The sequence below is a fragment of the Eleginops maclovinus genome, chromosome 22, assembly GCF_036324505.1.
Source record: "Eleginops maclovinus isolate JMC-PN-2008 ecotype Puerto Natales chromosome 22, JC_Emac_rtc_rv5, whole genome shotgun sequence".
Taxonomy (NCBI): Eukaryota; Metazoa; Chordata; class Actinopteri; order Perciformes; family Eleginopidae; genus Eleginops; species Eleginops maclovinus.
Window position 1 is genome coordinate 15,400,414 of NC_086370.1, and position 572,371 is coordinate 15,972,784.

Consider the following 572,371-nt stretch of genomic DNA (forward strand, 5'->3'; position numbering starts at 1 on the left):
TAAGCATGCTAAGATATACAAATGTTATCAGTCATTCTCAATAGAGTTCATTCTTATTGGAGAATTATGTAGCATAAGTACAATATTATAGTTTTTTAGACATATTCAATTTAACAAAACTGACAAATAATGATTATGGTTTACCTGGTATCGTGACACTATCATGACACCATCATGACACCACCAAGTACACAATGTAGTTCAAAACTGACTAACATTAGTCAAACTCCTAAACAACACCTGGACCTTGTATGAGTATGTTTGCAATATTACGTTGTTTTACTTCCCGACCCTGCCACGTGATGTCGCTGTTTGTCACCTCCGCTCGGGTCTTTACAGTCGAACCACGTGACGTCACATGTAAACACCAGCAGCACCTATGGCCTGCAGGTTCTGCTCACCCTGTCAGCTGAGCAACGATGTTAAAAATAAAGAACCGCATGAGATACAGCACGCCGTGCGTCGCCGCTGTGAAGCTATTCTCCTCCCGCCCTGCTAAAAACCCCTTCGTGTTTCTGGACATCGAGGCCGACAGTGAGCCTCTTGGAAGAATAACCATTGAGGTAGCTAGCTAGCATTAGCCTCTCTTGTATAACTGCGTACTAGCATGTCCCACTGCACTCAAACACACACAGATAAGATCAGTGTAAATATTAGTCTCTGTATTTGAATGGGATTTGTTTTATCTTGCAGTTGAATGCAGCTGTAGTGCCAAAGACTGCAGGTACGTGTTGCATTTAATTTATTTATTTGACCCTTTATCTGAGGTTTGAACTTTTATCTCCTTTAGCATTTATTCATTGAATAAAACTGATAATTCCACAGCAAACTTCAGATCATTGTGCACTGGGGAACCTGGCTTTGGATTCAAGGGATCTGTGTTTCACAGGATCATACCTGGGTTCATGTGTCAGGTAAGATCAACAGTGAAGATGGTGCACAATAACAGTTGTTTGACTTGTTGTCTGAATCTGTTTTCTGTTACAGGGGGGAGATTTCACCGACTACAATGGCACAGGAGGGAAATCTATATATGGCAAGACTTTTAATGACGAAAACTTCAAATTAAAACACACAAGCCCAGGTAAAACTATATCTTTATTTAGATAACCCTTCAACCATTCATATAAAGTTGAGTTCAGACCTATCAATGAGTTTTAGGTGGCAGACGGGAAGACCAAAGCACTGCTAATTTGTTCATTTTCTGGATGGGAAATCTGTGTTTGGTAGGCTCTTGTACAATGAAAGAAACCAGTCAATTTATTGAATTGCAGGTCGACAGAAAGTGAATACATGTTTTTATAACGAGCCATTCTTTAAAAAAAAAAAATGGAGTAAATTCACAACCTACCCTGCAGTATAAAAAGTCATTCAAACTAGCTGCACCTTTACCAGCTTTGATAACACATTAATAAGGCCTCAATAATTATAATTAAAACATACTACGTAGCATTCTGAAATGGACCAAACTGTATAATGAGTAGTTTTACTTTTGTTCTTTTACTTGAGTAACATTATGAATGTGGGACTTTTTAGTTTTTACTTTGTGCTCAGTACAAGATCTGACTACTTCTCTGGCCTCTGCTTATATATCTATGCACATAATGACATACATGTCCCTTCTCTGGCTTCTTAACAGTATCACTTCACAGCTCTATATCTATGAACATATCTTCTTCTCCACTAGATGGCAGTGCCTAACTTTATGCAACAGTAAAAACACTGGCTAAATGGATTTTTCAATCCAGAGGTAAATTACCTACTTTTCGAGTCCACATGCACTTAATTAAATAACTTCTTTTTAAAAAATAAATAAAATCCACATGCGGATGATTAAGGGCTTAAGTTGCGTTGTCACAGTTTGTATTTCAGAAAAGAGAAACAGGCCTAACTCTGTAAGACACACACGTCGTGCTTCTGTTTATTCCAGTTGGTACTAAATGTTATTGACTCAGTGGTAAAATGAGGTCAAGATCTTCTTGACTGCATCACATTCAATTGATTTACTTTTTGCCTTCTTGATCTCTCTAGGAACTCTTTCAATGGCGAATTCAGGGCCAAACACCAACGGCTCCCAGTTCTTCATCTGTACGGCTAAAACTGAATGGTAAATATTATGCTTCACTTTTTAAACAGACATCTCAAGCTTTGCCACTTGTACTGTCCCCTCATCCAAATCAAAACCCTTACCGGTTGCTGAAGTTTCTTTGTCTCTTCTTTTGACAGGCTCGATGGTAAACACGTTGTCTTCGGGCAGGTGAGGGAAGGTATGGACGTGGTCACCAAGATGGAATCCTTTGGTTTACACGACGGTGGGGTGCTTAAGAAAATTGTAATCACTGACTGTGGGGAGATTAAATAACACTCATAATCACAAGTGGACTTCTGTTTGATGACTCGCCATGCAGCAATTTAGTATTTACTTTAACTTTCATCTGGAAGAAACTGTCACCAGTGATGTTGCTCTGCTTTAAAGGCCCTGACACAGAGCCAATGAAGGTCCAATGTCGGGAATTTTCGCCAAACGCTGCTTTGTTTCATGTTTGTATCATAACAACGGCTTGTCCTCGATTTCCCTGTTTCACCTTTTCATTTGGCAAATACAGACTACCGCCGTCAGCAGGTATTGGACATTTTTCCTATATGCAGGCACAGAACCTCCGTCTAGTTAGCCTTTAGCTGTTTCCTTTGCATTGTGTTCTTTTTGGCACATGTGCAAATCTTAAAAGCTGATATTTCTGTTGATGTTCAAAAAAATATTGCTTTTATATTGGGAGTTGACCCATTTTGTTTGTGTACAAGCACTAAGTCACCCACCATGTAAAATGTTCCTATTATGCAATTACTCACAATTTACTGCCAAATAAAATAACTGTTTCCAGATTTTATTAGATCTAGTATTAGTACAGGACATTTGCTCTAGTGTGCCATCGAGCCTGCTGGTTTTAGGGCTTCCTGGAAATGATCCAGCTGCTTTTTTTAGACACCGGCACTCCAGCGCGACCGACTTCCTGTCCATCAGAGCAGGATGTGACATCATGTGACATCCACTTACAGTGGATCTGAAATATCTCATGAATGCAGTTGACAGATGATAGAGCTGCAGGCTGTGGCCTCATTGGACACGAAGAAAGCAAATGACTTAATCTGCTGGAACTATTGAGGAACCTGAAAATGTATTTAGCTTGTATGTGGGCTGTTCTTCCTTCCCTGCTGCTTTACTTGAAACAGAGCGTCTGGAATAGACAAAGAGTGAAGGAGGCCAGGACATGTCTGAAAGCCAGAGACTGGGTGGTGCTGCTTATCGAGCTAATACTTTATGAAAGTAAATAATGAAGCGACGTGAAAAAGCAGCCCTTGCCCCTAAATGAAACCATATGCGCACTGACCTTCCACCGTTTGTTTGAATTCTCAGATTACATTGTTGCTATAGAGACCTCTTAGCTCGCACTCTGTTTGAGCAAGAGATGTTGTAACAAACTTGATATAATTTGGGTCCCCACCCTCTGGTTTAGTTTAGTTATTTGGAATGCATGTCCAATATTGTTCATGGAAACTTGGCTGCAGAGACGGCGGTGCTGTGGCCAACGTTTAGAACACATGCAACACAATGACATCTTTACAACTGCTGCAAGTCGGGTCTTCTGCTGTAAAAGTCTCCACTTATCACACGGCACCCATGTTAGCTGGTGTCCTTCTTTGTGTTTTGGTTTTCCTGTTCACAATTGAACCCAAAGTGTTGAAATCAAGACTTGTCAGCTCGATGCGTCTGTTATCTTTCAGCACTTTCACAGAAAGTGAAAAACAAGCTTAACAAGGCTCCCCCTTTTCTGCGTTACACAACCGCCGTGAGTAATCCGTCGAAAACCTCTTTATCATAATCCATACACCCAGTCTTGCATAAGTCTTGGAGCTTGCACTCAAAGACGCAATAGACTGTGAAGATTAGAAAGTTTACTTTAAATTAGCATTATACAGACAGCAGATAACAATTGCATTTGGCTGAGATGAGTAACTGGTAAAAACAATTCAGCACAGGACCCAAAAAAATGAAACCACATAATCCAACTCCTAATTCAATATGACTTTTATTCAACAAACTCTCAACAGCACTAAAATGTTTTCCCAACTAACAAATAAGGCACATTTTGGAATGCCATTTCATGGACATGAAAAACAGTCCTGTGGTCTACTCTCGAAACCATGACCATGTCTTTGTTTCCCAAAATATCATTTTCCTCACTACCTCATGCCTGTGTTCTGCCCAATTCAAATATTACATTATTGCAACATTGCAACACACACATCTCAAGTGATACAGACAGTAAAGAATACAAACAATACTTTCCTAATTGACCACATAAGTGTTAACACATTACATTCAGTAAATATGTATTATTCGTAGAGGCTACACTAGCGGTAAATACTTCAAGACTTACAACAATCAGAAGTTGCTGATAATGTTAAAAACAATATGTACTGTAGCAAACTACTGTAAAGTATTTAAATAAGTATACATTGCACAAATGATATTTCATTCAAAACCAAACACATGCACATGCAAACTCTAAAATAGTTCTTTGTCACACATGCCTTTTTAACAAAAGTATACACTCCCTAAGACTACTAATAACACCATAACATTTTATAATAGTTTCTTGTCATTGCTGCTTTAAGCTTGAACTACATCTCACAGTTTAACGTGCTTATACAGTGGTGAGTATCCGTCACTAATTAAGGAAAGAAAAGTTCTGCATGTTAACACAATATATATCTTCATAATATTGTTTACACAATGAATACATGCGACTGTATGGATGTAAATAGCTCATAATTAGTTACACATAACCAAATAACTGGGTTATTCACCACTGATAACATCATAAAACAAAACAAAAATACAATGGCTTATAATTGAGAAAGGGTATTAATTATGTACCAGCTTTAGTTTAATAATACTCTATGTAGACATCAATATTTCCTTCTTTAGTGTAACTTTGTTGCATATTCTATACAAAAAGTGTTGTAAAAAATCTTTCCATAAATATTTCTGCAGGATAACCCCTCAGATTATTGTAAAACATAAAGAAAAAACTCCCAGCTTAGTTTATTTCTTAGGCCCTTCTTCACACAAAAAAAGCTTCAATATTGCATAACATTTTAAAAGAGCTACTATTTTCAATAATGATGGCCATCAAATATATACATAAAACAGTCTATCTTTGTCAGGGAAACAACTTTTCAGTCTTTGCAGATTGCTTTAAAAATGTCAACATCTGTTAAGTGTTCCAAAATACACATCTCATTCATAGACAATAACAAATTTGAAGTGAAAATGTACTATAAAAGTCAAGTATATGTAATTCAAGAAATTATGTCTGAAAGCAGAGAATTTTTTCTTCTTTTTTCATGTGTATTGTATGAACTGCTTCCATTGGCTCGTGATTTGCCATTTAAAATGGCCTTAATAACGCTTCTCTGGGCGGAGTAGAACTCTAACTCTAGGATTGTTGAATCACATATATTGTTATTAGTTTATGAGGTTAGTTCATAAGGCATCATTGGTATCTATCCCTCTCACTACAGCCACATGGTATGATGTGGATAATAAGGTTCAGTAAAGACCTGTAAGGCTAGTGTCATCGCACAGAGCAAAAGAAAGACGATGTTAGTTAGAAAAATAGAATTGTTCATTTATATGAGGTCTATATGAGGACAAATAGCCTGTTACGAACTTGGGAGTTTGAAAAGATGTGGGCATTTACAAGGGCAGATACTTAAAGATGCTGTTGAGCTGCATTATGGGAAAGGTAGGATACAGCGTTTTGGAGCCTGAGCCACACTAGGGATTAGATATGCATATCTCTGCATCTGCTGGATTGATTTCAACCATTCTTAAGGGTTGTGCAAGCCAATTTACCTAAACTACAGAATCAGTGGAATGCCCCTTTAACTAAAACAATGGGATTTAGCTAATTTCCCCAAAACTGAAGGGTACCATCATCAGCCCGTGCAAACTCTCCCACTAAGTGACCATGTATATCTCTTGACAAAACCGACAGTTCCTTAGATAAACATTACCACAATAGATTAAAACAACAAGGAGTGAGGTCCACAGTTTCATGCGCGACTCCATTCTGTTGTGAGTATCGACTATGAAATAACATCTTTGTGGATATTCCATGACAACAGACCACAGTAGGATTTGTTATTGCCAGCTGGAAATGCTGTTTCAGCCCATGCCTGCAACTCAGCAAACTTTGTTGAAGCGAACACCCACCATGCAAGATCAAACTAATAGAGGAACTGCACAATTTTCTTGTCCTTTTTTAACTCCTTTAACCTGCATTAAACTTACTATGCATCCCACTTACCACACGCACGTTTACTGTCCCATCTCTGAGTCTATCCCAATTTGTCTTTCCTAATTTCAAATGGCATCCTATAGTCGTGATCTTTTTTTAAGGCACATATAATATTACAGTATAAAATATAGTCAACCAGTTTTTATAAGGCAAGGAATACAGTACATATAGAAAAGTTCACAATTTCCTATAAAAAAATGTCTTTTAAAGACACTGGTTTCAAATAGTAGGCACTATTGTGAAAAATGTTAACCTAATTCATCATCACTTTTAATATATCTTTGAATCTTCAGCATCCCCTCATCACAAATCAGCCCTCCTATTTTACCTCCTATTGTTTCTCTCAACCGATCTGAAAATCAATTCAGTTCTCCAAAACTTCACTTCCTTCTACACAGTCTCCATACAGCAATCAGATGTTGGACATGCAATATCTTCCATTTTGCTTAATTGACTCCACCAAGGTTCGCAGGCATTGACTGTGAACTCTAAAATCTCTCTTAAACCTTTTTCAAACCATTATCTATTTTTCTAATTTGTGGTTTAAGTCTAATCTGGCTTTATATGTGAATAACCTTGAAATTACATGCTTTGCTGTTAATAAAACTATCCTTCTTGTGCTTTCAATTGAACACAATAACCTCTACATCTAACATCTATACATATCTAAAACTATAGATAGCTGAGAATTTGTGTGGCTACAAATATATTCTGGGGAGGGTGAATGAAACCGTATCTGTTAGCAATGCACTAAATCTAGATGAAGAGCAACTGAGCCTACAGGAGTGCCTAAAGACGCGTGGAAGCAGTTACACAATAAAGTGATATACAAACAAACAGTTAAAATTCTAATTGCACACCAGACAACAAGGAAATAAATAGGCCAAATGTAAGCTAGGGATGTATGGCACATTGTCCCTCAGTTAATTCACAGTTAATAAGATGTGCTGTTGACCTTAATACGGCAATACATCAAAGGCCTCATATACTTTATACCATTGTGAGGCCTGTGATAAATGTTACGTCACATAACCACACCTTTCACTTGGCAGGGAAATGGAAGGCAGATCTCTGTAAACACAAAACCTACAAACCCCAAGGAGAGGTAATCTATTGAGACCAATACTGTCAGTGACACCATTGTAAAACATGCTAATTCATCAATACACCACGTGCTGTTGTTAATCATTGAGTTGGATCAATGGAGTTGTGTTGTTTCTGTTGCATGAGGCACAAAAAAAAGATCATTTTGATGAGGAGCACTTGGAGAGATTGATCCTAGGTTACCGTGTTCTTTTCATTCCTGGATGTGGTCTTCAATACTGTCATTGAAAAAAGAAAAATCTGCGATCCACCGGTGGTTGAGAAGAGGGACAGAAAAATGAAAGCCACTGCCTATATTTGAGACATCTGAGAGGATGGGAAGACGTGAGGAGGAAAGGTCGCCATGTTGTGTGCAGGGCAGGGATGTAGGAAACCTGGATGTGAAGGGAGGAAGTTAACAGCCTTGATGGAGGATGAGCAATAGGACTTGTTGCTCTCTGACTCTGAATAAAGATGATTATTGCACACGACGGCAGTAGTAGCCCAGGACTTTACATTTTTCACACAGGTGTTGCGGGTGCTCCTTACTCTGGTCAGAAACATCCAGGCCATCCGGCTTCTCTAAAGGGCGCTGAGGATATAAACAGAGAAACAATAATGAGTCATAAAAAGAAAGAAAAACAAGCAGTACACTCATAAAACTCTGAGTTATGCAAGCAGTTTCTTTGGCACCAGATTCATGTCAGCTATACGCCTAATGTTTGGCCTCCAATATTACGCCCAAATTCCTTACAGAACAGACGTGTACCAAACACAATTAGTTGCAGAAATATGGCAACACACCATCAGCTCTGGAAACTTGCAGCACACTTTCCCAACCTTGTATAACAGAAAAAGATCCAGTATGTATTTGATCATGACCTTTATGGAAATATAAGCAAACTGCTACGGCAATGTTAATTATCAAGGACGAAAGGAATGTGTATGAGCTGCACGATTGGAGGTTATTTTAACAATCTGTCTGGAAAAACGTATTCCTCCTCTTTTGTTCTGTTCTTGTTATTTATTCCAAGCGGTCTAACTAAAGGAAACCAGGTTACCATGGGTCACAGGGAGATATTTCAGTTACCGGCTAATGAGTCTGTCTGGAAATGTTGAGACTTTACTACTGGTGCGTCAAAGAGATAAGGTCCTTGAGAAAAGTTGAAAAATCAGATGAATGTTTTATAGGGTCTCCTCCGAGAGCAAAGGAACTGAGTTCAAGCCCCTTTGCTGCAGGCATCTTCCCTCTTGAAATGCCCTTGAGCAAGAAACTCAAGCTCAATCGAATCAGCTCTGTAGCTAAAGCCAGAGTCTGAGCTCTTTCCATTTGGACAAAGTGAAATCAGAGCCTATCCCTGCATTGGTCACTAACAAGCTAACGGCTAGCATGCTAGCAATCCAGGAACATCCTGTAGCACAGTCAAAATAGCTCACTGAGCTCATTTCTGTTTTCACTGTTCTGTGATATCTATTCCCCATGGCATTTTGTGTTCAAGAATATACATAACCGTATGCAAGAAAGAGTAATAAAAAAGGTAAAACAAAATCCACCTAGCTAGCAGGCTACCTTATTGTCATTTAAATAACTTTAACTGTCAGATAGCACGTTTGTTAGCTTAATTGATAATTGTGCAATTGATTAAAAATGTTTCTTGAAGTTTACACTCTGATAGAAGACTGTTATAAAAACGTCAATGAAGCAACACAGTTTATATAAATTCAATTACGTTTTCTCTCATACTGAAAGTCAGCACAGTCACAACCTCTTAAATCAACAGCAACATCTCATGTGTCAAAGTTCAGCAAAGTTAAACTCAGCAGACTATGCGTGCAGATTTATTAAACTCACTACAAAGAAATCCATTTACATTTTACAGTTTACAAGCTGGTGTGACCAGATGTGGTAAATGAGTGAGTTTCCCCATCGTACCCAATGGAAATATGGCCCTTTGGTTGAAACCAAATTCACTGGGCGTCTGAGAAATATATTTCCCACCTAAGAGGGACAAATATTCAAATTTGTGCAGATGGAATTGGAAAATACATATTCAGGTTATTTATGGGAATCCGCAGGGAGGGCGGGAGGGAGCCGTGTTGAGAGGCTGAACTCTTTGATACTCGAGGACACAGAGGTTAGTGGTCCATTTCAAACGCTGACAGAGGGGAAATATGTTAAGTGGGTGACATTGCAAATGCAGGGAATTTGCTTGCCTGTGTGTAGCTTTGCCACAAGACACAGAGGCAGAGAAGAGTGAGTTCTTCTCACCAGTGAACTCTATGAGGGGGAGAACAAGTTTTTAATGCAGTCTTCCACATGCTTTTGAAAAGTATTATTCTGATTAAGATGCAAATAAATAAACGTTTTTGGAATGGATTTTGCATTACTGTCCATTGGGTATGAGGGACTCCTTTCAGACATTAAGGGTAGACTTGTTTTAACATGCTCAGCCGTGGTATTCCGAGGACGAGCACGGACTTAAACAGTAATCCTAACTTTATTTCGGGAAGTGGAATTGAAAGAATGTAGAAAAGCATAAATATTAAAAGATGTAATGTTGAGGATAAATATATCTCCAGCTCAAGCTAATAGCAGAGTGGGTTCCTTTTCAGGCGATTCATCTCTTTATTCAACAGGCTGTGAGAAAAATGTGAGGTTAAGCCGAACAGACAGCTTACCAGTTCCCCCAGTGCGGTTGCTGTTCGTAAAAACACTCCCCAGCATCTTGGTTGATGTGATTTCACTTTTTTGTGAGATTAAATATGAGAGGAATTTCTGCTGCTGTAAGGCTCAATTAACTCAGAGTTAGTTTGTGTCTGAGAGACATTAATAAAGAAATATTAGTTTTAAGATTGGATGTCATTCAGTAAATAATCCAACACTTTTATCAGCTTGAAAATCCAATAGTTTATTCAGTGCTGGTTTATTACCAAAGAGGCCAAAGCAACGGTTAGTGGTATGGTTTTTATTTTATTTTAATAAGGCCATCTGGAATATCCTCAAGACAAGAGGAAGCCACGCAAACCAGAGTCTGGACTCTGTTAACTTTGGTTGAAAAAATTAAATCTACCACTTGAACAAAATGTATGAGTAATGTTTTTTTTTTTAACTTTTAAGGCAATCATAATATAGAGTGAAGGTTTTACTGTACGGTGAGGTACCTGTTTGTGTGGATAGACGTTGATGTGGCATTTGATACATTCTTGGCCCATGTTGGCCCAGGAGTTGCCACTCATCCACTTCCTCTTACACTTAGGGCACTTGTATTCTCCAAAGCATCTCTTCTTTCCTTGGTAGGGTGTCAGTCCTTCTCCTTTGGGTCTGGCCTGTAAAGAACAAAGCCAGGCGAATTAAATGTATGCACATGTGGAACTCATTATTTTTAACATCTTGACCAGATAAATTCAACTTTAGGATGCAGAAAGGGTTTTCTTCTTCTGTCCAGAATGACATTTTTAAGAGAACCTCTTGGACAATAATGGAGGTTGAGCTTTGACAGCAGGGTGTGTCCATCCTTGTCATGCTAATATAATCAACTTCATCGTAGAGCACACTCCTACACACCATTTTGGCACAATATGTGGTTGTGTAATTTACATTTATTCCCATTACAGCTGTGTTAAATTACTCTTCTGATTCTCATGAGGTAGATGATTACCAACAGTCAGTCAGCCATTAAAAAGCACATGCCTGAGGGTAATATTATTGGGAGGAGTCGCTCCGATGACTTCATGTTGGCAACTTTATTTAGGGCAGTATATAGCATTTGGGGAAAAGACGCGTTTTTCCCCTTTAAAGCATGCCACAAACAAACGTACTGCTGATGTCATCGTAAGGATAAATCACAAACTGTCCTCGATCCTGCCAAAATAAACCCTCATGTACACTGATTATTATGTTTGTCAGGGCTTGTCATTATCAATTTAAAGCTCCATCATCAGAAGAAGAAGAGAAAAATCATCCTACAATCTGCGTTCTGACAGTCATTATCCATCTTGGAGTGGTTATTTTGATTACCAAATCATTTAACTTTGGAGATAAACATTTGAAATGGAGTAGTGAGGAATTGTGTTATTTTATCCTAAAATTCTTTCATGCACAGATGGAAATCCGATATGACAGGAAAAAGGTATCTTAATACACAGCATGAAACTGTTGGCAGGTTTCGAGAAAGTTAGGGAATTATCTGCTTTCAAAGAAAACCGACCTGTCCACTCAGCTCCAGATTTTACTGCAGGCCTCCAGATTTTTTCCATAATCACGTTATGCTTTAGGGGTGGATGTAGGGGGAGGTGACAGTGAGAGGAGGGGTCCAATCTGTATTCCTGGTCTTCCCTTATTTTGTCCCAGCCCATGTGTGAGTAATAGGAACTTTAATCAGAAGCATCTGGCACTGTCCTTATAGACGTCAGCAGTTTGCATCAGCAACAGCACCAGCAAGCCAACGCTAAGTATGAGCGGCTTTGCTTCGATCTGGCCCTTTAACAGCATGACCTCAACCCCACTGTCAGTTTCGCATCTCCCACTGTGACAGCACGCTGGCTGGAAAATCTGACTTCTGCTGGCCTGCAGCACACCAGCCTATACACACTGACAAGGTTGACTCGATGCAATCAACCAGCAATCTCAAAGAGAGTACCTTGGAAACATTTTGTTTTTAATACTCTCTACCAAAATATCTACTCCAACTATATAAATCCTGCCACTCTTAAAACCCCAAGCCAAAATACAGCACTTTCTGGGTTTCTGCAGCAGTAACACTGACCACTATAATATCCAATAAAATACATCAGACCACTTATCGGTTAAAATAAACTATGATTAGAATACCTTCTGAACGACAGAGAAGGTCTAACCTTAACCCTCGTTTTATCATTTTGGAAATGTGGACTGTTACAGCTGTTAGTTCGAAAGCAAAAAAATATTTCCCTGATACTGCAGCCAGGACTCAGCAGGACAGAAAAAGCACTCATCCTCCTCATGACCATTCCTCTAAGGCTCCATGCTGCTTTTTCACGGTCTGGCCTCGGCCTTTGGCTGGGCATCATACTCCGTCTGCATCTGACTGCTTTCAGATTAGAAACTACCCTGATGGCAATCAATCTGAAGATGCTGCCGATGTGCAGCCAGCAAATGGATCATCCATGGAGTCCATAGAGAAGAGCAATGTTAACAATTGGTCTGGTCAGTTGTCCCCAAAAGAGATAATAATAGAGTTTTAAAAAAATAAAAAAATAAAATTATGGAAATATAGCCCAATGGATTGTGGACAAGTCAATCGTCAAATCTGGTTTGGCCAACTTTAAATGAATTGTTGGGTCCTTTGGAGTTCGAAGTATCCTATTGACATTGTGGTCAGTTGTTTTCAAACAATTGCAACACATTGCCTCACATGGAGGTCTGAGATGACAAGCAAGTTTCTGTTCTGAAGTCATAAACTTTACGCAGTTGGCTTTCCACATTCCAATGGACACCCAAACACGTGGGAATGTCACAATAACATCTGGACTGTTGTGGCACCACTGCCAGCTGAGGCATGGTGAGAAACTCAACGCTGAATTTAGGGCAGCAGCTAAGGATGGAAGATTAGGTTTTTTTTTTAATCACATACATAGAAACATTATCGGTCTTTCCGTTTACACTGGTGCTGGAGATAACAAACTAAAACCCTCGGCAGTATGCACTAGAATGACTGAGCAAATGTTTTAGTTAGGCTTGATTTCCAGGAAAATAACCACGCTTTGCTACCTTGTAATGCAACATGTACAAACCATTCACAATACACACAGTACAATGACTAAGTTAATGGAACTGCGTCATCACGACACCAAACACTCTGGAGATCAGCCTGCATGGGAGGATGTGTTTTTATTTCCCTTTGGGCTCAACAAATAAAGCCATTCAAGCTGGTGCCAGGGTAAGCGCTTAATGGACATAACGTAGCCATTTAGAGCATTTTTGGTGTTTGTTAAGTGGAAGCAAAGCATAGAAACAGCAAATAGGTCAATGGCGTCCGTGCCAGGAGATGGTGAGCAATGTTTGACATATCACTTTGACAGTGCCGGCTTCCATTGAGTCAATGTTTGTTTATGTCCCCTAGGCTAGAGCCCAGCATGTTGAGATAAGTGTCAATGTGTGTGTGCAGGACAAGTGTCCACAGAGAAGACAGTGCAGCTCCATAACCGCAACTAGTTGACCACATCCTCTTTTGGTCAAGATCACAGCAGGGACTCATCATGTCACGCACACAGGCACAAAAACTACAGGTCAGTGAACTGTTAAATGAAGCATATACACACATGTGACACAGACATTCACTGATGCAATCTCTACGCAAACCATGGCCACACACAATGCTTCTTTCTCCCCTTTTCCCCTCTAACACCCATACTCAAATCCACACACACACACACGCACTCTCAAAAAATTCTACATCCACGAGATTTCTTACACTCTTGGGACACAACTGGAAAGTCTCGCCGCACTGTTTCCTGCACTACTCCCACTCAGTTTAGCCTTGCTGCACGGACACGGATCATTCTTTGGCTTATATCACAAGAATGAAGAGCTCACAGAATGCAATAAATAGAATAACAAGAGACAATAAAACAAAAAGGGAGGCAAATATGAAACACCAGAGAACAAGATGAACCGAAAAACGAGAAAACTCATAAAGATTTAGAAAATATGTACATCTGAGTTGGATGGGAAACAGCCTCCCTGTCCTCCAGGATTGTGTTGTGAAGGGGGTCTTAAAACCAGCTTCTCTAAAATCAGACTGCAACACACACTCAAACAAAAGGGGAAAAGGAAAAAAATGGACAAATACCACAAGCCCCACAGTATCTCGAGCCAACTGTGAGAGACCCTCCAATCAGCCCCTCTCAAGAGGGTGGAGAACGGGGAAGGAGAAACTGAGAGAAATAGAGACATGGAGGAGGAAATCTAAATCCAAAGCAGATGGCCTCCATAGGGGCAGCACACAAAAAAACACTGAGGGCCGTCGTGAAATCGCTGCTCTGCTTTCAATTAAGCCATACATTTCAGAGACAGCGAGAGAAAGAGAGGTGGGGGGGATTAAAAAAAAGTGTCAACTAACCACTGTAGCCCTGGCCACAACTACAGTGGATTTGACTCATTATCATGTGGAGGAATGTGCAGACGAATATCTTGTGATGAGATTTGTGAAGACACTTATGTTATGTAAACAGAAAGATATTGGGAATTTGAAGTATGCACACTATTACATTTAGATTACTGAATTGGAAGAGGTGCCTTAAGTAGAGATCTCGATCTAGACAACACCCACATGTGAGTGCTTCAAATGTCAGGGTAATTCACGTAATATAGGGAAATTGATAACAAAGTATGCAGCTGAGGCATCTGACTCGCACTTTTTGAAATAACAGCTTGCCACAAAACTATTTTGAGATTCTGCTCCAGTGTAAATCATAAAAAGATTTAGTTTTTTTATTGCTGACCACTGGAAAGATGTGTAGTCCAGACCACTGTCTGAGGCCTAAAGGTGATCTTGCATTTGTGTTGATCTTACATTCCTGGCTAAGAGTAATGAGCAGTGGACGGACACCAGACACAAACCTGAACCCTTAATCCTCTGTCTCCAGCAACAGGGCGAATTAGCCTTGGTTTAATATTAGACATCCCTTCAAGCCAAACCTAAGAGGAATTGTTCTAAAAGACCACTACTTTCAAGGTTGTTGATATAGGATTTCATACTTGCTTGACATATTAGAGCAGGCATGTACATACAGTTGATTTGGGCTCCAGATACTCCACAGTCAGTCTATAGACAACGAATACGAGGAGACAGCGCTAACACTACAATTTGGGTTTTTTATGCAAATCCTGCATGCCATTCAGCGGTTTGTCTGCCTCTATGAGAAAACAAGGGATTTTGTCGGTCAAACAACTTTGAGGTTTTGGTTAAGAGTTGGTAGTAATTGTATGCGACCACTTTTGTGGTCTGGATTTGGAGAGCAGGTCAAATGCAGCTCAGCTTTATATGAATAGCACAGATACTTGGATTTTTCAAATAAACCTAAACATGTGAAAGAGAAATTAAAGGTTGGTTGGATTCTAAAAGTAGGGAAAAACAAAAGCAATCAGTGCAACAAAGGAAGAAATGCATCCTTTATTAGCTCATTTACATGAACATAAACCTCAAACAAAGGAACGCCTCTGTCCAAGGCAGAGAAGGCTCTTCCCTCCAGTGCATAGACTTGATGTTATTTATGACAAAGCTAGATTTTTCTGCATGATTTGATGTTCCCATCACAGCACTGTAGACTTGCATGATCACTTAAAGCCAGACAGGTCAATGAGTCACAGCATAAGCCTCCCATTCATCAGAGAGAAACACACTGTAAAAAAGGAATAGCCTTAAGGCTGTTGGTCAGACCACACCACAAGGAGCACCGAATGTTGGGTCATTGGAGGCAAATAACACTATTATGATTCTCAATGCAGAGTTCAGTTTGGGTTGACAGCATCTTGGAAATCAGACGTGGAACATTATAAATAAGTAGAAAAGTAGTTTCACACATTACATGATCTGAGGTGGTATTCCTATCCACATGTCCCATATCGAAATAGAAAACAAAAACTCTTTGTGACATTATTTTTTCAATCTTAAAGGTTTCCCAGTAAGACATCAGATCCTTTACCGTCCCTACCCGTATTATCTGACATCACAGCAACTAAAGATCTGAGGATGCAGTCATCAGCCTGTCAGTCAGGACTGAGGGCCAAGTGAGGGCGTGCAGATGGCCACTGCTTCTCTCACAAGAATGAGACTGTCCCCACCTCAGCTGTGTCTCGCTGCAAACAGAACAAGCATTATTTTATCGGCTGTTTCCGCTGCTGGACTAAACAGCCCCAACCCAATGCCAGAACCTCAGCCAGGTGCATTATGGGGACTATTTATCAATCCAACCATGCACTACAAGCTCTAAATACAGCCACTGTTTTCTTTGTGACTCTCTTTTTTGCTACCATCTTTCTCACCTCTCTCTCCCCTCCAGCTCCTTTGCTGGTGCAGCTGTCTCTTTCTATTGCCTTTAAAGAAAAGGGGCTGAGGCTGAAAGTGACGAGAAGAACAGGTGTGCCGTTTAAGTGATAGATTTGCCCTCACTTGAGCACAATGCACCTCAGTCTGTAAGAGAAATTCCCCTAAACAGGACTGCTGTCCTTGTGCATTGCATGTTTCGGCCTAATAAATGAGGACAATGTTTGTGAGACTTTGTATTTAAGTTCACCACTATAATCACTCTCTCAGCCTTTGGAAACAATTGCAGAGTTATTATAAAGCATAGCCATGTTTCTCAAGTATCCCAGATAGGGCTGCCTTAATCCTGGCTTGTTGGCACTAGCCCCAAATTGCTGGGCTGCTCCCCAGCGTTCCGTAGCGCTCCGATCACTAGCTAGCATCTGGAAACCATCAGTGTAAACAAAAGAGCAGCGGAGGAGCTCAGGCCCCGCTCTGCCTCTCTGCATCCCCCAGGACATCGCTCAGAGAGCAACACAAGAACACCAAACCAGCACCAAACCTGGGTGTACAGCGTTTGTATTGCAGAGCGTGTCCGTGCACATGTCTGTGTCTGCGCTTTGGTCTTCATCTCAGGATCTGTATTTGTTTTAGCCACAGTTCAGAAACAGATAGATTTACAGATAAAGCGGAAGGGGTTCAGTCCACAATGTTAGCTTTGAGGCTTTTTGGAGTTTTTGTTTGGTTTGCTCATTAACCATAGAATTTCTGATAAGACTTCCAATTGCTTTAATGTGGTTTCGGTTAGTGTGCTAGCATTAGCGGTCTGCCTGATGATTGCTACAAGGGAAACAGGCAGGAACCTGGCTGTGGTTAAAACCAGAGAACTGGTTCTCCTCTGTGAAACATCAAAAAAGATCAAAGCATCAATCAGGCCTGATCTTTCTCTGAGACACGACAAGGAAATATTTCCAAACTTTGGAAAGTGTTTCAGTACCCATACATATGTATTAGTAATGTGGTTTTATCTTTTCAGTCCAGCTGAAACCTCCTAAAATAAGGTTCATGGAGCTTTTAAACCCCAAACCTTACACTTAAGTGAACTATAATACTTGTAAACACACATCACAAGCGTTGTGTCTGCCACCTGTTAAAGCAGTTATTGGCCTTTATGATCAGGGAGGTTTTCTTTTCGTTTTCCTGAGTAGATAATCTGGTGACGAATATCCTACCTTTATTTAACATGATGTGCAAGTGTGGTTATGGGACTACATAGTTAATGAAATACTTCAATGACTTAAGTTATGGTGCAGATCACTCGAAACCGACTTGTATTGCTTCAATTCTCATGTTGTATAGTTGTCTTTAAATATAAACCTCAGCATTACACAATCAATGATGCACTATGCTAACAAGTTCACCACAAAACACACATTCTTGCATTTATCTACTCAAAACTTAATACTACACACAAAAAAAAGCAAAAAATCTAACTACAATCAGATTTCACAGAACAAACAAATCGTCAAACAACACATATAAATAATAATTAAAACCATACTGTTTATAGGAAAAAATAATGGTACTGCTTTTTTTTAACTGTAAAATATAATGTGCCTATAATTATCTGTCATCAACGTCCATTGATTTCTATATTACTGGGCTAAATTACTGCAAGGAAAAAAGATCCTACTTCAATTACTGAATTAGTTAAAGTTGTTTGAATTTACTGCTTACTCAGTCACTTCCTTCATTGCAAGTGTAGTGACAAGCATAGAGCTGGCATAACAGTGCTACTTTCAAGAAGCTATTTGTACCACTTTCCTCTGGCTGGGTGCTAAATATGTACATGCACATATAAATCTAACACTTCAAAAATATTGGCATGTAAACTGTCAATATATATACATGTCCAAATGTTTTATGCATTATCAAAATACACTCACTCATACATAATGTATTTCTAATATTAGACAGCAAATGGTACGTGAGCTCATTAGATATGACTTTCCATCACTAGTCAACTAGCACTCATTTGAATCTGCCTGCACTGCACCCATGTGGGTCAGGGTGCTATTCTTGAAAAAGGTTTCATATTCTAGAAGCTTTTTATTTTAGGTATTCATACGCACTTGACATTTAATTACACTATAAAAAGCAGTTTCCTCACAATAGCACATCCAAGTTTCTTCCAAGTCTAAATGCCGTATTTTGGGTGCATTTCTTCTCTCTCAGGTGTGAAATGTAAGGGAAGCAGCAGAAAATAGTAGTGGACTGAGAAAAGTTAAGTGTTGTTTGGTAGGGAACCATAACAATCTTAGTATAATCAATCCACTGCTCTGTGAAAACTTCACAGGCTTCCTTGAAAGGATTAAAAACCCACATGGACCTGAAACATCTCACCAGTGCATTTAAAATGACTTGAAGCTAAATAGTGTTAGTTAATTAGAACGTTGAGGTTCAAAGTTTTTCCCTTGTGTGTTTTACCATCGAGAACACAAGCACAGAGGCTTTGTTATCTGACTGTGATACATAGAGGATGTCAAGAGGACAAACACTCCAACAGTTTTAAAGAATAACCACAAGTCCATTTCCAGCTCCAAGGAGACGCCAAAATAGTTCATTCTAGGAAATGGCCTCTGCTTGGCGGAGTAAGTGCACTGTACTGTAATCTGTGTTTACTGAAAGAGACCGTGCCACAGTGCACACACAACATGTTTCTGAAATAATCTTAAAACGGAACAAGTGTCTAGGTTGAACATAATTCTATCCTATTGAAGTCCCGTAACCGTACTATCACTTATGTTTAGTCTGTTCTTTGGCATGCTGAGATATCACACTGGGAAAAGGTAAGTCAAGACAGCTGTACCAAAGATAAAACATCCCACAGCTGTCAGTCATGTAGATAAGTGAAGAGGTTGTGCCAGAAAATATCAAAAAAGCTATTTGGTGCTTTTAAATGTCATCAATTACCCACTGAGAAATTGTTGAAACATTTTTACAAGAACAAGAAGTATTCTGGATAATACAAGTGTTATGGTTTCCATTACGTGAGTATGTGTCCCATTTATAATAGAGGATTAAAGAAATTCAGACAGGATTGCAGCACTTCTAGAGTAATCAAAGAATATCAGATTTCGTATCTTTGCTCTTACATCCATGTTTTATTTTACTTTAGACAATTGATTTTCTCTACATGTTTAGTGGAAAGATCATAAAACATTATCTACCTCTGTCAAACAATGCAAGTTTTAATTATTATATTGTGATTTCTCTTTGGCAATGTTGACACAATATGGAGATCTGTTGATTTAGATTAAAACAAATCCCGGCTAAGTCATCTTTAATGAGGTTATTGCTTACAAATTTAATTTGGTGACCTGCAATTTCTGGTTGTTTTGATAAACTGCGGGTGGAGGTCTTGTATTATGTGTTGTTATAATGATGACTCAATGTTCTGACAATTAATACTCTCTCGCTCCAGACCAGCGTACAGTTCAGTTAAGTTCAGACTAAAAGTTTATTAGTGTGATTTTTTATTTATATAAATTCTCATCTTACTCCCCAATAATTTGGTAGTGGAATCTAAACAAATCATGCAGGCAATATAGACCTGCCATGTGTGCGCATATGTGTGTGCTTGTGTGTGTATGATAAAGTTTTTCTCCTCAGTAACAGACCCACGTCATTCGTGTCCAAGACAGCTGCAGAGGCGTATCACCATGCCAGCATGTTCTTTGCCAAAACCCTATTCCCAGATTCCTAGATTTCCACAACCCAGCTTTCCTAATCGGCCACGGGTCTCAGTGTCATGTTCTTGGATGACTGATGGATACCCCTGAGAGTCAATTATGTGGGGGTTTTACTTCATACCAACAAAAACAATCTTTTGTTTTAAAGTTGATGTTTTAGACCAAGTCCTTTCTCTCTCTCTCTCTGCTTCATTCATAGAAAACACACGTGCAGGCCAACTGGGGCGTGGAATCTGCCCCTGTTGAACCCAGAACCTCAGTTCAATTTACCACCAGCTTGGAAGTTGCCTCTTTTACAGAAAAGTTAACCATCCGCCTTCACTTACAAAATTTACAGGGTGCTAAGGGCTAATGCTAAGTGGGGGCGTGGGTGTGAATTTCCTCCCTGCCCTCTCCTAGCCTTGGACCCACTAAGCTGGACGAGCTGTGCAGCTGCACAGCAGCGTTGGGTTACCAGGCCATTGAATGACAAGAGCAGGTTGGGTGTCGGTCTGGGGCATACAGAGGTGCACACAACAGGAAGTTCATACTGCAATCCATGTTGCCTGTAATGCCTGTAGTTGTGTGGATGTGTTTGGGAGTGTGTATATTTCTGTAAGTCCCTCTGCCAGATATACTAAACACGTGTGTTGCTAATCTCAGTGTACTTGGTGTCAATGCTATATTGGACCTATGGCCCTATATGGTTTCTCAGTGCTCTCGCTATAAAGGCTCTTTCTTTGTATAAATCCTCAAAAATAAATTGCGTTGACAGGTTTTGGCGGCATCTTTTTTCAGAGCGAGGATGGCTCTCTGTCTGCTGTGACACTATGAAAGAGGAAAGTAGTCCGATACAAGATGTCTCCAGCATCCCTGATAAGCCTTATCTGTTTACAGCGCAGTCTCTGTTCCTCTCGTTGGTGACCTGACTGAGTGAGTGTTGGAGCAGATACAGGCGCAGGGCCTTCAGAGTCTTTGCTGCAACTGGAAGGAAGATCAGGGGTCACTCTGTAAAAACATTCCCATGGTGCACCTCCCCCCTACCCTCGTCCCTGCCAGAGACTTCCCGACACACTACAGGGCAGTGAATACAGACAGAGGAAACGTATGCGAGTGTAATGCAGGTCAGTGCTTCTTACAGTAAGTAGAGGGGCGGTCACCAAAATCTAATTTCACTTGAAAGTTAAAGAAGCACAGCATGAGACCTACAATTAAACTGTAGGTACAAAAATGCAGTAAAAAAAAAGTAAATCCACTCAACCTGGTTTTCTAAACATGACTTTCACTTACAACGCAACTGCAATAGAAATTCATTTTCTTGCAGATGACTTTTGTTTTTGGTGCATCACAAATGTATTTTCAACCTAAGTTTACATTAGTCATAATGGGGTAAGTTTGGGGTAGATGGATGGGTAAAAGGACTTACACCCAGGAGACAGCTGTTACGTCCTGTGTGAGACGAAAATGTACTTATTATAACCTTCTTCACTTAACTTGTGTGATATAAGTACCTACACTTCCATGAGTAACTAAATAAGAACAATTTCTTTTTTTGCTTTTTTTTTATTTAACCAAATCATGGTATCTTTGAAACTTAATTGCAAATGTCGTTTTGCTGTATTGGAACTTTATTTTTTAGAGGACGATCTAATAGCATAAATAGTCAAGACACAATGATCTTTATGCCTCCTGAAATGGTACTCCAGAAATGGCCTCACTAAGGCTACAATCTACTGTTGACTTGGGATCACTTCTGCTAGGTACACACACCCCAGTGACTTCACATATCGACCACAACTGTGTTTTAATCTATAGTTAACACATTCCTGATTCCTGTGAGGGCTGGAGCTCCAGCGTAGCCTGCCAGAGAGAGCCTTCAAGATAAGTTAGCGTAAAGAGAGGGAGAGAAAGTTACAAAATCAACCACAGGAGAGGCCCCTATAGTCTGTATGTTGACATACATACAAGCAGACTCTATAGGACCGCCTGCATAGTTTGTTTTTGCAATTCGTTTTTTTCTCTGTAAGATCCAAGGCTCTAACCAAACAAACTTGAGTCTTACGCACCACTGTAATGCAGTGAATGCCCTGCTGGGGGAACAATACAGGCCTGCCTTTCTGACCTCTCTGTCTAGCAGATCCTACAGACATACAATGACTGCCTTAATTACCAGCCTCCATTCCCACCACTTGGGCTTTCCCCAATGGTGCCCATTTAGAACCACAGTCTCTCCCTAAGGTGCCCATTCAAGCCCGACACAAAGCCAGTAGTGTCGGCCCCTGATCTCTTGACACCAAATCCAGTCCTGTGTGCCAGCACTCGCAGCTTCACAGTGTCTCTGTCTGTCCGTCCGGTTGTCCATCCTCTCTGTCAGTCTCATATCACTTAAGAATTTCTTCTCGTTCACATGTGACAGGGATCGGCGTTGCTACAAGGATTAAGTTTGACCGCATACCAATCAGCCGCTTGATATAAGACCAATGTTAATTTTCCCGTCTGATGCTGGTGTTTTGGCGTGTGGAACTGCAGCTCAATCTCAAGTCCTTTACGCTCTACACCTTTCCCCGCTCGCTAATTAAAGTGAAAGTAGAGAGAGAACTTATGAGAACCGTTGGGAGTAGAGAATAATGTAAACACTTCATGTTAAGTGTCTGTAAGTCTATAGAGTATCTTAATTAGGTAGTTTGAATTCCTTTTGAGCTGTGTTTGTCAGCTGTAAATAAGGCTTGGCTATCAATCCTTTAGTGTGTTTGTTTCAGAAGAGAATGAGAACAAAGATACAACCAGACTTATCTTGTTAAAAAAAGAACCACTGTCAACATTATCAATTAATATGCAAATCCTTTTCTCAATTATTCCAATATATGTTTGGTGCATAAAATATTGGAAAATCACAATCTAATTACAAAATTACATCTAAAAATGTCTTATTTTGCTCAAACTCCAAATAAACATAAGGCACCATTCGTAAGTCCAGGGTTAGGGCACATTTTTAAAAGGCAAATAGATTTTCTGGCGATCAATTATTTAATAAATAATTGCATTTCAGTAAAGCAAACTATTTTGTAAACAGCAACATTTCTAAACCAACATGCTCAAAAATATAGTGATAAACTATATACTGTGCACTATAAATAATGGACACATATAGGGTGTAGACAATACATGAGAGATCAAGATAGCATGTAGTGTGAGCTAACAAACCCTCTGGCCCTGGTGTGCTTACAGGACATCATGCTGTAGTAAAAATCTGACCTCTGATCCCTCCCTCCTCCCGCTGTGAAAAGTGAACTATCCTGTTGTAGTTCATGAGGCTCCAGTGTACGGCTGCTGACCCCAACAACACTGTAGTTGTGTCCTTAAAGACATTAAAAGAAGGAGCACATAAGAGGCTACATTCTGAAGGGAGAGGTGACCTGGTTTCTCTCATGCTGCAGAGACAAGCTGCCCCAAACTAATTATTGTTTATTTCCTTTTATTCACTCCAGCTTGCATTTTTAACTCAGCGGTGTGAGGAAAAAGAGTCATACAACAAAGTCATATAATTAAGAAAATTATTTCATATTTGGACAACAAACTCTGAGTCTGAGAGGGAATTAATGATAGGATGATAGGAGGAGTAGAATACATTTTAGACAAGACAGCTAATGAACTTAGTGTCAGCTGAGCCTTACCTTCAAAGAAGTTACATTTTTATTTCTTGAGGATAAGCTGACTCTAAGTCGGTATATTGTTTCTTGATAAAGCCCTCTCTCGATGAGTTTGGATCTCCATTTTGCGGTGTAAACATTTATCCCATTTCAGCTTGTTAGTTTACTTGAATTAGGAAAAAGTAACACCTCTGAGCGATGGGTTATTAGGTGTCATGGTAACCAAAACAGGAAGTGGTGTAATTGTTGTCTCAGCAAAAAAACTGAGAGGAAGAACAGGATTTCTGTATAGAACACAAACCAGCTGGCAGGAAACGGCACTTTTCTCATTCTCCTAACTTTGATTTCCTTTCAGGGGAAGTGCCCTCTCCCCTTTCTCTGGCTCGCTGGCTCTCAGCTCTGATGCCCTTCCTCGGCTTTCGAACTATACCCTCTCTGTGTCTCTGTGACAGCGTTCCATGCCATGACAGTGACACATCCAAAAGCTCTGCATGCCAAAGCAAAAAACTGCAGCCATGTCCGAGATGGGCCCCAGGGTGCAGAGATCATTGGGGTAAAATGTGAAACACTCTCTCCTGACAAATGTTGAAGTGTGACTGTGGTGTTGAAAGACTGTTTATTGACAGGGTTAACACACTGCAGGATGCATAAAGAGTGAGACAAAGAGAAAGAGAGAGAATGAAACAAAGATAGGGAGACAGAAAGCAGCTGGTGGAGGCAGATGAAAATGTAAATAAATGAATCCCCTTAAGGTATAGTTCAGCAAAGGCAGGAGGTTGCCTTAATAGAGATTAGAAAAACAAAAGGACAGATGTAGAATCTATGTTCTTTCCCCTCCCAGTAACATTAGCCTCAAGGGGACAGCTCACGTCTACAGCTCCGTTAAACCCACATTTTCTGTTGAACTATTCAAAAACCAGCACCATACTAAAAGCACTAGCAATCTATTGTAGGCAATCAAATGGCATGTTTCCAATATAAGGCGTGACAAATGTTTTGCGAGAGGCTTGAGGCAGATCTGGTCTCAATGGCACAGATATAATAAATTAGACTTTGGATTATGCTGGAATTTTTTCTGTTGACAGGAACAGTTCTAATCTATAGGAAGCTACAGGTTGTGAACCAAATTGTCTGCAGAGAGAGACAGGCGTTTTGGCTTAAATACCAGGGCCAGCTGGGAAAAAATGGACATGGGTGAAGTGAAAGAGACTACAAAGTTACCCACAAGCAAAGCACTTAAACTGTTTCTGATTAACTGTGACGACAACAACACTGTAACACCATGGGAGCAATCTTCCTTCCAGATGTGAATGTGGTAGCCCAGCATCCTTTTGCAAATTATTCATTGGGAATTTTATATGAACAACAAATGCCCAATGCCCAAAAAACTTTAAATGGAAGTAAAACAAATAATGGAGTCAGTGGTATCCTTTACCAGAATCTGTTTTGAAGATTACTTTTTCAATTGTTTTGGTTTCATTGAAGTCAAGACTCAAGACAAGTGCAGTTTGTTCCATTTTACAGCCCCTACAGTCTTTCTTGGAATATATTTGATTTAAAAAAGGAGGAGAGCATGCTGAAAAAGTGGAAACTCATTTTAAACCTAACTAAAAGAAAAGTATAATATTAAAGTTAAAAACAGCAAGAAATTGGGTACGCCAATGTAGAGCTAAACTACCGGTACTTATTTTTTATGCATACAGCACTCTGCAGAACTTGCTATGTATTTGAGACATCTATTTTAACCCAAACAGCTAGTACAAAAACAAACTGAAAAATGAACACAAAGTGGTTTCACAATTATCTCAGCATGACAATCTGTGGAAGATTTACAATAAAAAGCAAGAAAACACAACTACTGGAGTTCGTAATAGACAAAGTAGTAATAACCAGTCATTAAGTGTATAACCACGACCAAAGGAAAAACACATTTAGTCGAGTAACACATTACTCAAAGCATGATTTGCCTCTGGTGTGAAGAGGCCCTAACTTCACAGCCTGCATCAGGTCTCTGTGTTGACACTGTTATGGGAGATTATGGTGACCATTTGTCAGAAAGGACAGACTGCTGCTGAAACTACTACATGAGGTGTGAGGTCTATCACAGTTATTAGCATATGGTCTAGATACAGATCAGATGCAAGAGGCATGACTGACAGGGATGAGAGGAAATGTCAGCAAACGGAATGCTTATCAAAGTGATCCCATCCTTATGCAATCAGCAGAGTACATGTGAAGGATTCAATCACATCAGCATATGTATCACATGGGACACATTTTGGTCAATATCAACGCACTGTAAACAACAAATAGTTAGATATAACTACAGAGATATGTGAAGGAGAGGTCAGAAGAAGAAAAAAAAGTCTAAAATCTTTGTGCACGCACATTCAACAAACACCAGATGAACAATAATTACATTATCCTGGTGCGATAAACCTCTGTATCAGCTGTAATGCTCTTGGCCCAGGTCATTGGCTTGATGTATGATAAATGTTTTTTATATCTCAGCTGGCTAAAAAAGAACACATCTGTATATCATCACCAGATATTTTATCTGTATGTATGTAAACTAAGCAATGAAAAATGTGCAGACACGGCCTCATATAGGTTCATTTGCCTTTCAAGTTTAATAATTTGGAAAATATGCTTTGTAGCTTTCTTGCTGAGAGTTAAATGACATTGAGTGCTAAATGGTATTGTCCTCATGAAACAGATTAACCAAGCCTCTTAACCATTACTACAATTATTCTTTACAAATTGAAATATTATAGTATAGATAAATACTTCTAAGAGAGATAAACAAAAGTGTAAAAGCAGAAGTAGTTATGGATGTCATGAATTTTACCAGTTTCAACATATGTAAAAAAAAACATGTCCAGGAAACTATAATTCTGAACTGGGGGAACGTATTGCAACCATGAAAGGGGCACAGTAACTCTCATAGACACACACCAGCATACACACACACCGCAGCAGCAGCAGCAGCAGCAGCAGCAGCAGCGGCGGCGGGCACCCACACATACCCACAAACCTGCATTCCGGCAAAGACATTTTCCATGAGTTAATCTTTCTACAGGGAGACATAGCAAGAAGATGTCCTTCAATGCATCAATTTAATCACTCAAATAAGAGGTGGGGCCAACTGTCGAGAGGCTTAGCCTGCTGAACAGAACCAAATCATGAGTGCAAGTGGAAGACATCTTGGAAGCGGGCCAAAGCGTGGCGGCGAGGGGCATTCTGCTCATAACTAGGGGAGCGACCTCATTTTCCGAATAAAAGCCAGTTTACATAACACCTCTCTCCCCATGACAGGGAGCACTAGGCAGCTGCTGCCAGGCCTGTGGCTTTCACTCAACTACCCAGAGTTCACTGAAAAAGTATTCTCTCAGCAGAGCCACAAGCCTCTACTGCAAGTTTCCAATATTAACATGTTATAACTTAAAAACTGTCTTAAATTCAAAGTAATGCATAAACACTTTGGTAACCTCAACTATTTAATTGCATAACTCTTATTCTCTCAGATCCAAACATTGGAAGGAAAAAGGAAACCATCAACCACAGTGAGTAAGGTAATGGATCCACCACTGTCTATATCCTTGACTCTCCTTCAGCTAAAAAAAAAAAGTTTGGCAGGGATAAATTGGTTTTTGGCTCAAAATCTTTTATAAGAACTAATATTTTACCAGTTTCAACATATCTAACATTTCTCAGAAAAGAAAAACAAACATTTCCAGAAAACTATTATTCTGAAGTGGGGAAATGAGGCAGTACCAGGAACACATCTTCTGTTAATTCAATCTTAATTCAGATTATAAAATAAACTGATTTACGAAACAGGGATTTCACAAATTTGAACATCATGAAATACTACTATGGTATTTTCCCCCTCAGCCCAAACACTTAGCTTTAAATGAAAAGCAGTGGCTTATGATGGATGGAGGTTGAACAAGAGCAGGAAAAATGGCAAAACAGGTGTAGAGTACTGTCTGTAGAGAAAAGATAATCAAGTGCAACAGCGTGGCTTTTCACTGAAAAGGTTTTTGGACAAAAATAGAGGTCCATCATACAGAAGAATAAACTATATATTACTTAACTGAAAAGAGGCTACTTGTTTTTTGTTTTTTTTCATTAATAGAAAAAAGCTAAATACATTCCACTTGTGTTACCTTCTAAATTAGAATAAAAGCAAATAAATGTGACATTAGCCCATTCATAAACTCAACCCTTACTCTTTCATAAACTCAACAATAAAAGTCAGCACAAAAACAACACAATAAATCATTTTCAGGTGAATTAAAGGAGGAACACATACATATGTATATGTCATCAGAATGAGATTGTCCATGCTAGACCAGGATGACATACTGTGTGGCCTTCTGTGAAGCAGGAGCCTCTGTTTTCATTGGCAAAGAAACGTTGGACTATACAAAGTATTAGTAAGGACACACTCATCCTCAATGCATTCCAGTACAGGCATGCACCAAAAGCTCCATGCGCACACAATCATTTAACACTGCACCTTATGAAACACGGTTATGATAATTTAGGAAATAAAAGTTAGGTTAAACACTTTTGCGATTTAAAAAAAGTTTGAATTTCAAGACCTGTGTCACGTCTGTTACTAGGGTCTTCAGGTGGTTTAGTAAGAATAGGCACAGAATGACAGGGCATTGGCAATAGTGATGTAGCACAAATGATAGGTAGATTTACAGGGAGTATGAAGCCCAGGAGAGAGCTAAATATCTGAGTTGGTGTTGAACTGTGTAGGTGTGAAGGCCTGTTTGGAGACTTTGCTGCTATTTGAGTTACTGTTGGCAGTTTAACGAACAGCTGAAATATAAACCAGAAGACAGTGCCGAGTGATTTTTAGGTCCAGCCCTGGACTTTTACATCTATAGCATAATTGATTTCACAGACTCTATACTGTAAAGCGGTATTTTGTTAATACCATTTCATTGTTTCCTTTTAGAATAGCACTGTGAGGAAATTCAGTTTAAATGTACACAGCATGTGGTTTAATAAAAGGTAATACACACTTTAGACACTGTATTACATGCACATCTGCTCCAATGTTTAACGTCAGTATCATTTGATCAATGCTGCTGACGACCAAAGAATAACATGAAGGCAAAACAAATGTATGTGTTGCATGATACACTACGACCCAATATTCCTGTTGGATTAGTCAACAGATGATCTAATCTCCTCACACCGCAGCTCGGAACTGTCCATGAGATATTTCATCAGGCCACAGGTCATTTACACACCTCCCAAGACCAGTCATCATATGTCACAAAGCGAGTCAAAGCATTTTAATCTCACATCTGCTCTTCATTACCATTCCATGCAAAATCAACTCAGGGCTGCGGCTAGGCTGTTGCACCTCACCCGAGGAAAGGGAGAGAAGAAATCGACAGGAGGCAAAAAGAAACAGCAAGAGAGAAAAAAGATTATTAGGCATCATGAGTCCAACAAAAAATTCCTACGGAAACCGACATTGTGTTCCTACTATGAAATCAGATCCCTTCCAGGCCTTAGTCCCATCCATGGAGTCTTCCTTTTACGAGGCACTACATAACATCACAGTGACAGAGACACCACAGCAATTTCATAGTCCATCCCTTTCCCCAACATCTGCACACTCCACAACAAAGTATCACTGTACTGATGCTGAAGTTACTGTGGACAAAGATTTCTCTCCTTAGCATGTAGATGTTTATGCACCTTACTCAACCTGTAGCATTTAGTAAGGCTCTAAACCAGGACCTTCGTCTCATAAGGTATTTCTGTGTGGACCTTTAATTGACTGGGATTGTTCAAAATCCTAAAATATCCTTATGCTTTGCAAGATTAGTTCATATTTCCAAAGATGATAGAAGCTATTTTATGTCGGTGTGCAACTTCAATGCTAAACCTTGAGATCAATTTACCACAGAGCTTCACAAGAAACCCTGCATCCAAACAGACTGAATCAGTAGGAAACTCGGTAAAAGAAGGCAGCTGTATATTTGTAGATTAATCTATCTTCAGCACCATGTCACAAAAGACACTCTGTATTTGTTTGTGTATTTATACTTCTTAAAAACGTGTTTACTCGGCTCACATGATGCACCAACGTCAAGACAGACCGTTTGACCTTTGACCCTTGACTAACCAGACAAGTTTTTTTCATCACGGTAATAACTTGAAGTGTAATTGTGTGGCAGTTAAGATTCACATAAGCACACGTACACTCACACACACACTCACACACATGACTGCAGAAGACAGAGGCCAGCCTGTTTAACAAGTAGGTCAGATCAGAGCCAAAGAGGGAGAGAGAGAGGGAGAGAGGGAGGCATTGGCTGCAGCAAGCTCCGCATTTAGTGCCATCATTGGCTTTTCAAAACCAACTGAAAAGACAGTGAAGAAGTCTAAAGTCACACAGTTAAACAATGTAAGCTATTTGTGTCAAGTTAAGAATAGATTGTGCAAAATGTGTGTGTTTTGAGTCTAACCTGAGGGCAGTCTTTGATGTAATGGCCTTTGTTGAAGCAGAGGTGGCATAAGTAGTTTGGTGGGGGTCTTTTGTTTGGTTTCCTTGGCTCTGAAGAAAGGGAAAGGTCTGAAAAATGGTCCGTCAGGGTGTTGAGTCCATCCACGATGTTGTTCAGGGAGCCATAGGGTGACACATTCTTATATACGTTGTTGTTTAAGGCCTAAAAAATAAGAAAAATAGCAAAAAAGGTTCAGTTTTAATGTTATTCTCAAGATTATTTGGTCTATAATTTGCAATGTATAACATATACTTATTGACATGCACAATACATGGAGAACATTACACATAAAACATAAAGTCAGCATCAAATATTGCATTTCTGGTTTTGTGTTGGAGTGTCAATCTCCAATTTCCGTTGAGTGTTCTGTTATTTTCTGGTGCACCAAAAAATGAAGGAAAAAAAAAGGTCCCTCCAAGATCATTTCTCTCATTAAATTCAGAACATCTGGCGAGAGGCCCAGCTGTGCTCATGAGGTGGAAAAGTACTGAGCATGTCCACAGAGAAAGACAGGACTTTACAGAGGATGACTCATTGTAAACAAGATGGGAGGCATGTTTCCTCACCAGCCTGTGGAACATCAGCAATGTCACCATGCTCTGTTGGCGGTAAACTAGCCATGGTCAGTGTTTGTAGTCTGCTCGGAGCTACAGGGAGCAGTGTGGCATGCCACAAGGCACAGTGAATTCAAAGAAGATGCCCTCTGAATATTAATAACAAGGAAAGCATTTCCAGCAGTTCCTTATTTCCCTTCTCATTCCTATCCTCCTTTGTTGAAATTTTATCAGGAACAACAGACAGGAATTGACTTCAGTGTGAAGTGACGTTGATTTTTCATTTTCATCTTTAGAAGGTCAGGAAGCTTTAAATTGTCATCTGCTTTGCCATTTAATAGTGTAACTGCAGTAATGACAAATATCTGAAACACCCTCCACAAGTACATAGGCATGATGAAATGAACTCATGTCTTTTTTTGGGTCACTGTTTTCTGTCTGGGAAATAATGTTACTGTGGATGTTCAATGTTGCACAGCGCAGAAACCTTAGACTTGGCAACTTGGCCAAGGCTGAACGCCAAATCTTTATCTGCGGGCTGTGAGATTGTGTTGTTAACCAGCTCCAGCTTTAAAACTCATGTTCATTTATTTCATGTAGTTGTCGTAAATCATGCATAACGGCTCTTAGTTTCTCAAGTTTTCCATCTGCCATGTGTTTTCAGCTCTGTGTATTACTGTGTTATCTCTCCTTGTGGAAATGTGCATGTTTGTGTTCTTGTTAAACGTAAGTCTTAGTGCAGGTCGTAAAGTAATTTTAACAAATATAAAACAGGACTCTTTGGTAACTTTGTCTTCCTCACATTTCTTCAGTTTGGCCTCCTACTGTCAGCCCAGAGGAAACTGATTTCACACTGCTAATGTGGGTTTGTTTATTTTATTTTTTGTATCTATATCAGTGTGTATTTGTGTGATTGAGGTAGTGAGTGAGTGAATGAGTAAGTGACTTAGTGAGTGAGTGAGAGACTCAGCAGGAGGTAGCGGGTGTATATGTGTTTATGTGTGTGGCGATGGATGTGAATGTATGCAGTGGCCTGGACGATGACGACTAAACTGGTATCATTATCATTCACTGGGGCTGTGTATCAGTGTATTTACCTACCTATCATTTGTGCTACATCACTTAACTTTTTAGTCAAACGATATCTGTATTCGATCACTTTTTTATCCAGATCTAACAAAAAAAACACTTTATACAGATTTGATCATAGCCAAGAAGTTGTTCGGGCAACTGATGTTTCCATTCACATGATTGGTATCAAAATATAGAAGATATCAAATGAATTACTCTATTGGTAACATTGGTATCACTTTAAGACCATTGGTACTGGTACTGTCACACTGCAGGGGTCACACATACACTGGAAAGTGGTGTCATGATGATTTGAGGTACAATATCCAGAATAAATACAAGTTAATAAGTCACATTTAAGAATGTGTCTTCATAGCCTTGAATTAGGTTACAAAGAAATGTCTACTTTGAGACTGTGGTACACATACTTGATTCGTGTGAGTTTCAGATCAACAACCAATTATTCTATTATACTTTAAGTGGACTGTTGTGTGATCCTTTACTGCAAAAACAACCATTCTGAATTAGTCATCTCATCATTAAATCTCTGCAGAGGTTTATTTTACTTGGCTTGGCATGTAAAATAAGTTGCAAAATACCCCCCACCCCTTAAACCGTTTCCAGACTGTATGTCTTGCCTCAGTTTGAAACTCTTATACTTATGCGGATTGAATGGCATTACACAATTGCTTGTAATGTATAATGTGCACACCCAATTTTCAGAGGACTGTTTCATGTTAAATACCTTCAAAGGGCCTCTATGGTTACCACCATAATAATGGACACTAGAAGGTGAATACACCATCCATCCACTTCTTCTGTTTCCTGCAGTTTCCAACACATAGCATCATAGTAACACAGATCTAAGAAACTCAACTAACGTCTATCCAACACACTGGGAGGCTTGCTTTAAAGTCTTTACCCTGCCATTTGGCCCACAGTATGTGCTTATGTTCCTGTGTGTGCTGATGTTGGTGTGGGTGTGGCGGTGGGGCTCCTGCCTGCACAGTATGGTCTCCGGTATCAGGTTAGCCCGATGCATACATTATGTGCATGTTTGTCCCTAAAATTACACGCTACAAAAATAGTCAATATGAAAACAAGGATGGATTTTGTTCGCATAACCTGGTCTATTTGAGGGAGAGAGGCAGCAGACCTCGGCAGGAGGCTGCAGTGGCCTGCTCTCTCCAGGCAGAGGCGTGCAGGGGAATCTATTTCCATCTGTCCCTCTTTACCTCTGTGATCACAGACATGTCTGATTAAAACGTAGTTTTGCTCAACAGCTTTACCTTAAGGATCAACCATAATTCATCTGAATTATTTAATGACATCATAGGGATATTGAATTGAATTGTGTAAACTCAGAAACATTGGTGTTATATTTAGTTATTTAACTTTGTATTTATAAATCAAGCTTTAATAAGTTTCAATTGTTTCCAAACAATCATATTATATTCCTGCAATTATGGTATAACTAATGAATAAGTCAGTTTATAGAGGCACTGTCTGTGTACTGATAAGGTCAACCTCTTATGGAATCATGCTATTCCTATTTCCTTCATTTATAATAATATTACAGTGGGCTGTTGAGCAAAGTTACTTCTTGTGAAATAATAATACTTATTAAGAATCTAATACATTGTGTTATTTAAACAGTAAACAAAGATGCCCTGGAATGTTAATTACATAATATTCATTTAAATGCTGTCTATATTAGTAATATCATGGCGGTTTAGTGTATCCTACCAGAATAGCCCATACTGTACATGTTAAAACATTTGCTGCACAGTCATCATCCATCTCGGTAGCTTGCGATTATTCAATTCAACCAACATTTTCTCAAACTTTAATAATTTAAGATATGCATGCATGCATGTTTCACCTCATTGCGCTGCAGCTGAAAGAAGTTGTTGAGATAGTTGGAGTTCAGGGACGAGCTCAGCTCCGCCGCTGCGGGAGTCTTGCTGAAACTGAGATCCGGGTGGGAAGAGTTGGGTTCGGGTCTGAATGCGTCAAAAGCGCTGGTCTGGTGGGGGTCTTGTAAGGAAAGATAGACCCAGTTGAGAAGTTGCGCAGGCTGGTACACGGAGGCACTCGTGTCTATGGCAGACAACAAGCTCATCTTTCAATTCAAATGGCTAAACTGGATTTTCCACCGCTGATTCTTGGACTGCTCTCAACTATTTTGCCGTCTTGCTTTTCGTTTCCCGGCAGATGGCAAGTGCTCCTTTTTTTCCCCGTAAAGGGCCCTGTCCTCCTCACGCCGGGAGCCTCGTCCCAGTTAGATGTTACTCAAAAGTCATTGCGCTAACATGTCAGTACAAAAAGTTTTCCCCTGCTCCCCATGGTCCGCTATCTGCCTTTATTGCAGCGGGGCAGAGACAGGCTGTTTGAATATGCAATGAGGACGGATCTACGTCACCGAGCACGCAGGCCAATCAGCGTCTGGTTTGGGTGAATATTCATGACCAGCCCACTGGATGAGACAAATTGTTGATCTGGCTCTTTTAGGCCTTAAATCCATCAGCTAAAATGTACACCATGGTTAATATGTACTCTGCCAATGAAACTAAACAATTTAAGACAATGTTTCAGCCATATGATGCCATTTATTTGTAACCTATTTGTATAACAATAACATTTGTTTGTCTAGGTGTTAGGTGAGGGGATGATAGGTGTTGTGTTTATTTAGCGAGTAGACACCTTACTGACTACTATTTAGAGTGTCCCTGTGACCTATGGTAATTTAGTAAAGGCTTAATATTACAACAGTGTTCCTCTCATAGCTCATTAAATTGCAAATTCAGTCAGAAAAGTTGATCAGCCGTCTTAAAACTATTTATTCATGTGTGAAACAAAAGAAAAACATGATCATTAGTGAATCAGTAAAGACTGCTAATCATTTAATTGATCAATAAAAGTGGCATCTCCACACCAGCCCCCGGCCTCTGTATTGAGCCTCCAAACCATCCTGTAGGTGGCAGTTTATATACAGGCTATTTGTTGGTAAGGCCTAGGTAGTCTAGAGAAAACCTTTAAACTGGCTCCCTCTTGTGTCAAATATCTTTTACACACACAAACACTACAGTTGTGCAATTCCTTACAGAATTGTGTACAACTTCCTTGAATTTTACTTACAGTTTCTCAGTTTACTTCATATGATCAGTGACAGAGAAAGATATCACTTCCTCATCATGATCACATCACAGCCACGTCACAATAACCAGTCACACAGTACACTGCATTTAATAAAATCACTAAAACATGTTTTGTATCTGCGTTCACCTTTTTTACAGCGTGTTGTATCATTGTGAATAAAAGGGCTGATAAAAAATGTAGTTTATTAGAATGTGTGTTATTTTTGGTTTAATTTAAAGAAGTCCCTCTCCCATTGAAATTGTATTTGTAAATTGTTGATTGTTTAAAAAAATATACAGTAAACTCATATTTACATCATCTGATTGTTAAGAATAGGTAAATGTGGATCAGTAAAGACAAAAATGTGAGTGGTTTGTTTTACATGTATTTGACAACATGCCAGTGAAATAAAAGACCTATTGTGACAAAATGGGTGAGGTCGTTCTGTCACATTTTCCATCATGTCATTTATGGCCAGGTATGTATATGGTTAACAAATATTTGTTATTGTCACATGGTGAAAGGCAGCTGTAGGCCTATGTGTCACTGCTTTAGTGTGACGGGCAGACATATGGGTGGATTCTTTAAATGGAAACTCTGAGTCCCACCCACAGCAGTCAAGTACAGACAGAACTGAGGCTGCTTTTTTTTTTAGAGAAACGTCTTCAAGGAAGAGACTGCAAGCAGACTAAAGTAAGTACTACAATCAAATAACTATTCAAACAGGGCCGAGCTAGAATGACACATGATTCATTAGCTTACATTACAAGTTATGTGTGGATAAGAGGGAACTATTTTTGTAGGCGTTTTGTAGTCGTTGCTTTGCTGTTCTCGGCGCTGTCGTTAGCCTACCAACCTTATTGCATAATGTCTTTAACCATTTAAGGTTTTAAACTCCTCGTCTTGCTCTTGCTTAATTTTGCTGCTTTAATGTCGATAGCTTATTTATGCTTAGCCCGCTTGCTAGGTTAGCTTAGTTACAGCATACAATACAGCGGATACAGCCACATTATGTAAAGTGATTGGGAGGTAACGTTGTTTTCTACTGAAGATTAGTACAGGCCTGAAGCGGCGTTGTAAAAGCCAGCGTTCGATTAAAAACGAAAGTTGTGTATGTGTTATGCACAAGCGAGTTTAATGACTGTTTTCCCTTGACTATTCTGTGTAGCATATTGTTAGATTATCTGTGCAGTGTACTCTACCTAAAAATGAAGTAATTACTAATGTTTCGCCGAACTAGCCATATTTTTAAAAACTTGACACACCCTACAATAAAACATAATGGAAAAAGACGTTAAGGTTAGCTGATGATAACCGACACTGTCTTAAACCACACATTTAGCAGTTATTATCACCTCAATTTGTGGACTTTGGTTATTTGTATGACATGTTAACCCTAAAACTTTACATTTCTTAACTCCCTAAGCAAATGGTTGTAGCCTACATTGGTGTTGAGATTTGCACCTTTGCATTGTGTTTCTGAAAAGCCGCGGCTTCTCACAGTTTGAAGTGTGAAAGAAGTTAGATGCGATATATTTGCACCTTAACAGGAATGAAATGTGTTGTGTTAAACCTGAACCATTTGACTCCGAAGTAGACAAACCATGTGTTGTGACCAAATGTGTTTTTGACACTAGACTTAAGGCATGAGGATGAACAGGCTAAAAACAACAGTACTGCTGTCTCTATATCCTGGACACATTTTCCTACTAAAATCCCACGTAGAATAAGTGATGTATTTGCTGAACTTAAAAGCTTTTGTCTTCCTTTATTGGAATTGGACATCTGTGTAAGGTAGCTTCCCTACCTATTCAAACACAGCCATGTCTGTTTCTGTGTCCATAAAATGCAAAGCAGAGAAACGTTCCATTTAGTCCTCCAAAGTCAGTCTTACCATGGAACAAGTAGGCATACTGGAACAAGGGCATTTTATGTTTCGCTAAAACTAAAAGAAAGTTTCCTCACCACCCCACCACTAAACTAATAATGTCGCTGATCCAATGGCCCTGCAACAAATAGTTTTCAATTCTTTGTATTGCAGTGGCACTTCAGTACTTTGGTACACACAAAAAAAAAGACTGGTGAGTGCAGACATGTTTTTAAAAAAACAACAGAATCAAGAAACTGTTCAGGTAGATCAGACTGGTATTGTCCATTAATATATGATAAGCCAGATCTATATTTTTAAAATCCTATTATAGAATTGCCCCAGTTCTGAAACATTTAGATTGTCCCTGCCTTGTTGAAGGAGAAATTAAGGAGGGTTAGGTTTAGAGGTGGGTGTGTTTAAAAACTCTATTTTTCGCTATGTCATTGTACTAAGGATGTCATTTTTGGGAAACACACATGACAGTGTACTGAGAAAGGGCCAAGGTGAAGGATTGAATGAATCTCCCTTGTCATGAGGTCAGCATTCTTTGACTTATGGCATCTCAGTCAAGACACTTTGAAAGTCCTAAAGAGAGCCACTGTCTCAGAGATTCTGTGTTTCTAAAGAGAAACTACGAACTAATGAGAAATCTTCCCACACAATAACAGCATACTTTTCTTTTGTTTTTGTTCTACCGACAGATAAGAACACATATGTTTTTGTCAAGGTTGCAGCATAAGGCTATTCCACATCTTTATTAAATTATTTGGTCATGTTTGGCAGCCCTTTTGATTGACAGGTCTCTTTTTATTCTCACAGCCATGAGCTACCCTGGATACCCCCCTCAGGCCGGCGGTTACCCACCACAGCCTGGGGCTTACCCTTCACAACCTGGTGCCTACCCGCCTCAGCCTGGAGGTTACCCACCCCAAGCTGGAGGCTACCCACCGCAGGCTGGTGGCTACCCTCCTCAACAGCCTGGTGGCTACCCTCCTCAACAGCCTGGTGGCTACCCTCCTCAACAGCCGGGTGGCTATCCTCCTCAGCAGCCTGGTGGCTACCCTCCGCAGGCAGGAGGCTACCCCCCACAAGCTGGGGGCTACCCACAGGCACCACCTCAAGGTAAGCTATTGTGCTGTTATGATAAAGTATGATTTTGCCATTTGGGCAAGATTTTAGCCAAAGCTGCCTACTTTCTCATCCAGCAGATAAAAAGAATCACACTCATCACAATAGAAGATTTATATATACTTGTAGAAGAGCAAAAATGAGAAAATAAGAGTGTAAAGGTATTTTGTTGCCTATTATAAAAAGGGGTTGTCAGTAATGTTGTGTATTTAGGCAACAGGGATCATGAGACCTAGTCTTCTGTTGCTTGGATGAGCAATTCCCACAGTCCGTGCCTCACATAGTACTCCCATTCTCTGTCTAGTTCCCTTTCACTTACCTGTTAACTAATTGTGAAGTGAGAAAAAGGAAGATCCAGTAAGATCGATCCTTCCTGACTAACTTTCAGAATTATTTCAGTCATTTAGTCGCACAATGCGTCCTAAACTCTCCTGAACAGCTTTGTCTTTGTTGTGTGCTGCAGGCAGCTGGGGTGGGGGTCCTGCTGGTGGATACCCCTCCATTGGTCTTGGCAACTTATCCAACCCTGGATACAACCCTGGCATGGTAAGTTTGGCCTTAAAAATGACCTTAACCTTCCTCTAAAAAAAAATGTTTTGAAAATATGTGTATAATGCAACATCATCAGATTATTGTGTTGAATATTCCAGTTAGAATTAGTTACACAGCCATTCATGGAATATCACATCCTTTCACTTTGTGGTAAGACTTTTCCAAAACGTCTTCTTAAAATCCTCAGCATCGCCATTTTCTCTGTCAGCTTCTCTTTCTGCATAAGAAAAACTGTCGCATAACTAATTCATTTTCATGATTTTTAAACCTATCAATCTAAATCAATGTTTATTCCTTTTTCTTTTCTGAGTCATTGTCTTATTTATCATTATATGTTAACATATATCTGAATTTCCATCCTATTATGGCATGGCCTCACTTTTTTCGGATACTTTTATAATTTGAAGAAAACATGAGGACATTGTCCACAGTTTTTCCTCTGAAGTAAGATCCAGTGTGAGGGGTTATTATTTGTCAAAGAGAGATCAATTGCAGAAATATAATAAATGCATGTAAATCTAATCCAAAAAAGGTGTGACCGGCTGCCTCTGCTTTGCATTAAATACTCTTCAAACATCTTTCCACATTTTATGGGATACCAATCTTTTTTAAATCACAGGCCAACCAGACCCCTATGGGCATGGGGGGTTTTACTCCAAACCCATCCATGTACGCCCAAGCCCCTGGGGGGTACCCACCTGCTGCTATGCCTAGCGGGTACGGTGCCCCCGTCCCTAACCAACAGTCATATGGCCTGTACCCACAGCCAGGAGGAGGCATGCAACACCCCCAAAGCCAAGGGATGGGCTACCCTGGTCAGCCTGGCCAGCCAATGCCCGGATACCCCGGTGCACCATCACCCAACCAACCCATGCCAGGTTATGGAGGAGCACCAGCACCTACACCAGGTTACCCAAAGGCCCCTTCACCCAATCCATCCATGCCAGCTTACGGGGGAGGAGGAGGAGGAGTCATGCCAATAGCTCCACCTATCAATGTAAGAAACACTGAACACCCAAAAGTAAACTCTGTCTTTGTATAGCTCTCTGTGGTTTCGTTTTAAATACACACAGACCCAATGTTATGTCCAAATATGTTTGACTTTTTTGTTGAAGTAACATGTCATTGTGTTGTTACCTCAGAGAGGATTCAGGGGAACAATCAAGGATTTTCCTGGAGCTGACCCGCTCCGAGATTCAGAGGTGCTGAGGAAGGCCATGAAGGGCTTTGGTGAGTGTTATGGGCAGAGAGCTTAATAATATCCTTCAGGTTCTAACTATGTATCACTTTGTGCTGCCCTTTTAAAATTATTTAGTTGATCTTGGTTCTAAGGATCATAGTAAACTAAGATTTGTTTAGTAAATTACCTGTAGTTGTCTTTTATGGGTTTTTTTTCAGGATAATGGGTAGAAACTGACCAGTGGACACTTTCAATCACAATTATTATTAGTCCCACATAAACACAATTAAACACTTAAAATGAACAGCTCATTCTGCATGAATTCACATTTATTTTTTTGTTTATGAAGAGACAAACAAACTATAGAAACCGTGGGACCGATTTTAAAATGAAATTGGATAATAAAATAGCAAAAGCGTTTTGTTATCCGTTAGCTTACAAAGACTTTCATTTAATTATATACCAATTGCTTTGGGTATTTATAAAATTGGACATTTAGAGGTGTTTCACTGTCTACTGTATGATCTGTTTCTGATTTGAAACTGCGCCCCCATCTTTGCAGGTACTGATGAGCAAGCCATCATCGAATTGCTGGGGAGTCGCTCCAACAGGCAGCGTGTGCCTTTGCTCCGATCCTACAAAACTGCCTATGGCAAGGTATCAGTCCTGTTTATGCCTAATGATCAGTTTATGTGTTAGTGATGCTATTTTCCTTCAAGGGTCTAATGACTTTAAAAAGAAAAAACAGTTGTTGTCGAAACAGACACATTTCCTCAGTAAATAATTGTGTGTGGCTCAGTGTGGATTAGCAGAGTGTAATGGTGACCAGTAGACAACAGGTGCTGGGGCTGCCAGTAAAGTGGAAAGAGGATTGGATGTCCTCAGAGCTCATTATAGCCTCATCGCTTCTTGCAGTTTGTCCCAACAGCAGTGAATGATGGTTTTGAGTTATGCTAACCATGTGTCCATTTTCAGGATCTGATTAAGGACCTGAATTCAGAGCTGTCCGGAGACTTTAGGAAGCTGGTCATGGTCACGCTGAAGACCCCTGCTGAGTTGGATGCTTCTGAGCTCCACAGTGCCATAAAGGTACATTTTTACTGAAAAAAACTGTAGTAGTTTTATAGGGCCAAGGTGAGGTTTTCAGTTTGTCATTGTTCTGATTTCCTCACAGGGAGCCGGAACCGATGAAGCCTGTCTGATAGAGATCTTGTCTTCTCGTTCCAACGCTGAAATTAAGGAGATAAACCGCATTTACAAACAAGGTGAGATGCCTCGGGACTGTTGTGATCTCCTTTATCTCACAGTGACACAACACTGTTTTTGGAAATGTTATTCCATTAGTAGATCATCTCTGTCTATCTTTACAAACATAGCATGTGTAAACTGTACATGTTTAGCAAATATAGGTTTCAAGGTTTTATTGGTCATATGCACAGCATATACAGCGTATATGTTGGCAATGAAAATCTTATATCCCATGCTCCTCCAACAACTCAACATACATGGTGCGAATAAGATAAATAAAATGGTGCAAAAAGAGAGAAGAATATTTACAATATCAACAATAAAGATTTGAGGATGTGAAATGTATACATATGTGGAATACATTGAAAGTATTTAAATACTTTACACTGTTGACTGAGGAGGTATGGACAGATGCATATTACGTATAAACAGATGTATATGGCAGATATGTATAATATATAGATATGTGCACTAGAAACAGATGTGTATGGCATATGTGTATAATATATATATGTGTACTATAAACAGATGTGAGTAGACATTCACAGAGCTCAGGAGTTCAGCAGTCTTATAGCCTGTGGTATAAAACTGTCCGTGAGTCTGGTGGTCTTGGTCCGGATGCTGTGGTACCGTCTGCCAGACGGCAGCAGACAGAACAGATTGTTGCTGGGCTGATGGGGGTCCTTTATTATCCTATCGGCCTTCTTCCTACACCGCTGGGTGTAGAGTCACTAAGGACTAGCTTCTAAAGTCTATAAGAATATATAACTGAAATATATTTTTAGGAATTCTTGGGATTTATGATTTATTTGTTTATTTACAATTTGCATTGTTCTGTGTTGTTTTATTTGTTATGCTAATGTTATGGTCATCCTATCTTCAGTATAGTGCTAGTAGTTTGAGTCTTGTTTTGAATCTTAATTCCTTATAAATGCAGTGTTGTAATGCTAGTTTCCTCTTTGAAGCCGTAAAAAATAAATATTTCAGAAAGTCCGGTCAATAAATATCACATTAAGTATCAGCCTTCAAAGTTCACTAACTTGAGCCAACAGTATCTATATGATGGAACAATGTACAGCTTGTTAAGTTGTGTCATTTCCTTTTGTTACCGTTTCAGAATACAAGAAGTCACTGGAGGATGCCATCAGTGGGGATACTTCAGGACACTTCCGCAGGCTCCTGATCTCCCTTGCTCAGGTATGGATTTTATATTTATTATTATTATATAGATCAATAGTATACATATCTCTCAGAAACTACTTTCCCATTTACTTATTAATATGCTTTCCTGATTTCTGCAGGGTAATCGTGACGAACGAGAGCATGTCGACATCTCTCTGGCTCAACAAGATGCTCAGGTAGGTTTGGTGATTTATCTGCGCCTTGGTAGTTCTTGTATTGCTTTTACCTTGGCATATTGATCTGTACACACTGTTTCTCCCTATAGGCCCTGTATGCTGCTGGAGAAAACAAACTGGGAACAGATGAGTCCAAGTTTAATGCTATTTTGTGTGCAAGGAGCAAACCTCATCTCAGAGCAGGTATTCTCTATATATGTTAATAAGCATAATCTAATAAGTTATTCCACATTTAAAACACATTGAAATATAACTGTAGTGCCTTGTTCATAGTTGTACTGATGGTGTTTGTGTGTGTAGTGTTTATGGAGTATCAGAAGATGTGTGGCAGAGATATAGAGAAGAGCATCGGCAGGGAGATGTCCGGAGACCTTGAAAGTGGCATGTTGGCAGTGGGTAAGGACACACACACACAACCCTTAGCAAGGACAGCCTTAAATGGGTTACACCCAGTTATCATGAGTCACAATCTGTGCTGCATAATTATTTAATGACGAGTGTCTGCTGGACATGTTTGACGTACAATTCAACCATTAAACCTTTTCCATTGTCATTGTGTTACCTGTTGTTGTTCAGTTATGTTAATTCATCTTTGAATAAGGTGTTCTGGCAAATGGATAATCTCTTTTTTCCCGCTTATTTTGCCAACAATTGTCAGAATTATGGTACAGTAACCTGTTTATAGATGTGTTTTGATGTGAACCTTTTCAATCGTGTGCAATTCCATCAGTCCATATGTTTTCATTGTGAAGTGACTTGAAGTGCAGTGTGGAATGTTTCAGTTTTGATGCTGTGTTTTGTTTTGTTTTCATATATAATTTGATATTGTTCCAAATGAAACTTGGCTTAAAGCTGCATTACTCATTTGGCTAATTGAAGGCCAAAATCAATCCCACCCACAAACAAGCTGACTAAAGAAACCCTGACCTAACATCAACACGTTTTTATAGCTATGTTTGCCATATTTCCTGCCACCTGATGACTCATTTATTCACTCTCCTTTTTAGCTCTATTTTAGTCCCTACCAAAAGAGAAATACCTTGATATTTAGCTGCTAGATATGTGACCTTCTCCCTCGAGTTACTTACATTTCCTGGTTGACATTTAGTGTTGGACAGGCAGTGTACATCTACCTTTTTTTTTTAGCTTTAAACAGCTGCCACTAGCAATGGCAGTGGTGTGTTCATGAAAATGCGTAGAGTCAACCAGTATGTTCATGTGCTGGCCTCAAACAGGCTTAAAAGCTCCATAGATAATCTTCTATAGGTCCGTCCTTGGGAGTGGCACACCCTTAAGAGAGTTACTAGATATGAATATTGATGAATGCTGCTTTACATTTGCTCGTTGCCATCCTGTTATATTTTCATGGTGTAAGCATACGTTTCATTTCTCACTTTTCTGACGGCATATGCCTACCTTGCAGTGAACACAAGAAGTTCCTCTTTCATAATAGTAATAATAATAATAATAGTGATCTTGTTTGTTTAAAAAAGGACACAGAGAATGAATTAATGAGAACACTGCGCTTGTGTTAATAATACATATCTATTTGTGTTCCAGTGAAGTGTATTAAGCACACACCTGCCTACTTTGCTGAGAGACTTTACAAGGCCATGAAGGTGAATATCCCTTTTTTGTTAGATAGTATTCTTTAAATTGAATAAGTGTAGCGTTATATTTCATTTGTCTCACTCTCATTGCATGTATTTGCGTGTGTGCATGTTTTCAGGGAGCTGGGACCAAAGACACAACCCTGATCCGGATCATGGTCACCCGTTCCGAGGTGGACATGCTGGATATCCGTCAGGAGTATGTGAAAAACTACGGCAAGTCCCTGTACACGCACATCTCTGTAAGTATCTTCATCTATATTTATTCTGTGTAATGTAAATAGTCCTATTGCCACATGGATGATTGAGAAGCAACAACTGTTTTTGGGACAAAATGATTTGCTGACAAATGCATTTTGTTTGACAGGGAGACACATCCGGAGACTATAAGAAACTCCTACTGAAGTTCTGCGGGGGCAGTGACTGAAAAGGAAACACTGACTACTACATTATAGATCTGCTCTATAAATATCAGTTTCCTGCCTTATCTATATACACATGCCGCACACCTGCATGCCATGCCAGTGCTCTCAATGCAATGTTTACCTATTTTCAAGAGCAACATCTATATATTGCTACATATTGGTTTTTTTCTATATACAGTAAAAAAGGTCTTTATATTTTTTCACTTGTTATATCTTTGCTGGATATTTGTGTTGAATATGCATGGCCATACCATAGATTTGAAAGAGATTAAATTTGATTGTTTTAGAGCTATATATTTTTATGATATTTTATATCAATTTTGCCAATATGATCAGATAATTAATCTGACACATTTATCAGCTAATTATAAAGTTCAGTAATGCTGAATTACGTACCAGACGTAGAATATATTGCAGCTAAGTGCCAAAGTGGTCTGTCAGTGTTTGCAATTGCATTGTCCCTTCTATATTTGTTATTTTCTTTCTTAATCCTAATTGGCTTTATATGCAAAATAAACTGCCATTTGTGTATGGTTTACCTTTTTATTGAAGCATGTAAATCTTAAGCTTTGCATATCATCAGTTGTTGGTGATTTTATTTTCATGAGTCTCAGAAAATAAATGTTGAGAACTTGCGCTGAAAGTATGACGTTTATCTGTTTTCATTTAAAAATGCAACAAACGACAGTCCTCATCCAGATACAGATGTCTTGGTAAAATAAGAAGCTGTGTTTTCTATTTTTATCAGATGACCTATTAACCAATAGTAATATACTCCAAAACTGACAACCCGTTCATGATTGCATTGATAGTCCTAACACTTGGTAATAGACTCGGTTTACCACTAGAGGGCAGTGGAGTCCTAATCCAACACCAACAGCGACACCACAAGTGGGAATTTCAAGAAGAGCTCTTAAATATGCTCAGTGTTGAAGCATATTGATCATAATATGATGGCATCAGTTCAAAAGACATGATCACAATTTAGTTTAAATTAGTACCGGCAACATGATACACAATGTTTTCATTCCCCAACACTTAAAAACAGAGCATTTAGTCGATCAATACACATCCATCATTTCTCTTTCCTCAAGGGCTGTGATGTCAGCATGTAGGGCTGCACATGGAGCTCTCGCTAGCTTATTACATGCTGTTGGCTTCACTTAAAATGCTGCCGAACACTTGACTGTAGAGATGTGGCTCTGCGCTCGGCTGGCTACAGTAGTGTGTGTATGTCAACTGCACTACGATCAATAACTCTGTGGAGTGAGGCGGTGGAGGCCTGTCCTATTGATGGCATTCATAAAGCTGCCTTGGCAATATTAAACAAGTCTAGCTTGTCTGTAGGGCTGGATGGGGGACCCTTGGGCAACAGCCATCCTGGAAGACTCATCTTTGATTACATCATATTAAAATTGACCAGAAATGGCTGAAAAGGCTTAAGGGCTTTAGATGGATGTTTAGATTACAATAACTGGAATTTTAATGGAGATTAGATGCAATTAAATCGGTTTTGTGAAGATAATCTAGCCATAATTATAAGTCTTCTAAGGCAATTTTAAAGTGCCTTTGCATGGCATGTCTCTGCCCACACTGTAGTTTAGATATCATTATGATCAGAATCCTCCCATCTGATCCAGCCATGCAGCTGAAGGCTGTGTAATTCACTGTTAATTAGAAACCATGAATTGCTTAATTTAACATCTGTTATTACTGATATAGTCATCAGGGAATCCTCACAGGGCCTCAAGGTGTGAGGTATCAAGGGGAAATGTCTTTCCATTTTAAAATGTCTTAAAAATGATATATATATATATATCCTTTTAAAATTTTTAAGATGCTGCATCCTTTTTGAGGTTCTATTCAACACTCTCATTCACGTCGGATAACTCTATTCAGATATTAATAAATATCAGTATTATGTTCAGTTTGAGACAATTTTACCAGGATAAATGATTGCTGACAGTCTCTTGAATAAAAGATAAAGCTATTATCTGCTCTGATAATGGGCTGTCTGATAAACAAATCTGTTTTATAATATTTCACTAAATAATCAGACAGCTAGAAACACCAGCCCTGTTGTGTAAATAATATTCTCATTTATATCCCCAAGATAAAAAGCATCAAGCTGTTTTCTTTTTCAAATGTGTGTCCTCAGTAGTGGGATTCTGACACAAACGTCAGCAGAGGCGACCTGATTTCCTTTGATATGAATATTTTGTAATTAATTTTTCATCTAAAGGGATAGCACATGGTTGCACAAGCTATGGAGCCAGCATGGCAGAGGCGGAGAGAGAGAGGGGGAGAGTCATAGATGTCACAATGAGATTCAGTGCATGCATGAATAAGGTCATGGTTTGAGAGGTATGCCTGCAGACGCCTGCCTCTGTGCCAACAATCTTTATTCAGCTGCAGACTGGAAGCAGAGTGCATCCATCACCATCATATTGTCCTTTACAAATCCTGCTCAAATACAAAGCACATGATGCTTATATGAACACATATGGCTCACTGTCCTCTTTTATTTTATCCAACACACAAATCCAGTAAGCATTGAAATTGGTTGTAATGCAGCTTTGGATATAGAAACAGGAGGTGATAGCCTGTGGCTACATCGATAATATTATGCAAGGAATAAATAATATCCCTATTTCTTAAAGGCTGCTTAAGCATTTTCCAAATAAAAGAAATCTCAAAGAAGTCAATAAGGGTTTTACTGATTCAAGGTGTTTGAAATATAAAAAAAGATAACCAGTGGTGGAATAAGCATTTAGATTATTACACTAAAGAAGGTACTGCTGAAAACACATGAATGCCCCATTATAAATACAGTTCCCTAATGAACATCTAAAATGTATCTATTAGTAGCCTGCTTATAAAGCAGAAATGACTAGGAGTTATATAAAATAATATATTATTGGATACATTTACTGTTGCACTTATCTGTAAATAGAAGTGTACTGTTGTAATATTCATACACTGTTTATTGTGTCTAACCTTTTTTGAATTCAGCTGAACAAACGTTTTGTATGAAAATTGTAAACACTGTAGGCCTATGTGTAGCATAAAGTTGAAATTATATTTAATGGAAAATGTGGCACTACTTTGCAGGAAATATAAACTACTGACAACTTTGTCTGTGTTGGAATTCATCAGACACTTGAATGGCTGCCATAAATGTAGAGATTGAGATTCAACAAAAACCTGGAGCGGTCTCTTAATTTTTTCTGGAGCTGTATATCTCAAAAGTGGATTTAGTACTTAAGTAAATGTTACATTCCACCCCTGCTGACAACAGAAACATGTTTGCATTTTGTAACAATAAAAGGTGGCTTTACACTAAGGATGACTTTGTTGTTTACCCACCTGCACTACTGAGGTGACATTTAAAATATAGCTCCAGATTTTCATGCAAATTCTCTCCATTCTCATTTTTCCGCCTGGGATTTACAACGTACTACGGTTTGATGTGTACGCCCATTGAAGAAATAGGTGCGTTTTTTGCGAAAGTCCCGCCCCGTTTCTCCTTATATGGTCACTGAATGGCACGTTGATTGACAGCGGGCAGCAGCTGCTGAGTTGCTCAGACATGGCGGAGGATACAGTGTAACTGAGGCTCATCGGCGGAGTTACGTGAGTTTTCCCAGCAGTCGAGTCGTCAAATGACGCCCTAAATGATACATAAGAAGAGGAAGATGTGTTCGGCCAAAGCGTGCTTTGCGAGGAAGCAAAAAAGGACCTGAACAGCCACACACGAGTAAGATGGAAAAATGTATCGCTGTTTAGTGCAGTCAACAGCCTTGGGCAACAAATATGGCTTCTTGTGCCTTTTTCAATATGCTATAAAAATTGATCTCCCGTGCAAGCTAATGCCGTGGTGGCTCCGGCTAACTTCTGCAAGCCACGATAAGTTAAGTTCATTAGTCGCTCGGTACTTTTGATCGGTAAGGACATAACATCCACTTGGCTGTCTGGGTTAGCTGGGAAGCTACGGAACTACAGCGGATAGCCATGGAGCCAAAGCACAAAGAGTTGCTAGACCAGTGCCACCAGAACTTATTGGAGTCCATAACAGATGCGGACCGAGTGATCGAGCTGCTGATAGATTCTGGTACCTTGAGCCAGCTCGATAGGTTCGAACTGGACCAGAATTGTTCCTCCAGCGCCGAGAAAGTAGACCACCTTTTGAAGATGCTGATGAACAAGGAGAGCGACCATTTCCTCGACCTGTGTGTGGCCCTGGAGAAGGCATACCCTGACCTGTATACTGCCCTGTTCAGCAACAACGGAGGGGGAGGACCTGTGGACCACTCCACGGGTAAGAGCTGAAACCCGAACTACACACGCACACAGGCTTTTACTACCCTAAAACCATCATACACAGCCCCTTCCCGTGAGTAGCCTACAATCTGGGTGGTCTGGCGCAAGTAGACCGTGTGTGGATAACTGCACAACAGCAAGGCTTAGATCTTGATTTATTATTAACCACCGTTTGTATAAAATGCTAATAAAGGTTCGTTTGCAGTTTGCAAGTGAAAGCAACAGTGTTCCCCAACCACACGGTCCCTGAATGCAACACTATTCTCTGTTAAATGCACGCAACATAATGCACTAGCCTGTGTCTTTAAATATTCAGCAGGACCTGCAGATCTAACGCACAGCTTGTGGTTAATAGAGCCAAGGTCTAGCCTGTCATTATTCTCAGCCATGCTCTCTCCCTTCACTGCAATACACATATTACACATTCATGGTATAGGGTTGGTTCAACCAGGTATAGTAAATGTAGTCGGTGATATTTGTGCACCCTAACACGATCAATTCACCAATATCCAACTCTAACTCCAGTTTGTTATCAGTGGCATGATATGGTTATGGTATATTTAGGAAGCCTTACTTGTTTCCATGACAACGGTTGTACTACTGACATGTAGGCCCATATCGACCTGTATGGGGATGTGCTTGCAGCCTGCACATGCATACAGACCTAAAGCATGTTTTTTTTTTTTTGTCAGTCCATCTTCCATTTGGAGGGAACCTTGTTAGTATGCTAACAATGACCATTTGTAACCAGATTTTGCCCATTATAGTGCATTTATGCTTCATTTATTATTACAGTTTATTCATTATATTCATTTGATTTGCATTGTGTCCTCACAGCAACTGCCTTCACATGGTGGTTTTGTAGTGTTGTTGTTGCACAGAGACGAAAGGCAACGAAGTGTAAAAGCCTTGTCTAGTTTTGCCTTTTTTGCTTCTGTGGGAATGACTGAAGCCAGTGGCTTACTCACAACCAGCGTCATGCCCACAGGGTCTGAATGCAGGATGAGCTCTGAGATCCAATAGTTGGGAGGAGATGCAGAACAATGCTTCTATTTGACATAATCCACACATAAAACAACTACGTGGGCTATCTTTCAGATCATTTTGACATAGCTGGAGCTTTATTTCAAACCGACGCGTCTGTGTTTTTAAAAAAACAATGTGATCTATAGTTTCCAGCTGCCAGGTTGTGGTGTGTCTCGTGTCTAAGGCTATGAAGCAGATCATAGCAGGTAATGCTGAGTTGGTGTCTTGTTGCTCTGCTGACTGGATCGTTAATGCTTCTTTAAGCTTTATAACTTCCTTGTATTGCGTGTTGCTCCTGCAGAATAACACCTAAACTGAAGAACTCTTGACATATGCTGACATTTGTTTACAGCAAAACTGCTCCCTCTGTAAGCCCCTTGACTTTGACTGGACCTGACAATGTGGATTTGGGCTTTTTGCTTGCACACCTTTTTATAGACTGTAGCACCGGGCCTCAGAGGTGACCTGCCCTGTACTATGAAAGAGTGATTTCCTCTAGTGAGTCGGGCTAGTCAGCCTGTAGTTATTCAACAGAGGATTAGGCCCTGCTGTCCTCTCTCTGGTGTAAACTCTCCGTGAGAAACGCTTTATCGTGCCTGCACAGTCCCCGGTTCGCTGCCACGCTATTGGCTACTTCTGTTTTGACTTCAAGTGCTGTTGTGTTTTTTTTAAGGTGCTTTTTATTATCTTTAGTGTAGTATTTCAGCTGATGCGATTACATCATGTTAGCCACACTTATGAGGGACCGAAGGCGAGCCACTCACAGAGTGCCTCCAGGCAAAGAAGCTGCTGGTAGATGCAGCTCAGGGTGTGTGTGTGTGTGTGTGTGTGTGTGTGTGTGTGTGTGTGTGTGTGTGTGTGTGTGTGTGTGTGTGTGTGTGTGTGTGTGTGTGTGTGTGTGTGTGTGTGTGTGTGTGTGTGTGTGTGTGTGTGTGTGTGTGTGTGTGTGTGTGTGTGTGTGTGTGTGTGTGTGTGTGTGTGTGTGTGTGTGTGTGTGTGTGTGTGTGTGTGTGTGTGTGTGTGTGTGTGTGTGTGTGTGTGTGATGAGTCTTGCTGATAGCAAACTGCTCTCAACTCATCCTTTTCCATGCTGCCTGCCTGCTCTTGTTCTCAGATGTTACTCCTTTGCCAGCTGGCCATCTGTACGCACATATTAAGAAATCATTGAAACTCCAAAGAAACATCTTCACCCCAAAGGAACAGCATACTGCTCAATTGTTGAAAGTGCAGGCTCTGTAAATTATAAGGTTGTGTTTGGCAAACTCCAAAGCTCTTTCTGTAGAGGACAAACAAACCGTTAATTATTTAGCTTGTTTTGTGCATCAGTATGAGATTGTTTCATTTTTAACAAACTCTCCAACCCTGATTAAACTGTAAAGCATTCTATTAAAATATTAAGTATGACTGAATGTCATGTCATCATGCTGCAGCGCACATTTCTGCGTTCTTGAACCGAATTGAATACATTTCATACATCCAAGCTGCTGCCATCAAGCCAATTTCATGCCTCGGATTGTGTGCTTTCCCCCTGTGCTATACATGTAACAGTATTCACTACCTGAAGAAATATAGTACTAGAAGTGATGTATCTTCACATCCCCCCACTCTCTTCATTTTAAAGAGCCTGTTACAGTGATTTAAAGTAACACAATTCTCCCTGACAGGATGCACCGTCAACACAATCTTCTTCTTCTACTGTCTGTTTGGCTTTATTTTCTCATGGTCTTGTTTTCTCGCTCCCGTGCTTTGTCTTTTTCTCTCAGACCCACCGTCCATCCCTATTTAATTTCTCTCTTTCTTTTTCTCTGACTCATTATATTTATTTTCCTCCCCATAGAGTGGTTTCGTGTCTCCATGCACTTAAACAGGGGGGACACAGCAGATAGACAGAGGAGGGTGATAGAAAAAGGGAGCAAGAGAGAGGGGGACAACAGGCCTTTTGTTGAGAAGTTGAGCAGGCCCAAAAGTGCCCTGTCAGCAGCTTGCTCTGTGTACAGCAGCTTAGGACATGAGCCAGTGTGTGTGTGTTGGGAGGGGGGGTGGGTTCTCTCCTCTCTGTCAACCAGTTTCTGTCCCACTCCATAAACCACAGTGGACAGACAGCATGAGTTATGACCCTGACGCTCTTGTCAGGACTGCTGCTCTTAAATATCTCCCATGGGCTGGACCTGGCCTCACTTCCTTTCTCTCTCTCTCCCTCTGTCACCCAGTGACGCACACTGTCACTCACCTCATCACCCCACTCTCTTTCCCCTCAGCACTCTCTGTACTCCTAGCCCAACTTGTTTCTATTCTCGCTGAAGAAGCCATCAGTTCATCTATTGTTAGGGTTTCTGCTCAGGCGCGATTGACAATTGTCGTCCGTGAGAGTTATATTAGAGAGCAGTTTTATAACATCTTTGAAACTGTGAAAACAATTGTGTTTAGGACTGTTGGTCGGACAAAAAAGCAATATGAAACAATTGAGAAAAAGATCACAAAGTAAATCACGTTAGTTTAGTTGTTATTAGCAGACTTAGAGGTATAGGGTTTCTTGTCATTACAGTTACAAAATAAATCCATTTAATCAAGGCATGAAATGCAGGCTAATGAGAGGTGGACTTCTCACTGGATCATTTCCAACGTTATTCTCTTGTTCTCTTACATCTTTTTAGTTTAAAATGCCTTTGTATATTCTCACTTTAATAATTAATGTCTGATGGCAGCTTTATCTAACCTCTGAATATGTGAGCCACAGCCAGGAGGCTTTCACTGTGAAACAGGACTTCATTACCATTTTACACATGTTCCTCCACTTTCTAATTACCCCACTAGGTAGAGGAGTTGCCAGCATCTAAATGTTTACCAGTGCTATGAAGTCATGGAAATAAACAGCTTTTCCCTTTGTCTTACCAACCCCACCTACCAGGCCTTTTTCTTGTTGCTGTCTTATGCTGTTCTCCGCCTCCTCTTCTCTCCTCCCATCATGGTGTCCTAGCTTGCTCTCCCCCTCTCCTCTGGCCTTGTCTCTCCATCTGCTTTATTCTCTACATCTTTATCAGTCCTGTCCACACCTGCTGTCATTTGTCCTCCAAAAATCTAGCACCTGGTCACAATCGGAGTATACATTTCTGATAATTGGCACGAGTGTAGCCAATTGCCGAAATTAGACGGAAGAGCGCTTTTTTCCCCCCTGGCTGAGCATATGGGTGATTCACTTGTCAGAAATATGAAGAGAGAGGGCCAAGCTGTCAGATATCCATCCAGTTAAACATACAATTATTTACATGATGTGCTTAACACTGTAGGACCACGTTACAACAAATGTTTTGTTACCTGTAGTATACAGAGAAAAGGCCCATCTGTCACATCTGCAGTGTTTGCTCTTGACTACTGATGTGCACCTTCCTTCTACACTGGTTTCCCTTCTCTGGGTGACCTTTTACAAAATGATGGTGCAATTTAATCACTGAATTATCTCAACACTCTATGAAAATGCTGTCTGAATTAGCATGGCCTCCTCTGTGATTAAACATGAAAGGAATGTCACAAAGATTGCCCAAATTCCAGCTGCAGTGGGTTTTTCCGCAGAGGCGGAGGTTTTTTTTATGGCCGTGTTTTGGCTTATTTTTGTACCAGCTACAGTAATCAGCGGAGCCTTTGAAGGACATGTTGCAGCCATCTTTCACCTTTTTGTTTTGGACCTGACCCTTGGCATACGCAAGCTGTTTTTAAACAAAATTATTTCTCGTTTTTTGCTGAGGTAGGGCTCTTTGCAGAGAGATAACCCATTATGGTGTGCTGATAATAGGCTGGGCTAAAATTGCACCCATGGGGGCTTTTTTTTCCTTCTTTGGTGCTGCTCAGCACTTCTGAAAATCTGTTGGGCTGAAGGCTAAGGACCTTTTTTAAAGTTCTATAAAAAAACACACGTCCTTGTTTTTCACTTCATGTCCCAGAGTGTCTATGATGGTCCAACACAGATCCTACGTGACTACGAGGCGGCATTTGCATCTTGCATTTCAATCAATAGTATAACATCTTATTTTGAGACATGCCACGGGCAGGAAAAGGTGGGTGGGTTTGACCATAGGCCTGGTTGAACGTGGAGCTGTGAGTCAGGCCATGTGCGTGCAGCGCAGTAATCCTGCCTCATGGAGTCATCATGCTAGATGTCTTCATGTTTATACAAACTTGAGACTCCTTAAATCAGATGATCAAACCTTTACCCCAGCAGCAAGGCTGCACTGGCACACTGCCCAGAATCTTGGCCTGTGGTGTCATTGCTTCCCCAGAATTTAGACCCACTTCATGACTGAAAGTCCCATATTACATGGACAGAATTGGTCAAGGACATTTGTGTTGTGTGTCTTTGCTGATTTGCAGATCCTTTCACTTTGTGTTTACAAGTATAGCACATTTCAGATGTTCGTTTTACATACAAAGCATGATGGATTTATGATGTAGTTTTACAATTTAAACATCCTGACTGCAAACACAGCCGTTAAAATGAACTCCACCTTGACCAACTATGACATCAGAGTACTGCTTTCATGTTAATGCCTCAATAGCAGTAGTATAAAAATGTGCTTTTAGTATGTTAACAGTAAAATAAAAGTGAAATGTGAAACTTTTCCCTGTAATCATTCCCTACAGTTATATAGTGGTGTTTTTTTCAGTATACATTCACTTCACTCTCCCTGGTTGGATGACATTATTTTTCTCTTCCCACACTCCCCGTCACCTCTCCACTCTCACCTCTCCGTATGTGAACATCCTGAGTTAAGGTATAGAGACAGAGTAGGTGGGATGTGTGAATCGCTAACTCAAACTTCAGCCTCGTACTGTAAGCAGAACCGCAGCCAGGATTTAGTGGTCTGAGATGCCAGGGTAAAAGAGATGCTTTCTACTCTCTGGCTTAATGCTGACACATCCCCCAGCCTCACTTAAGCACTCTGTAATATGAGTGGGTAGTTTTTAACCGTATTATTAGTGTTGCTATTACTCGCGCTTCTGTAGTTTAATGGCTGTGGGGCTGAGGACACAAAAGGAAGAAGACCACAAATGCTATTTAGGCTTTGCTCGCCTCTTACTCTCCGCCTTATTTATTTCTTTAATCACTGCGGCTCACTGACAGTTATAGGATCTGACAGCGACTAATAAAGTATAGCACACAGTATTATTTCTGGATTTCTATTGCTGCTCTTTTACCAAGAGGCCCTGGAAAATGTCTTTCTGTTCTTATTTTTGAGAACGCAAGAGACGCCTTGGCTGCTTGGATAGTTTCAAGGCTGGTCAACATGTTGCGTTAAAAGGAGTTTGAAGCAGCAGCAGATGGTAATCATACGTGTTTCATGTTTTGGGGGAAACTCCTTGTCAGATAAGAGAATTCTCTGGAACTGATGAATAATTTAGTCTCACCCGACGGTGGAAGCCAGACTTTCTTTGATAAGACTTTCCTCTACCACTCTTCCCAACTCTCATGCTCTTCTTCTTTTCTACCACGCTGCAGAATTACTATTCCTCTCATCCAGTTTCACCATGGCAACGTGTGTCATCTTGGTTTATGTGCTGGAGAACATAATCTGGTTGTCTGAAGCAACTGTTGGTTGCTGAGCACATTGCATGATTGGGTGGGAAAGCAGAGAGTGGGGGAAGTGGAACCCCTTAGGTAGGGCGAGTACTCCCCTGACCTATTTAGATCACAGCGTCAGCCCTTTGTTTCTCTGGCCTCAGGTCCTCCTCTGGAATATTTCTCACCTTTTTTTTATTTAAAGGAATATCTCTTGATGGAAGTCATAATCAGATGCTTGTTCCAAAATGATACAGAAATATATAATTCCTTCTTATAAAAATGCCATAATGTATCTCTCTGTTGGACATGATCTAGAATGTTGGAAGTGGCTTTTTATTGTCATGGCAATGTCAACTTGTGCATTAAACTCATCGTGAAAAAATGCCATAATGATCTTTTTTTTGTTGGTTATGAGAGAGTAGCTCTGTATCATAACTTACACTCAATTGTAACTTAAATGTGTACCTTTTGTGTTCCATTTCATGAGTAAATAATTTCCCTTTATGAATAGTTTGTATTTCAAAAGCTATTTTTGGTATTTCACCAGTATACCATCAGCAGCCGGAAGGAAGAACTTGGTACACTTTAAACCAAGTCAGTTTGTTTGATCACAACCAATATTGTCACGCCATATTCAGCAATGCTAACATGTTTTCCTCATACCAGACAACCCTAATGTCCGGGTAAGATTCCTCAGGTCTAATCTGTCCTATCTGACCTTTTTTTTGGCGAAGACGAGGATTTTCCCACTGTAGATCACCAGATCTATGCCACCCTAATGGATGCCTGCTTTATTGATGCAGTGAACCTGTTTACAAATGATCGGCCTCACTGACTGTGGCTGGTGCTAATTGCTATCGATGATTAAAAGCCTGTTTGGAAAAAAGCTAATGACGCTGACCCATTGACCGCCAAGAGCTGGCTTGTATCTGACATGCAGATCCATACTGCATTCAGTGGTTTGTTTACAGGGTTGACTAATCAGCCCTCGGTGACACTGATCTATATATGGGAATTGTTGTGCATGTATTTGTCACTGGGCAGCCAAATCAAATTGTGAGATATTGAATTCTTTCACAATTGCCTCGCGTGTGTGTGAGAGAGTGTTTTGGTTTCCAAATTGCAAAATACAACGTTCAAGAATCTACATTTTGCAGCTTATTCTGGCACAGAGCTTTACTGACATTGTGTAGAATAAAAAAAAAAAAAGACTTAATCCTTCAGCTAAGATGTCACAATACCTCCCACTGGCTCACGTATTTTCACTCTGAGTCCTCGTCAGTCAGATGCTGGGGTTCAAGGAGTCAGTTGTTGCTTTTCTAATGCAGCCATGCAAATGAGCATGATGAGCCTTTGGCATAGCTGTGTTGATTGTAGAGGACTAATGCTGTGCAGCCTCAGAGTGGTTCTCATCGTGTCTGATGGAACAATATGAAATCAAAGCTGTGTGCTCCGAGCCCCTCGCAGACTTAAAGTGTCGAGCATCAGGGAATGTCAGAACAGATTAAAAGCCTTTCCACCCTGCCCCTCTATCTCTTTATTTCACAGTCTCTGCCTCTTTGTCTCTCAAACACCCTTCCTCCTTATCTCTTTTGCGACTTAGTTAGGCTATCTCCTTTCATCTGTCCTCCTCTGCTCCATGCCTTCCCCTCCTGCCCCCCTCTCTGCTCCTCTGTCTGCGGGGCCTAAGATGGAGTGGCTCAGTCGCACAGAGCTCATAGTTAATTAGGCTTGGCCTTGTCACACATTGAGGGCCGGAGCCAGAGTTGTAGCTAAACCCAGTGGGGAGGCAAGGGCGGAGATGGAGATCTGGAACAGTTGGTTTCAATGTATTGCCTACTGCTGACAAAGCCTGCTACCATTCCCCTGCTGTCTTAAAACATGTACACAATGGACTTGTCCATGTGTTTGGTGTGCATTCAACCCATTAGATAGGTTTACCCGAATCCCCCTTTGCTGATTTTTCTGCAGGTTAGGCCTATATTTTATTAATTTTTTTATACAGGACTTCTTGGAATGTATATGCAGTTGAAATGATTGGTTGATTGCCAGTGCCACATTGACATTTTTGAGACCAAATGCTTATTAGTTTTAGTCTCATCCAAAAAGTACTTGCAAAACATGCAAATGAATAATACAAATAATTGTTTTGAATGTATGTTTATGTGAATAACACTTCCTTTAAATCAGATTGTGGCTTGTCATTTGCAGCGCTAGTACTATGTAGCCTAGTCCGAGTTTTTAAATTGGACTCTTGCAATTATCAGCAGCTTATTTGTGTCCGTCCCATTTTCTTTACAATTTTTATTACGGAAGACATTTCAGAACTGTGCTGGCTTCAAGAGTGACTTATGAACACTACACCATTGTGAACAGCTTCTTATTTTAGCAGCTATCACACCATGTTTAGAAGTGTGAGATATAACATCCTCAGTGAAACCCATTTACTCCTTAAGCTTTGCGTGTACTAAAGAGGATGCTCTCTGCAATAAGCATATTCAAATATGTCCCTTTTTTAGAAAAACAATTTCCATGTTGTCAATTATGTTTATGTTGCACTTTGGAGCAGGGACTATAATGGGGATCTGCATAGCTTCTCCTATGGATTGTGGTTGCCGGTGTGAAATATCCCCGAGCTTAACAGCGTGTACAGCTATTCAGATAGCGACCCGTTTTCTCTCTGCCTCTCTCTCCCGCTCTCTCCCGCTCTCTCTCTCTCTCTCTCTATGTGCTTGACATAAAAAGAGAAAATCCCATTTCAGCCGTGACATTCTGCCTGTGTAGCAGAAACATACAGGGGCTATACATCAAAGCAAGGCAGAGTGCACAGTGAGGGAAAGGAGGTTTAATGACGATGGCGGTCTGGAGTGATAATATAGAGCCGCTAAGAAGGAGTGTCGAAGTTATTATTCCAAGTTTAAAGCCTGCACCAAATCTATCTTACAGATGTGCAGGGAATATGAAGCTGACTGTGTAATATTCATTTTTATCCTCATAGTGCAGGCACTTAATTCAGGCGGCAGTGTAATTGGCTAATCAATCTATCAGTGCTTTATGTCTGAATGTATCTCTTGGCCTTTTGTCTCTTGGCAGGTTCCACATACAGCGTTCTCTCCACTATGCCCTCGGACTCAGAAAGCAGCAGCTCCCTCAGTAGTGTTGGTATGTATAACAACCAAAGATGCCTAGTATCTTGTGTGTGTCATGCCAGATAGGAGAAGTTCCATACTATCGCCATAATAATGCAAATTAAAGGCAGCATGGCGGCGTTATGACTTGTAAAATGCTGTTTATGACGATATTGGCGTACTTCCCGATTGTCTCCTGGGTTTTAACGTTTATTTTTCCTCATCGGGCCAATGTGTTCCTCTTTCCTTAAGGAGACCATGCTTGCCTTCCCCTAGTTTTGACAAAGGTCCAAATGACTCAGCTGTGGTACATAAACCTCCAAAAAGCCCAAAGATTGACATAAGCCTCAGATTTCCTGCCATGTGTGCTCTTTTCAATCAAGAAAACAAACCCTGAAAATATCTCCTTAATAGGGTATAATGTTTTTAAAAAGTGCTTTTACAGGTGCTCAAAGTCGCTTTACAGAGGTACATAAAAAAAAGACAACAAATAAAGTAAAAGTCACATTAAAATATAACAACAATCACACATTAGAGGCCACTATGAAGAGGTGAGTTTTTATGATTTTGTCTGAATCTGTTTATTTTACACAGTCAGGACACAATAAGTCCTTTCCAATGACTTCAGATGCCCTGACATTACAAAAATAAGGGCTGAAGTTTAACTAATTCATTTGTTCAAGCCATACAGAAAGTACCAGGGATGCGGTACATCACCAAATCAAAATCCAATCTGCTCTTCCTGCCTTTCCTTTTCACGTCAGAGATTACAGATGCGGTAGCCTTGTAAATCCAAGAACATGCTCTGCAGATGTACAGCAGATTGTCCTGCTAAACCCCGAGCAGATTATATAACAGGCAGTCGCCGCCTTGAGCAAAGGGAAGAACTCTATTGTTTCCTGATGTCGGAGTCAGTTGCAGGTGTACTCTTTGTCCTCTAGGTAAATGATCGTATAAGGGGTGTGATCTTTGGGTATCTCATATAAATTGAACAGAATTCCTCGGGTATCTTTTTAAAATAAGCTTAACTTTATGTTAACTCCAGTCAACTGTGCGCTTCTCAAATCGATGGGGAAAGTTTTTTTTTATTTTAAGTTATATCAAGTGTTTGCAATATTGTCAGACAAAATGGATCATTTATTCATGCCAAACTTGGACACATGAATACCTTTGACTAAAAGCATTTCTCGATTCTCAATGACTAACAAGAATAACAAGTTCAACTAAAACAAAACCAAAAAATGCAAACTGTTAACTAAATAAAACGAGTATGCTTAAGCTAGCTGCATTTGTATTTACATAAAACAAATTGTACACAAATACCACCGTAAAACTGGTATTTTGAACAGATCATACAACTCCGGCCTGTTATGTAGGATAACTGTCCCTAGAAACATTTATTCATATTTTTGAGGAATTAAAATGTTTTTAGAAATACATTTCAAGAAAACCAACAATGCACTGGCAGGAAAACTTTTCCGGATGTGTGTGGATCAGTAGTCCAAGCCTCTCGTAATGTGCTCACTGTTGCAGGTTCGCCCGTTAACGGTGAAGCTTCCTCCCCACCCCCGGCTATCAACGACAACCGGCCTTCTGGCGACAACCTGGACACCATCTTGTTCCAGCTCCGTCAGGTGACCAGGGAGAGGGATGAGCTCCGTAAGCGTCTGGCGTTGGCATCGCCGGGGACCACCTTCGACGACTGCAGGTGCAAATTCCGACGTGCCTGCCAAGTTGTTGTTGTTACTGTTTTTTTACCCTTCTGGTAACACTTTTATTTGGCTGATGTCTTTTAATATGTGGACAGTGATTATAGATGCTTTTTTTGGTCTAAATGAAATGCATCAGATCCAGTTATTGACTGACCTGAGGTTCATTGCTGTCAGAGCAGCAACGTTTATGAGTGGAAATGAAATCTATAGATTGTTAAATTCTCTGTGATAACAGTGTCCTTGCTTATGGCTGCCATTTTCTTATCTTATTATTCTCTGCTGTCTGGAACTATGTTATTTTAACTTGCAGGGAGAGGATACTCACGCTGGCTGCTTAATGACGTCATAAAGCTCTATGTACTTACTGGACGTTTGTTGTCCATCAGATGATATGACAGCTGCTTTGCTAAGTGCATATCCTTTAATATTTTTGACATTTTTTGCCTATCTTATAAATTCCCATAAAAGGGGAATGTCAAATCTGAGCTCATTGTGGTAAAAGGCTGTCTGATCCAGAAGGTTGACTCCCTGCTGCTTTGTCTCCTTAAGGCCAAATTCCAAAGCCAGCCACGACTATGAGCGTATGAAAAGTCAGTGCATGAGGGCTATGGCAGATCTGCAGTCTCTCCAGAACCAGCACACCAAAACACTCAAGAGATGCGAGGATTCTGTAAAGGAGGCTGACTTCTACCAGTAAGTGTTTCTAATGATACTCAATTTCTCGTTTCTAATGAAGGACTCTGTTAAATATCTACTTGTATTATACAGTATAAATCTAATGCAACTAGTCGCTTTTGATTTCCACATAAAAGCTGTGGTGAACGTGTCAGCAGTCATATTCAGTGCATATGTCGTAAGCGTTGGACGAACACTCTGTCACCTGCCACCTGCGGCTTTACAGCATAGGAATAATTACATTTATTGCATTGTTTTACTGGAATCGTGGAAAATACTGGCGTGGTGTTGCAATTAACCAAATTGAAAGAACATCCCTCGGAGCTACAGCTGCCTCTTACATTGAAAGGGAATTGGCATTGCAAAAAAAAGCCTGGAAATGGAAGCATTTATGTGATTGAATTATTAAGCCTAACAGCTCATAAGCTGAGGAGAAATTTCTGGAGCATAGAGACTGAACATACAGGGTATTAGCTGTCAAAGCGTTTAGTTAATTATTAAAAAAAATGAAACAATCAAGAGATAAGTAAAAAAAATTAATATCGAATCAGAACGTACATGGGTAACAGGGATACTTTGTACACTTGGTTGAAATCCAGTCATACCAATAAAACGATTACAAATATTCCCACATAAGCTTTTTAACTCTCCTCTAAATGCATGAAATTGTATTTTGGCATCCCCCCCTCCCCTCTTGGATAATGTCCATAAATGCTTTTGCCACAGAACGACTTTGCTTTTATTGCATATTAACTGATGAATTGTCCTGCTTGATGTTAAGGCCCCTTTTTTACTAAATAACTTAATAAGACATTTTGTGTTTTTTAAATGTGCATGTAAACTGTAGAAACACATGTTTACTCCTCCTGCTTGTGCGTGTCTGTTTCTTCCTTCCAGCATGCTGCACAGCCGCGTCCTGGCCGAACAGACGCAGCTGAAGGAGGAGATGGAGACACTCAGGAGGGACAACGCCCAACTTGTACGAGAGCACAATCACCTAAAACAGAACTGCGAGGAGCTCCAACGACTGCACAGCCAAGACCAGAAAGAGTTAGCAGACCTGCGGCTGCAGCAACAGCAGGTACTGTCCCCTCACACACACACAGACACGTGTGAGTGTGTGCTCTGGCTAGCCAGATGTTAAAAGGGCAGGGATTGCCTTCGGGGATGAGCCAATATAGCAAAACAAAATGTTGTTTTACAAAAATAGTTGTTCTCTTCCACAGAGTCACATATGTTTTATAGTGCTGAAGTTGTCACCTTTTTTTAACATGTTGAAGCTTCAACAGCTTCAAACAATACTTCCTTACTTATTCTAAACAGCACAAGGATGCTGTGACCTGTATTGGACTTCTACGCAGTCTCCCACAGCACTCATGGGAACACTGCAGTAGTTAAGAGCACAGAGCAGCCAAGCAGAGGGAAATGCATACAGAGCACTTCTGGAAAGGGCAAGCATAGTAGAAAAGGGCTTTGGCTTGGGCAAAGGGCACGCTGACCCAAAGTATGTAGCTACAAGATGAGTGTATACACAGTGTATGCTGGGTGGACAAGGTCAATAAAGCCCTTGGGTCACAGCAGTCAGGAATCAGCAGGACCTGCAGCGATGACACATGCAGCCTTGCAGAGAATGCATAATGCACTATGAAGGACACACTCTACGCATAAAACTGTTAATTTTACCAGTCAGCCAATTGGTTTAATGCAGTTCTTGCAATTAACTTTAGATAAAAAAATAATACTTTAAGCTGGCACAGGATTTGCACTGCATGAATAAAAACTCCTGTCACATTGATGCCCTCTGCTGCTCAGGTGGGGCACAGCAAATACACGCAGAGTTAGATTTTATCTGATGACATTGACATTTTGAGCACTATAAGTAGTTTTAGTATTGCATATCATATGACTTTTGTTGTCCTTACCAGGTCATGAGAGAGAAAGGCTCATCGGAGGTGTTGAACAAACTGTACGACACAGCTATGGACAAGCTGGAGGGCGTAAAGAAAGAGTATGATGCCCTGAGCAAGCGCTACAGTGAGAAGGTGGCCAACCACAACACAGACCTGAGCCGCCTGGAGCAGGCCGAGGAGGAGAACCGGAGGCTGCAGAAGCAGATGGACGCGTTGCTCAAACAGCGAGACTCGGCCATGCACTACCAGCAGCAGTACTCCACCTCGATGAGGAGGTAAAAGCATTTATCAGCTTAAGGGCTGGGCAATATATCAATATTATACCGATATCTAGGACACATTTTGTACATCGGAAATACTGCAATAAGTATTTTTTTAAAATATTTAGCAAAATAACTTATAGTCAACATGGCTATATTGTCGCAATATCTAGGAACTTATTAGACACATCCTAATATTTATTTCCTTTATATCAACCATCCCTTATCAGCTGCAGACATGCAGAGAACCGAGCACATGAGAAGAAACAGAGCAATGTTATATTCCAGGGAAAATAACGTAGTAAATATTTTGAGGCTTGAATCAATGTAGCAGAGGATATGATGAGCCAGCCCCTGTACACACACACACACACAGACACACACACACACACACACCAGATAGAGCGCTGATATGAGCTACATTCAAGCCGCAGCCAGTACATCATTTTATATTGGCATCTCATAAACTTGTTCACTGTAACGCTCACCGTCTTCCTCCGCTCTCGCAGGTTTGATTCAGTGCAGCAGGAGCTGAACAAGTCCTCAGCGCAGAACAAGGAGCTGCAGAGAGAGATGGAGCGGCTGCAGTCGGAGGTGACGCGCTACAAGAACCTGCAGTTGAAGTCGGCCAAAGACTGCGAGAAGTACAAGGAGGAGAGGGACTCCGTGTTCAACGAGTATCGTCTCATCATGAGCGAGAGGGACCAGGTGATCAAAGAGCTGGACAAGCTGCAGACAGAGCTGGAGGCAGCCGAGGCCCGGCTGAAAAACACCTCCTCAGAGAGAGTGGTGGCCAGTGAGGAGTTGGAGGCACTCAGACAGGTATCACGCTCAAGAATCCATCAAATGTACTCAAATGTCATTTATGGCTGATGCACTCTTATTATCCACAGGTGAATGTCCAACAAACATGGTGAATATTAAGGAGTACTACCCCAAAAAACATCATGACTTTCTCTCAAACGTTATAAAAAGTGTATTAATGGATCCTATTAACCAGAGTTTTATCCATGTGCTGTATAATAATAACATAAGACATAACACAGGAAATGCAAAAAACCAGTAGTAACCAGTAATAACATCACAATGCTAACCCATACACATAAATAAGTAAAGGTTGAAAATATAAAACACAAGAGTAAAAAGTGGAACATAAGACCCTTTTAGTATATTTTGTTTTACAGAAAACTGACCAAATTTGATATGTTGAGTAAAACAAACATGGTATAAAAGCTTATTTGAAGTTGACTTAGCTTAGCTTAGCAAACAAACTGGTAGCTAGGTAATACTAAATGAACGGAACACATTAATTTCTCTTTGAAGTGATGATTTATTTCAAATATTTGATATAAAGCCGCCTGGAATAAACGTGTTCTTGTCATTACTCATCAATCACAGCTTCCCTAAGAGACCTGCTGTCATACAGTACTGACAGTTACTGAGTGAACTATTGCCACTGTGATGTATGGATGGAATTTAACATCAAGCTGTCAGCTTTTTTTAGTCTGTTCGTGACTCGGACCACTTATCTTTCTTTTAGTCAGCGGCTCAAAGGCCATTTTCTCTAATGACACTGCACAAAAAATAGATCAGCCTCCTCTTGTTGAAGAATATTTCTGAGCATTGGTTGACAGACAAAACAGAATCAAGTGTTGGATTCCTCCCTCCGGATTTGCCCTGAAATATTTTTGCCCCCAGGAGTTGAACTCGTCACTGGTTGACCGCGACAGGGCCATCTGCGAGAGGAACGAGCTGCTGGAGAAGTACTGCCACGAGGTCAAGGACAAGGCCGAGGCTCAGAAGGAGCTGAGTCAGGCCTGCAAGGACATCGAGATGGTCCGGGAGGAGAGGGACGTGGCTCGCAAAGAGAGGACGGAGGCCATCATCCAAAGGGATCAGTTGCTGCGAGAGTACTATCAGGCCAGACAGGTAACAAACTGAACCTTTTTATAGATTTGACTGTAAAGAAGTCAAAGGTTAGACACATGATAAAGAGATTAGTGCATCCAGGGAGCTGTCAGATTGTGGATTACAGCATGTCACTCAGCTGACCCTTAAGAGGGTTTATGTCACACCTCTGTATGCCCCCTTGCTGGCCCTCTTAACAGTCATTATGCAGATCACATGTACTTGAACTTTTAAGACCTTGACGATGAGCTGTGGTTTGTTTGAAGGTCACCTAATTTAATCGGCTACTTCTTATTCAAACCAGACACGGCAAACTCTGGGATGTTGTTGCAAATTGAAAGTAGCACATTTGTTTAAAGGTTAATCTTATTCATGTACACTCGATGTTTGTAGAAACAAGACTCGGCCACCCTGGACATGGAACGAGCCAATAAGGAGATCGAGATGCTGAGGAAACAGTATGAAGCCATGTCCCAGGAACTGAAGGAGGCCACACAGGAGGCGGAGGTGGCCAAATGTCGACGTGACTGGGCCTTTCAAGAGAGGGACAAAATTGTGGCTGAGAGGGAAAGCATAAGGTCAGTGTGTATGTTTTTGTTTTTAAAGACTCCTGAAAGTGTTTGGAGGGCATTTGTTGTGAACAAGTTCTAATTCCTGCTTCTCCCAACACACTGCACAATCATTCTCACACCTTGTCAACACCTCTCTGCTCTCCCTGAAGGACTCTGTGTGATAACCTGCGGCGGGAGAGGGACCGGGCTGTCAGCGATCTGGCCGATGCGCTGCGTAATCTGGACGATATGAGGAAACAGAAGAACGATGCATTACGAGAGCTCAAAGAGCTTAAGTGAGTCTTTATTATATGTTTCAGAACCCTGGTGAACATAGGAAAAACACATGAAAGCAATGCTCCTGCTATGCCTGCCTCTACTCAGCCAACTTGGTGTGCCGTTCCGTCTTTGTCTCTATAAGCTGTTGTACTCGCTGTGTGGCGGGGCGTAAACTGTGATATTCTGCCTTCGGAGACAGCATGGGGCTCAGTTGTTTGCCTGGCACAATTTCCACACACCCGGATTAAAAGTGTAATCCTGAAAGCGTCAGTGTTTTGGACACACATACACATTCGGTTTCTCAGTGGCCCCATTGCCCTGCATATGAATGTGTTCATATTGTATGTTAAAGCTCCCTCTGCTGGCTAAAGTGAATATGACAGCCAAAGCATTGATGGAGCAGAGTCCAGTGCGGTTTATTCGTTTATCCTCCTTGTAAGTTTGGGGTTTTAATGTCACAGCTACCCGTAAGGCATGCCTCAGTAGGACACCATATATCTTACTGACAGCTGGCCATTGTTTGCCTTCTACTTTTAGTTTTCTCACCAGTAAAAATAGATTTGATCCCTAAATCACAAAACGGAAGGTGTTTGCTTGCCCCAAAAGAAGAAGAAATTTGAGGCCAATTCCACCAAAAATAAGGTTTACTTTTTAATATTCTATTCTCCCTTAAGATGATACATCCTTAATTCAGGTTTGATTCTACCTCCAGAGAGGCAGACTGTCATTGTATTCCAAGCAGAAGAACTGTATGCTTTCTCTTTTGGTCCAGTATACAGACTGGTTGTGTGTGATTCATTGTCTCTGTTGTCACTGCCCATCTATCCTCATGTGACTGACCTCTGACTCTGTGTGCTGTGTCTTGATCTGTTAAGGGAGAAGATGGAAAGCCAGCTGGAGAAGGAGGCCCGGTTCTGTCAGCTAATGGCCCACAGCTCACATGACTCAGCCATCGACACGGACTCCCTGGAGTGGGAGACGGAGGTGGTGGAGTTTGAAAAGGACAGGGTGAGAGCAGTCTTGTTACTGAGGGTGACAGAGGGTTAGAGCCAGTGGAACTCTAAAGACTAAAACCATTTGATGACATTTAAATAAGTTTGTCAAAATGGAATATACTGACATTTATATTATTACCTCTTACAGGACGACATGGATTTGAAGGCACTTGGATTTGAAATCGCTGAAGGGGTAAATGATCCGTATTTACCAGGAGATTGTGGAATATTTGTAACAAGGGTGGACAAAGGAAGTATCGCAGACGGAAGGTTAAGGTATGAGCCGTTTCAGGAAACAACTCTTGCATTTTTCCGGACGAATAGCTTTTCAAACCCCTTACCGTTCATCCTCTTGTGTTTCCAGAGTGAATGACTGGTTGTTGAAGATCAATGACATGGACCTGATCAATAAGGACAGGAAGCAGGTGGTGAAGGCCGTGCTTAATGGCGGCGGGTTGATCAACATGGTGGTACGAAGAAGAAAGTCTCTGGGAGGAAGGTTCATCACTCCTGTCCACATCAACCTTGTGGGACACAAAGGTATATTAGAGTATTATATTTCCGAGCTAGCTTTGTCTTTTTTTATTACTCTGCTTTGTGAGTGTTAATGCTTCAGTGTCATTTCATATTATCGCCCCTTTTTCTCAATTTCAGACAGTGGTATCGGTCTGGAGAGCGGTGTGTTCATCACAGCACTCGTTCAGGGCAGTCCAGCAGCCAGGGAAGGTTCTCTCACAGTTGGAGACAGACTGATCGCTGTGAGTCTTTAATAAAATCCTCCTTTTTATTATTTTTTTATACCCCTTCCTTCCACACACACCGCAACACAGCTCACATAGGTACCTTTGGCTTCCTAATTCTGTCTTATTCTACAAGCCACACTCCAAACTAGATAAAGTGGGATTTGGTCGAGTATTTGAAGTAGAAGGAGGAAAGTCTCCCGCTTTGATTGAATCCTCAAAAACCTGCCGCTCTACAGGGCTAGATGGAGCAATATTCTCTCTCTTACACACAGCTGCGACATACTCACACTTTAGGTAATGGAAGCAAAAAGAGAAGTGACAGAAATTAAAATATGCATCTCTGTGTCTTGTCTTTTAAGAAAGTGACCATGTCTTTTGAGATTAGCATAACTCCCCTTCTGGTTTTAATGTCAGCATGAAACCTTTGCATAACCTTTAAATCCCGGAGCACCTGGATATCTCTGCTCAACATTTAGCAGCGTGGCCTCTTCCCCGTAAGCCAGGGAAGTGATATGCCAGATGATAGCTCAGCAGCCATTAGCAATGGTAAGTACATATACATGCCTTAAGAGATCTTTATCGTGGGAGAGTATCGTATTTTATCATGCCCTTGTTAATGTTAATCACATCAGTGTATCGGGTTGTAAACAACATATTAAATGCTTAATTGTGTTTGCAAAATGGAGAGTGCTGAATCTGCAATGAAATATGCATGGGATGCAATTAACTGTCAGCAGCCTAACTCAGAGGTGAGCTTAGATGCTCGATGAAATGAATCCGTAAAGGTTAGTGCATGAAGTTTCTAGCTGATCTTATTTTAGTCATGATATGTAGCACTTTCTTCTTTATGATCTCTGACCGCTTAAGAAAAATCCTCAAGTTGAGCTTTTTGTGATGCAAATGTGCAGTGTGAGGGTTCTTCAGACTGAAATACCAGCCTAGATTTGTTGTGGTTACCTCATTCACAGCAGTGAGACGCATCCCGGGCCCCAAGCAATCTCATGTTCACCAGATATGTCACCTGTATGTGTTTGTCCATCTAAATTTAGAGTACTGCTAATAAAGCCTACACACACCTAAGAGGAATCTCAACAAAAGCTAACATGGATTTCTTTAGCGCTCAAGGACCTGTCCTTACTTCCAATGTCTTTCTCTTCTCCCCAGATAAATGGCATTGCTCTGGATAACAAATCTGTGACAGAGTGTGAGGCTCTGCTGAGGAGCTGCAGGGACTCCCTTAGCCTCTCTCTCATGAAGGTGGGCCACATTGTCTTTCTGATCTACTTTTCTACTTGACCGTGGCCAATAATCAATACCTTTTCTCATGCCCTACATGGAAGTTTTACAACAGTTTTATCACAACATTCCTTCATCTGTCCTCCCCACAGTTCTTCCCTCACAGCACATCGGGCCTGAACATCTTTGAGAGTCTGCGTGAGTCATCGGAGAAATCGAACGGACGCATTCACCTGTCCGAGATCCATTCTCGGAACAGCCGCAACCTTAAACACAACAGCTCGACACAGACGGACATCTTCTGCCCTGATGTCGGGAGCAGCAGCACAAGTAGCATCTCTGGGGAGCAGAGGAAGGTCAGAGGGGAATCTGATGAAGTGTACAGCGATGAGCGCAAGCCGTTCTCCTCAGGTTCCCTCCATGCCACTAGCCTTCGGCCGGCCTCTGACTTGGGCACCGGCCGTTATGGGCCCAGTGCTTTCCAAGAGTGCTGTCCCTACACAAAGGCGCCTTCCTCCTTGCCTTTTGACCCTGTCTCTGCCTCAGATTGCATCACAATGGAGACAACCCTGGAGAAGAAGCACAGCGGGGGCACGTGGCCCAAAATGATGGTGGGAGGAATGTCGGTAGCACCAGATAACAGCAGTCCAGTCACAGGAGCAGCCCAGCTCTCCATCTACAAATCCCCCAAACAGAGGAAGTCCATATTCGACCCGGACACTTTCAAACGCCCGAAACACCTTCCTCTAAAATGGAGTATATGGCAGCCAATCAGATTGCAGCAGTAGCCGCCGCTGCCGCATCTTCTCACTCCCCGCAGCCTTCAAAGTCAGAGTCCCTCTCCTCCTCATCGACCCCAACCCCCCCAACCCCACCCACTCGCAGTGACTCCTTTAAATTCAAACATAAACATCAGAGCAGCTCTGCCTCTGACTGCACCATCACCTCTGAAGGTAAGGGAGAGGCGGCCATTGCCATGGCAGCAGGAGAGAGCAGAGAGAGGAGCGAGCGAGAAAGAGACAGGAATGGAAACCACTACTTCCTGGACGGCAAGGTCCTGACCTCGAGGAAGTCGTGTGACGAGGACATCGGCCGCACCCGAGGGGAAGAGCCAGAAGTGAAAAGGCCACGCCCTAAATCTGCCCCCGCCCTCAGACGTAGGATGACCCCCCAGACCATCACTCTTCCCTCCTTCCAAGTAAGTCCATTTAAGGCCCTATATATGGATAGACAATCTTTTCTGTGGTGCAATTGCTTCACAATTTCAGGGCAGTTTGTCTCTAATAAAGAGATGAGAACATTTGATAGGTGTTTGAAATTTAAAATGAGTCCATTTTAAATCATCCAAGTGGGCCAAAGCAACTACTTTTTTTAATAGAATTTACAGCCCAGTCAGAGTTATGCCTCTGGGACTTGCCTCTTAGCCAGCGTGTCACTGTGATTGATGCTCCTGCACTGGTACTGGACCCGACCCAGGCGCTGAGTCAGCCTGGGGTGCCGGCAACCATGCCTGGATACCCCTTCAGGCACAAAAGAGAAGGCAGCGGGGAAAAATGTTAATTTCACCGCTGTGGGATGTTCATGCTGTCATTTCTCTCATATGGTAGTTGTCTTCAGCAAAGGGTAGAGGAGTTCTTCGAAGACATAATGGTGTTTTGTTACCCTGCAGGGAAAAAGAGGTAACCGTTTGCTTCTGTCATTCATCACAGAGCTACTCCAACGATGAGCATTCACCGGAGCCCAGAGACATGCTGCGTTCCTCCCCCAGCCGCTCACACAGGCACAGCGTCGGCTTCGTCCCCACAGTCTACGGCAACGGCAGCCTACCTCCCAGTGAGTTTCTCATGTTTACATAAACACATGATTGCATGACCTATACGGGATCCCAGCCTCGCTCTTTAACATGGTGGTTTCTCTGTGCCTTGTCAGATTCAGCCCACCGGGGTCTGTCTCCTTGCCCCGCTGTGACGGCCGTGATGAGGAACCCTGTGTACACGGTGCGCAGTCACCGCGTTCATACCAGCAACTGTCCATCTATCTCCTCCCAGATATGTCACCAGCACACCCACACCAGGTTACCTCCCTTTTTACATTCAGCAGAACCTTGACCACTGTTTTATTTATATTGTAAGCCGAATGCTTCTGAAGGGGCTTGTTATGATGACTAATATATCTTGATTGGCTTGTTTCCTTAAGGCAAAATAACTTAATTTGGGTGAGGGTGAAGAATAATTTCTTACTGTAGCTTGCATTAATGTGCAGTTATGGTTTTGATCTGCCCATCAATTTAATTGCATCTGAACTGTGAAATACTTTGTGTGTTCAAATAATTATGAGTGTTTCCTAAGGCTTTTTTTTCTTCTGTAGCCCACAACACCAGGGTCGTCTGAGCCTGGACCTGAGCCAGCAGAAGCGCACGAGTGACTACTCTGAAACGTCATCGTCACGAAGCAGCCGAGCTTCACACGGTACAAACTCACTGCCCTCCAGCGCTCGACTCGGTCAGTCTGACACTCATGCACGCACACAAACACTCATAAAGGTCACAGCCTCGGTGCCCTTCCTCTTTTTGAAATTGTGTCACAGCATTTATATTGGTATCATCTCATCCCTGTTCTAGGTTCTTCCAATAATGTCCAGTACCGCACAGAGAGGATCAAAATACCTTCCACTCCACGCTACCCCCGCTCAATGCTGGGCTCAGACAGAGGTACTGCGCTTACCAGTGAATAAAACACTTCACTCTCTACACATTATTTATATACATTTACTCCAGATCCTTTAATCATAAACTGCACCGCGGCAGCTCTAATCCTATTTTCTTAATTTTAGTTCAGACCTGGTTTAACTCGCTAAACTGTAAGATCAATATCTTATTTTTTTTTTTTATGTATTGAGTTTTTACAGCATCAACAGAAGAAAAAGGTTAAATGTCATCCTCAGATAAATACTGTAGAAACCATCAGGACAGGCAGTTCAGGTAGCATTGATTCTGTCAGTGTCAGGTTTTTAATTTATGTGGACTGTATAAAACACACAGTGTACACATGTTTACCGTTGAATCACACAATGGTTTCAAGTTGCATTTGTATTCACATATTTATTCCAGATGTGTATCTTTCTGAGATGTCCTCTCTGACTTGTTCTGTCCCTGTTTGCTCCTCTTCCCCTAAATCCAGGCTCTCTGTCGCACTCCGAGTGCAGCAGTCCCAGTCTTATCACACCTCCACAATCACCACTCAATCTGGAGACTTCCTCATTTGCCAGCAGCCAATCTCAAGGCTCCATTTCCACTTTGCCTCGCATCTCAGTCAGCCCTTTGCCGATAGGGGAGCGCAGGAAAGACAGGTATGATTTTTAAAGCTGTACACTAAGAAAATGATTTGGCCAGTTTGGATTACATCTCTGCAGTAATGTTATGCTGCTGAACATTGGAAGATTGGAAAATTGAAGGTTGAATATACCAGATGACTAGAATACTAATCAGATGGTTGTTTTTGGTGCAATCGTTGTGATAGGACAGGTTTTGTGGGAAAAAATGGTTCTGCAAATGGTGTAGCTAGTGGGTGAATGACGCAGAGTATGGTTATAAGGATGACTTCAGAAGCCGTTACAATATGGCCTGCGTTTGCCCTTAGGGATCCTCTTAGGCTAATTTGAAAGGCGTTGCCAGGCAACAGGTCAGAGCTGTGCAATCACTCATTGAAATTCAGAATGAAATCCTATTAAAACTTCTAATAATTGTATAAAGCCCCCTGGCTGTTTCAGGAAACGAAGCATCTGCTGCTATTTTAGGATTTTGTTTTTATTCCTTCCTCCGAAATATCTGTCCCATTTTGTCTCCTCTACACCTCCCTTATACTGTTACTGTCTCTGTATGATATCTGTCCTCCATTCTGCTCTTTATCTTCCTCCCGCCTCTCTGCGACCTTCCACTTCCAGATCTCTTTACCGTAACCGATCTTTTCTAAGGATTCCTCTGGCTGCAAGGCCGAGGTTCTCCTCTCTCAGGAGCCTCAGGTTTGTGCTTCATCACAGTGCTACAAACGAGGGAATGCCCACCTTTTCCCCAAATTCAAGTCGTTGACATGTTTTCACTTCAGTTGGCTGGATAATATGGAGGAGCAGACTAGTTTTATGCACTCTACATGCACTATACGTTATGCAAAAGCAAAAATGTGATGTTTTTCACCCTTCACACGAGTGCGGCTTAATTTTTTAGATAGCTAGTTCTTTGCATGACACAATTTCAGCGCCTTAGGAAACCAAAATAAATTATTCTTGATTATCCACACTCGCAGAACTTCAAAGGTTCAGTGTTATGTTCATACGGCTGCACTTGTCTCCCTCCATGTCGGAAATCCCACTTTTATCCCAGATTTTGCATGCAGTGTCCATGCCCCATGATGACGACATGGTCAACATGCATGATTGTTTATTGGCCTCAAGCCAACTCACCTTTCAGTCTGCAGTATGTATGTTATGCTATGGTAATATTATTCAGCCTCAAGCTTCTGGGTCATGGCCATTGTTTGTACACCACCACTCTGTTTTACCCCCGTGTCTGGCTGCCGATCCATCCCTCTTCTCTGCCCTCATGGAAGTGTATGCCCTGTCCAGAGCCAACTTGTAACTGAGACACACGAAGTTCATGCAAATCTTCTTCATGTGAAGGGATTTCACTTGACATAGTGTCTCTGTACTGTAAACCTGTCCTGGTTCTTCTGCTAGCCAGGCGTAAAGTGGACTTCTGTGGAGATCAATTTACAGGCCTGGAGGGGACGCTTTGCAAACATACTTTTATCACTAATCAGACTTTCCTTTGATAGTGTTTGTATTAATATATATATATATATATATATATATATATTATATTTGTACAACATGTGGTTTTGATAAGTAGCTCTGAAGCCAATGTAGTAAGCGTCTCTCCAGAGCTGTAAAAAAATTGGTCAGTTCAAATGTGACGTCCCCTCACTCTATCCATGTGCTCCTTGAGGGCACCCTGTAACTGCTTTTCTTGGCTGCTATTCATTATTATGCTTACCTCCTTCCCACCAGGCCATACTTGGAAGAACCCCGCAATGTCGTTGTGCAGAAAGGCGCAGAGCCTCTGGGCATTTCCATAGTCAGCGGGGAGAACGGAGGCATCTTTGTCTCTAAAGTAACTGGAGGAAGCATCGCCCACCAGGCAGGATTGGAGTATGGAGACCAATTACTGGAGGTATGAACAACATACTGTCGGTCAAAAGGTTCCCTGCTTCAAACTGCATGAATAAGAATGCATTGACATAGAGCAGAACCATACAGCAACACGTATGATAATGCTCATACTACTAATAAAAGTTCCCTGCTCTTTAATTGTGCTGTCTTCCATATATTTATTCCATATGACTTAATGTCCTTAATTCAAGACTGTATTCATTAGCGTTGTCACGGTTCCCAGTATTTTAATTCTTGCTGACATGCATTTGCCGATATGTATTTTCAATGTTCACTTTACTTTATGTAAAATGGCTGACTGAGCTGGAATTCTGTTCAGGACATGCACTGTTCCTCTAAACTCTACACAATTTGAGTTGTAAAAGGAAGAATGAGTAGGAGTATCTTAAAAAATATGTTTTTTAAGTTAGATATTTTATTAATTGTTGGATAAATAGATTACGTTTGAGCAGTTTAGATTAATGTAGCCTTTCGCTTACCTCTTAAATAAACTGGGAATTATCTAGAAGCATACCTCAAAACAGTTAGCACTCGTATCATATAATAAAAGGTCAGTTCAAATGTTGAGTTTGAATTCATTGCAAATCATTTTCTTTAAACACATCTGTTTTTAAGTAAGACATCAATGGAAATTTTAAAGAGTTAATATTTTCCCCGTCAGTAACAGTTAAATATTTTAAAGTGAATAATTAAAGACAGATGTTTATTTCAGTGGTGGCTACCAGATTAAAACCCCGTAATCTGTATAATATAATAATGTTGTGTGCATACAACTAAAGCACTGTTGTTCAGCACTTTAGAATAGCAAGTAGGACTACAGATGTTGCATGGTAATAATGTCTGCCTGTTTAACATGGAACAGGCACTCCTTTTAAGACTTTAAGACAAAGGCAGTAAAAGTAATCCCCTTTAAATTCTCTTGAGTATCTTCCCCACTGAGTACTACTAATTACTAAAACCCTTTTATAGACTTGGAACATACTGTGTATTATTACCCCCACCTCACCTAAACTTTTCTCCCTAACCACACTTTCCTGTCTTTGTCAGTATAATGGTATCAACCTGCGTAACGCTACGGAGCAGCAAGCCCGCCTCATCATCGGCCAGCAGTGTGACACCATCACCATCATGGCCCAGTACAACCCACACATGTACCAGCTGGGAAACCACTCGCGCTCCAGGTAACAGGATGTTTCTTGTAGAGTTGTCTGTTCGTATTCCCTGTAGGGTTAGACCCATGTGTGCTGCTCAGCTGAATCATCCAGTTAGTGTTTCAGTTTAAGAATGGCATCAGCAGTTATATTGTGTTTGGTGCTCTTTAAATACATTTGTAGTTTTTTGGAGCACTGAAGCAAGATGATACATTTTTTTTAGCTGAATGAACATAAAGGAATTCTCTGAACAAGCAGTTGTTCACCCAGATGAAGAGAATAAAGATGTAATTAACTACGTAGCTGTTCATCTAAATATTCACAATATGCACAAATGAGTCCATTTCATAGCTGTACATGGAGTCTGATACTGATATATGAAAGTTTAATACACATTAATATATCACTTAGTAAAACCGTTCTAAAAACAAATGACAAACTACAATTTGATATAGACACTTTAATTATTTGGTGAAAATATGTTATAAATTTGACTGCATAAAAAGAATGAACCAATCATTGATCTCTAGTGGACAAGGTATGTAACGGAGACATTACCTTTACTGGTTTTGCACAAGGTTTTTGCAATGTCATTTTAATTGATTGAGGCAAAATGTTTCTCCTTTTTTACTTGCATTCCAGCTCCCGTCTGGAGCCAGCCAGCACTCAGTCGACCCCCCAGGGGAGCGGAGCCGCCACTCCCGACAATCACTCCACCATCGACACACTCAGCGAACAGGACGAGGGCACGCTCACTCCTTCCTCCAAGCAGACCACACCCAATACCAGTCCCCACAATTTCATCAGGTAAAGCTCTGAACAAACATCAATAAGAGCGGGAAAACAAACGCACCATATTGCAGAGCTGAATGTGAGAGAGCTCCATGCCACACACCTGTACTCCAATAACTCTCTAACTGACCGCTTGTTGTCCCGCAGAATGCCGTCTGAGGGCAGCAGGAAGGCGGTGGAGCCACGGATGGTGACGGTGCGCCGGCCCGGGGTGGAGGTGGGGGTCATACTCTGCGGAGGCAACCTACGTGGCGTTTACATAGAGAGCCTGGATGAGGACAGTCCTGCCAGAGGCCCCGACGGGCTGCTTCCTGGGGACCTCATTCTGGAGGTGTGGACCTTTCTGACTTTTATTCAAACCCACATGCATAGACACACAACCTTTTGCACAGACTTCATAATGTACGTAAGGAGGCTTAATGCACCACACCCTCAGAAACTGACCAATATACTTTGCAAAACATGTATATATATGTTCCATATTTACAATTATTCAAGTACTTAAAGTTTTTGTATTCAGTCACTGTCTTTTTTAAGCGGTAGTTTTGTTTAATTACACAAATGGAAGAGCTGTGGAGCTTTGTAAGACCGTGAATAGTTGTAGCTGGTATTAGTTTTTTGAAGTGATCCCAGGGCTAAACTTTTATAATGAGATGTTGCAGAGCTTTGTTTGCTTTTGTTACTTTAGACACTGCTAGAAGGCGGGCAGGCATTTCTTTTTTCCCTTCCCTCATTGTTCCTCATTGATCCTCTCCTTGTCTGCCTTCTCTCTCACTCCACGTTCATGATCCATTTAGAGCATAGCAAACTCATAACAGACTATTCTTGACATGCTCCCACTTACTCAGCTCTCTGCGTTCTGAATTGCCATGCAGCTTTGTCATCAGGCCGCACAGCATCACTCCGTCCTTCAATCTCCCTTCTTGTTTGTTATTTCTTCCCCCATACATGGCACCAGTCAATACTGCGGCACTGTAATACAGCTGAAAGCTTGGAGGAAATGTAGCTATTTACCCTTCACAGGCACTGCAAATGAATACACAGATGAGTGTAGACACTCAGTACATTTCTCTGCTACTTCTTTTATTTTATTCTCATCCACTCTTGTCTTTCAGTACAACTCGGTGAATATGAAGAACAAGACGGCCGAAGAGGTGTACGTGGAGATGCTGAAGCCTGCAGAGACGGTCACATTGAAGGTGCAGCATCGGCCAGAGGACTTCAGCGCACTCAAAGGCGTTCCAGGAGATGGCTTTTATATTCGGTACATGCACGTGTATACACAGCGCACATGCACACAGGTCAATGTCGGGCGTTTATGTGTAACAGCTCTGTGAGAGGACCACATTCATTCTCCCTAAGCAGCCTCCTCTCTGTGCATGCTGCTATATATACTCACCACTGCAGCCCCTTTGGACAAGATGGAATCTATCTCATCTAACCAATTATGTCCCAGATCCAGCGTGTGACTGCAATGCTGCTAATCGCACCACGCATTTAGGTTATCTATTTAGGTGTTTTAGCGCTCAGGGTTTTCCAGGCCATTAGAAATGCACCCTATATGAATGGAACATGGAGCTCTGAAATAGTTTATTGTTGGGAGTCTGTCAGGGCCTGTTGCCTCAGCTGCCGCAGTCACTTGTCATATAGGCAAGTGGGCTTGTGTCGTCATCTGCAGTAAATACACTCAGCCTTACAGCCTGTCACTGATAGGCTGTTGGGCAATGACTTACGAGGCTCCAACAAGATGCGAGCAAGGCTTCTGCTGTCAATAGATTAACTTTCTCCACACTTCCTTTCTCATCTTCTCTAATTCAGGATCTTGTTCTCTTCACACCTGCTCTCTCTCACTTCATCCACTTTATTCTCCTCCACTCGCTCCTTCTAGGCTGCTCTTCATAACGGCCCATATATCTTTGTCCCTCCCTCTCAACAGAGCACTTTACGACCGTACGGGGGAGGCGGAGGGGGACCTCAGTTTTAAGAAGGATGACATCCTGTACGTGGATGAGTCTTTACCAAAGGGCAGCTTTGGGACGTGGATGGCCTGGCAGCTAGATGAGAACGCACAGCAGATCCAGAGGGGGCAGATACCCAGCAAGTACATGTGGGTGGAGAATGCAATGCACGCTTACACACGCATACATTTTTGAGCTGGAGGACAGTTTGAAACAGCTGTGACAACAATCTGTGCCATACTGCTGCGATGTAGGAGTCGTGTGTAATGTCCCTTCTCTTCCATATGTTTTGTGCTGTCCTTTTTGCACTCACGGCAAAGTCATGTTATCCATTTATTGTATGTCTCTACAGACATGCATTTAAGTTATTTTACTAAAGATATATATATTTTTTATAATGTTGTACTTCGAGGCCTGAAGAGATGGTTTCAAGTAAGAAGCAATTCTCAACAAATGCTAAAATTAACAGAGATTTATAATTTTGTCCAACCAGGATTAACCCTCACATCTATGCCTAAACTAAACCTTTCTCATCTTGGTGCAAAAATGGTTAAACAATTGAAACTTTTAGAAACCCTTCAGGGGCTTTAATGTGTCTAAAAATAGAAAACTTGAGACATACTTTAACACCAATGCACACAAAGCCTTTTTCTAAGAGGTGTGTGTGTGTGTGTGTGTGTGTGTGTGTGTGTGTGTGTGTTAGGATGGACCAAGAGTTTTACCGCAGACACAGTGTGACAGAAATGAAGGAAGACTCCGGTAAGACGCTCTCTGCAGCGGCCCGCAGATCCTTCTTCAGGAGGAAACAGAAACACAAACGAAGCAGCTCCAAAGACAGCAAAGAGATGGTGGCTATGGACACAGTCAGCACGGACTCCATCCCCTTCCTTGATGGTAAGACAGAAACAGCAGGAAGCACAACAATGTCACTCTTTTTCGGGATCCTTTTTTGATTGATACGTATGTTTTTTTGTGTCAGATTGTGTGAGCCTGGCATACCAGCGGGTCCAGAAGGTGGAGTGCGCTTCTCCAAGACCCGTACTCATTCTGGGGCCGCTCACTGACGCTGTCAAGGAGATGCTGGTCAAAGAATCTCCTGGGAAGTTCTGCAGATGTGTACTGGGTGAGTTCACCTTATTCAGATGTTTGTCAGTCCCAAAAATAAGGGAAATACATTTAGCGTTTCCATTTTAATATTTCTGCATCTTTATAAAGACTTTAGGGTTGAAAAACTGGGAGGTTTGGTTTGTATAGTAGTATGAATAGTTTTCCTTCTTTAGCTAAGTTTTCTTTATTCTTTCTGTGATGTCTGCAGAGGTGATGAAGGCATCCCAGCAAGCCATCGAGCGGGGCGTCAAAGACTGCCTCTTCATCGACTACAAGCGCAGAAGTGGCCATTTTGACGTGACCACTGTTGCTTCAATAAAGGAGATAACGGAGAAGGTATTAGCCTGTCCTTTCTTTTATCATTTGATTTTATCAGAAAAGATAGAGGCTCCAATGTGTCTTTAATCTCTGCTCAAGATAAGCTATCACTACGGCTGCACTTTAATCTTCAATATCCATGAATGCAGGTGTCATTGCCTTTTGAAACTGTGTTAAAAAAAGTGTGTTCTTTCTCTTCTATTCTTTTCTTGGACACAGGGATGTCACTGTTTGCTCGACATCGCCTCGCACGCCATTGAGAGGCTCCACAGCGTTCACATTTATCCAATTGTTGTATTCGTCCGCTACAAAAACGCAAAGCAGATCAAGTAAGTGGCATTTCTTTGAGCCACACATACTGTCATGGTACAGTGTGTTTCTGTGCTAGTGTGTGGATGATGGACCCAGCAGGATAAGCCTTCACACTCTCCATCCCACCATGAACCATTTTGTCTGTGACAGCCCACCACCCCACTGCAAACTCTTGCATAATCCCAAATGACTGATGAAACGTCCTGTTGTTCTTTTTGGTCATTTATTTTTAAGATAAAGTCTCTCAGTCTGTGGTGTACCCTACTTTACTTCACATTTGTTGTATGTTTAAAATGTTTTTGCCAGGATTCATCAGGTCAACAGCGCACACTTTTAATATCTATACTGCAAAACCTGATAAACTATAGACAAAGTAATGGATTACCTAATTTTTGACTGATTTTCAGAAAAGATTTCTCTCCCAAGACCCTCACTGGCAAAATAATTAACAGGTGAAGTCTACATTTCAGCATAAACTGTTATCAGTTTATGCTTACTGTATCAGTTGTAAGTATTAGACACTCTGAGTGATCGAAAGCTTCATTTGACACAATGAAAATAACAGGAGGAAAAATGGTAAAGGTTTAATACCTCCCATGCGCCGATCTAAAAGTCTTTCCCGCTTTCCCCCCACAGGGAGCAGAAAGATCCGGTTTATCTGCGGGACAAAGTATCTCAAAAACATTCCAAGGAGCAATTTGAAAGTGCGCAGAAGATAGAGCAAGAGTACAGCAAATTCTTCACAGGTTTGTTTCTAATCAAAACATTTCATACAGATACTATCCCCATATGCACAGTTTCTATGCACTGTATATAACATTACCTTTTGTTTTCAGGTATCGTCCAAGGCGGCACCCTCCCCTACATTTGCACTCAGATCATGACTATAGTTGATCAAGAACAAAGTAAAGTCCTGTGGACTCCACTCGGCTGCCCCTAGAGGAGACTGGCTGCCACTACAGTGAGCTGCGGCCCTCATCTCCATTCCCCAAACACTAATTAACTCTTTCACACTATACCAATAGGTACACTACAGTAAGCAAGTTATGTAAATTATTGATATTTTTTTATCTGTCTTTGTCTTGATTTATAATCAGAGCCTCCATTTATTTCTGACGTGCTGCGGAGCAGGTTGGTAGCACTGGAACCTCGACGTTAAAAGTTCAGTCAGTCTTCCCTAAGGGTTTCTGCTGGTGTATTTGTAATGCTGCATTGTAAGCGTCCGTTTACAGTCAAAAGATGAGTCTGACTATAGGTGTTCAATATTTTCTTGAATGGGTGTCCCTCCCCCTGTACACAAACCTCAACACTAATGAAGTTCAGCCCCACCCCTCCCCCTTGTACCAAATTAACATTTGTGGTTTCCCTAAAATTATGCACCAGTTTAACGACGACTGACAACTAATTGTGTTTGTGATTTGTGAGTGAGTGTGTGTGTGTGTGTCTGTGTGAGAGAGAGAAAGAGAGAGAGAAAATAATGAGACCGTTGTACACAATTGTATTGACAATGTCAGTTTAATCAAGGTCGTGTATTAGCATAAATACGATGCTGTAGAAATGGAATGCCAGGATCAGATATGACATTCCTCGTGATGTTTATCAGAACATGCAAAAATCATCACACCTCTTTTAATTATGTAGCTGTGGTTTTACTGGCGCTGACTGCCAGCAGGGACGGCCATGTTAACTCCAAACACATCGATGTTTGCTCTATGCATTGTGTTTCTATAGTAGCTGGGTGTGTGAACAGTTTAGGGTTTGGAAGTGCCTTCGGAGAAGAAGCCTGATCTGAAACCAGCCCCTTGGTCACAGAGCAAGAACTTGAAAAAAAGTTTCCATTGCATCACTTCACACACCATGGACAAGACGATTTAGAGGCTGATTTGAGACCAGTAAATTGTAGCGCGCATGACAATGGTGAGGTTTTGAGGTTTGGCTGAAGCAGCAGCCAACAGGTTAACTCCTCAGAGTGCACTCCAGGGCTAGACAGACCACTGTGTAACTATCATTCTTTCTCTTTAACAAATATTTAACAACAATATAGAGTATAACATATACAGTATGCAGATACAACTGAAAAAAAGAAACATATATATATATATATATATATATATATATATATTACATGTATTTTCACTAGGTCATACGCCTAGGAACGTCTGGCTGTTGAGTCATGTCTTAGCAGGTATTAGCATGTTTTTAAAAAAGAATTTATTTTTGTTTCTCTGTGGTTGGTTGTCAGTCACTTATCGATGTACTCGTTAAAAGAGACACTATGAAGCAAAGTGTGCAGGGTAATATCAAAAGGGTTTTACTCTGCTCTGTTTAAATGTTAGTGACTTTTCATTGTTATTTAATTGTATTTTTTATTAAGAAAGGCAAAAGATATTGACTAAAATATTGTGCCCTTCCTCGAAACCATATCCTGTATCTTATTGTGCCAAAATCCACTAAGGCAACTTTATCCTTTTATTTCTGTTTTGCACTTGTTTATCTGTTAACCTTAAACATGTAACTGTTCCTAGGTTTCCAATAGACTACCAATAGGTACTATAATTTCTACTGTAACTAATACACGTTTTTATCTTATCACATCAGTTCCTTACATTTCATTGATGGCCTTTTATTCTTAATTAGAAAAAAAGGATTCTTATTTGAATTATTAAAAAGGGATCTATTCTTGCACAATTTTTCAAAGGAAAATTGGTCCACAAGTTTGACTATTGGGCTAAAAATACTAAGCAGAAGCAAACTGTATTGTTACTATTTTTCTGAGTAGATAGCATATGTTAGAGAGGTACACCGTGAAATGGTTGTATGCTTAGGAAGAGTCTAGATGCCAGGTACTGATTGAACTTTTCTTTTATTAAAGAGAATGTGATTTGTATGTTGAGACATTAACATGAGAATAAAACTCATTTTCTGTATCACGCTAAGGACTAAGTCTGAATTTTTGTCTACAGTATAATATTGTCAAAAAAAATGTCATTCTATAATAGTGTTGTGTTTTTAATGGTACCTAAACAACAAGGTGACAATTGGAAAATGTAGAGGAAAGAATAATCATGTTTACTGCATTAAAGTACAGAAGTATTTCAGTGAGAACTGTGTACTAAGGATATTTGAGATGAAAAGGGTAAAGTTATCAATATGCTGCTCCTTTTTCTTCTTTTTCCAAGAAGAGGATGAAAGCAGAGCACAGAGCAAATGTGTTTCTGTAAATGTCTAGCTGAAATGTGACAGTGTCCTTCAGTGATGTAAAAATATCAAAAGTGTCTTTTTTTCTGAAAGAAGCAGCAAATGAAACTGGCAGATAAAATACCCATCCATTTCTGAGTTGAGATAAGGTTGTGTGACAATATCTGCCCGGATCTCAGAGAGCGGGAGCGATAAAGATGTGGCCTTGCTGCATTAAAGAAGCGCCGCACTCGGGTTTCTATACACTTTATAACACACCGGGGCTCTATTTGTTCTTCAGCGGCATTGCAGTCATACGTCATGTGCTGCTGCTTGATGGTGACGGGTTAACGTGTCTACAGACTAGAACATTGAATCAAATATGCACAAATAGGAATTTCATCTTGAAAAGATTGCTGGCGTACTGTATGTATGACTCATTTAAGGAACTTTTAAATCAGGTTTTATTCATCTTAGGCTGTACACGTGTTTGCAACACATCTAAAGTACATAAACTGATAAGCATCCACCACTCAGAGTGATTATGCAAAATAGAATTGGTGATGAATAATGTTGTCTTATTCAATAGGTGTAATTCAGCAGAGCAGTTTTAATCCCTCTTTGGTCAAACCACACCAATAAAGGTGACATTTATTTAGTTTTCAGTCTCTGTTCATGCATTTTAAAATGTCTGCACTTTCAATGTCTATCAACAAACCTTGATGCACGTCATCTAACATGCTTCAGATTTATATATTGTAAATACATTTGATTTCTGCGCATTTCAAATGTCTTGAAATATAGTTGATGTAAGGAATTCACACAATTACAAATAACTTTTTTTGACATACTTGATTTGAATGGGTGTATCCTTATCTGGCTGGTTATTCCTGCTCTGAACATGCATGCTAATATGATAACTTGACATTTACATCAGAAACATAATGTGTCTAAATAAAAGTATTTTTTCTACTAAAGAAATCACTTTTTTACTCCTAAACTGACCCGGGCACTGGCAACAAGTCCAATGAATGTGTGCCCAGGCGTAGGAACATGATGTACATATATTCTGTCCCTATCCAAGAAAAACTATTTCTGTGAGAGTAACGTCCCATGCAGTTGGACAGCCTGTAGCTACACTACATCTTGCTGGTTGATTGGGTGCCTTTAGCTAGAGGTTGTTTCCTCTGAGCACCACATCACTGGTCACAAGGACCTAAAGCAAATTATGTCACAGTGGATGACTACCCTCCAGCTGCCTGTCGGGCTCATTGGGGCACGAGAGTACCCAGTGTCTTCAAATCATCCATTAGTGGCTCAAACTGCCTGCACCTCAGGCCTGATAACTGTTCGTTGGTGAAAAGGTCAGTGATATTCACTTGAGGTTTTGGTCACTAATTACGTCACACTACATCTGATATTGTGTAGGTGCTGGTCTGCTGTGTTGTGTCTCAATTCTTAATGTCCTTCAAGTATCCTTTTGCCTGTTTTAGAAAGGGGTAGGGTCTCCAGCTCTCCTGCTGAGGTGTCTGTTTCAGGACAGCTGCTGATAGCTCAACTGAACTTGAGAGCTCTCGCAGTGAGGGATCTTTGTAGTCCACTCTGGCAAGCCACATGGCCTTTGCCATCTCTGTGCAAGGAGGGATGAATTTGTCCGGTTTGGCCTTCTGCTTGTTCTCCAGCACGTTAACTCCAGCATCTCCAAATGTCCTGCGGGATTACCACCTGACTGCTCTCGAGTTATTCTCTTCATCTGTCAGCACTGACACCCTCTGGTTAAAGTTCTGCTGTCCTATAGGAACCACTCGACCAACAGCTGGCCTTTCGTGGGGGGGGGGGGGGGGGGTGATCAATTCAAGTCCCTTTTTCTGCGGCTGGCTATAAATGCCAGCAAGATTTATTAGGACACACAACTTATGTAGCATGTGCTGCGGACGGTTTTACTTTCTGTAACCGTTTCTATTGGTGTATTGTTGCTCCGGACTGTTGGCTTGTACACAGAGTATGGTGTAAAATTCCCTTTTGTTTTCCCTTCTTGTACATTTATCAGATAATGTGCCACATAACTTATTTGCAGTTATATTTATAAATCTGTGTGAATCACCATAAATGTTACAGTTCTCAAGATAATATATTTTTTAATCCGCCCTTTATGTGATTATGTGAGTATTAATACAAAATTCATAGTCATGAGGCATGGGAAATTTCAGCTTAAAATGTAAATGCCTAAGTTCAAGGAAAAATGGTATTTCTTTTTTTAAATGTTGCAGTGTTTGAGGAAAAATGGTGATGCAATTCATTTTGCTGCTTTGGCAACAACATTTTTACTAAAATAAGACAGTTCACCATGCTGCCAGCAGGAGGACAACCTTAGAGCTGCTCTTCAAGGCCATCCTTATACTTGGCTGCCTGAGAACTAGCTGTTCAGATGCTATTCACTGGTGCGTTTTACCCATAAATCAACATTTCAATAAATGTCGTAATATAGCTAGATGTTATACTTGAAAAGGTAGTTTTGACTGTCTGATTTGATCTTGAAGATATACTGCAGCTTCATTCTTAAAAACATTGACGATGTGAAGGAAATAAAGGGGACAAATAAATTACCATCAGAGTACTGACATCACATGTCTTCACACTTCAGGCATGTTTACTTTTCAAATGACCTGCGCTTGAGAGTTGTCATCATTTCCAACGTCATATAAAATATATAATAAATATATTATTGTTGATATTTGTTATCATGTTGCATCAACATCGAGACATACTGCAGAAGGGCTAAGAACCTTTAATCTCACTGTCACTCAATTGAAGAACTCAAGGACTTGGGAGGCAGATTAGTGGGGGGGGGGGTTTTCAACCACCAAGAGGTCTGGAGCTTAGAGACACAGGTGGCTGTGTGCACCTGGCAGCTCTGGTGCACAGGGGTCACTGGCTATTCAGGCCCCCCCTGTCAGCTGTTTACTCCCTTTCCATTGGTCTGGCTGGGCATCTGTGTGTAGCCATTAACTACTTGCAGTCATGCCTCTCCGTCATCACCAATCCACACCTGTTTTTGACCTAATATGTGCGCTAAAAGTGTAAGCATATTACCGTAATTGACCGGGAAGGACATTCATAACGCAATGAAAACAGTGAAGCCCATTTTGCATGGATGACAAGCCACAGACTCAGTAATTGAAAAGTGGGAGCACTATCCTTAATAAAAAGTCAGCCCAGTAACATTCATAGAGCCAGTGTTGTAGTCAAAGATAAGTAACCTCACTTCACCGTCCTTTTATATTCGCTGTCTCACCACGACAATTCCTATGGGGACTCGTCATTTCCTGTAATGTTTATATCATCTATAACTCTTGAATTTATCACTGATCGATAAAGCTTGCTTTTTAAAGCCTCCTCGTGTTTTTGCGACGTGCGTCATTGACGCGCATCAGAGACGCAGAGGCGCAATTGTAGGCTACCTCTTTCATACACCCAAGCAGCGCAGACCCGGGTCGGCACTGGGAATAAACATCGTCGCTGTATTACTGCCCTCTGTCCATCTTTATTATTAGCGCTTCGCTCCGCCCTCCTACCTGTAAATCTCCCCGCTCTCTCCTCTGGAGCGGATCTGACAGGCGCTCTCAGCTGGCCGCTCGGTGCCAGGGCTGCAGGGGATCCAATGGAGACAGTGACATCCACCCGAGCGCTTGTCCTCTTTACGCAGAATTGACAACGAAAACACCCGCAAGATTATGTAGTCTTCAACGCTGCAGATCCCACTCACCAACCGTAGATTCATATAATTTTTCGCTGTATTATTTTTTTTTAACACGCTCCAGTCGATTGAAGCTTAAAGAAAGTGAAATTGATCGATCGAATCCTCCGCCTGCTAATCGACAGGATCCCTGATGGAAGACGGCTAGAGAGGTCGCCTCGCGGAGAACAGGCTGCTAACATTTTCGCTGTTGTGTTTACCATTACCCGACAAAGCATTGGCAGCCTCGACGGCTGCACACGACGCCGTCTTCGCCATGGCTTTTGGCTCGAAAGACCCAGAAAACCCCTCAGACTAAGAAAAGGTACACATTCGTCAATATTGCGGATTTAAATGCCTCTGTCCAAGGGCCACCGACCCGCTTTTTTGGACAGTTTCGCGTGTGCGGTGTCTCACGCTGTCACGAATAAACGATTCATAGGCTGCTAAAATACTGAAAGAGACTCCATCGGGTGGGTGAACATAATACAGCGAAGAGGGGGATTTTTTTTTTTTCAAGCAATATGGCTGGTGAGTGGGGCTGGGGACGCTGGCACAGGCTCTCCAAGGCTCCTAAATGCTAGCTGAGGCAGGTGGCACCGTTCCCCATGGAAGCGACAGCTCTATGAGGACAAGCAATATCAATAATAATATAAATCAGGACTCTTCAATCTTAATATCCAAGATGGTAGACGTTGTCATCCCGTTCTCGTCTGAGGTGCCCTGCGACAATAATGGGCAGCGTATGTGGTGGGCATTCCTCGCCTCCTCCATGGTGACGTTTTTTGGGGGTCTCTTCATCATCCTGCTGTGGAGGACACTGAAATATATGTGGACGGTTTGTTGCCACTGCAACGTCAAACAGAAGGTATGTTTGTCCAAAATCAATTTGTAGATGTAAGATCTATTTATACGCCCCATATTGATGCACATATTGTATGTTTGTGTTACACTGGCATGACTTCTGTAATGGCCTTTATCGTGCAAGTGACATGCCACCGAGCTAGTTTGATGGCTTCCTCCTCCTCCTCCTCCTCCTCCTCCTCCTCCTCCTCCTCCTCCTCCTCCTCCTACTTACTTGCACCCACCAAACAGATATCAGGTGCCAGTTGCAGTGCTTTTATAATGAATGCATCTCTTGAAGATTGGTATTATCCTTTGGCTGTGTTTACTAACTCCCACTTTTGAATGATGGGGGTGGTGTTGCATGACAGATATGGGTAGGATGAGAGGAGAGCAGTTCCTTCATTTGATTTTTCTTGAACTTACATAAAATTATCCGTATAATATTAATACATCAGCTCTTGACTTGTACTGTGCAAGTAAACGTTTCAGGGGACCATCCACAAGTTTCATGTAACTCAACATATGATCCTGTACATTCTTCCAGTGAGACCTAATGAAGCCCAATGGGACTTCTCATACAGACGCCAAAACATATAGGTCCCTTTATAGTATAACTCTGCAATAATTAGTCTTAAAGAATCCCTATTTGTTGCTTTCTGTAATTTCATTCTTAATTTTCTACACTCAGTGTCGGCTGGAATGTGTTTTTGCTGCAAATGAAATGTATTTTGGAATAATGGAAGTAACCTGTCTGCAGTACAGATATAGAAGTAGGATTTTAAAATTGGTGACTGTCAATTATTTTGCTTGGGGTGGCCTGCTTTTACGATGAATCATGGCTGATTCACGTGTTTATCAAAGCCTGCTTCATATATGACTCACACTTGTGTATGGTGCAAGTCGTTCCCGGTCTGAACAGAGGGGCATTGGAAAGGTAATGTTTCTCAGAGTCTACAAAACGTGGCATAAAACATATTTGTATTCCTAGGCATTAAACAATATTTTGATCTTTATTATGGGAAAACAAATACCGGTAGCTATTTGCTGTGTCTCAAGCATCGAGTATAAACAGGTGGAAAAGAGGATGTAGTGACTGATGGACGGAAGAGAGCTCGATCCGTGTCCTTGATACAGTATGTTTGGGTTGTGTTCAATTCAAATGGATGAGCTGTGTCTCTCCTGCTGCTCTTTTTCCATGTCCTTTTGGTGGCCTTGGCCCTTTTTCTGTTTGGTATTATGACAGGTGGGAGACAGGGCACAGAGTCATCATCCTCAACTGGCCCAACAGCAGAAAATAGCCCCTATTGCTCTGCAACGCTCAATGCTGTAAGATTCAATTCTTTTTTTTTGTGCATCTTTAAATTTGACAGAGTTATTAGTGACCATTTCATTTTAAGTTTGTGAAGAATTGAACGTCAATTTGATTTCCAATGCAATGATTTTTGAGTTTGCCATATAAATTGAAATGTTCAGTAATGTCAATATAGTCAATGATATACAAAACATGATGTGTTCTTCTTTACACAGAACATAACATGTTGCCCATCATAAAACTTTCTTCATTGCCTTTAAGTTATCCAGGCTATTGACTGCATATTGAAAAACAAGTCGACATTTACATGATATCAGAGTTTAAATACTGGGCCTCTGCTGATTCAGTTTATTTTCAAGTCTGCTTACAAGAAATGTTCCCTTCTAAACAGCTCTTATTGACAGTGAAGGATAATTGTGCACTGTGTGCTATTCAGTCTATTACTTGGCTGTCTGCCTCCTGTCATTTTGTTATGCTCATGGATCCCAGAATCGGAAATGGCAGCAAACCAAATGTCATCCTTCATACTTGCTACTGTCTTGCTAGGAAAGCCATGAAAGTAAACCGTGCAAATATAATGAGGTATCCATCTTGTGACTGCTGGTGGGTATCTAGTTGCATCTCATCTCTTGTAAACAAAAATAAAATATATAGAAACGGTAAAAAGGAAAGCATGTTTCTGCGTGCTCCCTCTCTTTGTTGCTGTGTGAGGGAGGCAGAGCCATCCCGTTAGGTGACTTTGGTAGGCTTGACACTTGGCTACAGACGGAGAAGGCTTGTTAGGAGTATTAAGAAGGGGAAACTGGATCTGTGTTCAGCTGACTGGTGCGGCCGGCTAAGTTGGCATGTGTCAGAAACAGGATGCATAGTTGGCTGTGGGGGGGTTGTCGGCTTTCTCTTCAATACCGAGAACCTGGAATCAGAGGCAAGGAAATAGAGTTGGAAACTCTGGGAGAGATACAAGAGGAAGTGGAAACAGGGGGTGTCAGGGTGATGAAGGTTTTGAGGGGGTGTTGCATTGCAAAGTGTCCTTCTGTGCTCTGCCATTGACACACAGCTGTGTCCTTATTCTTCTGAATGGTCCTCTTCTCTCTCAGGATTGAAAGTGAGAGTTCATGGGTCGTAAGGGAATGAGATAGTTAAATGCAGCAAAATGAAACTGAACTTTTTCATTCTTTGGTATCTGGACAGTTCACACACAGTGCTGCGCTGAAAAACTGAAACGTTGACTTTGATTAAATGTATTATTATCAACAAATTACACATAGTTGTCTGAGGTTAGTTGAAAGCAATAATATTAAGTTGAACCACATAGTTTTTATTCATACTTAACATTTTTGCTTTCAACTAACTTATAATTAATTTGTTGACTTAATACATTCAATTAAAGTCAACGTTTCATTTTTTTCAGTGTGGTAATCTGCATGGTTTTCACTGTAAAGCCGGAAAGTCCAAGGATCACCTTTTTTAATTCTATCTTCCTAAAACAGGACAGGGCAATTGTATTGCAGACAACAAAACAAGGTTTTAGAGGTATGGTGCCGTCTGCCTGGACTAAAAAGGCAACATAAAACACTAAATAAAACAAACTCGTATTGATTTTTCTAACCCTGTGCCAGTAATGGCAACATTTATGCCATCATTTATATGCTGGGTGTTCAGATGGCATTTTAAAACCACATATCAACCACATTTGTGATTTGATTTTCCCGATGGTACATCCCTCTGCAAACACCAGCTCTCCGGGTGTCTGCATGAGATTCATTATATCACTCTCTTTTCACAGTGCAGCTAGAAGACTTCACACATAAGGGGTTTCCTACTGAGGGAAAGACTCACTCTAGACAATGCTAATGCATGACTGAAAGAAATGGAAGCACAACCATTCAGTGCTGAAGTGGAGAGAACCACTGCCATGTCTTGTTAGCATATACACCTGCTCTATAATCTCTTCCCTATAGTCTTATATTTTTGAATGCGTAGAGTTTTTATGCTGTTCTCTGTGCTATGCCGTTCCTCTGCTGTATGGTTATCTAATGGTCTAGTTATCTGCTCTGCGTCATGCCACCTCCAGGATTTCTTATATGATGCCTCTGTTATTTGGGATGCGTGGAGAGGAAGAGTAAAGAGGCTGTGCGTTTGTGGCACCAATCACTATTCAAATATGATTGTCAACATCATGCTGTGGAGAAAATGGCTTTGGCTTTATTAAAACATTGGAAATATAAATGATCTAAAATGATCTGTTACAGGGCTATGAAAACACCAAATTATTCAAACTGCTGAAAGCACGAGCCTCTCGTTGAACTAAACTAACTCATTTTGCAGGGTAGAATCAAAGCTTGTATAGCTACACAAGCTAAGATCAGCCAAGAGCCCATCATCCTTAACTCAGAATTCTGGAATGATTATTGCTTAGGAAAATAACATGCTAAATCTGATCATTTCATATAAATATTTGTTCATTTTGGCCACTTGTGTTTTTCAGGATTACGTTTTAGTTATTTTTGAAAGTCATTTTGTTAAGGATAAAACTGTTTGATTGTTAAAACATTAAAAATCTAAACTGAAAATGCATAGGTAACTATTTTATTGAACTTTCCACCTGTTGTGAGCTGGTATGGTGGGAGATGGTTTATCTCTGGAACAGCACTAGAGTGGTTATAGTTAACATCAGCTGCAAACTGCTCTGACAATACAAAGACAGTTTACAGGGTGAAGTCGATTGGACTGTCATGTATTTCAGTCCAAACACCAAACTACACCTTGTATCACTGTGTTGTAGTGAGATATAAATGAGGCCTACCAAAAGCACCTCCCACTTCACCTCGGAACAACAGCCTCCCCCTCACCCCCCTAAGGTGCCACATGGAGTGTTTTATGTGCACTTTGGTGCCAACAGCCGTCCGGATTGTCCAATTGTTTCTGTCCAAATGGCTCAACAAGAGGGCTGATGGAGCTCCAGAAGCTGCTCTGCCTGTACAATCTCTCAGTGCTTCCTCCTCTGCAACAGTCTTACTGTTCAAACTATCATTTTTTGACATGTTGGCCTAAACAAGTCTATTTAACAAATATAAATATTGCAACTGCTATTTTTCCCTTTTATCCACGATCATTTAAATTTAGCTTGTGTTGAATCTCATGTTTGCTTGCTGCTGAACCAGCCCAGGGTCCCCATGGCAATCATGGGATCATTAAAGTTTCATCCTATCTAATGAGAATTTGATGTGCTGTGCCTTGGTTCCCCCTCACTGAGGACTAGCCTCTGCTCCTGTGATGTGACTAATGCGGAGGTGGTATGAGGATACATTAGGCTCCATTTTCTCTGACCCTTACCAATCTGCAGTTAGAGGGTTCACGGTAAAGCACACTTATTATTACTTAACACTTCATAGCTTTAAGTTTAAAGGTGAACAAGTTTAAACCATAAAGGGAAATCCATCTTATGATCACCAATCTAATGAGATGTGGCAGCCTTGGTGAATTTAAAATCATCACAAAGCTTTTCCATAATTGAAGATTGATTTTTATGCACGACAGCTTGGCTTTTACTGCAGAGCAATTAATCAAACATGAGTTTTAAAGCCCACCTGAGTGCTTCCATGAGACTCAGTCTGAGTTTGTGTCCGTCTATGTGACAAGGAAAAGCCAAATGCAGGGCAGAGTGAATGAGGAATGCTGGGACCTGCGATTACCTTTAAGTGGAGAGGATTGCGGAGGTGCCTACAGAGAGGAACTGTTGTGAGCCCGTGTATTCCTTTTTGCTTGGCAACAGACCAGCTGCATTTCGCCAGAACAGCATACAGCACACACCCCAACATCAGCTGTCGCCCTCACTACCCTCAGCCTTACTTGGCCCAACTCGACCCACACTAGCTTATTAAAACCCATAGCTAATTGAAGAAAAGAAAACACAGAACACCTGACAAATTGAGTATTTGATTGGATAACACAAACCACTTGATAAAGACTTCTTTCAAGCGGCTGTATTTATGTACACTCCCTTATTTGTTTCCTGTCATCCCAGGAATATGTACACAGGGGGACCACTATGTTCTTGTGGCCAGTGGTTGAGTTACATGTGTCTTGTCATGTGTTGTTGACACTTGCTAGGAGTGAGCATGCCTCACAGCTGTCCCAGGGCAAAGCGTGACCAGTTTCCACCACATCAAGTATGCCTGTCCCCCGCCCCTCCTATCGCACTACAACTTAAGATATTTTCTCTATCATAAATTGCAGATTATGTATTTAGTAGAAAGTGGTTACAATTGGCAAGCATCTTGAAATGATTGTTGCCAAACGAGGGTCCAACATCCTAACATTCCTAATAAGCAGCAACACGCATTTGATTCAATGTGAGCTTGAACAAGCTTTCTTTATCTAGCATCGCTGATTAACTTTCTTTTCTCATACTCGTCTAATAAGGAATGTGTGACTCATGAGTTATTCCCTAGTGAAGATCCTCACTTTCCACAGCTCTAATCCCTAATTCTCTGGGCCTGATTTGATGGCCATCTAGGGACAACTGTAGTGTGCCATGCTGATGTATGGTAATCCATAGACAAGAAGAGGCTATATATCAAGCCAGACTATGTATATCATGAGGCAGACACAGAGGTCAACCCCCCTGTACCCAAACCGTGCTGTCCTGCTGTCATGCTGTTATGTCTTCTTTGGCCAGTCACCAGACTATTAAAAGGACTTCCACGCCCCAGGAAGTATTCAGAGGTTAAAGGTTAAAGGGGAAGGATATACCTGGCTCCACATGGGGGAAAAGTGCTAGACTGGCATTCCCATGATGTGAAATGTATGCAAGGATCTAAGCTACCTTATCCTTGCCTAGTCAAACTGGCAGTGGAAAACCATTTGCATATAGATCTGCTGGTTGAGAGCGGCTAGGCTAAGCTGGCATGGGAGGCCTGCAGGAGGGAGATAGTTAGGGCCTGGCTAGCCAGCGGCGTCATGGCTTGCGGTCTCTATTCTACCAGCTCTCTTCCTCAGCTGTCGTTGTCCTTAAACTGCTTAACATCAGAGGATGTGTGTGATGAGTGTGATGTGAAGCTTGGGTGCTCTCTCTACCGACACATTCATTGTATTTCAGTAATGTCAACTTAGAGAGAAAAGTTAAGATGGTATTTTAAAGGTGTTGCTAATCACATCTTGGTTTGTGTGTTTGACTCAAGTCTTATTTTAAGAAGGATAGCACATCAATGTTATCACTGCATACCAGTCTGTAGTGCACATAGTGTCTATTGCTCCTTAAATGTCATGCCAGCTTATGCTTCCTTAATTCGGTTGTTTTATGTTGTGTGGCAAACTGACTTTAAAAAAAAAATGAATACAGTTAACAGTATAGCCTGGAATCTCTTACCATGTTATAGAAATGCTTCAACTAACGCTTATGGATGGGTAGATAGATAGATAGATACTTTATTGAACCCAAATTGGGTAAATCTTGTGTTACAGGAGCATCAGTACAATTATTTAGGATTGATTTAATAATTTCGATAAGGTAAATTGTGAGAAATTTCCATCCTAGTTTCTCAAAGCTTGCGCTGATGTCTTTAAATATCCAGTTTTGTCCAAATCCCAAAGATGTTCAGTTTAATATGATAAAGAGAAAAGCAAGACAGCTGAAGGCTGAAAACTGATGTTTGACAAATTACTTTGTGGACTAATTATTGCTGCTCGTTTTCTACAAATTAGTATAATTATTCCAAAAATAAATAGATTTTCGTTAGGTTTTCCATACCAATGTGTTAAAGCACTAGATGATTCCCAACCTTCCATTCCACTGCGAGGGAAACACAGCAATCAGACAGGCCAGTACGTGCACAGCCCTGGGACTAGTTCTTTCTGGTGCGGATTATCAGGCAGAGCCAGCCATCTCCTATTCTCTCCGTCATCTTTGCTTCCCCCCCCCCCCCAGCCCACTACCCACCATCAGAAATCAGGGAAGGCTCTGATTTGTGCACATCAAAACATGGTTAACATTATAATTGTTGCTTTGAGCTGTGTGACACAGAGCGAGATGGAGACGCAGACTGAGGGAGTGTGTAGAGGGCATGGCAGTGACCTTCAAAGATCTCAGCTGGCGGTGTCTCTGCTACCTATTTAGAGTTTTAGCTCTCTCTCGCTCTCTTAGCAACATAAATGTCTCTGTTAGGCCAGCCTTGTGGGTAAACTGTGAACTCTCAGAGACAGATAGGAAAGTGTTAGTATTACATGGCAACCCCACATCCGCTGCCCTTAGCAACCTGTCTCAATTAACCTCAAAGGGGGCTAGACTAATATGCTAATTGTTATTCTCCTAGCAGGCTAACAGAGGGCTCAGGTTTCTCTCTGCATGCCAGCAATGTGCCTTCATTGCCAGCATGTTACAATGCTAAGTTTGCACCCCATTTGGCAGGATTTCAGTCAGTTTCTTATTTGAGCACCAGACACTGATACAATGTTTTTTCATGGGAAAATACCAGTTCAGCTGACAATGAGGGACAGCCTACAAGTTGAACCCTGTTTAGCTACAGTGAGCAGGCATGCTACTCAATGGATTTACCTCTTGACTTGTCTGACATTTTCCAGAGTGGCTGAGCAGAATGAATAGCCCAGCTGTCAATTAGAGCCTTATATGATGCTTGCAAACGTGAAATCCCAGAAGGTGCTTTCTCACTCAGGTTCTTTGAGCCCGGGATTGCTCTGAAAGCTACAAAATGTATCCAGAGTTGAACCAAGTGAGGCAATTTCAGTGAGTGACATGAGCTTTGTAAGATGATGCGCCTTGTGTTGAGCCCTGAATGACAGCATGTGTAGACATCATGTACAGATGATGCACAGAATGCCTCATTAAAGATGGATGATGATGAAGAGCTGCTGGCTGACAGACTATACCGTTGAGAGTAAGCAATGCTATGATTGGTCAGTAGTTGGAAGACTATAAAATTGCCTTGCTGCCCTTCAGGGTATTTTCTCAATACTGAATTTTCCTGAACATAGCTTGTGCGCATCAACATGATGGAACCCCGTCCCGCTAGCTGTTACCTACATTAGCTGTTAGCTACGTTATACAGGACTGTCTTGCTGGCAGTTGACTTGCCTCCTGCCAAATGTGACAGTGAATTGTTGCATTATCAGAAAAAATATTGATCTTAAGACATTACTCTTTAGCGCCAAACGTGCCCCCGGGTACCGTGTTACATGCCCTACTGTTATTGAAAGAGGTACCATTATGTTTTCAGAATTTTGGCCACAACTCAGTATTGAAATATCTAGTATGCTGTCATTCCTACTCATGGGTGACATTTGGGCTGTAGATATTTAATCTGGCACACACACATAGTAAATATATGCATAATTTTATTAACTAATTAGTGCGGCTGTTATTTCTATGATTGGCTTCTGTTGAGAAACAAACACTTGTTAGGGCTTCAGAGCCAGATTTGATTTCCCGTTTTTCTTCCTGCCTGTAAGAGGGACATGCATAATGCCTTGAATGCTGCCATTTATTACATTCCTCCTTTCCTCCTAACTTTAATTGCAGTGGCATTTTCCTGCTCGACAATGGAAATTGTGGGGTAATATCATTGTGTGGTGGTCAAGTTATAAAAATGTGGCTCCCTAGTAGTTATTTAAATAGAAGAATTGAAGCTCGATTGCAGCATTGTTGGCATTCAGCTTTTAAATGTGTAAAATGTTAACACAATGGATTCTGAATGGCAGGCTGATAAATACTTTTTTTTAGAAGTGAAATTTATAATATCTTTTCAACACAGATGGTCATAACCAATCACTTTAACATTTAAAGGATTTTTTTCTTTACCATTGTCAGTCAAGATTCACTCTCTGGGTGCTTCTGGGTAGTTTATGGTCTCTATTGAAATGTGTGGATCAATAATGATGTTGACCAGGGGAGCAGCGTAGATTATTTCATATAGTCAGACAGCGTAGTGCTCTCTAAGTTGCTCATCTGAGGCGTGGGATTCTTCTTATTGTTTTGGCAGGATATTTCAAACATAATGGACATACAGTAGGCCTCGGATATTCTGCATAAGTGAAGCTTTTCAGCACCACGGAGAGCGCAAGAAGGGAGCCTGAGCAATGCTTTGCATACACATGTGCAATGTCTGGGGCTTTATACGGTTTTTGCTGGTTCGTAAACACTTGAACCTGTATAGTTTCTACTATAAAAAACATAGATGGCACTACAAGGCACTAAAAGAAGCATTACATCCAGTTACATGTATCATTAAATGCATTCCTTTACTTTAATGCAAATGTGACTATACCCAACGCTGACCAATGTCATTTAAGAGAGCCTCTCTTAGCTCTTTAACTAATGCACAGGGATACACAACGAGTTGGAGTCATGACATCTCAAAAGCAGGGTTTAATTGATGGCATTAAAACTGAGCAGGGTTGTGAACAGGTTGCTAATAAAGCAGCAGAGGTGGGTGCATGGTCAGCTTACTATCTAAATAAATGTTGCACGGACAGTGGTAAAGCATGGTGAAAAACTGGGAGAAAATCCAAGTAAGGTTTTTTCTTTTTGCTTTGCAGACCAAGTAAAAGTGTTGGTCAAATACTGACCGTAGTGCTCTTCAGGCTTACCAGCAGTGTGGCTAAAATGTAAAGTTTGTCACAAGAATGGGGCTCAAGGAAAGGGTTTATCCCCTTAGGAGCATTTGCTCAGCACATTTCATTGCAAACTGCTTATTAGATTATGCATATTAGATTACATTTTGTGCTAAGATGACATTTTACCCTTAGGGGCTTCAATGGGAGGAAGCTGATGAGTGTTCAAAATCGACAAGATTAATTCTTTGGGGATAATAAATGCACGCTGCAAATGTCATGGATATACTATTTATTGTTTGACTGGAACGTTTGGCTTGCAGTAAACCATGTGACCAAAACACATGATGTACCGGAAACTGCTTAGGCTTTTAGGCCTTTTGAATGGAGATAAAATCTTTCCCTCTTTTTCAACTATCAGTCTGAAAAAGAGATTGAAGCCAGATATTACCATGCTAGCCCAAACTACATAAACATAATTACAGTGGCTCCAAGAAAGAGGACTATATGATTACATACAAACATGTATGTTTGTATGCAACAAGGCAAAACAAACCTGTCTCTGTTCGTTGATGGACAAACCTAGTAAATCAAATCTGTTTGATTATAGATGCCATAAGAAATATCTCTGATAAATGTATGTCAGCTTATTAAAGCGAATCACTGTATTATCAGTCTACCTGCCGCAGTAAGGCATGGGGCCAGTCCTGGGCCGCCAGCTGAAAGCGTTGGCAGAGGGCCTTCTTCATAGCAGACATTTTGGTATGTCATATCAGGAAAAGCTCAGGTGTAATTAATAACATTAGTAATGGTTGCATACCAATAAATGTACCAGTCCCAGATCGCTGTACATGCTGGCTCACTGTTGGTTTACTGGGACAGAACTGTAATTAATGTTATTTGTTCCACCTGTGCTCCTCCTGCCATGTCAAGTCCAATGTTCTGCCCGGAAAAAGCCCAGCCACAAACAGCTGGTGGTACTGTAGATATTGAAATGGAAAAATGATTATTTTAATACATTTGTTTTTACTATTTTGTACTTCTTTAATGAAAATTTTAATGAGGTTTTTTAGTTGAGGTCATCTTATGATTGGTTAATACAGTGTTATTTTAATTGCTAATTAAGATCTACATTTTTTAAGGACAAGGTTATATTAATAAATGTGATTTGTAAATAATAACAAAATTACTGCTGATGCCTGACAGCTAAATGTGAATAACTATAACAGTGATAAGAACCAATTTGTAATAATGTTTTTAATTTCCGGGTGGGACAGGCCTGAGATTTAATATGAAAACGTTTTTGCCGGCAGGAGTGGTCAGATCTCAGGAGCAGGCAGCAAGATTGGGTTATCACATCTGCAGGAACGGCCAGTAATGGTGTGAAATCTTGAGGGAGTGGGCGATTTGAAAGGACTATCCCACGCAGACATTTCATTTAGCCTGTAAAGGGGCATTGAGACTCACAAACTCACCCCGAGTACTGTCCTTTATCGTGTCTTGACCAAAGTAAGAATTCACTGTAGGAACTTATAAATCCTTTAATGTCCTCTAACATGTTTAATGTTAAACACCATTCACAGATTTGTCGATATGATTAGATTTCTGGATAAGCCTAAAAGCCAGACATTCAGCTCATCAAAAACCAAGTTTAATCTATAAACAATCCTAAGAATCCTAAAAAACGGCTGTGTTTGTTTGCATTATGGTGTTGGACCTTACATTACATACACAAGTATATTGGCAATTGTTGACGGACAGAGGCTGCGTATTGTTCTGATTGCTGCTCTAAACTCTGAAAGGGGTTGGAATATGAGACCGCTGAGCTTAGCAGCTGCTCTAGTGAACACATTGTCTCAAGTGAACATGAGCAACAAAAGTATGCTGGAAAGTTGTCAGAAAGCCACAGGCTCTCAGCATGTACATCCTCATCAGTCTATTCCCTTTAATTCCCCCCCCTTTGTTGATTTCATATGATTTCTTCATTTGTATTAGTCTCCATATGTTGGTGTCTTCTCTTTTCTCCTCTCATCGTCCGCCCACCCATCCTTTACTTTATCTTTCTCTCTCCCTTTCCCCTGACCAAAAGCTTCCTCATCTGTCATTGTCCTGCCTTTGTATTCCCCCAAAGGAGCCTCGGTGTAACAATTTAGTAGCCACGCAAAACTAGTCTCTGCTGGGAAGCCTTTGTTGTTCATTTCGCCCTCCACCAGGGATGTAAACAAGGTTACAGATTATGTGTGATATCACAGATGCCATGAGGAAACATAGCATTGTTATCACACTTTAAAAAAGTGCCTTCCCCAGTCGCTCAGACTAAAAGAGCAAGGTTGAAGAGGAAAAAGATGCACAGCAGGAAGATAATAAAAAGATACAATCTTCTGCTCTGAGAACATAAACTGCCCTTTGGCTCTTTATTCCATTGGTGATTTACCCTTTCCCGGTTAGGGAGTCTAACCCTGCTTAGGGGATCTGAAATTGAAAACTGCGACCTTAGCAGGACCTCGGAAGAAGCCTTTCACCTGTCTTGTAAGAGGTCAGGGTCTTCGTTGAAAAGGGTCGCAGGAGAAATGAGCCATCTGCATGTTCTCACATCCACAGTCCAGTGAAAAGAACAAAGGCAGGTTTTCTTTTGAGGTGAAACCCTACCTAGGCACTGCACTGCTGCCGTTTCCTTTTCCTGTGGGACTAGCCCTGGCCTGCTAACATGGCTGCTCTGTAATTACTCTGACACACAGCCTCTGACCATCGCTGCCACGCTCCCTGTCGATCAAAGCAACCCATTCTTGGCGAGGCATGCATGTGGGTGTGAGAAATACAGGGTTTATGCGATTTAAAAATGCATGCTATGCGATAAGAACAAACACACACACGTCAGGAAATACATCTCCTTGGTATAAATAGATAAAGAGGATCTTTCGTACGTAGCCTTGTTCAGCCTCCCAGAGTCTAGTCGTTACGTCCATTTCCACCCTCAGGTCCGATAACACAGAGAAAGAGAGCGTCTTTGTTACACGCAGCTACTTTTGTGAGCACATTATGCTCACAAAAACATTCAATTATGCAAACATGATGAATTAATCAATAATTTCCTGGGGTGCCTCAAGTTTCCCTCAGACTTTTTGAAGCAATGAAATATGGCAAATTGACTTGGAACAGCAGTGGGAAGCCAGTGGCCGTGATGTACAGAGATTGCAATCCATAATGTGATTTACTGCAGTCTCAGAGCCAGCCTTGGCCTGTTGTTTTTATTTACACATACTGCACACACCCACCCCTCCACCCCCCACACACACACCATTAAAAGCATTAGGAGTCTGACATTTAGGCTGGCACCCCGGTGGTGGTGGTTTGCATTTCCGTGCAACCTCTGTGTCGCAGTATGCAGGGAGGCAAGACGGTTTGAAGGAACTGGTGCCAGTAGCAAGTAAGCTAAAGGCTCCAAGAAGTATTCAGAAGGGCAGTTATAAGGATAAGTTTGACTGATCATTTATGGCGACACAGTTGAAGCACTTGCCCTGCTATGTTTGAGGTCTTACCTAAGAGGACTGTGATTTGTAGATCAAGCAATCAAATTATTTTCTGTTCAAAGTGCTGTTATAACGTGCTGAAATGAGATGGAATTCTATTTTCACATTAAGTTGTACATGCACATACAGTGTAGCCCCTAAATGCAGCTATCCATCAGGGAATCGAAGGAAAAGCGAGGCAATTACATTTTTGTATTGGAGCTCAGAAGTCTTCCCTGTCTGTGTCAACAGTGTTCAGACACAAATTGCGTTTTTTTGTTTTACAATTCCAATTACTGCCAGGGAAAGATACTCACCTCTCTCTTCTGGGAAAACAAAACAACTCAGAACAGCTGGGAGCTCCGTCTGCTTGCTAAAGGTGACTCTACCTTTGTTTGTACCAGATATTGTTTAAACCGGGACTAGGCTGAAAATTACATTACTATTACAGGCTTTTTATAAAGCCATTATGCTGCATCAGTGGTAATCATTTAGTCTTTAAACAGATATTTGCCATTACTTACAGAGTTAGCTCAATTGCTAGAACATCTGTAGAATCTGTGGAAGAATGTAATGGCTTGCTCTCAGAGCCGTTGTAAAGCTTCCTATGGGACATATATAATACAGCTGAGGCGCTACAGGTGGAATCCCTCATGAATAATGAAGACGCCAGTGAGTTGTTTATTTGTTGTGTGGACACGGATACTGTAACTGAATAATTGATGGGACCAAGTCTGAGCTGGGAGGTGGCATTTCTTTACCCTGATATTCATAAATCAATAACAAACAATCCCTCAAGCTGTTATTCACAATCTACTGCACATTATACATTAACAGTGCTCTTGATCCTTGTGCCGCAGTATTTACTCTTTCCGAACATGCTGATTTGTGTATCTCCGAGGGGAATTAGGCGGAATATTGTCTAAAGGGAAATACTCCGACCTGTAATGACTGCAATTAGTCATACTTGTCACAGCCTTTCTTATCTTCTGGTTAGAAAGCAGAGGAGGAAAGGGCCTCTGTCCCCAATAGGTTGACACAGGAAATGATCTGAAAGACTCAGGCATTTGTGGAACGACTATGCGATCAGTGCTGTCTCCTGGAACTACCCCGCAAAACGTGGCTCTAATCCTGCTTTAATAGTAAACAACAGCTGTAGGGCTCCAGTGCGCATTGATTAAGAAGGAAAAGAAATCAGTAACCAACACAGAATCCACAGTGGTACTCTTTACAGTCTGAATCAAATATGCCTCCTACCTTTTTCATACATGTTCAAGAGTAGGAAGATGAAGATATATCGTGAGCTTATTTCGTTGTAGGGGTGATTAGAGTGTGTAAAAATGACTATTTCCTTTTTTCTATGATGTCCACTGCATGCGGAGGAATGAACCATTTCTAGTGATCATATAAACAATCTCTGTGTAGCATCACATTCTGGTTTGCCCTACATCTCTTTCTGATGGACTACACTCTGATCACAGCTATATGTAATCGGACGAACACAAAATCAGTCTCACTGAGGCTACACAGAGGTATGTACCCTGCACATACATGCACACACAGATATGCATTTGCACATGCTAGACAGAGAGAGCCCTGGGTGTTCGGTTTCTTTCCTTTTGCGTAATGTTTTTTCAGGCATACTGGAGTCTTTGCGGTTTGTCATTGTTGAACTGGGTTTTAAAATAGACGTAGGTATTTGGAGGCAGCTTAGTTGCAACTGCAACACACGTGATTGAATTAGAGTGCTGTCAGTTGGGTCCATTATAGAGATCCCTTGGATATTTTCCATCAGCGACTTGGTCGAGAGAGTGTCTCCTATTACGCTGTTTTTCTTGGAGTGTTTAGCCGCGCTATGCCGATCGATTGGCACATGCTACATCACAATCTACTTAAGTATGCTATTTGAAAGTCACAAATAATAGGTTTGATGAAATGTAACTGGAGACCACAGTTATTGTATATCCTGTGTAAAGTGCTCACAGTACAGTTCCCTCATGCCCTGCGGGAGAATTTAGAAGCAGGGCATGCTGTGGGAAAAGCTTGGGACAAAATTTTGACTGACAGCACATTAAAGAGACTGACAACAGAGAGAGCCTAAGAATGAATGACACAGCATGTGAAGCATGCGGTGGGCCTACAGTGGCTCAAGTGCTAGGACACTCACCGTGGCGCGCTCAACTATGATCACGTTAAAGCTCTATATGAATCGTGACATTCTTAAGTTACCCTAGCACAGCGCTGTCCTTGACATTGAGATTTCCTTGAGACTTGGCTGCTGTTTGTGACATTAGGCCGATGAAGGAGAATATATGTCTTGTAAAGTCCAGGCCGCGAGGATTGAGTGTGTACCAAGGTTGCACTTGGACTATTTTTCACCCTCCACGGAGCTAAAAATAACGTGACGGTATTTTGGTATTTTGCCACCTGCATTATTAGAACGCCCTTCCTAAGCACACCGCAGCACCTTTTAATATTGGAATAAAAGATTAGATATCTTTTAACCTTGGCATTTTCAATTGTGATGCAAATATGTAAACTATTATTTCTGTTAGAAATAGGTATCTATTCTTAGATTTGTTATTGTTTTTCTGTATTTGAAAGTATGTAATTAGCCTGTAGCTGTCCTCTTTGAGCTCCAGAGTTAAATTCTCTTCAATCAGTTTCCAGCTATTTGTCTCGCTATGTGGCAGAGATTTTGCACAAAACAAATTTCTGCAGTCATTTTCACCCGCTAGTTTCTTGAGCAGCAAATTGCTTGTAATTATATTTGTTGATGAGCTTATATGAATATTTGAGAAACACTGGCTGTGGTTCCAATTAACACAAATTTAAGCATGCAGTCAAATTCAGATGTTCTACACAGACACATTTAAGGAAATGAATAGAGACTATATTTGATGTGGTACATTTCTTACACTGAAACAGCAGCAGAAATGTTAATATACTTGGTCATAATGGAAACAAAAAGGATCAGGTGTAACGGTAGCTGGGCTCAAGCAGAGGTGTATGTTTAAATAGCGCATTGTCAAGTGGCCTTTTAAAAATGTCTGCTTTACAGTTTCATCTGCTTTTTTCTAGGGATTTTGATCTGGAGATTGTATTAGGTGGCAGGTGGACACTGTGGACAGGCTTATCATACAACACATGTGGACACACTAAATTGATAATACAAGGATTACAGTATCTTACTCCTGTCAGTGCTTTGATTCTGTGCATGCACAAGGAAAACCACCGCAAGAACTGACTATAAAACTACCTGTGGTGAAACTATTTATATTTGAGGCAACAACAAAACAGCTTCCATGTTGCAACACTTTTGATAAGATGGTCTGCAAATGCATTAACAAAAAATGTAAATCAACTCAAATGTTTTCTTGATTTTAGGGATTTCCCCTATTGTTTACACACTTAGGTATTTCATTACTTTGAGACCTACATCAATGTACATCCTCTACTTTCAAACTTCAGAATAATCAGTTTCACCACACTATATTGACTCTGGCCAAAGGTGCTTAAATCTCATCCCTGAGTCCTGTGTTGTTTATTCTCCCTGTTGCTCTGCTTCTGTCCCTATCTCTCCTCCCCTCCTCCAAACCTCCCCTTCCCACACACTCTCTCACACACCTACTGTCTGCCCGCCAGGTCTCTGTTGCTTAGCGACAAGCTATGAGCGATGGACTGCTCTTCTGAGAGCTCCGTTTGTCCGTCATGATCTCATCCATGCCGTGCCCTATGCCCATACACGGGATTTCTCTTAATGGAGTTGTAGCAGATTTCTCAGGAAATAGATTAGTGCTGTTTGTGCATTTAATTGACACACACATCTATATTTGAGGCTTGCATTGAACCCATTAAAAAACAACTTTAATTTCCAATTTGTATTGATTTGAATTTGCTCAGCCCTCATTTTAAAATGGGTGCATTGGCTGGCAACTGTAATAACTATTGAACCAAACATAAAATCATGTTGCAGTTAAAGCCTGTGTGTGACGATTGTGTTGTGCTTGACAAATTCATTCATTTTATTTATTCAGCAATCTCTTCTACAAAGTTAGTGGTTATGTATAAATAGCCATGGATTTAAAGTGCAGTATTTGTTGGTGCTACCCTTCTTTTATTATATGGTCATAATATTTCAAGTTTAATAACGAAATGTCCTGAACACATTGTACGCTTATTCTCATAAGGCATGAGTGAGTTTATTCAAATGGATTACTTATTAAAAATGAATTGCAGAAACCTTACTTTGTTGCAAAATAGAAGATGTTGTGGTCTGACGGTGTTTGATCATCGTGCAAAGTAACTGTAATAACATTAACATGTCCACAGTATGCTGTAATCTGAAGCTCCTGCTGAACATGCTTGAACCTCTTCTGCAGCCCTCCCCACGCCTTCACTGACTCCTTCTTATATTACCAAGCTGCACATTTCCCTGTTGCCTTATCCCTTTTGATTAGTCCCTCGGGCTCTTACAGCTTTTATTTTGACAAATGAGCTTGGTGCTGTGCGCTAAAAAGCACTTACAACAGTATTGACTAACAGTGGCTATTAGCAATGAAGACCAAAGGAAGACGTTCTTACAGTAAACCTTTGCTGGCCATCCGGAGCCTGTTAAACATATGCACTAAGGCAATGGATTAGTGATGTGGATTTCCTCACCCCTGTATGACGAGAAGCTCATGAGCTGGAGGTTACTTAACAGCAACAGGCATAATGCATCCAGATGAGTGGATTACAGAGGCTCTCTCTTAGCTGTAGTCCAGATGAAGCGGAAGCTGTCTTCATTATGATGTAACACGCATTCTGTAACTCGCATAAAACCCTTACATAAATGTTCTCTTTACAGGAAAGAATAAACACTTTATGTATTTGCCACCACTTTGTATGTTTTCAGCTTTTTTAAGCTCGTAATGAACGCCCTTCCTTTTCCACACACATCAAAACAGAGCCGAGAACTACATCATTGTAGTTGTCATCTGCGAGGACAGCCAGTGATCATCATAAAATAAATTATCACTCTCACACACACGCACATACACTCCTCCATGGTTGCCTGCTTTTTGGCTCCAGTATAATTTCTGAAAGTAAATCTCCAACTCGTGCAAATGTGCCACATTGTGTGTGTCACCCCCAGTGACTTGTCCTTGGGTTGGTACAGTGTTGCACACAGTGTGGACAGTAGAGGAGAGCTGATTCAGTGTTCACATCATCCCATGTAAGAGCTGTTGCCAGCTCTCTCCCTAACGCACCCTGACAACACTTTTTATTTTTGTGCTGAATTTTCAGTGTTGTTTATTTGAGCTCAACAGTTCAGCCTGTAGCAAACCTGCGAGGGTCAAAATGCTGACTCTTTGGAGGAGGTGTACACCACCCATACGAGCATAAACAACCCCAATAACATACCGCCATGGCAGGATATACCTCCCTCAGCCTCGTACAAAATGCAATCACACAAAACCTTCAGTCAGCTCCTTAAATCCCAAACTGTTTCCAAACACAACAACAACCCCACTGAATGGAACTGACAAAGTACAACTCTTGTCTCGCACCGAAGACAAACAACCATGGTCTGTATTTGATACAGAGTGCTTCCTCTGAGCTTTGTGTGCCTTGTCTGTGGATGTTTTATTCCACAGTTAAAATCCTTTGATGTGGTAAAGTTGAGCAGATAGGATGCCTCAGTCCTCCCCAGCAGTCCACTTTACACTTCACATCACATAGGGGCTTAATGCTCTGCAATACAGTCCAGTGTTCCTCCGAAGGCAATGACCTTTCCTATAAACACAGATTGGTTTTCTGCGCTGCCATCTTGCATAATTGCACAGTTACTCTGTAGCCTTCACAACGTGTATACGCACTTGCTGCAATGTTTTGTCCTGACTCCAGTCCCTCCTAATGGATCTTGTTAGCTGAGGTCATAGCCCTCTCTGTCTAGGGGTCACAGTAAAGAAACACAACTTTCCTTGTGGAAACCATTGATGGGTGATCACAAGCCAGCAGAACAACCCCTGCGTGTACTCTCTGCGTTTCTACTTCCTTACTCGAGGGTTAAAGCATGCAAATTCTGTATGAAGCAGCTGATTTATTTTCCCCAGTGGGAGGCGTGAGATCTAAATTTAAAATGATTAAATGAGCCTAGAGTTAGAAAATCATTTGCACTTTCATTGTTAGCCTCAGAGCTGTTCTCAAATCAAGGGCAAGTCTCTGAATCATTAGGCTCAGATGACTGCGTTTATTTTTACTGCCTTTAACAAGAACACTTTCCAAAATAACATAGTTGACCCTTGTATTATGTTATGCAATTAAAGACCTTAGGGACACATTCATTTAAAGACTGATATCCGGCTTCCTTCAATCCTCCTCATCAGCCCATTTTTATGCTGCTATTTTTTTCTAATGACCAAACAATTAACCAGGGGAGCTGTTGATTAAAATTGAAGCCTGTGCCTCTTCTGCGAGTGTTCAACATCAAATATGTGACTTAAGCTTGCCATAATAATTCCATGCATAGTCCTGTGCACCGGCTGGCTTCATCGAGATTTTTGAGAGTATTATTGCATCAGGAGGAGATAAAGGTAATGAGACCTGTCTCTCAGGCAGAGAGACTAATCTCCTTGCTCTCTTCAGACTTCTGTTAAGCCGCTGGAGTGGCGTGAAGTGGGAAGAAAGAAAGAGAGGAACGGTAGAGAAACTAAAGGGAGAATGAGGAAAACGGATGTAGAAGAGAATAAATGGGTGATTGAGAAGATAGCTGGATTTGAGGTTATAACAGTTTATCGGAGGCTCTATCTCAGGGTTGATTTATAGTCAGTCAACTGTGACAGGGTTTAATAGTGGATGGATTGGATGATGGGTAAGGGGGAGAGGACAAAATAGAAAAAAAAGTCATGAAGAGAAGTTAGCCACTGTCAGATCTCTGAAGGTAGCAGTGGAAGACGAAGGCTCCTTCCCTGTTAGTTTTCGTCACACAGGAAGATAGAGTTATGCAGAGTACGGTTTTAACATTTGAAATTGATTTTGTTTTTGCGAGTCAAAGTTTATCAAAAAAATCGACGACTTGCTCCTACATTTGTTAGCTCGGTGCTTTGAAAGACTGTGCTCATACTTAGTCATTCATAACTTATGCATGGACTGCAATGCTCAGAAACTCCCATCATGCATCTCTCACCCATCTGTTGTTCTGTGGTTACACATTTTCTGGAGGCACTGATTCATTAAATAACAGGGTTGTTTTTCAGGTCTAATCCAAATGCACAAACAAATAAATAGCCAAAACAATATTTCTGTAGCGCTCCAAAGCACCAAGCGGAAAAATCATGAACTCTCTCTCCCATGAGACAAATTAATTCAACCAATTAAGAAATTAAGAATCCACTCTGATAAATAAACCACATATACTTCTTTTTTGTTCTGCACATGTTGGTTCATTGCATATTTAAGTGTATAGTCTGTACTGATTGTATTTCTGATATACTGTAAGGGGTGGATACTTCTTTAAACATTAACAAATATATAATTACCTAGTTACATCACAAACTATGACTATCAGTGAATCAAAACTCAATCACACCTTCTCATCAAAAAGGTATTATCAGTTAAGACTGGTTAATGCATATTTAAATACATATTGAATAGGATTGCATTACAGTGCACCAGTTTGCAATATTTGCACAGGGTATCATATATGACACTACATATAGTTATATATTAATATATAGTACAATCCATATTGTATATTTGTCATGAAAATAGTTGTATGTGTTGTGGTTCTGATTTGTTTGTTGTTTTTTTAACATAGTATTTGCAGATGCGGGTATTACAAATCCCACCAACAGGTTTGATGTTATAAATGTCAGTCATGCCTCGATGTTGCTCTTTATGCAGCAGGGTCATTGATCATACCCAGGGAGACAGTAGGGAGCCAATTAGGGCAATAGCTTCCATCTAGTTTGTTTTCTACTCCTTGAAAACCCCTAAATGGCTCGTTCTGCAGAAGGTAATGGGCCCCTATTTCATCTGTCTATTGGTTGCTGTGGTGCTTATTGACAGAGAGCTCTCTGTCTGTCTGTGTTTGGGAGGAAAGCTCATCAAAGTGTTCAGAGGGAAATGGGCTATCAGGGCTAAGACAGATGACTGCTGATAAGACTGTTGTTACTGTTGTTTTGTTTTCTTAAAATACACGGAGGGCGTGGAAGAAAAAACAACTGCAGAGAAAAAAAACCATATGCTTTCAGTTCATTAACAGGGTGTACTGAACCTTCATTATAGATCATAATGAAATAAACCTTTGTCTGGTAATACTAATACTACTGTTTGGTTATATAACTGACCAATACCAAATAATAACATGTAGTTTTCACAGATGTGTATTACTTAAATTGAAAATCTATCCATCTTCAATTCATTTCAGATCAATCATCGAACTAAGACCATGAGTATGTAAACATAATGCATTTCTTCTTGTCTTAAACAGTGATATTTATAACAATGCAATTTTAGAAATATTTTATGGAATAGGATTACAATTGCCTATGGAAGTGTTTTATGAGGAGGGAAACCTTTGATAGTACACAATGACATTACATCTATATAGGTTATGTAATGGTTTAACATACAAAACTCCAGGATGAGATTAATATTAAGCTTTTTTCTAATTGGTGTCTGCAAGCCAACAACATGAATAATAATATTGAGGCAAGCAAAAGTCACAGAATGCTTTATGTTTGATAAAGCTTTCACTCTCATTAGAAAGTGGTAACATAACTGATATTAAATCTGCCTACTGAGAGCGTCCCGCTGCTGATAGAGCTCTGTTAGTGCAGATATGAGTTTACCCCCAGGCTCCATGGTTAGAAGGTCCAGACGGGCTGTGAGTCGGAGCCACACTATTACCTCCTGATTCATAGGCGTGGTAAGCAATGCCGACACACATCGAGCCGCAGTTGGAATAGAAATCAATCTTTGCCCTTACCAGACACAGACTGTATACACACAGGCATGCACACACAATTGTCCAGCCCTCTTGAATGAATGAAGGTCCAGTTTCTTAAAGCAATAATGGGATATAGAGTCGACCTTCAGGGTATAGCTGAAGGGATTGGTGTTGGTGGTTTTAAGCGGGAAGGACAAGAAAGTCATTTTGAGGGACGTCACCGTAGCATTTAGTGCTAACATGACAGACAATTACTCCAAATAATTGGCAAACAATGGTAGAAGGCTTATTTTGCATATATATGGAGAATATTTGGTGTAGATATGTTGTGATCTCTTAATGCTTCAGGTTTATTTGTTTAGACATTTGGGGCATGTCTTGAATACTCTACATGCATATTAGTCCGCTGAAACCCATTGACATATATATTGGACTATAGGTTCAAAATGGTGGAAATTAGCCTCAGGTGATTGTGCCACAAAAGGCTACACAGGCTGTTGCCATTCAAGCATGTGGCTTTTTTTTCATTCCACCTACTTTCTGATTGGATAACATTGTATGCTATATGTATCCCCCCCGGGACAACAGTGTAGGCTATAGTTTGGGTCAGAATACATTATATGTAGAATGAACTCATTATACAAAGAATCAAAGACTATGATTTCTGTCCTTGGCCCGATAACGTCTGCTTCTTGATTCTTCCTGTGTCATCAATTACATTGAAGGGCATTTGTCTGGTTTATTAAATGGACCAATTTGAAGCGTTTCCTCATCTGTATAGAAAACAAGACTGTGTGACTGACAGCCTGCGTCATCCCCATAGTAACAAGCCCCCTCTGGTTTGGTTAAAAAAAGAAGGAGAAAAACACAATATGAATTATAACTGTCAAAAATTAAAAGACTATTTATTGCATGTGCACATATGAAGGAGATGTAAGGACTTGAATGCTACCTCCCCCCCTACACAGTCATTTGTTAAATTAGCCCTTCTAGATAGATAGATAGAATCGGAGGATGAAACCCTCTTTATTTGTCACATACATGCACACAGCAGAGCACACACAGTGAAATTAGTCCTCTGCATTTAACCCATCCTAGTACTAGGAGCAGTGGGCAGCTATCGTGCAGCGCCCGGGGAGCAATGGGTAGGGGGGATTGGAGGTGTCTTGCTCAAGGGCACCTCAGCAGGGCCTAGGAGGTGAACTGGGACCTCTCCAAGTAGCAGTCCACTTTCCATATTTCAAGTCTGTTTGGGGACTTGAACCGGCAACCCTACGTTTCCCAGTCCAAGCCCCTACTGACTGAGCCTCAGTCACTGCTTCTACATTTGAAGTAATTATTCGGTATTTATTATCGTTGTCTTTGTGTTCGAGGCCATAAATCTTTTTAATGTCTGGTTTCCGTGGTGATTACAGGGGCAATTATCCGTACTTGCAATCAGATACAGGAGAAGCAAAGATCAGCAGTAGAAGCGTGGCGCTTCCTGTCTGATTGACAGCTGCTTACTTTGTTTAGGAAGAGTTATTAGGCTTCGCCGACTGGTGCAGAGGTGATTGCTTGGTACAAATTCCAATTATGTGGTATCAACCATCCTCTGGGTTTCCAAGAGTATTTGAAGTGCAAAAAAATATGATATTGATTTATTTTTTTGGGTCTAAAAACCACTGTGGTGTCGTTTATTGCTCAGCCACGTGGTAAACTAAGTGTAAACTGTGGTAAGTGTTATTTAGTTTGTTCTCCCCACTGTTAAAGCTCTTACAGCTTTCTGCTGCCAAACAACAACATCTAGGGGGAATATGTGGCAGCCGTACATTAGCTCATTCTTCTGCGCTCTTTAGTTATTCTTATAACAAGAGAAATGTTCTGATAAAATAAGTCTTTAATTCAGGTTCTTTTATTATACAACCTACATTTTATGCCCTCATTTAAGTCCCTGAGTTTAATCATCTTAATGTCAGCAGATAAAAGATGTTACGGATGACGAGCTCAGACCTTTCAATGTTCCACGATTCACTACCTCGACTCTTATTATGCCGGACCACTGGGGCTTGAAATGTTGTATCAATGGAAGAGAAACTGCAGGACGGCATTATGAATTCAACACAGCAGAGTCACACTAATACAAAGGTGTCTTCATTCTGTCCTATATTGTCAGAGCAGAAAGCGAGAAAGAATGTATGGACATCCAGACAAACTTACATTGTTCTCAGTCATATCGCTGTCTTATTGTTTCTCTTTGCTAGCTGAGTAGACGTCACAATTGGGACAGAAACCTCACTTGGAATGCAGCCATTTTCAGTAATGTGTTGTGCAGACGGGTGTGCAGTCTGCTGGTGATGCAGAGAAATGTAAACTGTTTAGCTTGTCTTCCTGTTTGCCGACATTGTTGATTTCATCTATTTAGTACAGTGTTCACAGATCGTCTAATCCCACTCTGGCCTGCAGTGCTCAATAGGCTTTGCACAGAGGGGTAGCACAGAGCTGATGTGATTCTTGACATGGACATACTTTTCACTGACACTTGATTATAATCGCTTTGGTATCCTGGGTTAGACTGATGATGTCTCTGTAATGTCCCTTCAACCCCCTGATCTTAATCGGCATTGCTATTATGTTCAAAACCACATGTGCAGATTTGCTCGGCAGCTTTCCAGCCTCTGTAAATCACATTAGAGTGGTTATAGTAAAAATTGTGTTGATAGTGGTGACATGTATGCATGCCGGCAGGAGCAGATAGCATTCTATGCTGTACCTGGGTAATCCCTAAATCAAAACACATGGCAGCCTAGGTAAGCCCTTGACCACTGGATCAACAGGCTTGGCCTGTAAACTCCCATTTTATAAATCAGAATATACTGGTATGTGAATATTCTTTTATGACCAATACAAAAAAATACTGTGGAAATAGTTGTTGACTCCATCCTAACAAGTTGGCAGAAGCAACAGATTATAAATAATATATACTGTATGTTAATCACAAAAAGAAGTGGCAACCTGCATCCCCTTCTTGATGGTTGACAGATCTCTTTCGATTGCAAATTAATCTGATTGTTTTGCGGGAATGTATTATAAATGAACACAAGTCATTATTGCAGAGCTCCGCCAATCAGGTAACATTCATTTCAGTCATTTCAAGTAATTTCATACGACCTGATTGTAATTAACCTGAACAATTTGCCAGAGCTCCATACCGTATGGTTCAGCACTCCACATGACCTAGACACAGAAATAACAGCTTTTTATTCACATGGAGTTGTCATATGCCTTGCACCTGTGCGTGTGCATTAGTATGTGAAGAGGCTTCTGATTCTTCCTCCCTCTTCCCCTTTTTTTGCTGTGACCCAGTGTAGGTCTGTAACTTAGGGACACGAGGTAACTGTACCGGCATTAAAATAGCAAACGGGGTGAACAAAGCATGTTATGAGATTCACTAGTTCCATGTCTCCCTGGGTGCGGCTATAAATAGCCTCTCACACTGGAATAGAGTTTTCCCCAGCGATGCGAACGAAAGCCAGAGGAACAGCTGCGCTTAAGCCAAGTCCTGTTAGATCAGCAGAGTCACATGGGCATACTCCTGTCTCTCTCTCTTGTCTTTTCTTTCTGTCTCACTCTGTCCTATCTCACTAACCATTTTTCTTGCTCCCAATCTGTCCTGCTGTCCGTCTTTTACCCGTTTGTTTACCACCCTGTCTTGCAGTATCTTGTCTCTCTGTCACTGTCTCCCGTCTGTCTGTCTGTCTGTATGTCTGTCCTATTTGCTCAATTTTCCATCTCTCTTGATGTCCTGTAATTTGTGTCTATGTCATTATCTCTGCCCCCTTGCTTTATCGCACTGTCAGTCTATCTTCTTTGCTCCCGCTGACTCTTTGTTTGAGTGGGTGTCCTTCTTTGTCTCCCATAGCCTCTGTCTGTTTGTCCCTGTCCTGTAGATTTCTCACTGTCACTCTCTCTCTTTGTCATGTTTTTATCTGTCTTTCTCATTATCACCAGGCCTCCCCTGTGTGCTCTGTTAATTGGTACAATCCTAATATTAACATAATTAATCTGTGTTGTTATTAATTGGTTTCTTGAAGTAGGAGTTTGAGCTACATACATTTTTTAAATAGACATTTTATCTGATTTTTTTATTGTCCACATTAATAACTTCTATGAAGTGTTTATAGTTCACTAAATGCAGCATAACATGAAAAAGACATTAGTTGTATTTTTACTGATTTTCTTTTTTATTTCTTGTTTTTTATATAGCTGTGGAAGACTGAACTGGATGATATAAATGAGACCAAATTGAAAAGGGTACATATACAGTACATACATGCATCGGTTCCTCACAATTCATCGTGTCAAGATAGGCATTTTGAATCCAGAGATTAACAACCAAAACCAGTGTTCAGGGAGGTAATTACCCAATGAATAAACATTATTAGCAAATGTTTAAAACAATGCCATTAATAGTTCAAACAAATATGTTTTCTTCATTCTCGTATGTACCTGTCTGATGTGCATCAACACACCATTCACTTTGATACATGTTGGTAAAAATCTCAGTTTCTTGCATCACATCCCTTTTACGCCCCTTTTTAAATTCTTAACATATCTACCGACCCCTGCTGCTCCCTCTTTCCCCCTCTTTCCCCCTCTTTCCCCCTCTCTCTCTGCCTGTCTCTCTCTCAGTTTGACATCACAGGTGTGTATATATAGCCAACAGATGGATTCTCCCATAGCAGGCTGCTTCAGTGCGTCTCTCTCCCTCCGCTCAGGCCTACCGCCGACCACTCAAATGAACTAGAAGCAATTCCTTGTTTACATTGTCTCTTCCGATCTGCCCAACCATCAGTTTGTGACTGCATCCATTATTCATGTGTTCCCCTCCACCACATGCACACACAGTAAAACATTACTGCAGCTCGATGTGTTCCTATAGCCTCTATGTTTAGGGGTATACAAGAGAAAACTCCCATTTTAGCCTGACATTCGTGGACGTCTAGACACAGGGTACACATTTTAAATGAAAACGTGAAATCCGAGCAGAATCCATGTCTACGTAGCTTCACTTTAGCTTGTCTAGATAAATCTTATTCATGGTAGCACAAGCGAACCTGTCACTCAGTTAGCAGCATTAAGCACAAAATCGTTGTGACTGGGCAAATGTCTGAAGGCGTAATTTCGAGGAAACGGTAGCAGGGAGAGCTAGGGACAGGTAGTGTCACTATGAGACGTGACATACGGTAGTTCCAGTGTTATGTGGTGTGTTCCTAGTGAGGTATACGTGTGTGGAGTGTGAAGTTGTTGGGGCCCCTCTGGCTAAGAAGTAACTGCTGAACACAGACAAGCACACACTACGCCACCACGACATGCCTGGAGTGCCATCGAGCAGACATGCAGCCAATCACAGTGACATCCCTGTGCACTGTGACCCTTGTGCATACTCACTTTGCTGAGTATTTGCAGCTTGTGACAGGGTAGACGCATGCTGGCTACGTAGTCAGGGGAGTACTGGAGAAGTTTGGACCAAGGGTGGTTTGGCTTTCAGGCAACATTGATCTTTTTGATCCTTAGGGGTTTGAGCTTGAACGTTAAAATGTAAATGTTTTTCATACAGTACTGGTAAGCTTCCTGGACATACATTGGGTGAAGTTATTATTGACATAGTAGTTTAGTTGATTATAAACTAAGTTAAAGTATCTACAAAACAAACGTTGGATTGAAAACTGTAATCAGAACATGTCTTGTTTTCAGGTAGAACCCAGAGTGGAAGGTAATTGACACAACTCACTATATTTAATAAAGTTATCTCTTTTTTTTTTTAATGGGGGCTAATGGGTTTGTGTCTCATACACACACTAATTCATAATTTACCTTAATTTCAGAAGAAAAATCTGCATAACGTTAAATGGAACTTCTTATTTATAATCAGGAACTGATCTTGTGTGACTTTCAAAGACCAAACTAAATGTTTAGAATAACGCCCGTCATAGGTACTAAAAGTTTGTGGGTCTCGTAACACTAAACCTTTTAATGAGTATATAAAGCATAAGTAACTGAATTATCCACCGCAGTGCTGAGAGGCCTGACAGCAGGAGCGAATATTGATCTTATGACTAAGTCAGGCTTTTTTAGGGGCAGTTTATTGCCATTGTTATTGGGTTGGAATCAAATTAGGAAAATGGCAGCTGTGTCCATGCCATATCATTATGAAATATAATCCAATTTGACCACCCAATCCTCTTGAAATGGACACAGCCATTTCTTGGCCTCATCTGTTATAGCCCTGCTCTTTAGCCCTTCAGAAATATTACAGTTGCAGTCTGTTTTGTTTTCGTGTTACATGTGGACACATACTCCACAGTATTGGTCACCCCAGTGGCTGCTTGGCCTTTGGTTGCATACTTTTCCTGGAACATAATGCGTCTTGTGTAACAACACAAAAAAATGTGCTGGAAACACATTTTTTCTTTTACTTGCATAATCCTTCTCAAATGTGATGGGGTCATCTAGACAAACGGTGGCAATGTGACATGTTCAGTGCTGGGAAACAAATTTCACTTTGTTGACATGGCACATAATCTGCTTTGATGGCTACTTGTCGGATGTCAGTGTGAGGAGGAATATTGTAAAATGTGTTCCAAGTGCTGACTGTGTACCCTGCTGTAATACGAGCCTGCCTTCTTGGAAAGGAGCAATGGGGCCGCCATCAATAGGGTCGAAAGTTATTGCAATTCCAGGGATTCTCTGTGGACGCCAGTTGCTGGGATTGATGTGTGGTTTTATGAGGCTGAGGGTGACACACAAACCTTTACTCTGAGTTTAATTGTAGCATTGTGATGCCTTGAAAGCTGTAAAACACAGGGAAAGCTACTCATTCCATTTTTATGCCAGAAGGAGAGTGAAGCTGAGTGCCTACTTGTGTCAAATCAGGAGTGAGTGAATGGCTGGAGAGGAACAGCTGCATGCAGTGACTGTGCCAAGCAAAGCATGTCAATGAACTGCCATGCAACTCTGCTCATTCAGTCGGACACAGGAAGGAACGTTGAAAGGTCTGCATGTGAACAACAGCTTTACTCTGTCAGCCCTGCGGAACAATTAACTTTAAAGAGGTGTGTGTGTGTGTGTGTGTGTGTGTGTGTGTGTGTGTGTGTGTGTGTGTGTGTGTGTGTGTGTGTGTGTGTGTGTGTGTGTGTGTGTGTGTGTGTGTGTGTGTGTGTGTGTGTGTGTGTGTGTGTGTGTGTGTGTGTGTGTGTGTGTGTGTGTGTGTGTGTGTGTGTGTAGTGACTGGACATACATTATGTTGTTATCTAACACACACACACGCATGCAAGGGCTTCAATAGGGATTATATCAGTAATTAACTTGTTGGTTGATTATATTCAGGGGGTTCCTAGTGCTGTTGATGCCTGCACATGAATTCATTTTGAGATAACTCACTTAGAGATATGTTTTTTAGAATTCCATACAATTCTTAAATCACTAAAGGAGCATAGGATATAAATGTTAAGATATGTAAATAATATGCAAATGAGTCATTATCTAATGTTTCCCCTAGGGGAATGGAGAAAGCTACACATAGCAGTATACAAATTGTAGTTGAATACTTATCTAAATTAGTTTAGTTGGGATATTTTCTTTCCATTAGTTTGAAAGAACACACTAGCGCAAACTCTCAAATTGACCTGTACATGAAAAAACAATGTTTTTGCCTGTAGTGTATCGCCTTAAATGCCACTTGAAATGTGTGCCCTTTACTTTTATCCTGTAGATTTGACTTGTTCCATGTGCTTGACTTATCTTGAATGTGCTCCATTTCCTCACACATATTATTATTTTTCTTTCAGGAGGCTCAGAAGGTGATAAATCCCGCCAATCAGGCAACAGACAAACCAAAGGGTGAAGGAGAAAAAGAGGAGGTCCCTATCAGCGAAGTAGGATGGATGACCTCAGTAAAAGACTGGGCCGGTGTCATGATCTCCGCTCAGACCCTCACTGGCAGAGTTCTGGTAAGTTCTCCCTCTTTTAGTGGATATAAATGTCTCAAACACCAGTAGCAGTTCATTAATCATTTGCCCAACCAATTAGACAAGTGCCTCTGTCCAACAGACTGCAACTGGTTTTCACACCCAAATTGGCTTTCAGATTAATCCGCTGTAAAATCCACTGTCATGTACTCGATCACTCACCTGTTTTATGCAGGTCCCACTGGAGACATTCTGTAGGGCAATTAATTTGATCCCTACAGAATTCTGGGGATGCTTAGTCCTCGCTGAACCCCAGTCGGCTATTTGGCTGGCCTGTATTCTTTCTGCTCAATGGCCTATGTGCGGCACGCTGTAACTCACTCAGCTGTGCATCTGCCAGCTAGAAGGATGAGTGTGTGTGTGGGTGTGCATGTGCAACTCTGTGTGTATGTGAGGTGAGATTTATTTGTACAAGAGATAGCGTGGTGTTTGTGCAAGAGGTAAGAGGCTGTCACTATGGCTTTTCTCTTCGTATGAATTACAGTCCCTTTCCCCTGCTGACCGCCCTTTCTTTGGCTTCATCCCTCAACCTTGCCCCAGAATCTCTCCTGCACTCTACGACTCTTTGCCAAATCCTGATGTATCTGAAGCGGTCTAACTCGTATATATGACGCTCTGCTTCTATTCAGCCTGTTCCCATTTTGCTTGAGTGTTCGTATTTCAGCAATAATGACAGGTAACTCTGTCCCTTGATGGTCACAAATAAATTGTCGCAGCAATAGAATTAGCTGAGGTGTGAAATACCAAGTGATTTTGATGTCTTTAGGGATACGTACCTGAAATTCACTGCCTGTCATGAGGACACGGTATAAAGGTATACAAACACATAGTGAACAGCTCTCACAAAATACATGATATTATAATTAAACATCGCCACCTACACTAGCAGTGTTTTTCAAATGCTCCTCTTCTCAGTTTAGCAAGATGTCTACTTCTTAACTCAACTGAGCGACAGACTTTTAACTTGATTATGAAATTCAAAGTGTTTGATTAAAATTGAAAAGCAGATTTTTACTTTAAAAAGCTTTGTCTTATCTGACTTTATTTCCCATCTTAACTTGCATTAGAGCGTTAACGGAAGTTTTCTGCTCTACTGTGGACTGACTGAAGCAGGAGTGGGAGTCAGGAGAGAGATGGATCTCAACTAAAATGTTAACTCTGTCATTGTAAATGTTTGCTGGAATGTGACAGTTTCTTCACGCCTGGTGAGAATAGCTGGGTTTTTAAAAGGATTCAGGCCTTTCATGGTGAAGAAGATGAGGAATCCTGAAGGGAGCTGTCAATTTACTAAATGAGCTTCTCTTTCATCACTTCCCCACTCACACGGCTCCTCTGGCATGGACACAGCTTCCTCTCGCTTTCATCTTCTGCTCTGACTGAGCACTCCATCTCTGCCCTGTATGTTTGTTTGTTTGTCTGTGTGTGTGTGTGTGTGCGTGCGTGTGCATCTGTGTGTGTGATCATAAAAACATCACACCAACAGAGAGACCGACAGGCAGATAGAAAAGGAAACACAGAGCGGGTGTGTCGGGGACAAATATGGCACTGTTTGCTTTAAAGGGGTTTCTATGCCTGGAGATATCCCAGTGTATCACCTACTGTGATTTGTTCTACTTCTGTTGGGGATGATCATTTTACCCAGCAGGCTGTGTTTGCTTAGGTGCTCGGGCTAATGATATGCAGCACAATATGTACAAAACTGATGAGCGCTCTGTGTAGGTGAATGAGTATCTCTTCATGTGGGTGGAATGTGTAGATTTGTGGATGCGTGTATGCTAGTATTTCACCACATAAAAAAGTACATGCATGACAGCTTGTGTATCTGCCAAAGTGTGTGTGTGTGTGTGTGTGTGTGTGTGTGTGTGTGTGTGTGTGTGTGTGTGTGTGTGTGTGTGTGTGTGTGTGTGTGTGTGTGTGTGTGTGTGTGTGTGTGTGTGTGTGTGTGTGTGTGTGTGTGTGTGTGTGTGTGTGTGTGTGTGTGTGTGTGTGTGTGTGTGTGTGTAGGTGGGTGATTCTGTAGGACTCTTGCTCAACCAAAAGTGCTTCACTGCAGATCAAAATTGCGATCCGTGTACACAGAACCTGGCTGGTAACCATGGCAACTGCTGTGTAGTGGCGCTCAGTCATCTGACATTTGGGGGGTGTCTGCCTGGGAACAGCAGAGCACACACACATGCACACACACACACACACACACACACACACACACACACACACACACACACACACACACACACACACACACACACACACACACACACACACACACAGGTAGGATTAAATCTAGATACAGGCTCTATTCTTTCCAGGTGGAAGAGCCAACGCAGATTGAGACAGATCACCTCTGGTAGGCAGAAACACAGAGCCCTTCAACTCTATTCATTTATTTGCCTTGATGACTTCACTGCCAGGGAAAGATCAAGAACCCCTTCAGGCTTATTGAATCACCACACACATCTAAATCCACCAGTGGCAGCCAGCTTGGCCCAGGTGTCCTCCATGTTGTTTCCCCATGTTACGATGAATCGCTGGAGTGCAACGAACAAGGCCGGCTTGTATTGATGGCTCATGTGACCTTGCTAAACTGCTTTGCTCTGATGAGAAAGGAATTAAATGAACACACATCCACCCACGCTGCATAACCATTAAGAGCAGACATGTGCTGCATGGGAATCACTCAGGTCATTAAAGCCCTGTTCTAAAGGAGTCCCATTGCTGAGCCATAGGCTGCTAGAGGAGAAAGCTATAATGGCCCACCGAATTGCTTAGAGCATGTAATAACCGTAAACAAAGAGCAGCAGGTGCACACAGGCGTGTGTGTGTGTATATCTTTCTGCCTTATGTGCTTTCAAGAGACAAAGGTGCTGATAATATGTTGTTTCCTCAGAGTGGTCGTATGTCAAAGTCCCCTGTCGTTGTGTGATCATAGCCTCTGTAACTTACATGCATGAGCCTCTCCAACCACCATCACACACACACACACACACAGAGCCATATATCCAACTCGATTAGGCTCCGTGTCACCTTGTGTGCCGTATAAAATACCGGGGGGGAAGTGATTGATGCTAGCATGTGCCTGTGTTGCTCCTGTGTGTGGGGCTTTAGCTTTTTGTATCACGCATCACTTTTACAATATCAACGTATCAAATATTTATCACCTCACTTTCAGATGACCTGCCTCCATTGTGAATGTCAGCTGACACTAAGCTCGGTCAAAACATGGAGGATAATGAATGAAACATTACAGAACACGTTCCTCTGTTGGTTATAAACAAAAGAGAGAAGAATAAAAACACATTTTTTCGATATATTCACTTCCAAATATTTTAAAGTGGTTTGGAAGATCTGCTGGAAATTGATTGATAGGTGAGAAAGTTTATCCGTGGGGACTTATTCAAAGCAGGAAGCAACTAAGCAACTAAGTGCCAGCTGCAGCTTAAGGAGGAAGTGTCATTCCGAGCCCTGCGAGACAGCTGTCCACACAAATGCACTGCATGCAGAGCATAGGTGAAAGGCAGAGCACCTCTGGTCTGATAGTGGATGGCTCATCGGTCTCTTGACAACCGTATCACCCCAGTTGCTCTGTAGAAAGACCTCATTAAGCACTCAAGGGCACGATGTCCGAGGAAATGACTAGTGGGACAGCTGGAAAATATGAGTGGGCGGAATTCGTGTGCTGCATTGCTACAGCATCTGATATCATTGATTCCTGCATTAACGCGACAGCAACAACACATGTAATCTCATAATGTACAAAAAAAACCCAGCGTGGATTATAACCTTTGAATGTAGATATCCACCCTATCTCTCTGTGCAGTAGATTTGCACGGCATGGTGGGTCCGGAAATAGGTCAGGCCTTCCATCTTTCTTAATGGGATCTTGGTTGGCAACCAGGGACCATCTGTTCACATGGTCCACTCCCTAAACCCCGTGGTCATCCCTCTGCCTAGCCATCCACCCACATACTGCATGGCACTCTGCATATTGACCCCTGTCATCTGCCAATACAACACAGCTGTCTATCTCTGCAGTAGAGTGACAGCACGTGCATTCTAACTGCAATTGTAACGGATCCAGCACAGTCCAGATGTTGGGAACACTGATTCTGCGGTAGAGCCTCTGACAGGGAAAATGATTTTCTTTCTCACCATTTCTATTACTACTACTGCACTCATTTTCCCTCCCTTACCCCTCTCTTATCTCATTCTTTCAAGTTCTAAGGTTCTGTGCTGACAGAACAGTGTGTGTGTGTGTGTGTGTGTGTGTGTGTGTGTGTGTGTGTGTTTGTTTGTCTTGGCCGAATACAAGGTTAGATTGTGCAAATGGAACCGTGGGTGCATTCAATTATTTTTTCAATGCGTCCTCAAACATCCTGTTGTTGAGAAAATAAGTGTGAATGCAATCTCTCGCACCCTCTGTGACTGCCTGCATGGAGAACAGCTGTCATTCACACTGCTCTTCATCTCAGACTGGCATTGTTTATGTTTGTGCAGTGTCAATTTACCCCCTATGTATACAGTGCATTTATGTAATGACAGTCCTTTGGGCTTGCATAAGCATACTTTTTTCTTCTCACAGCAGCCGTTGGGTACCATCAGTCTGTTTGGAGAGTTTACCCATGAACGTATGTGTGTGTGCGTTGAATGCATGTTTGAATATATACAGTATGTTTCTCCATGCTGTGGATTCTTGAATGTGTAAATGTGTCTGTGTGCCTCTGTTTTGGGCTGGCTGATTACGCTTTCCCGTGAAGTGCGTGAAACTAATTTATTGCTGTCTGTAAACTTCTCAGCGTGGCTACAGCTGTCAACACAGCACCATCCCCTGCATCACACTCCTCCGTGACAAAAGCGTCAACCCTTTGCATAAAAGTAACAGGCAGCGTGGTTCTTCATAAGCATTAAGTAGGATAAGAAAATCCTACATTGCATGATTGCAAGACTGAGGATTTTACTATGCAATGTTTTATATAATTTGTCCATTCATGGAGAGTAGTGTGTGTTACTGATGAATGAAGAATCTGTACAACAAACACATCCACCCACACACATTCTGACAGATATGCAAGTTCCCCCTGTACTCGGACTTGGCCTAAATCATTATCACAAAATTAATAATTGCATTTTTGCACTTTACAGTCTACCATAATTAGAAAAAGTCATGTAACGCATGTGAACAAACTATTTATGTATACAGCAGAAGTGTAAAAAGCAATAACATCATATGATAAAATCTTCATGATGTGATTCTACTGAATAAATATCAAATGATCACTCAGCTCTACCCCGAACATATGGACAGATATTCTTACATGGATGAACAAAATCGCATTAAATTCCCATAGTGTGTGTCAAAAGCATCTGTCTTAAAAAGCGCCTGTCAAGTTGACGTGAGAAGTCATAATCAATACCCACAGAGACCTTCTCCCAGGGAATCCTTTGACTTGCTTCACAACCCAATTTCTTCGTCAATTAAAAGCAGTGGACACAACAGATCTATCCTTTTTTTCACCTCTGTTCAGCATTCAGGGACACAACTCTTTGCTCCTGCAGTGTGTACTTCCATAATGAAACTCAATCTCAGAGGCAGTTCGCTGCTATTCCCTCACCTCAAACTCAGTGCCCTCTAAAATCCTCAGGCTGTGTCCTGGCCTCCCTCCCACTTCTCCCAGTGGTTCAGTTTTGCTAGTTTCACAGCTTATTCATTTTGTCATTCGCTGTAATTTATCAGTTCAGTCGATGGAAATTCAATTGGCATTGACTTGAATCCTCTGAACAGTGATGAATAGCTGTTATGCTGGAGGGACCACGGGGGGAAAGCACTGCAGCATTAAAAATAAGATGGAGGGAGAAGGAGGAGAGAAGGGTGTGGTGCCAGGCGAAGTCTCCTACACAGGCATGTCAGAGCAGAATAATTCCACGACAACTACGCACTTTGAGGATGAGGCGTTAGCAAAAATGTTTTGCAGATATAAATATATTATATTTATTTTCCTTTGATTAAATAAAAGTAGTGGATAAGAATGACAAAAAAGGTGAGTGAGTGAAGTTCACCATCAAATAATTCCTTATCAATGATTTGGTCAGTGTTTGGTTTTGCCAAAATTAAGGATAGCAATTTAAATATTTTGTGGTCAATCACTTTGATCCAGACTGAAATATCTCAGGTAGTCATGATACACATACTTCTTTCAGGGAAAATTGTAATAACCTTGATTGTATGATTGTATGAATCGGCTAATTTCCTGGTTCCTCTTCTAGCACTAACGTTTGTTTTGCAAATATTTATTACCAAATACCTGCGAAACTAACGACATGCCATTAGCCTTGGCTGTTCTTAATATTAGGTGCAAATAAACGCATGTCACCTTGCCGACATACTCAACTAAAATGTTGAACATGGTAAACCTAATACCTGCTACCTGTTAGGACTATCACTGCGAGCGTGCTAGCATGACTGAGTTGGCATTCAACCAGGAGCAAAGCTGTGAACCAAATACACCCTTGTAGCACGGCTGTTGACACCTAGTCCTGTTATAAAGGTATTCTATTTCAAGATCAGTTTTGCTATGTTTTTGAACTAAACTCTGAAGCTTCAGGCTTTGTCATGAAGTGTGGCATAACTGAACGTTTGAAATTCCTTGAGTAGTGTAGTTTTTAAACGTATTTTTCTACATATTATAGTCAACTAATCATGTTAAGTATCAGAATCAGTTTTATTACCAAGTAGTTAACACATACAGAGAATTTGCTTTGGTATAATTGGTGCATGGATGAGTACATATGAGTACATTCATTTATTGATTGATTGTAATGATAAATGTCTTGTTTTTTATTGGTTTCGGTATTTGATTTAGTGCCACATGTAACTAGACTAAGTTGTGCTTCAGAATGTGTTCTCATACCCTGTCCACACGTCAGCTGTGTGAAGGCAACCCTGCTGGCTTGGATTTTTTCTGGGCTGCCGCCACATAAGAAACATAAGTCGTGCACTGAGCGTTGGAGGAGTGAAGAGGGAGGAGGAGGAGGAGGGGATGAGAGGGAAAGCAGGGTGTCATAGGAGGAAAGAAGAGCAACACGGAGTCTTGCCATCAAGCTGCATTGTTTGGGCTGGTAGAAATGTACACACTGCTTTCTCACTTTGCAAACAGACATAGTGCGGCACATCTGAGCATGCATATATAAATACAAACACATCGCACAGTATTATGATATCCAGAAAACATTCCATTTCAAATTCTGTCACGTAACAGTAGAAGAAGAGTGTGTACAGCTGCAATTCTTCAACTATATAAACCAGAGAAGAAATATTCAATAATTAGTATTTATAAAAGTAGTTTATATTGCATAATGGACAACACAAGTCCCATCATAGAGTAGCTATAGTTGGATCTCTCCCTTTTTGTTCCATTTTATTAATCGGCATCCCACCGCTTTTAAATTTGCAGCACACAAGGGAGGCTTTTTACAACTCTGAAATCATTGGTCTCAATTTGTCCTCATGAATGATTTTCCCTGCAGCCCCGCTTTAGGCCCATCATAACTCTGAGCCGTTCTGCGGGATGACTCATCATTGCTTGTTCTTTTTATTCCCCCCCATCTATTAAACCATCCATTTGCCACCTGGGCCTCTATCGCTAAAGAACCAATGATCCACACCCATTTTCTCTCCCTGCAGCCTCAGTGCCCCTTGTCTGTCCCACCCTGCCTCAAAGTGTTCTGCAGAGGAAAAGGTCAAGGGAGGAGACACAAGAGTGATGTTTCACTTAGCTGGCTACCCAGACTTAGCCTTATTAGATCAAAGTCACCTGTGATTTACAAGGCAATGTGACCGAGACACTGTGGCGCCAGTACATGTTCATGTTTCCTTTAAGTCTGGGCATTGATAAACGACTCGGCACACTCGTTCTAAAAATACTCGCATCTCAAATCAAGCCAGTTTTTAAAAGAATGAAGTTCAAGTGTTGTATATCAAAATAAGTTTAAATATATTTTATGTTATATCACCAATGGATAAGGAAAGCCAACATCACCTGGCTAATTACTATACTTTATTAAATGTCTTACTAAATGGTCCTTGCTTCTCTTCCATGAATTCCAGCAAGTGGCTGCAAAAAAATGTTTTCTGTTTACTTACAGTATGGTTATTTATGCTCTGCTAAAACCTCAGAGCTAGGAGTGACATGGTAGTCAAAAATGAGATTACATTTAGATTCACAAGCCCATTACACTGCAGGCTAGAGAAAGACAGACAAGCAGACACAGAGTTTGCGGCACACAGTCTCGACAGGCTTAAAAATTGCGAGCAGACAGAGAGAGACCTAAAGTAGGCAGTCTTGGAGGATGGAGACATTCTTGTGTTTGTCATCTGGAGCTCCCTGTCACCTTCAAGACAACGCTCTCCCTGTCTCATTTCTGTCATGGCTGCCTGGTATGTTCCTGGGGAGGATTGTTGAGTGACTCAGTGCCTCTGGGATGACGCACACCTAATGGATCAGAACTTGAAGCATCACATTGATCCAACCACATCTTACACCGCAGCCACCGTCAGACACATTTGTTAAAGCTTTCCAAAAATAGGATCAGGGACAGATGACATTACGAAAATAAGCAAATGTTCCTTTGGTGGCATTGTAACTGATCAAGCAGGAGTTGTCTTTTCTTTTCCTCCTGATGCAAAATTGCATTATTTTAGAGCACACAAAGAGCAACCTCCCGTTTTATGGAATTTGTGAAAATCATTTGCATATTTCATACTGCATTTGCATGAAGCCCCATTCTGTCAAAAGCTGACAACTACATTCAGTTTTTTATTTTGCACAAAACTAATCCAGTTACACCTGGTTTTTCTCCAGTAGGATTTTTGTTTTGTAAACAAAAACCTGGCTACCTGGAAACCGGTGAAGGTAATATAGGAGCAGGTGTATAGGAGAACAGATAATTACACTGGGTGATACGTACTCCAGAGGTCGTAATAAGTCGGTTTCAACTAATTTTTTATCCCTGTCCACAGACATGTCTTTTCATCAGTATATTCATGCTAAATAAGCTAACAGCCGCCCTTCAGAAGTGCACTGCTAGATAGCCAATTAATCTCTTTAAATGATACATTATTTTAGAATTACTGCTTATCAAATCAAATGTCTTTGCCTTATAAACACACTTTATATTGTGCCTCAACACCCTTGCTGCTCAGCTGTCAATCAAGTTTGTGCACCAGCTCACAAACTCAGAGCCTTGAAGATAAAGACGCATTTCTCACATATCCGCAAAGATCCTTTTCTCTCTCCTCAACATGATTTCTGACTATAAAAATAGAATACTGAATGTGATTTCAGGTAGAAATTCTTTAGTACAAGCACAAGATAAATCAGCATCTGCTTCTGAATGATGTTAAAATGACCTGGAGGTTCCTGGAGGAAGAATCAGAGCAGCTCCCAGCTCCATACTGTAGGTGCTGCTCTCTAACCCACTCTGAGCTCCCCGGAGGGGCCTGAGCATTATAATAATTCCCCAGCAGGGACTGATGAAGTACCAAATTATTAACATTTTCTTGGTGCAGGATCTATGAAACAAGAACTGCCTCCTCTTCTCAGTCTGTCTCACCATCTATACATCAGCAGGTCTGAGTCACGCAGTGTGGGAGTGAAAGGATCATTGGAGATGTGGCTGGCTGTATCCCTACCTCTGCTTTATAGGGTGGACAGGTTATTATTGCAGTAACATCGGTGGTGGAAGATAGACGATATGGTTCTACTCCTCCTGAAACTGACCTAAGAGGCAACAAAAAGCAACTGTCACATAATGTTTTATATTGATGGCAAACACCTCGCTATACTGAGCTGTGCAGAGCCTCACAAAGGGAATGATCGAGTGCCAGCTTTCCATGTGTGGGCATTGCTGTATTATATGCTGCACAATTCAATCTTTTTTGACCGTCCTATGACTCCTGTGACAGTATCAGACCCGGGTCGCAGATATGCTCTCAGGTTCGTTCTGAATATGCTGTTGTCACTCGTGTCATGTTTGCGCTTCTAATTGCTTATCAGAGGATTCAGCACAGTGGAGACCATCTGTTTAGCCAGGTTTCATATCCGTTTACCCCCACTGGGATTCTGTTTCCTGGGATGGGACAGCCACGCAATGTCCCCAAAACACTTCACCTCCACCAACCTGGCGCTCACTGCTCAGAGTTTCCATGAGATCATTTGGGGACGACGCTGGTGATGTAAGAGGCACAGCATGGGAGGGAGAAAGATTATTCTATGAGAGGGCAAGTGGAAGTGTGACATGGAGGGAAAGGAATTGAGAGCAAATGCAACAATTAATAGTACTGTAGTATCAATCTGGATATAGATTTCAGGTATGAACATTTGCAGTGTTTTTCAATTTTGTGTACTCTAGGCAGTTCAATCATCTTGAGTTTAACCATCTATTAAGTCTAGCTTTCCTGTGTGTAAATTGGAGATGTGAAGACATGTTACATCAAGTGAGTAAGTAAGAGCCATGGCAAGGTGATAATTAAATGGTTTGTAGGTCTGGCTCTGCCTCAGGCCATAAATTGCATCAGTATTGACTTCAAAGTCTCAATGCATTAAAGACAGACCAGCATAAGTACAACTTTTCTCCTCTCCTCTCCTCTCCTCTCCTCTCCTCACCTTTCCTTTCCTTTCCTTTCCTCTCCTCTCCTCTTTGTCCAGCAGTGGCTCAGTCAGTAGGGGCTTGGACTGGGAATCGTAGGGTCGCCGGTTCAAGTCCCCGAACAGACTTGAAATATGGAAAGTGGACTGCTACTTGGAGAGGTCCCAGTTCACCTCCTAGGCCCTGCTGTGGTGCCCTTGAGCAAGGCACCGGACACCTCCAATCCCCCCTCCCCATTGCTCCCCGGGCGCTGCACGATAGCTGCCCACTGCTCCTAGTGCTAGGATGGGTTAAATGCAGAGGACCAATTTCACTGTGTGTGCTCTGCTGTGTGCATGTATGTGACAAATAAAGAGGGTTTCATCCTCCGATTCTATCTTCTATCTATCTCTCCTCTCCTCTCCTCACCTTTCCTTTCCTCTCCTCTCCTTTGCATGCTAGGATGCAGCTGTATTTGACCGCATGCACAAAAGCTAAGAGTAATTTGTACCATATGTAGGATATATAAAGCTTGTGTGCACATTCTGATTATTATGGGATATGCACATGGCTGTGCTTAATAGCACAGTCAGGCACAGTCAATGTAAATGTATAGACCAATGACCTTTCAGGTTAAATCAATACTAATGAAACAAAAAATACATTGACTGGTCAACGGCTGCAACCAAGCTGAAAATGAAACAATCTGTTTACTTTGTCATTTGAAACAATCCCATAGATAGATTTGAGTACAAACCAGAAGCAGGGGAGACATCCATCATGAGGCCTGCTTAGCTGAAGTAATGAAAGCATAACACTTCCTCTGACAGCAGGGCTAAAAGGGCCAGACGATCCTAGCCTCTGAAGACTGAATGATGTCTTGTTTCCTGAGCCCTTTTTATTACTTTGCTGCCGCTGTAAGTGTCTCTGGCCCATTATATACTCAGTTATTCCCACAAGTGGCACATCACCGTGGCAACATCACATCTCCCTTTCTCAGGTATTAGCTTTGTGCCCTCTGTCTTTGTGTCAGTTTATTTCTTTCACTCTTCTCCATCCCTGGGTGCTTCTGTATTTCTTACCCACCATTTTAATGGGCTTGAAATACTAACTTTATTATGAATTGTAAGTTTTATATTGGGGAGGCAGCAGATATCTGACAAACAGATATTCTCAAGTTAAAAGACATATGATTTTGGTAATATAAAACTTCCTTCACAAGCAAAAAAGAGTGTCTGTCTTTTTAGTAAATTCTGAACTTTCAGAATATTTTTCACAATAATGGTGTCCTGTTGATAATGCCGTCAGATCAGATGGTTCAAAACTAATATTTGTTGTTTTGGATGGAAGGCATCAACAGTTTGTTTGTTCTATTTATTTGGTGGGTGATGGGGAATCCTAGGATTGGTTCTTCAAGACTCAGAATCAGTCTAAATCATATACAAATTTGATAAAACAGAACAGATAGTGTAATGTTCTCCCAACTCTGCTGTATATGTACTCCTGTTATAAAATAAGACTCTGTTGTTGCAGTGACATTTAATTCCATAAATGATCTACAGAGAAAGAATTGTAAGCCCCTTCCTGATCCGCTGGCAGACTTTCTGCTTAAGGCCAGCAAAATGTAAAGCAGGAGACTGGGTTTTGCAGTTATAGCTCCTATTCAAATTGATGGACACTTACAACAGCTCGGCCCCAAGCCCCATTTCAACTTAAGAATGTATGTATGCAGGTGCTTGAGATATGAGTGTATTCTGCAGCTTTATGAGGCACTTTCAGTCATACATCAGAGTGGAGAAGTGGATTGTAAAAGGCTTGTGACTGATATTTGAACCTATAAAATCCTCAGTCTCAGGGGGAACCGACTGCCCTCCAGGCATCAGCCGGCTGAACTTTTCTCTGACAAGTGTTGGGTATTGAATATTGATACGTATGTCAACAATCAATCACCCCAGCAGACTATAATCACAGGAAAGGTGAAAGGTGGAACTGATGGACACTGAAGTGAAGTTTGGCTTCTCAATAAAAGTTGGGTCTCTGAGAGAAGCCTAACACTTATTGATTGATGTTCATTGAACATATCAAATTGTATTTAGCTCATTTAAGAAAGCGTTGCCGTATTTCTACCATTAAAACCGGTGGCGCTGTTGCGTCATTCTACCATTGAAGCCGGGTAAGCGGGTACGTCATTTTCTGGTACAAGAGCTCTGTGGTATTTTTTTGCATTATTATCGGCCTCTTAGCCAATGAAATGCATCAGGATGTACACGTGGCATTGTTTGGATTTTTTTCGAGCAATCATGGCAACTGCGGAGGGAATTCTGAAATTAGTGAAGGTAGTGATATTGACGATCTGCACAGCGCTGATGACATTATTGCTGACGACTTTGAACCCGTCGAACCAATCGACCGGGATTTATGGTTAAGACATATGTTTGAAGACGGCGACGATGATAACCATGAGTTTGAAGGTTTTGAAACCGAGTGGAGGATGGAGAGTTCCACAGAGTTGTTTTAACCGCACCCCAGTGGTGAAAGTCGATTTACCTGCAGAGGCCACTCATGAAAGCCACACCTGTAAGCTCTCAAATACTTTTTGGATTGTGTTTTTATCTGCTACAGAGGCTGAGAAATCAATTATTTATTAGGCGTTGACACAATTGCTGAATTTTTAGAAAAACTTCAGGTTTTAGGGGGTTCTTCTAAAATCGTAGATCGTAAAATCATAGGTTTTACAGGCATTTTTTGGGAAAAATTGACCTTCTGTAATGGAGGGAGTAAAATCCATAACTTTTAGTTTCTGTTGGATTTGTATTATGTTTTCCAGGGAGATCATTAATTATCCACCAAATGAATAACTGCATGGCTTAAGTGGAATTAATAATGTATAGCCCAAAAGGTAAAGGAAACCATTAGCAAATTACCCTTGTGTTGCTCTTCTCTGCCATATCTCACATTTATAGAAGCATACTTAGGGCTCAGAATAAGACTGAAGTTAAATATAAAATAATCTGGCTTGTTTTCAATATTATAAGAGAGACTCACTCTGGGATAAAAGGCTTATTGTGACACCTTCACCCTTGCTGATAGGCGGAGGTATTGTGTTAAGGTCATTCATGGCTGTTTTCAGGCATCCGCCCACTTTATTGACTGAGCAGGACAGCTTTGTGTAGGGTTCTGATGTAGCAGAGAGCAAACAGGGGAGGGATACACTGAGATGCTGCTGCTCTCCACTTAACACATAGCCTGCAACAAAAACACGTTACTTTTACAGCCTCTCCTTCTCTGCAGATCCTCGTCTCATCTGTCACCTTGCTGTGAGCGAGCTTTTTACCTTATCAGGACCCATTACATTGTTAGCAAGCGAAAGTGGGCTTCGGTGCGGATGATAAACTTCTCATTAACCTTCCGGAAATTAAACGAAACCTTGATTTAATTAGATAAAGCTCATGTCCCCGCTGCGTCTCCTCTGAGATGAAACCTATGTGCTGTCAGGGGAGGATGTCGTGGTGATATAAGAGGGTGGTTTAAAGAAAGCAAACAGAAAACACGATGCGGTGCAGCTATATTGTTTCATCATTTAAATGCTCATCGATCCATTTGCTTTATTGGGAAGGGAAATGAAGTTTTTAATTCCACATTTGGCAGCGGCTAGGTCTTCCTCTGGCTACCAAATGCTGAATGACATTATTTGGAGAAGGATGAAAGGGTTTGCTGAATTTGGCAATATGCATCAGACAAAGTAATTGCTCTGCATGCATTGTAATAGACATAGCATTAGAGTGATAACGTTTTGATGATATTAACTATGGCAGGGATGATTTATACTATGATTAAAGGCACATAATGGAATTATGTGGCAGTAACAAGGTCTGGAAAACAGTGTAGTGACCTGAATACATTATGAACAGCAATGCAGATGGAGAATACGCTACTTCCTCACAATATCTTAGTACTCTCATAAAAAAATCTCCCTTTCTGCTCCGTTTTTTTTTTACTGCAGATAGAGGTCATTTGTCATTGTTCAGATGGGAAATTATACCAGTTATGTAAATGTCAAGCTGGATATTGGTTGATACATGGCACAATTTCATTCCTAACAATGGAGAGATTGAGAAAAATCTAAAAGAATTGAGTGACAAAATACATTTAGCAAAGTTGGTTACAGACCCAAGCAAATTGAAAGATTGAGTAAACGTGTCTGTGTATTAATCATCATATACACTGTGATTATTAATCTGACGCACAATGCATTTACAGTATTAAAGTACATTAATGCTGTCCGAGTTTGAATAAAACATCCTTTAAGGCATGAATCAAAAGTGGCATGTGCAGTGGTACCAAGTCACAGTATTCCTCACATAAAACCAGGAAAATCCCTTCCTATATTTGTTCAGTTTTGGCTTAGTTTGTGAACACCTGGGAGTAACAGCCCCACTCAGTGTCACATTGTCCGGCTAAAAAAGATTCCCTGCAGAAATCTGAGAAGAGGTCTTGTGGGAGACCAGTATTTATTTTTTATTGAAGCTTAATGGGAGTCCAGGAGGAAGGGAGTATAGGTCATGTTAGTATTCAACTGAGGCCAGCAGGGATGAATGATTCACCAGAAGTGGGCTCTTTATTCAGCTGTAATGCATATATTACAATAAGTGTATTGATAAAATAGTAGCTATTAATGTTGTTTGTTTCACGTGGTTTCATTTAAAACTCACTAGAGTTAAAGTTCTCCTTCATCATTGACTCAGAAATACTTGACATTTGGTTTGATTTTCCCAAAAATACTCCTAATCACAACACTCACAACATCATATCACACAAACAGCTGTTACCTCGCCCTTACTGGATTTAAGAATTGCAGCAAAAAGAATATGTACAGTGGGGCAAAAAAGTATTTAGTCAGCCACCAATTGTGCAAGTTCTCCCATTTAAAAAGATGAGAGAGGCCTGTAATTTTCATCATAGGTATACCTCAACTATGAGAGACAAAATGAGAAAAAGAAATCCAGGAAATCACATTGTAGGATTTTTAATGAATTAATTGGTAAATTCCTCGGTAAAATAAGTATTTGGTCACCTACAAACAAGCAAGATTTATGGCTCTCACAGACCTGTAACTTCTTCTTTAAGAGGCTCCTCTGTCCTCCACTCGTTACCTGTATTAAGGGCACCTTTTTGAACTCGTTATCAGTATAAAAGACACCTGTCCACAACCTCAAACAGTCATACTCCAAACTCCACTATGGCCAAGACCAAACAGCTGTCAAAGGAGACCAGAGACAAAATTGTAGACCTGCACCAGGCTGGGAAAACTGAATCTGCAATAGGTAAGCAGCTTGGTGTGAAGAAATCAACTGTGGGAGCAATTATTAGAAAATGGAAGACATACAAGACCACTGCTAATCTCCCTCGATCTGGGGCTCCACGCAAGATCTCACCCCGTGGGGTCAAAATGATCACAAGAACGGTGAGCAAAAATCCCAGAACCACACGGGGGGACCTAGTGAATGACCTGCAGAGAGCTGGGACCAAAGTAACAGAGGCTACCATCAGTAACACACTACGCCGCCAGGGACTTAAATCCTGCAGTTCCAGACGTGTCCCCCTGCTTAAGCCAGTACATGTCCAGGCCCGTCTGAAGTTTGCTTAGAGGGCATTTGGATGATCCAGAAGAGGATTGGGAGAATGTCATATGGTCAGATGAAACCAAAATAGAACTTTTTGGTAAAAACTCAACTCGTCGTGTTTGGAGGAGAAAGAATGCAGAGTTGCATCCAAAGAACACCATACCTACTGTGAAGCATGGGGGTGGAAACATCATGCTTTGGGGCTGTTTTTCTGCAAAGGGACCAGGACGACTGATCCGTGTAAAGGAAAGAATGAATGGGGCCATGTATCGTGAGATTTTGAGTGAAAACCTCCTTCCATCAGCAAGGGCACTGAAGATGAAGCGTGGCTGGGTCTTTCAGCATGACAATGATCCCAAACACACCGCCAGGGCAACGAAGGAGTGGCTTCGTAAGAAGCATTTCAAGGTCCTGGAGTGGCCTAGCCAATCTCCAGATCTCAACCCCATAGAAAATCTTTGGAGGGAGTTGAAAGTCCGTGTTGCCCAGCGACAGCCCCAAAACATCACTGCTTTAGAGGAGATCTGCATGGAGGAATGGGCCAAAATACCAGCAACAGTGTGTGAAAACCTTGTGAAGACTTACAGAAAACGTTTGACCTCTGTCATTACCAACAAAGGGTATATAACAAAGTATTGAGATGAACTTTTGTTATTGACCAAATACTTATTTTCCACAATAATTTGAAAATAAATTCATTAAAAATCAGACAATGTGATTTTCTGGATTTTTTTTTTCTCATTCTGTCTCTCATAGTTGAAGTATACCTATGATAAAAATTACAGGCCTCTCTCATCTTTTTAAATGGGAGAACTTGCACAATTGGTGGCTGACTAAATACTTTTTTGCCCCACTGTATGTTACCTAATTTATCTACTTTCCTAAACATATAGCAACATGATTATCAAATAAGAATGTAAGGGAGTTAATGGTGGGTAATTAAAATTGATAAATGAAGTAAAATGTGCGTAATTCACTTTAACTCAGCTAGAAAATTGAGTAATGGTGTTCTCTTTATGATGATTCTGCCAAATCAAGCTGGCTCATTCTTAAAGTCTCTGAGAGTAATTGCAAAAGGACATTTAATCCCTTAATGAACAGCTCAGTGCACCTTTGTTTTGAAATAGTACCTTACACCCCGTCATCAGGTTGATTAGTGTAATGGAAAGTTGGCCTAATGGCTGCTCAACAGCCTTGCAATTTTTGAATATTACAATACTTACACATGAGGGCTCAAATAAAATAAATGCACCAAGGACAAACCTGTATTTAGCATAGTATCATATTTGTAAATGTTTTCTTCCCTGTCCCAAACATTTCATGTATTTCATTCACTTTCACTTTTTTTTTTTTTTGCAATTTTACTGACGTGCAGTAAAACCAAGGATTTGGCCTGGATGCTGGTTGCTGTCCTTGTCATGTTTGCCCTCCACTCACAGTGGCAAAATCACTGACAATTTAGACACCTTGAGGCAAGGGAACAATTGTTGTGGACCCATGATATTCAGCAGTGCAAAGCTACACTTTCCCCAGAGGTCATCAGTCTGTGGTGTTATGTCACATAGAGCCTCAACTGAATTGTTAAAACCTTTATTTTTGTCTATCTTAATGAGCACTGCTGTAAAAGCACACTGCGCCTAAAATAATGTGACCTTCTAGCCACCATATATATCCATAATGAGCATTCATGTCACTCAGTAGCAGCAGCTTTCTATATCCCAATTTGATATTCTGCATATATATTGCAGCTTTTAAAATAAGCCATTTATAAGCTCATGTGTTGGATGGTTGGTTGGTGAATGGATATGAGTTGAATAATTCCCCCCTCTTTGCAGGCTGGTCACATGCATCCTCTCATCTTCTCTGCACTGGCATACTCGTTGTAGGGGGTCCTCCTTTCTGTCTTATGGAAAATTTCACTCACACAATGGTTAAAGGCATACACACGTGATACACGCACAATCGCACACATAGAGGTGGAGTCACGAGCACGGACGCGTACACGCTGTGGCATTTAAGCTCTAGCTGTGCCTTAGAGGACATGCTCTAATATTTTCCATCCCTCCACTCCTCCTTCTCTTCAGCTTCTCCCTCCCTCTCTCGCTCTCAATCTGTCTCAGCCACAAGCCATTTTCTGCCACCTCTTAACGCTCTTCATGTCCCGCAGGGGGGCAGGGGGGGTTCTCTAATAGTCTCTCATCCCTCCATCTCCTGCCATCATCACCGCCATTTTTTATCTCCTCTACCTCCTTCTCTCCGCTTTTGTCCCTTTTCTGAATCCTCTGCGAATATTCAAGGTCATGGTCATATCAACGTTCTCTTGGGAAGGGCTGTCACGAGACACAGGATGGAAGTGTGACCTACCTTTCTAGTATCCAGAGCGCAATGTACATCTCACAAGGTTCACCTCTGCTAGGATGGTTTAACTCGGCAGGGACACATCTCTCCTAGTGCGCGAGTTGCAAAAAACATCCAGTTTTTGTGAAATAATGATGCAATAGAAAAAACTTTTAGAGGGGATTTTACAGGCATGTTGTCCTGTTCGTCTATAACAGATGCCTACGGGCACGTTGTTCATCTCCCATGGACAGATGCTCATTTTATGAGCTGTCATCCTGTCAGACCTGAGAGGCTTTCCTTCATACCGACCCCCACACCACCCTCTGCCCCGTCAATCACTGCTGCTGTTGCCTAGGTACCACAACACGCGGCTGTCTTATAAAGGGCACTAGGGTTAAGTGGAGCCAATTCCAGGGGTGCAGTATCATCGGTTGTATTGATGATTTATTTTTCAGAGATTTAGAAAACACTGTAGGGCTTTCCCAGTTTATTTAAAATAAAGTGGTTTTATGTAAGAAGAAGTGATCCACTGTATGCTATCTGAACAGTAACACTGGGTATCTTTTTAGCTATTAAATTGAGATCAATTTGGCAACGATTGGTAGCTCTGCAAACAGACTTATAATTTGTTTAAATACTGAGCTGCAACTTATTACAATTATATTAATTATTTATCAATCTGATTATCATTTTCGCGACCAATGACTTGTGTATAAAATGTCAAACAATAGAAAAAGGCGAGGTCTTTAAATATATTCTAGCAATATTTAGTGTATGATTCAAACAAAGTACACAAGACAATAATCAAGTCTAAGAATCTGGAATTTAAGGATTTTGGCATAAGAAAACGGACTCCAAACAATTAATTGACTATATGGTTTTGTGCACATTAACCATGATTGTCTGCTTGTTCTGGCTTGATGGTTTGCACCTGTCCTGCTGATGATGCAAAAGTTAATTTTAAGTGGAGTCAGTGCTCTGAAAGTGTTACATTTCACACCATGTTTGTATTTTAACACTTCAAAATCAGGCAAAGTCCCAGTAGTATCGCCTTTCAGATTCTGCAGTATCTGATTTTAAAGAAATGACAAGCTTTCACAACGTCTTTGCTATGGAGTCAAATGTTTTCACTTTTCAGATTTGCTCATAGAATTATGATTAGCTCAATGCTATCTCTGAAGCATTATCCTCACCTAAACCGTGAAAAATAACAAATACATTTGTTTTAGAGGACGAGGTTATGTCCTTCTACTGATCCTCTGTTTACTCGCTCTGTACCCAAGAGACACTCATTGCATGACCTTGGACAGGAACACAAAAGGAACAGATTGAGGGAGGCTTAGGCAGTAGAAGAAGAAGAAAAGCAGAAAGATTGTGTTGCACACTGGAGCTTATTTTTCCATCATCATTTCCCACCCGTTAAATCTGAAATTGAAATGTTAACATGTTTTTTCTCAAACACAGGTCTGCATGCTTAGCAGCTGCTGGAAAAAAAATAAAGACAGATTAGACGTATCTCAGGACTTTTCTAATCGTCAAGCTTTACAGAAATACTACTATACCAGTGACACATTTCATTATAGAAGAATAACTCATGTAATAATTATGTCCAACATCCTATTTCCCCTTTATTTTTCACTCCATCATGTCCCCATTAGATTTGGCTAACAGTGAGGGAGTAATGAAAACAGCTCCGACACACACCAGTGCCTAGCATAATCAGGCTTCAGCGTGTATCCTGCCTGTTTATGTCCTCTCATTATTTATGGATTGTATATTTGAAGTCTGGCTATAATTGACCCTGCTCTGTTGATAGTCAAACATGCTAAATGATTGTGGGTGTCTATTTTTATTTACAGAAAAGGGACTATTTTGATTAGGAGAGTGCAACTAACCTTTATATCATCGCAAAGTCTGAGCCTCCTATCAGCAGACGGAGACTCGGATAGTCTAAGGAGGAATTTCCAGTACTGTTTTCAGTAGGCTCGGACTGGATTGGCTCGGAAAATGTGTCTCTAATCATACATGTATTTTTGTCTCGGTTCATTTATATTAATAAAGGCACAGATTGTGTTAATATGTAGAGAAAAAACACATGTACAGAGTTTTCCCCTTTGGTGAACGCGAAATCACCTGGTGAGATGGTTCTTAAATGAATTTGTATGCCTGTGGTACATCTCTTCAGTCACACAATGGGAATCAGTAGTCTGTGTGGAGTTATGCAGTGTGTGACTGGAATACAGAGCGTGTTTTTCTGACAGAATGTCAGATCATACCTACACTTGCGGAGCCTGACTCAAGCCCCCTGCCATTTGAAGCGGAGTGAAAGAGGAGATCACGATGTGTGCGGATGTGTGCGGATGTATGGAGGTGAACCATCAAAGTTTAATGAAAGTTTCATTTGTTGACATTCCCCCAGTGAGGGCTTAGTCTCTCACCTCCTGCACTGACACGTGTTTCTGTTTCCTATTGCTGCATCGCAAGGGAAACCGAATCGGCATTCTCTCTACACATGAAAATGTAGGAATATCTTACAGTATATGAAAATAAATTCTTGGAATGGATGCAAATGTTCGCTCTGCAGTGCAAACATTGTCAAAATTGACATGGAGTTAAATTTGTTTTCTGATCATATGAATTAATGCACACTGACTGCAGCACTTCTCATTTGGTTGAAACCTGCAAATATATGTTTAGGGTTTAAAGCCAAAGGAAGGCAGAAACAGTACTGTGTTTTGGCCGGATCTTTACTTGGCTGTGGACCTGAAATCCTTTCTGGCTGAGGCATCAAACGGACATTTTGGAATCTCCTCTTGCTGGCTAACACAGCAAGCCAGGCCAGATTAATGAACAAGCTTATCCTGATGCCACACAGTACCGACGGGCATTCTTGATTCCCCACTGAGGATTCCCTGTCTTGTAATCTTGGGGAACCCGTTAGGATTCTTAGAAAGTATTTATTTTAGTTTTGACAGAAATATTGTAGTTACGGTTTCCTATCATTTCTCACGAAACTACAACCGCAAGGATATTTGTTTTCGGCCTTTGATGTTGACCTCTAGATGCTCTGTAATAATAGCATGCAAATCAGCTCATGATTGTGCTACTTTATAAGCCCCAGGCTTTGGATTTTATTAATATTCTGAACAAGTAGGTTTTTCGTTTTGTATATTAGCTTAAAAGTGGCAGATTAAAATTCCAACATTATTACACATCCTACGGGCAAGGCTTTAAAGGAAACGGTAAACAGTAAACCTGTGAGGCTTTTCTAGATAATTGATAATAGTAAAAATGGACCATGATTTTGCAGGTAATTTGTTTCACTGGAATAAGCCAAAAAATCTTCCTATGCGTTTACAATTTATAAACAGTTTTCCTAAATTAATTTACATAAATGATAATATACCAATATTGAGATTTTAAGTCACAAATACCATTATGGAAGATAAGGTCTGTATTGCCCTTTGTTTTCGAATACTATCCTCTGGATCCAGGTGTGTCTACTAAACAAAGACACCGGTCTGACAGAAATGCAAAGGCAGGAAGATTTGAGTCACTGCTCTCTTGACCTGGGTAGTTGGCCTTAATGTGAAGCGATTATGCCGTACGTTGTCAGCCCCCATCACCTGTCTGTAAGACTCTGCTCTGTCCCTGTCACAGTGCCACTTACGAGTCAGAGGAAGTCATTAGACAGAATCCCTTTTGCAGGAATAAATCTTGTGTGAAATTGTGCCTCAGTCTTAGGGCACTTCCTATTTCTTCCACGGACAAGCCGTGATGAGTGTTTGAACATTTTTTGGACTGCCAGATAAACTGAGAGCGTAAGACTCGCATGTGTGTTTATACATTTTAGTTACTGTTATTATGTGTTAATGGTGTCATGTGAGCGCTGCTACATTTAGCCTACTTGCAATACTAGAACTTGAAACCCGCACACATTCAAGTGCAACAAACGCACGCATATGCACCCACACACACACACACACACACACACACACACACACACACGGGAGATAGTCTTACAGTATAGCCAGTGAAGTGCACCTCGGAAAACATCTGACAGATTGAGCTTTGCACTTTAAATACAGAAAGGGATACACCAATGAAAACATACACGACTATTAACGACAAAACAAAGACATCACGTCCGATTGCTTCTCCACTGACTTGATGCCGGCCACTTCATGTCATCTAATCACATGTGAAATCATTAAATCTGTATCTGAATTTAGTCAGATTAAGTCGTTAACAACTACTACAGATGCAATGTCAGCTATACTAAGCAATCCTTTTCTAAATGTGTCACTGCAGGCAGAGGGAATGCCCTTTCCATTCCCATTCTTTTAGGTTCCCCCTGAGTGTTATTACATTGGTCCTGATTTGCACTGGCGGTGGCTCGGTTGGTTGTCTTTGGTAGACTGTGTCTTTGAGGTCGACAGCCAGCCCTCGTAGACATTGTGTTTGTGTGAAAAAGGGTTGGGGGATGGACATTCTTTTACAGCTGAATAACTGGGTCAGTTTAAGATGATGACGCTTCTTATCTCCTCAGCTCATCGCTGGGTGTTCACTGTTCAGCTTTCCAGCAACCAACCACTGCTAAACCATACATCTCCGCCCCTCTTTACCATCCTCTCCCTTTTTAATCCATTTGACGATGCAACTTCTATAAACAGTAGAAACTAGCAAGGAAATGTCAGTGTATGCATCTATATATACTGTACATGCATTCAAGTGCAATGCTAAAGAATCAGAGGATGAAACCCTCTTTATTAGTCACATACATGCACACAGCAGAGCACACACAGTGAAATTGGTCCTCTGCATTTAACCCATCCTAGTACTAGGAGCAGTGGGCAGCTATTGTGCAGCGTCCGGGGAGCAATGGGGAGGGGGGATTGGAGGTGTCCGGTGCCTTGCTCAAGGGCACCACAGCAGGGCCTAGGAGGTGAACTGGGACCTCTCAAAGTAGCAGTCCACTTTCCATATTTCAAGTCTGTTCGGGGACTTGAACCGGCGACCCTACGATTCCCAGTCCAAGCCCCTACTGACTGAGCCACTGCTGGACAAAAAATGGTGCTTCTCAGTGTTGGGGGGGGGTCTACTCTTTCTGCAGCACTCAGTAGACAATGCCATCTTTTTTGCATTCCACTCTTAACATTGTCGACTTACAGTAAACATGTTCATATGGTTGCAGCACAACCAAAGATATCGTCTTTTGAATTCCATGAATTATTGTTGAAAAAAATCCTAATTTTATTACCTGGGGCATTACGCGCAAGGCAAAATCAACCCCTATCAGTTTGTTTGAAGATTTGAGTGTGCTATGCTAGTTGTTTCTAATGTAACCCCCACACCCTAGTCTCACGCAGAGGTTAATCGTGGGCTACAAAGGTTAAGCAGCTTCACCCACACTCCTGGATTTTTTATTGTTTTAATACTCGAAGACTTTAGCAAGTTTGGCATTCACATTGCACCTGATAAATACTAACTAATCACACCATGCCATTTTCTGTGAAAAAGCATATTTCCACATTCATTTTGATAAGATAATGCCTTGTATCAGTTGAAAAAAACCTGATGTTATCATAGAGTTTTAGCTAAAGTGATCCCCCCTTCTCCTCTGTGGCCAGGATCCCCATCATTTTCCATTCAAGCAGCAAACCATTAAAAATGCATGGTGATTGGGGCTGTTTGCTTAATACCTCAGCCACAATACATAGGATCAATCCAAAGGACCCTCAATGAAAGTAATCAAGCTTCCATCATCAATAATGAATGGCACAATCAGCAGGGACATTTGGCTCCTATTGGGAGATGGCTGAATGGGGGAATAGATCGCAGGGGAGAAACCATTTTGCATGGCGACGTTGGTCAGCTGCTACTAAGATGATAATTATGATAACAGTAGTGATGGTGAATAGAGCAGCTAAAGATTATTTCCACTATCGACTAACCTGCAGATTATTTTCTAGATCATTAATTTAAGCTCTATAAAATGTCCATCCAATTTTTATGGTCCAAGGTGATGCTTCTACATGTTTTATTTTTCAGTCCGAGACCCAATGTTTTTCAGTTTCATGTGATATAAAATGGAAAAGGCAAGAAATCTCCACATTTGATAGCTGAATGTTACATTTTGCCATTTTTGCATTATAATTTTGATGAATCGAAATGAAATAATTGGCAATTCTGTATCTATTGATGGACCAATCCATTTACTCTACTAAGCAGCTCTAATTGTGAAAAAGTGCAATTTAATGGAGGGATTATTTTGCGGCCATTTTTTGCCAGAGGAAGCAGAAACTGCCTGGTCTGATTTACATGCATATAAATTAATTCACAAACCTCTGAAATAATAGCAGACATGTAGATGTTTTCTAAATCATTGAAACACTATAGGGTGTCTCTCTACAGGATTGAATAACTTTTAGATGACAGGCTCAGGTGTTGCTTACAGGAACACAAGGTGCGTTATCTTACTGGTCATATATAGTCCATGAAACCTTATACAGACCATAGTTCAGCAGGTCCACCATCCCCCACACTGACTCACTGTAGTGGTTGAGGAGTGCATGTCAACACTTGATAACTGTGGTCCTGTCTAAGCACTTCCTCTCAACACCCCGATACATTGTTACTACTCTTCTGTGCACTAGAGCTTACATATGTGTATCCTTTCTTTACTTCCTGTGATTGTATCGGCTTGACTCTGCCTTTATTTAATGGGCTGTATTTGCTCACACGAGGTAGAGCATTCATTATTCAGCGCATGTTTGTTTTTAAATGTGTTGCAACCCACAGGAGGCAAGTCACTGTATAATTACAGATACCCAACCTAGTGTTGCATATTGTGTTCGCCCCAGCTGAATACTTTGTTTACTATACATAAAGGAGCAGAGTTATAGGACCTTTTCCACTCAATGCATAACATTAATTTCCCTTTGGTCTGTGCCTTTCTCTCCTCAGGTGGTGTTGGTCTTTGCGCTCAGCATCGGAGCCCTGGGAATATACTTCATAGACTCGTCAGAGTAAGTATCAGTTTCATAATGCATTTTCCTGACAAAAGTTGAAATTTCACACATGCTCCAGCAGCTATTCTGATGATGATAAAAACAAACGTATTTGTTGCAAGCATTAATTTTACCCCACAGTGTCTGAATGATAGGAGTGCTTACTCGTTTCCAAACACTGCAATCTCTTAAATGCAAATTGACATAGTCACACAAACCGTGATGCACACACAGATTACACACACACATCTGCATCTGAGGGGAAGCCTGTCAGTTTCCATGGTAACAGAGACAGGCAGAGTGTGTGTGTGTGTGTGTGTGTGTGTGTGTGTGTGTGTGTGCGTGTGCGTGTGCGCAGTGTCAGTTTATGCGTATTCCTGGTTGGCAGCCACCCAAAGACAGATTGCAGGCCTGGCATCTTTCCGATAACCACTGCAGCTACTTTCACATTCTCCAGACCAAAATTGTACCTTTTTGAAAATGAGTCCGAAATATATGAATATTTTATAGTCTGGTCCGTTTCTGTCTTGTAGAGGTATTGACTAATTTGCCCTGGCACTGAGTACCATTTCAGACTATACTGGCGAAGGGAAAGCAAAACAGCAGCTACAGTAACAGGTGCAGCTAAAAACCTAATTCACTTTGATTGGTGGTGAAATACGGTAAGGAGTTCATGTGAACAGTAATAATATTTAACTACAGAATGTAAAACAAAGACATGTACTCTGAAATACACAAATTCCATATATTGTTTGGTTTATTTTCTCAAGAAACAGCAGAACAAAACAAACACATGTTATCTCTCCCAGTCATAAACAACGTAAATGATCAACCGCTGCCTCCCTCTACATTTGCCCACCAATTAGGTTGTGTCCAATTCTCAAGGGGCTAATTATTTAAGGGGCTAACGTTTAATAACATTCGCTGACAGAAACTTCCTGCCTTCAGTTTGCAGAAGTGTCAGTAGTCGACAGTTCTCTTAATTTTTAGGAGCACAATATTTCAGAGTTCAACGATTTTAAATCAAAGCCAAAGCGGCACTTTACTGTTTCCGATTATGCAGAATTGTTGAATGTGCCTCTGGTAAAGAAATAACTGATGATTTTTTCACTATGCCCTAAAGAAACTTAAACTTAGACTTCATGCTAAGCTTACCAAAGTAAAACCTAATTCTTTTTGTTGTGCCTGAGGTGGTTGACTAAAAAGGGACTGACATATTGACCATGTTACTTTATCATGCTTTGTCTGAAAGTTTGTCTCTGTGAGTCGTGCAGGATGTTATCTTTGAGTAAAAGCGATCTGTGAACCTTGAAATTGAAATCCAGAGTCAACAGAGATTTTAAGAGAGGGAGGTAAAATTCTCAAAATAGGTAAATCTAAAATGCAATCCATTTCATACAGTCTTATCTTGGCACCAGTAGGAAATTATTCCAGGCATGAATCCAGTTTCCCATTTATACCACAGGAGAAAAATATTGACATACCTCTACATATTTATTTCTATTTTCATATCGTCTTTCTTTCCCCCCTTTTCCCCCCTCTCTAACTCTTGAGTATTTTTGGCAGAAAAAGTAGATCAGAAGACATACAGTATTTTCTACTTATAATAGTTTATAAGCTCCTATAATAACCAGATAATGACTAAGCATGCACATTAAGCTATAAATGTTCAGTGAATCCTAAACATCATACACAAAAAGCAGCCACAGAGAATTGATGGGGTTCAGGCAACATGCATTTATTCAGTTTGGGTGAAATGAAACATCCAATATGTCATCAAAATAAATGAATGCTAGCAGCAAGCTTTCACATTTATAAAGTTCTGGTTGATGATGCATAAAAACAATAACTCAAGTTACCTGACTGAATAATTATAATAATCCATTTTATTTATAGAGCGCTTTTCTAAAAACTCAAAGACACTTTACAGAGGTGCAATTCATAGAAACATAGGACACTGAAACATTGGACCTCGATTGGATATACATATTTTACATGTTCCACTGCATTGATCTCTTCCCCCTATGGAAAGGTTATAATGCATCCATAAGAGATCCCTTGAGATGAAGTCTAGTATTACTTTGGCATTATCGACCAGGCTAACCTGCCTCTTGAGCATGCTTTCATTGACGGACATGAAAACATCGATAAGCTATCAACTAGAAAGACCCAACATGGTAAGGAAGGTAGCAAGCACAAAGTTTCAAACATGTATCATGCCATAACATCAAACCTGCAGGGCAAAAAAGGAGAATAGTTAAAGCACTGACTGCAGAGCTTTGGTTTCACCCTATTTGAATCCTCATTTTATCTTTTGTGTTCTTGTTTTCACGTGTATTTCTATGAAAGTCGTCTTCCCTAAGGCATTGCCTTGATCTCTTCGTGCTCCCATTAAGCCGAGGCCTTCTCTACTCATCATCGTGATTAGCTCAAGCTTGTCACTTGAGTGTGCTATCCTCTCAGGGGGGCTGCTGATCAACCCAGAGAAGGTTGAGACAAATTAGGGGGCTTCAGCATCCTTAACAGGGCCAGGCTTCTGTTATACATTTACTACAGCTGTAGCCTCTTATGTGCTGTACACCCATTGTTACATGTCATAGAGCTAACATGACACTAACTCTGTCTCCTGACAAAGACCTGTATTTATCTCTGCCACAATGTATTTGACGTACTGTAAAAGTTAATGCCAAAAATGTCTGATGTTGAACAAAATTGGTCATCAAGGACAAATGGTTTTCAATTATTGTGTCTCGTCGACACCAGTTTAGTATAACAAAAAGTTCCAATAAAGCACAGGGTTAGATCTTTAAAATATGTCAAAATCAAAAGCTTTACCCAGTTTTTGCATTTTTGGATCCATTTTATTGAACAAAAAAAAACCATTTTGCAAAAGGACATAGATCTTGAGAAACGCTCTTTCTCTGACTGTCTCTCTGTGTTTAAAAGGTGCTGCATGAATCTGATTTATATTCATACCCCCATTCACAGGTACTAAACATGATCTACAGTTGTACAGATCTAAATGTTAATGACAGTAAAAATCGATGAGCGCAGATTTATAGCATTTTAATGGTAATAACTTCACTACCAAATATTTACAGTCCTGTGGTACAGACTCATTAACTGTTCAGGCTCAATAGTTTATGGTCAAATTGACATTTCTGGCCATTGGATGAAGAGAACATCTTTCAGAAAATGTCTGTCGAAAATGAAACATTAATGAGAAGGATTCTGGTGGAGACCCTGTCGTGACAGATAAAAGAGTCGTGTGGTGGACTAAGTGCATGTGGGTTGGACCTGGGGAGGTTGCAGCTGCATGATGTGCTTTTATGTCTTCTTCAGTAAAGCAGGGTAGGCCCCTGGGGCAAGGCCACAAAAACATGCACACACAAAATCCTGAAAAACAGCGTACCTACAGTATCTGGTCGCCAAGCGCCAGTCTCCCAGGAGCTGTATTCCTACAGCTTTCGTTATGTAGGGCTTTCCTGTAGCAGGCACTCTGTTGGCCAATATCCTGCAGCAAAGATCCTCAGAAAGACACTGCAAAGTCTTTTGTGGAAGCAGGTAGAAAAAGTTTCAAAGGAGAGAACTGATAATTGGCTTCCCTCCTAGTTGAGCACACGGATATGCAGTCATTGACTTGGCAACGATGATGTTAAGAGGCCTGTTTTTTGAATGAATTGAAATTAGTATGCTGAGCACGACCGTCCATCTGTTTGTTTTGACAAAGTAGTTGTTTACCACAGTCCTGCGCATAAAATAATAATGTTTGAAAAGCCTCTGCCTTTTCTGTTCCTCTGCAGTAGACTTCACTTGCCAAACGGATGCTATTTTCGTGAAATTTTCAATGGGAGGATACTGCGTCCTCTCCCGCCCACATCTGAATCTGCTTTAATACCTTGGCTCATCCTTCATCCCTTCTTTTTCCTCCTCTGTGCTCCTATGAAAAACATTTAGAGGAATGTAGGACAAAGTCTCTGCAGGCTGTTCTTTAGGGGATGCCCTTGTTCCTGCTCCAATTCTGTTTCTATTTCTCTCCTCTCTCGACCCCTCCCTGTCACACATACAATTTATTACAGGCACACACTTGCATAGTCACGTTAACTTGCAGATATGCACACACATATAGACACACACTAACTCTGTCTCTTGTCTATGAGGCCTCTTAAGCATCGGCCCCTGCCTGTAACTCTATCATTAGTGAGCGATCAATGACAGCTCTGAAAAAAGAAACAGTGCCTAATGACTAATTAATTGGGTAAGGTGAGAAATATGGCTTAGCAGGGAGACAAGCTTGGCAGACTTTGTGGCGATGAAGGGTAACCTATATAAGGACCTCTCCTTGATCCGAAGGGAGGGACTCTCCACATGGGTCAGAGAAGACCATGTAACCATGAAAAGTCTCAAGTTGTTCCAAAGTGGCTTCAGATTTGCACTCACCATCGTACAAAATAAAATGTTTAACATTTTCAAACACTTTTAGGGACATTTTTGTAAGGAGTCATCAACAACGTCCACCACAGTCATAGATAATGAGCTTTTGAGAGCGTTATGAATGAAAAGATTTTTTTTTAATTGCTTTTGATATCTGAGCATAAGCCAAGAGATTGGAGTCCTGCAGATCACATCTGAGGATCAGAATGTGGAGTAGATACTAGTTCAGTGTGTGAAACCCTGATTGAGGTCTATTTTAAAACACACGACCCAATTAGCCAAGTTGCTCTGCAATCTGATATTTTTTACTGGTGTTGGTTAACGCTGATTGGTGCAATCTCTTTGTTTATTAAATAACCATGGCAATATTAGGGGCCATTTGAAGTTGGCTGGTATTCCTCAATGCAGAGCGGAAGGGATACATTCAGGCCACAGCAGGAACACAGCATGAGTAACTCAAAGTATCCAATAAGATTAATTATAGAAATTGAAATGATTTAATTGCTATTTTGTTCAAATGTCTAGTTACACGGTCAATTCATGTTCATTCTTTCTACTTCAATAAATTGAATAAGTTCAGTTCTTTCTTGCAAAGAATGAAATGCTGTCTCGTTTCAAATGTTATGCATAGTGTTGCTATTTTTTCCCCCACAAAGTACTCCTTTAGACTCTAAAATAAATAACCTCTTTGCAGAGGAAATGCTTGAAGCAGAATGAAAGTCATTTATATTCAGATGAAAATTGAGTGAGTTATTTATAGCCTCCCTGGGGAGGTTTTATTTACCCATTACCCTTGTAGGTGTTGAAGTATTTCTTATTTTTGTAATGGTGCCTTGGCCTAAATCAGTCATTTAAGTTCCAACCTGCCCTTCTTCCAGCTTCAAAGACCCCTCCTTACATGTACATGCACCACCCTCAGGAGAAATAATGCAAGGGACACATTCTGATTTTGTGCTCAAATCACTCTCTAAATGCATTCCTTTTTTTCTGTTTGGGTTGCGTTTGTATTGTGTGGGGTGAACACTGACATATAAGATTATGAATCTAACTACGTTCAATGCTTATGAGCCTACTAGAACAGAATGCCTTTATGAGATGTGAAGAATGACTCAGATTTGGTGCTCTGAACTCTAGTTGTGAGAGTAAGTCAAGCCAGAGGAGCACAGTGTGTAGTTATTGTTTTCTCAGGGGGCAGCCTTGTTGTTGCTCCTGCAGCGAGCCAAGGTCATATGTGGGCTAACAAAGGGCTGAAGGACTGAAGGTGTTTAAGTCCATTTTTAGAAAATCATCAGCAACGTCTTGCTTGCGAACAAATTTCTCTGGTTTGGGTTTTTCCGAAGCAGAGTTACCGTTACCCGGAAATATTTCATGACATAACATACTATACACTAGAATAATACTTTATTGTGAGATAAAGTCAGAAAATGTTCGTGCATCAAATACTAGGCCATATATTCCTGTGTGTCTGCTACTTCTTGCTTTTTCTAATAAGTAGAATGAGGTTAGAGGAGGACTTGTTTGGTGCAGGTGTTCGCAAAGTCAAACATAAAGAGACAAGAGTTTATTATGGAGCTCGGGAATCTCCAGGCAATTTCAATGTGGCCTAAAACAAGCATTATGAGCTATATATGTGAGAAAAATGGTCTCCTCTGGGAGCTCAATCCACCACCCTTTGTTACTTTCACATTCTCTGCTCTTCCTTGCCCTCTCCGTCACTGCCTCTCTTCAGTCAGTGTCCCTTTTATCTCTCTGTGTCTTGCTGCTGTCTTCCTTTCTCTCTCATCCATCTCTCTCTTTCTCTTTCCTCTCTCGTCTTCCTGTCAAGTGGGATGTTGCTACCCACCTCTGTGATAGGACTTAAGAAGTAATAAGAACATTGGTGGGCCGATCTATTTTCTGCAGGACATTGGCAGCATGAGGTCAGGAATCCCTTGTGAATGTGGAGTGTCCCTCCTGCACTGACACCGAGTGTTGTCCCCGGACACGTGCTGTAGTCCCATCCAAGATTAACCCAATTCCCAGGGACGCTGGACTGGATTTCTCGGCCATAGTTGACTTTTATGTATTGCATTATATATATACAGTATATGCACCAAAATCCTAATTTTGTCCCGACTAATAACATTTGAAGGCAGTTAAGGCTGCAGATCCAGCTGTAAAAGAAACATAAACATACAGTATTATCAACTTTAAAGTTTTCTAGGCAAACCGTTGCTTATTTATAATTGTAATATACGTTTTTTTATTTTGCCCTGATTTGGTTTCCACCACCTCTTTTTGGAAATGTGAGGGTATTGAGCTGCTAAATGCTCAACCACATATAACAGTGAGTTAATGACACTGAGCTGAAACGGTTAAGTTGCGGGCTGTAAACATCAAAACAAAGATGTGAAAGATGTCAAAATGCCTGTTAGAGATGAGCATGGGAGTAATCAGTCCCAAGAAACACTTTGTTACACAACTATTTATCCATTCAAATGAGAAAAGACTAAAGAAATTATTTGGAAATATTGCTTTAATGTTAGCAGAGAAAGGATGCCTCACTTTCAAGCTGTGTGTGTTTAGTTGATGAGTCACAGCTCTGCTCAAACAGCACATCTAATTCTATCTATTTGCTTTGCTCTTGCTCCATCTATTTACTACTCCGTATGCAGATTTGTGTTTAAGAAGTATTCAAGATGACAGATGATGCAGTTAAACATTATGACTTGCCATATATTGTATATTGTAACTACTGAATTAATTTGTTGTGCTTTGCAGTCTGCATTGCCTTTAGTTTATTATTGTGCCATTTTTGAAACACATTCAGCTGCTCCACAATTACAGAACCTCTCCCAGCCTGCACTGATGAACTCTTAATTTCCTATTGTGCCTCCGAGGCTGAGAGAAAAACCATAGGTCTGCCTGATGCATCTTCCCACTACTTCAGTTAATGATAGTTTTACTTTCAAATAATGATTGTAAAAATGACTTAATTAAACCTCTTAGAGTGTAGCCTTTGTTCTGCCGTACAATGCTCAAATCAAGACGAATTCAATGTACCACTCAGCCGCTCTGTGTGCCGCCATGCTCTCTCTGTGTTACGGAGAATGCTTTGGGTCATGTGACTGTAGATGAGCCGTTATACAGAATTAGGCCAGAGCTGGGCCTGAGGGGAAACGCCAGTGACCACTCCAAATGGTGTCTTCAGCGTGCACCATCTGTGAGTGTGTATGTGCACAACAGCGCTTGTAAGTGTATTTTTAGCATGTATGTGAGGGCACTCTCTTGCACAAAGGTCTCTAAGGTTATCTTAGGTGGTGTTTTCTGATCCGTTTTCGGGAGGGAGGTTACATGAGCTTCAGTGGGTAGCGTGTAGATGGACGTGAGGAGAATTGTGTCTGTTAAGGCTGTATGCGTGATTCATGACACAATGGTTTTAGCTATCATGATCGTTGCCCAAAAAAGAAAGACGTACAGATGCCGGTGGGGTTTTGTTGATCAATCAAATCAAAAGGCCAGATCAATGTTCACTCCTTCAGGCGGCCAACAACGAATAAACCTCCGTCCATAATGTGATAGCATTGTATGAGGAAATGCCTTTTAACCAAAAAAAGTCACTTTAGTTTTAAACAATTGCTGCATAAATCAGACTCTTTCTAATCATCTTGGACATGAGCCAAAGATTTACATCATCGTAAAGATCACATCAGTCCCTAGGATATGTTCCAGACAGACCACACACTCATGAATTAGTTGTGGATCATCCTCTTGGAGCAATACGTCCTCTCTGGCATGTCTGTACTCAGTCATCCATTATAATGCATCATGGTGAGATTAAATGTTTAATGTTAACTGGAAGATGATTAAGCTTCACTCTTCTCTGGAGGTTCGCATTTTTCAGTAAGCTCTGCTCTAGATCTCATATTGTGCCCCTGTGGGCTCCATGTATACAAACGTATACTTTAATGTTTGAATGTGAACATATGGGACTTATAACTGTATACTCTCGTAAAGGCCATGTGTGTGTTCCCTTGCCAGTCTATACATTCCCAAAGGTCTTCTATAGCCAGCCGTATCATAATGCATATTCATGTTTTCCGCTGTGGGATTTCCTCATTACGCAGGAGCAAAATGCTATAGCCATGAACAAGTGAAAAATAGGCTGAGCACACAGCCTATTATTGCTTTTGTAGAGAGCACCCACTATCTAATGGTTAATCACCACAAGAAGCATGAACATAAACATGAAGATGGATTACGTGACAGGCCAGACAGATTAAGACTCATATATCATCTTCTGCCTTTTTAAGCAACACCTGGCATGCTATTGCACACCGTTAAATAGAGAGAGCTATATGTTTCTATCATGAAGAGAATATCTGTGGGAAATTTTCTTTAGTTTTTTACAGATGCTGATTTATTTATGCATATAATGCAATTTTATCTATATGTGGTTGAATCTACATACTGTATAAAGTAACCCCTAGGGCTCAGAGGAGGGAAATGCAGGTGGTATTAACACTGGAAACTCATTGGCATTTTTGAGTGTTTTATATCACATATTTTGATCAATCTTTTCTACATTAACAGCCCAAGGTTTTTCAATTTAATGTGAAAATATAAATACTACGGGAAAAGGAGTCAGTTTCAATGGCAAACATTGGTCAGCACCGTTTGACCTTGACAGCTTCAAGCTGGCTTTTGTTACCAGAGAACGCTTCCTTATCAGTCCTGTGAGCTGAACTGAGAAAAAGGTGAGCAAAGACAGATCAGGGCATAAATGCACCTCTTAAAAGTAAAGGACAAAATAAATCTATGATAATCCTGATATGTAGGAGCAATAATCGCCTCTTGGTGGGATTGTGATCATTCTTATCATAGCTTCTTATTGTTGCAACAAATTACATTGCCTAATTTAATAATTCTAAAGTAACTGATTAAACAAATAACAAAATGTAGAATACTGTATGATTTCTGCATATAATATATTTATATAGTACAATATGATTTGAATGGTGGGATATTGATTTGAACCTAGTGATACTGCTGTGCTCATTGTAAAAAATCTGAAAACAAGAGGGAAGTCTACCATGGTAATATGGAGTTGCCCCTGTTGTGTTCATTGCAGAAAAGATGAGAAAGATCTTCCTTTACCGTGTCAGTTCATGATAACATAACCTTGTAATAATGTGTGTTTTTCCTCCTTTCATTCTCTGTCTGTTTCTCTTTGTTTTCTAGTCCGATTGAATCCTGCCAGAATTTCTACAAAGATTTCACATTACAGATCGATATGGCCTTCAATGTCTTCTTCCTACTTTACTTTGGACTGCGCGTAAGTTGCTTATACATCCATACACAGTACACATTCACATACTGTTGAACACGCTGGCACACACAATAAGCGCAGCCATGCAGGCAGGCATTGTTTTACATGCATTAGAATAAACAGCGTTTTACAAAAATATCTTTAATGCTTCTTATTTTCAACTCCAATCTCAGTATATTTAATTTATTTTTGTAAAAGAAAATGATTATAAAGACAACATTTTTATAGAAATAACCAACACTGCTTACAAACAAGCAGACCCAACCTAGCAATACACACACAGGATGCCTTTATTTTAAAATGACTCTGTTGTCATAATGTTGATATAGCATGTCTGTCATGCCAGAGCAGCATTGCAGTTGTGCAAACCAAGCCTGCCATTCTGAATGAATGAACTTATAAGCAGCTTACACGACCAACCATTCGCATGACTCAGCAAGTGGGGTGAAGCTTTTGTCATTCTATACATTATGTCAGGGTGCAGTTTTAGGTGGGCTGTTTTCTATAACGTTAGAATTTGTTTGTCATTTTCTATGCCGTCGCTCTTTCTTTTCACAGTTTATAGCGGCCAATGATAAACTATGGTTCTGGCTGGAGGTCAACTCAGTGGTGGACTTCTTTACTGTTCCTCCCGTGTTTGTTTCTGTCTATTTGAACAGAAGCTGGCTCGGTAAGTCTGTATATATACTTCAGCTGTTTCTGCGTTTTATAAATCCATTCTTTCTTGTATGTAATGTATAGCCTTGTGTTTCTTGATTTCTATCACCCTTTTCACATTTCTTTCTCGACGCCTCCAAACTAAAACTCCCCATTTATTATTTTGCCCTCTATCTTCACATGTCACCCCTCCTTTTATCACTCTGTATCTCTCCCTCTGCCTCCTAGTCCTCCTTCTGTCTCCCCATTACTCGGAGTGTGTATCTGAGGCCCTCTTGCTCAGGGCTGCAGTCAACTTTCCCTGATCATTGAAAGTGACAGGGCTGGGTTCCTCTGATGTTTCAGGAAACTCAGGCACAGCAGAGTGGATTGGCTAATGGGAGTGAGAGTGACTCACGAACGCACTGTGGTTTTGTGTGTGTGTGTCTGTGTGTGTGCCCTTTAGATCATTGGTAATTGCCGTGTTGAGGCGGTGCACCTGAAATTCCACACAGCAGTCCATAACTGCCATCTAATTGGATAATTCACAATCACCCAAAAATGTGTGCACACACAAAAATATGTTATTCCCATACACACACAGAAGCACACACTCTTGCATGAGCAGGCTGGAAAACACCCTAACCTGCATTACATAACGACCTACTTTTGCGTTCAGAGTGTTGTGGCCTAAATTACACTGCAGTGAAAAGAGTTTCTTTATGGCTGTATTCTTTTTCAGGTTCACTGCCACTCTCCTTTGAAACCATGTACTATATTTATGGTTGCCTTACTTTATTTTTAACTTAGGTGAATGGTAATCCAATGTTTATCTGAGTATAACACTGATAGTTCAGAATGAGAGGCGACTATATGAAAATAAATGAAAGTATTTGAGGTTCATATAGTGCAACAATAACATCGCCCAATAAAGCTAAATACTGATATAAGACTGTACTTCATAAAGTCATATTTTAGATATAGATGCATTTATGGGAAAATTCAGTTTATTTTTCTTTGCCCACACTTTTTATTTTCCTTCTGTATCACATCACAGGGTCCTGGTGTTAAATACTCGATACGCCCTTAAATAACACGGAGCTATCGGTCATGTTATAAGTAACATGTGATTTTCTTGCTATGACATTTAAAAATGGCCTTCACTAATAACTAGCAACAATTCAAATGTCTGGGATAGAAGAACTGTATAGCATTGGAAAGAAGTCTAACTTTACAAAAACCATGATCAATAATTAGATCAAACAGGTTTAAACCAGTGTCTACAAAGTTCCTGGTTTAACCACCATGCTTACCAGAGTTTTATCCGCACACATGTTTTCATTGGACAGAGGAACTAATACCAATCCTATTACATTTGGTTGTTTTAGTTTTACTTGTAATGAGATTTCTATTAACGATCTGATATAGATAAGAGTCTTGGTGGAGTAAATAAGGTAACTACTTTGTTAATTGATTAATTATGTTTAGATTATTTCAAGCAAATAGTCAAATGTCCACTGGTTTAAACTTCTCAAATGTAAAATCAGTGTTTTAGTTAATCATTTCTGTTAGTTTATTTTGAAGACATTACCTTGGGCAAAGGATAGATTAATACATTTCGGGAGTTTTCAGCTGATTATTTACAGTATATTGGGAGCAGTCAACATCAAAGTTTGGTTATGAACACAATATTATTATATCTGACAGAAACTATGAAAATAACACCCAAGAAACCTTAATTATTTATAGAATCCATGATATACTGTAGGCTATGCTGTCAGGAATATGCAAAGTCTACTTTCTATCCCAATGTGTGTGCTGTCATTGTTTTAGTCTTTTAAGTCTAATCTTTGAAATGATGAAGGTTTCTTTAGAGGCTCTCTCTGGCCCATGCATTTCACAGAGAACAAGCTGTGTAATGAATAAAATATGGCCAAGTCAAGTAATCTGGTTCCTGGTATTCATGTGTCCTCATCTCATCCCCAGAAAGCCGTTAGTTTTGGGGCCTTGATAAAGGGTGATGAAAGTCTATGAAATGATGGTCTGGCTGCTGCCTTCATTGAGTAATTGCTTATGATCATTAAGTATCCTGCACCCTGGGGTTCATATAGGCTAAGAGGCCTTTTACATACAGTGCAGCTGCAGTGTGAGTTGTTGTGTATAACCATCTGCTAATAATATATTGTTTTTGAGAGATGCCCTAGATTCCAGAGCTATTAATATGCCTTTTATTTTTAGTATTATTATTTCAAAAAGGGAATGATCTTGAGAAACATTTCCTTTGCAATGACAATATATCATGTGACATCTCCTTCAAACCTTAGAGCATGTTTATTTTTGCAGTGTTGGGGCGTAAATAACCACAGTGCATCATGGTAACAGAATTCCCCGTGGCATGGCTTAGGTGTATGTTTCCTGGTGATGTGCTAGTCCATGTGTTAAATGCTTCAGACAGAGTTGCAAAACCTAAGTTATAAACATGAACAGTGGGTAGTTCTGCAGTGATATGGTGTGTACCTTACACGCTGGTGAAAGCTTCCAGAATACTAATAAGGTGCTGAAAGTGTCTGGTAATATTCACGCTCTAAGGCGTTAGGACAGGAATCATGATTAGCTGCTTCTATCCTATATTAATATGGAAATTAGGACACACACGGTACACTGTTGTGACAGGAAAATAAACACAACTGATGCCTGATCTGCTTTCATATGGTAACCTTTGATATTCATGGTTAAGTAACTGTTATTGCAACTTCCCTGAAGACTATTGCCCTCTAAACAAGTCTTAATGCTTAATTGACAGGGTCATAATGGGTTTCCTTATAATCAATAAAATAATCCATAGTTGGTGCTAATTTCATTTAGCTAAGTGTGTATTGTGTGCCTTAACAGGCGTTGTTAAACTAGCCCAGGGCCGTTGTTAAGAACGTGTACTGTGCTCCTTAGTCCCAAAGGATTAGTTGATCTTTTCTTTCCATTTACTGCTGGGGAATACACACCCCAACCAGAGTAATGTATCATAATAACACTTCCTGTCACTTCACTCTTTCAGGTACGGTTCTGCATGAGAAGACTGGTAGAGATCCAGTGGAGGTGCATAGTAAAAAGAGACCACTAATAGGGGTTCTGCCCTGTTCTGTGTGAAAGTGGGTTTGCATGGGAAGAAGTATATGCTCTGTGCATTTTCGTTATGTTCTCTCTGCCTCTGCAAATTGGACATTGATTAAGAGGAGTAGAACGATCCGCGGCTAATGTTAAGGGGCATGGAGAGTTCTTCCTTGCAAAAATGAATTAATCTCCTTTAACTACTTAAACTCTGCATTTCTCTCAAGAGAGTCCTACTATTTTAAGATTAGCATATGGTGCTTTATGCAAGTAGCTCAATTGCCTACTGAGCCCTAAGTCTTTCATCTCACTAGTTCAATTCAGGCTTTACTCCTAAGTTATTAAAAAAGGAAACAGTAATGTCTGTTTTGATTATTCCCCACATAGACCAATTTTTGGCAGTAAATGGCATCAGTAGCTTATTAAATGATCATTTTACAAACCAAATGAACACACTATTGTGTGTGGTTTTCTGGTTTTATGGGAGTAACCTCAGTGTTGTTAAGCTTCTCTGGTTGTGAGGATATAGAGAACTGTAAAAGCCTTCAGGCATGGCTTTAAATGTAACCTGCTACTGCCTCCTGGTGGTGCTTTATTATACTGTTTTTGATCCTTTGTGTTTCTCTGCTGAAAGAGGCTTACAGCACCTGACATGGGTGTGAGTGCATCTGCCTCATATGGCCTTTTAGTCACTGGCAGGAAGCCTCCATGTATATTCAGAGTATGGAAGGTAATTTATGTTTTCTGTAGCAAGGCTGCTTATGTGTCATCATATTGTATGATGTATGATTGCACTGCAATAACTTGAGTTTTAAGCTACAAGAAATGTGTGTTGTTTTTGAATGTAATAGGCACATGCTGTATTTCCAGCATGATTGTCCCTTAAGAACCATGATTAAACTAGCTCCTCGTGTGCATATGCGTGGGTTGGCCTCGTGTGTAGCATTGGGCGATCTAATCCTGACAGGGTTGACAGGTATCACTTTTATCCAGATCAACCGTTCGAGAATGCTGATTGATAAACAGTCCCAGTAGGCTGCTCTGTCAGGACATTGGACAGAGAGGCCGTTCTCTCAAAGCCTCAATGAAGTAAGAGTGGGCACTGAGCAGAAAAACCTTATTGAATGAGCATCTGGCCAGCTGACACTTGTGTGTGTGCAAGGGACTTTTCCAAGTGGTGAAAAGGGATTTTCTCAGACATGAACAGGTGTTCAAGGGAGCAGAATTGAGTTTTTAACACATGCACACACAAACATACACACAACCACACAGTGCTGTACATTTTCTGTACCCTTCTAAAGAATGACCTAGACAAAGATGGTCTTTCTTTGTTGAATAAATGTTGCTACAAAATATGAGCACATATGGTTCATATTGTCCGATCATCGAATCATTTTTCATAAAACCTGAACAAAATGTGGTTATTCCCTGGTGAACTTGATCATTTTAATACACAGACATGCTCATTTGTTTTAATGCATCACCATTATGTGTGTATTAACAATGGAATAGGTCATTTAACCACTTAAAGTAAAAGTATCAGATTGCATTGTACATACAAGTACACAAACATTTTTTACACTACTTGAATAAATATATGATCTGACTTTCCAGCATTTCACCTCAACAGACTTCCTTCACATGTAGCAGCAGAGTCAGTTTACTGATGTGGAGGAAACAGGTTTTACTTTAAGGGCAAGCAATGCTTTAAACAAACAAAAGAGCATGTTGTTTTGTCAGAACTCTAAAGGGTTACAACGTTTTCCAAATGACCAAACTAGAAGAGTGGGGGGAAAAAATGATTGCAGTCATAGAAAAGGAAAGTCTTACAAATGTGGATAATCCCATATGCTTTTGGACAGTCTTTCTCTCCATTTGAATCAAAATAAACACAATTAGTTGTATAGAGATGCTGTGTGTCCTTGTATGACCATGAAGAAGGTGGGACGTTGTTGAATGGTCTGAAATGAACCAGCGTTGAACTGGGCATTAACTGTTAGTATCAACAAATTGTTGTAGAGTTGTTTGCCCTTGTACCTCTGGGGACAGGTCCGTCGGATTTAAGCCAGGATTATGTTTTTGGTTCTGCATCACTTTAGTATTACCTTTTATCTCTGATAATCCCTGGAAGGGTTTAAATTTAGAAAATAGGTTCGACACAGCTGTCTGTTGATAGAGACAAAGCTTTACAATGGTAAGGTAAATACCAAAAATGGGCATTAGAAAGGTTACATCTGTTTGGGCTGTGGGGATTAAAGGCACTTTAACAAAAAAGGGAGAAAAAAAAATCACCTATTTGAACAGAAATTTTGCTCACGGAGGCACAGTCCCTCGCAAGGCTGATATGATTGAACAAACAATTCAATTCTAGCTGTCGGTTTTAGATTGTTTGTTTGCAGCAGTGACCAGCGATTTCACATCATTTTTATGGTTGTATTTTTCACAGATTTGTTTTTAAGGGAAAAGCTAAATCTGGGTAAAGATCTTTTGACTTTGTTTTCTGCTTTGGAACGCAAATAATATATTTTGGGATTTTTTACACCCGCTTTGGAAAGAAGAAAGAGGAATTCCTTTGACGGGATTTAGTGCAAACATGATTTCTTCAAAGCTGCTCTTCCGCCGTACAGTCAGTGATGCTGATTTGAGGGCTTTAAAAGAGACGCGAAGGCGAAAGAAGTCTGGTGGCGAACTTTTTCAGAAGGGGTACAGGGTGAGGCAGGTTCATCGGCAACAGGAGGAAAGGCAGACAGGACTGTATCATTCAGTGCGGACTTATATGCGTATCATCTCATACTGGGGTAAGGGTTTAAGTGTCAATTGATAGACATGTATTATCTGGAGATATTCCATAACATTGATCTATATTATTTATGTGATGATGTTATTGTTTCTCATGTGGAGCTGGAAGATATTTTGGTACAAGCGTATGGCCACTGTTTTATATCTATATTTGCAGGTAGTATACTGATTGTAGTGAATTTAGATCACTTTGTCATATAAACTAGATACAGATGCGACACACACACATTACATGGCATCATTCCTGTTATGTAAAAGGACAATGAGGCAGGTGTCGCATTGTTCCGTAATCCCTAAGCGAGCTGCTTTTGAATGCGACAGAGGCTCATATAAACTAGGCCACAAGATGTTCCTCGTAACTTGTTTATGTGCATTAATAATTCCAACATATTATCTAGAATAAAGTTAGCACTTTTTCCTGTCCTCTCTTTGTGTCTCCCTGAATACATTTTGCAAGTGGTGTGGAAAAACATTTAAGCCATACTATCTGTCTGCTAATACATTCCTCAATTCCCTTTTCTTCCTTCATGGTCACATTTTTCTGTTATTGCTGCAAAACTATTTTTCAAAACACCCAACTCATGGATACATGAATAAGAATTCTTCTTCTGCATCCATTATATTTATATGCTAATGTTTCTCTTTCTGTTTCTGTCTTTCTCTGTCTCTCACAGGCTTAAGATTTCTAAGAGCACTAAGATTGATACAGTTTTCTGAAATCCTTCAGTTTTTGAACATCTTGAAAACAAGGTAAGCATTAAGCTTTTCTTTATTCTTTCAGGAGAAACATATTCTGTTGACCACAAGCTTACTTATGTTTGTAACAGTGAGTCCTGCAAATGTTTAAAAACGTATTGACTACTTATCTCCTGCATATTTAATGTGGTATCATAATTGTATGTTATGGTTGATGGTAAAGAAATGTCTTGTGATACTTCGTAACATCGTATGAAGTATTCCGTGTTGACCATTTTGTCCTGGTTCTATAATTCGTTGAGTTTATGTTAGTATTAATCCTTCATCATTCCCATCATATTTTGTAATCTCTGTTTTTCTGTCATCATTATCAGATGTTTTTGATAGTTTTGTTGTTCTTCCTCTTCTACCCAGCAATTCCATCAAGCTGGTTAACCTCTGTTCCATATTCATAAGCACATGGCTCACAGCGGCAGGATTCATTCATTTGGTAAGTGGATGGATGTGAGGTTTAGTTATTAGTGAGCCATTAAGGGAGGTAACTAAACATTTGCTTATCAATTTTTACATAGGGACCTTTTCAAAATCTACTATTACTTGTATATCGTGTTTAAGAAGTATACCAATTTCAAATAGAATTGAAATGAATTGTTATTTGTGATTACTGTTTTCATATCCTCTTATTAGGTATATCCACATTTTCCTCCTCAATATCCCTTCCAGGAACATAAGTAAGGTTTAATTAAGGAATATAACTGTGTTTTCCTAATGACCTAAGACTCAAGGAACTTCAATTTCGACATTTGGAGTTTGTCTAACCCCCCCCCCCTGTTTTCTGTCACTATCCACTGTCAAACTTCACATTCAAGGCAAAATATATTGGTAGCTCTGCTCTACAACTCAGTAAAGCATCACACTGTTTGACCACTAGATGGTAGCCTTTGCCTAGTATATAACAAATATACTGTGTGACTCAACAAAGATAAATACATGAGCACCTGGGGCTGGATTTAATCAGACTTGATTAAAGAGTTTTGCTGTGCAAAACACTGTTTACAAATGAGTGATTAGAGTCATTTCTAATTATCATTCCCTCCCTTTCTTATCTACATTTTAGGTCGAAAACTCTGGAGATCCTTGGGAAAACTTCCAGAATTCCCAGTCACTTTCCTATTGGGAATGTGTCTATTTACTGATGGTGACGATGTCTACAGTAGGCTACGGGGACGTCTATGCAAAAACTACCTTGGGGCGTCTGTTTATGGTCTTCTTCATCCTGGGCGGTTTGGTAAAATCTTGCTTTTCTTTCTCCTTTATCCCCTTTTGCTCCTTCGAAGTCCTGCCTGTCCCCATCATTAGACTGTTAAAAAACTGTTGATGAATGATGACATTTATATGTTAATGAAAAATGACAATGTATTACAAGATTTACTTATGTGTATTTTATGATATTTTATCAGTGCTGATTTTAAAAATGTTAGAACTATGTTGCCTGGACCAGTAAATGTTATTTCTTTGTCAAGTTGTATCCTTCGTATAGCCTACTGTATCTCGTCTACTGTAGTTACAGTACAATGTGCTCCTACGTCCCTCCCCTTATGTGTCACTCCTGTATCTGTTTGATAAGAGTGTATGTTTTTGTCTGATAATGTTATTACTGTTCTCTTAAAAGCAGTTGCGGTTTCAGGACACCCCTCCTCCTGTGTCTCTTCCCACAATTCCAACAAACACAGGGGCAGGGAGATGAGGCTTAGGCCAACCTGACTGTTACCATAGCAACAGCAGCTTTCAAATCCGCCCCTCCCCGCTTACCTTCCTCTTATCTAGCGTCCTGTTGGATAACAACTAGTCCAGTAACTTAAACACAAACCTTCATGGGTGTACACACCTGTGAGCACTTTGACACACATACTGTAGACCCAGCCTCCTCTTCCTTCTCTTAAGAAATGGAGGATCTAACTAAATCACAGTTACTGTGCTATGCATTGAGACAGCTATCGCTATGCTCTGATGACCTGCAGCTGTGTGGATGTGTACTGGGATGTGGCCATGGTGATAGGTTGTGTGTTTTTCTCAGTGCTGAGAGCTCTGGAAGTCTTTAGGCTAGTACCTCAGCCTGCTCCCTATCAGCAGCGGTGGCTCAATAATGACTTCAGGCTGGAGATCCTTTAAAGCCAGGAATTATATTAAACTCACGTCATTTTACTTATTCCGGCTGATGTAGAGATTCAGTTTCCTAGCATGAGTTAAGTATGTATTTGCAAGGAAAGGGCATCTCTTGATTCTTATTGTAGATGTTAGCTCAGTGCCAGTGAGGACTGCCATTGTTAGTTGGTAAACGTAAACACCACCGTGTGCTAGGATAACCGGCTGTGGAACTTTGCAAAATGCATCCAGCTCATTTTCCAGCCCAACAAATGAGTCTTAATGTGTTTTGCAGCTGTGGACCATCAGGTGGGCCTATTCAAATCAACCTGCCAAATAATCTGTGTTTGTTGGACAAAACATGGCACATAGGTTTAAATTCTCCCTTTAAAAAACTCTGCTATTCAGAAAAGTATTGGGTAACATCACAGACTGACAATTGAAAAGCTGTGACAAAATTCTTGCCAACTAATCAAGCCTGTTACTAAACATTTACCTTTAAATGGGGGCTATTTTTTAACAGCAACAACAGGATTTGGTAAATAAAGTTTAGCAAGTCTTTAGAAGCAAGAGAGCTTTTAACGTTTAACTTTTAACAGCCAAGCAGTATTTTCCCCCCTTCAGAAATCTGGATTAATTTACCAGTTTCCCCACAACCCAACCTGCGGCGTAAAAGTCTCTTTTTTAGTCTCTTCTTCTTTCTTTTATCTTCTCCTTAGGCCATGTTTGCCAGCTACGTCCCTGAAATCATAGAGTTAATAGGAAACCGAAAGAAATATGGTGGTTCCTATAGTGCGGTTAATGGGAGAAAGTAAGTATTCCAGATGGTTCTGCTGTTTTTTCTGTGTGCGGTAGAACCCTCTCTGCATGCCTTTTTCTTTTTTCTGTTCCATGCATGTAGGCCATGTTTGCTCGCTACGTGCCAGAAATTGCTGCTCTCATCCTTAATCGGAAGAAATACGGAGGGAGTTATAACTCAACACGAGGCAGAAAGTAAGTTGAAATCCAGACAAGGTGTGGTTGTGTGACTTAAGTGCACCCCCTCAAAGTTTATAGTTACAGGGGATTATATTTTTTTTGAACAGTAAAGTTAGTTTGAAACGTTAAGTCACAGTGCGTGACTGGAGACCTTGGCCATTAGGACTCACATGTCCATGCCCCTTTATTCTGTCTCTTTTAATCTCTCTCTGTCTTCTTCTTTCTCTCTCTACCTTGCTCTATATCTTCCTCTATCTCTCCTTTACTCAGAGCTCTCCTGAATTCATTTGTGTGCTGTTCATTTTCTTTCTTTTTCCTCCTTGACACATCCTGTGTGCGCTATAATTTGATTTGGAAAATAGAGCTTTCATGACTACTTTAGACCTTGAGTATACTAACCTGTGGTGCTTCTATGCAGTACATCTGCTCACTTCGTGTTGTCCTCTAATACAAAAGTATTGCCTATAGGGAAAGAATTAGTACATAATACATCAAATTGGAGAAAAAAATAGTCATGAAACCCCTACTATCCGCTTCCAATGGATTTTTTTTCACAAGAAAATAGAAACATGTAAACATCTGCAAGTGCATTTTTATTGGTGGTCTTTTTAAGCATCATCAATGTCAATGGCCATTGCAGGATATTATTTCTTTTCTTGTTTCATTTTGCTTGATTTTGTTTTTAGACGTTTTATGTACAATTATCTTCTTTATAAGCATCATTTCTGGCATGTTCTCTATGACCTGCAGTCATGTGGCTTTATTCATTGTTGCTCCATGAAAAAGCCTCTACCTGTTGTCTGTCACCGCTAGCCCATCGCATCATCAATGCTTGACGTGACTCTGGCCCTGATCTTCAGTCAGCTCCCACACCCTGAATGCTGGAAGCCTCGCTCCCAGTGGAGGCTCTCAATTGCTTTTGGCTTGCTTTTCCTGCTTGGTTATTGGTGCTTGCCTGTTTCTCTCGTGTTTGTGTGGTGGTGAAGTTTGTCTCCAAAATGTTTTGTTATTTATGTAAATGTCTATTTGGCCTCTCACTGCAGAGGTTCGAGTGCACTGTGATATATGTTTGACACTGTGGTCAGTGCACCAAAGTGCTTATTGTCCATTACTGTCCTTCCTCCCCCTTGTGGCTCAAACCTTACTAATTTCAGCCAACAGATATATTTAATACAAAAGTGTCTATAACAGGAAGGGTAGACTTCTTCTTTTTCCTTCTTCTCTTTTTCTTCTATGGCACTTTTCTTTCTTACTGTTTCTCTTTTTCAATATTCCTCTGATTGGTTCCAGTCACTCTGTTCAGCGGGGCATATTCTAGCAAGTCAGCAGTTGGAAAAAAGCCTTTGTTCGTTAATGTTTGCCTGTCATTGAGATAAGATTGATGAAATGTTATGTTTGGCCAGTGACCTCAGCCCAGACTCACAGATGGGTGTTGAGAGAAGCCCTTGTCAAAGCTGAGGATAGTTTCTCCCACACACTTTATTTTCTCTTTCCGCACCCTCTTCAAATTCTCTCTGCTTGGACTTACAGTACAAACATATGGTACCAATCAGAAGATACCCACCAAACACACAGGCTAAGAGTGCCACAAGGCTCTTTGCATAATCATTTAGATATGTATGCTTTTGGTGTTTACACGATAGGACCTGACAGATAGACAGAACTGCTTTGTCATGTGGCTTTAGGATTGCCATCAGGGTTCAGTTATTTAGCAGCTGTCAGCACAAAGAAAAAGTCTATCATGGAAATGAGATTAGGAGATTACAAGTATCCGACTGATTACAGAGCTCACAAACAATGAGGTCATGACACATTGTGAACTATTTTAAATGTAAGCCTTGTTTCATCTCGCTGCCTGGCTGCTGTCATTTGAAACAGGCCTTTAAGGTTATTTGGAAGTGAGAGACACTCGCATTGGATCCATGCTAAATTTCTGTTTTTCATAGTGTTGCTTATATAACTCTGTGTAGTGTAGCATTCACCAGTGTGCGCAGTGACAGCACTCAGCCTGCTTATGCTGATACAATAATGACAAGTGTTGCACACTGTTGGCGCCCACTGCAATCGGGACTCTGTGGTTTCCATTACAGCTCTATGGTTTCCATTAGCCTCGACTTCAATAGAGGGGTTGGCAGGAAAACTAGTTTCAACGCTGGCTGAACTCTGACATCTACTTTTGAATGTCCTCTTTAAGGGATAGCAACTTAAGGCCTAGAGACTCGGACACTATCAGGCATGAACACACACTCGTTTAAGGCTGAGTTTGATCTGCATACTATTACTCTGTAAAGTCAGAGTGTATTTATATATACCAGCACACTTCTTGAAGAAGAGTAAGTTGTATAAATTGAAACATTTCTTTCCGTGAGTTTCGTCACTTACCTAAGGATTAGAGCAGTTCCACCTGAGTGACCTCTGTTGCTGATGTTTGAGCTCTCTGTTTGTTCGTTTTGTATTCAGTGTATCCCCAGTGACATCCTGGGATGTTACCCGACTGCATGTTTTGTGTGCACGCTCTGTAAAACTCCTCTGCATTTAATGTGATTGTGTGTAAAACTGATAAGTTTTTGGGTTGATGTGTTTGGTTTTCCTTGGTTTTGTTTTATAAAGTATGTGTATAGTTTAAAAAGACCAATACAATCAGTTGAACCACATGGGAGGTATTTTGTAGGGGTGTAAGAAAATACCGATACAAGTTATTTGTATTTTGTAAAAAAGGATCTTGGATCTTTTATTATTGGTTAACATGCAAAGGTTTCTGGCAGACAGTCGTTCATTTTAGTTGCGTTACACACATCGATATACTGTAATAGGAAGTCGCAAAAGTAAACTCATGATTTCAGATTTTACACATGGTGGTGTGTTCTAAAATTGAAATGATTGTTTATAGTATCACAACATATTACATATATTGATTTGTAATCCCTGTTTCATTGTATGTATTGTACAGCTATAGTTTTGCTAACACAGCCCTATAGTATTTTGTTCATGAAGCAATTATTAAGGTTAAATCACATAATATATCCTTTTCTTATATCCTAATAAACTATGATCTCATTGTCCAATTTTATGCAACTATTGGCCAAGTGAAAGAAGGAAAACTTGGCCAACCTAAATTATGTCTTTCAAGTGACGCATGATTTCACAAGAATATTTTTTGTCTTAAACTCCTGAGCCTCAAATGTATGGCTTGATCAGTGGAGGAAAAAAAAGATCAGGGAAAGAAACAATGGTAATTACACGAGGAAGAAAGTTTTGCTTTGTGGATAAATCACCAACTACAAGTTCATCACTTAATGCTGAGCCCACACAAGCCAAATAATAGGCCACATAAATGTGTGTATCCCCACTACCCTTGTGGTAGGGCATCTGGATGCTGGGAGTAGGAAAACGTGACTGAGGTTTTTTCAATTTTCAAAATGAGAGACATCTTGTGCCAAGTACTGTCGGCTCCTACAGACATCTCAGCTCATCAGCCTGTGAGACCACACGGGCCTTTGCTCAACTCTGGCCAAGCATGCAATCACGGCTGCTCATTAGATTCTCTTAAAGGACAGAGGCGACATCTGCGAAGACCATTATGTCCTGCAACATCCACAGGCTGCCATTCTCTCAATATGTCTGTCACTTTACTTTGCCAAGTACACTTCAGTTCAGCCCCTATTGGTCCATCTGGTACAGGATAGGGGAATGCTGATCTGGACTATGGTTCTCATCTAACATCAATAAATATATATTTCCTTTAAACCTGCCAAACTAAGTCAGATTTAATAATGTTCTGCCATTTTAAACGTCAACTTTTAAAGGCTAATGTGTTAGCCAGAGCCTCTTTCCTGTGTAGAATAGTATAATAATGGAATTGAAGGAGACAAATCCAGTTTGATCATACGAACTTGAACAGTGAACAAATACGACCACAGTGATTTTTATTTTAGGAAAGAGTAACCCAATACTCTTAGTGTTAAATGCAAAGCTGTCGCGCCTCCAGGCACTCAAAACTAAAGTGGTTCATTTGTCTCCTGGCACATCCTGTTAAGTAGTGGATAAGGCCATTGTCATTACACAGATTGCCTTACAGGTCTCCGCAGGGTAATTAGGGTGTCTGCCGAGTGTCCACACTAATCCGTGTCAATATAAGGGCTGGATTCTGCTGAGCATATTTGGATTTCTCATTTAAGGGTTTGGCAATAAGATTTTGTGACATTTAACTTTTAAGTCCAGAAGGGTAGCTCAGTTTACCATGGTGAAAATGAAACAGAGAAGTGTTTTAAATCCACTGGATTAGCAGGATTAAATACCATATCTTGGTTAAATTCCAACCATTTTTAATAACAATAACTTCTAGTACTTTATAAAAGGAATTACAAACTGTGCTAGGACAGCATTAAAATAGTAAGATTACCAAAAGCCATGAGAGGAATTAGGAGGATAATGCATATCAAGCAGAAATAATATCTTCATGAACAATGACTAATACATGATGCAGGAATACTAGAACTAATTATTAACCGAAGCGCCACAGTTGTTAAATGTGCCCTATTGTGCTTTTTGGGGGTTTCCCTTTCCTGTAGTGTGCTCTATAGGTTTTTGTGCATGTAAATGGTTCCTTTACATAGTGACATCACTATGTAACACTCACGCTTCTATAGGCTAGTGCTCCAATACATTGTCCGTGTAGGCTAAGGGGTGGGACATCTCTCAGCTTTTTACCAATCACAACAGAGCCGGCCGGCTCACAAATCACAGCAAACTGGGCTCTTGTTTCAGACAGAGGGTGAAAAGAGGTGCAGAATAAGAAAAATGAAGCACTTCTTTAACATTAAGCCATGTAAAAATGTCACAGTGGAAGCACAAAATACAAATATAAACCTGAAAATGAGGATAATAGGGCCCTTTAAAACAGAATTTAAAGTAAAGACTAGATGGTGTCCATTCAAACTACCAAAATGAATGTCATATATCACGATATAGCTGTGGAGCTGACGTTTAAAGTTGATCACTCTGGCCGACAATGTTAAGGACACACAGGGACAAAACCTCAACTCCAAAATACTTCTAAGCTAACTTCCTTACTGCTGGAGTCAGCCCTGCGCACCGTCTGACAGATCCTTCTGCTGTAATGCGCCACAACTTTGCCAGGGGACCTGTCAGAAACCCAGTGGTCCTGTTTAGAATTTGTGTCAACCACAGGCCTCCAAATCACTTTGAAAGTTCTAAGTAATGTTCTGAATAAAAGCAAAAACATATTGATGTACATGTCTTTGTCAACATTCATTCAGCTCACAAAGCAGTGGTTTGGCCAAAGGGGCAGTTTTTATATTGAGAACGGATGAGAATCAAACCACTGTGGGCTGTGTGATTATATCTTAGATTTTCTAAAGTGGCTCAGAGTTGAGTGTTTGATTGCACTTGTCGTGCAGAATTTAACCACTTGCATTACATGAGGGAAAATATTCACTTTTATGGCAAAAATATATAATTCAGTTACTTGTTTGCTTTGAAATGACATTTCTTGACATGTATATAGACTTTTTTCAGTCTATATTTGAGTAAGATGTTAGAGTGCTTTGGTTTGACTGATGATCTTTGGGAGTCATGCCAGTGTCTGCAGTGATTTATGTTGCCCACTCAAGATGATTTCTTCCCCCCTTCCAGGCATATTGTGGTCTGTGGTCATATTACCCTCGAAAGTGTCTCCAACTTCCTCAAAGACTTCCTACACAAGGACAGGGATGATGTCAATGTAGAAATTGTTTTTCTCCATAAGTAAGTTGTTTTATTGCTAACCCTGTGTAGATTAGTGGAACACAATGTCTGAAACAAGCAACAGTATGTATTTAAGGTGCACTAATGCCTCTTCTCTATTCTGTGTGCTAGTATTTCCCCTAATCTTGAGCTGGAAGCCTTATTCAAACGACATTTTACCCAAGTAGAGTTCTACCAGGGATCTGTTCTCAACCCTCACGATCTCGCCAGAGTGAAGGTACAATTGTTGACGGGACTCTGGAGAGTTGAAATCACAAACAATTACTATAATGGAGGTTCAGCTAAAGTGTATAATACATTTAAATGATTAGGATCCAAATTCCATTAGGAAATCAGTCATTTTGAGTTCTGGTTTTAAAGTTCCAGATGGCATTGCAGGGTTTTAAAAATGTATTTCGTAAATGGATAGAAAAAAAAATTAGTCTAAGGCACTACGATCAGTTATATGACTAATTAAAACGATAACATATTACGTTAAGTATTGTCATGTACTGTACTGTTAACATATCTGTTTTTTGGTTCTCCACACAAAGATCGAGTCAGCAGATGCCTGCCTAATCCTGGCCAATAAATACTGTGCAGATCCTGATGCTGAAGATGCCTCCAACATCATGAGGTATTGTATCATCTGAACTTGGAAATCAGTGGAAAATGTGAAGATGGTGTTACATTTTGTTTGTTTTTATTGCAGGGTTATTTCGATCAAGAACTACCATCCCAAGATCAGAATAATCACACAAATGCTACAGTATCACAATAAGGTAAGATGTGACCACTCCCTCAACTGCCCTCTTATCCCCGTACTCCAGTAGGACATATGGGATAATAAAAAAAAGATTCAAATATGGACTTTTTTGTCCCTTGTTTTATTTGGAAGTGTTCCCATCACAAAATACAGTTTACTCAGATTCCATTTTAATCTTTAGGTATATTTATATATAATTAGCCATTACCCAATGATTCCAGTTTCTGTGCTAAGCTAAGCCAATCAGCTATTGGCTGTAAGCAGTAAACCATTTCAACATGAGAGTGGGCTGGATCACTTCATTTAACGCTTACATTCGGCCAGTGAGCAAATTTTTCCGAAGATGATTCCTTTGTAAAATATGTTTCATTTGCTTGGTTTTTCTGTGTCTGTCATGTGATCAGGCCCATCTGCTTAACATTCCGAGCTGGAACTGGAGAGAGGGTGATGATGCGATCTGCCTGGCGGAGCTGAAGGCAGGCTTCATAGCCCAGAGCTGTCTGGCCCAGGGCCTGTCCACCATGCTAGCCAACCTCTTCTCTATGAGGTCCTTCATTGAGGTAACACAGAGGACAAAATGATCTTGCCTTGTCTCGGTCGCTACTTCTGAACAGACCAAAGTAATATGGATGAATGAATTCTGACATTGGGTTTTTGTATATTAGATGATTTATTCAGGAATTGACGGCGAGGTTGTAAGTAGATCCTGTAGACTCTTTGCTGACGGATGGACTATATCTATCAAACACAGATCATTCCATAGACATTTCTGACATCTTTGTCCAGAGACAAGACTTCCATTTGAGAGTTTTCAGTCATTCTGACACATCATATTTTACTGTGACATTTCATGTGGAATCTGTTCAGGGTTTCTGTGGCCCAGAATTGAAGAGGTGCTTGTCTCTATCAAAGAACTGTTCTCTTGTCATAAAGATGATGGATCCGCTTATAATGACCAGACTGATGTTGTGCGGTGGAACATGTGCAGACCATATTGGGCCGCTATTGGAAAAAAACTGTGTTGCTTCTCTTCCTTTTTTTCTCTTGACATTCCCATGCTTGTTTTTTTGTCAGATTGAGGAGGACACGTGGCAGAAGTATTACCTAGAAGGGGTGGCTAATGAGATGTACACTGAGTATTTGTCCAGTGCCTTTGTCGGCCTCACCTTCCCAACTATCTGTGAGTAAGTATCACTCTTTCCTCACTCTGCAAGCCCACTGTCAGTGGTAGGTATAATTCTAAAGTGAAGAAAGAAAGACAAGATGTGAATGTCAAAGGCGTTTGAACACATCAGTCGATTGGCTGTATACTGCTGTCCTCTAATGAGTGCACATGTTTTGCAGGCTGTGTTACGTGAAGCTGAAGCTATTGCTTATTGCCATCGAATACAAGTCCGAGCAGAGAGAGAGCAGGTTTGTTTATTTCATCTTTCTTCCGCTAACATCAGAAATAACTGTGGTAAAATTGAGCTTGTGTGTGACTCACTTCAAGTGGGTTTTCTAATAAAATATCTTGCTTTATTCCTCAAATCCTCTTTTCACCTTTAAAAACAGTTGATATTCATACTACATTTGATGACATGAAGTTGGTGAATGTCATTTGAATGATAGCATGCAATAAAACAACTTTCAAATCCCTCAAAGAGCACATACCTTTGCCAAGGCTGCACAGTCATCTTAAAATTATGTTTTGCATTTATCGTGCCAAAAACTTCCAGGTGCATGGATACATGAAAAATAAGACAAGTCTTTAAACAATGTATTTTAAAGAAATGTATCAAAAACCCATCTTTTGGGTCTGTTCCAAAAACAAATCACTTTTTCTTTGCCCTTCATAGCCAAATGATCCTCAAAAGTTTAATAGAATTTTGAAAACGATGTTTTGAAATCCTGATATTCCGTAAACAAATAAATGGGACTGATAATACTGACTGTATGTTCTTGGTGGAGGTACAGTACACTAGGTAGCCACAAATCTGATACCTTTACCAAACCTTGAAGGTATGCAAAAATAAAAGTAAAACAAACTTGGTTGAAATGTAAACTTGGTTACGGACACGTAACCGTTCTGGATCAGCCATTCTTTGTTTCATTTCGATTACATTGTGTTGTCAATTAAGAGAAACATTTGTGCCTAAAAAGCCAATTTTGATTACAGTATAATCATGTCGTTTTTTTCCCTTGAAGATTAAACTTGATTCTACTGTGTTTCTGCTAAGTCTATATGATAGCCACTAACTGTGCATCAGTGTCAGCGTTATCACCAGCAACAACATGACGTACTGTTGTTCAGTGATCTCTATTGCCAAATCCCACCCACCCTTTCCCATCCGCCTGTGTCAAATGTTTTTTTCTGTGTATTGACAGGTTCCCATGGCAAAAACATGGTCATTTTGACATTACAAGCTAAACACAAACTTTAGATAGTATAGTATATTCCATATATGTGCCTTTTTTTGTCTATGGTTTCAATTACTTTGAGTCAGTTAAGTTGTTTTAATAGTCTTTGTTCTTTTTCTAATGACCCCAAAAGGTGTAATTTTACTACAACACATCTTCTCTGGAAAACGTACCGCCAGAAAGACAGATGCCATTTGCCATGTATTAATCACGCCATTGTCAAAAAATCTTGGCTCTATTTCAAAGATGAAATAATTAAATTGTGTATTTGTACAGAGTTGTGCTCCATGTTGCTTTACAAGGTGTACCTAGTTAAAAGGAAGAGAAACTTTCGAGAAAGTAATTTATCCTCTTCTTATATGTTCATGATAACTGTTTGATTTGAGATTTCTCTTGTTGTTTGCAGAAGCCGAAAGCGGTATGCCCTCTACTTTATCTTACTTTCCAAAGTTCCACCCAATCTCCGCCACTTTAAAGCTTCTGACTTTGGAAGTTTCCCCAAGGATATTTTCCCAAACACTATCTCACAGGCCTCTTTTCTAACTCTTTTTTATGGTGTCCTTTGTGCATAATGCACTAACTTCTTTGCAGGCAGAGAGGATAGATAAATTGGACATGTTTGTAGAAGTGCCGTTTCTTTGTCTTTGCTGTTGTCGCTGTACCAAGGCCAAACGCTCACCCTCTCCATACCTACCTCTTAATCTTTTCAGTTTTGTCCTTTTCTTAGTTTATTTCTCTCACTTTTAGTTCCTTTTCAATGTTGCTCAGTTGTTACCCTACTGTATGTTTGCTTTGCCAAGATATTTATTCAACTCATGGTGTTCTGTAATCAGTACTTTATGGTTGTTTGACTTAAAGTCAATGAAGAGTTTGTTTACACATATCTTAGACCTTAGACATAGTGTCGATAATCACTGATAATCTTGTGTTCTACATTGGCTAATTGGCCTATTATCAGCCATTGCTGTAGTCAGTGGCTGATATATATCAGGTTTTTTTCTTCATGGTTTTATTACACCAGCAGCACCTTGCCTTCATGATTTCACACTCCAGGAAGATCACGGAGCTGTTGAATTTGGATATGGTTAATCTAAGATGATATTAAATAATTATAGGCAAAGGTTTTCAAAAGTACATTTTCACTTTTGCATTCCATCACCCTCTCATGTGTCAGTGCTATATGTTTATCCATCTGTGCATGTCTGTACGTCTGGTTTATATGTGATAACCTCGAGAGGGAGTGTTTGTGTGTGAATGTGCATTTCTGTGTCCGTCTCAGCCACTTTGTACAGTCAAGTTGTGCGTCTCTTGAGTAGATGTTCTTAAGTGAGGTCACTTCCTGTCAGTTTGGTGTTTGAGAAACAATCCAACTGCACAGAAGTTACTGCAGCCGTCTGCATCTACGTACCTGTCCTTTTACCTGTAATTACTGTCTTCTTCATGCTGTATGGTAACTGCATGCTATGACACTATCACATAAGGAGTTTGATGCTTGCTTTGTTGCTCACAATATGAGGTTTTGATGCTCTTTAAGCTTCTCTGCACCTGAATGATGGAAAATGTCTTGGATATATACTTCTCTAAAATCTCAGATTTGGGCAGCAATGTTTGTGGAACTGTCTTTATTTTATTTGTTTCTTTCATTTATTTTCACTAAAAAGCATGCCAGGCCTAATGCCTGTTTACTTATATGGGGGCCATTCAATCTGAGTGAATGTGAGATGCTATTTTACTTATTGAAAGGGAAAATGTGGAGGGACAAATCTGATCTGCGTGACTGGTGCGATTTGATCACAGCCTGATATGCGTATGGATTCAATTGCTCCCTAAATCTTTTTGTTTATTTTCTCCAATGTAGCCTTATTTTCCAGAGCTCAGAGGAAAGATGTAATAAGAGATGTATTTTTCTGATGCACTACTTCAGAGTCTACACAGATAACACACATACTCAAAATGTGTTGCTATAATAGTTATTGCAAATAAAACAAGGTTATAATCAAGTTGATAAGAAACACTTTAATCCATCCCTGACCTCTGAAACATACTGAATGAAGTGTAACTGACACAAATTGGAAATGTAAAAGTGCAAGACTAAATGAAAAAATAAGAATGAATTGTTAATCATCTTTCATCTGGGCTTGTCATATTTTGAACTCTGTCCCTTAAAGGTTCAGTGTTATGATTTCTTACTTCACACTCACATCATTGATGATTGTTGCCCACAGGTAACCATTAATGACCAATGTGTGTGTGTGCGTGTGTGTGATCATACAGTATGTGTCTGGTGTCTACTCTCTGTCTCAGTCTAATTAATGGGGAATGATACAGCCAGTCGCCAAGTGCTTATAATTCATTTGTTTTTAGTGCAGCTGTTAGGCATGCTGTTATATATTTATTTAATTATATATGGGCTTGAGATATTAATATGATGAATATAATACTCAATTGCAAGTCAATAATATGCTTTTTAAATAGCAATGTAATTATTTATCCACGTATGTGAGTTAATCTGCCTGAAGACTTTAATACTTTTATGTTTCCTAGAGAAATCCTATATGGACTATAGCAGAGTAACTGGGTAGAATATGCTTAACTTTGACAAAGAAAAAGAGCTGTTCATTCCCTTGCATCCCACTGTCAATTACTAACACGGAAACAACACTTAGTTTACATGTTCTGTACTGCAGCCATGTCTCAGTGGCCACCATAACATTTGTTTTCACTAAATGACTGTATTTGAGTGTTGACACTAAAGCCACTCCATAGCCATAATTTTAATTCTTTCTGCCCTTTACTCTTATCTCTCTGTCCCCCCTTCTTACCCCTGGGCATTTAAAAAAACAACCTGTTGAGAAAAGAATTAAAATTCAATGTGCGATCATGCTGTTGTACATTCTGTCTATCCTTGTGAGTATCACATCATGAAATTGCCCAAAATCAGAGATGTATTTTAATGGTAGCACATATGACTCAAAACAAATTCTGAAAAGTAAACCCGGGATGTTGTGTTGAAAATGAAAAAAGACAAATGCCGGTCCAATTAGCGGCTTCAACAAAGGCTGTGTACCATTCCTCTTGATTAGCATGTCGTGTGCATGAGTTGCGTGTTTTCCAGAAGTTAATGAGCATGATGTGTCTTTTTCTCTGATTACCCAGCATCCTCATTAACCCGGGCAACAATGTCAAGATGCAGGAGGGAACTCTTGGATTCTTTATTGCCAGTGATGCCAAAGAAGTGAAGAGGTAATTCTGAGTGAAAGCTAATCATTTATTATGTAAAAAGAACATTTTGATTATTTTAAGTGCTCAACATTAATACTGTGTCACTTTTAGGGCATTTTTCTACTGCAAAGCTTGTCATGACGACATCACAGACCCTAAGCGGATAAAGAAATGTGGCTGCAAACGACGTGAGTTGCTGCCTCTTTATTTTTGTCATATTGACTGCCCTCTTTCCTTTTCCTCTCACTCCAAAACCTCCCTGTGGGTCTGTCTGTGTCATTATGCTGAAAACTAATAATATACCTCTCATTCTTCTGTACTGTGGCACTGTGTTTTTAAAGGTCATATATATTGTCAAACCATTATACCCTTAGGAAAGTGTTTATTTATATTGCTCCCATTTTGAACTTCCATTACACTCAGTATATCATCAGTCGATATCTGAGTTATTTTTCTTGTAAAATGTACAGTAGTGAATAAAAGAACGCGTAGATCTAATTTAAATGGTATCAGTTTACAGATGTAACAACAAATGAGCAAATCTACAGAAAGAGCAGTGAGTTTACATAGTTCATCGATATTTGGATAACTAAATCACAATTATGCTTATACAGTTCCTCCTTATCCGACTCCTGAAAATAAAAAATAGAATTAGCTATGCAGCCTAAGCCTGTATATTCAACATTTTACCAATATAGCTGTTTTGCATGAGACAATGAGCTTTTATCTGCAACCTTTATAGCTTTTTATAAGGAAATGACCCACTGTATTATCATTTTCACACCCTTCTAATAAGAGCTTTTGAGAGTATTGAGCTCAGTCACTGGGTCCTTATTTAAGACTTCACAACACACACATGTCCCCCCCTTTATTTATGCAGACATAACATTACCATTAGGCTGGAGCAGAACATGAATATAACCTGACCTATGTACGGCAGTCACTTGTCAGGACGTGTTAGCCAACGGATAAGTAATTCAGGTGAATATCCCATATTTCCACAAAAGGTTACAGACAATTAAAGTAAACAGCCTTTCACAGACAAAGCTTGGTTTTAAAATAGAAACCATTTCCTTCTTTTGTCTGTGTCATTTCAATTATTCAGACGATCTCTTGCTTTCCAAGCTCAATAGAATCAACAGGCCTTTCACACCACAGTTACATGTAGATAAAACTGTTTACTTCTGTTTGCTTCCTTAATATCTTCATGTCTCAGAGTCAGGTGATGGACATGGCATTATGTTTTAGCCAATTAGTTGCTTACAAGAGAGCTGCATTTTGAAATATGACAGTTCCATTACCGCAAAGGAAGTCTTACAGTATATTCTGTTCTATCATGCTTTGTTCTCTTGTGTTGTTTTTCCCATGTTTCTTTATGACCACTGACACACTTTTGATGTATTTCCTTCCCTGCTGCCATTGGAAAACACCACTTTATTTTATCTACTCACTGGTAGTGATTTATTGTGAGTAAAAAGAAAATGGGTGTACTGTTACTAGCGTGCAGTGCAAGTGTTTTTTTTCCTCTTCAGCAAAAAGTATACTGTTTCGATGTTGCATGTACCAGTGTAGCTTCTGCATCCCTCTCTTCGCCTCTCATTTCTACGCTGTGCTCAGACCAGACCAAGACCAAAACCGCTGAAATAAAACTCAAACCAGCAGCAGGCCTCCTCATCATAGGCCCAGTCAGGTGATGCTTTTACTAGTTGGAAATGGCAATTGAGTAAAGTGTGACTTAATCGGATGTGGCCGATGAGCTCTGCCATTTTTCCTAACTATTTGATCATCAACTTCTAACCACTATTTAGCATTTGGAAACCAATCTGCTGCAAGTCTTATGCCATTACCCTTGATTAACATCCTTTATAGAGTCACGCTCCAAGAAAGTATAGAAGGAACGTAATACAAATCTAAGATGTCGTACAGTAATCACAGATTTAGAGGAGCTAACACAAGGGAAGAAAAAAATTAACAAGAACCACTGAGGGTTAAATTGATCTGCTTTCTGTCAAAGGAGGTTTTGTGTGTGGCTGTGCTTTCAGAGAGCAGAAAATGTCCTTGTGGGAAGTTCTGAAAATCTTAATGAGCTATGTTGCCCAAACACAATCAAAACAATCTGGTCTCCCTCCCCTGCTCTGTGATCTCAGCTGCTTTCTAAACTCTGGGTCCTCGCCCTACTCTTGCCGAGGTTTCAGAGATCATCAATTCCTCTCAGAATTGAAATGTCACCACATCAGCGTTGTGCATTTCAAATCTGGACAGTTGTTGGGCCGTTTTTCTAGTTTAAAACAAATATTTTCAATATTGTATTTAACTCGTTGCACTGGATGAAGTCCACTAGCAATACAGTATTCATTGTCATAGCTTTAGGTTGCCACTAGATGGTGGTGCCAGGCCAGCGTCATGTCCAATAATAAATGATTAAGATGGTGATGTCTGTAGAGGAAAGTTAACCCCCCGAAACCTGTTCAGCAAAAATGCAAGGATCCACTCAAATGTATTTCTATGCATTTGGATAATATATTTAAAGTTTGTCACCTTTAGGGGGTTTCATCAATATTTTGTTTACCTTTTATATAGTGTAGTTTTAAAGTCGTGAAAGCTGAGACCATTTGTCTTCTATTACCTTTTCGCCTACGGAAAAAGCAAATGTGTATTGTTATCACTTAAAAGTTAAACTCCTAAGCTACTTCAACAGTTTTATTCATCCTTGCACTCTTGCTGAATATGGATGCTTTTAGGGGGATACATCAGAACGGTGCTTTCTTTGGGACATCCTTTGTATTCAACAAATTGCCCTGATAGCTTCTGTATTAATATTTTGTACTTTGGTAAATACTAGGAGTTGGTTGACTGATCAATCCCAGGCAGACAGTTTATCAGGGCAGCCATCATGTTGAATCTTCCATTAGGAATGCCCTGAAATGGACACCTTATCATATAGGCCAGAATCTCTCTGTATTTGTGAAGTCAGAAGTCAAAGACATTGTCGACGTGTGTGTGTGTGTGTGTGTGTGTGTGTGTCTTGTGTTGACCATTACAACCCTTCCACATGTCAATAGTGTACATTGTAAACATACATTTACTGTACTGTGGTCCTTCTGCTTAAGCAAAAACTCTGAAGCTAAGACATTTCAGCATCAAGTGATGGCCTCGCTGCACCTTTTCTGCCATACCTGCAAACTGTTTCTATACTGTGAACAGTTTGCTCTGTACCTCACCTTGTCGCTAAGAACAAAACTGTGTTTGCTGCTTGCTTATTACATGCTCATAAGGCAAATGTGCATGCTGCAGGATACAACAGTCCCTGATGCAGTCATCCCATGGGTTATGATCTGCGTTTCCCATTCCCTCCTTGGCCAGAAGCTGAAACCTATCACTTAATCCAAGATCTTATTTTCCGATATGGCTCTGAGTCAAAGATGCTGAAAGTGTCTCTGTAAAGGTACCAGACAGTATTAGTGTGCTGTCTGTTTGCACCTTGGTAATGAGAGAATGGGTACCAGGGACTGTTTCTGCCCAGAGTCACAGCAATCTAGATGTGCTACTCTGGGGGCTTTCACTCCTGCTTCCCTCTGGGTTCAGAGCTTCAAACATACACATTTACACACATATACAAACCACAAACACAGGAAGTGGCAATTTTGTTGGCTACAGGTTGGCTAAAGAGGAGTTAAACATTTTTTGGAACGTTAATTAAAAAGAAACTGATATCTCAATATATATATACAGTCACTTAACAGTCTGAGCTGATTTTTTAGACACAAAAGATATACGCAATTTTGCTTTCCTATTAAAAGCAATCCAGTAGTTCAACACATTTTAACATTACTTAATTTCAATTGAAAGTGAATTTTCTTATGTAAAAAGACACTCAATTACCCAACTTATTTAAGAGTTTTATACCCTGATTTTGCACGATTTTTGCAACCAAAGATACATAAAGTGCATTATATAACTTACCATCTAACGTTTTTATTAATGATACTTTCTCTTTCAAAAGTACATAAAGAATCACAGCAAAATTGCAAACATCATTATTCTCTTCACATTATTTTTGCACACAGACACATTAGAGTGAAGCTTGCGTTGGGGAGCAGAGCAGTGAAAGTGCAAAAACAGTAGCATGAATTGGCCCGCCTAGCCAGTAGTATAGTGTGATGCCTGGGACAGAGCCGCTACAGCTGCATGATGGGATACAGGTACGTGATCCACTCCTTTAGCCAAATGGATAGAGGATTTACAAATGTGTGAAACATTGTATGAGGTTTGCTGCTGAAGACATTGCTCATGCCTCTCTTCCCTGAATGCCTCCCGCCCACTATCCTTTCTCCTCACCCCTCTTTCCCACTGTTATAGTTTTGCCTTTTGACCTGTTACAGCCTTAGCACACAGCTTGACCTCTGCAGACTGTGTCAATATGAGGAGAAATAATGAGCTGGCTTTTGACTATAAAATTACCAATATAATGTCTAAATTTAATTTTTTCAGTCAAATAAAAAAAAAATGTTATTGGATAACTTGTTTAGGTCAAGTCATTTTATTTCAAATGTATGTCGGCGCTAACATGTTTAAGTTTAATTTGTGGCTCAAGTCTGTGGGAGCAGGTGGCTAAGGCTTGCACTTTCTGATGAAGTTACCTTCCGACTTCCCCTGGATGAATATTTCTCCTTTTGCCATTAACCTGCTGCTTTTCCTCTCCTCTCATCCCAAAACATGACTGTAGCCAGGATGTCCGTCTACAAAAGAATGAAACTGGCATGTTGTTTTGATTGCGGCCATTCAGAGCAAGACTGCTCTTGCATGTCAGGCAGTGTACATAGTAACATGGACACCCTTCAGAGGGCCTACCCACTTTCCTCTGTCTCTGTTCATGATTGCGCAACCACTTTACGTGCCTGTAAGTTACACCGCCCAACACATGCTGTTACATGTCTGTGGTGTGTGCTCCATGTGTATTGTACCTCACAGAGGTGCTGTACGTGTACCTGTGTGTCTGTGACATCTACTATGTGTGTAATCCGTTAACCGTGACTCCATATAATTTATTCATTTTTGATTATGAACAAATTTAGTGATGTACTTTTATCTTCTTTCAAATGCTCTATCTATCTATCCATCCACCCATCTAGCTATATATCCATCTATCTATCCATCTATCTATCCATCTATCCATCTATCCATCTATCTATCTATCTATCTATCTATCTATCTATCTATCTATCTATCTATCTATCTATCTATCTATCTATCTATCTATCTATCTATCTATCTATCTATCTATCTATCTATCTATCTATCTATCTATCTATCTATCTATCTACTCATTTTCAGCTACTTACTGTTCAATTTGATCATATTCTGTTTACATTTTTCTAAATTCTCATTTGACACTTATTTTGTGCGTGTATTATGTGTGGTGGGTAAGTGGTGGTGTGGCTCTGTGGTGCTGCTGTACTGTACAGTACTGTAGTTTTTGGACATGTGGCTACCGCATGCTGCATCAGTCATGCAGTTCTGTGATAATATCACTATTTGATTGAATGTTTTTTGAACTGTTTGAGGTAAGGTATCTGTATTCAATATTGGAATGTATTTCTGAAGGTTTCATCCTACAATTTAATGATAATGTCTGTAAAACTATTGTCTTGTATATTTACTTTGAAAGTCCTTGCAAACCTCTACGTTAACATTGTTTCAGTTTTTATGCTTTCAGTTAAATCAGCTTTGCTTCTGTTCTTTTTTTTCTTTTACCTTTTGACACACCTCTTAGTTTCACCTTAATGACGAAGATAAGAGAAAATCACATATGAAACAGTGTTTTGAAGGTTGCTAACAGTCTTGCAGAGCGTTGTAAATGAGCAGTGCGCAGATATTAAAACACATTTTCATCAGTGACACTTGTTCAGTAAAGTAACTAATAATGTCTCAAGCAGCTGAAATGCCCTTTCCCCCTTCAGGCAATTACAACATATCTAGAGCTAGAAAACACACAACAATAACAGTAACATTTTTTTTTGGAACGAGAGTCAAATCTAACATTTTATCAATAAAATGTAATGCTTAGCCTCTGCTGTTTGAAATGGTCTTAAGAAAAGTATCTCTCTCCTGCAGTCTTTAACAGTCTTAGACACATGGGGGGGGGGGAGGAGAAGAAAAAATAAAATTGGGGGAGAGAGGGCTTTTGCATGGAACAGTGAGAAAGAGGGAAAATAAAACCTAAGTAAAAATGAGAGACAAAAAGGAGCTACAAATAGTGCTTGATTGCTAAGAAAAAGGTGGGAGAAATATGGCAGATCACCCTCCTTTTAGATTTTCCTCTTGAGTGGATAGGAAATACTAAATTGTTCATAAATTACACATGGCAGCAGTAGGCCCAGCTATCAAAGCCTTTGGTTTAGACGTACAGATCTGATTTCCTCCTCAACATTCTCTCACCGTCTGCCGACTCAGCCTAGATTAGTGTCAAACACGCCATGATGAGTTTGGCTTGGCCTCTTGTAGTTCGGCCTGCGCGGATATCCCTCGGTACCAATTACTGGCCATTACATGGTTACTGATCTCACTTCTCCCTCAACCCCTTGTAGGATTTTAGGAAAGCCTCCTCTGTCTTAGATTTCTTTCCCTTTTTAACTCTGACTTTGTCTGAACAAAGTGAGTTTAGTAAAGGAGTGCATTGGGCTTTGTCAGTTAGGGATTGTTGGATTTCCCGTCCCCATTCCACCTCTTTTTTCCCCCCACCAGACTGACAGGATAAGACGTCTTTATCCATGATGACTCCATGCTCTTGTACATCTGAACCAGATTTAGTGCTTGGATAATTGATTTCTTAAATAGGCCTCTTTCACTTAAATGCACCCTGAGTACTGATGCACGTTCGGACCACACAAACACACTGTGCAACACAGAACCCTTAATTATAGAGATGTAAACCTCTGTGTTGCTTTATGGACTTTAATGAATAAATGAATACCCTTTTTTAATGTGCACTTATTCAGGGGGTTTTAGTATCTAAAAAGGGATGGTTAGAGAAATAGGTAAACATTTTGTGCACTTAGAACAAAAAAAATAACTTGTTTAATGCGGACTACTGTCACGATAGAGCTTTCATATAACAATTCTGATCATAGAAAGGAGTGCAAATAAGATGATACATGAGCATGAGTTGGAGCAGGATTTTTTTGCAGATAGAAGGGGGAAAAGCTAAATGATGTCTACTACTTGTTAACAGTTAAACATAAAGTTCAAAGTTCATATTGTGTTTCAAGGTATAGTAGAAAGTCAAATTCCCCTTTGTTTGGTTGTGTATACTATTCTTGCCTTCTATGATGTAGGTTTGAAATTGTTTCCAAAGTCATAGTCATTAATAGTTTATTTTGTGGTGTTTATTACTTACATTGTCACCTGACTATCATTGCAGTTGGCAAGTAGAGACGTGACAGGTTTATATAGATGAGAGGCTAAAGCTTATATAAAGCTGGGCTATGGACAAGGGTTTGGGACGCAGGAGATGCTTTCGGCTATTCCTCTGCCTTCTGGGCTCTGTGTGTGCGCATACATGTGCGCATCTCTGTGTGTAACCACATGCACTTTCATCTCTGTGTCTGTGCATGTGTGTGCATCTGCATCTCATTGCTGGGGACCTTATCTATCCTGACACAGAAATTATGTTTGCATTTTCATTTTCCCAGCCCTGCTGGTCCGTCACCAAACTTGCCCTGACAGCTCCTGTCCACCAGGCAGGCTCGGTCCCCCCCCTTACCCCCTGTCCAATGCCGCCTCGCTACGCCCCAGATGCTAGCCAGTTAGTCTGCCGCCTCTGCGGTGCAGGCAGATTGCTAGAGACAGATGCCAGGGCCACTGTGGGTCCCTGTTTGTGGATCTGTGTCATAGGCCAGCCCTGGGCCCTCGCTGTGACCTTTACTGCTGGAAGAGACTCTGGGAAAGAGTGGGGAGTGTCAGCGGCTCAGAGCTCAGTTCAAGTGCCTGCTGTACCAGTTCTTCTATTGGTACCAGTCTTCAGTGCCTCCTCCGTCAAGGTCATAAACTCTAATTCCCAGATAATTAATAGTTCTGGCAGAAGTGGAGACCTTGGTCAACCATTTTTGTTCAAGAATAACCCAAGATATTTAAAAGTGTAGCATTGGTAAAGTCTTTTTAAAAATGTGTGCAAGAGATGTGTACTGCACGTAAAGATCGAGTCTCTTTGTATTCGTGCTCTGTAAGCGCAGCTGTTTTGAGTAGCGAGTGTCCGCTGTCTGTGTTTTGGACATCTACATGCGCTCATATGTGTAGTGGATGTCTTTGTTCCCCATGGTGGCTTTATTTGTTCTATCTACGGATGTCACAATGTCCATCACAATTAAATCAACAAGTAATACTTCAAAATATGAAATGAGTTTTGAAAGGAGAAACATTGTTGCTGAATCTACCATCTACCGTAGCTTTTTTGATTTTTTTGTAAACAACCATTAGTCTGTCATTACATTTCATTACCGGTTAAGTACACTTTCCTACAAGCATGGCTCACTCTGAGAATGGACAGTTCATTTCACTCAGCCGTCTGTACCTATGCCGTTCTTTAATCGTTACCATCATAAGGTTTTTACATAATCTCCATTATTTGTACCTTTTAATATCTGGTTCATCCTCTTCACTAAAGCTCTTCTTCATCATAGTGAAGTTTTATTTTATTTTCATGTCTCTATATCCTAATGTGCCTGTTTCATTACATCATTTCTCCCCCTGTGTGACCTGCCACTTGTCTTTGCATTCTCCTCAGCCAAATATAAGTATAATGGATATGTCAGATCACGTAAGTGTGTTTCTCTGTCCTTCTCCATTCTGCTCCAGCTCTGTGTTTAGACTGTAGACCCCTCACAATGTCATGTAACATAAATAATACTGATGCTTTGCTTTAGTATTTGCCTTGTTCTCCCTTGTTCCTTTAGAATAAACTGATGTTGTCTTGTGTCTTATACAGAGACAAAGTAAACGTACAGTTTAATACGTGTTAAATTCAATGTTTAACTCAGATGCTGTTTATTATAACTTAAGTAATTTCAATATATGTTCACCATAAATTAAATTAATAAGTTCCTGGTATTTATAGCAACTGAAAATAAATTATTTTGTGTTTGATAATACCATGTAGTTCCATAAAATATTCTTTCTGTATTGTGCTGCATGTAGCAGCAGATGGCGCTACAACACCAGGGAACAGTGGAAGTCAGAAAGAGGCTGGCGTTCGATTCAAAGCTGATTGCAATTTAGGTAAATCTTAAATAATTGTTAAATGCATTACTTTTTTACCATACTGGTTAAAAGTACATTTAGCTTTGCAATGCTATTTGTCACCTCTAACATTTTCTTTGTTTTATTCAATGTATTTGTTCTTATAAAGCATACTGATTTTTTTCTTTCCTCTTTGAAATAGTGGCTACATCTAAGCAGAACCAAAAAGAATTTCAGCTGTCGTATATCAGTTTTAGTTTGATATTAAGAAACAACCGTGCATGGCATAAAAGCTTTTTCATGCAGTTGCAATGCAGATAAAGAACAAAGCTCGCTCATGCAGCAAACACTGTAAAGGCAAAGCCAGCTTCGCTCACATACTGAAGTAAACATTTGTAGTTGTTATTCCTCTACCTCATCATCCAGTTTACATTGGGTCACAGCAATCTGATAAAGCTTGCATGGTGGACAGTACCGTCATGTGATTAGCATTTCAGGAAGGGACAGTTGCCGTCTGGGTTGTTCAGGATGCACAGTGGACCTGCCAGGGCGGGTGAGCGCTCTCTAACGCTGCACGTGTTTGACAAGGGCCAGATGAATCCAGGAGCTATCGGTGGCGCCCCGTAAATCAAGGAGGCAGCTGACGGCTGGGATAAACGTCTGTTTATCGCCCGGGGCCACCCAAGCATGCTCTCTCCTCCAAACAACCAACCAACCACCCTACCACCAAAGGGAGAACAGGGCTCCTCCTTTCCCATTCTACTTTACAGCCACTTCAATACATGCAAACATACGGTTTGACTCTGCACCCTCAGTCACAACGTGTGTATGTGTCTGTATGTGTGTGTTTGGTATGACTGCTGGTTGAACATCAGGCTTCTACACGCTCTAGAAAGTATTTATTCTCTTATTGGAGACAGCAGATTGTCACTGGACATACTGGTAATACTGTCAAAGTTAAAGTAAAATTCAGCAAGTCTGAAAAAAGATGCATTTTTGGTCTGGATTCAAACCACATTTAGATGCACAATCCAAAATGAATTCTTTAAATATTTAATGATACAAAGTTTTTGAATTAGTAATATTATAAATTATGAGTTGTAGTTTTATATTGTTGAAGTGAAAGTACTCCGCGGCACATTCTGCTTGAAATGACACAGTGTCTGATTGGATTTGACTTGCTTGAGCCAAGCCGTGTCTCTACTTTGTTCTACCACAAATTGTAGCAGAAGTAAGGAATAGAAACGGAGAGACTTTTTATTAATTCATGTTTGTCACAAATGCAAAGTAAATGTCACTGTGATCATTTCAGTCTGGTCGTGTGCCAAGTATATGGGAGATGTTAAAATGTCAGAAAACAAATCATAAAGGAGTCCTGCTTTTTTGACAGGATTTTCTGACTTTCAGAAGTTGCTTATTTAAAGATGAAATTAAATGTGTGTTTGATTCTTTTACAGATTTTTCAAATACTAATCACTCTTTTATTTCTTACAAATGTATTTCAAATAAAGTAAATTGATTCATTTAGTTTAAGGAGATTTTCCTTTAAAACATTAATCCATCTAACAAATATAGCAGAAAATAAACCTAATTCATTTTCACAGTAAAATACAATAATTTAAATACTAACAAATTACTGAGCATTAATTCAGGCTTTCTCACACTTTTTATTCTTCATTGTTTTAACAGTAATGGATGAAGGTAGACCTTCTTTTCCAAAGCGATCTGTTAAAACCACCGGCTGCAACTCCACCTCCATCACCTCAAATGCATTCCTTCCCAACAACTTGCACCCCAACCAGGAGCCCCTGTTCAACCCGGGCAAACCCACCATCCCCCTTGTTAATAACCGTAAAGGAAGTCTGCTCCCCATGGGGCCGGGGCCTAGGGCTGACGTGGCGGCCAGATCCTTGGCTGAGAGTCGTCTGAACCGGGCCCGCAGTCTGCCGGTGAAATACCGCTACCACCCCAGTAATGCCATGCTGCTCAGTCACAGTAGGCACTGTAGGTTGCCCCCTTAGCGGGATGCATCAGTCAGTAACACCGCCTGCTCCGTCCCTTCATATTGTCTTGTTTGCTGCATGACGGTTCACTCTGCTGCTCGTGCTGCTTTACAAAGATTTGCCTGCTAGTGCAGTGGCTGCTACTGTCTACATACGGTGACTTCCAAACTGAGGAATGCTCAATTAGTTGAATTTAGAATGCACACAAAATAATTGCTTATCAGTATTTATTTTCAGAAATGCTGCAGCGGTTTTGAACCTGAGGAAACGGAGCTGTAAAAATAACTTGTGTTTTTATTAATTACTAAAGAAGCTTTTATTACCAAAAAGCTGCAAAGCATTTAATGTTATTCTTGTGGGTTTAAATGAGAAGTGATTTTACTTTCAAGAAATTAAATTTAAACCAGAGGCTGTTTGTCTAACAATATGGAGAGGAATGTATTGCTTCTGATGTTGTATTTTTTGGAGTACATTAGAGAGAGAATTATTTGTTAAGTGGAAATTGCTTGTTCTATTAGCTAATCCAAATGCCCAATTGCATAAAGGAAATGTCAGAGAATGACATTTTATTAGAAGGCAAAGACATATTTCTTATCTTTTATTAGCAGAATTTGGTGACAGCCTTGGACGGGGGCTCAGACAATAATGAATTTCCACATGCTTGGAATAGTCACGGCTTGTAGCGTGCACATTGATTTGCACTAATATCATGCTGTGTTATTGATTTCTAACCAAAAGACTAATATGGGTTTGAAGTGACGGTGCACTTGGCATTTGCGCTGGGAGAGTGCACAGTGGATAAGAGTTTCTCGGTGCTTGTCTAAAAAGCTCTTGAAACTCACAGACAGCAGGGAAGATCAGACTGCTGTTAGTTTGCCTGAAATCTTCACACGCCTGGGCCTGGCCTCAATCTGGCTGCTCTTTTGCGTCCTCTGTCTGTCTGCGACTTGAGCAAAGTATGAAAAATAGAGTGTTTTAGCACAGAAAAGCATATTTGGCAAGGAGGTGAACTTGAATCTGATAAAAATAATCCTTAAAAAACATTGTGGCTATTGATCAGCGTCTTGCAAATGCTTAACACCAAAGCGTCAAACACAAAATGGATAAGTTCATCTAATATAAATACTTCATTTTAACTTGAGGACTAAACCTGGCGGAAGATGATATGTGTTAGCTGCTTAATAATCCACTCATTTGTGCCCTGTCCTTAGTGATGTGTGTTGAGTGCTAATTGTTCTCTTGGCATGGAGGTAGACATGTAGAAGAGCCATTGTGCGCTTTAGATAGAACTGGAATGATGGGGTGCGGTATAGATAGTTTTGTTAAAAAAACAAACAAAAAACTATCATCTCAAGATTCATCTTCATAACCTTTATCTCATTGTCATTGCTTTTGCCCGTGCCCCACTGACAATGACAGTCTGTACCATCACATGGCAAAAACTGGCGTAGGTAAGCATGGTCACTCTGATGCAGACTGCTATAGGTCCAACCATATGCACATTTTAGCAAGTGTACTGAACAAATGCAGTAGTGTATTACTGACAGCCCTGTTAAAGTGCACCGTAGGAGAGCAAAAATATAGGGGGTTTTGGGATGTGAGCCTTCCGTAACATTTTCAGGTCGTAAATTGGTTCTTTCTCCGTGGTTTTCTCCTGCCTTTCTCAGATTTACCATTGTCCGTTACTAATGCTTTCTCTATTTTTTCTCAATTTGACACTGAATTATTAATATACTTTTTCTTCTGTTGATTTTTTTTGTTTGCAATGATTGATTGAGTGTTGGCTATTTTTTTTCATGTCAGGTCCAGCACACATTCCCAACCATCTGTCTCTATTCTGACATTCTGTGCATGTGTTTGCAGTCGAAGACGAGCATCCATCAACTCTCTCGCCCAAAAAAAAGCAGCGAAACGGAGGGATGCGAAACTCACCCAACTGCTCGCCCAAAATGATGAGGTAAGAGACGCTGATTTTATTCTCCTTCCAGCACTTCAAATGGGGAGTGAGAGGAAGTCAGAAACAGGGAAGAAGGGAAGGAGGACGCGAGGAAAGGATGGAGGGATGCGTGTGAGAGATACTTCAGAGGCGAATGGTGAGATGGTGGGAGTTTGGATGGATGGGAGGGGGCAAATTAGGGGTGGCAGAAGAGGGAGGTATGAAACTCTGTGAGAGAAAGAGAGAGGAGAAGTGCCCTGTTAGGCACTGGCTGTTTAGGATGGCATGCTGTCAGCTGTTAATGACAGAGCTGAAATAATATTTCTGTCATGAAAAGCGTCTGTGAGGAGCCGTTTGAAAACTCCTCTGGCTTTAAAGTCCCAGCTGTCATCTCCTCCGGTCTGGTCCACGTGTGCTCCTTAAACAATGATGGCACTAATGACACCAGCAACCAATCAGAGGGACCTGCATGGTTACTTTGCCCTCAGGCTACTCCTCTATTGTGGGAACCCCTGTGAGTACTGTTTCTGGTACTTAAGGCCATATGTGCGATGTATCATCACAATCAAATATGAATTCAAATATTACCTTCCTTTTATCCTGTCCTGTGGAATTACATTGCTGTTAATTGATTTTGAAAGATAAAAGGGGTAGGTTTTTGTGCTCCCCCGGCTGCGAGGCGGGGTTAGCAACACGGCAGTGTGGAAAATACAGGGAGGCCGAGCCGTGCGCATTGCAAAGGCAGGATAAAGGCATGGTGGAGAAGATCTAAGAGGACAGGAACACTCATAGCTACGCTGCCCTACTCTTAATTAGGGAAAGTGTTTGGGTTGTCATGTCTAGGACTTTACCGTTATTTAAAGAGAGAGCTGCGTGGTTTTTGTCACTGTAAGTTGCATTGCATTAGAAAGTCCTGTATCTGAATGGTGTGGGTACAAAATAAATCCAAATCAAGTGGATTTGACATCTCTAAAAGCAACTACAAAAATCTACATATTTACATTTCTTATAATAGATTTAATTTCTGTCTATTAACTCTTCAAATCAGTTTCCACATATTGCTTTTGGTTATTATTTTACTATGGTGTATTTTCCTTATAGTTTAGTAGAGTTCTTTGTATGTTGGTCCTGCTTGCTTCCCTTAGGCAGTTATCCTTGTGCGTTGGCATGCCTATGTGATGGCGTCCAGTATTTTGTCGGCCTCCCCCTCAGTTCTCAAAAAAAACAAGCACTTAATAAGCCTTTACACTTGCCGAATCATTAGCCCAACACAGAGTCATACCCTTCAGTCTAGTTTGCAACAGAGAATCTTTTTTAGTTGCCCTTGCTCAGAGGGAGAATTTCTTTTTTGTAGAACTGCTACAAAAACAACTAGACATTGGCACATTTCCAGCTAACTGCTTGTTTAAAAGGCTGTTTAGTTTGCCTAACTTAAAGCACAAAACCTTTTCTTCTCTTCTTTTTTTTGCTTAGGAGATGGTCCCTGTTTGCCATGTAATATATGCATCTTTGCTTTGATCTCACAGTGATAATAATTCTTGCGAGTTATTTACTCAGTTTTGAAAACGCTTCAAAGCGGTGTCAAAGTTTTCTCTGCTTTAGGGGTGCTTCTGTATTCTGCTGGCTCTTGGGTACTGGGATGACAGGTCCTCTGTTATAGGTGTAGATTTTTTTCCTAGTCTTAGCCCTCAGCAAAACATCAAATTACCCATCAAAGTCCTCAGCCCCCCTTCACAGCTGCCCCCGTCAACATATAACACCATATATATTAAACATTTGCGCTTTACAAGGTGGATTTTATGCACAATGAAAAGTGATTGTTTGAGGTAGCCTTAGGGATACTTTATTCTACAAGCAAGGAGAGGGAAAACACAGTAGAGAGCTTGCGAGAGAGCGAGCATACGTATCAAGTATGGTTTTTACAGGACTTGCAGCCTGAAGGCCTTTGTAAATAAATAATGATCAACAGATTGGCTGTGGGCTTTTGAAAAGCATGCCTTTGTCAGTTTGCATGATGGGGAAAATTTTCAAAGCAAGAGGCTGCCTTCGTAGTCTGGCAGAGAGGGATTGGGGGAGCACGCCCATCCCCAGTTTGTGACTGCAGAGTGATACACTGGAATAACTCAACTCTGTTTGAAATATATAGTGAGGAAGGCAGGAAGGGAGGTAGAAAGAAAGGAAGAGGGTGAGAAACTGAAGGGAGACATGCTGTAAGGGAAATATGTGTCCTATATAAAAGTGCATCGGATAAAATATTGTTTCTCACCCTGGAAATATGTTTACTTTGCACTTTTCACTTTGAATTTATACAATTTTGAAATTTAATGAATGTTTTTTGGGGCATAAACTTCCTGGTGGTGGAATAAATGTATTTTAAAAAAAATGTATTTAAAAATGAACATTTGTGAAGGGTAATTATTACACGTTGTGTCCAAGCTGGCTTATCCTCAAAAAGCCTTAATTTTCAAGTTGCCAATGTCACGTGACACCTTGTTAACAAGCTGCATTGCCACCATGGCATTAACACCATTCTCACAAACCTTTTTGACGGGTCATGCCTAACGACAGGCATCCAATCGCAGAAGAAGTCACAGTATTATCTGCAGCTGATATCCCTTGGGCGTGGCATTGTGGCACACACGTCATGTCTGCTCTCCCCGAGTCTTGTGCTAGGTTCATCCTGAGGCAGGAAAGAAGGCAGAGGGGGAAGGAGGTGTGTGGAGCCTGTGACAGGCTGCCAGTCACACCGCTGACAGCTCTGTGAAAGATAGCTGTCTTGGCAGAGAGAGCTGGAGCGGCAGCCCGCCTGCATGCGCCAGTCAGCCCCTGTGTGGAGGCGAGCAGAGCTGAGCAGATTGAAGTGACGGGGGCTCTGTGGAGTTGATTGGCGCAACACGCGGCTCTGGATGAAAGATTCAGGCTGAGTGTAAAAACACTAAATGCTGTCAGTGTTATTATCACCTGCACTAACTGATAGAGGGGAGAGAGGTGGAGAGAGAAGGTGGCTAATTGACAGGTTTTTTTTTCTACTCTTACTTTTACTGGATTGGTATGCAACCCAAATGCTGGCTGAAGGAATAGGCAACATCAAAGCGTTGTCAGTGAATGACAGTGTTGATAGAGGATTGAGAGAATAAAACTGAGAGAGATGTATGTCAAACTCTTGAGATGTTCTCTCCCACATTACTGAAATGTCTCTCTCTCTGCATTTCCCTGTTTTTGGAGTCTGTTCATTGCTGTTTTAACCAAGGATTTTATTATTTTGGTAGAATTGTAAATAAATTACATTTGCTTTGCTGTGTAAAACAAGCATATATTCTGGAACTATTCTGCAGTTTATCCTGACTCAGTGTTTTGCATAAAATGTTATGGATTGCCTCTAGAGGAACTGTGAGAACCCGTCTTGTAGGATAAATGCAAGAACAAGAGAGGCGGTCTAAGAGGAGTGACAGGAGCCCTTTCATGGTCAGTGTTACACTGGATAAAACTCAGCAGCCCACTGCTGTGGATTAGCCTGTTTGGTCTTGACATGCTGCTGAAACATTAATGGCCATCAGCTGGGAAGGCAAAATGTGATTGGGCAAATTCCTGAAATATTTAAAGTGTGAGCCTGTTGGAGCTTTTACTATTTGCACCGCGCGGAGTCAGGAGTTGGAAGAGAGGGTAAAAGGTGGTAATTGGCCTTGTGTTGTCATGCCATTCAGTCAGTAGCACTCAAGTCTTGCTGTTCTCTGCACCACTGCAAGCACCAGGGTCTTTCAGTTTTCTGATGACTTGACAACAAGGACAAGAAGGAATGAAAGAATGATATGATAGTTATGGGACATGCAGTATGTAGTGCAGTAGAAAGTCCCAAACTCTGACAATGTGATGGACTTTTGATACGTTGTATGAATAGACTGTGTACCTCACAAAACCCTTTTGAACTTTTTCATGTTACAGCTCTCTTCTCCACAAGGCTAAAGTCGATTCACAAAGTGGTCTAACATAAATAAATCGTACTGTTTTCTCAGTCGACACGATCCCCTTCTTATTCCTGGAAATGAACAAATCGAGAGCATGGACATGAACGTGAAGAGGTATGACTCGACAGGGATGTTTCACTGGTGCCCGTCAAAGGAGATCGAAAAAGTCATCCTGGTGAGTGAGGCAAAAAACCTTGTAACTGCATAACCCCTAACATATAATAGAATATGCAGAGAAAGAAAGTTAAAGTAAGTATGCTCAGGAGTCAAAGTTTCCCCTCGATATTGCAGCAAAACAATCGCATACTAATGTGTATTGAAATTTTTCTCACTGCCTCTCTGTTGTTTCAAGGTGAGTTTATTGTTTTTATTTATATATCCACCAAGGTTCTGTGAACAGCATTTCAATACTCCACGCATGGGTTTGCTTGGATGTTTCAACAAGGCAGTTTGTAAGCATTTATGTTGGTGCACAATCTGTTTGGACAAGGTTAACACTGTTCAAATGAAATCACAGTGAGCTATATAGTTTACATCAAGGCATATGTGTTGATTTACTTACAGTAGTTAATAAAGGATGGGGCTAAAGCACGAGTTGGTTTATCAAAATAATGTTAAGAAAAATGTATAAGAAAATGTTTAATCCATGAGATCCCTAGCTTGTACTTTGTGAAAACGTTCAATAGTTGTCCCTTGTTTTTTCCATATGTCTCCAGTGAACAAAGGTACAGTTTTAGTTTCAAATACACTGGGATCATAGTAGCGTTTAGTTTACACTCAAGCTTGCAATCAAATGCACATCAAGCTGCTGCGACAGGCGACAGATCTTGAAAGCAGGGCATTGAATTGTTCTTTGCGTCATACAATAGAGACGCTTTGTTTATTTATACCTCGCTGATTTATGACAGGGTCCTACTCATACGTACTGTTCGTGCCTAAATTCTTACAAACTGCATTTTCAGCTTGATTTAATCAGCTGCCCTTTGAAAACAGACCACATGTGTTTTTGATGTGTAAACTTCCTATATCTTCAATAAACTGCTTATAAACAGAATAGTGGTTAACCAAACTTTGTTTATGTATTAATAGTAAGGCTTGTTGATCAAATGTTTTTTATTGTGGAAATATGATTCAGCTAAATACTTGGTTAACAAACTATTTTATATTGGTTTATAACAGTTTATAACCGACTATTAAACATGGTTAAAACTAGATTGTGTCTCTTCATGCACATTAATCCGTTTTATTTCTGTTTAATTCTGTCTCTGTGTGTCTTCCTCTCTTCTATGTGTGCACTCCTCCTCAAACCTCCTCTCTCTCTCTGCTCTTCTCTCCCTATCCATCCCCTGGTCCCTGCAGACCCGGAGTGAAGCCTCCATGACAGTACTGAGCGGCCATGTGGTGGTCTGTATATTTGGGGATGTCACGTCCGCTTTGGTGGGGCTGCGAAACTTGGTGATGCCTTTAAGAGCCAGTAACTTCCATTACCACGAGCTAAAGCCAATAGTCTTTGTGGGCTCGCTGGATTACCTGCGAAGAGAGTGGGAGACTTTACACAACTTCCCCAAAGTCTCCATCTTACCTGTAAGTGTACCAGTTCAGTACCATATCTGTTCAACTAACAACACATTCACATTTTGAGTTGCATGCACATTGAAATCCTGAGAGGGATTGTCAGTTTGATTTGATCACACGTTACTCAATTGAATGATCACTCAATGAGAGCGTAGTTGACCCCCCTCCTCTAGAGCAGTGACACATCCTCCACATCCAAAATGGAGTTTATGTGTGTTGCAATGCCCATCACAGATGGCGTGGCTTGCGCCTGAGAGCTTGTTAGGACTGGCTTGACTGATGATCAGAAGAGAATCCCAAACACAGCCCTCAGCGCATGCTAGCCTTTAGATTAATCCGTGTCTCTGATTCTCCAATGCCCAGTTAGATCAGTGGAATGTCATCGCCTCAAAACAAGAATACTTGTTAACTAATTTCCCAAAGCTCTACTCCACTCACTCCTTAAATTTGTTTTTCTCTCCCCTCTGTCTGGCTCTCTCTCTCTCTCTTTGTTGCTCTTTCTCTCTGTTCTCCTCACCCTGAAGGGTACGCCATTAAGTCGGGCAGATTTAAGGGCTGTCAACATCAACCTCTGCGACATGTGCGTAATACTGTCAGCCAATCAGAACAATATCGAAGATGCCTCACTGCAGGATAAGGAATGCATCTTGGCGTCACTCAACATCAAATCTATGCAGTTTGATGACAGCATTGGGGTCTTACAGGCTAATTCCCAAGGTAAGGAGCGTCCTATTACACTCTATCTGCACTGCAGCCCAAAGGGGACAGGTTGTGGCAGGGGGGAAGGCAGTTGTCATAGATGGGGGGGAAAAAAATTATGAGGGGATGAGAAGGCCACACAGGGGGAATAGATGTAGTTTGTCAAGAACAGTCTGCTAAGTGCTGCTCATTGAAATACTGTTCAAGTTTGTGGTAAGTGGCAGCTATAAACTGACTTTACTGTACTCCTGAAGAAGTGCACACACTAAACATTTTGATTGCCTCATCGAACCTTTGAAGAGTGTTTACTACACATCGTTTTGGGATGATTTCGGTCTTGTTCCTGGTAATACCATGCTGCTAAAACTCCTTGATAATACTTTTTTTTAATGATGTAATCAACATGACTGTGTCATTTGATGTTGTTCCCCCTGATCTGGTGTCTCACAGATTGTCTGGAACAGATTGTTGATGTTTGCAGACAAACACACGAACCTGGCATCCCATCAGGCCTCATCATCATTAAGCAGCTAGTACAAATCACCAGGCAGGCCAATTCAGCTGCTCCTCATTAGTCACAACAAAACAGCGTTACAAGCGTGCACACATATCCGTGTTTCAATGCTTGTTCACGTGTTTCGGCGCACAAATCACACACACACATTGATGCCAACAAAATCGTTACCTACAAACAGGTAATCCTCAGTTTATGATTAGCCCGAAAGGCATGACATCCCTTGAGCTCGACGCTATTTAGTGCCACGGCAGAGAGTGTTGTAAATACAAATCAAAGTTGAAGGTCCAAGAGGCCATTATTTTTTAGTGCTGAGCACTTCCACATGTTTTAGGAGAATGCCAATGCTGTTATTTCTCCAGCCTTGAGTGAGTGATGTGCTGTCGATAGCAGTGCCACCGAGGAACAATAAGCAGGGGTAAATCTTAGAGCATGTCGCTCTGGGGAGCAGTATTCACAGAGAGCCACCCTCAATATGGAAGCACACTAGCCTATATCCTCTCCCAGGGTCGATGGATGGAGCCTATTGTCATCAATAATTGGGTCTTACATCAACCACCCATTTCAGTGATAAATACTTCACTTTAGAAAATGCATACACACACAACACAGTGAAATGCAATCATGCATACACAAGGACGCACAAATACAGACACTAGTATTGTATCATAGGTATTGCTTTGGGGATTCCTTCCTTCTAGCGAAACTCCCATTCAGACACTGTCTGTGGAATTTAAAACAAGAAGCTGCAAATGAATAAGTAAACATGCACTTTCCTGGGGGAGAGCTTCTCACGGCTGCTGTAGCATGTAGTCAACCGCAAAGCATAGCTGTGCCCGGGGGGCTACAGGGGTAAGGGGGTATGTAACCCAGATCTCTCTTGTCTATTGTGTATTTTAGCTGAACAGACAAGGTTACAGCCTCACAGTAGCAACATCCAGCCAGTAGAGGAGGCATAGTGTGTGATCCAGCTCCTGTTCAAACTCTGGCTTTTACATTTTAATTTCTCAATAGCAAAAATATATTTGATGAAGTACAGGGTGACAAAAGCAAATTACTGTAGAAAATAAATATATTTATAATTTATCAATTGTAACTATTTTTCCCTTAAGGTTTAATTGTAAAGAGAGAGACATACATTTTTGAGTTAATTCTCATTTAGGACAAGTATGATTAGGCAGATTGTAGCTCCTCTGGCTACCTCTGAGGAAGACATACAGCTCTCTGTATACAGCTCACCAGTTCACATCACAGCTTTTGAGCTGTTTGTAATCTAACAGGTTTTGAAAGCAGCTCAGCAGCAGGCCTCGTGTATTGCTGTTCTCACCAACAGTCACTTTGCACACTGCGCAAAACAGAAGCTGTTCTCCTACAGCTCCGTGCTGTCTGCATGTTCACTATGATACAATAAGAGCAGTGTTTAAGAGGCCGTGTCCAAAAAACTTGCTGTCACTCTCCAGTGGAGTAAACATCATCCTTTATGGACATCGACAAAATAATTTTTTCGCACTGTCTGAGCTTGTGCTCCCTGGTTGACTCAAAGTGTCAAACCCTGCGTTTTCCAAGTTCAATAATTGGTATAACAAGAGCTATGATTATCTATGCTTCAGTACAGTGTGTGCTTCCTGCTGTGTACTAAACTATTTGGTGTCGTTTCTGTTGCAAAGGCCCGGAAGATCTCTTTTGTAATGTAAGCAGCTCATTGAGTTTCTTGACAGGAAATGCACACACACATTCACATGCGTAGCGCATTTGCAATCCTTTTAAAACTTTGTGACCTGAATATATTCCCTGCATTATCTTTCCTTGGTGGTGGCACTATAAACTGGCATTTTGCTGTAGTCAGCACTAAATGATGGATGTCAAAACACAGTTGATGCATTATGCATATAGCATTACAGATTTAAGGTGTTTACTTGTCACTTTGAGGAAATGCAAAAATGTGAAGTCATGTGAATTCAAAACTCCTGTCACTTGCACTTGTATTTCATGGTCCCTGCCACACCATTTCCGATAAAAGGTTTTCAGGATCCACTTCACCAATTTTATTGTAACAAAATGAACAACATATAAAATTTATGTTTCCCCGTTGATGGAAGGATGTGAATGCTAAATATGTCTGAGCTGACCCCTAAAAGCACAGTATCTGTATTGCAATTTTTAGGCAGGTGCCTTGTTTACTTAGCCTTCCCATGCTTCCTCTTTTCTGTCAATCCTCACAATTGAATGACACAGAAAACACACATCAACAACCTGAGTTGTTATGCTGAGTGAGCTGAAATGCACTATGGATAATGGTACTGATACAGAGTTCCAGGTCACATCCTTTTGCTTATGATACATCTGCAGTAAAACACTCATCAGACTGGTTTTTGCTTAGATTGTTCTTTTTTAACCTTAAAAGAATGCATTAGACCGTACTGCCTCCTCTCCTGACCAGAATGTCTTTTTTTTCCCAAGTGTTTCATCTATTATTCTGCCATAAAAGTGCATAATTTCACTTCAAATTTTGCAGAAATTGGATCACAAAACAACAAAAGAGCTATATTAACCCTTGTGTTGGCTTTCTATCAACTGTGCAACTTTTGTCCTCTCGGTTTCACTATTTGATAGAAAAAATAATAACCAACAATTTTAGTTTTACTCTTATTTTTGAAATGATGGTCAACATACCACATTAACACAAAATTAGTTAAAGTTTCTGGCACTAACATAAAATAAACCTTTTTCCTGATATAAGGACATTTGGGAATGGGTCGAATTTGACCCAAGAACGATAGGAAGGTTGGGTAAAAGCAAGCTCATGAGACTTGCTTGATTTTTCCCCAGTTTTGAAAATGATCCCTTTTGATTAGCTGACATCTTAGGAATTCAGTTTCTTACTGTAATCCAAAAAAGTAAATGAGGCAGTAACTAAATCCAATTATAATAGAGAGAAACAACAGCTTAACTCATGCTAAAGCAACTAGCTTTGCACATCTTGGTAACTGCCATCCCAGAGTTTGACTGCATTGGGTTTAATAAATAGTAAATTAATTTCTCATTTTGATTTTGACATGAATATTAGAAGTACGACGATAAATATGAATTCAATTTTATGAATTCACGTTGATAGATTTTATATCTTAATCGAACATAATCGTAATTACCTATTTGGTAGCTAGGTTGTATTTCCTTTCCACATTCTCTGAAGGCATAGTGAAATATTATATTAGAAGGTATCATGTGGGTTTCAGTGGCAAGGTATTAATTCCATATTAATGTATAAGTTTAAAGGTTAAAGAAGCTACCCCTTATATATTTGCTAAATCCAATGAATCTATCTGTATTTTTCAGGTTTCACGCCTCCTGGAATGGACAGGTCATCTCCAGACAGCAGTCCAGTACATGGCTTTGTGCGTCAGGCTTCCGTCACCACCGGATCCAACATCCCCATCATCACAGAACTAGGTAAAGCCATTTATTGACAAACGTCTCAAATGCAAACATTGCATGCCATACCCAATAACCTTGGATCAACTCACAGTTCACTGGCAGACACATAGAGCTGATTATACAAGACTCTTCACGCTGCTTCCAAAAGTTCCAACTCATTCAAGGTCAAATGGGCTTGAGGAATGTTTGGTGTGGAATTTTTGTTCACTTTCATGGTGCTGGTAGCTTTGCCCAAATCAAGTTCATATTCATAATTGAATTATTTGATCTGGCTAACTTTTGTCAAGTGGTGATAATGTTATCTGCGAGGCCTGTGTGATATCTTTCCTCGGAGGACGCTGTGGACAGCTGTAACTTGAGTATGTCACGGGGACATTTTAAGGATTATAGTTACATATCCTGCAATGTGTCCACTAATGCACAAGAGTGGAAAAAGGGAAAGAGGATGAAAAGGTGGAGTGTAAAAAAAACTGCCTTGGTTGCAAAATGGGTCTATTTATTAATAACAATGGCAGTGGCTTGTATTCCCACTGCTGGTGGGGACTCATGAAACTTTCAGATCTCTGAGGGGCCTTCTAAAGCACAAGAGACTGGCTACTCTGTCTCCCCTGACCCAATTAGGGAGCAATGGAGCATGAGGCCAGCTAAGAAAAGGCCAGAAAGAGAAAGGAGCTACCTAATGTTACTTAACCGGGCTAGCCATTACCTGCAGAGAGGGGCTGCCATTAGACTGCTGACCGCATACGTACTTATCAAAAGTAGATGCTATCCATGTAGAAGACATTGGTTGCCATCCTGGACTTGAAAGCTTCAGTATTATGTGCAAAGAAGAGAGCAGCTGCACGTCTTACTGGGACGGTACTGTAATTACATTGTCATATGTTCAGCTTACAGTGCCAGTAGCAGATTAAAGTGTAGTTGGAACATAAAAACCTGAGTTGCATGATCAATTTTGTGTGCGTGGCATATAGTAGGTGTGTTTATGGATAAGACCCTCTTTATCCTTTTCAATGTCTTACCGTGAAATAATTTATTGTTGTTGTAGTGGTATAGCGGCCTGACAGCTCTGGCTTTGTATCCACTGCACTCTAATCCAGGGTGCTTTACTTTTAGATACTGGACAACCATGAATGTCTCGGAGTAAATCCCGGGGTTGACACGAGTAGTCTGAGACAGCAAAAAGGCCTTTATTACAGTCTTTGAAACTGTTTCAATAACGACACCATTTCTTCCCTTCTCTGCGCTGTCTCATCACCATTAGCTAAACCTGGCAAACTACTGCCATTGGTTTCACTCAGTCAGGAAAAAAAAAGTGGAACCAACATACAAATGATAACAGAGCTGGGTAAGCCGGGCCTTTGTCCTCTGTTGCCGTTCGTTCTCTCGCTCCGCCGCTCTGCTCCTCATCAGCTTGTCTTGATTTATCTAGCTGCAGTCAAGGCCCTCGCTGCTCCCATGGCTTCACTTTGAACACATTTTTATTCTCCATTCTGGTTGAAATTGACTGTCTTGTTTAGGCCCCCTTTTTAATTTTTTTTTCTTCCTCCAGTTGCGCTTGCAGCGCATAGCTGGGCTTTTGATCATGCTCAGTCTGTCCTTGTGGCTGTTTTCATAGCAACAACCCCCTGCCCCTCACCCCCCTTCTTCCAACACACACACACACACACACACACACACACACACACACACACACACACACTCCGTTGGCCCAGGCCCGTTTGCGTCAACCCCTTGTCTCTTTGACATTTCTGTTCCATAGCACACAGGAAGCCTGAGCAGAAATCAGATTTCAAAAACAACAAACTCAAGATCAAACCATCTTTTAGGCTGTTTATTATTTTTTTAAATGTATCTTTCAGTTTCTTTTTCCCTCCCAGACCATATCTCTGAAGCTCAGATAACAGAGGAGTCAAAAAAAAACTTGTGTGATGCTTTTTTTACAAGTTCATACACCCTTCACTGCCCACTGCTGACAAACGGCTCACACTAGGGAACACTTGGTGGTTTTTAGTCTACCAATTATGCCACATCTATGCCATACATGTGAGACACAAAATATCTTTTTCATTTTGGTTTTGGTTTGTTTTCATTTTAAATGTTCCTTTAGTCCATTTAGCAGAACTTGGCTATTATCAGTCATGAGATAAAAAAAAGTGTGTTTTATTACCAGACTTTAATTTGACTTTCAGGGCAAAGGTAAATATTTGAGATGATTTTTTTCTGAAGATGATGATGTGACAAAACACATTTATCAAGGAAAACTCTGAAAAGCATAGCATGAATTTATACGTGCATGATATTCTCAAGTGGCATATTAGCCATTGTTGAAGTCTCACTTTTTACCATATTTACTGGATAATAGTTATAGTTAACTAACTAGTAATAGTATAGTATAGTTACGTTTTTCTGAGAAACGATCGTTCTAATATATTTGCTGGCTACGCAATCCACCAACGGGACACTGTGTCTTGACTGATAATTGTTTGTTTACAATATATCAAGATACAGTGGCTAGTAATGTACTCATGTAGGATAAATGTATCAATTTTTCAGAATAATGGACTTCGACAATGGTTATCACTGTGTATGCAACAAAATACTTTTCTGTTTTAATTTTGGTTTGTCTTAATTTATAAAATGCACCCTGCATGTGATATACAATAGATTTAATATTCAATATTTGGAAGTATTCCACAAAATCAAAACCACATTTAACCAATAAAATATATCGGGAAAAAAAAGTACAAACTAAATATTACATGTTTAGATAATTTGTAAACCGACTATTTGACAAAAAAATAAGAAATTAGAAATAACATATAGTTTAATTTTAAATGAGTTCATGTGTCAAAGAACTATCAATTGTTTAAAGAAATATTAACAAAATATATGTGCAGAAGTGTATTAGTAAAATATAATGTGCATCTGTTGTTACATTATATTGCAGGCCTGAATCAATACCCATACCTGAGACGGTTTTGTTACATTACTACAATATGTCCAAATATTTTCAAATGTAACCCTCAATAAACCCTCAGGTGTGTTGTTGTCTGGGTGTGTGTTTTGCTAATGCCTCTTCACAGCGCTCGTCTCTAAGTCTCTCCCTTCCGTCTCTCAGTGAACGACTCAAACGTTCAGTTCCTGGACCAAGACGATGATGACGACCCAGACACAGAGCTGTACCTCACTCAGCCCTTTGCCTGCGGCACTGCCTTCGCTGTCAGTGTACTCGACTCCCTGATGAGCGCGGTGAGTTCTCAAACACCTGTGTGGACTGCTTTTCAAGATTTGTTTGGGGGGGAAATGACAAATTGTGAGTTTGGATGCTCTAACTGAGTCGCACTCGGAATTCGGAGAGAAAGTAAAGAGAAGTTTCATACAAAGTACATAGCTGTGTCTACCGGGTAACAATTGCATTTTGTGGCTCTGGTAGACAAAAGATGAGCAAAACTGAGTCGGACCCCAGATTTTTTAAATACTTATTAATTTTAGACATATCAGTAGTTACCATTAAAGAAAATGTCATTTCAGTCTGTGAGATTGAATGCTTACCTAGTAGAGAAAAGGAGTATAGTGGATGCACGATTTTGGCATTTTAAGTAGGCAGAAGTTTGTAAATGAAATTGTGTACTACAATTATCGCCCATGTCTGCCAACTCCATTGACATTAACGTTATGAATTCAAATTTCAGGAGCCTTATTAGATCCTTCAACAAAGTAAGTGTTGAAGGTTAGTGTAATGGTGATGGCACAAGCTTAGAAGTAATAAGCCAAAGAAACACTCTCATCTTTTGAAAATGTGATTTTTGCACTGGAGATATGATAAAGAAGGAGGTTGGGAGATAAAAGAAATGTAGCTCTTCCCCTAATTTTTCCAGTCCCCTCTCTCATGCCCGAACTGTGGTTTTCCCCTCGGTGCTGTGATGGCTTAATTCCAGCAGCTTTCTCTGTGAGTGAGGGGTTAGAGGGGCGTTCAGAGCGGAGCTGAGCGGGGAGTAGAGCAGGCGTCAGCTGTAGTCTGGCACTGGTCAGAGGTGAAGCAAGCTAATGGACAGTGCTCATCCATCATGAGGCTCTGCAGGCCTGTCAGGGGCCCGGGGAGAGGAGCTGCCACTCTGGCCTCGCTGCCGAGTGACATCGGCTGTCTTCACACGCCGAAAAGCAGTTCCTGATCGGCTTGAAGGACAAGAGAACCTGACACCCGCAGAGCGCAGTCAAATCGCTGTTTCAGAAGCAGACACCATACAGCGTGTAGATCAGTGATGCTAGAGGAACGAGTAGTGCCGTTTTGTAGTAACGGTTTTATTCAATGGGATAATTTTACAATACTGTGATTATCAAAATACCATGTCTCTCTTAAATTTGATAGATTTATGTATATTCACCCTTAATCTTATACATACATTTTACAATGAAACACTTAAGAGGTGTTATTTAAAGTAAGTAATAGCTCACTAAGCTCTAGTGATATTGCCATGCCATGAGATGTAGAGCCAATAAAAATGTCTCAAGATTGCTGCCTCATCCAACCTGCCAGGGGAATAACATTTATAAAATTCAACAGCGAAATGTCTTTCTTTGATTTAATCAATCTGGTGTTAAAAAGATTGCTTCTGTAGAAATTGGCTTTAATTAGAACAGTTCACAGGGGGTCTTAATATTTTCCAAAGCAACAGTAATGCTGATTTTTTAAACTAAATTAATTAATGTTAAAACACCACTTAAATGTAATTTAGCCTGTGGTATTTAGGGGATGGAAAGGGTTCTCAAAGACAGATTTCGAAAAACCCGAGCAGATAAAACCAGAGCTATTTGCGTAGTCTCATACCACTCGCAGTATATGGAAATAGTTTTTAGTAATTTTTGGGAACTGAGACATTAGAAGCTAATGACAGAGCCCTCTATAGTCTTTCAGTCTTTCTCCTCCCCTCCCAGTTATCACTTTGTGAAGAGATAGGCTGAGGGTCGACATAGGGGCTTCGCTTTTCTCCCTCATCTGCCACCTGCCTACTTGTGACTCTTGTGGCATCTGCTTACTGATATCCCTCTCTTCTCTCCAGACATACTTCAATGATAACATCCTCACACTGATTCGGACGCTGGTCACAGGGGGGGCCACACCAGAGCTGGAGGCCCTGTTGGCTGAGGAGAATGCTCTCAGAGGAGGCTATAGCACACCGCAGACACTGGCCAACAGAGACAGGTGTCGCGTCGCACAGCTAGCCCTCTACGACGGGCCTTTTGCAGACTTGGGGGTAAGTGGATGTTTAAGCGAAGATGACACGTTTTGGCAGTACCCAGCAGCACACATCTGGCCGCCTCCGTTCCTCACATCCCTTAATCCGATGTGAAGAACAGTGATCACGCAAAGCAGGCCTTAGTGGGTGGAGAAGGAAGAGGGCTTTAGAGAGAACAATAAGCACCCCTAAAGAAATTCCAAGTTTGATTGGTTCCAACCTCGTTTTTGTTATTTGTATTCACAACTTCGAATACTGCATTTATTTGTTTCTTGGATGAATTATGGCATAATTTGTATTGCATTTGCAAATAACCTTGTTATTATTGTTACAGTCTACATTGCCAAGTAAAATTCCCTCAGCAATGCAGAACACTGAATTTTCACCACAACTTTACAGAGAATCACATGTACTGCCACCATTGCAGATCCTCACACAGACCTCACTGATGGTGTCTTTGTTCTGTTGTTCATCAGGATGGCGGCTGCTACGGGGACTTATTCTGTAAAGCGCTGAAGACGTACAACATGCTGTGCTTTGGAATCTACAGATTAAGAGACGCTCACCTCAATGCGCCAAGCCCGTGCACAAAGCGGTACAACCACTGCCTTTAATCCGTGTCAAAATGAATATTTTTTAACTGATGAAATTGTTTGTAAATTGTGTGTCTTGGTTATTTAATTACAGCATTAACACAAACATGATCTGTCGCCATGGCAACGGCATATGATGACATCCCATAATACTCCTAGATGTGTTCAGGGCTGCATCAATATCAAACATGTTACGTTTTAGGTCATTTGGAGCATGTTAACTGGATTTAAGAGAAAAACGTGTTGCCATGGCAACGGCATACGATGACATCCCATAATTAACATAGAGCTGGTTAGCGTGTGGCCAGTAACCATTATCTGCAGTCTGGTGCGATTTGGTTGATTTTCCATTGACTTATGATGACAACATGTTTTATGGCGAGCATTGACTTTCCATGGCAACAGCATATGGTAACATCCCATAATTAACATAGAGCTGTTCAGGGCCGGAACAGTCACCATTATCTACAGTCTCGTGCCATTAACACGATGTTCCATTGATTTATAATGACAACGTGTTTTATGGCGAACATTGCGTTTCCATGACAACGGCATATGATGACATCCCATAATTAACATAGAGCTGTTCAAGGGTGGACCTTTAACCATATCTGAGGTCTGGTGGCGTTCGTACGATTTTCCATTGACTTACAATGACAACGTGTTTTATGGCGAGCATTGCAGTTTCCATGGCAACGGCTGACCGTGAGATCGCAGATTGTGCTTAGAGCTGTTGAGGCATGGACCAGTGACACAAAGGCCAAGATTGGAGGTCGATCGGATCGTGCCCATTGGAGTTACAGCGACATCGTGTTTTATGGCGAGGGATGCGTTGCCATGGCAACGCCACATTTTGTAACGTACATTTTGACATAGAGCTGTTGAGGGCAGCAGTGTTAACCACAGTGGGGCTTTTGGTGACTTTCTGAGCATGTCAGTTGGAGTTATGACATCATCGTGTTCCATGGCGAGGGGTTGCCGAAAATCGCAACTTTGGCACTAAATAACGGCTACGCCGTGTGAAAAAAAGTTAGGTTTCGTGATATCGTTTTGTCGCCCATGTCTCAAGAAGCTACCCTACGATTTTCAAGCCAATTGGACAAGGCCCCTCGGAGGAGTTCGTTCAAATACGAGGGCCCAAAAACGTGATAAATCGCATTTTTCCGACGCCAAATTCAAAATGGCCGAATTCCTGTACGTTTTTTCTGGCCCAAGAGGCTTTTTTGTTCGTCTCCGGACCCTGGATATGCTTAGCGATTTTCGATCGTTTCCGATAAAGTTAAAGTTGTGGGAGTTTACATTAAAAACGGAAGTGGGCGTGGCCTACGCAATTTATTTATCGGAAAGTTCCGAAACCAATTTCAGACGTCTATTTTCACCAGCGCTGACGCGCTGGCAAATTTTCATGAGTTTTCACATATGTTGCGGGGGTCAAATTAACGTTCAAAGTGGAAAAGTAAAAATCTGAATAATAATAATAATCGGACCAATTTCAATAATGTTCGTGACTGGGCAGCTGTGGGCTACCCTGTTGTTAAGATTTGGGACCCCTTCACTGGGCTTTTGCCCCTTGTTTTCCCTGTTTTGTGTGTGGCCTTTGGTGGGACGTCGTTCGCTTCGCTAACAACCAATTTCAATAGGGTCTTCGACGGCCTCTGGTCTCAGACCCTAATTATAGGCAAAGATTTTTGTTTAAAATAGAATAAAATACAAACTTAAAATAAACACTAAAGACTAATGACTTTGAATCTAACATGTATTGAATGATAATCCTGTACTGTAATATGAAAATGTTAGTACCTATCAGTATGGTCCATAACTAATAAACAAAACCAATAACGTACTGTTTAACACACATAGATATCTTTATCTAAACCCATTATTCAAACAACATACATGGCATTGCCTCATGATTATTATGTACATGATTTTTTGTAATGCATACATCTATGGTATGTAATTTAAATATTGTTTCTCAATGACAAACCTATTGAATATAATACACATTGCAGTACATTTTCTTTTATGTATACAAATCCTTGCAACATCATTTCTTACATGCATATACAGTACAGTACATGTTCATATTTATAAATTCAATTCTAAAAAGTCTCTGAATGTCCTTAATACTGTGCAATACTGAGCTCCTTAGTTTGAATCCATTTGTTCTCAAACATCTATTCCTTTTCCTTCTTGGGATGTTTTAGGGATTAGGCATACTCAATATACTGTTTACCTTTCTGTCTTTGATGTATCTCTTTGCAGCATCCCCATAAGTATTGTACGAATGTAATCTTGGCTTTCATTTGTTTTCTTGGCAGATATGTGATCACGAACCCACCGTATGAGTTTGAGCTCGTGCCCTCAGACCTGATCTTCTGCCTTATGCAGTTCGACCACAACGCAGGCCAGTCCCGGACAAGCTTGTCCCACTCCTCCCACTCTTCCCATTCCTCCAGCAAAAAGAGCTCCTCCGTCCACTCCATCCCGCCCTCCAACCGGCAGAACCGCAGCAGTAAGACCAGGGAGCCCCGCGACAAACAGAAGTACGTACGCTTAAGTGGCCTGAAGAGTGTTAGCCTGCATGTTAAGTGTTTTATACCTGACCTATATTTAATAGGTGTGTGTGTGTTTGTGTGCAGACTGTGGTGACACATTCTGATACATACTATGCAGTGTGTGTTTGTGGTTTGTTTGTGAAATGTTTGCTCTGCGTCGATGCTCGGTGTTTGTACGTTTCCTTCATAATCATCTGCATGTGGTATTCACTCTCGCATCACAGCAATCATAACATGACATAAACAAAATGGTAAACCCGCTTTGTGGAAAGTTCATTTATCATAGTCAAAGACTGTAGAGGGTCTTTTCTTACTAATTAAGTCTGTGGCATTGTAAACAGTGAAACCACTTGTTTAGATGGAACAGCCTTTGTGGTTGGAAACAAGCTTTCAGTAAAGGCCTCAACCACAGCCAAAAATATTGACATGACACACACATTAAGTTTGTTGTTCAGTCTACCTGTTGTATCCGTCTTTAATATTAAGTGTTTGTTTCTCAGTCTTTATATTGTGTAGTGATTTATAAATTGTTGTTTGTTGAATATGTGTGCCTATTTAACAAACGTGATCAGTACGCCTTGATCATGAATGTAATGTTTTGTGATTTACACACTGCAGTTACTATAAAGCACATTTGGCTTACATTCCGTATAAGCTGTTACTCATGAAACCATTCCTCATTAGCAGTGTTGATATTTTGTTGGTGCTTTTGTACTGCTTTATTGCATGTCCATGTTGGTAGCCTTCTTTCCTGTTCTGTTTATTATAAAATAATAGGATAGTTTCAAATTTGAAATATTATTACCTACATGTTATACGCTTCTTATTCTCCCCCCAAAACATATATACTTTGAATTTGTTTTCAACTGGGAGAATGAAGTAACTGAATTTTGGAATTGTGACGTTTTTTAAAAGCATGCAGTTGATTTGTTATGAACATACTCAGGAATTTTTCAACAGTAGATAATTGTTCCTCAATACATCTTACAATTGAGATGTATGATGTAGCCTAAATAATACAGTAGCAATAATATGTAAGCCTTAGTTAGACTGGTAGTCATTTGTCAGTTGTGTATTGACTGTAAATACTACTTACTTACAGTAGATTACTTACCTTTTTTTCTGAAGTGCAACAAGGATGAATAGAATGGGCCAAGGTATGCAAGTTAACGATTTTGCATGACTTAGCAACCTTTACCTGGGGTCCTAGTCATAACTACGTCCTCTGTGGATGTTGTTATGATGAGGGGAGTTTGTTTTATTTATTATGTTCTTCAGATGTTAAGTAAACCATGCCTCAGTTTAAGTTTTGCTTTCATCCGGAAAGCAAAATGTCTGCTGCTGCTCTTGCCTTCTCCCTGCCATGATCAGGCCCATCTCCACATTGCATGAGGTTGAGACCGAACCCCCCCTTTTCTTTATGCCTTTACCTCAGTCATTCACTTGATGATATGAGTTTTTTTTTCTCCTCCAGACAAATCCTTTTATTCACATTTTCTTTTCATCATTTATCATGCCTCTTTATGATTTCAACTTGAGATGGTTTGCATTGTGTGAGAGGTCTGTGTGTTTGCACATCTTCCCTCCTATTGAATGCTAGTAGATCACTGTAGCAGACTTTGAAATGTCATATTTGTTCTCTCTTTGAGTACAGTTGGTTATAATTTTACCAGCATAACAACAAATGCACAACTTGTTGCCTGACTGAACATACTCAGATCATAGCTTACATTTAGGTCAGACTGATTCAAATCCCCCTGATGCAGCCAATTGCTGACTACTACTTTTTCACAGAACTTTAAGAAAGTGTGTCCAGCCCTGTGCCATTAGTCACACCAAGAAAGTGGGAGGTGTGACCGATTTTAAAGTCTAAATTGAAGGGGGATATGAGTCCGTAAGTTCCCTCCCACCCTGTGCACCTGATGTGGTGGTTTAAGGCGACATCACTAAGTTCACCGCATCAGCAGCAGACTCTGGAGAGAGATGGCAGACATCTTGCTTAACCTCGGGCACAATTCCTCACTTCAAATGCCTGTGCTGTACCACCCGGCCCCGCAGCCTAAAGCTTGCTGACACACACACACACACACACACACACACACACACACACACACACACACACACACACACACACACACACACACACACACACACACACTCTCACACACATGGTCTGCTCCACATAGCAAAGTTAAAATTTGATATTAGAACTTCACCAGAAAGTAAGTGACATCTTGAATGACATTACAGATACTTGTGAAGAGTTAACAAACTTCTGACACATGGCATGCACCTGTACCATAAAAAAGTGCTTTCATAGCTTACTTAAACATATTCAAATATTACAAATATTACATATTTAACTGTAAACATGAGTTCACAAATGTAAGATATAGTATAATGTGTAAATTAGCTAAAAGGGCCAGCTCAAAAAAATTGAAGAAAACCTAATATTTTTTGTGTATAAACAGTATGTGCGATAAGTACATATGATTGTGGTGCTCAAAGTATGAGAAATTACTCATAACGTCTTAAATATCTATAATAACATTACTTGCCAAAATGGTCTCCCTTAAAATGATGTCAGATAAAATGCAGTGTTTGCACAAATAAAATAAAACATGGGTAAAATAAACACGGACCTCAAAAACTAACAGGTAATTCCCAGACTGTAAAGATGTTAGCTGTAGTTAGCTAGCGACACTAATTTCAGATCTCAACAGAAACTCAAGCCCTTTAGATAATTATCTTCCAGTCTTTCTCCTCTGTCTGTATACATGCGCCAAATGGAGCCATAAAGCCTCAAGATAAGCTTCTTTTTTTAAATGATGGGGATTATTAAACTCATTTTGTGCATCCCCATGCAAACTCATGTCTGTTTCTGCACTGCACTCGCATCTTTGCATTGACTTAATACTCAAATTTAATTTCACTTTTCACCTCAAAGAGAAACTAGTTTAGATAATCCATTGAACCAGCTTAAGAGCTTAAGAGTGGAAAGCGGTTCCATCGGAAACGGGAGACACTGTTGCTATGAGCAACACAAACTAAATTGAATTCTCCTACATTGTATTGAGATGGCATCAGAAATCTCTCTGTAAACCTGTAAAAATGAGTGTCTGCTTGGCTACAAAGGAAGAGGAACCCATTCTTTTGTTACGTGGGAGACTTGACCCTACAAAAATACCCATAGGATGATTTCTAAGTTATTTAAAATGAAAAACTTTCTTAATTAATCTATCAATCAATTTACACATCTGTATTTGATTACACAATTCTACCATGTCAACACCATAAATGTAAGAAATGGCTCAGTGCTCCAGAAATCCAATTAAACCTGGACCTCGATGTTTGATGCTAATCACAAAGAATGCCATGCAAATGTACCACTTAAACTGAGGCAGTATGGTTATTAAGTAATCCAAATGTCCTTACCTTTCAAACTAACACTGTCTTCTCTTCTTCCTCCCTCGTTTCCAGAAAAGAAATGGTTTACAGATGAACCAGAAAATGCCTACCCACGGAACATTCAGATCAAGCCCATGAGCACTCACATGGCCAACCAAGTCAACCAATACAAATCCACTAGTAGTCTGATTCCCCCGATCAGAGAAGTTGAAGATGAATGCTGAACACAGGGTTTTCTTCCTGACCCACCATACATCTGAACGCTCTTTCAAAGGAGATAGGAGATCACCCATGGAGGACTGATGATGATGATGATGATGATGATGATGATGGGGATGGTGATGGTGACAGGGATGTTGAAGACTGACACATTTCTCTTCACTCATTGTTATAATCAGGGGTTGGACAGAAACCCAAACTGGAAAGGGACCTCCTATGTGTATACCTTTAATGTTACTTCCATGATCTTGGACTTTGTTTTATTTATTAATGTATCCATAGTGATGTACATAATGACAATCAAATAAGGATTGTACAGCCCCTTCCCCCTAGCACTTTTTGGAATTATTTTAAGAGTTGACAAAAAAAAAAGAGAGTACTTCCTGTAATTCTTTGCAATAGTTCACCTCTTCGTGTGACCAGACTCCATTGCTAAGGTGACTGGTTCTTGGAGGATGAGGGTTGCGGCGATAAACTGATCATATCATCTCCCAAAGATCCACCCAGATGCATCACGTCCAACCAGCTGGGTTCACCGACTTCATATCTCCTGTCTGCTTCTGTTCTATTTGCACTAAAACTGAACAAGTTTCTTTTGACAGAACAACTGGAACCACCAGATTCCCCCTCAATAAAATGTCGCCGAGGAGATGACGGAAGGGAAGAAGAGGGAGGAGGGCTGCTTGGCTTTGAAGGCATACTATTCTTCTTAGGTTGTTAAACATCATGTCATTGCTTAAGGGTTGCTACTTCAACGTTGACTTGTCATGTTAAGTGAGAGCATTCCAGTCCCTGCAGAACAAAATCGTCTTGCAAAACAGTAGTCTAAAATCTCGAAAAACGGTGCAGTGTTGGAGTGTGCCGACTGAAAAAGAACCCTGTACCTAAATGTCTTCTGCTGATATGTCCGATCATGAAGCCTGTGACTCTGTTTTAAGCTCCTATCGCATGATATGTGCCTGAGCCCCCTCTATAACAGATACAGTGCGGTTGATCAACCTGAAAACATGGGAAGGATTAGAAACAACCTACCCTTAGCTTCATGCGTTCAGGAGCATTTACATTATATGCACGCTGTGTGTGTGTGCGTGTGCTTGTGTGAGCGTGTGTGTGTGTGTGTGTGCGTCCGTGTGCATCACAGCCACTCGTCGTGATCATCTGCTCCATCGCTTTGTATGTGTTGGTGCACCTTTAAAGGAGCAACATGTTGGATCTTTGCTCTAAAAATGAAAGTCATGGTAGAAAAACCATGTCAGATGGGTTTGGATCCAAGCACAAAAAATGATATTGTTGCATCAAAAACAAACCAACTATCATTGAGCTAGTGCGAACAGCAGCTGCGTGCCCACCGTTAACACTTTGCCGTGAAATCCGCGGCAGAATTTGGGATCACAAAGAAGAGTGGTGTATTTTCGGAATGTTATGTCTGTTTCAAAAAGTCAATGTCTGAGGAAGGAAATGCCACATATTGCATAAAGTGGGCATCAATGGGTCCTCCTTTGATCAATGCTGCCTGGCACAGGGTTGGCACAGAGGCAATATAGAGCTTGGATGTTCTCTGTAGCCAATCCAGATGTCACACGCCTCGAAACTCTCAGGAGTTAAGCTGCTATGTTCGTTCCTCTAACATGGGGAAAAGCTCAAAAATAGTTGGGTGGAAATGCAACAATACCACAGACTTCCAATAAGGATACTGACGAGGAACCAGTATTCTTTATGCTAGCCTGTGAGCAACATGAGCGTGTATTTTGCACTTGTTTAGGCCCTATGGATCCAAACCCAGATGTGATAGAGATGGAGGATTGAGGTTCAGCCTTGTATTCCTGGTAAATAAATGTCATGCAAATATGTAGGTGGACTTATACTTTTAAACATAATTATTTTGTATCCATAAACATAATCGATTTATACTTATTTTTCTAGAGAATAACCAAGTAAAGAGTACTATGGGAGAGAGAAAAAAAGTCAAATAATATCTTTATTACAATTACATATCAAAGAATATTGTGTTTGACTATATCACCATTTTTTCACGTCATACTAAAACAAATGAAGTTTTTTTTCTTCCTGCCCCACTATATCAAACTGCATCACTCTGGAGCCAATAAAGCTTAGACTAGCTTGCATTGTGAAACCACCATCTTCAGCCTGGCAGCTCAGCTCTGTTGAGTCCTTGCAGAAACAGATTAAGTCTCATCTGGAACCTCTTTTAGTTGCACAGATGAGTCGTATCTACAAAATAATGTGTCTGATACTAAACATCCCTTGCTGCGAACACGCAGAAAGAAGGAAAGGTGAAAAGTAATTATGTGTTGGGGGTAAATGTTGTAGTTAGCTGAAGAGCAGATCAGGGTGGTAATAATAGCAAGAAGATGATAGAGTCGCTCCATCTGTGTGCAGGCCAGAACTGAATGACCTTTATTGTTTGACCTAAATTAGGTCCCTAGTGTTGAGGAAGGGTGTACACTAAAGCACAGTGTGCCGGTGTTTTCCACAAATTATCATTTTAAATATGGCAGTGAGAAGCTGTCTCTTTAATGCGGTGATTCTCCTCTAGATGCTGTAAAGAAAAAGTACATCTAAAAAAAAACATTTGGAAAAAGAACATAATATTGTGCTAAATATGTTTGTGTAAATTCAACCCATTATATAAACCACCTTTATTTTTCAAACAAAATGATCTGAGCTTCAATGTCCGTCTTTTAGGTGTGGTGCAACTATACTGAAGCTTCATACACATTGTCCTAAAGTGAACTTTTGAACTGTGATTACATCATTGTCACACTTTGTAGCATATAGATTTCTTTTCAAAAAATATGTGAGTAAAATGTATGTTTAATTGGGTTCTTAATGGCATACTTGCTAGCCTGAACAGTAAGGAATTATTAACATTTGATAACGGCAATGACTTATACATAGAATCGACAAGCTGATTGTTATGTTAACAAAAAATGACAAATGTGTATTTTGAAAATGAAAGGTCCTGGATTTTTCTGGGAGAGTACGCTAGTAGGAAACATAGAAATAATTTGATCTGATTAATCAGCCATCACAAAGACGTAAGGTAGCACCAATTCAGCAGAGGTTTTAAAAGAGAGAACATCCTTAATTTTCCAGTTTTTATTACTTTGCATTTTTACAGGGTTTACATTCCATTTTTTCAGCATGTCATCTGTCACAACTGCTTCTTTTTTGTTTACAAAGTATTTTATGAGTGACTTAAACATAGCATTGTTCAGAAATAAAAAAGGTACATGCTGCAAACTGGCATTAACAAGAAACTCACAAAGTAATGCACCATTTGTTTTCATAACACTGATAACTGTGCTTTTTCTACCTGAACCATCATTGTGCGACTCATTCAGACTGGCATTATTCACAACACTGGACTGAGATGTCTCTCCTTCCTAAACCTTGTCATATGTCTCTATTAGATGTTTTAGTTTTTTGCATTGTATACCTCTAAAGATTTTTAGAGTGTTTTTTTGAAGTGCCATGAAGAGTTTAGTTTAGCAAGCATCCTTCAGTCATTCAGGGACAAAAGCTCACTCTGAGGGAGCTGAGTCCAAGTGTTTTCCACTGTGAGAACGGTGTCTTATGCTGGCATGGAGAACATCCAAGCCAACAATGCCTCCATGCCAGTATAGTGCCAGGCAGCGCAAAAGGTCAAGAGGAGGGCCCATATAAAGTCCCACTATATCGAAAAGTGGCATTCAGGAGGCCTGAGAGGCAGCCGGGGCCTACAAATAGCAGCCCCAGTTGTCAAACCACACATATTGTATCCACTGTGTGCTTGGTTATCAGGTTGTGTTATGTAGTGTAGTTAGATATGGATGACTGAAAGATGCACATAGAGGCACATGCCTGTAACATCACATGTGTTGTGTCCACTGAACAAATCAAAGACTATGATGCGTCATGCGTTACTGTTACAGTTTGTTGCATTATTTTTGTTAATCTATTTTTTGCTGTAAAGGATGGATATAATAACTTATTCGCTGGGAATTGTACTAGATATAATAGAACATATACTACTTATGGGGATGGGAGGTGGGTCTCAAGTCTTAACAATACATTAAAATTGCATTCAGCAATTTTTCTGTTGTTTTTTTTAAAGAAAAGTTGCAATTTTTGTTTATTTTTTTGGTTGCCTATCAGTTCAGGAAAAAATTCAGGACATTGCTTTTGCGTAAATACACAGATCATCATCACAGCAAATAGGAGTTTGACATAGCAGTCTAATTAGTTTGGATGTGTTCTGAATATGACGGATAAAAGGATTATTTGATGGTGCTGAGTTGATCTACCTGACTCTGTCAAATATAATCTGCTGATAAATATACTGTCTTGTACAAAAAGTTTGTACATAGATTGTACATGGTTTCTTTTTGTATTTTCTCAAATTAAAATGGATGTATTTGTGTTCTAAACCTGGAAACTCTCCTGTTTTTTTATTTCAATCATAAAGGAATGAATTGTTCTGTTATTGTGCTCCCGCGTTTACCTTCCACTACCTGTTATTAACATTTATAATTACTTTATTAAGGATAAACATTTAGGTAATTGTACTTTATATTTTAAAAAAGGACTAGTATGATATACCATCATTTTCTTTAAATAATCTCAAATATATGTTGCAATAATAAAGTAATATAAAATGTCATACAATAGTAATAATAGTCTAAAAATAAAGTATGTAATTAACACAATGAAAACAAAATTGTATTTTCTTTAAACTAATACTATTGTATGTCGTCAAAAATGTTATACAGTATAGGATGTCATGAAAGTGTTATGAATGTATCTACATCCTGGTTCTAACAGATGTTTAGGACGTCACCTTTTGCTTACAGAGCCCTGCCCTCTTTAAAACAGTAAGAAGAGCACAAACATACATCTCCCGATAGATTTTTACTAAAAACTATGACTTACTACATTACTGGCTGACAAATGTTCCTTAAGGGCCTCATGGTCTCAGATCTGAGAACTTCCAGTTGGTAAATAATAGCAAACAATTTACACAATACTTTTATATACAACTACATCAAAAAGCATGAGAACGATCAGTGAGTATGCATGTCACTTTTCCACTTTAGAGTGTGTATACAGTACAATAGACAGGTACTGTGAAATTGCAGTAGACCCTGACCTTGACTATCACAATGAGACCCTGAGATAAATGTTTATTGTATTTTACCAATCCCCACCCTACGGAGGGGTCGGTGACCCCACGGTCCAAGTCACACCGCCAATCCGCTTATCCTTTGAGGCTGGCATTAGTCTTGATTTACGTTAACTGACATGCTATTAGCTGCTCCATCACTTTCACCTGTCAGGCTGTCAATCAACAGGGATCCACAGTGATGGGTAGGAATAGCATTGGAATCATATTGGCTCGTATATCTCCATGGAGACGATGACAGTGGATTAGCAAAGGATATCATATCAGGTATCTCTCTTCCCCGTCGTGTCAGGGATGTGTGAATGTTTTGCCATCATATCGAGGTGTTTGGCATCCTACTATGGAATACAGGTACAGTTATTTCAGGGGCAAATGTTATATTAAGGAAGTAATCCTCTTGGTTGTTGGAGCTTTAACAAGTCTAATGAAAAAGTCTGAACTGACATAACCATACCAATAAACATAATCAAAGTTAAAAGATATTTAACCTTTATGTACCACAGCCATTTTCCAACTGAAATAATCTGCTTCTAGATACTCTGCTCTAAACACTGTGTCTATGGTGTCAAGGGTACTGAGATATCTCTGGAGAATACTTCAAACATCATAAGCAGCACCAATTCTGAGGTGTTATGATGAGGCAGGATGACTTCTCAGACACTGACCCACTCCTCTCTCATAGCTAGAAATCAGTGGACATCTCATGAGTCTCTGGGCCCTGCCCTCTCCTCCTCCTCCTCCGCCTCCTCCTCCTCAGCTGAAGTGTGCAATTTCACACTCCAACGTCAAACAGCCGGTCAGAAGGAGAATGTATGACCCACCCTGGCATTTGTCCTCATTTCTCTCTCAAATGTGCAAACACTATTACCCTTGGGTTATCTTAAGTGGTGTGGTGGAGATTCGCAGCGTCTCCTCTTTTCTCCCCGCCAGACACACCATCAAAACACGACAAGCGGCGGGGACAGAGCGGGGGTAAAAGACAGAGCGAGGCAGAGGGGGAAAGCGATGGAAATGGAGCAGATGTTTGTGTGGCTTTTGATTTGTGGCCTGATAAGGGTGCTACACAGGCAGCTGGAATTGATGGCTTGTTAGTGAGGACGGGCCCCTCTGTGAGTTGTTTTCAAAATGATTGATTTACAATAAAGTGGCTCCGGGTGTGTGCATGCAGGCAGAACTGATGCAGATCGATCCCACTGAAATTGATTGATCAGCCATTTAACTTGGCAGTGTGTTTACCGAACAAAACCGAGCAGGACTCTCCTCTCTGCATCGCTCCCCCCATAAAGCAAAGGAGAAATGCCACCTCTGGGCCTGTCTCATTGCTTTGACGGTGGCAGCAAAAACAAGCCATATCAGAATATGAACTATAAAAATGTAATCATACATTGAGAAACACTGGCATAAACGTTTACGATTGTGTGCTTTATTCTGCTATCAACGTGTCCTTCTGTGACTTGGAGATACTATGCCTTTAAAAGTAATGACTAACTCTATGCAAGGGGGAGGAATACTGTTTGCCTTATCGCAGTGTCACATTGAGACTTTCAGGGGGACGCATAGAAATAACTAATAACAGTTGAATTCAGTAAACAAGCTGCTCGTTCTCAGCCATATTTAAATCTGACACACCAACAACCTTTACTTGCTTTAGTACTGTTAAGATGACTATCATACATAATGTAGAATAGCCTTCAAGTGTTAAAGTGCCTCGTCTCTGGACAGTGTCTTCTGCAATTTTTCCAAACAGTGCATACAAGGGTCTCTGTGTACATTTTATAAGGAGTTATATTGATGGATATAGCACAAGGACAATGTTTATCATGTGACCTCTGCGACTTCTCCTCACTTCCTGCCTGCCAAAACAAACCTCTCCACCACTCTGCTAAGGACTTAAATCACCTGTCCTCATCCTGTTATTTGGATAATTGCCAACAAGAGCAAGCTTTTCCATTCTCACTACAGCATGCAGGGGCCCCATCATGCTCCTTATTAACAATTTTACACACTTGGTCGCAGCGAGAGGGTGTCAGAATGCCAATAATATTTACCGTCTGCTGTGCGGGCTATTCAGGGGAGGCTGAGTGTTGCTGATTGCCCTGACAGAAGCTGACAGCACCCTGAACCTGAGATCCCTGCAAATCGACTCAGCAGAGTGTCTTCTTCGTCAGACAGCAGGGTGTGCGTATGGCCATGAACCAGGTGATGGAGCACAACACCGTCCATGAGTTAGAGCATGAACACAGACAAAGGCAATCTTTCTTTTCATCTTTAAACAGGTACTGGCTGATAGAAGGTCATAATTCATATGAAAAAAAATCAATGTCATAAAGCCTCTAATATAATGCCTGACATCAGATCAAAGAGGAGAGTGATAAACAATTTGGTGCTTAACAAAAACAATATAACTAAATGTTTTATATATTTTGGGTGTCTTTTTAATTTCCCTTTCAGAATAAACTATCCATTTTAGATGTCATTATGGGTCACTTAGTAAATCAATGAGCTACAACGTTTAAAATAATTTTCCCAAAGAGCTTGGAGGCAGGTAAATGAAACGGCTGTCTTGGGATTATTGAGCCTTCTCAGTCTCAGTCAATCCATCAGTCTGTAACGATTTCCATAACATTGATGTAAAAACATGTTGACAGCAATTATAGCAGTTCCCTTTGACCCCTGACGATTTTGACTGGGAGTGTTATACCTCACATGCAAGCACAAGCACGACATGGACAGTTCACGCACCAAACATGTCAATACGTGTGGTCACATATGTGTATTAGAAACAGTGTGCTTGTACTTGTGACGGAGAGAAAAATAAAGAGATCCGAAGACTGAGCCCCTTCCCAATTCAGCAGTGATAATAGTTTCCATGACAATGAGGCATGCTCAGCCCATCAGTTGTGGGCCAGATAAACAGATCCTTTACGCAAACAAGAAGGTCATTACAGCAGCTTGTCAAATCAATGCCCAGTGTGTACAAGTTGATTAAGACATCTCCCCTCAGCTCTGACACTCCGTCAATAGCAGTAGGCGCACAATGCCGTGGCGGTTGGGGGATGTGTGTGCTGGAGGATGCGTGTGTCTATGTGTGTGTGTGTGTGTGTGTGTGTGTGTGTGTGTGTGTGTGTGTGTGTGTGTGTGTGTGTAGAAATAGCGGGAGTACACCACCCCCGTACACACATACACACATCTACGCAAACACACGCACGGTACTCAGATGATTGGAGTGAAATACCCATCAGTCAGGGAGCCGAGGTGGACTAATGATTCCCTGTGCTGCCTATTAGAACTACATGACAACTCAATCCTGTTCAAGGAAAGAGAAATGGAGGAGAGGGAGATGGGATGGGAGGGGGGTTGGGCAAGGAGGGGGAGGATAAAGACACAGTGGAAGAGAGGAAGAAAAGAAATAGTGACCTTGTAGCAGCATCATTTGAGGCTGAATTAAATTGGCAAGAGCAGCTAATCTTTACCTGGGGGCGATTAACAGAATTAAAGGAGAACAACAAAGGCACAGAGGTTGGCGTTTCTCTTTTTTTCTGCCTGACACTGCCATTTGAAATTTGTTTTCTTCTGGAAAAGTTGGCTAATCTTTCTCTCTGAGCCCGTCACCAATGTTGGATTTTCTATCTGACACACAAACAGCACCAGGCTGTCATTGTACCTGGTGCTTTATCATGGAATCAAAATTATGTTATCATATCAGGCAGCTTGGGTGCAGCATGGTGCAGATCATCATTCTGATATTCCCAACAATCTTTACTATTTGTTCAGATCCTTTTCCTCTGTGCAATTACCTCTTCCCAAACACTTTTTGCTTCATGGGCTATTAGTAGGAAGTCTATTGCTTCAAGTATACCCTCTCCTCTCCCTTCTCACAGGCTAATCAATATGTTTGGAGAAACAGACAAGGTTAGGCCTATCAGCCTGTCTGAGAAAGAGAAAAAAAACATTGCTAATACCCAAATGGGAAGGTTCACGGCTGAGTTTTACCCACACATTGAGAGGTAGAAGCATAACAACCAATCGACCTTAAGCTCAGGGACATCCAAACTAACTCTAGTGAGAAACTCAATATTTTGTGCTGTTGGCACTGAATCAACATATGCATATTTGAAATGGTGAATGATTAGTATAGTTTGTTGTGAGAACTCTACTTTCACACATCTTCCAGCACAATAAAGTCAAATAACTCATGGCAAGCAATATTGTACAGACATCACGATGGTGGACATGTACATCATGAGCTTTGAGTAATATTTTGCTTCAAGACTAATATCATTTTTCATTGGACTTATTGTTTCTTTGTGTTTGTGCTATTCACCAAATGTAAATATCAAATGTTAAACTATGACGCTGAACAATGTAATTATTATACATTTTAAACATCAGCATGTTAGCGTTGCTATTTTGTGCATGTTTTTTTAACAGGTTGTTGGAAGCATTTACAAAGTGTACCCTTACAAAGCTGTTACCACTTAAGCCTCGATGTAATATCAAAGGACTATTTATTTCTAAAACTGTATTTAACAACTCTATAAATGTAATGCCAATATTGTTTTTTCCGCCTTTTATTTTTCCTCAGAAGCTTCGAACATTGTCAAGCTATATCCACTAGACTTTTATGTTTACCATTATTATAAGCTGTTTTGAAACAAGCTTTGTGCCAGTGATATTTTTGTGCATTACATACATTTCCCACATTACAAGTAGCCAAGCAGCTACATTACAGAAGACAAATGAAAGTCAATAAGTTTCCTTTAAATGCATTCTATCCATAGAGAGGGAAAACATACTTAAAACATGAGTTCCCTACCACTGACTGCCAATATTGCTCCCATAAAAGCAAGAATGGCTGCAGTAAATAGCCGCTATTCCAGAGTATTCATGATCTAAGGATTTCATTTGTGCTAAGCCATACCCCGGGGAGGTGGGCTGGATCTCCATGTCTTTAAAAATGGCCCCAGAACAAATCTCCCTCACCTTTTCCTCACAATTAGTCAGAGCTGTGAGTCAAAAATTGACTGCCTCTGTATGTCACTGTCATCGGCCAAGGCCAAGTCTAGCAGTTTGAGAGGCTGCCCTTCGGAGGACCCCCCTAGATACGATCTAAGAGCCTCAGGAAATACCACCAATACGCAACAAAACACACTCCACCTCCGGGTCACAACGCTGTGGAGCCCATAAAGTATGTATTCATATGAAATGTACGTACATTGTTTACAGTTCAAAGACATTCATGAGAGATCATTTTTTAAAAGGCTTATATTTTGCATGCTCCTGGATTCCCAAGGTGATCCAGAATAGCAGTCACATATACTGCAGCAGCCAGTTGCGCGAGAGAGTGTGATATCATCGATAGGTACACACTACTTAGCTAAATGTACAGAACACCGTCTGTTCAAATAGTCTCATGTGCCTCAATGGAGTCATACAAGATTGCCCATATGAGAAAATCACCCGACTCTCTGGAGGGCTTTTTCCGATTCTTGTTCATGTCCATGTGTCAGATAAACCCACACACACACACACACACACACACACACACACACACACACACACACACACACACACACACACACACACACACACACACACACACACACACACACACACACACACACACACACACACACACACACACACACACACACACACCACGCATCACATCAACAATCCACATCTTCACCCTCAGGACTAAGTAGAAAAAATAAGTAAATGCCAATATTTCTGGGATTTTCTTTCAAATGTTTGATTGTTCAAGTCAAGCGTGTAAAATCAGTGGTTGATGATTTGTGTCATGTTAAGTATTAGCTGTGAAGCCTTAGGGTATGTACATGAAAATGCCAAGATTGCATGTCCTTTGCCACACCATTCTGTATAATTACTGTATGTTGTCTGCCAAAAAATGAAGCTGTTGTTTTAATGATGTAGCTGAAGCAAATAATTGTCTCTTTCAATATTCATCTGGTAACAAGCAGCCATTTGAAAGTATTGTATTTTACATGTTTCTTATGTGTAAATGTGTTATTGTTAAAAGAACATTTTGGAACAAAGAATCAAAATTTCACTCAAAAATGTAATCAAACAATGTTTCACTTCAAAACCGAAACAAAACAAAAACATGTTGCATTGTTGTTGTACAATATTTAGCACTGACACTGACAATAATCAATATTCATGAGACTGCGACTTTGCAGCCCCTCAGGATGGTTAAATTAATTATGCTAACAGGGTCATTTAACGGCTTTATTCAAAGCAAGCAATTCTCGTGCAATAAATGACACAATAATTACGCACACAATCTAACAAGAGGACAGTGACAAGTTGAGGAGTGACAAACTCATCTCCATAAAGTACAAAGAACACATTTACAAACACGCACAGACACAACTAAAAAAAGGAAGTAAAATCCATACACGCAAGATGAAAGAATAACAAAACCCAGCTAACGGTTTTACATCCGCAGCAGCTTCTCTCTCTGAGTAGTAAATATGATTTGTTACCACGTGTTATTATTTAGCGTGATTCATCTTCTCTGTCAGCGCACACAGAGGAGTAATAGAAATGCCAGCAAGGTGGCTGATTTACTTAGTAAAATTTTCATCTCAAGGCTTGCAAGGCATGATTGGAGTCTGTAAGAGTAACGGGGAAATCATTCATTATGTAGGCGAATCTGACACGACCTTGAGACTTCTCAGCACAGGCCATATATTACCATCAGAGCGACCTTCCCATCTCGAAGATACATCTGATGTGTTTAAGGCTGTTTTACAATGCATTAGGAGGGCTTTACATGTGCTGAGCTCACTTTATTTGCTCATACATTTCACAGGAAGAGTTTAGTGTCAGGCTGATGGGGGACCATTCACAGTGACTGAGTCACTTGTCGAGACAAATGGGCCCATGGAAACAGGCCGAGGCGGCGGATAATAAGCATTTCAAAGCAAATTCCCACTTTTCCCTTTTTATTTCCCTTCAATATACAACACATTTACTATTCAGTGAACCCTTGTTGATTCCTGCTCATAGCCTATTCTGCTGCGATTGATTGACCTGCATCTTGAAGACAGAGATTGGATATAATTCTTCCCACCAAGTGATGGGGCGTCAGGATCAATATTCCCACTGTTGGTTAAGCTTTTGCAACCTTTAGAATATCAGCTTCAATTGATCTCTCTCATATAATTGTCTGCATTTTTAAATCATGCGCTGTCTTTTTCTTTTGTCCATGCCAATGTCATTTAAAAAGCCTCAAGGTCCTGTTGTATGACCCGATGAAATACCAGAGGTAAAGGGCACAAAACATGGATTCATTAGCATGTTACATTTATTGTCCATGTCTCACTGTCTACTTTTCACCCCTGTGCAATAAACATGTGGCAAGAGTAAGGCCATTTTGTATTTCCATATAAAAAGCCCCTTAATTATAGGGGGGATGAAGACGGTTGTTCCCCTTATCAGAGGAAATGATAAGGGAGTAGCAGGCTCTGTGAAAGAACAGAGTCCATTTTGATATAATTGGCAGTGGAATTATTTATGACATTAATTGCCACATTATCGACTGGCTGTCAGCTCCTGTGTCAGTCTGTCCATCTTTCTTAGCGGAAAGAGCCAACTCAGCCTAGTGCCCACTGACAAGCTAATTACTACAGCACAACCCTGAATGACAAATGTTACTCATCTAAGACCGGGCCGGAAATAAGGGCCCCCCCCTGCCTTCGGCTTCTCTGGATCAAGTGAGATGCTGCCAAATGACTTCAGGTGCAGGAGGGAAAGAGGAAAGAGTTCGTATGTCAGACAGATATGGAAAGAAAGAGAGGGGGGGGGGTCACGGAGGGAGGGAGGTGAAAAGAGCTTTCTAAAGCCATGGGGACAGTTAAATCTAAATCTCACCCAATCCTGTTTTCTGTTCTGCTATCAATGGCAAGTTGTCACTCATGAAGACAAGTCCCTTTTTTCTCCTTGTAAATTTGCATTAGCTCATGCCAATCAGTCATCTGGCTATGGGATGATATTTAGTGACAGGGTGATTGGTCCTTAGTCCCTTTGACAGTGAGTCACCCACTACTGTGCCTTTTGGGGAGGTGAATGAGCTGTGCTACAAATGTAATATAGAGCCCAGAGTGTGGAAATACATGTTAACATACACAAAATCTATTATAATTGTATTAAAAAATACAATATGCGCTTTATACAAAAAATCATAATGTTATTAAACATTGCATTGTGGTATAACCGTGTCCATGACAGCACATCCAAAATCTAGTTTTTAACATCTTTCTCACAAATGTGAATGAACTGGATACTCTAAACATTATTTTATTTTCACGATTAAATCAAACTACAATTTAGACTTTTACAAAATGCCAGTTTTGAATGTTTAGATTTAAGTATTATTGTGTTTTCAATGCCACATAATACAAATACATCAAAGGTATTTGAAATTCACTACTGCTATCATACACAAGCATCCAGGGATTGCTCACTAAAGTATTGATATACACAGGAAATCTACAGGCACAGAGGTTTGCCTGCTTATTGAGTGCACATGTCGGAGATCAGCCTGCAGGGCTACTATAGAATGTCACTGATCTGCTCTGATAAAGCAGCGTGTCATTTGTTCAGCCAGGAAGTTCCAAAGGAGCAACAGCAGCGACAGAGGTAAGGGTCATGTAGGGCATCGCCTACAGGTAGAAAGCCGCGGCTCACACCTTAATTAATCTACTGTCCGTGATGCCAGGCATCGTGTTCATCCCCTTACAAGAACAAAGGTGCACGTCAAGCATATGTCAACCTACTCTGGCACTCTCCGCCCATCCCATAATGCAGTTTGTGTTGGTATGGCAGCTTAGGATACGTTCCTGACGAGGATAGGAAGTGACACACACCAAACTCGGTGTGTCCCCCAGCCAGCTCCGGTGGCTCGGGGCCTGTCAATTCCAGCTCTGTCAGTGGCACTGGCTCAATGGCACTGCCTGTGACACATGTCACAAAGTTTTAAATGTCTGCTCTTTTCAGTAGGATGGCTGGGCGCGCGCCGCAGCCAGGGGAAGGATGACATTTTGTGTCGTGCGGGGGGGAACTTGTTGTGGCTCCCCTCTTCCTACCTCCTCCAGCTGTCAGCCCCTGTTTCCTCTGAGCATGTCAAAACACAGACAAATAAACCTTGTCATTTTGAAATGCTGGCACTAGTGACCATGCTCCTGAACGGCATGTCAGCTGGAATATGGTCACACAGTCCTGTAGGAAGTGGTGTATAAGTTCAGGCCAGCAGGCATGCATACTCTTACAAGCACACCATCTTTAAGCTAATAGAAATAGGAAACAGACAGACATAGTGAACAATTATTACATGAGGCCATCTCTGACCTTTCCTTCATGTCAGCAGATCATTGAAGCACAGGATTAAAGTTCAACATGGTTTTGTTCAAATGCGAAAAACAGCAAGCCCCTTCCCTCAAAATCATCAGAATGGTTTATTCAGCTACTTCACCTCTAAGTATATAATCAGTCCTCTTGGCCAGAACTGAGATGTCAGGCTGGGATCTATGTTTAGCCTTTTTGGTGGTTGTAATGATGATAAACACAGGACTAGTAAAACAAAAAAAATGTTGGCTCTATTGGTCTAATACAGGAAAATATTAATATTATGCACTTGAATTTTTGAAAAAACGTTTTCACAAGCCTCCCTGATAGAGGAAAAAAAACTGAGAAAATACGTGATAATTTGAATAAATGGGGCCCATGTTTTTTATTTCCAAACTCTCATACATCTTGTGCAGTGTACATTCTTATTCATTCAGTCGTATGCTCAGTTCTCCTTTGTTAGTTTAGTATGAGGTTGAAGAGAAAATGAACCAGTTTCCTAAGCATACGTTAAATGAGACTTGGATTATATTGCCCAAGTGGTGTAAGAGTTTGCTATAGCTTTGCACTTGTCAAACATGGTCCCTATTACTTACTCACAAAATAAAGCTAACACAGGGAGAGAAAAATATACAATGTTCATGTTTAGCTCTTGCAGCAATGTCACAACAGACACGTTAGTTGAACCCTTTTAATCACTTCATATCAAATCATCCATATCACAGTATACATGTCCAGGTTTCAGATTGGAATGTTGCCTGGAGAACGGTAACTAGATGGCTCAATATCATAGCAGTAACCTCAGGTTGTTGCACATTATAAACACATTATGAGTGCACCGTAAAATCATTATGATCATACGAGAATTCCAAAAAATCTTTTTTAATATAGTGCATTTGGACACTACAATGGTAGAGAACATATGGCAGTAATTACAATTTTCTGACGAGTACGTCTTTTGCTTTTTTAGTGAAGGGACAATTTCAGTAGAAGTAGTTATGGCATAGATTCTGGAACAATTAAAACAATGAGAAAAGAGACACCATACTGTAATACATAACACCATGCCTGGAATGCATACTTGAGTACAACTCTGTTCTTCTCTGAAGCTGGTTTTGGAAGGTTTATACATTAAAAGTTGCATTTACTACATCTGTACACAGCTTTAACATACAGTACGCACCTGCAACAGAAACTGACCAAAAATGGCTAAAATGTTCTAAACAGATCAGATTCATTCAAAAAAAAAAAGAAGGAAAAGCATTCATTAGTCTCCCACAAACTAAAGAAGACAGCCGGATCTTGCCTTAAGTTTGGACTAAATCACTTAGAAATTTGAACAATGCTTTATAAAACTGGTCATGTCAAACTATTTGCAATGCCTTAAATGTTTTAAACAGCAGTTATATGTGTATGTGTGTGTGTGTGTGTGTGTGTGTGTGTGTGTGTGTGTGTGTGTGTGTGTGTGCGTGCATGTGTAAGAAATGGAAACATAGGGAGAGAGAGAGCTAGCACAAGAGAGATGAGTCTATGTCAAGCCCCAGGTGTGTGACCGTCACCCCTTTCACCCTTGATTAGTGGCATAGTGGACGGGTGATCCATCATGGCTGTCAAAGAAAAGGATGCAATCGGTGTGTTTGTCACTGAAGAGAATAGAGAAGAAAGAAAGAGGGAAAGAAAGACAGAGAGAGATGCTGTCTTTGCGTGCTTGTGTGTGTCTATAGTTGTGCGGATGCTGATGCTTAGAGGCAATCATGTCAGTGGGAGTGTCATCTCTGAGTCTGAGCTGGAAGCAGGGAAACAGAATCATACCCAGCTCAGCAGAGGAGGCCGTTACTATAGGGCTGGAATGCAAACTTTAAACAAAAAACCATTCTCCTTGCATAACATATTATTTGTGAACTTTAAATATTTTCTTCCAGTGGGAGATCGGGTAACTCAAATATCACCCGTCTTTAATAAATAGGAGATTGATTTGCTTCTCTTTTCTGCTGGTAACATCTCTTGTCACTCATGTCCCTGTTTTTTCTTCAGTGACTGTCCATCAGAGTTGGTCATTTCGGATGAATCTGTTGCCTTCTGAGTGCTTGCCGTAGTAGACGTAGCGACACTTGGCGAATATCCCTGAAAACAGAGGGGGAAAGTCAATTGAGTTTGTAACTTGAAAAATAAATTGGAAATACATTTGTTACAAAAGAAATAGATTTCAAGGAATTAACCTCCTTTTCTAGCAGGATTAGCACTTTAACTCTTACCAAGAAAAAATACCAGCTAGGCATTACCAATCCCGAGTTTCTTGCCATATTCACAAATATAACAGCATTATTTATTTATTAAAGATATTTTTGGGGGCTTTTTGCCTTTAATCAGATAGGACACTGGAGAGTGACAGGAAAGTGGGAGAGAGAGTCGGGGTGGGATCCGGAAAGGACCACGGGTCGGGAATCGAACCCGATTCGCCGGCGTATGGTGCAATTGCCCCATGCAGTCGCGCCACGGCCGGGGCCAATAGCATTATTTATTTACAGAGGAGCAGCAATGTTTCCGAACCTATAGGACGAGACCTCTCAAGGGATCTAAAAACAATGCACTAATGTGAAAACATTCAAAATACATTTTATGATGTAGAACCTGCATTTCATTTGTAAGACGTGAAGGACAAAGATGATGAATTTCATTAAAAGTCATCCAAAGTAAATTTGTTCGCAACTGTTCAAAAAATCCAAAGGGTATAGCTTCAAATGGCAGGGCTGAGCTGTAGAGGCTGAAAAGTGCTGCTGGGAAATATGAGCATCTTGTTCTAAAGAGAGACCAGTGTGGCCTCGGGGCAAAGACCTGACAGTAACAAGCTCCTAGCAACCCACAAACACCCACAAAGACACACACACTGACCCATCACAGCAACAATTACAGCAAACACATTATTATCAAGCATGGTATTTTCATCGGTCCATAATTGACTTCTAAAATACGCTTGATAATACAGATACATTTTGGAGTTCAGAACTTTCTTCAGTGCAGCAATTATGCAATATATTCTGTGGTGTGGTGTGGTGCCGGAACTACTGAGAAGTTGCAGGTACTTGTTTGACAAATTTTAGCATTTTTATGTAAAAATTCTTAAACATAAGCAACATGCCCACTATATTTATCCCAAAGTATGGATCCAAGATGGCCGTCTGTGTATTCTTGTCGTAATGAGAGGTGTTGCTGTCCAGAGAGGGGGCTGCCCTGAGCTCTGTGGCTGCTCTGCTCTGATGTCACAGCACTGCCACTTGATGAATGTGGCCGGGCTGCAGTTAGGTGTCACCTCTCACCAAATGAGGCAAAGACAAGTGGCATTAGTGCTGTCAATGATCCACTGACAGCAGAACAGATACAGCTTTCGCCAGGCTTTTTAAATAGACATCAAGTGTATTAGGGGAGGAGAGGGGCTGGGACTGAGACAGGGCAGAAAAGGAGAGACTTATGGGAGAGGCGGTGTCGCAGAGGGATGAGGGGTGCTCCGAGCACTAAGTCCAATCACATAATCCAAAGAGACATTGTCAAGGGCGGGGAGAGAATGGCAACTAAGTGACAGAAAGCAGAGACGGGGACAGAGATACTGGTGCCATATTAGTGCCAAGCATATTCTGATGCCACCCTCAATTCTAACCAAACTTGACACATCGCTCTCGTTCCCCCACTCTCTCTGACTCTTCAAAGTAGGCTCTACCAAGTCCCACACACATGCGCACATATACATAACGCAGACGTTCACACAAACACACACACACCAGTCCCTCGCAGCAGTAGTGGGTGTTCTGTCAGGCGGAGGAGCAGTACAGCAGCAGCAGCAGCCCACAGGCCTGGGGACAAGCTCAGTCAATCTAAATCTGGACTTTGTAGTGGAGCAGTGCTCATTTCCCCTCATAGCCCAGCTACTTGAGGTGATCCAAACACTGAAGTGTGAGGAGCTGTCACCTCCGATAAAATCCGAGACCAGCTCCATGCCTGCCTGCTCCCCCGGTGTGTCAGGGGTACATATACGTGTGTGCGCATGTGTGTATGTGCTCCTGTGACAAGGAGGAGGTTGGGGTAGGGGGTGAATTCCAGCTGCCGTGATTTGCCTGGGGATATAGGTGCCACGGCTGGAGACTGGGCTTGACACCACAGGACTCAGGGTGTCTCACAGCACTCTGATCACATGGGCACCGGGGCCTTTCACATATTCACAGCTTACCCAGCGAGAAACTCGCTCTCTCCAGGAGTGGGGCCCTTAAAGAGATTACCCACTGAGGTACCAGAACCAAGACGCCTATAAGACTTTACCTGGAGGGGATATATTTGTAGGTTGCAACCAAAGCCTTTCAGAGATAACCTTCACAGATGAAGGAACTAAAGCTAAAGGCCCCTCAAGCCTTTACACTCTGCTGAGCTCGTCACTAACCCGTGGGGACTGAGCGGGATCGGAGGGAACACATTCTGAGAATCTCCAGCACCGATCAGAAAACTCCGGCAGTGTGTAACCTGCAAATCTCCAACAGTGCTTTAAACCAAAAGCTATAACTGTGATCAAAGAAGAAGAGGAAGAGTATATTAAGGGAACGAATACCAAAGATGAGGTTTGTTTCCCAGTGGGTGAAAAGTGCCTTGAAAAAGTGCCTCTTAATTTTCTGTGCAACCTGGCTCAAGCTCTGGGTACAATTCAGCAGTACATTAAGCAGTTTGTTTCTGCATAAACACATTCCTGTTGGCTGCATTCCCTTCACAGCGAGAGCTTGCTCCTATTACAAGGAGAAATATGGGGTGGTTGGAGACACAGAAGGGAATAACTAAGCCAATCTCACTCTTACATAACGCCTTCTGAGGCCCCGCTCACGCCTGTGGGGTTCCGCCTGATGAACGGATACTTAATAACAAGTGGTACAGAGCCAAACCCAGTAGTCTACAATATCCTCTGTGTATCCCAAGCCATGGATGAGCAAACTTGAATCAACACCCACGCACTCTACCATATACACATTATCCCTGTACACTTTTATCTCATGCACACAACCATTGCACACAGTGAGAACAGTGGGAGCAGCCATTAAAGTGACAGATTTACAAAGTGATGTGGCGGCTACTGTTTCCATCATGCTCTGGTGGAGGAACAATCAGGTCTTTGTTCTCCATATGTCACGCGGCACCTTGTTGTTTTTAAGGGGAGTAGCTAACCCTCTTGTCTTTATTAAAAGGTCGTACAGTCTGTATCTTCCTCTTGGTGAATGCTGCAGTGTAAGTTCATCGTCAGACAGCCTGGTCTTTTCCAGAGCTGATTACCCAAAGCATGTGTCCTCTCTACGGGGGCTTGATGGGCCATTCTGCCACAGTGTGAATAAGCCAGCTGTACAAAGCCTCCTATGAACAGTGCTCAAACACCAAATCAAAACATATGGTAACAAAAGTTTTTTTTCCTGTGAAGAACAACATTTTTCTACATGAAGTATAAGGCCAGTGAACTAATTCTGAAGTAACTCTGGCTTTTGGTTGTGACTATTTGAAAGACTGTGTAATTTTGTCTTGCTGAGTAGATAGTGCCATCAATTTTAAGCTAGTGCCTATTAAAGTAGTCTCAGAATGATGTAATTATCTATTACATTTCATAGTCAATTTGACAAATATACCATACGTTGTAAATATGGACGTAAAAAAGACTTAAGGCTTAATGTGAGCGGCTGTGGGCCACCTTGGGAATTCTGAAACCGCCTTACCCTCTGCTAATCTAAAATGGGCAAACAGGTTGACAGCCGGAACAGTTGCTAGAGATTCTGGTGATGTATCAGAACCGACTGCTACCAACTAGCAAACTGAGAGGATAAAATCAATCAAAGCAGCCACACCCTTAATTACACATAAATGCAGGCCCTTGTTTTATTTGAACCGTACAGTAGGCAGGAATATCCGCTAAAGGAACCAAATGCATTTTTTGTAGTGGGCTGTAAACATGTTAATTGTGCTGTAAAATTGGACAATTTAACATTGGGTCTGGTGATTGACTTGCTTTAGCAGCCAGCCTCAAGTGGCCATTAGAGGAACTGCATATTTTAGCACTTCTGTATACACATTTATGTTGTGGAGGCTGCTGCTTGACATGTTCAGCACCTCTAAAAACAACTGACAAACTGTTTTAACAGTGAATGCTTTGTCAATACTAGGTTTTTGTGATTTAAAAAAAATTCAGATCAGGCCCTAGAACCGGGGTGTCTGTTTGCAATTTATAGCCACATTAATTCATATAGCTTGCTTAAAAACCCTGCATTTAATCAGCACACACACACATTTGTGAATGCTTGCGTACACACACACATTTACAAGAGAGAGAGAGAGAGAGAGTCAGGAGAGGAAGGAGATGGAGTGGGTTTAATGATTGTTCCCTGCATAAAATCAGCTTGACTCTTTTCAAGGGCCATCAATATGTCACAGAAAGACACATCCAACGGATGTAGCTTTTAACATCAAGGTTATCTATTCTCGGCATGAACCCACTCCCTCCGCTTCTCGTTTCTCGTACTACCTCCTTTTCATATCAAACCTCTCCTCTCAACTGCTTCCACTTTGTCTTTCTCCTTCACCACACTCTTTACTCTCTTATTTACCCTCTTTGATTCCTCTCTTTTCGTTCTCTGTATTTTTTCGCATCCTCTCCTTTTTGTCCTGACCCTCTAGTTTGGCACTTAGTCGAAAATTCCATCAGTGCTGCCATTTATCAGGAAAAAAATGCAATGAGAAAAAAAGCCAATTAACAAGGCAATTACACTTTCCGTATTATCTCCAAGGGCTGAAATAACACTGCTGGGTGGGGTGGGGGTGGGGGGGTCAGGTGGAGCTGGGGGCAAGCATCTATAAGAGTTGGTGCGAGAGTGACTTATGAGCTTGGGGCGTAGGCTGCTGTGAGCCAGGGCCATTATTGTGGACACAATCCATCTCCGGCTGTCCTTTTATCAGTTCAGTCCAACGTCATGAGTCGCCACCTCCTCTCTATAGGGAGGCCTGCAGATAGATAACCCCCCTGCGTCCCATAAACCAACAGCCATTGGACTGTGATTCAGCCTACTGAGACGCGGGCTGGCACACACAGCACATTGCCACTGACAGAAATTACATCGTTCCGCTCAGTATTGGTATGCTGAATATGTTTGTCCCTGTGTGTCAGTTTTCTTATTTGTATTTTGTTCTTAAAAGTGTATCAAACTATATTTCCATTCAATTTCTTTCATAGAATATGGTATTTTGGTATTTGCTCTTTACTTGACGTGAGTAAAGTTGGCATCAATTTGGCCATTTTCCCTCCAGGAGGATTCTTCCAAACATTAACCCGCTATATTCAACAATAAAATATCATAAACATATACAAAGAATATAATGTCACCTCTTGTGGTGTGGTCATTGTAAAAAGTGTGTGTGTGTGTGTGTGTGTGTGTGTGTGTGTGTGTGTGTGTGTGTGTGTGTGTGTGTGTTTGATGGCCCCAACTTTTCCCACAAAAGAAATGAAGGCTTAAGATGACATGTTGAAGCTAAATCCATCCTGCTCCATATTTTCTCTACTAACAGACTCTTTTGCCAATTAATTAACCATCTACTATCTGAGGTGTCACCCAGCTCTCTTGGGACTCTTGTGTGTAACTTTCAAAATGAAAGCGACATTTGTCCTGTCCCAATAAAAAATATTTAGTCCATTAAACATAAATAGCTGTCATTATGATGCATGCCCTGGGCTCAGGCCTTCCCTTTTCCCCTCCTGGCTGTTTACTGCAGCCAAACAACTGCAGCGCCTGCATGTTCTCAACTTCAGCGTATTGATTAAACTTTTAAATAGCTGCCATATAACCCTGGGACATCAGGAAGATTAATTTGCGTCAATGTTCATCTGTAATTCATTAGCCATTTATACTCTCCACATCCAAACAGGCTATCAGGGAAATGCCCCCCATTTTTCACCCAGGCAGAGGCTGGGGAGAAGGCAGAGAGAAAGAGGGATGGAAGGAGGGCATTACACTGCAGACGAAGTACTCTAACAAGCCAAGGGTGCTTACATATGCACCCTTGGACACTAAATGTATGTGAAAGTATATGATGAAGTGAGGAGAATCTTTTAGCTATTATGCTTAATTGATTTTAATTTGCACTGATATTCTTGCCTGAAAATACAATGATATGCCTGTCAGTTACATTGGAGAAAGACAGCATTACTTTCCCATATTTGCCTGGAATTTTGTTTACTTCCTATCAGTCAGTCAGCAGTTAGCCTGTCACGTATTTTACCACAGTATACTGTATATAAAAATCACACTATGTATACAAACACATTCCTGAGCTTTAATTCATTATGATGAATTGTGTTTTTGCTTCCATTCTAGCAGCGCAAACTTTTATTTCATTTCCCTTCAGAGATCGAGTGAAATAGGAGAGAGATTAAGGAACTGTGTCCATGACTCAGGTAAAAATCACACACACACAGAGGGCCAACAATGGATAAAAAAGACAGAGAGAGTGTGTGAGTGGGGGATGGAGAGTTGAAAGATTTGCTATAGCCACAGGCTGATAGGCTGTCAGGAGGAAGTTGCTGGGTCGTGCCTCAACCAACTCTGATCAATACTAGGTTGATTTTGCCACATGATTCTCCTTTAAGTGCAACAATAACACATTCTGTACGGTTTCATATGCTTCAGAAACTGAGAGCTACTGTTGAATAGGAGGCTAGTCACATGATTAGGGTCAATATTGACACATTTAACAGAGGAATTTAATTAAAATACAGAATAAAGCAGTTAATTAATAATCAAACATGTATTGGTTATGTTTGATCTTATCTGCAACATTGGTTCATGTCTGAAAAATGACACTCCATCACTGTCAGTTCACTAAATGGCTATAATCAAACACTTTAAATTGAGGATGGCATTACTCATTGATGGGTGAGTTACAGTTATAACCAGATAAATGCCTATCAGTCATTGCACTTCCAACTTATGAGGATGAGAAGGAAATTGAATTCCAGGGCACATAAATTTTGACTGAAGAAAGAGATTACGGTAGTGGGGGGTCTAATGGAAAAAAAAAGATGAAATTAATTTCACTGACATTTATCCCACATAGAGCCAGGAGAGAACACTGGTTACAGTAGCTCTGGAGTCGAGAGATAAGAGGAAGGTTGTTTAAGGCGGGGGACTGAGACAGTTTACAAAGTCCTAAATCCCCTTGGAGCGCCTCTCTCAAGGCATCCACCATCATATAGCCAACTCACTGACAACACCTTGCATTCAAAATAGCAAATCTTTCCTCTAAGCACAGTAATGACACGTAAGGTTTTGAAAGGGTTTGTCTACCCTTAAGGGCACATGAAACCTCTAATGACGCCAGTAATCATAAGGGCTCATTTTCCCCGTCAACATGTGGATCACAAATCACCACTCTCACACAGCACACGGCCTGACACTGATCGATTGTGTTCTTCATTACACCCAGGATTTCTAATTAAAAGAAAAGCACAGATAAGTGGTCCAAACCTCTGACCGAAATAGAAAGAAAAAGTGAGAATTGCAATTAGAGGTTTGGCTGTGTTCGGTAATGGTGCCGTTAATAAGAGCGGCTGGTGAGTCACTCAATGAAGGTTTAATCACTGGGACAGGATTCAATAACAAAAGAGCATAATATCAATCACCAGAGAGTGATAACTTCACTGTTCATCTCTTTGACATTGGAGGAAGGGATGAATTAATGATGCTCTCCATCCGAACACATTAAATAATAATTATCAGGCAAAACAGCATGAAAGGGACTGCATAATGAACCCCATTGTCAGGTCAATTACAAGCACATAAAACTGTTCAAAGGGAAGTAGCTTGTTACCAGATAGCTGTATTAGAAAGGACAGCAGTGGCTTTATCGGAGGTAGGTGCTAGGCGACCTTTTCCCTCTGATATCTGGACTTTAAATGTGTTGAGGGGTTGAAATACACTTTAAACTTAGAGGGCACCAAAACTCTGTCAAGCTGAACAAGCCTACTACAAAAAGCTTGACGAGTTCAGTGAGGCATTCACTGAGGAACACATTGAAAATTGGTAAGCAAAAGATAAATGACATGACAATGACAGTGTTTTGCCTGCTCTAAAGCAATGTCAGTCGCTAAGTGCCATGTTAACTAAACTCAACAACACAGACAATGATGGACTTAACGCATCAGTGGACAAAATGGCACCTCGCTACCTGTCAGTGGCAATTTCCATCAAATCAAACATGGCCAGACAATTTAGCCAAGAGAGGTACTGCTGCTTGGGTTTAACACATGCATAAAAACATGCGCGCATTGTGTAGGATTGTCTTCCTGCATCACACCATAAAATAGTTATTTCACAACTCTGCACCGTGCACACAAGGTTGTCCTGTAGCTTCATGAGCTAGACATCAATTACCGCATGGCTGCTACCACTCTCTTAAACAAACAGCCTGGCAACCTCCAGCGTGACACATATCAATACTAATCTGACGTCTTATTCCACAGTCGATCCCCTCAGACCCTGGCTGGCTGCACCTGCCTGACCGGCGTGCCCAGAGTTGGCTTTACTCCTTCACACTTCCTTTCCCTGCAAACATCAAACACTTATTACTCCCCATCCTGGCCCTGCTAACTGACTGGCCTGTCTGGGCCACACGGGGACCCCATTATTAGAGTCATTTCAGTGCCCATCCTGACGCCTGCTAGGCAGTTCTCTACCTGGGGCTCCTGCTCCCTGCCTGCCCGACTGAGTGCCTGGCCAGCCAAACAGTGATTGGACATGACATGGTGACAGAAAACAGGGGAGAAGGGCAATAGAAATAAAAGAACAGAGATGGCAGAGTGAGCAGGACGGAGACGGGGAGAGAGGAAGGTGGGTATGTTAGCCAGGGCCCTTGTGGCGTAGGGTGGGCCCATCAACACGGATGAGCGTTAGCCAAGAGCCGCATGTCACAATGATGGAGGGGCTGGATCACTCACATCAGAGCTTCATCTGACTGGAAGATATCAATCTCCAGGCCTAATACAAGAAGACATGGTAAAATATCCTTTAACATTGCTCTCCCACCCTGGCTTTGTGTCCCCTGCTTCTGTCTCTGTCACAGCTGAGAATGTGTGTAACCTTCATTGTTGGACCTCAATCGACCATACTCATTTTCACATCCCATTTCCTCTGTCTCTAGCACTGACAGTCAAATTATGATGGACAAAACAGTTCGTTGACATGTGGCATTTAGCACAATTTGTCACTATATCTGGCAAGAAAAAAAGGAGAGAAAGTGCAGATCACTACACATTTGCAGTGTCAAGATCAGGCATTCAATCTTTTATATTTTTTAACAGGGTTTTTAGAAACATGACCAAAGTGTGGTTTATTTTTGGTTTTATTGACAGTTAAGCGTTTGGAAATCAATACAATAAACATGTAAGAATTGAAATATACTCATAACAATTTATTCCCACTTGGGTCTTTATTTTGCCAGTACTTTAGTTAATTCAATGTGTTATTTAATTAATATTAATATATATTCTTCAGAAATATTGCCAAAGGACTATAGTTCGAATTTATTGGATTGGTGTATTTATAGAATGTTGATTTATATATGTGATAACTGAAAATATAGACTTAATATTTTCAAACACTTCTAAATGTTTTAAAGGGGAAAAAAACATACATGGCAGTAAGTCAATATGAATGAAGAATAACAAATACCATAATTGTTCTTAATGTAAGCATTTATATGGATGTGTGAAATTACATCGCTGTCATTTCCGGCCCGAATCTAAACATACTGAACCCACAGTAGCCAATCAGGTGTTAGGCAGAGGTGGTGATAGGTTTGTGTTGTGTGGAATATTTCATACTCCTCTGGCCTCCCTGGGCCCCATTCAGACGGATGGCTCCACTGTAACTCTACTTCTCTTAATTAATATGACATATCCCCCTGTTCATATGCAGAGAGTAAGGGAGGGGACAGAGAGATGGAGGTATGAGGGAATGATTAACTGTGGATCGGTCCCTCCTCGCGAGAAATGAGCTTGCCTCTTCTGCTCTCCCCAGTATTCCCTCCTCTCTTCATTTCCGTCTGCCTCACTCTTCCCTTCTCTCTTTGGCTCACCTCATGTCTTTCTGCCCCCTCCCATCTTTTTCTCTTTAGCCTTATCTCTGTCTCCCTCTCTTCTTTTCTCTCCTCTCCTCTCCTTTCCCCCTGACACTCTCGGACTGTCCCCAGCCCCCTGCACATCTCCTGACAGGTAGAATAATAACGCTCGTACATCACTGCCCCGAAAAGTCCAATAACCTAAATCTTCACTTGCCACACACCCCGGGACTCAATTACTTTATTGACATGTAATCTTCATAAGGGGAGAAATATTGAGTATGTAAGGTCAGCCGGTTATGAAGACATATTATCATATTATCTGCATGAGGGTTGTAGGGGCTAGGACCTGACAAAGCTAATTATAATGGTACATGTTTCAGGGCTCAGAGCGTATTATCTGCTTGGCTGCTTGGTTGAGCCACAGCTGAGGTATAGAGGAGAAGGGGATGAGATTTCAAACCTAATAGGGGCTGGATGTCATCTCAGGGCATGGGAATTAATGAAGCCAAATATTATCGACTGCACATTACAGCATTAATAGCCTTGATTTGTTCATTGTGTTTGTCAGGATTATCTCGACATAGTCTAATGGCTAACAGCATATCACAATACAGGCTGACCAAGGAAGACATTTACAAAACTGTACAAGGAAAAAAGTATCGTAAATTAAGTTGTTATAGTTTGAGCCGTTCTTCAGCCAAAATGACACAGTGGGTTAGTGATGGCAGGAAGGACAGATGCCCATGGCTATGTTATCGCTTCTCTCCCAAGGTTATCTTATTATCATCCTTTCAGTTCAGCTATTACCATTTACTGCCTGCTACATAAAGCAAAAACAATAACACTGGTACAACACATTCTACAATGGACTTACCCTTATAAAATTCTCTTTACCATAAGGGTTTGATGCGAAGAAGGAAGCTCGTTAGTTTTACCAGAAACACATGGACATGGATCAAAGGGCAATAAACAAACAGTAGGCTAGCCCTGAGACATTGCATCTCAGGGTCACAGTGTGCAAACAAAGAATCCTACCGCGAGACATGTGAACATGTTCATTTCACTTAATCCAATATCTTGCCCTCTTTCCCCATCTCTGTTATCCAGCTGTCCAAATCTTTTCCTCAGAACTGCTGCTGCAGAGGATGCCTAAAATGGTGTAGAGCAGTTGGCCAGCGCTGCCAAAGGTTAGGTGTTAACACTTGCTAATGGTGTCAAATGGAGAGACATATTTTAGCTTTCTTAAGAGGGTCTTCAGGCATTCCAACACCGCAAAGAATGGAAATGTTTTATTTATTTGAACTGAAATAATTTAAATTAAATATGTTTTTATTTCTTACATACAATCAATATGTATATAATCAAACACATTTTTATAGTAAAACAGTAAAAAACACTGAAGCGTGTTCTCTCAATAACAACATCCTGTATACAAATCCATACTCGGAAAGAATCACACATTTCCAATCTCATTTGATAAGGTTTGATGGCTATGATTTCTGAAGTTCTGTTTTCAGTACGTTGTTAAGATGGAGGGGAATGAAGCAAACAGCCGTGTACATCACAACAATCTGGGATAAATTCATGTGTTTGACTACAATGACTATCATTCCAATCATCCTGCTCTGCAGCCACATAATGTGCCAGAAACCATTTGGAGATCAAATTATGATGGTGAAATAACTTGTCCGCTCATATCATCATGACAGAGAAACCTGTTCAGTGTGTTTGAAGAGACTTCAGCAAATCAAAGTGACAGATTAAAAGGTTGTTTTGTCCTTCCTGGCATTTCGGTGACCTCGCTCTTTTCATTTGTTGAGTTGGAATGTTGAAGCCAGTACAAACCATAAAAAACCTGCTACTTCCTGTTACCCAGGCTCGCCTTTATATTCTAAGAGAGATAAAATGCATGTCAGTTCAACAAAAAAGCTCATATCCAGTTGACCCTATGGACTCTAAGGCAGGGCAGGACAAGCTGACCCAAAGATTTGAAACACTGTGTCTCTGTTCGGTGCCACGCAGATGTTGTTCATTCAATCGGACAGTGGATGTAACTAAATGGAAGCTCCGATCCATAGCACTCGAATTCCAGCAATAATGGCCTTCCCTTCTTTATACAAGCAGAAAATCCAAACAAGGCTTTCACACAGACCGATGCAATGAATAATCTAAATGGCACTTAATGTGAGCTATGCTGATACTCCGACAATAGTTTGTGTTCAGACATCACAGCTTAGTGTCTCCCAATTGTGTATTGATGCTAAGGCAGTTGACAATAAATCACTGGATTCACCAGTGAGTGAGAAAACAGTTTAGACAATGGCCCAATGGAGCTTACCGTAATTGACAGATGAGTTCAGCTCTTTCTGCCACAATAGCTTTAGAGCATTGAGGGAACCTGGAAATTATTTTGTGTGTGTGTGTGTTTTTGTAAAGTTTCATGAACTACAATACTCCAGAGAAATAGTGGTTTCTCAACTTCGAATGATTACATTACACACTTGACATGTTTAGGCATTAGTAAATAACATCCGTTTTTAATAATTTAGGAACATCTGCACATCATCATATTGTTGCCTTGGAGAAAACAACAATGTTTGGCATAATACTAAGTAACGTCAGAATCACTTGAGAAGTTCCCCAGAGCTTGTCAATTTGCACAGGAAATGAGGTACGAAAATCCTAATTTCAACAGTACGATATGACCTGAGAAAGTGCAGCCGCATGACAGGATATTTCAGTGCTCATTTTGATTCTTAAAAAACATTTTATAAATAAATAACACATTCATTACAACATCTCTTCCCAGAGAAAAAGTATCATATCCTATACGACAATTTTAGTTTATTAAGATTTGGGGTTCATTCTTTTTTGTTTTCACTATTGTAGAGGTTATAATTAGCTAAACTTTTTTGGAAGAAAATGATGAACTAAACCGTATGATGTACACAACCATCACAGTTTCTAGACCCCATTCTTAAAGTTCTACACAAAGCTCTGTACATGATCCATACTGAATCAGGCGTATGTTTTTCCAAAACACCTGTGCTATTATTACTATGGAGAGTTATCAAACATCTTCTTGATATCTTACTTTTAAATACTAAAAGGTTTATATGAAAAGTATTATGTAAAGACACTAGATTGGATTATGTCACCATCTTAACTTTGCATATTTTGCACCTGCATGTTTAAGTTTATATACTGGCTAACTAGAGAAAGTATTTCCTCATCGTGTGATTTCCACTCAGAGCCTGTCCTCTAATAGGACACCACATTTTGTAGCCGTTTAAATTATCACTGGTGGCCCCTTTCCTCACTACATAATGAATCCATGGCATGTATAGCTCCGTTACGATCATGTCTGAGAGAAAACTTCAGTGATGCAGCACAGCTGTTAAGCCATAGAGAATATGCTGTCACCCAGCATGATAAACTATCCACCGAGTGAATTGGAATCTAATTTGTTGAAGCCATTAACCAGACTAGCATTAGGTATGTTTTCATCTTGAATGATTACTGTGTGATATCAGTTAACCTGGAATTACAATCTACATTCTACTCAATAATTTATTAAAAACACCCTGACTAAGATATACAGTATGTATGAACCTACATTAACCAACACAACATATATCTAACAACCACTGTATATCATTCTGCTAGCTTGCTATATCATAACATCTTAAATATGAGACCTTGTTTGTCTATGTGTAAACACCCCTGGTATCACACTATAATTACAGGCTACAAGGACTTATTGAGGTCCAACCCTGTCCCTGTTAGCATGACAAGTTGTCCAGCATCTGCCAGCATGTTAGTAGCTATTCATCAGAATGAAGGGTAGCGAGCCCCCTCACACAGACAGTCTCCGCCTGCTCACCAAGCTATTTGTTTCAAAGGCTACTGACACAGAAGAAAATTGGTGGACCCAACATCCATCCTGCTGTAAAATGTATCCAAACCCATCTGGCAGCTAAAACTCGTCCAAATACTGATAGACTCCTACCTTTGTTAACCATAAAGGCTACAAAAACCTGCTCAAACTTCTCACTGAAAGTACTGATGGGAAGCACAGGCCACATCCCAGTTGTCCCAAATCGTAAAAAACAAATCATGGTTGAAAATAATAAATAGCATAGCTACATTAGCTATAGCAGACTTTCATCGTAAGACCTGTCCACTTTGGGTGATTCATGTTCTGCTACTTTCCTGAGAATGACCATTACAACTGGGAGGTCCAAAGCACCAGCAGCGTGTCTTTCCAACTGGGCTGGGCCGGGTTGTCATTGTCTATCAGTCTGACGTGGTTGGAGTAAAAGCCAACATATTGGCTCAAATGTGTGTCTGTTTTTTGGCTGGGCAAGTTTTAATGAGTGATTGCAGATTGGTTTGTATCATCATAAACAAAAAAAAAAGTTTGTCTGCAATTGTCAGACAGTTAACATTTAGAAGGCAACATATTTTCCTGATGCTGACAAAATGGCTTGTAATCACATTTTAGGGGAGATGGATGCAGCAATTCAAGTGTGCTTTCAGGCTTAGTGTAAAAAATGATTAGTTTTCATTATTAAGTAATGTTGTGTTTACAACAAAAAAAAAACCGCAGCATCAAATGTATTTATACAGCGCCTTTACATTAACAACATTCAGATAGAAAATATCTAATTTGATCTGTGACCTTTTTGTGGCATCATAAGGAAATTGCTTGGATCACTTATAGTGAGTAAAAAAAAATCCTTTTAAAATTTGACTCTGTAACACCCCTTATTAAGGCAGAATATCAGAGAGAGAAATATTTACTTTTATACCACTAGGAAGACGAAGTAACAAATATGTTGAAATGGCTCAGAAGCTGACAGTCCTATCTTTCCCTTTAAGTTTCTGCTGTATACGTCCGACATCACTTTAAGAACTCAAGGCACTCAGGAGACTCTCTCAGCTACATCAAAAGGCAAGGTAAAAACAATAGTGTCACTGACATTTTCCCAAACCCAGCACAAACAGAATTATTCACACACTGTGAGCGGAGTGCCATCCGATAACGGAGAGATAATGACACTTGGTGGAAGGCAGCTTTCTCAAAGCAGTTTAGAGTTGACACGTCAGAGTTCGGCAGTTAAGCCTGTCAGGGAAGTTGAGGAGGTTATACTGGCATTTTAATCTAGCCTGCTTCTGAAGGAGAAAACGTAGAGGTGATTTCCAGGGTAGTAATAACAAGGACAGGCCTGCCTCCAAAAATGAGCTCTCATCACTTTGGATGCGGACAGGGCAGTGTTATGTGAAGCTGCGATGAAGGATTGCAGGCCCAGTTTGCCTCGTCCCCTCTCCCCTCATCCATCTCCATAGACCGGCCTTAATGGATATTCATGTTGCCGAGCCAATCCACTCCTGGGAGGAATAATATCACATCATCTGACTCGCATAAAGGAAATAGAGCCTGTCCTCATATACGGGAGGAGTATATGGCACTGTGATATTCAGCAGGTCCTAACGCGCTAAAGAATATATCAATGCAATTTTGAATACATTTTCAGGTTCTTGTTCACTCAATACAAGTCTGGGTTAGAAAAATGTATTATGTAGCAGGTTTAACTGTTAGTGTCGTATTTATGTCTGCTCGAGTAGAACACACACACACACACACACACACACACACACACACACACACACACACACACACACACACACACACACACACACACACACACACACACACACACACACACACACACACACAATACTTCATTATATATAAACTGATGGATGAAAAAAGTAAGACAATAGAGTAAAAGTAAATAACTAATGACTTAAAGTTTTAATTTTTATAACTGCTGAATTTTTATTTTCTATATCCTATTAATTTGCATTATTTTATACAAGTAAAAGTCATGCATTACATTTTACATTTTTAATGAGTAAAACAGGTTTGAGAGGGTTGTAACAATGATATGTTTTATTGGAATATCATTATTGATGCATTGCAATATTGTCAAAGTGAAACTAGTTTTAAAGACTTTATACAGATCATTTTGGATAGTTATATATCCAGAAGAATGACTGATATGAGATAACATGAACACCTTTAAAATAATATTCGTATTTGAAAAAGGAACTACTAAAAACAGCTTTTCAATAGATGTATTGATAAAACAGCAGACATACAGCACCTAGGTAAATATACTTCAGTACATGTACTTTACTTCCAACCACTGTAGGACTTATTTTTTTATATATATTTAAGTATAGCCTGTGGGGCACGTTTTTATGTCCATACTAACAAATAAGACCATCTGTTGTGGTTTTCATTTTTATGGCTTTATGTGGAGCAAAAGCTTACACTGTCATTAAAAGTTAATCATAGACACCTCATAAGCTCACAAACTGGCAAACACTGCAAAGAAATAAAACGTTGATGCCGTGACGATTGCCTGGGAAACATTTTCATGGTCTCTTTACCCGGGAAGAAGGCCATGTCTTTACTTTGTCAATTCACCTCGTACACTTTGGAGCAGAGGCTCACTCAACACATGCTCATGGTGTACGGCTGGCAGGGAGATCTGTATATATCATTCTTTATGAAACGTTTCATCATCTGTCATTTCTCAAAGTTGAATGCACGCATGTAGTTTATCATAAAAAAGTTTATAAAAAGCAATTCTGCAATGGGTAAGTACTCTGGAAAAGTGTGGAGGAAAAGCTTACACTTTGTTCTTTCCACATGTCTTTTTTTAGTTGTGTGGGGGCCAGTCTCTGTGCTTAAGAGTGATGTTTATCAGGGGACAGATCCTGCTGGTATAATCATTACGAGGCTGAGTGAAATGTCTTGCAAAGCACGTACATGTGTCTAATGGGAAACGTCAAAAGGTGCTCTGTCTTTTCTCTCAGCGTTCCAGAGAGAACATTTCCATACTCATGGAACATGCCAAGGCGATCTTAACCAGAACAGGAAGATTATCATCAGGAAGATGAGTTTCATTTAAATTACAGTGACATCAAACAGAAAAGAACAAAATCCCTCAAGATAAGCACGGACAACTCAAATGAAGAAACAGATGTCTGAGGAAATGTATTAATTAAAACATTCCGTTAATAGGATATTTGTTTTCTTAAAATAACAAGACTTCATGGAAAGGTAATGTTTGTATTCACAATGCCATATGACCCATGCAGTTATAAATACAATAATCAGCTCTGGTTATTAAACAAGTGACAATAAACCAACATTAGAGAGCTGTTTATCTGTTTGAGGCATTAACATTTTTAAAGCTATCCAACTTGCTTTTAGTTTTTCTAAGTGCGTTGTGCAAAGACCATTAAGTCATCAGTCAAACCAACAACCTTCCCCTTCATAATGACAACAGCTAAGTTTCAACACTAGCAGTTTAGTCATCCATTAGTCATGTATCCCATCCAGATGTCTGGTGGAGGAAAGGAGGGGAGGAGGAGATAGCAGCAGGTGTAGATCTATCTGAGCCCAGCTGAGCTCTAAAAGGCAGTGCTTAGCACCCACAGCTCCGTCATCTGGCCTCTCCCCTGTCTCCGCCAGCCTTTCGACAGCCCATTCCTCATCATTTACCCCTTTTTGGCAAAGCCCAGAGCCCTTCTAATGGGCCGCTCTGAATGCTTCCAGATGTTTGTTTATTTGTTGTGCAGCAACTATAAAACAGTTTACTCTTAGTTTGGATCTGTTCCCGTTGCTCCATTTTTGGGGGCGTTGAGGGAGCGAGGGGGAGTTAGGCAGGAGTTGCGGTGCAGATCACCCCGACATGTAATGAAAGCAAACCGGCAAACAAATGCGAGGGACCCCTGGGTGTTGTCAAGAAGGTGTTTTTTGTGTTGCTTTGAAGGCTGCTTTTCTCCCGGGATTTTAATAACAGTTGTGCACCATTTAAGATACATACATACAAAGCAGCTGGAAGCGGGCCCAGAACAACAAGATTAAAAGGGCCCGGGGCTCATACTGTAAGGCGGGTTTCAGGCATTTTTCCTCGTCTGTTTACTTTGCTTGTACAAATATATCCCCTTTCATTTACCGCTGTCACTGCTGAGGGATGGCCTACTCAAATCTAATCTGATACCTGTAAAATAGCAGTTACCAGTCTGCATATTTATTGAAATATACAGAGGAAATGAAAAATATTTCATTAAAATCTTCACTGTGTACATGGATCAATCAATCAAGCCAGACGCATATTTTTCTACAGTTATAATTAGATCTACGAAATAAACTTGTGAATTGCACTTCAAAATGTGTCACCCTGAGAAAATGACAAGGTGGTAATAAAAAACCCAGCACATTGTTTTACTTGTTGAAATGATAATTCATCATGGTAGGACAGAGGAACACAATATGTGATTGGCTGTGGCTAATAGTATGGTGTAGGCCACTGTTCATGAAGACACATAGTACTTTAGGCTGGGACTACATTTTGGAAGGTTAGATTTAGAGTTGTGTTGACAGTTGGACCAGTACTGAGAGTTAGAGCCAAGGTGACAGTAGTGGAGGATCCTCAGGCCCCTCTGCCAGACTATATACTCCACTCTGTGTCACGCCTTCACCAAGACACACTGGAGCCCCCACCATCCTCCTTCACTTGGTCTTTTTGTCTAGCTCTCTCATTTTTAAGTCTCTTCACTGTTTAACGCTGGTCCACTTACTGTCATTTCCTCTCTTGTTTAACTTTTCCTCTTGTTCTGTCTAATAATCTCTTGTCAGATCTGGTCTACGAAATCCTGAGATTTCACTACCACATGTTTTCCTTCCTCCCTCACCTTTCACTCCCTGCTCTTCTGCTCGCTGCCTTGTTTTGCTTCGCCTCCTCCAGGTCGACTCCTCCACAGACTAAGACAGGAGCTTATCCTGGAGTTCTGTCCTTGGTTTCCACCCCTCCCTCCCTGGGCAGTGACCTGCCATCGCTGCCCTCCTCTGGGAGCTTCTAGACGCTGTAATTACCTCTGGCACCCAGGCTCTGGGGCTTCCACACAGGTGACACAGTGGAGGGGTGGGTGCAGAGGATTCGAAGGAGAAAAGGGAGGTTCTTTCCGAGTAGCCGACAGGGCGATGTCAGAAGTGTTGCTGATCTGTCTGCTACTGCAGTAGTCATTATACAACTATATAGCCTTGCTTGTACCAGAACAACTTTAAAATAACCACTTTCGCTAACACATTTAGTCTAATGTATACTAACCAACTCTTAAGCTGCTTACCAAGCATGTAATGGAATTTATAAATCATGGTTTCATTCTATATATATCATTAAATTACATATTTAAAATATTTTCAATTCAGCCAAGTGCCTCTACTGACTGAATTAAATTTACCAAACAAAATCAATTCAACTGAATGTACAGGACTTACATTACCAGCACAACACAGTATCGCTTTTTCAAAAATATTTGGAACAAGTCGTGTAGCGTATTGTTTCGTTCTCCATTCATATTGAAATGAGAATGTTGCATTTAACTACATAAAATATTTCCGCACATAGTGTCAGCCCTATTGTTTGTAGCCTGAATTTAACAAGGTAAATGCTTTGAAATCACTGTCTGAAAAATATTGTTTGTTGTAGCGCTGCTTTGCCACAGCTTTGTTCTCTTTGAATGAGGAGTTACTGTGACCGTCTATAACAAATAAAGAGAACTTAAATATGTTTAAGAAGTGTAAATAAAAGGAAAAAACATAAAGAGCTGGGGTATGGGCTGGAGGCAGGGACATGAAGAGGAGGTGAAGGGCGAAGATGAGGGCTGTGTTATCTAAGACTGCAGCACTGCATCATAAAAATAACAAATGGAGACTGTCACTGCTGCTCACATCTTAGACGAAGGGGAAAATATTTCATGTCAGATCCCCTCACCTTTAAATGGACTGTTCTCAGCCAGGTCGGATTTTGACAAAGCACGGGGCTCTTCCTGTCCTTACATCCGGTGCGAGTGGCCACCGTTGCTGCTTTTATGACATAGAGCTGTCCTTGGCACCATAAACGGGGGGTAGATAAGTTCACTGCTGACGTGTTGGCCTACCGTGCCGGTGGTCAACCCATCACAAGTGTTGTGATTTGTGACGACACTGTTAAATCTCTCAGGCTTAAGAGATGACCTGAGAAAAGTGGGGCGTATTGTGAAAAGTAGCTCCTCACTCTGGATGAACTGTTGAATCTGTTTGAGTTACACCTAACTCAGTTATTTGTTTTATTTCCAATTGAATTTCCAACTGAACTCCTGGTTATGTGTAAATTTCACATTCGGGACATTAAAACTGATGTTGGAGACCTTGAACCACAACAACAACAACACCAGCACCGACTTAATACATTTTGTTTTGCTAGAATTTATGCAGAAATAAGTAATATTTTAGCTTTTTATGTCACCTTTTGTTACAATGTAGCTACAGTGTGGGGAAATCTATGGTGTGAAATTATATTTAATATATAATTGTTTAGAAAGGCAATGAAATGCATGTTTGTAGTCCAAGGTAACTGACTAAAATGCTTTACATGGATTTGAAACTGATACAATTTTGGAGGATCCAAGTTCTTTTTATATAAACTGATGTATGGGTATGATATAATAAAATAGAAGGCCAGGGCCTGCACAATAAATGTAGGACATTGTGCTTTTTTATGTAATGTGATGCAGTCTTCCTATAGTGCAGAGTTTGATGTTAAGGACTTGCTACACAGTTACATCAACCGAATACAACGGGTCAATACGGGGCCTAATCAATGTCTAGTATCAACAGATCAAGGATGCTCCATCTTGTATATGTGCTGTGTGCTCCCACGCATACATTCCGATCAGAGTTAACCTGGATTACTCAAGATTTATTCCCTCTATCAAAGAATCACACGGATGAAATTAGATCAATAAGAAGAATGATAACATAACTTCAACTCAGTCGCAAGGTCAACTGATTCCCACTCACTGTAGCTGTTGGGGTTAGGACTTTTATTTACATAATCTGTGGGCTGAAATACAATAATATATTGTGTTGTTTCTTGTTTGTTTTGAAGAAAATCTGTACAAATGTATGTACGAATCACTTAAGTGAAAAGGTTATGAAGTCCAAAAGGCCTTTATTTTTTTTCCTTACCTCTGTGGTTCTTGGCATCTCTGGACCCTCGGGGTAGAGGAGTGTAGGGCAGAGGGTGACTCTCAGATCCAGCCTCATTTGGTGGCTATAGTGGAAAGGATACAAACAGGATTAATAATTAAATATACAAAAATAAATACTGAAATAACACTGTAGCCGACTGTGAGCGTCATAAATCCTTTGGGGTGCGTGCAGGACACATCGGAAACATTGCTCCTTTTTTATGGCATAATGTGGCAGGTTATGTTTTATTACTTCTCACGTGTTGTGGAGCTTCACTCCTGTCTTTGATGATCTGATCTACGACCTGGTTAGGGAGGAGAGGTCCTAACCTTCATTCAGCCATGACCTCCTTCAGTGGTCAACTAAAGGGTAAACATCACTCACTCTGAGCAGCCAAATGTAGCGTGGTCATGTGAAAGTAGACCCCTCTACAAAGAGGAAATGCAATTTTCACTGTGTATAAAGCTCATAACATTATTTAATGTCAAATACTTGAGATGCGAGGTAAATATGTGCACAAATCCCTGGCTGCAAAACTGGAAAGAGCTATTCATTGTGAGCAATGTCGGAGGTTAAGGATAAACAAGTGTGACAAATGCTGCTTAAAGACAAAGAGAAAACAGAGGCTGAATCTCAGAGCGTGTTCCCAAACAGGTCAAGAGTTTCTTGTGTTGTTGTTTTTTCATGCACTTTCCAAGGTCCAAAACATCCTCTTCCTTTCCTTAGCATTTTAGCTAGTGGAGCAGGCAGTTTATCATGACACAGCGATATCCGATGCCTTTGTAGAAATACTTTCCTTTCCTGCAGGAAGGAATTCACTGGGTCTTTAATCATAACAAGAGACTCAACTGACAAATACATATTAGAGAGGGTTTGGAGCTGCATTTTTCCCACTTTTGTTGTTGTTCCTCTATATACCCATGCATAACCTTGAGAAATGGAATGGTCTTCACTGTTAAATGGAACCATATTCTTCATCGGCAAAGAGAGCAATGTGAATTGAAAACGATCACATAATGTGCTTTCAGATAGCATCTCTGAAAGGCATTAATGTCTGGCCAGCATGTGTGTCACATTACACCAAAGAGAAAAGTGACTAAATACGCCTATTATGAGACCTTACCATAGTGGTGGACCATGCTTTTTAAAGAAGCAGCTCCAAATTGAAATATTATTGTGACAGCAGACCTGCTGCCTCTGGAGTGACTCAAACCTCTTTAGAAACATCCCAGATCATTACATGCTTGTATGCTGCACTTTAATGGAATATGTAATACATGCTGTAAAACAGCCCAAAACAACAACACGGTGTCCTGATTAAAAATGCAATACTCCTCATTTGTGAATAAAATAATCAGGGATTCATACGCAGTTTGTTTGTAAAAATAAAACAAAGGATTTTGGAATGGGATCCACACTTACAATTACACATTGTATGTGCAAAAATGCTCTTGACGCCCGAATTTAGCATTTTGCCATTTGAAGGTAACATTGCTAATGGCTGTCATGATGAACACAAAGGAGTGTGTCTATGACAATCATTGCGACCTAACAGAGCAACTCAGGCATTAATACATGAATTGTGAGCCTTTATTTGATGTATACCTCCATGCTCTTCTGAGCCACCGTGAAGCTGTGCCCCTGCTTGCCTCATTTCCTGGAGCGCTTGAAAGATCACAAGCCTGGGCCTCTTCTGGCCTGCTCGGCCCCCAAAAGCCCCTCCTAATCCTGCTGCTTGCTTACAATTAATCTTCCTAGTTGCCACATTATTAACGGCACCACCCACAGACTATGTTAGGGGGGTGTTGGAAAGAAGAAGGAGAGGGAGGACTGCTTGCGTTAGCTTGATACTGGATAAAGCCTTGGGCTGGTTTTGGTCCTATGGGACGTCAGTCACCTTGCTTTCAGTATCACCGCCCACCCAGTCCCCGTGCTATGCATGACACCAACACTTCACCTCCTCAGTATCATGCCTGCTGATCAAACACCCAACCCATTCAACATCTGTGGTTGTCACTTCCCGTCCTATCCAGCACCACCATTTTACCCCACCCACAGAACATCAATCACCCATGCTTTCCCGTGTCCTGATCCTCCCTTTTCTCCTCGCAGACCTTCCTCTCTATCCCTCCACAACTCTTTCACTTTAGTCAATGACTTGTCCAGAGGATGTCCAAGAAGCAATGCTTTTAATGAGGACGCATGTGGAATAAATGAAGGAAAGATTTCTCTCTTGTCCTTGCTTTAAAGGGGGCTGATGAACACTGATTATTTTTATATATTATACACACAGGTTACAAGACCAGTCTTTGCAGTCTTAAATTGATACTAAGCTGTTATAATAAACACAGAGGGCTAGACAGCAAATGATAAAAAAATCCAAAGATCACATTATAGTATTAAACATTTAGCTCTGTTAAACTATTAAATAACATAAATATGACTGTTGGATTACTCCTATAGGACAAAATATGAAAAATAAAAGATATTGATCGTCGCTTCCTCTATGTTCCTAATCCCTTTATTTCCACTTTCCTTTATCCTTAATGCCTGTCCCTTTCTCCTGCTGTTGTTTACTCCAGTTGTACCTACACTGAACAGAGGGAGGTGCTGCTGTGTCGTGTATTTAAGATGCTCCTGAACCCCCTTTTCCTCTCTCCCTCTTTCTCAGTCTCTCTGCTGTCCAGATTAGTCTGCTCATCAAGCTGAGCATTGTTTTAATTTGCTGGGCCCGGGGCATATGCTGAGTGTTCACATCATTATTGTCTCTGTGCAATGTGAGTTATCACCACAGCTTATGATAATGCGGCACAAATTTACAGGCTGGGGAGCACCATGGATTCTGCGATAATAAAGGTTGGACAGAGGGGAGTAGAAATAGGGGAGAAAGAAATGAAGAAAGTGCGTGTGTGAGAGAGAAAAGGGCGGCAGTGAAGGGAAGCTCTGCTGGATGTCATTATGAAAGATGATTCCCGTACTGGATAATACATCACACCAATGCTGTCTGTCTTCTCCTTGTCGGTGTTGTTATGTGAATAAATGCTGATAAAGTTGAAACCCAGAGGCAAAAGTGATTATTACTTCCAACATATCACCATGAGAGGGGAGCAGGAAGAGAGAGATAGACAGGGGAGGGATGGAAAGACAAGAAAAGCAAAACACAAAGAGAGCCACATGGAACACATAACCATCTCCACAGCAGGGTTTCCTGAAAAATATGAGATACCAAAAAGTGAGTTGGGGAAGGCTGACGCATATCGAGGTGTTTTTCAGATTCAACTGCAACAAAGTTTACAAAGTTTTGCAAGCTTAGCTGTCGATTGCACATCTTGATGGATGTCATATTACAGAACACTGACAACTGATCTGGGAAGATTTCCCTAGAATGTGATTATGATGCTGGCTGCCACAGGGTTATGTAAAATGTCAGCATTTTACCCCGTGTTACACACACTGCTTTCAGCCAGACTCGGAGGTCTCACCCTGACCAGCTCATCCTGACACAGGTGGTTCCTGCCTGGCCTCACCTCACCTCCCTCCTTAAGACTGACCAGCAATACAATCTAATTACAGCCGCTCTACAGAGGGAGACCAGTGTAAACACCAGGCCTTTTTATCTCCTTATACATCTGGACAAGTAGACAAAGTGCTAAAAGGAAATAAATGTGGCCTGACAGCCACATCAAAGAGTTCAGCCAGAGGCTTACTGCTACTTAGGGCACAGGAATGTTGTTGCTAAGCATCAGCCCGCAACCTATCAGGGTGCAAAGAGGGCCCTGTCCTGCCTTAGAGAGGGAAAAGGGGAAAAGAGAGAAACGAAAGAGAAGAGAGAGGGAGGGCGAGGGAAGGGGGGCTGACATTGAGGGGAGGCTAGGGACTCAAGGAGATTTTTGTAGCTTAAAGCAATTGTTGGAAGAAACAAGCCTTCTGTTTTGTTTTCTCTTGACACCATTTCTGCTTTTTGTGCTTGCAAAAGACATGTATAAAAATGTCTTTTGATATGTTTTCTCTTTGGGTCTATATCAAAATATTTCTTTTGTGTCTGTGCATGGAACTTTTTTCTCGTCTTGTCTCTAAACTGGTGCTGCTTTCTGATCATGTTAGAGATCAGAGGAGACACAACTTGTGAACTTATTTGAGTCAACATTTAATGCTGGCATGACACGTTTATTTCTTCACTAGATAGAATTTTTTATGATCTATGTGTCATACTTCTGAAGTTCAGGGTTAGGAACAATACAACACTTTCAGAAATAAACAATAAAGGAACAAATAAGTAGCACCAGCTTGCAGCGTCTTACAGCATGTTATGATGAAATGAGAAATGCTCTAATTCACTACAAGGGATTGAATCGAGCCGTAATATACATGCACACGCAGGACTCCTGTGCATAATTCAGTGTTTTGATACAGAAGCCTAATATTATTGTGTACTAATACACAACATATTATATGTAAATGTTATTATATAGCTGGAAAAAAACATATATGTGTTGGGGTAAAATCGTTTAAATGCATATTTTGCCAGCAACCAGCATGAAAGGTAGAGTAGTAGTTTATTAATTCACATGTTTTTTATATCTGACCTTAATGATCGTGGCTTAGGAGGGAAGGGAATAACGTGTTTTAAATTGCTGTTGTGCGCATGGAAAACATTAATTTGGTTTTCTTAGGTAATAGCGCGGGGAAAAACATTTGAAGTAATGGTGTCTGCACTTGTGTGTAGTGCAGCAGTCTTTTGCTCAGCAGGAAGACTGCTGAGCGTGTGTTTAATGATTTACCAGTTCTACTCCAATGAACTTGCTCCGAATAAATGTATCATATGATCACTGATCACAAGAGCAACTGTTCCGATGTTTTGCTCGGGGCACGGGGCACACGGAGCGAACCAGCAACAGTGAACATTGTCGTTTTGTGTACGGCTAAGCATCAAATGGGCAAAGGTTGAGTGCGGCTGGACGTTAATCATGCATAGAAAGACTCATGGTAATAAGATGATGGATGGTAATAAGCTTGTATTTGTTTTCAGGTTGAAATTTAAAAAGCCATTTGACCTTTTCTTTGATTGTCTTGCAGAATAAGTGCAGGTGATTTAAAGCAGAAATGTAAGCCTACATTACAGGTACAAGGACAATTAGCTTGAGGCTATTTCTTATTTTTGTCTAGGATGACCTTTGAAGTAAGACAAAAAAAAGAAACGAAAAATGTTGTATTTATTACTTAAAACAATAATTACATAAGAACTTTTAAACAAATCATAACTGATTGTTTATATATTTTCACAAGTACAAACTATTTATTTTTTATCTGTAAAACGGGAAAAAAGGTGAATGTGAATGTTCTGATCTAACCACAACAAATATCATCTTTGTCAGAGTTTTGCCTTATTTAACTGGTGCGAAAAGAAATATTTTCATCTTTCTTACACAAACATACACACACACACACATACACAAAAACAGAGCAAGTAAGGAGTGTGACATATCATGAGGCTTTCTGTTCTGATTAGGGGCTGTAGCTAACGTCAGGGCTGTTTTCTAGAGTGTAGGATGTTTAATAATTGAAGACTCTGGGAGCGGGCCTGTCACACCGGCTTGTCTGGAATGTTTCCTATGCAATTAGACGCCGAGAGACATTTGAAGAGGACCCACAAAAAGAGGCACAAAAAGTGACATGTGAACTTAAAGGAAATTAGCTCTTCACACGAGTGAAATGTGAAGGTTACTTAGCAATGCTTAACTCAGACTGCGGCTGTGTGAAGTGTGTGTTTGACTCAGCCTCGCTACGAAGACTGTGTTTTTCTTTACTTTGAGCCGGCTTCAGTCAGTAAGATCACAGACGGAATGAAAACTAATTTTGACTCAAGGCATACGGGAAGAAAAAAAAGAGTAAAAAAAACCTGAGATATGTCGAAATAATGAGATCTCTTGATGTTTTCTGGGAAGATATGGGACGATGCAGACAGATGCACAACTCACATCTTCACCCAAGGACACAGACACACACACACACACACACACACACACACAACCGTGGAACATTTAACCATAAGTTCAAAACACATGGATTTGCATGTGTGATGCACTCACATTAAAAAGCTCACACACACCCTTTGGATGCATGCAACACTAATGCACATGTACTTACATGCCCACTAAAATTCACGCACAAACACAAACTGATTTGTTGATCAGTACAGATGCTGGCTTGTATGATGTAAATACAGCACAACCACATATATCTAAAAGTAAATAGTCAGACCTCAACTCAATGTTAAACATATTTAGTGGCAGCAAACAAAGTGTGGCTTTTTACATTTTTTTTATCCTCTTTAAGTAAGCAAGATCACTAAAACCTAAATAATAACAAATAATGTATTGAAACTTCATCTTTATTTCCATCTCAAAATATTATTTGACAAACCGTAAACACAAATGATTAATATGCTCACGATCCATCTCTGCTTGCATCCAATTCCTGACAACCTTTCGAAAGAAATTTCCCCCATCCACATCTCTGAGTTCCACGTCACTATGATAACACTGTCATCTTCTACACCTATCATAAGTCACAGGCAAACGACCCAGATCCTCCGTTGCGAGACAGAAGCCTCTGCGGGCCTGTAAGCTGTATCATTACACCATGTCATCTTTATGGCACGGAGCAAAGCTTGGCTCTCTAATTACACTCTGCCTACTCCATTTACCCGGACAGGAACAGAGCAGCAGGCAAACAATGCATTAAAAATGGAGTGCTTCCCCCTGCTCTATGGATGCCCGTGTTGTTCTGCCGGTGGCCGTTGTTGTCCCCTGGTTGTTGTTGTTGTTTTTCTGAAAGCTGTGGAGGAGAGATAGCAGCGGGCCCACACCACTGTGCTTTGCTCTCTACCCCTCCTCGACTTCCCCACCTCCTCTCATCTTCAACCCTTCCCTCAGAAGGACTTATGAAGGTGAGTGGCTATGTGACAGGCCAGGAATAAAAGAGACAAACCAGGGATAAAAATTAAATAAAAAGTAGCTGTCTTAAACAGTAATTGCACTCCTTTGCTGAGCATGCTTTCAGATATATAAACCTGATTTACTGTCGGCGTTGCTGCCACAAATCAGAGGGCCCTCTGAGAAACACTCGTGCTATGAAATTGTTTAATCTCATCAAGTTCTGCTTTCACAGCAGGCCATAAATCACATAGTCTTTGTTATCATAGACCTCCATGAGCGCCTCTGAGGCAGGCAATGGATCGTGGGTATATATAATCTTGACTGCGCAAACAGCAGGGTCTGAGCAGCCTGAAATACTTTCATATTAGCCGCGGTGCAGCTGGCGGAACACAAGCGCCCTGATGGATATCTCATTTCCTGCGCTCTGCATCTATTTCGAGCAAATTATTACTGCATAAATTTCTTGTCAACAGAAACAGCCAATTAATTAAGTTAAAAATGCACTCGTGATCACATCTACACACCAAACAGGAGAGCCAGGGCAATTTTCCACTGAGTGAATTTACCGCAGGGGTCACTGTAATGAATGATTTTAAACTTTGTCATAAAGTCACAGACAGGCCAATATCTACAGGAGCTGCGGTGCAGGCTAACCCGCGACATATTTGCATAAAGTATATTTATGTGAAAATGCTAGAGGATGACAGCCGGGGTGAGGTAATAAAGTTCACAACTACAAAACAAAATGTCCGACAACCTCTGCATCGCTAGTATTTCATCAAATACATGCACAGAGGATTGGATAGAGATCATAGAAGCACCTTTGCCATTTAAGATACAAAATATACACATTTAACAGAGCTCGCAATCTGAATGAATTATTCATAACGTATGAGGGGTTGGGTGTTTGTGGGGGTGGGGGGGTTGGTGGTTGTTTATTCAGCTTGGGCCGTTTATCAGACAGTGAGGATCCAATGGCGGGGATGCGCTCGGAGATTTATCTGTGTTTGGGCTCCAAAGCAGATAAATCAGGGGGTGTAATCATGCTGCGGTTGGCCCCCATATAACCCTGTAGTGAACTAATGACACAGGGATATCTAAGCCCCTTTTCCTGTTCCTGGGTTAGGCCCTTAGGTTAGTCCCCTGTCAGACACGGAGCTAACGAAAGGCACGGCTTCACACAAGAGGAAACTTCAGGCCCTTCATGTCTCTTTGTCCTGTTTACACAACACCGTCAAGCAGGATTGGTCACCCACTACTAAAAATACCAGCAGGAGGCTACTGTATAGCCATGTTTGTTTAAACTATAGCAATGAGTATTGATTGCAAGAATACACATAGCGATTTCACAAGCCGTTATTCACAACAGTGCATGTAAAAGATACTGCAGTTTGGCTGAGGATGTCTCCCATTCCCTCCCAGAGCAAAGGCTTTCTCCTGTACTGAGCCTGCTCTGATTTATCATGTCTTCTGATAGCATGCTGTCCGCTGATTAAGCCAGTGGAACTTTGTTTCACTCTCCTCTCTCTTTAATCTGTCTCTCAGCTAGATAAATTAGCCAGTGCCGTGCCAGCTCCTGCTCTCTTTACCTCCCTCCCTTCGTCTCTTCCTCTGTCCCTGCGTTTCTCCCTGTTTATCTTTTCTGTCTGTCACACATTGAGGAGAGAGCAGACACATCTGCTCCTACGCTGCTGCAGGAGATAGGGCTGGGCTACATCCCTGGTCAGATTTAGCTCAGAGTGTCTTTGAGTGAGAATGAGGGAATGAGTGTGTTTTTCCTCTCTTTTTTTCTCCTTGACAACTTTCTGTCAAACAATCTCCCTCTCCTTGGCCGGGTTCTTGCTCTTTGTTGTAAGATAATAAATCAGAGAATATTTATGCTCTGCAATCCCTATTCTTAGTCTCTTAATGGCGACACGTTTGTGGGTGAATTAAAGCAGGGTTTTTATTCACTAGGCTGTGGGCCAAAGTGAGGCCTTGGTGCCTCAGTCTGTGAATGTTTTCCCTTCCCCACTCTTGCCCAGGTGGTAAATCACACTCATTGTCAGCCAGTGCTAAGTTAGTGTGCGTCATTGGGGAGAGCAGGAAGCACTGGGCATAATTCTGTCCATCAGTTTAATTTATTGTATCGGTAGCTTTGTAATCTCCGCCCCATAAATTATAGGGGCTGACAGAAAGAATTTGGTGTTAAAGGCAGTGTTCATCAGGATTTTGGCTTGCTTTGCACCAGGTTTCTCTTCTGCTCTCATATTAAGCCATGCAAGAATATCAAAACCTCTCAGAGTAAGGGTTAGAACAATGTGCTTATGCTATTTTTCCAATTAGAGTACAGACATCATATTTTTGTCAGGTTATCATTAACAAGAGTAAAACAAAAGACAAAGAGAGAAATAAAAAGATGGAAGAGGGGGTTCAAGGACATGACCTTGTTTGCTGGTTATATTTCAGGTAAAATATAAAGCCCAATACAAGGGCACTGCTGCGGCATCTGCTTTGCAGATAGTGCACTTGGCTCCCCTTTCATGCCAGTGAATATAAATCAGACGAGGCATCTCAATGCTAGGTCTGACTTCCAGAGGCCAACAAATCTTTAACATGAGATTAAGGCCTCAGAGGAGTCATCTATCTTGGGGTGATGTAGGAAAATATCAGAGCACTCTATGGGCAATATGGTTTCACTGAGTCAGGACTGATGTGTACTAGAATGTACAGAATGCCTGTGTGATGGTCTAACAATTCATTACCCGCACACAGTGAATTACTCTGTACAGTGATGATAACTAGGGTTACAAACAGAAAAGGCTGCTCAATCAAAAAACATTAGAATGCTATAAAAAAAACAAGTTCACATTTAATAACTTAAAAAAATGGGTTTAGAAATATCATATATTTTTTCTTCACATAAAATCTGAAAACTATTCTCAAAAATATAATTACCCTCTTTTATCTTCTACTGTAAGTAAGAATACAAAAAACTAACACAACACATTGTGTTAAGGGTATTTTCATTTAATTGTGGTAAATGTAAACAGTGTCAGCTGCTACGTGTAGACAACAAAGAAAGCAGACCAAAGCAAAGCTGCCAATTACCCTTTAAAACATGCATATCTTCCAAAGCATGGGTCTCCTTTGTGGGTTTAACCTACCAAAGGCAACGGGTGTTTTACAAGATGCTCACTCAGTGGATACAATTGTGCTTAGCATAAAAGGGAACACAGACTGTGAAGACCTAACAATGAACCATATCTCCCTGTAGCCTTTTCAACATGCTGCATTTACATATCAAGCCACTAGCCTGATATGTAAACACATTCCATCAGATGCCGCAGATCAGATCGCAGCCAATGAGAGCCATTTCAAACGTCCTATAGCTCGCACACTGTGTAGCATTAGACAAAGGGAAAGAGGCCCGAAAGAGACATCTCATGTCATCACCCAGGAGAGATAATGGAATTGTTATACATCCTTGATCACAGACACTCTCACGGCATCTTGCTCTCTTTTTTACTCATTCTTTGTCTCAGTGCTCTGAAACTCTCTCTATTGCTCTGCCTCTCTCACATATGTACGCACACACTCACAAGTAAAAATTCCAGCACACTTCAGTGCGATAGCTCCTCTTCTCTTTCAGGGTTTCATCTCAATAGCTTTTTTATCTGAGGACTTCAATTTGCAAGCCTAGCTGGAAGGCAGCTCCTCCTGATATGTTAATTGCAGGGTACTTAAGCGCTAAAAGATTAACATAAAACCCTTTGGAAACAAGCTAATAGTTTATGATAATTTGTGCATGGCCTTTGTCTGTCTATCATTACATTGCCTCTAGCGGTAATTTTATCAAGGGGCTGTAAAATATCATTTAAGCAAGTTCACTTTCAGATAATTAATAGTAGAAACGGTATTATTCAATTGAGCCACACTGGCACCATTAACAATATGGCAACTAAGCTATAATTAAAGTATTTTATTTTATTAACCTATTCATAACTTTGTGCAAATGATGACACAGAGAGCCTTTTTTTTTCTCACTGAAGCACTGTCACTAGGGCAATTACAGCAACCCAGGGTTGTCTCCTCAGTTAGCTGAGCTGATTGAAGCTTTTGAATTAGCAGCTGGCTGCATGGCTAGCATACCTCCCGTACTGAGAGACGGCACACATGCAGGAGACTTGCACACCAGCACAGGGAATCTGCTGAGCTAACGGATCCGAATTTTTGCCGTTAGTCCAGACTGAAAGATATGGATTGAGACAAGGATTTTAACCTGGATTTGAAGCTGTGCTGTGTGAGATGAAAAGAGTCCAAGTACAAGGAGGGAGAAAGATCACAGAGGATAGATGTCACATAGAAACACCTAGCAGCTCAGAGCATAAAATAATGATAGGCTGTAGGGGTGTTTAGTGACAGTGGGTATATTGATTTATTTATAGAAATCTATCATAAGCTTAATATATTTGCCATGCAGCCATTAGTTGAGGATTTAAAAAGCCAACTACTAATCCAAAGCAGTGACTTCCCTCATGGTCACACGGATCTGAAATGTTAAAGCACCACTGTGTAGGGTCTATGTAACGGTTGATTCAGGCATGCTTGTACAATGCATGTACACTGTGCTTGTGTGTGAATGCGTGCTTGATCGAGACACATTTGCCCATTTACACACATGCGCGTGAACACACACACTTACACACTTTCTCTTTCAGACACACCATCCCTCTCATGAATAATACAAAAACTCCTTTCACCAAACAGCTCAAATAGCTATTCATTCATCTGCATACCTGGAGCCTTGCAAAATGATTGGCCCACCATTACCACTGGAAACAGAAAGACAGAAATGTTCCCCAAACAATTTGCCTCAAAATGAGACAGGAATGATTCTGTTCTTTTCAACGGCAGAGACAGGCCCCTATGCATAATGATGTTAGCGTAATGGGGTGACAGATAGACTGGGAGACCATGACATTAGCATGAGAAACGCACCAGTGAGCAGCCGCTCAACTGTGGTCTCAGAGGGCCCTCAGACATACACTCTGAACATCGTTTGTCTCACAGCTCTACGAGCCTGACAAATGAAGACACGCCATTTTTTATGCCAGGCAATATACCATTCCACTTTAGCAAACACATGACTTAATGACAGAAGGGAAACCTGTCTGCATTACACAAACCCACTATCTCTTGTCTTATTAGTGATGAATAACCTCATTCAAGGTTGGATGGAGAGCAGGGACACCTCAAGGAGATGTGATGACAAGACTTAAAATTAAAAGATACAGAGGTTAGCCAAATTAAATGATGGGAAGAAATAACCAATTAAGTATTATGCCTTTAGAAATAGCCTTTTCAACAGGTCACCTGCTGAGAGTAAACTGAAACCACAGCTTTACTCTGTAAAGATTTGACCTACAGTAAAAGCTATTTCCAGGTATAATAAACTTAAGGCAAGCATGACAGTCAGACAGAGAACACTACTGCAGCACTTTATATCTTTATGAGTGTGACAAATTCACAATCTCACAAAAATTATAACCTCACAATTGTTTTACAGAGTGTGAAGAGAAATGGGAAGGCCAGTCAGAAATAACAAACTACTTTAACATCTAATCTCAGAAACCAGAGCATGCTAACATGTTTTTCACATGGTCTTTACCAGTGTAGCTATCAGTCAGAATTTGTTAAGGCTAACAATATTTTTTTTATGGCGGAAGTATCTGAGAGCTTGGGAAATATAATCACATGTTTATAGGAATTGATACGCAACATATAACATGTTGTCAAAATCTAGATGCTGCAGACATGAACCACAGCCTAGAAATGGTAGAGCTCTGACAGCCCTACCGTCCACAGCCCAACACTGTGGAAGGGTGAATGCCTCCTGTAAACATTTATCTTCCTTGTGAGTGTGTGTCTGTGTGTGGTACAGCCTGGCGACAGGAGCTTTTCTGAGGCTTTATCTGCGGCATGACAAGACAACCTGTAATATACGAGCATCTGGAGCTCCTCTTCAAACACATCCTTATCTAACGCCAAACATTCCCCAAGGCCAGAGCAGAGCAAGAGTGGACCAGACCAGACCAGACCAGACAAGACCTCACACCGTCTCACTGTCTCCCACCCAACCCGTGAGCTGAGCGCCGGGCGCACAAGCTGGGAACAGTCCGTCAAAGTAAATGCGTGTGTGTTTACAGGGAGTGTTCTGAGCGCAGCCTCGACAGCTGAGAACAACAGTGTGACATTACAGTGAAGGAAATCATCTGCTCAGAGTTTTTTTTTTTCTTTGCCTGCTAATCGGGCTAGAGGTTAATGGCATTGCACTCAACACAAATGGACACGATCCCTCTTCATCCACTGACATAAACATAAATGTTGAGACTAGAACTAAACACGCATCACTCATGGTTCTGTTAAGGGGAATTTATTTTACATCAATCTCAAGATAAATAGTGAAGGCCATTGCAAATTTTACAGAGGGCACCGTGAATGTGCTGCATGCTATCACTTCAAAGTGACTGATAGCAGCATTCAAAGGTTGCAAAATATTCTTTACAACAACCTTATCAAGACCGCTGGGTTGTTAAACGAGTAGTAAAATCACCCAGAACAACTCTTTCATATTGCGTCTTATTTCCTTAAAAAATCACAGACATTACACCAAGTATGGCGGGCTGCATTGGCCTTAACAGTCTTTCTCTCAAGAAAATCCCTGTAGTGTGTGCAAAGAAAGTAGCTCAGTTAGGACTCTGCATTCTTTTCTCTGTGTTGTGTGCCCCGCTCGGACCGCTGCCTTCAGCCAGCCTATGGGGGGGATGTAGACATGCCCCTCTCTGGGGCCTGTACATACGGCCTGTGCCTCACTTCAAAGAGAGGGCATAAGGGCAGTGTACTCCCCCCTAACACAGATCCATTCAGCTCACAGCTGATTCCTCTATGTGTGTGAATGTTTATGTGTGTCTCACTTTGACTCTCTCTAGGCCCCTCTAGCTTTCATTTCAGACCGCTTTCTATCCTCTTGTCTTCTTTTTTTTCTTCTGGAAGTACATGGGAGTACAACCCATGGCTTGTGTTTGGGTGAGCGCATTTGTGTGTCTTTCTTTGATGTCTGATAATGAAGGGCAATACTGTGCAATCTCTAAACATGTTGTCACAAAAGGACATATCATGATTCACAGCTTCATGCAAAGCATACTGATATAAGGGGCAACAATCACAGCAGAGGGCTGTATGTTGACCTCTACATACCTTGTGAGGAGTGAAAACATCAGGACGAAAAAGACAAAAAGAAACATAGGAAGGAGGAAAAAGTAAGCAAGAAAAAGGAAGTGCATTTGAAAGGAGAGTGAATACCGGAGAGAGGAGCTGAGTTCAGTGGCTGCGGCACAGGGAGGTCTGGCCTTTACAAATCCCTTCTTTTTTGATCTCTTCATCCAGATGAAGGAGCAGCGACAGGCAGGATTATGTGGGACAATTGTGCTTTTCCCCAAACCCTGACTTGATCGGCTTTTATGAGAGCCTTAATCATTTTCAATTAACTATATTTTCTGACATCCCGTCATAGCTACAGTGTGGGTCTTAAACTCTCTGCTGCAGCCCCGTTGTTTTGCTAAGCCTCTCATTCTCAGACAGCGTGCTTGTATTGTTTGCTGACAATCTGAATCGGCCTGAACTGCAACTTGTTGTGCGTATGCCAAATAACCCATTATACAAATGCTTGACAGGGATGTTATTTGGTGCTTTGATTGAATGTGTTTTTGTGTGAGTGAAGCGTTGAATTAGTCTTGCTTGTTTCTGGAAGCCCTTTGGATCTTTCTCATCGTCAATGTTATTTTATTGTTATTTTTAGTGTTAGTTTCATTGCTTTTAGTATGATAATCAATATATAACTAGTATAAGCATACAAACTAGTACAAGCATAAGTGTAACTATTGTCTTTTCACATAACCACTGGTAAAACAAAATGATTAATCCCAACACTCAACCTGGTAAAACTGCATGACATCTTCAAATACGGCCTCTTAAGACGTGATCTGTATTTGTAATGTCACAATGATTTGATCCATGACAGCTTAGTTGTCCTCTGTTCATTCACCAGGTGCTTAATACCAGTCAAACTTTGGAGCGTGATGTCTCTTGAGGGACTCGAGGTCTCAAGGACTTGACTGAGACAGACAGCACCATTAGCAGGCCCTGGACCAGCCCCAACCCTGACAACCACTCTCAGCTGGCAATGGCAGGCAGAGGAATGGGGTTCCTTCTTTTCAGTTTAGCCACAGAGAAGTGAAACCAAGGTCCATCACTCACTCACTCACTCAGTACCCAGCAGGATGGCTGGCTTTTTTTGAGGCCAAACAAGTAAGGAAGGAGGGACAGAGGAAAAAAGACTTTCAGTCAGAAGTGAGGTGAACCAGATTTGACAGTGAGGAAGCTGGAGGTTTCAAGTCAGATGTTATCGGATGATATGATAAGTTAACAGACTTAAGTAGATGATACATTAATTCGGATGAAAGGAAAACCCAAAGTAATCTGAATACAGTCAGAATAAAAATATGTTCTTGTAGAAGAAGTTAATAACACACACACTCTCACTACTACTGCCATGCACAACATAGTGCGTGGTAGTTTCCTGCAGTTGCAAAGGATAGGGAAATCGCAGACAAGGTCACCACAGTAAGAACAGATAGTGTTCGCAATATGATACTGCCAAAGGTAATGTGACGTATCCATGACTGCGGCTTTGTCGATGCTTTAGAGAAATGTGGAAAAATGGTCGGACTTCATGTCAATAATTCAGAATTCCCCTTATACAAAGAAAAAAAACCTAAGATTTCTCTGACTAGTTTGTCATGAATATCTTTATTACAACAGCATATGTTTATTTGTTTCATTCTCCCCCTAATATAAGACATGTCTAGTTTTTAAGACATGTGGTTAATCACAGAATATAATTGGGATTAAAGGAAGTTCTGTTTTTTGTTTACACCACTAATGTTTATGTATCATTATTATTCAGACCAAGTTTGATAGGTATAACAACCTGAACACAGACACACAAACCCAAACACACTGATCCAGCATAGTTTAGGTCATGTCTGTCTGCCAGTGGCTGTCTGTCACTATCAGCTTTGATATTGTCTAATAGTGCCTTCAATAGAGCGCCCTAGCAGGATGAGTTTGTTTCCCCAGCTTTCCGCAGCTCATTGGCTGGGGCCTCTTCCTCTAATCACCTTTCATTACAGCCTTCTGATCCCCAGCTTTCCTTTGTACATCGCACTTCATCGTCTTTATTTTCCGCTCTAATTGCATGTGAAAGATGCCCCCTTTGATTCTGCCTGCATGCCAAAGTGCTATCAGGGGGGAGAGTGTCGAAAAGTGTCATGTGTGTCTGTCTACTCGGAAGATGGGGGAGCCACGTATTCACCTGCTGAGGACAAACCCGTTTCTCCCCAAGATATGGCATATCTATCAACAGCTCAGAGGATATCAGTGCTGTCTGTCAACATAATAGCAAAGGGTAGGGGGTAACAGGATTGGAGAGGGGAGGGGTGAAAGAAAAAAACATGGAAATAGGTACTTTGAAATGCGCACTTATAGCAAAGCAGTCAGTTGTGTGTGTGTGTGTGTGTATTTTATTTCCTGAGCAATGCGACCCTGATGCACCAGCCTTGTCAAGTGAGGCTTGTTTTTACCCGTTCTCTTTTGATTCTTGTCTAAAATTAAAATAAAAAAACAGTGACTTTTTCTCCTGTACCTGTTCTTTCTTTTTTTCAAATGCCATCATTTGTTGCTGTTCAGTGGAGGTTGTGTACCCAGCATGTTAGGCTTGTTCACTGTCAGTGTTTAACCTTTTCAATATGATGTCTCTAAGACCTTTGGTGGCCACTGTACGGTTATAGAAAAGGCTTATTGTCGGCAGGTTTTTATATCCTGGTTATTTTGCAAGAACTCATTACATGTGTGACCCCTTCAGAAGGGGAAGATAAAAAGCACACGGTGCACAATTAGATAATTTTGTTGCTCGAACAAGGGACCTATTTTTATAACAAAATTACGGAAGGGCTCTTCGGTGGCCTGATATCTGTGTATTGTTCAGCTAGTGGTCCAGGATGGGGAGGCAGGAGCAGCAGAGACACAGCAAGACCTAACTCTGACAGAATCTAATCAAGAGTTGTCCTAACATATTACAACTGACTTAAGCTCTATCTTTCCTCCCATTTGAGTCTCACTCGCTCAGAATCAAAATAACCGGGGAGACAGAGACAAGGAGAGAAGAGCGAGACCGAGAGGAGAGATTATAAGACGACGAGGGGAAAAACCACAAGTCCCTTTCTGACTGAAATAGAAGAATACTTCCGGCTCCAATTTCGGCATATGTCAAAGCGAGCTGCAGAAAGATAAATGAGCTCTTCAGAACCAAGAGGAAACTGATTCTTTATCTGGCATGGCACTATTTACTGACATTAAGAATGATAATATCAATCAGCAAGCTGTCAGCAACCCAAGTGGGATGTGAGGAGAACAAAGGTGCCACAGTTTTTCCTTTGATACATTTACAAGGAGATGTTGATGTACCTGCCATTCAGGTGCAAATAATGTCATCACCACACACCCAGATCAGGGCCTGCTGCTCCACCTTAGTGATGAGTTAAAATGCCCAGGGCCCTTTCCCAAACCTAGTGTTCATAGTTAGGAAAAAAGTAAAGTTGACAGGTTAATGAGTTAGCAATCCACACAACAAGAACAGCAGTAGAGCACCAACATGTCTGCACTCCTCTTTCCCCTGTGAAATATAGCTGTGGGTAACAGATTTTTTCTACCTTTAGTGGTGATGAGCAGGAGAAAACACATGGCAACAGCATCAGGGAAGCGTCTGTGTAATTACTTTTGGCCATCTTTCAAACCTTTCTCTCTCAGGAGAGAGATGTGTGACAACATATGACAAGAAAGCCAACAGGCTTTCCATACAGAATAGTGGAATCCATCATCACTGAGGCAGACACACCTGTCTGGCTTTGAGAACAATGCCACACTGCCTATTTATTAGGTGCCAGAAAAGTTTATGTTTGTTCGGTGACAGTGACAGCAACTTGATCCTTTTCATTTTTGGAAGGGGGATCTCAAGCTTTGGGGAAAGGAGGGAGGAGGGGAAAGTCTGACTCACATTTTTTATTTTCTCGCTGGTGCACAGTGACTTCTCTTTCTTCCTGATAGCTGTCTGCTAAGGAGTCAGAAGACAAATAACAAAGACTGTCATTCTCCAGGAAGCTTTCACTAATTCTTTTTTTTCCCCGCCGCAAAAAAAGATACATATCCTTCCGACATTTCAAGTCCAGTGCCATCTCAGCCTCCCTTAGATTTGCAAGATATGTAAAGCTTGTGATTAAATTATCCATGATAGTTTGATATACAGTTCCAGTAGGAACATAACTGATTAATAATAAGAAAACAGACTTCATGAGTGGCATCATCTGCCAGAATCATTTCATATAAGAGAGCACTGTCAATGAGTTGTTGACACAATTCTACCACATTATGACAGCTGCAATTTTCTTGGAAATATAGTATGATCAAATAATAACTGTATTTAACAGGTGTGTATGTGTACTGGAATCAAAAACTTCTGAAAATTCATGCATATTGCTGACGTCCTCTGACAATATTGTGTTTTTCAACAGGGAATTTTCATACAGTGGGTTAGGATTAGTTTATATATGAAACCATACACACATTTTTTTTTTTCAGTTGGGAATTTACAAAGTATTTATTTCAAAGAATCATTATATACCTTACAAATAAAGACAAAGACGTTGAGGCGTACAGTATTACAGCTTCAGGTCTATCACTTCAGTCTGACTGTCAGCCAGCCGTGTTGACGGGACAGTGCAGGCTGTCATCTTAACAGTTAATAATTAGGCTTCCTCCTGCCACCAAACACGGTGCCACGGTGACAAAAGCCAATGGCAATGGAGGTGGCGCCTTGGCTGCCGCATTATAAATAGTCTGACCGGATGATTAATGAGAGGGGCCACAGAGTTAAAGCAGCAATCTCGCACACAGACAAAGGCTGCCTGCACAGCTGCCTGCACACAAAAAAAATGAAACAAAACACAACAAGACAAGCCCTGTCCCTCGATAGGAACAAGAATTGAGGCAGAGTGGCAGGGAAAGTGGAAACATGCCAAGAAAATAGATTATTGAATTTCGACCGACAGCTTATGAAGACTTTATTTAACCTCTAAGCGCTTTTGGGGGATCCTCATTAACATTTTGACATGCTCAGTTGAATGGTGGGGTCAGGTTCCAAGTTGAGGAGGGACAGGGAAATGATTTTGAAATGATCAGAAAGTAGACATGGGAGCCCAACAGAGAACCTTGGATAATTCAATAATTTAAGAAGCTGAAATAAGCTATGCCAAAATCTAATTTGTTTAGAGGAGATATTTTAGTTGCCAAACAAAGGTTGGCGGAGGATGGTTTCAATAGCACCACAGGGGCCTCATTATACATTTCTCAGATACACACACAAATCTCAGGAAGAGGCTACTTGTTATAAACAGCATCCTATAAAAGCTCAAACACTTCACATATTAATAGTGGTTGAATTTGACACTGTTTAGAATAAATGCATGAAATAAAATAAGAAAACAGTTTAGTGTTTTTTGTTATACTCAAATGGTTCCTTAAGAGCAAACCCATCTATCGGTTTAAATTATGAAATTGTGTCAGCTTGTTTCCCTCTCACATTTTATTTTTCTGAGATTTGACAGTTGGGCATATTTCTCTCCCGGTTTCCATCACATACCTTTATGTCACTCCAGCACAGTAATAAGGACACTTGTACTGTTAATGTTACCCTTTAGTATTTTCAAATTATACTCATCAAAGCCGAGACGTCAACTCAATCAAAGGTTGTCAGCGAATGGGTAACAGCGATGACAATAGTGACAAATATCTGTTTTCCCCTTGAAGGAAAGTTTCACAAACAAACACAGATGCTCTGTTCCACCGCCGGTGAACAATTATCTTAAATATTTGGATGTACGGTTTCTCCAAGCAGTTTCCATTTGAAGGGCCTTATTCTTCCCCTCCACTTTGCTGTGCTCAGCTGGCAGGGCTCTCAGTCGTCACAACATCTCCTTTTAATGCCCCTGACAGGGGGTTATTTGCTCCCATATATGTTTTCTCTCCAATTACACCATGGCAGGCTGGATGCTGCCTTGCCTTGCTGCTGAGATGCTGATGGTCACCTCTTTGACTAGTCCTTCCTGCCTCCTGCACTATATTTTTCATCTTTTTAGAATCTATTAGAGAGGAGGACTCTCTCATTTGTCTGTCCTTGGTCCAAAGTGTTGTTTAACACCTGACAAGCATCAGTACCACAAAAAGAACAGTTATATTGTACTTCTATTCTCACTTCCTTTCAGTGTATCTGAACATTTGTAAATAATAGTACATAGATATTCTCAAGAAACATTCAGTTCATTGATTTGGTGCGTATGTGTATCAAATTGAAAAAGTACTTTATGTACAAAATAATTGCCTAAACAGACAAAGCAGCTGCAGTAGCAGCAGCAGTAATAACAGTTTAAATACCACACATACTTTCCTAATCATGCCGAAATGTTTCAAATTGAATATTTAAAGCAGAGCACAATGCTTATCTTCACAAACAAACAAAACATTAATTTGAATAATTTGCTTTATTCTTTGTGGCTGTTTACAGCAATCAGGCTGATCAAAGACAAAGTAAAATGATACCAAGGGACTAATATCTCAAATATACAAGACGCAAACCCTATGAATCAATAGAGCAAAACAGACAGCATTTGTGAGTATGGCTTTAAGCTAAGAGGGTTGCCAAATGCAAAGGCTGCCATTGATACCACTATGAAAAATGCATGATTTCAGAGAGCACTCTTTTATCTCTGAGGCAAGATCAATAGTGGGAAGGGGTTATGGAATCAAAGTTGTTTTGCTGATGCAGTAGTTAACTGACACTCTTAACAACATCTGAACACAATTTTTGAGAACAAAGCATGCTAAAAAGACAATTGGAGGAGAGAAAGGTGAAGTTATGTGGGTTGATAAACTTTCTTTTCACATTTAAGAACGCGAATCAAACACTGAGTGTACAGGGCAGCAGAAGTCGGATTAATTTAACACTGACAAGCTCTATGAAGGATCAGTGATATGTTCCATTGTTTTTCGACTTTAACCGCAGTATGATAACAATAAAAAACACAATAGTCACAACCACAAATACTAAATCAACGAGTCGCAGCATTTGTTGTTATCAGAAAGAAGGTGTGTGCTTCTTCTAATCTCCTGAAACACTGACCCCCTAATCATCAAGAGTTACAAACTACTGTAGTGCTGACAAAGAAATTATCTATTTACCAAACATTACCAAAAATGTACCACAATGCAACATGACAATTGCTAGTCCTCACTTGTGCCCTAATATTAGGACATATGGATCTTTTAAATCCATCAAACACACATGAACTCTCACAATGTTAATTCAACTGGACAAAAAATAAACCCCCTGGCCCACCCTCACACAACATCTGATCATTGATTTCAACATGACGCTGACAGATCCAACTACTCTGTAACTGAAGCCTGGCCTCTGTCCTGACCTTCGCCCTGTGTGTGGACTGAGGAAGAGCCAGCAGCTTTCAGCAGAGGCTTGGGCCTGTTTGGCCTGAGAATGTGACAGGAGATAGACGGAGAACAGAAAGAAAGACAGAAAGAGAGGGTCACAGAATGGAGAAAGGAAGACACAAAGAGAGAAGGAAACATGAGAGAGAGGCAATGAAAGTGAGTGAGAATGACTGGCAGACAGAGGATTCGTCACAGGCAAAGAGTGAAGGCTGTGGCCACAGAGGGACCTGCGGAGAAAGCTAACAGATAGCAATCTGAGTTATCACTCTGCGCCACGGCTAACAGCTAGCAGCTACCCTGTCACCGCTGCCTAAACAAGCCCAGTGTTTTCATCTCCATACACACAACGCGGCACTCTGTCTTTTCTTCTGATGGAGATAAGATGTATAAATTATGAGCAGCTGACAAAGTCTACTCCAGCGCCCCCGGCGTCTCATCAATCACTAGCCTGTGTGTCAGCAGGTAACTGACGTGGCCCCCGGAGGCACAGCCCCCGCTTTAGGTGTGTGAGTTTTTTTGTGTTCAAAAATGTGTGTTTGCTACTGTGCATTTGGGCTTTTGTACATCTCCACGTATAGTGTGTGTCTGTGTGTATATGCTATGTGAGAGGGTTGTGTAAACAGCTGATTCAGACCTAACTCCAAGCTAGGAGAGAGAAAAGGGAAAAAAACAAGAATTACACACAACTTGCACACATCAGCCAGACAAAAACAACTTCTGAGTTTATGCGTGTGAACTCAAGGTTTTACTGTTATACCTGGAGGTTATCATTGTGCTGAATATTCAAAAGAGAAACCTAGAAACAAGAAAGAAGGAGAAATGTGAAAACCTAAAAAGCGCTTCACAAATCGGAGACGTTGCACTAGGTGGAGTCCTGCAGGCCTAAGAAAGCCCGTGGTAGACCACCCAGTATGATTATTGGTATTAACAATTTTCCATGAACCTCTGTTTTCCGCTGTATGCAAACCAAACATTGGTCTGGGCCTTTGGTAGAGATGGTAGCCATGGCCGACAAACATCCAAAAAACACAGTGCTCTACGCAGAATTTTTTCTCGGTACTGGATTCCTATTTAATTTAGAGACATTATAAAGGGCAACACTTGATTATTTAACACATCATTGTTTAAGTAAGCAACATAATTACACTGTGTGTCAGCAAAATAGCATAATTACAAGTTACAAGTTGTCAGTGTCTGATTTCACTTCGTTCCCATTTACAGGCCAATCATAGTCTTTTTACCGCTCATGTTTACTAGAATTGAGGCCTAATTTTATTGCAATAATTACAGGCTGTACTGTCCCAGATTACATGGGCATTACACGTGTTAAATAATAGAAACGTATTTGGAGATTTTGCACTTTAAACCACAGATTTGCTTTTATAGCCGTTTGTACATTTTTGCCTCTGGCACAAATATGATGATTCCAAAACTGCCTGTTTTAGTTTTAACTGGATTTCCATTCAAGGACGGTTGAAAAAAAAAACTTAGACATAAGTGCATTCAATGAAACATTCATTCCACCTTGACTGAATTGGTATACAACCTCGAACCACATCGCTGCAATATTACACAATGTTTGTGTACACAGCCCAAAGCAGGTAGCGTTTGCTTGCGCACACATTATCGATCTGCTGTCTTGAAGTGAAGTTCAAGATAAAGCGCAGCAAAAAAATGTTGACTCCCCATGGGGAAAAGGAGAAGCAGCTCATCTCAGCACCAAAGAGAGGGAGGGCTGTCATGTTCCGTGTGATGAGCTGAAAGACTGGAGGCGGCCTGGAGCAGTGGGGTATTCCTTCCCCCAAAAAACAAACCTCCAAAAACAAACAGTTCCACCCCACAGAGAAGGAGATGGGACAGTGAGACAAGAGGGAAGAGCAGACAGGTGTCAGGAAAGAATGAAATCTGTGACAGAGGGCACTGAGAGAGAAGCTGGAGGAGATGAGAGGATGAGCATCAGACTTGTTGTCTACCTCCTTTTCTGGCCTGCTGGTTTGGTTTCTACTCTAGTACTTAATTTCTCAATCAACCTCATGAATAATGTACCATATACCATTAGCATTAGTTTGAGTCATCACAATATCAATGATACTATTGTTTCGATGGGGGTCAAGTTCTAACACACATTATCTTTGAAAACCCTTCTAGAGAGAAAGAGAGAAGATGTCTGGAATTCAGCTGACAAAAGCACTCAGTCGTCTTGAAATCTGATGAGTCTGACAGGATGTGAGCCCATCTGATCCACTGCCGTCTCAACATTCCCTTACGCTGTGAGGGGGGGGGGGAGAGAGAGAGATGGGACGGACAGGCTGCTCCTCACCGTGCTTTTAGCACAGGTGTGATGAAAGTCGGAGCCGCCGCAGCTTGGCCCGCCTCTCGGATTACCCCGAACACGTCTATTGACGGACGTTGCCAGTTGGCAGGTAAATCTCTGGGAAGTGATGCCCGTTGTGCTGTACCCATCTGCTGCATGGAAACAGCATATCAGGTGTTCCTGGGGATACCTATTATCATATCATATTAAATGTCTGGGCTATGGGTTACAGTTGTATGTCTTAAGATAGATCTAATGATAGATTGTACAGGAAGGGATGAAAAAGGGTTTTGTTCTACAAGGTCATTTCTGTCAGGCTGACTGTTGACACCTTTAAGAGTGGTAAAACAGAGAAGACAGACTAACAGTATTAAAGAGAAATAAAGATCCATTGTGTGTCTAAATGGCTTTGCTTGCCGCACACTAGCGCAGTATACTTTCTGGGCTTTCACTTAATCAGACATGATGAAATGACAAAGCTTTGTGCCACACTGCCTAGAGAAGTTATCCTTGAAATAAAATATGTTTTAATCCTGACTTACAGTACATCTCACAGGATATCATTTCACAGGATACCCTTTACAGCTCATTGGCTCTGATTCAATTTCTTAAGTATGGTACAGTGCATAGAAGTCGGACCTATTCTGGGAAGAGGCACTACGAACCTGTCAGCTTTCAACTGAACACAAACTGCAAATAGAAACTGTCAGAGGTTATAACGCCTTTGATAACCAATGAAAGATACAAATAAATGAAAAAATGCCTGGCTCATACAAAATGATGAGCTTAATACTCTTTGTTTTAGCATGTAAAGGATTCAGCAGACATTTCAATCCCACATTGAAGCTTCACCTTCACTAAGCTCTCAACATAACCACACAAGCCAACAAAGAGGAAACATTCTTTGCAGTTTGGTGACACTGAAACAGTGTGGCATTAAGGATCTTGACCCACTTCACTGCCCATATGTGCCCTGTAGCTGTATGCCAATCCTTCACAGTCCTCTCCAACACTCCCATGAATGACAGAAGAATGCTGTTTGAGTGTCACTTGACCCCTCTGCCCCCACAATGACCTCCAGTGCACCCTGGGCAGCCCTCAGTCTTTCACATATTTCCATTGCGAAACAATAATGTCTCCCTCCTCCTCCTCCGTCTCAACTTAATTTCCTCTTTATCGCTGTCCAATTCTCCCGTCGCCCTGTTCATCACCCTGCTTCTCTGCCTCTATTCAAAACTCAGATAGAAAAAAAAAGAGTCTCTCCACCAGTAGAAAACCATAGGGATGAGTGGCTATTCAGAGTGTGATTGTTGGGGAAAAAAGGGCTGCTGTGTTTGTGAAAATTGGATGAGTGTGTGGATTTTGGACAGATGCATATGAGAAGTGCACAGTGAAAGGGCACACTTCAAATGTATATCGGAACAAAACAGCTAAAGGGTCTCTAAAGTTGAGAGAGGATCACCCTTCAAAGCGTGAGAATTAATTCACATCTACCATGCTGCTATGCAAACTTTTGACAAGTTGAACATTTGGACCAGATGAAATAAAGCCTTTATGTGTTTGCGAATCGACCAACATTTTTTTGTCTCACTTAAAATGCCTTCATGATATTATTGAAAATGAATGTTCTCCCTGTCACTCAAATGTTAGGCTCCTGGCAGGCTAAGCCCTTAATGCACCAGATTTGACTGGTTAATCCTGTGAAAAACTATTCTGTTTGACTCTTAGGTGGAAAGGTCGCACAGCAAGGCCACCTTCCTTCAACCTACAATATTCCTTCAGTCTTAGCCTCCAACCTAAACATGCTCTCGCCCTCATCATTGGCTTCTCTCACCCCTCTGCAGCCGTCTACCCACCCGCATGCATAAGCTACAAAGCTGGAGGTGTCAAGACTACCTGTCTCAACAGCACCCCCCTTGCTTGACCTGCGGATAGCCCTCGGGGACATTAATTATAGAGTAGCCTGACTTGTTGAGAGGAGACAGACAGACAGAAAGAGAGAAAGAGAAAGAGAGAAAGAGAGAAAGAGAGAGAGAGAGAGAGAGAGAGAGAGAGAGAGAGAGAGAGAGAGAGAGAGAGAGAGGGAGGGAGGGACACAGAGGGTGAACAGTAGAGAGCAGGAAAAGATAAATGCAGAGATGTTGTTACAGAAGCTGTCACCTCCTAATCATGTCATCCTGCTGTACAGAAGTGATGCTGAAGCTTTACTCGATCAGGTTTCCCATTCGTCATCGGGGCTGGTTGCTGGTGGGGCTGGGGATGGTTTTGGAGGATATGCGGGGTATAATGATAACTCTCTTTTTCCCACAAAGTTCAAATATTCAAATAGTTTCTCTATTTCAACTGGCCTGAAAATGTTATCAAAATACTATAATAATGTTGTTTTTCTGATACAATTGTCACTCAAATGTCCACTGGTTAAATCATTACATGTACTGCAATGGATCTGGCTGTTTACACAAAGCAAAGACAGCATATTGCATAGCTATTGTTTCTGTTCAAGGGAAACTTAAAAGGAACACAACATAAAACAGTTGTATCCATTTCTGAGTGTTCAAAACATGGATCTAATATGACATTTCTCTATGTGCTTTAAACATATTGTGTGGACGGCAATGTGTACTCTGCGTGGATAGACACTGAACTGCCACCGAGTGATCAGAGCAATCTGTCCAAACAAAGTGAGGCTCCTCTTGCACATTACCGTGTTAGATTATACGACTCTCGGTCATTTGATTCCCCACCGTCTCGACAGATTCTCTTTCTAATGGGCCGAGTGGGATTTCACAAAACGCAAAATAGGGAGAGGTCAACGTGTTTGAAGGTTATCCCTGTCGGGGAATCAAAATAAATAACTTTCAGGTGTGCTATTCCCTGTCAGGTGTGTCTTAATGATGCCAAGTTAACACATACTAAATAACAGTGTCTCCCTACGCACTGACAGTCTCAGAAATAATTGACCAGCATGCTCCAAACTGAGACGCAGTAGGCAGAGAATTCAATCCTGCAGCTGACAGAACCCATTGAGAATGTCACCAGATTTTGCATTATACACAAAGCAATGTCAGGTCAGGGATGCGGCCTCCTGCTAGTTATTTGCGATTCCATCTCTGAGGGTAAATTACCTGGCTCTCCATAATATGGTCAAGTTAACTAATTTCCTGACAGAACGCTGTCTCATAAAAGAAGTGTCAGATTTACTGCCTGCCTGTCAAAAACATGATGAAATGTTCTTTTTTTCCCCCTTTTCTTCTGAAAATGCTTGGCAGCCTCTCAACTAAGAGCTCATATTCAATATCCTCTTTCGGTGTGCCGAGGACATCTCTAATTCCAGACAAAGACCCACGGCTGAAAAAGAACAAAAACGAAACATAACCTTATTATGTTTGAAGGCTACCAGCAGTGTGTCATTTCATCCACAAGTTCCCATGCAAAAAATGACTGCTTGGGGGGTTGTAAAGCGATGTAACATAGTTCTGAAGCCCTTAATAAGGAGGCAGGGAAATCCATTATCCCGTCGACCTCTGCACTCTAACAAGTACCCACATACAGTATACGGTTTCCTGTCATTTTGTTGTTAGACATGTGTAAATCATTCACTTTCTGTCAGAAAAGTGGCTTTGACAACAATACCTCACCTCACAGACGGGGTCACGGAGAAACCGAATCCCACCGCAGACAAAGCATAATTGTACCTGCGAGAGCACAGCCTGCCACTGATAGCGACAAACATGACAATAGCCCAGTTATGGTGTGAAAACTGCCTTTAAGCTATACCATGCAGGGGGAACAATACCGACAGGCTCCCCCACCAATGAGCTCAACAGTGTCTGTTTAAAAGTTCACAAAGCGGCTCCAAGGTCTGCCTACCCTTTCTTTTTCTCCCTGTCTCTTTTTGTATGTTTTCTCATTCAGCTGGACGGTTTGGCCTATCATCGTCCCCACAATGACAGTAGGTGGAAACGCTAGCTTTCATTACACAAAGTATAAATAGTGTAATCTATCAGCCCTGCCAATCAGGATGATTGATTATGGGCTGTCAGGGAGGAGAGTGACACATTAGAAAAGTTTGGTTAACAATGCCTGTAGCTGGTGCGGGGCTGCTGCCACCCAGCCCAGTGATTAATGTGTTGTCAGCCTGTAATCCCACACCCACGCTTAATGAGGCAAGAATTTATCATCTCGGCAGAGTGGCAGATGTCAGGGGGAAAGGAATCCAAGTGGCTGGAAACAATATACTTTTTCTAGCCTGTGCTTGACATGCCTGACAAGCTCTAAAAACCACAAAGAAGGTCTGTGTAAGCACAAACTTCAGTGGAGGGACTTTCAGCTCTAGCACCGTCCTCTGCTGCACGCTTGTGAAAGTCGCTGTTGAAAGAAGACTCTCTTTAACAACGCACTGAAAAAAAGACACAACGGGTATAATGGATGTAAGGATAAGTCTTATGCCACCATGTGTGTACATATTTAAGGAGAAAAACATTTATAGTTTCACACTAATAAACTTTAACTGTGGAAACTATGGGGAAGCATAAATAATAGTGGCACTTTAGTACGGACTATCCCCCTTATCTAACACAGATTTTAAGCTCGAACATTCATTAACTTTCTTAATAGCATATCAACATCTGCACGTCATAAACAACAACAATTTACTTGAATTATCTGATTAAAATCTGAATGTGAATTAAAGCAAAGCTGTCTCGAGAGGATGCACATGACAATCAACTTCAAAGTAAACTATAAATGCGAGAGCTGAAATAGTGATTAATGTGCACTGTCAACATCAACTAAAATAGACAGGCAAAGAAATAACTGATCTCTTTCAGCGATTTAAAGTTTGGCACATTTCTCTGGAAACACCCGGTGGGGTAGTGGGTAAGAATGAAAGATGGATTTTTTTTTTTGTGCTCAGAAAACAGTAAGCCAGCTGTCTCTCATTAGACTAGCAGCATCTTCCTGTCACCAAGAGACCAACAGGGAGGATTAGCTCTGATTGGACTGATAGGCCAACGCACTGGGACGCTGCACTGTGAAATAGCTAAAAGCATCATTTGATAAGAAGTGTAATTTAAGAGTTGCCTTAGTGGCTATAATATTGTTGCTATACAGTACATGTGCAGAGATTGTGGAGTTTTGCAACCCTTTGGCAAGCAATGAAAGAAGGCTCAGTTTTATAAACAAACATAATAAAAGTGAAATGTAGACCTGCGTGTGCGTAATTTGAAGAGTTAAACAATACTGGAAGGTGGAAGAGGGTTATTTCCCTGTAGGTAACTTTCTTAAAAAGAAACTTTGAAATATCACTATAAAAAATACAGGCCTTCCCAAAGCCTTATAAATGAACTAGTTGGAACAGTTTGTGTAAAAGCAAGGGCTTCGTAAATCACCAATACCAGGCACTCAATATTATTGCACTAATAAAACTTAACAAAGACTTACATTATACAGATAAAAGAAGAGAAAAAGTTACGTGAACGGTCACATGATTTGCAAAGTTTATGAAAACTTTATATCAAAACGGGAGAGGGAGACATCTCATTATTGCTGGCCAGCCTTGGCCTGTTTTCTGACAGGACTCAAACTCCACCGCTAAACACAAGAGACGTCGAGACAACAAATGCTTCACCACAGAGGCGTTCCTTCTCTGTATTGGATGCCAGCAGAAGGAGAGGAAAATCAGTTAATGCAACACGGCCGCTTCAGTGTCTCATAAAAGCCCTCACAAAAACACATGTTTGTTTTTATGCTGTGCGTTTAGCCAAAAATGAGTAATACATCTATCATTTTTCCTCACAAGAGTGACGTGACACTCAGGTCATGCACCCCGTGTCTCCAGGCTTTGAAAGAGGCAATAAATCAATCTTGGCGCTATTTTTTACCATTAATTGTGCTTTAAAGTTTTACAGTGTGTTTATGATATACAGGGCCCGGATGATTTATGTGAATAGTTTGAGTCTCTCCCTCTAATTGCCGTTGTTTTCTTGGCTTATAACCCCTGTGTGACCTCTCAGATGAAGCTGCCAGAATGCTAGAAACTGGGCCTGTTGCACTGATCCAAACACTGGACAGGCAAACGACTCACATAAACTGACACATACCTGAGAGAACAAACACAGGCTCTCTGGATTAATCTGACACAAACCACACCGTGTATTTAGTCTAATATACAAACTAAACACGTCGAAACAATTATAAACAGCTGTTTTAACACTTAGGATATGTTGTCATTAAATGACGGAGAACAGCCGTGTCCCAAGTGATGCTATTAAGAGATAACAAGACATTATCTAAGATAGGAAAGAGAACATCATTTGAAAACAAGCAGATCACAACATGTCAGCATTTTGTCTGTACATAAAGCAGAACGCCACTCAGTATGGTTACAGTTTGACCACAATGCCTACCTATTCCGCAGTGCTGTCCTTAATCAACCCTTTGTATAGTACATATTGATTCAGGAATGTGTCATCAAGGAAAAGTAACAAGTCAGGGTTCTGTATGTATAATAGCTGGTGCAAATACAGAACCGAGCAGAAAGCAAAGAGTGGTAATAAACCTGCTTCCACAGCAATCTGTTGGGTTATATTGCCTTCCCCTGTTGAGAACCATATTCTTTGAGTTTTCTCAGAGGAAACATTTGTTCAGTAAAATGATTCAGCAAACCCACTGAAGGCACATTCACAAAGTGCTATATTGCATGCTGTTTGTTATGTTTGAGAGCTTCGGGGAACTCATAACTCTGAAGCACAGATGAACGTGGCAACATACTTTACGGTGTACATTTGAGACTTGAAAAGGAAGCCAAATAACCAACATATATCCAAATGCCTTCTCTTTTCACAGTGTTGCTTTTCAAAAACGCCACAATCATGCATCACATAATGCAAAATCATGGGTCTTAAACCATACAGTCTATCTTAGATTTGGACAGTTTCCTTATGTGCAAACTTAAAATGAACTGCCGTCTGCTGCAGAGTAAAACAGGTTAGTGTCTGGGGAAGAAAAAACAGAACTGAAAAGATCCACTTGAGGACTTTCCTGGCTGTGTCAATGTCAATTCTGCTGAAGAACCGTTACCCTGTGTGCAGAGACTCATGGGACCCGGGAGCTGGCTCGAGCCACCCTGCAATGCAGTCTGCTTTACATTATACGCAGAAGGATGTGGGGAAAAACTTGTGTTCATGCTAGGAAATCAAGTCAAATACTCCATCCAGGCAAAATCTAAGTGACATCCGAGGAACATTTGTACCCGCTGACGTAGCTACGAAGCTGTGCTTGGTAAGGGGGGAACCAAGGACCTACTTCATTCACTGTGAAACACTCTTAAACATGTGGCAAGGAGTAAATGTTATTCTACCAGTTAAATTTGCTACGCACTTTTTTTAGCAGGGCCTGGGATCTGAAAACAGAATGTACTGTCATAGTGTTTTGATAGACATGGCCAGTTTAACCCAAGGGTTCGACAGCATAATGTGGGCTCCGTGGCAGAGTGGAAGGAGGTGGAGGAACCGAGCCAAAATGTACCACATGTATTTTCCGAAAGCTGCTCAACACAGTCCAAATGGCTCTACGTGGTTTAACGCCATTTCATTCCATGACCTCTAAATCCTCAAAGAGAATTATCACATTATAGCATTCCAACACGCCCAATTTCCCAAAATACAGCTCAAGGCTTTTCCACTCTGACTCTGCTTAGTGTTGTGGTTTTGGGAAAACACTTCAATCGTCCCTGCTGCTTTTTTTTTTTGTTTACTTCAGGTATTTATATATATTTTTCCTCTTTCTTCTCTCTTTTCTTCGCCATTTTGCTTCTAATTCTATCCGGTAATTGGGCTTTTCCACTGAGAAATGCAATTTTACATTAACCCCAAAACAGAAAATGACCCCCTTCTGAGAATCAAACACCAAAACAATTCAGAGAAAGCTCAGCACCCACTTATGGTGTCATGCCCACTAGTGCATGAAGGCACACAATAACAATGAAAGAAGTGACACAATTATCCTCAGCGTATGAGCATGGTTAATCTACTATATTCCTTGTCCAAATATCTGACTTTGCAGTGAAGTTTTAACTCGCAGATATACCATTTTTTAAACTTTTCAGTAGACTCTGCTCTTTCAAATCTCCTCACTTGTGTCTGTCGCATTTCCTGCAAACAACCAACCTTTGACTGTCTGGTTGTGATTTAGTCAACATGGAAAACATTGGGAATGTATGAAAAGTTATGGTGTTCATATTGTGCTAAAGACCATAACTGCTTTATCAGAACCATGTGGCGGCGCTCACTGCCATGCCATAATGGCATGATTGAAAAGGAGTTAAAACTGTGGTCACAATCCACTCCGATATGACTCAAGAGAGGTCTCCAAAGTTCAGCACTGTCTCTTTCATAGCGAGTCCATTAACTGTTCCAATACCCACATCATGCAGTGGGAATGATTTGATAGGCTCTTTCTTCAGATTTATGCTGTCATAAATGGGCATGTATAACTGTGACCCTGCTGCAGTTGCTGCTGTTTCTATGGTTTCAATTTATCTACTGTAAACAGCGGAAAGGAGATTTGTCATATGAGGTCCTAAAGGAAAAATAACTATACGCAGAGCACAAAAACCTTTACAGTACAAATAAACCTTTTAAATGATGTCTGTAGCCCGCATTTCTTTCCCTCTAATACTTGCACTAATTGAGACTCAAATGGTAGCGCAAGCGACAGCGAGACAGCTAATTACCATCCTTTGTAAGGAAGCAAATGGCAGATACTGTACCCTGAGCCACTGTTATGAGCAACACCCCGCTGTACCAGACATAAAAGCAAACACAAATATCTAATTATGCCATCATCTCTCCTCGCTTTCCTCTTCTGTTGCAGATGTTGCATTAATTGGTTGCCCGCACTATTGGTCAGCTCACAATCACTCTGATGATGTGGACAATTAGAGCTGGTAGGTACTCATGGCTAATCAAGTCTGTGATAGTTGACACATCACGTCTCATCTAACTCAAAACAAATGTTATGGAAATGCTGCTGCGGCAGTCCAGGGCCCAGACATGGGATATGTCCAGGAAAAAAACATCTTCAATGTGTAGACTCTGATAAAAACGAGCTGCTGAAAGTAAGATAGTAAGTACTGTATTCAAACACACACAATACAGTAGGGGAGACGTGTATTTATCAAAGCTGTAACCTTTTAGTTTGCATAGGGAATAAATAATCATATACAGCAGGTTCAAAGACACAAAGACAGAAAAACACACACATCATGTCAGCTAGAATCAGTGATTATCTCTCCTTTCATCTTAGGCTGTGGCGACAAAGGCAAACATTTCTTTTTTACTGACAAGCTATGTAAATAAAATCTCATGAAGTGACTTTATCCTGCCAAAAAGCATTGTAGAGGTCCTTAGTTTCTTTTTATATAAAGTGGATGAACAGTGTTTTCATTCCACTTTTCTCTATCTACCAAACATGTCGGAATGAGGTTAAATTATTTCAATGTTTTGCTTTCCCACTTGCCACTTGCATCAAGAATCAAGAACAAAGCATAGCATGAACTGACACTAAAAGAGTACACCATCTTAGCTGATTGTCTCAAACAATAAATATTTAGTTTTCCTCTTGCACTTTTAAACTTAACATCGACTCACATGCTTCTGATTTTGTCATTTGATGCCTTTGCTCTTGCTACTCTGATCCATTTTTACCTCCTGGGCTCACTGTCAGAGCCTCAGAGACCTTGAAACGACAAAGATTAGCTGATCCAAAGAGTAAATATTTTATGACCTTACAATTACATGAAATCAAATCTAGGCAAAAGCAGTTCATTTATATTGCATTATCAAAGGGGTGGAAGACGGGGGGAAAAAAGGGGGTGGAAAGGGGTGAAGTGGGTATATCTATGAACCTCCCGAACTCTAATTAGTCTGTGTGGCCCAAAACAAGAGAGGGAGGAATAAGTGCACGGGCTAGGGATAATTAAGCGATTGTGAGCGGCATGTACGTGAGCTGTCACTCCAATCGCCAGCCATGTCACACTTGGTAACACAACCGCGACCGGACAGCCGGCCGTCCTCTTTGATCTGGGCTCATGCATACGGAATCAGGTCAGGCTGTGGTCACACACAGTTACACACACACACGCTCACTAAGAGACAACACACACACACATGTACACTTTGAGCGATAGTAAAGAGAGACTCTTTACAAAGGGCCAAAGTGTTGGGACCTTTGTAAAGGGAGACTGACAGTCAAGTATGCACAAGAAAAAAAGGAAGGATAGAGGAAAATAATGGAAAAGGGAAGAAGGGGAAGAATGTGACAAATCCACTCAAGACTTCAGAGGGACTACTTTTCAAAATGGGGTTTACACACAAAAAACAGAGCTTAACTTACAGCTTCCGACTTTGGTTTGACCACTTTCATGAATGCTCCTCTTGCCTGCGCCTCCATCACCTCTTTTATGGTTACTTTCCTGGTGTCCAGGAACTTCAGCTGGGGTAACTTGTGCAGAACAAAGTACCTGTGAGAAAAAAAACAATTTAACTTAAAGCTGTACCGTACAGCTGCCATAAACGGTCTCTTTGTAGGCCTGTTCTTGAAAAATAGACAAACAGAGAATCTAAAGGAAGTGTGTAAACCGTGACACACTAATGAAACTGACATACCTCCCTAATATGTAAATGTACGCATCAACAAAACTTGAAAAGAAGCCATGTTTACTAAGATTTAATGGTGCTGCAGATTTAATGGTGATATTTTCTTGTATGTAATAACCTTCAAAGCTGATAAGAATAAGTACAACATATAAATAGCACGAAAGGAGATACAACCCTTCTGCCAGAGCTGTCATTCTGGAAGCATCACAGATATCTCTCTAAGCTTTCAGACACACTCTGTCTTTCATTGGGAGGGAGAGAAACGTCAAAAGATAATGGTTGGAATACATAGATGACAACAGATCCTTTCACAGGCAGGCAGGGATAGAGGAACCAGTATGTCAGGGCCGAGCTAGTAGCCAAAAAGGACATGCATGCAGCACCTAAGTGGAGGGTGAGAAAGGACGGGGGATATGGGTACAGACAAGACCTGTGCGCAAAGAGCCGTGACAAATTGATGATGGCGATGGCGATGAGGGGAGATGGCAAAGCCTGTGTCAAGTTTTCATCACCTGAGGATTATAAGGAGGGGATGCAGGGAGAACGTTTAGACTGACACGGAACAGAACATATCTGTGAGAATTTAAGGAAGAAAAATATCTGATGTAATTTAAATGAAAACATAAAGAGTCCTTATCTACTACAACAAAAAAATTATTAAACACTAAACACATGACCTGGCTCTGAATGTTTTCTTATAGGAACATTATTACAGGGTAAAATGACCTGCTCCTAACCCCTTATAAGAGCAGTTTTTCCTAAGAGAGGACTAGCACTCAAACACAAGAGGCCCCAATCCCATCCTGTGTCTCTCTGTCTGTAAAAGGACTTTGTTCAGGGCATTTCCATGATGAAATGTGAAGATGCCCTTGGGAGACATGCAGGGAGGTTATTCTCCATAGGTAACCTACCATCACAGGGTCAGAGCAGATGACAAGGCTCTGTCAGCCAGTAGGGATATTAATGATTCAACCCAACCAAAGAGGGAGGATAAGAGAGAACAGGGGGGTAGGGGGAGGAGAGATGCCTGGAAAAAAAAACCTCAGACTCAGACCGTTTATTTAGCACTTTTGAAAATGTGATTGCAATAATATGATATCTGCTGTGTTTGGAAGCGCTTGTGTTAAATGAAACGGTATTATGCTAATTTAATATTAATGACATTCAAAATATGTTTCTAAAACAAAAGTAAGGTATCTAATGTAATTCATTTATTTATTTAAGTATATGTATTGAATAGTTACATATTTCCTAACTATAACATCTCACAGAAATCCATTTAAACTCATTTAACATGTGATTTTGCCTGTAAATGAAGAAATGTTTTGTCTAAAAGTTAGTAATTCTGGTAAAGGTTTAACTGACGGTTCATTTGAAATGAAGATACTAGGAAACTATGGAATCTGCATCATTAAGTCATTAAACCTAGTTAAACATATATGACAGGAACAAAAAGTTAAAACGAATAATAGTTATAACCATTTAAATAAATATTCTGCAGCTGCATTGACAGCATTTAGAAAAAAAGGTTGAGTGAGCACAAAGTGCAGCTGCTGGTGAGGCACCGCAGGGAAAAGCTCTTTGATCTGCCACAAACGGAGATTGAACAATCTGATAATTTTCCTCAAGATAAGAGGTTAAAATGTCACATTAAAATATGTTAATCTTTAAACATCACAGAAACAAAGAGAATGAGTCGAGATGTTTTCTGAGGAGACAGCTTCCTGTAAGCACAATGCCGCATAATCAGTAACCATTGTGTTTAATGTAATATAACAGCCGTAAACTCATGTGTTATTGTAGTACTATAAATGGCCACTGATCGTACGCATGGTCAGCTAACAACAGGACAACATTTAACCCCAACGCACACTACACAATACTGTGTGGATGAATACTCTGTTTCTATGTCATTGCACTAATTGGGGCACCGAAGCAACGCACCAGGGTATTTCACTTGAGAGACCAAAAGCTCCCGAGGCATTGGACTGCGTATTTATTGCCCAAGGCCAGTGCTGTCACGACCTGCATACAGCCTAACCTTGTCAGACATGAAATCTGCATCACGCTCAAATTGATGTTTTACTATGTGACACATTATGAATATTACATTACAGGACCCTAGACATTGTCAGTCAAAACAGAACAGCTTTCCTCACCAGCAAGATAAGCATGCGAGGAGAGGGGAAAGGGGAGGAGGGGAGAGAAAGTGAGAGAGGGGGCTGGGGGGGGAAAAAGGTAGACAAAAAGAGAGAAGAAAGATTATTCAAGAAAGGCAGGGGTGGTAAATGATTAATAAGCAACACAGAGTCAGAAACAAGCACTTAGGGCTAAAACAGACAAAAGAGAGTATGCTTTTCGCCTTTTATCGCATTTCATGTAAAGGACCCTGACAAATGGTGGTCATATTGCATGGCTTGAGGCCTCGCTTGATGTTTAATGCATCATCTGCTCTGGTAAGGCAGGGTAGTAAACACTCATTTGTGGTGGTGACTAGTCACACATGAAATCCATTTTGCAAAATGCAGTGTGGAGGGGCCAGTTGACAAAGCTTTTAGAGTGATGTGGTTAAATACACAGTCTGCCTGTGAAATGTAGGGGGCTGGATGTTACAAAAAGGAACATCTGCAAATCCATTACTTACAAAAAGCTATCACTCTGAATAGCTTAGCACCAAAACTGTCTGACTGAAAGTATAAACACACAGACAAGGAACATTATCTATCCATCTATCTAAACGGGTCACAGTAGTAGTTTTCCTTATTTATGTGTTACATCAGCACAGTGGATATTGTTACTGACCTGTATCTCTGGTAGTCGTCCTCGTCCTTATCGGGGCTGACCAGCTGGTTGGGGCAGGCCTCATTTCCCAGCAGGCTTAGGTACTTCAGTGAGGGGGTCACATCAGCCAAGTGTTCCAGCAGGGCCTCGATATCAGTCAGGTGTCAAAGGGCGGATGTCAAGGACCTAGCGCTGTTAATTACATTAGCATTTACTACCCGCACCGCCCCTCCCGGGCCTGTCTGCACTAAAACACGTCACTGTCAAATTTACCGAGGTGCTCAAAGGGGCTAGTCACTGGCTTTGTGAGACTGGGCAGACAGAGGGGCAATTTAAGGTGCAGGCTTTGGCATATAGTAGTGACACAATTTGGCTGCTGCTCTCTCTCCCTTTCTCTCGATCTCTTTCATTTCCTAGGTGGCCGGGTGCAGAACAGTGACAAAATGATGGATGCCCTGTGGTTCAAACAGTCCGTGCTTCCCAGAGCCTTGCTGTGGAAAACTTTTGCGAAACGTGGAAAAAACAAACAGCCCCTAAGCAGGCACATTCATCACTAATACATTCACTTGGAAAATTGAGCCCCAAAGTGTCAAAATACAACTGCACTAATGCAGTGCTCGAGCTTTAAAATGGCACTGTGCCACGACAGGATGTACATAATTGGCCTATTAGCATGTGCCGACCACTTCACAACCAAACTCAGCACACAGTCCCAGACGCACACTTCAAGGAGCCCCAGTTTTAATGTTGACTCTGGAAGTGTGTGTGTGCGGGACTGAACATCGTTACCCAGTAGGATCTGCATAACCAGAGGAAAACAGGACACATTGCTAAACCTGTTCTGAAGTGAAGAGGGGAAGTTCACACATTTTTGACTGATCATAAACAGCCTCGCATGTCTTGAATTTAGGGTGGCTGTACGGAGCTCTGGTTTATACAGTGTTCACTTTGGGTGGGAAGTAGAACACACAGCACCGTTATAATCAAAGAGCCTAAATATGAAAATGTTCATTTAGTCACATGTTAAATAACTCCATTTTTATTTTAGTGAGGTAACACATTGTATAAAGAATGCAACTGATGGAAATGATTAAAAGAAAATAATTTCTTGATTAAATATAATTTATAATATGTTATTAGCAGACGGCAAACACGTTACACAACATCGTGTCTCATTTCTTAGATGTGGTTTTAATCTAAAACTTGATCTCCTTTCAAAATAAAACACATCTGTTATGTTGACTCTAAAATCTGATCCACTAGAGGTCCCTGTGGTTCAAAAACTCATCCTGTGTGGAGCTCAGTGACAGCCGGGTTCCTCTACTCTGTTTTTGAAACACACAGTGCTCCCTGCAAAAGCACAAAATGAAAAACTGGTTCTCTGAGACAAAGGCCAGCTGTATTGACATATGAATGTTAACAAAATACACTGTTGATTTTGATACTGATCCCTGTGATATATGCCTGTGTAGTTGGCTGCAAATCAAAAGAAGAAATGGACTAAGTGATACGTTTGAAAGGATATTTGGTTCTTATTGAGTGTAAGGGTGTGGAGGTTGGGTAACCTGGGCAACATGAGGTCATTTCCAAGAAGATTGTTGTCAACGATCAGCTCTTCCAGGTCAGTGAACATTTCGAGGCCCGCCAGTGACCTGCAATGATAAGGCAACAGGAGAACTGTTATGGTTCTAAATCTGGTCAGCCGTTATTGTGCGGAAATAAATATTTCAGCCTTCCTCTTTCATACACCGGGGAAGTATGGGTCTGGGCCTGTCAGGGAAGTGAATGACAAGAATTAGTGGTGCTGAGCTCCCCTGGCATGGTGAGGCATCCTTCAACGGCTGGCAGGATGAGGGATGGGGGTCACTTGTGAGTAGCCAGGATTCAAAACAAAAGGCTTCAGAAATGCGGCGGGCAGGATGAATTTGTCAATGTCTTGTGCCTTGAGGCGCCCAGTTTCGCCTGACCCTAACCCTCCATTCCCAAGACAAATCACTCTGTCACAGTTCACCTTCACTCCCCAGACACAAATTTAACTTGTCATCCATCATTTTCACAGAGGAACCGGAATACACACGCAATCACAGATGGAATGGAAGGGAAACTTTTTTGCAACTCTACCTCGATAGGGGTTAGTGTTGGGATTTTAAGATCAAAGGATAGTTTTTTTTAAAAGGAAGAATTTCGCCTTTCCGCTTCTTTTTTATGACAAATTGCAATGAGGTGCTGAAGGGTCATCTCAACGGTTTCCTTCTCTGTCTCTCTCTCTAACACATACACATTCACACAGGCATAAAAATGATGGAGGGTGGTGTTTGGAGTAATGTTAGGGCCCTGCAAAGTTCAAGTCATGGAAGGTGCACAAAAGCAATGTGTGTGTTGTCTAATCCTTCACACTGTCAGCATGCCATGGTAAAGTGTCCTGGGTGACTTCATTGACATTCATTTAAATCTGCCAAAACTTGACATATACTGAACATGTACTTCAAGAATTATTCCCCACGGTTCACACAACAGGTATTCTAATATAACACAGCATTTTCAATTATTACATACTTTCCATACAGTCAATATCTACTCCAAGCTACAAGTTTAGTATAGTATGTTTCTAGATAGATAATCTTCGACAATAGGTTATGTAAAGCTACATTCCAGTCAACAGGGTCACAATGAAACATGACAAACTCAAAGTATAGTGAGGTCTTAACATGTGCAGCATGAAATATTACTCCTCTATGGATCTGACTTGTGTGAACAACTGCCTTTTAGCTACGTCAATATAACAACTTTATCACGACAATGTGCAAATGAATAGCAAGGAGCAGTAAAGCGTGAGGGCATGGCGTAATTTAAAGTCTAATTATAATGGAAAAATATGCTGCCAAATGAAGGAAAAAGATGATGAGTAATTGTGATATAATGTAGTGTACACAAATACAAAGTTATGGGTCAGTGAGGAGCATTTATTCCACACTTTTAGCTAGCTCCAGCTGCTGTCACTTGTGTGCTTGCTATATACAAATCTGCTTGTACTCCACCTAGACTAAGACCCTTGCCAAAAACACACACAGATGCATTGAGTGGATACACTGGCAACAACTTTGAACAACAAAAGCAAAATGTTGCAGCTTTTGTAGCCGCGTGGAAAACGACAACCAAGCAATTTACTTTTGGTAGGGAACGAGGCAGAGTGAGCTGCCTCGTTTCAAAAGACATCAGCATTTTGCAAAACACACACTTGATATCAACCACAACAGTTGACAGCACCTAGCCAGTGTGCTAGCAAAGATGCTAGCTGACAACCTCTTATCAGGTCTGATTAATGCGCTGGCAAGATGGATGAATTGAGAGATGTGCCAGTTTTATGAAAGTTTGCTTGTGTTTCTCCATGTTACCTGTCATTTATAAAAGGCAAAAAAGGCCCATTAAGCGGGGAAAGCTAAACTTAAATCTAAAGAGGTAATGTTCGTCACAATCGTTGTCTTTTTAGTTATTATTTGGTCAATATACTGTTGTTTCTCTTGTATTGAAAACTACTTCCTAGTTTAAGAAATGAACAATCTATAATTGTTGGTGTAATCTTATGCTACTATACTTCTACTGCTTTTGACAGGGCTTTTATTTTCAAACTAGCTATTTAAAAAACAAACAGCGCAGGGATTGTTTTTTTGTTGCATTGAGAGGGAATTCGGTACAACAATTAAACTGCAAGTATAATCTTTGGCAATGTGTAGTTGGGCACAAACCATATTAGATAAACATTATTGCATTTTCTTAACTAACTATTGCCACCTGTGTGTGTGCGTCTGCGTGTGTGCGTGTGTGTGTGTACTAAGGGCTGCAGTCCTGTGGGTTATGTTATTAGCTGCTCGGTTAAAGGGAGCCGCATGGCACAGGAGGGAGCCTTATTAATTGTTGTTTTCATGTCACCACTGCTGCGTGCACTGGCTGATTTAATCAGTTAAATTCACAGCCAGGGGAGAGCCACTGATTCCCATCCAGCATTAACTACAGTGCGGGGATTGAACTTCTAATACTCTCCAGCTTTCTGTGCTCCCTCTGCAGATTTCCTTAGCTAGTTTCATTACTTTTTATATGCTTTCTTCTTTCAATGTGTATGCTTGGAAAACTAACAAAGTTTAAGCATTACAGTAAAAGTACTTCACTTTACACATGAACATAATTGCCTTGAGTCCAAAGACTGCAGAGGTTTGATAAATGGCAAACAGGCTAAACATACACAAAACAGACAAATATTGAAAAGTTTGTTTATATAATGCTAGCTTATTTTTTTGTCAAACTAATGGGAAACTATTCAGAAGTATATCTTAAGATACATTGCAATAGATGATAATACTACATATGTGACATACATCAAAGGTTATTTACATCTACTGGATGTGATTTGTGCTTATGTATATCCAACCGGTATATCACAAGCTATGGAAAACAATAAGCATTATATTTTCAACTGAAAACAATAGACAAAATCGTACAAATACTGTATGAAATAGATTACCCTCACCTCAAATTGTATCTCCTTATTGCACAAATTTAGAAAATAATCATTACTCATGTTATGTGTGATCAAATGCATTTTATTAAACCTCTAACCAGAAACAGAGAGACATGGACAGGCGGTAGCTTTAACGAGGTGAGGCGATGAATCCTCTCCTTGTTAAGATAATTATGATCAGCCTCATTGTCAGAGCTAATACTTCACACGTCTTTACGCTTTGACTACCACTTAGCCTGTGTTAGCTCAACATCATACATCATACGGCCATGTGTGCACCACCGTGTGCTTTTGAGCTTACATAAGTAGTGCATGTATGTGTTAAAATCTCCATTATCTGCTAAGATCCTGTCTACTGAGCACACACAGTACATGAACCAATATTAAGTTAGAGCAGAAACTCCGCACAGGAAGCCGGAAGGATGTGAGGCAGCAGACAAGGACACTGGAGAGGAGACACTGACCCAGAGAGCAGCCCTGCAAGATCAATACACTAATACTAATGCAGACAGAGTGATTGATGAACCACTGCTGACAACAGAGGGAAGAAAACTCTCGACTATTATTGGCTGAAATGTCAGTCACTCCTGCCAATGGTTTGCGCTAGTGTCATGTCATATATCCTCATGCAGCAGATGAATAATGGAGAACGGCAGCCTTGGCTGTTCTACATGTGTCATAAAGTGTCCCCCATCCTAAGTCTGCTGCTTTTAAAACTGTTGCCTAAATGAATTATAGTTGGTAATTCTGGAAACTCGGAAGAAGAAAGGTCAAATGTGGAGTTTGTGTTAGGCGTACATAACAGAGCTTTAATGTAAAACAACCTCAAAGTTTTCTCCATTACTGAAATGTTGATATAGATCAAAGAGGAAACATCCTTTCAGCTAGCACTGCAATACTGAGGAGTCCAATGTGCTGTATTTAAGAAGAAAAAAACACACCAACACTTTGAAAGCCGAAGAGCCCTTGCAGCTGCAGTACACAGTTAAAGGCCTGATGTTCTCTAAAGGGTCACAATGGTGCAGAAAAGCAATGCACTGTTATTCTAAACTGGGGGCCAGAGCTACAGACTGACAGGCATAATGACATCCTGTTCAGAAGGCAACAGATAAATGTTTGATGAATTGACCAATACTAAGCCATGATGGCCTTCATATGTGCATAATGGACTATTCAGAGCACCCTTCAGATTGCCTGCCAGGATAAGGTACTGTAATGAATGGGAAAAGGAACTGAACCTGGGAAACACAGAATATGGACTGGCTTTAATAAACTTAATAAGAAAGGTGAATGGAGGCGGGCTGGTTAGAAAGAGAAGATGAGGATGGAGAGACATTCAGCCTGAAATAGTCAAAAAATATTCAAATGGTTTTAGCCACATGGTTTAAGCTCTCAATCTTAATCTGTCATATTCCCAAATTATTTTCTTTTTAAACAAACAAGGTATTTATCTGACAGTTTACCAACAGGAATATACTAAACCTATTTGTATTTGTAGTATAACAAAGTGATGATGAGTGCCGAATGATATCAGATATTCAGCTTTGTGTGACAAAAAACTGAGGATAAAATATAACGCATTAACCCAGTAGGTCTTCATTAGTGTAACACGGCTGTACTTTATTCTAACCCACAACAAAAACACAAATTAACATCAAAAAACACTAAAATGTAGCATCAAAACACTATCAGGATTAGCTTGCGGTAAATAAGATGACATTATATCTAACGCATATTAATGCCCTGCAACCCATCAAGCCCCCGACATCCCTCCACCCACCTCCACACAGCGCTGATCAGGTCTGTTCCAGCATTCTTGCCTGCAGCTACACTTTATGGCCTATACACGCCTCTGTACATGCATCTCTGATGGCAACGGTGAATTAGACTGTCATTATCTGTCTCTATCTCCCCCACAGCTTTCCCTTTCTCACCCTCACATGCAGACAGTCAGTGCTAAGTGTGGCACTCCTCTCTCTGTATTTCCAGGCCTCAGGTGGCAGTCATTTAAAGATCACACATCCAGGACACACATAGCCTTCCCTGAATACATGTCAATTCACACATGGGAAGGGGATTACACGTCTCCTCTTAGGCAGCTGCAAATTACTATTAATGGCAATGCAAATCATTAGAGTACGTCAGGCGCCGCCAGCAAATCTCTTCTTTATGTGGGTTCACTCCTAATCTGTTCTGAATATTGCGCTATGCTTGCTCCTGATAGCCTGTGTGTAAAAGCATCACTAGCTACAAAGCTGTCAATTGGAGGTGGCATGTCAGATTGAACTTTAAACAGGGTTACATCATTTGCAAAACAAATATATATTTTTAGAGAGCATAAACAAATTCAAGCAAGAGGAAATCTGTAAAACATAATTAGCAAACTTCTTTGTTGATGAATAGGTTAAATATCACCGCTCATTACTTCATGCTCTATGAGGTTATTATGGGAGAAGTGCAGATTAAATTGTTGAAAATGTCTACACCATGGTGCGTCTGTCGAATGTTTAAAGCAGCTTTGGTGTGTTTGAATGATAATACCACTGTGGATCATGCAGTGTCTGAGTTATAGACTACCCCTGTGGATATTTCCTGCTGGGTGTGTGAGGTTAATATTCTCTCTCAATGTCATTAGCGCTGGCAGAGGGGCTGAGAGCACTGTGAATCAAACAGGGACTGATCCTGTCAATTCACACACACACATTTACACAAAGAGCCAGGGCTAGACAAAATCAAAGCCACTGTACTGAGGTCAGCATCAGCTGGCCTCATGCTTCCCATTGCATCTCCAATCCCTGTCTGATTAATGACCCTGGATCAACCCTGGCCAAGGGATAAGGACTTGACAGACATTCCTGTCAGGTCCAGCCTCATAAGCCTTGCTTGACCCGGGTTTGGCCTGGGATGAATTCTAAGCTCCAACAATGACCCGATTGAGAGGTAGGAGCGAGTTGCCTTTTTTCCCAGTGAAGATGGAAATGGTGAGACACCTGCAGGAAGGTGGATGTCTTGTTTAAAGATTCAGCAAGTGAGGTTTGTTACATGGACAGCCAGAATGACAGCTGCTTTCAATGTACAACACTAAATTGTACACTGTGAAATACATCATCAGACAAGGGAGGCGAGGCCAGTGAAGCCGAGCTCCTTCAGAGCCTATACAACACTTCCCTGCTCACAGAGCCTGGACTGTGCTCACAGTATGACCATGCGTCTTGAGAATGTTTGTATTGAAAGATTAGTTGTCTATCCACATGACAAACACCCTCCTCTCTCAGTGAACCGGAGCTGAAAATCAATTCACTGATGGCATCTCAGTCAGTGAGGACATCAATGCGGCACAAACAAGCACACACAAGCCTTCATGCATGCTACACAGCTTCACACATCTTAAGGTGTATATAACACTATAACATTACAGTGACAGGGTCAATCAGCCGAGGCCTATTGCTTTGAGTACACTCCACATAAAACAATGAGTTTTTCATGAATAAAACAATGCACAGATATAAAGTATATGTATACAGAATATGTAACTGGAAATGAACTCATGTACTCTTACAATAAAATAAAGGAACCATTAAATAATAGATGCTGCGATCTGTGAGGAAGAATCCGTCAGTGCCCTGTCTCCCTTTACGCTCCGTCATTACAGTGTTCAGGCTCAGTGCTTGTCAACATTTCCCTGAGAGGGGGAGCCATCCCGCATTACGTTTGAGTGAGTTCAACTGTCAACTGCCAGCCATTTGTATGCCTCAGCATCCACCTAATAGCAAATAATCACTACCCCGCGTTCTCTTCATGGCAAATGATCGATGTTGTCTTGAAGTCTGATGGATGACCCTGCCACAGTGATGTCCAGGCATGCATTAAAAACCACCTCTATGAAATGTCTGTCAGTCTGATGAAGCGGCGCACACAAAATAGCAGGCGTGTGCACATACTGACACAGACGAATGCATGCACACAGATAGAAGATAAAATGAACAAAAAGTAAATTAAAGCAAACAGTTTAATTGAACAATAAAACGTTAATTTATTTATATTTTTGGGAAATGTTATAATGTGACAGGACCTGTGGGGTGATTGGTAGAAAGCATTACAGGTAGACTTCTCAAATACCACCTCGGATGCTTATTTTCCTCCTCTCTCCCTCCTCCCCGCTCTCTAACACACAAACAGCCCCCTATTAACCCTCAGTGTTCAGATTAAAATGCACAGCACCACAATCTTTGATCTCCCACTTGATGACACAAATCCTTTCAAGCCTCAACATTTTCCTGCAAAGGTAATTAGTGCTAATTAAAAAGTTTCGAAAACAGTCTACGGCTGCGGTTGATGCTGCCACTGCTGTTGCTCTGGTGCGCCCTCCATCAGATCACCCATCTACCCCCTCCGAAGGTTCTACGGATGTGTGTGTCAGCTGTGTTCCTGCCTCTTTCCTGCAAAGGATCCCATAACCAGACGACACACTAGTCAGCCTAGAAGGTTTGTAGAAGCAGGATGAAGCCCAGTAAGGGGTCTAACTGGTGGTTCTTCCCCCCTGACAAACCTGTGCTCTGCAGGAGAGCATGTAATGACATGTGTAACAAATACAAATCCCACAAATAGAACAGGTGTAGTCTTTAATTGGGATACCCTATCTTGGGGGGCTTGTTAGCATGGAGTAATTAACTTGATAAGGGATTCAATTTGCTGAAAATATCATTGCAGAGAATCATATAATTTAGTATGAACTGTGATTTGCATAATGACAACAAACGCAAAGACTCACCATTCTTATAGCATAATAAATAAACACATTAGTAATTAAGGGTCTTCCTGTTCAGTGTGATTACAGTAATTTGAGATAAAGATAGAACTTGAGCAGTCTAACAGTGCTATCATTCATTCACCGGCCATCCTTTTTTGCTTTCATCAAGCCATTATTATGATATAATTAGCTGCCTTTCTAGCATGTTATTAAGTGGCTTGCTGAGTGTCAGGTACAGAGGCGTCTCAGAAATGACACACACAAAAGCATTATCGTTCCACAATGTTTCAAAAAGATAATTACATAATCTCAGCATAGAGAGCAAACAGAAAAGTGATAATTAGACAAGTATTCCTGCCAATTAAAATATCAAGCCTTGTGTTTTTTCCTTGTGTAATTTAGAGCTTGCTGCACATCCATGTACAACGCTATTGCTCCTGTAAAATGGCCATAGAGAAAACTATGTAGTGACATATCAACATTGACCTACCATTTGTTTTCAGTACGTCTTAAACAGCAAGCACTAGATGTTTGAAGGGCCTTCCAACTTTTTCACTATTTTATTTATCTTTTGCACCATGTATGTTGAGTTGTTGGAGGAGCACGCGACATAAGATTTTCATTGCCAACATATACGCTGTATCTGCTGTGCATATGACAAATAAAACCTTGAAACCTTGAAACCTTGAAACCTAAGTATACTAACACTTTCCAAGATGACAACAAAGGAGTATGTCTTGTCTCTAACGAGCCTATTAATAGGCTTAATGATTGACATGAAGGTGTGACAAAACAAGAAAAAGCAGAGGAACAACAAAGTTATTGATTTGACCTTTGGGATAGTTCCTTTGTTCATCGTTGTTGTTTTTGCCTCGTCTTACACCTCGGGAGGAGATAATAGAACATGTCACAGCGCAAGGCAGTTTGATGTTGAATGCCATCCTTTTAATTTAAATGTTACGTTCTCTGTGACATCTCTGTCAATGCATAATTGGCACTGAATCCCAGTTTGGATGTACATATTTATCATTCAGTGCGAGACTCTCAAAGACAGCGACAGATATGTTACTTTGATGGGATGACAGTCAGATATGGGAAAAAATAGAACTGCAAATCGACAGTCGCGCTGTCAGTTAAGCTTTTTGTCACAAACTTGCACATAAACATGCCTGATTAGAAACAGCAATCGAGCTGTGGGCTGTCCCTAATCCTGAAGTGTGTAAATAGGCCTGCTTTATACAAGTAGAGCAAATAAAAAGACACAGTTAGAAGAAAAATCATAATAAATGATTGACATTTATTGGGAAAACTCCCTACACATTATGAAAGACTGCACTTTTAAAGCTAGACTGCTGATTAGTTGACTGTAAGGTACACCCTTTCAAAGAGTAACTTATATGTAGTATAAATCGTTCATATTACATAGCATGTTGGGTAATGATTTTAACAGTCTATGAAGAGAGAAACAAAACTATAACATGAGACCTAGTGATCCATATGCACACCTTTTTATTTGTTTTAATCTGTAAAAATGCAGATCAGACTACCTTATTGCATAGGCCGTCTCTCCTGACATGACAACTTCAATGGAGGTACGTGATAGCCCAGTGAAAACCACAGCCAGCAGTGCAGCTCCCTGAGAAAAAAATAAAGAACAACTCCCTCACACTCTCTTCACTTTCTCCCCTCCCCTCCTCTTCCCGTGTCTTACCGCTGGCCCATTACCTTTACAGAGTGAGGCTCATTAAAGAAGGCAAGTTGAGTCAAATCTTTCTGTAATTCAGCGGAGGTGAATTGCTGTCAACATCATTAACCGTCATTTCTCTAACTCACTTCTGTACTTATGAAGTGTTCTTTATTGTGTAATGATCCAAATCTCTTCTCTAAATCGGAGAAACCTCTTCAAAGGCCCTGGAGGACATACCACCCATGCAGCCGCCTGACATGCTAAAGGGCCAGATTAAAGTTGGCTCCATCATTACGTTCCTCTCTGTGCTTAAACAGATCCAGCATTTCATTGTACGCTTCAACTAGCAGGCTGCGTTCCTCAGAAGGAACAGAGTGGAAGAGAGATCAGCAGACCAAAAGAGATCAGTAGAGAAAAGGATAGTGGTTTCTTCAAACATGGCTGTGTTATGTATGCAGGGTCATATCATCTACCTATCATATTCATTTGGTTTGCTGCATCACAGGACATGCAATGTGTCAATAACCTTCTCTCCATTCAGTTTGATGAAAACTGAATGGAGAAAAAAAATACTGTTTAATGATAGTTCATTGATCTCATAGGGCCATTGGTCAGGCTGGCTCCATGGCTAATTACAGTGAGAGCTGCCCTGCTTGTCATGCTAGATGTCCTCCAAGTCCTGTCTTAAGAGAAGTGTCCTTTGTGCCTCTGCCATTGTGTGTCCCCTAGAGCTCAGTATCATGCTATGAGGTGTCCTCCAGGCCTTGTGTGGAGGAAAGCCTCCTTTGTGAGGCCACCATTGTATGTCCCCAGTGCTGAACCCCCTGCTAGGTAGGAACACAGACAAAGTGCAGCAGGGGGATGCTTCTCAGGGCCCTAAGACCTACAGTAAATCTTCAAACAATTTAGACAAACAAAAACGGCTGCTGTGCTGCGGTGAGAGTAGACAAGGGAAAGCAGATGAATAAGCAACATCAATTACTGGGGCTTTGACCTGCAAGCCCCCACACCATGGCACACATTTCACACCAAATCGCCCCAGATTGAAGTTGACACTGCTGGAGTGGAAACGCTGACCCCTCACAAGGCTAGCGCTTCAAACTTAAGAGCAGAGAAAGGCAGGGGGGACTGACAAACTACATAGACCAAGGCCAATGTGGAAGAGAGACAAGGAGGAGGGGTATGAATAAAAAAACACACGTATAATAGGTCCTAGTTTGTTTCAAAGTGAGACAAAATGGCTCAATTTGAGCACTTAGGTCAACGAATTGGCCCAGCTGAGGTACAAGAGGAACATACGACGGGACAACCGCATCAGGCCACTGATAAGGAGCCTATAAGAAGAACAAAGCCAGATGTCCAACAGGCTTACCAGTGAACCTGAGTGGGACTGGACCCTCTTTAAAGCTTGTTTTAGCCTCCCAGCTTTACCCCCTAAAAGTGCCGCTTCCCTTAAAACTTTTTTACTCAGGCACAGAAAGCCTCCCTCTACTTTGTAAGCTTGGACAAAGACAAAAATAAACACATGGGTCACATTTGTTCAACACGTAGTACACTGCTCAAATAAAAAAAGTTTCTCAAAGTCTCTTTTCATGAAAGATACCACTTTGGTGTTATCGCTTACTTCCCAATAGAACACATTATTACTCTGATTGAAAACCCAAGAAAAAAGTGTATGCAAAGGTGAAGAAAGAGCACGCCACCCTATCACAGTTTGTCAATACAGTGTTAATTAATCTAATAACAAACTGCTCTGAAACACATGCCCCATTCTGACTAGAAGACATGTAGTCTGGCAGCAGCATAGCAGCACATTGACACATTGGGAGGCATCATGCTCTGGATAGAGACAGTCCTTACAATCTCCCAATTAGCCAGGGGGAAAGCAGAAAATATGTCTCTGGTTCAGGGAGCAAGCGTGAAACTTAATAATATGACATGGCATACAAAAACAGAGCATGTCTTTTTTTTATAGTCACACAAGTGAAAATGAAGCAAAAAGAATAGAAAAGAAACAAGGAAAGGGTCCCTACTTTTACTGAAAATCATAAATATTTCCAGGGTCTTTTTTTCACTGTTGATTTAGGTCACATGATAAATGTGATACAAATGACACAGTAGAGTAATAAAAAACAATTAGGAAATTTTAAAACACAGAAAAGTGGACAATCTAGCATTAATCTGTGGGAACAATACCTTAAGTGAGTTTGAAACCATATACTACATAAAAACACCCTGTGTATATTATTTCTTTATCTAATTATGAAACCAAAATGCATTCTACTTTGCTCATACAACACATTTATGATACAGAAGAAAGAAAACTGCATTTCCGATTTGCATAATACTGCTGGGTTGGCAGTACTCAAAGGTTAACATGTACATTACATTTCTTCAACTCTTGATAATTCCCAGTTTAATAATATGAACATTATGGAGGTCATTAGTAACATTTAATGAAAGCCTAAAACCAATTTTGCCGCCATGAAACCATGACACATTGACAGGGAGACAAGTCTGTCAGGCAGGGCAAAGAATTATTCACAAAAACAAAACCTAATCAGAAAACTATTTAACCTATTTAAAAGCTCTGTATGCTCCACTAAGGTATAGGACTTAAGTGTGAGCACCCGTTTCAAACAATGGATACATTCCCCTCCGATCACAGACGTTCACACAGATAGATAATAGGACCTACGGCAGTCAAGGAGCCGTCTTTACAAATGGAAATCCAGAGAAAGGCAGAGATTGGAATCATTTTATCTAGTTGACACACATTACAACAGAGAATTTCAAAAGAGTAAGATGGAAGCTCTCAGGTCAATTATGGTGTCAAGTCTGTCATCTTGCAATGAAATATATACCTTTGAAGAACACTTTACTCGAGGGATGGGGTAAAAAGGATGGGAAGATGTACTGTTTAACCCAGAGACCATAGAAGAATATCACAGATGATGGAATAAAACGTGGTATGATAATGGACCATTTTCACTCAGCACACTTTGTCAAAAGGGACAGACTACCCCCACTTCCTGAAGGGTAGTATCAAAGAATACTAATTTGGTGGCCAAAGCTCATTAACAGCATCAGCTGAAACGCATACATGGTCATTAACAAAGTCATGAAGATAATTGGGAAAGTTGGTTTTCAATACACTATTTATTTTAAGTGAAACTGTAAGCTCAACCAAACACATTCTGTTTTTAAGGGTTTTATTTTGTAGAAAATCAAGCTTGCTAAATAAACAAAACTATGCCATTGAAACAGCTTTGAGTGGGGAAATAGTTTAAAACACACACACACGCCCACACAGAGACACACACAACTCTGTGTTTCTCCAGTACCTTTTTTTAAATTCTAGCCTCCAAATGTAAATGTCCTCACCCTCTGTTTGAGATATAAAATACTAACCTTGAGACAGTGAATGACAGAGGGAATTATGGGTAATTGTAGTGTCAGAAAGGGAGACAGCTGTATGATGAGATTCTGTGTCATTTAGAAAATCAGAAACTTAAGAGGCAGTGTGACACATTTCTCCCCCTCCATCCGACAGGGCTCCTGACATGGCTGGTGATAATTTCCAGGAGAGGGAAAAAGAGAGGCAGAAAAGAGTGAGTGGAGAAAGCACAAATGAAAATGGAAGTCACAGAAAGAAAAGGTGTGATTTCTCCTCTTCCATATGCAGCGTGGGCCAAGTGATAGCCTGTGTGCTGCATTCATTGCTGGAATCAAGACGAAATATCGCCTTACATGTCAACCTGCCATCCAGATAAGAGGTGTCTGAAGCTCTGTATGAGATTAATACTTCCCAGCTAGAAATGTGAAGGGGGACTTTTGATCTCTGTGTAGTGAAGCAACTTCAGCAACAGTAAAAGACTAGCCTACAAAGATACACAATTCCCACTGAGGTCAGACGTGTGCACGGACAAGCACTGGCACACAAAATAAACATGCCTTGCATTATGTTAACCACAAATAGAGAAAAGCAACATAAAGCACAGTTGTCAGTTTATACACGTTCACTCAGGCCATAAGGAATAGGAGATAAATGAAAGGATGAAGTGCCTGTCAACATAATGAATTCAATAAAAGCAACATTGTCTGCTTTGTCACATTTCAAAAAGCGGTGACATGTAATTACTGTTATTTGTAGAAATAGCCTTCATTATCATCGATGAGGGCCCTTCCGTTTTAACCACGGCAAAGAAGCTCGACATCCTTTGAATGGAAACACACTATGATACTGTGGTCTTGTGTAAGAGGAATTTCTTTAAGTCTTATAATATTGTATTTCACAACAGGTGATTGTTATAGGATACAAATTAAGACATTTTACTATACTACACTATACACTGTACTGTTGAGGTTTTTAAAATATATTTCAATGGCAAAAATTGATAGGCACAAGTACCACAAGGAATTACGACAGCACTAGTGTTAAAGAAATGGCAAAAGAAGGATAACTAAGTTACACTAAATACAGAAACATAATTATCAGAAAAATATAACAACTATGAGAGGTTAAAACAAGGCTAAATAGTCTATTACCTCATCTAGCTAGGTTTCGATAGTTGGGGATTTCTGTTATTATTAATGTTATTTAGTAACAAATGTAAACATATTTACCCAATAAGAGTAATGTAGTTAAGGTCGTAGCTCGATTAAAGGAAAACAGGATTAGATACCTTGCTTAAGCCCAATCTATGCATCTCTATCAGTGTGTTGCAAAAGCTACATAAATAGGCCACAGGAGTCCCCAGGAGGTGCAGTAATTACATTTACAGTGGCATCACATCTGACCTATGTGGAATATCTGAGGTTTTGGGTATTTTTGTGCAGTCATTGCCCTGTGATGCCACTAAATCAGTAGTCTAATTTAAAACATCTTTGTACTGAAGATAGTACTTGCTAGCAAAACCATTTCCAGTTCAAACTTTCCTGTGGTCTCTCTACAGAAAAAAAGAAATATTAAAATAAAATTCCACAAAATTCACTGTATGGCATAATAACCTACTGTAGCAGTGGTGAGACAAATATCTACAGGTTTCATTGTACATTGAACTACAATCAGTTCCAATGCTGAAGGCATCAACATAGATAGCATCTGGACACCCAACAGAACTATAAATGTAGCTCTACTTTGATCTGTATGACGCCTTTTGCAGTTGAATCAAGATTAACAAGAATGTAATTATTATATGTTGCCAGCATGATATTGAGACAATATTGGGTAACACCATTCAATGTTATAATCATCAACATTGTTTTAAAAATTATCAAAGCATCTCTATAAAGACAATCCACTTTCAAAACCCTAATGTCTAAAGCCCAAAACAAAGAACTGCCGTGGTGAGAAGACAGATGATGCTCTGAGTGAGAGAAAGAGAGAGACTCCCCCTTTCTTTTCATTCCCTGCTATTTTTTCTTCCCTCCGTTCTGCAGTTGTGTGTCCTGACCTTGCAGCTTCTATGGCCCATCCATCTTGGGCTGCTTAGCCATTTCGCTGGCTTCATACTGCGCAGATTAACACAATTCATCACCACAATCATCCTCCATTCATCACCCTTTCCAATGAATGTTTTGACATCCAGTTAATTTTCTGCTGATGATTTATCAAATTATAATTACCATGCTCTGAAGGGCTCATTTATTATGTTGATACATGATAATGATGCCAAAGTGGATTGAATTTTAAGTAAGTTCTCCCTGCGATTATAACATATGCGTTATTGTGAATAATGCTTTGCGATTTGATTCTTTACAGCCTGGAAATTCCTGAGACACTCCTAATGTTATAAAAAATCAATGCAGAGAAAGGTGACAAAGTGAGACTGTTAATTCAATTTTTTTTACAGAACAAATTGTTTGGCTGGGGTGCAGTAAGCATGAAAAAGTTCAATTAGATTCAGAGCTCCCATCTTGGATGCTCAGTAATTAAAGAGCACACTAATTCAATCAGGGGGTAGGACTGAGGCAGAGGGAGTTAGGCTGTTTCTTAATAGGTTATAGGTTATTTCTCACATACTGCCCTCATAGGCACTTCATTAGCCTTCTGCCTTACGATTCACTCAGCTTTTCAGCCTCATTATTATCCAGGTTTATTAAAATCCAATGGCTGCCTGTTCTGTTTCTATTACGGAGATGACCAGCCTAATGCACTGGGTCACAGTTAAGGGCAAACGCACCAACGGCTGTTTACGAGGAGTTAAAGAGGAATAGTATTGGCTATTGAAAACATATTATTTTCTATCTGTATTACTAAATAGTTGTGGGTGCATAACTAAGCCATTTTAAGAGTAAAGCTGGAACACATGCATTTGCCCTCAACAATAACCTTGCTCCATATGATAGATGATTAGATCTTTTTAACCGAGCACTGAATTCACCAAGGCAAAATTGGATTTCATTTGGTCCGATTTGTTTTCCCTTTGTCATTGCTACTGTTCATTTATTTTTTATAAGTTTTGTACAGGCGCTGGCATTTGATCCCACGACCCAAGCTTAGACACCTCGCTAAATCACTGGTCAAAAGATGGAGGCGGTTTGTGCGGAGCTGCAGTGCATTCTGGGGCACCGGCAACCAGCTCAGGGAGATGAGGGCTTAGGAGGTGTTAAAGGTTATTGAATGCTGGAGAATTCTCCTGGCGGCGGAAGCATTGTTTACAGCTATCTATTTTTTTGACTCTTTGCCCTTGGGCTGCGGCCCATAAACAGAGCTGCTATCCCCCACACCCCGGCTAGTGGAGAGTGCAGAGCATAATTGTGAGTCCCCCTTGGATGTCCCAAAAGTGAAAGATGTGTCTGGTAAGGGAGAGAGGTCAAACACGAGCATGGATATTTATTACATGCACTGCAACCAGATGGAGGCGGCCCATCCATCAAGCTGAGCTGTCACGCTGGTCACAAACGTTTCCCATAAAGACAACCCCCCCAACACCACCCCTCGCTGCTTCTCGCTCTTGCTCTGTGAAAGCAGGAGGTCCATCCGCATGGGAAGAAAGAAAGTGTGAAAGAGCGAGGAAACTTGTTTTACAATGTTATGAACTTTAAGACCGGCCCACCACATTCCCAGTTTGACAAGCCTTTCCATGACTCCATTGGATTCACCATTTTTCTCTCATTAGTGCTTTCTCTCGCTTTCTATGAACTCGACCTGGCCTATTTTTAGCAATAACTTTTATCAATACTGCAGTGACCGGCTGGATGGACGGTCAGAAAGGGCAGGACAGGAAGGCATGCAGCGAGACAGTTTAGGGAGATAGGAAAGCAGTAGAAGTGGGAGCAGTGGAAGGGCGTTTCTGACACTTGCTCCCTCATTCATCAGGCCCTCATAGGCCCGTCGGTGACAATGAAAAGATTTCACAATACAGCCGCGGCAGAAACTCATTCTGGCCCTCATCCATCATGCTCAGCCCGCTAGCCGTTCCACTGACCTAATCTGTGATGCCTCGCTGCCTGCACCCGGTTCCGTAAAGGCAGGCTTCATTACTGTGAGGGAGAGCAGGAGATAGAGGCCAGGGGCAAAGGGCTTGGAGAAAAGGGCCGTGATAGTCAGATTCACACAAAGACTTAAGGCACATAAAACACTGAGAAAGCCAACTGTCACAATCACACACTTCCTTCAGCAAACAAAACTGCAGTACAAAGTAGGGAAGTAGGGAGGAACTGCCGGTCAAATTAGTCTGATTACCTTGAGAACTGTCTAACTGTCATGGAAATATCCATCTCACAATCTAACAGCCTTCCTCCCATCCATCAATCAATTGATTAGGCAGCTTGTTACTGTCACAAACAATTTCCTAGTCGATGACTGAAATAACTCGAATCAGATATGCACAACTCACAAATGCAGTTAAGCAAAGTTTCCTTGAGATGCAATCTCTGCCTTAACCTGCATTTAAAACAACCATCTATTTTTATTTTCCTTATTTACCCTTGTCTGCATCCTTTCCCAAAATAAACCCACCGTCTGTTGTGCCCTTTGTACTGGACTGCTGAATGTTACTTAACCAAAAAAGGGTTGGACAGTGGGAGGCTGTCTACCTGACCCTGGACCAGCTATTATGGAGCTTTATTCCCTAAACCACTGCTCTGGGTCTGAGGCCAGACTGCAGTGGCAGCTCCCCCTCCTATCTCTTTAACTGGTCCGTCCCAATACCCTGGTGCCCGCTGCTTAATGGAGCCTGTTCCCGCACCGAGGGACAAATTCAATCAGGCTCCTCGCTAAACATCTTCGAATAACATTGTTTCACCTCTGAGGGAAAGAGAACATTGTTGCTATTGAAATCAAGGCAACTGTCAAAGTAGCCCATGCTATAAATACTCAGCCATCACCAGGATTGGACCAAGACATCTACTGTAGGTCTTTTTCACAGCTCTTTATTTTAGTACTTATTGGACAAAATTGCCACCAAGTCCAAAAAGCAAAGCCAACAAAATAACTACAAGACACTGTCTGTGTTGTTGTGTTGGCTCCTTGTTGGTATGCTGGTATATTGGTATGTTATTTTAAAAGCATAGCGGTAATTGCTATACTACAAAAACAACAGTCCACACCAAAAACCATCACAAAGGCTGATCTGCTTGATGGTGCCTGGCACATGTTTATCCAAGTTTCACCAGAGGCACTCAAAAAGTAAACAGCTACGTGTTTCATTTCCAGCCTCACAGCCACTATAACTTTGAAGTAATTTAACAGTTAGCAAGGTCTGTATACTAACATAGCTCAAAAAGCTGTAACATATGATTTGGTTAATGTGATGCATTCCTCATTAAAATACAATAAATACATCAATGAACTACTTACATCAGTACTTCCTGCTGTTGTGCATTTCTTCACACCAGTAAAAACTTCCATCTTACATGTTTAATAAACAGTGTAAGGCATGCTGTCCAACATAATCCTAATGGAAAAGTAATCTTCAGCCCTTCCTCAATTGCTATCAACGTATGCCCGATGATCATTTTACCATCAGACCATTTATTGCATCATACATCCTCCCATGGGGGGGGGGTTCTGGAGATTAAGTAGACAGCTAATTGACAGGAAAGGCTGCCCAGGAAACACCAACAAGACAGATCAAACTAATGGGAAGTGTTTACCAGCCTTGCATCAGCACAGATATCATCTGAGGAGAGATTTTCTTTAAAGCTCCCCATAAATCACAAACACATCAAAATGTATACCATTGTGTATTTTTTCTAACACATCCAAACAAAGTTATTTACACTGTGTACAAATAGCAGTACAATTAAATGATTGATAATTCAATATTAATGATTTGTATTACGTTATATTTATTATAAATGATTACCTTGTGTATAGTTATCAAATATAATCCTGTTTTGTAATACTCTTACTGATGTTTAACAATCTTCATGTCAATATTCCACATTTGTGTTATTGTTGTTGCTTTGTGCTGTTCATGTGTGTGCGATACTTAAAGGAAACAGCAATGGTAACGTATAAAAATCTATACAAGTACAGAATTCCCACCAAAATGCAGAACAAGAAGTCAATAAAGAGCACTGTAATTCAGTAAGGATGAGAGCATTTCCTGTCGGAGAGAGATGCTTTTATAGAAAGCCGTTAAGGAAGAGCAGAGTCCTCAAGTGATTTTTTGACAATTTAACTGGTTCTCCTGACACATTAAATGACTATGCTGACAACTTAACTGCACTGCCAATCAATATTTCCTATTACTGTCATTGTCAGAGAGAAAATAAAAATATGACGTTAAGGTCAACCCGGGAGTGACAAGACATTAAGGCCCTATCAGAGCTGCTTATTAATGCAGATAGCCCATCAAAAATAGAGACACTTTAAGACCAATATGCCTATTCAAGGATTTTTCTTTAGAAATACTAAATTATATAAACAAATATTAAAATGCTATGAGATAAAGATGACATTTTTACATAGCTTACATCATTTCTTGTAAATAAATTAGTAATATTGAAAGATTATTATTACTCACTTTACATTTGTACACAGTGATTTCTTGAAGCAGGATATGGACTGGCTAACTGTTTTCCTGTTCACAGCACAGTGAACCTGTCTCGTAAAAAACAAATGACGTTAAATGCAACAACCCCATCCTTAGTAAGCCGCTTAACTCCACCCACAGCATTACAACACAGCAGATTCCACATCAATGTGAGGACGAGACAATTAACCAGGGGTTTAACCTGTCAATCATGTCCTGTCAACCTATCACACTTGCACTCTCAAGTCCGCCTCCTACTTAACTCCCTCTGTGATATGCTGCTGGCAGTTTGGATGGCTTGACTGACGGAAGGCCTGATCTGGGCACTGGGAGGCGCCTCTGAGGATGTCTTGGACATGTGAGACGGAGATTGGGGCGGACATGAGAGGGTGAAGCGAATGGCCAAAGAAGATATGGTTTGCCCGAAATTAGCCGTTCTGTCCTAATTAGATGTGCAAAGCAGCATAGGGGCTCTGCTACTATCCTGATGAGAGTGAAGGGAGGGCTGAAAGGGCGGAAAGACAAGACAGTCTCAAAGTTTCACCTCCTTTTATTGATCGGGAAAGTGCACAGATGTCGACTGCACTTGTGGACAAAGTTCGGTTCTCCATCAGTCAAGCGCTGAATTCAACACAACTAAACAGACACATTCTGTATACAGCAAAACACCCACACAATATAAAATATCAAGCTAAGATACCCATGCAAAACTAATCTCACACCATCACCTGCTGGGTGTCTACAAAATGCAAATATTCCCAAACATTGTAAAGTTGACAGAAAAAATATGTGATTAGTTAAAACCCTTATTCTAACTTAAATAAGACTGTTTGAAATATTTAACCGTAGTTTAGAAAAAAAGGGTTAATGGAAAGGGACTGAGTTTGTGTTATATCAGGTTCATGTAGGCAGAAATATGGGCTGAACCCACTGGCTGTGTATCCCATTACTTTGCTCTTTGCTTCCAACCCTTTGGATTCCATACCGTTCTGTTAACCATCAGCAATTATCTCCCTGTCAGAGCTAAAGGTAACAAATTTCCCCCCATCCAGCCAGCCGCTATCATCCTCTGGACACCAGCATCAACTGACAGCAGCTAAATCACGCCAGCCAGCCAAGACTCCTGACAGACAAATACACTACCTTGGAAAACCTGGGCCCATCACTCTAAGATGGGAGGGGTGGAGGAGAGGAAGAGGGAGTCTCTCCCTGCTGACCTTATACTTCTTCCTTTTTTCCTCCATTCCCTCCCCCTTCTCGCTGTAAGAGATGGACTGCCCTGTATTCTGTAAGCACAGGGCCCCATTCCCAAATAAGAGAATTATTAATGGAGCTTTCCTAGGTGCTGGTTTATCTTGTGCCATCACACCAGGTCCAAGTTTCTCCCTTTTACAGATGGACACAGAGAGCCGGGGCTATGAGTTATCCACACAGCACCCAGCAACAGCAAAACAATACAAAGGCTCCAACTAAAAACACCATATTTCTACTACCTGGGAAACTTTCTAACACCTGCTTTTAGAAGGAGGAATCCACACATTAGGATTATGTGTCACCTGAATAATCAGCATGTTAATCAACATTTTTAGTACACAACTTTCTTTAGTGAGTAATCAACCTTTCTTTGATGGAAATTGAGCAATCAAGACACAATTTTACAAGCTGAAATGATTTGTTAGTTAAAAGAATAGTGATAACAAAAAATAAACATGTTACTATTTGATTGTTGATATACAGTATTGGATTGAATCAAAATGCAGTACATTCTCTGTTTCTTGCGTCTCATCTTCCATATTTTCCTGCTTCTTTCTGTTTCATATTATAGATGGATTTTTGTTTGGTGTTGAGCTGTTGATCAAACAAAACAAAACAAAAGAAGGTAAAGATGTCTCATCGGCTTTGGGAAATTTTCCCAGGTTTTTTCGTTAACGTTAAATGGCAATGAACACAATCGTGGTATTATAAGGAATGCATATGATTAAACTGTAACTGATGCCTGTGAGTGTTATCTTAAACCCAAAACAAAATAACAGCAGTAAACAGGTTGACAACCAAAACATCCATGATCCAAGGTGAGGCAGTGGGATGCATACTTGTGCAGATAACTGTGATTAATGTAACAGAGTGACAGAGAGGTTAGGGCGACAATATGATTCCTATTCTAAATGACATGACCTTTCTTGTGTGTCAAACATATTCACTATACAAGTCATTGGCACGTCGTTGCTCATCAGCATATCACCTTTCCTATCCGTGCTGCCATTGATGGTATTATTTTTAATTCTACGCAAGGTTTTCACACTGTGAATGTCCCAGGTACCCCACAATGCAGACAAGGTAAAATAACATGAGCTAGAAGGTGTGAATCAAGTTTTCTTTGCATCACATTAAGTGGCGCACAGCTTTAACAGCTCTTACCATCACATCACATTAGCATACTCATGCAGGTAGATTTCTGTGTGTGACACCCTTTGTCAGTAGGGGTGAGAGAGGAGGGAGCTGTACCTGACAGTGACCTGTCAAACCAGATAGGATGTGTTTAACGATAAGCTGTCTGCCTGGATCACACATATACACACACAGGAGACCCCCAAAAGGTTAGATGTAAGACATACAATCTATATCTATGTATATTCTTTCATCTATGTCCTTTTACATTCTATAAACACAACACATATTTTGATTGAGCAAGTATTAAAAACCAAATCAGCAGCACAATCATATAATAACAATAATCACACACCACAAAATCCTCACTAAAAAATGTCCCTTCTTTACAATTTATTGTTTTTATTGATGAATTGTTAGGTCTGTAAAACATCAGAAACATATTTTAAAACCATCATCATACGTTCCCAGGTCCATGGTGAGGGTGTCAAATGTAAGCAGCAGCCCAAAACATAAAATATATTGACAACAAAATGTAACTTGAACATGTTTTTTTTATATCTCTGTTATTGACAAACTATTTTCCAAATAATGCATAAGCAGTTAGTTACTTCAGCATTAAAAGGTTTTATGATATAAGTATTAATAGAGGAAATTATAAATAGTAGCAGTTGTATTACAAACCAAACTGTATTTTCAAATGTCATATAGACTGTAAACACCTCATTATAAAAAGGTATTAATAAAGAAAACTAATATAAGCAATATTCATAAATAAAGTAACAACTAAATCCATCACAGGTCATCGAGTTATGATCAATAACTTTTCAACCAGCTAAGTCAAAAATGACTCACAAAAACACAGCTGGTGAAACAGCGTCAATTTCGCTTAACAACAGGGCAAACTAACGACATACACTGTAGAGCAAGACTACCAGGGTGTCCTGGTTTGACTATAGTAATTGGAGACTTACACACACACACACACACACACACACACACAAACACACTCAAACCTACACACAAAAGACACACAGAGACGGCCCCTAGGCAGGATCAATATTTGTTGGGATTGCACCTTGTTCCAACAATGTAAGATATACGGCAGGCGTGGGGGATTTACACTTTGTCTTCGAAGCAACTCATCAGCGCAACCCAATTACTAACCCCAGACAGACAGCATTAACATGGGCCCCGCTGCTGCTTTATGGCCCCTCAGCCCGTCTCATTCCAGCCTCTTCAGGCGCTGCCACCATAACGGATACTACACTTAAAATGTGCTCACAGGAATGAATTCTCAGTCTTTCATTACTCCTACCTTGATTTACTTCATATCATTTCACAGCTATAGACAAAGATAACACATTGTAAATTACCCCCATCCTGTCGGCTTGTTTCAGCACCGGGGAGAGGGGGGGTTGGGGGAGTGGCAGGGGCGACCGGGGGAAAACAGAGGGGGGGCAGTGGCTGCAAGAGGGGGCTCAGGTGTGCATCTGCCCCAACAGAGCTGTATCTCTGACACAGAAAATTGGTTTGTACTTGTCAAACTTTCTACAAGGTCTTAACTGTACAGTGGCCTATATAAACACATCCTACTTTGAGAGCCTACGATAAGTATTAAAAAAACACAAATAAAATCCCTGAAAATATAATATTATTAACCTTTAAGACTTCAGTGAGTGACAGTTGTATACAGAAAAAAAAAAAAAACTAACAGAGTTGCACATATGGTAACCATTTGATTTTCTTTTTTGTTGAGCAGGTGTCATTTTTGGCCCTCAGGCCATTGGCAGAGCCTTGCAAGTCGCTAAGACTCCTCTGGCTACTTCTGTCGCTACAGTGTGAATTTAGGGAAGACCATGTCACTGGCCCCAATTCCCCCTTAAACACAAACTGCTACAGCCACAGGGGCACAATTTCCACCAAAAGCACTTTACAGCTTGTCAATCACAGTGGACAGCAAGAAAAACTGCTGCATCATCCACTTCCATAACACACTACATTATTGACAACGAAGGGTATCTCTACAACAAATGTTTTCATAAATAAAAATACTCAAAAAAGCAAGTGTTTCCCTGTCCATGAGTAGTAACTTGACATATTTGCCTTACCTTCAGGCTGGCAATTATTGTGCAAAAACGGGTACACGGCTAAATTGGTAATACATTTGTAAGCTATGAAAGATATAATGATAACAATAATCTGCAATAACAACCAAAACTATTTTGTAAAAGAAATCTATTCATAATGTAGGCAAATAACATAACGACCACACATGTTACCACTCCATCTGTTCTTCAGTTAACATACATCTGTGTGTAGTGTCCCTGAGAACACACACTGATGTGGGCTGTAGGAAACCCCCTTTGTCCTCTCGGTAATTTCCTTCACCCTCCATCCTATTTTAGTGGTTGATAACTAAGAACATTAGTTTTATGCCACTTGCCAAGCTCAAATGAAAAGAGAGCTAACTTTAATGACACCGCAATTAATCGGCCCAATAGACAGACAGCTAAAAGACGAGATATTGACTTCATTAAGGATAATGTATTATGTCATTAAGTCAGTAGGGTCACCTTGTGTATCATACAAGCCCGTTAATATATTGGCATTTGCCATGTATAAGATAAATTCAGACGTGAGAGATAAAGCTGATTAGAAAATGTTTCATCCAGGGAGGCGGGGATGCCTGTTAGTCATGGCTGGCATCGGAGGCTAAGAGACCTCCAGAGGGAAAGAAACAGGATAATGTGCTACCAATCATACTTTATCAGAACCCAGATTGATTGGCTGCAGCAATTTAATCATTATTGTTTAGCTCTAATCTACAAAGAGGAACACTCCAGGCGTGAATGTCTTTATGGGAGCATGTCATCAGCCTCATTCATTTTCCAGTCCTACCGTTGTTTTAAGGATTCAAAAACAACACATTATGAAGATTGATATTACTTTTAGTTATTGACCTTGTAATGCATGAACATCAGTAATGGTATTTCCACATTTAACTATTTATTCCTTACATAAAATATATGCAAACTTTGTAATGTTTCAAATAAATCAGCAACATTGTGAGATAAGTATGAGGACCACCTGTCTATTAGAGGCCCTGGACACTCTATAACTTTTTATTATGTTCCTGTCCAATACAATGATATTAGAGTCTCCCTCTCTGTTGTATCTGTCTTTTCTCCCAGAACATCTCCCTCTGGAGCATTGAGAGGTATTGGAGTTCCAGTGCGACCTTGCTAGTTTCTTTTTTGGGGGTCTATGTGATTATTGGCAGTTTCTCATCTGGTGGAGGCTCCGCTCATTTGTCATGATTATTGCTGAGTTCTGGCCTGTCATTGGTTGCAGGAGATCAATGGCTTTGGACTGTGCCTCTGTTGTATGGCCAGACCAAACATCCTTTTCCTCGCTAAATGAGGCTTTCCCTCTATCCATCCATCCATTCTATCCATACAGCCTCCTTTCTCTCTATGTCTTTCTCTATGTACCTCCAGAGGCAGTTCATCAATTTGGTAGACTATACATCTTTTTTTTTCTCTCTTTCAGGTATTGAAAGTACCTAGCTGTGGAGTGACAGCAACCCAATCGTGATTTGTAGAGATTTCCTCCTGGTCTTGTATTTTTAAACTTGACTTAAACAAACTTCATATGAAATATTCAGCAAGCAAACATCTTTTCTTAAATGTAAGTAAACACAATATGTTCTGAATTGACTTAGTAATAAGACTTCTAACCGAACAGGAGAGCTCTGCAGCTCTTTTGAAATATCAACCAATCTGTCAGATGCATGTGAAATAAGTAATAATGGATGAATTAATCTCATAAGGAAAGGTCTTCTCAAATAATAGTTCTATATTTTGGGAACACACCTGTTCATTTTGTAGCGTAATTAAAACCACTGGCGACACAGTATGAAGTCTAGCAGGAGTTCAGCATTGTAAAATGGAAACAGCTAATACAGTTTGACGTCACTGTGAGATTGCCAGGCAACCATGGGGGACTAAGTCATGACCCCAGTTCAATAAATAGTCCATGGCACATTTTTCCACTAACATGTTTGAACAAATGAGTTGTAGAATGTTTATTTGTAAGCTATTTAGATGCTAGTAGCAGTCCTTGTGATAAGCTAAGCCTTTGTCAAACTATTTCTTTGATTGTTGAAGGTGTGCAATTGTATATTATTATTTGACTTTAAAACAACTTATTTAATAAATGACTACTCATTCTTTTCAGATGTACTATGGGATGGATTAGACACCCTTCATATTTAGTGGATTTCCAGCTGCTAAAGATTTGTTTAATAATTAGGAATTTAGCCAAATAAAAAAAAAAGGATACTTTGCTGGAAAAATATGATATGCAGTGAAACATGTTTTAAAGGCAGGAGCTAGACACCCCATAACTGAAATCAAATATTGTATAAATGTCCTCCGCCCCTGTTAAATACTTCTAAACCAGTACAACACGCCTCGAACGTCCTCATTAAAGTCTATTCACAGTCTCTCAATCAATTGCTACTTCTGTATGCTGCATGTGTTGGACAAAGTATAAAGTTCACAAGTAAATGCATCATAATGTTATGATTGGTAATGATAAGTTCTCTGAATAACTTTTTTTTTTATTACGTTAGTTAGTGGTTAGTGGCCCTTTAAATATCACAGTTTGTATTTGTAGAAAATGAGAGTGTAATTTAATGTTCAAAGAAGCTACAGAGAACTTCAATTATGTGCCCCTTAATGAGGAATAAATTATGGCAAGACTAATTGCTTATGAATGTGAAGACACAGATCATGGCTCCTGCTCTACCACACATACTGCAGCTGCGGCAAAACGAAGAGCCAATTTTACTACATGATTTCAACTGTAGATTATGCGTCTGCTGCTTTGTTGCCCAGTGTGCATTTACAATCATTATGTACGCTTATAAAATACAGCACAATGCAAATGTATCAATAAACGCACACCATGAAAACATCATTAAAATCGGTGTTCATAAAATGAGGCCAAAATCATAATGTACCACCGAGACAATGTTAGAAAAGTGACATTGTCATTATCGAATCTTGACATGCTGCATCAATCATGCACAGGCCTGAAAAACAAGAGCAATTGCTCCAGTGTGAAAAGCCATTGAGCATACATTCATGTCAGTAATCAACACGCAGGCCTCTCAGCTTCTCTTCATGGGTCACAGAATTGAAGTGCCTTTCACACAAGGTCAAGACAGAGCAGCCTTATTAAATATATTCCACCACTTCATGGAACATGAAAATGACAAGGGGCCGCTCCGCTGTAAAAATGATCAGCCTGTCTTTGTCTTAGTTCCCGTCTCATCAATATGCTCAAAAACATATATTTTTATATCCCTCTCTTCGCAAACTTATTGGTTAGTTGGAGTTAAGATCTACATGGTTGACGGAGAAGTAGCAATACATGGAGTCTTAGTCATGGGTTTGGTTTATAGAGTCATACTGACTAAAGTTATATGCAGAAGTAGCTCTGCAGACTGTTAACAGCACTGCAGAGCTAGTCCAGTGGAGTCCTGGAGAATGAGTAGGAGAGCTGATGAGTTTTATCACCTCGCCAAAGCCTCTCTCAGGAATTTCTAATTGACGGCTGGGCCTGTTCCTCTGTCCCACACAATTTCCCATCATGCCTCTCTTGCTGCCACACAGCTCTTACTACTCGTACCCTGTTCTCCACCTCCCTCCTCCTCAAGTCTACCTTTGTTTTCACCCGTATCCGTACCCCATCTCCTCTCCTTTCTCCCGTTGCCGCCGCGCCTTGGCTTGGCTGAGCAGGCCTGACAGGCGGATTCCTTTGCTTTTCGCCGTATTAAAGCCACTTTCTTGCTCTGACAGCCTGCTCTCTCCTGCCACCTCATAGCTCTGGCTTCACACTTCTCTGGGCAGCCACTGCCTCTTGACAGACCACTGTCACTTCCCATCATGCTCTCTGCTGATCGCGCCTCCCTCCTCCGCCACTCTGACACCCCCCATACCCACCCATCCCCTTCACGGCAAGCCCGTACGAGCGCACTTCCATACCAGTGCAATTATTTTTTTGACAAGCCATCCATCAGCCTTAACTTTAAAAGCACTCTCCACTGATATCCATTGTTAAGTCCCCCTTTGCAGCTCTTGCTTTCTCCCTCCAGAAAGAGCTTGCATGAGAGAGTATGATATCAGACATCACCAAACCTACCAAACCATGTAAATTTACTTTGTTCTCGGCTATGTTTCCAATTTCACGTCCAATTTTTCAGTACATTATGCGTAGTTGTTGTGCCTAATACAATGTTGTCAAAACCCATTAGAGTTTGCACCCTTAGTCGCCTCTGAAAACAGGTTACAATTGGTATTCTAAATGTGTAAGGCACCATCTGCAGTTGAATCTTATTAAAATTATCTGTTCAATTCTCACGTTCTTCGGTCAGCGCAATTTGCAGGCATTAGCAAAGACACATATGAAAATGTCAGGCCGTCAACTAATAACAACGAAAGCAAAGGGAGTGCATCACTGTGAGTCAATAACGCTGCCTTGCTGGTGACACAAATTTGATGGTAATCTAAGAAAATGAATAAGGAGGAAAAGCTCTGCGCTGTTTGAATGGAAATCTTGTCCTCTGTTGAATCATTTGGCGTTCTTCCACTTGGCCTACATCTTAGCCTTAAAGTAGAAAAAAACAGGGGCATGAAAACAAAGTGCTCTCCCATCACTGCTGTCTGGTGCGCTCAAACAGCACACATTACATGTGCATGATGAATGGCTGCATTATGCACAGCTCAAATGACTGTTCTCTTCATCTGACCAGTGCTTCAAGTTCAACAAATACAATGCTGTGAGTAGATTCTGAATATGGATGTTAATGCCCCAAAAGTACAATTAAGAACCCTCTCTGCGGCTCTCTGTCATGAATATTCAAACTTATGAACTGAACAGTATATTCTGCAGTCACCACAATAACCCAGCTGTTTAAATGTCACAAGGAACCATTTACACATCAAGAACATTAATATTCATACTTTATTAATGCCAAACTCCTGTACTTATAGGAACAGTAGTGTAGCAGACATGCAGATAAGAATCAATATGCGTTGTAATTAATTTAGCAAACCAATAGCTTGTAAAGCTGATTAGACAGGGGAGGCAAGCACGGCGAGAAAAAGACCAACATGTCTATTACACTATACAGGTCGTCCACCCCAAACTAAAGTAAAATGGGTTTGTGCCAAAGGTCTGCGCAGTTTCAGCAGCAGTTCATCAAAGAAATATTGAATACAGTTAAATAAGAAGTGACAAAATTGCTTTAGCAGCACAATGGAGCTTGGCTGCCACACTACAGAATCACTCAGCCGAGCGAGTTTGTAAACTTTAAGCCAATTGCATTCAAAAGCCACCCTTCAACAAAACGGAAACACAATTAACAAGCTGATAGCAGCGTGTGTCTGGCTGACTTAATGAATATCAAATTATACACAAACACTTATAAATCATCATTATCCCCCAAATCTTAATTGATCTTACAATTAAACATGACAAATGCTACGTATGGCAAGTCTTGACTTTATTCTTTCCCAATAAGGGACTATTTATCTTTCTCTTTCCAAGTGCGTCATACCTAATTTCACATTGTGTGTGCTGCTAATTAACAGGGACATACGGACAATTTTTGGTGCAGGGTAATTTCTTTTGTTTACAGCAGGGAGCCCTCTGTTTCCAAAGGCTCTCAAGAACTGTTTTTTGCACCTAATGGCATCTATTGCATCCTTCCCTAAAATGTTGTACAGACAATTTCCGTGTTGTCAATTTATTCTAATAATTATGTAAATTGTACTTCAAAGATACGTTTGTTTTTAGGAACTGTTGAAGGAAAACTGAATACTATTGATATTAAAAGATGTACATTTAAAAGCAATGTAGTATAAGGTGCATTCCTTTAAAACTATCAGAAAACAATTAGTTAGTGTAGCCATGTGTTTAATTGTGCATACATCTGAATGATTCTCTGTGGAGTTTGTATCCACATTGACATGTTTATTTTAGCTGTGTTGTGTGTATACACCTTGAGGCTTGCTGAGTCTAATGCAGTGCAGACACCTGCCACTGTCGGTGGCCCTGACAGCTCTGGTCCCAGCAAAGGGGAAGCAAGGCATCAGCATATGGTTATCAATGATCCAGATGGCTCCTGCTTGTCTCCAGACTGACAACTTTGCTCCTCTATTATCAAACACCAGTAATTAAACATAATCAAGTAGGTGTTAATTAGACATAATGAAACAATTTCTGTTTGGTCAGAGCCCACTATTAACCAATTACTTGTAATTATATGCACTAAGCACTCCACTGTAATCTCTGTCGGCGGTGGAAGAGGCAGCCAGTCAAGCAGCAGGGTTGTGTCTGTTTGTCAGACTGAAGGGCCTTGAGTTTTATCCAAACATTTGGCAGATTTAAACGTGCAGCCCTCTGGTTGTCCGGCCTGTCAATGCCATCCCTGGGGGGGGGGGGCGGGTTTGAGTCAAACAAAGGGGCCATTATACTTCCTGTTGACAGTGCCAGGAAAGTTTGTCATTCCTGGGGAAGGATGGCTGTTAATCACAGTGACCCTCGACCCCAGCCCATGGCTCCCAGCACAACGGCTGGTCGTTCACACCTGGAAGTCGGGGAAATTAAAGCTGTAAATGTGCTTAGTGGAGATCGGGAAAGAAATACAGCTTTGCAGAGGGACACGCAAAGAATACAACATTGGGAAGAAGGGAGGAATAAAAGACAACATTTCATTAATTCCAAGTGAGAAGGAGAAGGTGTGGTAAGCGCCCATCGAGGAGGATTGAAGGAGAACTCGAAAGTCACTGGAGGTACTCTATGTCTGTGTACACATGTGGACAGTGATAAGGCTGTTCTTAGAAAGTTCAAAAAGCATTGAAGACAAGCATATGAAGGGATTTAGGTAACAAGTAAATAATAACATGTATTTATTGTTTTGGTGCAGAGTTGAAACCTTGTTGTACACTTACAAACTTCTATACTGAAGCTTAATACGGATGTTTGCAATGTGTAGGCTCTTTCAATGTTAAATATGATAAGTATTTTTGCCACATGTCCTCTAAAAAGATAATGATTTTGAAAAATGCAAGAACGTGAGTAACATGACGTTCTTCCAATCATATCATTCAGTTCTGGCACACAAGTTAGGACAAAAACTCACAAGTTTACATCTATTAGACAGAGTTATTTAAATACTGCACCAAACAAGAGTCAATTGCAATTATAGGTCAATAAAAGGTTCCATTGCACCCACGATTAGTATTTGTAGCATAAATAAACAATAACTCAAGTCAACAATGCAGTTAGTGAAGTGCCTGTTTTCACATATTTATAACAGCAGATTTTCGTCAGACTTTGTTTAGCAAATTATGTCTGGCAGTCTTATCGGAACCAATACAATATGAAAGGTTGAACATTCTGGTTGTTATTCACAGTGATGACGAAAACAGAGACAAAGCCTGCCATGACACCGTTGGACACGGCCATGTAATTCAATATAAAATAAAATCCTTTATGAAGACAGGATATGACAGTCCTGTTATTATTTGCCTGATAGAAGACTGAGTTTTCACCTCTTTTTTTTTCCTCAGATGGGGGAATAATTGCTTTTCTCCGGAGGCTAACGCTGGATTGATATATGTGCTTTCCCAGCATGTCAGGGAGAGTCAAACTGCTGAAAGGGAATAATAAGAAGGCAAATCAGAATAGTAATGCAAACACATTAATATTACTAATGATAATGTGGATATTAGTTCTTACACTTGATGCAGGGTGTACAGTTTGCTGTTGACACATTGTTGGTTTAAAGAGTTAAAATAACATCTTTCTAAGGTACTATGTTAATTCAAATATATAATCAAAGTCAATTGTGCTTGTACGTTTTCTTTCCCCACTAACAAACTTGAAACAGTGATTTAATTACAGTATGAGCTATCTGAGTAAATGTTGTGTAGGCTAATAGGATAGCCCTGTATTGCCCTGTTCTGTTCATGGACACAAGCTGTTGACGAGGAACTTTCTACAAAACCAAGATCATGCATGAATGTGTTTAGCAAGCTGCAGAAGACAGATCCTAACTAAAAGAAAGAGCGGTACTTCATCTGACAGTGAAACAACCCCCACACTTTACAACCATCCACGTTCAAAGACCACATGATATGATTTTTAACTAATCTGTCATCTGTGCTGGTTTGGGTGTCTAAATCCAAATTCCTCTGTAAATTTGAGTGTCACCAAACTCGCCTTAATTAAAGAGGACCATAGCTGTAAATACGCCCGTTTGTGTGTGAAGTTAGTCATTTCACTAAAGAGGCATCAACAACACTGTAAATAAGTCATTTACAGTCTGCCGGTAATCACAGAGGCCATAACCAAGGACCAGCCCTCGCCCATAATTACTGCGGTCCAGCGTGATCAACCGCACATCATCTGCTACGAGCTGGAAAACTACTCACACTTACTCCACCCTGCAACACAACACTGTCCCTAGGACTAAGGACACAGCCAGGCAGTGTTTGCGTGATAGTATTAATGTGATCACTTCAGAGATAAGGGGCTTTTCTTCGACGACAAACTTTATCTAACATAATGTTGTCAATTACTGTACTGACAATGATGATCGAAAAATAAATGAATTTGAACTGGAGTGTGTACGCAGAGTTATGTTGCACATTTCTAGATATGATCGCTGTGATATTCACCGTCTAGATCTGAACCTTACTTCATGCACGTACACTCAAAACTTCTCACACTTTTCTTACGAGTAAAGATAGCTACGTTGTTGCACCTCGACCCACATTTCAAAGCAATACTATATCTTAAGATAGTGTGTCATGTGATATTACCATTACAACTAAGCAACACCAGCACCTGAGGAGACCCCAACATGTGGATGAAGTTTGACTAGAAGCTGACATTTCTAAAGGTCAAGGGTTGAGAATTTTTCCAACTTCCAAAACTCACAAAATAATAGCTACAACAAATCGAGATATACAACAGGTCAAAAGCATATATTTGTCAAAGTTGCTGTACATTAATTGAGGCATCATACCTCAGGGACATCAAGATAAATAACATGTCTTGCAATGAGAAATGGAGTCAACCTAAATTCGTACTGTGGAACGAAGCCTCTGTCTGCTCCTCCTTTGTAGTGACAAACAGTCATGAGGAGGAGTGGATGGTGGGTTTCTGAGGTGCTGAGGCCTGAGCAGCTTGTCAGTGGCATGACTGATCACCAAGGCCAACTCTAAAAGGATTGCTGGTGGAAATAAAGACACCAGCATGTCAGCTGTAAGCTCCTCAGAAGGACCCATCAGACAAGTGGATGTGTATCGACAGGTCAGAGACAGAAAGAGGGAGACTTGGAGAGATGGAGGCGAAGACGGAAAGAGAGGAAGTGTCCTGAAGTCGCTCACCTTGGCAAAGGCTGCAATGTCAGCCGACCCGGTGGCCATCACTCTCAGGCCCTGTCCAGGGTATTATTTAAAGCCAAACAAATATCGGGGGCTGAATGTCACCACAAGGACACCACGGCCTCATCTCCACCAATCAGTGTCCGGGGTTTCAAATCACCCTTTCTCCTTCCCTCCCCGACAAATCCATCTTCTTCATTCCTATACCCTGCTTCACACCCCCATTCGACCCCTGACTACAACATTGAGGGGCGGCACTGTGCAACAGATTTACGATCCCCCCATCTCAGGCTGAGCACGATTTATTGACATTAGTTGTCAGCTTTCTTTTTGAGAAATTGCACGTAGAATTAATTTTAACTACGTCTTAATGTTAAATATCCTGGAAACACTAAATTTCATGGTAGGTGATGCTCAGAGCCGCATAAGCATATATCAAGTTCTTGGGCTTCACTGAAAGAGCCTTTTTTTTAGACTTTAATTTAATAAGAAGCAGCTCATAACCGCTTCATCTCAGCTGTTAATTACACATCTTTTATGCTGAGGAATGATCTTGGGACGCTATTTAATGCATCAAAAGTTTAAGTAATTTAATTTAATTGTTTTTATTACTTAATCATGTCCAAGGCCACATAACTTGATGGAGAACAACCTGAACAAGGTATCAAAGAGTGTCAATCTGAAATAAGACCAAATGGATTGCTGTTGAACCATTTTGCCCTTCAAACCATATGGAAGAAAACAAATATAAGATATTTATATTTACTAAAATATAATGCGAACAACCAAATAAGATTCAATCCATCTGTTAACCATACCATTAAAAGGAATAACTCACAAACATAAACTTTAATTGGAAAGTCATATGTTGTTTCTTAATGATAATAATTCAGAATATACGATGTTTAAAGCAGACATAAGATAAATAGACATTGTACGGCAACAGACAACACAACAGACCCAGATTGAAGTCTTGGTATCAAATTCATGGTGAGGTGATCGTCTTGTTAACATTCACATGTGCATTTCAAACATTAGTTGCACATATATCAGTCTTTTGTACACCTTCAATTCTCTTTTTTGCTTTCACATCGCATTAATAAATATACATCATGAAAAGACATAACACAGAGGGTAAAATATAGGCACTATGAAAGTATGACTGAAACGCAGCTCAGCCCAAACAAGAAAACACAGTTAAATAAATCATAATCTGGGTAATAAACATGTAAATCTTGATCGATATGTACTTGCCTTTTTCTCTTTTTCAATAACAGCTGCCGTAAAGGCCTGCTGAGCACAAGCGGCCATAAAAGTATGTAAAATAAATTAGGAGAGCATAATGAGAGGCTCCAGCAATTCCCCCATAAATATAACATAACGACCACAACTAAAATGTCAGGGAATCCAATAAATCAATTTCTCAGGGACAGGCCGGCCTTTATGTGCAGAACACACAGGCATATTTATAATTCCCTTTTTTTTCTCCGTCAATGGATCTCATTTTTGGAGAGAGGGCAGCCAGGGAGAGTGTGCAGCTCGACACAGGTCTCCCTCACATGAGGAAGGTTTAATATGTGTTCTATGTGATTCATCACCATGACATGGACACCTGAGGCCGCGGCCCGCTCCATTTCTACTGCCTAAATGGTTTCTTGGGGACTTTCCTACACACGTTGTACACAAACACACATACACACTGAGCACAGAGTAGAGAGCTAAGGGAGATAGAGAGAAGGGGGGGGATGGGTAATGGATTGACAGAGAAGGCCTCATTTAAAAAAGGGAGAGCTATTTTGTCCTAGCCATGTAATAAATTGTCCAGAGTCGTCCAGTGTCACCGGTGCAGGAACTAATTCACTCCTGATGTAAAGAGAGTGGGAAAATCCAAGGGAAAATGAGATGATTGAGATTACAAGCCTATTTCAGATAACCAACAAGCTAAGAGAGGAGTATTCATAGAGGCACAAGGGTAATAGACCCATTACACCTGGTGAGAGTTACTTCAGACAAAATAACGCTATTATTTATCCTCACGACTCTTCAGTTTTCAAACTTCACTACAAGTCCACAGTGAGCGATAGTACATATAACAGTTCAGCCTGGTCACCTCAAAGCAACATATCTGCAATCGAAGAACACTATACAATCTGGTCGTGTTGTAGCACAGGTCCATTACATTACTGACATATCCACACGGACATTTACGGGGCCACATCAGAAGTTCTTGTTTGACCTCATAAGAGCTCTCTGTGCTGTAAAAACAAATAAATCTAGCGGAACAGCAAACTGCATAGGAATGCAATTATTCTAATAGCATACCCTGCAAAATAAGTCCAGTCAGTTATAGACAACCTAATAAGGAGTGGGTGATTGATGGTGGGATCACAGAAACTTTATAGAGGAGCAGGCAGGCAGGCATACAAACACCCCTGCCACTGCTTCTATTGGAGTTAGTTAGTGGTCCACATTTACAACTCAAAGAGATGTTTTGAAGGCAAAGCAGGATAGCAAAGGCCACACTGTGTAAATATGTCCAAAGCAAAGTGCATTCTGTGGACCAGATCTGAAAGGCTTAATGTAACAATGTTGTCATACTCATTTAACCAATGTCCGTGGTCTATTCATATAACATAAGTTGGAACAGAAAAACGAATTGGCTACCTTACACATATATATATATATATATATATATATATATATAGAACATGCAGTGTCTCTGCCAAACAGTACATACTAAAACAAAATATTAAAGACAAAATAATATAAACTGTGACAAGACAACAATCGAAACTGGTTTCCGGTAACAAACTTAGTTTGAGCTGTAAGGGAAACAGTATGAAATGCTATTTGAGAAATTGACAACAACTTTATATTAGTCTTTAATAAATTATGAAACAAAGGAGATATTGGTGTGTACTCTAATACACAGTGCAAACTATATCTAGTGCAACGTTCTTCCACATTTTCCATTTTGTTCTTAAACTCTGTCCATCAGCCTCAGCCTCTAGAGGTGGCTTGTTTAAGAAACAATTAAGGGGGTATACAGAGCCATTTGCAGGCAGCAGGCCTTGCTGGGCAGGCCAGCCGGCTGGAGTACCTTTCACAATTGATTTATAACACTGTCGCCTTGGCAAGGCAACATAATTAATAGGAGCATGGACTTCTAATTCCAATGACTTCCACACCAAGTGGTTTCCATTTGATTTATGATGGCCGGCAACTTTGCATTTTATCAGTTCATTCAGTCATTATTTATGCTGATGATCAATTTCAATGTGTCGCTATCATCTAACTTGCCACTAATCAAAGAGAATTAGGGTTCACTGCATTATTTAGAAGCTGCTAATTTATCTTTGAACCAGGCAAGAGGAATAGTTTTGAGGGCACAGGCTGTAATACAACAGTCATTCTAAAGACAAATCCAGTGATCATTGCACCAAGATGAATAAGTTCACGATCGTATGGGAATATAGTCCACAAACTTTTGGTGAGAAGGTTTTACGTTATTTTCTAAAGCATTTAGATGTAAAAAAAAAATAGGATCAATTAATAGATGTGTGCAGAATATTGAGCGAAGGCAACATTTCTGAGGCACTTGGCTATTGATTAAGTTCATGAAATGACTGTGTTTTTAAAATGCATTAACCTAGCTAAAACATGTTTAAAAGAGAACCTGGCCCCCAAACGTCTTGGAGTCAACCTTTGCCTTCGTGAAAAGCAGCTAAATCTGTTAGTTATTTATTAAGCTTGACTTGTCTACGTACTCAAAAAGTAATTTGGGGTGGAGTAGTGAAATACTGAATTCACCAAATCCACCTCCTCAACATGCACTGTAATTGCACTTCAAAGGTGACATATTCCCAATTTAATAATGATGAATCTAAAGCAGGCTAGAATTGGGGAATCGGTGGGCATCATGTTGACCGGCCTCAGCCCAAAGGCATAAATGGACATATCAAAGCAAGATGTCTCTCAAAGTGTCAATATCTGTGCTCATCATAACAAAAACTAACCCAATCTGGCTTAAGATGATGCTCAGCATTCTTGATGACCGTCTGCTGACTGGGAAACTTGATATACATGAGATCAGTTGATTTATAAATATATTTTCCTTCACTTCAAAGCCAGTTAATGTAATGCAGTAGGCTAGCATGAAAAATGCATCATGTAATTCGTATCAGGCCGACTGCTGCAGCTCAAGCTTGAGGGTCCAGCGACGACATAGAGGGAATACTTTAAAAGATATAACTTCTTTATGTTTTTGTTTTGAATTTAAAGCGAACATATAAGCACAGATAACATTTGCTAAGAGTATAGCCTACTGTAACTCAAAGCTCATATATGTTTATCACAATTATAATTATACACATTGTATTACACAAATAATTATCTTCATAGACCATTGGACAATCTATTGTGTGATATGATATGGGAATTGCAGTAAACACCACACAGGAGTTCTTAAAAGCACATGTTTCCATATTAAATTCAATAAGTAGAGACTTTACTGGTCCCATTGAAACTAACACATAACCAAGGGCAATTTACTGTACAGAAAATGAAAAATGCAGTCTTCAAGGATTTGACAACGGGTCCAACGCAAATGATCAGACTCCATTTGTTAGCCCATTCCCTTCCCGATTCCCTGAATGATAAATTGCATTTAGCAATCCACAGGAGGCTAAGCATTCGTGACATTTTTTTATTGATTTGCATGAGCTATATGCATGTAATCCTGTTTGTAGGTAAATCATTGCCCAGGCAAATTCAAGGCACTGTGGGTTTACTTCTGGGAGAGAAAATTGGAGACTCGGCATGGGTGGTGGAATAGAGCTGGGCAGGGTGAGAAAGAGATGTGGCCGCCTATTGGAATCTGGGAACCTCTATTAAGATTTATAGGTGTTAGGATTCTACAGACCTGAGGCATTATTCATGGTAAAGCTTCTCTGCCTGGACCTGTTTATAAGATGAGACAGGGCTGACAAAGATGGAGGCCCTCTACAACAGGGCCAAGATACTTGAACATGGGGCTTAGTCACCTGACATACCGGTGGCATCATCAGCAACCATTCAGCATCTCACAGAAAAACACAGAGGCCGGCTAAATATTGTCAAAGTATATACAAAACCAAGCACAATTGTCAGTTTCTATCACAGAACCAGATCCAGGTTCTTAGTGATGTATTGAATAAATAATTTGTGCCCTGCATTTAAACTAGAAGCACATATTTTCCTTTTTACGCTTGACAGAAAAAAACCCTCTTCTGTTGAAATGCTGAAATCTACGCCATTAAAATACTATATGCTCATGCTGACTACTGTACTTTACGTTCAAGATCTTAACTATAGTGTCATGGAGCCAAGACTTACTTCAAACCTAGACAGAACACCTTGGGTCTTTGCTTAAGAAGCCATGGAGATATTCCGTTTATTCAGCAATTTCCTGAGAGTCCCACCATACTTTATTTGGTCTTATTAGATGAAAACACAAGGATCACCTTCAACTTTATTAATGATGGTACTCTGGATGAAAGATGCCGCTGAAAATCTGCAACATCTGTTAGCTGCATTCACTTCTCAGCGGGCTCCACCTATTCCTCATGCCTAATGATGCTGATCCACTCGGCAAGTTTTACGGACAAATGTGTGTTTGGCTACATTTATCATCCTGAATGAGTGTTCCTGATGAGCCATCCCCTGGCCTCTTTCACTCTTACTACCATACATTTACAAATGACAACTCCTGCCACATGTTTTCCATTTGGGAGATACAGAGAGAGACAGGAAAAAAGGGGGTCGAGGGATTGTGAGGGCTAAAAGATGGGCGGCTTCAAGGGAAAAGAGTCAGCGGTGCCTGCTCTTAACAGAATCACCACCCATGTGCCATCAACTAGCCATAGCACCATGAAAATACATCAATTATGTAATGCCTTCAAGGAACAGTTACAGAACTGATCCATGTCACTGCCATGGCCCAAACCCAAATCCTTCATGAGTGACATTAGCAGCCGAAATACTTTTACTGTAGGTGGACTATAACCCCAGCAGCCAGTGGATGTATCCCTGCAGAACCACATGAAAGGGCAAACAGAAAATATATGGATGTGGCCAAGAATGTTAACTTGGATAAACAAGTCGATGGTCGTTCAAAGTCCTGGAGAGTTGCACCCCTAATAAATCATATTCCTTTTGATGTGCAGCTGGTTACAAGTTTAGAAAGGGGGTGGATGGTTAGAACAGACATGAGTCAGGCTCCAGGACACACTGCCGGCTTCTCTCAAAGCCTGGGGATCCTAGTTTAGTGAAACTCTAGGGACATGTGAGAATAGTAAATAAGTTATAAATAGGGTCATGAGAGAAAACAGGGTGTCAGAGGTTTTTGGATCCAGTGGTAGTACTTGAAATTAAAACAGAATATGCCTATCTATCATTAACAACAGTTATAGCTTGCAACATGCATTTGATCTGAAATAATTAACAATTGGATCATTAGTGTCCGGAAGTCTGCACTGCATTTACACCCCAACAATGTTATTCAACAATATGAGTATACGCTTATTTTATGGTTTTTAAAGGCTCTTTACTTTCAGTATTTGCATCCATGAAGAGAAGAGCTTGGATGTTCACAGTGTGTACATAACAATATATATTGTATTGTTTCCCTACAGGGGGCAGGGGAATAGTAAGCTGGAAGGGCCTTAGCCTAAAAACACAGACATGTATGCCTGCATGTTCTGGGGAACAGGATAAGCCAGAGTCCTGCAGAAGTGGAGATGGATGCTTTGAAGAAGCGAAGCATATTCAGCATGAGCCAATGTTAAAGTATCAGTCACACAAACAGCTGGAGAACCTCAGCTGGACTGATGGGGATAAATCATATCCAGGAAGCAAAAACAGACACAGCATGATGCTGAGCCGAGGGCTAAAATTCTTGACAAATGTACAGTAAATGCAGACGAGCAACTAATTGTCAGCTGTTACCACCCGTTACTCCAGGATCATACTCTCTTGGGCCAATTTTCACCACTGGAGTTAGTGAATTCATTACATTTGTTTGCTGCTACTGTGAGTGTAAATATTACCAGTTGGAATACTCGAAAAAAATATATTGGAATGCAATACAATAACTATACAAATATAAAACATAGATGATATAAGCTCATATATGTATATATAAATAAATCTATCCAGGGCCATTTCTGTCAGGTCAACATTCTGTGTATGTTATTGATATTTTGGTGATCTAAATAATTAAGTCAACTAATGCCAAACAAGAATTAGAAGCATTTCTTTGTATGTCAGACTGCATTGGAGTTTGGGTATTTTACGCAGATTTAAAGTATTTTCACGTTGGTCATTTCAACACCACTCGCACACCATTGAAGCAGTGCATTGTTTCCAAAATGTGGGTTTTAAAAAATATTGCAGGGAGGGAAAAACTCAATCCCATGCTTTTAAGCAAACCATCAAAACGCTATGGTTTAATAATTAATTGTTGTTTATTGTGTCTCTTTTTTGCTAAAATTTTGTTTTCATATTTCCTACTCTTACCCCTAAAAATCTTGTAGAGCAAGTTAAACATTTGGAAAACTATGAACAGAAGTTCACACTGTATCTCTCTTTCCCTCTTATCTATTCCCTTTCCCACACTGCTAATAAAGATGGAAGGCACTGGTTGGTGTGATTCCCCAAATACATCAGATTCAATTACAGGTCTTACTCTATTTAAAGTCATAATGCAAAAAATGATTACTGTTGCAAAAAAATAACCGGAAGATTTGCACTCAGCTGACCTCAAAACCCCTTCTGCATCTTGAAGAAAACCCCAGCCTGCCTGTGAAGTCTGAAAGACGCATATGTCATTCCTGCTGGGTATCCAACCGTGTAGCCGTATTTTGACACAGTCATTCTCATGCATAAATATTAAAACCGACTTTATGACAGTATATTCATTAATGGTGCAACAAATACAATCTCAAAGTAATACATGAAGGTGGATATGTTTATTACGGCATATTCTGCATTATGAGCTGTGAATGATGAATCACAGAGAGAGCGTATTACTCCAATTTTCTCTCGCCCTTGTAACAACAAAGTTCATAGACACCAAATCAGTTTCAAGGGAACCCGGGGGCTACAAGTGCAAGACTGCTATATGAGACATTCATAATTTATGTGCATTTGATGTAGTGATATGTAAAAAACTTCAGAGGAATTTTAATGGGCTTGAGGCTGAGACGGGAGAGAAAAATCTTTGAGATGGTTGTTTGGCCCCTGTTTTCCACTGAATCACTTCTATACCAAAACGAAAAATAAAAAGTTTTTCAAATCTAACAAATTCAGCCATCGAGTGTGTAATCATTGAGAAATGGGGAATTTCATCTTCTTATTTCAATGCTTTATTGATCCGGTGGCATGGTCCTCATAAGCTCCATTACGTGGCCCGAGCTGTGGCCAGCAACACTGTCCAATTCAGTCAACAATGGAAAGCAATTTCCATTGATCAATGTCCTTCCACACATAACAGATAGAGGTTGATAATACACTTCAACGAAATCCTACAGTCAATTAGGGTTTGATGAAAAAACAGTGCTGTGCAGGGACAAGCCAAGGTGTTAATAAGCAAGGGAAAAACAAATCACCAAAACTGGAAAGTCTATGCCCTCGCTTTGAATGAAACCATAATTTATTAATCCTTCAGACAGATGGCTTGAGTTTGTGTAAGCTATTGATCAGCAGCAACCTTTTATTATTTGTTTTCCCCATTAGAAGCATAGATTAAAACGGATGAGAGGTGTTTACCTCGCTAACACAGCGTATTGGGTTGCACTCTCTTTACTCTGGAAGACCAAATGTTTTTCTACTGATGCTCATGTAGGAGAAATCATTGTAGAGGAGGTTGAGCCTGCACATTAATTTGTCAGCCCAATAGGAAAACTCTCTCCTGATGGTGATCCAATCTAGATGGTGGGAGTGTCAATGCCCACTGAGCAGCCTCATTTGAATCCACTCAATGCCAGGTCTGATCAATAGCAGGGAAACAGAGGCCAGTTTAAAAGAGAAAGACATGCAAGAAGACAAGATCAAGTAGACAGAAGCATAAGATGAGACAGCACTGTGGTACAAACACAGACAACAATGGACCTCTTTAAGGCCTGAAACTTTTAAATGAAAGATTTATTCTTATTTTTACTATTTTTTATTTCTTAGTTATGTAGGCAGACAACACAAAGGGACAACTATAGCCAATTTTAACCACACACAAGTGTTTAACTAAACAAAGTGCATTAAATTGCAGGATATAACTGCTAGGCAAACTGTAGTACATTTAGAATTGTAAACTATAAAAGTAGTCTTCTTTTTAATTTGCATGAAAAGCAATAATGCTGTATCTTCAGATAACTGGACCGCCCTTTATACTGTGTTGTACAGCAGGGGCTGAAAAATCCCACAGCCAATATCCACTAAAATTGGCTCACAAAGAGACGAGGGATAATACTTCAAAAATAGGCCTTGATTGTGCCATGTGGGACAAAAAACATCACTCAAGCTAACCATTCCTCCATCTTTCACTGATAAAATCCACTTTCCATTCATTACCCTTTATCATAAACACAAGTCTACGGGGAAGCAGGGCTTAGAAGTGGTTAAGCCTGTCCCTGGTTTCCTATTTCTAGGGAGCATTTATCTGATGATATATATTCCTTTTGGTAAGTGAAGGAGTTATTCTGTTTCCAACAGGAAGGACATTGATAGGGCATTAGGGATTTGTTTATTTCAACTCGAAGCCATAGCATTTATCCAAGTATATATTTCGCTGCGGGCTTAGACCAAATTATGTCTCAAGGCAAGATAAATCATAGGGAACAAGTCAAAATGCCAAGCGTTTTATGATCCTACACAGAGCCCTGATGGCAGGCTACACTTTACTGAAAGCTATGTTGCATTGTGAATTTCCAGACACAACAGCCTACGTGTTCATGCTTGTTTGTGACTAGACTGATATGAATGTGACAGCTGTCATATGCTCGTCAACTGTCTAGGTTTTAGACACACAACAGAATGATGGGATTTGAAAAGAAGTTCATCTGTCTCTCTAATAAATCCATTGTCTTGTCTTCCTTGAACAAGGAATGCAGTGATGGACACATCCAACATTGACAAACAGGCTCAGTGAAATATTGTAGATGCAGAAAGCTCATTCAGTTTAAGTGAGAGTGAAAAGTGAGTTGATGTGCTTGAGTAAACAACTCAACATCACTCTAGCAAAAATTGACAGACAGGACAGGGTGTGTAGACAATTTAGAGGATATCAATTACCTACAAACATTTTAAAACAAGTTTGGAAAAAAAGTTTATGACAAGCTGGTGTACAGTTTTGAAAAACATCAAGGAAATCTTTTCTGAAATAGGCATTCTTTGTTTGTTTGGAGGTCATGCAAAAATATATATTCCTGCATGTTGCCACATTGTGCCAAGTGATGTTGTGGTGGCCTTGTGTCTTTCACATAATCTGTCAAGAGACTGCGTGCCTGGGCCAGTTAGAAAGGCGTCTTACGTAAACTTCTTAACTTAGCATCCCTCCGCTTTGACCCAGGAAACAATGCCTCCTTATATGCCCAAACAGAAGCTGCTGAACGAAACTCAACAGCTTGTGTAGAGAGAAGTTGAAGGGTCATGTAAACTTGCAGCAGACTAGAAGGCCCCAGAGTGAAAAGAAGAAGAATCCTCTTTTCCCTCTCCACATTGTTTGTTGAGAGGGATCCCTGCCATCACAAACATCAACCCAAAGTTCTTTACAGACAGGGCAAAGAGGGGGGACAAAAGGGGTCCACAACAACATGATACTGTTCGAACAATGTGTGGTGTGTGTATAATGTTAAAGAGGTCTTCTTTGCAGACTCAAGCTCACTAACCACCGAGGACCCCCTGGGGTTTTTGGCAGGATTCTCTTTCTGGTTAAGAGCCCGATCTCTGGGAAGGGAGATGTTGGTGAAAACTTTTTAACAACCCAATGCAAAGAAGGCATTTGACCCTGATAGAATTCATTTACATATAAAATATATGTTGCAACACCCTTGTATTGCAGTTGGCTAACGTATAAAACATTCAGTATTACTTTGATGTAACATTTCATCTCCATGTCCAAATATAAATGGTGAAATTATGACATAACGTTGGTTACATTTGATGGGAGTGATTCAAGAAACAGACCTATATCCCTGGGCAATTAACAGGATAAATAGATAATTGCTATTTTACCTTACCATGTACATAATAGGGGTACACATTACAAGTCTTATTGCGAAAATGATATTATATTGACTCTTTGGACAACAATATAAGCTATTTGCGAATCAGAAAGTCTGCCGTGATGCGATTACATTTTTATTTTATTCATGGGCTTTTGATTAATATAAGGTCATATCAAATAGACATTTAACACAATCTGTCACATCACCTCACCAGAAGAAACTAAAACACAATGGGTCAATCGGAAAATAAGTCTTTTCCAGTCAAGAACTTGGAATGGAAATGTGGCTACATTTTATAGAATGTAAAGTACGATCTGGAGACAAACACAATGTTAAATACCCACAAATCTTTTATTTGTATTCCCCCTATATCAACATATTTGTGTATGGTATATACTCGAGTACATATTTGGTAAAAAAGCATGTTTTAAATGAGCAATCTATTACTACAATCTTTTAAAAACTGAATCAGTCTCCACACACAAGTGGCTTATGCACGAAAATAGGCAGATGAATTGGGAGCTTGGCATTATATTCATACCAGGTTTTAAAGCCACTGACTTTACAAACAATCCAAACTGTGTTCTCGCAAAACGTTGTGCTTAACAGGCTGGATAATACCTTCAAGCATTTAACATGTTGTTTGAAGGGCTTTCATCTTAAGTTTTTCAGAACTTGAATCAAACTGTTTTGAGTTGGAGGCCTGACACACAGTGCATGCTTGTGGTCAAATCTATACTTGCATTTTCAATTCTCACAAGTGCTACAAATACCCATGGCTAACTTAAAATTGTATGACATTACATGGCATTGTAACCCATGGAAGAGGTCATAAAGAAAATGAGGATTAGAGCAACTTAAGAAAAACCTTCCGCCCACTTCTCTCTGCAATATTTTACAGAGTTTCTGGTGTCCACAGAGAGCCACACATCTCGCTGCTCTGATCACTAACTAGCCAGCCAATCAAAGCCTTCTGGCCATGGAGCAATTATCTGCTCTCCATAGCATAGGTGGAGAATGAACCGGCAACCCCTGCAATTCTCTATCTCTCTGTCTCCTGAAATAACTACAAATTCTTTACTTACTGTATGCTTACACTTGTATGTACCACAGAGGGAAAAAAAGATTTGATTTCCTCAGATTCATCGGAGATCACATTACATGCCATGCCAAGTACAAAGCCTGAAATTGCATGGGAGGATTTTCACCTCTCTCTGTTGCAAGGCATAAATCCTTGTCATTACATCAATTTATTTCAATGTCATTTGTGTTGGCTAGAGTTTGTCGAATTGAATGAAAGACAACATGATTCACATTGGACGTGACTTTGTTGCCCTTTCTAAGCCACCTACTGTACCGACGAAAAATAGCGCATTTCAAGCTCAGCTAGTTCTCTTCACGGATACTCTGAAGGTTGAAATCATTTGGAAGATTGAAGAAACAATTGAGGCAGCCTTCAATTTGTCATAAACTGTTGAGAAGGGTTAAAAAGTGAAGTAGTCAGAGAACAATGCTTCCGTTTTTTTACAGGAGTCAACCATTATATATGACACCAGACTGACCTCAGAAGTTTATTTCTGACATTGTAAACAACATAAATTGTAGACGCTAACTGTCATTTTTGGTGGATTTTCTTAAAGTAATTATGTGATTTAATTTGTAGATTGTGCCGTCTCTTAAAACCTGAGGTAAAAAGACACCTAGTGGACATAAACTATATGATATACCATTCACACTTTCTAAATGTCTACTCTGTTAGAATTTAACCATAACAACAATCAAAGGATAATCATATTACTTTGCAAAACTTAAAGTTTAAGATTTTAAAGAAACTAATACATATAGATTTAATTGACTAAGATGTAAATAGATTAATTTTAAATAAAAAAGTCATCATAAGAAGTATTCACTCTACACTTATAAAACAATACACATTACATGGTTGTGATTAGTTTTTTTATGATGCCACTTTGGGGAAAAAGGTGTTTGCATGTTTGCTAAGGAACACGGCGTCCAGGGGCCTTTGGCTGCACTGGGCCTGATCATGGTGCCTGTGTGAAATCCAAACTGACTGATCCAGGACAGAGCCAGGATTACACCACTTCCCCCCTGAATTTTGTCCTTCACAACAATGGGCTTCCTGTAACCACAGTCAAGTGAGCCGTTAGTTAGCCAGTGGAGCCGCAGAGTGGTGGTTCAGGGCCACTGTGGGAAAAGGCAGGGGACTCCAGCATCATGTTACTATTCCTCCAACATAAAGCCCAAAAAGCCCCCACCATCAGCATCACCACCCACCACTTTGCTCCCAGTGCCTTCAGGAGGTGTCGGGTTCTGGCACCTGCTGGAGGCTCTGGCAGGTTCATGCCCCTGGCAGGTTCAGATGTCAGTCCAGCCTGTCAATGTCTCACTGGTCAACAGGGGTGACTCACAATATTCACAGTTTATTCCTACTGACTGGAAAAACTAATATTTTAAACTTCACAGACTGTTATGTTCAAGGATTCAATATTACACATGATAAAAATACGTTTTAAATGATAATAGATATTGAAATTAATATTCTGAAAAAGTGACATGCTCCTTAAATAATTAAGCCGTTCGCTGACGGAAAAAAGGTTCTGGTGGTGATTTATTTCTAATACATTCTTATCCAAAGTCGCTATTAATCGTGGGCCCAGAGATTTATTGATATTATAAATCATTTGAGCAAGAGGTCGATACCATGTCACTGAATTATCTCAATTTGCCTTTGATGAAATTGCTTCTGGAGCAGAATCTTGTTTTCATGCATGAGCAAAATGGAAAAAGAAAGGAGGGAGATGGAAATGGTGAAAGAATAAAAAGTGTGGAAGGCTATTTAGTTGAAAGACTGAAAATCCCTCTCCACAAAAGCCATCCACAACTCAGATATTTTCTTTAGTGATGTCTTTAGCAGTGTGGGAGTAGTCCATCCATACCGGGTTTAATTATGCCACACAGAGAAGAATGTTCTCTGTTATGTCCTAAATCACAGTGCAGTGACACCCAGCTCAATAAGTCCTTCTAGAACAATGCTCCCTGCGCCATCGACATACTCTCACAGAATACAAAGGTGTATCATTTGGCCAGGAATGATAATTAGATGCGGAATTTACTGAATGTGCCAATAGGACCATCAATAGAGGAGCTCTTAGCATCTGTCATCCTGCAAATCAATGACAATTTCCAGCTATACTTTCAAGAAAATGATAGCTTTTAAATTTGAAACACTTCAAAGGCATTTTCCTCCTACAATTTTTTTATATCAACAATGTCAAAATTGTAATATAAGCTTATTATTTCACTTGGTTTTATAGAATTTATTTCAGCTGTATCGATTTAATCTGTCCTTGAAGTCCTGAGGAAAGTATCAAGGGTTTTACACTTACAGAAAAGAAATGCAGTTTAGATTATAACAGGTTAAGTAAGGTGAATACAAATAAATAAATAACAAACTTTTAGTGGTAAATATTAATATAATTAAGGCTGGACTGGTGTAATTATGGCTACAAATACACTATAAAAATGCAAATAGAGAAAATGTGAACAATACAACATCAAAAAAGACTTTAAAAAAGAATATATGAAATAACACAGGCAATAAAACGCATATTATTGTTTTTACAGCCCCTGCATTGATAGATTGATCAGTGTTTAATTGTATTATCTCTCCACCCCTATCAGTGTTGCATTGCTGCTTTAAAAGTAAAAGGTAAAGGGATATAACTGGCCAAGTGTTTTAAAAAAGGTAGTTAAACAGCTCTGCACCATGGCCTGGGCGGAGGCCGTTTTAAAGGCTTATATTTATCTGCATCCCTGACAAATTTAGGGCTGGGGTCAGTAGGTGTTTGACTCAGCAGGAATTGAAGGTCAATGATACGGATTTGGACACTGAAACTAAACGTATAACTGCTGGTCACATCACAAAGAACAAATTAACACTGCAGCACTGCAACACTGTAATCTTCAGAGAGGTATAAAGACCAGTTAGTCAGGCCTGGAATCTCACAGAGAAAATGAGAGCCACTTATCCAATAACGAGAGCTTAATGAGGGTCCCTTTAACTAGCTACAATGTCTCTCTTTCCCTCGGAGAAACATTTGTCTTACAGTACAAATGTGATTCATGCATCATTTCTATTGTGAGAGAGAGTGCTGTAATAACGGTATAAATCACTAAGGGGCCTAGGTTGGGGTAATGAGACTTAAATCTCTTAAAACAACACCATGAACTCAGCTGAATGATAAAATGATGTGGTGGAGGAAAATACTACCTTCTTCGGGGAAAGCTACACCACTCTCCGCATAGGCACGTATGGCTTTTGGCAGTGCAGAAGCCCTACTTCATTTAGCTCTGACAGGCAATTTAATACCACAAAATTACTAACCTTAGCTTTGCAATTACTTTTCCAGCTCTGAACATTTTCAACCCCTCTGTAGATGTAATCTTAAGGCTAAGGCCCCCGGATAGGGCAAAACCCAAGGTCTTAACTTACACTTTTACTGGGGCTCTGATCAGACGAAACAGACAGAACGTAGGAAACGTTGAGAGGATAATAGTTAGACCATTTATGGGGCAACTACTTTCAATGACGCTGTTGTTTTGAATACTACAGTTTATATAGGGGATGGACTTCCCGTTTCAGAAAGACACACAGAAAAGGGGTATACAAATAATAGAGTATAATATGGTGTAATGTATTTATTAATTTATTGGATTTTCTCCATATTGGTTCCTTACATACAGGCCTGTTTACCTTTACCTGACTCAGGATGAGCTGAAGAAAAAGCTCCTTTCAATAACACCCACACACATCTATTGTAATATGCTCAGACTTGAGTAAACCTCATCAATGTATCATGTTAGTATCCAAAGGATAACCTTAGAAAAGTCATATTTAATTCCCTGGTGGCCTTTTCACATTTAGGCTTGTTTTGTCAGCAGGGGGAAAGGAAAAATGATTTGTACTGATCAATCCCTGCTCTCCTTGGCTCCTAACTGCAGCTTTACTGAGCTTCTGACAGATGTGTCCCCTGCTGTCTGATTAAAAATGGTCATTTCTCCAGCACACAATGTGGCACAGTAACCTTTCATTTGAAGGATGATTGCCACACAGTGACAGACACTCGTCCGTTTGTTCATTTTGTCAGTCCGCGGCGTTGATATTGACATTCAGATTTTGCCTATGCTTTCATCTTAGAACAGATGTCACAGTTGGCAAGTAGTCTAGACAGGAACAGCAGGTAGGACAGAGCTCAAGGGGCAACAGGAGACAAGAGGCGGACGTGACAACTTGCAAAACAAGTGTATGTTTTACATCAGGCTGTCCTCTTTCCCTGGCTGCAACTCACAATGACCCTCATAGAACATCTGCCTGCTGTGCTGGGCAAGTATTGTACCCTCCCTTCTCCTTGGCCTGTTTCTCATTCTCACAAGCTGGTCTGGTGCGAGAGGGAACACTAGCCAAATTATGGAAACCCTCGCTCATCTACGACAGGCAGAAACACAAACCTCAAACCCCTGCGGTGGGCCAAATCCCCTTGCAAGCACCAATGAGGATATTCTAATGTCAGGCCTGTTTGCATGGGTGTAAACTTGTGGAAGTTCTGGTATCAGATAGGATATCAAAGTCAACAAGCATGTTGCTTTAAGCTGATCCTTCTGTCCCCAGGAAAAGCTCCTGCTCTGCGAAAGCCCAGAGGAGCCTTCAAATGTTTCCCCAAGTGCAACCTGATCCATAACAGACAGAGTCATGCCGTTCCCTGTGCTATCAACACTCAGCACAGCAGGGACACTCTAATACCCCATTCCAACATGGCAGCCAGGAAGCACTTGAAAAATCACACAGCCAAGCAGTCGGAGCCTATTCTGCACATGTGCTGAATGTAGCAGTCACACGATTGATCACCACCTGTTGAACCATGGTTTAAATGACGCTGAATATTGAAAATAAACTTGTAGTAATACTAGACAAGCACATATTAATTGTAAAAGTTATAAAATAAATTCTAGTGTTCATCTGGTCCTGTGGATTAGCAGCATTTTGCAAGTTGTTTGCCCAACTAAGTCATAAAATGGACATCAAAGTATAATTCTGACAATGTGAAGTAGTAAGGTAATTATCAAGGTGCTAACTCTCATCTAACACTGTTAGTTTTTGGGACAAGGCTAAAGAGCCTTTTTAGTGTTCAACCTGTCAACCACTTATTTGTAACAAGATGTGGCATTGTGGACATTTTCTTCCCTTTTCTCCTGTGGGATTTATTAAGTGTGACAGACAATTGACTTACACGTTTCTGGTTCCCTTAGATTAGTAAAGGAATTGTCTTTTCTGTACGTTGTTGTGTTTGTAAGTGTTTCAGTTTGCATGAAAGGAATACTCCTGATAGTTTCCCTAAATTATTGTTTATGAAGATTGAGGAAGACCAGTGCAGTGTAGGGAAAAGACAGTCTGTAACTGTTGCAGTTTATATTGAACTTTAAGTAAATGTATGCCCAAGGATACAATTTTTAGTTTCTTGATTAATATTTCCTAAGTGACAAGCACACTTTTCACTATTACTAAAGTTGGCCCACATTGGGCCAATCCATAAAATGCAATACAACAGAAGAGTCAAACTATATTTTGTGTTGACTGTTTTTTGGAAAGAACGGTTTGGACATCCTGATGCTTTCTGCAAATGTGGATACAAACACTGAATCTGCTGAATACTACTATTTATTAGTTTGTGTCGTGTTGTGTATTATGACTAAGCTTCAGTGTTTTTACATTGTGCACTGAGGCTTTTTTCACAGCTGCTTCTCCGAGGTACAGATAATGTGTGCATAGCATTAAGCTTACTGGTGTTTGAAGTAACAAAATAATTCACACCATGCAGAGGAGCTGATCATTTCCAGAGCTACTGATTGTAGATTCATTTAAAGGTCTGTTATTATGCTATATTTAAACAACATATTGTAGGGCAACATCAACAAAAAACATGTCTGTGAAGTGTTTTGCTCAAAATACCCAACAGATCATCGATGGTAGCCATGCCTCATACCCCTCTATTTGAGCCCTGTTCCTGAAGTGCTGTTTCTGTGAATGTCGATTCAATTTGAGCTGAGCTGAAGCTGGCCACGCCCCTTTGGAGCGCATGAAGCTCTCTCTCCTCTGTGAAAGTTTTCTATTGGGAGATATTCAGCTAAAGGCTGCCATGAGTAAACGCCATATTATGTTCCAAACCATATCAAGCATTATTTCTGAAACACTGCTCAGTGTTTACCACTAGAACAGAGACATTATATGTATTATATACAACAACTTTAAGTCCCTCCTGCAGACATCCTGCTGAATACACAGACACACAGACGAGCTGTAGGAGGGGATTCAGCTCGTGATTGTTTATTTAAGGACGATAGGATGAGACATGTCACGTGGGCGGGACGTTGCCAGGAGTTCAATGTATAGCCAGCCCACATTTTGGTTATGACGTCATAACCGAAGCAAATCTGGATCAGCTCGTTTGTACCCCCGTTTTTAGAGATGTGGGTAAGGAGGAAAAGAGAGAGGGTTGTATTTCCTGACACTTTGTGAGTCTACTTACACACCGGGGACACATATTTATGTATAAAAAGACATCAAAAAGAGCATTTTGCATAATAGGAGACCTTTAAATGACTTAGTCCATTTCATTGCTAGCCAGAGACCACAGGTGAACCTTTCAATTAGTAACATTTAGCATGCCGTGATGTTTAAAAGATAACAATATCCCTCCCCTGAATGTTTTGCGTATGCCATGCCTAAACTGAGATTGCTTTTTGGGTCAACAAAAACTGATTTGGCCACTTAAAAAGCAAATCTCTGCCAATCAAACCAAACAAGGAAATTCTCGCACCATATCATCACTGTCCATAGTGACAACTCTGAAGCTCTTTGGATTGTAGAGTCCACCCGAAAGGGGCTCTCAGTTCAAAACAACAACCAGAGCATAGTGGGCCACATCATGTGGAAAAGCTCCTTGGGTGATAAAGGTACTTATAACCCTACATATATTTATGGAAACCATTAAAAACAAAACTGCTATAAAGAAAATAGCTGACTGCAGAGCAAAAAGCCCGAAGGACCCAATTTCCTCCTGAAGCACCTGATGGACACACTGACAAGCAGATTGCTTTCCAGTACCAATTTTTGGAGCATGTGAAAAATGGTCGGCACAGCCGGTATGTGGTCTGAGATGAGTCATAAATCTTGTTTTATCTCCTCCGTGGTGGTAGCAGAAAAGGATGAGTTGCTTTTTTTTCATCTCATTCACATGTCTATCTGTCTGTTATCTGTGCCCTTGAGCAAAGATTACTGATGCCCTGTCTTTGATATATGACACATCACACAGAGCAGCTTTTCATCCTGTGAATTAACCCAGAGAGGGAGGGAAAAAAAATGCAAACCTGACTGCCATCAGCCAGCGGGGCTCTCTCACAGTTCCTTTGTGCTTCCCTGCCCCCCTTCATTTCTCACATGATCCTTCCCACCTTCCTTCCCTTAAAACCGTCCTATTCCCTCCCTTCTGATATTGAACAGACGGGGGGCAGAGAGCATCATGGGTAGCCAAGTTTGGTGGCAAATTGTTTATCTGACCTCTGCACGTCTCTGCATTTTATAATCTAGTGTGTGTCACCCCTGTCTCATCCCTATAACAAATAGCCCCTGTCAGTTCCTGCTTCCTTTATCAGAAGCAGGAGGTAAGGAGAGGGCCACTGTAAGTAACTGCAAAGGAGGAAATCTCCTGCAGAAAAACAAAAATGGGATTTCAAGTGAGTGATGAAAACAGAGATTCCCATAATGATGCCTCAAGCGCAGAAAAAGGGATAAAAGGTAGAGATTAAAGAAACAAATGGTGGCATATTATGTGTTAACAGCTTATGTATGTCATGGAGGAAGAAAAAGAAGATAGGCTTTCAGAAGAATATTACCGCTGTGTTAGTGTCCCTGGCGAGGGATATTTTATTATTCACTAACCAGGAAGGCAAGCAGTATTGAGTGCAGCCTAATGTATCATCTCCTAATACATCTGAATAATGGTGATTTAACTGAGTAGGACAAATAGCAGTGACCACTTTGTGCAATCTAAAACAAATGTAAAATAACACATTAGGCCTGACTGCCACAGTGGAAATTAAAAGACTCTACATTACAGAGTAATAATCATTTCTCTTCCGAATCCAGACTTCATTAACCCAAAGCTAATCTCCCATTCAAACTCCCTGATCTTCACATGCTATGAGGAAAATTGTGTTCAGTAAATACTAGTTGTTTTGTGTTTGTAAAAAGAGCCATAGAGCAGAACACTGTCTACATTTCTTTGTCATCTAAATAATCCAAAAGGGTCATAAATAAAATATTACGCCACAAGGAAAGTGCTGTAATCCATTATCATAATGGCAATGTCCATTTTATTAACATGCAGTCTTTAACCCAGACAAATGTGTTCCTCACCCCAGTGTTTCGTACCCATTTACTAGATACAAATGTTCTCATGTGTTTTAACCTAGAGAGCTGCAGGTGTGACACATCACTTGCAAAACACAACAATGGAGCCACATTTGCTGTAGTGTGCAATCTCTTGCTGATCATTACATGAGATTAAAGTAATACACTCTTTTTTGGGGCTGCCTACACAACACGTCTTTAAATAGATAATAAGGCCGTTTTACAGGTAAACAAGGGAAAGTAACTGTATAGGATATAGCAAGCAGTAAGGCAGCCTAATAATATGTTAAGCCCAAAGGAAACTTAAAACAAATTCAACAACAACATCTGGAAAAAGGCGTGTCAGTTGAAGTTAGGATTCTACCCATGTGCTGACAATATGCCCTATGTCAGAGGCACTGAGAGCAAAACTAACTGTGTTTATTTCCCACACTGACATTCACAGAGCGCCATTTAAAAGATGATGTGGACAGCGGCGTCCATATGTGTGAATGACTGCAACATAAAGCTGGAGGGCACAGAGGCCCACTTTCTGCTTCCTGTAAGTGTTAATATAACCTTTTCATCTGCTCACCCAATGGCTCTCCTGAATCAATTCCCCCTCAGTGTCCCTCAGCGTCTGTACAACTGGCACCTCCACAACTTGTTCCATTTGTTATATTGAGCTCCATCTGGCCTCGGTCATTTGGCTTTTTAATTTAGTTGTCTCCTGCTCTCTAATTTGTCTCACATTTACAAATGGCATTGGCCGCCAGTTCCAAGCTGCCCCTCGTCAGCGGCAGGAATACATTTTCGCCTGGCGTCGGGGCCAGCTGTAAATCTGTAATGTCGGGTTATTAATAGAAAGTAACAGATGTTTACTGATTGTTGATTACCAGTCGTGTTGACCAGTGAAATCTGTTCATAAATGGAAGGGAATTTATAGCAGCACAGAATATGCACCTCTCCTGGGGAAAATGGAGAAACGTTACCAACCTTTTAAATGAAAGACAATAAACTATGGTCTCTTAGGGTGTATCTTATTCAGAATATGCAAAAAAGGAACTAAGCTAAGTGGTATATGTTTACAGTACATTAAGCCTGAATACATTCAGATGTTTATCTTAATGAATTTGGACATTTGCAAAGGTGGATTTAAGACATTTAAAGGCTGGAGCTCCTGCTGAGACCAGACTACCTAATGGATTTCATTTCTATTCCTTTTTACGACTGTTTGGCCACAATCACCTTCCTGGTAAACACATTGCTGGGAAATGACATGACACATTTCACTTGTCACTCATCAGCAGTCACAGCGGGCAGGCTGGTGATCCATCTTTCAGTTAACAGGTGACATGACTGACTTCTAACAGTGTGCATATCTCTTTGGAGAACATTTCCTATGAAAATGTGATTAAATGCAACCAAAGTAAGGTAGAACAAATGGATAGCCAACACTGTTCACCTCGTTTCACAGGATATACCATTGCTAGATGTGCCTTTGTTAGCATTAGTTGTATTTCATGGTAACACAATCTTTTTTCTTTTTGGTCGGGTTTCAGAGTCAATCAACCAGTGAGTTATTGCTCCAATAAATGTGTTTTCATGTAACTGGTTCAAGATTTCTTTTCTTTTTTTCCTCTTAAAAGAGTAATCATTCCTGTTTACAATTTTCTATTTACAGACACGGTGTCACGAAAATGGGAAGCCACAGACAACAAGTTGCAAACTGTGACAAGTTATAAAACTTTAAAGCAGGCAGTAAATAGCTCTGTCACTCTATCCCCAGTGTTATATTACCTGGACACATTTATCTGACGGGTGGTAAATCTCAATTCCCCTTAACCCCCAAAAAGGCAAGAGGAGACAAGGAATAAATTGCAGATAGAGGGACGAAAACATACAACTAGTTAATCAAATGAACATGATGTTTCGAAAGGGAGCGTCATTAATAATGTCAGCTAGGAGTGACAGCAATGTTTGGGAATAGAAGCACAAGTCTAAAAAAAATTTAATAATACTTTCTTCATGCTGTACAGTTTATTACGGTCCCTGGAAACAGTTTGTATTCCCTAATATTTTTTTACAGTTGCTTCACCTGCCTGATATCCTTCAGCCCTTTCCTTCAGAAGCTGTCAAAGCCGCCAAGTATAATATATTGCCTCTCCAATGAGAACAGCTGTAGCCACTCTCTCTGCTGCTACTGCTGCTACCCTGCCCTGCATGAAATAATACATCAAGATTAATTGATTTCCCGTCACACTCTTAGAGAAAAGAAAATTAATTTTCATGTATCTGGCACCCCCAACCCACCAACCCCCAGCATATGAATTTTGTACATGGCAAGTAATTTAAGTTTTTAATTATTCATGAGGACTAAAAACATGATAAAGTGTTTTACAGAAGGCCCTAAGGCCGTAGCCAAAAGCTCAATGTGTTCTGAGACAACAATAGCAATCCCTGATGCTGATATAAATAATAAATGTATTTACATACATTTAATGCATCTTAGGTTAACCCCCACCCGCTCTTTTAGCTAAAGGAGAGTGAATGCTGTCTTATTGAACAATGAGTGTGATGAGTCACAAAACCAGATGTACGTCAATGCATCCATCATCATCATTGTTTACTGTATTAATGATGTGACAGGTATGAGCTTGGTAAACACTTTGAATACATATTCTATCTAATCCAGTGAACTGTATGAACTGCAAGTCCCACAGTGTCTATGTACAATTGAGGCACCGCCCACCACCACAAAACAGGAAGTATTTTGAGTATACCATGTTAACATGTTTTATCAGCCTCATATCTCACATGAGTGGCACATACTGTACATTTTCGTATAGAGGGAACAACCAAACAGTATATGAATTAGTTATAGTCATAGTAATCCAATATATTTTTCACAGAATGCAGCACTAGAGGAATAGAGTATTGTGTGAAAATAGAACTACCCTTTTCCTTTTTCAACTGTTTGTGGCCGTTGGAAATATGGTATTGTTGTTTCGGAAAAAAATAACAATGCTATTGATGTACTTAGAGTATATCAAACTGCAATAAATTCATCTCTGACAGTAATAACACAATGGAATCTCTGTGCTTTGGTATGTCTTTTAACCTTGTCCAATTGTGGGTGAGTGGATGATTGAGAAGTATGTCTGATGTTAGAGGTGAGAATGCTGCCCACAGACGCTGGTTGAATGAGCAAGCCAAAGAAGAAAGCCATGCCATTGATGCCGTGACAACATGCAGGCCTCACTGGCAGGCGAGGCTGCAGACTGATGAACAGTTCTGAACATGAGAGAATTACTTTCACCAAAAGTGGTTGTTCTTTCACAATCGTCCGGGAGCACATTTGCATACTTGCATGCCTTTGAAAGTGTAGATGTGTCAATCGATAGTGATTGCGCAAAGTGTCTCATGTCCTATCAACTTCCACCTGTATTCAGCTGTTTAATGCACTTTTTCACCAAGTGTCCCTAATAAAATACCTAACAATAACACATACAATGTCTAAAAGCTCACAAGAACAAAGGAATTATTAGCGTACTAGGTTTAAAAACACCTCTGCACCCCCCACATTTGTCTTGTCTGATAGTTAGCAAGAGAGTAATTATAAGGTGAGATGTTTGTGTATGCATGTGTGATGTCACGTGTGTATATAAGTGTGTGAATATGTGTGGGTTAATCTTCTGGATGCTCTTACTGTGGTACTAGTTAAATTGGTCCGTCTAGCGAAATGTTCTAATTATGGTTGTAGAGCCTACTTAGCATTTAATATAACACCACAACAAAAGCCGCAAAATCACACTAATTCTGCAGTTAACTGCCTCAATGCTACACCATCGGGCTGCTTTGCTGTACAATAAGAATTAATCGCAGCACACTGCAATTGGCCAAACCTTGCGCTCCTGCTGAGTGTGTTAAATCATTTTTCACTCCCTCTATTGGTCCCATCAACAACTATTCCCAGGAAGCCTAATAAGCACGTATCCTCATTAATATCATAAAGCCTAAATGATCTGCAATCTCAAAAACATGCTTAAGCAAATGATTAGGCCTCAGACCCCATGGGTACCAGTGGGTGATTTCTACAGGGTACTGGTGGGTGCTGTCAGTGGCATATCCTCCTGATATGCAGTCGCACTGACAATGTATATAGCAAGAGATCATTTATTTTGAGAATGAATAGATCAGTTGACCTTGGAAAATATAGTTTGACAGACTTTCTTTCATGATTTAGTAGTTTTCAACTTCATCTCTAAAATATATAATTGAAGTTTGCACAGGAGCTTGACTTGTACCACTGTATAATAACAACACGCAAACAATAAACTGTGTCAACAAACAGCAACCAGGGAGATCATTCCTATAAGATGCACCTGCCAACACAAAATCAGTAGAATACAATGCCCTAATTTATATCCGAAAAGGTCTGCTTGGAAAATAATTCACTTTAATAATTGATAAGAATTGTAACCCCTCCTTCCTTTAACATGTGTTACATATTAACCTTGCCTATAATAAAATTGTATGTAGTAAGACAACAAATTCAAAGAATTAACTGGATGCACAGGACCATCTGTTCTGACGTGGTAAGAAATACAGATGTCATCTGAAAACCAAGGGGAATACAGATAATAATTGATATGGATGGTTGGTAAGGGTAAAAGAAGATCCGTGAAAGAATGAAGATATTGATAGATGACAGTTACAAGAAAACAGCTCTTCATTTGGTTCTTCAGCACATGGCATTTATTGCAGCTGGCTGATATATTATTTACTTTCTTTGACATCTGGAGTTAATGTTCCTTATCTTGGTAACAAAAACAATTTAGAAAGGCAACTTCCACAAGTCAAACTACACTATGCCATTTCCCAGACTCCTCTCTGCTATCTGTCTCCATTGAAATATTCTCTATTTATTTTTGAAAACTTAAACAACTGCTGTTATGTCCGCCTAGAGCTGGCATAAGCCAGAGCAGCAAATTCATTTTTATAATACTTAGCACTCGGGGAGAAAAAAAACAGAGCTGCATCGGAAGTATGATTTAGACTCTACAGAGGCCACAGGAATTCAAGCTGTCAAGAGTTTGAAGTAAATTCAGTCCCTGTAAATAAATCGGGCAGTCCAATGCGTGCACGTGCTATCACATTCTATAAATCCTCCTGCAGCTGTGTTCTGGTGTATTAGTACTAGTGAGTGTGTGAGAGGCAGAACACAAACTTAATGAGCAAATACAACCGTGTTTTCCCTCTGTACCAAATCACAAGAGAGGCTACAGCAGATTTACAAGCAAGCAAAAACAAAACACCTGTCACGCTACCAATGTATTCAGTCATCATGAAACAAGTGTTCTCTTCACCACAATGACATCTAACTTATTTAGATGCATCTTAATGGACAAATATTGATAGCTACCTTGTTGATATGCAACAAAGAAAACATGTCAGTCATGGTCTGTGCTACATGGGGTTATTGGCAAGGCAAGGATTCATCAAAGGCAATGCTTCCATAACTAGACTGACACACTGCCTTACTGCCAACATTGACATTGTGAGGACAGGTGTATGAGGAAGCACTGATGTAGATGGTTTTCCAGTTACTAACATTGCTATAAACGTTTGGTTTATGATTCATCATCTGCAGGAAGTCCAAGGGCTAGAACATTAAACTGTTCAGCTCTGAGAGGCCTCGGTGGAGACTTACATAGCGGTTACACTGCAATCTACAAGCATGACTGAATCACTGAGCACAAGGTCACTGATACCACACTTAGTAGTAATAATAACACCAAGCTATACTTTTTCTAAAGTTATACACTTTGATTTAAAAAGATGCCATTACCTACAGTGAGACAAAGCTCATATTTAAAAAAAAATCTCATCATGATTAGAAAAACATTCAAATATGTATGTATATCCAAGATGTAGCTTTGTCTTTATTAATCAAATATGGTGATAGCCTCAGAGGTTTGTGGTGTGACAATTTATCCAACACTAATGATTTAGAGAAAAACTGTTAAGGAACCACACTATAACAGGTTCCATTTTACTGCAACACCCTCTAGTAACTATAGTGTGTACATAGGCTGGTAAAAAAAGACATCAGCTAATTAAGAATTGTTTGCATGAAGTTATTATAGAACAATTGTGAATTGAGTGCTTTACCGAGTCTGAATCAAAAATCCTTCATTAGCCTCACAGCGGGGACATTTACATTTGTTACAGCTAAAGTGGCAAAGACGCAAAAGTGGCATAGAAGGTAAAAAAGGCATGAAATAACACAGAATAAGCTAACATATTAATATATAGACGAAAAGCACACATTAGTTGTACTAGAATAAACATGTAATGTATGTCGAGGGTTTGAGATACTATAACATTTATGACTGATGAAGATGATGGTGATGACGGCACAGCATTGCTATTTACAGGAGTAGATGTATAATGGGCAACAGAGTTTATATGTGGAAGCTGTATTCAATATATTGGAATATTTTTTCTTTCCACCATCTCATCATAATGATTTACAGTGTTCTCAATGCAAACATGTTATCCTTTCATTTCTCACGGTGAAACAAATAGCCACTAAACCCCTCCCTTTGCTTTGCACAGGCCCTTTAGAAAAAAGCAGATTTGAAAAATGTAAGGCTGCAAGCTAGCCCTCTTCTCACTACTAGCTGACACGGGCATTTATAACTTTAAAAATGACTTCTGGGTACCAGGTATCCAATTATTCCTTACCCAGGAAGCAGTGCTAAATGGAGCACTGCAATGATTTACTCGCAACCTCTCCTTTTATTAAAACACTTTGTCTTATTGTTTTATTGATTTACAATCCGTCCTACTTTTTTGGCATCTGAAAACAATCAAGGCACAGGGCAGCAGAATGTTTGGACATTAATCGTTAAAAGACAGTGTTTTATTCCTGGCCTGGGGTTTGCTGCACCAGCTGCTGTGCATTCTGGTAAGAAGCAGTGATTTATGACCCGGCTGCAATAACGATGAGGCGTGCTCATTAACATATCGACAGGCTCCAAGATGGATCATCAGCATTGATTATTTCATGGCCTGTTGATGCCATTTGTTAAAAGAGAGAGAGGTGAAAGGGGGAGTGGGAAAGTAAGGAAAAAAGGAGGAGGGAAGTGATGGGCTGGCTAAGGTGTGAGGATTTCTCGCATGCATCCTAGCAGCGCAGGGGGAGAAAGACAAAACCCTGACTCCTTCAATCACCACAGCCATCAGTCTACTGTCAGAGGGAAAAATCAATGATTGACAGCATTTAACCAGTCCTCAGCACTTGGCAGATCCATACAGTAAAAAGGTGCTTGGTAGGGAGGGCCATACAGATCTGTCTTTACGCATGCTGTAAAACATTACTCCACAGCGAGAATTACAATATCAATCAGTCACTGCCATTTTCTATTCAAACGGGAAGAAAGCATACAATGGGTGACATTTGTATTGAGTATGATGGGTGATGGAAAAGGCTCATCCCGGTTAATGCAACGGCAAGGAAAATGGTGACTAATGTGATGATTAACATTGTAAAAACTATTGTTTAGGTCTTTTACACTTCATCACAGCGCTCATTACATTTAAATATGACATGTATACAAACTTTCCATTATTTCTATCAAAACTTTTCTCTTTTTTTCACAAATCAAGTCACAACAATGAGAGCAAATTGTAGGCTGCCTTAAAAATGCTTGCTGAGATTTCACAGTATAGCCATCAGCAGCCAACTAGACAGGTAGGATGGAAATGGAAATAAATATCACAACTCTAACACACCAGGTTTTAAGCTTGTTGAGAACAATAAGCATGTCTACATATCTGAGTGCACAGCGTGTACTGAGTAAATTCACCACCTTAATCCGTATGGAAAACACTATACAAACATAATGGTACAAAATATGCTTTTATGCTTTCATCTCTTCCAAAAATAGTTCCCATTTCTTTGCAGAGTTCTTAAACATCCTCACAAGCTTGTTTGCTTGTATTAACTAATCACATTCCTATGAATATTCACCTTAAATCATTATTTGTTACAAGATTGACTAATTACACTTCCAATGTATGATCACTGGCATTCTCAGGACTAAATGTAATACCTCACTTAAATATATTTCATTACCACTCAATTAAAAAGCCATAACTTAACTTCAATGTTACTAAAGATTTGACTATTTGTTCGCATACTAATGTAACCATACAACCAAGAAAGCCAACAGTACTTCCTTTATGTCTAGCCTTGTTTGGTCAAGAACATAGGAAAACAAGCAATAGCTTCCAAGCAATTAAACTGCATTTAATATTAGTTAGTGACAAAGTCATCAAAATGCTAATTCATTCCAATAAAACCACTCTACAACAAAGGCACAATATGGTCATTATACATGCAGCACAAAGGTAAAACTCTCCCCCTCTCCGCCAGCCTGGACAGTGCTGTAATTACAATGATAGAGTTGCCATGGTGACAGGTGCTAATTGATGGGCCTATCAGTCATTATTGAGTGACAGCCGCCCTAGTGCTGGCCCTGACTGCCATTCTTCTGGACAACTGTCACTGAGGAACTCAAAGCAGCTGTAACCTTACTGTGGAGGTGAGTCACAAACACTTACTAATACATGCACAAAACCACACACACACAAAGCATGTACAGACTTGCATAGGCAGGCACACACACACACACACACACACACACACACACACACACACACACACACACACACACACACACACACACACACACACACACACACACACACACACACACACACACACACACACACACACACACACACACACACACACACACACACACACACACACACACACACACACACACACACACACACACACACACAAAATACAAGCATGTACAGACTTGCATAGGCACACCCACAAGTTCAAAGCACACACTGATGTACACGTGTAAAGCCTGCAAACACCTTATAGAACAGCTACACACACCAAGCTGCCCACGTACACTCACACATGCACACACTCACTCAATCAGTCTCAATGGCATGCGATGGACACATATTGACCATCTAATCTTTGTCGGGGTCTGTGGTAGTGTACCTCTCACATCCACTTCTACTTACTCAACATTATCAACTCCAAGACAGACCTCCCAATATCAGGCGTCAGTGTTTTCATGCAAACTGAAGCAGTCTGCACCATTCTCTTTTCTTTACGGGTAAAATAAATTAAAAGCCACAAGGAAAGAAAGACAGTCAATTAAGTCACTAAGGGCCTGGCCTTCAGGTGTCCTTGGAGGACAGGAAGAGGGAGCAGTGCAGTTGTATTACTGTGTGCTGATGTGTGCGTGTATGTGCAGGGGGTAGTGTCTCCCCTCCTTTGACAGTGGGGGCTTGCCCTGCTTCTTGTACTGTAAAGACGAGGGCTTTAAATTGCTTCCGTCACTGGGCCCTGAGTAATGAGTGTGATTCTAATCGCAGTTCCTGGGGCCATCGGCATTAGTCTTAATCTGAGCGGGGCGCTCCAACACCACTGACAAGTAATGCAGAGCAGGTAGGGGCGTAATGAGAGCACGCACGCACACATGCACGGACGCACACATGCACTGACGCACATACACAGGTTACCCCACCCAAGATGCAGAGGAAGGCTTTTGTAATAAGAACACAGTTACTTGAACCTCTCTCCCATCTTTCTCCTCCAGGGCTGGTTAGGTATGCAGGGGCTGTGAAAAATGGCTGAAGCCTGCTACACACCAATAGTACACACTACTGCGGGGAGGCTTGGGTCTTTGGGTATACACTGATGAATAGGCAATTCAAAGCTTGTTGTTATTAAGTTATAAAAACTGCAGCACAAATATTGAAAAGCTACACTAAAGAACTGTTTAATTATACATGAGGTATGCTTGGAATCAGTCATTTTAGGTGTTTTCAGACAAAAGCTTGACAATAAAATAACAAAATTGTGTTTCATTTATACGATTTACGGGTTTACTCTTATGCTTAGTGTAAATACAGGAGTGTTTTTTGTTGCCGCTAAATTCCTCTCGCCTCTGCATGCTGTCACAGTAGTTCATATGCACTGTGACCAAACAGGTAGTGAGGCTGGGAGTCCACTGGCACTGGGTTAGTGGAGGACTAAATTGCTGTGGGGCTGTGAGTGGCTGCATAGCCGAGCAGGTCGTTCCTCTCTGTCTCTCTGTGTTTGCCTGTGTTAAACTCCCTCCTCTGCCCTCATCCATCCTCTCATCCAGTCTCCAGCTCTGTCCATCTATCAATCCTAACACTTTGTCAGAGCCCACTCCATCCTTACTGCTGCAATAACAAAGGGGAGAGAGCATCGGGGGGAGAAAGAGAGGTGTGCGCAATAAGGCACGACAGATTCAGAGGGGACAGAGGAGGGAAAGGGGGGAACTGCCTACACCACCGGCCACAGCCTTCGAGATTCGTCACTGGGGAGCTTTTCACCTCCCATCTACATCGCTGCTGATCTGCTGACAGAGGCCCTGACGTGCGTCGCCTTCTATTGCACAGGCAAGCAGAAACACTAATGCCGTGCCCCACCCTACCTATACCATTCACCTCAGCTCAGACAGCCAAGACAGGCAACTGGCAAGGAGTTGGAAAGGTGGCAAGAGCTGAATGGGTGACGGAGGTGAGCAGGAGTAGGAAGAAATAGGGACCTAGAGGGATGGTGCAGAGGATAAACAGCAGGAAGAAAGTGAAATGCAGAAAAACATGGTAGAAGAAGCAAGGAAATGAGAGAAATATATAAAGGTATGCAATAATAAGAACAATTTAGAATTTCACGTATGGAGAAACAGCAGGTAGGTTGAAAGGAGATGTAAACTCAATGTTCCTGCAGTCGGAGGAAAGTGGCTCAGTTTGTTTTTTTCCTCGAGGTGCATCGATAGAAATCACAGGGAGAAAATGTCTCCCTAATTAAGGCTTGATCAGCTGCATGTCAGTGGTGGTTTGGAGTCTGAGCAGAGTTGTGGGGCCTTGCTGACCCAACCACTCAGTGTATCTGAGATGCAAATGAGAATAGGTTGTCTCACTCCATCACCAAACCCAAAAACAGAAGCGCTGAATACAACAGAACTCTTTTTGACGTGTATGAAAAAGGGATAAGCTGCTTTTATTTTGTTTGCCTATAATCAAAGTCCTTTAATATTGTTGGGACCAAAGTAGATGTGTTTCTCCTTCATCTGCACAGTGCTTTTGTCCTTCAGTTAGCCTACATTGATATGTTTAACATCTGACTAGCTCTGCATTATGAATATATAGCCTACATTACTATCTTTCCTTGATGGTTTTATACAGTGCACTGTATAAATTGAATTGAACAAATCAGAAATGGTAACTAGGGCTCAACCAGAATGTTCAACAATTCGATTATTTGTTTGTTGGGTAAGAATAGGTTTTGAATTTTGGGATCACGATATTAATTTGATTTAGTTTTTTAATTCCTCTGGATAACAAGTATTCATGAAGCATGCTTTACACAGGCCAATCCTTTTTGATTTCTAATTTCAACAACAACTAATAATGCAAACAACAATAGCTTGTTGAATCTAACCACAACACACGAAGTAGCAGGAGGACGCTGCTGTGACCACAGAAGCGACAGCACAGTGCAGGTTCCACAGCCCAAGCACCGATGCTAATGATAAGGACAACCCTTATTTCGAAAAATGGCACACCTAAGAAATGTTAATGTGAGATGATCTTGAAATAGCGGAAACATTTGTTTTCAACCCAAAGCTAGTGTAGATGTGATGACTGATGTCGAACTACAACCGACGCTCAACAAAGCAAAGTACAATCGGCTGGAATCTCATAATTCCTGCTTCTGTCCTCACTTAGGAACTGAGCATTGCAAATCCTCTCATGTACATAGTTTATAATTCAACTCACACTGCAAAGTCAGTAAGTGTGGAAAAATTCATACAAACATGAAGGCCGTAACTTGAAGAACAGGTTGTTACTGTTAATGAAAACAGCATCATCGCAGACCAGGCACCAGGAGAAATGATCAACTTGGGGTCTGTGAATTTTCAAAGGCTGATTCTGGCGATGCTGATGACACCGCAACGGCTGATCAAAGATGAATTATAACACGTATCTCATACGATATGTACTGCCTAATAATAGCAAGGGTACCAAGTCAGATGGTTATACATATTGCTCATTATTAGGGGACTTAGCCTTGTGCTTCCATACATTTAAAAAGGTTTAACTGCAGAGAACACTTCTTACCTTCAGAAGCTACCAATGCTGATTTTAGCCTCTGTGAATTCCCCTCCTTACACTGCACACACTAAAACAAAGCAAGCAAGTCCCTCCCTCACTTCCAATGCAGTTTCCAATCAACCGACACTAATTAGACAGCAATAAACTGTTATTAATCGGCTGGACAGCACACAACGAGCCGGTATAAATGGTGGCTGTCAAGGCCTTATTCAGGAACCAAATGAGTATTCTCAGTTCACTGCCTGTGTGAGGCATCACCACCTATGTCCTCTAACAAATGTTCACTATTCACCGTACTGTTAATGGTGTTGGCCCAACACACACACACACACCCACACACACACACACACTTTAATGTGGTGTCTTTGAATGTAATGTCCTTGTGAATAGTGTATCCTGAGTCTTTCAGGAGACAATGAAAAGAAAATCATCATACTCAAAGCTTTACAGGCTCGGAAAACAGGTCCTACTATTAATCAGCTAACCAAAATAAATGTCTCATAATTATCTTCCTGCTACCTCTGTCCGTGTGATGTGGGCCAAGCATCTTCTTTGAGACCTCTCCCACTCCGACTTGCAGATAACGGCCCTAATAAATGAGAGCCCTATTTACAAAGTCAGCTCCACTTTAGCCAATCTGCGCCTGGAGAGAGCAGTTACGGCTGGAGAAATGAAAATGTGTATCGACAGAAAGAGCAGGACAAGCTCCTCTAAGGCAGCCAAGACAATCTATTAAGGCCATGTTTTTCAAGGTCTTGATTTCTACCAGTTTATCAGGTCTGTGAATAGCCTCACAAGAAGAGCATTTATGATGGGATGTGATTGGATTACACTGAGCACTAACCATGCGTGATTGGTTTAGCTGAAAAATATGAAATTCCTTTCTAAATGGACTGGGGGTCGATATCACGTATTTTGCTCTGAAAGACAGCGTAAGGGAGGTGGGGGTGAAGTTAGGAGATTTGATATTTTATCACTCAGTTATGCTATAGCGCAGCATGAATACTGACACTAATGCATTGAAAAGACATGACGCAGACAGCAAACCAACATATTCATGTCCGATCACTCTTGGCTCAAGTCTGAGAATAATCCAATATGAAAAGTTTAAGTGGAAGTGGGTTTATTCAGCTGTTCTTCTCATAAGTGGTTTGAGAAAAAATAAGTTATGGTCAATAGGATCGGAAATGACAATGGAAAAGAGAAAAAGGGGGGTAAAAAAACTGCAAAGGCCTGGGATTTTCTTTACTGTTAAAAGATTATACATTTAGAATATCCCTGAATGTGGAAAAGAGAATTGAAGATAAAGAGAGAAAAGAAGAGATATTCATGAATACATTTTAACTTTGTGTCCTGTGAAGAGCATATTTGAAAAAAAGGCTTAGGAGTAATGAAAGATTGTTTATGTATTCTGGCATGAAATGGGGCGGTGTTGTGAGGGCGGCAGGCGCGAGGAGACGGATGGACGGGAGTGACAGGCCGGTATTCATCCTGCACGCCCCAGCGGCCGGACTGCTACTGGCGCTCGACAGAGCAATAAATCACCAGCTCTCCAGTCTGTACCTACAGCTTATTACATCCAAGATGACAAATAAATAATAATCCCTGTCACGCCAGGCCTTTGCTCAAGGATTGAGCCAGAAACCTTTTGCTCATCACTCCTGATCTTAAGTGAACACACTAGAACAAGGGAATTGAAGGCCATGCTTTACTGAGCTTATGAAAGTTGGAGTGAAAGAGAGAGATGGGAAAAAGGGAAAGGGAGACAAAAATGAAGGCAGAGAGAAAGCGAGGTTAGGAGAATGATGCTGCCACTACAAAGCCTTTCAGGGTGTGAAGGGAAATGATCCAGTAAAGAGGGAGAGCGGAAGTATAAAGAGGAGGGGGGAGGGAGAGAAAGAGAATTGCCCCTGTGCTCTGCAGGATGAGTGTCGCTCATTCAGTTGAATAGGGCTCTGGAGGATAAAGTAAATCAAAAGCCTTCATCACTAAACAGGACCGACGAAGTGGCCGCAAACAGCATTTGCCATTTAGGTTGGAACAGCTTACCATACCATTACAATCCTCGCCAGTTGTTAGCAGCAAGCCATAAGGTACCTCCTATTTCTATTATTGTAGCTCACATTGAGACAATAGTTTAATTAAAAAGTACATGTTGACAATGAAGAAAACAATAGGGGAAAAATAAACATTGGTAAGCAAATTACCCCTTTAACGACATCATTATGAATACTTGAGTGCTGACTTAGTATGTTATAAAACTACGAGTAAAAATAGTCTTACATAATCAGCTTAGAGCTAGTTCATTAAGCAAACATGCAGCAAATGTTGACTGTTTTATCATTAGCATGTTCCTAAACAGATATACTGGTTGAGTATCCAGCTTGAAAATGGAGGCTCCTGTGTGATATATTTTAAACGTAATGAGACAAAAGTTGGGTAGATTGTTTAGTACCTTACTCTATGCTACCCTTTTAAAAAACGAAGTCTCCTACCTAAAACAACACACAATTTACTTAGTGCTGTCCCGACATGAAAATTAAAAGCCTTCAACAACAACAAATGAAACAGCAGCAGGGTATTGTAAATCAGATGCGTCACTTTCACCAGCTCACTCAGCCTGTGCATTTCATGGGCCTCTAAACCTCATTGACGTGTACATGTGTGTAGCAGTGTGTATGTAAGAGTGTGTGTGACTTTACAAAGGAAATAGGGGCCTCTGATTAAAGAGTGCACTGTCATAAAGGTTACTGAATTGCAAATGGTCCTCTCCATCTTCCCCGTAATGGAAACTGGTAGAGGGAGAAAGAGAGCAAGTGTGTGTGGGTAAGAGAGAGAGAGAGAGAGAGAGAGGTGCGACCATGATAGGAATATAAACAGGGAGACTCAGCCAGTCCCCGACTCAGAGTAAGTCCCAGTCCCTTCACAACCGCCACAAGAGACATTAATCACTGGATCACCAAGCCATGCTTAATTGCGAGTTGTATATCATGGTGCATACAGTGGCTAAAGGGGGAAGGAAACTCATTATTTCGGTTTGCTGGATGCAGGGCTGGGTGCGCCTCGTCTGGACTCCACAACCTCTCCCTCTCTGTCACAGTACACCTGGGACCAAGCTCAATGTGACAAGGAAAAATGGAGTATGCAGTCACCTCCTAATTAATATAGCCCTGCCACTATTGTTGTACCACTAAGGACATTCACGACTGATCATAAACGTGCTGAACCGATCAGACACGGGTACATCGGACGCGGGCGGGGCTGACTGACGTGTGAGGAGTCATTCCATCAGCCAGCTATGTGCAACATATTAGCTTATCATCTGTGGGGACATGACTTCAAAATCTCTGGCTAATAGGACGTAGCATTTGGGCTGTCCATAGTGGAAGGCAGAAGTTCCAAAAGGCTTCCAAGAAAGACTTTTTAAGCTTAAAAAAAATGTAACCAACATCCAATCAGCCAGTTTTATTAAGATTTCTGCTAGTGCTTCTGTGGGCAATATGCTAATGAGAGGGACTTGATAAATGACTGGTAATATTCAGCAGACGTTTTTTGCTTTCCCCTCAGAGGTTTGTCATTCTGATGTTGCTTGAAGATAATAAGGCATACTCCGTCATTATATCAATTTTTGTTACCCTGATATTTCAGCCCATGTTAGTAATGATGAGAAAAAGCAAACGAACCAAGGGCAGAGCCTGGCACCATTGATCAAACACTGTCATTTAAGCACTGCTCATCCCACGGACAGAGACACACACACACACAGCGCAAATCTGTGCATGCGAGTACACACATGAATCAATGCGCCAAAATGCATGCACAAGTGCACTTATTACACAGAGAAACACACAGGCAAAGAAACAAATGTAATGGGGTGTGATTATGGGAAATTATATTCAGCATGTACACTGGGTTGAATAAAGACGTTTCAACATTTCCCAGAAATACATCAATGCTTTATATGTTTCCTTAGCGAGCAAAATATACAGTATCTCATTTTAAAGACTTACACTGACATTAATTCTGTTCAGATTTAGTTAATAGTCCATAAATAGGCTATTATTCAAGACCGCAAGAGCTTTGGACTCATATGACATGTTCCTCTTGTTCCCTGTATATTATATTCAGGCTTTGGGGATATGCTCTGGAGTTTAATAATGCACGCCCCATTTTAATGAACACCGTATTGTTTTGCCTTTTTGACAAAGTGAATATAGTGAATATATTTCTTATACTTATCACCTCATGTTCTTTTCATAGGAGCCTCTAGTTAAATGGTACAAAGTACAACATTATGATGTACATTTTTAGAAAATGGCATGAAATTAAAACCACAGGAACTTAAAGCGGTGTTGTAGTATCCAATTGTTTTCACACTTTTTAGCACTACCTTCAGAGATGGTCAACAAATCTTAACCCCAATGCAATTGTCTGAAGTCCCATGAGGTCAGGACTTCCTGACACCAGGAACTATGCCTGACAGTTGCCAAAGTTTAGCTCTTTGCTCTGAGTTGTAAAACTCTATGACCTGGGAGGGGAAGAGGATAAAGGGTCAAACAACTGCCTCATGATAAGGCAAGAGATGAGGGACAGGTTCCATATAGATGTAAAAAAAGAAAATAGCTGAGAAGTAGTCACTGAGGGGTCAAGGTGCACACAGAGTTCACTGGGCCGGCAAAGGGCACAGAGGGGAGGAGTGAAGCAGGCACAATGGAGACACAACAAAGAATGCAAAACTGCCATGGAGGCCTTCCCTTACCTTGGTTTTACTATAATTAGGGATGCTGGATTGGGAGGACGATAAGATTAAAAAGAATGAAGTCGAAGGGTTTGCCCTCTTGCTAGATATGCACTTTGATCTGCACAGACGGAGATGCTGTTGTTGAGACCATGCTGTCCATTGCTAACTATATGTGGACAAAGCAAACTCCAAGCCTGGGCCGCACTGCTGCAGCTAAAAACCAACAGCATGTTTTCCCTAGAGGTCAATCATAATCATAACAGTCTTTCAACACTTGTCAAGCAAAATTGACCAAAGGAAACCTCAAGCACAAAGTCAGAAAAGAAACATATTGGATTTTCGGTAAAGAGAATTTGACAAAAACAAGTTTGTTAAGAACAGGAAGAATGCAAATTCCCAGTGACCAACTGTAATGGCGTTTCAACCAAATCAAACATTGTGCTTTCTGGGAAAATATGTCCTGTACAACCACAGCTGACTAAGTGGAAATTTGCAGAAGAATAGTGACATTCTTTACAAGGAAAAATGACAAAACATGTTTTACTTTCTACGTACACAAAGGTCTGACAGGGAATACATGAAAAAAGTGTTGCTTTAAGGTTCTGTACATGAAAGCTCTGTGCAAACATGTGCCTACTGTTCATTTGTTCTGGTCACACCAAAAGGCTATACAGCCACTAAAGTCTGAAAGTCAAGTAAAACACTGCAGAGGCAATCTATCAGGCCATTTGTACAGCTCTGATTCAATTGATAGTTCATCATCTTCCTGTTAATTATAGAGGCCACTTAACAAGCTTAGTATGTCCCCTGAAACAGCACACAGCAAAGGAAATATCTTTTCAGCATTTTATTAAAATAAATGCATCAACAGAGCAGCAGGACAATGGGTAATTAACAAAGCTCCAAGAAGCCATAAATCCTTCATGAACAAACAATCATGTCATGCAGCGCTGTGGTTGCAAGGAAGGCCCAAATTCCTCACCAGTCAGCCAGGCTTATTTTGTTAACATAAGAATATGTGAGGAACGTAGAAGCTAGTGTAAACACCATTCTATAGGTTGTCACTTACAGGGGAGATTGCCCCTTCTGATTAGAACCAAAGCAATACTGGCTTAGCTGAACTAATATTTGTACGGCCAAGATAAATCACTCGAGCTTTGTTCTACCACATGCTGGACACTCAGATGTAGTAGACCGTTTTGCTTCTCAGACTGCCAGATCTAATGCCCTTAGGACAAGAAATACTACATGTACAAAGTAATGATTAGAGACACAAGAAAATATGTATAATTTAGAATAAGTAGTGACTTTATGCTACATAAACAGCTTCATTTGATGACAGTTGCAGGAAGTAGGCATAGAAAAATAAGACTCACAGAGATGAAAGCCCTCTCAACAAGTCTGCTGTGCTTTGTAGAGCTGATGCTGTATAACAATACACTCACAAACTTTGGCAGGTAGTAAATCAGTCAACAGTAAATGCCATCTTTTATCAGATCATAAAATCTGCTTGTAGGCATTTAATTTTCCCCCCTCTTGTTTTAACGGGGAAACAAGCAGCCTAGAGAAACCATGCTTTGTTTTTATAGAGGTTACAGGAAAAGTGGAGTGTGTGTAAACAGGGCTAAGCCGAGCACTTGGATTTGTTTTTGCCCACGGGCGACAACAGCGTGCGGAAGTGCCAGTCTTGTGAAAGCAGGTATGAGTGTTGAACAGATTTTACTTGACAGATGAATAAGGGAAGATTGCAAATGAATGTTTGTTTTCAGGCAGTTACTATGCTAATGCATCGACGCAATAACTATACTGCCATTACAGCATCTCACAGGAAACCTTCAGACTTAAAAATTGGCTCGATGTATTAACCATCATATTTAAATCCTGATTATGATACTACAACATTCCACCAATCTCTTTTTAAGTGACTTCTCTGTTTGATCTGTGTTATCTGATAGAGGCATCAGTCAAACTACTTTAGGCCGTGCTGTACCCCTCCTTAGCCTTCAGGGGCAGTCTCTGCTTACTTCACTTCTATTAAAGGCCTCTGTGTCTGGGGTAAGAAGGCAGAGGAGTGGGCCTTGCCCCAGCCACTGCATCACCCTTCCCTTTACTAAGCCCCTCTGGCCTCTCAGAATGGCAGCCCTTATAAACACTATTCACTTTGCTCCCTTTTACACTAGGTGAGGTCAGAAGTTCAGCCCCCAGGTTTTAACAGTTAAGGCCGAGCTGTGAACTTGTGACCTCCTGTAGAGAGTAGGAAGGGGGGGGGGGGAGAAACAAGAGGGAAGAAAATACGAGGAAAGGGGGGTCACCTCTCTTCAATGCAGAATGGCTGGATTTACAGCTGCATGCTGACTGCATTGCAAGCACAGCAGAAAACACCTGATAGCATCTCATTGGGGGAGGAACCGCCCGACCCCTTTGTTGTCTCACTAACAGTCATCCCAGCACCATAAATCATGTTAATTACTTGACTGATGGAATAAATCTTTTAAAAAGTCAGTCTGTGGCAGTGAGGCTTGGAACAGGAGGTTCCCGCACCGCAGTTCTGCTTGCTATGCGTTATCCGTCATCCCTTAGTCACTGTGTAATCTGTCCATTTGTTGTTGTGGGACTTTTGAAGCTCCGAACGGCCTGAGGGAGGGCCGGGTGTTTGTGACACAGACATCTTCAAGTAATCCATCTTCCTACGGGTGGTCTGTTAGGCTGGATTCCATAAAATGAAGATAATAGTAAACTGAGGATCGGCAGGTTGATGTTTTTCAATGCAAAGCACTACATTATTTTTCAGTCATGAGAAAAAGTCGGAGGAATTATGAATCAATTAAATCACTGTTTTCTGTCTACTTCTGAGCGAAACATTTAAAAGCTAGATCCATTTTCAAGCATTGCAACACCCGAGGGCTATTATTGTATGAAAAAGGGGACAAAGTTATTTTTGAAAGCCGACTATTGCAAAAGCATCCATAAATGACATTTATTTTCTATTGCTACATGCTACAAGATTACATGGGACTACAACAGTCCGACAGAGCCACGGAGCAGCCCGCCAAAGACATGAAAGGTCATTCACACACAATAACAATCCCTCTAAGAGTGCACTCACAAGCTTGTGGGTAATTACAGTTCTTTTGCTTGAGTGTTTTGTGTTGCGATTTACTTGTTCTGTCTCAAAAGCTAACAACCACTCATTATTCACGGTTTGAGTTGGGCTTTTTTTTGTTCTTTCAGCAGGGCAAATAACACACAAGAGTGACAGCTCTCAGAGAAAGAGAGGACCAACAGCCTCGCTGGGTTCTGGTAAGTGCAGTCTTAAATCAAGGGGGCAGGAACGCTGACTACAGTCCTGCAGTCTGTTGACTTTGTGGCAAGGGCAGCAAAGGGGTTGAGAACATGGAACTGTACTCTTACAGCGCCCACTACAATAAACTGCCTTTCAGCCATAAAGTCTCTATGATATACCTTTCTAAGATACTTGACCAACACTTCATCTTATCTTTAAAAATGTGCCATATATCCACTGAAGGTGCTTCTTGTCCAAACAGAGAGAGCTGTCCAAAATCTAAGATCGAGAGTTTATTGAGGTGTGTATACATCCGTGTGTGTCTGTGGAAAGAATTGGAGCCCCTAAGACCTTCACTGGCACCACACGGGGAGGCTTGCAGACAACCAGAACTCAAACATTCTTGTATATGCACACACAAACACACACAAATCTACCTGCATCGCTAGTGTGGGGAATGCGTCTTCTTTAGAAGGATTTATGGTGGCCAACAGAGGGTAATGAAACCCAGAGAGATATTTACTGTCAGTGTCAGAGCTTATTATCCCAGGGAGGAAAATGGGGTCAACTAGAAGTACTTGCTGAAAACTGGGTGTTGTCTCTTGTCTGAAAGGAACAGAAAAAATAAACAGCCTTCCCTCTGTGTCACCAGAGTTCTAAGATCTCAAACAGTGAGGTCAGTGTGGAAGCATCAAACATCAATATAAGGCAGGAACAAATGAGCTATTCACTAAGAGCGCTTAAGGTTCAGATGATTTTTTTCACAACATCTTGCCCATGGTGCACAGTTTAATTACTTCTGCTATGGTCCATAACTTTCACGGTGCAGCTGATGTGGCATCTCCCTCTATTTAAAGTGTACACAAGGCCACCATGTGAACATCAAAATGATTTATGCTCGCCATACAAAATAAAGCGCAGCCTTTGTTTGATGAATATGCCACAAGTCTGGTATCAAATTCAATATCAGAGAGTCACAGTCATTTCATGTCTTAAACATAACACCATTCTGCCCGCGTAACACAGGCTTCCTGCCCCACTGCAGGACAAAACAGAGGGATCACGATAAAATAACAGGGTGGATTTGTTTGATTTTAGACAGCCATTTATCATCAGTTGTAACAAAAGATTAAGATCAAACCGAAAAACATTGTTAAACTATACAAATATTTGGTAGAAAAAGCACAATCAGGATTAGCTATGCTCTTATTTGTATCTGTAAAGACTTTCACATGATTATTTCACAGTAAAAAGGGACTGTGATCCCGCTCCTCTTTAGTTATTTTCACACGCAACGATTATCATGGTAATGCAAGCCAATCCTTCAGTATTGATCATAGCATTTACCTTGCCTGCTTGAGAAAGGCCAATCAATACAATCAAGCAAAAATTAAAGAGCTGTCCAAACAAGCTTTCTGCAGATATTATACATCCAGAAGATCATAAAAAGCACTGAACTGGATTGGATGTGTTCACTGTGCTACGACAAACACTCATGTGATTCTCCGTTTGAAGAGGAACACAGTGGTGTTATATTAAAACCAGACAAGTGTTGATGCATTCCCATTCACGCATGAATCCACTGAACCAGAGCCCATGAACACATTCAATTATTCTTCTTCGAAGCCATTATAGGGAGAATAGCTAATATTTTCCCCACCTAATGGCAGATAATACACAATATTCAGGAGTTCAGTGTACTAAGCATTTGCACCAGCCTTAGTAAAGTCCCGTACTTAATCATACATCTGGTACTCTGGAGAGTAGGTTGGAAAAACCAGAGGCAACATTTTTTGTTAGCACTAGAGCCAAGCTACAGTAGAACTGCACATGTTTATTGGAGGAGGAAATAATAGACCTGCACTTTGTTTTACTGCAGAAAATCTATGTATATTAGTTGAGCAAATAGTGCTTTGGTAGTGATGGATTGTAATGATTCTGTGTTAGGAACTTCCTTTGACTTATAGGACAATAAAAGCCAAAGAAGGGGGAGTATTAAAAAAGAGAAGGTGTGACAAATATTACACAAAGTTTAGATAAACAACAAAAACTTCAAGTGACTTAAGTTGGGCGAGACGCTTCATGAATGTCAAACAGTTCCTCTAGAACTTCCTCCATTCTGCACCATCATTTCCTCTGGGGAACAAACTTAAATAGATCACATTGGTTGAGATACATTATCCATCACAGCGTCCTCATTCATCTCAAAAGCCTAATTTCTATGGGTGATGTGTTGCAGTTCACAATGCATCAACATTATTTATGGTTTGACATTATAAAAGTAAGTGCATAATTTATGGGCCTAAATTAATGCACTACCTTCCGTGTGCTGTCTGTTTTTCAGAGATCTAAAGCCAGATTGCTGCATGCCAAAACTATGGAGCAATCCCATTTACAGCAGAGAGCCCACAGCAGCCATGATTTATGATAGTAAATTAAAAAGAATGAAAAATGTATGACGGCAATTTGTGGGTAGTCATAAAACTATTATGGAACTTTGAAGTGGTGTTTTGTCCTTTTGCATGTAAGTGATGCAAGATGATCCAATGTTACAGAAATATCTTAACTCCTCATTTGGAAAAGATCACCACTAACTAGTGATGATCGTGCATATCAATGTTGGGAAGTTAATTGACAAACTCTTTAAATGAATTCTAATGAATAACAGTGTTTTAGGAATCAACACAACAGCCAGTACATGCCTGCTAAGTGTGACTTCAACTTCTCTTTTGCATGAAATCGAAGCCCCAGCTGGCATTTGAGTGGATGCCAAGCCATGATTGAATGAAAGCCCATCCTTGACTGACAAATGATATATTAAGCTTTCAGTCAGCAAGAGGGAGAAGCCAGGCATGTCAGTTACCTGCTACAGCAGAAACTCCACTTGTCAATCTGCCATTGGCAGGGCTAAACAAGATCTGAAATGTTAAAAGCTCTGCACACCGTAGTTTTTCACTTCCTTGTGCGTCCTAGGCACTTAGACATATCAGCCATGTGACGGCTATGAATCAGTGTCTGCCATGAATGTCAGAGTATCGCATTTATAAGTGAAATACCATTTGTTAGGCCTGTAGGCATGCTCCTCCTGTTTCATGCAGGATATGAGAGAACATCAAAATGACAGACAATTGACTCCTGAATATTAATGGAAAAGTGACCTTCATGAGGAAGAATACATCATCGGATGTATCGTCATGACACATTTCCTATTGGCAAATTAGACGTACCCATTTAAATGGCAGTGTTAAAGTTAGTGTTTATGTGCGTAATTATGTTTGTGTCTAGTCCATGTGTGGCCAATTAATAAAGGTCTGAGTATGCCTGTGATGGAGGTCTGTGGGCTGTGTTGGGCAGCTCTGAGTGGCCCTCTCCTTGACTCTGAAGGTGTTGATTATGGATGATTAATGGTGCAAAGGAACAGGGAGAGAAAGGTCATCTCCTGGGTTTTAGAGGGAGCAGCTACATTGGGAGTAATTAAGACACTTGGGTAAGCATGATTAATACGCACACACTGACGCTCTGCACGGTAAACAAGGCAACCAGATGGTGAGCAGTTGAATTATATTTGTGTGTATAGCGCCAGATATAATACTGACTATATCACATGATTTTGTCATTTTTTGCTGGACTGGATGAAATAAAAAGTAAATAGCTTACCTATTTTTGAGGAAATTGACCCAATCAGCAGGGATCCAGCAGAACATGAAAACGAAAGAAATAAAATGTAACATCAATATTCATTTCCATTTCATCCAGACAGTCTTTATAAATAACTTGTACAAGCAAATACACATTTACATGTCTAACATGTTCCCAGGGCCTTGATTGATGCAGGTGATACATTACATGGCTATAGCAGTTCAGAATTACGTTTGAAAATGAATATGAGCAAACCTAAGATGACCCATATCCGCAGAAAATCAATCAACATCAATATGTTCCCACCTCAGTCTTCTCCAAGCTAGAACACATCAGCACATCCTGTAACCAGCTTATTCTCATATTACACCAACCTTCATGTATCATATAGCATGGGCAACACATCCGAATCCACAGATGCTGCAGCAAAGCAGTCATTAAAGTGCAAATGATGGATGATAAAACTAGATGTAGAGACAGCTCAACCAAAAATGACCCCCATATTTTTATATTTAAATACAGCCTAAGTGAAGCCCCTTTTTCAGGCCTCTCTCACCCTGTGGTCTTCTGTCATGTGACAGGCTTCTTCGAAGAAGGATTAACTTCCCAGGCCACGAGTTAGGGCAGTCTGGTAGACAGGTGTCACTTCACTCCAGTAAGCAAAGCTAACTTCTGCTCATTCTGCTGTCTCATGTCTCATTTGTTAGTCCTCATTTTGGAAGACACTGACTCACTGCTGGGGTTCAATAAAGGTTTGTCAGACAGACAATGACATGATTGGGAGATCTTAGGTTAAGTTGACTAAAAGAAACATTGTGGCATGTGTGTAACTGACAATTACAAAGATCACAATATTGTTAGAGCAAAAAACACACTGGTAATAGTCACACTAGATGTATGCACCACACAATTAGGTTGATGATGACTGATGAGCGTGATGGTCACCAAGGACTCATACTAATAGTGCTATTAAAATAATAGCTGACAAAGGTCTTCAGCTGTAGCTCTTGTCTAATAATCACTGACAGTAGAATAGTACAGCTATAATCAGTCTGACTAAACTCATTATGAAGGCACAGGGGCTCAGGGGCTGTAGTTGTTGAGAAGTTGGAGCATAGCGTGGGGAAGTGGGGACACCGAGGAGAAGGAAAGCCATGTGGAGGGATGTGTTGAAACGTGTGAGCAGCTGTGGGAGATACTAGCTTCGTGTCTGTCCTTCACTTCCTGTTACTGATCCGTATTCTGCTACCACATACAAAATAACACATTTTAAGTTGCATTCTTCTAGAGTTAAGTCAACATCCATATAATGTCCTCTTAATAATGTACTGTAACAACTGAGTTATGCTCTATGGGATAACACGCAGCCGTCTCCTCCTGATACTTGTCCAGACAGAAGGGCCTGTGTCAGCGTCATCTCGAGTTAATTGTAAGTGAGTTCCAACATCAGGCCTACAGTATGCTGCCCGGCTTCACATGTCAACAAACAGAAGATTACCAGGGTTGACAGTCACCAAGCAGCCACACACGCCTACCCAGCTCTACTACAGGCCCTGCGACGTGATAGCACCACACAAGACAAAAGGATGGGCTCCATATGGCCAGGAATCACAGCCTTCAAAAAGAAAAGAATGGAACCGTGAAGAGAATCTGCATGACAGCGCCAAGCAAGCAGCATGGAAATGGGATCCTAGCCAATACGACCACAATTTGGTGCAAAAGCTGTTTACAATATAAAGAGTATGGGGATATGGAACTGCTTGAATAATTGAATTAAAATCCAAGACAATGAATTGGGTTTTGTGGTGGTATTTTTCTTTATACTTTCTAGGTCAAAGTTTTGCAGGTTCCAAGTACTATGTGGAGGTTTTAATTCATGTAGGAACTGTTTCAACCACTTGCTCCTCAAAAGCAGTCCTGTTTAGTGCATATTTTGACAATCTGGAAAACTCTTATTTCTGAGTAAGATAGAAAGCAGGACTTTCACTTCCTTACACAGAGTGCACAAATGTTGGCAGCACATTTCCTGTTGGAACCCTGTGTCTCCTTTGTCCTATCCAAGTTTGTTAAACCGCTGTCATTTCAATTGTTCTGCTATAGAAAAATTATAATCCACCAGTCAACGATGACAGGGTGTTGGAAAACTTGGATAATTGATAGGGCCTTGAAATTTCAACCAGACCACTTACTGCCAACTCAAACCATTACAGAAACACAATTATTTTTCAGTTTATTTGAAAATTGCAATGAATCCCCACCAGTTCTCTGATCATCTTACCGCAATCCATTTGCGCAGCCGGACCCAGATATGAATGAGAGAGGGAAAGTAAATTATTGACCTGTTTAGTAATGGGGGTTTGTCTCCTTCCATTGTTCACAACAGCATAAAAACTCCATCCCACAACGTAACTATTTCACCATAGTGCCGATAGTGGAGGGTGACTCAGAGATAGCGGCCCTATATTTAGGGTTACGCTGACATTGAATTAATAATTTCATTCATGAGGCCATTCAAAGCTATTTCCATAGATAATCAACCTTAAAAGGAAAGCACTGGTGTCCACAATTAGAGATTAATGCTCTCTTTGGCCAACTGGCTCGCAGGTGTCATCAAGGTAATTAAGGGATGATTAATTATCACAGTTTAACATAACAATGAAAGTAAAGTAAAAGATGTACAAAGGAGTTCTACTTGGAAAGGAATACATTTGTCACACTAGAATATATATATTATCAAAACATAAAAAAGCTAAGATGGAAAAACCCAACATAATGTTTATTCTTCTGGTGACCTCTGTACAGTGAACATGCTGTTAGTTCACCGGTGTCTTGTAGGATTGGTTTTGTTCACACTGGAGTCCTACACCCACAGCCCACTGACAAACGCTGAGAGGGATCACTTTGATCTCTGTGACTCACTAAATCAACACCAGACAAGGTTCATGCAAAGGTCGGCAAAGTCATCTGATCAGCGCATTCCAAAACCAAGCATTTTATGACAGCCATGCACTGGTACAGGTTAAATGTCACCAAGAGTTCAGGCATGACGAAAAAAGTGGATTTAAAGCTGTAAGACATATGGTATTCATTGATGATTTACACTGATATGATACCTCATTTAAAAAAGGATAAATGAAACATTTAACCTGTAATAGAGTATGGCAGTTGTGAACTTACAAAACAAGAGAAAATGTAGTTTTGTTCTTCTAATATATATAAACAAGTTAGGCTAAAAGGGGTCTGAGTTTACATCACTTCACACCATTTAAACACACTGTATACACATTTTCCAATCTGTGATACTGCGCAGAGACAAGTATAGCAACAGTAATACAATCCATGTTCAGATCACACAAACACAGCAGTTCCCTGTACCATACAGCCATTTACACAGGGTCACTAGTCTTCACAGGAGACCAAACCTATCATAACACAGCTGTGAGTACAGACCTCCTTTGTATTCTGAGAAAAAGAAAGGGGGGTAAAAAGATGATCCAATTAAAGTTGTATATCATTGGGCTCTCCTCTGTCAGTGCATATTCCTCTGGCTCTATTAGAAGCCAGCTCCTCCCAGGCAGGCCGGTGTAGCTCTGTAATTACACCTCTTCCTTTGACAACCTGCATGATTGTTTTCCTAACACTGTATTACTTCGTTAGTACTTTCTAGTGCACGTTATTTTTAAACTGTCAGTCTGGCCTGACTCATCCCCCCGATCTGCACACGTCTGTTTATCATAACAATCATTAATAACTGTCACTTGCCAACATCCATAGAACAAACTCATTGCCTCATTACCATGTTGCAGCGTTTGTTCCGGCGCAGCGCCTGTGTATCGCTCACAACAGGGCCAAGCCAATTACTTTGCTGAAATGGAATCGCATTAATCAAAACTTAACAAGGTGGCAAATTTAAAGATATCACATTGCAAAAGACAGCATAACTAATATGTCACTGTCATAGTTGCTGTGGAGGTATGCAGCAGGCAGAGACTAAATATATCACCTTCCAGGGTCCATATGAAATTTGACGTTTCATATGATCTGAGCAGTATTAGAGACAGGACAGAGTATACAAAGTTGAGCCCTGGCTGCTTCTGAGGACTGCCTTGTCTCTCTGCAATGCAAATAGACATATAGAGGGCAGCGAAGGTGGAGGAGTGCAAGAGACACAGAATCATACAGACAGAAGAGTGACACAACAAAAGTGTGTTAAATAATCGTGAATAAAAGAGGGAGGACAGAAGAGGAAATCCTGGGGGCAGTAGAGGGACAGGAAAAGAGTGCAAGGGGAGAAAAGCGGGAGGAACAAAAAAGAAGACGAGACGGTAAGGAAGGCAACCCAGAGAAATGTTCAAGAAGGGCAAAGAAAACAAAGCAAAAAGGGAGATTAGGATAGAGGGATGAACAGGGGGAGCAGTGAAGTAAAAACAAGAGGGGAGAGAAGGGAAAAGGGAGAGGGAGGAGGAAGCGCCGAGCGTGTCTCTGAGAGCGCCAGCAGGCGGCAGTTCATCATGTCTCCCTTCACAGAGACGTTTTCTTTTACACTTTAAATGATGATACTCATCAATCACAGGCTGACAGCTGCATCAAGCCAGCTGCAAACATGCAAAGGCCAGCAGTGTGAAACCTGCTGACGCCACCCATCGCTGCATACAGGAGGAATCAGTCAGCCACTCGGCCTCCGCCCAGGATTTATCTGCTCTCACAACACACCAGCTTGCTTTTCTCTCCGGCAAACCTAGAGTAAATACAATCCATTTTAACAAAAGTACCTTGCATTGGTTTGAGAAGTGACATGTAGGCTTACTGGCATTGACCAGGCAATTTCCCAAGGTTTGAGACTGAATAAAAGTAGAGTGGTAGTAGTAGTATATAGAGAAATAAAACAATAGGTAAAGAGGCCACAAGTTTAAATATACTCTGTGCCGTAATTATCCTTATTCATCACAAATGTCGAGGAACATGCTGTAAAATTTTTTGTAATATGACTGAAGTCAAGATATATCCTGTTTGACTACTGATTGACTGGAGAAGACATGCATCTGGACAGGACCTCTTTGACTCGGCTTTATCAGAAAACTGGAGTGGCAGGTTTTAACCCCAGTGTCACAACTAAGACACAGTTCGAGGGATAATGTATACTCTGACTCTCAGCAGGACCTTTAACAGAAATCCCCGTGCCGATACAATACTTATTGATGGAAAGATAGTGAGAAATTGATAAATATGTTCACAAGTCACAAGAAGAAGTTTTGAAGATCAGTTAAAATTAGAGAACAATTGAACATATAATAATAAAAACTAATATGTTTGGGAATAATAACATGGTAACTGTATCTGCATCATGACTATCATTCATTAAGACAAAAGACAGTTCATGGTGCCAGAGGTTATCCATACAGAGCTCATGCACACTACTGGTCTTAGTTTACTCCCTTTAGCAATCCTTCACTCTCTCCTCCTCCTCCATCCATTTATTTAGCTTTCTTAGTGACTGCTCATTTTGAGCACTCAGACAGAGGGGGGGGGGGGTTGATCTGTACAGAGCAAAGCAGATGGATGCGAATTCAAAGTTTCCTGATCTTTAGCAGAAGTTATGGAGGGTTATCTTTGGCTGTATATCTGGGCCCTGGCAGCTCTCCCCTGGTGATGAAGGATTAAGCAGCACAGCTGTCTCTTCCCAGAATGATGCAGTGCAGTGCTCCCCGACACGACAGCATCACTTAATCTTAATGTCCGCTCCTCCAGCGCAGACGCACAGGACAAAGCCAATCAGCATCACATGCCACGGGGATGGACCCTACTGCCTGGCCCGGGAGTCTCTCACCCTCACAGGCCGATTAATCAACTTCAGACAGCCCAGTTCAATCCCAACCACAGCTCCCCTGCTCTGATCTGCTCACACTCACACACACAATTTTCTTACTGTTGTGATGTATAGAGCAGGGGAGGGCTAGCATGCAGGTACACTTATCAGATTGCAGTCCACATTATGCATGTCTTTTTGTTACATAGAGAAAAAAAGGTAGTGAGCAAAGAGGGAGTGACTAGAGAGTAGAGTGGGGGTGGGGGGGGATATTGAATGTTCACACCTTATTTCTGTCACAGGCCACCTATTTGTTTTCAAATCCATGAGCTCCAATAAGGGCTTAAGAAATAATGACTAATGCTCATTTGAACAAATGACTCTCTGGGAGGTCCTGAGCGAGGATTTAAACCCGATATGATACCAGAGCCTTCACAAGGACACAACACACTCCCTTGCAATGCTGTCTTCACTCCTCATTGCATGTGAAAGCTTACCAACCTGGATTCAGATCAGAGGATTGCATTAATGCATGATGCTCACAGACAAACCGTGGAAAATGGCTTACACTGCCCCGAAGATAGGAAATCCTCAAAGAATCTGCCCTGACATATCAAATGCAATTAATCAAGGTGCGCAACAATTACAACACCACCGTGAAGATAGACAGGGAAATAACATGCATGGCAGAATGATGTTTGGAAAATACACCCAAGTGTATATTTATGGCATCCTGTAGAGCCCTGGTTATGTGCAGATATAGAATATTAGATCCATAAGTTATTCACAATTGCAGTCAGTCTCATTACCCACGGGTATTTCCCTGTTTCGTGGAATGATGAAGAGCATTTCTGCTTCAAGTAGAATAGTGGGGTGAATACAACATTAACACATGCGGGACTCTCGGGCGTCCTATCCGAAAGCCTGCTATGATTTAGGAGAGCTAATTTAGAGCAATAAGCATTGAACACCATGAAAGCATCACTGCAATACTGGTATACCGTATGACCTTGAATATGTAGTAAACCAACATAATGGGGTTCTTTATCTGAAGACTACTCTAATCTTTCTTTCGCACAGTACCACTGTATCTAATATATGTGTGTTTATATAGTGCCTTAATAAAAGACATAAAAAGGGAGAAGTTTACATTATTGTATCCGTTTCACCACTGAACTGCAATTCATAACAGAAAACCACTCCTAGGTTTCACAATAAATGCCTTTATTGCATGATAGTTCATGAGTATAAACAAAAGGAATTCATCTGATTAGTCGAGTGATGTTATGAAACAATTTCTGGTCAGATAAACAGCACATTCTGGGCTTGGATTTCTTTATCTGTCATTTCCAATCTCTTTACAGTGCAGGCACTTCATCTAATTAGTTATTCTGGAAATATGATATTCACCAAACAGCGGTGGTCATTTACACAACAACATAGCGTACAGCTTGTGCAGTTAGTGATGGTGTCTCAGTCATATTGCAGCGATTTTGTCCAGGCTAGCATGAGTGTTTGGACCAAAATGAGCAGAGCCCTTGGGCTATCCCAATGATCCCTCTTCCATGAAGACCTTACCATTTGATCCTGAGGAAAAAGTAAAACAAGGCTTGGAAAATACATCTTTTAACTATTGGACACTCTTCTGCCAATCTTGGAAAAGCTAGTTTCATGTGCACTATTACAATTTCTTAAACAGAGATACTTATTTGTGCATTGGAATAAAGGGTTGACAGAGCAACCACAGAATTGAGGATGTTGTGGTCTTTTCCACCCCAAGGCTTGTGTGACGATCCAAAAAAGGACATGCAGATGAGAGAAAACAGGAGTATAGGATGTAGTGAGCAGACCAGTAAATGCTGTTGCCAAATGTTGGGATAACTGTGATGGTCATGGATATTTCTTAGAAAGTCAGCCCCATTAAAACATTGGGCTTGCCAAGTTTGCTCGTTGTTTTCTCTAAGCTATGTCCAGCATTTATTCCCAATGCTGTCATTTGCGAAGTGGGTTACAAGTTGGCTCCAGCTGAGTTGTCTGAAACACCGATTTCCCCAAAAACCACCTGGTGTTTAGTAAATGGGCTCCATTTCAGGTGGCTCCTTTGTGAACTCCATGTAATAACCAGAAAAAGATAACCGAAAATTGTTGAATAATTTGGCAGCAAAAAGAGCAAAGAGCAGAGACACATCAAGACAACAAAACCTGCTCACACTGCTCTAACACACATTTAGATCCTCTTAGTGTGACGTCCTGATTAAGTTACCTCATGGTATTAGCTTTAGTCAATGCAAAGCAAAGACTGAAAGCAAAGAATTAAACTTAAAATACACATTGAGTGGTCGCCTTGCTGTGCTGTTTCGTGCCAGACCTTTACATTGTATCGTATATCTTTGAAATAACCAACTGAAACTGAGTTTCATGGATGGAAAAAATGTGAAATAGCTAATAGTTTAGCTTGGCCTTCTGTCAACCATTGCCGTCACAGCTGCTAAACTGCAGCTCATGCAGATATTAAAAAGATGGAGGAAAAATGTTGCTAATAGCTTAGCATTTGGCTAAACGAAGAGCCCGGCCATTCTACAATTTAGATTTGCTTTCAGAGTTATACTCTCAAAGTTCCTGAGAATAAGTGAATGAACATATTCAAAGATTTTCTTCTGATGTCGTTTAAAAATATGCAAACAAAACTTGCTAGCCATTGTTAGCTAATATGTTCACAGAATTATTCTACCTCTGCCTAAGCTCAGCCCACAGAAGAAACTACATGTTGTTTTTACTTAAAAGGTCTATAGATAAGGATACCTAGATACACACAGACTGAGTATCAATGTTGGAAAATATTAGTCTACATTCTGCATTCATATGTGTGGGCAGGAAAAATATTGAGACACGTTTCTGCTTAGTCCATGAGTCAAAAAATCCTAGTTCACTTGCACTTGAGTGCTCATGGAGAATATAAACAGCACACCCATGATGTAGTGCAGATGACATACGCTGCTGCCTAAATATTACTGTGCCATTACACGGTTATAGATTTCTACCTGTAGTGTGAAACCATCAATGGTCTTCTAATGATATGATGATTGAACCAGGACATAGTTCCATTAATTCATCATTCTATATTCCCCTCCACAGCTTCCAGAGACCCTGCTAATACAGACATCATCTCCTGTCCCACGCACATAATAAAGGCCTGTCAGATCCACAGCGTTATTAATTAGCACTTCTCTGAGGTGAAATTCAATCAATTGCAGGCCCACTGATAGCTTTTTAGAAGGTTATGCAAATCAAATGTGACCGAGCCCTGTTGCTGCCACATTGGCCTTGGAGGGGGAAAACCTAGCTGCAGTAGTCAGTCACTCCTCTCCTCGTCCCCCTCTTCTTGCTCCCGTCACGGTGCTAACACATTCATTACTTTAACATTTGAGCTCTCATACCTCTGATAGCATCAGGGAAGGTGAGAAAGAGAAAGGGATAGAAGGAGAAAGGGGGGTCTTAATGTTCATTTAATTAGAATTAGACATATGGCATATGGAGCATAGAGGTTGACAGGCCCTGCAATGACTCACCTGAGGGGAATGGAGAGGCTGCACTCAGACACCATGAGATCATAGGAGTGCAATAATGGATGGACAAAGGTATTTGATCTAAGTGGGTTGACTACAGCTACATGCTTTGAATTAGAACAGAGTTATCTATCAAAGCAAGTTTGGTTAAGTAAATGTAACACAGCCATAATACACTAGTGTTGTAGAGAGAAGGTGAGCAAGCATATGACTTTAATAATACTCTTGATTCCTAATGAGGCCTATCCATGCCCTTAAAGCAACATATACCATTGGATATTTTTTGCGAATTATCACCCCTACACTGTTAGAGTGCAATTTATTTATAATTTACACCACTGTTAGGAATACATTACCTATGATCAAAACCTGGAATGTTGACAATGTGCTAGCCAGATATCAAGCTAGTGCAACAACGTTAGACATAGCAAGCAGGCTTATACTCTTAACCCGGCTTGGTTTCCAGCCCAACTCTGGTTCTGGCACCACATTGGCACCGCTATCCATCAGCAACACCGCCAACATCTCCCACTGGAAAACCTGCCCCAGCTTCTCCCAGCGTCCAAAGCTCCTGAACTAGCGGTGTAAACTTTTTCAACAAGAAAAGCTTTTAGTGCATCAGGAAACTCTGTAAATCAGCAAGAGTCCATCAGGGAAGATGGGAGGACATGAGAGCAAAAACAAGAATACATTTCCTCCCAAAAATGTGGTCCAGTTTTATCCAAATCTTAATATTGTGGAGCCTTATGCATTTAATGTAGCACCAAAATGATTTTTGGGCTCTTATTTTAAAGATACATTTCTTACATTATGTTGCTTTAAATGTGTTCTGACAAACAGAAATTGAAAAGCACGCTCTTAAAATGCTGCTCAAGACAAAAAGGATCTCCTCTGATCATAAGACAGATTTAAGCTGCTGTACAGTCATACATCACGGCAAATGCACACTTACATGAAAACATGTGAGGATGAGGGCAGCTAATGGCTCCAAAAACTCTCCTAGGAACCTATGCATGTTTCATGTCTCTGTGAAAGGACTGTCTGTGGCAGAGCTAACGGCGTCGGGCTCTAATTGATCTTCGCCTTTAATGTGTGTGAAACAAGGGAGTGCCGAGCCATGCAGCAAAACTGTCATCTCAGCCTTTTCCCTCTAATGCAGCCATAAATCCTGTAGCCGTCGCCCCCTCAGTCAGATGTTTTCATTACTACCATATCAGTTTTATTGAAATTACTGACATCTGCATGTTTCAATAATTGTAGGTCCTGCAAAGCTGTTGTAGCAATTTTAAAAAGGGGGAGGCCTCGCTCTGCATTCTGGATCAATTTCCTGCTCTCGAGGGACAAGAGAGGGTATGTGGTATTGGAAAAGGCACAGAGGGCCTGATAGATTGTGTGGTTACCCCGTGACGGAGACAAACAGTTTAATCCGGTGTAAATCGGCAGGCGCAGTGTGAGATTGTTTTATACAGAGATGTAAATTGCATTGTCAAAATCAGTCATCTTCCAGGTATGGGGCTTAACAGGAGCCACTTTAGAATGGGAAAGACAAACGCTTATCTCACTCTGCAAACCCTGGGGGGAGGCACCGAGCCACCTGGAGCTATAGCTCTCTCTTTGTGAGGACAAAACACCATCAAATGAGAGGAAGCATAAATACCTGCTGAATAAGGTGTTTGGGATTTATCAAAGCTGAAAACTATGACACAAATGTGTACATGTAGCCGGCTGCAGTGTTCATTCTTATCATTTCACTGTAATGGGATCCCGGTGCATCGCAAAACAAACAACAGCAGAACCTAATATAATAGACAGTATGAGACTGGGAGGTTACAGCGCAGAGGTAATGCATGTGTTCCTCCTGTTTGAATTATCTATGGTCTATCTATGCATAATGCATACTGGGATGGGTCCCATTATTATGGCGAAGCCAGGCAAATGAAATATCCCTGGAGTTTTCTCGGCGACACAGTCCACTAAATCAATGCAGCATTTTGATAAAGCTGTGTGTCTAGATAATAAGTCAGCAATAACTACTTGCAATCATTTCATTAGGTACAGTATGGATGATACAGTTAGGGAAATGAGAAAAAGAGGGTTGAGTGTCTAATGTGGAAAGTGCTGGCTGTGTGCCTGTGCGTATCATGTGTGTGTGTGTGTCTGTGTGTGTCAACTGTGACTGCACAGGGTCTGCACTGCTTTACTTGTAAGTTAAGGCCTGTGAGTATGTCCTCCTATGACGCACAGGCATGTGTGTGTGTGGGAACTGTGCGTGTTTGGTGTGACTGGGACTAGACTGATGAGGCTTTAGTATTTCTGTCAGGCACAGTTTGGGGATTGGAGGAGTAGGCGTGCAGGAGCCGGTGGCCATACATCTCTATTACACTAGATGGTCACCACAGTGGCCAGCTGTTTATTCTCATTAGCTCACACGTTGGCTGTCCAAACTGACTCTCCACAGCCTTGCAAGAAGCCAAGTCCATTGCGGTCCAGTTCAAACCAGTCCAAAACAGATGTACTCAGGTTTGAAGTGTGCTGTTTTTTATTGTTTAGACAATGCGTATTTTAACAGTCAGTATATAGGAAAAAACTGCACTGCAAAGGGAAGAGAAAATACCCACAAAAAGGCATACAGAGCAGAAAGTATATCCTCAAAAATCAATATTGACAATCAATTCTACCTTACAGCCACTCAATAATTCCTCCCATATGTCACTGTCCTGCTTTGTGAAGAATCAAAGGTTTTGGATATAATGACCATTTTATATATTACAATAGCTGTCTGCCGTGTGCAGAATGCAGCAGTGTGACAGTGAGGCAGAAGTATTAGCAGGCTCTCTTGGTGTGGGATATGAGAGAAAAGGCTGCTTTTTCATTGCGGTGCACAGACAAGGCTGCAGTGAGAAAAGCTAATGGCTATGATTAATGACAAAGGGCCAGAGGAGAGCCGGGACACAGACGCTACATATATCATCCTCTCCCATCAGTCAGTGCACCTCCCAGGACCCTCTCGGTAGAGGGGGGAGAGAAGAGAAGGAGCTGGAGGAGTGGTGTGGGAGGAGGGGAGGTAGAAAGGGAGAGTGAGAGAGGCAGAAAGTGAGAGAAGGAGAGAGAGAGTTATCTACTCCCGGTGCTTTACACGCAGGAATTGCTTCTCTCTTTCTTCTTGGGGGAAAATGAAAAAAACAAGTGACAAAAAGGTGATAAGGTGAACAAGAAAATGGCGTGTAAAATAACTGGGAGATATTCTGTGAGAGAGGAAGAGAGAGGGGGAGAGGGAGAGAGCAGTCTGTGATCGTTCCTGATTTCAAGCAACTTGACTCTTCGCATGCTGAAGCCACATTTCCAAGGTCTTATCTGCCATATGGTCGGCCCTGTTTAGATGATTTATTAGGTGAGGAAAAGCGCACTGATAAATTTTACTGTGTTTCCCTGCATAGGCAACCCGTGGTGTCAATAACAAAACTCAGGCGTCTTTAATGAAAACTTTTAGTACCGAAAGGGTAACCATCTATTTATGAGTCACTATAATATTACACCGGCAAAAAGAAATTATCCGTGCTTCTCACGCACTCTACAAAAAAGGCCTGAATTAGGAGCAGGAGGGAGAGCACAGATCATATCCATATGTCAGCGGCTCCCAAGCACCCTGCATTTAACATGGAGCGGGTGTATTTCTGCTTAATTGAAGCATTCAGCTGTTTACAGCTCACACAAAAACAGCAAGGGTTTATTTATGGCCAATTATAGAGTAGTGTTTTGAGTGAAGGAGGCCCATTATGGATTCCAGCCCTTTTGATTCTAATTAGTCACTGTGTTCAGCTTTTTGGTTTACATGCCTGATTTACTGGGGGGTTAGCGGTGGGGGTGGGAATTAATTCTCTATTAAACAACATATGCCCGTTACTAAATCAGACAAAAGCTTGTTTAGAAACAAGACAACAAAACAATAATGGAGGAAAAAAGAGATTTAGATCTGCTAGACGGTGTTTACCTGTCTGCTCTCTTTTTATGGGCTGAAATTAAGAAGTAAAAAGAAAGAGCTGTTTGGAAAACAACAAATCTAGCTCTTTTGCTTATTTAAAGTAGCTTTATTTAGTGCCTAACTAAATTATAAGTGTTTTATATTAAACTCATGGGAATGTTTTGTTTGTCCTGCTCATAGAATCAAATCATAATAAACTATAATATAAAACTCAGATCTTTGAAACAAACATTAACTTTCAAAATCGTATTATGCAAGATGGTACAAAGGCAAAAGATATAGCCCCCTGATGTATGATTAACTACATCAAAGGGAAGTTTGTGATTTCAAATTGCAAAGACTCACTGGGTTTCTTTCCACCATCCTGCTTTAAAAACTGATGACATGTGTAAGCTATTCATTACGTGAAAACGGTTTCCCAAACATGTGCCAACAGCTTTCTAACAATGAACTGTTAATTTGCAACTAAATGGGAAGTCCAAAGCACCTTCAACAACTCATTTGCAAACCAAAACTGGCCCTTTGAAGTACAAATATCCGAGATTTTACAAGTTAAAGTCACAAAGGTCACAGAGGACAAAGGCACTGAATTAGAGAATTGTTGTCAATATGTTACTAAAATGTTTAAACAACAAAGCGTTTTTTTTTAATGAAACAATAACCCACAGAGGCAAGTGAACATAATGGCCCAGCATGAACATAAAATTGTATCTAAAATCAAATTACTAAGAAAAGGACATAATAAAAATAATTGATGCATAAGATTTAATGTTGTTCTCTTGTTTTATGACCAATGGATAACCAGCCCTGCTCTACTTTGTTCTTCTCTTAAAGCTATTTGACTTATTTATGGTGACTGCTTAGCAATTAATATTGCACAGTCTGCATTGTCATTTTTCAAGCCATTTCCCAGGAAATGTTCTACACCCCCTAATGGCCCCTGTACCAATGTAGCTGTCATGTCCTGGACAGCTGCATTTTTACAAGACAAACTCAGACACGTCACACTCATCTCTCTGTGGACTAACTTGCTACTCATTGCCACACAATAAACACACGCACATACACAGGCCCATACAGAGGCCAAGGCCAGCAGCTGTTAATAGCTGCCTGGAAAACTTTGATTAATATTTCACCTCTTGTTGCAGGGCTGCTGAGCGAGTGTCACCTTCCAAACCGTGTCCCGTGAAACCTTTTCTTTCAGGGACTGTGCTCTGGCAGGTGGACATGATAAATCTGTTAGGAGAATCCTCCAAAACCTCATCAGGCTAATTACAGTGTAGCCATGCAGCTCTGATGCATGTGTACGTCTGTGCCTGTGTGCACACATGTTTAGGAGGAGGTTTGGACTGCAGCCAGGTCAGCAGTGCAGGCACAAGCTTTGTAAGTAAATTGAGTCCTCAGCTTTCAAATTAGCAGGCTCTCAAGCTGAATTTGCATTACTTCCCACATGTTTATTCTGAGTCTCATGTGCTGAAAGACCTCAGGTTTTAGTCAGACCTTTGATTCAGAATCAGCAGGCCATAGTTGGTGTATCTCAGGGGAGATAGAGTTTGGCTGCGATACATAAACACCGGCACGAAGGGTGTGAAAAAAACTTGGCTGATACACCTGGATGTAAATACTTCTGTTCCTATGAGAGCATTTTTTCACTGTTGTTGTCATTAAATTGTTATGTTTGACAACTGCACAATGCTGATGTGACAACATCATTACGTCGTAAACACAGCCTGTGCATACAAGGTTTTCAGTGTTTAGTGAGAGGAAAGTGTATATTTTTACACAAAAAAGGGTTGTCAAACAAATGGGTCACATTTAACACAGAATGATTCAACCGAATAAAAAATAAATGAAAAGGAGTTAACATTTAGACACATAAAAACAATGTAGCCTTTATCTGACAATTTGTAAAGTTCACCCTAGAAAAAGGGGTTAAAGCTAAAGCGTTCTACTTTGATTAAAAGCAAGTTATATACAGCTATTAAAATACAAGATTATTATTATGAACTTCACAGTCCTGAGACAGTGTGCTAATAACGTGTTATCAATCATAACCTGTTTGCCTCCATCTGCTCCCACAGACTGAATGTGACAACAGCATCAATGATACCACGAAGACATGCGTATGAGAGAAATATGAGCATATTTGTGTCATCCCACACCTTGGCGTGTATACTGCCGCATGGCACAGCTTCTTTGTCAGCTGTTGTCTTTTGTTTTCACACACCTCACACTGGTTGCAGCACCTGTCTTTCCCATTGCTCTGTGAAGACTGTGTAGAAGGATAGAGGATGTAGAAGGTGTGTGTCACCTGGGGTCCTCTGTCTGAGAGAGGCTGTCATGCCCATCACTGCCCCAGCAGGCCCGCCAATCACACACAGGCAGGCCCACGCCGAGACGAGGCCAGAGAAAACAAGCAAACAAGACAACAATCGACAACAATCTTTAAACACGCTTGTCATTCTCCTCGGAGAGATTTCCATTTCAGCTACTTAAGCGGCACATAAAAACACGACAGCCATCGCCAACGATTTCTAAACACAACTCAGGTGTTCTATCCTCCTCTGAGAGATTACAGATTTCCAGCCATTTAGTAGAGAATGAGAGGCGTCTGCAGATTGAGGGGATTGGCGCAGCACGCGTTGGCGTGGCGCAGCCTGACTGGGTTGAGCGCGGTGTGGCGTGTCATTTTTGGGCGCGCTGTTGCTCAACATCAAGAGAAATCGATGGCGTCTCCACAGGGGCAGAGAGGCCTGTGGAATAGAGGAGCTTCTCAGGTCTGTTTGAACTGATTTTCTTTTCTGGGCGGTTGCCCCCTCGCTCAGCCCCCTAAGGCATCTCCCTCACAGCAGGCCCTGACAGCTTGACACATTGACAGCTGCCGCTGAATGACAACTGATTTGTACAAATTTCAAGCCTTATAAATCTACCTGTCACAACAAGAGCATAAAAGAGCTCGGACCCAGCAGGTAATTCGGAAGTGGTGGGGGAAAAAGAAAAAAGGCCTGCTTCCTCCTCCTCCTCTTCCTCACACCTGACAGCCCGATCGGAGAGGGAGGAAGAAAAAGATAGGAGGCTTAGAGTAAAAAAAGACAATATCGCTCTTTTTTCCTTTCCTTCTAGTATACCATCATCCTCTCCTCAGGTCCACTTTCAATAAGAACTGATGAAACCATTTTCTTACCAACAGGAGATCAATCGTCTCATTTAGAGATAAATAGAAAACTGCAATTTTGTTTTACACCAGCATTAAAGCAGCACCACCTGCTACTCTCAGGATTATCACATCAGTCTGCTTCTCAACGCTCTCACTGGGTAAATGAGCAGGCTCTTTTTACGGTATTTAAACAATATCCAATACTGCTGTAGTGCCCCTACCTCCCGCTCCCCCTCCGCCTTTCATCTGTTGGTAATGGCAGACCTGGCGGGCAAGGGCTATAGCTGCGATAAATCCTCTTCAGGAGTATATCTTATAGCTAGAAATAAAATATGAGAGACAGGGGCAGAAGAAAATCAATACAAGTGACAAACAGAGAAAAAGGGTTTATAATTCTAAATGAGTTGTCGGTCTCATTTTTACAAGGATGATAGCTTGTCTGTTCTGGCCAGTTACAACTATTGTGATGACTTCTCTTCAGTAAATGTATGTTTTCTTGTTAACCCATTCTTTAAATGCAAAAACATTAATGTGACATGCTGCTGCCCTATAGCTATAGCTGATAAGAACCCCATGCTTTATGTAAACAGTCTATTAAGATAAATAGTGGTGATCTAACACTGCAGACAAACACGCTCCTTTCTACCTGTGTTTGGCTTCACTTTAGGGAACAATGAGAAGCAGATCAGGAGATAACAGCGAAGAGGTCATCCAGCCTCTCTGTTACAACTCATCCATGCTGGGCCTGACAGGCTCTCACTGTTAAACACGAATCACATAACTGACCGATGACACTTCTCGTGCTTGTTTATCCTGCTTGTGATCGATGTTGAATTGCTATACGCAATGGCCGGGAACAGACTGCAGAGCAGGCTTTTTTATGTGAAACTGCACTGTTTGCATGCAATCTGACAGTTGGTAATATGTGTCTTTGCGGATAGCCATGAGTCATTAAACTAAGATTGACTGCCACAATTATCAGAATGTCAGCGTACCACAGCACTGAGTAGATGCACATTTTTGTGGGCAGCTTGGATCATGAATCGCTCTTAAAGCGGCTGTATGAACAACTCCCTGCTTTTCCTAAACTCACCGACATTCTCTTTCAATGTTGTGGAACTGCCTGCTAAACCTCTCCTATTTGCAAGTAGGCAAAACACTCTAATCCTCCATTTGTGTGTATTCATCCTTGTCCTAAATGTGCCCTTCCGCACTCTAACCCTCAAAGACCCTTCCCTTCATGCAGCCACCGACCCTGCTGTTTGATTAAGACTTAGCCCACTGCTTTATCCCTGGACAGGACCCCGGCTGGGCCAAAAAGCACGAGTTAAGCAAAGGGATTATCAGTGCCACTCCCATCGAGGCAGTCAATCTGTCACACAGATCAAAGCGGTTCCCAGCTGACCCTCAGTCATTTAAGGCAGGTGTCCTCTCATATTCTAATGCTGCAACAAGTGCACAAAGTCATCTATTGAAAAATGAACGGAAGGATTGTTTGCCTGCCATGATTGGAATTGCTGCCTTACATCATATGAGGATTTGTTCTTAGCAAGTCATGTTGAATGAAGTGAAATGCATAAAGCCAGATTGTTATTTATCCCTCATTAAGCTTTTGAATCAGCAAGACATCATCCATGTATTTTCAACTTCACATAAAATTGCAATTTGCTGTATTACAAATGCTTATAAGAAATGTCCACAACTGTATACTGCTGAATACTTATTGGTCATTCATGATATCATAGTGTTTTAGGAGAGGTACCAATAAATAGGGGGCTTTTCAGGCATACTTGATTTTACTAATATTGATTGTAATTATCCATCGAAAATACAATCACTGGTAAATGAAAAACAAAAATGTATAATACTTTAAATATTGCTATATGTTTTTGACAGCTGTGAAACAAACCAGCAATAGAGCAATAGTCAGAAGGTTTTTACTGCGGGTTCACAGTTGATGACAAGGGTCCTGTTATGTCTTGATAATTTGGGAGCATTGGCATGACAAGCATCGGTGCCATAAATAAGAAAACAGACTCTGGTGTGACACTGCTCCAAAGGGAAGACTGCCAAAACCTGACATGTCCCTCAGGACCGCCCAAATAAAGCTGGTGCAAAATCACTTCTCTCAGCACCCCAAAACAACTGGGTGGGAAAGTCGAGGAGAGCAACAAATAAATGATGAGCACATGATATAATGAAAGACTGTCAAATGAAATTAAATAAGCTAACCGGAAAGATAAAAAGAAGAGGCGATAGCTTGCCCATAAGTCACACAATCATTAAAGGCTCTGACTGGTTCTTATTATGGCATCTGAAGCCCAGCTGGCCTTGCATCCAGCAGGTCGGCTGCAGTTCAGCTGAGGGTCTTGTGATCCGGGGTGTGGGGTGGGGGAGGGACTTGGCTTTAGAAGGAGGAGTTGGGGCAAAGGGATGACGGATGGGCCTAGGGTTGAATGCCAAAACCATAAATCCAACCTCAGCCTGACCCCAAGTTCCTATAAAGTTTATTTACATTTTCACATTGCGTACACCTCTAAAATGTCTATGTTTAGACATTTCAAAGCAGCATGACATGCCCATTTATCTTGCTACCAAGCTCTCACAGAAGACAGGGAGCTGGGACCAGTTTATCCCACCCTGACCTGACGGGCTGTCTGCTCATATCCTCTCCTGTTCAAGGTTCACTCAAAGGATCTTTTATTAATTGTGTAGGGAGTTTCTATTTATAATATCCGGCATCAGCCTTTACAGCTCACCTGCTGGGCTGAGTATGCTTTGAGGCATTAAGGGGCTTTAAACCATCTTCATATTGTGTTTGAAATCTTTACCACATGTTATCCCCAGACTCATTCACTGATGTTTATATGCATTGATTTAGGTCTTTATTTAAAGATCGAATACGATTTATGTTAGACATTGGCAGTAAATCGCTAACCACAGTTTCATGTTTCCTACTGCGAGGTGTCATGGGGATCGTGTCTATTTACACTTCTCAATCCCCTTAATGATTTTCATTCAGAAATCAGTTTGGTGTTTACTCTCATCAGTCCTGCTTACAATGATGTCTGGCAACTTAAACATAAAACTGCTCGACTGTAATTAGCAGTAGCAGGAATTCACTGTTTTACTGCCAAATCGCAAAACATAACAAAACCTCACCACGCCAAAAGGTCTCACAAGTCTTTAACTCTTTTCTTCTGTTTGTGAAAGGCGAGAAAATAAATAACTAAAGGCAACATCCTGCCGTTTCACTTTCCTGCAGCCCCCATACACTGCTCTTTTTGATTTGAGCGCCTGTTGAGAAACCTTGTTTGGACAGCCATGGGGTGGAGCTGCCAGGCTTATAAGTCTGCCACAGAACACAGGAGCACACAGGGCAGCCCGCAGGGGTCCTCTCATCTTTAGAGGGAGGGGATTCTACCACCTTAGCGAGTGAGAAAGGCACAGTATTATTACACCCCATCAAGGAAACTCCAGCTGACAATAAATCCCCGAGTGCTTTACAGTGCAGACAGTGAGCATGGAAGAGTGCCACTGAGAGCGAGAGGGGAGGAGGGAGAGGAGACAAGGAGATGAGGGGAGGGAAGGGGGAAGAGGACTATCCCTCAAAAGGCCATAAAGCCTTCAGGCTGTCATTCAGGGCAAGCACCATGGCAACGGAGGAAGTGTATGGAAATCCTTATTTTAAGTTGAAAGAGGTCCGGCGCACACTTGATCGGTCACAATTATTACATTCCTTTTAAGGCTAATACATTTCTGAATTCACGAGGCAATTATGAACAGAAATACTCTGTTACATGTTTGTTTTTGTTTTTCATAAGCTCCACTGGATGCATTCTGTATTTCAAAAGTGTGTTAACATGTGCACAGAAATCTATTACCAATAACTTCATTGTACTTTTAAAGAAAGTGACAGTGGAAAACAATGTACGGGCAGTTGGCAGCAGGCAATACCATTACTCGAAGAGTGTTCTGTCAGAAAAATCTGCCAAGAGCTAAAAGAAAATACACATATAAAATAATCACTGATGATTCTGGGCTAGTTCTGCGGTGGAGACAGCGCAGTATGGCCTTGTGTGAGAAAACAGGGAACATGCCTAAGTTATTACTGCAGGAAGGCAATCTGTCAAAGCCAGGCTGTTCTGGCATAGCCAATACCACTGGTGAGATCAGAGAGTCAGATTCTGCTTGCAATTACTGCTAAAGGACCTTGGATGCAGGCAGCCTGCTATCAATTATTTCCCTGGCCCTAGACACTTGGAGCTGTCAAAGCCCTACTGTCTTCTGTTTTGTAACAGAGGGCCCTCTGAGGCTCGGAGGAAGCCTAGCCTCTCTTCGACAGCAAGGAAAGATAGTTTGTGTCATTAAGTGGGGCTATTATGGATTCACACATACTTCAGAGTGTGTTTTTCTCCTACTTTTTTTGCTCTTTCCAATCTGTTACTGTACCATACCACGGTGTCCCCGACTGTATCTGTTTCTCCCTCACTTGCCGCAAGATGAGTGGATTAAAACTAAAAAGAGGAAGACAGACTATGAGGAGAAGTGTTCTGGCTGACAGCTCTGACCCGAGTATTTATGGTGAGGCTCTTGGCTCTAATATTCACCCTGGATACTTTACTGCACTGCACACGGCCTCTCATTGGGAACAGAGATCTCCTGTGCCCAATATTTCTATGTTAATAAAGAAACTGGCTCTGTGACCAAACTGTATTCAAAAATGTGTTACTCAAAATATAAATATATTTTTTAATGTGTTTACTTTACCTTATTTTACACAATTAAATACATATAATATGTTTATTTCCCTTGTCTCTATTTCCAATTATCCCTCAATCATAATGATGAGGCAATTTAGGAATTGCCTAATATGATCTAAATGAAATTTACATATGCCCCATTGAGCCACTTATTCGACTATATTTTGTTGTGCATCCTTCCTTCCTTGTGGAATAAAGGATAGACAGGGATAGATTAATCATTCTTCCACAGGATGACATTACTTTGGCCCGCTCAGCCCCGAGCCGTCCCCCAGGGCAAGCCCCTGGATCATCGGAGACCGGAGTTTGGCACAAAACGACAGATTCCCCCCCACAGCCCCTGCCAAGATTCAGGGCCTTATCACTGAAAATTACATTCTTATGGTAAGCAAATGTGCTCTAAAGCAATAATGCAGTTGCCAGTTGCATGAAACTGTCAAGGAAAGGATGAAAGGTAATTTGCTGTGCGAATTCAGCGAGTGAAATATGGCACGTACTGTGTGCGTGTGTGTGTGTGTTTGTGTGTGTGTAAAAGTGTACTCACATGCACCTAGAATAACTGGGGTTCAAGGGATGATAGCAAGGTTATTGTCACCTAAGCTCCTCAAGGTCAGCTGCCATCATCAGCACAAGTATTATCTCCTCACACAGACAGCTAATATACTGCAGCTTTGTCCTTGAAATGAAAACGCAGTCAAGAAGATGGTCAAGCCGTTATTTCTTTGCTGAGATGAAATCGGACTGATGTGTATCTATGTGTATCTCACACAGTATTAAAAAAATGTGGTTAAATAAATGATATGATCTCCTTAGTGAAAAAAAAAAAATCCTTTCATAGCCTAAAGTTAAGACACTGTATAGGTTCATTTTCTGAATGCCATTCTCTTTTGAAGAAATTCTCCCAATAAAAAAAGTGCAGGGATAGAGCTCTCACTTTTTTGTGCACCTGTTTCTCAAAATGTCGTCACCGTCGCTGCTTTTCAGGTAAACCTTGTATTGTTGGTCATGGGACAGAAACAAATTGATAGAAGACCAAAGAGATAATGGAAAGCAAAGTGGCCATTCCTGTAAACCATATAGTTGCAGCTACATTGGTGTTATTGTGGCAAGAGTAAAAGCAACAAAACTCACACACAGCAATCACTTTTTATAAGAAGCATTGTGATGAAGTGCTTCTCTGCTAGAGAAGACCGCTACATGATCACACAAATTGTAATGGGTTGTTTAAATGTTAAAATGTTATCCGCCTTTCAGATTAAGACCATACAAACGGAAAAGCTTTACAAGATGCTTCATGGATTTACTGGCTGATCAGGTCCATTGTTTCTCTCATCTTTGTCAAAGGATCACTGAAAATGTATAGCACGTGCAAACTTCTCTAAGTAAAGTATTCTCCTTTATAACTCTCTCGAAGAACTTTATTTACTGTATAGGAAGTAAAATGAGCTGAATCAAGTCTTTTTACAGTATATCCAGATAAATCTTCAGTTAATTTCATTATCCTCTTGGAATAAGATGCTAAAAGACCCCAACAATAGCAACAATTGATGTTGACAAAACTCTGTGAGAGGATTGTCAGCCATTGAACAGGTAATAAGGATTCATTTCCACCTCCTTGATTGATACCAAATATTTGTTTTCGTAGGGAAATTAAACTTTTCGCTTTCAAGCCAGTGAGCTCCCTTATCTCTCTTTTCTTCAGTAGGTTTAGTCATGCATGGAGAAGGTGCTCAGGAGTTTCCGAATACACTCGGGATTTTGGGAGGAACTCACTTTGTCACAACCTTTTGTGAAGGGTTTACAGCTTAAAACCGTTGCCCTATACACCGGTGACCTCTTTTCCCCTCAACTCAAAAGTTTCTCCAAACATCAAACTTTGGATTATCTTCCTTGATTTCCTTTTAGGTGAAAAGAGTTCTTAAGTCCACAGCTGTGGGGTCTGACAGACAAAGGGGGAGGAAGAGTGACTGCTAAGTCACCATATTTATCATGACTGGGTTACCTCTCCTGTCAGAACCTTTTTACTTCCACATGCTAATTGGCAATATCTTCCAACACTTTCCCAAACCTCCTTTATCAAACCCCCAATCCACCTGGCAACACGCTATTTTTTAAAACACGCTTTCCCTTTTATCTTCCTTCTCCCCCCTCTCTTGCCTGCTTACCCCCATACAGAACCCCTATCCCTTGCTCGAGGCTGTTCCTCTCTGGAGAGACGGAAGGTCTGTCAAATCAAGTCAAAAGCTTATTAGCATGCTAATCCACAATAATAGCACAGGATCTTCAGTGCTATATTTGTCACTTCACCTATAGGTCGAATCAGACGTATCAGGAGGTGTTAATAACATATAACCACCTTTAACTGCTTTGCTTTAAAGCTAATTTGCATAATAACTGAGACAAACACATCAAATCTGATCATGAGGTGATCTATTTAAAAGATAAGGCTCCTCAAATGCTCAAAGAAATTGTTCCTTATGGATAATTTCAGAGCCTTGTTTCTCTAAACACAAATGAATCAATGACAAGCCTACAGAAAGACACAAGGGTCATAGTGAAGAGAAGAGATAGTGATTCTTAGACCAAAGCCAAGGCTCAGGCTCTTTATTGAAAGTTTCAGTCTTGTATCCAAGCTTAAGGCCATAACTACATCCACATCTGTAGCACTATAAATCCAAAAAAGGACAGCATCACTGGCATCAAGATCAGTAAAAAAAAAAGTGGTTGCACACAAAATATTTTTAAATAGTTGTTATTCAGTGGAACTGTCTGATGTACTTGACATGAATTATTTGATGTTGGCAGTTTTTAGCATATCACTAAACTTACGTCTACAAACCGCGACATCAAAATACTTATAAATCATGAAATCCCAATTGAATTTTGTTTGAAAAAATCATTTAAATCATGACTAGATATGCAGTTCATTATCTGTGCCACAGTGACCGAGATTGTGAAGATGGCATCAACATTACTCAACCACCAGCTCATCTTCTCATATGATAAACATTTCATGCATCCCAATTCATCATCTATTTTCTGAAACACTGACACAGATATGATGAGAAATATAGTGCAATGTATCTGGCATCAGCGTTAACTTAAAAAAAAAAAAAGAGAGAAAAACTTCTCCTGTTTCTCAGGGAGCGCCAGGCATGGCTCGCACATAGGGAGATCAGAGAACATGGCCGCTGTGGTTCGCCTGCTACCATCAATCAGAACCCAAATGGCTTCCCTGACATCACCACTACTCATTTTCCAGCATGCCTTATGTGGCTACCATCTTGAAATGAGCAGTAGGGAACAAAGATTGGTGAAGAGGAAGGGTGATTTTTGATATAAGAGGGAGGGTTGGCTAAAATCACTGTCAAAAATTCTCCTAACAATAGGTTTCCAAACACATCATCTGGAGAGGTGGGCTGTAGATGCAGTCCAGGTGCTCACCAGCAGTGAGTGAGTTTTCTTGTCAATATCTATGTTTGAAATTTCTGACACATGCTCACCTCTACCTTACCCCTCCGCTGCTAATGCCGTCCACCATCGACACACTCTCCTCTCCATATCTTTACCCGTCTCTCCTTTCCCTCCCCCTCCACCCCTCCCGTTCCTTGCGTGTGCAGAGGCAAGAGTCAAATTTACAACAACTGTCAAAGTCAGGGATGACAGATAAATTAATCTTCTCTTCATGAGTTTACATCCCCGGCATCTGGGCTGCTGATCTGGCCCCTAACAAGCGCGGGGTCTCAGCGAGCTGTCTTTTAAAGCTGATGTTTTCATGGCCAGAGATGAATTACCCTGTCACGAGAATCTATTTATACAGCAGTTAGAGGGTGGGGCTCTGGATGCAGGACAGCGTGATTTCATGGGTTAGGGTCCCCTTGAAGCATCTCTTAAATATGGTTCTGTCAGATACACATCAGCACCAGGTCAGTTTTGGAGAATTTTTGTTATAGATTTTCTTCACAGATGCAGACTGATTGTTTTAATCAGACTGACAGATTTCCGGCAGTCTCGAACTTTAAGCATTCCTCCCTCCACATGTCCAAACCAACCAAACTGCTCTTTAATAGTGGCTCCATTAGGGAAATTAAATTACTGCAGAGTTTAAAAGCCTATAGAGCAAATGTAAATTCACATTCATCATCCAAAAGTCAGACAGGAGGTGGAATACAGGGGATGGAGTTGCCCCTGTGGATCACAGACCCATTATCCAACTCAAACAAATCCAGTGGATGTAAATGCTCTAAGTCCCACCGGCACTAAATTAGTCTTAACTGACAGACAGGTATATTTTCACAAGGCATGAGAGCTTTTTAATTTACTGGGTGGAATACACTGTTAGGAGGCCTATTTTAGTTATCAACATAAAAGCATCTATATTGTGAATGCAGAGTATACGATAGATAGAGATAGAGATAGAGATAGAGATAGAGGTCGATCTATATATATATTTGTATTCAACCAAAAGCAGGTTCTAGTTCCTTTCTTAACAAAATATGTAGGACTTTTCAATGAACACTCGGGCCAAATTCCCTGGAATTCAAAGACCCTTCACAAAGACACTGATTAAGGTATATTGACAATATTTATGAAACTAGCTGGCACAGTTCTTGATTGAATACCTAAGGATATAAGGATCTTAAAGAAGCGTGTGATGGATAATTTAGTCATGGCATTTGTTTTGGCAAAACTGTATATACTTAAAGGGAATTTCCTGAATTTTTAACTATAGGGCTTTAAATTACTTGAATACTTGGACAACTGTTTTTTAGGACGTTATGTTTTAATGCAGTGCCGTGATTGGCCAGTGAAACCCTTTAACTGCAAAATTGCATTTTCCTTTGTTCTCAATTTGTGCCAAACATACATTTACTTAACTGTATTGTTTTTATCAAATCAGTAACAGATCGACTTCTTCGATCTTTTCCAGTAGGTGTTACATTCTTACAAATGCAGACTCTGGGGTACAAAAAGGATTGTGTCCTCGGTGGATGACTGAGCGAATTAAGTAGCGGGTAATGACAATGCAAATTATGTTGCTATTGTCAATAAAAAATGGATAACTACAAGATGAAACCCTCAATGATTTCTGTTCACTTGCAGCACAATGGTGCTTAGCATCTGTGTTTAAACTGTCACATGGCCTACAATACATAAAATAGGAAACTGTTTTCGTGTATTTTACTTGAAAGCCTGCAATCAAGGAACTAGGGTTACAAATGTGTAACTTGCTCCTTAAAGTGCTGATGACTTTCCTGCTTCTCTCCCTTTGCCTCTCTGGCTCTCTCACTCACTCCCTCACTCTCCCCCTCTCTCTCATTCATCTTAAAATGGATTGCTCTGTCACCTGGACTAACACTTTACTGAGAGCAGCCATCAATACTTTTTGTCAAAAACTGCAGGCTGCGCCAGACATGTCATCAATCACCATTTACATAAAACAAAGAGCTTTCTATGACTGCCAGTCAGAGGCAGGACTGCTCTGACATTGCTGAAGATAAAAGTAGCAGTTTCATAGGTCCATAGAGACACTGACTGCACTACAGGCCTACATGTGTTGTCAATCTCAAACCAATTGCTATAGGTTTGCAAATAGCAAGCAATAAATCAATGAACCGGAGCTATTTGATCTCATCCAGAAGACTCAAGGTGAACCAACGGCTTTAAAGAAAAGCTCTAAATTAATAGACAGCTTCATGTTAAAATGGATGAAAAAAAGAAATGTAATGTTATAATGTTAGCTATGGCTTAGAGACAAAATACAACTGTAAAATGTGATTGCTTCACCAGCATCTGCACCATGTCAATGTCCACCTGTGTTTGGACAAGTTCAGAAGTCAAGAGATATGAATGACATCAACCTCCCATCAATCCCCTGCGGACAAAAATACGCCAGCACTGATATGAAACACACAGAGCGCTGGCTCATACATTCACAGCTTCTGACACTAGGAGGAAAGCAAGATTTCCTATCATTTATTTAACAGAAGAAATATGGTAATCTTACTTATAATTGTTCCCAGTCAAATCCGTATTTTCCAGACAAATAAAGTAAGCAGACTAAAAATTCTGAGATAATCTATTCAGCCGATGTGGTTTGTTATTTTAGAAATAATGTATTGCATAAACACTAAAAAGAGATTCACTAGAAACTAACAAGATTTCTTCTGTTTTCTTCTCACCTAAGATTTAGCAAAGACGCACACATGCAAGCCATGTGAGTGTGCATGCATAAATACACGTGCACGCACACAAAGAATTCAATTTGGAAACCATCATTGGAGCGCAGAGGAGAACTGGAAAGTCATATTGCTATAATGCTCGGATTATCAATCATTCTGGCATTTTATTGGCTTTATCACTGTACATACCATTAAAATGATGTCTGGCCCAGATTGTCAGGGGGCAAACATTAAACAGGCCAGGATTAAAATGCAGATCCAAAACACCTTCCCCTCTGCTGCTGAAATTGCACAGGACTAGGCAGCTGACTTTGGATGTGCTGTCAGCGGAGACATCGCATCAACACGGAGCTGGGCTGACGAGTAGATAGATAGTGTCACACTCAGGAAATGCAGAAGCTTTCGCTCTATTTATCACATGCTGTTGTCAGTCAATGCACTAAAAGAGTGATAACAAATGAGGGGAAGAAACATCTATTAATCTCCCCTTGCACTCCTAATCAGACATCATTGGCAAACTCCTTTGCACTACAATGACATGCGGCTGGCCTACTGCTCATGAAGGAACATATTAATACCAACACTTGTGCTATTAAAAGTAATTTTGGTGGCTCTGAAGCAGTGAGAAAAGCAAATATCCATATTTCAAAAGGTCTTGACAGTTAAAAGGTTGTTAATGGGCATTTAAATGCTAGTGCTGCTGCCAAGCTGGCAAAGACAGTCATAAAGCAAAAGAACATCTCCTCTCTTTTAAAAGCTTTATTAAAAGCCATGTAAAGCAAGCACATATACCACTCTATCACCTGTGTGCTACAAAGGCAAACTTTTCCATATATTTTCCATATACTGTAAGAACCTTGGCTTGAGTTTGTATAGCAATAAAACAACTCTGTTGTCTTTCGTTCAAAATGTAAGCTTTCTTTTTGGGAGTATGGTGATAATTGTGAACATTACAACTAAAGTTTTCCTATTGCAATTCATATGTCTTTATCTAAGTCCAACCATTTTGGAGCAATACATCCTAGGCTAAAAATAGGAAACAAGAAGGCAGAATATTTAGCCATAATGTTCAGTTTTGCTAAAGATATAGGACATAAGGGTTATGGAGTCGACCTTACAGTAAAAGAAAATGTCAGGAGACAGTCTTGTGACAGATATAATGATTGTTTGACTTTGTTTGCCGCGTCAGTCATATGATGATTGTTACCGTCACAAGATTTATTTTTTACTGTAGCAGCGGCGGAGGAAGAGCTGCAGGTTCAGAATTCAGTTCAATCTCAGGATTTAATTGGAGGTAACTGTATAGTCATGGGGCTTCATGATACATACAGTACATAGAGGTCTAGCTGAGTTTGCATAATTCAGCTTTATTCCCATTTTTTCTATGTATTTTTCCCCAAAACATAGCCTCACTGCTCCTCTGTTATGCTAATGCAGGAAATACTGTACATATGCACAATATGAATCCGGCTAATAATATTCATTATGTGAAAATATTTCTGGGTAAGACTATGTGAAGATTTTCTGTGGTAAGATCCGCTGTTGACATGTGAAATGTAAATCAAATATCTGAAGTGATAAGCACTGTTGAAACTTCTTATATAGATTGACAGTACATCCAATGTTTGACGGACAAACAGAAGTCCGAATATTAAATTCTCCTGACAATGAATGACTCCTTGTGCTCTAGATTAGAAGGGAATATAACGGTCCAAACCACAGGTCTCATGACTAGACACAAGATTGTTGTATCTACGTCATTTCATCTTTAGTGCCAGCCCCCACTAGTGAACACTCAGTCCACAAACGATTCACTTTATGAGTTCAAACTCATTCTGTATCAAACAATATTTGGTGTTACAGGCCTTGGAAAGCCATTGTGGGATCTACCCCCATGTAAGTGATTTATATCTTCATAACATCCTGAATGAGCTCTTATCACTCCATCAGCATTACACAATATTGGAAACAAATGTTGAGATAATTGTAGGACATAGTTTTGTTCATGTGCTAGCGTCCCTAATGAACTTTACACAGTGTCTGAACTGTATCGAGGAACAGACATGAGTACTCCTGTACAGGGACTTTGACGCCTGTCACAAAAGGCTTGAGACAGCACTGTTCCCCTCCTTAATCTCCCAACAGAGGAAATGACTAGACTGACTAGACTCGACATTTTTTTGTTCCCCCATAAAGAGAAACACAGAAGAGCTTGGAATGAAACTCCACACATTATGAAAGCTATTATCTTCAGCTGCCAGTCTTGGTGAGAGAGAGAGAAAACTGGTAATCCAAAACTAATAGGCAGAATGAGAGGTGCAAAAAAAGTAGGGGACTGGGTCAGATCATCTCCCTCTCTCTCTTTCTTTCCAATTACTGACAGACAGTTGAGAATATGAAATGAGACTGAGGAATGAGGAAATATTCATATTTTCTCTGCATGGTATTAAACCCTGACAAAGTAAAAGAAAATTGATGGTGGTTTCAATTTTGACAATATATCAAATCTGACAAGATATTAAACTGATCTCAAAACACAGACTGTCTGTATCATTGCCAGGACAAAATAGGATGTTCTCATCTTGGGTCATAAAAAAAGATTTATTACTAAAAAGAGACAAATTGACATTTTCAAAATGACTGTTCCAATCCTTCCTTTCATCAAATTATCAGGCTAACAGCAGATCCCGATGTTCACAACAAGACTCAACTGGCACTGATCCTCAGACACCAAACCTGTGAAAATAGCAAGCATGACATAACTCAAACTACTTGATCTGCAGTCACTGAATAAACAAAATCCCTTCAAATCCTCGATAACTGCAGGACACTCGTCTACTCCACACATCCATCATAAGAGAGTTTGCCAGAAGGTCATTGATGGTTCCAATAAAAGACTATCCAACAAACAGAAGAAGAATATCAATAGATAAGACCACAGCACAATGTAGAGGCCGTATATTGCAATGTTATTATGCTTGGAAAATTACACTTAGTTATAGGATCTTATAATTAGGGCTTATTACCATCATTATATGAATGACCAATTGTATATGTGAATTCATGCAGCTTTTTTAATATAAATATATACACATATTTGTGACGCTTACTGATTATATTTTTGCAATTTTTTGCAAACATCTGCACAGCTCTCCACTTCAAAATGTAATATACTGTAGTTGGTCATATATATTACATACATTAACTTATATTCATTCTCGTTTGTTTTTTTTTGTTGTTGTTTTCAAAATTTGGTGTAAATACATATTGTATTCGTTTGTAATGTTAAATAGTTTCTTTAAAATACTTTTTTTATCATCATATTTTTGAACCTATTTTCTTAGATTATGTTTATGTTTGCACCGCCATATAAAAAAGCAAATTCCTTGTATGTGTAAATGGACCTTGCAATAAACGTGATTCTGATTCTGAATCTGATTCTATGTATGAATTCTTACCCTATTTACTTCTTTCAAGATCTCATCTATTTTCAGCTAAAATAATGTACAAAAACCACACACTTGGTCACACAAGCCTTTTTTCTTTTGCTTCCGGATAGTCTTTTAAATTCTGGGTACCTCGAGCATCCTCCACTGGCTCCGCAACTTCAAAAACACACCTCATGAAAAAATCAGGAGGCCTGTCTGACATGTGTCCCCGTGCCCTGATGGCATGCCAACACCAAAGACTAGCATTGATTTTCTGTAACGCGGGGTCGGATTAGCCCTCTTCAGGGATTAGCTGCCTGTGCAAGGCCTCAGGGTTCGCTATAAAACTAATAATTAATTTAAACAGCCGGGCCCATGGAAGGATACACTCACTACACGTTCGCAGCATGAGGGGGTGAGTATGACTGACGGACTGTCTGGCACTCTCTGAAAAGAACAGCTGAGCTTATTTATAGGACTACTGTATAATCACCTGGGTTCTGATGATTACTTTATTAGTTGCAATGTGATAGTTTATACTACTGATTAATATGTTATTACAAGTATTTAACCATTAGCCTTAGTTTAATAACTTAAATAGCTGCATGGTCTTATTAGCAGCTGACTAAGATCGGCAGGGAGGTGTTCGGCTGATAAGATCAAGCTGTCAACAACACCTATGCTCACACAGTTATGAAATCATAACACAAGGTCATAAAGATACAGTATGTACTCAAGTATAACCATACATGTCTGAAATAGACAGAAAGCCATGGTGTTATTTGCAGGATGTGTGGTGACAACAGGCTAGGTAATCGTACTGCAAACAAAGCCAGAAGTTGTCTCTAGACTCTAATAATAAAACTCTAAGATGAATCAACACTGTCACCTAACTAATGGATTCTTTCATACAATATACTATCATTTTAAGGCTGAATATGTAAAGAAAACAAGTGGGATTTACATTGATACTATAATATAGGAAGAAAATAAGAAAAGGAAATATATGTAACAAAATGGTTCTTGTGAAAACAATCGAAGCAATTCCCCTTTGGGCAAATAACATAAAATACCAAATCAAAAAATAAAACATTTCCTCCACGGTGTATAGCGATTGGCCCTCAACTTCATAATGAAAACATTGTTACTAAATAAGGCCTTTTATTTATTAAAAACCAAGAAAATCTACATAATGTTATTTAGTCGCACCCACATATTCTGAGTTGATCTCAGTTTATTGTGAATGGAGGCAAAAACAATGACATTTTACATACGTTTATCAAGGTAAAAGATGACTCACAACACATTCTACATTATTTTAAGAACTGACATATCCTCAGGTAAACTGTTGTGGCACCTTTTAACCTATATTTACTAAAACAAGGCAATATTCCTTTGAATGCAGCAATGTTTGCAATGTTGTTCTTTGTTTACAGTTATGTATACAAATGCCTTCAATACAATTGTGTAATAATAATGGACATTTAAATGCCTCGTAACAGTAAGTTTATATGTTTACATGTTATATTCTCTCAAACAACAAGCCTAAAGCTGTATGAATAAAATGTTTGAGGACAGATGGGTATTTAACTTGAAGTGAAACCCAAACAATGAAATCCATCGCAAGGTGAAGCATCTCACTGTAACCCCCTGTTATTATTCCCCTTCCTTTTACCTAGCTGGCAATAAGGCTTGCTATAGTAAGAGAAGGTAAAGGGATTTCTCCTTCTGTTCTAAAGACTTTGATCTGACTGACACACAAACGGCCCTCAGATCACAAGTCTGCAGACCCTGTTGGGCCTCTCTGGCTGGTCGGCTTGTACATACACTTCATCCCTATGAGGATTCCTCACCCTCCTCCCATTTCCCCTCGTCTTTCCCTTTATCCCTTCTTCTTCCTCCTCCTCTGCCTCCTCCTCTTCCTCTTCTGTTTGGTGTTTTGAAACATCTGAGTACAGACATGTTCTGAGCTTTGGAGGACCCAGGGGCCCGAGATCCAGACAGAGGGAGAAAATAAAGAAACTCTACAGTGCCCACGGTGCAAAAGCTATCTCACCATTATCACTGGGGAGAAACTCTTAAACATCTCCAAATGTCTGGACAGACAGAGGAGATCAGAAGACTGTTTGGTCTGTTGTTCACATAATCAAACTGTCAGCTAATGGTGCATTCGGCAGCTCACAGTGGAACCACTATGATTTGAGTCAATGCATTTACCCTAATGGAGAGACAGTGTTTTATGATGGAAAACAGATAATAAGAATATTGTTCTACACAGACTGCTGGCTCACAAATGGAAGGGCTGTTCCTTGTAGTTTTCCAGCACAGACGTGTCAGCAGCATGGACATGAAACATGCTGTCACTGTTTCTTATCTCAATGTGTCCCTGGGTGGAAAAGTGAGGCAACAGCTTACTGATGTCTTGCAGCCTGCCTGACCATTAAAACATATTTCCATGCTGATGGATGTCAGATGTAGCCTTAAAAAAAAAAAACGTAGCTCGCCCTTGATTTCTGAGCTCATTCCAAACTACAGTTTTCAAAAGTTACTCTTCATTCTTTGCAAATGGAAAAAGCAAATGTAGGCTATAAACAAGTTCAAAATGATAGAGAAAGGGGAGACGGACAGTGCAACCCGGTAAGGGGCTGTTATCTCCCACAAATGATCCTGTCCGACCAATATCAAGTTCTTCGGATGGTGGTTTGGAAGGACAGTCAACGTTTTTTATAAGTGAAAGCTGTGAAAGATGCGAGTAGGTTTATCTGAAATGGAAACAGGAAATGAGTTACAGCTGTGCTGAGAATATGGCACAGCTGTCCAGGGCCAGAGATGGTTTAAGCATTCTACAGGAGTACAGGAAAAACGTGGTCTCACCCACGAAGGCCGTTAGGGGGCTGAAATTGCAGGCCAAGCTAATAAAATGGCCCACATGTACTGTAATTTCAAAAATGGCAAACCATGATTAAACCTGACTCAAATCATAGAGGTTAGAAAAAAAACCTTATTATTCCCTATAGACTTCACCAAGATGTAATGGCAAGCTCTTTTAATAATCACGAGGCCTTCAAGAAACTGTTATCTCTAATAACAGTTTCCAACTGCATTTTATAGTCATAGGATTTATTCATCAACTGACAACATTAATCATGAAGCCCTTTTAAAAAATCATCCCCTAAAATTCAAAACATGGCAAGAACTGCAATCATCCTCTAAAATCTTGGCATGAGTACACCCGTGTATCTGTCTTCACTTTTCACCCCCTGGGCTTTTTAGAAAAGGCTGTGAGAGATTGAAAGCCATGAAGGGACCAAAACTGCCTGGACCAAACTAAGGAAGCTCCTTTGTTCCTCTTCCAAAATGGGCTCCAAACCTTTTTTTTTCCAATTGGGACCCAGCCAAGGGAAGTAGAAGTATGGCTGCCCCTCTCCATGCTCTGTTCTAATATGTTCCATGCCTTCCAGTTGCTTACATCATCAATCTGGGAGATGGCTAAGTGTGATGGCGTGAACATAAACAGAGCTTTAGCTATGGGCTAAAATAGACACAGGTTTTGTCTCAAACGAAAGTTGGCGCCCCTTTTGCTTTTATTTGTTTGGGAAAACGCTCATACAGAGAAGTCTTAATCGCTGGCTTGCATCCTGAATGACTTTGCATGTATTACCTATAAAACCAGTGCCACAGAGGGAGAGAATCGAAGGAAAGGCAACAGTATTGCAGTATCCAAATTCACCCACATAATTAACTTCAAGCTCATTATTGACAGCCGAGTGCCAGTCCTAATCATCTCCCTTTTAATGCTTGCTTAAAAATGCACACCCTTATGTCAAAACTTGAGTAAACGTTAACTCTCCCCAAATCGTCTACTTACTAAACATGTGACTACTGAATTATACATCTGACATTTTTCCCCTCTCATATTTACATGTTGCTTCGGCAGAAAGTGTGTAATAGTTGTAAAGTATTTAATAAGTGTTTAATTATGTACAAGAGTCAAGATCTTAGCCATGCAGTGGACGCAGTCTACAGTAGATGTTTACCCAATATCAAAAGACTCTGCTGTGCTGATAGAAATGAGTAAGACATATGGACGGTTTGTTTTTCACTTGCCAAAATAGTAAAGGGAGTTTGTCCACTTGGGCCCCATCAGGTCAAATCATAAAGATCTATCACTGGCTTTGCACTCTGCTAAAACGCTAAGGAAACATATTGTAGATTTTAAGACCCTTTTTATTCAGCCAGACTGTGTACTAAAACTAATTGGATTTCTGTCAATGGAAAAAATATATCCCTGGGACAGCTTTGAACTCAATAGCTCTGCCTATCCAACTGCACATGAGGGAGTGAGACCTTGCCACATGCCAAGCACCAGGGAGGAAAATGAAATTGGTGGTCAACATAAAATATTAAAATAGCATGGTATCGGATTTTGAAAAATGATGTCAGGGTGGCTCATTATGGCCAGCAAGGCAGTGAATTAAGCTATATTTAGTGGGTGATAATTGAAATTATAGCTGTAATCATTACCACTGACAAGTTTCTAAATAATACCCAATAAATCCCCTCTTTTTAGCAAAGTCCTTGTGACAGCTGGCAGTGCTGAAACATATAAAGTAGAGAAACAGAATCTCTTTCCCTTTCTTTCCTCTCTCCCTTCCTCCCTTCCTCCATGCCTCCCCTCCAAACTCTTCTTTCTTTCACTCTCTTAGAGCCAATAAAATGTCAGCTTTTATTCTCCTCCTCCAAAGTGTTGGCTAGATGTCAGCAGACCCTTCTAAAGCTCTGCCACTGCAAGCTGAAGGCCTGTAAATCTCTGTGTCAGTGGCACGCCATCCGTCTTGGGATATACAATAAAAAATGTGACGCAGTCATAAAAGGAATGGCATCGCTGCCCAGTATATATAATGTGAACAAAAGGAACATAAAGATGTTCCATTCCATTCAGAATCCGAAACCACAAGATGGCCTTATATTGAAGGAGAGAGGAGGAAGTGGATTGCCCTGCAAGGCTGATAGCAGCTCCTGACAGTGATTAACAGATGGTTCCCTTGCCATCAGTGGACTTTTGTTGTGTTTTAACAGAGAGATAAAGATTTATACCATATATGTTATACCAAGGGTAATGGAAATGTGGAGTTGATAGACTAGCTGCACAGTCAAAGCCTGATATAGCTTACTCCTCTGTGCCACAGACCTCCCGTGTGGTCCAAGAAATATTAAAAACACATCTGTGAGCCACACTGTTTCAGTGGGTGACATGTTCCTCCATTATGATTAACAAGGAAACTGTTGTTTATTCCGATTTAAAACCACTGTCCTTCTTCTAAAGATACTCACTACGACGTGTGTGGCAATGTGCAATGGTCTGCCATTCATACTCCCTAACAAATGCATTGTTTACTTAAGTTTAAGTACCATGTGCTTATAGCTACAGTGCCCAGCTGTTTTTGGAATTCACAGAAAGTGTTTTTAAGATAATGCTATATATTTATATTCACAACAGACAGAGTAGGGAAGTTGTTGAGTGGAAACAGACTACCACATTGTTTGTTGGTTTTTGCCTTTTGACTGCATTTGTTGACAAGACTAAACACATGTAGCAAACCAAGACAAAAACCTAAGTTTAGCTTCACTCTTTATTGCTTAGCACGCATCATGTTTTTTAACAGAATTGAAGCAACTCTCTATTGCATACATCTATACTTCTCCAATGTTTTGGGCAACTTCAAGGATGTTGCAATGTGTCAACCGGATAGTTGGTTGGCATGGTAATACTCATCACTTCCTCAAATAAACATGACAGAAGAGGTAAGTAAATGAAAAGGAAATAATGCTGGAAATGAGAGTGGAGTTTCTTTTTAAAACCTACATAAATACTTTAATATGTGGAGAAGAAAGCCATAGCTCTACTGACGATCTAATTCAGACTATGTAGTTTAGTATACAGTACGTGTTTAAAATGTGTTTTTTATTAATAGTCCCAATGCAGCAAGAGTCAAGCACAAGGCCAGATGTACTTGGATAAATCAAACAGTAGATCTTAATAAATGCTAGGCCTCAGAGCATATACCACATTAAATGAGTTCCATTAGGGAGGACAAAGTATGCAGTTCTTCTACAAACATCTTCTGCCCTTCAGGCATATTTTATCACTGCAAATCTAGAGTAAAAATACATTGCAGACACCGAAATACAAAAACTAAACAATGGACACAATGAAGGCCACATTACTGCAGCTTGGTTGCAATTTGGGAAGGGATTTCAATCATTTACAAGATGTCCATTTCACCAAAGGTTGTTGCCTTAATTGACTTAATGCAGGTTTTCTGTCAGATGCCTATAATATAACCTTTAACAGATCTATCCAAAGACACTAAAATTGAGTCACAAAAAATGTAACCTTATTTCAAAGTCTAAATTCATCCCATGTGATTTTGATTAATACAAACATATATATTATTTACTTCTTTAGTCAAGGAATCCATGACTCAGACCCTGTATGTCCTCAACAGGGACACAAATGTTTCCAGCAATCACATAAAACAAAATTCTGATCTAACCTTAAATTGGATAGATGGGGGAACAAGACAAGCTATCCATTAAGTATAACCACTTTAGTCCTATCCCATCACTTTCCAAGGAGTAGTACTACATCGTTTAAAAAAACATTCCCAGTGAAAATTAAAAAAGTTGTTTTTTCTCCACCAATACCGACTGACAACAAAATATAAACGTCCTTGAGATGAATAACTTATTTCCTGCCAGATCATATCCATCCCATCTCTTTGGTTTAAATCTCTTAGGGCTGGGAGAGCTCTGTATTCTCCTTAATTTACAGACGCAGATCAGGTTATCCTAGAATATGGGCCTAAACAGGCCTGATAGATCGGATATGGGATATATTTGCTGAGCAGAACAGAGTACGCCACCACTATTACCAGACACACACACTCTACGCTCCCAGTTAAGTGATTTGAGGACTTCATACTGCCAATGTTTCATCTCCTCTCCCTAAATGACACTTTATCTGCATACCGGCATCTCTGAAGATTGAACACTTAGGCAAGACAATGACAGGCTCTCTTGCCGTTGTCACTTCCCATTCTAGGACTGGTCTAATGCCTCTTCCTGGGCTTCTGCCAATAACATACCCCCCGGCCCCTCCCCTCACCATCAAACAACCCGAGTCTACCTAGCTTGGATTAGAAAAAGGAGCACTTGATGTCTGTGACACTCATTTGTCAATTAACAGGCCCCTGCCCGTGTTGACATACAGCAACTTGAAAGACAGAGCGGTGCCTGTGACGAATTAAGAGAGACAGATGAGTGAGGCATGAGCGGCAGAGTAATACTATAATGTTCTTTAGATATGAATATAAAACGACACAGCTGACAGGCCATACAAGGTTTTATTTCATTTCTCAGTGTATCGGGCCTCCCTACTTTGTCTTCTTTGTTCTTTTTTCATCAGACTACTTACATCTCATTTTGACAGCCAGGCGACATTTAGAGCACTTTCGTTTTAAAGCGCGAGTTAGCATACTTGATTTGTCATTAAAATGCAAAACGCCTGCCATCACCAACATAGCCCGGGTGAACACATACCCCCTCAGATACACACAGACACAGGCACACACAGGCACACACACACAGGTAGCTGAAGTTAATCTGCAATGCAAAAGTCCAATATGGACCCCTCTCTCTTAATGGCAGGCTGAATTTCTATGTAAAAGTTCATCTGATTGACTGCTACACATTGTTTTTATGGGTATAAATAAATTAAGGTTACTTGTGGACAGAAAATAAAGACAGCGGCTATGCTGCAATTGTATATCCACTTGGTCAACATAGATAGAAAGACAAGAGGATCAGGATGGGACGCATGCTAATTGAGGCTTGGCATTACAGTGCGTGTTAAATGTCCTAGTCTCACTGTAGTGTAGACAGTATACAGGTCAACCTATTCAATTGATGGAGGAGAGAGTAAAGCACCAGTGTTACAGGTTAACTGGATTCACTGTAAACCATGTTAATTTCATCTCAATGCTTCCATGGTTGCTTTAAGTGTGTGCATTAAGATTTAAGAGCATATTCATCTACAGTTTATTGGAGTCTTAACCTATGGTGAAACTGTGATTCCACTACGAATTACTCAATACAGCCCATTGACAAGATAATAATATACAAAAATAATACCTTTTGATGAAACAACGTCGCAACAAAGTGGATATGCTAAAAGTTTTCATTTTTTTAAGGCTTTTGTTGTAATAGTTTGTACAGATGTTCCTATTTTGGTGTACATTTTAAGCACTTGAATTTAATCAAGTCCTGCTGTGGATAGCAATTGTTTGACAGATTAGATCAACTGGAATGATCAACATTGTGATCAACTAAAGCAAATATTTGACAGTAAAGAGTAACATTTTACATTCAATGTACAGTAATAGCTATCACATGTGGTAAGAGGACAGGTGATGGGCAGATATAACTGGCAAAAACAAATCTAAGACCACTTACAGGTTAGGTCTAAGGTTGTGCAAAAGCTGCCATGGCATGAATGTGATTTGTTTATTAGATGCCATGTCAGAACTGTGACAACCTTTATTCTAAGGTCTAATAACATTAGGGTTCAACCTGTGACTCACCGACATGTGTCCTCCTCAAACCTCATGTGTCCAGGGCAGCAGCACTGCAAGTAACAGATGCAGGCACCCAAAGTGCACCCGAGTCACAGCGAGGGATCATGTCAAGACAGTACAAGCCCACCCTGCATTGTGTACACACCTGACCTGGAACAAAGTGGACGAAACAATACTAACCAAGCCCATCCCGAGACAGAAATCTCACCGTGAGCCACACTTCTCGACACATTGATGAGACAGGCTGACGGTGCAGCACACAGAGGGAGAGGTGTGGGTGTGACAGCCTGCTACCATAATTTCATCCTGCCATTACCTGCCCAGCCACTCACAGTTATGCTCACAGAGACAGATGCACAAACACTGCATGCAAGCAAACATGGGCAAACATACACACAAACATAAACATATGTGTAACATACACAAAAACACACAGTAAAGGTGCCAGTACATTTCTTCTCATTGTGACTCATTGTCAGGTTGCTGGATGAGTGTTGTCAATTGAGCTGACAGAAATAAGCATATTAGCTAGAACAAATTCTGGCAATGTCTCGTTCTCAATTTTAGTTGAGCAGCATGAAGAAGTACATGATGCTGAAGGCAGACCACAGAGTCTCAACAACATGTGCATCTGTTTGCAACTGGTTGCTATGAGCTGACACTGAAACAAGGTCATAGTGTCGACACAAAAATGTCTCAAATATCTGACATGCATGTCATAGAGTAGAATCCTGAAAGGTGAAGCTAGGGAAAAACTGTTATTTAATATTGTGTTACAAAATTACAAATAATCTGAAATTTCAATTATGGACAATGTCAAATAGCTAAGAGGCTTAGCTTAAATGTTGTCCCTTTTTTAGGTAGCATGATCAGTATCTAGCTATAATGGCTTGAACATAGGGGAGAATCTAAATTGCTATTATATTTTTAAAATGTTAATAATAATCACACGTCTTTATATATGGAAGATTAATTTCTGGTGAAAGGGCGCCTTTACATTTATTTATGCCATAAGAAGCAGTTTCTGAAAAAAGCCCCTATCTTTTAGATGCATTCTTATGGGGATCAAACTACTGAGTGGGTGGCTATGCCTTAGTTAGCATAAAACTTTATCACATGTTCAGCTGCTTTTTGAATTCCACAGCTCGACCCACCCGTGATCTCCCAATGTTGTCATATGATCACCCAAAGACACCAACAGGTACAGAGGTAATAGGTAAGAAATGTATATTTTATAGCAATGGATAAAGATAAAGTGTTCATGCTGTGCTTATGATGAACGTTAACGCAATGTGAGCCATTCAAACCTACTGTATATAGGAGAATAATATGAATCCCTATGTAAGAGATCATTTTGCCCACAAGCAGCCATCAATCAATAGTCCACTGATATGAGTCCCAAAAGGTTTGAGCACCACTTCATTGCTTCTGCTCTGCTTCTCTGCCCATACCACCCTTTGAAGTTTAGTAATGATATCTGACATCTGAGATTAGGCAAACTGAAATTATTAATGAATAAGTAATATCTGAGTCATAAATATTTGATTCTGAACATCACGTCTTTAATGTGACGGGTTCAAAGGCGAGAAACATAATGCCAGCCTTGATCACACTGAAAGGAACACACAAAAGGGTTGTTTCAGTCGGATTTCATAAAGCTGTTTGCAAGACATAAGATCATTCCTTCTGAGGTAACACCAAGACATTTACCGTGTGTCAGAAGGAAGTCACGATCTGATGGCTATCATTATGTGTTAAAAGGGAAGACTATTCAAAAGTCAAGTTACTACAAATTGAAAATGACATAAACAACAAGTGTTTCGGGGGTCAGCATGACTAATCAAAGATAAAACTCATGATCATCATCTCTCTTACTGCTGGTAATTTGAATTATAACAGTTAGTCTATCCAACTTTCATCAGGTATTTGAACAAGCATAACAGTTCCTTTATACACATAGGTGAGGAGCCGTAAATAATAATTTGGTGGTCCCACAATATTATTGATCAATTCTATGGAATTCTTCTCCCACTTTTTATCTCATTTCTTACTATATTTACGCCAACACATGCAATTACATTTTTCATACTTTTTAGGTCAGTAGGTCTCAGGTTGTACGTGTCAAAATCCCCAAAATATGTTTCAAATGCTGTCTCTATGTCACACAGCTATACACACTCAGAGGCTCTTGCTCAAAGGCACATAAAGAGCTGACCCATAACAGATTTTGGCAGCCTGTCTGAACACTGTGTAGATGTGAGTACTGCAATGATTGTGTAGTATGATGCAATGTAAATCAGTTAGATTGAGTACTACACATGTCAAGCACTGCCTCAAGACAAAAGATTCAACCAAAAGTGCCTCTATTGAGACGGCTTCATGTGCCTGACAGTCATGAAAAGGGTTCAGAAACAAGAGCACCTTATAACCATCATCTCCTTTCTTTCACTTGCCAGATCAACTGTGCTAGTCCTGCTGTTGAAATGGCAGCCCCCTCTGAAGCAGCTGCCATGAGGTGTTCCTTCATGTCCTGACAGAGGAATCTTTTCTTCTATTTGCCCCCGAATTAGCATGTCACATTAATCGATCACGCCTTTTATCCTGCCCCAGCGTGGCACCAGCCCAGCAATAACACTCATTCAGCTCTTTGATGTCATGATGACACTCTGACCACCTATAGACCCACAGCACACATTCAATTTCTCCTGATGTAAGGATACATGTCTACCAGCTACATAGTGAGAGTGAGAGAGAGACAGAAAGACAGACAGCATTTACATCCAAGAGTAGGCCTACACCTTAGCATCTGTCATTTACCTGAGCTGATTGAAGCTTAGATCCAATCTTCTGGCAAACAGGCCATAATCTTCCCCAAGAAAGTCTGGGATGTCCTTGCAGTCATGTCCGATGTAGGAAATCTTTAAAAGTATAAGAAAGAAAGTGGCTACTTTCCACACAAGGAGAAATAATACAAACACACACCTGACATGCTAACTAGTATTGTAGATACACAACATTCATAACAATAATGATGATAAACAATAATATAATGCAGCAGTAAACCACACAGTGAGGGTGTAGAAGTGTTTACTGCAGTCATGCTTCATTTTGCAAAGATATAATACTTTTTTAACAGCTTTCAAATGATCATTGTACAATCTGCCACTTAAATAGTTTACTCACTTACATAATAGTGCTGTAACTTGGAGGCATTATGCTCATGAGTTAATATGAAGGAGGATCTGTTGAACTGAAAGTCACTAACGTTAGCTACAGTGTGTCACGTGACACCGGTGATATAGAAGAAATAAACAAACCCCGTGTACATTTAGCACTGGTCATATCCGCATTTTAAACGATCACTGATAACGTAAGCCTGAGTAAAGCAATAGGACGAAGTCCGACGGAAAAACTTTCCCAAAAAAACTTACTTGAGTGCCATTCAATGCGACCAACTCGTTATGTGCCATAACTTTCTCCTGAGGATGACAGATCGGTTTCTCTGTATTCAAGATACGCTATCTGAGTTGATATCCAAAGTCTTGCTCAGAAACTTGGCTTTGTCAACATAAAATGGTGCTATTTGTCGATATAGCCCGGCTACTTTGGAGATCTACTGGCGCTTTCAAAATTGACTTTACCGTTTCCGCGTGCCGTTTTAATCAGCTGACCCGCTGTTGTGCGGAAGCACGTGGACACAGTGCTTGTCAGGGATAGAATCTGAGTGCAGCTGAATGTCTCTGGATGAAAAGACAGTAGCCTGTAAGCGTCTATCTTTACTTGCATTTAAGAAACACGTATGGTTTGAATTGAAACACCTTCCCATTTTAAAGAAGGCAAATGTGTTTTTATATAACAAACTCTGCACAGCCAGGTGGACTATCTGCACCTGATAAACTGCAGGAATAGCCCGCATGTTTTCATGTGACTATACAAAGTAGCCTACCAAGAGAAGTTATATATTCTATAAATCATGGTTCATTTGATTCCTGAGTTCATTTAACTGAATTTAATGGCTCCATTTGACCAATTTAAGGTCCATTGTTTTGGCCGGATCTACCATATGGGCAACCCGGGCAAGTGCCCAGGGGCCCTTCAGCAAAAGGGGGCCCTCAGTGACGAGATATTTTTTTTTATAAAAAGAATAATTCATGTGTTTGTCTGCACAACCTCACTCATAAAATATTTTAAATAAAACTCACTCTTCACCACCGTAACTAACTCTGCTTTTCAATAAGGTGAAATGTTCTTGTCTGATAGGGATCGACTTTATATATGTTTTAGTTTAGCAGCGCCCCTGGTTCACTGGGAAGGAGCTGTTTATACTATAAAAGCAGCTGTGTGCAGCATTTACTGTAAGAATCACACAATAGTGCAGACTGATTACGTGGTGTTACGGGTGCACGCATTTCTGTCTTGGGGTGGGGTTGGGGGGCCCATGCTCTCGGTGCAGAGGGGCCCCTGGAGGTACTTATCCTGCCTTGTCCATTCTTTTTCAGCCCATTATTCTATGTCATAATTTTAACAAATTAGCCTGGGACTCTGTTTGATACTCACTTCTGATAATTACTAGTTCCAGAAGGATGTTCAGCGTTGCCAAAGAGCTAAAGCAGAGGAATGTTAACTAGGTAAGTACTACTTTAGCGCTGTTAGGAGTGGGATTTGCAGTAGCGTACCTGAGATTAACCAACAAATAGTTTATTGATGAAGATAGTTGTCCATCAAACCCAAAACAATATCATTTGCAAAAAGCTACTATTGATAAAGATAAACTTTACTTTTTATATATTTTTACCCTAATGCTAAAGCGCCATGTTAATGAGCTGTCTTTTCAAATGGTTGGATTTTCTACCATAAAAATCCAATAAAAACAGTTCGGATATGTTGCCTTGATGTGCGTCTGTGACAAACAAAATTATTCAAAATTTCATTGTATTGCCAGATGGAGGCAAAGCTCTCACAAACATATATCTCAGAATCTGAGGAAATTATTTTAAAACGATATTATCACTCACCACCAGGGGTAAATAAGACATGTTTGTTTTTGTTAGATACAGTGCAAAGGTCAAAGACAAAACAATATGTCTGCTTCAGTGAAGACAGATGTGGAAGCATGAGTAAAACCCATATTGTAGTGACTGATTAAAAACCTATGCTCCGGTCCACCCATCCATAGTGTTGGAGTATAATATTTGAGTTTTAATTTCCCCACAGGGGCTGTTTAACATGGAACATAAAATGAAATGGCAGCATGGACAGAAGAACAATAGGCACAAAAACTCCTTCTTTGTTTGGTAGAAGAAAATCTGAAGGAATGATATGGGCTTCACGCTTGGCATGGCAAAGTAATGGTAAGTTTAACAATAGCATGGGCCACAGGTATGTTTTACTTATAATTATATATAGTCCATAGGCTTATGGATATATCTTGCAACTACTGAAGTAAAGCTTTGCATGGTACTAACCTCTTGAATGTATTTATAATAGTGTAAACTCATGTGTTTTATACAGACCAACCTTGATCATAGTAACATGTTTGTGAGGTTTGTAAAGTAGTGCAACAATGTGTATTAATTAAAAATGTTGTAAAGATCTTGCGCTTGTGTTGTAAAGGTCTTGCTGTAGTGCTAAGATTACATTTAAAGTCACTGTTAGAAGACACTATGCTTTTGTGTACATTATGTGGACTATATATAAACTCGTATCCTTTATCACAATCTAATATGTTGAACAAATGTTTTTTGGACACTAAATCACCAAAGATTCGTTATTCATTCACGCACACATTAAATTGTTATGTTATGATCCACTGTGCTCTGAGAGCATATCAGACTTTTCAGCCAACACCAAAGAAGCTAATTCACTGCAATATGTTTACTTCTTGGAGCTAATGAGTTAAATACTTGCTGTAGTGCTCTGTTAAGGGCATACTTGCATTTTCTTAGGTTCATAGTGGCACTATTGAGAGGATCATAAAGTTTGAGAGCACCATGTTGTTCCTGAGCTTCACTGCATGTTGTGTGACGTCACGTGGGACCTCCCACACGCGGTAAAGCTCGCTTTCCCTGTGCTGCCTGCCGGAGAGAGAGCGCGAGAGTCTGCATGGCTTCGGTCTCACTGAGCCTTGCGGTGCTTCACATTTTACGCACTGTGATAGCTGATGTGTTTGTGTATTGTCAAACTGTTTCGTTTAAAAAGAAGGACTGCGTCTTAAGTCGTTACAGTGTTATTTTGTATCCTCTTACCTCTCTACGTCTTACATCGGAGCTTAGTAGGAAATGATTCCAGGTAATGTCGTGTCACGGACTTTCCTGTAAACCTGTTCTTCCTCTTTGGAGTTTTACTAAAAAATGTTATACTTTATGCATGCGTTTTGATGGTTAAATACTCCAATGTACCGCCTGTCTCCTATTTTTTCCGTTCCTATGTTATCAGATATGTTTACATGATGTGCGTCTATTAAAAAAAAGTTGTTTGGTTATAGCTAGTATTTCGCCATAAAGTATTTAATAGAACGAAAACGGACTGAAACCAAAATAATAAAAAATAACTTCATATAATAAACGCTTCAAGATATAAAGTTGTTTGTTAAAAGTACAAATATAGGTAGGCTACGTATAATTTCAAAGGTGCAATTAGGAAAGTTGTTCATCTTTGTAATTTATATTTTAAACGGCTTCACAGACACATTTCAATGTTGATTTATATAAATAAATCATGGAAATGTTTTTTTGTTTTGCTCATAGCAAGAAGACGGCACAGTATATAGTTAACAGTAAACCTACAACACATTTCCTCACAAGATGTAAATAGTTGTATTTGCATGCAGAGAATGTTTCATAAACATGTCAGTGTTATGAAATATATGGGGATATTACAACTTTCTATTTAAATATCATGAATTATGGTTGCAAAAATGTGTTCCCATTTAAGGGGAATGCCGAGTATTTTGGTGTCTGGTGCAGAAGCCCATTCGTCATACGGACAATAAAGAGGGTTTTCGCCTGACAGTGAAAATTTATGGTTGCCCTTCTTTGCCCTAATAACTCACATATTGTGTCACGGACTGACAGCCCTTGCAGAAAACAGCAAGCCTGTTATCAATCACACATCTTTGCATATTGTGAAACGTCCCCCCCTTTTTTTTGCTAGACAATACTGAAAACATTTAAAGAAATAGAGATGAGCTCATTTAGACTTTTCCCCCATCTTACAAACTCTCACATTAAAGTAAATGTGCTTTTGATAAGCTGTTTATTTATAATACAAAATGATGACATAAATGTATAGAGAATATAACTGTGACTTGTTTTTTAAATTGCAAAACTGTAGTCAGCCATGCAGACTAGGCCTATAAGTAAAAGTCATCTTTTTCAACTGTTAAATGAAAGCCTTTTTCTTATTCTTGTTTAACAACCATTTCATTTCTACATTTTTGTTGAGGATTCTACTTTTTACAACATGTGGGAATAATTGTTTTATATTAATGTATTCAGTAGGCTATACATTTAATCCTAAATTGCATTTGTGACAGATTGTGAACTCCAATACCTTTTGTTTTATTTATAGGATTTAGTTGTTGTTTTTTTGGTTTTCCACCAAAAACACATATTTGGCCCCTTGACTGTCCACTCCAGGTTTTCTTGCTCTCCAAGTTGACCTGTCAAGCAGATTACCACAGAAAGAGATTAATGGCAGAGGCGGGTTGCAATAATAATCGTTTTGTTTGATGTGACAACTTTGATAGGCGTTGATTTACTTACAAACTGATAGGCTTTTAATTGAGCGCCTCCATCCCGATTGAGATGAAAGGAAAACCGCATTGAAAAGCTGCCCGATTGCCCTGGAGCCTCAATACTGATTAGCCATCTCAGCGGTGAATAGTTCAAGGCATTTTAAACTTCTTTTCTCAACGGCCTGACAGACCATTTCTCTTCTTTTCTTTCTCCCTGTCCGCTTCTCCACCTCTTAAAGAAAATAAATCATTTTCATTGTATGTAAATAAAATCGAGTTGACATCAATATAAAATGTCTGGATTTCTTTTTGTTCCCTGTCTTTGTTGTTCTTGTTGCAGATGACAGTGTGCCCGAGGCAGATGACAGGTTTTAACAACACAATAGCAGATGCGTTTAGCCGAAATGGACAGGGTTCTGTTTTGAGACACCGTGATGTTTCACCGGGTTGTTGCACATTATCATTTTTGAATGAGTGTTTACACTTCAGGTTGTTTCAACTAACGTATTTCGGAAGGATACGCTACTAAATAAAGTTGAAAATGTTTGTAATAATTATTTGGTCATTTTAACTTTATATTATGAATCATAGATTATTATTTTTATGTTTAATTTATTATTATTTTGTTTTTTCCAAAGGCATCTTGTTGACACCATAATCGGCCGATTATAGGAAAAGCACTTTAGCACCGTAAAGCCCTAACAACTTCTTCATAGAACATGTGAGCAGGACTGTCTGCAAGTTATTATAGTTTCATCATGTGTGTCACCTCCAAAGGGTTTAATGAAGAACTCGGAAAGTTACAGACTTTGTTGAACAGCGTACAGAATAAAAAAAGTAGATTAATCCTAAAATTTAGCTTTTTATTCCTACATACTCTGGGAAGTCGTTTAGCTCTTGTCGAAGAATCTAAAATTTAAATGGAGAATGGATTTATTTCCTCCTAAAACTTTGTGTCTCTTGCAGAACGTCTATCTCCCCATTTGTTCTTCTCCTGCAGTCACACTGGCATGTAATCAGCCACAATAGCTGACATAAATCAAGCGCTGGATTGACAGCGTCTGACAAATAACTGATTGATTGCGGTGGAGCAGAATTGACACTTGACGGAGGGGTGGAGATAGAAATAGAAGGGCGGTGTATATTATACTGAAAACATGTGACATTCACATCCCTCCATCACTACATTGGTCTATTCCTGTCAACGCTTGTCTGTTTAGGGAATTCAAACTGAAATGGTTGGTTTTATGTTTGCCAGTGCGAGAAAAAGTCCCAGTGTTGGCCGTGCAAAACTCTATGTGCGTCTCGGGCTAGAAACCGTTTGAGAATAACAAATAAAATACTTGTGAAGATAATGATAGACTCCCAAATAACAATTCTGTCACATAAACCTCGTTAAGGATTATTGTGTTAAAGAAGGATAGCCTAATGCTTGATAACACATCATAATACAGAAATCGATGGATCGATTCATAATAACTAACTTCGTTTAGTATTAGACCAGGGTAAAATAAATTATTTATATTGTTTATAATAAAAACATGTGTCTCTACCCAGAAAATGATGAGAAGAAACAGAGCCATTTGATTTAGTCTATGTCTATGCTAAAACTCGATCTCAACTTCCTTATAGGAGGAGTTTATATTTTAAAAAGTGATTGAATTGGCGTGGTTTGTAATTTTATTAGCAAATGGGTTGTTTATCTATTTTATTATTCACACACAACTCTGAAACCTGGTGTAAATGAAACCCGCAGACCCACATCTAAAATAGTGCAAGCGTTCACACTAACCAATATATTCAAGCCTATCTCCTCCCCCGAGCTGTCGAAATAGAGGCGCTTACAAAGAGGAGAACGTCACATCCCCTTGACCCTCCAATCACCTCAGGGTCCCATTTGATTGGAAGGCGGCAAAGGCTTTAATCTCCGACTAATTCAGCTGCTTTTGAAGTGAACATTTCTACCAGTTCGTACTTCGGGAGTACAGAGCGAGGACCTGCAGACAGACGCACTCACGGCTCTCATGGTGCAAGACACAGCTTCGGATCTGCGATAACCTCGCACGGTCTCCATCCAGCTGCCGCGCCTCGCTTCTTTACTACCAGGATTACTTATTATTGAAACGTTTTACGATTATTTTTCACCGAGAGAGAGACTCGCTGTTTTTTAAAATTTTCTTAATGAATCTGACGAAAACATCGCCGTTTCATTTCCTGACAATTGGGACATGATCACATCGCCCTCGGCGTCTGTCCTGAAAAATAGTGGTATTTGTGTAGCCTGGGAAAGCAGCAGTTCTCGGAATAGCAGCTCATCGAGCATCAACAAGCCTTTTCTCCACTCTGCACACCCGTCTCATCCACTAAGGCAAGCAAACAGACTTCCCATCAAGGTTTTGAAAATGCTTACCGCACGGTCGGGACACATTTTGCACCCGGAGTATCTGCAGCCTTTGCCTTCTACCCCGATCAGTCCTATAGAGGTAAGAGATTTTTATTATTTATTTTAGCTATACATACGATGTAACATAGCCTATTTCAGATGCTAGTGCCTTGAGAAACAACGTTCTGGGAGCCTATTGTTTTATCCTTTAGTCTATCCTGTCCAATTGTGATCCCAGTGTTAGACACAGTTATGTGAAGTATAAAGCCTCGCAGTTTGTTTTTGGTCACGGAAGAGCCGTGCGTAATTACCAAATATATATTTCCGTTTGTGAGTGCCAATGTCCTTAGTAAATGGCTTGCTTGCAGACTGTACATTTTGTAATCATTGAATTAAGTGGTCGTTCTTCGTTTAAATTGTATTTATAAACCTACATGTTATTTTGTTTTGCAGCTAGATGCCAAGAAAAGTCCCTTGGCTCTGCTGGCTCAGACCTGCTCTCAGATCGGCAAACCGGACCCACCACCCTCCTCCAAATTATCCTCCGTAACATCAAATGGATCTAGTGAGAAGGAATCTAAATCTGGTCCTTTGAAAATGAGTGACATCGGTGTGGATGACAAATCTAGCTTCAAACCTTATTCTAAGCCTTCAGATAAGAAGGACTCGTCTTCAGGCGTATCAAGCGGAGAGAAGTCTGGTTTCCGAGTGCCGAGCGCCACCTGCCAGCCGTTCACGCCGCGGACAGGCAGCCCCAACTCAAGCACTTCTGCCTCTCCCATGCCATCGGATGGGAAGTGTGGGGAAAGGGATGAAAAGAAAGAGTCTGATTGTAATAAAAATGGCTCTACGGACGGGTCTGGCACCACTAGCCACAGCAGGATAAGCGTGAGCTGTGGTGGAATTAACGTGGAGGTCAACCAACACCAGGAGACGACGCCTGGCACTAAAACCTCCTCCTCGGACTCCTCATCTATAACTTCTGTATCCTCCGCTTCCGTTCTCGGGACAGGGCTTGTGGCACCGGTTTCTCCCTACAAACCGGGCCAGACAGTTTTCCCTTTGCCTCCTGCTGGTATGGCTTATCCCGGTAGTTTGGCAGGGGCCTATGCTGGATACCCTCAACATTTCCTGTCCCACGGAGGGAGCTTGGTAAACGCACAGCTCGCCAGTTCACTGGGCTGCAGTAAGGCTGGATCCAGCCCTCTAGCTGGGGCTTCTCCACCGTCCATCATGTCAGCCAGCCTTTGCAGAGACCCTTACTGCCTCAGTTACCATTGTGCCAGTCACTTAGCGGGGGCAGCCAGTGCTTCATGTACGCACGAGTCTGCAGCTGCAGCCGCCGCTAACGCCCTGAAATCCAGCTACCCACTAATGTACCCGACACACCACATGCATGGCGTTCACACCTCTGCGCCATCATTCAGCGGACATCCCCTGTACCCATATGGGTTCATGCTCCCCAATGACCCTCTGCCCCATGTTTGTAACTGGGTGTCGGCAAATGGACCGTGCGACAAGCGTTTCTCCTCCTCAGAAGAGCTCCTGAATCATCTGAGGACTCACACTGCTTTTACTGGAGCAGAGAAGTTGATATCTGGTTATCCCGGGTCTTCTTCACTGGCAAGCGCTGCAGCAGCGGCCATGGCCTGCCATATGCACATGCCACCGTCAGGTCCACCCGGAAGCCCCGGAACTTTGGCTCTAAGGAGCCCGCATCACGCGCTAGGACTCAGCAGCCGCTACCATCCGTACTCCAAAAGCCCCCTGCCCACCCACGGTGGCCCTGTTCCCGTCCCCGCTGCAACCGGCCCTTACTACTCCCCTTATGCACTGTATGGTCAGAGACTCACCACAGCATCAGCGCTTGGATACCAGTGAGAAAAAAATGACTTAAAAAGTTTATAGAACTAAGAATGCAAATATAAAGACTTTTATATTAACAGCGCTAAACTTATGGGCGGGATCCGTGGACTTCACCTGTATTTATTTATATGTCGGCTTGAAAGCAGGCGATAAAAGCTGCAAATTTAAAATATTTGAGCAACTCAAAAAGTGCATTATGTTGAAACTGAACTCTATAGGTAAAATCAAAACACACACACATGTTAGAGTACTAATTAAAGTAGGGGTCTTCATTTCGATGTTAATTTGAAATTGCTATGATTGTATTTGTTCTTATTTAATGTCTCATTGAGAAGAAAATAATTTACATGCATGTTTGTTTCTTAAATTTCAGAAATTGTCCACATTTTAAATTTGCCGTTATTTTTCAGGTGTACACCTCGGAAAGAGAATTGGTATTTTTTTGTATGTATTCTGGAAAAATAAGAAACAATTCTGTTCCATATCTTCGTGTGCCTCATTTTCTGAAGTATTAATCTTATATTTTGTATATATAGTTGGATTTATATTCCACCGAGAAGTTTGAGAATTGGACTTTAATTAATGGGGTTGAGAAAACCTTATTGATCATATCTGCAACATGGCCGATTTTCCTGGCTGTCATACTTAAAATAATTAATACTAATATTATTAATATTGGTGTCCATTAGAATTTTGGACAGTTTGCTCATATAATGAGCATCTTTATTATTTATATTCTATTGGTTTATATGCCAAATAACTAAGAAGCTTTAAACGTTTACTTTTAACAGAACACATGTTTTAAAGTTTAAATGAAACTAAAATGAGAGTGGGAATTAGTGAGTGTGTGTGTGTGTGTGTGTGTGTGTGTGTGTGTGTGTGTGTGCAGAGTTAAACGTGCTTCATAAAGTGAATTTGCATAACAGAATTTAGTTTTCTGGTGGGTAAAAATCATTAACAAGTTGTTTAAGATTTAATTTGACAGGTGTCGTAGGTTTATTTGCTAAGTAAAAAATGTGAAGTACTACACCAGGAAAAGGTCAAAGACAGCTGATTTTTCTGGGGTTAGAAAATACAAAGCATAGTTCATTGTTTTACATTTTACAAGAAAGAAACCCCCAATTATAAAAAAAAGAAGGACGATTACTTGAGTATTTTGCTGGCTCTCAGGTTCAGTGCAAAGCTTCTTCAACTAATCTATCTTTTTATTTATAATAAAACTGTGGGCTGAGAGCAAGCCTTTGATAATCTATCAGGGTGACATTTAACGTGGAGGCCATTCACTGGTTTATATCATTTGTATTGTTTTTTTTTTCATTACCAGGAACAGGATGATATTTTTTAATTTGCATTTGATAATCTCACCCACCTGTAAATCTAATGTACACAGCATTACATTTGCTATTAAAAAAGGATCTTGTGGAAAGCAATGGGATTTTCATGAAGGTACATACAACAACAAATCGTGATTGGATTTTGCAAAGACCATGCACTTTTTCAAAGTTATTTATATATATATACATGTTAATTAAAAAAACATCCCATATGAACAATTTAAATGAAATATACTATTATTATTTGTTCGACACGACGGCAATGAACGTTCCGTTTGTGCAGCTTTGTGTGATATAAGAAAAGTCAGCTGCATAGTTGAGCTTTAGCGTTGAATACATATTAAATATACAAACAACTTCACATTTGAAAATCGGTGCATGGGTACATAATTATACTCACAAAGCCACATTAATTATCCGTAGTTTATGACTTTGAAATCAGCAAAGTGATTTAAAGAGCCGGTATATAACATATTTTTGCTAACGTATAGACTCTTTGAAACAATTAACTTCGTCTTTCGGCTCTTTTGGGAATATGGTTGACCCAGCTGTGTTACAGTTATTATTATTTATTTAGAAGAACAGCCCTTCAGAAACGCTGTCCCATGTCTCTCGCACAGCGGTTATTCAGACGAAACAAACTCCTCTCACAGTACAAACTCCTCTCACAGTGTCTGAGGCCCACACGCGTCCTAAACTGATGTAATGACGGTGAAAGGGAGCAATTTCCATTTTTACCCACATCATGGTGGCTGGGCTCGGAGGGTCCCGGTGGAAGGCAATTTATCATGTGCCCCTCCCCCTGGCCCTGTCACTGTAGGAACAGGCAGGCACATGTGTGCATGAATTACCAACCCTCCCACCTACCCCCCCCCCCCTTTCCTCCCTCACTGTGAAGATTTGACACAGAGGAGAAAGAGAACGTGGGGTTATTAGAGTATACAGGAGTATTAAAGTGCATATTCACTTTGTCCATCAAGACCTAAAGTGCCGAGGTGTGCATGGAGCTCAACAGAACAAAACCACATACACCAAAAGATGATGGTACAGATTTAATAGTTTAAATCACACTTACAAAATAGTGATGATGGTGATTACAAACCTGCTTAATTTATATTTTATTAATTTAAGAGGGAACTTATTAACACAATTAATAGCCTGGTGAGGGTCTTGAACTTAAAATTAGCTGTTTTAGGGAGATGTACTAACTAATCTGGCCCAGTAAAAATTAACAGTGTTATGCTTAGGGTTTTATATGGTTTCAGAGCCTGAACATGAGTCAGTATTGAATGCAAAAAGTAAGCAGTAAGGCAAACAACTTTAGGGATTTATGGAGATTACACTATAATTAACAGAGGTTGTGAGTAAGTAAGTGGATATTAAATACAATGGGACAAAACACAGGCAACCAAACTATTCCAAAAAATCTAAAAAGGTATTAAAACCAACAAGTCTTGAAAAAAATGCTTTTGCTGTACATCTTCAGTTTTCTGGTCATGACCTAAAGCAGCCATTTTAGATTTTTGGGAGATACTTGGATCGTCACAGAGCAGAGAGACACTGCAGGAAACCTGGCAGGACATCTGGCGGGGCGGGGGGGACCCAGGACGTGGCTCACACACACACACACACACACACACACACACACACACACACACACACATACACATACACATACACATACACACACACCTAACCCTATATTCAACCCTACTGAATTACTACCACTAAAGCTGTCATTGGCTGGTGTGTGGCACAATATAAAGACATGCCGTTGTCTGCAGTGGCAAGCCTATAGTTTGTGTAACAGCTGTGTCAATAAGGGGAAGCTGCTATAATGTTCAGCCCTATGCCAGACATAAGTCACGCAGTGATTATTATCTTTTATGTATGTGTGGTTGTTTTATCAGGCTGCGATTACAACATAAAAGCTCTCAGTGATGGGAAAAAGAGACCTATCAACAGTGGCTTTGTTTGGAATGTTTACTTTATGGGCACTTGATATTTCTGACTTGCAGTAATGTTTTACAAGTGTAGATTGTTACTTTTCAAATACATTTTACGCTGACTTATGAACCACAGAGAATGTTACCATCTCAGTCACTATCTCTATCTACTTCTGTACATTGAACGAAGCACCTACGTCTCAACTACACCTTTGATCTCTAATTGTAGTTAAAGGTGTCATCTTAGCTGGAACACCTGCCTGTCATTCTCTCAGTGTGATTTATGTTAAATGGGCTGCTTTGGTGTCCACAGCTTCTGTGATTTTAGTAATGAAGCCGTAAAGTGAACTACATGAAACCAAGCCAAAACCCAGTGGTTGTCACCAGATCTACAGCTTTAGGCAAATCCCTACTAAATCAGCCTATTATCCAGGAGATTAAAAAAATCAACACTGTTGTTGGTCACGTCATATCCATCAATGCAAAAGCACCCTTTTTCTGACAGACTGATCCTAGAATGCAGTCTCCAACTGAGAGTAGTATTAGAGCTAATTTGGTTTTCAAAATCTGTGCCAAGGCAGACAGGAATCCCTCCCAGCTCTTCTACATGCGGTTACCCTCCTCATTGATTTACAAATGCAAAGTGCTCATCCAGGTGATGGGAGAGAAGTGGCAGTGTTGATCTATCTGTGCCACTCAGATGTGGAACCAGTGAGACACTTTCTTGCGCTTAGACAGCCAAATGAGGTCATTTCTGTCTGCTTTGGGATCTACGGTGCACTGGGGTGTTTTAGTGTTCAGATAATTTGCCCATTTTCTGATTCTGACAAAGAATATTTTATGGAAATGCACCCTTACTCCAGGCACCTTAATGGAGTGTGTTGGAGAAGTATGCACACTGATGAGGTTGTTGTCAGTCACTGATAAATGTAAAAAGCAGAGAAAATGTCAGGCATGAGCTCAGCAGCAAAAGGCTTTTTGCCTTCATTTGAAATCAGCAAACCCTAAGCACTGTATTGCAGGGGCGTTACAGCACACAATCACAAGATTATTCTAATTGTTTGAAGCTGTGTGGATACAATATAAGACATTGTACAGCTTGTATCTTTGTGAGTATCCAGTGGATTATCAAAGACAAAGTCACCAGACCTAATTTGAAATAAACGCATTGGCTTCCAAATATTTGACAGGTTGAGGTTTCAGTCTACCACATAATTGCTGTCTTCTGCTGTTCTCTTCCTTCAATGAGTAAATCCTGATGGTGTGTCACCGGCCTTACATGACAGTATGAGTACATGATGTCATTTTCAGGGGTGTGGGCCACCAATTACCATGACTCACATGCATAAACCCAGGTCTTCTGTCGTGTTAGATGAAGATATAATAACTGGTCAATACTTTCTTCAAGGGAATGTCCACAGCTTACACTTCATAAAAATGTGATTAATTATTTTTTGTATAAAAAGAATATGTGTTGTTAAATATTATGATGTGTTGTATTATTATTGAATAATTGTCTGCAAGTTCGGTCTACTTGAAGTGACTGTATTATGCACAATAGCTTCCAATATTAACAATATACATATCAAAAAAGGCCCCTAAAGCGGTTTTATTTGTGACTTGTAGATTTGGAGGTATTGTTTTTTGTATGATATGTTAAAATGTTCACATTTCTTAGGAAGTGATTGCTAAAAGGAAGAAAAAATACAAACTACATGATGTATTGTAGTGTTTAAACTGTGAAGGTATTAATCACTATATTGAAATAATGCAAACTACAATGACGGATAAAGTTACTGTATACATCAAATTATACAATGATGTATTAGAAATAAATTACAGGTAAGATGTTTCTGTGTACCACTCTGTGTCAAAGGTTACAGGATTTAAAAAAATATATATATATTAAAGTTGACCAGATATTATCAGGGAGGACTTGTCTACCTATAAGCAGAATTTACATTAACAAATGAAAAATACAGACACCAAAGTGGTCCTATTCATATCTTGAACATTTTTGCATAGAACAACACTAGTTTGCTTGAGGACAAACAAGGTTCTCATTTAATAAGTGCTACATTAACACAATAACGTCAATCTGTGGAGTTTGTATTGTAAACAATTCACTTTTGTAAACTTAAATGGATTATTGCCTATATTGTATCTTACATTACTGTGCTGTATAACCACAAGACGTGACTACTTGGCTTTGTGACTTTTGCTTAGTTGATAATCTTGCGCCATACATTTTGTTGTTGCTTGATCCACCTACGCATTAAGACCAATGGCTGGAAGCAGCAAGTTCAGGCACATTCTCAAAAGGAATTTCAAACCAAATCAAACACTGAAGTGGGCGTACACTGAGTCAAGTTGAAGGAAAGCTTATACCACTAAAAGTTACATGACAAGACTTCTTCCCGTTTTTGGCGGTGGTGACCATGGGGTTTGGCTGAGGGAGTGATTGGTTGTCAGTGGAGCGGGGGTCTGAGTTACACTGCTCCTTATTTATCTTTTCAAAATGTTCCCTTTATAAATTGCAAATAAAAAATGTTTTTTCCTCCAACACCCTATGAATCTATCATGCCTGAGTAAGTGAACTAAATAGTACCAACTCCGCCAAAGAAAATGTCTAACTCATTAAAGATGTATTATTGAGTTTTTCCGTGCCCTGCAAGGTCATTAGAAAGTAGAATGTTTTGTACATGCATTCAAATAAAGCATAACGTGGCCTCACAACCAATTGTTAAACCCCAAAAATACAAAGTTAATGCTGTGATTTGCATTTATTTTAACAAACAAACATGATTATACCATTAAAAGCTTCTCTTATCAAATCTTTGCAAACACGAAGCTATTTCACTTGAATGGAAAGCTGTTAGAGAGAAAACACACACAGCTGCCTTTGTGTTTGCCTCCATTTCCCACCCCAGCAGCTGTTTTTAGAGAAATAACACCCGTAAAGAACCATATGGGAGCATTAATAGTGTACTGTATAATGGTGGTACTCCATAGGACCATTATCCAATTTAAGGAACCACTGAAGTCCTAGAACTTTCTGTATACACTCCGCAATGATATTCTCCAGAGTTTCCTGCTCAGAGCCAAGTGTGAAAAACAGCAATATATAACACTTATGTGATTTATGAGAGCTATATTTATCACATTGATATAAACTATTCAACTATTACCAGCCTCCACATTACTCCAGCAATTCATTCATGTCAGTGGACCAAACAATTCCCTCCTCAGCAAGCCCAAACCAAACTACCGCTTTATGCCTGTGCCCATATGACTCTCAATAGAGACTTCTCCAAGGAAATAAGAGGAGAGGGGGACATTTCTCAACTCATCCACATGCAGTAAGTGATGATGCTGCGATGTATCACACATTGATCTGTGGCATTTGGGGGAGCCGAGCGTATTAAGAAGGGAGCGCAGTAGACTAATGGGCCTGACTGGGAGACAAATTGGCGAGACGTACAACAACACAGCCCCAGGAAATATGGGGGCTCGCATCACTTTTATTGCTTTAACGCATTTTAGTGTTAACCGAGAAATTACCCACAATCCATTTGTTTTTTCCCCTTTGTTGTTGTCTTCTGCCCTGCATGAGGTTTAGTGAGAATATTATAGGTGGCCCTGTGCTGAGGAAACAAGTTTCTCTATTTATCTTCAAAATAACTTGCATTTGTTGTGGAAAAATGATAATATGATTATAGGGACATAATGTCAGATGAAAAGAATCAAACTGAACAACATAACCACAGCATATTTCTTAGGTAATGACATTCAATGTTTTAATTTAGTCTGAGTTCCAGTTAGCGATCTCATGTTGTATTACGATGTTATGAGAGTCATTAAGTGTGCTACTCTGATTTTACAGATAGTGCTGGACTGTATAAAGTCATGTAGTTGCCTGTCAAGGTGGTGATAGGAAGAAAACATCTAACTTAATTAACCATCTTAATCCGTCCAAATGTCCTGTGACAGATATAGAAGACCTGTGCCGTCCATCTTAATTTCCTGTGGCTGGTTAAACTGAATTTCAGAGAGTTACACAGACAGTGCATCTCAGCTGCAGACCACGTGATTCAGAGTCTGCCAGTAAGATATTTCCTACATCGTCTCAAGTAGTGGACATAGTGAGACTTTATGTAGTGATTATGATGGGAGCCAAAGATTCCTCTTCTTTATGTTTAATTATTTACATTTATATTATTTAACTTGGTTCCTGAAGAGACATTCGACCTAACAAGCTCAGTTTTTCACTCCACAGTTATTGTGGCCAAATCAATTCACGATTCAGATATTCTTGCAATATTTATAGATCTATAGAACATAAAAAAAAATGTATATAAAAAACGTTTTTCTTTTCAATCAAATTCATTTTCAATATATAATTGTGTGTTTCTCTTTTTTAAACCAATCAATTTAATTTAAAAACAGTTTAGGAGTTTGAGAGTCGGTTGCTGTATAACTGTACAACATGTGATTTAATAAAGGTGCCTGATTATTTAGATATTATGTGTACAATTAAAATTAATATTTCATTTGTTTTAAATATAGTCATTTATATCAATGCAGCTAAATCGCCATCCATCATAGTTTGGATTAAGTCTTTTAGAAAGCCAGAAGTGTTCCTACTATACCCAGGCAATCTAAGCGTAAGATGGAGGTCACACAGCACTCCCAAGAGTGTTTCTGATTTGGCGATCTCTAATAGTTAATATTCTTAAAGATAAAAGCTGGCAAATGCAAGCCATCAACCTTTAGGCTCCTATTATGAGAGAGCACACATAACTCACAAATGCACCCCAACCGCACACCCAAGTAGTCAATCAAGAAATAAACAGATGAAATCTACTGAATATTCCAAGATAAAAAAACTGCCACTAGGATGATTCTCCCCACAAAGAAAGTGGGAAAGACAAGTGAAGGGATCTTTTGAAACCTAAGGTAAATAAGAGGAATCAGGCATTGAACATCCAGGTAATAACTGATGTTATGACTTGGCATTTGCTCTGACATGCATTTGAGACAGGAACATTAAAAGATATCCACCATTTGACAGGTATCACAGTTCCCCCAGGCAAGAAGGATTCTCATTTTGATGAGTGTGTCAGTCACAGTGAAGCCTGTCGACAAGCCAGATCTCAAGCACCGACGTTCAGGAATAACTCTACCCTCAAAAATTACAAATGGAATATTTGAATAGCTGTGTAAAGGAAAAATGATTATTACTAAACAACAAAATGTGCGGTTTGGGGAGTTGAGGCTTTAGCATTTCTGGAAAACACACATTTTAGCAAGCATTTCCTGGCATAACCATTAGCGCCACAAAAACGCTTCAAGTCAGTATTCTGTTCATCGTTTGTTTAATACTGAACATGGTTTTCCATTATCAACGCACTGGAGAGACTTTCTGCTTGCCTCATTCTTTAAAAAAACTATTCTTAAAAGAGCATTGATTTAAAACACAACATAAGCTACCGCTTCCAGTGTACACAAGCTCAATACTCAGCAGAGTGCAATTGTACAAATTCCCGAAATGGATCATTCATAATCAACTTCAATGAATCGGTTGTGACTGTAGTTGACAGGGCTGTGGAGAGATGGCGGACGGCACAGGGTTTTAAATGCCATGCTCAGCGCCGAGTGTGAATAGTCGCTCTGTATGCATTTTTCACTCCAGCATGTGCCATGTTCAGTATATGACACTCACACTGATTTACTACCCTCTCCCAGCTAAATAATTTACAGGGATATGGCTCTCTGTGCTTTTAATGGTTGTTGTATAGACCTGCTTGCCTTTAAAATGTTCCACAGGCAAGCAGCCATATGCCTGGATAGATGGGAGACCTCTCAGCACTGATTAATAAGCTGCTCAGTACTTCACTGCAAACAGGGTGTCATGAAACACTGCATAACCAGGAGCAGCTACGGCGCAGTTCAATGTGTTGTGTGCTTTGTGTACATTTCTAAGTAGGCCTCAGTCCAAGGCTCCACAGGTAATATGAGTGATCTAATAAAAAATAGATCTGTTTCAAATTTTTATGTGTGATTTACCCTCAGTGATCACATGGGAGCCCTATTATGAAATATGAATGGATTCGTTTTTTGGAAAATGTCCGGTTTGTTGTTCTAAATGCTGGTTCAAAGAAACGCACCGTTGGTTCCTGGTGGAAGGCTAGTGGTTCGCAAACAATGCCAAACAATATTATTCAATACAATGTGATTCAAACCGTATTTCATGGATACCGCCAATCAAAAGCTATTGTTCTTTGAAATGTTATTCTATGTTAATGTTTAATGTCTCTGGCAGTTAATAGTCTTTTGAAAAAGAGACTCAACATACAAACAATTAATCATCCATGTGTTTACTTTGGGGCACCTGTTGACTGTACTCTCCGATAACAAAGGAGCCACCCATTCTTTTGATTTGAGTGTACACTTGTTAAACTCACAATAGCTAATGGCCTTCATTTATAGTCTGGATAAAACAAAAATAAATATCTAATCTGAGTGTGTCACGCCGCAGAAAAATGTTTTGTGAAACACCTAGTCAAATAAGGATAATAAATAAAATTGGCAAGTAACAATCTGGTTCAAAATAGTCAAATGGCTTTCCTCTGCTCTGAAATACTTCGGGCCTTTTTGCAAAAGGTGCTGAAACCACTGCAAATCACAGGGGAGCGTTGATTACATACTGTATGCACAGTATGTTCTACACATCTCACTTCTGCACCACACTTGCAGAATGTCAGCACGTATGCGCAACAGAGGCGCTAACTACAGGTTAGCCCTCTGCTAACATAAATGTGGTTAAAATAACAACATCATGCAGCTCTTCTAGACTTTTAAAAGGTTATCCAACCCCATTGATCCTTTTCGGGGGTTGTGACAATCAACACTATTTGTCCATTTAAAAAAACCAAAAACATGACAGAAGACAGACTAGGTCAAGTTGGAACCTTTGACAAACAGTCTAGTCATTATGCTTGTAGCACTCCGTCGGTTTTCAATATTGAACAGCAAGGATTTTAGAAAGGGGATATAATCTCACTGGCAGCAGAGTCTTTTGCCAAATGTGTGTCTATCTGAGGCTCTATGACATGAAAATGTTTGAGAACCACTGCTTCAGACAGTCCAAAACTGCAGGGAGGCAGAGAGCATTTTCCAGTTCAGAGCTCAGCACACCCAGCATGGTTTGGACAGGTTGAGTGCCTGCATGCTTTCACTCTGAAACGATAGAACAATATCCCCTTGTTCCCGGCGAAAAAGAAAGAGAATCAATGTGACAGCTGTGAACAAAAATGAAGATGATGGGGAAGTGAACCATGTGAGATGCAAAACATTTTTTTTTCTCCTTCTTAAATCTCGTGAACTTGGAAAGCTGTAATTGCTAATTTGATTCATGATCATTGTGATACACTGTCTCATGATAAAGTGCTCTGTTGTCTGACAAGAGTTCGTAATGATCACATTTGAGGACAAAGACTACTGATTTCAGTGTAGGCGTTGTTCAGCTATGAGCAACTAGAAAACTGCTTTAACGTATTACTATTATCCTTTAAACACTCTATAATCAATTCAATTATATAAGTTTACTAACGGTAAAACCAAAATCCTTCTTCCTGTACATAACATTAACATCTAGATATAGTGTTTAAAAAAATGCAATTTTGGCTGCAAGTTAATCCCCCTTGTGCCTGTCTTACAGGCAAAAGAGATGCAACTTCCAGGTAATTCAGATCCCTTTGTTGTGTGTTTCTGTACTAGTTACAGATTGCATGTCCACACTCTCACACACAAATCAAGTTTTAAGATGCACTCAGCGGGATATATCTTTCCTGGCCTATTCTTTCTGATTACTTTTACAAGCATCTCTTTGACTCTATTTGGCTGAAATAAACCAAGTGAAAGCGGCTGCCTTTCTGCACATTACACAACACCACACACACAGTTGTTCCTGTATTTTCTGTGGGGTTTTCCGTCTCATCTGTTCTGCTAAATGTGCTTGTTGAAAACTATCTGAGCCTGGGCTCGACCGCAGATTTAATTTCCAAACACACTGTATACTGTAAGCTTTTAGCTGTTCTGGTAGCTGAGTCTCATCGGACTGAAGCTTGGCTCTTGGCCACAAAAAGTCTATCGCTTGAGTATCACATGGTTAGTGGTGTTTCCTTTGGCTATATTTATGTACTCTAACTGTATCCCCTTTCATTGAAACCCTAACCAGTGTGTGATTTGTCTCCATAAGAGACTCCCATTTAGCAAGCAGCCATGCTGGGGTGGGACCCCAACCAGAGGACTTGTTAATAGCACACATCCACATCTCACCAGATGCTTTCCAGAACAAACCAACCTATACAGAGAGAATTGTCGAAACCCATATTTTATGAATGCTGAACCACATTGTTAAACTTTAAATTAGTTTTAATGTAACTTGCATGTTTTCTTTTCCGTTTTTCATCTGGCACCATCATATGGCAAAAAAGAAAAGTGAAATTTCTTATAAATATTTAGTAAGAAGTTAGACAGCTATACATGTTATTGCCTTGTTGTAAATATGTAATAGGGCTGACAGAGGATAGATTATGTTTGAAACTGTGCACATTTGGTACAGATAATTAGCCAACCAAAATTCCAGTAGATTTTCCATTTTTAGAATGAACATTTGATTGCTTATGAAAGATACATAACATGTAATGACCTAAAAGTCTACTGACCAACTTGACCACGTTGTCGCTGAGTGTTAGAAATAACATTTTAAGTTGTTTGTGCCAAATCCCCCAGAGTTTAAGAAGCTAACTTAAGTGTTTACCTACAGTCAAATAACCAAAGTATTTTTCTGTCAACTTAAAGAACATTAAATTCATGGATTACCTTTTAGCTTTCTTATTTACAACTGCCTTTATGTCAGTAATCAGTTGTATGTAGACCACACTTTCATATCTATTTTTTATTACCAAATGTCAAATCTACCTTATCGTTTTCACAATACTATATTTAAATGATATTGTTTTCTTTCATTAAAGACGTTCTGGTTAAATTGTATATTTGTTACATTTGATGTTTTTTTGTAAACCTCTCAGTGATGTCACGATTGAAGTTGCAACTGTGATCTAGAGAGAATGACATAAAGCTCTTTTAAATCAGAAAAGATGCAGTATAACAGATGCTTCTTTTGTTATGAAACAGTATACAATTCCTGTCTCCTAAGTGGGCACCAGATAATGTATTTGTATTTTATTTTGCAAGCATAACATATTTAAACAGTGAAGACAAATATAGCATAACGAAAATGAGTTATAGTGCATATACAGTATATGGAAACGTTAGATGACATTATCTTAACAGGTTTGGTAATGGTAATGCTCTGTTTTGACACATATTGCATGAGTGTGTTGTACATATATAATTTAGTGACTATGTGGAGGAAAAATGGTCACAATCTGCATTCCACTTCACTTAATAATCCTAATAGAGAATAAACCCGGAGTCTAAAAGGGACGTGGCACTGGCGAAACCTACATAAATCCCACATGATCAACAGCAAAACAAACTAACCAACAGCTTGTATAAACTAAATGATTTATTTGGCTTTGTGATCAGCATTGTAGCCTTCAGCATTTATGTATATAATCTATATATGAAAACTGAGGCAGCAGAAATGTACATGAATTCTAAATGGCAATTCACTCTAATATACTTTTAGAGTTGTTGTCATTGTTTCTCTCATCATGTATTGATCCAATTACTGACGATTTACTACATTTATGTTGTTCTGTTTGAACAAGTTTTGTTACTTTGACCCTCAGTAGATGAGTTCCCGACTCATTAAGAGATGATACCTCCTCCAACATGTAGGGCACATACTGTAAATTGGAAGCTTTTTAGATCCTCAGGGGCCACAGAGGGCAATCTAGACACTATACATGTCACTCCTCTCTCTCTCCTTAGATCAATTTTAAAGTCTCTCTCTCTCTTGATGTAATTGCCCTCCATTTCATAAAATAAGATTTATTGAAAATCAGACCTCAGGTTATGGGCCCTAATGACAGCAAAAGAAAAAAAGTGCAGAATTTACTGTCTGCTTTTACAGCCGGATTTCAGAAGTAATTGTTGCGGGACATGACGGTGAGTTAGCAGTTATAAACCTGTCCTCCATATAAATTACCTAATCAGGAGATCCCAGTGGTTATATAAATTGAGCCACTCATTCGTCTTCAATGGCCTGTGTGTGCATATAAAACCACAACGACCATCATATACTTCACAGGAAAGGGGTAGCCGTTGCTGTTTACAGAGTTAGGGGGAAATGGATGACTTTTTGCATGCTCAATCAACTGTGAAATGTCCATTTAATCATCCCCAGAAACCCCCCTGGTTTATTTGTGCTGCAGCACAGATTTACATTTCCAAACATCCCCCATATTAATCATTACTTCATCACGCCCTCCAACTGACAAGGAGCATAAACCACCTCAGTGTACTGCCCTGTCGACTAATGTGTGTATGTTTCTTCTAGGAGCGTGTGTGTATGCGTATTTGAGTGTATGCGAGCACTTTAAATGTGTGTGTGTATGCGGGTGGGTTAGTGTGAGGGAAAAACCTGCCCTTTGATTCACTCACCACTCGCTGTGTCTAGCAGAAATATTGAGTTTTAGTGGCATGATTGCATTCTTTTTGTCCACTGAGATCTTTGAAATACAACTTTTCAGGCCCAGGAAGCCAAATGGGAGTCACTCACATGTACTTTTTCTTCTCAGGAGGAAATCAGAGTGATTTATGTTATTATTCAGGAAACACTATCAAAGAAAAACACATGAAGTGAAAATGTCACATACTATCATATTTTTTTTAAACTTAGGCCGGCTTTAAAAACAGCAGAAATTCCAATAGACTTTCGACCAAAACACTGTGAGCTTTGACAAAATGGCTCCAGAAAATATTGAGGTTACATCTTAGCTTGATGCATAAAAAACCCTTCTGCATCCTGGTCCTTCCTCGGCCGACAGCTTGAGTGATTTACACAAACCGTACTGCAGCAGGAGTTGGCAGAGCCCGTCTACCTGCCACCGTAATGAAATTCAGGACGTTTCACCATCAACAATGAATCCTTCATAAAAGAGAGAAGTATGAGTTTATCACCCAGGATGAGAAGCATGTTACATTTGCCACTTTAAACAAGATGAATGGGTCACTCAGCCATTTACATTCTCATACATTTTTATGACTCTGCCATGAAGTGAATTTGATCTATTGGTAACAAGATAAATGATGGGCATAAAGCTTTGGCAGTTCTGACTTTAAACAATCTTTCATTTGATGCCAGTCTTTTACTTTTACATGACGCACCGTCTGTCTTCACAACCTTGTGCTCAACTAGTTGAAGAGAAAAGAAAAAATGGCGACCTTCCTTTTTTCCTGACCAAAGTCTACACATCCAACATAAAGAATTTCACTCAACACCACATAGTGTGTAAGTTACATGTGTGTGTTATTCTTGATGGGAAACAGGTAGACCTCCAAGGTGCACAAAGGGATGTTTTGTTTAAACTAGTCGATGGAGATGTTCAGCCAACCATGGTAGTTTGCCATGCAGTAGCATGAAAAGCAACTGAAAGTTTCACTTTGCAGTTGCCAGAAGCTTTCAAAGCTTTTTCTCCTTATGGAATAATGCTTGTATGTGTAGGCAAGGAATTTCAGTAGCACAGAAAGACTGATGCAGGATGGTGAATGGAGCTGTCTGAGGGATCAGAGTGATAGAATAAGACATCCCCTATGTCTGTCTGACCATGTCCTTCATCTCCTTCTCATTCTCATTTTTGCCATACAACTATTTTACACATGGCATCAGCTGTATGGATGGTGCCATTGGATATTCCAGCAGAATCATCTGTCAAGCAGATGAACCTTTTAGCTGTATGGATGGCAGATTAAAAATGTTGCCGTCAGATTGCCATAGATGGATCCATGCGGAGAGCTCAGCAACTATGTGTTGTAATTTGAAAATAGCCCAGACCTATTAAGTCACTGGTGAGCGAGGGCGTAGCAGCGCGGACAGAATGATGTATCACCTGGTACGGCTAAATGACAATTTTATTTCTCACCTCCACTTTCACTGCAAAATATTACAAGCGCACTTTTCTCCATGGCAACTTTAATTGAAACTAATGTCCATCAAGCTAACTAGAAAGTGAGTTTGCCACTAAAACACTGACATCATCCTCTAGCATTGACTTGTAGACAAAAAATGCCAAGAAACAGACAAACACAGAGGATTTTGTTGTACGCACATGCATTTCACTATGAGTTTCGTTGTTTAAGTACATCTGAGGTCATCCTTTGTAAGAGAAGTATGAAGAAGGTTGCTGGGAAGAGAAAAAGGAAGTACAACACACAGCCTTTGTTTGGGGCGAACCCAAAGGCCTATCATTTACACCCTAATGGCCGAGGCCATCGCCACTAGAGGCATTGCTGCTCCAAGGGAGATTGGGAGAAAAGGAGAGAGAGGGGGAAAGAGCTCCATCTTGGAAAGGGAGCTCCTGTCTGCCGCATTGGTCCGGGACAAAGCTGAGAGCTCCCAGACGCCCTGTATGATTAATGACTTATGGCCACGCTGTGTGGAAGCCTGGTAATTAGCTACAGGCTGATTAAAGACAAGTAAACTTCTGCTGATAACCCGATTCTGTTTCTCCCCAGCGCCGACACTGGCATGTGGAAGCTCTTACTGCCAGGGTTGCAAGAAACAGACCAACGTTGAGTATGATGAATGTAGTCTCCAACAGGCGTATACAGGCTGTAATTTAAAACTATTTAGCGTGTGACATATTGGCATTGTGCTCTCTCTGTCTCCCTACGTTCATGTTCGTGGTTTGCAACGGCGTCCAAGTTTCAGGGGGCTGTTGTTTTGAGTCTGCGTCTGGCATATTCATGAATAAAGTTCTGTGCTGGCTCCCTCCCTTTGCTCCCCCCTGGTCTTTTCCCCGTTCATAGATTTTCCTTCAGACATTTGCATTTTCTGTAATAGCGAGGAAGGAGAGTGGCAGTCTGCCACCAGAGTTCGTCAAGATTTTTACAGTCCTAGCTGTCCAGAAACAGACAGGAGACCTGAAGCAGGGCCAGAAAATGGACGGCATTACACTGGATTTACCTTATGAGACAAAATGTAAGCAGAGTTAGCTTAAGCATGAAAAGGAAGAAAAAGGCCTCCAAGTGCTCAACCAGCAGCCAAAACAACCCACACAACCGTCCAAAGACTTGTCTCTGCTTTTTAATGAGGTGGGACTATTCCCCTAAAGTAAACAGATGGAGCAAAAGAATAATGGATGGCAACATTAAATACAGCTGATGTCAGTTGTTTTACAGGGGAGCTTAGAGAGCTCCACAGAAACTGAAATTAAATCAGTGTTACTTAATAAATACTGTGCACTGTCAACATCCTACTATGATGGGAATACCATGCCAAGACAATATGTTATGCAACAGATGGATCAATTTCTCCTCTGAAAATGTGATATTAGGAGACAAGAGACAGTTTTGCAGTGGATAGTTTGCTCCAACTAATCGTGCTACCAATTGTGTCTGTGGCAAGTGAAAAATGGGCTCTAATCGAAATGAAATACAGGACTGTGTGTGTGTGTGTGTGTGTGTGTGTGTGTGTGTGTGTGTACGTACATGTGAGGGTCTCTGGCAGGAAAAGGACAATGCCACAGGGCAACTGCATGTGTGCTGAGGTGAAATGCCCGGCCACCCACTCCTCTCCTTTTATCACCCTTCTCATAATTAGGTTGGTTAACATACTGCCGTGTATGCAGTCATATTGACTGGAAGCTTAATCATATTAGTATTGAGTTCCCATCCTTGCCTGCCCCAGGTGATGCTTGTAAGTCCAGAGTTATAGCCCTAACCTATGGGAGGAAATTAGATGTGGACACAAGTTTGTCCTTGTTTTCCTCCTTCTGTGTGAAGATATTTAGCAGGCAGGGGGGGAGACAACACGGTGAGAAATAAAAGGGGAAGCACAATGTTCTGCATAGAGCACCAGTCTAAGGCATGAAAAATGCAGGAAGAGCAGAAAGAGGTGCAGCGTGTGTTAGTTTGGTTGGCAGTCCATTAGGCCTGATAGACATTTCACTTACCAAAGTCAAATATAACAGTCTAGCATTCATTAATATGAGGAAGGGTCCGGGGAATCAAACCCACCATCTGGTTAAGACGACAGTATAATCTACAACTCATGATTAGGTCTAAGGAGTGGAATTTCACTTTAATCTTTTTCAGGGCTTGAAATTTCCATCTGCACTGTGCGGCACATCATTTTTCTTCAAGACAAATGTGCTGTTTTTCATGTTCCAAAATTAGATCAGAAGAAAACGATTAATCATGTCATGGCCTGGGAAAGGAAACAAAGATCTGATTTTCCTCTCCCCTCTCTCTCTCTCAGTCTCTCTCTCGTGCTCACTACACCCATGCCCCTCCCCTTTCCTCACCTCTTCCTTTTCTTCCCCTCCAACCTCCTCTCATCCCCTCTGTAAGACCTCCTCCTCCCCACCTCCTTCTTGTATCTCTTATCCTCTGCCTCCCCTTTTCCTCTATTTCCACCCATGTTTCTGGACAGCGTTCCTGAGCCATATCTTCCTCCCTGTCTTCGTGTGAGACAGAAGTATTTTTCTCTTCAACGCTCGGCCCTGACTTCAAAAGGAAAGATACGTAGGCTGGATGATTAATACGAAATGGCGCCGTGACGTGTCTTCAATTAGCATAGCCTTCTCCTGCCCCTCCGCCCTCCCTTTGGCAGTGTACAACAGATGGCGGCCTGTTTGTATGTGACACCACAACCAAATCTAAACCAAGAAGAGTACAAGTCAACGGGACTGCAAATTAGTGAGGCCACACAACTGTCAGGTGCTGGCCTCCACTGACAGTTGTAGCCCATTACGGGAACATTGATGTTTTCACAGTGTGACAAAAAGGAATCCTTTTTTCCCCCTCCTTACAGAGGACCTGTCTGTCAGCCAGCTCTCAAGTCATAACAAATCACTGGCACTCAGCTGAGGCTGAGCATTGGGAGCGTCAGGGGAAGATAAATGACCTGCAGGCCTTTGAAGTGCCTTGGCAGTTCAGATGGCTCGGCGGCGCTGACAGAGAAATATACACAACAGCGTAACCAATAATGAGAACATTAAACATTCCTGCCTCCTGACAGGCTGACAGGAAAGCCCAGCCTGGCATCAATCATCTTCCGAGGCATAACCTTGACAATTAGTCTCCTCTCTGCCTCCAGCTCACACCCTGTGCTCTCCTGACTCCAATACCCAGACTGCACTAGCTGCCAGGCTCAAGGCGTAGGATGGCGGGGTGAAGATGACAACAGAAAGGAATGAGGGCCACAATCAGTGAACCAGGACAGATTCTCTATCTGTATATGTAGGTGACAGCGGATATGGGCCAAAACATCCAAACATGGCAGGCATCACATTGGATTTATAGTATCATCCTCTTAACCAGGATGGCAGCAACCTCTCCGCCTCCTGCCCACTTTTCATTCACCTCATATTCACCGTCTGCTGCCATACTCTATCTTTCTTTGAGCTATTATTTTCACCAATACGTGTAAATGTAACATTACACGGTATAGTTTAACTTACATTTTTGCTAACTACTATTTGTAGAGTTCCAGTTATATTTGCATGTCTTTTCAACACAATTGGAGAATAAAAGTACATTTAAATAAACAGAAATGTAGAACATGTATTTCTATTTTTTTTTAAAATGTTACTAGATTGTGTTGGGATTAAATAGATTCGGAAGTATTTCATCGAAGAAAGAGCTGCAATATCTGGGTTGTTATGCAAACAAGTACATTTAGTGTGACAAGAGGAAACTGCAATGCATTTTAGAGCTCAGCTGCACAATCCAAACATTCATGTCTTTCAATAATAGGTACTGAAACAGAAGGAGCAGCCAAAGTCCCCAAGCCATACCGTTACCGAGAACAGTATTTCACTTATGTTTCCTCCATTAACCATCCGCATGTAAATCAACACAGACAAGCTGACCCCCAAAATGTTTATGTTCTCCAGTTTCCAGCACTTGCGCACTGCTCTGGCCGGACATTTTGTTGCCGCACCAGAAGAGATGATTTATGTGGAATGAAGACATTTCCCCTTTGACTAGCACATTTGCGAAAAGGTATGTCAAGGATGTGAGGAGCTTGGTACAGGCAACCTTTCAAGAGAGTATTTTTTTACCCGCTTATTGGAAGAGCAATAAATATCTGGGCGACAGGGCCTTCTCATGGTTACAAAGCCTACCTGCAACTGAGCTGGATAATTAGCAGGCCCTGAAGATGATGTATGACTTTCATTACCCTTTGGGACTGGGCAAACTAAATGAGGACACCGCTAATTGCCGAGCAAGGCAGTCTGGCATGGTGGGGGAAATGCAGTCACTGCCTCTCTCTCTCACCCCTTCGCTCTCTCTTTGCTCTGTTGAAAAGAAGAAGGCCCTGTTGCGGTTGCAGGGCTGTGATCTCCCTCTCCTCCCTACCTCGCTGCCCGCAGGAGTTCACTGACTGTCCATAAATCAGGAGCTGCTTACAGCTGAAACTACCCTGAGTCATCAACATGCAATAAGCTGAGTGAGAGATTCCACCCTGACTACATTAAACTCTCAGTTCAAACAGTCTTGTTCTCTGCGTTCTCTTCCCTCTCACCCTATCTCCCTGTCTGTCTGCCACATCTTGAACTTCTTAGAAAGCCAAACCCATCCAGGCACGGTGAAGATAAAAACAAAAGCTGGTATAATCATAAGCTGCCAAATGTTCAGTGGGCTAGTGAGAGACTATAAACGGAGTGGGTAAGAAAAGTGTTTCCAGAAGCGGTCTTCCCAGGAGTTCCAGTGGTGGAAGCTAATGTCTAAAATGGTGGGGGTTAAGTATGTTAGCATCCATTACAGTGACAAAGCCGGCTCTCCCGCTGACATGCCAATTCAATTCAAGTAAGCCTTTTATTCATTTTGGGATAGTGGGAGAGATTTGTAGTTGTGTTTGTGCATTGAGTGGCAGCCCATCCTGTAACTTAAATCAACTTTTCTATTGGAACTTTGAAGTGACTGGACGTTTGATCACCTCTTAACATGTGCCGTAGCTTAGGTTGCAAGTTTCAAATGTGAATGACAGGTTTGAATTACAGTCAAGAGACCAAAAGAAAGTTGATTGCAGTTAAAATCCATAAACTTTGCCATTTGGTAGCAATAAGCTACAAATACAAAACTGATATCACCTTGTTTGGTTTTTACTTCAAAAATATGCCTGTTTGCATATATGAAGCAGCATTGGCCTTCACTTGATACCAATGTACGTCCAATCCAACTATTGAAATAAGTATAATTTTTGATGGTAATGGAAAGAGCGTTTTATTAATACAGATCCCAGACACTCATTCCAAATGACGCATTCATCGACCAATTGAGCCAGTTAACACACTTTGAGCAGCTGCTCTGACAGACATGCAACAGTAGAAGAGTAACTCCTGTATCTGATTACAGTGCAGCAAAACAAGCTGTGGGCAGACAACATTAATCACGTCACGGTGAAAAAAGACTGAAGAAGACTGTCAGCAATGTCATTCGACACAGGAGTAGTGAAATCAATAATTTGAGGTTTGCCTTTTTTGCGTGACATCAAACGAGTGCACGCATCAACTTTTCTAAACCACATGAAAACAATTGTAAAGTGAGGCAATGACAGATTACACACAAACACATTGACTGGCTTTCGCTGAAAAAATAAATGCATACGGGTTTGAGCATAATGAAAGGCCTAAGGGTTATGTGATTCAATAATACACATATTTAAAATAAAATCACATCAGTATATCATTGGCATTAGTAACGGATTATTGTAAATGGGACATTTTTCCAATTGTTCTCGGCTAAGTGTTAGTGTAATAATATTTGGTGTATTTAATCAGATTTATACTCTTTGATTTGACACCTCCCCAGTTCTTTGCCCTCAATTAAACTAATTTTCATCATTTTACATTCTAATGGGGGTCAATCCGCACATAACAGTGGCTGCCCTTCTCTTCAGCAATGCCAAAGACCTATAAAATACAGAGAAGAAGCTCTATCACCAAATGATTTTGTCAGCCATGAGCTTAATTTACTTCTCTTGAAGCAGCAATCTGCAGCCTATTAATTCCCTCTCAGCGCAGTGAACGACGTCTTTTTGAAACTATTTCACCTCTCACTAATGAAACAATTGTTTCCTCTACCATGTGTCATCAGTGGAGCGTCACTAACCTCAGACAGACACAAAAAGGCTTTTGAGTTGTCAGGAGGGGTTTTGTTTGTTTCCGTCAGTTCTGCTGATCTGAGACTTGAAAGGTACAGCTGGGTTTAGCTCCAGATTAAACAAGCACAGTCCAGTGATGCATCTTACTGCTCCAGAGATAATCCCACAAGTCAAACTACCAGAATCTAACTCCTCTTATGTTTATGTACATTTATTTGGTTGGAATCTCAAATTAAGTGAAACACTAATTGTTCCTCACAGCATAACTATTTTTCGGCTGCGTGACATTAAGAGTTTCACCACACAAAATAATACTTTGTTTTGTTGCAGGATAACAAAGCCCTTCTTCAACTATGAAAACAAGTTCATGATTTATTTATGTCTTTGATTTGTGCTTCAAGTATACGTTTTATTTGTTCTATTGATTCCAACTTTGTCTCCTCATCTACGCCCACAGACATCAAATCCCATTACGCACTGCTTTGTCAGAACTCATTGGATCTAGTTTTTTTATTTATACTGACAGGGTGAACTCCACTGATGGTTGAATTCCTCGTAGTCCTGGATGGAAGTGTTCGCGGAGCACAGCAGGAGGGGAGCAGGCCTCAGAGATGCCTTTTGTTTATCTCAAGGTGAGAATTGTTTTTGTTCTCACAATTCTCACAACGTATCTCCCTGTTTGGCCTGCAGCTCTGAGGGGCACGTATGAAGAGAAAGCGAATGATTCAGACTGAGACATCTCTGTCTATTTTTTTTTCATGCATTTTATCTGTAAAGAAATGAAAACCCTTCAAGAGTCTTATACCTCCAATAGTTCATCTGGTCCACCCTAACACAGGTGTATAGCATGTTTTTCACTCTAGACTTGCCTCAAGGTATTTTTTCAGGTATAATCTTCAGAATACAGTTTGCCTTTGTCTTATAACTCTACAGTAAAGAGCAACAACACACACACTATCATAACTTGTAACACAATGTGCAATTCAGTGTGTTTGCAATGAGTATGTGTACTTTTGACAGTTGGGGACAAGTGTGCGAGTACCAAAGTACAATTACCACTGTCTAAAATACTCTATTAAGGTCTTGCATTCATATTGTAACTCAAGTAAAAAAGCATTAGTAGCTTAATGTCCTTCAAAGGTCAAAGTAATCATTATGCCAAGCGCCTTTTTTCAAAAAAGTTTATATTAGTTTAGAATATGGTATTATTTAATAACAAGAAAATCTCGTACACAAGCATTTCAATATTGACATTCATAAATGTAGAGCCAATTATAAATACTATTGTCGAAGGCCATGTTGGGGAAATTAAAGTGTAACTTTTGTGTAGAGCTAAATTCACAACACAACATATACTACTGCCACAGGTTTAGCTGAACCTTTTATATTGTGGGACTTTTAATCTTGAGACTTTTCCTGTTAAATTTGAACCATATGCTGGGTTAATAATTTCAGTGCTAGCCTTTGTGTTCCCAGACGTCCAGAGCCAGTAGATTTAATGATGCTTCGCAGAAGGAACAAAACAGCTTCCTAACAAATCCTCTGGGATCGACTCTTAATACAGAACTGCTGCTCTTGATCAATTGTTAATATTATACCTGACCACAATGAACTTTAAACAGTGTCTGAACTTGGAGGAATTCTGACGTTTTCTCATCAACATTTCCATTACAAAGTGTTTCTTGATTGATATTGTAGTTTAGAACATTTCATTTGATTGTTTTTGGCAAAGAGGAAATAACAGGAACAAATGACTTCCAGCGAGACATTATTTGAATCCAGCTAAGGCTGTTCTGTAATAAGGTACAAATGAAACTGTATACGCATTACGCCCAACTTTGTTTATATTTTTCATATACTGCGGGCCTGCTGCTGAAATAAAACTGGTGGAGTTCTGAATAAAACCTGACAGGCACCAATAAATCACACTAAATCATGAATCGATAACAAATGCTCTGTAAATTATGAATAATGGCCAGACAGTCATAAACTAACACAAGCACAACTCAGCAGGTCATTCATTTCATGGCAGCACAAAATAAACAGACACATTTCTTTCATGGCACTAATACATTTCCCTGAAAAACTCAAAGAACAGCCCATCTGCTTCGAATAATTTTTAATTTCCTTTTTTGTCCTGTCCCCATTAGGTATTCCAGAGAGATATTTTGAAAATTCTTTCATTTACCTCCTCCCATATGCATCCAATTACCTTTCTCCTAGCACCGTGCCTATGTCTGGCCTCTCTGGAGTGTGGTGCAAAATTCCCCCACCTGTACCTTACGCAAACTTTGGGCTTGTTTTATTATCTGTGAGAGGCTGTGAGTCATTCAGCCTGTGCTCTGGTGGATTTGGCCTGGGCTTTTGGTTTGATGTCTTCTGGCTCAGGCCAGGAACACCTGCACCTCCCCTGCTCTCTCTCTCTCTTTCTGTTTCCAGGCTGATCTATTAGCTGACTAAATGGCCCAGCAGATGTTCACAGGCCGGCGAGGGAATTCGTTCCTGTCCTTGTGACCGCTTCAGTGATGCTGAGAGGATTTACACATTGGGAGGAGAACGACAACACATTTGAGTTCATTTATCACTAAATCATATTTAGGCAAACAATTCCTATGGGTGTCATTAGTGCTAACTGCAGTTAAAACGTCCCCTCATTTTCCCATGAACTGGATCATGCTTAAAGCAGTTGGTGGGACTAGAAACTCCTGTGGGATCCAGGTATTTACCTTCTTGATTTAAATCTAGTTGACAGTAATGATTTGAAGAATGCATATAAACTGCAAGACCCTAAGAAAACATATTATTTTGAAGTTAACATTTTGGAAAAAGGCATTTAAGAAACAGCTTGAGTTTTAGGCAATGCTGATCATGAAACCTTTGCAGTTCAGTTGATTTGAACTTTTCTGTTTTCCCTTTCTCAATGTGTTAAATTTGATTGTTCCTATCAAACTGTGATTTTTGGAAACGTTGCATGGAAATAATTTCTCACAAAAATATCAAAGCATACTTTAAAACAAAACTAAGATACTATATTTTTACTATAAAAAATTGTTTTTAAATAGTTAAAAAAATGCAGTATACTATGTCAACAGTATGCTACAACTAGAGTTAACAGGGAAAATATATCTTTCTTGTGATTTGGTAACAAAGAGTATATATCCTAAAATCATTGATAGAAATGGAGACTTGATTGAATGTATATACTGTAGGTTCTGCATCTCTTAGTGCGACCCGCATTACTCAAATAAGCTAATTCTATTATTAAAAAAATATCCATTTAAAGTGTGTTTTCATAAAAGCATACAACTGGCTGATTTAAGTTGAAATACAAATGTTAACTTTAGGCTTCTGGTCACGGTCATCTCTGAAGCAATGACTGTGTGAAATTTAGCTTTGCTAGTTGCATGGTGATCTAGTGTTCACACAATGCCAGTCCTTTCCTTCACACTTTGCCCTCATCCGCAACTGACCCCCAGGTCATCCCAGCTCAAAATAGGCCCCGGGTCTCTCCTTTTATAACTTGTGTTGTGACAGGCTGGACAACAGGACGTGGCAGCTATTAAATGGCTTCGAGACACAAAGTGTCTTAATTAAACAGTCAGAGAAATGGTGAGAGGACAGTGTGGAGGACACAGGCCTCTTCAGAGAACAATTACTCTCCTACTCAAATTGATTGGCATGAGGTTTGATTGATAAGTTGGGTTAGCTATTGCTGAGCCTGTATAATTGGAATATTTCCTCGAGTAGGACACATGGTTTGATTTAGTGAGCAGTTCAAGAGGACAAGCTTGACAAGTAGAGGTAGGGATTGAATGACATTTTTGGTAAGAGAGTAATAATTTATGTTTTCCCATGCCAACTATTAATACCCAGCTGGCATCAGCACAGCACCACTTATGTAGGTCTTAAAGGCCAAGTACGACGTGTTGTCACTGGCGTTTTTGTAAATCTTGCCCACAGGAATGCGGCCCTAAACAGGAGACTGGAAACAGAGCTGTGAGTGATGTGAATATGTTTGCAATGTGCATGTACGTATGCTGTCACTATAATCTACAGCACCTAGCTTTATGACTGTGATTTCTTGTGGCACCCTCAACTCTCATTACACAGGATCACAAATTTCACTGTAACTAGGCTCAGGGGATAATATCAAGACGGGGGTAACTTATCATGGTGGTGAGTTGCGGAGAATTCAAGCTGAAATGAGGGAGAAGGAACAAGCTCAGTGCTGAGGAATATGTACCAGTGTGAGTCCATTACCTTTGATTTTAATTGAGTGCTCTTTTAGAACGTTCTCAACCCAAATTACACTGAAAGTACGTGTCACATTATCCCTGACTGTTTAATTAATATGTCTCTTAAAGATTTACAAGAGCAGCTGTTATATGCATGTAAGTTGAGCAAAAGAGGGGGCTGTGATAGCTGTCAGTGTAAAGCTAAAAGATTGCAGTAAAGAAGTCTTTGCTCTTTGGAGAATTTACTGGCACAGCAAGGGATGAGGAGACACTAAAGGGTATACGCCTGTTCCCGCACCTGACAGTTTGATGGCCGTGTGAAACTCAAGAAAGGCCAAGCTGGTTTGTTTTCAAGCCGTTTATAAACTGTACCAACATGCTCCCAGCACACTGGAGCTGCTAATTCATTGCCGAGTTTAATCACTCATCATGTGATCCCTCACAACACAACACACTGAGTGAATTAGTTCATGTGTTTAACAAGCTAGAGTTCTGCCTCCTGAATGTGTTGGGAATGTTAGCACAAGAATGCTAAAAGTGCTCACCTAGTTGGTTTAAAGTAACAGTTTGATATTCTGGAAATGAGATTTAAAATAGATACAACTCTCATATCGGTATGTTAAATATGAAGCTAGAGCCAGGCAGCAATTAGCATAGCCAAGCATAAAGACTAGAAACCAAGTAAACAGCTATCCTGGCTCTGCCAAAGTCAAAAACACCTGCCATCGAGCACCTTTAAAGCTACATTTTTAACATGATCTAGTTCCATCGGGTTAAAGTGCACACTGGTTGACTGACAACATCACAAAAGCACTTCTTGTTTATACACTTGAAAAAACAAGAGTGGAAGTGTTCAATAGAGAAGAAGTGAGCTGCAAAGACACAAAACAGAACTAAATTATCCAAGCAATGATAGTTTAAGTATATGTATTAATTTAGTGACATTGCTGCTATAATTAGCCATAGGAGTTCACACTGACATGATGCATGTGTCAAGTTCCACAATGATTGAGATTGATAAAACAGGACCAGGGGTTTTTGCAAATATATAAATCTGACGAAAAATCATTTGTCATTTCTGTGCATACACAGTGTTTCAGTTATGAATCCACACAGAATTGTATGCACTATTTTCAAAAACAGCCTATACCGAACATCCTCATCATGGGCAACACTGCTAATCCAGGGTCCCAACATTTGTGTTTGGTTCACAGGAGACTTGTCAACTCCTGGGGGCACAGATGCTTGCCTGTCAGAGCCACTTCAGGAGGATGGATGGAAGAACAGGCCGCATAGTGCTCTTCCTCTCGTCAGTGTTAACTTACAGTGGAAAATGCTAAACACCTCTGACCCTGTGTCCATCAATGAGCTAGTTAGATGTCAGGGGGGTTTGGGAAGACCATTAGAGGAGGAATCTTGATGGGTAGATGGTTTAAAGTCAGTGATAAAATGCTCAACATTTGGACAGTAAAGCAACTTGCCACGGTGTTAATATTGTTAAGCAGTGAACACAGCACAGTGTGCTTTTCAGATAAGTCTTCCACCCTCAAAGACAAACGTTTGAGATGAATTCTTCAAAATCAAATGTGATGGAAAGCTGTAGGAGGCTCAAGCTCTCTGATCAGCATTGCTGTATACTGTAAGTCTGGGTTTTCATAATCTCTACAATGGATTCAAAAGGCTATCATGACAAAAAATACGAGTCATATTTGATAAATACCGGAAATGCACTCTGTCTAGACCCTATTCACAGTGTAGTTAAAGTATATATTCATTTCCCTAGGTTGGATAATAAATCTAACTTGTGTTTCTTAGCAGCGAAACCAGATACAAAATATAAACATCATGTCTTCATTTTTCATTTTATGTGTCTGTTTATTGGGATTTAATTACTGCTCTTGGGCAAGTTCAACACACTGGACAGTAATCTAGAGTATCAGTCAAAATAGCGCTCGGTAAGCACCAGTTGACGTGGGCCTTGAGAGACACCAGGGGCATGGTCGTCCCTGAGAGCTCAGATTTCAGTGCTGCATGATTGAGGCTGCCAACCTGACAGGCCCACCTGCCCCTGTGCCTACAGCCAGCTGGCCCGGACAATGATTAACGGCTAGCGTAAACTTACTCAGCAGGGTCTCAGACACATTTGTGCATTCACTCACACGTAGGAGTGTTACATGACGCTAAGAGCTATTACAGAGCAGGGGCCCAGACCAAGGCAGGAATGACATCCATAAATGTTTAGTGGGACTGCCTTGAACAGTTATCACTTTTCAAAAGGAGAGACTCACTCTTGTCAATAAAGCATGATTCCTGAGATCAATGGAGCAGATTTATGCACGGTGGTATAGGGGAGATTAGCCCCAAAACTCGATTCCAGATCTGCCTTGAGCTTTCACCCCCTGCTTCCTCCATAAAAAGAAAATGACATCATAAAGAGTAAACTGGGCTTGGTATCAGACTCTCTGGCTCTTATCCCTAGGAGCTTTTTGATACCTCTGAATTTCATTTTTCAAGGGCGGCATATTATTAATCTTTTGGTCGGGAAAGCTATTCAAAAAACCCTTCACCTATTTTTCAGATGAGTAAGGTCTTTGACTGGAACTTTACAATATGCATACTCAGTAGCAACATAAGAGCTTGTTTTGTGTGAGATGGTCAGCGGGTAACCACTTAATTTCAAGTGCAGCTTTTTGTACTTTAGAATCTCAGGTGCAATATGATTATGAATATGGACCGGCTGACTTGCTATTATTGTAGCATAAAGTCAAAACAAATAGGAGGATTTGCTTCAGTCAAAACTATTATATACAACTAAACAAGTAGTATAGTATTATTTCAAAAAGATCTCATGTGACCACAAATGTTTTGGACATTGTGTGACACTATGTTGATATGACCGGATGAGTCAAGTGATTCTATAAATTAAAATAATGAAGAAACAACATTGTCTATTTTTCAGAAATGACAATAGTTATCCCCTTAACTGTTACATTTTGTCTTCGACTTTACCACTTAATATTTGTTATGCACCTTCATTACAGGGAGTTTAAATTGAACAATATAATAAATAGTTTTGGAGAGCCCTCAAAGTTCTGCTGACACTGTACGGAGCAGTCTGTCTTAAGGTCGGATATGCAGCAGTGACTGTTTTCGCATTATTCCCAGACTAACGATGTACCAGATTGTGAGGTGTAGTAAGGAGCAATGCAATCCAAGCCATAAAACGAAACACTTCACAAGAATTCCAAATGCACATCGTGACCGTCTTTTAAATCTCATTGCGCAAACCTGAGAAGCCGCCGGAGCCCATTTATTAGGCCAGCCTTTTGTTAGTTATGTAGATATCGATAAGGAAACTCAGCGTGCAGAGGATAGTTAGTATTCTGGATAGGGCTCTTAGAAAAATAGGCTGTTTTTTATCCCTCCCGTGAAACACCGCAGGCCACACCATTGCTCCAACTCCAATTAATTCTTACACCCCATTCATATTACTCTTCTATGTAAGTGCAACGTTTTCTAATTGCATTCATCACCAAAACCCTCACTTAAGTCCCCCCAGTATATTTATTATCACGCTAACTGGGTCTAAATTATTAAACCTTAATGATGTGGGCTCTGAAAATATGTTGTCCTTTATTTTCCCCACAGAGAATCAATGTTATACATTAGCAGTATAAATTAAGTAATACTTTACCTAGGCATGTTGCTGCCTTCAATATTCCTTCTCAGTGAAATGTATTCTCACAGTCCGGTGGCTTGCGGGGCCTCTGGGGAGGGGATGATATAGTTCATTCTAATGAAAGAGCTAGGTGCTGCTAATGGTTTAAATGATACATTTCTGCAAGAACAGCAGAGAAAATACATATGCGAGATCTGGCGAAAACAAGATAATTCACACTCCCTTGGGGATATGATGTCATCAGACACAGTGTATGCTGAGGCTCCCGTGAGGCCTCAAAAGCAAGGAATGGCTGCGTTTTCTGGTGTGATATATGTGGGTCAGTAATAGAAATGGGCAGTATACGGTAAAGTCCATCACACTTAAAGGTTAATTACAATAGCTACAGTAGTCCTACCCCTTTATGACGAAATTGGTTGCTATTAATCAACTTTAGAGTGCCGAGTATTGCTATGAGATGTGGAAAGGCATAATGGTCTGACACAATGTAATCTCTGTCTTTTTAGGATACTTAAATTAGCCCTTTATTGAAAGTTATAGCAGAGAAAGTGCCAATTAAAAAAAGAAATCAAAATTTCAACTCAGCTGCTATTAAAGATAGTTTTGTCTGCTTTTGAATAAGCACTGTAGTAAGAAGCGGTTATAGATTGAGCCATTAACATGATTTGAAGTAATTGATGTCTTTAATTTAAATCTTTATTATTATCTTTTTAGCAAATCTAAATGAATTTTGGTGCCATCGGTCTTTTTCAAGTTGGGAAGTAGCCTCTAGATAAACGGAGATTACGGAGCATTGTCTCATTGCAAGAGCATCATCCATAACATCTTGCCCTCAGAGTGACTTCAATTACATTAACTGGCTAAATGCTAGTGTAAGGGGGCATTTAGAGGTAAAAACAGAGGGCTACTACAAAGGTATAAGCCGGTGACTGATGACACCCAGGTTTAGGAAAATTCAGAAGAAGAAGCACATCTCAGCGAGGTAGCCTTGATATTTGCCAGACAGAGAAAGGGACTAAGCTCCTTCTGCCCTCTGTCTCCTGCTACCAGAATAAATCCCCACTGATCACTAATTGTGTGATTCCTCTTTTTTACATCAACTTCAACCCGACAGGTTATTTCAGCTTGTTATCGGGAAAACATTTATCCACTTGGAATTATTACTGTGCTAGGGCCTCTGGTGAAACACAAACAGTAGTGAATCTTTGAGAGTTATGGTAAGGCCTCTCCTCATTAGATGGCCAATGGACTGGCGGAGCGGAGGGCCCAATCCCAGCCCTTTATTGAGTGTTAAGGAGACACAGACTGACATTTACATCTCTTGCTTCTTCATGACTGGCTAGAGAGAAAATGGCTTCCATAGATCCTGGCTCTGAGGAGCGGCAGCTAAGGTCAGACAGTGAGACGCATCTTTGTCTCTGAGCAATGCTTCATGGAGGAGATAGCATATTTGCTACGCAGAATAAAATAGGATGAAGGCAGAAAATAGAATACAGTAGGTGCAGGGTAAGTCATATGTCATTTTGATGAGTGCGCAACTAGGATAGAACAAACGCTGCTTCTCCCAAGGCAACACTATTCCTCTGAAAACAAACCTAAAAGATGTAAACAAGACAAGTCACCCAATCTCATCTTGTCTGCATTGACTTATAGTGCAGAAACTGGGGAAAACACCGTTGTGGATAAAGCACCCACATACCCCAAAGAAACCACAACGGCCCCTTACTTCTGAGGTGCTCTTTTCGTTCAGTGGCAATTACAATCCACACCTGGCAACTGAGAAGACTCGATGCCTAACAACGTCGCAGAGGAACTCACTTCCAGACTACCCTCCCAAATTGGCTCTGAAGCGTCGACCCAATTAGGGCTGAAATATGGTAACTGCATCAGCCATTACAGAGCCGTGGAGATTGTGCGAGGAGAACTCTTGAAGGTTAGGAGGGGGTATGCTTCAGGAGTGATATGTTGTGCGGACTTATGCTTACACAGCAGAAAAAAGCACCATGACGAGGACAGCAGAAAGAAGCAAAGGAGGGATGATAAATAAACACTCCGGGAAAGATATCCTGTGGACATATATTAGAGTACAGGAACACAAGAAAGGTTAGTGGTTCGACCAAGAAGTAGTCTTATTCATATAAACCTTCCTTTTGTATCTAGGGAGCCTATTGTAAATATTGATAGTCTGTTTTGTGCCAATTTAATGGGAAATAGTTTCAGCATAATATTGCTTAATGGCATTTTACAAATGTATCTTTTCAATTTGAAAGCCAGTGCTGGCCAAATGTAAACAAAATAAAACTACCTTTGTTATTTACGAAATAAAACAAAAAAATTATTGCAAAAGCCAATGCATTAAATATGATTTTATTATGTAAAGAGGAGAATGATGTTTCATAGCAGCTCATCAATATCTCAAGACAATTTTAGCAGACCTGAATAAAATAACAAACCGCCTTCCCCTTCTTCCTGGATGGCTGGCTGTGGCCTACATGTGCTCCTGACATCACAGTAACTAATGTTCCCTGTGCCAGCAAAGGATTCTGATTTGATATAAGCATTCAAACCTGTCTGGCTTGAGATATGGCATCTGTCATCCTCCGCTACGATTGATTCCCCCCTGCCCTTAAATGCAGTGCTTGCATGCAAGCCAAGGACACTCGCCTGCCTGGTCAAGTAATGACAATCGTCTTTAAGGAATAATGGCCTGAACACGGCTTTTGAAAAGTTACCAGCCCGCGTCCAATAATGAATTCCCGGTCGATGACACATTGATAGATTCCTATTCTTCAGATGGGACACTGTAGCTGCAGTTTAATTGACAAGAAATGAATTCAGGCGGTTGGAAAGGAAAGGCAGGGATGAGATGGCAGTTGGGAGGAAGCAAGATGGGGACTAAATTCTGTGTGATCAGCAAGGTTTCAAACAATCATTGGCGGAGTGAACTCTCTGCCATATCTATAAGTCATCATGTTTTATAGGCCATTAGGATCTTCAGAGTCGGGCCGCGTGGAGACCGTGGCTTTTTGTCGAAATTAAAATGTCAGAGAGGAAGAAATAGAACAAAACAGGGAATCTGCAATTAATTACCTGGCCATAAAAATTCAATAATCGGGAGGCAATGCTGTTTCCAGCACAGCAGTACTCCTGATCACAGCAAACTGGAATAGAATGCATTCATCTCCCCAAATTACATTTCTAATCTAAAAAGGGGAAATACTAGAGAGGGAAAGAACCTCCAGCAGGAGCAGAGCACTACACAGTACACAGGATCTAGCTTACTGTCCTGGGGGTACGCTTTAGTGCAAACAAAGGGCAAAAAACAATATCTTTAAAGCCCACTATTCTATAAAATCTAAAGGAACAATGAAATTATGGATTTTGTGTTACAGAAATTAGAATACAGAAATTATTCGGAGATTCTTGACACATTTCAGGGGAAATTTACACCGTCCTGATTCATTAGGATTTTTCTTTTTCACTATTAGTGAATAATGAAGAAGAGATATTGGCCTGAAGTAATTGCTGCTAATGATTTGCAGAATGATATATGCCATCAGCATATGCCAATGGAAATTCTATAGTTTAAGTGTTGTTAATGGGAGAGAAGATGCAGTGTAATGTGAGTTTCATTGAATAATTTGTCAACTGCAGTGGAAGGGAAAACTACTGCAATCATGGTTATCACCCAACTAATACAGGATTTCTGATCTGACAAAAAATATATACAGAGAAAACTGTCCAAAAGTAGATGTCATTATTCCCATGAAAATGAAGCAGAACCACAAATCTGCAGTTTGGACTAGTAGGAAAAAATGCACTTCTTCGAATGGCCACTTGAGGCTAACTCCAATAGACAAAAGGATAGGCATTTTTTTTTTAGGATATAAATTGATTCATGGTATTTCATTACATGACATGAATGTTTTTTACTTTCAAGAACATTGTCGAGCATGTACCACCATGCTGTCGCTTTGAATACACAACACAATATTGTTCTAGATTTTGTTTGAGTACATATCAGCCAGTACAAGTAGCCAATCATATTCCACCAAAGCATAATTAGCTTATTGTGCCATGTGCTGAACCATACTCTACAATCATTTCTTCTGTGTTCTGATTAAGTATCTCCTCTCCAAAATTACTTATGAGTCAAGGTGACAGAAGGGTAATGACACAGGAGTCCCTCAGAGATACTTGTACACATGAGACTTGGGCTCCCACAGCAGAGGGTGGTCTGAAGGGGAGGAGGAGTGGTTTTCATTTAAGGAATGCAGTGGTGCTATATTTCACCCTCTGCTGTTGTCTCACATTATCTTGGTAAACATCCCAGTTACTAATATGATATATTTTCAAGCTGGCGGTGTTTCATCCTGCTCTCTGCGTGATTGATGAATGAAGGAAGAATGAAACAGGGACAGAGATGTATGGTGCTCCGGCGCATAGAATATGTATGATTATCAGCTGTGTGGTGAAAGCAGGTCTGTTTGAGTGATAGGCAGCAAGGAGAGAAATCTACTAAATGACTCCATTTCCCCTGAGAACTTTTATCTCGGTCTATCTCATTCTGGCCCTCTCTCAGACTTTTGTAGGTGTGCTCGTGAAGAGGAAAATAAATTATCCAAAGAAAGACCTACAAAGTATCACAGAACAGAAATCAAGGTGTATGCAAAATAGGCCTATTATATTTGGCATTCATGGTTGATGTTCAAGATTTAGTTTGAAATAACATTTAAACTCATTTTACTCAAGTAATTATTAATTATAGGAAAACCACCTTTCTCCATCAGTAAGCAGCTCTGCATTCCACTCGCTTTGTCTCCACCAGTGATGTCGGTAATTTCACCACTTTTTTCAGTAACGAGTAATTTAAAACGTCACTATTTCCAAACCAGAAATTGGATCATTTATCCAAGTCACTGTGCGTTACTATTTTTGTCATTTTCCTAAGTAAAAAGAGATACGTTTGCTTTCTTCTTGCGAGCAAGTCCCACCAGGTGGAGCGAAGCAGAGAGCTGTAACTAAAGCAGGAGGTCCCCCACCACCCAAACCACAAAAGCTGGACCTCGGTGCAAAACCAGTTGTTGTCGGCAGCTGCTGAAAGTAACTAATAAAGTAACTTGTAATTTAACTTGGTTAGTTTTAAAATCAAGTAATCAGAAAAGTAACTAAATTACTTTTTAAAGGAGTAATCTGTAATCACTATTCAGATTACTTACCTCGAAGTAACTGTGGCAACACTGTGGTCTCCACTCATCAACCTCTATAAAAAGGAGCGACAGTAATTGTCAGGGTGAAATGCAGAAGTTTATCTTCCGTTATACATTAATTCTGTCTAAGCTCCGGTTTAGATGTAATACCCATTGGCACCTCTGAGTGCCTCAAACCGTCAGCTGCTAATTGATCAATACGACATCACCATAAATCCCAAATCCTATACACTTTATTGATTTTTTTGGAGCGCTTTCTGCTTCTCTGCATACGTGATTGCCTCAGCCCACACACACACACGTCAAGTGTATGGCATATTTTATCCACCGGAAGCATTATCATATGCAGACTGTATTGTTTTCTGCATCCGAGCATTACTGCTTGCCAGCATGATTTGAACGACCCCCTAGAGAGGGCTTCCTTTTTGTATTCACCTCAATTTATATTTACACTAGGGGCATAAATAACGCTAATGCACCAAGGTGGTTTGGTCAGATTGTTTATTTCCTTCCTAGTGAACTTGCTTGACAATATTGCGGATGAAGGCTTCAATATCTAGCTCAGAAAGTTACAAGAGTTACATACAGAGCGTGAGGAACTCTTTCAGGCACTTCTTATTCGTAATTGTATACAAGTGTTACACTTTCACACAATAAAGTTTGTAACAACAACATTTACACTTATGTTACACTGCAAGACATTACGCTACTGTGAAAAAACATGCTTGCCCTTGTGTGCTTGAAATTTGTCCTTTGTGATTGTGTCATGTTTTCCCTAATAGGTGTGTTGCATCAGTGGCTTATGACGCCCCCTCATATGAAATGTCAGTGACACACCCATCTTTCCAGGGGTGTCCAAACTTTTTCCAGACGTGAGGTATATTGTTGGTAAGTTAATTGATAAGTTATCAAAATCAATCAAATGCAGGTATCAGAAATCAAAGGTTTACATAGAGTTCAATTAATTGTGTTACAAGTGTTGGCAGCTCATTCCTTAAAGCCCAAGTCTCAGATTGCGCATAATAAGGGGAAATATGAAGGGTACATTTCACATGTGTTTTACAAGTAAGTTATTGGGCTTTTTTTTAAATCAACCAAGATTTGTTAGAAAAAGGATTTCAAATTTAATTGACTGATTTTATTTGAAAAGTTGGCTTATTACTCATGAATACTACTGTGTAATACATGTATTTAATAAGTACAATATAAGGAAAGCACAAGTTTCATGTGTGGGCCATATTCCATTATACTTTTTTAATTAGCTGAGGGCCGATTCAAATTGGACAATGGGTTGCATTTGGCCCCCGGGCCGTAGCTTGGACACCCCTGCACTAATCTAACAAAACAATATCACTTCACAAAACGGTTTTTCTTTTTACCCAAATGATGTTCCAAAACATTTGCAATTTTACCACATTTTCTCTTGGATTACAGTAACCGGTTTGGACATGTGGTTGAGTTGCAAATGAAGTTATGAATCAAATGTATCTGTAAAAATATGCATGGGACCAAAAGTGAAAAAAAAGAAGACTACATGGTATCACAGAAATATGGTTTGACTGCGGAAATGAATTTTCTTCTCCTACAAATCAAATCTTTCTTTGAACTACTAGTTCTCTATTCATATTTCCTTTAGCAGTTTTGTTGCTATGAAGAACTAGACACCAGAAGGGTAAAGACCCGTTCCTGAGAAATGACTCACCCTGTGTTCATGTGACAGTGGCACGTTTCCAAGCGTAGTCCATAAAGGTACAACAATGAGAGGATTTGTCGTCTTGTAATTGTAATTTAATAAAGATGTCACATGATATCAGCGTAGCCTGACAGGCAGGGCCTTCCGGCGCTTGTTAATGCAATTGTTCTGGTCAGAAGTTGCTGTCACAAATCATGCTGAAATTTGGGAGACAGCAAAGCTTATGGACACTTCCTGAGAAGCTCAGACATGTCTTGGATGAAGGCCAGGGCATGGCTTCACATGCTGTTGTGTTGTCATGGTGAAAAGAAAATCAAGAGCTATTTGTTTGAGGAAAAGGAAGAGATGTGGATAGTCAGAGTCTTCTGATATATACATCACTTTTAGAAACATTTATTAGTGTTTCTTTTGAACTGAGAGAAATCCTTGATGAAGTGAGAAGTTAATTATCAAACTTCATCTAGTTCCTAAAAATGATGAGGTGTTGACAGTTTGATGGAAACCTTTTTCAAAATGGAGGCTTCTGAGGATTAAACAATGCCCTCCCTCTGCTGCTCTTGTTTCACCTCTCTCTTTCACTGCTGATGTATGGGTGATGTGTGACAGACACCGCTCCAGTAAAACCCTGCATACATGCCAAAATACATTTTACAAGCACTGCTCTAATCAGCCTGCAGCCAAAGGCCCATAAATTGCCTCAGTGTGTCTGGAGCTGGTGAACAAACGCAGCTTATGGTCACTGCTGAGGGTTGGATATATAGCAGGCCATGCTCTCTGGGCCGAACCAACTCTAAGTGCTGCTGCTGATGTTTGTGAGTCACTTCAATAGAAGGACGAACAACCCAGTGCCTTTACATGTATCAAAAAAACGACAGGGTATAATAATTTATGCGCCTGTTTAATCAGCTGAGTGCATGTAGGCAAATGTTTGCATATTGCTGCATGTTTTATGTCAGATGTAAGTGTGTGAGCACATGTCCCCATGCTTGGATGCTCTCACCCATATGGAAAGTCTCAAATATGTTAAAGGCTGTCATAGCATCCATATTTAGGCACCACTGGAGGATTCATCAAGGAGTTTTTACACATGTGCTCGCCTGAATTATCAGAATTATTTGGAGCGCTGCAGCAGGTAGAATGTGTCTCCATTCCAGTTGAGAGGTTGTTTTGTCCTTTTTAATCTCAGCTGTAACCTTCAGTGTCCTCCACTGACAGGAAATGCAGTTTATCAACTGGGAATGACAACGGCCGAGGTGATATATGCAGGACTGTACTTCCCCAGATAACTCTAATAGCATAAAGCTCTATTCCCGCTCCGTTCTTCATTTTCAACCAATAGGGAAATTCCTGAAGTAGGAGAGGTTGATCAAATAAAATTATACTTTGAAGTATGCGCTTGAGTCCCGGGATGACTTCGCCAAGTCCTCAAATGACATCTCAGAATTAAACAAAGGCACATTGTCATCTCTGGGGAAAAGGGGGAAATACAGCCTCAATCTTCAGTAAGTTTATTCTTTTGAAGAACAATTTAAAGAGGTTTTTCCATGTCGTAGTTTCATAAATGAAGGTGAACCACACACATATATTGGGGAAGTGTGGACAGGCATTATCTGAGAGTGTTGCTTAATAAAAGAACAGCCATGGTGTGTGTTATTTTGCCAAGGCCAACATGTGTCTGTTGGCCACAGGCCACAAGTGCTGGTGTAAAAGGCATGAGCACATGGCAGAAGTATGTATGTGCGTGCTAAACTATATAGAGGCAGATCTTACTGTATGCACACTATGTTCTGGACTGGAAATATCATGCAAGTCATTGTTAAACATCACATCTCAGAAGCTTCTTAAATCATATTTAAACGACTGTTATTTGAATACATGTGTGGGTGATTTAAGAGGCATTGTTTATCCCTTAATTCTACATGAATCCAGCTGGGATCCTATGGGTGGCAGCATTGCGCATGACCTACAATTAGGTCTTTTTCTCTTTAAAAATGATTAATTAAGACTTTTAGAAAAACAAAAATTTAGAAACATTAAGAAAGAAAGAGAAACTTTTAAAAGTTTTGTTTGTCATTTGGGATACCAAATAAAATGCCATCTTGTGGATGTACAAAGCAAAAGGTTTATTCTGTGTTAAAAACGTGCAGAACACAGTCATTTAGTGACATACCTATTTTAGTCTTCACCTTCAACATTTCCTCACTCTTACATAGCTGTCGAATAAAAGCCCTGCAGAGGAAGGCTCATAACCGCTCTGAGAGTACAGCCTGCGTCTATGAAATCCAAGATTTGTTGCTTTTTATTCTGAGAGAGGATAAGGTTTACACACACACACACACACACACACACACACACACACACACACACACACACACACACACACACACACACACACACACACACACACACACACACACACACACACACACACACACACACACACACACACACACACACACACACACACACACACACACACACACACACACACACACACACACACACACACACACACACACACACACACACACACACACACACACACACACACACACACACACACACACACACACACACACACACACACACAGGTTGTCAATAACCAGACTGCAGCTTTGGCAGTGCTCTATCTTATTTACAGGACGTTTGTTGCACTTGACATTTATCGTGGCTCCGGGGCCATGAACTTCATGCAAACGCCATCGAAGCATTCAATGCCAAGGGCCCGGGGCCTCCTGCCTCAGCGTCATCACAAGTCTTTTCACGCTAAGATAAATCACTTCCACTGGACCCCAAGCACAGGGAAGGGGAGGGATGGAGATGGAGGTGGGGGATGTGAGGATGGAGAGAGTGATATGAGGAAGTAGGGCAGGCAGAGGGAAAGTGGAGGTTCAAAGAGAGGGGTTTTAACATCCAAGGAGCACCCGGAGGTTAACGCCAGCCCTATTCCTACCTGGTTAATTGTTGGGTGTGTTAACACAAATATCACTAACCATTATGAAGGCTGCATATGGTTTAAGTAAAGGCTCTTTAGATCTCAGAGGGATGTAAATACTGTCACCACACCACTGTCCTTGGTCTGCTCACAGCCACAGGACATGAGAGCTCTAGTTCTTAACCAACCGATAAATGCAATTTATTGACCTGGAGGCTAGGGTGTTGCAGTGTTTCATTTTTAAGAGAGTAATGCCTATAGCTATGATGGTTCAAATGTAATCAACCATTGAAAATAAAGCGTTTTTAAAAAGTTCAGGTTTTTTACTGTCATGCCACCATTGTAAGTACTAACTATTCATGTTATGGGTAAAGTAGTTTATTGATGAAGAATTATTGGAAATCTGTCCTTTTATGCATTTATCATTATTATTTTCTTTTGAATGTAACTTAAATATATTATATATGTTATGCAACTTCATACAGCCTACACTACAGAGCGAAATATGATATGGTTTGTTCTCCTTCATATATTCGATAGACTAGTGAATTTTAATTAAAGATTTAATATTAAACGATGATGTTATAAGTTGTATGCAAGCATTTGATATTTGTCTAATTGTTGAACATTTAGTTGTTTCCACGTGTTTTTAACATATAAGGCCTTTTGTCATGTTCTCAAAACCCATTGGCTACTGGTTCCATCACTACTTCCTGTCAGCTGATTTTATTCACATTCACTGCTCATTGGGAAAAGTGAGGGATTGTGATAATAAAGAGATAAACGCATTAATGTACTGCATATCTCCAGTTGATCAGAAACCATAAGTGTTAAAAAAAAGGCAGATTTTACCACAGAGAAACCAGGGACAGCATGTATGTGAAGATATAATTGTGCTATAGAAACTAGATGAATGAAGGTTGACAGTCAGGAGGCAGTACGGTCCTATTATAGGTAGAACAGTACAAGATGTAATAGTGCTTCGTATTAAAAACGGCTTCAGTATAGAATGATGAATGCTCATATGGTGCCAACCAAATCCTCCCAGCAGCTCTCTGGATAATTTATATCCATGCCGTCAGTCCCAAATTATAAATCAAACTTCTTGCAGATCTGTATGATTCATTACAATTTATCGACAATCATTTACAGAAGTGGTTTTCGGATGCATTTGACTTTGCAACGGCAGTAATTTACAAATGCTTAAAAAAAAAAAGAAAAGGAAAAGAAAACAACAGTGCAGTGTTTTTCTCTGCTTGACTGGCAGTATCAACAGCAAAGCAATATGGAGGGGTAAACAATTAGATTGTTGATGAAGGCTCTTTGAAATAAATCCCTGATGTTCTTGGTGGGGCAAAAAGATGACACTAAAAAATTTGCTTCAGGCTGCCTTCTGAGTATCTTGCTTATGAGGTACTTTGACTCAGCTTCAATGCAACAGTGTGATAATCATTTCAACAAAAAACACACCTGAGGCAAACCACTAACAGAAAGTATGCAAAAAAACTGAACAGTAGTTCTTATTCCCAAAGCTCCATTTGCGTAATCACTCACCATCAATAGCAGACACTGAACACAATGTTGTTAAAACAATTTAATGATAGTTCTGATGGTAATTAATAAATCATAATTAATACATATTAATTCATTAATAATTCATAGTAATTATTGTGGTTAATTTGACTGATGCAGTGTAATGGAGGGATAAAGTATATGTTACCTCTGGCTTGATCTCGGGGGGGCTTTGCAACTTCTAACATGGTATTTGGATTTTGCATCATATCCTGTATCTTTGTAAGTGTTCATAAAGGCACGCTCTTCCAAATGTAGTGCTGATCTACACTTCAGAGGCTATTTCTGGTGCTGTGTGAAAGTGATGATGTTGACAGCCATCGTCTTCCCACTACAGAGACACTGCAAAGGTCAGCACAAATGAGAAGGATGTGTGAGCAAAGCCTGTCCTCCTGCCTCCGTCTGATCTGGCCTCACGCACTCTGGCTGATGGGCCTCGTCAGCCAGAGTGAAACATCATCACAGGGTCATTATTCAACTATAGGAGCGCTTAACTTTTTTACTTTTGTCTCTGAGAACACTGCAGCAGCAAGGAGGACGAGGGAGAAAGAAAGGGAAGGCCGAGGGTCATGTAATGTCCCCTGCACTTTTTTTTCCATCCTAGTCTGCTGGTGAATATGAAATTCCTGCACACCCTGTGAGAATTAATTAATTACAAAACTGGCTGGATATCAAAGGTAATATTTTTAATTATTTTTCCCTGCATCTTTGTTAAGAAGCCAACTGTCATGCAGTGGCAAGTAGGGCTGTGGCCCTCTGCGACGCCTGAGAGGGGGTGTGTGTGTGTGTGTGTCCTTTTGCATTAAAAAAAGAAAGAGACGGAGAGAGAGAGAGAGTCTATTATGTGTACTTCAGAACATTTGAGACAGACTTCACTAGAATAACTACAGAATTCTTCACTTCTTCAAAAACCTAAAAGCCCTCATTTATGTTTTCATGACAAGTGACCTCTTGTTGTCGTACAGGCTGTTCTCTGTAAGAATAAAAAAGACACAAGCAGCATGACATTGTTGCAGCACTAAACGTCTTGGGTGTACTAAGGGTCCAACTATGACACCATCTTGTTCTTAACTTGAACTTCACATTTCTAAAGTACATAAAACCAAGAGAATCTTTTTGTACTGAACAACTCAGAAAAGAAAAGAGAGTACTTGATTTAAAACTGCATACTTTTGCATACACATGCACACACCCACAAAACCACACAGGCAATCATTTTAGTATGAAAACAAGCTTGAGATAAGCAATCATAAAAACAGGGATCGCACAATATAACTTGTTGAAGAGGTAAAACAGTCAGTGATTCCAGCTGGTGAAATGAAAAGCTTACAGTGGACAGAATTCAAGTGATTAATAAATCAAGTTATGGTTATGGAGTTGACATTAAGGGAATGAAAAGGAATGGTCTAATAGAGTTTATGATTAAACAAGGTCAGAAATATATGAGGGGACCAGTCCAGGTCCAATAAAAAATAAAATTCTCTCCAAAGCCAATCCCCAAAAATGATCATTATGAATGTAAACAACAACCATGGCTATTATTAATACTCAAGTGACGTGCAAAAAGTGCAAGGGAAGAGTGTGCGCAGGTACAGTTTGTAGACAGGTCGGTTTTTGGAGATGTTACCCACGCTCAGGACACATGACCTTTTATTAACTTTAATAGGTAATTTGTTTTCCTACAAAGCCATTGTTGACAAGACATTTTAATGGGTAGCCTTGGTAGTTTATTATCACATCAGAGAGAGATCTTTGGTTCCAAAATGACATAAATGGTATTTAAATGCCACACACGTTCAAATATACATATGCACATACAGTACATGCTCACATAGTGCACAAACATAGACTCACACCTGTTCTGAAATAGAGACATCACATGTACAAGGGTTTTCTATTTATTACTATAGGAGAAATAATTCAGCAGCTAAAATCGCCTCCTCTAGATCGATATAGAAGCTATATTAACAACATGTTGTTTCAGATGCCATGTTCTTGGGAAAAACAAGCTTAGGGGATAAGAGACACTCACCTTGAATCAACACCTCAGCAGGAGAAGGCCATGTTTTTGGTGAAAGAGTATCTGAAAAAACACAGGGAGAAGCGCAGGATTATGGTGTGTCTTCAGGGCAACAGCTAATAAAGAGGATACAGCTTTCATAATGTGGGAATAAACAGTCACACAAATCAGTAAATCTTGATTTTTATCTAACTGGGATGCTTTAGTGATGGCACAAATCACTGTATTGAGAAACTGACAAACAACGAGAGACATGTTCTTAATGAAAAGACTGTTACAAAAAATCTTTCTATTCACACTGCAGAATAATGGTGGAAGAGGAAGGACCCTGCATTAAAGATAAATAGAGCTGTTACTGATGTTTTGTCACCACACAAAGAAGCTGTTTATAGCACAGAGGCTTCGGATAAACCATTTTCTGGCCAAACAAGGTAAATGAAGCATAATTGGAAGCCCATTACCAAATTGAAAAACGGGTGCCTTTTGTTTTAACTGTGTTAGAATCGAACTGAGGGCGCCTTTCCCACTCTGTAAACCTACATCAAACTGCAGGGCTCAATAATTATAATGTTCAGGATCCTTCTGAGGGGCGAAAAAAATCAATAGACTAAGGACAAAGAACCTATAGCCATCACTTAATTCTCTTATCACTGTGATTTAGGGGAAGAGGAAGATGTTAAATAACTGTAAATCTTCTGCTATGACTTTGAGGGTGCTTTATGGCAGTTCTTACAGCGTCTCCTAGACAGAATGTCCATACCTTCCGCAGACCACACAATTTATAGCTTTATTACCCTTTGTCTTAAAGAGCAGGGAGACATAGCAGGGAGAAAGGAGATAACAGCCCAGCACAGGGGCGGTTGGAGGAAGAAAAAAAAAAAGTCGGATGCCATCATCGACAGAGAAATATCTCTGTGACAGGTTTACGGCTCAGGAGCAAGGCTTCTATTTGGGGGTGGAAGACGAAAAAAGCCTGGGTGTCCCCCCCTCCACCCCTCTTTTAAACCCCCAACAATGCGTCCCACACATAGGCCCAACCTGCAGCATGTGGAAACATAGCCCCTGTAGAGGGAGCAAAATTCAATTTCTGACTTATCCTTCAATCAGATTTACTTTGCTGTTTAGTTGCCTCCACACCAACGCTGCCAACATGCCTTCCTAGAGGTCACAGAGAGGACTGACACAGGGAGGGGTGAGGCGAGGGAGGGCTGACAGAAAGAGGGGAGGCGGAGCACTTTTTCACCACCGAGTCATGAGTTCCTCTGGACGGGGCAGATGCTTCCTCATATTTTCTTGCTGCGCTGACAAGTGGCTTATTGTTTCCCTTGATAAGGGTACAGTGTTCCCGGTAATGGGAATTAAAGGGAGACGTAAGTCACCGAGGCACAGGGTGAGACTGAGTCAATAGATAATGGGAGATTTTTCATGGATGCAAAAGGCACGGGTATTATCAGTGCGGTTTAAAAGAGCAAGACCTCTTATTTGGCTTCAAGCTACACTCATGGGTAGTGTGAAGGCTGAAAATAAAAGGTTACACTTTGCTTGAACCCTGTGAAAGCATTTTCACAGTGTTTTCAGACAAATGCCCCAGACACCCTGTGCTTAACTTTCTCAACTCATGACGACTCACCGTTCAGCGAATTACAGAACAAACCTTGTTTTTACTGCGTGAGACGAAAAACAAGCACTTGAGCACTAGGAATATAGCTCATGATGAATCTTGATTTGTCTGTGGTGTTTCAGTGACTCTGTTCTATTATTGAAACGTTTTATTTCAGTTAAAATACATTTTTGTGGAATTTCATGAAAATGATTGAATTTGGGTAAGACCATGTACAGAAATGTATTATTGTTAGAGATAGAGAACCTTTACAATATGAATTGATCTAGCTCAATCGGACATTTTAAAACGGTTTTTCTTATGCATTGTACCACAACAAAATGTGGCATGTGTACCAAAAGAAGACACATTAAGAAATGTGTTGTCTCCTAGTGCATTGATTGCTTCTTTTGGCTGCTATCAACAACACACTGACATATTATCACCTTTAAATTTGATACAGCATGCAAACAGTTGCCTGATCACAAGCCGACACACAGCAACATTATGTTTCTGGTTACATGATGAATGTATCTCAAATAATAACTCTCATTTTAGCTCTGCTTTGCTCTCCACCAACTCCTCAGGGAAATATCTAGCTCTTAGCATCTAACTGCTAGTTGCTAACTGTGCCTGTCTGCAGTTAGGGGTGGACTAAAACCGCATGCTAACAAAATGTGGATTTGCCTTTAGATGCAACATCTTTATATTGAAAATAAGAACATTCAACTTTGAAGAAAAAATATGTACAACACTAAAGCATGGATTATGATAAATTAAAAAGGTGGTCAAACAACCAAGGCTAAAAAACTAATATGCTTTGTTGAGCTCTAAACTCGGTTACAAGAAAGCAGAACTATTTCTAAACAGAGTTTGACCCATGTGTCCCCAAACAAAGCTGACATCAAAGTGGAGTTTGTATTCTCCTGCTTCATAAGTTATTGTCAACAGATCCTCAGACAAAAATGACTATTTGCCAGAACCTCACACTGAATAGCAAACAGGAAGTGAACAAAACAATGGTTTTCTCAAGTGATAAGACAAATGTTTGAAGTCTCAGACTTCAAAACCAACAGCAAATCTATAACAGCGTTGCTTTATGGAAAGGAAACTAGCCTGCTAAAACTTTTTTATGGCCATTTTGGGGTGTCAAATGTGAAATGTTTGTTGTTGTCTCAAGCAGGATCAGCATCTAACATAACCTTAAACAAGTATCCAACCTTCACCTAAGTTGTGATGCAAAGCTGGAGAAATTGAAAACCAGGAAAGAGGTTTATCACAATTACATACCCTCAGAAAATGATTTGTGGTTTGGAGAAGCTTGAACCCTGCAGCTCTCCCACATGGTCACTGAGCAGAGCTGCAGAAAGGGTGTCCTCCTCCTGACAGCTCCCCCTAGGGCCCTGGAATACATTAACCACTGTGGTCCACAGGGGTGTTGGGAATAATTACTCAATGCTGCCACATGACACCCTCGATAAATTACACAACCCCCCTTTTAAGTTTTAAAGGCAAATGCATATTGTGCCCATCACTTAGAGGCTGGCCTGTCCGTGCCTGTGCATAATTTGTTGTAACAATGTGTTACCACAACTTGGTAACTCGAGCCAGCAGCTGACTACAGATGAGTGAGCAATGTGCCAATGAAGTTGGAGGGCAAAGAGGAAGTGTGGAAAAAAATTGCATTAGAGGCTCTGCATATGTCCCCTCATAATTAATCAATTCTAGTCTGTCAAGCTGTAATGTAATCATGAAGTACGTCTTCATCTGCCATGAATCATTTCTGCACTTTGTTAGCTAAATTGGGGGTAAGACTCCAGACACATCATTGAGATTTAAATGATTTTTCTTTGTGAAAAGCACAAAAAACGGTAGTGACCCTAACACAAAATGATTGTTAAACCCCTTTAGCTAATGGCTTAAAAAAAAGAATGTAATTGTGATTTAATAATTGACATATTAAGCCCAGGGAGCTTACATTTTTTGGCAATCGCAGTGATCCATAAAATCACATTTTCTAACAGCTGCATGTCTAAAAGAGATAATTACATTCTCTGTAAACACATATAAAACCTGAGCAAATACACCCAGCAGACGGCTGCGGATTAGGGGTGAGATGGAGATGTCACCCTGTCCTCATGATAGCACATCTGGAAGATAACTCTGAAAAAATACAGCCGGTGATAGGTTCTTTCAATAAAAAGTCTCTAAATAAATTTCCACTGTGCAGAAGTTACTACGGCAGTGACAACCCAGAGACAAGCACACAGAGCTGTGGTGAGGAACGTCAACACCTCTACTGAACAAAAAACGATGACCTCGAAAACTAATTATGTGTCACACTGAGTTTATATTGAGACTACTTTCCACAGTATAATATCATTATATTTAAAACTCTAGAAACAACTAAATTACTTTGTCATTTAGCTAGTGTGGATTGTTTTTGCAACACTGACATGTAACAACACAGACACATTTGTGAACATCCATGCCAGGTTTCCAGAATAGAAAGCCATTTACCTCAAGCCCTTCTCCTCCTCCTCCTCCTCCTCCTCCTGCTCCTCTGTCCAAAGATGAACATGACAATTTTCTGTCTTATTAGACTCCTTGGAGCCAATGTTTTGTCATTACATGAAGAGACCACCGGCTTTGGGTGAGTGAAACTTTATATTCCCTTCTGTCTGTGCTCTTTTCAACATGGACTAATGATCTCGATGAGCAACACGTTCAGTGAGGGTGAGACAGAGCAGGTGAAAAACAGAGGAAACATAGCAGATACTGTATAATGTAATATGTAAGATGTGTAACGTAATTAGTCAAGTCCCCCACAAAGGCCTTCAGTCAAAGACAGCAAAGGTAAAGATCATAGGAAACATTAAGAGAAATTCTGTCAGGATGGGAAAGAACATCTGAGTTCTCAGCTGTCGCCATTCATTTTCATAATGACAGTGAATGCGGTTGAAAGCAGTGGGATCTCTGAATGGCATTAAGCTTTCAACTTTGATTAAATGACTTGCAGAAGATGAAGAGAAATCATTTAGAGGAGGATAAGTGTGTCAGGAGATAATGGCTCCACAGGTGGAATATGGCAAAGAAACACAGGCTCTGACTGAAGCTGATGAAATACAGCAATAACCTGAGAAATCCAGGTGAGTGCATTGTTTATCTGTGTGTTTGCATGAAAGCAGGATGCAAATTTGTGTGAATTTGAATGTGCGTTTTTGTACTCATGCTTGCATGAATGCAGAGCTTGTATTATGTGTGAGTGTTGTGTGCATGCACGTGCGTATCTGCCTGCCAAGGATCCAACACTCTTTGTGTTTCCTGTCAGGCATCTCAGTCTCTTTGACATTTCCCATTGAGGTGGCTTGTCTTGGAAAGCAAAACTAAGAGTGATAAATGTCTTCAGTAAATACTTTGCTGTATCATATTTAGCCAAATTAATGTCAAAAATGAATTAGTTTGATTGCCTGCATGAAAAATAACCCGCTTTTGTGCAAAGCGAACATATATTTGTGTTTAACCATCACCTTATGCTTAGGCTTAAGCCCAAAAACCAGTGTGGTGAAAGTACAAAATCCTTGAAAGTGTCTTTGAAAAACTTTACGAATGTTCTCTGTGCCCTGACCAAAACAAAACATGATGACAGGTGCCAGTTTACGACATCCCTCTCTTTAGCTTTGAGTCTCCTCAATTTCCCCCGACAGAGAGAGAAAAGACAGAGAGAGGGGGGGGGGGAGGGGGGAGAGAGAGGGAGCGCAGGGGACCTGAAGTGTGTTTAGGAGGAAGATGGCTGTCAGTAGCTGTCAATCGTTGGCTTTTTGATGCCATCGTCTCGGCACAGGCCTGTCTGTCTCACAGTGTAACAGCTATCAAAGACTCACTCACAGCAAAGACAGGCGCTAGGGTGGAAACACAAGGAAATCCACACACTCTCTCATTTACACCTGGCATAAACTTTGTGAAATCTGGGTCTGTGAGTCATGATGGAGTCGATCGTTATCACCTGGCCTTGAAGCAATAAACATTTTGAAGTGACGGCAGCCCTGTTAGTGCATGGGGTGTGATTATGGGTAAGTGTTCAGAAAAAGATTGTGTGATAAATTCAGTTTTGTTTCATTTTATTTGTTGATTTGACTGTTTTTGGTAACATGTTATTTAAATAACAATAACAAATTCACATTTGACCAGTTAGCCATGCATCCAGCACTTTCATCCAAAGAAAGTCCCACACTGGTTGCCTTTGTTTTCTTATTATTGCCTACAAGAGACTATTTTTAAGAGAGCGTGTGACTGTACGCTTCTTTGCAGATAACATAAATCTGTCCCGCTGTCCTTGGTGAACTGTCTGCTTTTCATCCAGTTCGAGACAGATCACTTACAAGGCCTACAGTTCCCACACCACACCTCTTTATGGTCCAAGACAACTTCAGGATGACTGTGTCCAGACGACCAGATCCCAGCTGGACAAAGAAAGCAGAGGAGTAGTTGCTGGCCTCTCCTGTGAGCTCCCTCGTGGGTTGCTTCACTCAGTCTCTTTGGCAGGTACACAGACAGACGGATCCACAAAATACGGCATGATCCCCACTCAAGCACACAGCTCAATCCATGCTGTGCCTGCAGTGTGTTTCAGCCTTCGGGAAGTCCTGTCAGCGCTTACCATTTGGCCTTGAACCTGTGCTAAACTATTGAGTTCATCATGCATAAAACATTAAAGATGTACATCCGAAAGGCTGTGGCTGCCTGTTTATTGGCACTCACAGCTCCATAAACCATTTTCATCCCTCGAAGGATGAGACACACATGCTCTGCAGTCCTATTGATGCCATTTACCACAGAATATAAACCATAAAACACAATAATAAACATAAGCGGAGCAAATAAATCTGATTCATAATAACCCCGAGGTGGGATTTATGTAAGCATAGATAGAGTCTGTGTGCAAATTGATGGTACAAGCTCTATCACAGCACCAGTGAGACACTAATATAGTCTTATAAACACACCAGAAACACTCTAAAGTAGCTTCATCTCTCCTCTTTGGCTGGCCTAAGTGCTTAAGTAATGTATTGCTTTCATAAGTGTGCAACTTTCTTTGGTGGAAATATGTCTCCATCCTCTGGGTAGTGTGATTAAGAATAAAATACTAAAGAGCATTACTGTGGAATAAATTCAAACAGTGAAATAAAGTGTTGCGCTGCAGCAGCTCTCTCTCTGAGAGGCCCCTGTGAAAACGACAGGGAGCTCTCGGGGTATCCGTCACCTACACACACTGCCCCCCTGGCACCCGAGCTAATGTATCACCTCTGGATTACAGTAATATCTGTCTGATGGATGTTTTCTGAGTGGAGAGGGCCACATGTACCCCAGACAGGAGCCTCAGTCGCTGGGTGTAACTCTGAGGAGATGGGTCTTTTGCTCCTGGAGGTCTATTATACTTCCATCCCCCTCCTCTCATGAGCCCGAATTTTGAATACCTCCTTCCAGTGCATTCATCCTGCTTTCTTTCCCTGTTCTTCAGCTATTTGTTTGTGTATGTACATGCATGCATGCCTGCTCACACGTGTTAGTCACAGGTCTCCACTGAGAAGCCGACTGCCATCCTGGGGCGATGCCTGGGTTCCTGCAGTCAACTTTACTGCCTTCATTTGGCCTGATGAATGGCTAGCTGCCTTATCAGTCCCTCTGCCTGCAATCTCAAGTGCTTCCCTGGAGCCTCGCACTGCCTGAAGCGCCGGTCGCTCTCTCCAGCACACGCTCTCTCTGCTTCTTTCTCATACACACAATTCGCACAATTACATACAGATGCTCCTATTGTAGATGTACAGTTCAGCAGAAAACTACATGCACGGGAACAACAACAATGCACCAATTGCAGCAGCCAACAACTCTGCAGAGCTTGAACACACACACTCACACACACACCCACACACACACACACACACACACACACACACACACACACACACACACACACACACCCACCCACACACACACACAGGGCAAACAAGCATACGCACACATCAGCCAGCAAATCCATCATATTTATTTCTTCCCCAATGTGCTCATATTTTTCTTGTGCCTGCACCATGCACACACAAATATATATTTTTCTCTTTCTTTTTTCTTGAGGAAACACAAAAGGAATCACACCTCTCTTTTCCCTCGCTCATGCCAAAATAATCAATGCTTTCCAGAGAGGGACTTGTGGCGCGACATGCGTGGAGGGAAGGCAGAAGGATGCAGACATAGCTCCAGGGCTCTGGTTGTAGATAATAAGTGAGGAGCAGTCCTTGGGTATGTTTTACAGCTATCAAGACTCATCATATTTGACATGCATTCTGGTGTTTACACAGTCTCTTCCGTAAAATCCTCTCCAGCTATAGAAGGGAACAGGGTGCAGGGAGCACACACAACGCAGCACGCACACACACAGAAGAGCTTAGAAAAGAGGAGCCAGTTGTTGCCTTTGCTTTCTCTCCCTCTCTCCTCTTTTCTCAATGTCCCATCTCTTATCCAAGGCACAATTGGCGGCGTTAGCACCTGTCAGCTGACTGACTTCTTGTTCCCGGTGGCTTATGAAAAAATCATGGCTGCTGGGCTTCAGAGGCTGCTTTCCCATCAATATGAATTCACCATGGTCTTCATGCAACATTAGGCCAGGCCCTGTTTTCATACAGCGAGCCACACGCTCTTTCGTCTGTGATACACAAGAGGAAATGAAAAGAGTAAATAGTCCTTTTAGAATGTTGCATTCGATCATGGGTGGAACCAAGTCGCCTATGAAAGAGACCAGTATACTTGGCTCTCAAAAGCACATTTGCTTTCCATCTCCAGATATTACGGCACTGTGCTTTGTTATTAGTGTGTCCTGTTTTACTGTAAATGCAACAGTACAATTCTCAGTCAAATCGGCCATGGTTGTCCCCAATTGTTATACTCATTTCCACATTTACCTGGGTAACTCTGTTTACAGTGTGTGCTTTCAGTGTTAGTGCTAAAGCAATACTTCATATGGTATGTATGAGGACTTTGCAGAACTGAATAAACCAAACAGCCTCACCAAAAACAACATGATGGATATTTGCAGCAGTTCTATAGATGTTGTATTATCAGTAAATGCTTACTTGTATAAATAAAATAAAAAATACAGTAAGGTAGTCAAGCATACAAAACCGTTTCCTGTCCCCATGTAGTGTCATTTCTCTTAATCAGAAGTTCTAATCACAAGCACACACTATGAAAACACACACACAATAAGAACAAACTCTAAGGATTAGGAAGAAAAAAGTGTTGCATTTTGGTTCTTGTCTGTTGTCTCTAATATTCATTTATATCTTTTCAGATATTGAATGGTTACCTTTGCGTAGTTTACCTCTTAACACCCAAATCATACATACAAAAACTCAGAAGTCATGCATTATATTACTATGGCTTTTTTTTTTTGTAGTTTCAATATGAAACCTGAATTTTGTACTGAAATCCAAATTGTGTAATTATTTTAGGAATACAAATCTATTTTCATTTAATAAAAAAACTAAATTATCTGATGTCTACACAAAAACATCTTTTAAAAAATTACTTAATAATGTAATGATTACAGTTTTGAGTAGACAATTTGAGCTTTAGGTACTATATATTTTTCAACATCCATAGAGACAAAGTGTATGAGATCATTTAGGATCCATATGCAGTCTTGAAAGTATACAGTATGGGTTTGTATGAACGAATAAGGAAAAAAAGAGTGAACATCTGCTCTCAAAAAACTGCCGAAATAATAAAATGACTCTCAAATATTTACCAAAGAAAACTGACTCATTTTGCCTGCACTTTACATCTGCTTGGCTCGGACCTGCTGCCAGCTCTCTGCTTTCCTTCATCTCTGTATCTCTCTTAGCCTTTTAAACACGCTGAAAGTCAATTAACTAGCCCACTTTTCCTGACATCATCGCGCTAATACAAGCTGCTCTTGACCTTATGTTTGTGTGTCTTGAGCGGATGGGAGCGCCATGCTTCTCCCTGATTGGATTAACTTCAGATGCGGTGTGTGTCCGGGTCCATTACAGAGGCTGTGTTGTGATTTCGAACCCCAAGCCCAACCTCCCCTCCAGTCCCACTGTCCCACCCCTCTCCTCCTTTACACCTCCCTGAAGGCCTGCTCTCCCAACACGCCATCTCCCAACACCCCACACATGAAGAATTGTCACACATACACATATGCGTGTGCTCATGCCTCCAAACAGTCATATCCCATGTGTCTCCTGCACAGTGATGGAATGCCTGGAGAAAGCCTCCTTCCCTGCAGCCACACCCTCCCTCTATCTTTCTCTCTCTGTTCCCTATTTCTGGGACCGGAGGGGTCATCGCAGACAGAGGGCTTATAATCAACTCAATTAAGCGAGTCTTATTGCCATGGCAAATTGGTCTGGGTCATAACATTATCATTAGCGCCGCAAGTGCGGTCACAATGGGACACGGCAGTCAGATGAGAGTGAGACTAATAGGAAGGAAGTATGAAGTGACTCTGGACAGGAACAGAGTATGATGAGCAAATAAAAATGTGACTTTCTGCAAACAAAACACTGGAGGAAGTTCATTGTGAAAGGGAAATGGGGCAGTTAAATTATAAGTTTTCAGTACTGCTACGAAAACAGAGCATATTTCCACTGAAAGTGACTGACAAGCCCTGTGTGGTGTGATAGCAGCAGCTCCACTGTGTACACAATGATATAGCTGAGAGACCTGCTGGTTTAAAAAGCAGAGGTTCACCTGGTAATTGTTTCTGAGGATATGACATTTGTCTCTTCTTGTGGCTTGCTCAAGGTGTCAACACCTTTCATATAGCCAAGATTTTTTCACCGTGGCTCACGTGCCCCGGAGCAGCCTTTTTGATCTTTTTGAGGACTGTCAACTTATTGTGTGACTCCATGGAAATTGAATTATGTATTTATTTACACGCCGGGTTAATAGAATAGATGCCTAGGTGATTTGAAAGTCAAACAACCGCACCTGCCATTCATTTTTCTGAAGCAGATCCTCTTTTTTGTTCTGTACGGCTTGAATACACAAAGAGAGGATGATAATGAATTGAATGGCTTATCCTCAGCATTCGTGCTGCAAAATACACTGTAGTTTAATACAGCAGCGATAAATCCAGATTTCCATGATTTAAAAAAGCAGTTTGGGAGAATATTTTGCGATATCCTTATCTACGCTTTGCTCTCCAAGTGGCCTACATAAACCAATGCTCTTTGTGTGCTCGTTCCTGTGTCGAGAAACATTCGTTTGTGTGTTGCACAGCAGCACAGTGGCCCAGTTTGAGTAAAATCAGTGTCAATGCTTCTATAATAGTGTGTACTGGTGCGTGTGCACGTGTGCGAGCCTCCTCCGGAAGCTTTAAACAGACTTGTCATGTTGGGAGACGCTGCTGTCAGACGGAAGACGAGTCTGAGGATGTCAATTGAATGCAGAGAAATGTCTGTCAGTCGTTTTGACGTTGGTCTCTCCATTGTGATTAGCATCACTTAATATTCATGCGTGCTTATCTGCCTGCTGAGACGGTGCCAAACTGACTGCTGTTATTAGAGTGCATCACAAGCAGTCTCCCCCTGATAAACACACGGAGATGTAACAGCCATGTGGCATTACAAGCATGTCAATATGTGTCGCTCTGTGTACTCTGTGATGGAGTCACAGGTCAATTCAACAAGAGGAAAGTGATATTACTTCCCAGACAGGGGAGTGAAGGCCTGGCTCTCTTTGTGCCTCAGCCTGTGTGTGCATAGAGGAGGCTGTAGATTAGCTAAACAACACTGCCGCTTGCTGCTCACATAAAGGTACTGAACAACAAAATCCAAGGCTCTGAGAGTGCAGTGAGGCCTCAAGCTTTTTTTTATACATTATGTGAACTTCTTTCAGGAGTTTCTCAATAATGCTTAAATCAAAGTCAAGGGGACATGTGCGGATTGGTTTTAAATCAACTACATATCTATATTCTTTGCATAATCCAAAGCCTTTTTTCACGTTGTACAATGTCTTCCCTCCCATTTGCTAAATGGATCAAAACAGGAACCTCTTGAATTATTTTGTTTCATATTAGCAGTTGTATGTGTCAGTTTTGTTTTCTTGTTCCTCTACCAGATAGTTTTTTCTACCTCTGAGAGAGTGTGTGAATGTGTATGATGGTGGCACTCTGACAGTCACGGCCGGGAGGAGGAACAGTGGTGTGCTCGCTGCAGATGGTAGCACACATTTTTTCATTCCTTAAACAGACAAAAAAAGCAGCTGAGGGACCAGGGCCTGTCTGTAGAATGTGCTGGGGAAGAGTAGGTACTTGGCACAAGTAGCAGAAACAATTAGCGTCACATAAGCAGAGGCCTAAAGCAGCTGGAGAGAGAGAGAGGGATGCTGGAAAAACACGGCATCTCATTTTCACAAGAGGACCTTAGCAGAACTGTGTGCACACTCTGAGAGATCTCCTTCCTCTTCCTCGTCACATCTAAAACATTTTCTTTAGAGACAGTTCATGTCATGGCTCATTTAATTGATGCACTCGTGTTGGCGGCGTGTTTTTGTTTGCATCTGTGCATTCTTAATTAGGGAATAGACAGAGGAAGCTCTGTGTCCTTGGAGAGACCTCTCATCCTACTCACATCCCCAAAATCCCTTTTTGAACATTCCTGGCTACCGTCTTCCCCGTTCCTGTTTTGAAGTTGCAAGACGATGAGATCCAAAGTGTGACTCGTAAAAACACTGCACCAGTGCTCTGCAAAACATTGGGCTCTTTACACTTTATAGATAAGCACAAAGAACATTTCAGATGGTAAAAAATCACTCCTTTAATCTTTGTAGCAAGTGAAAACATGGTTACATATCTAAAATAATAGGTATGAATAGGTTTATTTGTCCCAGTTAAATACCCATATACCCCCATTGACAAGTTGCTGGGCTCTGCATTTACAACTATATGTTTTCTTCTTTCAGGAAATGTTTAAGTATATGTTGCACATGTTCACATCTTTATCTCTTTCCAGATTCTATATCAAACAGAAGCTGTGTCTGTATTTCTGTGTCTGTATAAGAGTACAGCTGGTACAGGAAGCACACACAGCAAAGACAAGTCAGTTAATGCACTAATGTCAGCTACACACACTGAAAACCCAAGAGAGTTACCTGAACTCAAAACAATTAAAGCATTTGATTGCGTTAATTACATTAAATTGAGGTGTTTATGTTCAGAACATAAACCTTATATATTAACCACTGAAAAATAAGAGGAAGATCAACCTAACTGCAGGTGTCTGTGGTGCTTCCCTGAAGGCTGAATCCTTTTTCTCCCACACATGTTTGCTTACTCAATGTTACTATGCTTACCCAAAACACTGAAAGTAAATCAAAAAGTATAAATTAAATTTACTCAAAACTAAGAAGATGTCACAGGAACTCAAAATGTTGTATCTAGTAGAATTTCTTCTTAAATTGAAAGTGTACACATCATTTTGGGTTTACAGTGCAGCAACAATAGCCACATTATGTTATTTTCTTACTTCACAGCCTTATTGTGCATTTGAACACAGACTATATATACACGCATTTGTCTTGTTGTTCCGAGTTTGTGCTGTGTATGGTTTATGACACTTATTGTACGTCGCTTTGGATAAAAGTGTCAGCTAAATGAAATGTTCACTGAAAAAAACGGAAAAGTTGGCTTTGATTAAATGTATTATGTCAAAAGATTTCTTAAACTGTATTAGCTTATCAGAATCAGAATCAGAAATACTTTATTAATCCCAAATTGGGAAAAATGTTTGTTACCGAAGCAAAAATACAATACAATATGAAGCATAGCAAAACAATTGAAATAAAAATAAGAAATATACAGATAGTGAATAGTGCAATGTAATGGAATATTAAATGAAAATATAATATAAATGTACAATGTAAAGTGTAAAGGTGTGCATGTTATGTCCAGTTAACAGAGAGGCTATGGAGCAGTGGGTTGTCTGCCAGCCAGGGGGGAAATTGTTGTGAAGTGTTATTGCAGTGGGCAGGAATGTTCTCCTGTATCTGTCCTTGTGACAGCGGAGCTGGAGCAGTCTGCTGGAGAAGGAGCTCCGCTGTACTTCCAGCTGCAGGTGGAGAGGGTGGGTGGGATCCATGATGGAGTCCTTTAGTTGAAAGCAATAATATTGAGCTTAAAGTAAAACATACTGGGTTCAACCTAATATAATTGCTTTCAACTAACTTGATGCAGTTATGTGAAATATGTTGATTAATAAATTACAATACAGTCGGGTTTTCTTTTTTTCAGTGTAATATAATGAAATAAACCCTTTTACCACAAGGAGGCAGCACTTTACAATACACCTGCAAACACTCATTAGTTCTCTGAGTCTACATAAAAGACATCTCATTTGTAAAATTAGCCGTCAGTATTTTTGGTGTTCTCATTTAATACTATACTTAAAATGTTGTAAATACAGAAAGAAAGAGTCTGGCTTTCTAGAGCTGAAGACTATTTTAAACTAATTTTATTAGAGTGTCTTTCGTGTTTGGTGGTCACCCCGTAAAGGACATTTACAAAGTGAGGAAAGTCTGGTGAAATACACAAAAGTTCCTATTTCACTTGTGAGTTGCAGTGAAATACAGTGCTGAGCAATAATGGACATTCAGTAAAACTGTGAGAACATCAAACACAGATAAAATAGTCCAAAGTGTGCTTGTTTGAATTGCAAAATACCTATCTGCAGTATTTTGAGATTCAGATGATAAAAAACAACAAACTCATTTAAATACTATTTGGTCAGTGTTGGTGCTAATGATTTTCCTGGGACTTTACTGTGATTTTTAGGTTACTTAATCATATAATTCAACCTTTTTGATTTAAACAACGGTTGTCTTTATTCAAAAACCTCCCTACTTTTGAAATACCTGGAAAATCAATAAATTCAGGCACCATCCCAACAGATTAGGCAAAGCAAACACAGAATGTACTGTATAAATAGGACTGACAGAGACTTTCAGTGGATTTAAAGTAGAGCTGTTCATCTATTCTTTAACAAAGCCAGAGCCGAGAACATAATGGCTATAGATATCAAAACAATTGTATTCCTTGGCCTTGCTGTTGTACTAACAGGTATGAAAGGGGGGTTTTGTTTATAATCTGGCAGAGCAGAGACATTTCTAGGGTTGGTGGTAACAGTAGCTTCTGTTTTGGTTCTCCTCGGTCAGGTTTGGGAAAGTCTGCCTTCATCGGAAAGAGCCACAGTGGAGGGAAGGATGATCCTGTGCTGCAGTATGTTGTCAACAACTCACTGAGAGAGCACCCTGTCCTCACCAAACTCAGACTGGTAAGAGAAACAACAAACCCTCATACTCTGGTGTCACCTGATGAGATGAAGAAAGCATAGTTATTCCCTTTGTACTTTTCTTGGCGAGACACCCCAGTATTGTTTATGTGTTTAACTCTGATGCTGCTACATGTATGCCTTTGAACAGTTCAACCTAACGACATTATGTCAAGTTTTTATCTCTAAATTTGATTCCCATGAGGTTCAGTTTAGGATTCTTCTGATCACCTTTAGCTTAGCATTAGCAGGAGCCTGCCAACATTTATCAGCATGCTGAAGCCATCGGAAGGTTATTTAGGTCAGATGATCCACAGTTGGTCGTCTGGAGCTCTGGGCTAAAAACTAAAAGTGACTGTAGCTTTGAAGTTGTTACTACTAAACTTAATTAAACTGGATACTTTTAAAAGGAGATAAATACACACCTGTATAGAATGGCAAATCTTCAGTATTGGTTGAGTGGTGAATTTATTTTCGTTCTATATTTACTTTCTATATAAATACAATTCACTTAAAGAATAAAGAACTACCACAGTACTGTATATCATTTCAGTCACCAAGCGATGCACTTATAAGATCACCAGAGGGCAGCACAGTGTTAAAAAAAAACAACCCAAACAGAGACCGAGTAGTACCAGGAGATGTGTGACCATTTAGCCAGATAATATAATGATAAACTGTTTATTACATAGTTTGTTGTTTTCATTTCAGAAAACCCTTGAAGACCCATGGAACATCATGATGGTTGCCAGTGAACAAGCCCAGTTTATGGCAAATCTTATAAGACTGATAAATGCAACTAAAGCCATTGAAATTGGTGAGATAATCAAATCTAGACTATGGCAGCATAAGGGTCATCATTATTGGAATTTAAAAGCTACTAAACATCTGATTGTTAAATTAAATTACTAATACAAATACTGATGACTTTACTATAAAACCAACAATATCACCATTTTATTGATACAGAGTTTATGGCAAAATATCTTACTCTGAAAGCTACTGATATGATTGTATGACCAAACATGAGCTGAAAGGACAGAGGTTTGGTTATTCTATTCAGGCTCAATTGATGATGAAGTTAGATGATTAAATAAGTAATCTGTTGGTATCAAATAAAGCTGAAACACTTTCATTTGATTAACAGGTCCTAAAATAACCAGTTGAATTCAAACAACTTTAATAAGAGTTTTAAAAGAGTAGTTGTGAGCACAAATTGTAAACGGCACATCCTGAATTTTCCTACTCGGAACTTTCAAGAGGTGAATTTAAGTTGAACCATTTACATATTGGTTTACTGCTGTGAATTTAACTGTATTCATTTCTAGACAGTACGTTCTGATTGACTGCTTTATGTGGGCATGCAGTTGCTTTTATATAAACATGTTTTTCATTGCTACCATATTTAAATCATTCAGTTATTCAGTTAAATTCCCATTTATGTTACAGGGATGTACACTGGGTACAATGCCCTGAGCATGGCTTTGGCCATGCCACAAAATGGAAGTGTAGTAGCTTGTGAAATAGAAGACACCTATGTGGAAATCGCCAAACCTTATTTTAAAGAGGTGAGAACATGTCTTTGTGAATATTACATCAAGTCTTCAACACAAGATAAAAGAAGACACAGTACAGCCTGGCACTTGTGTAACGTTTGAATTTGCAACTTTAGTAAGATTGATAGCTTGCTTCTGTCAGAGCAAAATTGTGCAACAGACAGCAGACTTAACATCCTCCACATCTACCTTCTGTCAGTGTGTCTTCTCAAAATGTTGCCGGTTGGAGAGTAAAAAAAAGCTGTCTGCTCAGGAAACTGTGTCACCCTCAACAGGAAAATCAATTCCTGTTTAGCCTTGCCTAACATCTCTTTAGAAAAAACAGTTAAAGATTTTGCACAACTCTCATACAATTTAACATTTTGTCTAGGCTGGAGTTGAAAATAAGATAGATGTACGCCATGATATTGCAATGAAGACACTAGGTAAGTATTCTTATACATCTCAGTTTTTTTGAATAAACAAATGGACCGGAAATAAATGTTCCTCTCTGTTTCATCAGATGAACTGATTGCAGCCGGGGAAGCTGGAAAATATGACTTTGTGTTCATAGATGCTGACAAATTTAACTATGACAGATACTATGAGAAGTCACTAGAGCTCATAAGGCCAGGGGGCATCATTGCCATTGACAATGTAAGTACACTTTTGTTAAGCAGGATCCAGCTTGGGGTGGGATATAAAGGTCTGCAGCATGTGAAAACTGTAACCAAAATGAATCAGCAGTGTTGTGTTTGTCTTTGCAGGTGCTGTGGAGTGGAAAGGTTGTGGATCCTGCCCCCAGTGACCTCACCTCCCAGGCTCTGGATGCTCTCAATAAGAAGCTACACAAGGACCAGAGGATTGATCTGAGCATGCTCACTGTGGGCGACGGGCTGTCTATTGTCATCAAACGCTAAATTACGAGTTAAAAAGTTTCATGCTTACCCTGATGCTGCTTAAGATTTATTAGTAACTAAAACACTTTGAGTACAATGCCTTATTTATTTATTTTATCTGCAACAGCAATCATCCAGCTCCCTCTCTGTGTTCACTGTTTTACACGACAGCAATCATGAAAGAGCTATAATTACGGTTTCATCAAAATGACACAAGTGACAATATATACCAGAGTGCGTCTGCTCAAGATCATAACAACAAAACTTATTTTAAATATAGGATGTCTTTGTTAAAGAACATGAAACATGTTGTTTTGTTTTCAGGCTGATGTGATCAACTCTGTCTGTAGCTAGAATACACTGTACACATTAAAAATACAGGCTATTGAAGTGGAGTAAAGTAAAAGGACCAATTACAAGTTGTATAGAATTACATTTAAGTACTGTAAAGTATGATGAACACAGCAGCCTTTACGCAGCACAAATGTAGAAACAACAAAATAGCAATAAGACATACTGAAAACACAAGTAAAGGGTTTTAAAGAATGTGTCATGAGATAAACATTACATAGAAAAGGTTTGGCTCTAAAAAAAAAACTAAAATAACAATCATGTTTTATTTTTAACGACCATAGGGGTTTATGTTACAATTTACCTCATGTCATTATTTCATGATAATTTTAATAGACAAATAAGATGTAAATGTAGAAAAACGGTTTTAAGTAAAAGTCATGAGCAGTTTGAGCATCTGAGGATATACTGTTGTGGTATACAGTATATTCATTCATATTTATAAATAAACAGTGGAAAAACTACGGTCCAGCAGTACTCTTAGCAAAACGTAGGCCTTATTAAAGTATATTGGTTGAGTGAAATTATATTTATGTAGAATATTTCCATCCAATATGAAGTCTAAATTTGCATGAGATGCAAACACTGCAACAATTGTAACAAAGCACAGTACCTGACTACTAATAAATAATAACAAACATACTAAGGAAAAGTTTTGGAGGAACGAAAACTTAACCACCAACTGCAACATGAGGGTTTTCAACAGGATATTATGTAAATATTTATTGAACACTGTATTATAGGGGTGTGAGTGTAAATCTGCTAGAAAAGTCTTTAGGAAGTAAAGGAAAAACATGTGGTATTTTGAATGACGTCATCTTCTAAAAGCTGTAAAGCAGTTTGGTCGTGAAACCAGGTAGAGTTAAATGAATGATCTTAACAATGTAAACGCTCTGTAACTATACAAATAATAAAGATAGTAATCCAAATAGTAATAATGATAACAATAATAATGAACAGGATCTTAACTTTGTGGGGGTTGGTCAGTTCATTCACGTCACTGCTTTCTGCGACAAATCGTGGTGTAAGCTCTCATTATACATTAGCTGATGCTTCACCTTTTCAGCACTCCGGACAGCTCCGTTCTGCACACCGAGCAGATGGAGTCGGATATAAAACCCCCTATGCAGCGGAGAAACACCACCAGTCACAGCATGGAGAACAGGCTCCTCTATCCGCACAGGAAAACTCAAGATGAGTATTCTCAATGCAAGCCAACACGTTCCGTGTTTGACAGCAGGGCTGTTTCCACGGGCATGAATTTGACCAACCCTGAGAAGTTTAATGAGAAGGAAATGATGCATGGTTTAAACGATCGTCTCGCAGGATTCATAGAGAAGGTGCACCACCTGCAGTACCAGAATACTCTGCTAGAGAGAGAAATCGGGGAGATTAGAGGGAAAGCGAAACCCGCATCTTGTCTGGAGGAGGAGTATGGACCAGAGCTCAGCAAACTGAGGCAGCTGCTTCAGGAAATCACTCATCAGAAGCATCAGATTGAAATCGAGCATGAAAATTTAGAGGAAGACCTGTCCAACTTACGGAAACAACATGACCAGGAATCGCAGAACAGATCGGATGCAGAGAGCAATATCGTGGTCCTCAAAAAGGACATTAATGACGCGTATCAGGCTAAACTACAGCTTGACAAGAAAGCGCAGACTCTCGTGGATGAAATCGGCTTCCTGAAGAGAAACCATGAAGCCGAGGTTTCAGAGATAATGGACCAAATCCAGGATGCACAGGTAGCTGTCAAGGCGCATGGATTTGGAAACTCCGGCATTACTGCGGCACTCCGGGACATCAGGGCTCAGCTGGAAGGTCATACAGAGTCCGACGTCCAGCAGCAGGGAGACACTTTCCAATCTCAGTTTGCAAGGCTAACCGAGGCAGCTGAGAGCAAGAGAGAGGCATTAAAAGCGACCCAGCAAGAGATCCAGGAGTACAGGAGGCGCCTGCAGGCCAAGAACATCGAGCTGGACTGCGCTAATGGCACCAGGGAGGCACTACAGAAGCAACTACATGACGTGGAGGATCGCCACATGGAAGAAATGATTCATTACCAGGTGAGACTTACTTTGTAAAAGCATAATTTAATTAAGTAATTGTTTAAATAGATAGTGGTCAGTAACAAACGTTCTCTCTCTCTCTCTCTCATATTTCAGAACACAATTAAAGAACTTGAAAATGAGCTCATAAATTGCAAATTTGACATGTCTGGTTACCTGCGGGAGTATCAGGACCTGTTAAATGTGAAGATGGCTTTGGATGTGGAGATAATGTCTTACAGGTGGGTTGTGCTGATTCTAGTGAGGTTAAAATGACAGCTGTCGTTATTTCAAAGGCTGAGTTGAAGATCAAAGCTGTTAACCAAGCCACATGCAAACAATCACAATGTTTTATGATGTGAATATGGTAAACTAATATATAGTTGCCTTGCATTGCCTACATGTTGAAAATATGATATAAAATATATGACTAAAGGCTGCAACAATCTACACCACTATCTTAAGACACTAAATTCTGTACATTTATTATTATTTTTAACTAACATTTCTAAAACTGGTTAATAAGGCTTAAAAAAGTGTTTCAACATAAACTTAAACCAGGTTATGTTAACCTCACAATAGAACTCAACACTGAAAACTGTCCGTATCAAAAGTTCCTCAATATAACTCAATGATTAAGATCCGAAGAGAACAGAATTAATGTTTTATTCTATATAAAAGCTTTTAAATGATATATTCTGATGTAAACCCTATGTAACTCATTACTTTTCAGATCCTATTAATTGTTAAATATCTTAAGATGTCTTTCTGTTAAATTGTTAAAGCTGATCTTAAAGCTTGCTGAATAATCAGAATTAAAATGAATGTGGTATCAGAAGTGTACATTAGTAACAGCAGATTTAAATCTGTCTCCTTGCAGGAAACTTCTCTGCGGTGAGGAGGCTCGTCTTTCCGCAATGTCAGACACCCACATCTCCCTACCCTACATCTACCACCAATCCCCCGTTTACACGCTGCCCTGTCTGAGACCGGGAGGCCCACACAGACGCGCCGAGCCGCAGTACAAGTTCGTGGAGGAGATCATAACGGAGACCACCAGGGAAATAGAGATGTCAGAATTTGAGGAGACAGGTTCAGAGGAGACAGATGAGCAGGAGGGTACCAAAAGAGATAGAGGGAGCAGTGAGGAAGAGATGGATAATAAAGACAGTGGAGACATTGAAAGTAAGCAGATGTGTGACAATGAGCAGGATCAAGTAGCATCAGTTTGGGATTTAGTAAACGGATGTAATGCTGGTAGTCCTGTGGAGGTGGATGATAGTGATAAAGGTCAAAAAAGTAAAGAAGAGTCACAAGCCACTGAAGCACTTGACAATGAAGGGGATATAGATACAATTACTCCAAGCAAAGTCTTATTACATGAGAGCCTTGATGAGAAAGATAATGAGCAACAACAAAAAGAAGCTGAAAAGACAAAAGCAGAGAAACAAGCTGCAGGTACAATGGCTGACAAATATGTCCCTCCAAAGTCAAATGATATAAAGCCAGATGTTCCTGTGGAGGATGAACTTCTGAACGAATCTGAAACTCAAGAGCTAAGCAGTGTTGAAGTGCAAGATAAGGTACCTGCTGTAGAAACACCTGACAAAACCATAGACTTAACAGAAGAGGCAAAAAGTACTCTGTTCGCAGAGAAAGAGCTTTCAGAGAAGGCTGAAAGATCTTTGAGTACACCCAAGAGTGAGTCAAAGGAAAGCAAAATCTCATTAAGTGAGAGCCTTGATGAGAAGGATAACGAGCAACAACAAAAAGAAGCTGAAAAAACTAAAGTAGACAAAGAAGCTGCAGGTACAATGGTTGACAAAGTCATCTCTCCAAAGTCAGACGATTTAAAGCCAGAGGTCCCTGCTAAGGATGAGCCAATCAAAACATCTGATAGTAAAGAAGATGATGCTGAGAAAGTTAGTTTTATCCCAGTTCAAACAAAGGTGCCTGTTGACGAGACCTCGGCTCAGGAGTCTAAAGAATTCGACAAAACTCAAGAGCTAAGCAGTGTTGAAGAGCAAGATAAGGTACCTGCTGTAGAAACACCTGAGAAAACCATGGATTTAACAGAAGAGGCAAAGAGCTCTCTGTCTGTAGAGAAAGAGCTTTCAGAAAAGGCTCAAGTATCTCTGAGTACATCCAAGAGTGAGGTCAAGGAAAGCAAAGTCTTATTGAGGGAGAGCCTTGATGAGAAGGATAACCAGCAACAACAAAAAGTAGCAGAACAAACAAAAGTAGACAAAGAAGCTGCAGGTACAATGGTTGAGAAAGACATCTCTCCAAAGTCAGATGACCTAAAGCCAGAGGTCCCTGAAAAGGATGAACTTATCAAAACATCTGATAGTAAAAAAGATGATGCTGAGAAAGTTAGTTTTATCCCAGTTCAAACAAAGGTGCCTGTTGACGAGTCCTCGGCTCAGGAGTCTAAAGAATCAGACAAAACTCAAGAACTAAGCAGTGTTGAAGAGCAATATAAGGTACCTGCTGTAGAAACACCTGAGAAAACCATGGATTTAACAGAAGAGGCAAAGAGCTCTCTGTCCGTAGAAAAAGAGCTTTCAGAAAAGGCTCAAGTATCTTTGAGTACACCCAAGATTGAGGCAAAGGAAAGCAAAGTCTTATTAAGTGAGGGCCTTGATGAGAAGGATAACCAGCAACAACAAAAAGTAGCAGAACAAACAAAAGCAGAGAAAGAAGCTGCAGGTACAATGGTTGAGAAAGACATCTCTCCAAAGTCAGATGACCTAAAGCCAGAGGTCCCTGAGAAGGATGAACTTATCAAAACATCTGATAGTAAAAAAGATGATGCTGAGAAAGTTAGTTTTATCCCAGTTCAAACAAAGGTGCCTGTTGACGAGTCCTCGGCTCAGGAGTCTAAAGAATCCGACAAAACTCAAGAACTAAGCAGTGTTGAAGAGCAAGATAAGGCACCTGCTGTAGAAACACCTGAGAAAACCAAAGATTTAACAGAAGAGGCAAAGAGCTCTCTGTCTGTAGAAAAAGAGCTTTCAGAAAAGGCTCAAGTATCTTTGAGTACACCCAAGATTGAGGCAAAGGAAAGCAAAGTCTTATTAAGTGAGGGCCTTGATGAGAAGGATAACCAGCAACAACAAAAAGTAGCAGAACAAACAAAAGTAGACAAAGAAGCTGCAGGTACAATGCTGAGGTTGAGAAAGATATCTCTTCAAAGTCAGACATTTTAAAGCCAGAGGTCCCTGAGAAGGATGAGCCAATCAAAACATCTGATAGTAAAAAAGATGATGCTGAGAAAGTTAGTTTTATCCCAGCTCAAACAAAGGTGCCTGTTGACGAGTCCTCGGCTCAGGAGTCTAAAGAATCAGACAAAACTCAAGAACTAAGCAGTGTTGAAGAGCAAGATAAGGTACCTGCTGTAGAAACACCTGAGAAAACCATGGATTTAACAGAAGAGGCAAAGAGCTCTCTGTCCGTAGAAAAAGAGCTTTCAGAAAAGGCTCAAGTATCTTTGAGTACACCCAAGATTGAGGCAAAGGAAAGCAAAGTCTTATTAAGTGAGGGCCTTGATGAGAAGGATAACCAGCAACAACAAAAAGTAGCAGAACAAACAAAAGTAGACAAAGAAGCTGCAGGTACAATGGTTGAGAAAGACATCTCTCCAAAGTCAGATGACCTAAAGCCAGAGGTCCCTGAGAAGGATGAGCTTATCAAAACATCTGATAGTAAAAAAGATGATGCTGAGAAAGTTAGTTTTATCCCAGTTCAAACAAAGGTGCCTGTTGACGAGTCCTCGGCTCAGGAGTCTAAAGAATCCGACAAAACTCAAGAACTAAGCAGTGTTGAAGAGCAATATAAGGTACCTGCTGTAGAAACACCTGAGAAAACCATGGATTTAACAGAAGAGGCAAAGAGCTCTCTGTCCGTAGAAAAAGAGCTTTCAGAAAAGGCTCAAGTATCTTTGAGTACACCCAAGATTGAGGCAAAGGAAAGCAAAGTCTTATTGAGTGAGGGCCTTGATGAGAAGGATAACAAGCAACAACAAAAAGTAGCAGAACAAAAAAAAGTAGACAAAGAAGCTGAAGGTACAATGGTTGAGAAAGACATCTCTCCAAAGTCAGATGACCTAAAGTCAGAGGTCCCTGAGAAGGATGAACTTATCAAAACATCTGATAGTAAAAAAGATGATGCTGAGAAAGTTAGTTTTATCCCAGTTCAAACAAAGGTGCCTGTTGACGAGTCCTCGGCTCAGGAGTCTAAAGAATCCGACAAAACTCAAGAACTAAGCAGTGTTGAAGAGCAATATAAGGCACCTGCTGTAGAAACAGCAGAGAAAACTGCAGACTCAACAGAAGAGGTAAAGAGAGCTCTCTCCGTAGAGAAACAGCTGTCAGAAAAGGCTCAAGTATCTTTGAGTTCACCCAAGATTGAGGAAAAGGAAATCAAATTATTATTAAGTGAGGGCCTTGATGAGAAGGATAACCAGCAACAACAAAAAGTAGCAGAACAAACAAAAGCAGAGAAAGAAGCTGCAGGTACAATGGTTGAGAAAGATATCTCTCCAAAGTCAGATGACCTAAAGCCAGAGGTCCCTGAGAAGGATGAGCTTATCAAAACATCTGATAGTAAAAAAGATGATTCTGAGAAAGATAGTTTTATCCCAGCTCAAGCAGAGGAGCCTGTTGACAAGCCCTCGACTCAGGAGTCTAAAGAATCCGACAAAACTCAAGAGCTAAGCAGTGCTAAAGAGCAAGATAAGGTACCTGCTTCAGAGATGGCCGAGAAAACTGCAGATTTAACAGGAGAAACAAAAAGCTCTCTGTCTGTAGAGAAAGAGCTTTCAGAAAAGGCTCAAGTATCTTTGAGTACACCCAAGAGTGAGGCCAAGGAAAGCAGTAAATCTGAACCTGCCAAGGGTGAGGATAAAGTAGCAAAAGGCGTTGAAGATGAACATGGTAGCAATAATGATGAAAACAAAGACTCTTTGCCTGAATCTGATATGACAAGTCTACCTCAAGTGGAGGACCAGAAGCTGAACAGTGGGGAGAAAACCAATGAAGTCCAAACTGCACTGCCAGGAGAAAAGACAGCTGTCAATACAGATATCAAAGAGATGCATCAGGAGGCACCCGAAGGAAGCCAGGATCAGAAATCAAAACTGCCTGAAGTTTCAGAGAAAATAAAGGACCCTCAAGATACAACTGAGAAGGTGGAGAGTATTAAGTCAGAGAAATAAGAGGAACGAGCTCTATAAAACAGGGATTATCTTCTAAGGATTTGGAAGTGAGGATATTTTCATCTTTGAATGCGACAGCTGTTGGCAGGCAAATATCAGGGAAAGTGAAGCTAAAAATAGAGAAAAGCTTATCTAATGCAGACGCCAATGAAAGGCATAAGCTGAGCAAAGCACAGAGAAGGAAGCTGTAAATTCCCTTCACAATGACCCGTTTAAAAGGACAGCATGATTTTTGCTACAGCTTTGCCTTTGAACTTCAAATGTGATGCATTCAAATTGTTGGACTCACCACTCAATGTAATCATGAATGTAAAATATGCAAAGTTACATTTATAACAGCATCTATCTTGACTTGCTTTACTATGTGCTGAAAAATAAATGCAATATCAACAAAAACACTCTGGATACTGTGCTGAGTTTTGATGACCAACTCACCAAATGTAACTGGGTACAGACCTTGTTTCTGCAAGTGTGTGTGTGTGTGTGTGCATTCACTGACATGTGGTTTCCAATTGAACAGCTATATTTTCCACTTTGATTCCACCACCTTTGAATTCATAGAAACCATCATTTTACATGCAGTGTCATTCCACGCAAACCCAGTGCTACCAAGTATCTAGGCTGCTTAATTTCACTATTTAATGTAATCTTGCATCGCTCCATATTCCAAAAACTTGTGTTGGCTTACAGGAACATTAGCGAGTCATTAGAGGGCAAGACAAGTTGCTAAAGCCATAGATATCAGACGCATGAAAAACAGGGAGGCAATGTAAACCATGACTTTTGTCATTCAATGTAAATGTTAAACCCATCTTTGTTTCACTCATATTTTCAGGTGTATGTCTCCTTCCCATGAGGATCAATTTAGTCAGTGACTCTTCCTTCTGTTTAAGATGTCCCAGTTGGACTCTGTGTGGCATTGTTTCTTTTATAGCTTTCCATTTCCTCATAAAAACATTCAACCATACTAACCTGATAAGAGTCGTATAACTTGAGCGCAGGCACCCGTAACTTTCCAAGTGAACTACAGCCTAAAAATGATCTGAAGTGGAGTTATTGAAATGATGCATAACAAAATATCACTTCAAACACAGCTACAGCTGACAATCTGATTTGGTGATAATGGCCCGAGATCAGCTTTAACCAAACGAGCGAATGAATGAGTTGTTAGTAGAACTTTAATATGAAATAACAGGAAAGCATTTGTGGAGTTCAAAGACTTTATTGAAAATGTATACATACACAGAAGGACCTCCAAGACTTCCTGCGGGCTGTCACTGCCCAGCACAGGGAAGCACTCTCCATGAGAGCAACTTTGAGCTACACCTCTTGCGGACAATGATAGTTTGGCATTACTGGGAACATGAATTATGCGGCCCCCCAGTGGTCTGTTCGTACAGAATGAACAAAAACTAATTCTGCTTGGTCGGCCACCTGTACAGGTTTCTCTCAAACTTACAGACCCAGCTTTAAGCAACCCAAAAACTGCCCAGTTTAAGGGAAGGTATAACAGAACGTCTCATCCATTATGGCCGACACAAAACAAGTCATTACAGAGGTTTAGTTTGTCCTTGAGTGCATGAACAGAATGGGTGCAGCAGTACTTTAAATAATATCAGAAAAAGAGACTAGTGTACTTAACAAGGTTTGGAAATTAAAACTGTTGGGATGACAAAGGAATATCAGAGGTCACGATTGTAAAATCAGAGAGAAGGTATGACAACGCTCACCATAAAACCATCAACTGATGTTGACTGCCTGGGGATTAGCACAATGAAGCCACACAGAGCTGGTGACAGGCAAAGGATTGTATTGGATTTCATTATTATGGCAGTGCACAACAGAAACAATGACATGATTCATAAATAATATGCCACCAACTGTGTCCTGAATCGATGCAACTACAATGTAAAAAGCAACAAAGACCAAAGATACCATGACAGAAGCACCAACTTGAGGTGATACTCAACAAGTTAGAGTTTGTTGTTGTAGCCTTTGAGCCATTCTCTCCAAGATATCCCCTGCTGGTTTGAGTTGGACATACACTTCAAGGCCAGATTCTTCTGATATTCCCTAGTCCCTTGCAGTATGTGGAAAGCTTAGGCTTCCAGTTCCAAGCCCAGACCCAGCTTGTGGCCTCCTGCGTTGATGTTCTTGCCATCGACCAGACCAGACAGGGTCAGTTTCACCCCTGCACAGGCAAGAGGAACCAACATTAGACATTTAAAGTACAAACGCACATTTCTGGAACGTGTGATGAAAGACTGTTAAGTGTTGCTTATAATGACTCAAGTTCAAGTTAGTTAAAGCATGCACTTGCTCATAACTGAAGTGCTGTGTAATAAAATTAACAAGTATTTAACTGTAGCACTGCCAAACATTTTTTAAATCCTTCAGCTATCCATGGACCTGTAGGGAACCTCTTACCTGGTCTAAGAGTCTGGGTGTACCCAACACCAACAAGGCTGTTGTTGTTCACTTTAGCCTATGGAGAAAAACAAATAGGTTTGTTAGAATAAGTCATATTTATTTTACTTAATCCACCCAAAGCTGCAATACTTACGCTGACAGAGGCATCCTTGTCCAGCTGGTATTTGGCAGCGATACCGAAGCGTGTGCTGTTGCTGCCGGCGGTCCAGGCCAGGTTGACCGCTGTCTCGAGCTTGTCGCTCACCTTCTGGTAGATGGATCCTCCGAACTCAGCACCATCGTTACTGTAAACACAATCCAGAATTCCCAAGTAAAGGAAGTTTAGCCTTCAGCTTATAGTAAAACATTCATCCAGTTGTTATTTTCTCAATATTATTATGTCCTGTAACACCATGATCTGAGAAGGCAGTGGTTCAGCTGTTTCTTGATTCTGACAAAGTCCCTAATGTAAAAAGTCTACTCACACATTGGTGTGCAGCTGGAAGTCTCCGGTCTTGTAGCCAATGGCGAAGTTGTTGCGGGTCATCTTGGATTTGGCGGTGTCAAAGCTCATCTGGTAACCAGCGAGCCACCCCTCGTAGCCGACGACAGCAGCGCCGTGGATGGTGGGGCCAGCAAAGTCGAAGTCAACATCGCAGCCCATGTTGACGTACTCGCGCTTGTAGGCGGTCTTAACTTTGCCACTCTTCTTGCTGTTGAAGAGAAACACTGCTTTGGTTAACCATGAAATCAGATTGCGAATTAATAACGCCTTTGTAAGAATGTCAGGCTACATATTCTTGCTTAATAGATCTTGTAAATTGGGTTATATTGTTTTTTTCCAGACTGTTTCAACTGCTAAAACAAGCCATACATCAAGCCAATCGTTTAAAAGCCAGACTTCTTCCAATGTTGTTACAGCCATTTTTTTTTGGCATGTTAAAGAGGTCACATATGTAAATGTTGCCTGTCCTTAAAGCACTGCAGGGTGTTGTGAAACTGACTTTGGGAACCACTGCCATACATTTATGACCCCAGAGATAATTCTTAACTTATGGCCTCTGTGGCCAGCTGTAGCAAACAGGATAAGGAAATTATCAGCGGACTGCCACTTCAACTTTTGCACCAGCTTTGCTTTGAAGTAGGACTCTGGAGTCATTGCTGAGTCAAAAGTCAAAGTTCTGGTGTTTACCTCCCAGTCTGAGCATGACACCGTATCCTCGAACATGCTGTAGCCACATATCTCCACCCTTCACCTTCCCACCCTCCAGTATGAAAGACGACACGCATCCTCTGGGCTACGTGCCACTTTCCTCGTGTGATTTACACCTCATAGAAAGCAAACCCACAAGGATTGCCAGAGCAGCTGGGCTCACTAGTAAAACTTTTTTTTTAAAAAACTCCTAGAGAACAGCAGACTGCAAGACATAATCCAAGCACACAGTTTAGCAAAAGCCAACAGCTCATTATGTGTTACAACAGAATGTTCCATCATGGGACTGGGGTCACAGGGCAGGCAGCTTCACTGTCAGAAGCATGTACCACACTGATCATGTTGCTAAAATGACTCGTGTGTAGAGGCAGCAGGCTCAGTTTCAATCAAATTCACATTGAACTCAATTTCCCATGAATCAAATCATAATCTTACCCAGTGTTTGGTGAGAAGGTTGTGTCAAAAGTCAACTTCAGGCCCTTGGCAATCTGTGTAACAAACATTTGGTATTAATATAAAACACATTCTGACCCGTTATGCTCACTGGAGAAATATTGATGTTTGACACCTGTTAAAAACACAGTGTGAAAAAGGATGAGTGTATTGCTCACCTGATCTTCAACCGTGATTTCTGTTCCCAAGGTGTTGTCAGTGTTCCACTTCTCGGTGAAGGTCAGGCCATATTCTGCCCTCTTGTATTTAGTTTCCAGACTGCCCGCAACTTTGCTGGTATCCGTGTTGGAGTTACCGGCTGTTTTGAACTCCTGCAAGAGACAATTTTAGAGGCCTGACAATCAGAAGGAATGCTTTACAGACACAGGAAGGAATAACTTGGACATTTTAACAGACATACTTTGCTTTTAGGCTAATTCTCAGTTTTTGTTTATACCCCAACGCCAAATATTTTACATTTATTTGGTTCAGGGACATTTTGAAGAATGGTTCACTTCTAGGAAAATATATTTAATGGATTATTATTGATTAATAATGAAATATACACAGATATGTTAAAAAGTGAAGATGGGCAAATGTAGTGTAGTTGGATGTCATTGTTCATTGGGGCGGGTTGTATGTTTCATAACGGATCCAGGATGGTCCAAAAAAAATGACTGTATTTAACTTTCATATTGCCGAATCCCATTAGACTGAAATATACATTATATAATTGTAGTTGTTGAACTAGTTTCTATACTCGATCCATAAAGAAAGGACCTTACCACTCCACTGGCTGATTTTGTCTTGACATCAAGCTTCACCAAGCCAAATCCTGTGGGAAGAAAAGAGTTTGTTTGAATCATTTCAAAGCTTGTTTGCAATATCAAACAGACTTGGCAGTTTATGTTTTAACATCACAGTATAACTTGGTCAAACTGTAGGAAACCATACCATAGCCTTTGTTGAAGATGTCCTTGGCAGACTTGCCCAGGTCACAATAGCAAGGAGGCACAGCCATTGTATCTGTGGAAAGACATAACAGACAAATTGTTCAAATTATTCTTGTGATTAGGGAGTTTGACATATGCATAACACTGATTCAAGAGCAGCAAACAAAAGGTTGAAAAGTTAAACTTAAGTAGAAAGCCATCAGGCAAACCGAAACCAATAGTTGGAATTAAAAGCAGGGATCTCTGTCGGTTAGCTAAATGTACAACTCATGCCCTCATATGTTCTGTATTCTTTGTCAGTTAAATACTGATCTCTTCTTGGTAACATTTAAGGAATATTTGTTGGTAGAGCAACAAAACAAAAACAGGTCCCATGAGGATTTTTAATGCTACAGTACATGTTCTTTCTGTGCTTACCTAAACTGTTGAGTTGAGAGCTAGACTTTGCATTACTGAGCATTTATAAGCATTATATTACCAAATTCCAATTCATGACCAAATATACAGGACTGATCTAAACGTACTGTTCCTGTCATCTCATACTGTACAACACCTTTGATGCAACCTCCTTTTTATCTAACCATTACATATATATGAATGTCTCCTGTGTTGTAGAGGGTTTGATTGCAGATATACATGTACAATGTCAAAAAGTTGCTTTCACTTTTCATTCAACACTTGAGGCAGTGACAGCCTTCTGGTCACAGCAGTGCAACAGTCTTGACAGCCGATGGACAAGGTTACCCAGCCAGAAAGGAGCCATTTTGCCGCACTGGAGTGGCTACTTTCAGGCCTGGCTCTTATTAAACAGCTCCTTCACGTGTATTGGCAAACACTGCAGGGCGTGGCGAGGCACATGCCCGTGCTAATTATCGGGATGGGTTCATTAAGCAGTTCACTTGCATTAACAGCTAGCTACCGCACTACCGCTATCTAGGCCGTATGGAGGCTAACGAAATTGTCGCTTAAGTTAAAGCCGTCAGCTGTGAATATTTCTTAAAAGTAGCTTTGCATAGCAGCAGCCTCTTAATCAGTAGCATGATACATGTAAAACAAAGCATAACTCTTCTGCTTTAAGAAGACATGTGTCAGACGCAGCATGCCGAGCCCAGCTAGCTTAGCGAACTTTGCTAGCCTGCAGAGTACCGGTGTGCGTTAAACACGCGTAAACAACACTTCTCGCTTGTTAAGGAGTTGATTAACGGTGTGAAACTGAATAAATAGCTCTCTTACCAGTTAAGGATGGGTCTAGTGGTAAACTTAAGTGACTTTATTGGAGATGTTGCTCACTAGGCACGGCAGAGGCAGGCGTCACCGTTAGAAGGGCGAGCTGAAGGAGACTGACTGCAACGAGATCCAGACCTATCACATCCCGGCGCAGGACCCGGGACAACCCCTCAATGTGCCTGAGTAAAATGCGTTCACTTGTTGTTTTGAGTTTTCTCTTTTGAGTTATTGACTACTGTCAACATCTGTATATGTCTATTCTTCTATGTTAGTAATTAAAGTATGATTTTTAAAAATTTTAACTTTGTTATATATTTTTTAAACGAAATGCCAAAACTATTATATGAATTATATAATGCTTTCACGTCACACAGCAGCGTCACTGTGATAGTGGTTAGATAGTTCTACCTGTTTGTAATTATTGTGTACATGTACCTTGTCTCTGATAGTTTACCCCTGACTCCTAATGTTGTGTAATTGTATTATGGCAAATATAGTTAATTTAAAAAAGGGAAACAAAGTCGTCGGATGACTTGGATAACGTGACAGTTACTAACTATAGTTAGTAACAACTAAGTAATTTCTGCAACCATGACCCTAAAGATGCAAGCATATAGATGTGCGTAATACTGCTTTAACAGCTACATTGTATACAGTGATTAATTAGTTTGGCTTAAATTGTATCGCATTAAATAATGCATGCATTTATTCAGCATAAAACACTAGACAGACTCAGTTTCAAAGCAGCTTCTCCAATACTGCTGTTAGTGGAGATGTTATGTAAAGCCTAAGGTGCAAATTCAGTGCACCCAAAATTTCCAAAGAAAAGAGCATTTATCCAAGTACACTGACAAGTGGCAGTAGCTACAATTGCGCAAATGACCAAAATGTAGTCTTTTATTTACCATTAGTTGGAAAATAAGGTTTAACAGCATCCCCTTCCCTTCCATGACTATTCATTTCATGGATAATACCAATTTACATGTTGCTTTCTCAGTTCTGAATGTTTGGAGCTTGCTGATCAGATAAAATCACGTTGGGCTCCTTGATACAAATGTACCTTTATTCAGTTAACACCATGACTTATTCCCCAACATACAACATAAATGTACATTAACTTTAAAGAATTGAAAAGGGTACATAATATTAAACAATATAAAATAAGACATACAGCTAATTTATACCAATTTTTCTAAACCTCATGAAAATTGGATCAGGATATATAAAAATACACATTTTGATTTTATGGCAGATAGGTATGAGCAGTAAACCCAACATATTCAGTGGGAAGAACAAGTATTTGATCCCACTTACAAAGCATGTAGAAGTCTGTATTTTTTTATCATAGGTAATCTTCAACTGTGAGAGACGGAACCTAAAACAAAAATCCAGAAAATCACATTGTATGATTTTTAAGTAATTAATTTGCATTTTACTGCATGACATAAGTACTTGATACATCAGAAAAACAGAATTTAATATTTGGTACAGAAACCTTTGTTTGCAATTACAGAGATCAGATGTTTCCTGTAGTTCTTGACCAGGTTTGCACACACTGCAGCAGGGATTTTGGCCCACTCCTCCATACAGATCTTCTCCAGATCCTTCAGGTTTCGGGGCTGTCTCTGGGCAATACGGACTTTTAGCTCCCTCCAAAGATTTTCTATTGTGTTCAGGTCTGAAGACTGGCTAGGCCACTCCAGGACCTTGAGATGCTTCTTATGGAGCCACTCCTTAGTTGCCCTGGCTGTGTGTTTCGGGTCGTTGTCATGCTGGAAGACCCAGCCATGAGCCATCTTCAATGCTCTTACTGAGGGAAGGAGGTTGTTGGCCAAGATCTCGCGATACATGGCCCCATCCATCCTCCCCTCAATACGCTGCCGTCGTCCTGTTCCCCTTTGCAGAAAAGCATCCCCAAAGAATGATGTGTCCACCTCCATGCTTAACGGTTGGGATGGTGTTCTTGGGGTTGTACTCATTCTTGTTGTTCCTCCAAACACGGCGAGTGGAGTTTAGACCAAAAAGCTCTATTTTTGTCTCATCAGACCACATGACCTTCTCCCATTCCTCCTCTGGATCATCCAGATGGTCATTGGCAAACTTCAGATGGGCCAGGACATGCGCTGGCTTGAGCATGGGGACCTTGCGTGCGCTGCAGGATTTTAATCCATGACGGCGTAGTGTGTTACTAATTGTTTTCTTTGAAACTGTGGTTCCAGCTCTCTTCAGGTCCTTGACCAGGTCCTGCCGTGTAGTTTTGGGCTGATCCCTCACCTTCCTCATGATCATTGATGCCCCACAAGGTGAGATCTTGCATGGAGCCCCAGACCGAGGGAGATTGACCGTCATCTTGGACTTCTTCCAATATTGCGCCAACAGTTGTTGCCTTCTCACCAAGCTGCTTGCCTATTGTCCTGTAGCCCATCCCAGCCTTGTGCAGGTCTACAATTTTATCCCTGATGTCCTTAAACAGCTCTCTGGTCTTGGACATTGTGGAGAGGTTGGAGTCTCTTTGATTGAGTGTGTGGATAGGTCTCTTTTATACAGGTACAGAGTTCAAACAGGTGCAGTTAATACAGGTAATGAGTGGAGAACAGGAGGGCTTCTTAAAGAAACACTAACAGGCCTGTGAGAGCCAGAATTCTTACTGGTTGGTAGGTGATCAAATACTTATGTCATGCAATAAAATGCAAATTAATTATTTAAAAATCATACAATGGGATTTTCTGGATTTTTGTTTAGATTCAGTCTCTCACAGTTGAAGTGTACCTATGATAAAAATTACAGACTTCTACATGCTTTGTAAGTGGGAAAACCTGCAAGATCGGCAGTGTATCAAATACTTGTTCTCCCCACTGTATGTATAAGCGTAAAGAAGTTTCCATGTCAAACACTCAGTGGCTCTTTGTATTGTTTTGCAGCCTTGCAAAGGTGGATACAAATGCAAGGAAAACGAAAAAAAAAAAAAAACATAAATACAATTTGCTGCTACAACATATTTTCAACCTCTTGAACAACAAGAGCACAATAAAAATGAGGAACATTTACACTTGCTGAGACACTAACAAAATGGCCTGCAGAAAATACAGAACTAAGTATGTATGAAATGTCAGACTGGTTTCCGGTATTTGTATGATGTTAACCCTTTTGCTTTAACCAGTGACCTTTGTATTTCTTCCACATCACTCTCCACATGAGATCTCTGGGTAAAGAAGTGGAGAAGAATATGAAAGCTAATTCATTTTAAATTGTTTATTGATTGACTGGTGTATATTGTTTAATTACAATAATTCATTTACCTATGATTATTTTAGTGCACTTATTTTGTGTTAGGTTTTACCCGTACCTCGCCTGAAGTTCTTCTCCGGTATCTTACTTCCCATTCAGCCTGTGTTGGGGAAAAACATGATGTGTTGACGAGATTGTATTAGATTAAATTAACGTTGGCCAATTGAAATCCCTTCTTAACACGGTAAAAAGTAAAGTTTAAAATAAATCAATTACAAATAGGTCCTCTCTATACCTCTAAATGTAATGTTTTTGCTGTGAAAATTTACATTAGGATAATAAATCATGTATTTTATCCTTGTTGTGGCTGATGATTCTACTTTGTTCTGCTCTCAAAGAGACAATAAAAGCACCTTTTAGTTACACACCTGTATTTTCAGAAAAATACATAAATGGTTAAAAGTGAAGTTCACAATATATTTACTGCATCTTCGGAACATAAACCAGATGAACAAGTTCACCATTACGAAGATGATCAGCAAACTTAAACGGATGATGAAGGGCATGAAGTTTACTGAAACACTGCTGCAGGATGATTAATAAAAAAACACAATGTATATGTCAGACTTCAAACAGTCCAACAATGTAGTCGCATTCAAATGTGAAAGCCTCTTACCTTTGCTGCTCAACCGTAGAAGTGGTAAGTGGTTGTTCCACAGAGACTTGGGTGGGATACAAACCTTCAGTACTGGGTTTTAAGTTGGTTCTAAAACTTGTTGCTGCAACCGTGAATAAAGATCATAAAGATGGAATAAAATGTTAATATTTCCTCCATATTAAATATAAAATACTTTTAATTGACTTCACTTGAAAAATATTTAGCATTTTCAATTTAGAATTTAGAATGACTTATAACACTTACTAGTGGTAGGTTTCTCTGTAACAGTTATATGCACCGGCATCTGTAAGTGTCCTTTAACGCACATATACCAGCCGCTGCTCTCTGTCCTCAGTCCACTCATAGTCACAGTGAGAGCACCAGGGATATTCCCACTGATGGTGACTGTTGTTCCAGCTATTGATCCAGACTTTGTCACACAGGAGCCGCCCAACCTGCACCACTTCATTTCTCCAGAGCTACCATTGTGACATTGGATGGTTATCTCCCCTCCTGTGGATCCTGTAATCTCTGATTAGCTGTGTAGAGACTGGTGTATCTTAAGGGAAATTAATTAAACGAAACAGAGGGTAGCTTCAATGAAACAAACAATGACACGCTGCATAGAGATTTTTATCCCCAATTGAAAACCTTTCAGAAAGTATTAACTCACTTTTGGTCACTGATAGTTGAAAATAGCTTCCGTCATCTGCTCCTCCATTAATGTCCACAGCACACCAGTAATCAGTGTCCTCTTCAGTCAGGTCATTAATAGTCACAGTGAAGATTCTTTGGATTTTGACATGAGAGATCAAAAACTTCCCTGAACTACTTGATTTGTTTGTTTTAACCTCACATGAGCAGGAGTTCCAATAGTATCCTTTACACAAGTATTTCAAATTGTGAATGTATTGTGACTCATAGAGACATGGGATAGTGATCGAACCTCCAGCTTTCACTGACACTTTACTGGCTGTAATTATGCTGTGAATTCCTGCAACAAAATCAATACAACATTAATTGAGAAAAACTTTAGAGTGCTTTTTCAGATTTTTCAGATTCTCCTTCAAATTAACTGCATATTGTAGAAGTTCAGGGTAAGTTGACTGAGGTATAAGTTTCTTAACTGACATGTTGGATAAACGCATAATGTATGAAAACAATTACTTTAAAATAAAACCTGAGTCTTGTGACCAACCTGTTAGTCCAGCTAAGATGAGAAAAGGTTCTGTTGAACAGTCATGTTGGCAAATGAGCAGAGTCAAGCAAAACCTCATGAACCCAGACACTGGCAGACTGATTCTTTAGTTCCCTTTTTGTTGCACGTAATAGCTCTTGTTCTCCTCCTCAACCCTTAAGACACTCCCAATTAGTAAATAATCTATGTTCTGCATGTGACATATACTCTATCACACACATCACTCTTAGCATCTGACATCCTACAGACATCACACTGTTGTATTGAATAGATATTTTTTATTCAGTAACAAATGTGTATGTTGAAATAATAGTGTACTTATGTGTATTTTGAGTACTTATAGTGTGTAGTTTGTCATTGGCTTAGTTTACCTCACATGCCTAACATTACTACATTGTATGTCCTCTCAAGTCAGAGGAAGATTCAAACCAAATGTTGTTTAAATAAAAAGTGTAATAGACCAGATCTGATGAGATTTAATACATGGTTATCTTTATCAACATACAAGCAAAACATTTTACAAATACTTTATTTGTAAGGCCGGATCAGAGGAATTACAAGTAGAGTTTACAAGATAACACTTTTACAAAATATTTATATATAATTTTCTGTATAATTTGGGACAAGGTCCACGTTTCTAAAGAGTAGCATCTAAAAAAAGACTCCAGTGATAGGTATAGATAGGGGTTACATTCACAGGTGGTTCTGGTGCATAGTCAATCTGCTGTATGTTACAGCATCTTCTTCCGCTTGAATTTGCTGCATAAGTGAAGAAAAAATGACATTAGGGAGGAAAGATGAACCTAACTTTTGCCATACTAACAGCTCTGACAGGCTTTACTTGGCACAATGCTTTGCGCTAAATGCGGACACCACAAAGCAAATTATGTCCACAAAGTTTAAAGAACTAATGCTTAGAAAGACTGTTCATCGTCTTGGCTTAGCCTTTATCAATGCTCACATTTGCAAACTAGCACAATTCCAAAAGAAAAATTGAAGCTGATGGAAATGAGCTTTCATAGTATTTGGTCATTATCAACAAATCACATTTCTGACCTAATTACGGCGCTATATGAATAGTTAAGGCATCATCACATTTACAAGGATACAGTCTGTTGGTCACCAGGACCATCTGTATCAATTTGTTTAATAATCCATCCAACAGACAGAAATCACCATCCATATGGATATGATGCTATTTTACCTTCAAATGTTGGGGAAAAAACCAACAGTCAAATTAAAACGTACCCTTTGCCCAGTTTGACATTCTACAGCAACCACATAGGAGTACATCACGTCCACATCTCTACGAGCTTTTGACCACTGTGGAAGAAAGAAGAGACATACACGATCAAATCAATTGAACACTTTATTTCGTTTGATGAATACAAAAGTTTATGATGAAATAAAAGATGCTGCCTGAGAGAACTTATGTTTCTGTTTTGTAATCCTGTTGTGAAATGCAAGTTGTGGTTTCATTGGTTATGGGTTACCTTTTCTGAATTTTTTATCATGGGTTTAACATTGCTGTATGTTACTTCCTCTTCAGCGAGATGAAGCTGCAAACCACCAACACAACTTTCTTATAAATTAGAACGATTCTTCCTCTTTAGGGCAAACAGATGATCATTTGAATGACCATAAGAGTTTACAAGAAGCTTGATCAAATAAATTGTTCAGAGTAAATATCAATATTAATGTGGGTCATACTGACTCATACCTGGACTGAAGTGTTTATCCTTTTCTTGACAGTACTGTTTGTTACTTCCTCTGAAGCCTGTGTTGAAGGAGCAGATATTTCACAATATATGTATCATATGTAATAAGTATCAATGTGCAGTCCACAGTGCTTCAAAGGGACAGTACAGTAAAGTCGTATTTCTACTGGAATTGCTGCAGTGATAAATTAAGTTAATTCCAATTTCCTTTTTTGAAAAAATTGTATTTGGAAATTAATTATCATATCTTACCATTATTGTGGCTGAGGATGCTTTTTTGGACTGTCCTAAAAGTGAAGCAATACAACAATATTTATATTGCACAAAAATAAATAGATATTATTTGGATTGAGCGTAATTCAGCATAAACTTACCCTGTCTTTTGCACATAAACCAGATAAATAAGGCCACTATTACAAAGAAGATCAGCAAACTCAAAGGGATGGTGAAGGCCATTAATAGTACTGAAAAACTGCAGGAATAAATAAATAAAAACACACAATGCAAATGACAGACTTGTGACAGTCGAACAATAGTGTTGTATGGAAATGTGAAGGCTTCTCACCTTTGCTGTTCACCCATTCCTTTGGTAAGTGTTTGGTTTGCAGAACTAGAGGTGTGAGTCACAGGCTTAGGGCTGGTAGGACTTACTGCAAAAGTAAATGTAATGACTTGTGGAAATAGCTTCTATAGTAAAATGACAATAATATTTGCTAAGATTTCATATTTATTAAATAAATTACTTTATCAAACAAATATTTTGAATGGTGTTTTTTAAATTTAGAATTACTTCCAACACTTACCAGTGGTAGGTTTCTCTGTAACATTTATGTGCACTGGCATCTGTAAGTCTCCTTTAACACACATATACCAGCCGCTGCTCTCAGTCCTCAGTCCACTCATAGTCACAGTGAGAACACCAGGGACAGTTATATTGAAGGTGACTGTTGAGTTATTTAACCATCCATTCGACCGTGTCACGCAGGAGCTGCCCAGCCTGCACCACTGTATTCCTCCAGCGTATTGATAGTGAAAGTAGAATTTTATATTATCTCCTCTGAATCCTGTCCTCTTCTGTTGATCCACATAGAGATATGATGGGCCTTAATGGAAAGCAATGTTGAATGAAAACTTGTAAGCAGCTTAGTTGGTACATGCTTGTGTTGTTTAAATATTCTGTATCTTTAATATAATTAGATCTGGTGAATAATTAAATAATTTGGCTCTTACCTTTTTTGACTGACAGTTCGAAATAACTTCCGAAATCTGATCCATCATTAATCTCCACAGCACACCAGTAATAACTAGCGTCCTCTTCGGTCAGATGATTTATAGTCACAGTGAAGACTCTTTGTTTTTTATCATCTGAGATCGAAAACTTCCCTGAACTGCTTGGTTGGTTTGTTTTAACTGCATAAGAGCAGGAGACCATATAGTATCCTTTACACAAGTACTTCACATGGTTTATATATTGAGAGTCATAGAGACATGGGATAGAGATCGAAGCTCCAGCTCTCGCTGACACTATACTGATTTTAGTTAGGCTGTGAATTCCTGCAACAATAGCAAACCCAACATTTTAAAAGTCATATTCAATGATAATGATAATAATTGTTTCTGACATTACCATGTGAAACATACAATAAAATATTCACAATTATAAAATGATTCACTGACCTGTGATTCCAGTCAAAATGAGAAGGAAGCCGAGATGAACAGCCATGTCTGAGTGTGAGTGGACCAAACAACATGAACAAACAGATGCTTTACTTCCTTTTTCTTAAATATAAAATGCAACAATTTAAATCATGATCCCTCCTACAGTAAGGAAGTAGCACTTGATTGGTTAATTAAGTATATATATATAATAACATATACATAATTAACCAATCAAACAGTAAATGATGTGTTGATTCATTTAAAGCATGATAGTTATAACCTGAAATGATTAAAAGGTGAAAAACATTAGTTTGATGTAACTGGGTTGAGTAACGGAAATATCATGCACCTGTCATGTTTCCTGCTATGGCTTTATATCATATTTTAACAATTGAAATCAGACTTAGAAAATGGGAATGTCCAAAGATGCGGACAGAGACACTCATAGAAAAAAGGTGTTGAAATCTGTTGAGAAAACCCAATAAATGATATGCCCATTTGTGCTATGGGTAGTATGGCTAAGCCTCAAAAGCAGATAAAGCCCAAGTCCTTTTCAAGTTATGTGATGTGTGAAAGCAAGCTAACCAGTGCCCTTAAACAACTTCCCACAACTACCCTTTTTCATTCTTTACATATCTGTAGTTTTATAGCCTTATGGTTCCACAAAGAGGATGTCTGACTGAGTAAAAAAAAAAAAAAACGTTTAAGGAACCACACATAAAATTTGTTAGCATATCAAACGAAATAAGGTTAAATAAGATGGGAAAAATGGAAGAAAGACCTCAGTAATTAAAGTGAGAATAACACATAGGTAATACAATTAAAAAACGTGATAAATATTGTCAATGTGTTTGTTTGTTTGTTTGTTTGTTATTTGTTTATGTATGCAGGGCAATGTTAAAAAAAAAGGTGAGACGTCTACGGATGAAAAAGGAGAAGAAAGGAGTTACAGCACAACCAAACAAAAAGCTGACAGAGCAAACAAAGATTTAAATACAGACAAACGTTTACATTTTTTGTCAGCTGATTTACGATAAAGTTTACTGTAGAATTTAGGGCAAGGTCCGGTGGATACACGTTTTGAACAAAAGACCAGCGCTTTAGGCTTACGGACTGAAACATGTTAATCTCTTAAATCAATACATTAGGAATAAATGCAGACTTCTTCTAAGTGTGTTAAAAACGTACCATACAGAAAAAGTGGACAGATAACACAAACACTGCAAACAGAAACAGGCAGATCAATAAGTGATTTATTGTGTTCAAACGTTTATTTATTTATCACTTTTTTTGTAATTTACACGTAATAACTCATGTTAAATCACACATCACAAAACAAACAACAAGATAAAAGTATTTATTTATATGTAAAAGGTTTTGGTTCCCCCTGAAGCTTCGAAAGTTTGGTCATTTCTAAGAGTGCTTTTGTAAATGCATTTGGGAAACCCCTCGTGAGCTTAAGATGGTTAAGTTGATGGGTTTTGTACAGATGTAGGGTAGGGGTAAAATTCACAAGTTCTTTCTGGTGCTAAGCCCATCTGCTGTATGTTACATCATCTTCTTCAGCCTCAACCCATTGCATAAACGAAGAAGAAATAGCATGAGGGAGGAAAGATCGAAGCTACAATCAACTTATGCCCTAGTAACAGCTCTGTCAAGTTTTACGTGGAGCTTACAGCCAACTAGGTAAGTATGTTAGAAAAAGTTATGGTCTGGGTTTGAATCCCTTAAAATGTACCCTTTGTCCAGTTTGATGTCTATAGTAACCACAGAAGAGTACATCACGTCCACATCTCTTTTAGCATCTGACCACTGAGGAAGAAAGAAGAGACTGCCATGATGAGATCCATTGAAAAATGTAACTTTTTTATATTTATAATGGAATACGTGTTGGGCCTTTTTGGGTTAAGGGTTACCTTGTCAGTAGGTTTTGTATATTTCACATCGCTGTATGTTACTTCCTCTTCAGCGAGCTAAAGCTGCAAACCATCAACATGAACACTTTTTATTTTAGAAATCAGCAAACATTTCACAACTATTCTTCCTTTTTAGATCAAACAGAGGATCTGAGGAATCACCATAAGAGTTTCATAAAACCTAATTCTATAACAAAAATGAAATACATATATTAATTTGGATGGCTTTCTTTTAAAAGAAAAAGAGAGAAAAACCCACTGTATGAAGCCGATCATTTTCCTACAGTCTCTTACCTGGCCTGAAGTCTTTCTCCTTTGCTTAACAATACTGTATGTTACTTCCTCTTTAGCCTGTGTTGAAGGAGCAGAGAAACGAACATAAACAACATATATGAAAGCCATATGTTGTTTTTGTTCAACTTATTACTGTATTTCTGATCACAAAGTGGAGGAACCACAAGGCTATACAACCACAGATACCTCAGTAGAAATGAAATATGAGACAGATAAATGTAGCTGTATTGAGTTAGATTGTATACGTTTGTATCTCGAAAAAGCTAAATTTAACTAAATGTTCTGAAGAAGAAGAAAACGATAAAAGCAGACAATGACGTGTAACACTCTCGTCTAGAAAAATAGCCGTCTGCTCGCAGAGAGATAAAAAGATGAGCAGAGAGGCAAACATTTTCTTTGGATTTCTTTGATTCTTTGGATTTTATCCTCAGAGATTGAAAACGTTCTTTAGCTACCTTTTGAATCAGTCCTCACTTCAGTAGAGCAAGACAACCAAGATCCTCCTTTACATAAACATTTAACCTGATTTCTATGTTGCAGGTCATAGAGACATGGGGTAGTGATGGAATCACCGACTTTTACTGACACTTTACTGACTTGAGCAACGGTGTGAATTCCTGCAACAACAAGAAATACAGCATTTTAAATAGACATTCACACTAAGTGTCGACGTACTAAATTGTAGTTGTATGAAATAAAACACTGTAACCCAACAAAGCTTTGCTTTTTTCTACTGACAAATAATGAATTACCTAATTGGCTCAACCAAATGAGTTACTGACCGGTGAGTCCAGCGAGGATGAGAAGAAGTCTGAGGGGACCAGCCATGTCGGAGAGGGAGCAGTCAGAGAAACAAACTGACCACAGGCACCGACAAGCATTTCTATTTCCTAATCTTTTTATATGCAGTTGCATCTGTTACAAATGTTCTTCTTTTTAAGTGAGTTCCTTACATACGGTGATGAAGTAAGTGTTGCTTAACAAGGTGTTTTGGGTAGATAGTGAGCATTGTACACTGTAAAAGTCTATCCATCCATTATCCGGTGAGTGGAAACATGATTAGATGAACAGGTGGCACTATATAGAAGATTATGCTGAAATGATCTTTTGTGGAGGAGGAAAAGTGTGTAAAAATAAGTCAAACTTGTCGATTGATGAAGATATGCTTCAATTGCTAAATGTGGTTGAGTAAAACCCATGTCCTCTGACACAACATGCCTTGCAAACTCAAGCCTGAAAATGGTTTGTAAGCATTATAATGGATGATTTGGAAGCTGGCTTTTTCAAACTTGAAATGTGCCGACTGTAACATTAGTAAAGGTGCTAAGCCATGACTGTGTGACAATGAGGCAGCAAGCACAAAACCAGGACTCTGACACTGAAGCAGCTGAATGGAATTCCGCCATAAATGAATTCACTTTAAAATGCAAACTGAATAGCGACGCTAAAAAAGGGAAGCTTTGAACATTACAAGATAATAACTTATTGACACACAAGGTGGCAGTATTGTGCTATTTTAACATTTCCAGTGGTTTTATACCATCGAATTGTCTGATGTATTAACTGCTGAAGAACTGGCAGTAATAGGCAGTGATGAGTATTTCAATACAACATAAAATGTAATAACACAATTAGGAGTTTTGATGGATATAACTAACTGCAATCAAATAATGTTGTATCTTAATGCCAGGTGGAAGGTGTTTGTGGATACATTGGAAAACATTTTTGAACATTCGCTTGGTCAGATTGCTTAAAATGAAATGGAATATTTAGATAAAACACATTCAAGAAACCAGGATCAAGAAATGTGTTACGAAATAAACCAGAATTGTTCAAAGGTTTCGGTTTTCTGTGTTAGTTGGGGGTTTTCCAATGAAAAACATTCAATCTGAATGAAAAATAAGATGTTTTCAAGCGTCTTTGACTTAACAAGACACTTATGATATGACCAAGATATTATATCTTACTGCATTGTTAGTTTTTAAGTTATTAGGTCTTATATCAAGTGTAAAGACATATTCTGAATAGATATTAGACAAATATACTTTGCAAGATTTCAAGTTTTTGTAGTGTATGTTCCAGCAAAAAGATCCCATTTATTACGACACATATAAACTGATGATAAGATTTTATTTCTGAAGGGAGGGGATACATTGGTAAATTAAGAAATGACTGTTATGAGATACAGTAGAGTTAGAAAAATGTACACATTGAAATCTCAAACAAGAAGAGGAGATTACATTTTATTAAATATTATATTATTACAAATGTTTATAAATGGAGACCATTGCGCTTTGAGTCAAGAAAACATACTATTTCGTGCATGAGGCCTAACAAATAAAGTGTTAACATGTTGTCAACAGGGAAATGCTTCTTTGTTAGCAGAAGAGGTCAAGTAAGGCCATAGTTTGAACAAGGTGAAAAAAATGTACTTCACAGCCTTAGCTCGCAAGATACATAAGACAGAGAAGCAGTGGTTAAATATAATTAGCTGTGCTGGAGCTAAGCCAATGCATGTGACCTTCTCACATTACGCTTCAACCTGTTGAAAAAAGAAGAAGTGAAACATTATAACAATGAAAGAAAAACTGTAAAAAATGTCGTATTCTAAATTTAAAGTCAGACAACTAAATGAATAAAAACAGCAAGCGACAGCCAGTGGGAAACTTTCTTAATATTTACCCTTGGTACATGTTGCTGCTTCGTGGCTTTCACAGAACTATACGTCATATCATCCGCACTCTCCGTAGGTGACTTCTGTGAGAGGAAGTTTAGACAGTTATAAAATATATGGTTTTGGTGAATGACAAATGATTATATTTATTTGCAGTTGAGGTAAAGTAAGATAAATGTATTAAGTGTATCAATGACCCTTTTAGTATTTTACTTTATGCGAAGAGATACTCTTTGGGTGGCAGTGGCTTAGTCTGGAAGGGCTTGGACTTGGGTCCTAAGGGTCGGCGGTTCACATCCCGATTGGACCCAAAAAAAAAATAGAGTGAGCTGTTAGCTGGAGAGGTGCCAGTTTTCCTCCTGAGCCACTGCCACAGTGCCCTTGAGCAAGGCAACAAACCCTGAATCTGCTCGCTGGCGCCGGGTACCTGGCAGCCTCCCTGCTCTGCCACCTCTCCTGCATGTGTGGTTGTTTGTGAATGTACTGTATATCATCGTTGCTTGTGCATGTATATCCTCCGTGTGTGTAATATGTGTGTAAACACCACAGAGTGGGGAAAGAAATTTCCCTTCAAGGGATTAATAAAGCATATCTTCTTCTTCTCAACATGCTTATCAATCTGAAATAACTGTATGACCTGTAGAATATGCAGTACAGATAAAGAAATTATATAAAATTGTTACATACATATTTCTTGATATTCTGCAGTGGTTTACCTGGCTTGAAGTTTTTGTCTTGTGCTGAATAGTACTGTATGTAACTTCGTCTTCAACCTGTGTTAAAGGACAGAAGAGAAAAATAATGAGACTGAAATGTCCAGAAATGCAATTTAAACTTTGTGTAACCCAGTTTCAACAAAATTCTATGTACAATGGAGTAGAATGTAAAACTAATGATAACAGCGATTACCCTACTGCTAAGTTTGATGTTTGAAAATGGTTACAGCATTCTCTATTTGATCTCACAGACATATTAGTTGTGTATCTGCAATTGTGAAAGGTCTGCCAAATAGTTCTACAAAGGTAAAGTATATTCTCTGAAGACTTTTCATTGCAATTTTAACCACAACTTACTGCGGCTCCTATTAGCGTTCTTTGCAAAACATTGTGGTATAAAAAAAGTCATTCTTACCACTGTCGTGGTTGATGCTGCTTCTTTGATCTGCACTAAATGTGGAACAACATACACTTCTGTTACTCTCAATGCACGATATTTTCCCCCAAAAATAGAGAATCACAAACATATTTGGTATGACAGTTCAGCATAGACTCACTGTGTCTTTTCAACATAAACCAGATGAACACGGTCACCAGTACAATGAAGGTCAACAAGCTCAAAGGGATGATGTAGGCCATAAGTTTACTTGAGTCACTGAAGGAGGAGCAAATAAACAAATGCATAAAACAAATTCACCCTAATCTACACCATTTTATTGAATTGAGCTAATTCAAATCAGTTATTTAAGATACTATATATCACACAGACAAGTATAGATTTTATTTTACAACAGGTTATTTTAAACTCTCGAAATGTTGCATGTTTTGCCGTTAATAACTGTGCAATATATACCTGGCTGCTATATCTCAGAACTGTTACAGGATGTGTATTTTGTTTATTTTGTAAATTGTGTATTCTTTCTTTTTTATCTTTACATTTTTTTTATGCATGCTTCCTGGGTACCATTAAGCTGTCTTTGACTCTTTTCATGCTATAACAAATGCAAATTTCCCCTCGGTTGGAGGAATAATGGTATTTTGAAGCTGATTCTGATTAATTCAAATCCTTCTGACCTGTTCGATTCATCCAGACCTGTGGTATCATCCTTACCTGAAAAAAACAAAGGTGAGATTCACACGCTCGCTAGAGGCTGAAATGGTTAAAATGTTTTTGCTGTAAGCTATATCCAAAACAAGAACAGAATAAGTAAAGTAAAATAGCAGTTCAACAAAAAAAGTAAACACTTAAATGATTTTACACTTGTTCTACTTACTAGTGGTAGGTTTCTCTGTAACAGTTATATGCACCGGCATCTGTAAGTCTCCTTTAACGCACATATACCAGCCGCTGCTCTCTGTCTTCAGTCCACTCATAGTCACAGTGAGAACACCAGGGTTATCCCCACTGATGGTGACTGTTGTTCCAGCTATTGATCCAGACTTTGTCACACAGGAGCCGCCCAACCTGCACCACTTCATTTCTCCAGAGTTACCATTGTTACATTGGATGGTTATCTCCCCTCCTGTGGATCCTGTAATCTCCTGATTAGCTGTGTAGAGACTGGGTGTATCTTAAGGGAAATCAAATTAAACAAAACAGAGGGTAGCTTCAATGAAACAAACAATGACACGCTGCATAGAGATTTTCCTCCCAATTGTTAATATTTCAACAAGGGTTTACTCACTTGTGGTGACTGACAGTAGAAAATACATTCTTTCATCTGCTCCTCCATTTATCTCCACAGCACACCAGTAATCAGTGTCCTCTGTAGTCAGATCTTTTATTGTCACAGTAAAGATGTTTTGATTTTTGTCATCAGATATGGAAAACCTTCCTGAACTTGTTTTTTGTTTTGTTTCAACTGCGTAAGAGCAGTAGTTCCAATAGTATCCTTTACACAAGTACTTCCAATTTGTTTTGTATTGTGACCTATAGAGACATGGGATAGTGATCGAACCTCCAGCTTTCACTGGAACTTTACTGACTGTAGTTATGCCTTGAATGCCTGCAACCAGAGTAAATACAGCATTTTACTGCACATACAGCCAGCCACAATGTACAGCTTTGTTTAAATATTTTTTGTGATGATTACTCAGCGTATTGTCATCTGATCTAACCTGCTCGCACAATGAAATGAAATGACAGCTGACTGACCTGTGAGTGCACTGAAGAACAGAAGAACTCGGAGAAGAACATCCATGTTGGTGCGTGAGTGAGTGAAAGTCAAGTAACACAAAACAACATGAACTTATAGGCTCGGATCTTTTTACTTCCTGATTTTCATAAACGTGCAATCGCAAGAGACCAAAACGTCCTTTCTCTTCCTCTTGAAGACTGTTTGGATAACTGAGTTGGATGATGCAGCTACAACTGCAAACAGCTTCATTTTACATTGCATTAAAACTCAACAACAATAAAGGTTAGATGTAGTTATGTTGTTCATTTTTTTTAAATGTTCTGTTTTTATTTGCACAATAAATTAAGACACATTATTAAGACATACACTTCTCACAAGGTTCAACAATAAATATATCCTTGACATTTTTTCATTTAGCAATTGTGTCAACAGAATAGTAAACCACGTCCCCGAGCTAATCCTGTAGTTGTCCTCCTTGACTAAATACCAGATTATTATATTGTATTATTAAACTGGATTATTGATAAGAAATGAGGCGATAATCAGACATATCTAAAAACTGCAGCTACAATGAAAAGTAAATTGGCAAAAAAATGGTTAATTGTTAAAGTCTTTTTCAGCCTTTCAATTACAGAGATTTCCTGCTTTTCTTTGTTGCACATACAATTAAACTGAATGTATTTTGGTTTTAGACTGAATTATTTGGTTGCAGCCTTAGTAGCAATATGTACAGGATCTTATTAAAGCCAAAGTGAAGAAGAGGATTAGGGATGATAATTATAAAAGATCCATTTCTAGATCATGATTATATTCAATGGTATGATGTCAACTTCAAAAGGGGAAGCTGTAACAAGAATTAAACCTTTTTACTGACTCACTTCCTACATTTGGTCAATTATTGGCAGAAATGGCTCTTACTCAATGTGGCAAACAGAAAATGTGACAAATGTTTTACATCACACTTCTATTTGTAGAGCAACAAAACAGTGGTGCTCTGGCCTTCCGGAAATCTTGACTTTGAAACGTGGTGGATAAAAAGAAAAAAAATCCAATTTTTTTTCAACATTATTAATATACAGTTTGTAAGTTTGCAGGGTTGCACAGAAAAAAAAAACATCTGTACATGGAAGTCTCTCAATTGCACACGTCTCTAATACAGATTGCTGGGTTGATTATGTATCCATAATGTTATAATATGTGTAGCCATACTTGTCTTCACATCTTTTCTGCTGATGAGTATTTATTTTAGTTTTAGTGCTGTAGATCACACCTCCATCGACTGGTTCAGTCTGCTGATAGAAAACAAGCACAGAGAAGAGAATGCTCAAAATGACTGGACTGATTATGACAACAATACCAATCCATTTGAGTTATTTTTGATATATTGAGAGGCCTGTTGAAAGTAATACCATACCATTTGTCATACACTATGGTTCAATACAATGGTACTGTAAGTGACACTCTCTTCTGGTATATTCTGCTGGATGAGAAAACAAATATGAACGTAGGCAAAGCCTTTTAAGGAAGTGCTCATTGTATTACTGCGTTAAATAAACATGTGGTTTACCGTCTGCTGGGATGCTGCATGTGGATTTTGAATAATGGCAGCATAGTGCAGCTCAGTATCTTCCTTAACTTCTGAGCCCTATGAGGGAAAACATTTAAGGTGTGTCACTATTCTCATTTTATATTCCATCCCTAGGTTACAGTTTCTGCTATCTCCTGTGTTAGCGCACAACATGTGTTTGTACACTCAAACATACTGTACGTAAATGGCTTGGTCACTTTGCATGTTAGCGGAAATGTAATTTGCTTTTACATTTAAGAGGAGCATTTATATATTAAGCAGTTTATTTCTACTTAACCCTGCATAACACTGTGTGACAAAGCTGTTTCAGAGCAGCTGCAGATTGAAAGTAATGCATTATGAACATTTGTCCTGTTTAATAATACATTTTCCCAGTGAAGAGGAAATAAACTACTGAGTAAGATAACAAATGAGTTATCACTATACTAATGGTTAGAAATACAAATCTTACCCCAGTAATGATTGGCCCTCCGGTCTTGGTTTTATCTACAACACATTATTTTTGAGATTATATTAAAATACATATTGTATTCCCTGCATTGGTAAGCAGAGGTAACAGCAAACTTACTACGTTTATTCATCACTCTCCATCCAAAAAAGGCAGTGGGAACAACCAACAGCAGTAAGACCAGGGTTGAGGTGATAATCGATATTAAAGTGGTGCTAGAAGAGAAATGCAGATCACATGTACATTCAACTAGAAAGTAAAGGGGGTAAACTTTTTCATCAAAACTTATAATGTTGGCTTATGCATACTTCTTTTTGTTAATTTAAATGTATAAAACACATACTCAGGTGTGCAAATACAGAGGATGAAACACACACAAGAAAGCTTAAAAAAAAGATTACAGACCTCTTGTTTTTGTCTTGTAGGCTCTCTCCGCCTGTCCCGATTACGGTGGAGAAGGAGGGCTGAACTGTATCTGGCTCTACACTTGTAAACAGGGAGGCATTCTGGATAGTGCTTTGAAGTGTCGCTGTAAAATGTGAAAGTAAATAGAAGCAAAAACACATTGTAGTTAATATCATTGTCTTTTTTAAATGGAATATTGTGGACTATTATACCATGATTCCCACATTGTCAAGGTACATTCAATTAATTTATGTATTCTACTGTAAAATTAACAAGCATTGTTTCAAATAGAAAACAGTTAGTGTCTAACTTGCTGTATTGGTGCCCATTGTAGTTGAAATAGTTGAAATAGTTGAAGTAGTTGAAGTAGTTGAAGTAGTTGAAATAGTTGAGTTTAACTCATAAACAGTTATATGCACTGGCATCTGTAAGTCTCCTTTATCACACCAATACCAGCCGCTGTTCTCTACCCTCAGTCCACTCATAGTCACAGTGAACACATTTGAGACACTTGTGTTGATGGTGAATGTTGCTCCATCGATTGATCCAGTCAGATCTGACACGCAGTTGCGGTCCAGCCGGCACCACTTGGTTACTTTTGTATTGTAAAAGTGGCACTTGACAGTCACACTTCCTCCTTCAAATGCTGTGATTTCCTGTTCTTCCACGTACAGATTTGGCATACCTTGAACCAAAAAGTAAAACATCAGTTTTTTCCCCACAAAATAGTCCACAAAAAGGATTTTAACTGTTAAATCAATCTATAGATTATACCTCGGTGGACTGACAGCTTAAAAGTTCTTTTGATATCCAGGACACGTCTCACGATTGCACACCTGTAGAAGCTTGTACCTTCAACCATTGGATTATTAAAAGTGACTGTGAAGATACCTTGTGTTTTGTCATCAGAGATTGAAAACAGTCCTGAAGTATCTGGCTGGTTTGTATTAACTACATTTTCGCAGATGCCCCACCGTCTTTGTTTACACAAGTATTTCTCATTATCTTTGTATCTCAAGTCATATAGGCATGGGATGGAGATGGAATCTCCAGCCTTCACTGCCACTTGACTGACAGTAGTTATGCTTTGGATTCCTGCAAGAAGAAAAAAATACATCATTTTAATGATAATACCCATTATTAAAACTCTCCCTCAAGATAGCCTCCGTATTGTGACAGACACTTCACTCAACTTTATGTTCCTTACAAAACATACACTCAATTTATGTTGTTGCATACAAACACATTTTATTTATCAGCATCATTACATCACATTACATTTAGCTGAGGTTTGTATCCAGAAAGACCTACAATAAGTGCACGAGTTACAGGTTAGTCAGTAACACAGCTACAAAACACATCTGTTAAAAGTTAGTTAATGTTTTTACTTATGTTTTAACATCATTAATCATAAATTCTAATGTGTTGTTTTAATGCTTAATGTCGGTTGAAATATAGAACTCTATCAATCCATAGCAACAATATTGTTTTATTTATAAAACTGGCCAACATTTATATATAGTGTTCATATAAATGTTTAGATCACTTACCCATGAGACCAGCGAGTATCAGGTGAGCAACATAAAGAAAAGTCATGTCTGCATCAATGCTGTGAGGGATTGAGCACGTTCAATACTAGACTAAGTAACTCTTACATGTTCACTTCCTCCTTTCAGCATTGCCGTTGTCGTAAATTTTTATGGCTTTTAAACAATGAATTGTTTGTTTTGCAAGACTATATTCAGAACTGTTTGGAAGTATATACAACATGTTATTTACATACAGTGGGGCAAAAAAGTATTTAGTCAGCCACCAATTGTGCAAGTTCTCCCATTTAAAAAGATGAGAGAGGCCTGTCATTTTTATCATAGGTACACTTCAACTATGAGAGACAGAATGAGAAAAAAAAATCCAGGAAATCACATTGTAGGATTTTTAATGAATTAATTGGTAAATTCCTTGGTAAAATAAGTATTTGGTCACCTACAAACAAGCAAGATTTCTGGCTCTCACAGACCTGTAACTTCTTCTTTAAGAGGCTCCTCTATCCTCCACTTGTTACCTGTATTAATGGCACCTTTTTGAACTCGTTATCAGTATAAAAGACACCTGTCCACAACCTCAAACAGTCATACTCCAAACTCCACTATGGCCAAGACCAAAGAGCTGTCAAAGGAGACCAGAGACAAAATTGTAGACCTGCACCAGGCTGGGAAAACTGAATCTGCAATAGGTAAGCAGCTTGGTGTGAAGAAATCAACTGTGGGAGCAATTATTAGAAAATGGAAGACATACAAGACCACTGCTAATCTCCCTCGATCTGGGGCTCCACGCAAGATCTCACCCCGTGGGGTCAAAATGATCACAAGAACGGTGAGCAAAATTCCCAGAACCACACGGGGGGACCTAGTGAATGACCTGCAGAGAGCTGGGACCAAAGTAACAGAGGCTACCATCAGTAACACACTACGCCGCCAGGGACTTAAATCCTGCAGTTCCAGACGTGTCCCCCTGCTTAAGCCAGTACATGTCCAGGCCCGTCTGAAGTTTGCTAGAGGGCATTTGGATGATCCAGAAGAGGATTGGGAGAATGTCATATGGTCAGATGAAACCAAAATAGAAGTTTTTGGTAAAAACTCAACTCGTCGTGTTTGGAGGAGAAAGAATGCAGAGTTGCATCCAAAGAACACCATACCTACTGTGAAGCATGGGGGTGGAAACATCAGGCTTTGGGGCTGTTTTTCTGCAAAGGGACCAGGACGACTGATCTGTGTAAAGGAAAGAATGAATGGGGCCATGTATCGTGAGATTTTGAGTGAAAACCTCCTTCCATCAGCAAGGGCACTGAAGATGAAGCGTGGCTGGGTCTTTCAGCATGACAATGATCCCAAACACACCGCCAGGGCAACGAAGGAGTGGCTTCGTAAGAAGCATTTCAAGGTCCTGGAGTGGCCTAGCCAGTCTCCAGATCTCAACCCCATAGAAAATCTTTGGAGGGAGTTGAAAGTCCGTGTTGCCCAGCGACAGCCCCAAAACATCACTGCTTTAGAGGAGATCTGCATGGAGGAATGGGCCAAAATACCAGCAACAGTGTGTGGAAACCTTGTGAAGACTTACAGAAAACGTTTGACCTCTGTCATTGCCAACAAAGGGTATATAACAAAGTATTGAGATGAACTTTTGTTATTGACCAAATACTTATTTTCCACAATAATTTGAAAATAAATTCATTAAAAATCCTACAATGTGATTTTCTGGATTTTTTTTCTCATTTTGTCTCTCATAGTTGAGGTATACCTATGATGAAAATTACAGGCCTCTCTCATCTTTTTAAATGGGAGAACTTGCACAATTGGTGGCTGACTAAATACTTTTTTGCCCCACTGTACTTTGTCAAAAATTAGTTACAAATTAATCAAGATCTATCCCTGTCCTGAAAACCTTAGATTTTACAAGTTATGATGCTGAAAATCAACTAAGCGTGAAAGTACATGCAGACTTATATTTATTATGGTATTTTTTTTCTCCAAATATACATTTAATAATAAGTTGTTGTTAAGATTAAGGTTGTACCTCACTGTTATGCTAACTATTGGCCAACTAATTAATGGTGACTATATTACCCTTCTCTTGCGTTCACTCATACCGCCCTTCCCATATTATTTTCCAGTGTTTACCGGTGTGTTTTGCATAGTGATATCTCTGGAACCCTGTATCCAAATTTGATGGTTGATATCTCATTTGAACAGTCAACACAAGTAGAATCAAGGGGAGGCAGACAGAATGAGAACATGGTTGCATTTCATGTTATAATTTTGCAGTAAGTTCAAAGATAGCGTTTACTGTACATTACTATATATTATAAAAATGTTTGCCATGTAGGCTGTGTTTACTGGAGATGGAGATGGAAATGTTTAGTGTTGTAGCTGAGATTATTCCTGTTCCAATGATGTCTGGGGATGTATTGATTTGATACAAGCAAGCCAGTGTTTCATTGTGTTTCGACTACAGTATATGGTCCGGACCCACCAGGGCCAATCAACTTCAGCATTCTGTGTGTGTGTGTGTGTGTGTGTGTGTGTGTGTGTGTGTGTGTGTGTGTGTGTGTGTGTGTGTGTGTGTGTGTGTTCATGCACATAGTTGACAATGCACAAATGTGGTGGAATGTTCATTGCAGACGTAAGCATTGCACTTCTGGCAGGCCTGGCTAGTTTTTCTGTCTCGGGGGGGGCACAGAGCTCGCACCTCTTGCTTTGGTCAGCGTCATAGTCTGGATCGCTGTTGTCTTCCATTTCTGATACATCTTCCTCTATCTGGTTCAATCTCCTCTTCATCTGGTTCAAAACATTTGTCCAGAGCCTCTCTGATAGAAAATCGCCTGATTTTTCACTTACTTATTGTGTCAATGAGTCAAATGTGAGCAAGGCACACATATAACTGCATGAGAGACAATAAGGGAGGGGCATTTAGAAAGTGAGAGGTTTTTCTTACTTGATGGGCACGGAGCTCGTACCTGTGAGAAGATATGATGCATTGTATCCTACAGCGCGAGAAAGTGAGAGGTTCCCGTAACTTAGAATAAACTGTTTTGTCTGGAAGGTGTGGGGGGGACATATGCACAAGAAATGTAAGTGTGTGTGTGTGTGTGTGTGTGTCTGAGTGAGAGAGAGAGAGTGAGAGAGAGTGTGTGTGTGTGTGTGTGTGTGTGTGTGTGTGTGTGTGTGTGTGTGTGTGTGTGTGTGGAGATGTATTCCATCTGCACGATGAACATAATATACTCATACCCATTCATTTCCTATGGCGGTCAATTCTGACCGAGAACATCATAGGTGTTTCACTGTTCAATAAATCTCTCAAAATGCGCTGCAAGTGGTGATCATCAATTATATGTTCAGAGGCCTAGTGTGGAGGAATACATAAGGTCTTGAAGTAATTGGATGAAAAGCACAATATTTATAATAAAAAACAAAGTCACTCGGTCAGATTTGACCCGAAACACAAGAGAAGGGTTAATACAAACATTAATTCAAGTAATACATTATTATGTATTATAATGGAAATATCTGGCAGTATAAAAAGTTATCAATGTTATCCTTCACCATCGGCTAAATTAAAATAATAGACACATGAATGCATCAGTAATTAGAAAACCAGTGATATCTTTTTTAGAATGTTAATATTTTTGCACTTTTAATTAACATTTTGAATGTAGGACTTTTACTTGCAACAGAGTCTTTCTACACTGCAGTATTATTACTTGTACTTAGTGCTTCTTACACCACTGTATAAATAGGTATTTATGTTTTTATCTATATCTATATTGAGCCCCATACTCACATCTTCAGCATGCTGACACATTTGAAGCTCGACAGCAATTGCGCGTCTTATGTATCCAGCTGTGATTGGACAAACGCTGTTGGAGGGAGGGGTTAAGCAAACAAGTCAATTTGAGGTCAAATAAAGCATAACATGTGTAAAGAAATCCGTTTTGAGATGCTTTAAGACAAACGTTAACATACTATTACCGAAGCACAAATATTCATTAAGAGCTTTTGGTCGTGTTAACTGTAAAATAACCGGTTAAGCCTGAGGCTGATGTTGTTTCGGTCGACTTTTGATGACGTTGTATGTAACTTTGCATTACCGCGCGTAAATACAAAGCGACAGATGAACATCGGACAGTTTAATTTAAGTGAATCGATGAAGACTTTGATTTAACATATCTCTTCAAGGATGGAATACGGAAAGGAGAGAGTGGTAGCGTTAGTAGATATGGACTGCTTTTACGTGCAGGTGGAACAGCGGCTTAATCCAGCTCTGAAGAACACGTCCTGTGTTGTGGCCCAGTACAAGACGTGGAAAGGAGGCGGGTGAGTTTCTGACAGACATTGTTTTTATGATCCATGCAACTAAAACAGAAGCATCCAGACTGTCTCTCCAAGCAGGACTGTTGTGCATCCAATACTTCAATATCAGAAAGTGGTAGAAAAAATACTATTGTTGTGATCATAGCGACTCCAAAGCACCCTGCCTATGTTGAAAGGTAGTAAGAGCATAACTAATACAGTAAAAAATAGTTGCACTTGCAGACCGAGACAAATGACAGGACATGTAATAATTTAGTATAATAACTATACTTAGGTGATCTCCTTGATATTATTATTGACTGACATGACTCCTTCCTAGTCATTGCTTTGTTTGGACTGCATGAGAGTGTCTCGTGCATGTTTCATTTACATGGCTGTCTCTGTGTTAATCACTCATCCACCTTCTTCTCCCATATATCTTGGACTCAGTTGTCGTGGTTTGTAAACATGCTGTTCTGAGCTAATTACTATCCTCTGTTAGTATCATAGCTGTAAGCTACGAGGCCAGGGCCCAAGGGGTCACGAAGAACATGTGGGTGGACGATGCAAAGATATTGAGCCCAGATCTGCAGGTGGCTCGTGTGCGTGAGTCTCGTGGCAAGGCTGACTTGACACCGTAAGTGAGGGTGATGTGTTATATAAACTATTCACAATTCCTGGGATTGTACCATAAACAGTTAAATAATTGGTATGATGAATAGTAACTGTTAATGACCAGTTGTAAAATCATCTACTACTCACCCTTGTGTAGTTACAGGGAGGCGAGTGTGGAGGTGATTGAGGTAATGTCTCGCTTCGCTGTGATTGAGAGAGCCAGCATTGATGAGGCCTACATGGATCTGACGGATGCGGTTCAGCAGCGGTTGAAAAACATGACCAACAAACAGGTTGAGCCTGACCAGCTGAGGGCAACATACATCCAGGGATACCCACAAAGTGTACCTGAACATGAAGAATCTGTGGAGGATCCTGCCTTGGATAAAGGTATTCTATAACCAAACTTTGACTTATCAACTGCATAACTTTTAACTGCTTTGAAAAGTGACATCAAACAAATGCTCAAAAAACTCAGGTAGGATGTAACCCCTTAACCGAGTCATGTTTGTCCCTAGAGGAGCAGCGGTCCAGGGGTCTGCAGCAGTGGCTGGCGTCCTTACCTGTCCCTCTGTCAGGGCAACAAATCCCTGCAGACCTGCTGCTCACTGTTGGGGCTATCATTGTCGAGGAAATGAGGGCAGCCATAGAGAAAGACACAGGTTTCCGCTGTTCAGCAGGGATATCCCACAATAAGGTAGGAAAGCACTTGTGTTTTATTTCTATAAATATGCTGATGTGATCATTTTAAAAGCAGTAAAGGTCTTTGCTGTGGTTATCGTTTACTGCCTACTACTTTCAGGTACTGTCTAAACTGGCGTGTGGTCTGAACAAACCCAACCGACAAACGGTTCTGCCTCTCGACTCTGTTACAGAGCTTTTCAACTCTCTTCCCATCGGCAAGATGTGAGTTCAAAATACTCATTGCCCCTTTCCCTCATATTCTAATAGTCACAAGTTTAAAAACAAAACACTGACCTTTCTTTTGTATCTATTTCACATGTGTGCAGCCGTAACCTGGGGGGTAAGCTGGGGGTCTCCATTTCAGAAACTCTGGGAATAAAGAACATGGGAGAGGTGACTCGCTTCTCTCAGGCTCAACTGGGACAGCACTTTGGAGAAAAGACTGGGTAAGAGGGCAGAAATGACTTCAGGTCAAAAGGGTGAAACAATGACTGGCTGAAAAAAAGCCTTAGTCTTTGCAGTGATTATATATTAGACCGTCAAAATTTTACAGGTAATAGTCATTTTTAATTTAAAGATTTCCATACAGAGACAAATGTTTGATAAAAGTAAACTCTTGAGCATTTCATCTATGCTCATTACTAAGCACATTCACCATTGTACCTCTCTGTTTTGCAGCCAGTGGCTGTTTGACTTGTGTCGAGGGATTGAGTTTGAAGCAGTCAAACCCAGACAGCTTCCCAAGTCTATTGGTTGCAGTAAAAACTTCCCCGGGAAGACATCGCTGGCTACAAAAGAGCAGGTACATCACTGTTTGCTTTGTGTTACTACAGGAAGTAAATGTTAATTAAGTATTACTCAATTCGTCTATATTGACGGGAAGTTGTGAAACTTTGTAGTTGACCCATCTGATGATGACAAAAAGACATTCTTGTTGTTTTTTTTTACAAATATGCAATTTTCATCATATCATTTTTGCAAATTATTTTCATTTTTAATGATTCGTAACGTCTGTGTAGGTACAGTATTGGTTTTATCAGCTGGCCCTTGAGCTGGAGGAAAGGCTTACCAAGGACAGAGAAGTGGTGAGCTATGTTTGGTTGTGTAATGTTCAACTTTCCCAACTTACAGCTGCACTACCTGTTTTCTAGATTGTGGTTTCCTCTGGTTTTTGATTGCAATGAATATAACGGTTTCACATCAGTTGCTGTCTTTTCTTACAGAATGGTCGGGTTGCCAAGCTGTTGACGGTTGGTGTACGCCAGCTCGGGGAAAAGAGGGCAAGCAGTTTCTCTCGCTGCTGTGCTTTAGTGCGCTACGAAGCCACCAAACTATCTGGTGACAGCTTTGCCATTATCAAGAGTCTAAACACAGCTGGAAACCACCAGGCAGCATGGTAATTATGATATATTAATAACACTGCAAAACAATTAAAGTCATTGTTTGAAGGAATGCTGTGTGACTTATTATACTCTCTCTTGCGTCACATGCCCAGGACTCCACCCCTCACCCTGCTACACATCTCAGCTAGCAAATTTAGCGACTCTCCAACAGCAGGGGGCATTGCTGGCTTCCTTTCCAGTGATGTGTCTTCAAGCCAGAGTCTTTTCCCCACATCTCAGCTCCCCACCCAGACACCCTCTGAACTGAAAACTGACTCCACAGACAAACAATCCTCCACCATCCATTCCCTTTTTAAAAAGGCAGCTGAGAAACAAAGACTGAAGGTTACAGAAGATGTAGACGAGGATAAAGGCTCCACAGGGATTCTCCATATTCCTCCTCAAACAAAACCACTGCTGCTGATAGTCAGTTACAGGCTGATACCAATGTCCCTGTTCCTTCTGTGTTTGCTCACCCTAAAAATGATTCAGCCAACCCCAATTCTGGAATTTCCTCTTTCTTCCACAAGAAGAGCCTTGAAAGGGTCTCAGCCTTAACTTTTAACAAGCCTGAAACAGGACATGAGCCTGGACCTGACACTAAAAATGCCTCAGAAGACACTGTTGCTGCTGTGTTAGACCTCGAGGCAAAACATACCTCCTCTCTGCAGTCACCATGTGAAGAGTTGAAGAATGAAACTGAGTTTGATCCAGAGGCTAATCCTCATTTCAGCGTGGCAAAAGAGGACTTGATAAACTGTGAGCGCTGTGGCCAGGAAGTGTCTGTCTGGGAAATGCCTGAACACAACGACTATCACTTCGCCCTGGACCTCCAGAAGTCACTCTCTCCATCCACGTATTCAGCGCCAAGCTCTTCCTCTTCATCCACTGTTTCCCCTTCCTCCAATGCCTCCTTGACTCCTCACAGAGCCCAGTCCACACGTGGCAAGACAAAAACCAGAGGCCAGTCAGGACCACAACCGAAACGGAATCGCTCTCAAGGTGGAAGGGCGGGCACTCTGGATTCTTTTTTCAAGAAGAGCTAAGGATGTGCTGTGGGGTGGCATTTTTAAAGTGAATAAACAGTTAAATGTGCCTAAAAAAATCGAAAGCCATTTTATAAAAAGGACACCTGTTTGAAGATGTGCCTTATATTGTAAGAATGTATAAATTACAGGAAGTGTTTATTCATGCACATGCATTTTACAATTTTAAATAAAGGAAAATTAATAGATAAGGATTACCTTTTTAATCCAGCCTATTAAAGTCTTTTTTTTTAACATGATGTAGTCGTGTACCTTGTGTTGTAGTATTCTGATGTGCCAGCAGATGCCACTAATCAGTTAGATATAGAGCAGGACTCCTCAAAAAACATCAATATTGAGTTTTCTTGTGAGCTCAAGGGATACAGGAAATGTTTGTTTGAGATGTAGATATTGTTTAATTATATATTTGAAATACATGATTGCCAGTAGCATGAGTCCAATTGCACCATTATGCTCAGTCATCCCATTTTGTTTACACTTTCCTCCAACGGGTAACTCTTTAGTTCTGAAAACACAGCTGAATGAGGGAATTTACTCTTGCGTGTAACACATTAAGAGCAGTGCCAGTTAAATGAAATAAGCTTTAAAACCCCGTTGGATGTAGTCATGACCTTGTCACAGGCCAGTAGATTAAATGCTGGGTGTATGATGACATGGTTGAAAACACTGAGCAAGTTAGTTTACTAAAAACATAACCCAACAAAACACCTGGTATAGACAGTACAACTTTTATTCATGTACATCATGAACACAAACTGGATCTGTACATAAATATTGCATTTCACCCAAATAAAAATGAACCTTTATTTTGAGTTAAAGGAAGGCTCTAAAAGTAGTTTCGGAAAAGTGTGTTTGTGACCAAAAGAAGGCTGTGAAAACAGTGGAAAACGTGATTGAATATATATTGTAAAATCTGGAACTACTAGAAATCTATAAAATACTCACTTATATATAAACAAACTAACACCTGATAGCCCTCATAAAAGCTATAAATATTTTGGTGGAAATGCGTTGTAAGTTCTCTGAGTGCACACAAATGATGCGTAACAAGAATGCGTGTGCAACAAAACAGCACACATTTCCGTCACGCCTCTTATCATTGCCGTCAATGGGACAGAATGTACTGCTACCGTCAAAACAACATGCTATAATAAGACATCAAGAAGCCAACAGCAGCCTTCAACAAAGGGTAGCAATTAGCATTCATTTTAAATCTTCTAAACATCGAAAGCTGTTCTGAGGAATCTAGCACCAACTTAATAAGACTGGTTTACTAAGTTGTAAAGCTTTGGGGTGTAATGGTAGACTACTAAAACAGTAGGTCCATTAGGCACTGTGTTACACCCCAAAGTGAGTGACATCAGTAACTGAAGTGAAGAGACGACATCAAGCACTTCGAACAGAAATGCTTTAAAACAAAGCTACATCCGTAGGCAGCTTTACATCATATCAAATCCATAACCAATCATCTCTTTGGAAAAAAAACACCCCGTTATTCATTTTCCTTCTCACCAAGTCAGCAACAGAAAGCTTTTCGGGTTTCGATCTGTGAGTGGAATGCTGTCTCATACCTTACCTAAACTAACCTGAGTAACTAAAGCACTTAAAGACAGGCAGCAAGAGTCGACTCACTGCCCTATCCTGAGGCATAATTTGTGATAGAGAAAATACACAACTATCTGAACATATGTGACAAAACCAGTTGCAAAGTGAGAGCCAATGTGAATGATCTTGGCAGGCTGACACAGGAACGGTCAGGTTCTTACTCCGCACGCCTCAAATGCGCTTCTGTAGCTACATGAACTTCTCTTTAGTCAGCACTAGTGTAGCTTGTAGCAAAATGGTTTAGCTTATATAAAACTGACCAGCTGTGTCAGAAATTATTTGTTTTATCTGCTTTAATCCAAAATAAATAAACAGCGGTTACTAAGAACTCTTTATCAATCAGGCACTGTGTGGGGTGATGAAACAGGAAACACAATAATGCCCATCTCATACTGGCAACTGTTTGTAAACAATTATCTGCCAAAGGTATATAACGACGCTGGCATTTATGTTTCAGTGCAAGTGTGTGAGGATCTTTTTAAAAATATGTGAGAGGAGTGCATTGTAAACAGCACTTTTGTGTGAAAGCACATTCCTAGCTGCCACTTGCAACTATGTGTTCTTTTAGACTCAATATCATGTTGGTAGATGTTGTGGACGTGTGACAGAGGTGGCTGAGGGGGCCACCTCTTATCAGTGCCAAGAAAACCAACTCTTAAAAATGTTACACCAAAACGTGGACTAAAAAGATAAAAAAGGCTGAAGGCGGAGGGTGACAGCAAGGCTTTGGGACAGGGTGATAAAACAATGACTCCTGAGACAGTGATGGATTTGCAGAGAACAGGACAGAGTGGTCTTTGGGGAAAGCAGGCAGTCATTTATAAAGCACCTTGTCTTCGGGTGGGACGGTGTTTTCTGTTGTTTTTTTCGGAGTAACATTAAGCCTCATTCAAGGTTTCAAGGTTTCATCGTCTTCGCTCGAGGATAGCCGGTACTGGGCGATGGGCTGCAGCTTGGTGACGTGGCCGATTCCCTTGGTCACGCCCTCTCTGAAGAGCAGCTTAGCTCCTACCTTCAGGTACTCTGGGTGCTTGATGAACTTGAAGACGACAACTGCTTTCTCCCCTGTCCTCAGCTCCTCCTGTGGTAAAGTAAAGAGAAGACAAGAGGAAGAAACAAAACAGCATTAAGAAACTGAATTGTCGCACATAATCTGCAAGCAGAATTTTTAATTAGAGGACAACTTTCAGACAGTTGTAGCTCTGAGGATGATCTGACCTTTCCGCAGACAGCTTCCACAGTTGCAGTCTGTCTCACATTCCCGATGTGCACAGTAACCTGGAAACCCTTGTGAAAGGTCTTGGCATGGAAGAGCAGCACAATCTCAGCCTCAAACATCCAGCAGATGGTAGGATCCATCTCCGGACTCACCATCACCATGCCCTGGTAGTAAGAAACACATACACACAGATTACAATTCAGGTCTTACGTGGAAGGAAAACAAAGTGTATGTAAGGCACCGGAACCCACACTGATCTCCTAGGATGGCTTTGATGCATGGTCTAAATTCCACTGTGTGTGCAGGGCTTTATACATGTGTGAACATTGCTTTTAATTAATTAATTAAATCCATCTAGCTCAAATTTGTCTGGTGAAAATCCGAGGAAACAATCTAAATATTCAGACGCTCAAACGAAAGAATAGGAAAAAACAAGGCCAAGTCAAATGTTCTGACCTTGCGTAGTAGTGAGCGTTCGAAGTTGCCCAGGGCGAGGGTGGCAGCCTGGCCGGCCCGGAGGACCCTGCACGCTGAGCGGTTCCTCTGGATGCTCTCAATGGTTAACTTGTGGAACTGGCCTAAGTCGGTGGGCCCTACCACAAGATCATCTCCCTCACGACAAATACCACTGCACAACCAGAGAGGACAGTGGGTCAGAGAGAGTCCATGCTCAACAAAGAACAGTGTTGTACAGATTTCTACACACTCACCTGGACAGAGTGCCTCCCACCACGGTCCCCACCTCTGGCACTGTGTAGATCTCATCCACCTGTAATAATTCGCACTGGTGTCAGTCAAACCATGTGTACTGTGTATGCATTTACACGTGAATAAGAGTGTCTACGGACCAGCTGATCACTTCCATGCACTAATAAACTTCAACACGGCCATACCTGAAACTCAGTTAGCTGTTGCATAAGCTCCTCCTGCTCCTTACTGTTGCTGAGAGGAGGGATGATGTTTAGAAAGACCTTGATCAAGTCTAGACTCTCTCCAGTCACACAGGACAGGGTGAAGATGGGTGTGATGCTGCCAGAGAGTAAAAGCAAAGGGATCAGTACACATACTTTGTTTTCAAGAGGGCTGGACTAGTAAAACTACTGCATAATAACCTATAAATAATAACACCTTTAACAGTTTTCCTTTCTTTTTAGTGTTAAAGTATTAGTATTTTCTGAAAACACGTGTCCACTTTTCTTATATTTGACAAATACCTACTCCAAAGGTGGCTCTTGTATGAACCGTAGCCTAACCATGTCCGCACGTATCATTTTTAATAGGGTATTGAACATATGGCATGCAACTCCTTTTAGAACAGAGCGACCCCAAGTGGGAAAACTGGAATCAATTACATCTCTGCAATTTAACTCTTAGGAAAGTCACCCAATGGGCCGGATCAGACCCTATAGCGGGCTGTGCCCTTGGCGGAATGTTTTCCACCCTTGATCTAGACTAAAGATAACATACAATGATAGATGACAAAGATATTCTTACAGCCCTATTTGCAAGGATGTCTTTGAACTTTTATACAAGTTCTGAATTATAAAGGGGGCACACAAAACAGTTCAGTGAAACATTCAGCTATGTTTATGTCATTTTTTCATACTTGGGTGATTGTGCGAACTGCTGGGCTGCTGTGACGGCATCGTCCGTGCTGCTCACAACCATGGGCACCTTGTTACAGCCCGGCTGCTTCAGGACGCGCTCCAACTGCCGCACAGTGCGCTCCACGGTGGCTCGCGTACAGAGGTCCACTTTACTGATGACGATGAAGATGGGCACCTTCAGGGCCATGGCAATCCCAAGATGCTCCCGTGTTGTGCCAGCTGGAAAAGAGAAAGGAGAGGAAGTAGGGATTTCGTTAGGTCTAGGGTTTCTTAAATGAATCCACTTTACATATTTAAGCATGGTTTTACAGAGCACAAATGGAGTATTGATTTCTATTGTACATGACGTTCATACACAGATACATTTGCAATAAATGGACAGGAAGGGATCGAGTGTCTTTAGCAAACATCCCATTGGACACAGGGAAATCCACATCCTTGAAGGACAGGACTGTTGACACTGCTTATCTGCTGTCTCTTAATTTGAGTCCGAGGGACAAAAGAGCATGTACAAAAACTGATAAGACCAGATTGAATTTACCATGACGTATGATAGTAGCCATCAGAGGTGGAAGATAGGATATCAATACAGGAATATTCAACCTTATAGTTTCGGTTTTAAACACAGACTTCTCACCGGGAATGTCCTGGAGGCATGTGTGGAGGATCGTGTTTCTTTGTAGATTATGATGCGTGAGAGAAAGTGATATTGGTACAGTGTGTATGTTTATGGAGATTGGGTCTCAGTTCAAATATAGCTCTCAAACCAACCTACATCCCAAAGGAGTTCAAGGGGACTGGCCCATACAGGTCGACAGAGACTTAAGTACCCTTTCCCCCTCATCAGCTGAACAGCGAGTTGTTTTGCTGCATGTGTAGCCCTATGCGTTACACATATTCATTTCCCAGTTTGATCATTCAAGCTGTTGCTCTAGGGTTGCAGACACTGTGTCCCCTTTCTGTCTGTTATGTAGCTAAGGAAGTCCTCATTCTTAACCCCATTTCCCCTAACCTGGTTCACTTTAGAACATATACCCACACAAACACAGCAAACTCTACAGGTTATCCTACTACTACTACGACTACCGGTTGTGCTGAGAAACATGTGTTTTCACCAAGGCTTAATCTACATGTCTCTTTGCCAATTTCAAAAGAAGCAAACAGAAATAACGTATATTTACTTAATATTCCATTCATTGCACTATTATGTATGTAATATCCTGCTTTATATTTGGTTAATTTCAATTTCAGTTGACTTGTCTGACAGTTTATGGATTATTTACCTTCATAGTCAACTGATTATATATCTTTTCTCTAATGCCAGTTTATTTTTTATTTCTTCTTTGAGATGTCTACATTGTTTATTCCTTCTTTTTATTTCTAATTCTTTTCTATGCCTTGTATTGTATTATGCTGCTGCAACAACAACATTTCCAAGTTTGGGATTAATAAAGTCATTCTTATAAGTGTTCCTCATCACCTCGTGTTATTTAAGGTTGTTGCTTGCAATGTGTTGTTATCTGGGAACACATGCCGATCATTCCAAAGCCACTCCCTCATGAAAGAGATTACGCACAGACGGCTTTACGTCAGGATGGCCGAGCGGTCTAAGGCGCTGCGTTCAGGTCGCAGTCTCCTCTGGAGGCGTGGGTTCGAATCCCACTTCTGACAGGATTGCTTTTGTTTCTTCCGATCTTACAAAACCTATCAATTAGTGCATTCTAATATTCTAATGTGTCTTTATACGCAAAGCAAGAGCAGCATAGCCTGTCCCACAAGTTTGAACTGCTCAGGTTTCAAAATTCCTTTCTGTATCTTAGTGGTAACTGCTTCCTGCACTCAGCTGCTGTTATCATAAAAGGTCTGGATTGTTGAGAGCATATGACGAATACAGAATTCATAGTCCATATTAGTTTTCCAATAATAAATCAACGTGACAATGAATACCCACTTAAGATGGCGCAACGCAAAGGTCGTCTGATTAACTTCTATGGGATAAGAATGAAATGTTTTACAAGAAATGCATCGGTTAAAAGTTGGTTGAAAGTGTTAGATTTTCAGCTTTATGCAGAAAGGGAGACACACAGAGTGACTTCCAGCAGGTCAGAGGATTTGATATTTGAGCAGGACAGCAGGGCAGAGTGGCAGTGGAAGAACGGTGGTTGGTTACATAAGATCAGATATCACATGTAAAGTCACAGCTGGCCAAGTCCACTAAAAGTGTACACAAACATAGGCTCTCCGTCAGACTGGCCCTGCAAGTGTCTATTACAGGCCTCTCTCCCTGTGACGGATCAACTTTCAACTTGTCTTTTTTAAATAGTCACTAGATAAAGGGCTCACAAAAAAGACACCACAACACTTTAAATTCAACAAACAATTATTAAACCTAAATGAACCAATGAATGCTCACCAATGCCGGTATTTGCGCTGACGACCAGCATAGCAAAATCAGGACAGTAGCTGGTGAGGCCGAAGATGGTGGTCTTTAGGTATTTATGGTGACCAGCCAGATCTATGAACGTGAGCATTTTAGAGGCACTCTCACAAATCTCCTCTGCTGTCCGAGACTCGCTGTAATTCACAACCTGGGAGAAGAAGCACATATGTATTGAGTGTCATCATCTAAATGACTTACCATATTCCTCGGTATTCATTTGAAATATAGCTCAGACTAGATATCAGTCACTAACGTTACATGCAGATGCTTGCCATTAACAATACATTGCATTACACTTTCTATATGAACTTGTCTGAACTACTTAATGAAACCCTGTGATAACTTGTGCTGCTATTTATAAAAAAAATATCAAATATACTCCTGTGAGTATTAATATTAGTTATTCTCTGCCTTTGGATCTTTTCTCACCTCCCCTTTACTATTGAAGCCAAGGATCTCAAAGCTGATGCTGGAAGTGCGTCCAGTCTGGATCTCATGTAGATGTCTGAAGAGGTTGAGTCTCGCTCTCCCCCGTCCATTGTCCAGCTCACCCTGTGTCAGGACACCTAACAGAGTGGACTTGCCTGAGTCCACATTACCTATTACCGCTACTCGCAAGTCCAAGAACTGCAGGATAAACAGAGTAAAGCAGAGTTAACTTTTGAATTGTGAACGAATCAACAGCATGTTTTCACAGTGGCCTTACTAACCTGCTGGTCATCTGGCACCTTGCGGATGAGAACTTCAGCAATTTTACGAGGCACATCCGAGTCAAAGTCCACCTCTCTTTCTCTGAGAACAGTGATGTCAGCTCCAACCCTGTTAGAAAACAAAACAAAAATACATAAATAAAATGTGTAATTACAATTAATTAGGTGTTTGTTATAGCATTCATTTATTTGGGCCAAATTGGCCAATGGGCGACAATACACTAAGCTTCTAATAAAATGTGAATTTGGTAACTTGACTTACTTCTCTGCCAGCTCATGGAGCGTCTTTAGAGATGTCCTCAAATCTTCCTCTGATAGTCCCGCCAACATGCCGTTATCCTCTACACCTATTTGATAGACAGCTTCCCCTCGACCCTCCTGCAGTCGCCATTTCATTTGTGTCGCCAGGTGCTCAAAGCGGTATTGTGTGGGGTTTATTAGCTTGAGCTAGAAAAAAGAAAAGACAATGGAAATTTCTGCTGAACTTAAACCTGGATGATAGACATTTAAAAGGGCCTAAGCAGTGGTTAGATGCTTGTAGTTCAAATAACTAGAACAGTTACTGTAGGGCTGGGGATATTCAAATCTGATATACAATATTGCATGTTGATGTAGCAGAAAAGGCAGCTGTCCAGATACTAAAAATGCTCTAGCTTATCCATTGTGGTGTTCAGTTTTCAAGGTAGACTGTGCAAGATTGCACTTATTCTGACATATTTTTACTCCGAAGAAAACCAAAATATATTTTGAATAACAAAGCATAATCTGGATTGACAAATCATTTGCTTACCTTGTACTCTATATTTCCCTCTTCGGCCTGATAGACAAGGAGAGAGAAAAAGAGACAGAACAGGAACAAAAGCTGTCAGACAGAAGAGAACTGAAACACAGGCTATTGATTTGTTAAACACACAAAGAAAAGCAATCTGACTGAATGAGCGGTCAGTGCACTTCTGTGAATAGATTGTTATCGTGAACTATACAAACTGCTTAGCTAGCCTTAATACATAAAAACTTAATGTGTAATTAGACAAAGCACACGCATATCTAAATGTCTATATTTTAAGTTAGCTAGTATGTCAAATGTATACTGCAAATTGTGAATGCAGTACAGTGGAGCAGGTAACAATGGTTTTCAGATGTGAGAACTGAGGCCATGGGGTATGTCCAGACATATCCCATAACACATACAGACAAGACCATAGAGCCTTCAAAATACTTACATTAAGAGAAAAGATGCCCTAGATAGTCTATATTATTAAAATATATACATAAAGCTATCTATAAACTGCTTTAATTTGGCTTTGGGTTAATTTAGTTTTGAGGTCAACAGAACTATTTTAACAGAACTAACAGTTTTCATGTTTTTGAGAGATTCAACGTCAAGTAACTGTTATGTAATTTTAGGTAATTAACGTTATAAACAAGTAATCAGTGTGTACACAGGACTGAGTAAATGCCAGGGACAGTAATAGTAACATTAGCTAGCTTTGGCTCCACAGAATACACACCGCCCCCTGTTTACAAACACAGCTGTTCCGCCTCTGCTAGCTAGCTAGCATAATGCTAGCCCTCAAGCCGCTGTTCATTGAAAACATTGTTCTATTTACTGTAGAACTACTAGGAATGTTTGCAATGTTACGAGAATTGTTACACCACGTTGCTAATGTAAGCCGAAAGTATGCATCCAATTCATTTTCCTTTCAATTACCGACAAGCTACGTGTCACTGTGTTGACTTTTCCAATACAAGGCAAGGAAGTATATCCGACCCAGCACACAGGGGATGTATTGGAATATTTTTGAATTAGGGTTTGAATGCGATAACATGGACACAAGTACGTTCATTTTTAGCATACTTTGGTTCGTAAAGTATAATAGCTTCAGCTAGCCGTGAGGCTAGTTGTGGGCTTAATTGCAGGCTTACCTCCGGAGGTAGATATGGTGGGTTATTGCTTGGTTTGAAGTTGCGAGCGAATCGGGATTTGGACTTCTTGTGGTTCTTTAAATATGACTTTTTGAGGGCTACCCCATAGCTGTTTCCCGGCATAACGTTGGATGCAACCTCTTGAGCTCCAGAGTCATTTCCTGAGCCAAATAACTCCGATACCCGCGCATCCATCAGCTACTTTATGGGACTTGTAAGCTTACCACTACCTGGTTGAAATGCTGCTATATCATTCAAATAAACCTCAGCCCAGGCGTGCAGGTGATGGTTTTTGGCACGAGTTATTCTGCTAGTGGTAGTTTACAACCCCCACAAATAAAAACAAAGGACCGACCGACCACCCGCAAACTCTTTAAACCGAACAATAACAGCACCGTCCGAGACCCACTCTCTGAGCTTACAGTGTGCTTACGTCATAGCTCTAAATGTCAATGCGGTGCGCTTGATTCCTTTAACTAGTTAGAGCAAATGGGCGGTTGAATTTGTTTTCCGAATTCTATACTGTTTGTAGGTTTAAACCCCGCCAGCCTGGCTACGCAGGTTCTCACAGCGTCCAACCATAGCTGAACATCGTTTTACAGAGGTTTGCATCAGACTAAATACTTTATCACTTGTTTACGAAGACTGACTTTAGAAAGGTCACTTCCAAAAGCTGATGACACAAGATAAAAAATATGTCATCAACATAACAATATCACAATATTTGACCCATAGGTAACATTTTGAGGCTTTTCTTCTTGACTTGTAAACCTACATATTCATAACATTGCGGAAATATAATATTCGCACTAGTAACACAGAAAAGGTTCGATACAAAACGAGCTGGGGTTATTTTCTCATAAAGAGTATGTTTCATTAACTCACTCAAACATACCTGTTTACAGCATCATCAGTGTGATGTAGATGACATTATTTTACTTTCTGTTTTATAATACACCCAGGACAAAGGCTTAGTCCCAACCATAGGCATTTGTTTGGTTTATCCATTAATGTTGTACATATTAAGAGGTATAATCTTGCCTATCCAACAACAATACAACATACATTTCAGTAGAAGGAGGCTCCATATTGTTTTGAAAGTGAATGGAAGTAACACATGATGACATTAATATTACAATACTTATCAAACAAAGATTACATCAACACTTTCCCAGATCCCAAAACAAGCAACAAACTTGAGGTGGTGTCTTTTTCCAAGGTTTCTCTGAGGAGAGTCCCACAGTCTGACACTTTGAAAACACCCACAGTATTGCAACAATAACACTGGTTTCGCCAGACTGTCATTGTTTTGCCTTCATGACTTAAAGAAAAATAATAACACATTATTGAGTGGTTACATTTTTTAGGCCAAGAGCACCATCATGTGTTTGGTGGGAATATATGATCCCTATATTTCTCAAAAATCTGTGGACATCTGACTCCTCTTGAGTGGACAGAAAGGGTGCAATAACAAAAATAAGTACATTAGAGGGAGTTCAGAATGTGGATATCACTCCTTAAGTAGTTTTAACTATTTAAACATTTTCTGAATGTGTAGACCTTTTTGAAATGTATCTTAGACTGGATTTGGTTACATTTGTTTAACACATTTGTTTTGCAAATGAATAGTCTAGGATTTCTTCAAAAGTTGTTTCCAGAAAGCTTTGCCAGGGGTTTTGAAATGACACAAAGTTAGTGTTGAATTCCACAACATTATCACATCCTGTGCAGTTATTTTTTAAATATTTATTCATATGCATTTTTACAATTTAGTTTTACTTGTGTATTTGATCTCGAGCTTTTAGAATTGCATCTAAGAAGAAGTTAGTTAGACAGAAAAGTAAATAACTTAGTTCTACATTTTCTAAAATAATTGAAGATAAGTTGCACTCCAACTCAGGAGGATCTTTAGATTTTTCTTCCAGCAACAAAAAAATCCCTTATACTGTAAAAAGAACATCATGCATTTTTTAACACATGGACTTATGCACAAAGCTCAAGACAAACCGTTCAAAAAAACCAAAATCAAAGAAAAGTCAGCCAACTCCCCTGTGGGAAATGAATACTTTCACAGTGTCGCATTTCTGAAATCGTATGCTGATTGGTCAGCCAGCCACTGTGTCAGGGCTCAGCCCATTTAGTCCTGACTGAGAGAACTGTTATGGAAATTTTCCAGCCTCCAGTTTCTTCAAACGTCCACATTCACACTCATACACAAACAGCCATCTCTTGGTTCAGCTCTTTCTGTCAGCATGAGTTATCCACTGGTGATTCTGCTCTGTGTGGGACTTCTACAGCAGACTGCGAGTGCCGTCCAGATGGATAAACTAGCAGACAACAAGATGTGTGGAGATGCAGAATGCTCATGTAAGTGAGAGCATTGAAGAGAAGCATGGAGCAGTGTATGTCCTCAAAACTATTAAATCATGCAATCAAATGCACGATATTGATAAGTAGTTGTAAATGTGTTTATCCTGTTTCCTCTTTTGCTTTCTGTGTTTTTTTTAGATGTTGTATCCATGGCCACAGTCTTGGATGACTTCGTAGCTCCAGACTGCAGATTCATCAACCTCAAGCTGGGTCAGATGGTTTATGTGTATTCTAAACTCATACCAGAGGAGGGAGCCGGAGTCTTCTGGTCTGGAAGTGTATGTGCATTTATTACTGAGTGCAGCTTACAATCAGTTCTAAATGCAAGAGAGAACATGCAGCAGCTGTTAGAAACAAATAGGATTGTACTGGCTTTCCTTTTCAACAAGAGCAAAATGTCAAGAAAGACATTTGGTTAAATATGCAATGTCATTGTAACTGAAATGAACATACATTTCAAATGAATTGAAGTTTAGTAAGGAAGGTTACACGTCTTAAGCATATATAATGTGTTGCATATTAATTGTTTAGAGAGAACATGTTGTTTTTTCTGGCAGGTTTACAGTGAGCGTTATGTGGACCAGATGGGCATCGTTGGATACTTCCCTGCAACTATGGTGAACGAGACTCAGACGTTTATTGAAAACACCGTTAAGATGCCCACAACTGTGCGTATATTCATCTCTTTTATACAAAACATATCTATATATGTAATACCTTTAATGCATACTTTCTGTTTCTGGAGTGATAGGTGGTTGTCAACATTAATCTGACATAAACCTTTTTTTTTCAGAACATTGACTTCTACTGTGATTAAGATGTGACAGACTGAGGTTGCTTCGTTCTGCTTTAAGTGGCTCTCACTTTCAACAAAAGAAGAAAAAACAGTTCTTCTCTCAAGCCAGTGTCCGACCCTGTCCCATTACATCATGTGGTGTTGTCTCCAGCTGGAGCAGAAACCTTGACACTCCATAGCCCACAGCCTGACATATATACCTGTCTGTCTTGCTTTGTTTAAACAAGTCACTCAATAAACCCTTTTTTGCTAAATCAATCCAAAATGTCTATCATTTGAAAACATAAGAAAAAGGTTTTCCAGATGGCTACCTTCTTCTTTCAGAATGAGTAGTTGCAATTGTATGTACATTTTTGCTGACAAAACTGTTCTTTCAATTGCTGTGAAGATATTCTCCTGTTATCATTACAGTCAAGTTTTCTTGACACTGTTGTCACAAAACGACATGCATTGCAGGCGGTAGGTTATGAGTCCTTCTAAAGCAGCAGGGAAAGTCAGTTGCTTGTCTTCTCTTTTACAAATGCAAAGTAATCTTTCAGGGAACTTTTTTTTTTGCAGAAAGGCATCAGTACAGTATACTGGTGAAATCCATGTATTATATACTGTATCAAATGAGTCATTTTACCTTTTATTGGCATAATAGGAAAATGAAAGCAATCTATAAAACATATGATTCATAAGGCTTTTGGTATTTTATTATCAGACAGCAGTTGATTCAAATAATCTGATAACCAGAGGGATACAAAGGTTTTGTTAATAAAATAAATACTCAGTATAGTAGAGTATATTTAAATAAATTCATAAATATAAATTTTTCAGTCGTCAACACTAACATACATGCCATATGTCTATGATCTTCGGTTTGTTTACCACTATAGACAAATGTTGCCTCATAATGTATTCTGTTTGACCACACAGCAGCAATAATTTGGCAGTTGTTGTTTATTTTGTGACAGATGCACCTGCAGTTTTGCTAAAAGCTCTGTCAGATGTCTCATGTTGCTTTAAAATAATTCAAGGCCAATGCCAGACAACCTTTACAGCTCACAAAGGCTGCAAACTGCCACTTAGAGAAATGACCTTTTCATTGTGATGATGTTACTTCAAGGTTATTTATTTTCTATGAAGCGTTACATTGCAATTGTTACGCAAGTGTTTTTACATTATTTGTATGTTCCCTCCTTCTAAATGTTGTGTGTCTTGTCTAAATATCTGTCTGCCTTTTGTCTGTCCCTCTCACACACACGCAGCTTCTAGAGAACAATCATGAGTAAAGTTGGCCTGACATATTGTCATAGTGAAGTTTATCTTAAAGAATGATTTTAATCTCTTTTTGATTGGTTTTGAATCAACAGTAACTCTTTTTCATGTGTCATAGCACCCACCGAGACACCGAACTGAATGTAACATCTCAATATAGTATATATTTACATCAGTGGATTATTAGATCCAAAGATGTTTCATTTTGAAAAACAAAGTCTCAGTTATTTAGTTTATATTCTTCAGAGCTGCCAGTTATCTCTGTGTCGTGCATTGATTTGTCGGGCCACAGGAAACAGGTCGTATTCATTATTTTATTTCTGTCTGGCCCGAGGCATTCTTAGAAAGGCAGGCTTACGAGTTTAGGAAATAGGTCTGTCACAAATTACGATCAATCTCCCGTCCCCTTATCAGCCCAGATCAATATAAACCTGTCTCTAATGTGGACATCTACTACAAAATGTCACTCAGTATAAATACACCTGGGTCTGTTAGAGCAGAGAGAAGAGAGAAATATTTCCTGAGGGATTTATGGAAGTAATTTCAGTTCAGAAAAAATATCACCTCTCTTAATGCGAGATGATATTGAGAATAAATTGGTGTCATTACACAGTACGTACAGAGGAAAGGGAAACCGGAAGTCAATGGTTATTACAAACAATTGTCCTAATGTATCTTTTGCAGTTGCATTTGTGTGTATGTTGGCCTATATGCAAATATTTAAAATACATGAATCACAGTAACTTACCCCAGTCAATCCTCCATCAGACAGCTGTAGTTTAAGGGGGTTACCATGGAGACAGGCAGGGATACCGTGACAGAAGAGATTGATGTGTGTGAATGTGTGTGTGTGTGTGTGTGTGTGTGTGTGTGTGTGTGTGTGTGTGTGTGTGTGTGTGTGTGTGTGTGTGTGTGTGTGAGCTTAAAGGAGCAGCTGCCAAACACAGGCCACAGTAGATTTGGTTGTTTTTTTTCCACCCGGTGTCACACCCACACCTCTGTGCCCAGCAGCACAGCACGCTGTGAAGCTGTGAAATCAACAGCTTCAGGTCTAGTTAGCATCCGAGTGTGGCATTTTAGAACAAGCCTTTTTTTTGATTACATCCCAAAACCTCACGTCTGGCATATCTGGGTGATTCAGTGAAAGGCCTTCCATTTTTAAAGGGGAAGAATCATATTACTTTGTGATTCCAACAACTGCAGTGGATTCTTTTTTAAGAATGAAGCAATTAGGCAGGAACATAATAAAAACAGAAAATGGAATCTCAACTCAACTGTAATCTCTAACTTTTTATGTGAGAGAAGTTTCTGAATAAGCAGAGTATTGAAAGTGTCTTTTCTGTTTCTGAAAAACCTATTTTGGGAATGAAACAGATGATTGAGTAAAAAAGCCTTATTTCTTTCCCAACAGAAAGTGTTTTCGTTCTATTTAGAAGAAGGACACATTTACTCAGACATACATAAAACTTCAAGGTGATCCACTAGAGATAAAAACGTTATGCCATGTATAACTAGAGGAAAAAGCATGAGCCCATGTGCCTGTTGTGATTTACTTAATCAGTAATGCCTTTGAGGTGCTTCAATGTTACGGTTGGTCGGCCTTGATTTTTATCAAGGGTGAGAGAAAATGCCAACTCACTGCTTGTTTGAACTAAATCAATCAATCAGTCAGAACAAATCAATCACGGCTGAAGCCTGAGGATCAGCACCGTCCTCCTTGCTTTATTAATATATTTTAATTCAAACATGTATTTGTCAGTCCAGTTTGTGTCAACAAAGCCTGACTATCAACTGGCCTCTTCAGGAGATGCTTCAATGTTAACAACAAAGTGTTTAAGAAACAAGTGCAGCTATTGTTTTAGTTTCACTATATTATGTTCTCTTGTTCTTTTCTCTCTCTGTCTGTGTTATATCTCTGACTCACATAATTGCACAAGCTAGTGTAATTCCCCCCATTTTCCCTGTCACACATCCACACAAAGAAACCATTGATTTAATTTCTTGTGTATTCAAACCTCAGAACAACTGAGGACACCATTGTATCTACGACTTTGCTATTGCGGCTATATATTTTTTTGAAAAGGCAAATGAACATGTATTTTGGAGAATATACACCCTTAATGATGAGTGCTTCAAAAATTGTGTGTGTCAAAGGTAATTTGCTCAATGGGGTTGAAAAGATGAAAACTGTGTGAAAGGGTTAAAGTCTTTTCAGAGTGTGAATGAGCGAGGTATTGATGATTTTCATGTGGTTCCTCGTCGCTACGGTTGCCTGACCTACATTTTTTAATCACACCTGAATAAACCGAGTTCTGCGAGACAATCTTCTCCTCACCTTCCCATCCAAAGAAATCAACTTCATTCAATTCTTATTCCCTCTGTTGTGCCTGTCACCGTAGTTACCAAAAATATTTAAGGAAAGGCTACTGTGTGGTCTGTGTGTGGGGGGGAGGCTTAGCAGTGTGTAAGAGGACCTTCAATCAGGATCCAAGAAATGCTTTGTGTAAGCAGCTAACTGTCACTAATTGGCTGCATAATTTAGGTCCTAAGGCCAACATAAAACGTCAGGGAATGGTTGAAACTCTGAAGGAATCGGGGGAATCGAAGTCACTGATAAAGGTATGATGAATACATAATTAAAGGTCAAGTTAATGGCTAGATTGTAACAAAATGAGCAGGTGGAAAGATTTCATCCAATCACCATTGGACTAAGGCTTGACAATTTTTTTATGGAAACAAACATTTTATTGGCCACTATCTTGTTTGCCAATTGGTCTACTCCTACCTCAATGTAAGTGGGATCCAGGAAACCCCTTTCCAAACACATGATTCTATGCTAACCTGGCTCCAAAATGGTGGAACAAGCTTCCCGTTGAGATCAGGACAGCAAAGGGTCTACACATCATCAGTTCCAGAGTGGAAATCCACCTGTTACACCTTGGCCAATTATTTATAAATCAAACAAATAACAACATTTAACTTCTAAGGTCTGACTTATTTATGGTCCTGCTTTTTTCAATGTATATCATCATGGGAGATTGTACTGATTGTAAGTCGCTTGCATTAACGTCAGATCAATGAAATGTGATGTAATGTGTCCCAATACATAAAGGTGTACACAATCAGATGTCTATTGCAATTAGAACATGTCTGGGTCTCACAAAGCCTTGAAATGTTCCTTTATTAACATATCCACAGACCTTGTTGAACTAGCTGAAATCAATGAAACTAAATGAAGGTTTGTTACAAAAGACCACAGTTATTCATGACTTCAGTTGCACCACTGTGACTTGGAAAACTCTTTTGTTACCCAAAATATCAGATTTAAATTTGATTCTAGCATAAATAGGGTTGATTAACAGAGGGATCAGTTACTCTCTTTTATGTTGTACCCATTTCTATTTCATCTACAACCTAGAACTGTGTAAAAAATGCATCTTAGTACATGTACTCTTTGCTTCACCACTGCTGTTGTTGTGTGATAAAGCATAAGCCCTTCACTGCAATGCGTACCCAGCCTAGTTTATTTGACACATAATTGCTGTGATGGCTGATCGGAAGAGGAACAACATATGGAGCTATATATAGATACAGTATGTGTTCACCTCATAAATCATAGCACATTGCTCTACATAAAAAGAACACATCATTTAATCCTAATAAGAACAAATATCTGTACAAATATCTATGATTGCGGTATAATCACAGACATAGGTATCGCCCTCTCATACCTTAGAGTCATACTTACTCATTCCTTCAAATTATTCACTGTGTGTTTACATTTTGTTTCAGTATAGGGAAGTATGCTTTAGTCCTTCCTGAAAATGCATTTTTATGATGTATTTCCAGAGCTCTTAGTCACACTAAATGAGCGTTTTCTTCTACTGAATTCTGGTGTCCATCTTGTCAAGGAGTTTGCCTGCATTAGGCTGACAGATTATTGAGGGCGAAGAGAAATAACCGGCTATCATTCTCTTAATTCCTAGCTTTCGGAGACGCAGAAAGCTTTTATCAAAAATCTTCTGCGTACTGTCTTCAAATGTTTGTTTTTTTCAGAGGGGTTTTTACACAAGCCTCTGAGCTATGAATAGACTGAGTGTTTGTCATGACAACCAATTACCCATGACAAAAGCAGTGAGGCTAAGTAAGGCAATTAAGTGGTGAAACAAAAAAAACGTGTGTTGCCGGATTTCTCTGTGTGTTTCTGCTACCATATACGTATGCGGGTGAACACACAGCGCAATGATGCTGCGTGGAGTTTGATACCGGACCTTTTTATGTGTTTTGCTTCGTTTCTATGCTTTTTCCGCCGTATTAAAAGCAAACTACTGATATCATTTGGATGGTTTTATGTTTTTAGAAGCAATCATAGTTATTTTGTTGTTGTATTATAAACATTGTTATTCTAATCAAGCAATACAATATAATAGTGAATGGGAATAGTCATCCACCAGATGGGAAAAGAATGGCTTCAAATGGCTCATTATTTTTAGATAATCGTTGTTAACACATCATTGTTAGAGAATAACTCAAAATTCAATAAATATTTCTCAATGACTAGTGATTTAATAACAATAAACAGCACAACAGTTGTTTTAAGCTGTGTAGCTCTGCTGTCAGTAAAGAAATGGGATGTTAATCACTACATTATTTTGTAACAGTTCTTTTTTTAAGCATAGCAGCTCTCACTTTGAATGTTGAAGCTCATCATGCTGCATAAAGCTGTGGCTAGTGTGTTAGGTTTAGTCCTATTTCCTTTAAGTTTCATATCTCACTCTAGCAGCCACCGGAAGCTTGTGGCCACAGAGAGACGTGACAGCTGTAATAGAACTAATAATTATGGATAAAATGGTCAGAAATTACTCAATTTGTTTAAATGTTATATCACAGCATGCGTGCGGTATGAATAGAGCATGCACACACATACATTAGAGGTTTTACAGCATGAAGTTGCTGGGTTATCTGCGTCACCCCGTTTACATCAACGTGAGAGTGACAATTAAGTGTCAGAATTAAACGCCATCCTGCTTTGTACGAACCACTTGCCTCTGAGCCCTCACAGGTAGGCAGGCTGTCCCAAAGTGCATGTCGATGCTTTACAGAGCCTGTGGGAAGATTGCAGATGAACCAGGTTTGTTAAGCTTAATGGTCCTTGTATTGATTGACTGGGGTATCCTCACAAATCGCAGGGGTAGAATGAGCAATGAGATTCTCATTGAGGATCGCTAAATGCATTTTAGCTTGTAGTTTTATTGACCCTCCTGGAGCGGCCAGCACAGGGTTTATTTACACACTTAGCATCTTTTATTTACAACGGCACGACCGATCTGTGTAGAAAGTATTGAGGGAAGTATTGCACATCCTCCACTGCACAGATGACTGAATATAATGAAGTGAGCAGCCTTTAATCATATCTAAAATAAAGTGGCAATGGTTAGTAAAGTTGGGAAGCGGAAATAATGAAACTATATGCATCTGAATTACCTTTGCGCAATTGAATAAATGAGGCTACACTGAATAAATGAAACAGCCCAAGAGAGAACTGTTAATTAGCTGCTCTGGCTTCACAGTCAGCAGGCAGAATGGCAGGCTTATCGCTTAGCTGCTGTCAACTCTCTGCAGCTACTGAGCCATAAGGAGACTGTGACCATCACTAATCCCAGGCTGGATCAAACAATGCGAATTCTCACATCTGTGTTAAGAGTCTGATGAAAGGTGTCAATCTCTGTGTTTCCGTGAGAGTCATCGCTGCAGATTAAGTGAGCGCCGTTCATAAACACAAAAGGACATAATCGAAAAGAGCTTTCTCCCCGAGACACCTGGAAAAACATGCTCATTCAATGCACACATACAATAGATTGTGTTTTTATGAAGCATTTCTCTGCAACCACTGTAACCTTTGTTCTCAGTAACCAGTGCTTAAATGTCAAGTGGTTGTGTTAATGATTTTCCAGGAAATGTTTATTCCCTATTACCCTTTTTATCAGAAAATCTACTCTTTCAATAATTCATTCAAGGCAATTGGTTTATGCTCCCTAAGGATAATGTTGGATTTTTAAAAAGTACCCTATAGCTAATATGTTTCTATTTGTTTGGACATACAAATGTTCACACTGTGCCCTGCGTGGCCTATGAACAATATCCACTGTTTGCTTTCTTAATGGACTATGCTCTTTGGCAGCTAGTATACAGGGCGGTTCTGGAAAGAGGCTTGGAAACCTCTGAGATACCATTACCATTAGCCCTAATGTCCTTTTAAAATGGAAAGAACATCAGAGCCCACTCACACAGACTGCTGTGCATGCTGTTGATGCTGTTTGCGTAACACAACCTCATTGTCATCATATTCTGCCAAGGTCACTTGGCCTGTCCCCTTCCTCCAGTCACAGATGCATTAGCCTCTTAGCAAAACGGTCCTTTTCTGAAGCTGAAGAGCTGACTTTGAGCATTTAAATCTCCAATCCCATCAATTGCTCTGGCTAAAGCTAGATGTGCATGCAGTCATGATACAATATCCTATGGAGGTGTTGAGATTACGAATAAAGTGTTTGTTTTGACGATGACACTCTCAAAACAGTTTCTAATGTCCAAACTAATGAAGAAAGGATGAGCCCTTTGGCTAACACTCTCGTTTCCCAGGGAGTTTTCTGTGTTTTGGATGAGGACATGGAGCTCAACATGATTTGTGACAGTAACATTAGTAACATGGCGGTTATTTGATGTTGTGCCTCAAAGGTCAGGCTGTTTCATCAGACTAAATAAAAGCATGCAATGTTAAACACTGCAATGTCAAACGTCACATCCTGGCTGAAGCTGATAATTCCTCAGACATCAGATTGGAGGTGGCTGACTTCGCTGATGACTCAATGAGCGTATAAAAGAAAATGGGAAAGTTGGCAGTGCTGTGAAGAGCTTAGGACTAGGTCCAGCTCGGGGGGCTTGATTATGAAAATTAACTTTGAATTGATGTTTTCCACAGTATCAAATCAATATCATCAGCAGCAAATATGTTTGAGGTGTTTCATGTTGGCATGTTAGGGTACGCTCGACATCATACACTGATGGCAATTAAAATCACTGCAGTCACGATATAACATTGTATCTGAGTTCATACTGGGCATGTGAGAAGAGAATTACTCATTCAAAAACTTGCTGTAACCCATAAAGCAACCACTGATATCATTTAGATAATTAATGCTGTACTTCTGAAAAATCATCCCATTACATAACACACATCAGTAGCTTAATGGGCTCTTTACAAAATACCACCCAAACAATGATGTAGTTTTCTTCACAAAGACACAAAAATCTCACAAGCAAAACACATATTCTGAGTTACCAATTCCACAATGCTACAGGGACAATAATCGAATGATCATAGGTTTCATGAGCATCAAAGCATAAACCAAAGTTACTGCACAGTGGAGAAAAGCATACAATAATAGGATCAGGTTCAAGGGTTCCCTTTTCTGAAATAAGCAGAAACTATTTGAACAGATATTGATGAAGGAAGTTTCTGTACATCTACAGAATATTGATATATTCTGGAAGATGGTTACATTTGCTATTTCCTTCAAAGTGTGAGTGAGTTTGCTAATTAATCAAATCAGACTGAATGTTTTTCTCCCTGATGAACGTGATTCATCGCCGACGTTAATTTGCATGTCCTTTTATTCCCTCCTAGGTGGTGCATTCATTATTCACCTCGAAATAAGTAATACTCACAGGGAAATAATTATTGTGATTATGCATAATCTTTACCCGCACCGTTGTTTTTCTTTTTCAATTAAGCTACATTTATATAACCGGAATATGCTTTGAATAACAAAGCAGGTGGTACCACTGCTCGGTGCACCTTCACCGCCGTTTGCAAGGAAATCTGTGAGAGAACTGCAACGCTGCAGGCTACAATGCTGTATTGTTTTCCTACTGACCATTAATAATACAGGACATTTTTTCCCCAAACTGAGGCTAAGCTTTAGCACAAACCCAGTGAGTTTATGTTTCATTTGTAAAAGGATTGATAGGAGGAGCTGGGTTGAGAGAGGAAATGACAATTACATAGTTTATCATTCCAGCTGGTGAATAAAACATAATGTAGTGTAATAACATTGTGATGAGTTCACTGCTTTTTAGAGGATATATTTTAATTAATGTAAGAGACAAGTCAAGACCGGTCTCAGATAGAGGCACTAAGTTTTCAATCTTTCATACAGTGAGTAGTTGCTCCCGCCCAGCAACATTGGTGTTCTATATTATGAATCAGACAGGGCAAAACTGCAAAACCCCCCCATATTCTTCCTGTAATCCTACAGGCCATTAACCCAGCGAATGCTGCTATGCATCTAAACCTGTTCACAAGTTTCTTATTATGTTGCTAAACATATAGCTATAACACCAGGTTGTAGTTTAAAATAGAGTAAAAGAGGTTATAGAGGTAAGCAATATGACACAATTTGCATGGTTTGTTTTACATTAAAAACATTGCTGTCCACTTGATGGTGGAGCGATTAGCAGGTCATCAGATCACTTCCTTCATGAGTTACAGGAGACCGAAATTAAGCTAAAAGAGAGTGAAGATCCAACTTTAAAAGTTGCCGTATCAACTTAAAGATGATAATGCCACAAAGAGGCTAAAATTGCACTACTGAATATGAGCTATGGCAATACACTAGCCCATATATGTTCCCTGTTTAGGACTGCTGCAGAAAAAAGAATGTACATTTTGGCTGAATCACAGATTACATGTTCACATTGAACGCACATAGTGAGTTTAAAAACATTTAAATTTGATGTTAAACGCAAGGATGAGATACTCTCTGAAGCATTAGATTACCTTAGGTTTATAATAAGCTCAGGCTAGCTTAAGGCGAAGCTGAATCTCATGCAGGAATATCAATAATGTCCATATTAGCCAGCACCCTGCAGAGAGACGCATCAAAACATCAGAGCAGTGAAGTGCTGAGCTCACAAACGAAAGCTACGGTTAGTGTTAACATGAATTCCCTGTTTCCCACAGGAAAATTCCGGAGTCCTGCAGCTCTTACATAGCGTTATGACTATTTAAGTAGATGGAGGGGAGAGAAAAAATTCAATGATTTGCAATAGAAGAGAGTGGAAATAGGAGATGGGGTAAGGAGGAAGGTGAAGAGTTCAGCTTAATCTTCTTCTGCACTGAGTTGCGTGGTCCAGGAGATATCGAGCGGTTGTTTCCACCTGAGTTAGCCTTGCTGTCTGCCATGCCTCACAACACATCAGACCCAACATAACCTGGTGCTGTCCCTCTGTTCCCTGTTGTGTGCTTCACCAGCTGGCCTGCTGGAAGTGATGGATCTGTACGACAGTGTTGCAGCGCAATCTGCTTATAGAGTAACTACAATTAAATCTTTTCATGACTTACTCTACAGCGAGATTTCTCCTCTCCTCCTATCAGAAACAGGAGACTTTACATATTTAGTGAAACGTACATTTGAAATGAGTCAATTTACGCACAGAATTTTGTATTGATTACATCCTGTATTCCACAACTGAAGCATAACTAAACCAAGAATCATTGAACCATCTGCTCTTGTGTCTAGAAAAACCAGAAGTGAAGTCAAATGTAATGATTGACAGCAGGGTAATGATATGTCATCACTTGTCAACTCTCGGCCATTATGGAGGCCAGCGAAGTCTGTGGCTTTTGAAACCTGTCTACCTGTGAAGGCAGGCATCTTATCTCACAGAACCAGAGGCAGGCAGTTGCTTCCTATGATATAGAGAGAGTGGAGAAAAAAGACAAACAGAAAGAGATAGAGCAATTGAAACCATTAGAAGAGAAGCTCCCGGCACTATCCGCACTGCAATCAATGCGGATATAGTACCCACAATCCTCCTCTCACTCAAAGACATCCCGTCCCACAACACTGGCTGGCACTGACGGAGCAGTAGAGTATAGAGCTGCCTCTGAAATGACAGCTTAACTACAGGGAAAGGCCTTTTCCTTTTGTCTATTTTATCTTTGCCTTTCTCTACACTGCTTGATATTGGGGACAGGAAACTGTAAAAAGTCCCCGCATTTGGAGGTCTTTACTTTAGGATTCCCAAGTAAGTTTACTCTCACTTGTTTGCATTTCAGAGTGTTGAAAGAGCATCTATCTGTTACCAAAGGAGTTGAATCCCCCTTTAACAATAGAAATGTTCATACACTCAGCATATATAATGCATAAAAACAGCTTTGTTGCTAATGTACTGTGTTTCTGGATTTATTTCATTTTGCATTGAAAGCACAACAGTGCAGGAGTGAAAGATCAATAACCTTGTTTTTCAGACCTAACGGAAAATTCCAGTCCGGTTGAAAGCCTGATGGCAGAGGTTGCAGAGGTTTTGTCCTGGTTTTGTGATCTTTGGTGTGTGAACATGCTTATCAGCTTGTATGATAAGGATGCACACATGACTCGTAGCTGCTGGTTTAGTCTCTCCTGTTTTCACCAAACCCACAGAAAAAACACAGACAGGCAACCTACATCCACTCCAGCCTCAGGCAAGTATGAAAAATTAAAGATCCATGTTTTTTCTGCTCCTCCTTAAACACTGCTGCAGATACACAGCCATGCATTTGAACAACTCCATTAATTTAAAGTCCTCTCTGCACAGCCTATAATACAGGGTTGCCTTATCATAAAGTATGAAACAACAAATATACAGAGAGTCAGTAGAGCTTTATTAACCCCTAATCATTTTATATTATGTTTGGAAGTAAATTATCCAACAACAGTAAGTGCTGCCATGTGAACATGCGGTTGCTTTTATTATGGGCTCTTCAGTATCCAATGAAGTTGGCAAATTGCATAACAACATATTAAAAAGAGACAATCTGTAATTGAATTGTGCTTTGAAGTCTCTTTTTCCATGTGTAATCAGCAGGATCTTGAAGCCATTAGGAAATGATGAGGAATACTAAGACCTTACCAAGCTGTTGCCTCAACCCTTATTGTGCACTGAGAGTTACGGTTAAGGTTTATTTAAACTATCTTCAGAGGATGCTTTTTACATCATTGAAATGTCTTCATTCATGTATTGATTGCTTCATGAACAGCACAAGTTGCAACATGGGTTGGGAATCTTTTTTTACACTGTTGTGTCCAAGGTCAAGAATAATATTCATGTATTAATGAAAAAATAAAACATCTGAAAGAAGTATGAACTATGTAATCCATAAAAAACATGGTATCCATTTAAAAGCATACTTTCATGAAGAATTCTTAGAACAGTTTAAATATCACATGAAGGTAAGGTGAAAGGACATTTGGTTTGTAATGAATACCAGCTTTGCCTTATTCTGTATTTTCTTTCTGAAGGTCCAAGTTATTTAATGATAGTATATAATAGTAATAATATAGACATTTCTCTTAAATGGTTCATGCTTTACTTAACCAGTCGACAATTCTATGTGGCCATATATGAGCACTTCTCTGATAACTTAGACCTGGTGCCCCGCAGGGCTTTATCTAAGGCCCAATTATTTTCAGCTGGTATGCTACCACTTAGTGATAATATCAGAAATAACAAGATTAATTTCCATTTTGCAGAAGCATCCTCGATAAATATCTCTGTAATTGAATATGATCACAGTTCTATCAATAACTCAATTTGATTCTTCTCTGAGATAGGTCTCTCCACAACATCTGGAGTCTGCCTGAAGGTCTTAAAAGCTCACAATCTGTTGAGTCTTAAAATAAATCTCAAGCACTTGTTTTTTTTACCGGTTTTTATTTTTATTTTCACATGATGCATGTTTTTTTATCTTGTTATATTCTTTGTTATTATTAAATTTAACATACTCTAGATGTGTAGCATTTGTCTAAATAAAGATTATTGGCTTGGTAATTTATTAAGTTAGTTAACCCAAAGGCTATGTTTCTTTGTACTTCATTAGCAACCAACTTGATGATATTGTAGTTAGTGACAGGATTTTTACCATGTCAAATTGAGTCAATTTCTTTGTGCAGAATTTACAAGCTTACCTCTGTAAAGCAGAGGTTCTTTGAGTATTGCTTCACCCAGTGGGAGATGGAACAGCTTTAAAAAGTATACAGACGCCTACTTCTCTCACAACATCAATTGCCAGTGTTTCTTCTCTGGTAAAAACAGAACTGCCTAAAAGCAGATGATGCTGCATTGCTTGTTTACAGTTTTTCCAGACTAATATGATGGAGGGGATGCGTGACATGTGAATCAGCAGGCAAAACACGAGTGTGATCATTCACGAGGGCACAGCAGTGAAGAATGGTTATACTGATGGAGAAGAGAAGGTTGCTGGGTGCCACAGCTAAATAAATAATCTCTGGGCTGCAGAATTGCATGAGTGTGGGAGGAGGTCTGCAGGGAGTAAGGAAACAGTGATTAGTAAAAGCGGATCCACTTATAGCAAATCCACCTTCATTATTTTTCCAGACTTCGATACCACACCTTTCTAACATTACATAACATTGAACATAGCACGTGACAGTATGACATTGTTTTGATCAATTACAATATTTGGAAAAAGGTGCAAAGAGATGATCGCTCTGCATACAAAACATGGCTCATAAAAGATGCATATTTTATAAGGCCGTTCTTATTCTAACTATGTAGATTTTCATCTCACATTTCAGTGAACAAGTGAGTGATTTACCATTAAGACTGCAGAGCTTGACTACTGATTATTTTTCATCACCAACTTCACGACTTCAAACTGCTTTTATATATGTTAATACAAGCATACAGTCTTACTTGCACATGCACGTGTATAAAAACACATACAGATTGCGATAATTGGAGAACCTGCTGATTCTTAAATGGGCCACTGAATGAAAACGGCTAAGGGGAAATCTCTGTTCAAGCCAGGGCATTGACCTACCACATTGGTGACTGTCTACTCTCAGGTCCTTAGCCTGAACTGAAAAGACCACAGTTCTCCAGCTGTGCAGCAGTATGCATATATGCCTCTTTTCACTGAACCTTTTCTGTCCAAGGGAAAGTTATAGCATCACTCACCTGTACTCTTTTCTCCCGCTTGTTCTCTACTTCCTCACACATTAACATCACTGTGACATCAGACTACAGCAGCCCAGTGACCCATTCATGTATCATATAGCAGCAAGGAAGCAGGAGAAAAGCAGGGGAGCTGGAGTCCTTTAATGAGCAGCCTTTGTAGGAAAAGTCTTTCATGGTTCTTTCTAACAGCCTGCTGTTCATGTCCAAATGACCAATTATAGTCCAATTGCACTGTTTCTTACACTCCACTACAAAAAGAGGGTTGAGCAGGGTAATGTGAATAGTATATTTTAGATCTGTGCCTATTGGAATTCTATAAGAGGTGTTTTTTTCTTAAAGGTCCAAAAGAGATGTATGGGACATTATTCCCTATGGGGATTTAATGCACCCTTTTTAATTCAAAAAAGGCCAGCAGCATCCCACTAATCGATACAATTCCTATCAACGCTGAGGGTTATGGGAGGAGCTCTCCAAAGTGCTGAAAAGTGTCCCCTAGCTCTCCTGGTGGGGGGGGGGGGAAGAAACGGGACCCACCCGCTGGAGCCCATTGGTACAACGTCACGCGCACATACTACCCAAGCGAGTAAGGTAAATGAATTACAGATGACAGGAGAAGGAAGAGGAGAGATAAAGCTGAGGATGCAGGTTTGGTCCACAACACACAACCTCCCCACTCGCACCACACAGCAGGAGCGGCTACACCTCGGAGAAAAGGAACTTCCATCAGCTGACGACGAGGAGATGCGTCCGCAAAAGCTTTGATTCGACCCCTTTTACATCCTCCTCCTCCTCTTCCTCCACCTCCTCCCATTTTTAGCGCGGAGCATCCCGCACACTGGTTTCACTCCGACGGGCAGGCAGACAGGCGGATTGACACAAGCCAGACACGATGTGTGGATCTCCCCGCCATGGGACAGCCGTAGGATTTATAGTGCTGGTGAACGCGCTGCTGCTCGCGACGCAGGCTGCAGAAGGAGTCTCTACGGACCATCTTCTGGTTCAGTTGCACGAGGGCGCACAGGACGAGGCGAACCAACTTGCAACACAACATGGGTTCCACAGTGCCCGCAAGGTAGGGATGCTCGGGGGAAACTGTCACGCGTTGCTGCCTATAGGATTATTGTTTAGCTTCTTCTCATCGGGAAAAAAAACTTTAACACATTTTGTATTATTGCAAACCAAAGTAATTACTGCTGAAACAATGCCAAACATATTTTTTATAATTAACCTTATTTTCACTTTCATCAGAAATAGTCAAACATTGTGTATTAAGCAAAACAGAGCAGTTCAGTTTAGAGACTAAACTGAGAGCTTTTGTTTGACTTCGTTACACTTTGGCTTGATGACGTCATTCCTACTCAAATGCAGGCTCTGGTTAGTAGGTTGCCCATAGCCCCAGGGACCTGAAGCTGCCCAGGCCTCATTCATTTCCAAAACACATCCAGTTTTAGTGTCCTTTGAAGGAAGGCATTATTACATTCATTACATCTATCTCAAGATGAGGTTTAGGTTAACCATAGCTTTTAGAAAATTGACAATTCAAACCCATGTGTTGAGTCAATAAATTCCTATAATGAATGGGATTAGATGTGTTTAAGTTGAATTAATGTGAAATACTATTTGTTAACCTATTTTACATTAACTACTGTAAATTTCTAAAACATGATGTATTTACATTGCTCATCGTGACATACATGGCCTTCCTAGCAGACATGGTTTTACTCACTTGAGACGCATATTTAAAGAGCTTGAAAAATGCAGCACACATCAAAACCAGTTAAAGAGATAACAAGCCATTTATGGCAGACCAATGGATATAATACCTGGAAGTGTGTGTACCTTGTCACATGTCAAAATAAATGTGTGGGTGAAATTGGCCGGAACCTAAGCCAGTGAGGCGTAGCTGTGAACAGAGAGTGTCTACGCTGCTCTGAATAGGGATTTTCTGTTTCTGTTCTTTTACCTCCACAGAAAAAAACATTGTTTAAATCTGTAACCTATCATAATATCCTAGCTGTGTGGTGGTTGTGCATCAGTCTTGTTTGTCTAGTTCCCTCTTGTAGGCACAAGATCACCCTCCACCCCATCTACTGCCTCCCTGCCTCCCTACCTCCCAGGTTATGTAATCTGCAGCTATATTTGTCTTAATGGGATAAGCATCATTAAACAATGTCTGTGTCGTTTGAATTAGCTGCTATTGTTGCTTAATTAACAAGACCGGGGCACAGAATCCAGACACATACATACGATAAAAGCCTCTATCTCTTTAATTTCAGAAATCAGCAAAGATTAATAAAAAAAACCTTGATTATTAAAAGAGCACTCAATGGATGTGGAGCTTTTGTATTTGCTTTTTTGCATCACATACATGAGCTTTCATCTATTTCTTTGAGCAAAAGATGAGAATAATCCTCATCCTTCCGTGAGAATTTCATTTCCATATTAGATCTGACAGGCGCATCTGCAAGCGTTTATTTTGAGGATTGACCCGTACCCTGGCTGTTACTGAAGCATAGGGGGGTCTTTAATCTGCCGGAGGGAAAGCTCTGGATGATGCATCTCATTTCCCTGCCCTTGTGGTTTCATTATGGTAAATTCCAGCACTGTTCTCCAGTGTCTTAAAATAGACCCCTCGGGGAATGCCAGGGAATCAGTGCTCCTGTTTTCATCTGTAAGGTGACCTGCCGTCCTTCGGCTACATTTTATAATATCATGTATTCTACTATTGCTGCTTCTGTGTTGCCTCTCACCCCCGCTTCTGATCTCTCTTCCTCTGTTTATTTTTTTATTTTACCCAGCTTCCCTTCGGAGAGGGGCTCTTTCACTTCTATCCTCAGGACACCTCAAAGAGGCGGAGCAAACGCAGTGCCCGCAGCAGACAGCATCTCCAAAAAGACCGCAGGGTAAGCATCCACACACAAATAAAAACACAGTGTGTTCTCTGTACACATGTACCAAAAAGAGTTCGGCTACCCCTTCACCTTGCATCACAAGGGTTATTTTGAGGCTACTGTCCATGTAGTATACAGTCCAAAATAGGGCTTCAGCAATACAGTAGCAAATCCCTTAACAGTCAAAATATATATTACAACTTGCATAAAACACCAAAAAGTACTTGGAGAAAACTGAGCTCACCATGGACAGACCACTTGACATTAAGAACCACTACATACAAACAGGACTAACTAAATAACAAGCCAACATAAACAATCATTCAACATAAAGAGATAGAAAGTGATATTTTAAAAGGTCCCCTATTATGCTAAATGCACTTGTTGATGTCTTTTATACCTAAATATGTAACCCCGGTGTGTAAGGAGACGCACATAGGGTCAGAAAATACAACCCTCACTCTTTTCCTCCTTACCCATATCTCTAAAAATGGGGGTAAAAACGAGCTGATCCCGATTTGCTGCTGATATGACATCATAACCGAAATGTGAGAAGTGTTTCAGAAATAATGCTTGATGTGGTTTTGAACATAATATGGGGTTTTATCACGGCAGCATTTAGCTGATTATCTCCGTTAGAAACGTTTCTCTTCAGACAGAGATGCATCCGCTCCCTTTGGGCGTGGCCAGCTTCAGGTCAGCTCAAATTTAAAGCGGCAGTCACAGAATCAGCACTTCAGGAACAGGGCTGAAATAGAGGGGTATGAGGCATGGCTACAAGGTGTGATCTCTTTGGTATTTTGAAAAACACTTCACAGAATTGTTTTGTATAGATATTGCCCTACAATATATTGTTACAATATAGCATAATAGTAGACCTTTAAGAACATAGCATGAGGGTGATTAAATTAAGCAAAGTGCAGCTGTGGAGAAGTTATTAATTTAGCATGCAAATGTCAATTCCCATTAATGAAACTGTGGGTATAGAGTGTTGATCGTGTGAGTATTTTCAAATTTGTGTTGTAGTGATGATGACGGTGATGATTTCAGAAGCGCTGGTCCCCAGTCGGTGTCTTATTGTAGCATTTATCAAGCTACTGCAAAGACAAACACTGCCAGTACTTTTTAACATGAAACTATTCATCCCACTCTCACAGTAATAATAAAGGACCAACAGAACAATTACAATGAAATCTTTTCTAAAATATAAAATCTGTAAAACCCTATATTGAGTTGTGGTTCATCTATGTAAAACAAGGAAGGAAAGAAGAACACCATTTGTTCCTAAAGGTACAAACATATATGAAAGGACTGGTACTGATATAACCAGCTATCATTATCTGTAAAGTCAACGGTGCTATTTGACTTTCTTCGTTTCTGTTTTCAAGAAAATAAAGTGTTTTTGGTATCAGGGAATCTCAAAACCCAGGGGAATGCCACTAATTCAATATCCAGTTCCTAATAACTCACTTTTATAAACATGCCTTATGATGATAGTTTTAGATTTTTCGTTGCTTTGAATCGGGTTCCTTCATATGTTGAGTTTTTGTATTATTTCTCTTTGTATGCCTTCCTGTAAAGGTATCATAGTGAATAAGTTAGGTTAGGTCCAATGTTGTACACATTTTAGGCTGTATTGATGTATTTAATTTTGGCCGTGTATCACAGTTTCCTATAGAGTTTGAGGTGATGTCCGCTAATTGCTTTTCCTTTATCTTTAATCCAACTATATTTAAATTTACACAAAGACAACAACAAGCAGCACATTCATACATTCAAGAAGCTGGAACCAGCTAATGGTGTTGGTGTTGTGAACATACTGTAGTAGTTGTAGAGGAATTGTTTATCGGTGGGATGAGTGATGAATTGATAAATCTACTTATAACACAAGGATCTGTTGTGTCTCCAAGCTTTAATTTAAATAAACAGTTGGGCTGGATGATTTGCTGTGTGTTTAGTGCTGTCCACCGAACGAGTCGACGAAAGTGGAGGTCCTGCAGTAGACAATCAACTAACCCCTCTAATTGCGGTTGTGAAAGGTGCTAATGAAAATAAATGCGAGCCACTCCAACGAGCTAATACAGCTAATGGAAGTGTGACAGCGTGGACATGGCCAGGTCTACATTCCAGATGCTGGGTTTTAATCAGATCCTTGACATGCTCATATGCAACACTGCAGTTATTGATTTCTGTGCATCACTGGAATGGATGAGGTCAGCTAGCCTGATTTAATGTTGCCTGTTTATCATTCTGAAGTGTCTTACTCCCCTGGCTCAAGGTGGTACGATGTGCATTTCTCAGTTTTACACAGTTCTGTCAAAAAGAAAGGATTTTGTTGAATCTACATTAATGTATACATTATGTATAGGAGTTTGACATTTCTGTAGTATTTTCTTTGTATTCATTTAAAAGGAGTTAACACTTGGATGTAAATGGATGGACGTCTTTTTTCCCAGAAGCCCTGATCTTTGTTGAACTCTATATTAATGGAACATGTTGACCCACTTATTACATAGCTTTTCCTTGTATTCCTCTCCATCTCTTTCTATGTGTCCTCTCTAGTCCTTTTACAACACATGTCCTAAAGTGATTTCAATTGAGACATCTATTCATGCATATATCCTGGCTTACCTATCCATCCATCCGTGGTTCCTTTCTCTCTTATTTACTTGATACAAATACAATCTCTATCTATAAAAGCGGAATATAGAATATATCTGTGCGAATGAGCAGCATCCCCGGCCCTAAAAGTCACATACCTAGGAAAGCCTGGAGGAAAAGGACAAAGAGAAAGGAGAGAGGCAGCAAGGCTCTTTGATTTAAAGTGAACTGGAGCATTGGGAGCAGGCAGTGGGCAAAGGGGCAAAGGCGGCGAGTGATGGCGGAGCAGGCACTGTTTGATGTTGTGAGTGGGCAGTATGACATGCCGTCTCAAGGGAAATACCAGCTCTCCTGCCAAGTGATGGAATAAATTGGTGATGGATGGAGAGAAGGGGGGGAGGGGTGCAGTGAGACATCACTGTAGAAAGTGCTGGTAGTTTCCCTCTGACTGAAATTATGTAACCACAAATGTGACATAAGACCATTTTAAATCCTCCAGGCAGAAGATTCATATGCAAATGTGTTTTTTTCCCCAGAACTGACTTGTCATTTAAAGGACTTGCAGACGTGTCGGTTTACAGTGTGTGTGCATCCTGATTGCCTAGAGTATGCCATAAAACACAGGTCTGGATGAATAGGCTTTGGCCATTTTAAAAGGCCATCTTAAGTGCTCTGCTCTCTTATCTGTGGTGGTAAACACACCGGACAATGACTGTTTCTCTCCGTCACTCTGCAGTGAGTTTGCTCATGGTAAGCACAAGAGGAACATTTAACCACAGGCACATGTTTTCAAAACGTTGCTCTGACATTCTGCAAAACATAAAAAGTGTTTAGTATTAAATGATTATCCGTATGTAAGGAAGGGAAATAGGATAAAATGAGTTTCCATTAAATGTCATTTAAAAAAGTGTTTCTTGTATACCCTCACACATAAAAAGGATCTAACCCTTCACATTATTGCACTGTTCCTTGGCGACCTTGGTGAAAAGTAGATTGTTGGTAATATAGTACAAAATACTCCAGACATTGCCAGACTCTAATAGATCTAATGACTCATGCTTCCTTTCCCTCACTCAGTTTTTCCAAATGTGTGAAGGGGGGACTATTTATTGAAAGCTCATAGATAATGGGATACAATTTTATATGAGGAATAACACATTTATTGGCTGCTGTTGATTGCTGTCCTCTTCACAAATGCTGACAAAGATAAAGACAGTGATATAGTAGGAGTGTAATGATTTCTAAAAGTAGCATCAATTTAAAAAACAACAACACCATTGCCAGTGATTTCGATAGAAGCTGTCAGCTAATAAGGCATCTAAATTTCAAGACATTTATCCTCATCATTTATGTTCTCTGTCCTTTTTTGTATCTACTGCTTGGTTATTAGTATTGTGGCAGCTTTCAGTAAGCAATTTTATTCCAGAACACAGCTGTTCATCCGAATTTAAGTGTGTTTGATGATTCCAAGAAACACAAGCGTATTTGTGAGTGTAATTGCTATGGCTTTTTGTTAAAAATGTTCTGGGAGCAGAGAAAAAAAACCCTCCATCTCTTGTGTAGCAGGTGAGTTTGGAAGCCTTGGCTCCAGCTGCAACTCTTCTGATTAGCTGGGGAAGAATAGGGCTTTTGATTTACATGATGTTCTGCCTTCATGGTACAGTAGAGCACAGCTGGCTTTGATGGTCTCCTACGTACAGAGCTGCACAGGCCTGCATCACGACCCTTCAAAACAAATCCTATTTCTAGTTTTACCTACGTGTTCCAAGCTTAACAACAATATTATTTTGCCCTTTGTATGATCCTTTCAGAAAAGGTTTTTATGTTATCATTTCTTGCCTGAACTGACTCTGACCTGGCATTTATTTTGCTTTTCTAAACCAGGTAAAGAATGTCGTTGAGCAAGAGGGTTTTGATCGTCAGAAGCGAGGCTACAGAGATATCAATGATATTGAAGTCAACATGAGTGACCCTCTATTCACCAAACAGTGGTATCTGGTGAGTAATCAGCCAAGCAGCGGTCTGCATGCAGCCTGACCTTCAGTTCTAACCACCATTCTTCCACCCTAATTACTCCAGCATATTCTCCACTACTTTCTGAATCAACGTTCTTATTCATTAATTAATTAGCCTTGCCAATACGGTTCGTGCCACCTCATCGCTGCATTCACGCCGCCTAGTTTCCTCCCCTCTTGTTTTACTCAAACTGGCAAGCGTGACTTTTATGCTACAGTTAGCTCGCTGTCACTCATCTCGCTGACATTTACCTCCCCTTCAACCACCCCCAAGCATTCCTTATCCATAGCCTCCCACACACACATGGTCCATGTTGACTAATGTTCGTACGTTGGCTCACCTGGGTGCCATGAGTCATCTATGTTCTCCATATTGCCTCCCTGATTAGATAAACACGGGCCAGGCAGACGGGACCCCTGGGCTGGATCTTAATGTGGCTGAAGCTTGGCAACTAGGCTACACGGGCAAAGGAGTAACCATCGCGATCATGGATGACGGTGAGTGTAAAGTGTTTTACCCTTGAGCGCTCTCTGAAAACACTTAATTATACATGCATATGTTCATCGTGCAGATTCGATTAGTACCTATTTATATCTGTTGAATTTGTAATGCAAAGAATAGTAAAAACTGGTCGTTTTCCAGCATATTTATGGTAACCACCTATACTTTGGTATGAAGAAAGAGCATTTGTTTAGATGGTTTTGTCATTATGTGTTGAAAGCGATCCACTAAATCAAATTGTGATTTAATACGAGACATAAATTAAAAGCTATTCTCCACTGTGAAATGAAAACCAACTTGAAAATACAACTTTATAATTTTCAAGCCTGGAATTTTCTCAAACTCTAATGAAGCATCTTCAATCTTACGGTTTATCTGTGGAAAAAAATAAATCACTAACATAAATACAAACAGACATTTTTCAAGCGTTATACTCTACAACACTGGGTGACTGCACGCTGTTAGTATTTGTTAGAGTTGAAATATATGCCATATTCTTATCAGTGTATGACCTTTTGGTAGTGTTGGAAAATGGTGTGTGAATTAGCAGTAGATTAACATACTCAAATAATAAAGTTAATAGTTCAATAATGCTTTAAAAAAACACCAAATTAAGAAAATAGAAGCAAATTATCAAATTGTTGGCAATTAATTATATGTCGATCAACTCCTTGTTAAGTTATCTCTTGTTATTTGTTTCCCCGAGTCAAGAATCAAACTATATACGAAGAAGACACCGAAGGCCACACTATCCTCTGTAAAACACTTGCTCTCAGGCTTAATTATATCACTGATTCATGTCAAAATCACATTTCAGGAATCGACTATCTACATCCCGACCTGGCATCAAATTATGTGAGTACTCCAGTCTCATTGGATTTCATACTTTTCTTACATTTTTGGAAGGGCTGTGAATAAGTGAAGCAGGGGTTCAGGTGGAGGATTTCGTGGGCTTTTTTTTTGGCCACCATTGGCAGTGACAGGTGCTTTCCACGTTGCCTTCATGGCTGCCGAGTCTCCTTGTATTCGTGGAGGACGCAGAGGCAGGCAGACGGCCAGCCAAGCTGTTTAATGTTAATGCACACTGCACTGTGGCAGGCACAATGGCAGGCCGATCTGTCACAAGCAGAGATAATGCCAGGGTAGTTGGCGTTGCATAATGTGATGCTCTATCTCCAGAATACTGATAAAACCTTAAAGGACAAGAGGGATTGCTTAATGGAACAAGGAAACGCAGAAAGCTTAGTGCAATTTGATTATAAAATATGCAGTTTCGTCAGTGCGCCTGCACTCTGCTGTTGTATTTAATCCAGGATGTTTAAATACAAATGTTGCAGTTGTTGTTCAAGACTGGTTTATGTGCTCATTTGCCTCAAAACACCTCATGTCCTCAAGCTTTTTTTTTTTTAATAAGGAAGACTCATTTTTTCTTAGCAGGTCTATTCGTTATATTATATTGCTGGAAAAATGTGTGAAAGATTACAACAGTAAATTGTGCTCTCTGTTTTGATTTTCCGCCTCAGCTCATTTGCACACTCTGAGGCCCTTCTAAACATGGCTTGCATAAGTGTTTTTTTTCTCTGGTGTGCATCAGTCTGTACACTATACGTTTGCCTGCCTTTGCATGTTTCTTGCCTGTGAACAGAGATGAGCCTTGGCCCCAAAAATAACACTCAGCCTCAGCTTGGGTGATGCAGGAGCACGCTCTACTGGAGTGATGCATCATGCTGTGCATAGATCATGTGTGTGTGTGTGTATGTGCGTGAGCGAGAGAGTGAGTGACTGTATGTAATCGTTTTCGTTACCGTCGCCATGGTTTTCGCAGATCTACAAAGAGCTCCTATCAGCTGACTTATTGAATAAATAAAAAACCTGTAATATTGGGTTCATGTGGCATCTGCACTGTGGGTGTGGATGTTTATGTGTACATGCATATCTGCTTTGGACAAGCACAGCGTTCTTTTAACTCAAGATATCCCATTTGGGGTGATGATGTAATAAGATATATTTTGATATGGTTTGTTACTTGTGAAAATCCGTCGACCTGAGAAAAAAAAATTGTAGTTAAATTTCATGGCATATTTACCTGCTAATGCAAATACCAATTTTAACATTTTTTGGGCCAAATAAATACATATACAGTATACGGCATATAACAGCAGCACTGTATTGTTATTTCCTTCCACATAATTTTAGCTATTACTGATTCAATTTCTTTGTAATAAAATGATGAAAAGTTTGACCGAATTCCTGCAACGGAGCTAAGTGTGTGCAGTTACTCTCTCCATCAAAATTGAAGTTGAATTGAAGTTTGAATGAGGGAGTAATAGAGAGAGAAGTCATAGTTTCAACAAAAAAAATAGCTAAAAGAGATTGTCAGAGATTGTTTTTTGCCAGCAGCTCGTACCCTGACAGAAACAGTTTGATGTGAGGTTCACAATCGCTGTTCCAAGAGCAGAGTATCTTGCTTCCCTGTCAGCTCGGACCTTGTAAAATAGTTTCTGATGTTCCTTTGACTTTAACGCATCTTGCAAAGGACTTTCTCATAAGGTCACATTATGCAAAACTCCTGCCTCTGCTCTCTAGATTACAGATTAGCTTTATCAGCATCAAATGGGTTGTTGAAATCAGACATGGTAACATGATTAATGGCCCTAAGAGAAGGATGTTTTGTCCGTGCTTCAGGTATTAAAAACATACAAAACATCATGACGAGATGCTTTCCAGGCCTTATTCTGGATTTACCTTTTTAGTTTTAGAAGTAGTTCAATTTTTACCTCAATAAAATTATAAGATCATATCATTTCAGCTACAATTAAAAATCTGTACAGAAATATCATCTCCAATGGGGTCAGAAGCTTAATCTAGGGGGTTGTGAGATTGTTAATGTGAAAACAATATAGCCAAGTTTTGCAAAGTACATTTGAATCAACTTCTCTTTAATCTCTTTATTAGTGAAATATTATTTTATGTCTTACATTAAATCAATTAAATGAATCTGAGAAGTATGAAGGAAGATAATCACTGTTTTGTAGAACTGATAATAAATATTCAGACATCATGCATGTCATAACGTCATTCTCCCCCTTGCCTTCACTGTATCTCTCAAGCTGTCACTACCAAATAAAGATAAAATACTATTGAAATATATTTATGGAATGCCCACAAGCCAAAAGAGTCTGAAACTAAAATATTCAACAAAATGTTGCTTTTTCCAAACATACTGCATTTACTATGCAAGACCTAAAACTGCAAATAAACCAGTAACTAATAATTCAAAATATACTTGAGTAGAGAAAAGCTCCTAGTTAATTCTATTTCAAAAGTATTTTTCTATCTATATGCTAATATTCTGTTGTATAAAAACGGGTCCTCTGTCACAGTAGCTTTGAGTCATTCCTCTCTCTCGAGTAGAAGTCGCTCCCATAAAAGGTGAAGAGACGAGGGTTGCAGGGAAAGGTGAGGTGTCTGAGGCTGGGTACATCCATTATTATGACCATGGTTACTCACAGGACACCAGAGGAAGAACAGAGTCTGATTGATGGCAGGAGATATGAGTTTGTGAAGCACAGCGAGTGATTCATGGACATACCTCTGTGTCATTTATTACTGACACTCAGCACTTTTCACTCCATTTAATGGAGGAAGAACGTGAGCACCAAACCTGTTCGGGACTGGCATGTTCTGCATCCACATCCCTCTGTTGAAATAATAACTTCTTTAACAAGCTTCACTTCTGATGCTGTACCAATAATTTCAGTTTCTTAAACACCTACATATAACTAAGCTTTCTTGACAAAGAAAGTGAATATGTAATGGCCTATGAGGGAAACAGTTTGGATGGCATTCATTTTTCACATTTATCCTCACTTCTCTTTAAACAATCACAGAATCTATCACCTCTTAATCAGAAAACCCTAGTCACCATCAGCATTGCTTCCTCTTGGAGTCACCTGCTCCACATTGTGATAATTACAGTGTTTCTCCATTGGGTCAGTAAGCCTTGCTGCTTTGCTTTCTTTCTCTGTTGCTGACTGAGTCATCTCGTCTAAATGTCAGCCAGCAAAGCTGTCAGGCGAGCGCGTGGAAACAGCCCCCAAGATTGATCTGATGTGTTCAGTTCTATGGCTAATGACCCCGGCTCTGGCTTCTCCATACTCATGACAACACAAAGCACCTGTTACTGGATTACAGGTCAAAATAGATAGCACTACGGGGGACATGAATGACAGGTACAGGGGGGACTAGAGAAGATTGCCTGAATGTCTTTTGTAAGTGTTCTACAGAAAGAGCAATAAGCGTGAGACTTTCCCGAGGATGTCTCCAGAGTCTTGAATCCAACTCTGTGTGTGTTTGTGTGATCCTCAGACGAGTTTATTCTGAGAATTATGTTGACTGTATAATGTCTCCCTGGCAGATATGCGTCTCCTGCGTCTTGTTTCTCCAGCTTTTCCGCTGCTGTTCGTTCTTATCCTATTACTTTTGGCCATGTGGAATTAAATGCTGGCAGTGATTGGGCCATTATTTTCTCAGCTAGAAATCCCCGCTGTGACCACACATTATTCCAGTATTGCCGCAGAGTAAAGACTTGTAGTTAGATGTGAGCTGAATTTTTTTTCCATTAACCTCTCTGAAAAACGTTTTTTATAAAACACTTAACATTGGAATCTCCATTTATTACAGGTCTGCTGTTTTAACATAACCTGTGTGAAGGTTTTACGGCTATTTATTGGCTGAAACTAGACTTTTCAACTATGTTTTCAAAATCCCCTGTCCATAATGTAGTGCCAGAAGCTTCTGCCAGAGAAAATAAAACATGCTATAGTTTTGTCTGGTTGCCCAGGGGGTGAGTTATAGTCCAGGGTAACTTATACACTATAAGTATAAGCATCAGCATTTCACACTAGGACCATGTTTTGGAAAAACCCATCCAGATTCACCATGAAATGATCCTCTCTGCTTTCTCTCCTTTTGTTTTTCTATCTCAATGTTGTTGTTTTTGTAAACGCATCCATTTGGTCCTTTCAGAATGCCGATGCCAGCTATGACTTCAGCAGCAATGACCCTTTCCCATTTCCACGCTACACAGACGACTGGTTCAACAGGTAAAGCTCACACAGCCCTATTCATACACATAGGCAGAGTGTTTTTATGTGCACACTCACACACTCTTCCTGGATTTGTGTAGCTCTCCTATATTGATTTTATCTTCACATTGTTCCATTAAGACATAATGGTGCAGCATAAACAGAGCTGTGATCCAGCACAACACAATAGAAAACAGGATCTATTTTTACCTGATCACTTGGAGGAGATAAGGTAGATAAAAGGACCGCTAGTACAAGTCTAGCCTCCTCTCAGTGTTCACGTTGACCTTCCGTCTGATAGTGTCTTATCTGTCTTGAATCTCCCAATCACAAGGGTGATCCACTGCCACTGCAACACATGTCGGAGAGAGGAACAAAGAGGAATATATCCTTTTCTCCACCTCTCCTTCTCCACCGTGCCTCCATCTGCTCAGATGTATGTGTGTATGTGTATATATATATGTGTGTGTGTGTGTGTGTGTGTGTGTGTGTGTGTGTGTGTGTGTGTGTGTGTGTGTGTGTGTGTGTGTGTGTGTGCATCTGTGTGGGAGTGAGAAGGGAGTATTTGGGTTTGCCAGTGTAGCACTTGCTGACTGTAGGGCACAACTCGCTGGCTAATCAGCTGGTTGTTATAAATAGCTGCCTGTCTGTAGCAAAGCATGCTGGGAAAGAGGGGTTGACTCTCTGCAGTGTCCCTGTGGGGAGTTGAGCGATAGAGAGATAGTCACATCACATGGTGCACACAAAACACTGATATGAGCAAACATATTCAGTCGGACTCGAATGAGTGTTCGATAAGTGGATGTCTAAATCTCATTGCCTCTCTATGAGCCAACGCTCTTTAAATCCCAGTATGTTCATGCTTATTTGAATTGATTTATGGCTACAGAAATAGACTGGCTGTATAAGAACAAAAGCAGTAGTTGCATCTTATCCAAAAAATCTTATCCCGATTTAAACCACAGTTTATCCTTTGTAAATGTATGTAAATTCATGCAAAACCTCCTAAGTATATTCTCTGCTTCTTGCTCTCATCAGTCACGGCACACGGTGTGCTGGAGAGGTGTCTGCGGCAGCCAACAACAACATCTGCGGCGTGGGAGTCGCATACAACTCCAAGGTGGCAGGTGTGTGTCATATTCACGCTGCAGTTTGGACAGGGAGAGGAATGACAATGAGCAATGATAGAAAATAACATTTCTCTGTAACGGTAATGAAGGGATCAAAGGTATGATGATGGTGATTTACTGTGTACGCATCATGTATATGTTATTGTGGAAGAACATTCTCTGGTATTGGAGCACATTTAAACCGTTTACCTCCTCATAGCAATACTGCAGAGGTCAGTTAGAGTCCACATAGCAACATGACAACACCATTAAGCTCAGGTTTTAATTTTTTATGGATCTTTCTTGGAATTTGCTCTGGGAGTAACAGTAAAAACCAGTTAAGACAGTAAAAAGAGGATGAGTATTGACTGCTTGATTTGTGGGCTTCAATAAAGCGGACGTCAGTTTTTTGCTGTTGTTAAAGGCTTTGATGTTGTTGTATTGACAGTATACACCCTGAACCTAGACCAGCTGAGAAATGTTTTTAATTCGCCCATGTATAGCTACGTAACCTTTCTTGCAGGATTAACAATATATTCAACCACAAGTTGCCATCAGATTCATATGGAGAAATTGCTCTTTCAGGTATAAGGATGTTGGACCAGCCCTTTATGACTGACATCATTGAGGCGTCTTCAATCAGTCACATGCCCCAGGTTATTGACATCTACAGCGCCAGCTGGGGACCAACCGATGACGGAAAGACGGTGGATGGACCCCGAGAGCTCACGCTGCAGGCTATGGCTGACGGCGTTAACAAGGTGAGGCTACATCATCTCCGCTGTTCAGAGGGTTATATAATAATATGTGGCACAAAGGAAAGGTATAAATTGTATGAATCTCTTACAATTATATCTATTTTCCGTCTAAAAAGTCTGCTTAATTTACGTGCATCCATTATCTTTAACTGTTATGTCTGTTAAACAAATTGCCGTGCAAGGACAACACAGCTCGTCTCTACTGTAAACTACTGAAACAAAGATGAAAAAGGTCTCCGTTGCTCTTCTTTGAGCTTATCCAGATCTGTTTAGAGAATGTGATTTGGCTGTCAACCCATTATAGCATCCCTTATGTGTGACACTATACTCTAGAATAATATGTTTCTTATTAATTAACCATTGCCAGAGTCAGATGTAGTTTCAGGGTTGATGGAGCTGTTAAAGCTGGACTTGCACAAGGACACTAAAGCAAGGTGATACAGGGGCTTAAATGTAGGCCCTTTGGTCGAAGAGGAGTCTTCCTTCACACACACATGCACACAAAGCTTTCATGCTAACATTGCCAATGCCAATTTCTTGCTTGATTAGTCATTATGCACTGTGGCAGGCAGGTGTGCCTTGCTTTGAAATGACCACATCTCAGGCAGGGTAGCTGAATAGGAGCAAAGCTAACTGTAATCTCTGATCAACACAACTAATCAAGCATCTCACATTGTAATGATCACTTACATTATGCTAAACATGATGTACACTGTGCATAAAAGGAAACATTTAAAATGAATAAGCACATGTTCTATTAACAAGAGAGTCACACACAGTGGCTTCAAGTCTGCATCCTAAACATAACTGTGTGGTTCTTGCAAATTGCCAGCAATAATGGAAATAAATGAAACAAAATGCCGTGCAAAATTAAAGCACTTTGTTTTGATTGTGCAGTACACAGAAGGCCTGAAGCTCTTACGTGAGCACAACGATGCTCAAACGTTTCTTTGCTATTCAAATAGAGAGCGACATAAATAAGCATGGTGAAGGGAAGGACATGCCACTCCTTCTCCACTTGATCTTTTGTTCTATAGAGAACGGCCTTTTGAAACAGGTGCGGCATTTGGTGAAGAGGATGCTCTCTGCGATGAGCCACAGTTGTTTCATATTTTAAGGCACTATCAGCAAAAAAGATGGCATTTTACTGTGTTCAAATCGAAAAGGAGATAAAGAAAAGAGGTTTTCATTCATTGCATGCCTTGGGTACTTTACAAAGACAAACAGTAACAGCTCTGATTGCTGCTGCTGCAACAAACAAGAGATTAACTAATAGATAGGACCAGATGTGTGTCCCTATTTGTTTACAGTTCTTTGGAAGGGTTTAAAGATTTAACTGACATCTAAGGGTTTACCTGACCACTACCTTACAAGAAATCCTGTTCTTTAGACGATTTCCTCAAGGCATTGCCAATGCTCCTCCAACTGTATCTTGTTCAAGTTGAAAAACACTCAGGTTTTTGAAGATCATGTTAATTTAATCAGTATCAATGTCTTCTGTGAAGAACAGCACTGAAATATATATAGATATATATTTTATTAGCTTCCTTAGTATGAGTAAGGATTTGATTGATTGATACTTTCCCAAATTATGTGACTTTTGTGTATTTGCGTCAAATAACCCCTATATCATTTTTAAATGGCTTTATCTGTCCCAGCTGTCTTATTCTGATTTGGTCTTTGATTATTTGCACAATTGTTAACTGGCAATAACTGACACCTACTGTAAAGTCAGGTATTTTTAACACATGTATGTCCAACTAAGCTTTCTGATGATGATCCTTTTGTTTCAGGGGCGCGGAGGAAAAGGCAGTATCTATGTCTGGGCATCGGGAGATGGTGGTAGCTATGACGACTGCAACTGTGACGGTTATGCCTCCAGCATGTGGACAATCTCCATCAACTCAGCCATCAATGATGGTCGCACCGCCCTCTACGATGAGAGCTGCTCCTCCACCCTGGCGTCCACGTTCAGCAACGGACGCAAGAGGAACCCAGAGGCTGGCGTTGTGAGTGTGCCTTTCAAATAACAGATAAATGTTTCATATGAGTGAAAATCACGTCAAGTTTATCAAAGATTTGACATTCAGTGGCCCGAGAAGTTGACTTTTTCAGTGGGCACGTGCACTTTTAGCATTTAAAGACGATTCAATGCTCAAGATAGACTGAACTGTAAATAGGTTATTTTCAGTTGGCCAGCAAGCACTGTATCCTCGGCCTTTTGGGAGATTGGATGAGACAAGGTTTAAAGCCTAAGAAGCTGCACACTTTTATTGCTGTCTGGTTTTGAAAAATAGAGGTTCAGGTGGAGTAATAGCTTTTCTGTGATAACCTTTCTTGACATCCAGCTTCATCATTTTGCTGTAGATACTCAGACCAGCTGGCACTCTGTGTTGATCATGGCATTCAGGTCATAGCGGAGACTTTATAAGAAGGAAAAGGTTTTTAAAGGCTCCTCTTTATGAAGTTATCAGGGTTACTGTGCATTCAAATAAAGTAACACATCAATCAGTAGAGAGACCAAAAGAAATTGAAAGACTGACCTTAGCATACAATACAATTAACTGCAACTTCAACATGGCTATTTGAACATTAAACTAAAGAATTGTAGAAGTATACCATCTCTGAAATAAAGGCTAATGCTTACTTCTTTAGATCTGTGGCGGGAGAAGGCATGCTCTCATAGCATGCACTCATCTAGAATAAAGACCAACACACTATAGCATATGGATTTTAAAAAACAACTATTTCCCGGTGTACAGAAGCAGCAGTGTTTGTGTTTGTGATTATGCAAATCACCTTTGGCTGTTGACAGAGCCACAGATCTTCCCTAGGGTTTCCCCTCTAATTCCACTCAATCTGTTATCATTTCCAATTAAGCACCAAATTAAATAATCAAATGCTTATTCAGTAAATACAAACATGACTTGTCTGCTGATGAGTGTATATAACAGTTCAGCCAACACACTGCACTTTTGTTTAAAGTTTTCTATTTTTTTTCCAAAACGTATCCTTAAATAAAGCCAGAGGATTATATCGATTTAGTCTGTGGAATAAAAATGCTTTGTGGGAAAATTGTTTATTGAATATCTGAGTTAGTAGCTTAGAGGTTGCATGAACGTTAGTCGGGGGAGGAGAGGGGGTTCAGAAAAGACAAAGTGTTATGTATTTTATTCTAATTTGAAGAAAATAGTGTAATGTACATTTGTTGAAGCGTGAAGGGAAAGAGCCTTAAGTGACTAATAATCCTGTGATTGGGTTATTTCAGGCCACCACAGACCTGTATGGAAACTGCACACTGCGTCACTCTGGGACATCAGCAGCAGCTCCAGAGGCCGCGGGTGTCTTTGCTTTGGCTATTGAGGCAAAGTATGTACTCCGAACCTCTTTCCACATGGAGACTTTTTAAAAACATGAATATGTTGAAATGCAGAACCTTCTGACATACTTTAAACCCATATATTTAAATGTTATATGCTATTCCTTCATCGACTGCCCATGTTTTTGAACTACAACCTTGTGCTTTAATACCGCACTGATGTATCTGGCTTCCTCTGTCAATCGCCACTCTCAGATCCTTTATTCTCTCCGTGTCTCTGAACTCCTTAAAAGCATGAATCAGTTCCTCACTTGTTGCTTATTTATCACAACCATAAACTAAATGAAAAGAAAAACAGCACTTATTGTGTTGCCCACAAAGTACACACTCAAAGTGCCTGGGCCAAGGACACAAATCATCATTGGTTCAGTGCTCTTTAGGTCTGTGTACAAGGCTAGAAAATAGAGTTTATATACTGTTAGGATGGGCTCAGCGCTTCCAGTATGTTTTATTCATTACAACCGCTGCATTTAGCAGAGAGACTGGAATGATAAAACACATTGCAGTACTTGAACACTGTTTCTAGGCTAAATGGTGATAGCAAAGCTTCTTTTATTGATGAAGAAGGTGTGAATTGTGTCATTATAACACTGTTTTACAAGTAGGTGTTTTTGTTAAAATCCTTGTGAATTCAGAATGTTCCTTGTGGATTTGAAAATAATTGAAAGTATACGCCACTTAAGTCAACCCGCCCACACTTAATTACACGAATATGACAAATCTAAAACCTGGAGAATTAGTGCTTCACAAATCCCACAGGAGAGCCTTTGCTTTCTCTCAGACACTTCATTTCTCACATTACAGGCTGACTGAATTCTCCTTCCATTAACTGACACCAGTTAGTGGAGTTGAGTAAAGAAACCCTGTTTGCTCTGCACACACAATAATGATGTTGCTGTTGGGAGGGGCGGATGCTTACTCTGTCCGACGGCAAATAACACACAAGGCTGTTAGGACGACTGCAGGGCCTTTTTACGGCCCAAACACACTTGAACCAATGGCAGGAGTCAGTGAGTCAGCCAGAACAAAGCTGTCACTACACACAGCCAGATAATGGAGGGAGACGCAGACAAAGGCAACCATCTGCCTTACAGACACTATGGAGTTTCCATAATTGAAAACATGGTCTAAATGCAAAACCATTCAATTTAAAAGCTTTAGTATTTGTTTAATGATTATATTTGATATATTCCTACTAGTTCTTTTTTACACTATTGTCTCTTCTTTATTACTCTGTCCTTCCTTCATCCTCTTGCCTCCATCTTTTGCACACTGATGACTGTTTCTTTCCGCCTTAGCCCTAACCTGACATGGAGAGACATGCAGCACCTGTCAGTCCTGACCTCCAAGAGGAACCAGCTCCATGACGAGGTCCACCAGTGGAGGAGGAACGGCGTCGGTCTCGAGTTCAACCACCTGTTTGGCTACGGTGTTCTGGACGCCGGGGGCATGGTGAAAATGTCCAAGGATTGGAAGACTGTGCCCGAGCGTTTCCACTGTGTAGCCGGATCCATTCAGGATGTCCAGTAAGTGACATGACAACACTTTTTTTTAAATGAGAAGAAAAAAGAAGGAACCCTTTAACCATTAGAGGGGAAATGTACATTCTGCATTCGACCCATCCTAGTGTTGGGAAAAGTGGGCTGTTATACAGGCATCCGGGGAGCAGTGTAGGGAACTGTGCCTCGCTCAGGGACACCTCGGTAGCACTTTGTCTTTCGAGGACTTGAACCATTGACCATCCTGGTCCCAAGCCAAGTCCCTATGGACTTCGCCAATACCAGCCACCATGCTATAACACACCTAGCATTTGCACACAGTTATTCTACACTTTCAAACTCAATCCAACACGACATTGAAGGGAAAACACTGCTGAGCAAAAGAGACACACTCATCTAATCACTGAGTAATTCAATATACCATCTGCCATGGGAGAGTCCACTTCATAACCAAGTAATATTTAGATTAGCTGCTCAGTCTGTCTAATGGTCCTGTAGATTTATAATGACTGATGTCCTGACATCCGATTTGATAATGACTGCATTTCTCTTTTACTCTGACAGTTTAGGGTAAACAACATCCCATAAATGGCGTTGTCTTAATTTGATATAAGTGAACATTTCAGACTTTTTCAGTTTTATAAATCCCCTTTGAAAGTCTTCCTCTTACCCAACAGGAGTGTAATTCATAAGCGATACACAGTTGGTCTGGTCCTGTAACTTATAGTGACTTCTCTTAGCTCACGTCACCAAACTTTATTGCTGTTTGATGTACTTACTAAGTCAGTTTGCCTAATGTAAACTCTCTCCAACAGTGTTACTGTAGTTAAGCGCATTAGCTAAACATTATAGCAGCTTTATAATAAAGTTATCATCTGTACTCAAAGGGGAGACCATGTCCTTTATATTGGTTGTGGACTGTTAGATTATATTTGCGTTAGGAGTAGACCATCTGGACTCTACACATAAAGTAGCATCGTCCCCCGTGTTCTTCCCCACATCTTCTCCATCCTTCTGCTCTGTACCTCCACACTCCATCCTTTTCCTTTTGCACTCTCACTTCCTCTTCCTCTCTACCCTGTCTCCCTCCTGCACACCCTTCCTTTGCGTATGTCTTTGATCTCCTGTGTGTGAAGCCTGGTGTTTTCCTGTGGCTAGCCCTCTTATTAGCTCTAAATAAAGCACCACAAATGGCCCCAGCGTGACGTGCCCTGGAAATAATGTCAATTAGACTGATTGACAGCCGGGAATCCAGGTGGAGTTGCTCATGTGTGTAGGTGTGTGAGCCCTAACACTGAGCTTTCATTGTGAAAGTCTCAATGTGTGGGTGAAGATAAAATAACAGACTGAATACGTTTTGTCTGTGCATTTTATTGCCACCATCAACACCTCTGATTCCTTATTTTAGCCTCTAATCAGTGCTCCACAGATGATGCAGTCACGACAAAATGCTGTGAAAGTGGGCATGTGTGTCTGTGTCTGTGTTTGTAGAAAAGAAAATGCCTCCCATAAGTGCAGTGCCAGATAAAAAGGGAACATCCCTTAAGTGTTATTTGGTTTTTATTACATCCTGAGGACATCACATGCAAACGGTGGGGCTTGCCCTTTCATGCAGAGAAGGTGTTCTTTGAGCCTTTCCATTATGTGGCATCAGGTCTAAGCTCATAAACAGACAATCGTTGAGGTGTTTTTGAGAGATATGTGTCTTTTTTTTTTATCAGTTCACTGTTTTTCCACAGCAGCACGACAGGGATAATGTTGACTCTATTGTGGAGGAGATGTAATTACAACAAGCCCACCTCTGGTGATAGTGTATTACCAGAGGAACAAAAATAAACACCAACATAGCCATGCTTGCAAACACTCTCTCAGCATTGATCTGCTCTGCCAGACTGTGGCTCACTTAGCTGGAGGTGAACTTCTCATTATCAGTGGAGCTGGCATGCAGTGCCCCACTGAGCTGTGGGGTTGTTTTTAATCTGCGCTGGTCCTACCCTTCAGAGGCATCCGTCTCTCTGCTCCCTGACCGACTGCTGTAATTAATCTGACACATTATCTGATGGGAACAGAACACCTGCTGCGCACAGAATCATTCAGGGGTCAAAAATGAGATGTGGACATATTCACTGCTGGATTTATTTTTACAAAAATTATTCATTTTAATAAACTAATAACAGTCATTAAACTAGAGACTATTTTTGATTGGATCAAAGAAGCCATGATGCTAGTTGGGTGTGAAAATGTCCCCTTTCCCACTCCCTACCCCTTGCTTCCAGAGCACTAGCCCCGACCACACCGATATTCCAAACAAGCATTCATTTTGATCCACGACACACCTACAGACTCACGAGCTGAAAACCGTTGCAGCATCGTTTCCACGCCTGGTAACAAACAGTCATGACAAAAATTATGAGTACATTTCTAGTTTGTAAAATCCATTTTAGGCTGTATTTTTATCCTTTCTTTTTAAACTGCCTTAGATGGTATTAGAAAAACTGTATTTGGTAATTATAAGCATCTCAATATGAATTGCAGGGCGTAACTTAGTGTGAAACACCCCACTGTGAATTGTTCTGTTTTCCTGGGAATAGTAATTTGCTTCATCAGCCCGCTGCACACACCTCTCTGTGCTCAGCATAGTGCTCTATTAATCATTTTTCAAACCGAGTGCTGTTCCAAAGATCTTTCTCTCTCAGTCTCTGTTTCTCGTCTGCCTGTGGTGCGGTCCCGGCCTTTAATAATATTATTAAGCCTTCTCATAGCCTTTGGCCACCACCCCTGCCCTGCTGTGTTCTCACTCTATCCTTCCATCACCCAAAGAGATGAGAACAGCAGTATGTCCTCCCTACCACAAAGCAATAACAATACCTAGACCTGCCTGCTTTTACGCTCTTATCTGAACAAATCCATGGTGACAAAAAGAAAAAGGATCTCTTCATGCTCTGAAAAGCAGCCAGAATTCACAGGCGGTCCAGCACATGACATGCTGTACATATAGTTTATTGGCAATAGGGCTTAGATATATACAGTTGTCGTTAAATAATAACCTTTTCTACAATACAATTGTAGAAATCCATAGGCAGTGATATATATCACATATGCAGCTTTTGCTCACGCTACAATGATTGCACAGAACTGAAGCTTCACTCTGTTCTTTCTGATCCATAATAGACCTTTGAACAGCGTGTTAGGTAGCTGGGACTTATGTGAGAAATGAGAGGCACCGAATACAATGAATGATGAATGTATTATTACTTTATTCCCACCATGAGAGATAAATGATTGGGTAAAGTAAGCAGACAAAAAGACTCTCTGCTTTTGTGTGATGAACAAAAGAGTCTTGATTCTCCATCAAGGTGGGGTGGTTCCATATTAAAACTAGTCCAAGTACATTATTAACTACAACATTCAAAGGAGAGCAGGGAACGGTATAAGTAAACTCAAAAATAAAAATGTATCTCATTCTTAACTCTTTTGACTTATTACCTGACTTTTGGTCATTTAAAACAGTGGGATTTAATTTTTTTGTAGGCTTCTCTGCTACACAGTATTAACTTCTTCAACCTCTTTCTCCTTTCTCCAGTAAATTCCAGTCTGGCAACAAAGTGGTGCTGGCCATCAACACCGACGCCTGTCAGGGGAAGGACAACTTTGTCCGCTACCTGGAGCACGTTCAGGCGGTGGTCACTGTCAACGGCAGCCGCCGGGGTGACCTCAACATCAACATGACCTCCCCCATGGGCACAAAGTCAATCCTGCTGAGCAGAAGGCCCCGTGACGACGACGCCAAGGTGGGCTTCGATAAATGGCCCTTCATGACCACCCACACCTGGGGCGAAGACCCCCGCGGGACCTGGGTCATGGAGGTGGGCTTTCAGGGCGATGAACCCCAGCGCGGAGCCCTGAAGGAGTGGACTCTCATGCTGCATGGAACACAAAGTGCCCCTTACATAGACCAGATAGTTCGTGATTATCAGTCCAAACTCGCTATGTCCAAAAAGGAGGAGCTGGAGGAGGAGCTGGATGAGGCTGTAGAGAGGAGTCTGAAGAGCTTGCTGAGTAAAAACAACTGAAATCCCGTCTGCATGTTGCCAAATTTATCAATTTCTCTTATTCTTCTCCCTCTCTGCAATCTCGCTCTGTCCTTCTCCAAATCTCCTTAGTTCTCATTCTCTTCACCCTCCCGTACTCTACCTCTCTTCCCCTCCTCAATCTGCTTTTTGTTATCAAGTGTTTCAACTAGCCCCCAACTTTTAATGAATGTTTCATGTAATCGGATCATGATAAAAGTGTTATTAAACTGTTCTAGAGAAAGCAAACCATATCACCTGGATTTTTACACTCCACAGAATTGTACATAGACAAAATAATAACCACTCTTTAATGCTCTTGCTTTAACTGCCCTGCACCTCTCCTCTGCCAACTGTTGTACAGTTTGTGATTGTAAATGATTTTCTGTGTCATTCTACTTAAAGTTTAATATCTTGCAAACAGAGCAGTGATACTTCTTTCAGTTTATATTTTTATGTGACATGCATTGTTTATATAAACAAGGAAAACATTATGTGATTAATTCTGCAGCCGGTGGTCCTTAGTTCATATTTCATAATCTTTGACGTATGCTATAATAAATCTATTCAGCTGTTTATTAAAGCATGTGAGTGATTTGCAACACAAAGACAAACATACTGAGCAAGAGTAGCAGGCCATTTTCAGTCATATCAAGGGCCAACAATTTGAAAGAGTAAAACGAAGAATTTGATCACAAAAGAGACAAAGAAAGAGCGGGTTAAAAAATGTGTAAAAAAGTGGAGTGAAGGCAGACACTAGCTAATTGTAACATACCAGCTCAAAAAATGTTCATGCTTTTTCAAGTTGTATAGTCCAAGAGGGAAAATGTCTCCAAGTGGAGCCTGAGCTATGCCAAGGTACTCTTCATTTGATAAAAGAAATACAATACGAAAGTAATATTATCATACATTATTCACAACATTTTGTTACCATTGTTTTGATCTGTAAAACATGAAGAGAAGACATTTAAAGATCTCTACTGCCACCTTGCCCTATTTAGCAGGACTTGCACTAGGTTTTTAAATAGCTAAAGGAAATAAATAGTCGAAGGTATTCTTTTTAAAACAGAATGCAGTGGGTTTAAAGATAAATCTAGTAATTGTGTTAAGACGATTATAATATAATAGACATATGAATATAATAAGATCTCAGCCCTGATCTAATTAAGTGTAATATTTATATTTGGATATGGATCCTATGATATACATGTCATGTGAAACGTGTTGCTCATATGAATATCACCTGATTCCACTCAGCTCTCTACCATCTTTCAGTTCACTGTTATGATGTTGAGTTAAAGAGCAGAAAGGGAATATAAAATGTATTCATAGCAAAAAACAGGGATAGCTATAAAACAATATGTGGATTCTTAGCCACATAGTAGTCAAATATGTAGTAATGTAACTTTAGCAGTATCCCTGGGGACAAACACTTATTTAAACCATCGTCTCGGTTCTCTAAATCTAATATCACAATACAAAATGAAAGTAATGTGGATGTCATACATGTATTTATAGTTGAAGAGTTTCAATCAATCCTTATTTCCAGTGATGAATGGAGGCTACTTGAAATATCATATTCAAGGGGGAAAAAGAGCTTATTTGTACCTTAAGAAGTAATCAATGCCACCCCAACTAGCCACTCAGAACATATCAGGTCACTGAGTCACGATGAGTCATTTCTTTTTTTTTTAGAACATTAGAATAAAACATCACATTGACAGACAAGCCCTACAGGTAACGTTTTAAACTCCGGAGCAACTGTAGCCACAAACAATGCGCAGTATACACACACAACACAGTGCACAGTGCAACCCAAACGTATGCTATATAAAAGAGTTGATACGCCTCCTCTGTACAGAAGAGTTATTTGCATAATAAAAGGTGTGGTTGAACTCACCTGTCTGGGCGTAAAGACGGCATTCTTTGAGGGTTGTGAAATTCTCCAGGTTTAACTTCAGTAAATCACGCCATTTAATGTCACAAAGACCAAAACGGCCTTATAAACTTAGGGTAAAAGTTCCAAGAGAAGTTAAGGTCCGTGGTTTTAGCAGTTAGCATGTTAACTTCACCCAGAATGCACCTGTGATTAATGCAAATTCGCAGATGCGTTAGATTGGGTTCACTTTG

General features: G+C 40.3%; 16 protein-coding genes, 1 long non-coding RNA gene, 1 other non-coding gene and 1 pseudogene across 30 annotated transcripts; 10 read left to right on the plus strand and 9 right to left on the minus strand.

Moving 5' to 3' along the window:
• Positions 1-347: 347 nt before the first annotated feature.
• ppifa (peptidylprolyl isomerase Fa) lies at positions 348-2,884 on the plus strand. Its single transcript, XM_063874556.1, has 6 exons — positions 348-563; positions 694-724; positions 826-914; positions 988-1,084; positions 2,032-2,107; positions 2,227-2,884. Exons 1-6 carry the CDS (start codon positions 420-422, stop codon positions 2,360-2,362), a joined length of 573 nt encoding a protein of 190 aa, XP_063730626.1. The 5' UTR covers positions 348-419; the 3' UTR covers positions 2,363-2,884.
• Positions 2,885-4,069: 1,185 nt separating this feature from the next.
• On the minus strand, positions 4,070-34,368 carry zcchc24 (zinc finger, CCHC domain containing 24). Of its 2 annotated transcripts, XM_063874554.1 has the most exons (5): positions 33,881-34,368; positions 30,335-30,535; positions 10,611-10,775; positions 7,965-8,040; positions 4,070-7,843 (listed from the first exon to the last, which is right to left on the minus strand). In XM_063874554.1, the coding sequence occupies exons 1-5, from the start codon at positions 34,118-34,120 to the stop codon at positions 7,761-7,763; spliced, it is 765 nt and encodes a 254-aa protein (XP_063730624.1). In that variant the 5' UTR covers positions 34,121-34,368; the 3' UTR covers positions 4,070-7,760. The 2 variants fall into 2 exon arrangements, with proteins under 2 accessions (XP_063730624.1, XP_063730625.1); XM_063874555.1 differs by having other exon boundaries at positions 4,070-8,040.
• A 1,286-nt stretch (positions 34,369-35,654) lies between these two features.
• Positions 35,655-45,150, plus strand: anxa11a (annexin A11a). 2 transcript variants are annotated; one of them, XM_063874812.1, is made up of 15 exons: positions 35,655-35,829; positions 37,826-38,128; positions 38,598-38,680; positions 39,306-39,683; positions 39,829-39,916; positions 40,429-40,523; positions 40,842-40,955; positions 41,041-41,131; positions 42,232-42,311; positions 42,416-42,472; positions 42,562-42,655; positions 42,773-42,868; positions 44,033-44,091; positions 44,202-44,324; positions 44,450-45,150. In XM_063874812.1, exons 2-15 carry the CDS (start codon positions 37,828-37,830, stop codon positions 44,507-44,509), a joined length of 1,719 nt encoding a protein of 572 aa, XP_063730882.1. In that variant the 5' UTR covers positions 35,655-35,829; positions 37,826-37,827; the 3' UTR covers positions 44,510-45,150. The 2 variants fall into 2 exon arrangements, with proteins under 2 accessions (XP_063730882.1, XP_063730883.1); XM_063874813.1 differs by having other exon boundaries at positions 39,453-39,683.
• A 2,955-nt stretch (positions 45,151-48,105) lies between these two features.
• On the plus strand, positions 48,106-82,597 carry dlg5a (discs, large homolog 5a (Drosophila)). The gene is given in 35 exon segments (XM_063875129.1): positions 48,106-48,825; positions 58,501-58,569; positions 60,069-60,243; positions 60,797-60,940; positions 61,820-62,003; positions 62,848-63,107; positions 63,602-63,914; positions 64,791-65,021; positions 65,394-65,578; positions 65,722-65,847; positions 66,706-66,838; positions 66,974-67,101; positions 67,190-67,365; positions 67,480-67,583; positions 68,733-68,825; positions 68,957-69,530; positions 69,533-70,002; positions 70,514-70,637; positions 70,734-70,878; positions 71,172-71,305; positions 71,425-71,514; positions 71,984-72,152; positions 73,866-74,028; positions 75,075-75,208; positions 75,821-75,985; positions 76,118-76,301; positions 77,086-77,234; positions 77,907-78,077; positions 78,632-78,822; positions 78,908-79,051; positions 79,244-79,371; positions 79,573-79,682; positions 80,073-80,117; positions 80,302-80,411; positions 80,502-82,597. Coding segments are annotated over 35 exon segments (6,132 nt in total). The 5' UTR covers positions 48,106-48,518; the 3' UTR covers positions 80,606-82,597.
• Positions 82,598-86,470: 3,873 nt separating this feature from the next.
• Positions 86,471-215,391, plus strand: kcnma1a (potassium large conductance calcium-activated channel, subfamily M, alpha member 1a). Of its 4 annotated transcripts, none has more exons than XM_063874868.1 (30): positions 86,471-87,446; positions 117,578-117,739; positions 143,308-143,369; positions 153,006-153,099; positions 153,652-153,763; positions 160,308-160,383; positions 160,744-160,819; positions 161,447-161,617; positions 163,194-163,285; positions 169,108-169,218; positions 169,330-169,435; positions 169,752-169,834; positions 169,910-169,979; positions 170,368-170,523; positions 171,038-171,147; positions 171,308-171,376; positions 175,520-175,606; positions 175,697-175,773; positions 184,778-184,858; positions 188,686-188,779; positions 192,772-192,898; positions 194,083-194,307; positions 194,823-195,015; positions 198,848-198,961; positions 202,065-202,195; positions 204,007-204,201; positions 204,660-204,778; positions 207,098-207,322; positions 208,463-208,491; positions 210,815-215,391. In XM_063874868.1, exons 1-30 carry the CDS (start codon positions 87,156-87,158, stop codon positions 210,964-210,966), a joined length of 3,690 nt encoding a protein of 1,229 aa, XP_063730938.1. In that variant the 5' UTR covers positions 86,471-87,155; the 3' UTR covers positions 210,967-215,391. The 4 variants fall into 4 exon arrangements, with proteins under 4 accessions (XP_063730938.1, XP_063730940.1, XP_063730941.1 ...); XM_063874870.1 differs by lacking the exon at positions 163,194-163,285 and adding an exon at positions 163,376-163,467; XM_063874871.1 differs by lacking the exon at positions 208,463-208,491.
• A 10,798-nt stretch (positions 215,392-226,189) lies between these two features.
• lrmda (leucine rich melanocyte differentiation associated) lies at positions 226,190-462,992 on the minus strand. 2 transcript variants are annotated; one of them, XM_063875088.1, is made up of 9 exons: positions 462,830-462,992; positions 459,952-460,002; positions 415,173-415,237; positions 407,845-407,945; positions 287,605-287,731; positions 286,101-286,240; positions 283,036-283,162; positions 248,728-248,812; positions 226,190-227,636 (listed from the first exon to the last, which is right to left on the minus strand). In XM_063875088.1, the coding sequence occupies exons 1-9, from the start codon at positions 462,951-462,953 to the stop codon at positions 227,557-227,559; spliced, it is 900 nt and encodes a 299-aa protein (XP_063731158.1). In that variant the 5' UTR covers positions 462,954-462,992; the 3' UTR covers positions 226,190-227,556. The 2 variants fall into 2 exon arrangements, with proteins under 2 accessions (XP_063731158.1, XP_063731159.1); XM_063875089.1 differs by lacking the exons at positions 415,173-415,237; positions 459,952-460,002; positions 462,830-462,992 and adding an exon at positions 408,459-408,689.
• Positions 462,993-474,440: 11,448 nt separating this feature from the next.
• comtd1 (catechol-O-methyltransferase domain containing 1) lies at positions 474,441-477,416 on the plus strand. The gene is made up of 7 exons (XM_063875156.1): positions 474,441-474,674; positions 474,770-474,888; positions 475,597-475,702; positions 476,335-476,453; positions 476,812-476,866; positions 476,944-477,077; positions 477,188-477,416. The coding sequence occupies exons 1-7, from the start codon at positions 474,620-474,622 to the stop codon at positions 477,338-477,340; spliced, it is 741 nt and encodes a 246-aa protein (XP_063731226.1). The 5' UTR covers positions 474,441-474,619; the 3' UTR covers positions 477,341-477,416.
• Positions 477,417-477,657: 241 nt separating this feature from the next.
• LOC134858924 (plasticin) lies at positions 477,658-485,331 on the plus strand. Of its 2 annotated transcripts, XM_063875155.1 has the most exons (4): positions 477,658-479,736; positions 479,836-479,960; positions 480,599-481,088; positions 484,160-485,331. In XM_063875155.1, exons 1-4 carry the CDS (start codon positions 478,720-478,722, stop codon positions 484,931-484,933), a joined length of 2,406 nt encoding a protein of 801 aa, XP_063731225.1. In that variant the 5' UTR covers positions 477,658-478,719; the 3' UTR covers positions 484,934-485,331. The 2 variants fall into 2 exon arrangements, with proteins under 2 accessions (XP_063731225.1, XP_063731223.1); XM_063875153.1 differs by lacking the exon at positions 484,160-485,331 and having other exon boundaries at positions 480,599-483,150.
• An 804-nt stretch (positions 485,332-486,135) lies between these two features.
• vdac2 (voltage-dependent anion channel 2) lies at positions 486,136-491,337 on the minus strand. Its single transcript, XM_063874762.1, has 9 exons — positions 491,174-491,337; positions 489,942-490,013; positions 489,773-489,822; positions 489,167-489,319; positions 488,991-489,043; positions 487,828-488,055; positions 487,497-487,647; positions 487,361-487,418; positions 486,136-487,124 (listed from the first exon to the last, which is right to left on the minus strand). Exons 2-9 carry the CDS (start codon positions 490,006-490,008, stop codon positions 487,033-487,035), a joined length of 852 nt encoding a protein of 283 aa, XP_063730832.1. The 5' UTR covers positions 490,009-490,013; positions 491,174-491,337; the 3' UTR covers positions 486,136-487,032.
• Positions 491,338-492,217: 880 nt separating this feature from the next.
• LOC134859179 (polymeric immunoglobulin receptor-like) lies at positions 492,218-496,427 on the minus strand. Its single transcript, XM_063875521.1, has 7 exons — positions 496,252-496,427; positions 495,727-496,047; positions 495,318-495,566; positions 495,072-495,174; positions 494,878-494,980; positions 494,514-494,570; positions 492,218-494,369 (listed from the first exon to the last, which is right to left on the minus strand). The coding sequence occupies exons 1-7, from the start codon at positions 496,328-496,330 to the stop codon at positions 494,277-494,279; spliced, it is 1,005 nt and encodes a 334-aa protein (XP_063731591.1). The 5' UTR covers positions 496,331-496,427; the 3' UTR covers positions 492,218-494,276.
• Positions 496,428-496,712: 285 nt separating this feature from the next.
• On the minus strand, positions 496,713-502,730 carry LOC134858833 (polymeric immunoglobulin receptor-like). 3 transcript variants are annotated; one of them, XM_063874993.1, is made up of 12 exons: positions 502,591-502,730; positions 502,294-502,455; positions 499,647-499,694; positions 499,200-499,523; positions 498,773-499,072; positions 498,535-498,619; positions 498,344-498,441; positions 498,222-498,256; positions 497,972-498,028; positions 497,745-497,810; positions 497,500-497,574; positions 496,713-497,010 (listed from the first exon to the last, which is right to left on the minus strand). In XM_063874993.1, the coding sequence occupies exons 3-12, from the start codon at positions 499,690-499,692 to the stop codon at positions 496,945-496,947; spliced, it is 1,152 nt and encodes a 383-aa protein (XP_063731063.1). In that variant the 5' UTR covers positions 499,693-499,694; positions 502,294-502,455; positions 502,591-502,730; the 3' UTR covers positions 496,713-496,944. The 3 variants fall into 3 exon arrangements, with proteins under 3 accessions (XP_063731063.1, XP_063731061.1, XP_063731062.1); XM_063874991.1 differs by having other exon boundaries at positions 502,621-502,726; XM_063874992.1 differs by lacking the exon at positions 497,745-497,810 and having other exon boundaries at positions 502,621-502,727.
• On the minus strand, positions 500,864-501,820 carry LOC134858837 (uncharacterized). The gene is made up of 2 exons (XR_010165003.1): positions 501,545-501,820; positions 500,864-501,440 (listed from the first exon to the last, which is right to left on the minus strand). It is a non-coding gene; the product is annotated as an uncharacterized LOC134858837 (long non-coding RNA).
• A 1,221-nt stretch (positions 502,731-503,951) lies between the features above and the next one.
• On the minus strand, positions 503,952-507,473 carry LOC134858836 (uncharacterized; annotated as a pseudogene).
• On the minus strand, positions 507,436-511,523 carry LOC134858835 (uncharacterized). Of its 4 annotated transcripts, none has more exons than XM_063874995.1 (9): positions 511,358-511,523; positions 510,582-510,902; positions 510,118-510,492; positions 509,808-509,931; positions 509,523-509,617; positions 509,406-509,440; positions 508,934-509,011; positions 508,781-508,846; positions 507,436-508,655 (listed from the first exon to the last, which is right to left on the minus strand). In XM_063874995.1, the coding sequence occupies exons 1-8, from the start codon at positions 511,401-511,403 to the stop codon at positions 508,787-508,789; spliced, it is 1,134 nt and encodes a 377-aa protein (XP_063731065.1). In that variant the 5' UTR covers positions 511,404-511,523; the 3' UTR covers positions 507,436-508,655; positions 508,781-508,786. The 4 variants fall into 4 exon arrangements, with proteins under 4 accessions (XP_063731065.1, XP_063731064.1, XP_063731067.1 ...); XM_063874994.1 differs by having other exon boundaries at positions 507,436-508,658; XM_063874997.1 differs by having other exon boundaries at positions 507,437-508,655; positions 508,781-508,843.
• Positions 511,524-515,284: 3,761 nt separating this feature from the next.
• On the plus strand, positions 515,285-520,091 carry polh (polymerase (DNA directed), eta). The gene is given in 11 exon segments (XM_063874644.1): positions 515,285-515,677; positions 516,156-516,290; positions 516,426-516,658; positions 516,787-516,965; positions 517,071-517,174; positions 517,279-517,398; positions 517,631-517,754; positions 517,972-518,037; positions 518,176-518,348; positions 518,448-518,715; positions 518,718-520,091. Coding segments are annotated over 11 exon segments (2,202 nt in total). The 5' UTR covers positions 515,285-515,540; the 3' UTR covers positions 519,381-520,091.
• Positions 520,092-520,094: 3 nt separating this feature from the next.
• Positions 520,095-529,327, minus strand: gtpbp2a (GTP binding protein 2a). Its single transcript, XM_063874645.1, has 12 exons — positions 528,888-529,327; positions 527,752-527,778; positions 527,224-527,408; positions 526,962-527,070; positions 526,681-526,878; positions 526,225-526,399; positions 523,811-524,030; positions 523,098-523,233; positions 522,915-522,973; positions 522,661-522,832; positions 522,204-522,368; positions 520,095-522,066 (listed from the first exon to the last, which is right to left on the minus strand). Exons 1-12 carry the CDS (start codon positions 529,080-529,082, stop codon positions 521,875-521,877), a joined length of 1,833 nt encoding a protein of 610 aa, XP_063730715.1. The 5' UTR covers positions 529,083-529,327; the 3' UTR covers positions 520,095-521,874.
• Positions 525,400-525,482, plus strand: trnal-cag (transfer RNA leucine (anticodon CAG)). The gene has a single exon. It is a non-coding gene; the product is annotated as a tRNA-Leu (tRNA).
• A 1,718-nt stretch (positions 529,328-531,045) lies between the features above and the next one.
• On the plus strand, positions 531,046-532,307 carry LOC134858961 (otoraplin-like). Its single transcript, XM_063875204.1, has 4 exons — positions 531,046-531,254; positions 531,396-531,535; positions 531,815-531,925; positions 532,051-532,307. The coding sequence occupies exons 1-4, from the start codon at positions 531,140-531,142 to the stop codon at positions 532,072-532,074; spliced, it is 390 nt and encodes a 129-aa protein (XP_063731274.1). The 5' UTR covers positions 531,046-531,139; the 3' UTR covers positions 532,075-532,307.
• A 14,644-nt stretch (positions 532,308-546,951) lies between these two features.
• Positions 546,952-570,824, plus strand: pcsk2 (proprotein convertase subtilisin/kexin type 2). Its single transcript, XM_063874233.1, has 12 exons — positions 546,952-547,402; positions 549,129-549,233; positions 553,707-553,820; positions 554,227-554,335; positions 555,157-555,194; positions 559,368-559,444; positions 560,465-560,553; positions 561,121-561,296; positions 563,087-563,302; positions 564,562-564,662; positions 565,971-566,198; positions 569,755-570,824. Exons 1-12 carry the CDS (start codon positions 547,220-547,222, stop codon positions 570,242-570,244), a joined length of 1,926 nt encoding a protein of 641 aa, XP_063730303.1. The 5' UTR covers positions 546,952-547,219; the 3' UTR covers positions 570,245-570,824.
• Positions 570,825-572,371: the final 1,547 nt, after the last annotated feature.

Excerpts from the sequence above, each read along its gene's own strand:
- ppifa (XM_063874556.1), top strand. The coding sequence starts at position 420 with ATGTTAAAAATAAAGAACCGCATGAGATACAGCACGCCGTGCGTCGCC. Across the intron at positions 725-825 it reads TGTAGTGCCAAAGACTGCAG|CAAACTTCAGATCATTGTGC; the intron begins GTACGTGTTGCA and ends ATAATTCCACAG. Across the intron at positions 2,108-2,226 it reads TGTACGGCTAAAACTGAATG|GCTCGATGGTAAACACGTTG; the intron begins GTAAATATTATG and ends TTCTTTTGACAG.
- zcchc24 (XM_063874554.1), bottom strand. The coding sequence starts at position 34,120 with ATGAGCTTGTTGTCTGCCATAGACACGAGTGCCTCCGTGTACCAGCCT. Across the intron at positions 30,536-33,880 it reads TTCAGCTGCAGCGCAATGAG|GCCTTAAACAACAACGTATA; the intron begins GTGAAACATGCA and ends CTTATTTTTTAG. Across the intron at positions 8,041-10,610 it reads ACGTCTATCCACACAAACAG|CGCCCTTTAGAGAAGCCGGA; the intron begins GTACCTCACCGT and ends TTATATCCTCAG.
- anxa11a (XM_063874812.1), top strand. The coding sequence starts at position 37,828 with ATGAGCTACCCTGGATACCCCCCTCAGGCCGGCGGTTACCCACCACAG. Across the intron at positions 41,132-42,231 it reads AAACCGCATTTACAAACAAG|AATACAAGAAGTCACTGGAG; the intron begins GTGAGATGCCTC and ends TTACCGTTTCAG. Across the intron at positions 42,312-42,415 it reads TCCTGATCTCCCTTGCTCAG|GGTAATCGTGACGAACGAGA; the intron begins GTATGGATTTTA and ends TGATTTCTGCAG.
- kcnma1a (XM_063874868.1), top strand. The coding sequence starts at position 87,156 with ATGCTAGCTGAGGCAGGTGGCACCGTTCCCCATGGAAGCGACAGCTCT. Across the intron at positions 161,618-163,193 it reads TCTTCATCCTGGGCGGTTTG|GCCATGTTTGCCAGCTACGT; the intron begins GTAAAATCTTGC and ends TCTTCTCCTTAG. Across the intron at positions 204,202-204,659 it reads GGCCTTTTGCAGACTTGGGG|GATGGCGGCTGCTACGGGGA; the intron begins GTAAGTGGATGT and ends GTTGTTCATCAG.
- lrmda (XM_063875088.1), bottom strand. The coding sequence starts at position 462,953 with ATGTATTCCAGGGCCCTAGGGGGAGCTGTCAGGAGGAGGACACCCTTT. Across the intron at positions 286,241-287,604 it reads TTACACTCAATAAGAACCAA|CTGACTGATATCGAGGCCCT; the intron begins ATATCCTTTCAA and ends GCCCTTTGACAC. Across the intron at positions 227,637-248,727 it reads AGATGCCAAGAACCACAGAG|GGATATTCGCCAAGTGTCGC; the intron begins GTAAGGAAAAAA and ends CTCTGTTTTCAG.
- comtd1 (XM_063875156.1), top strand. The coding sequence starts at position 474,620 with ATGGCTATAGATATCAAAACAATTGTATTCCTTGGCCTTGCTGTTGTA. Across the intron at positions 476,454-476,811 it reads CCAAACCTTATTTTAAAGAG|GCTGGAGTTGAAAATAAGAT; the intron begins GTGAGAACATGT and ends CATTTTGTCTAG. Across the intron at positions 476,867-476,943 it reads TATTGCAATGAAGACACTAG|ATGAACTGATTGCAGCCGGG; the intron begins GTAAGTATTCTT and ends CTGTTTCATCAG.
- LOC134858924 (XM_063875153.1), top strand. The coding sequence starts at position 478,720 with ATGCTTCACCTTTTCAGCACTCCGGACAGCTCCGTTCTGCACACCGAG. Across the intron at positions 479,737-479,835 it reads AAGAAATGATTCATTACCAG|AACACAATTAAAGAACTTGA; the intron begins GTGAGACTTACT and ends CTCATATTTCAG. Across the intron at positions 479,961-480,598 it reads GTGGAGATAATGTCTTACAG|GAAACTTCTCTGCGGTGAGG; the intron begins GTGGGTTGTGCT and ends GTCTCCTTGCAG.
- vdac2 (XM_063874762.1), bottom strand. The coding sequence starts at position 490,008 with ATGGCTGTGCCTCCTTGCTATTGTGACCTGGGCAAGTCTGCCAAGGAC. Across the intron at positions 489,823-489,941 it reads CATCTTCAACAAAGGCTATG|GATTTGGCTTGGTGAAGCTT; the intron begins GTATGGTTTCCT and ends TTCTTCCCACAG. Across the intron at positions 487,125-487,360 it reads CACCCAGACTCTTAGACCAG|GGGTGAAACTGACCCTGTCT; the intron begins GTAAGAGGTTCC and ends TTGCCTGTGCAG.
- LOC134859179 (XM_063875521.1), bottom strand. The coding sequence starts at position 496,330 with ATGAGGTTTTGCTTGACTCTGCTCATTTGCCAACATGACTGTTCAACA. Across the intron at positions 496,048-496,251 it reads CATCTTAGCTGGACTAACAG|GAATTCACAGCATAATTACA; the intron begins GTTGGTCACAAG and ends ATTTTGTTGCAG. Across the intron at positions 495,175-495,317 it reads TACAGAGAAACCTACCACTA|CAACAAGTTTTAGAACCAAC; the intron begins GTAAGTGTTATA and ends TCACGGTTGCAG.
- LOC134858833 (XM_063874991.1), bottom strand. The coding sequence starts at position 502,666 with ATGGCTGGTCCCCTCAGACTTCTTCTCATCCTCGCTGGACTCACCG. Across the intron at positions 498,029-498,221 it reads CATCCTCAGCCACAATAATG|GCTTCAGAGGAAGTAACAAA; the intron begins GTAAGATATGAT and ends CCTTCAACACAG. Across the intron at positions 497,575-497,744 it reads TGATAAAAAATTCAGAAAAG|TGGTCAAAAGCTCGTAGAGA; the intron begins GTAACCCATAAC and ends TTTCTTCCACAG.
- LOC134858835 (XM_063874995.1), bottom strand. The coding sequence starts at position 511,403 with ATGACTTTTCTTTATGTTGCTCACCTGATACTCGCTGGTCTCATGG. Across the intron at positions 510,493-510,581 it reads TAAGCTGTCAGTCCACCGAG|GTATGCCAAATCTGTACGTG; the intron begins GTATAATCTATA and ends TTTTGGTTCAAG. Across the intron at positions 509,441-509,522 it reads GAGAGTGATGAATAAACGTA|ATAAAACCAAGACCGGAGGG; the intron begins GTAAGTTTGCTG and ends AATGTGTTGTAG.
- gtpbp2a (XM_063874645.1), bottom strand. The coding sequence starts at position 529,082 with ATGGATGCGCGGGTATCGGAGTTATTTGGCTCAGGAAATGACTCTGGA. Across the intron at positions 523,234-523,810 it reads CAGTTCGCACAATCACCCAA|CATCACACCCATCTTCACCC; the intron begins GTATGAAAAAAT and ends ACTCTCTGGCAG. Across the intron at positions 522,833-522,914 it reads GTGGGAGGCACTCTGTCCAG|TGGTATTTGTCGTGAGGGAG; the intron begins GTGAGTGTGTAG and ends CTGGTTGTGCAG.
- LOC134858961 (XM_063875204.1), top strand. The coding sequence starts at position 531,140 with ATGAGTTATCCACTGGTGATTCTGCTCTGTGTGGGACTTCTACAGCAG. Across the intron at positions 531,255-531,395 it reads TGGAGATGCAGAATGCTCAT|ATGTTGTATCCATGGCCACA; the intron begins GTAAGTGAGAGC and ends TGTTTTTTTTAG. Across the intron at positions 531,926-532,050 it reads CCGTTAAGATGCCCACAACT|AACATTGACTTCTACTGTGA; the intron begins GTGCGTATATTC and ends TTTTTTTTTCAG.
- pcsk2 (XM_063874233.1), top strand. The coding sequence starts at position 547,220 with ATGTGTGGATCTCCCCGCCATGGGACAGCCGTAGGATTTATAGTGCTG. Across the intron at positions 549,234-553,706 it reads ATCTCCAAAAAGACCGCAGG|GTAAAGAATGTCGTTGAGCA; the intron begins GTAAGCATCCAC and ends TTTCTAAACCAG. Across the intron at positions 555,195-559,367 it reads CCGACCTGGCATCAAATTAT|AATGCCGATGCCAGCTATGA; the intron begins GTGAGTACTCCA and ends TGGTCCTTTCAG.